Source organism: Cygnus olor, chromosome 11 (genome assembly GCF_009769625.2).
Source record: "Cygnus olor isolate bCygOlo1 chromosome 11, bCygOlo1.pri.v2, whole genome shotgun sequence".
NCBI lineage: Eukaryota > Metazoa > Chordata > Aves > Anseriformes > Anatidae > Cygnus > Cygnus olor.
In genome coordinates this window covers 17,467,135-18,043,850 of record NC_049179.1, presented here as the reverse complement: position 1 = coordinate 18,043,850, position 576,716 = coordinate 17,467,135, and the positions used below count along the sequence as shown (strand labels likewise).

Below are 576,716 nucleotides of genomic sequence, written 5' to 3'. Positions count from 1 at the left end.
TGTGAAAAGCGATGAAAACAAAAGAGAAGGAGTTTCTGTGTTTCTTGGGAAGCAGCACTTTTGTTGGGAGAAAGTTTTGGATGCATTAATGATTTTTCTCCAGTAGGGGCTGGCAGAAAGAGAACGTGAGCCCCCTGCACCACGGCTGCCCTGTAGCCTGGGGTTGGGTGCCCAGGCCACCAGCACAGTCACAACTGCTCCTGAGGCTGGTGGGACACAGGGCTCCCCGTGCCCTTGAACGTGGTGACAGGGCCACAAGGATCCTGCTATGGGATGCTTGGAGCATGATGGATGAGGTCCTGCTGGGGCTGGCTGCAATTGTGCCCCTTTTTTTTTTTTTTTTTTTTTTTTTTATCTGCCTCACACCACCTGCTCTTGGCAAAACAGCATTCATATAAAGGCCTCACCCCACGTCCACTGAAATGCAGCTGTGTGAGACTACTCAGCTGTAATCAATGAAAGGAAAATATTTGCTGCTTCTTAAGCTGGAAGGCGAGCTTTCACAGGTGTAATGAAATTATTCAGTTTGAGTTCAGCTGAGTTACAAGCATGGAAAAAATCTTCCCCATCAAAGCAGGGAGCAGAACTTTGACCAGAAGTTTCTTTGGTTTTCTGTCGTTACCAGAAAACAAATGACATGAAAAAGGTTATTGGTATTTCTCAGCTGATACGGCTGGGTCTGAGTCAGGCCAGGGGAAACTACAGGATATTGTCTTGGAGTGCTCTTGAAAGTTAATAAAAAGTTTCCTGGAATGATTTACAAATCTGGATTACACAAAGGAATACAATGAAGGGAAATGGGAAAACTCAGGTTACAGAAAGCACTGCAGAGCATTTGTGAAAGTAATTTTCTAACAGTCGTGAGTAAAGGATCCAGGTCTGTGTGTTTCTGGGATTTTGTACCCTGCTAAGTGCTTATTTGCCCTAATATCCAACATTTCAGTTACTGAAACAAGTACCTCCAGCTTTTTATTTTTTTGAGGAAAAGCTTTGTTAATTATGCTTTCTACTGAACCAGTTTGTGCTTCGTAGTCGGGTTGTTTCTTCCTTTTAAAACAGAAGAGGGCTGGCTGAAACTACATTCCTGCCCCAAAAGTAAGTTAAGCCTTCAAACAATTATTTGGGTAAGTCAAGGAAGAGCTGAGGAGGTCGTAGAGAACTGCAAACAAAAAATATTTGGTGCAATCCTCAAGGAACAACAGAATAATAATCCCAACATCTGGCCTGTAACACTAAAGCAAATAGCATAACGATGAAAGGTGGGGTTGTGTGGGACAGTGGGATACCCAGTGAGATCATCAGACAGGTAGCTTTGGTGGACAGTGATATTTATGCCAGCTGGCCATCTCCTCTTATCTGCACCACATGGGGTGCTTACAGACATAAGGTGGGGGGTGTGGATGCCAAGGGATCCACAGGTGAGCTTCAGGGTGAAAAATTCTTGGCTCACGGTGAAGGTGAGGGGCTGCAGGGGCCTGAAGGAGACGCTGGCTGACATGGAGGAGCTGGGACAGGTGGTACAAGATGCAGAGTGCCAATGTCCTACAACTTGTGCCTGCTATTGATTTATACTTCCTCCATGGGGCACCGACACCCAATTCAGGGCCTGGCCCTTGGGAATTTGCTGCTACGCTTTGGCTGCTGCCAAGGAGCTTCCACCAGGGCTGAACTGAGCTCCCTGTGTCTGTGAAGTTCTCAGAAATCCCATTACAGATCCCTATCGTTGGGAAACATGTACCAGCCCCTTGCCAAATCTTGACAGAAGACCTGTTTTTATTTTCTTCTCTCTTTCTGATCACTGAAATCCAAATAATATTCAGATAATATAGCTGTAAAACATTAACCTGTTGCATAACATGTCTATAAAAGTGAGTCCTGCTATGAAGGTAATTTCTTCAATGTTACATATTTGTGAGAAACACCAGGCTTCACATTAGAAGGATAAAAAAACAGTGAAAGAATGGAGTGATACAGCTGTATATTCTCCTTTTTATTCAAAAGCAGGCAAACTATCATTGGACTGTTCAGGATTCTGGCACTACTATAGAAGAGCCCTAATCAATATGCATGAAAGTTTTTTCATGGGTTTGTGGTGACAAATTTATATAAGTTTATCTGGAAGATTTCTAAAACTAATAGCATTTGTCGTATGAATATTATACAATTAATGTCTAGCTGAAATACCAGCAGTCTACTATTAATTTTTACATAAGAATGGGAACATTAACATTATGTGAATTCTAATTACTGTGGGAAAGAGCAAAATACCACTGTTGAGGAAAAAAGCTGTTCTTTTCTATTCCGTTTCGTCCTGTGCCTGTCGCCCAGGTGCTGGAACACATTTGCTGCAGGAGACTTGTTTTAGGGCATTGGAAATCCAAAATGAAAGAGATTTTTTTTGAGCAAGATGTTCTCAATTTTAAAATGTGATGACATTTGGTGTATAACAAACTTAATTCGTGTTAGCCTTGCATATGTGACAGTTTATTACCAGGAAACCAAATTTTCTGAAGTGGCAATGCATTGTACAAACACTGCTACTGTTGTTTTCCTCTGCCATTCACACACCTCTTGCTGACGGCAAATAAGGAACGAATTGCAGTCACAAGGCTGCTTCTTGCTCAGTCATCCTTCCAAAAAAAAAAGAAAAAAGTCATATAAGACCCAATTTTCATATATACAATTGTGTCCTATAAAAGTGTTTGAGTAATTCAAGCTGAATTTGGTCTTGCCCTCAATTAGTGAGTTTTTTTTTTTTTTTGGGGGGGTGGGGGTGGATGTGTGGTTGATTTCAGTGAGTCCTTTTACAAGCACCTGCATGTGATGTCTCAGAGGAGATTTCAGGATGCACAAAACAGTGGTCAGCTGTGAAGGCTTGTGTAGAGCAGCAGGCTGCACTTGGTGTGATGCTCCTGCGACTCCTGCAGAGAGGCGGAGGAAAGCAAAGCCCAAAGGCGAGGCAGCTTTTAATCTTCATTTCAAGCTATTCTTAGGGAGCAGATGGGAAGATGGAGACTTGTTCTGCTCTCTGGACCCTCGCTTCCAAAACTCCAGAGGCTGTAGAAGCGCTGAATGACCGAGCAGAGAGGAGCATCCCCCACGTCTATGTTCAGTGGCGAAAGGGCTGTTGGCTGCACTGCAAGATAGCTCCCACCATTTCTGCGTTATCCCTTGTGTGAGCCTGCACAAGCTGACTTCCAGGAGCTCTCTCCTTGGGGCAGACGGAAAAGAAGTTGTCAGAACCACTGATTATTTCGAGAGGGTCAGGTACAAAGCGCTAAGCCTCGCTTGATATGTAGAGATGTGCCAGGTCACACTAATGCTGGAGAGGCTTCGTGGCCTGACTTGGGGCGAAAGAGGGGAGGAGGTCTGGTTCTCAGAGGAAAAATCCTAGGGAGGTTCCGAGTACAAAGAACCTTTATTCTGCAGTTGAAATTTTCTCTTCTACTGCAATTGAGCTAATTCCTGGGCAGCAAAAAGCCAAGTTCCCATCTCTGGTTACACCAGCAACAGTGTTGAAAACTCCCCCTCAATCACAGAGACACCACTGCAGTCCTGAGCTGTGCTGCCCAGCATAAGCCAAGCACACGCACTGTGGAGAGGATAACATTTTTACTGGGGACTAGAAGTACTAGAAATTATCCTCTGGTGTGCCAGAATCCAAGAGTAGCAGCACTACTCATTATATGATATTAATAGTGTGATTTGGAGAGGCCACTGCTGCATTTGGGCTCTGAAGTTATATAGTGCCATAAGCTGCTAAACACATAAAAGCATATTACCCTTTAAGATCTTGATTGTCTTCAGTTTACTATGCCTACTCGAGAGCGTTAGGTTTTACAAGGGACAATATTACAGTACATGTGATAAAATGACTGTATGGTGGCTGCAGCCACAGAGGCTTGTGCTGTGCTCCATGGGGATGCAGCAGGCAGTGGGGCCAGGGGCTTTGGTGTTTTGATGCTGGGATTAATGTGTGGGATCCAGGAAAAAAAGGTGACTGTGCAGGTTCTTCGAGAGCAAAGATGCTCTCCTGACAGCTGATGTTTTTCTAAGTCTCTTCTTGAGGTACTTCAGACCTGGTCAGATCAGAAGATGGCTCTCACAGTGATTTATAAGATGCTTCTGTCCTCATGCCAGGCTCTGCACAGGTATTTCCAGCAAGGAAAATCTTTGGCTTGAACCGATGCAGAATGGTGTAGTGGACAAACAGTGTAAAATGGCTGAAAAAAAAAAAAAGGCTCCTTTGTGGACCACACCTCCTAGCAGCGACTGCTTCATCTTTTTACTCAGAAAACATAACACTTTTTTTCTGGGCATTGTGTTCATGGTTCTTCTTGTCTTTGTGTGAGAAGTTGTGAGTTTGGTGCTTTTTTATCAGTCAGGTGGTATTTGGAAGGTGCACGATGCGGAGAGTGGCACTGCTGAATGACACAGCCCTGCTGGCTGGCTCCTCGTAGGAAGGCACGTTGCAGAAATCTTCACGCCTGCTCAAACCAATCCATCCCATGCAGTGGTTCCTCTCAGCACACTGGGCAGGGATGCAGCACCAAGGCACTTCTGCGCACTTCTTGATCCTTGACACTGCAAAGCCACTATTACGCCAGAAACCTGCTCTGAGGAGTCCACCTACAAAAGATTAAGAGCTGCTTAAGAGATCCCACAATTATGGCATGACGATGTTTGATTTGTGAGTAATAGCTGCTGCTGTGAGTGGAGCAAAGGGAAGGCCACCACCTAGGAGGAAGGGAAGGGAGGAAGGAGATGGCTTGAACGTCCCTGTGCTCCGGCCAGGCCTCTGTCCTTCCCACCAGCACGGCCTGTGCTGCCTCCTCAGGGAAAGGCCTGCAATTTTGAGCGTTGGAAAGTGAAAAGAGCACTCCAAAACCACACATGGGTGGGCTTACACCAACCAGAAGCCTAGAAGAGGATTTGCAAAGGCAGGTTTGACGGTGAGTATGGTGTGACTGAATGGTCAGCGGGGCATTTTGACAGCTTGACTTGAGCAGGTGACAGTGTGGCCCCATCTCGGTTACCTAGAACATGGGGAAAGTCGCCAGGCATCCTCATGTCTCACCCAGCAGTTTTCTCAAATTTACGTGAACTAATCTATGCCAAAGTCTTGTGAGAGCAGCCTTCCCCGATAAGATCCTGGCCTACGATGACGGACATTCCTCTGAACAATCTGGTCTCACCAGATTTTGGTGACAAATTGGGATCCCATGCCTTAACGCACACACGACTTTGCCTGGAGATTATAATACTATTTAAATTCAGCTGCACTTTCTGTAGCAAATACTACAAAATGCAAATCCTCTGGTATGAAGATACAGTTATGTAAGATCTTGTTCAAAAGTGTCTGATTTAAGAACGCACTTAACATATGCTCAGCTTCAGTGACACACCCTAAAGAGTGAGGGTCGTAAAAATGTACCTAAGAGTTTTCCCTTCCCTCTGAGGGATTTCAGTAGAATATTATCTAATGCAACTGTGTGTTTTCCTGTGCAAGATGACTTAGCAGAAAGAGCATTTCTTCCGACAAAATCAGTTTCCTTTTCAGGAAGATTCTTTCTCACATTATTTGCATTAGAAGTTTTTTTTCAGTGATGTTTAAAAATCATTGCATAACAAATAACCCTGCCATGAAAAAAAAAAAAGGAGACTAAATGAATTTAAAACCTTCTTTAAAACCTCAAAAAAAAAAAAAAAGGTGATCTCAGACAGACAATCTTGAAACAAGGGCAAGCACGAGTCCATGAGAACATTTCGGATGCTCACACTGGGGCTCAACTGCAAAGGCAGCTGTGCAAGACCAGCAGGTATTTTTTTTTCCCTGCAATCTCTTGAAAAGACAGACGGATTCCTTTCCGAGGGACAGCGGAGAAGTGTATTAAGCTTTGGTTCATTCCCCGCATTCAGTGAAGAGAGTTTTTGGGAAAGATGCCCAGATACTATGGACCAAGTTCAGCTCCAGCGTAAGCAGACAGAATTCCCACTGAAATCAATGGGAGTTGCACCTGCTGACTTTGGAGCTGAATATGGCCCAATATGTGGATACTATAAAGGTTCTGTTTCCAAAGTTTCTTCTGGCTTGTTTTATGGGAATGCAGACCTGGCGCCAGGAACGTCAGAAGACCAATAAATTCACTATGGGAACTTCCAGGCAAATGACAACTCTCTCTCACAGAACAAATCCAGAAGCTCACACGATGCTGAAGGACAAATTCTCAGTGTTCCCCCAGTTCATTGGCACGAATACTGGTTTTGGGTTAGAAACGCTCCAAGAGAAGAAAATGAGGGGAGATATTAGGGGAAATGCTTTGTTTGGTTTGTCCAAAATGTTTGAGTGAATATTTTAATTGCCCAGGATACTTGTTAACTGGTAGCAATAAATGCTCTGTAGTCACTAGGGAAGGTATACTGTTTGCATACCTGCTATTTGATGGCTGGTCCCAACAGCTGCTATGCTACATTTTCCCCATTTGGACTGAATTTTGGCGGTGGCAGTCTCCAGGGGCAGAATGGAAGCACAGACAGGGCTGGAGGAGTCCATCCAGAAAAAAGCAGTAGCTTGAATGTATCCACGTGGCATTGAATACAGAGGAGTTAACAAAAGCATTATGTGAAGGAGACAGTTTGTCTCTGAATCTCAGTTGTTTAAATCCCGGTTGCCAGCAGATTATAACCCCAACAAAGTCCTTTCTTTGAGTAATTTCTCTTTTACGGAGCCATTCTGGTCACATAACACATGTATTATTAGCGAGTTGTTTGTAGGTAGTAGAACTACAAAAAGAGAAAACTAAGACTGCAATAAAAGAAATAATCTTGGAGCTCTCACATTAAAAAAAAGTTTTAATTCTTTCTAAATTCTAAACAAAAAAACAGCATTAGATTTGTATCCAATATTCTGATTTGACCTAAAGTCTGAAAACATTTGAAGTCGGTATTTCTGGTTCAAGTCCATTTTGTCAAAACACAAGCCAAGGCCTTCTGTACCATTGACTTTTTGAAGTACAGTAGTTTTCTAAACACAGTATTAAGTAGGACGTCCTCACTTTGCAACGTGGGCATCGCGCCCACTCTGACTGCTGGTATGTGGTGCAAAGAATAAGGACAGAGGAACGGGACAAAGGAGGAGAGCAGCCAGGCGCCGGTGGAAAGCCGGCTCCTAAAGGAATAGTGGAGTTTCTTGTGTTTGGCATGGCCTGGAAAAGACTGGTTAGAAATTGCTTTCCCAAGCTGCTTGTGATTAACAACCTTCTTTCCTTGTCCTCCGCCTTCAGACCAATATTCCTGCTGCTGCCATTGAACCTGTGTGAGGCACCCATTTTAAAATATGTGGTGGTTGCACGGTAACTAACGCAGGGTGAATTAGGGGAAAACTGATGTCAAGACCTACTGAGTTTAAAGGGCCTTTTAAAACCAGCCTTCAGAATGTGCTAATATTTACACATTCCCAACCCACCTGGAAATATGTTCCGATGGCTTTAAAGCATTTTAATATTATTAAATGTATATGCAGCCTTTCACAGTTGTGCTTTATTTTACCCCAAAAGCTAATGATAAACTCTTTAGAAACAAACAAATAAACAAAAAGAAATAAAGCAGGCCCATCCTGTCTTTTACAGAAGGGCAGAATTTCTATTCCAGCCAAAACAGCATCAGGTTTTTCTTTTTCTTCAGCAACTTCTGGAGACATTTTTTGCTCTTTATGCTGGAGATCCAATTTATTACTTTTAAGGCTGTGTTTTTCCCTAATCTTCTTGAATAAAAGATGCAATAGAACAAAAATATTTTTCTTTCTTCTTGGGAGTGCAAGATAGTTTGGATATCATTACGCCTGAAGGAGTTTTGATGCTTGCATGTCATTAAAATACTTGAAACTTGAATAAAAATATATATTGTTATATGCATAATGTGCATGTAATGTTTAGGTCTTTTTATTCTGCATTGGACTCTATCAAAGATTTGGTATCAATGAATAGTTCCAGTCCCCAATTTAGGCCACCATTGACTTTATTTTGGGTTCTATTACGTGTTGTGTTAAACTAGAACAAATAACCTTATTTTTCCTATATCCACCTCAATCAACTGCAAATGCACAGAGAAACAAGAAGTTTATTTTGAAGCCTATTTTAAATAAATGATTGTATACCTGAGGTTAAAAACAACCTCAGGAGGATGCTCTGTTGGGGTCCTGTGCATCCAGCATGTGCCATGTGGAAACCCACCATGCTCAGTGCAGCAAGCATGGGATGGGACAGGGGGTGATCCTTTCTGCCCTTTGCATCGGGTGGAGCTCTGATCCCACTCCCGATTCAGTTGGTGGCATTCTTGCCTGTAAGAAAATATTAAAATATATCTCTTAGAAAGAGTTAATAACGCAAAATTAATGGCTGTTATAAGCACTTTGGAAGTTTGTGTTACGAAATGCAATAAGCACAACAATAAGCAACAGATGGTCGGTAGATGCTCACGAGCCGCGGTTACGGGCAGGCGTTCGACCCTTTGGCTCTGCAGCAACCTCCAACGCAGAGCGGCCGCCTGCTCCAACACCCCGCAGCCTCTGGTTACCTCTCTGTAAGCTCGTCATGCACATGCCATTAACGTCCACATTGCCACCGCCCGTGACGGGAGCAGGAGAGTGCCCTAATTACTCCCAACAGTTTATGAAGTCAATGCATTAATGCTTGGAGCAGGCGGTAGCCGCTGCCCTGCACCTACCGCTCGCTGCTGCGCTCGCCGCCGAGGTGGCTCCTTGGTCTCGTTCATCACGTTCGGAGATGCAAAAGGGGAGGCGAGCATGAGCCTGTGGACGTTTGGTACGACAGCGAGATTCCCATCGTGAAGGCTCGGCGTGGTTTTGCCTTTTGAACGCTGTCAGAAAGGCACAAACATCAGCATAATTTATCGGCGGCTATTTTAGGCAGGTGCACGGGAACTCTAAATATACAGCATCCAGCACTTGCTGCAGTTGCTATGGATATTATATCCCAGGCCTGTAACTAGGGTTATAAATGCTGTTGTGTGCTTATTGCTGTTGTTGTTATTAAAACATGAATTTTAGAGTTATTCCTGCTCGGCTGCTGCCCCTAAATCGTCCATGTAACTGCATACTTCTTTGTCTGAAGGAGGGAGGTGTATGGGAAAGCAGTGATAGCAGTGCCCTTCCTTCCCTTCTGCTTTTCATTTGCTCCGGGAGGGACCAATTTTGAGCCGCTGTTTACAGCCGTATCAGGGCCAGGAGAATTAGAAATCACCCAGAGCCAGAGAAGTGTGCTTCGTGTGGGTCTCTCAGATCAGTGCCCTGGTATTTAAGTCTTGCACACTTCACAGATACCCAGGTTTTTCCCCCATGTGTTGAAGACGTTGCTTCCTGCAGCTGCAGGGACCGCACAGCCCCCTTGCTGCTGCCATGGGATGGTGGCATCTTCCCAAATCCTGCCCCCTGCTGCAGACGGGGAAAAGATGACCAGTGGATGGAGAGGCTCTACAGACTCGCCCCCGGGGACCACAGCATCTGTCCCTGTGTGCTCTGTACATCATCCTTGTGCTCAGAGGCTGGGCATTTTCCTACAGACAGGAGCCTGTGGAGGTCATTGGTGCTTGATGCAACTCCAAAGTGGAAAATAAGGAAAAAATGGGGGCTGCATGCAATGCACCTGCCCACAACAATGCTGTTCATCCCAAAACAGAGCCTGAAGATGGTCAGTCAGCAAAATGGTGAGCCCCTGGAGAAAAGGAGGCGGTGTACATGCAGACACAGGCACAGGGGCAGCGCTCGGTGGCTGCCGAAATTTGTCCTGCAGAGACAATGCTGACAGAGAGGGCGGGAGGAGAAACATCGACGACTCCCTTGCGCCTGTAAAACAGGACGTTGGATGCTTACAGGTTACGACAAGCTAGCGTCTGGTAAAGAGGTCAGCCTGCCCCGAAAGTGGTGCACAAGCCAAAATAAAGTCTAGCCAGGCCTATGAGGAGTACGAGCACTGAGGCAAGGAAAATAGTGAGGCCTCTTTCTCCCCAGTGGTGGCCCCAGAAAGCAGCGGGAAGGCTGCTGTTAAAATTAAAATATGGCTGAGTATTAGGATATTTGCCTTGGGCAGATATGTGTTTTGAGAGACCAGGGTCAGCGGCTGTTTTAACCGCGCTGTTTCATCCCCACTGCCACACTTCCTGAAGTTTCCACTTAAGCGGCGTTTTAAACAGCGCGCAGGTATGCTGGTGGCATTCTGCATTGCTCTCCAGAGGGAAAAACGTGTGTGTGTGCGTGCAGTCGTGTGCTCCACTCTGTCCATCTGTCTGTCTCAAGCACCATAAACTAGCAGTGGAAGAAGGGGAGGCACGAAGCCCAGTGCAAACGGAGAGGAGGAACGAGCGCGGAAGAGATGGGACGCAGGGGAAAGTCGTTTCCTACCGTCAGGGAAGGACGCGTCAGGAGAAAATCATTTCTTCTGCTGTTGAAAATTACAGTTTAGACTTCACGAGTGAAACAAAAGGAAGAAAAAGACTTTACATGAATGTAGACACAAAATATATGTTGGACAGCACGCATTGCATTTATTTATTTTTTTATTATTAGTGGCCTCACGGAGGAGACACTGCCAAGGATCAGGACCCCAGTGAATTGCCGAAACATCTCCTTTTTGAGCCAGGTATGTTTATACCCAGGCAGATTTACTTTCTCGTGATGAAGTTCCAACAAAACATTTTTAATCGCTTCTTGGTCCAAAGACAGACTCAAGCTGTTCAAGTGGCATTTATGACCTGTATGTTGTTCAGCTCTGGATTCCCAGTAAATAAAAACTTCGCACCATTCCTATCAACCTCCTTTGAGCAGGTCTATAGATAAAAGCAGGGGCACACAGCGTTTACAAGGAAATTGATTTCATCATGAAGTACCTTTGCACATTACCATAGAAATTATCTTTATTTTGCCCAAGTTATAGCTCTTTAATTTTGCACATTGCACGCGTAGCGCAGTTTGCTTGAGGTTTTCATCTCAAAGACATGCCCATGCTGCAGCTGTATGTGCTGAAAAATCACGATTTTATTTCTGTTGAAAATAGCAGGACCACTTTTGGAGGAGGAGGATGGCATAGGGGAGAACCCGATTTAAAGTGTGTTCCGAAGCTGAGCGTGCGTGTGTGCATGGCTGGCACCACAAGCAGCCCAACGTGTGACCAGGTGAGCAAAGCTGACTGGATTTCTGCCCAACTTGACACAAGCGTGGTGCTGCGGTCGTCGCAGTCATCGCAGAAAAAGGGTTTCCTCCTGTGCACCCCAAAGCACATTGGGCACAGGTGTCCCGGCAGGCTCTGGCCAAATAATTCCCAATTATGAATTTCAGATTGGCAGCCTGGGAGGCTGGAGGGCACTGTGGTGCTTCCCATCCAATGCTGGACTGTTATTGCTTTTTATTTATTTTTTAATAGATAGATTCCAGATTCCAGAACCAAATTGTGTTACAACACCTGTAGGGCTGTGTCTGTGAGACCGTAAGGTCTTTGGGGGCACAGCGCATCTTTTGTTCTCTGCTTGTACAGCACCTAGTACAAGGTGCTTGTCCACTGCTTGCCCTATTCACCAAAATAACGGAAGAACGGCTATTTCACAGCCATAAACATTCTTCATGACAGCAGGATGATGAATGATAGACACCTGATTCCCACTTCAGCTCTGCCCTAACAATACATTTCCTTACAAATGACACAATTTACGCCACACCAATGCCCTAACAGTCTCAGAAAGGGCGCTCGGTGTCCGGCCCCACAGTGCTGGTGAAGATGATGAAAATACCCCAGTGATGGCAAAAATGCCCCCCAGGGACGGAGAAAACGCCTCAGTAACGGTGAGGCTGCCGGGCACCGACGCCTTCCCGCCCCCCTTTCACCCAGGCCTTGAAGCACCCGGGCGCGGCCCAGGGAGGCGACGGCACGTGGCCGCTGCCGAGCGGAGCCGAACGGATCCGAACCGACCCGAGCGGACCCGAACGGAGCCGAACGCATCCGAACCGCGCCGAGCGCCAGCCTCGGGGCGCACCCGCCCCGCCCCGCCCCGCCCCGCGCGCCGCCGCCTGGGCGAGGGGCGCGGGAGCGCGCGCGCGCTCTGCGAGGCGCGCGCCCGGGGAGGGGCGGGAGCGCGCTCCCCGTCCCCGCGCGGCCGCAGAGGGGAGAAGCGGCGGCGGAGCGGCGCCGGGGCTGTTGTTTACCAGCGCTGACTGCGGCGGGCGGAGGCGGCCAGCGGGGAGGAGGAGGAGGAGGAGGAGGAGGAGGAGGAGGAGGAGGAGGAGGAGGAAGGGGGGGGGGGTGCAGACAGCCAGCCAGACAGCCAGACGCGGCGGCACAGCGCTGCGAGCGCATTAATTGGGAGGAGCAGCGGAGCCTCCCCCCGGCATCCCGTTCTCCCCCCCCCTCCATCTCCGTATCCCCCTCCCCAGGGCATCGCAGCCCCTCCACACCCAGCTCCTGCGCTCTGACCTTCAGCGAACCGCGCCGCCTCGCCCCGCGGCGCGCCCCCGTGCGCGCCCCCGCGCCTTCCCCCGGCCCCCTGCCCGCGGCTGGGCAGCGTTAGGGGGGTGGGGGGGCAGGTTTGCGGCGTGCGCACACCCAGAGGAGGAGGGAAAAAGGGAGGGGGGGAGGGAAAAAGGAGGAAAAAAAAGGAAAAAAAAAAAAAGAAAAAAGGAAAAAAGAAAGGAAAAAAGGAAAAAATAAAGGAAAAAAAAGGAAAATAAAGAAAGGGAAAAAAGGGGGGAAAAAAAGCGGAAAATAAGGGGAAAAAAAAAGGAAAAAGGGGGAAAAAAAAGCGCAGGGAGTACGCCCGGGCCGGGTGCTCTCTGTTGTTGTTGTTGTTGTCGTCGTCGCCGTCGCCGCCCGGCCCCCCCCGCCCGCCCGCCCGCCCCCCGCCCGCCCCCGGCGCGATGGCAGGGCGGCCCGCGGGGCGGCGAGCCGGAGAGCGGCGGGGGCAGGAGGCGGGGTGCTGAGCCGCTCCGCTCCGCTCGCCGCCGCTTTGTGTGCGAGGGCGGCCGGGGGCTGCCTTGCCTTAATTATTATTATATATATATTTTTTTTCCCTTGTGTTTTTTATTTTTTATTTCTGGGGGGAGAGCGAAGGAGCCCTGCGGCAGCGGCGCCGAGGAGAGGAAGAGGAGGAGTAGGGGGAAGCCTTTTTAATTCATTTTCCTCCCCGATTCCGCATTTCTGCAGCCAGCCGGACTTGTGTGGCGGTGCTGTTGTGTGTGCGTGTGCGTGTGCGTGTGCGGGGGGGGGTGGGTGGGGGGTGGCTGCGTGTTGCTTTTTTTTCTTTTTTTTTTTTTAATTTTAATTTTTTTCCACCCCTCCGCCGGGCCGCGGGGATCCCACCAGGGCACCCCCTCCCCCCCCCCCCCCCCCCCCCCTTTCGTCGCGGAGACCCCGGGGCCGCCGCTGTTGTTTTGTAACCGGCTTGTCTGGGGCACCCCCCCCCCGTCTGTTTTCGGTGTGTGTGTGTGTGTGTGTGTGTGTGTGTGTGGCTGCTGCTGCTGCTGCCTCCGTGTGCGGTGTCGGAAAATGGAGGTTGAAGATGCAGAGCGCCGGCCCCGCCGCGCCTCCCGCCCGCCGCTCCCCTGCACGACGAGCGGCCGCGGCCAGCGCTGAGGGGAACCGGCCCCGGAGCCCCCCGGCCCCGGAGCCTTCAGCCTCGGAGCCCCCCGGAGCCCCCGGCCCCGGAGCCCCCAGCCCGGACAGCGGCGCCCCGGGGCTCCCCCCGTGCCCCCTCCTCGTCGCCCTCAGCGCCCCGCGGAGCCTCCGGAAGATCAACACCACCCCGGGACCTCGCCGCCCTCCGCTCCGAGAGGGGCTCCTCGCTTCTCGTTTTTTTATTTTTTTGCCTTGTTTGTTTTCCATTTCTTGAGGCAACGTGGATTTATTTATCCTGCCCCGCTGCTCGCCCCCCTTTTGGCTCCTTCGTTATTTTTAGAGAACGAGGAGGGGGGGGGTGAGGGTGGCGGGGTGGGGGGGGGGGGAGCGAACAATTTGGGACTTTATTTTTTTTAAAAGAATTTTCGGAAAGGGGGATTTTGTCCAATTAAAAAAAGAGGAATGAAGTCTGGCGCTGGAGGAGGGTCCCTCGCCGTCTTCTGGGGGTTTCTGCTCGTCCTCGCCGCGCTTGGTCTGGGGCCGACAAATGGGGAAAGTGAGTATGGGGCTGGGGGGCGGCCGGGGGGCCGGTGGTGTGCGAGGGGCTGGGGGCGGACGTGGGGGGACCGGGGTGTGTGTGTGAGGGGCCATGGGGGGCTGGGGGGGCCGCGTGAGGGGCTATGGGGGGCGTGTGAGGGGCTGGGGTGGGTGAAGGCGTCGGTGAGGGGCCGGGGGCTGCGTGCGAGGGGCCGCGCCGTTGTGTGAGGGGCTCCGGCTGGGGGGGCTCGGCTGCGAGGGGCTCCCGCTCCCTTCCCTCAGCCGTTTCGCCCCAGCTCCTCGGGCACGGCCAACGACCCGGGGCTTGGCTTCTCCCTCCCGTCCCTGCCGCAGCCCCCGGCCCGGGGGAGCTCCGGTGCCCCCCAGCCCGGCCCCGGCAGCGCGGTGCTGGGCCCGGCGGGGCTGCGAGCTGCGTAGTAAACACAGGCGGGCGGGGAAGGGCTGCGCCTGCCTTTCCCACATGGAAGGAGCTTGAGCTTTGTCAAGAGCGAGAGTAACCTGCCGCGGCGGGTGAGGAATTCCTGGAAGAATTCCTGGCCGTGCCTCTCCTCGCCGCTGCTGAGGAGGGCTCTCGCCCCTTAGTGCGGGGTTACCGCGGTCTGGAAGTCGCAGCCCGGCTGGCTTTGGTTTCTCGCTTTTATAGCACGTTTGCAGCTCGATGCATCGCGGCTCCAGAGCCCTCCGCTTCGTTTCCCCGCTCTCCAAAGCCGCCGAGGTTGTGGCGTGCCCGTGGGGTGCGAAGGGAGAGGGGTCCTGTGGGCCCTGAGGCTCCGACCATCGCTGTGCAGGGCTCACGGTGGGTTTGGGGCTCCCCACGCACGGAGTGGGCCTCCCCAAGGTTTTCTGGACCATCTCTCTGCAGGCAGGGAGATGGGAAGCGCGCCTTGGAGCCCAACCATTTTAAGAGCTGCTCCATCTCCTTCAGCGCCTCTCTCCGTCTGCAGAGGCAGGGTTGGTGCTTTTCCTGCGTCTGGATGCTTTAATTCTTCCGCTGTGTGTTTTTCGGCGTGTTCTTCGAGCTGTTCTTGTGTGCCTCGCTCGCACAAAAGATAGGCGTTGATGGAAGGGAGAGATCAATTTTCTCCATTTTAAGCGTAAGGGTAAAGAATGTGGGAGCTACAGAGGCTTTGCTAAAAGTAGTAGTTTCAGGATGAAAAGAGAAGCAAGTTCTTTGGATGCACTGACAAGGAGGCTAAAAAAACCCCAGTGTTTGAGCAAGAAGCGCATAGATGGAGCCTGTAACGCGTGTTGAGTAATACTGTGTTTCATTAGGCAGCGAATGCCAATTAACTCCTTGCAAATTAAGGCCCAGCTTAGGCTTTTGCGTTGTGGTGGCAGGGCCAGCTCGGGCTGGAGAGCTGCAGTCCTACTTCAGCGCGTTGAACTTGTTGGCCAGGGCTGTTTTCAAGAGGGAAGATTAATGTTTGGGTTTGAAAACAAAACCCTAGTGCCCTTCTTCAGGGAAGGGCTTGAAAAGGATCGGGTAGCACGGAGAAAGCAGGAGAGGAGGAGGAGGTCTGGTGTGCCCGTAAACTGCTCGGATGTGCGCTTACGGGGGTTTTCTTACCTGGCCCAGAACACCTTCAAATAAACACGTTTGCCCAACTCTTGCAATAAAGTGAGGCAGAAATGGTAGGTTGGGATATCAGCTTCCAGTCCACTCAAGTGTTTGCAGTTACCGTTCAGCTAAAATGACCCAGTTAAGAACCTCCCAAATGAAATATCTCCTTCTTCTGATCTAGGCATTTAAATACGGGGAGATATGCTGAAAAACTTGTCTTAGCTGAATACTGCCTCTAATCGATCGTCTTTGTAGTTTACAGTTTAATAGCCTTTGTTTTCACGAGTTATTGCTGAAAGAATTTTGCTGTTAGGGGGAAAAATGATCTCCAGAGCAGATGTTTTGCATCTCTTCATATTCTTCTCTCTCCCCACAATAGTGGAAGGAAGATTAATCTTAATTTTTATTTGTTTTTCATATATACTGTGTCATAGCTAAAAGGCACTTCCATTTTCGGTCAAACAAGCAAGGCATTCCTAAATAGGAATACAAAGGAGTTACAACAGGAGGGGGGAAGCCCATCTCTTTAATGCTAAATTATATAAAATCTGCTCATGGTTAAATGACAGAAAACTCTTGAAAATGCAGGTAGCCTCAGTGGTAAGCTTCTGGTTCAAAACCGGTTGTTAAAAAGCGCTAAGAATTTGCTGAGGTTTTTGTTAGAACAGCACAAAAATAAAAACAAAAAGGCCCTTCAGCGTGGTGAAGCGTGTGCCGGTGTAACAGGGCATTTGGTGTGCTGCTGGAGACCGCCTCTTCAGCCCACCCCTGGGATGAAGCAGCTGAACCTCGGAGTTTGCTGCCTTTTGTACCTTAAGCACGATGGGGTTTGGGTTTTCTGTCCCACGTAGCGTACGTGTGTAAAGGGAGTGCCTGGAAGGGAGTGGGTTAAGCGTGTGGAGTGAGCTGTTTTGGGTAACACCGTGCTTCAGACTGATAGGTACCCTGATGGATCTGCTCGTCTTAGCCACGAGCGTTTGCTTGCGTATCCAGGCTGTATTTCACGTTCCCGATGTTAACAAGCAGTAGCTCGTGTTGTATGTTCAATCTCTCTCCCAGGTTGCTTAGCAAAAGCCCTCCTGACCTCCCGAGTGCCAGCATTGCACACACCTCGCTTTCACATCAGCGTTTTCACAGACACCTAGTGGTTAGCGAATGCTGGCAAATGGGAGTTGGTTAATCCCTTCTGCAATTGAGGTTGCAAATAGAAACGCCAGAGCGCCGAAGGAACCGGTGCCACCGGCGGGAGGAGAGCCGTCGGTGTCTCCGACGATCCGAGGCCGCGGACGGGACGGCGGGGCTTGGCTTGCGCTGCTCGAGGCGCTGCTTTGCAGGCGTTTCGGTACCAGAACTGGAGCAAAGGCTCGTGTGACTCAGAAACCAGCGGGTTAGGAAACGGCAGTGACTTAGCCCGTGTCGGGCAAAAGGCCTTGAGAACGTGAGGAAGTGGAGGGCTGGGTGTGGAAGGAGGGAACCCATCACACGTTGCATCGCCGAGCCGGCCCCAGGAGAGCGATGCTCCTCACGTGTTAGAAGTGAGGCAAGGAAGGGCACGTGGAGAGCAGGATGGCTCCGTTAGTTTTACTTCAGCACAACAGCAGGCGTGATTTGTTGGCTTTCCTAAGGAGATCTCCCATATTTGATAAATCACTGCGTTAATTTCAGTTAGGTTTTCCCTGGTCAGTTTTTCCTTCAAACTAAGTCTGGTGTATATGTAAAACCCAACTCCAGTGACACTGTTGTCTTCATCTGGAAATGCATGCGCGAATCTAGTGGTGAGGAATTTCCTTGTAACGATTTCTGAATCTGTCTTAATTGGTAAATAATTAATCTGTGCCAGTATACGTTACCTTGGGAAAAGTTGTTTCAAATCATGTTGAGTTTTCTGCTAGTCTGGCATTTGCTAAGGAAATCTCGGAGGAGATTTTCACATGGGTGTGAGTTGTGAGCTGCCACTGACTGTGTCGTGGAGAAGTTTGTTGATGGTCCTGAACCTCCAGAGAGGAATAATGTGCACAGCAAACCTGGTGTTGGCTTTGTGATCCTGCATAGAAAACAACTTGCCTACCTCACCATCATCTGTGATGGTCGTAAAGTTCATAACTTACAAAACGTACTGGATTAAATTAAAAAAAAAAAAGACAGTTTCCCTGGAATGGTTATAGTGAAATTAATGAATTTTATCAGCATTATTTTCCTTTTTTTTTTTTCTTTGAAAAGGTGGTAACTGAAAAGCAATGGTAGCTCTGGAAAGTGTTCTCTGAACTTTGGTTTATGAAAAAGAAAAAAAAATCTCTAAAATTCAAAAAAGGATTTATTTACAGCTTTCACGTTTGGAAATGTGATGTTCTGAAGCAGCAGCTGTTTTCATGTATGTATGTGTGCCTGTGCATAGGAGTGGGTAACTTGCAGTTCTCAGGTATCATGCATGTTGCTTAAGTTTACTCAAACTGCAGCTTTTTTTTTTTGTTTAAAATTATCTTGAGGTTCTCGTAATTAGAGTTGTTGCAGATAGGCAGCTTCACTTCATTTCAGGTTTTTCTGGCAAAGCGGAGCGTTGAAGGTTTATGGGCTTAGGAGGTGATGGAGCTCTTCAGAGCTCTGCTTTCAGAGAGGCTTCGGGAGCGCAGTGATGTGTTTGAAAGGTAGAACTACTGTTCTGGTATTTTGATATGTTTGACGTATAATTTTTCTATCACTGTAAATTGTATAGACAGCTCCTTTGTGTAGGTTAGTTGGATTAGTGTTTATGATTTATGAAAACCACTTTAAAAATAAGAGTTTGAAAATTGTTGTATTGTACAAAACCAGAACTCAACAAGCAGTAGTTGATGAAGACACATTTGTGGTTGTTAGCCAGCCTGTCTTTTTTTTTTTTTTCCCTCTTAGCCAAGTCATGACAGGTACAATCTGGACTGATTTCTGTAGTACTATATTTGTCTTTTTTTGTGTCCAGAACTGTCTGAGGACAGGCAAGTGATTAGCAACATACAATGTTCATTCACATATTTCTGCGCTCTGCAAACAGAGCCGTACCGATCCCTCAAAGTAAAAAATGGGCTCTGCTGCCTTTGTGCAGGGCTTGTAGCTTTTGCTAACGGAGTTTGGTGGCAGTTCGGCTTATCCATTAATTACCGAGATGCATTCCTGCAAAACGGGTGTTAGCGTGGTGGTGGATTGTAAAGGTTTAACTTGCGTTTATCATTAAAAGTTTTTCGTTTTAACCTTTGCAAATGCCAAGTATACACAGCTCCTTTAGGATTTCTTTCAAGGCACTGACTATCTTATTAAATGGGGGTAGTGGCTGTCGTGTTTTTTAAGACAAGATGATTTAAAATTTGCTGAAAAGCAGAATTGACAAGGAATATTATTACTGTATTTAACAGTTCAATTTGCATCTGACTCGTGAATTTTCATATAGTATCGTTTTATTTGTTTTGAAGTATCCAGACTCGCATGTTATCTACAACTTTTTTTCCTTTCTTTGTGAACTTGATGGTGTGAGCAGAGGTAGGCTTCTCTGTTTCGGTGACTCCACAGATGGTTTTTCAAGGTGACCGTGTTCCTTGACCTACCCAGCTAGACGAGATCTCACCCCCAGTGGAGGAGGAAGGTTGTTCCTTTAAATCCACTTAAAAATATTTTGGTAGAACAGCAAGCGTGTGCTTTCGTAGCAACACCAAGTTATTTTAATAACAATTTGGAGGAAAAAAAAAAGGTTCACATTAAAATTGTCACTGAAGAGAAGCAGTAACCAGGTAGAGCTTTCAGAACTTACTCTGTGCTGTGGACTTTGGGGAAAAAAAGAAGTGTACATCATACAACTAAAAGAATTCTTAAGCAGGAAATTGGTGCTCTGTACTTGTGTGTGCTTTGCTGCAATGGTATACAAACTAGGTATGTGTCGTGCTTTTGTGGGAGATCTTGTTGATAAGTAGTTAGTAGGTGAAGGTGGTTTTTGGGCAAGTCCAGTGATGCAAGGAGTTCATTTCCTATGCGCTGCCAGCAAAGCGCGAGTTATTGAAATAGCTCCGTGACCAGTCAGGGAGAGCGTTATCTGCAGACCTGTTATTGGTGCCATTACACGCTGTAAAGATAGCGCTGTTTGCTTGGAAGTGTGAGCATCAGCTCTGGTCAAAACACTTTCTCCTAGCAGGTGGGCTTTTTGGGGAGCTCTTGGCTGCGCATCCCTCCTCGCCGTGGAGGGGAGCGGTGTCAAAATGGGGCAGGGAAATGCAGAAAATGTCGGAGCCCCTAATGATAGAGGCAAACTCTACATGCTGTGTGGTGTGTGGTTTTTTTTTTTCTTTGCTGCTGCAGCAGATCGGGTGGCGGATCGCTTTCGCTGATTGTTTCCGGGAGCTTTGTAGTTTTTCCTTCGATGTGAACGATTCTCGAATGTGCTCTGCTCACTTAAGCTGGCGGCTTGCACAACAGTTTTCAAATAGCAGAGGGTTTGATTGGAGGAAGTAAGGATGAATTTTGTGACGTTCATGAAATGAATGCACGCCGAAGCAGTCGGAGATGCCTTGTACTCTCTCAGAGTGCAGCCTGTCTGAATGAAAGGCACTGCACCTACTGCTAAGTTTATAAACTCGGTTTATACAGATTACTTTTTAAATTATTCATGATGCTACATTACAAGTATATCTGACAGGTTTAAAATAAACGACGCGATGGTAAGAGGGAGCATGCATAAATTAGAGCTGGGATAATATGCTTTTTGAAGCATCTCCTCCATTTGTTCCTGCTGGAACAGAGCAGGTAACTGCAGCTGAGCGTGAGTCTCAAGTAAAGTACATCATCATCCTCAGCTGGCGTTGCAGTGGCGGTTCTTAAAGACAGATGAGATGAAGTGGCAGGGAGTGCCCAGGCGCTCAGGGTGTGTTTAGTTGTGTGCGCTTTTCTCCTGAAACGTGGAGAGTGTTTACGGGAGGAAGCTTCGGTAAGCACAGCTGCTCAAAGGGTGTGCCGGTGGCTGTGTGAGGTAAGGTAGGGTAGGGTCACATCGCGTTATTTTAGCTGCTCCTTCTTGGTAGAGCTGCTCTGGTTGGTGCGAGGTGCTCTGGCAGGGTGCTAGGAGGCTTCCCCTGATGCCTGGTGGGATGCTGCCTCTGGTTTGCTTTGGGTCGTGGCACGTGGCTTCAGGTCTCCCTAACACGTAAGCACAGGAGAACTTTGCAAGACTGTTGAATTTAGAGAAGGTTATTGGTGGGCGAAGAGGATCCTTGATCTCTTTGGATGTGAAAACAGCTTCTCCAAATGTACCTTGAAATAACGCTGGTTCTCTGAGTTAGTGGACAGGCAGCTCATTATTTTTGAGACGCGAGCTCCTGACGTTGTTTATGGCAGTAAAATGATGCGTGATAGAACAACCTTCAGAAAATCATCAGAGGTTTTCCTGGACGTGGAGGGTCTTATGGGGACTGATAGTTCACATCTTCAGTCTTGAGCAGGTACAGCATTTTGGAGCGAAGCCTGGTGACAGCTGCTCCTGGAAACAAACTTCTAAGAGAAGTGGCTTGGACGTGGATAGGGCTTTATTCCTGGATCTCACCGGCGTGCTTTCCTCGTTATTTACACGGGCTCCAGCTTAGCGTTTTCTCCACATTTTCACAGTCGGTCCTTGTACAAACAGTACGTGTTGCTTCCCTGCAGCCCTTGTCACCTCCCTTGGGTCCTTCTTACAAGAGGCTGTGCGGGGAGAGGCGTAACAGGAGCAGGCACGGCGCTGACGGAGCTGCTCTGCTCTTGGTGGCGTAACGTGGTGTGGGCTGTGGTGTCGGGGCTGGCATCGTGCTGCAAACACCTTGCTTGCCGTCCTTTAGCTGAAGACCAGCGGTAAGAGACGTGCTGCAGGTGACGATGGAATGAGCTGTGTGCGTGAAGGGTCTGCAGAGCTGCTGGGATGGAGGGGGAGCCCGCTGGAATCGCGACGGCGCCTGGCTGCCACGACAGGGGATTTTTAGCTGCTTCTCTCCAGTTGTTCTGTGTCCCCAGCAGGTGGAAGCAGCTTGTGGCTGCGTTGGCTGTCGTTACCGGCATCGTTCAGTTTGTTGTGGCTGCAGCGGTGGTGGCTTCGTGTGTGTGTTTTGGAGATGGATGTACGTTTTATTGGTCCCCTGCAAATGCCACGTCTCCTGGGAAGCAAAGAGGGATTGAACGCCCGGCTGTGCTAGGAGATGCGTGTGAGGTGCTGTAAATGTGCTTGTGCTCCCTTTTCTTGCACCCGAGAGGTACTGCGACTGGGGGAAGTCGGCTCGCAAACCTGGAGAACATCAGACTGCTCGTGTGGGGGAAGATGCCAAAGGGTCTGTCAGTCCTGTTCACGTGCCTTGGACCCAGAGATTGTTTCAGCAGGTTTTGTCGGTATTCCCTTCGTGCTGTCAGTGGCTACACCCATGATGGAGGTCAGCTGTGCAGTTGTCACTGTACGAACCAGCAAAAATGGGTTTTAAGGAGAGCACTTTTTTGAGGTTCGGCTTGAGCCTACGTGGATCTGAAGTCTGAGAGTGACTGAGGGATTTGCTTTTTGTTTTGTTTCGGTGTGTGTGCTAATAAAATGTATGAATTTTTGTCAGGTTAGAGTAGGCTGCCTAGGCAGACGGGTATTTCCATTGAAATTGTGCCTTAGCAAATGGCATGTTCTGTGTATTTAATACTTGCAGTGGGCCGTGGGAGTCCCTTTCCAAACCTGAGCTTCTACGTGCCCGGGTGGGTTGTGGTTCCGAAATGTGGCCGGCATTACCAGCGAACGAACAAAAGTCCTTTCAAGTTGGTTCAGTTGTTATCCTACAGAAATAAGGCACAGCGAGAAATGCGCTTGAGTGCGTGTGTGCGCTCAGGCTGCGATTCTGGCCTTCAGCAGAAACACATGTGAAACGGACATCTGTTTTTACGTGGTTTGTGTTTTGTGCATCTCTTTTGGTAGTTCATTGTTTAAATAAACATGTTGCATTAGCCATAAGGCTTTGGTGCCAAATGCCCACTGATGAGATGTATTAGGGTTTTGTTGTTCCCAGGCCATACTGAGAAACAACAGCTTTACAATTCAACACATTTGAGGAAGATTACGAAAAGAATTTGGGGTGGATTGCAATCAGCACTTCAAAAGCAGTTGCTTTGGAGTAACTCCCCTTTAACACTGCACAGCGCCCATGGAAAAACACTGTCATCTTAACAGATGCAGTGTTATTTTGGAGATTCCACTGTATAAATACATGGACTGTGGTTAAATTGTGATGGCAACAGATGCAATCTCTGTTCTCAATTCTTTCATCTCCTTAATATTTAAAAATACTCCACAAAGCGAAAAACATCAAGGCTGAAAATACACTTTGTGTGAAATTGTTGGGGCTGGGCTTTTTGGGCCTTGCTTCGTTTCGGATAGGTCATTGGAAATTAGGCTCGGGCAGAGGAACTGCTCACCTCTGCGAGGGAGTCCTGCAAGTGCTGCTGCTGAGGGCTCGTGTAGGCTTCGTGTGGTTGGAATTCCTCAGCAGTGCTTAAGAAAACGTCAGCAAGATTGAAGTCGGAGTGGGGTGACCTGGCGAAAACGTATTTCTGATATTTTTCCTCAAAGAAAGTGGTAGTATGAAGACAGCAATCACATATTCCTTTGGCTGAGCCAAGAGCGTCTGAGGATTTTTGCGGTATTTGTGCAGTCGATATCAGTGACTTTATTTTTAAATTTGTCCGTAATACATCGCGCTGTCGGAGGGTGAGAGGGCTGGAATGTGGGCATCAAATGTTGTATCGTAATGCTGCACAGTTGTGTTCGCATTTGTTTTTCTTTCCGGATTTGGTTTTGTTTAAGTACTGTTTTGACAAGTATAAATCGGGAGCGAGGGTGTTGGCTTCTTGTCCTTTGTGAGCAGCAAATAACATAACAAGATGTTGTTGTTATTGGTGCAGTCGCCTCTGTCCATCCACTAGTTGGGTGGAAAAGCCTTAAGTTAAATACCATAACTGGCTTTTAAAAAGGGATTGGATGGGTTTGTAAGCAATAACATTGGTAGTCATTCATGCATGCTAAAATAGGGAGCAACCACATCTCATGCCTCAGAAGCTGATGGTGTGCAAGGAATGGGAAGAAATTGTGTTCCTCCTCTAAGTGCTTGCGTTTCCCTCCCTGTTTGTAAAATGCGGAGCAATGCCGGCCCTGAGGGCAGCCAAAGGGCCGTGTTTAAGAGCCCTGCTGTGCTGTGGGGTGCTTGGTGCACCTCAGTAAGCCCCAGGTCTTCACAGGAGGCTGTGAAGATGACCTTGTGTCAAGCCAAGTTTTGTCAAGGGTGCGAGGCGTGTGTCCATCACATAGCCGGGCACCGTGCGGGACCGGAGGGGCTGCGTTCCCTCCAAGGGGGCCGTTGGTACGTGGGTGGAAGTCTCTGCCTTAGTTTGGGGGTGTGGCATCACAGCCCACCCTCTTGCAGGAACAGACATGGTTGCGGGCAAAGGCAGGGGCTTCATACCGAGGTGGGAACGTGTCCAAATGCAGGGACGGCAGCGGTGCCGTCCAGCCGCGCTCAACATAGCGGAGTTACTTCAGTGTTATGGACCTGAAAGCAACTCTAACGCTTCCACCGGGCACCGCAGCTCTGTAACTTCTGAACCTGGTGGGAACGTTGGCAATTTAGGTCCAATTTGTCATTCAAAGTTTATTACTTCCTTAGTGCGAAGGCCTCAGAGCACTACTAGTGCGTTACCGTGTTTTCTTTGTTGAGGTGGTGTGCGTGATTTTCCTAGTGACTTGAAACAGCAGGCTGGAAGAGCTTGCTTTAAATACACTGTTTTAATCTCATTTTGCGTATTTTCTAGTTGGAATTTTTCTTGATTGACAGCCGTTAGAACACCTCAATTTGCAAATATGACCTTTGTGGAGAAAAAATAGGTATTTTTTGCCAGTAAATAACATTTGTTGTTTCTGTGTGTTCATGTAAACAAGTAATTTCGATACCTTTCCTCAGATCCTTAATTTTCGCACCTTTAAATGCCAGAATGGTAGATGGTGCGTTTTCTGGTAGATTACTTCTCATTTGTGTTACTTCCCTGTTTGGACGGAAAATGGAATTGTAATTAAAATGGGGAAGAGTTTTGAGACTTAATTAAAACTCAGTGTGGTGGACAGGCATGATTTAAAAATAAAATCAATGGAATAGTTTCTCGCTGTCCTTTGAAAGTTAAGAGCTAATAGATTTTGCCCACTGACTGTTTGACAGGTTTCTACACAGGGGTCAGCTATTTTTAAAATTTGGAATGAATTCCTTCCTTCCTTATTGAACGGAACCGTTTGAGTGAATTGAAATGAGGCACTTGCACAAATAGTTGTTGAACTTGAAAGCTCTCGTACTGTTCAATGAGGGGTGGCTCCAAGAGAGCACTGAGCAGTGAATTCACCAGTCCAAACGTTTTTGTGTAAATTACATGCTTACTATTTTTGTTTTATTTAAATTACAGTAGGCATTTGCCCTAATATATGCTGTTATAATTTCATGTTAGATTTGTAATTAAGTTTATTTTTAGAAGAATGCATTTAAGTGGTTTATATGAAATGATTTTCTATTTTTGTAAATGAAATAATTGGCTTTTATTGACTTTTAATTTCATGCAAATGGCTTTTTTTGGCTTGGCGGTTATGTAAGCAGAAAGAAATCTAATGATTTGAGAGTATTCTCGTAACGGGAAGAATAGAAGACGGGCTGTCGCAGCTAGGGCACTGGTAGGCAGAGTTAACTCCTGTTTAGGCGTGTTTAACTCAAGGGCGCAGTACAGTGGGTCCGTGCAGTAAATCTTCGTGATTGATTTTTTTTTTTTTTGTGGTTAGGCTAAGCAAACCAAATTGTCACTGCATTTGGGAACTGGCTGGGGGATAAGAGACACAGTCGTAGCGGGGCGGTTTCTCGGGAAGCCAGGAGATGTAGCTGGGACGAGTCTGGTGGACCAGGGAGTGTTAATTGTGTGCAAGCCAGCTCCGCTATTTTAAATTTGGCCTCGCTATCACATCTCTGCACAGATGAATCTGGAGGCTAAGGGGAGCTGGATGATGAGTCACGATTGAGTTAGCAAAATCCCAATTGATCTCCATTTCCTGTTGATTCCAAAATTACTGAAGTGTGAAAGCTGAGAGTGACTGATGACTTCTTGGAGGGGAGTTTGAGGGTGGAATGTGGAAGTGACTCTCTGCAAAGTAATTCAATGCTGCCCTGGATGTTGGTACAAAAATGTCGATAGTGAGAGCAGGTGTGCGTGAGATGGGAGGCTTTGAATGAAGCGGGGTGCTGCGGCCAGCCCCCTTACCTAGGAGTGGGTCAGTGAGGTGCGTGGTGGGATGGGGAGAGGTTTTGGGAGTGGCTGCTGGAAGAAACTTACAGCTGAACCTTGTCGGTAGCCTTCTCCGTCCTGGAAGTGCTTCTGATTGCCCCGTGTTTCTGTCCCTGAGCTCAGGAGCTGTTGCCTTGAAATCCCTTTGCTCCCTGGTACCAGGGCTGTGTAATTCTCTTGCTCCTTTGCAGCGTGACTGCAAAATGCCCATGGGACCGCACAGCCTCGGCCAACAGGCTCTACGGATGGCAATTTTGGGATGGAGAAAATGTTACATATCCCCGTTATTTTTTGTGATTATCTCTTGATGAATCCTTGACCTAGTCGTTACGCAGCGTTGTTCTTTTCTTGCGGTGAAATGGGATTAATGCTATTTTGGGAGATACTAATTAGAAACGTTGTTGTAGCACGTGTAGGTAAGGATTTTTATTTGTTTTATTCTCAAACTTCGTGTTAGCAAAACATTTGTTTGTTATTAACATAACTTAATAGTTCCTGGACTCTGCCTGCATTGCAAATGTGAAAGTAAATTCTGCTGAAGGGGCAAGAAATTAAAGGGAGGATTTATACAGTTCTGAGTTAGGTTTGGAAACAACCTGTAAGGCAGCCTTGAAGTGATTCACGAGGAGGAAGCAGGTTAGTTACCTGGAGGAATAAGAGGAGACGTGAGGTAGGGCTGTCCCTTCTTTTCTGTTTATTGCTTCCCTCACAAAATTGCAGTTTTGCAGGCTTTTTCTAAAGTGGTAGTTTGGAAGGCAAAAGAGCAGCCTGCGTTCTGTTTTGTGGCTATTCAGATGACTTCTGAGCCACTGAAGCTTGCCATTGACGTGCACGTTGATACGCTGCCTTAAAACAGGAGGAAAAACATACTTTTTCTTGGAAAGCCTGTACAAGCTTTTTCCTATGTTGTCATATCTAGGATTGCAGAAAGCTGAGAAGGGGGGGAAGAGCGGTGGCTGTTCTTGCTGTCTGAGAGCAGCTTGCTTTTCACATGCATAAACAAAGCAGGAAAAAAAAAATCTCCCAGATTTCGGACCTGCTAGGTGTGTGCTTTCCGCGTTCAGAGCAGCTGGTTCAGGTGGTCTGGCTCCTGCCAGGGAACAGCTGGAGAACCAAATTACTCTGAGAGGGTGTCAAGAGCTTCCCTCTAGAAAAAGTTGAAATGCCGAGTTGGGTGGTTGAAATGTGGTGAAGCACGGAAAGGGCGCTAGTTTTCAGAGCAGTCTGACTGTTTCTTCAGGGTGTAGTGAATTCACAAGTAACAGGCACACTTAAAAGGCACGTCCCAGTCTTAATGAGAGGTGGTTTTAATGAGAGTTGTGGAGCTGCAAGGGGGCTTTATTAGCAGTGAGCACTGCAGTTCCCCAAACCGTTGCTTGCAGAGAATCTGCGAATACTTCCAGCTATACCGCGTCACCTTATGCCTTGTCACGTACCATCTGTGTTGCAATGTGCTGTAATAAAAGCACTTTGTTAAACCAATTAAATGCATGATATTTTCATAATACTGTATTTTGGGAAATCAGTATGGCCATTTTTCCTTTGAAACGGCAAGAAGGCCGTTGTGCTGAGACAGCAGAGCACTTTAGAGGGTGGTGCTTTGTATCCTCTCAAGTAATGTGCTTTTTTTTTTTTTTAATCAGCAGGATGTTCCCCTGTAAGTCAGATGCCTTAGTTGTTTTTGTGATCTGCACCCAAGAAGAGCAAGGGAGAGGATGTCAGAGGAGCAGACAGGTTTTAATGCTTTGTAGAAAAAGAAGACCTGCAGCCCTGTCCTCCCCTGCTTTCGTGGAAGTGCTGGTAAGGGCCACCTTAGCACTGGCCACGCTGTGTTTGTTTGGTTTAGACAAACTAAATAACTAAAAGAACGTCTTGTCCCTTCGGGAGAAGGTAACGCATAGCCTGCTGAAACACTCCAGAGAATAAGGGATGTAATTAACCCGTTTCTCTTTAGCTTGGTTAGGTTTCAGAAGGTAGCGCAGCGTGTTTAAAACATCTGAAATTGCTTATTTACCAGTTCACTGAAGTAAGGATTTTTCAAGTGGATTGTATGAAGATCAAACCTCTTCCTTTTCCCATTGCCTTTCTCTTCTTCACCATTTCTTGGTCTGCATCTTCCAAACTAGTAATAGGCCTAATGCTGATTGACGTTATGATTATTATTATTTTTAAAGCTTGAAAGCAGCCATTGAGGAGAACAGTGTCCATTTCCTGTCACACTTGCTCAAGGCTACAGAGAGCAGATTGTGGAAGTTTAGGCACTTGTTCAGGCCTTTCAGAGGAATTATGAAAGATGCTTTGCTTTTAATGCAGTGAAGGAAGGGCAGCGACTTGAAAGGACTGATAGCACAAGCAGGACTTGGCCCATTGCATGAACAAAACCTCTTGCCGCGATCCTGAAGATACACAATACTTCACATTTACTTTAGATTGCCTCTTTTTCTTTTTTCTTTTCTCCTTTTCCTGCACAAGTTGTTTCAGTTGGGATTTTTGGATTAATTTGGCTAGGAATGTCTAAACATGACTTGGGTTGGAAAGGAGATGGTTCAGGCTTTGGCAGCGTAACTGCAGCAGCTCCCCTCCAGCGCGTGGAAGTTCCGTTCTGATTCATCTCTGCTGCTTTTCATTTTCCTCTTTGGTTTGACTTAACTTTAGGTATCCGAATTGAGGTTAAAGCAGGACTCTTCAGTGGTGTTTACCCAATATTATCCTCTTGTGCTGTCTGTACCAAATGAAAAGTCTGTTTGCAGCTGTGCCTCGGCCGAGGTGCTGAATAGCTGTGGGCTTTTGCAAAGGTGCTGGGCGGGACTGGAGCAGCTGGGACAAAATGTGCCTGGCTTTAGTGCTGTCAGCCCTCAGGCAAGGGTGCACAAGAGCGCTGTGGCCGTTTGGAGGTGAGTCCCTGTTTTGGGGGAGAAGAGAGGGAGGAGGAAAGGGAAGGAGGAGAGGGTTGAGGATGGGGACGAGCCTGCTCTTGGTACCCACACAGACACCAGATGTGATTCTTGCTGTGGTGCTGCCCAGCACATCTATCACTGCAGGACTCCCGTTTTTTGGGTGGTTGCCTTTTCCAGAACGGTCTAGAAAATTTGGCATTAGTGCCTGCCTATGACCTTTCACAGATCTGGGGGTGGTGTGTAAATTCACGCCTGTCTGTTCCCTAAATTGCTGGTTAACTGTGGAGGAAAGAAGGGGACTAATTCCTGGTTTCTGAAGCTGAATGAAGCTGGCATATGGTAAAGCAAAGCACGGTCCGCTCAGATATGTTTTCTTAACATGGAACCAACTAGCCTTGCACAAATAGAGTGGTTTTCTTTCACAACACGAGAGGCCAGTAGAGCTGTCAGACAAGTGAGGCGAGGCCAAGGACCGTCCGTCAGCTGTGCTCTCCAAGTGATTTTTGCCTTCAAGCGAGCTGTCACGGGCAGTCGGAAAAGAGTTGTTCTCTTTTCTTCCGGTGCAGATCCTTTTTACCTACACTGTGTTTTTTTTGGTAACGATAGGCAGAAGACTTTTGGGGATTGCTGCAGTGACACATCCTTTGCAGTGGGGATGAGATTGTTCCTTTACCTTGTAGGACCGGCGGCTGGTTTTGCTGTGGCATTCCTCTGTAGAATTGGTTAAAGATGTTTAGTTCTAAGTAAATATATTACTCATCTTTTGGTTTAGCAAAAGTACAAAGTGAATTTAAAAATGTAGTGACAAATCAGCATTTAGTAGTTAGCCAATCCCAGTAAACTTAAAAGCAAGAAACCCTCACTGAAGTATAAGTGCAAAATGAAATAGCTAAGTTTTATTTCGTGTCAGAGTATCGTGTTTATGTATGTACTCAGCGGTGGAATCACGTAGGTAAGAGCTAGTCCTCTGTTCTGTTCTTTCAGTTGTTTTTTTGTCTCCTTGACTTTATGCATCTCTTCCTTCTGGCTCACGTTTCTTCTGCTTTCTTACATCACTTTCTTCATGACCAGAACAAATAGAGAAACAATAGCAGGGAGCTAGCACAACTCGGCGTAAGGATATGTTCTCCAGCTGTATCTTTGGCTATGAGCGTGTTGTGTATACAAGGTACAGGGTGAAAAAAATAACCACAAAGACAATCTTTGAGCCTCCAGATCTCCATCTCAAGCAAGTTTGGCCTTGATTTGCCTTCTGGAACGAGCGTGTGCAGCTGCAGATCCCGGTGGAGGGAGGCGCCTGAAGTTGGCATGTTCAAGCCTCCAGCAGGCTTGCTGATGCTGTTTGGTTCAGCTTTAAGTCCTGTCTCCCGTGACCTCCTGCAGCCCTTCCTTCCAACACTTTTCTCCTCTCACCAAGTTTTGGCTCGGAAAGGGAGCAGAATAGATGATCACTGGTGATGGTTTGCTGAGTGAAGCGTGCCACGGCTGTATTTCTCTAACCCACTTTGAGCCTGTCTTTTCTCATGGGTGGGTTGCTCAGAAAGGCATTAGGGCAAGCTTTTGCATCCCGGCTTCTGTAGCTGGGAAATCCCAGGCTCCTCCTGCCGGAGGATGAATAATAATTCTTCTACTTCCTCTGCCATTCCTACCCTCTTCTAACAATATTTTAGCATCTTTGTGACAGTAAGTGCGGTTGCCAAGCAAAAGAACTGTACAATTAGACCGATTACATGCCTAAATCATTCTGTTAGCCAGAATTATAACATCGTGCATTATCCACTGTGCCTATGGGCAGTATCTAAAGCTGTGTGTAGGGCTGGAAATCCACTGTCTTGGGCAGTAAAAAACGCAAAACTGAAATGTCACCTGGAATTTAAATGTGTGTGTGAACAAGTGGCGGAGTACACCTGAATTGGCACTTGTTTAACAATCCCCTCAGTGTTTTACAGGGAAGATCGGCTCACAGTTGAGCAGAAGATCTGTATAGATACTGTGACAATTCTGGATCTAAGATGGGAAACGGTTCTTTATCTTCAGAGGAATGAAAACTCAAGCTTCTGGTAGCTGACTGTCTCAGAGGGCACTGCTTTTCTGTACTAAACCGTGTTTACTGGGTTACTTCTCACCTGTGTGCATTGAGGGAGCTTTCTTTGTGGCCAGAGGCGCTTTGACTGGTATCACAGTGTTCCTGCTCTTGGGATGCCTCTGGGACAATAAATACCCTGTGTGAATGCTGCTGTTCAGTGCCCAGAGCACTTCCTGGACAGGCTGTTTGTGATACTGAAAGCAAGTCAGAAGCACCCAACTGTCCAGAGAAGTGAATTCACGTGGGGACTCCTACTGTTACAGCTCCCTTGGTTTGTATTTGTCTTAAATTTTGTTCTGGTGCAGCAGTTCTCAGTTGATAAGCCCTGAACTCGTCACCTCGCCTCTGGTGCCAACTCGCGTGTTTCACCTTGTGTTTAGAGAGGAAGGTTCTTTTTCCAACCTAGTTAGCTCATGGCTGGAAAGCCCCACAGCACTTGCATATATGTAATTTAATACTTTTAAAGCCCTTTTTTTGGGGGGTGTGAGTTGGTCATATTTTAACTGCCTGGAGAAAACAGGTTGCAGCACGACCAATGTGATCTTCAGCTGTGTGTCTGCCATGTGAAGGGAGGGATGGGAGGGCTCCCTGTTCATTAAGGGACGTTTGGTAGCACTGTTGTTTTTTTTTTTTTTTCTGTGCAATTAATTGCTTCTTTAAACTGTCTTAAATCTCTGTTTAAGTGGAAATTTGGGATTAGTGGAAGTTTCGGTTCAGTTTGTTAAAACAGAAACAACTACTGTGGAAGGTCAGAGAATGTAGGATTTCTTTGCTTCATCTGAGAAAGTAGGAGAGATTGTTAGCATAGGATAATAGTCACATCTTACATATTGTTAAGAGTAATCACATCAGCTTTCTGTTTTTTCTGTGGATTTCTGTGTAGCTAAGTAAACTTGCTGATGTTTCTTTATTAAGTCCTTTTGCTGATCGTTAGAAGATGAATGCATTTATCTACTATGGTATAGTAGTGTTTTGGCAATTTGCTTCTAATGAAGTCTAAACAATCCGGCCTTGCTGGCCACTCAGTTTTCAGAAAAGAAAAAAAATAAGTCGCAGTAAACTTGACGGAGAAGCCAGTCTCCTAGATTAGTGCGGGATGGCGGCTCGGCAGGCAGTGAACAGCGGAGTGGAATCCCTAAGTGTGAGTTACTGAGCCCAGCCACATGATGATTTTTCATTCTGGGAGAATTGGCTGCTTATCCCTGCATCCTAAGTGTACATCCCATAGGTTTCTGTCAGCCAGTTGCTGAGTCACTTGGATGCGTAGACAACCGTTCCAAAAATAAATAAATAAATTCATGCACACAATTATTTTTTAAAGGTGGAGAAGAACAGTCCCCAGGAGAGACAATTTTTGTTAAGCTCTATTGTCATCACAGATTGTGAAACATAAATTCAGTGTTATAAACAGCTTGTAATTCTAGTCTTCCATTTCTGCTTTAGCAGGCATTAGGCTGAAGCTACTGGCATAGAGTTTAAACATTATTACCCCAGTAAAAAAAAAAAAAAAGAAGTTTTATGCTCATAGTTATTGATCATAACGTGCCACCTACTCAATTCTGTGTTACATTTCTTCTGTAGAATGGCATGCTTTTATTTCGTGGTGCTGTCAGAAAAGTGATTCTGCAGGGCAAGAGGAGTGCAGAGGTTTGATGCCAGTCTTTCTAATGAGGATGAAGCTCGTCTTTTGTAATTTAGGCTTTACCTGCTTTCTTTTGTAGAGTATTTCTTTGTTTGACTTGGACAATTTTCTTTTAAGCTGGCCAGCATGACCATATTGTGAGCCTGAAGTGCTGCAGTGTAGTTTTTGGAATTACTCTGTAATTGTATTCAGCTGGTGCTTCTAACATCGTTCACTCACCTGTAATACACAGAAATGCCTCACTAAGGATTGGAGTGTTAGCTCTGACCATAACACTCCAACAGTGGCTCTTGGTGTCTGACGCATTCTGGGTGCTAATGGGTGAGGGACTTGTAGATTTGATCTTTGTTAGCTTTTTTTTTTTTCCTCTTTTATTGAGAGGCAGAATCTTGCAGGCATTTTGTAACCTGGGAACTACAGATTACCGAGTTAAAGATGTGGTGCATGTTGGACTTGGTTTGATCGTCGGGGATTCAAGTGTTACCGTGCAAGCTCAGCCACTTAATTGTTTTTAGCCCTGCAATACCTTCTTCCCTTTTTGCCCTGTGAACCCACGAGGACAAACAAAAATCCATGCCAAGTGAGCCACTTATGGTCTGCTATTGCAGTCGCAGGAGCTAACAGATGTGGCTTCAGAGGAACCCCTGAGGGATGTGCTGGGTCAGTGCAGTCTTGGTGAGAGAGGATTAATTTGGGGATGACTTTGTCATGAAGATGCTTTCATGTGAGCTAGGCTAAATCTAGAGCTACTTGCTCTGGTGAGCCGTGTAGAGAAGACATCAATCAGTATTATTATAGGGATTCAGTTCATTCTGTTGGCTCTGTTTTTGTGGAGCTGCTGTTCCTGTTGACATTCAAAGTAAAATGTTGGCAGGGAGAAAGTCAGTGAGATGAGGGACAGAAATGTGATTTATTCTGATTTTTTTTTTGTATACACTTATGGGGAAGTTGGAGGAAGTTCATGGAAAGCAGCAGTGCCAGAGATATCTTTAGCCAATGACAGCTGAAATTGCAAGAGCAAAAAGGCAGAGCCAGTCTGAGTTTGTGATGTGGGTTGTAGTCCTTCTGTGTGTTGTTTTTGTCAGTGTTTTGTTCTGGTCAGCTCGGTAACACAATGGCCCTTGGGTTGGGAATATATAGTTAGTAGAGTGGTAAAAGAGAAAATTAAAATAGAATATGTGTTCTTCTAGAGACTATGGGAGATGACCAGAACATGTGTGGAGAAGGGGAATCCAGTCTGTCTTGGGGTACGTGGACTAAATTTGATTTGCCCCTTGCAAGACCACTTTGTCCTTCCAAACCTAGGAGAGAGGACTCCTGTAAAATAGCATTGGGAGTGACGAGGGACACAGGGTAAACTAATGATCACAGACCATATTTCCCAGAAATGACAGGTTACATTGCAGTATAATCGCCAGTCCCTTGAGAGTTGAGAAGATTGTTGTGGTCTAGCTTTGTCCTCCAAAGCTTGACTTTTAATTAAATGAACAAAAAGCCGGGCCTTAGATGTGTAAACAAGAACACTCTCAAGACTTGCATTCAAATGGAAACAGTTGTTTTTTGTTTGGGTTTGAGCATTCCCTTTCATGTTTTGCAAGCCAAAGATGGCAGCGCTGCACGGGTGCTAGAAACACAGAATTTTAATTTCAGCTTGGACTTGCTTAGCAAAAGCTAAACTGGTGGATGTTTTATGGCATATGGAGTGCCTTTTATCGTTCTTTTTTCCACAATGCAGAGAGGAAATCAGAAAAGCTTGGTAAACCTTGAGTGGTTGATGTAGCAAATTCAGTGAAGAGGTGCAGAAGTTCAGTGGCTTGGGAGATGGCTCAAATCATGGGGCAGAGGTTTAGTTCCTTCCCTGTTACCAGTTCTGACATCCCAAGAGGTAACACAGCAGCTGGCTTTCCTGGGAAGAGAGCAAGTGATTGATGTGACACGTACAAGATAGGTGAGCTTAGAGAGTACAGAAATTTTGTGGGAGGTTGTGTAAGTACATTAAAGACACTAAAATATATATTTCATTCATAGTGTCACTACGAAGGCAAAAACCAAGAGCATAGTGGGTGGTGGAAGCCTGTGTTAATATAAAGTGTCATAAGAAATCGCTCCAACCACTGATTTCTGTGAGCTCCATGTTTAATTTCTTCTTTGCGTAGTAGTATGCAATTAAAGAGTCCGTACGTTTCTGGAGTAATTTTTTTTCCTGTGTCTGCATATAGTACAGCTGTGCTGAAGCCTTTCAGAGGCTTGAAGGCAAATCGTTGTCGCCAATGAGCTCCTTCTCAGCCTTACCTGGCCTTAAAAATCCTGGAGTGAAACTACAGGGCTGAACTCCGCTTAGGACCAGACTGTGGGCTGCAGTGTTAGCCTGCTCAGAGATGGCCAAATCAGTTCATTTGTTTTTGTTCTTTAGGGCTGTATGACAGTTCTGATGGATTTCTTAAAGCAAGCATAATAGAGAGCAGTAAGAACAAAGAGAGGGGTTAAGATCAAGTTTTACTTCTCCCTGTTTGTAATCTGTATGGGCGTAATGTTTTCAGACTCTTTGCTCTCTATTTCCAGTGATGTGTCCTTTTGCTTCCCTTCTGAACAATTACAGTTCTTCAGGAAAGAGGCTCCTTTTAAATCTGCTGAAGGGCTTTATTGTATGTTTAGTACCTTTTTTGTAACCTGATTCGAGTCAGTTTTTCAAGTAACCTGGAGGCCGGGATGCTGCCACCAGTTGAAGTTGTTCTTTAACCCTCAAGTGCCTGCAAGATCTTTTTTGTCACAGTTTTTTTTTTTTTGCAGTGTGCCAGACAGCCCCTCTATTGAGTTAATCCAATATATAGTAAACATGTCAATATGCAGACCATTATGCATTATGCAGATCTGAATCCATCCGGTACAATAAGCGCCTTCTTTGTTGTTATGAAAGAGACTGTAACGGGGGAGATGCGTGCCTTGAAAAGGACACTGTATGCTGTGGATCTGGGATGAGCACTGCTGGACCGCAGCCACATTCAGTAGCTGCTTTGGACACTTTTTAAAATATTTTTTTTATGAAGACCTGCCACAGATTTAAAAAACAGGATGAAAAGGAAGTGGCTCTGTAGGGAGTAAACAACAACACTGTTCGGAAGAGGTGTCGATCTCCCTGCGAGGCCCGCGGCTCTACGCTGACATTACTGAAGGATGACGTGGTCGAGCCTCTGAGGAGAGTTGGGGAGAGCGGCGTCGCTGCCTTCAGCCACCACAACTCGAGCAGGAGCAGGCCGAGGAGGAGCAGGAGCTGGCCGGGAGAGCTGGCCTCGCTGCAGCGCTCCAGGGGAGCTGCTACTGGCAGAGGGAGGCTTTCCTTTGGTAGCTGTGGTGGGAGCGAGCTGTCCTGCCAAACATCACCGAGCTGGGGTTGTTTTTTCTGTTAGGCCCTGTAGGTCTCTCTTTGTGTAAGAAATCGTCCAGCGCTGATGGTCATGTACCGTACCTGTTAGCGCTGTGCAGAATTTCAGGGCAGTGAGGAGTTGAGCAACTAAGTGCCCTCCATTTAAAATAAATAAATAACAAAGTAAACAGATCCACAAAATAATCAAAACAAATAAACAAAACCCACTTTTGAACCTTGTGGATTGCGGATACCCTCAGGATGGGTGTTAACACCCCTCGGGCAGGAAGAAAATAGGAAATTGGAACAACTTCCATGTCTCCAGTGCTTGCTTTCAGCGATCAGCATAATGGGATATGTCGTTGTTTTTCTTGTTTTCATATTTAATGGAAAAGCTGAAGGTATCCAGGCTCTTTACTTAAAGTAAAGCTTTGCACCCCCACTCCGAAACAAAGGAGGCCATTTTCACAAAGAGGCAAAACAACGGGAGTTCACAGCTTGCTTTGGTAGCACACCACGGGCACACACAACAGGAGAAAGGTGAGCAGGAGCTCGTCTCAGGGTCAGAAGGCAGATGTTAAGGGCAGGCCTCCTGTCCTGGTTCTCCTGTCAGAAGCGAGTGTGGCCTCGCAGGTGAGCGCTGTGAGGGCCTGACCCAGCTGGAGCAGGCCCAGGCTGCAGGGCCCATCGGCTTGCCGTGGGGTTGTGCTGCCTCGGCCGGCCCTGGTCTGGTCGTGAGCTGTGTGGGGATGGTTGTTTGTTGGGCTTTTGCCTGGTTTGGAGGCTGCTGTGGCCATTCAGTGTAGTACAGGCTACCAGCAATGCCCAAAAAACCAGAAGGCACCAGGCAAGGCCTAAAATGTGAAGAAAAGTGGGTTTTGTTCTTTTTCAAGAAGAAAAAACTTTAAATTTTTGCTTATTTAGAACTCTTAAATGGATTAACTTGGAGCAATATCAAGTCTGGAAGCAAGAGCTTGTCTTTGGTTCAAAGAACTACACCGTGATGAAATGTTTGCAGGTTTCTTGTGGGAAACGAACCCTTAGAGTGAATGCGTGTGAGCTGGGGATCCTGCCTCTGACACCTCCATGTCAGTAACAAATTAGTTGTTGTGAATATACGTAGGGCTGTGACAGAAGATGTAGCAAGTGGGAGTTGCAGCAGGCTTTGTGTTGATTTGTCTTTTGCAGCGTGCTGTTTTGCAAAAAAAAAAAAAAAAAAAAAAGTGGTTCCTCCAAACCGCTGCGGGGCAGCAGGCGAGCGCTTCCGGGAGTGGTTGATGTGAAATAACGAGCGGAGGTGTAAGAAGAGCAAAGCCATGGAGCACATGGTTCTTTGGTGGTGGGTGAGGATTAAATAGCACGTGTTCCTCAAGGTGACGAGGTTGATGTCCAGGTCAAAATGTATATCTGATCAACATGAACGTTAGCAAGTCATAGCAGAGGTTGAAAAGAAACTGGTAGGTCGAGCTCTTTGTAGTTTATTGGCCCCCTTTGGTTTCATGATCAGGTGTAGATTTGTCCTGTGACTAGGAACGGGCTGTAGGTCCTCAGAAGGACTGTGGCTTGAAGCAGGTTTTTGTGCTACCTTTGGAAGTTTCCATGCAGTATGTCGCTGGGATGCTCTCAGAAAAAAGGAACCCAAGTTTGGTGGTAGGTGAAGGTGGGTACTTCTGGGCTAAAGCCTTACTACCAGATAGGTGTTTGTGTTTGTCTGGTAAAGGATGTATTGCTTCTCTTCATTGTTCTATTGTATTTTGGAGGTTATCTTTTAAACAAATACATAAGTATTTCTTTAAGGAAGTAATCTCCCACTTACGATTAGGTTTGGTTTAAAATAAATCTGAGACAAGGTAGGTAGTTCAAGGAAGGGCTGGGAAGTCTGCAAACAGCTGAATGAAAACAGCATAAACCTGATGTGGTCATTGTCCTGGTGCTGATACTGTCCTGGTCCTGATACCTGAGACTCATGGCAGGGTAAAAACAGATACTGCATTTTTATTTTTCTGTTAGTGAGCAAAATAAATACATAATAGTGAATTTCCAGTTGGGAACAGGACACAAAGCAAAGACGAGTTACACTGGTCGTATTTAAAAAAACAATATAAGCAGGAATATTGAAAACTCTTAGATGGAAAATAAATACTCTAAAGAGCATTTTAGGTGCTTTTCAGTCTGACAGGTCAGTTTATATTGTAAGTCTGCATACTCTTTCTCTAAAATGGGATCCAAAGAAAACACAGCACTGCCAAATGGAAATTGTAGTAGACTTTGAGCGCTGATTAATTTGTTTTTCATATAATCCCTTTCAGGGCAGGGAGAAAAACGTGAGAAAAAGATGATGCATTGTGGTATAATTAACTTCTGTAAACAGCGTAAACTTTGAAAGAATTAAAAAACAAACAAACAAAAAAAAAAACACAACACTGCTTTAGTTGGAACTGTTTTTTCCAAATGTCAGTATGGGCCAAGGTGCTTGTCCTACTTCACGTTTAGGTCTCTGCAGTTCTCATTATATGCATCAAGTTCTGCAAAACACAATTTGCTAGATATACTAATAAGTTCTTAAATCACAAATGTCAGCAGCATGCTCATCTGTAAGCCATTGCTAACATTCGAGCCCACTGGACTTCATCCTTTTTGTATTAAGGGGATGATGTTTCATAATTGAGGCAAGTGAGTGCATACTTTTTCCATAAAGTTCTAGGAATCTCATTGATTTATAAAAGCATAAAATATTTAAAATTAAGTAACTTTCAAGCTGAAACAAACATAAAGCTAAAACCAATATGACTTAGAAAGCCCAGCCTCGGAATAGATGCATGGACAGATATATAATGCTCTAGTTAACGGTTGCTGCCACTTCTATTACAAATTGTTCTTTAGGGTATTGTAACTCAGCTGTTTTTAAACCCATCACTCTGGAACCTTGCCTGCAAAATGTCAGCGCAAGTGCAAATTTTATTTCTTTAACAAAATAAAGGGCTTGGAGCAGCTAAGCTTTCTAAAATTTTATGGCAGTAAAATAAATTTTGCTACTTCTGCTTTGCCATAACAGGAACCATTCTGTTCACCTTGTCCTGCCAACAGGTAGAGTCAGAAACCAAAACAGTTTTATTTGAGAAACACTGTATTGTATCTTTTTGTTTTTCCTCAAAGGAAGGAGAAGTCTGATGTCCAAACGTAAACTTGCTGATATTATTGTTGAGCTGTGCTTCGGGCAGAGGGCACGGTCTCTTGAGGATGGGTGGGAGGATGGTTCTTCCTGAAGAACGTTTCAGAAGTTGAAAGCAAGGCTTGGATCCCAGCTTGCAAAAGCAATTTCATCCAGGTCACAGTTGTCTTCACTACAGATCTGGGAGATGGGAAGCCCATGTTGTTGCCTCACGTGACCAGTGCATCTGTTATCAGATCTACTATCTTGGGTATCTTTCACATTCCCCTCTCCCGTCTGGCTTTTAAAGCTGGGTCGGGCCAACCCATTCGCCTTTTTTGTTTTGGTATCATTTTCTTGAAGTTAAAGCTTTGACACATCTACTCCAGGCAGTAGTATGCAATTGTGTAGTCACTATATGCTAAAATGGGAACTTCTTATCTCACTGCTTCTGAAGGCCAAGTGTTTTGCTTGGTACATTAGGATTTTCTTGTTTGTTTTTAAGGTTTAGGCAATGAATGTTCTTGGTTGTAGCTACTTCTAGTGCAGCAGTTCCCATTAAAATATATAATAGAAGGAAGACTAGGTAATAGTTGCCTAGAAAACATCTGTTTCTCAGCAAAGATCCTGTCCTATTGTGGTTAGTTTTGTTGTTGTTTTTTTTTTTTTCATTGTCCCGCTAGCACGGAAGCATGGTTCTTATTTTGTCCATAATGTGTATTATCTGCCGGTAATCATTTGGTGTCCTACCTGTCTTTTAAGTCCTTGTCGGATATTATTAAGTCCTTGTTGGATGTTAGAGTTGCTATGGTTTTAGCATGTTCACATCCTGGATCCTCTGTTAGCTTAAGTTATTAGCTTTAGATAAGAATTGTGGGACAGAAGGACTGCTTTTGATTGTCAGAGTGGTTTCTGAATCTCTAGAGAATTTGTCAGGGTTAGAATTAATATTTTTGGCTCCAGAGTTTATGTTTGGACCTATTTCTTGTCTGAGGAAAAAAATGTTGTTAAAATAATTAAGCTTAGCATGTGTAAGAAGAGAACCTTTCCACAAAATTTAATTGCTTGGAGTTTATTTAAGTTTTGGGTTTCTCAAATAAATTGGTATTTTACTTTGTTTGCTTACAAGCAACTTTATTATCTACTCTGGGGAGTCTTTATTCCTTGTTTTCCACTGAAGACCAAGTCTGAGGGAGTCCAAGAACAACAGCTCTCTCCACACCATAGTTCTTTGTTTTACATCAAAGTGTGTTTTGTGTCTAATTATTGTATTATTAGTACTTTTCTTCTAGCCCCTTTAAAATTATTATTGTGGTTCTTGTCTAATATGGAAAGACCTAATAAACAGATTTATTAGGGACCAGTCGTTTTGGCCCATTGTTTTCTCGAGTGCATTGAGTTCAGCCTGTTGTTTCCAAGGGAAATTCCTCACTGTGATGCTGTGTGTTCTTGTAAATAAATTTATCCTGTGTTTCTTAGAACTTGAGAAACTTTTTCTGTGCCTTGGTGCCAAAATCAGTGCAACTTGGTTCGCTGGAACACGCAAAGCGGAATTCCATGCATTAGTTACAGGTCCGAGCACTTTCTTTTCCTCCCAGTTGTGGTGCAGGAGGTGCCAAGGAGCTTTCTGTGGGCTTTGTGGGATTGCCGATCGATCCATCGCAAGGCAAGTCCTTGAGAACTAGGGCTGGCTCGCCTTGTGGGCCCGGGAAGAAAGAGTGATTTGAAAAATCATAAGTTGTAATCTTTTGGATAGCATTCACCTTTATGTCCACGTACCAAGGTGGTGTAGAGGGGATGTAAATTAGTAATGTAACGACCAGTGGATTATTGTCTATGCTGATTAACTTCTTGGGAATCATGTGGCTGAACCCCATGCTTGCTCGCACGTGTGTCATGATGTAATTTGAAGCAGGGTGTGCAGATGAACAGAGTTTATGTCCCTCAAGCTAATGCAGCTCTCTTTTCAACAGCAGTAATCACACAACGTTCCTCTGTCTGCTGAAGGACGTGGCTTGCAGCCCTGTGCTGCTGCTGCTGGTAGCGTTAATAGTGATGGGTTAAATGAATTAGGTATTCAGTGTGTTTGTAAACCAGTTACTTGTTTCCTATTTTAACAGGGTAGCCGAATAAAGTTGGAAAAAAAATAAAATTATGGCTGTCAGAAGAGTGAATGTGCATTACAGTTCTGAAAAGCTTAAAAATGTTTTGTTTACTGACTTTCCTGTTTTCTTGTACACTTTCAGTTTGTGGGCCAAATGTTGACATTCGCAATGATATCCATGAGCTGAAACGTCTGGAGAACTGTACGGTAATTGAGGGTTTCCTTCAAATTCTGCTCATCTCTAAAGCAGAGGATTACCGCAACTTCCGCTTCCCAAAGCTCACTGTCATAACTGACTATTTGCTGCTGTTCCGTGTGGCAGGCTTGGAAAGCCTCAGCGATCTCTTCCCCAACCTCACAGTTATACGTGGGAGGAACCTTTTCTACAACTATGCCTTGGTTATCTTTGAAATGACAAATCTTAAAGAGATTGGGCTTCACAATTTGAGGAACATAACCCGCGGGGCCATACGGATTGAGAAGAACTCTGACCTGTGTTACCTCTCCACGGTGGACTGGTCTCTCATCCTAGATGCGGTGTCCAATAACTACATTGTTGGGAATAAACCTCCAAAGGAATGTGGGGACTTGTGTCCAGGAACAATGGAAGAGAAGCCATTGTGCGAGAAGACCTCTATTAACAATGAGTACAACTACCGCTGCTGGACCACCAACCACTGCCAGAAAAGTAAGAATTGAATAGCTTGTGTTTCTGTTACCTCGTTGTGGAGCAGAGGTTTAATTTTGTGGTTTTATTTTAAGCTCATTAGTAACTTAAACTTTTCTTCTGGTATGTAGTCCACATGACGAGTTATCCAGTAACTAGACAGATAAATTCCTCCCCAGCTAGAAGAGGATCATCTCACTTGATTGAAAAAACAACAACAACCCAAAAGAAAGTAAAGCCCCCAAACTTTCTGGATTACTTCCGCATGAAAGAGTTTCCAGGTGTTTAAGTATAGAATTAATGCCATTATAACACAGCTCTGTTGAGGACTTTGGCAAGAGGTGGCTTTCGAGCTCCATGTCCTCCTCCCTTATGAAGTGATGTTACGTGTGCCCCGGTCACTGCTGCACTGAAGCTGTTTACTGAACTCACTTTGACTTTGTTCTTTGCCTCCCTTGGCATGCACCTTCAGAAGTTTCTGTGATGACAAATTCCGTACCTAAGAATCTTTTTTTACTGAAAGCATTTTTGTTCCAGTACAGTGCGTAGTGTTAAAGAGTCAGTGGGTATCTTGACTCTCGGTGAAGTTATCCTTGCCTGTTTTGTTCTTATCTGGTATGACAGAGTTCGTGTTTTTCTGATAGCAATCATTAGCAAAAGCAAAACCTGATCTCTTCTCACTTTTTAAAAATAGAGTAAACAAATACATAGTTTACTCAGATAACATGATTGCATGGCAGGCTTTTTGAGTTCATCCTGTAACTTTATGAAAGCTGAGCCCTGCAGTATCAGTGGGGCTTAATTACAAGCAGTCGTCACTGAGAGGAACAGTTCCTAAATTCCATGGGCAGTCTTGACTGGATGGTAGGAAACACCCCTGTGTGAGAGAAAACAGAAACAGGGCTGTTCAGGTTACTGTCATTTGGGAGAGCTGATTGTGTGTTTATGTCTTAAGTAGGTCATCAGGTGCTTGTGAAGCCCTCATGTTCAATTAGAAGTGAAATTAAAGCACATTGTAGGGCAGTTTCAGTGAACGCATGCCAAAAACATCTCTGTGAAAAGGCATTTGTGGGGCTATGATTTTATCAAAAATTCTTCCAGGAAATAAAGTTAGTGTTTAAACAAAGAGAAGAAAGCCCCTCAGCCTCTTACTGGAAGACTGCGTGACGGAGGTGAGGGAAGTGAGCTGCTCTGCTTTCTTACTTTGTGTTGCCGCGAGTCATTAGGCTTCAGCAAGCCGAATTTATGTCCTCATTAAGAGTGCAGCTCGGTTGTCTGCAGAGGGTGACCGAGGTGATTCCTGTGCCAACCTTGTTGCCTTTAGTGATTTGAATGGGTATAACTAGTGTTTTTAATGGGATACAACAACTCGCTTTCTGCTGTGTGCTCTGGCTGTTTGGAGTAGACAAAAGTAATGTGCAAGAAAAGCCTGTTGACTTCTAGGGGGATGTTAACATAATTTGGATCCCAAATGCACATGAGAAGAGATGTGTTTAGATAAGATGAGGTCATAGTTATACTGTGATGGCAGCGCTTTTAAAGCAGAGATGTAAGTAATGTTTTTCTTTTCCTATATACTTTCATCTTCCTTTTGTGGGAGATCATGAAGAAGAAAGCAAGTATTGAAAAAGAGCCTTAAAAGGCTTGTTAAGAGTATTACACTGTGGAAAACAATGTGGGTTTAGAGTATCTTAGGTTGCATAGCATAACAAGAGTTTCCAAGTTCTATTAAATAAAGAGCGAGAAGGTTGGGCCTATTTAATCCGCTAGTCCTGATAAGCCACTGACTATAGGAGGAAGGCTTTAAATTTGCCAGCCATTTGTCTTGAAGAAAAACAAACAACAAAAAAAGACACAACGCCAGAGTGTTCCCTTTCTGAAGAAAAACAAGGGAGGTGTAAATGTCCAGTGGTTGAAAAGGAAGCTTTTTGTCTGTTGTGCTAGATTGCTTGAACGCATTGGCAATGAACTCCTGGCCTGGAGAGGATACACTGTACAAAACTACACAAGGACATGAAAAAGAATAGAAGCAAGGACTTTAAGTGACTGGGTGTTTTTAATCTGCGTTTTCCTACCAGTAAAGGCATGAGACCTATGTTATTTTCCAGGGAATATTTTTCTAGTGTAATATCTAATTTAACCCTGACATTCTCCTTGTGCGTCACAGTAATGCTGAACTGAAAATGCTGTCTGTCACTCAGGGTTCATTTATGCCTTTTTATTTTTCTTTGTTCTGGATCTGTGGAGGAGTGTATATTAAATCTCTTTTGTCCTTGTGTAGGTTTTACGCTGAAAGATCTCAAGTTGGTGGGTAAAACGTTGTGTGGGAACACTTAGTACTTTCAAGTAGCCTGGCTTCTGTTTAGTTTCGCCATTGAATGGAAGTTGTTTTTTTCCTTCTCTTTCTTGCTCACAAACAAAGGAAAAACCCTGTGCTTCCTTCAATATAACTCGTGCAGGAACAATGTTGAGGGTGGAGGGGAGGAGAGAGGGAAGGATATGCCGTGTTTGACTTAGAATAATCCATTGACGTTTCTATAGTTGAACAAGCAACAAAGAAGCTGTAACTTTAAAAATTTTTTGTAAAGGTTCAGCATAAAGTGTCGGCAGTGTCTCTGCCAGTTTTATTGCCCTGGTTTCTGTATAGTATACATTCCTTTACCTTTGAGTGCCCCAAGGCAGCAGCCTTACTAGTTCGCTCGCTTTGGAGCCGTGGCATGCTCTGTTGGGTTTGGCATGCTATCATCTCTCTGACTTGCACCTACTTCTCTTCTGGCATATCAAATGTCAGCTGTGCTTCATTCAGTTTGGTTGCAGGTCCACATAAAAACCTCTTTCAAGATAAAAGGAGATTACTGAAGTTGTTTCCATGAACGGTTGGGCTTTGGGGCACAGGTAGAGATGGAAAAGGTAAAAACTTAGTGTTCAGACACACAAATAAGATGATAGCCTCTCATTTTTTTTCTTTTTCCCTCCTTCTGGCAGTTGTGACTGCTGGAACCACTTATGGAAGCTGCCTGCATCTTACTCAGCGATTGACGTGAGAACCAGAAAAACCGTTCCTGCTGTGCCCCTTGAAAGAGCAGTCACTGGTGACATGCTTGCTTTGCCTGTCCATTGACCTACTGCAAAGCAGACTTCCATTGTTTTCCATATTCTTTCGTTGATGACTAAATTTGGAGGTTTGCTGCTTTGGTCGCTAGGTCTTTGCGTAAACCAAATGTAAATCACAGTCGTGAAAGCTTGCCTGGAAGTTTAGGATCCCTTGTCTACCGTAATCTTTGTGTTCAGTTTTCTGAATGAGTCCAGCTAACACCTCCTAAGGAGCTTTTTGCACTTGCAGAGGCGACGAGAAATCAAGTTGGCAAACTGTCTGTGGGAGAGTAATCGCAAAGCTAGCAGCGATTCATATATATGATCTATGGAGTATGTGTGTGTTTTTTTTTCGTTTTTGCACTGCATCTTAATTATTCATCCACTTTACATCCACCCCCCAATTAACTTGGAGAAACTCTCCATCAAGTATTAGCTGAAAATCATCCTTTGCTACCCTGTTAAAAGAAGGATGAGGGCTCTGGCGAGGCGGGGGAGGACGGACTGCTACCCCCCCGCCGCGAAGGCGTAACGGCTTCGGCTGAAGCTTCTGGGGACAGAATAAGCACGTTTTCCATAAAAACAATGAAAGTGAGTATCTGAAGCACATGAGGGATCTTTAGAATTAATTTGGCACTGGCATAAAGAAAAAAAAACACGTTTAAATCGACATTGTCAAGAGAATTAGGGCCATAAGCATAAGCGCATGTTTTAAGAGGTGAATTTGACATGGAAAACAATAGCTCACGTAGGCTGTGCTTCAAAACACAATGGCGAAAAACGCGAGGCTTCCAAATGTGTGAAACCAAAGACCACAGAAAAGGCATGTGAGGATTTGGAGGCTGATAAAGAAGCAGATGGCAACTGAGCACAAAATGTTTTCAATGAAAATGTATCCTTATTCCTTTCTGAATTGGTTTGACGGTGGCCTGAAAAGCTGCAGTGTATGTGGGGAACCGGGAACAGGAGGGAGAGAATGACAGTGAGTGGGAAGAGTGGTCCATATGTACCTTCTACTAAAATGTTTAAACATATGGAGACACTAACATGATGTATTCTCACAAATATTCGGAATCTGCTCCTGTTTGTTTACACGGAGCTCACCAGATAATGCAGTCGAGTGGTATCGTTTGACATAGCTTCATTGACTTGTGCGGTACTTACCAGTGTACGCCATCTGGGAATCTGCTCCCTGGTGATTCAGCAGAGTAGTGGCGAAACCATGTGCTGGGACTTTTTTCCCTTCTCTCCTCCGTGCTCTTCCCTCTCAGGGAGTCTACCCTCTACTCCTCCGTCCTTGAGAAATACAGAGCGTACAGGAACAATGCAGATATGAAGGGAGGGGGCAGAGAGGAGAGACGAGTAGGGAGCCAGCGGTGCTCCATCAGATTGCCCTTATTTTGTTTTAAATTACATCTGCATGCATTTTTTTGTTTGCTGCTTCATTTAAGGGTGTGTGGTTTTGCTTTGTTTGTTTGTTTCTTTAACCCTGAGATGTAATAGAAATTGCCCGTACCAGCAGGAGACAACAAATACGCTTTTCAAGTTTTTGTAGCAAGTAGTTTTGATGTGCTATGATGGTAAGTGAAGCTAGCGTATATAATGCTGATCGTATTCTCGTTGGGTTTAAAATACAACAACATACAAACCTGAACAGAGTTTGAAATGGACAGGTTGTTTGTCTGGTTGGTTGGCATGCAAACTCTCCAGCAAGTAAACATCTTCTGAAAAGAATAAATAGAAGGGTAGACAAAAAAAAAATTGTAAAAGGCACAGTTGGTGTCACTGAGTTAGAAAAATCTGGAGCACGTTAAAATTTTTTTTTTAGTGTTTTCGTTCTGAATGAAGTTTTTTCCTGACTTTCGCTCCCCTCCTGAGAAGCTTGCTCCTCAGCCAAAGGTTTCCCAGAATTTTTATTATGGCTGTGAGAGCATATTTAATTAGTAAGCTGGAATGGCCGCAGAGCAGTTGAGGCCAATCTGCAGTTAATTACTGTAGCAGTGGTTTATATTCTGAGAAAAGGGCTAAAATTAAACAAACGTATGCTTGCCATTTCTCTTTGTTCCGTAGCAAAGTTCTGTTGCAAGATGCCATAACCTGGGAGGAACATCTCAAGTCTTGCAGCCTCTGCACCAGTCACCAAGAACTAAGTGGGAGTGTTTAATATTTGTCTTGGCTCCCTATCTGCTTTCTGGTGTAAATGTGTAGTGTTTTTGGGAGGGCTTCACATTTTGGAGTTCTGTTTTCCAGTATTAAAGGCTTGATACAATTAATTGTGTGCATCAACGACTCTTTGCCACAGTTTTTATTTCTAATAGTTCCAGAAATTTAGAATTTTTGCACACTTTTTGGAGTGAAGAATAAAATCTTGAAATTGTAGGGGAAAAAGTTCGGTATTTTGTCAGGGGTTTTGATCCTTGTGTTTTTTACTCGTGTACACACAGTTTTTTTTCTGCTGACAAAACATGCTATTTTACATTTGCTTTGACTTGCTTTATCTTTCAGTCCAAAGGGGTACCAGCTCACCAGGTGATGTGCAGTCGTTTTCCAGTGAGCATCCTCTACAAATCTATTTCTTCTGGTGCTGTTCTTCGTAAAGGAATAGGGAAGGGAAATTCATACATAGCAGCATGAGACAGTAAATGTTCCCATGACTTCAGTGGAGGTACAGTACCTTACAAATAATAGTAGGATGCTTAAATGTATCTGCCTGTTCCCCAGTAGCACAGACTCTGTTTGGCACAGACCTTGGAACAACCATTCTAGCTGCAGAGAGATGGGGGATAGCAGTTGTAAAGTTGATGCACCCCACAAAAGCCTTGCTCGAGGTAGGAAGTGCGGCCAGTTTTCTGTGCGTTCTGTCAAAGCCTGTAACACGTGCTGGGACTGAACGCTGGCTGGGTGGAAGACCCTTTGAGATCCACCCCGTGCCTGTGTTTTATGGCTTCAGATCTGTCTCGTGAAATCTTGAAATCCTGCATGTGTATTTCATTGCTGTTAAGGTATGGGTTTACTTGAAGTATCAGATGCCAAACAACTGCTCCATTGTCAGAAAAACAACTATTTAAGTATAATTTGAGATGACTTGTGGCAAACAGTCATCCCCTGGTTTTATGGGTTGCATATACGTTAACTCCTCAGTTGAGTTTCTCCTGATACTCTGTGGTAATGGGTGGGGAGATGAAACAATGCCAGTTCTTATGAGAAGATACAAAAGCATCCCTGTATTGTCATGGAACTGAACTTGAACCTTATCTTTGGTTAACCTGCTTAGAGGGGACTTCCTGGCACCATTGATGCTTAGTAGGCAAATGTTTGGTAACAGAGCAGACAGTTGTATTGTTAATTACATGCAGTGTAAGCCTTAAATTTTATGATAAATTAGCAAAACAACTGGGAACTGGGAATAGCTAGCAAAATGTCAGGGAAATGTCAATCGTAAAACCAGAGGAAAGCAGGGTTTTTTGCAAATGTCGCAGGGACAAGGCAAACTGAAGCAGGCTTAGTGTTTGCTGCAGTTCTTGACGTCTGTGGCTCTTACCATGCAAGGAGTCCAGTTAGCAGTGACCGAGCAGGGGCTGCCTGTCCTGGGATCTCTGTGCCGACAGGGATCGCTGGTGCGGACGTCTTAACGAAGCGTGAGCTTGGGCTGCAGTCTTCTGATCTCGGTGGGGGCCCTAAAAAGATCTGTGTGCCGCCCAGCTGTCCGTGTGCGTGGAATGTGTAGAGCCGTATCTTTGGTGGTGACTGATCTGGAGTTGAATTTGGCTGCAATGGGCTGGAGGAGGGCACATGAGCTCGTTCACTGAACTTGCCAGCCAACTTTTCATAAGAAATAAAGGTAAAACTCACCTAAGGTCAGTCCTGGATAGGAATCGTGCCCCATAAGTTTTGAATATTGGGTGCCATTTTTCTTTTTTCCTTCCCCAAACACACGTGAACATAGGAATTAATTGTCCTTAAGCATTTCATAAGCTGTTTTCATGTGGCAACCAAGTTTTCAGTCTTCAACAGTGATGAAACAGTTGTTGTTTAGCCTTCCTTCCCGCTAATAGCGTGATTTCCTTCTCAAGTCTGTTTACGGCTCTGAGAATTAACTCGTAATAAAAGATGCTCGGATAATAGTATGTTAATACAGATTGTACAATTACCTTCTTTTTTTTCTCCCCCCTTTGAGGTGAACTGAGCCTGGTTCAGCTCTCGGCGTTCTCTTCTTCCCCCTCCCCAGCGACGTTTCCAGTGTTGGGAATGGAATGTGCATGTGCTATCAGCTCAGCGCTAAAAATGATTTAGCAAGTAGTTTGCCCACCATAACATCTCGGGGCTGAGGTGCCCATAATCTGAGCTTTTAAAGCTAAGGGCCTGTAGGTTAACAAACCCCACGCTGTTCTCTCTTTTTTTCTTGTTTACTGTATCTTGTGGGGCAAAATGAACTTGTAGTTACCTGCCCACAGCATAGTTCTGTATGCCCCGACTAATTATTAAATGCATTTGTATGGCCCTTGATGATGCGGGCGAGCATTAATTCAGCACGTGACTTGAGGATCCCTCGTAGAATATTTGGGGGAATTTGGTTGCTGATTTCCATGTTCAGAGGGATTTCGAGGCAACTCCAAGTTCTCTTTGTTGCTAGTTAAAGTTAGCTTATGCTCTTAGGTGGCTCCGACTTGTAGCCTGTACATCAGTGTGACCTTCGTGATGGTTTTTTTCCTTGTTGCAACACATTTGGTTTATAGGCGCTTGGCTGTCCCCTCCTAACAAACCGTGCTCTCTGGCTCTGGAGGCTCCTCGTCCCCGTTAGCCATCCCTCTGGCTTCGTGCTAGCGAAACGCATTTGGAGGGTCTGCTTCTCCTTTGGGGCTGCTTTGGTGGCATGAGGGAGATGTAGGCTTGTGGATGGGGTATAGCTTGTAGTTTTGTGAAATGATGCCATTTAGGAAGCATGTTTGAAGTGTCGAGCGTGCAGCGAAAGTCTTTTCTGTAAGCGCAGGCCTCGGGAGGAGGAGATGTTTTTCTATGTATAGAAACTTCCCGTATAGGATGGCAAGGGAAGGTTGCAGGGGGGTTGCCTGTCTCTTTAAGTGGGTTTATAATTGGCTAGGAATTTTTGTCAGCTTAGTCACTGCAGCATTCAGCGGATGAGGGAAAAAAAACCACAGGCCCCAACCGTTACAGCCGTGGATAGGCTCTGTCATCCCAAAGGAATGCATGTGAACAAAACACTTTGTGCGGTGCAACCGTTGGCCTAAACAGTATTGCATTCTTAAAGCAGGCTCTGAGTCACATGGAGCAGATGGATTGTTTCACTAAAATGGAAGTTATGTATCACGGAGCGCTGGGATGGAGCTTTTCAGCCTGGTTCAAATAGGTCACCCTACGGGTGTGGCGAAGGGGTGCAAAGGTAAAAGAGGAGAAAAAAAAGAAAAGGCAAAAAAATCTCCTTGTTCTTTGGTTGAAGTAGTTTCCGTGGCATTAAAAAGGCAGGGAGATCTTCTGAATTAATTGCGGGGCTGGCGCGCTGTTCTCAAGGTTTCTCCCTAGGTATCGGACAAGCATGGTGCTAATTCCCAGGCGCTCCGTGCCGCTCAGACGTGCGACACCCAGGAAGCTTCGCGCTGCACAAACGGATCCAAGCAACTGCTGTTCTGTAGGAGAGGGGAGGCGGAAAAAAAAACCACACATACCCAACCAAACAACAAACCAGAGCTACATAAAGCCACCACCAAGCCAGAACCCAAACCTACTGCCTCTGATCACGGTAACCCCGGCTGCTCTGCGCCTCCTGCCGGACCCTGCCCGGCCATCCAGCCCAGTGTCTGTCTCTTCGCCCTTCTCCTCTCTGGTGCTCACGATAATTGATCAGGGAGAGATCAAGCTCTGTCTCCAGTGCTGGTGTTACCTTTCAGTGGGTTTTATCTTTTCCTTTGGGGGATTTGAAATAATCTAATAGGAATGTTGCCTGCCTCCAGCCTTTAGAACATGGAGAGGAGGAGCAGTGACTGCTGGCTGAGCAAGTCCAGAGCTGAAAAATGATGGATATATGGATATATATTTCTGTTTTGTGGGGACTCCCCTTTAAAGAGCAGCCCAGAAAATGACAGAAGCCTGAGCCACCGCCTGGTGCAGGCAGCTGCTCTCCGGGGGCAGGCTGTGGGTGCCTGGAGCAGGGCACGTTTGTGGCTCTCGAGCCAGCTATCAGCAAGGCACGTGTTTCAGAATGACTGCCTCCCCACGTAGCATTAATTGAATCTGAAATCATTACGACGTCAAGGGCAAACATTGACTAAATTCCCTTCGATCTCCGGAGCTTTCCTCCTGAAGGCAGCGCGTGAATAGGAGCTGTCTACCAGGGAAGATGCTTTGCTTTAAGGCTGCTTGGCAGAATCAGAATTGACTGGTCCACGTGAAACGCTGCTTGCAGAACCGAGATTGCGGTGACTCACCGTCTGCTCCGTCTTCTGTGATCTGAGAGTCTGCGATTAAACGCTGCAGTGGGTGGTGGAGATAAAACCCAGGATGGAAATCCTCGCTTCAGAGCTGGAGCCTTCTTCCTCTTCCCTCTGCAGTTGTTTGTGTGTGTTCATTTCTCTTCTTTAGAAGAGAAATTAAAGTAATCAGTATTGCCGTGCTCTAGAAAACGAAAAGAGTGGTGGCAGGGGAAACCGATACCTCTTCCAGGAAACCAAACATAGACTTTTTTTTTTAAATTCAAAGACTGGCTTAGAGTAAAGTTGGTTTCAGGAGAATACAAGTAATTGGGGTATGTCTTAGAGATGCCAAAATCCATATTCTTCCTAGGCCAAGCTTTTATTCTTCTACCCTTAGGAAGCTTCTTGGGGCTGATGGCCTTGTCAGCCGCTGCAGACAATCTTTGTAGGAGATGGATGCGGTAGAGTTAGGAGGGGGCAGTTCTGGTGTGGGGGACGCAGTGGCAGTGTTTCAGCATGGCAGTGCCTGCTGAAAGCAGCCAGCTGCTGAGATCCGCAGAGTTTCTTGTGGTTTCAGAGCTGGGCTGCTTGCTCGAGCGGGAGCATCTTGAATGTTCCCCATGAACTGACGTGGCTGGGGCCTGGCACAGTTTTACTCATAAGGGTCACTGCGTTGTCCCTGTGCTGTGCTGGGCTCTGCGTGCAGCATCCACGTGCTTCCCGGCTGGAGAAATTCACCACGGTGCCTGTAGTACCTGAAAGCTTCAAGCTGTGAAGCTTCAGTGCTTCTCTACTTCGTAAGTATTAAAATGGTAGCCGGCCTGGGACGAGGGAGGAGGAGGAAATGTGGAGCACTGGGCTCACCAGTCACCATAAATGGTGCAAAGCTCTATGCACATCTTCCAGGAGAAGCACTTTGTTTGCTTTAAGCATGTTTAATAAACAAAATCCGTTATATAGTGGTTTCACTGAGGCCACGTAGCAAGAAGTGAAAATGTTTGTTTTTCTGGGTCTGCTGAGCGGCCTGCATGGCCTGACCTGTACACAAGGCTGCTGTCTGGACAAACAATGTCAGCAGCCAGCGGGCTGCTATTTTGCCCTGTTATCCTGCTCATTATTCTAGTATCCAGGAGAGATTGGCATTGCTGTGAATAACTCTGTGTCTTGCCTGGTTAAACACGACGCCTTAAAGCGGGAGATTTATTTTTTAAAAAAAAACACAACAACATCCCCACCCCCAAATGTTAGTAGTAGAGGTTGAAAGAAAGTAGTTTCCTGCTTGCTTGTGTTCCAGGCATCGTGGCAAGCGTGGCAGAAACCTGCCTGGGCTCTTGTGAGTGGTGCACCTCTGTTTTCTTGGAGGCCTCTGCCTTTCCTCTACACCCAGGAGAATCCAGGAGCCTTCCCCGTGCCTGCTGGGGCCGCATCGCCGTCCCCTGGAGCAGCACGGAGACGATCTGCCTGTCTAATTCATGCTGCTGCTGCTTGGTAAACTAATGAGCAGAGGCACTGCAGCTGCCAGGAGGAATTCCTTTCCAGCAGTTCTGCGAGAAAAGTCAGCAGGATTAGGGCCTGGTTAAAACTTGATGTTTCAGCAGATCTGCTATGCAAACCATTTGGATGAGGGAGAGAGCAACCAGAGTGGCAACCAACGTCGCTTGAGGCATGAGGGAACTGTGGGAACAAGCAGGAGGCTGCCTCGTTCCCAATAAGCTGTAGGGCTGCTTAGATGTGAGCGTGTCGGTGTGCTTGAGTATGTATCTATATACTGTATACCTTTTTTTAATGGATCAACACTCCGCATTGCTGTCTGTCCTGGCTTAGAGGAAACAATTTTTCAAGAGCCTCTCTTGGTAGCTGCACCCTTCTGAGCCGCTCTGATGTGCTGCTGCTGGGATGTGCCTGCCGGTGCCAGATCGTGCGCCAGATCTCGCGGCTCCGCAGCACCTACTTGGTGAGCTGGCTAGGGAGGGAGCGTGGGGCACCTCCCAGGTATTTAAAAATAGAAATAAACATCTCATGCTCTTTCTTCCTTCCTTGATTAAGTTTATAGGGTTTGTGTGGGTGAATAGGTGTGTCTTGGCTATGAAGAAAGTACTTGCAGGAAAGCTAGAGTCAAAGGATACGTTCATACATTAGAAGCCTTGAAGTCTTTGGTCACGTTACTTTCTAGGATATTTTTCTGCAAGGCTCTGCTGCCCGCATTTGTAAGATTTCATTGAATTGCGTGATATTTGAGTGGTTCCCGGTGACTGGTGCGATGCAGCTGCTGCGGGAGGCTGCGGTCGCAGCAGGGAGAGCCCATCTCCCCGGGAGCTTGGGCCACAGCCGGGGAGCACCTGAAGCACCGGAGGGAGAGCGGGCACGGCGCTGCCCCGAGGAGTGGGTACGGCAGGGGGTCTGGCTGTCCTGCTGCCCGAAAGGCAGCCTGCGAGCCACAGCTTTCCGGGGCAGCACGGTTAAGTGTCCTGCCCGCAGCAAGCAGGAGAGGAAGAGCCCCAGATGCAGTTATAGTAACGTATTCTTCAGCAAAATTCGGTGCGGGGCTGAACGTGTTTTTAATGGTCGTGTCGTCCTGAGCACTTTGTTGTACCTGTTCTTTTTTTCCATCCTTGTGAAGCAGGTGTGGGTTTCCCTTCTTACGTGGTGCAGTAACGAGTGCTTCAACTGCTTTGTCACATGTGGACAATGAGTTAGAAATAAGGAAAGTGTGGTGTTTGGTTCATGCTGCTGCAGTGTGAGAGCTGAGGGGACGCCCAGAGGTGACGAACCAGCTGGGCAGGGACCAGGGTGCTGGTTTAGCGAGCTGTTCGAAGGCAAGCGAGGGCTGCGAGTTGGCGAGCGACTGCAGACTGGTTCGGCCAACCCTCTCTGGGATTTGTGGGCCAAGCTGCCCTAACTATGTGAGGGCATTGCTTCCCAGAATGACTTTCAGATAAATCATTATCTGGACTCGAACCTCTTATCTGCAGCATTCCTGTCTCCAGGTGAGCTGTGTCTTCCCGAGGGCTTGGTCCATATGCATTTCCTTTGCAAGACCTCTGACACGTCGTAGTCTGTTTTTCACTACCTATTGTGTAGAAACAGGAAAGAAAATGGTAATCATATAGAAAAATATTCATGAGTCACTGGGCCAGATGGTCTGTTTTATAACATGCGTTACAGAAGGCTGTTTGATTCTTCTTCAGCACCGGGTTTTGTGAATCGGAGCTGTACAAATCCTGCGGAGTCAAGTAAGGGGTCAAAGCCTTGGAACTGTAGTGTCAGGTAACTTCTGAATGGTACATCACTGGGAACTTGGGGCTTCGTGTCAACACGAAAGAAATCCTGCTCCCTCGTTAGCTGACGTGGAAGCCCTTCGCAGGTACGGCTCAGCCATGAAGAGTGCAGGTCGCCTGCAGAAGGGTCACCTCTGCAGACTGCTGCCTTGTGGATGTTACCAAGGCGTCAGCTTTTGTAGGCACGAGGCTTTTCTGGCAGCCTGCACTGCTGCTACTTCGGGCTGTGCCTTGAGTGACTAAAAGTTGGGTAGCTTGGGTCACCTGCGGGCTGATTTCCCAAGTCAAGGTTTATGTGTTACAGACATTCCGTGGGAGCGAGGCGTAGCTCTTTCTGGATATGGAAATTAAGAACAAAATAGTGGTGAAACATTTTTTTTTTCAGTGTGACATCTGGATTTATTTGTTTTTATTATGGTTTTAGTTTTAAGACGTGCTCTGATCCACAGCTCTCGGAGCTGACAGTTCACGTGCAAGGTGTCTGAAGCCAGTAGTTATGTTTGAAAATCTAGGCCAGAGGATTTTTCCAGCTGTAAACATTGACTCCTGGCGTGAAAAACAACCAAATATTTTTGGTTGATTAATACAATTTACTTGAAGGCAGACAATGCACTTGACATGGCTGTTTATGCCTAGGCTTTTATGCAATTCATACATCTGATGGGTTTTAAATTGGTTGGTTTAGAGCAGGCCAACCAAGAGGGACCTATTTAATCTATAATAGTAATTCCTGGCTTGTCCAATTACACTGGATTTATTGGTGTCATCCCAAGTAAAAGCAGGCACCTTAAAGCTAATCTGTCTTCCATTTGACTCTACTGGAGTTTCATCGGGCCTTCCCGTTGCCTTTTTAAAGTCCCGAAGGCAGGGAGCCTTTAATTATTGCGGCTATTTCAACCGGGAGAAAGCTTCAAGGTGGGACTGGAGCCAACTGGTGGGTGCCTGCTGCCATTTCCCCACGTTCCAGGATGGAAACCCAAGAACTGGCATCGGGATCTTAAGACAACCCTCAAGGAAGATGCTGGGGTCATGTTTGCAGGGTATCAGCGCCGCTCTGGCTCTGCGGGTTTTGGGATCGACTTCACCCCGCGTGGGGCACGGGGAAGTCGTGGGGTTTGTGGGATCTCCCCGCTCCGGCGCGTTCCCTTGGGTTTGTTGTTGTCAGACCTCGTTTCACCCCCCACGCCCATCATCCTCTTTTGTTAGTCCACGGGTTTGGGGAATGTCTGAATAGTGTTTATTGCTTTTATTGTTTGAGTGGGAAAATGGCCATGGAGTTGCGATTGTTTTATGGCAAGAGAAAGGCCGTGGAGAACCCCAGGCACTTATTTAACCCCAACAAGGAGTGCAGAAAAGTAACCAGCAATTTAATTCCAAGTGAAAAAATCTCTTGCTGGTTATAGCCTAGGGACACGTTTTACTTGACTCCAAAAATCAACCAATAAATAAACGTAATTACTCTCTAACATGTCTTGTTAAAGCGGGGACCGGTCCGTGCTGGGAGGTAGGAGCGAGAGCGAAGGATTTCGGCTGGGCTGGGAACCGGACCGCGGGGCTGAGCACACGTTGGTGGCACTGGGCAGTTTGCCACTGAAGCGAACCCGGGGCTCGCTTTGTCATCCCTCGTGGGAAACGTTTTGATTTGGGAAGGGGGAAGCTGCCGCCGCCTGCTCGAGCATCTCAAAAGCGCAGAAAGGCTGGAGTGGCTCGTTTTGAGGCTTCTGAAAGCAGCCGTTTATATCTTTGTTCAAAGAATAGCTTGGTTTTATCTTGTCGCATCTTTGGAAAGCTCAATTTTTAGATTGTTGGTATCATAAAAATATCAACAGATGTAAATGATGGATGGCTTGCCTTGCCATGTCGTATTTTTTGTTGCTTTTGTTTTTGAAAGATATTTCCCTGCAAGACAAAGCCCTTTCTCCCCACACGTTGGATGTGTATGAAATGTTTCAGGGTGATGCTAAGCGGCGTTTCTTATGCAATATATTCTTGCATCTGTCCTGTGGGTAAAGTGCAAAAACATTTAATAATTTACTCTGTTCCCAGCAGCTTAAAAATAAATGTTTGTAGACACTTTGTGTTCATTTCTATGTTAAACACTGGTGATGGTGATTTGAAACATGTCAGCTTGTTTGATATTTCATGTTTTCTGTTTACAGAAATTTACATAGCTTTGGCTTTAAATTTGTAGTGAGTATCCCTGGTAAGAGAAGTAAGGCAATTGTTCCCTAGCTCAGATGCTTCAAATAATCCCCATACTGATTTCTTTTGTTCTCTTTTCAGTATTTTAATTTTATCACAGCTTTTAGATTAGTCTAATCACAACTTGATTCGCGTATCTGCATGTTGCAAGCCTTTCACCTGCCTTTGGGTGTGGATGCCCTGCATTTCTGTTTGCTCCCTGTTGCTTCTCCCTGCGTGGAAAGGGGAGCAGTGATGTGCAGGGCCGTATTAAGTCGTGTAGCTTCCTGCTTCTGGAAAACAAATCTGTTTGGGTGTGCTCGAGTTTTTTGGAGGCACATGTGAAGCCCATTGAGTGAAAGAGACTTGAATTAAGTAAAAGAGACCTGAATTCATCACTTGAGTACAAAGATCAAAAGATAGCTTAAATACTTTTCTTCCAGTGTGCTTTTTAAAGACTTTGGGCTGTTGTGGAGGAAGAAGGAAGCACACACAAGATGAATACCTGCTTCTCTCCTTCGTGTTCATGTTTTTGTTGTTTTAACTAGGTTTTCTTTTGCATGTCTGCTCAGATACGCTAGGCAACAACAGAGCACACGGAGGTGGGAGTAAGGGCAGGAAAGTACTCTTAGATACTATTCTGATTACCTTAATCCATATCATATTAATTCATATTGCTTAGTTACTTTGTGCAGAAGGAACTGAAGTGAACTCAGGATGTGCTCTGGGAAGCCTGAGCAGGATTTTTTTTTCAAATGCATCTCAGCAAGAGGTTGATGCTGTAGTTTAGAAGCTTGAATGAAACACTCTGCAAATTTAGCTCTAGCTCTCCTAAAAAAGTTGGAATTCAAGATCTAGTTGTGTTAGGAAATGATCTGTTTTACTTTATGCTGTCTGCATTAAAAAAACGAGACAAATTGTAGACCCTTTTCTGGTCCCCATCCCAGTTAGGCATAAAAGCATGCAAGCAATGTGAATCTAGAACTGAGTGGTCAAGGTGAATAGGAAGGTGAAGTCAATTATCTGCTAAATGTTAGTGCAGGTGTGTCTTTGGGACCACAAGTTCTGCTCTTTGCCAAGGAGGCTGGAATGTGAATGAATCCTGACACCGCTTTGTCCTGCTTTCAGGTGGAATACACATTTAGAAATAGCAGCCACCAGTTCAACAACAACAACAACAAAAAAAAAACAAACCAAAAAATGTCTCTTTTCTTGCATTTGTAGTTGAAAGATCTCTGTTTAAGTTACGTTAACGCTGTTGTAAAAGCTGTTTGTTTCCCTTTAGTGTGTTTATCCAACCCAACTCAGTTCCAAAGGAGCAGTGTGTATTTCTGTACCTGTGGCCTAGGAAGCCAGGTCGGTTCTGGGAAAGCATTTCTTACGTGGTTGCGAGTGGGTTTTGCTGTAGGGAGGCAAGCGGGTTTTGTTTTTTATTTCGTATTGCCCGTGGGAATAACTTGCTTGCGGGCCAATTCAGAAATGTTAACATTGTAGTGGGAGAGGGTTGGAAAGAGCGGTTCATTTATAACCTTCACTCCCAGAACCATACGGGTTGCTGATGTAGGGTCCTTTCTTAAAAAACGTACGGTACGGCTTGGGAGGTAAAGGTCAAGTCGACTAGAAGGAGTGAGATATGCACATCAGGGAGAGCGTCCTGGTTCCGAGGAGCCTTTGCCAGTGGGATAATGCCATTGGAGGGATAGGAGGACTTTTGTGCTCATGTATAGGGAAAATGAGATACAGGATACTTACGTGACGTGATCAGATTCACACGCCTAAGACAGGAACTGTGGAAGAGGAATCACATGCTGCTTGTCTTGGTAATCCAGCTGGAAGGTCGTGCTTCGCCAGCTTAGTAGTGGTGACAAGGACATGGCCTTCTCTCAGATTCCCCACCATGAATTTGCTATACCCGTGGATTTTTAAGCTGAAAAAAACTTTTCTGTTTGTGTAACTGCAGAGACTAACAGGAGAAGAAAGCGAGGGTTTGTTTTTCTTGTTCCTTTTTCTTGTTCATCTATCGCACCAATTTAGGATTGGTGATACACCAAAATGTGAGTGGATATTAAGCATTTCATTTCTTGAAACCAGAAAAGTAAGACGCAGTAAATGTTTAAAATTCCCAATATTTCAAATACATTCTGGGGAGAGTCATCTACTTACTGCATTGATGGAGAACGGTTGACTCGCTCAGGTCACATGTACAGAAACAAAAATGTTTTCCAAGACTGTAGTTGTAATGAATAATGCCTTATTTACAACGGCTCTTCTCTGCCGGAGCTGGATGGAGTGCTGGAAGTGGTCTGTTTGCCCCGTTTGGGCTCCCCGTAGCCGGCTTTGTGCGGCTGGAAGGCCCGTTGCTGTTGTGGGGATGGCAATCCACCGAGCATCGCCTGCTAGTTCCCTCGCAGAGAAAGCCTACGTCAGCCGGCAGCATTTGTGTTAATGCAACGGAAGTGAGTCCAAACAAGTAGAAAAACAATGGTTTTATTCTTCTTTTTCTCTTGTTGCAGCTCACAGGTGGCAAACAGTTCTCTGGTTTGCTGTGGCTTGCAAATAAGGCGGTAGGATCGCTGTTGTGTGGTGCAGCTGGGTTTTTTCCCTCATGTGCTACACACGGACCAAGCGCTGGGGTCTTGCATGGGTGCTCCGCTGGGGCTGGGCATAGGGAACTGTGACCTGCAGAGGTTTACTGAGTAATCTTTCTTGTCCCTGTTGTACATGGAAGAATCTGCTGGAACTGCCTAGGGGGAAAAAGGGGAGGGGGGCAGCTGGTTGTTGAAAGGAGTTAGGTTTTAGTGAAACCGGGCCAATTGAGGAATTACTGGCACAGCCTTGTGATTTTATTCATTTCATTTGGCTTATTCTCTTTTTTCCATGTGATTTGTATGAACGGGAAACCCTGCTGGACAGTGGTGAAGGAATGATTTTACTATTTCTGTCGCTCCTTCTCCAGGTCGGGTAGCGTGGCGGGAGCAAGACGAAGCTCCAGGCTTCTTCAGGCTACGCTCGCGGAGCTGTGTGCAAGGCTACCAAATTCCCCACATCTTCCTGCCAAAAATAGAAACCTTTAAAAATACGCAAAACATTCCAGAGCCTGTGAGCAGCACCAGCGTGTTGAGCTACGAGGTTTTGCCATGGAAGACAAACAGTTTAGCTGTGCTGCGGACGTGTTTGTGTTGGGGTGCTGCAGGCGTGTACCTCAAGCTGCTGCCTTGTTGGATGCTGTGAGCAAAGGAGGGCCAGGGCTGCTCTGTACGGGATGGGGGAGCTTCAAAGACAGCTTACGTGTTGGAAGGTCTCGACTGATTGAAATTGGTATTGTAGTTTTAATTCCTGAGGCGTTGTTCTGTTCTATATGGTATCTTTTTGACTGAGTGCTCAGTGGAGATCTTCTTCCCTGCTTCAGTCAGTGCTTGCCAAAGGTGGTGCTTCTCTAGAACCGGAGGAGCCAAGTGTCAGTAGTTCAGAATATGCAACTATTTGATCATTTCCTTGCTTTTTCAGTTTAATACTGTCGTGGCTTCATAGACTTATCAATGATGTACTATTAATTGCTTTCAGAACAGCTCCTGTGTTGCTTCTGCAAAGTGAGTGACAGCAGTGCTATCAATAGCAAAGCTATTGGGGTGTTTTGAAAGGCAAAGCACAAAAATTGAGGTCAGATGATCATTTCTTACGTGTTTGAGCCCTGTACTTCAGGTAGTTGCTCTGAGACAAGACCTTAAGATTAGAAGGATAGTTTTGCAAAAGTAAGTGTTCCCCACATCACCAAAAAATCACAATTTTATGATGGAGAGGGCTTTTACCTGAAGATCACGTTAAAATTCTGCAAAAAAAAAAACCTTTGCATATCGGCTAATCTGAAACGCTTTAAGTTGTATTTATGTTTTTCAAAAACAAACAGGCATTGTAAGTCGAAGAAATTAAGCAAAAAATAGCTATGCTTATGTGCATTTCAATAGAAAATGTGTAAAGTACTTGGATTTCAGATTTGCAAGACAACAATTACATTCTTTTAAGCAATTATATATTTTACAAATTATTCTTATTTAACCTGGTAATTTTGGGGAGTAACCATAAAAGCACGCATTGAGCTAAAAATGTCTTGCCTTGCTTCCTCTGTAATCCACATTGGTTTTTCTAATTCATCTGCCTGTCATTGCTTTTAAAACTTGCTGATTTTTCAAATGCACAAATAAATTGAATTCTTACTGTTAGAAACAATTTAGGAAAAAAGCATTGTTTCTTCACCGTGGCCACACCCACCCCAAGACAAATGCCTTCATTCGGTTCTGGGTTGCCGCACAGTCGCGGAGACGCGTGCTCCTGCAGCTGCGTGCCTTCGGTGGCTGTTGGTGGCCACACCTGTGTACGTCAGTGCTGAACGGGGATTTTGGGGACTGCGTTGAGAGTAACAAGACCTCATTTGTACGTACCTTTATTTATGACAAATGTTGAAATAGTGAAAGCTGGAAATCCCTTTTATTGCATGTAAATCTGCTTCTTAAGCAGCACTGAAGGAGATACCAGACTAGGAATAGTAAAAGGTAAGGCCAAGCACCTTGAGACTGTAGACGTAAATATGTGTAGAATGGCATGTGTTTGAAGAATAAGGGCCTAATCTTATGAGTAAGTATCAAATGAAGTAGGAAAGTAAGCTTTCGTTGTGTGTACTTTGTCAGCAACTGCAAAAAGATGACATTTATTTCCATTATTACAAAACAAATCCTACCAAATCTACTGAAAGGGCTAGTTGGTGGCAGGCAGTGGTGATGTGAGGTCAAACTGGCACACTTCTCTGCTGCTGTACGCTGGAAACAGGACCGAAAATACATTTGACCTGTACTGAATGGTATGAAAAAGTGCTTTTTGTAATTGCTTGATGTGTGCAACTTCCAACTTACCGGACGAGCTGGGAGAGCTCTGAAGGGCACACCTGGTTTCTGGTGAGTATGCTTGTTCTCTCACATTTTATAGTAATAATAGGTCTAGCATTTTATATTTTCATTTCTTACAATGTATGACCTTAAATGCCCACGTTTGGGGTAGTTTGTATTGGCGTAAGACTTACGTGGGTGTTACGGCAGTGGGGATGGTCTCTACTTTTAGAAGCAGAGCTCCTGGGAGTTTGGAAGTGGTATGAAGAACCAAATGTTGAATTAAATTGGTATTTCATAGGCATTAAAGGAAGATGCCCCAAAGATGCCAGCTACCAATCTGGAGCAGAGCTCTCCAGGAAATGGCTGTGCTTTTTTTACGTCCCCCCTCCCGATGGCAGGGCTGCTTTCAGTGCTTCCTTGGCCTGTACCAACCTCTGTGCTGGGCCAATTGTTTATGGACTCGAGCAGTAAGTGGGAGCAGAGAACTCCATCAGGTTTAAAAATAACTTGGTCCCAAAAAGTAAACTGTATTTTTAACCCGGATCAAGTTTCCCGATCCAGAACACTGTGCAGCCCTGCGAGCGCGTGTAGTGACAGAAGTGCGGAGGTGCTGCGGGGGTCCTTGGTGCTGCTGAGGCTGTTCAGGCCGGGTTTTAGCTCTCCACCAAGTGCAGCGGGCTTGGCAAGCAGACCTGGCACCCCATTTCTGCTGCTTCCTAAGCCTGCCAAAGGGGGACGTGCTTCATGGGTGTTTGGGGCCCTTTTGAGTGCTACCCATTGTGTTAACCAAGTAGCATGTTCGACGTGATCATGCAACCAATAAGGCAGATTTTTTGGTAGTAATACTTTGAAAAACAGCCATCTCTTTTAATGCCAAAGTGATTTATTGGGATGACTTGGGTAACATCCAGCATGTATCGAGAGAGAGATGGTAAAACCCCAAAGCTCGTGCAGCGTACCTTTACTCATTGCATTCTCCTCTGGTACGTGGTGGGTCTGGGAAAAAAAGGTAGCGCGGGTCGCAAGGCCAGGAGAGTGGGGACGGAGCCTCGTGCCTCCTGGAGGTGTCTTCCTAATGAATTTGGATCTTCAGTCTGGGCTTCTCCGGGGCACAGCAGTGATCGGTTTTAGGGTGTGGGGAGAGGGTGGGAGTCTGTGCCATGGGCCTGTAGGACTTGGCTCTTGTGCTCTTACAAACGCATCTATTGAGGCAGTTGGGGCTGCATGGGGTCAATTTTCTGCCCTCCTCAGACCTCTCTGCTGCCTGCAGGTGGGAAATAAGGATGCTCTCACAACCTAGGCCCCAGCACTTTGGAGACAACAGAGATGTTTATGATGTAGGATTGGTTTGTTTGGGGTGGTGAAAGGAGGTTGTGTTTTTTGTCTTTTTTAAAAATGTGATTTAGAAGTCCTAGAATTAAAAAGTGGAATGAAACCTGATACATATTTTTTTATCTGCACTTCACCAAATTGGTTTAGTGTGGTAAGTCTATTCTCAGTTTAATTAAGGGCCTAGAGATGGCACGCCTTGGTTCCTAGTATGGCAGATGCTGTGTCTGCTTCCTGTACGTTATCAGGCACGTTTTTAGGTCTGGGCTGTAATCTGCAAAGCTTTTGTGGAACCGGCCCTGGTTATTTTGGAGGCTGTTCAGATCTAAGCTCTGCAGTAACATGGTAGGTAGGGGCTCTGAGTGGCTGGGGTTAAAGCAAAATTATCTGGGGGGGGTGAGGAGCTTTGTTGGCAGCACTTAGCCTGCGACGCTGTTCTGCATGATACTAGCCCGAGCCTGGATTTTGCTGCTTTTAGGGTGAAACACGGGAAAGTTTGGTGTTACAGAAGGTTTATCTGTAGTGCTATCCAGAACAGAGTGCTTCCACGTGAAGGGTCTTTCAAAAGGCAGGCTCTTTGTGCCAATACTAGACTATTATCTGATTCTTCATGTCTTTAGTGCTTTTTTTTACATAATTACCTTGTTTTTCTGTGTCTAATTTGTTCATCTTATTAAGAAATGCCTCTATTCTCTTTTGTAACAGTCAAGAAGTCTTGGCTGCAGCATGGTGTTACGAGTGTATATTTAAGTAATCACTTGTAAGAAGTGCTGATTATCTTCTAGCTTGATGTGTGTGATTTTCAGAAGTATCCTGTTTTCACACTCCCTTTTGTTTCTTAGGTAAGCAGAAAGAAATTCCAGGTCCTCGGAGTTCCTGTGTATAAAAATACAAAACATTTGTTTGTGCATGTCTGCTACTGGAAGAATGTGTGTTGAACATTAGTCACATGAAAATGTTTGACAGCAACCTCGGAGTGGCAACAGGGAAGGGGAGGGCGAGAATGATGTTTGTTTGAAGATCAGTGCACCCTGGAGAATAAATTTGTTATGTTAGTATCAGGATAAATAATGTCCTTCTTTAATGTAGCGTTGTTTGTCTTTAATCCGTATTTTCCTTGGGTGGCTGGTTTCTGCTCCAGTTTGACCCATATGGATTTATAACAAAGGGTGCACAAGAATTTATTTTTCCTCTGTGCAGTTTTTTTTACGACTGATCCATTTGGTTACCAATAACAAAAGAGAATTCCTCCTTAATCATCCTGATCCTAGTGTGGGGGAGTTGTCCTGGATTTAGCGTTGCATTTGCAAACTGTTCAATTCTGTTCTTTCTCAGATTTGTTTTGAGTACCTCTGCTGTAACACTTGCCCGTGTTTTCGTTTAGCTGGAGTGGCCTCTGCGTGCCAGCGTTGGAAGCTGCTTTCTGCGTTGTGCTCTTCGGTTTTGTGGCTGGGCTGGCAAACCTGTCCCAAAGCTTGGGTCTGGTGTTGTAATGAGGGAGCTGTAAGTTGCAGTACCGGGGCAATCGAGGGCGTTTCAAAATGCTGATTTCCAAATTTTTTATTTTTTAAATACACATATTAGACTGCTTTGCCAAGTTCAAGAGGGTCTTCCCCTGAACAATTCAAAAAACAAAATAAGGTGAGGTCTCGGTTTGGGTGTGAAACGGGGGGGCCGTAGCGGGAAGCAGCAGTGGGCTGGAGTGGAGGCTGTGGAGGGAGGCTGTTCAGATGAAACCACGACTCTGGGCAGCTCCTCGCGAGCGAAGGCTGCAGGAGCAGGTTGGTGGCCATGGCCACCGTGTTCTGTCCAGGCTCTTTCCTGCAGCTGCCCTGGCACGGACTGGTCTCTGGCTCCAACTTGGCTGTTGCTGCCCCTCTTGAAATTGCTCCTGCGCTGGCTCTGCCCGTTTGCTGCAGGGTTTGAAGCAGTGACTGGTCTGTAATGGGTCCGTCTTGACTTGCATAAGGCAAATACGGAGTAATTCCACGTTCCTGCTGGAGCGAGTTTGTGGACTTCAGCTCATATGAGCTTCTCTCATGCTAATTATCAATTCCGAGAAATGATTATAGCTACTAGAAGAATAGAAATTCTGGAGGCTGTTGTGCCCCATTTGTTTGGGGAATGTGGTCTCAGTTTGTCCTAGAAATAAAACCCATGTTGGTGTGTAATTGTAGGGATGCTGGGGCAGTGAAATGGCTCCTGCCCAGGCGCAGTGTTTAGGGCTTTGGGCTGGATTTAGGGTAACGTGCTACCGTTATAGGACTGCGTTTGACTTGATTGTCATAAAGACACTGCATTTTTCAGCTTACTATTTTTATTAGTATTAAAAAGAGAACAGCAACAGATACAAACTACAGTTCTGAGTTGTCTCTTCAGCTTCGTTCTGTCTCTCTCGGGTCAGCACCAACTTGCCCTGGCTGTGGAATGCTGTTAGGCATAGACTTTTTCACCCGTGGCCCCTTCTGCCCCTCAGCTGCTGCTTCGCCTCCCCAGCCCAGGCCTGGAGGTTTGGTCGGTGTGCCAGCCTTGTACATCTGCTCGTACGTCTACAGATGCAGGAGCTGGTTTTTCACGCATCTCAATGAATTATTGATTACCGGGGGCTTCTTTTCCGTCTCAGATCCCGCTGCTTTCGTCAAACACCGAGTTAGAGACGTCCCTGCTGTGCGGCATCGCTGAGGGCGGTGAGGGGGAGACCCCATCGGGTTCGGCGTTACGGCGAGCCCGCAGCGTAGCTAGTGGGAGCCCTGCAGGACACGATGATAGCTGAGCACTGGTAATCACCGTGTTTTGTAAATGCTTGTGTGGTTTGCAACAGGTAAGCAGCAACTCCAGGTCACCGTGACATCTTTACCTTGAAGAAAGCAATGCAGCTGGAGAGCTGTGCAGTGTGTGTAGTCTCATGTCCCCATCCCTGCGACGTCAGGCTTGAAGGTACGTCGATTACAACGGGAGAAGTTTCCTAAAACCTCTAGTGTTTCTCATGTACTCTCCCTGATAGTGAAGGGATAGGATAAAAAATGGTACAGCGTAGGCATTGTGCACTTTTCTTAGAAGTGTTGCAGTTTGCCTAGACAGCAGGAGTTGGGCAGAGATGTGGAATCCTCTGTCCTTGGGTAGATGCTGAGCTCGTTCTGGTGCTGTCCTCAGCCTGGAACGTAACCGTTTTATCTTGGACCTGAGTGTGTGGGGACTTTTTTTCTTGTTTATGAGAAGCGAACGCTTGGCTTTCTTGCACAGCTCCCAGGCCTGCAGCTGACAACTCAGCGGTTCTTTTATGGTCGTGTTTTTTGCACAAAACCCCACTCCTGCTGCAGAGCACGTGGCGTGCCCCCGTGGTGCTGCATTTCAGATGGATTCAGATGGATGCATTTCAGGTGTGCAGATGGAGCAGTGCTTTGGGATGCTGCTTGCTGGGGTACTATAGAAATACCCCTAAGGTCGCTGCTGCTCCCATCCCGCCCCTGAAAGCAGGAATGTTGATGGAGCCCTGCTCCGATTCTGCAGGTCTCACATTCCTCAGTAAATAACAGCATTTGACTGTAAAATACCATTTGGGGTTGGAGGAAGGAAATACGTGAGGGGCCCGAGAGCATCGCTCAGGATGCTGTTGTTTTGTGGCCTGTGCGGGGAGGAGAGGCTGTGGCCGGCTGGGGCTGTGTGGCTGTGGGCGTCTCGCATGTGCCTTGCTGCACCTCGCGTCGCCCTCTCCCCTCCTCTCCTTCTGCAAGAGAAACACCCTCCTTCATTCCTAATAAATCTGGGGTTTTTATCAGCTGGGGGGATGCTTGGAGTTCCACAGCGTAACACACTGTAGCAAAGCACGCTAGAGCTGATCCCTTCTCCTCTGATGGAGATGAGGGGGCTGGAAGCATCTTGCCATCTTCCCATCCTTCTCCGATCATCCGCTCATTTCTCTTGGGTGCTCGCGTGTCCCAAGCGACCCGTACCCGCAGTGACACCACTTGTGTGACTAGGGGATGGGCATCTGGGTGGCCACTCTCGGTCTTGCCACCCTGGCTTTATTTGGGAGCAAATTCTGCTGGTTATAAATGGAAATTACAGCAATTTGTGCTCACTCTCTGGCTGTTGCAATCCTGCTTTATAAGCCGGGTAACTGCTTTTAGGTGAGAACCCTTTTGGGGAGGAGGGAAAAAAAAAGGAGCTGGATGTTTCATGCCGTATGCTTTTCTGGTGGTTGAGCATGGGAGCAGTAACCATCTCTGCCGTAACCATTAACGTAAATCCGAGCAGATTCAGCATCCTGTGGCTGTGGCGCTGACATAAATGGCATCAGTCAGCGCAGAGGGCACGGGGAGCTGGTGCTGGCGTGGTTCAGGGAGTGCCTCTGATGCCTTTGGTCATCACCTTCTCTTTAATCACATAAAATTCCAAAGGCACATTTATTACTTTTGTTGTGGAAGCTATACTTCTGTTCTTTTGTCTTTTTCTTATTTCTTGATCAATGTGATAGAAGAAAGCAGAGGGCGTGTGGGATGTTGATCCCTGCCTGCGGGTCCCAGCCTCCAGCAGCGGGGTTCGGTGTCGGTCCCTGTCCCTTGGCCAGCAGCGAGAAGCACCCGGCTTCAGTGGTTTGAAAATCCAGCAGCAAAGAGTTAAGTTTGCTCTCCGACACACACTGGAGGCTTTTGGGGAGGGAGAAGGAAAGGAGAGAACACACCAGTGTTGTTTTTGTCAGAAACGCCACTGTTTGAGGGCTCCGGTTACGCAAAGCTGTAAGGGAGAAGGAAGCTTTGCCTGCAACTGTTGTTCCCTACGAGTCTGAAGAGTTGTGAACAATTAGTGCCGCGTCACAGCCGAGCGTGTTTGAAACCTCTCCAAGGCTCGTGGCTTACGTAGGAGCCCACTTCTTCAGTAGTTTTCCATGTTAGAAGGGAGCCTTCTGATTCAAACTCGATGCCTGCGTTGGGACGGTTCGCTTTACAACAATAGGCGCCTGGGGCTGCCAGCCCGCTGGGTCAGCCAGGTAGCAGGGAGGGAGCTGTGCCTTTCCACCTCCAGCAGCCTTGTTTTTAACCCGTTTAAGCCAGGATGGCTGCCTCGTGTTCCTTCTGCAGCTCGGATGCGCGCGTCTAGAGCACGGAGACATCCCTCGCTTCTCAGATGGCCCGACAAGATATCTGCCGAGGATTTTTGGTATTAAAATCCCTCTGGCTGGAGGTCGGAGCCTTCTATCTGAGCAGCACACTGCCCAAGCTTAAAACTAAACCGTGGTGTTTAGCAGAAGCTGGTATGCACAGTTGCCTCATAAATGCCTTTGCAGGCCATGGGTTGCAGCTCAGGACCGTCATTAGCACGTGTCGGGGTTGTCTGAGCAGAATAAAACCTGCTCGAGCCGTCCAGGAGCTGCCCTGAGTAGGAAACCTACACATAACCGAGGAAAACGTTGCTGGCTCTCGCAGGGACCTCAGTGATATCATTTTTCTCTATCTTAATGAAGCATTAAAGTTAGTTTACATGGTGATAAATATAATAATTATTGTAGCTATGGCTGTGTGCCCAAGATGCCTAGAAAGCTGAACATGAAATCTTTTTAATGGCATCGTAATGGTCTTTTGTAAGTATTACAGATTTCCTAGTGTTATGTATAATAAATAATGCACATTATTCTCCAGTGGACTCGTACAACTCAACAGCGTGTACGCACAGAAAAAACTTTCTTTCATGCCTAGAGAAGCTATTTATTTATTTATTTAGTGACAGCTTTCTCTGGTTAGGCAGTGTTCAGCGGTGGAAATGCCCTGCGAGATAAGTTAAGGAAGCTTTTATTACACCAGGCTTGCTGGAGAGAGAAGTTGTGTTTGTGGAAAGGGAAGAGGAGATGAAAAACACATGCTAGGTCTTGGAGAGTAAGTTGAGCGCCTTTCTCTCTTCATTAATAGATTTCTGTGCATTATTTTCTGTTTGGTAAATAATACATTTCACAAGAATACACACAGACTCGGCACGGTATGGCTTCCTTCCCTTCTCCCTCTTCAATCTCTCAAAGGAAACAAACTGTAGCCAGTGTGAGATGCTTGTTTGTGGATTCTGTTCACTTGGCAAACTATGACTCTTTTCACTTTGGGTCCTATTCCTGGCAAGGGTCAAACATTTAACTACAGAAATCAGCAGGAAGCTCTTGGACCACGATATATCAGGCCAAGAGAAAAGCTGTGTTTTTTTTTTCTTCCCCTTTTTGCTTGTTCCGGCAGATTTGAATTTAAAATACATGGAAAAGTATTATGCTCTTGAATTTTTAATATCAAAATTTACTCCTTTCTTCCACATACTGTAAATTCTGTGCCAGGAGTGTCTGCACCAGAATAATTTATTGGAGATGAAGCCTGATTTTTTCAGAATTAGTACTGAATCCTGCGTGGTCCCTTACGCTTAAAGATGCAGATTTCCAACAGCTCCTCATTTCACGATGCATGGGTCAAGTAAGAGTTAACAGTTAAACTATTAGCCTCTGACCAGAATAGAGTACTGCATCCACAGTAACTACAAATGAGACAATGCTAAATTCAGTGATTTTTTTTTTTAAAACACCCTTTAAGCCACATTTGTAGAGTTCTGTGTAAAGTAAAAGAGGAACAATACATAATAAGATGAACAAGTGCATAAATCTTAGGTGACTTCCAGAGCCATTATTTCTTCATTACTTTGACCAATCTCAGTAATTTGGATTTTTTTTGCTTGCTAATTGCACAACATCCCAAAAGCACCTGGAATGTTGTTGTGCCCATGACTGATGAAACTCAGGGTTAGGGACCTACTCTTCCTGTGCTTTTGTTGTGTTGGCAGGGGAGGGAATGAAACGATGAGAGAAAAGGTACCTAGTGCACAAAGCACAGCCTTTTTCTTTGGGAATCCGAGTACGTGGTCTGTCCCTCCTAAGTTTTTTGAGTTTTCATTTCTGTAAGTTCAAGCAGAAATAAGGAAAGTCTTTAAAAATCTGTTTTCATTCTGAATTTTGTCCAGCAGAACCTCCCCAGCTCATCGGGACGCTTCCCTGGGCAGCCTGGGTGTATCCCAGCCCTGCTCCTCTGCGGGAAGGGGCTGCGGGCTCTCCCCACCAGCCACCAGACCTGCGGCTTCCCTGCAGCCCGACAGGGCAGAAAAAAGGCGTCAGCCACGTTGTTAAGTGTTGATGGCTGCTTTAACGCACAGTGTTGTTGTAGGATTAGGCGCAAGGCAACTTAAGCATGAAGTATTTTGACGTGACTGGTGACGCCGGGCACAGGCTTTGCTGTATGTGTCTTGGATGTCCCATGCTCTGCGTGGGGGAGGCTGCTCTGGTGCTTGCTGGTACCTTCGTTTTGTGTGTTTGAGCAGAAATACGCTCACATTGTGCACACGTTGAAGTAATTTTATAACTCGCATGCAGAGGTGATTAATCTAGCAAATCTCTTCTATTTTAGTTATTCTGTGTTGCCCCAACAGACGACCAGAGGAGGAGACGTGTGAGGAGACGACCAGGTGCTACTGCAGCTCCCCTAAAGCCACTGCTCTGTTGGTTCAGGCTCAGGGCCGGTGGTGTTGAGCACATCCCAAGCTCAAATTCGGGATAGACAACACACTTCCTGTGACCTCAAGTCAGTCGCTTAATCTGAATAATCTTACTTTGTGGTTTGCTTTCCTGTTTAAGGCAGGAGTGCCAGTGTTAGCTGCTGCTGTCTCTCTCAGGTGTGTTAGGATTAGTGGGTTAAATTTAGTTAAGACATGTCAGGCACAAGTAGGAGATAAGCGTAATAAAAATGCAGCTGTTACCCAAATGCCATTGAGGAGTAATCTGCTTGATAACACTGGCCAAGCACAGGCCTGCTGTAGGGAGGGAATTTCAAAGTTTGAGCCCTGGGTACACTAACGTGGCAGGTTTCTAAAGGGTGCTCAAGTAGGATGATTACTGCCACGTTGTCCCATAATCAGACAGCTCGTTAGCAAGCTGATCAGTCACTTACCAAGTGAAGCAGTCACCTGAAAGCTTCCTGCAGCACCTGAAACCAGTGATGGCACTGGGGGGTGGTCAAACAGGTAGGTGAGTGAGAGGATGCCAGCTCGCAGCTGGGCTGGGGCATGTTGGGGTGGCTCAGGTTCCCCAACAAGTTCCTGGAGAGGTTGTGCCTGGCTTGAGTTACCCCTTCACAGCCTGTGCTGGCTGTCACCAGCGTTGTTTTTCTCCAAACTCTGTAGCAGTGAGGGCTAACCATCGGTGGCAACTTCAGCTAAATTGGCTGTTTCTGGCGCTGCTGAGCAAGATAAGGACAGGCTTCTTGATGAAGTAGCTTGTGGGTTTTCATTTTTTAAGGGCTTTTAAATAAGTCCTTGTTGGGAATTGCCAATTTATTTTTTTTTCCCCTCCTTCCTCTTCTTTTTGTCGGAGTAACCCTAAATCTGCCTTGATGCTGTCGGGGGATTTTTGGGGTGGGTGGGAGGAGGTGCAGAAGGGGAGGCTGCTCGGGGTGTTGCTCCTCCTTTGCCTGCAATGCCCGGGGTTGAGTAACCAGGCGCTCATCTGGCGTATCCAAGGCCAGCACTAAGCTTACAAAAGAGCTTAAGTCATTTCAGTAAATGAATTTAGCTGTTGTCCATCCACATCCTGTGCTTGTTGAGACGTCGCTGATTCCCAGCTGTTTTCTATTGCTCCTGTGCCAGCAGTTGCTCCACCTCCTCCCGAGCTGGTGGAAAGCCTCAGCGCCAGCTCCCTCCGGGCCAGGGCAGCCAGGTCTGCCCCAGCCGTGCCATTAAGTGGTGGGGAGAGCAGGGCTGGCCCCGCTTTTGCAGTGAGTCTGCAGAGCTCCTGTGCCTCCTCCCCACCTTTGCACCTGAGGTGGTGACCTTCAGCAGGACGATGGTGGTGGTGGCTTCTGCTAGCGCCGTTATCTGTGTTAGGAGAAGTGATTTTGATGTCCTTAGGAGCCTTGATCATCTTGTACGTGCCTAAACGCAGCAGTTCTGGTGCTGTCGCAACTTGTAGTGGAGGAGGGAACCAGGAGGAACGCGTCTGCAAGGTGCTGGGACTGCCTGGAGGCAGTAGGGGACAGAACATCACGGTGATGCTTAAACCTGCGTGCAGTAGGGCTGCTGCGTGCAGTCTGAGGAGCACTGGCCTCAGTAAAAGAGTAGGAGGTTGAACACCTGGTTATCCCAGAGGGTGTCAATTCCCAGAGAACTGAAACAATTAGCTAAAGTTTCTTTTCTTTGCAGTATAAGGGCTTGGCAGGCCAAGCTTAAGGTTCCCTGCCCCTACCAGTGCCATATCCAAAGAAGAGAAGGATTTGTAGAGGTCAGTCTGTAAGCTCAGTGGTGACATGTGTTTTTAAGTCTGTACTTAGAGGATAGACTACGGAACATAGTCGAACTTCTTTTTCAAAGAACAAGGAAAAAGGATGATCTGCATTTCCTCCAAATTATTTGCAATGGAGTGAAAAGCCAGTTTTTCATCTTTTTTTTCAGTTATTTTCTCCCTCAAAATATCTGACTTGGTAAAAGTCTTCTGATGAGTTCTTTTCGAAGATGAAATGCTTTCAGTAATTTGAAGGTAGTCAAAGTAGAGGGACTTAGTGCTCTGTTGTCTGAGTGTGGTTTTTAATAAATATATCATGGCAAACTCAAAATACTTAGAGGATTACGTTAGGATTCTCCTCAAAATACAGTGAATTGAGAGGCAGGGCTGAAATTAAACCTGTAGCTCTTGAATGCCTGCAGGTCTTAAGCTGTGTGTATGCACCCTTTTCGCCTGGAGCGGAGGGAGCCCTAAATCTGCGCTCAGTTAGCACTGGCTGTGTGATGGGAGTTGGCATCCTGACCTAGCCATACGGCAAAGAGGTGAACTAGAAAGAAGGAAAAGCTTTCTGTTGTTGTAATTGCCCTGTAGTAACTTAATTAGAAACACAGGTGAGAAATGCATTCTTCTACTGGATTCATAAAGAGAGGTAAACTTTCGGTAAATGAATTTCTCAAACTTTTATGAGTACCCATGCACTACATACTTCAGCTTAAATATCAACACATACAGAAAGTGACTGGCAGTATGCTTTTTTTTTTTTTTTTTTTTAGTTTAGCAAGACAAAACTCTTAAAACTCTTGTTTTGGACTTCTGGTTGAGGCCCAGGAGCCTGGAAATGGTTTTAAATGGAAAAAAGTGATGCAGCGTTGTGCTCTTGTTATCTAACGCATCCATCTTCTGACACAGCAGCTCTCTATCTGCCTGTGTGTATTAGTCATGAACTACTGTAGGTTCTGCTGGGAAGAGAATAGTCACAAAGGTAGAAGCATTCATCTTAGTCATAATTCTCTCAAAATACTGTTTTTTTGGGGTTGAGTCTTGGAGGAACACTAGAGAAGAGCTGAAAACTTATTAACCTTTCTCCTAGGGAAACTCTGTCCTGTCCCCCTTATCAGCTATCAATCTATTAATGCAGGCTGGGGCCGGAGGCATTGATTTCAGCGTAGCTTCTGCCACTCTGTGGACAGAGGAGCTTGCTGTGTGTGGTCTGCCTCGGCTCCCTGGTCTCCCCTCCTTTCCCCCTCTCTTCCCCCTGCGTGCGCCGCAGTACTGGGTTGTGCGGCGTTCAGCTGTAGTAGCTGCTCAGTGGGAGTGTGAGAACTTGTGATGTAAAGCTCAATTCTCACTTCCATAACTCTTAGTAATTGATACAGGGAAATAGACTGAACTGCACCGGAATGGCTCTCCCTGGCTAGTCGATGAGACGTGGTTGCAGAGCGTCCTGCAAGAAGAGTGAAAATCCATCAGCGACATCACTCTTCTGGCAGCCGTGTTCTTGGGACACCCCTCAACTGTATAGGTACTCTTAATGAATAAAATAATAATAAATAAAAAAAAACTCAACAGAAACAGAACACAAAAAAATCACAACAGCTTTATTGAAGTAGGGGAAACTTAAACGTAACCAGGGCTTACTGCAAAAACGTTCGAACTGAAAGGCTGCAATCATTTCTATAGGTTAATAGGCTCGAACATTTTAATATGAACAGAATGCCTAAAATCAGAGGGTGAGTTTTTGGGCTGGTTGTTGTTATTACATAGATTTTCTTCTTCCCTGTGAAGGTTGCATTTTGTGAGCAGGGCTTGGGAATGTGGAACAAGTTGTGGATGCTTCGCTTGGCAATCAAGCCAATTTTCTCTTGGGCAACTTGCAGGGAGTGAGGTGCTATGAGGGCAGGAGGGGAAGACGGACAGCTCTGTGGGGGAAAGTCACAGACGGCGTAAGATGATGCCCACCAGAACAGCTTCTTGTGGCTGAGCTGCTGTTGACAGCTATTGACCTTGGTATCGGTTTCAATAGCATATGGTAGAGACGTGATCAAACCCGAAAGGTATGAACAGACTGATGAGGTGGCAGGGTGTTCTCTTGCTTCAGGTGCACGGAGTTGGTTTTATGCATTACAAAGAGTAGATTTCAAAATTTATGTCACTGGCTGAGATCTGCGAACCTGTTGAGAGTTTTTGGGTGTGATTCCAGCTCTCCAGGTGCAAAGAAAAGGCGTCGCTTCCCAAGGTGAGTCCTTTCTGACTGCGGGGACCACGGGAAGGCCTGGGGGGGGGTCACGTTCCTGCTTGCCAGGAACAACCTGGTGGGGTTGGATCCAAGGGCTCTGTTTCAATCAGGTTCTCAGTCAGAGATGTTTTTTCTGAAAAGCTGTTGGTTGGTCGGTTGGGGATAATGAAGGGGGAAGAGGATTTGGGATTAAAATTACTTTAAAAAAAAATACTGCCTGGTATGTGCTATAGATAGCTGTGAAATAGCGCAGTTTGTTCGGGGACAGCTTTGCTACCTGGCAATAGAAAATAATCCTGGAGCGAAGCCGTGTCCTGCCGTGCGATTTCTGTAAATAAAGGACCTTGTTTGGAAAGATGGATGAATCCATGCAAGTTTTCTTGGCATGTGTGATCAGAGGCTTGTTGTACTCACGGCGCTGTGCTTCAGACTTCCAAGGGCTTCCACCCTTTTGTGGTTAAAACAAAAATTGTGGATAGACTGGGGGAGAGTGGTGTCAAAAAGGAAACACCCCAAAACATTGCCTCATTGCCTCTCTGTCAGTGTGCTGAGAGCTCAGAAGTGATGCTCTGTGTTTAACTGGGGTGCTGAATGATGTTTTTCCTTTATTGAAACCGAGCATTTGCTTTTGAACTTAGAGATATTTTTTTTTTTCCTGGAAAAATGCCAATTGCTTTTCCTTGTGTTTTGATAAAGATGTGAGCTCAAACCAGAACGTTTTTATGTAAGTTTATTTTTATAATGAAATATTAATTTAGCCTCCCAATGGTCTGTTGGCCAGAATCTAAACTTTGAACTGGCACCGGACTGCAAGCTCACGAAGTACTGTTGTTATAAGTACTGTTGTCACTGTCAATTGGGTTTAGCCCTGAATTTAAGTCCTGTTTACTTAAAAGTAAGAAAGAAACAAGGCAGTGGGATTGCACACCCTCATCTGCACAAGAATGTTTTCTAGTTAAATCAAAACTGCCTGGTTTACATCCTCATCCCTGGAGGGACCAGCCCCATCCCAGCAGCACTCATCTGGAGTGACTGCAAGAAGTGAAAGCGATGTGTGGCTCTGTGGTGGGGACGGGGAACCTCCAACTTCCCTGAAAAGCAGAGCTGGGGGCGAGCGATTGGAAACCAGGAACAGAACCAAAACACCACACATGAAATGCATTTCAATGCATTCAGTTCAGTTGTGGGTAACTGATTCAAAAATAGGTTAATAATACAAACAACAGTTCTTACTGCAACACCACGTTCAAGAATTTGATGTTGTAGAGTAAGAAGCTTTGCATACCTTCCTTGTCTGAGGGTAATGTGTGAATTTGAGTTAAGAACAAAACCAAAGAAACGTGCAGTATGATTATTCCAGTGCTCTTCAGAATGCCCCCCTGCTTTGAAAGGAGAACGTCAACCCTGAGGCCTCACGTGTCTTCAACCTGTCTTAAACCTGTGAGAGGTACGTGCAGCGAGGGCGAAGGCAGCGGGAGTACAGGATGGCTGCACAGAGCACGTCTGTGTTAAAGGGGTGGGGGGGAAGAAGTGCAGTTTGATCAGAGTCGATCAGGTTGCTTATTGTAGTACAGCAGTTAAAAAAAAAAACAAAAAACTGAAAACCAAGTGAATGTAATGTAAACAGTAATATGTTCAGTTCTTTGAATCTTGAGCTATCGAGCGGGTGTTCCTCAAATGCTTTCTGCTCTGATGGATTACTTGGAACAATCACAGACTTTATCGAGGGTTTATTTTGGTGGCTGGCTGGCGCACCCGGCCTGCTGTTTTTTCACACTGAGGTGTTTGCAAATCTTTTTTCCTCTTTGCTTGGCCCAAACTGAAAATCCTCAACTACAGCAATCATTTGCAGAGTTTGGACAGAAGAAATGAAGAAGTACTGACTCCTTGCACTGCATAGATATTTTTCCACTGACTTCTCAAGCCCGCATAGTCCTTAAAGCATCAGAGATGCTGCTCTCAGAGACGTGACTGTGTTGCTAGGAGTTAAGGTTAAAGGGTATGTTTTAGTTGCTATATGAACAGCCTGTTATAGGGCTTGTGACAAGCTAATGCAGGAGATGAATATTTGTCTGTTGTGTTTATTTTCTTGTCCTTGTATTTTTCTCCCTGGATGTGCGGAAGGTTTGCTCCTTATTCTGGGAAAAAGTTGCAGTGAGATGAAAGGATCGGAGAGGTTTAGCCTTAATCGTAGAGGTCCCTAGAAATGCTTGTGATTTGGGGCAGTTCGGTAACGGAACGCATGGATGTGAAGTGCCCTGCATGGAGGGGCTGGGTTTGGGGCACAGCACCGCTTCCTGCGTGCCCTCTGCAGCTGGGGTTAGCAGCACAGCACCAGGGTGTGGAAAGGTTTGTCTTAGAGGTGGAAACACCTGGCTCACACCCGTCTTCCATGGGGGCGTAGCTTAATGCCAGTGTCGATCTTCAGATGACTACTCCCTCTTCTCCAACCTGTTGACTTGCTCCTAATTATTTAAAAAAAAGAAAAAAGCCCGCCTTAACTACTTTGCTGCACTAGAGAGATTTTATAGAATTGTCCTGAGTTGTTTTACGAGGGTTATCCTTGATTATTTTTTCAAGGGGCTGAGAACCCCTGAACTCTCTGGCCTTCTAAATATCAAATGTCATTAAGTATTGTTCCCTTTTGTGTGTAGTGAGCCCAGTAGCTTGTTTCACTTGATAGCAATGGATCTTTGTATTTGTGTTCATTTTTGTGGTGTTATTAGTTTTAATGTCAGTAGCAGTTCAGTGCTACAGGTGTTGGATTGATTCTGGTGCTTGCCTTTTGAAAAAAAATCAATTTATTTCTCATTTCTGGAAGATGAGCTGCCTAAAGTGCTTGTAGTTAAACCCAAAAGGACAGCAGCAAGGCTGCTAGTTTAAGTCAGTATCAGCCAGTTACTCGGTATTATCAACCGCAAGCATGTTAATGAGAGTTGGGTATTGCTGCGTTCACACAAAGCATTTAAGAGCCGAGCTTTAATGTTGAATGTTTTTGTGTGTAGCCTTAACTTCAAGTCAACCTGCAACATGAGGATGGATTAGAGAAGCCACATGCTGTGCCTCATGTAGTCGGACTTTGTGTGTTCCTCAATTAGAGGCCATATAATTAATTGAGATGGGATACCCCAAAAATTATACATAAAGCAAATAATCATCGGATGATATTGAAAATATTTTGCTTGTCGAGATAAACCCAGCCAAGTTATTAACTCTGACCGACAGAAACTCCTTTCTGGCAGATTTGCTTCTCCTTGTTCCAGCTGCGGGGTGACCACTGCACGTGTCATACTTCATCATTTCTCATTTTCTGATGCATACTACAGATTCTCTTATTTTTTTGGTAAGCTTAGCCTTTTGTTGATGATGGCTTTACACCAGAGCTGTAGGCAGCTTTGCTTAGCCTTTTTCCCCCCCAAATTGTAGTTTCCCTTATGATTGTATTAGAAGCGGTGCCACATTTATTCAGCTATCTGATAACCTCAGTGCTTGCCTTCTGGGTTTGTACACCACTGGTCTGTTCTAATTTTGGTACGCTGTCCTTTAAATATCAAGCTTTTCAAATCCTGACACAACAAACTGTAGTGTTGTATATTATGATATTCCTTTATTGCCAAGGTAGGCCAAAAATGGGTGGTTTATAAAAAAGAGAGTGAGTCTTTTTATTATCGATTTATTTAAGAAACTGTTGCAAGAATCTTGCTTGCTGTGTGTGCCCACGAGGCAGCCTTGGAGAGAGGGGTCGGCATCTTTTTGGCCATAACAAATCTGTTAGTGAAGGGCTGCTGTGCTCGTGTCTAGATTTTCGCTTGTACAAGTCCGTGAGGATTGGCTGGCTTTTGCTATGTACCTGTCCATTCTGGTCTTCCTAAATTTATTAAATGAGTCAGTGATGCGTATGTGCGTATCAATAACAAATCACTTGGAAAATGGGCTCGAGATGTTTTGAAATTGCAGGTGGTGTTGTGATTACTTTTCTTAAAAGCAGTTTTCAGGTTAAAAAGTTGTGATGCCTGCTTTGCCTCCGTGCTGACTCGAAAGCTGCCGAGGTGCTCTGCTCGCCTGTTGTACCTCGCTGTGGTGGCCTCGTTCCCCTTGAAGGTTGACCCTGATAAACGTCAACGTGAAACATCTCAGGTGCGTTTCAGCACTTTGCCCGGCAAGCAGCTGGAGCAACAGTTGGTACGCGTGGAAGCATACCTGGTGGCTTCAGTTATCCCAGTGTTGCCTTTCTGTCACCGCTGCTGGAGGCGAAGCAGGGGGGCTGGATGGCTCACACAGCTGTGCAATACCCGAACAATGCTGTTGCATTTCCCTTAAGGCAATAGCAGACTCTGAAACGCATACAATGGAAAATACTGATGCTGAAGTGCACTGTCTTGCTTGCTGTTGGAATAACAGGTGTCCTGTGTTACTAAGAGAGATGGAAATAGACTGTAAATGTTGTTTCTGTTGGTTTCCTTTTTTTTTTTTTCTCTTCCCCTCAAATTTAATTCCGTTGTGTGTCGGCTGAGATATGTGTCCCTCATCAGTGGAGGCTTTTAGCACGTGGCCGCATTGGGGGGCTCAGGGCACCCCGTGTGCCAGGGCCCCTGCGCTGCTCCCCGGAGGCACCAGCTCCCCCCCACTGGCCAGGGGATGCCTCCTGCCTCGGCAGCTCTGCATTGCTTCCTGGAGTGCTTCCTGACGAGTCTGTTGGGGCTCAAGAGAGAAACCCGCTCGTTTCCTCGACCGTTTCCTGATGACCGCTCCGCAGCCAAACCTTTCCCGTTCCAACGGGGCCGTGCAGGGGTTTGTCTTCCCCAGCCACTTGGCCGCCCAGTCGCCGCTGCGGGGTGCGTGCTTGTCCATCCTTTTGCTGTCGCTCTTTTACCTTTTGTTGGTGTTAGTGCGTTTTCCTCATCCACACAGTTTCAGCCTGCCCAAAGCTCTGATGGCCGTGGGACTGCCCGCGCGTGCTGCGCTCTGGGGCCGAGCGCATTCGCGGTAAGTCCCTTCTCTGGCTGCCGAGCCGGCTGGCGTCCTCTGTTGGGTGAGGCCATAAAGAAACATTGCCATAGCTGACAGCAGTCTAGGTGGTAGTTGAAGCATTGCCTGACTCCCCTGCTCTGTTGGAGATGAGATTTAGGTAAATCTTTTCCTCCTTCACTGTGTGCGTTAGGAAATGCAGACATTTAACACAACTGACTTAGCACAACTGGCTGCAGGAAATAATGTAAAAACTCTGACTGTCTTTTCCCCTTGCATAAGAGTTAAGTCCCCGAGGAAGCCTTTCCGTATAAGCAGTCACATTTTATGGAAAAGCCTCGACTGTTCCTGTGTTCAAAATAATTATTTTATGAAGGGTTTTGTTTTCAGTATGCAATTAGAAATAACAAAATAAATTGTTAGTGCTTCCATTTTTAAAACTGAAGTTTTTATCACTAGTTTGAGCACCTGAACTTCCTGATCTAAACTCTCTGGGCTTGGTTTTGGTAGGGACAGGTAAGGGGGCAGTGTGTTTCACGGGGCCGTTCCTAGAGAAGAGCCATGTAATGTGCTTTAGGTGTCTGCTGCGTAACTGTGTCCAGCTGTGTGAAAGTGAGAGGCTGGGGTTGGAAAACTGATGCAATGGGCACTTGTGGGTTTTGGTTCTGTCTTGTTTTTCCCTGCTGTAAAGGAAGTGCAGAATTAAGTGCTGCATTTTTATGTGTTTGTGGAGAACTATTGGCTTCGGTTTGGCCTCATCTGAACATTTTAATTTGGGCAAGTGATTTGGGGAAATTGGGGGACCTGATGTGCCAAGTTGTGATTTGCAGGACTGGAAGCCCTTGATCGCGAAGTTTCTTTGGTTTCAGTTGCTGAGTAGAGTTTCACTTCGTGTTGCACGCCCTCACATGAGCCAGTGTTAGGAATGTCATCCTTCCAGAGCCGCCAGTGGTCTCATTTGTTCTTGTATGTTATTTAGGGATCACTGTTGGTACAGAACTAAAACCACACACGGGCGATGTGTGCATGATGAGATAGCAGCCCTCGTGTTCCGGGTAAGGGATCGATGTGCTTTTCTTACCTGTTGCACAAGTCCCTGCTGCCTGTCTCTTGCAGCGCATAGAGGCACCTTTGGGAGCCTGAGACACGAGCTCTGTAAATCTTCAGTGGCTTTCGAAAAGCCTGAGCTTGAACACGTGGCTGTGCATCTTGCAGCCACCAACTGCTCAAAACTTGTAAGGCTCTGTATTGGTTCCCTTTTCTATGAACAGTTTCTTCTGTAGCTGAAATTAGCACGTCGCCTGCTCTTTTACATTACCTGGTGATGACCCCGTTCTCTCTAGATTCCAGTACCCCATCCAGGAAGAACCTGGGCAAGGGAGGGGGGAAGAGGAGGGCAGTAGACGGGAGCTTGTCAGTTAACTGAGTTTTTTTTTTTTTCTGGTAGCGTTGTCTTCATTCAGGGGGGAACTGAAAGTGCGCTTCATCATCTCAGCATCGCCGAGTAGCAGCAAGCATCTGCTCGGTGGAGACCTGCTGCTGCCAGAACTGGAGCTGGTAATGATGAGCAGCTCAGCAGTGTAATTAAGGGCATATTAACTCCAACAGCTCCTCCTACCTTAAACACACAAATCCAGGAAAACCATCGTGCGTGAAAGCAGTTCCAGGGCTGTCGCCTGTTAGGTAGAGACTTCTGAATCCTTTTGTTCGTAAAAGGATGTTTGATAATAAATATCCTGAAGTTTCAGGACACCTTGCACATCCCGTTACTGGGGATGATTCTTCAGAAACCCTTTCACAGCTCACATAACTCTGGGCTGTCAGAGGATTCCTAAGAGTAACTTGAAAGGTTTTGTTGCTTCTGAAAGTGGAGCAAGGTGGTGTACAAGCTGTAACCTACTCCATGCCATGGTGGGGACTGTGAGACTTAGAGATCCAGGAGATTCCCTCCAGCCTTGGTATGTTTTCCTGAGTTTCTGGGGTGTGATTTAGGAAACATGTTGGGGGGAAAAACAATGCAAGTAAATGCAGACAGCATTGACCGTGTCCTTCAAAGCGAAGTGATGCTGCATTCAAAATCAGGGAGATATTCAAGGAAGGCAGAAGTAAGTACTTGAACTACATACGGCTAATGGGCATATTATACGGATGCCCACTCGCTCATTTTTAATTCAAAAGACTTGTTCTAGGCGGTGCAACACCTTTTGAAGAGCTGTTTTCTTTTAATCTACTTCTCCAAATGTCAGGTATGGTTACTTTTTTGCATTGAGTTTGACTTTATAATCATAAATAAATAGAATCACAAGATCAGAACGGTATTAAGCTGTTCCAAAAGCTTCTCTTGTACATGGCTTAACTTGTATGACAGATCTTTAAACCAAAGATTTTGGGTTGAAAATACTTCTGGGCTAGGACTTTATGGAGCAACATACAGCCCAAAGAAGTCCCATGAAACTAAATAATAAACTTCTTAAAGCAGGGTTCATAACGCAAATTCTGACCATAGCTGTGCCTAGTAGTGGTTGTTAAGCTGAAATACAGTGTTGGAATACATCTTTGTTGGTAATAGGCAAACAGACTTTTTTTAGGAATCAGCTGCTCTCCCTGTGTACTGCGCTTTGGCTGAAATAACTTAACCACATGTAAGAATCAGGATGGAAATCCTTAAGATGCTGCGTTGGTGATATCATGCAACCTTGTGCTGCCGAAGTAAGTTATTTTGGTGGCTTGGGAGCTAAGTATCTGCCGAAATGGACATCCCCCTGTGACCTCACGCAGGGTCGCATTGTCTTGCAAGGGCACGATGACAAGTTCCTGGCTATGCAAGCCCTCCTTGTGTAACCCCCGAGAAGAGGGCTGTGCTGCCTGCCCTTCTCTATACGGGGATCTGAGTGTAGATGTGACTAGTTGCAGTACATTTTTCAGCAGTTATTAAAATCCAAAAATCCGTTAAAAGAGCAGTCAAGTGGGGTTGGGCAGGATTTGCACCCCATATGGGAGTAGTATGCTTCTGCTGGATTTGTTGTGTGGATTTTAAAGCACTGCAAAGTCAGAAGTGCTAGAAAAAGGGGATTCTAGTGACTTTCCAGAGGTGTAAAAGTACTGACTAGGGAGAAGCTGTGTCAGAAGGTGAGTTTTCAATTGAAAAGCTTCTGTGCGCAGTACACAGTGTTGCAGCAAATAAATGATCAGCTGCACCAAGGAGCAAGTCCGGTGTGACGGGGCATCAAAGCTTCGTAAACTATTTTTCCTGAGTCCAATCGATAATCTGAGACACCTGGAGATGTTTTCTTGTACTTTGGTCTGGTTTAATGCAGGGGGTTAGAGTGAGGGAGGGACGAGATGAAGTCTGCAGGAACTGTTCCTCACTGCTCCTGCTGCTTGTTTTAACAGCTTGAGATCACACAGTACCACGGCATAGCTGCGTTTCCCCTTTCCCCTGCCTTAAAAGTGGTTATCTCAGGAGTATTTTGAAATCTAGCACAAGGAAAACACTTTCATATCCTCAGAAAAAGCTATGTTGATATCCTCTTTTTAGCGGTCCTAATTCCTAGTAAGTAATACGCTGCTGACTGAAAGCCTACTGCATAGGAAGGGAGGTTTCTGTGATGTAATTATTGTGTGGTTTTTAGTTTTCTTGCACTTCAGAGTTCCTTTTGCATGAAGATCTGAGAGGGTTGCCTCCAAAAGGCTTGTGATGTCTCCCAAACGCCCGGGTGGGATTCCTGCTTGGTGCTCCTGATGGGCTGGCCGTGCAAGGCCTGCTCCAGGTGACCGGCTGTGGCCGCGGCCTCGCGCTGCAGCTCTCGGAGTGGAGGTGGTGTTTTCCTTCCCCAGAGGTGGAGACTGCTCCTGTGCCAAGGATGTGTTTTTCAAAGAAACGCATGTATGTAGATCAGTCTGTGTTTATGCATTTTTTTTATATTTTTTTTTAAATCCAGGGTGTGGTTATAGCAGACTGGCTCCTTCTGTACTCAGAGTCACGAAAACAAACAGCAACAACAAAAGGGGCGAAGCAGACCGAGCGCTGAGGAGCCGGGGAGTGCGAGCTTTTAAAAGCAGCGATTAGGGAGGGGGGCTGGGTGCCTCGCTCCCCGCCTTCGCGAGGCCCCGTGTCCGTTTTAAGCTGCTCCAGGCACTGCAACCTAGCCTCAGCGAGCGTGTCAGCGTGAGGCACCTCGAAAGGGGGAAGGAGAGGGTGGCCTGCTTCTGCCCTTTGTATGTGTGTGGGAAGAGGAATGACATGCAGTTTGGCTTTCCGTACAGCTTTTTCAACCCGTAGCCTCCCCGTACTCGAACTGAGGATGCTTGTTTACCATTAGAGCAGAGGTTTTGTTGCTGCTTGTATCCCCGAAAGAGGTTTCTCCTGGCTCCGACTAACGAGCGAGCGCTGTTTGAGCTGGCTGTGATTGGGAGGAAGGAGGGAGGCAGCGAGTGTTGTGCCCTCTTGTTTTCTCTTGTACAGGAAGAAAAAAAGCTGAGGAGCCTGTCCTCCTCCTCTGAGTCAACTGTGGTTACGGTTTGCTGAGTAGGCGTGAGTGTTTTGAAGGGAAAAGCAGCTTCAAATTAAGTCAGCTAAATACTGTGCCCAAATGAGTTTGGGGAAGTTTCCCCTCCCTCCCCCACACCTACTCTTGTTAGAGTTGACAGTTTGGGGTAAAACTGGTTTGTGATAATCGCAAAAACTATTGTACGTATCGGGCGTTTCTCAAGCCAAATAGGAAAACAGGTGGTGAGTTTTTTTGTGTTGCCTGCTGTTGTTACCACAGCATGCTGAGGTACTGGACTGCACTGGGAAAGAGGGACTGGGTATTAATTACCCCAGTAGGGCAACCTCCTTGCTGCAGGCACCCCAGGTCTTGTAGTGCATCGGGTGTGAGCTATCTCCTCACACACCAGTGTGTTAGGGTGAGCATCTCGTGGTCACGTGCGTGTGAGAAGTGTCTGGAAGAGAGCTTTGTCCAAGTAGGAGTTAACTGAGAAGGCAGAAGTGAGCATCTCCCCTGTGATGGGATAGAAGAGAAAAATAAAGGGGATGGCAAGGAGTTCCTGGAGGAATCTAAAAGCATGGAAAATCATCAGGGTTGACAGGTGAATGTAATGACGTTATGAGGTAGCTCTCTGACTGCATTAGAGAATGACATGCAGAGAGGGAACTCATTCCGCTGCTGTTGTTTGGCCTGTCGTTGTCATACACAGGAAAATCATTTAGCTGAGAACTTGAGTCAAAAAACAAACACAGACAAAGAACCCCATACGTCAGTGTTTGTCTTGAGCAAATGCTGTAAGAACGTACGACACTTCGCGGTTGTGAATAGGCCTGTTGATAGCAGCTGGGTGCTCCAGGAGAGGGGGAACTGGCTTCGGTTGGCACCGGTTCTTTCCATATGAAACAAGCGTGTGCTCTGTCTGTAAGGTGGCCTGCTTCTCCTTTCCAGTTTCAGCTGTGGAAAATACCGCTGAATTTTAAACTCAGCCACACACAGGTGTTTCCAGATCGAGTGGTGATGCCTGCAGTCTCACTGATCAGTACAAGGTTGACGTATTTCCTAGAGGTGATGAGTGGACCAACAAGTGAGTGAAGAGATGGGAACAGCAGTGTCCACACAGCCGTCAGCTGGGTGCCCTGCTCCCGAGACGAAATGGAGTAACTCAAGTTCCAGCTGTGACTCAAGAGCTCTGCTCAGGGGTTCGGCGTGTTAGGGCATAGCAAACACCAGACTCAAGCTTGGTTTTTGCCTATGATATGTCCAGTATTTTGCAGAGAAGCCCGGCTCCTAACCTACACCCCTTTGGTGCTACTGTTTGTTATCAGTCGGACAAAAAGTTAATTCTTTCCAACTGTCTTTGCTTGCTTTATCTTTGTTAGTGGAAATAGTCTGTTCTTATTTTTGAGGGAGATGGAAACTGCCTTACTTTGCTTTTATTTTTGTATCTTTCTTTTTTCCTGCCAAAATGAACATAATATGATTTGTAGTGGTTACTTTGGACAAACTCATTTGCAATGAAACAAACCTAAATGACTGTACTTCGCCAGGGCAACTGGAGTTTGAAGTTCCTGCCTGTCACTTGTTTTGCCATTTTGTGAGGGCTCTGATCATCGCGGTGTTGCAGGAAAGTAACATAATGATGTTTAAGTGGACGAGGAATGTACAAAAGCTGTTTTACTTGTCATAAGCTGGTGCTCTGCCTGTACAGTAGACTTTGAGATAACACCACAGGAAAAAAAAAAAAGAGCTTTCTGTCTGGGTGCAAAATTCATGTTTTTAATGAACACTAAATGGAAGCTGTCTCCTCCAGAGTTTCTGGTTCAAGCTGAACAAGTTATTAAACGTTGTCTTTGGTCTTGGTGAATTGTTGAGATTTGAGACCGAGTTTCCTCTTGCCAGATACGATCACTGGTACTTGCCGTTTGTGGCTTCTGGTTTTGTACTGGAAGCCTGAAGTTAGCTACACACTGCTGGGGAGTGGATGGTGTGTTGATGTTGGGGCACATACGTGTGGATATTGTTTGTAGCCTTCAGGACAAAAAGTGGATCTCTGTGCTGCTAGACACTGGAGAATTGAGATTATGACAGAAAAGGACCATTTTAGATTGTCGTATTTCCCATATTCAAAATACCTGATCCATGAACTAGAGCAAGAGCTGTATGTACAAGCAACACATTTGGTTGTTTTTAGAGCTTATCTAAAAAGCTTGATCTGCTTTTTTCACTAAAAAGCAGGGTATTGCGGAGCTTTAAAGAGGTACCATGCTCCCAAGTTTTTTGTAACCTGAGTGGGCTATTTCATTTATCTCTGAGGTTGTCCAGACTTTCAGCATCTAATACCTCTGCCAGAATGCTAATTTTGGGGCAGGCACACAGAGTTTAAAGAAAATCAAGCAACCTCCTTCATATGAGGTTGTTTCCTAAAAGGACATACTGTGCAGCAATGATCGGAGGCTTACATGCCTACAAAGAAGCTTCAAGCCAGTGCAGTGGGGAGGTCAGTCCTCTTGGTTGTGTTTTTTTCTCATAAAAGCAGCTCTTTGTTTGTAAGTTGTGACCTTGCTTTGGTCACTGAAGCTGTGCCATGATGCTTACATATTCACGCCCATATAACGTGCATATATACACGTATATATCGGTGTAAAAACCCCTCTGGTACTGGTGTCAGTTTATACTTCAACATGTGGTCAGCGCCCATTAGCTTGGCTCAGGGCATGCAACTGTTTGGTGTCTTGGCCAAACACAAAGTCAGTTGAGATGAATCAGGCCAAACAAGCAGCTGAACAGGCACTGCCCCCAATTTCTCTTATTTTCTTTAAAGTAATGATATAGTTAAGATACAGTAGAAGAAGAAACGTGTTCTGCCTAGCAGATTGTGCATGTTTTCTTCCTCGTTGCTGAAATGCTCCATACTGCACGAGGCACAGATGATATACACAAGAGTTCAGTATGATGGTTCTGGTCCAAGAATTTTCTGTCCTTGCTAGTGCTGATTTAATTAAAACTGTTCCAAAAATGTGAATGGAAACCGTGCCCACAGAAAACTGGTGCTGGAGTATTCATCAGGAGGCGTTCTCCTGCAAAGCTTACGGGTCCCACCATCTCTCCTGGGGTGCCAAATCTTACCCTTGTGATCACACCTGCGGGGAGCAGCAGTTGCAAATGGCTTTTGTCAAATGCTAGTGGGACTTGCTCCCACCAAATGCTCTTCAGACTTCCGTAGGCAACTCTTGAAATATTTTACAAGCTGTTATTCTGGGGAGAGATGCCAGCTGTGGTTCGTGTTTTTGGGTCTGATAGCATTATGCCTGCTTTTCAGAGGGCATGACTACAGGGGGAAAGAATTGTCTTCAGGGTTTCACGGATGTGTGATGAGGGGGAATGGAACCTGAGAAGTGATTTGGGGTGGGAGTGGGCGCACACCTCCTGCCTTTGAGTTCCCTTTTTGTGAAGCTGTGCTGATTAAGGTGCATGCTTGGATTAAACAGTAATCTCTTAGGACTTTTACTCCTTCCTTTGGTAAGTGAATACAGCTAGGTGGGTCAAATGTGGCGGTAATTGGTTGGGAGTTTGGAAACCGCATTGTCTTTTGAAATGCCTGTGCGATGATGATCATCGCTGCTAAGGATCTTGCACCATCTCACAGCATTCTGTGGACATTTGATGGACAAGCAGGGTTGTATGAAACGTCACCGAAATATCTGCACCTTTAATCCGTTTGGTTCAAGTTCAAACTTGTGTTTACTCAAGGCCTTTTTTCTGGTCTAGAGAGAAAATTGTTTCGGTGATAAAAACATTTCTGGGATTTTGGGTTAGATCTGCAATACGCATGGGTTATTTTTCCTCTGGTGTAAATGTGATCCTTCCTTTTTTCATACACAGAGTAATCTGAATAAACTACAGCAGGGCAGGCTTTGTGAGCTGGTCAGATGACTGCTCTCACTTGCATGCTGTTTGGGCTGTGGGCCCCTTTGGCTGTTTAGGAAAATGGAAAATAGATGTTTTTGTCATTTTACATTAGAATAATTTAACAATTTTGGAATAAGGAACTGTGTTCTTAAGGGTGTTACTTACCTTGGAAAGTTGGCTGTAAAGTAAGTCCTTTATTAAATCGCTTTGTAAGGAGTGGGTTTAAATTTCCTGAATTGTTGTTTAGCAGGAGATTTTTTGGTTGTTTAGTAGGAATTCAGGTTTGTTTAACAGGAGGGTCAGAAATGAGTAACTCACACTGATGGTGACAGTTTCACTAAGTTAACTTATTGTCTGATAATGAAACAAGTCCTTGGTTAGGCCTTCGCCCCTTTACCAGCTATGATTCATTACTCCATTTTTGGACAAATACTCAGATTTTGGACAAAGTTTATTCAAACAATATAAATGTTTTGGGGGGAGTTAGCATGCCTCATTCTTGCATAGCTACATCTGTGCAAGTACTGAGCATAACAGGTGGGTTCTTTTCCCTCCTGTCTTTCTTGCTATTAAGCACATTTTTTAATTTCTTCCTTTTTTTTTTTTTCCCTAACATTTTGGAAATTCCCTTCGTAAGTACAAACAGTATACTGTATTGCCTGGGATTTATTAGTACCGATATTGTTATGGCATGTTTGAGTCTCGTTCTGCCTAATTAAAACGTTCTGAAGGCAATCTGAGCTGCAAATAACGTGAAAACAAATGCGAGGACTGATCGATTTACCTATGCGTGCGCGTAAGCTGGGGAGGCGTAGGAAAACTTCATTGCTTTTAAGCTAGCAAAATTTGAGGTGATAATTTCTCCCTGAAATCGTGTGCTGTTGGATTGTTTCTCTACACACCTACTTCCCTGGATCCTTCCCTCAGCACCCCTGCACGGAGGGAGGATGAAGGCGCCCGTTGAGGGGCGGCCTGGCAGCGCGGTGGGGCGAACCGCGGCCTGCCGAAGCCTCGGGATGGCGCCGCCTTCAAGGCGCTGCTGGTAAACAAGCCCCCAGAAGTCGTCCCACCGCCCCAAATTTCAGCTCGAGCAATAGGTTTGAGGGAGAAGAGAGAGAATGGGTGGCTGCAAGAAGTCGGCAGTCCCCATTAAGGCAAGTTTCGTCCCTCTGGCTGCGCGAGCGAGGCACGGGCGCTGCGCTGGAGCTCCCCAGCAGCCATTTATGAGTGAGGCCCCAGAAGGGGGAGGAGGGGATGGCTGCTGCAGAAACCCTCTGCTGCGAGGCCTCTGTCACTCCTTGCGATCTCGGGGTAACTGATGCTGTGTTTCAGTAATGCAGTGTCCTGTTTTTTTGTAAACAAAATAACTTTCTTCTTGAACCCGCTGTTGATTTACTGCCGCCCATTTGCCTCCCCACATCTCTTCGTCTGGCTTCCCTGACTCCCGCCTCACACACGGTAAAGGGCCAGGCTTCTGGTTTTGTTCATATAAAACAGCAGCAAACCACACAGCTGCCCCGTGTTTCTTGTGCCACAGCCGTGAAGCATGGGCAGAGCTGTGCACCGTGTTGCCCAAATCCCTGTCTGTGGCCCTCGCCACTGGCAGTGTGGGCTGGATCCTGCTTCCCCAGCCCCTGGCATGGTGCTGGTCGCAGCCAGCACCCGACAGGTCTGAGATGAGGGAAGGCTGGATGGAGGGGGCCTGAGGCCACTGCCCGGCTCCCCCTGCTTCCTCCTTCCAGCTACTTTAGGTAGCCTATTATTTCGACACTTCAAACCCCTTTGTTGTAACTGAATTGAAGCCGGGTGACAATGGCACCCTTGCTTCCTATTCACAGCAAAATGAAGAGACAGGCCATTGTCGCCAGCATAATTGAGCCTCTATCAAAACAAGAACACAAAGAGATGAGCAACTCAGTTAAAGCCGCTTGTTTGAGCTGTAACAGTGGAGGCTGTTTAGGACTAGAAACCTAATTACCATCAGTAAGCTTTTTAAAGCTGGTGCCACATCCCCTTTTAATTCGACATGTAAGTTAAATGTTTTTGTTTGGAGATCCTGGATGTTATTTGCAAGTAGTGATATTGCTGATGGCAACTCACAAACCACCTACCTCCCAATTTTAATTTAAAAGGGGAAAAAAAAAAAGTAAACTTCAACCCCAATCTACGTCCACAAGAGATCACAAGTTCTAGCATCAACGATATCTCCTCAAGCCAGCTAAGCCAACAGTCTCACAAAATTCCCCAGCAGCATGTTACCTGGTCAAGTATATTGCCTTGTCACAGTACTGCAGTCTTCCCTTGCCCAGTAAAGCTGCAGTGTTAGTTACTGTTCTTCCTGTCTTTGTCTCAAAACATAATTGGTTATTTTTCCCCTTTACTACATAAAGCACAATTGTTTGGTGTATTTTTTTTTTTTGTAAGCAGTCTCATAAAAACTGCTGTAATGTGGAAACAGACCAAAAAAGCCCACATGTAAGTTTATTTGCCTAGCCTAGCCTAGATGGCAATCTCTGGAAGCACATCCTCTGTGGTGCTCATTTGTTGGCTGTAGGAGAGTGAAAATGTTTGTGTCAGATAGCAGCAAGTTGATGATAGATCAGCATCCTCCGAACAGCCCCGACTTTTTTCTGGTCATCTTCAAGGTAAAGGGTTGTGCGCACTGCTTTAAAATTAAAAAAAAAAAAACCACCACATTTTATTTCCAAACAAGTTGATATTTCAATTATCTGAGCAAATGTTAGGATTTCATCCTCTTAACCTTATGCTGAGTAAATGGTAATTTCCTAGCAGCTATCAAAAATCGTGCATATTCTGGTGTGCCTAATACATGTCGGGTGGCCAGATTTTCCAGTAGAGAAAATTTCAGTAACAGTAGGGATCTCAAAGCTGGCTTGTGACTTCAGAAAAACTCTGAAAGGCTTATTTGGCCGGATATGGGAAACTGATGAAAAGGTTGGGAAGTATGGTGAGGAAAACTAATTTCCTGTTTTTATGTGATCCTTTGAGAGTTGTATCTTAACAGGAATGAATTGTCTGGGGCAAGGCAGGGGGAGCTGGTTCATCTTGCTTTTTTCCTGCTAGAAAATATTTTGGAATTGTCATATTAGATTTGGTAGGCATTTTACGGCATAGAGATAAATGCTGAACTGCTGGTTGAATGTGCTGAGTAGCTCCAAATGCTGACGGCTGTTGTCCTGGAGCGAGGCGAAGGAGGCAACACGCATGTTGTTTGGGCAGGTAGGGTTTGAGCAGAGCTGCCCTCCTCAGAGCAAAATCTGGCCAGACCACTTCTGATTTCTTACAAAAGTAAGCAGTGATATACTTCTAAAGATAAGAAGTAATCTGGTTCCCTAAGATTCAAATCCTTTTTGGTGTTGCAGTGAAGGGCCTCTTTGTGACTCAGATCCACTAATGTAGACACATGTCTTGAAGAAAAGCCTTAAGGGATGAGTTCTTAGTCCTTTTTGGTGTTGCAGTGAAGGGCCTCTTTGTGACTCATATCCACTAATGTAGACACATGTCTCTGAAGAAAAGCCTTAAGGGATGAGTAAGCTGAGATGACTTGAGAGGCTTGTGGGCTATGAAAGGCTGGCTAATAGCGACTGGAATGAGATGTCAAGTTGCTACAAAAGATTCTGCAGATTATGTTAGTTTTTGATGATGAGCAATGTGCAAGTAATGGAATATAGAGCAGAAATCAGTTTTCATGTGAGGAATTAAGTACTTAGGGCATAGTGTAGGCACAGAGTTGATAAGCTTGCACCTTCAAGACCCAACAGACAGAAAGCTTTCGAGCGGTAGAACCAGACAAAGACTTGGCTGTTCCTCCACCCCAGCCTGTGTATAGTTGTATTTACATCTTCTTTTTCTTAGAGTCAGCCAGATCAACACTTCGCTTCCAGAAGTGTTGCATAAGTGTAGGCTGCAGACATGTTTAGTATGGCCCTGAAGTGGCTCCCAGGCATCCCCAAAATCCTGCTGTAGATGTCTCAGGGAATTTTGGGCGTGCAGTTTTCATTTAAGGTTTCTAAAAGCATTGAAGAAATTGGAGTGTATAGGCTCTTCTGGAAGGGCCTCCTCAGTCTCATTCTCTCTGTGCTTCTATATTGCTTATGTTGGTAGGGTGCTCAACCAAGCATTTGCTGCTTAAGTATTTTATGAGATTGCTGGCTTATCTGGCTTAGTTGAGGAGATATCCTTGATACTGGAACTTGTGATCTGTTGTGGACCTGGCTTGGAAAAGAAAAGCAATTTGGGAGGTAGATGTTCTGTGAGCTTTCGGCAGCGATATCACTACTTGTAAATTCTTGCCTAGCTATTTTTAATGTTTGGAAATGTGCAAAGCCTGTCAGTATGCCAGTTTCATAAAACTGTTGAAGAAAGTGTAGGAAAGAGCTCATCTTGCACCACATAAGTGAGCTCTTCCTGTCGAGGTTAAATAAGCGGACTCTGAACCGTACCGATCAAAGGCAGGCACACTTAGCCAACGCGTAACTTTAGAGGTTTAGCTCCAGGCAGTGTTCAGCGGTTGCCCTCCAATTCTGAGCCCTCTACTAATAAAACTCCTTTCTCCTTCTCTGAGATTTACCTAGTTGCACATTAGGGACTAGGATTTGGGAAGGGAAGTGGGGAGGGATGTGTTTGTGGCTTTGCAGTTTCAGGCATGTTCTTTGGGGGTTTTGTAAGCTATTCAGTGAAACTGAGCTGAAACAAAGAAGGAAGATACTCTTAGTTTCCTACATTATATATTATTAAACAAACCCATAACAGTTGTTAGTTATTTTTGTTATGTGGAAGATACATTATTTTATTTTGTGGTTATCTTTTCTTGAAATTAAATTCATTTGTTGCCCATGGTAGTCTAAATGAGTACTGAAAGGATATGGGGGAAATCCCGGATTTTCTAATCTCTCTTTATATCTAGTATGAGCTAAGCCTCTGTTCTGTGCTTGCTAGGTGATTTCCATTTGAGCAACGAGCCCGTAGGGGAAGCTCATGGACTATTCTCCTTCAGAGTGAGAAGACACTGAGAGGGCCAAGGCTGGTGGCTTGCCGAGTTCAGTCAGTGTAGATACGTGGAATTGTGACCTGGTTGCACATGGAAATTGTGCATAAGCTACTGGCCTGCACGCAGTTTTCAGTTCACCCATTTAGGAAAAAGATGTCCTAGTGCATCTTGACTGCATCTGCTTCTGAAATATCTCCACGTGAAACTTTTTCCCCCCGTAATGTACACATTTACCTCAATGCTTCCAGACGAGATCGGTGTTTTGACCATAAAGAACATTTTATCTGCATTCTACTGTCTGACCAATTCCTTGTCTTGCACATTTTTTTTGCATGACATACATTTGCCCTCATTTATGTCTGGGGCAGAAATTTTGTGTATGTGGTTCAGCAGCAGTGAGCTGATTTAAAAACAACAACAAAAAAAAACACAATCCTGTATGATATTATTGATTGTTCTGGATTTTTGTTGTTTCTAAGCTACTGCAGGAATTTTTTTAATTGCGACTGACTTGAGCGCTTTTTATTTTTTTTGAAAACAAATTAAAAACAAAACAAAACAAAAACACCAAAGCAAAACATGGCCCTTCTATGTTTTTGTATGCTGGAATCTTTGCCTTGGAGGTAATTACAAATGTGTCTGTTCTCCTTAATGGGCTTTATACACAGCTGTATTTTTTTTTCCACCCAGCACGGCATGTCTGGGTGCAGCTGGTCAAACAGAGACAATAAACATGAGAACTAGCTAGCATTGTAGTCAGGGGTTCATAGATACGCATCTATCTATGTAGATACATAGTCATCTGTCTATAGATTTTGAAGAGCAGATCATTTACAGCAGCTTGAATTATACCAGCTAGCCTAGAGGGCTTTTGGAGATGACCTTGGGAAGGAGAAGTGCAATTATGGAGGGGCTGGTGTGGCTTGTCGTGGAAGCGCTCCCACATTTTCATGACTGGTCGTAAGGACAGTGTAGACCATGTTGCAGTTGCTGGTATGGTCTGTTTGTCCTTTGTTGTTGTTGTTTTTGTGTTTTAGACTACTCTACCTTGCCTCTGTGCCCCCATGTTCTCCACGGAAGAAAAGATGAGCTTTGATATGGGTCAGGGTTGTAATTGCTCACCATTGGGAGTGACCCGGGTTGGGTAAAAGCGGCCCCGTGCGTGATAACCTTGCAGTTTGTCCTTCTCAAATCTTTGGAACTGTGTACTGGGGACTTGACATCTCATGGCCAGGGATGAGTCGTTTATCATAATCTGAGGGCCCTGACTTCACTGAAAGACTAAACTCTGTGAAGTAGCCTCACAGGAAAGGCAGCGCGCAATGCTTTGGCGACCTCGGGTTGCACTGTTTACATACTTGTTCAGTACTGTTTAGGTATTTGCCCCTGTAACGTGGTCTTGAAGGAGTCCTGTTTAGAAATAAATGAATTTTGTTTCCATCAGAAGTTTATGACCGTTCTGTCTCCCTTGTACGTCTCCTTCCTGCACAATCCAAACAGAGCTAACGACTAGCAGCTTTGCCTACGTGCATGTTTGTTGGTAGCCTTGTCATTTGGATGCAAAGTGTCTTCGCCTTTCAGCTCTCAGATGCAGACTGAGCTGTTCCCTTGTTCTCCTGCAGCCCTGTAACCCTGAATCAAGACGTGCTCTTGGGTTTTTGCCTTTGCCTGCTGTCATTTTCCAGGGAATTATTAGTTTTCCTCCAGCTCTGGAACAAACAACTGTGGGAGCACAGAAATACGGATCATGGGTGCCTGCTGTGGACTGTCAGACCTCGTCCTTGGAGTAGGCCAAGACACGTGGCTCGCTCAGAAATATCTGTGTTGGGCAGCAGTGCTTCTGCCAAGGCACCGAGGCTGGTACGCGAGGCTGTACCTTAACAGCAGTGCATTGCCTGGGAAAGCCTTCCCTGTGGCTTTTTACTATTTTTGCTTAGAGAGTTTTTCATTAAAAAACAAACACACAAATGGTTAGATGTTGAAGGTTTGCAAGCAATGTGTTGCTTTCTCAGGTATCTAGCACTGAAGGCATGGCTTTTGCTTGCCTGGTTCTCTGTGGGATGAGGAACTGGGACGGAGGCGAGGTGATGGGGAGGCTGAGCTGCTCCCTTTGTCCCTGCAGCACCCGGTCTGCCAGGGAAGCCTCCTTCAGAGGTGGTCAGCCAGGACTGCTGAGCTGTTCCTCGCCCTACCCGCAAGTGGCTGGGCTTTTTGGGCAAAGAAATCAAGGGCACTGATAGGTTCTGGCACCTTTGACGAATTGAATGAAAAAGTTTAACAGGCTTTGGCCTGGTGTACATCATCCAGCAGTGGAGAGGGGGAAATGGGAATGAAGCTCAGAATCAGGACACCCAGCATGCGAGATCTTAAGACAACCCAGTACACATTTCCTTTACGCTGGTTATTCATCTCCATCTCTGTCGCTCTACAGTAGTACTGCTTCCAGGAGAGCTCGGGATGTTGTCTCGATAATAAATACTCAAGGTTTGGATGACAGGATCTGAATAACTCGCTTCTTGGTGCTAAAATAGAGGCCAGTAGATACAAAACTAAATATTATGTGATGAGCCCTTGATGATGCTACTGTTCATAAATTGGGAACCAAGCAACGCGCCTGTGGAAGTTGTCTCTGGCTTTCTCCTAATGTACAGAGTACTGAATGTACTGTATCAAGTGTTATATGCTGTTTTCCTTCCATTGCCATCTGTTATCTCTCTTCTGGTCCTTATCTTTAACTCTGCAAATCCTCTTAGAATTTTCTTGAAAATACCGAAGGGGAGAAGCTGGCTCTTAGGTAATGCTTTTATTCATGTAGCACTTGTTTGTGTTTGCACCACCCTCTGTATTTTATCATAGTATCTTTCTGTGTATTTGGGTGCAAGAGCAGTGTGATCTAATTTGCTGGCTCCATTAACATTGCACACTTAAGAACAAAATACTGGAAATCGTACGTTCCATAAGCTTGTCTCTTCCTCAAAATAAAAAATAGATGGTAATGGATGTGCCAGCCTTTTCCATCTGATTGACGTCTAATATATATGCAGACTGTTTGCATGCTCACAGAAACTCCTCCTTCCCAATCTTAAATTTTAGAAACACGGAGAGTGAAGCACTGCTACTCGTGATAGCTGTGAACATGCACATAGTGGTCACCACATGATTCTGTTTAGTGTGCCTGTAGTGAGATAATACCATGTGCTTATTGTTATGTCGGGATTTAATTTGAACTTGGAAGGGCAGTTTTGTTTGCAGGTGTCTCCGTGTATTATACTAATGCTCAATTCACGTAATGTTTTTGCAGTGAAGTCTTGTGATCTAGTGACACAGGGAGGAATAAGAGGAATACAGGAAGATGCTAACAAAGTTCATGGCAGTTGGGATGAGAGCAAGCAGAGTTCATGTTAAGAGCATTCAGTTATGTGCTTTGATTTCTTTTTAGGATAAGAAGCTGTCATAGAATCATAGAGTCATAAGGTTGGAAAAGGCCTCCAAGATCATCTTGAAATGCTGCAAGTTCTTATGGCTGCAGAGCTGTTCTCGAGTACTAAGAAGTTTCAAAAGGGGATACCAGAAGGATGGTCATGTTTGTGAGGGCGTGAAGGGGCATTTCCCCCTTCTTTGGTAATTCAAAATCCTCTGCACTTGCAGCTCTCAAATGAAGGCAGTCAAATGATAGCTGAACATGATACTGTTTGTTCGGTTTATATAAATTTTGCTTTGAGCTGAGTTCTGGCAGCTTTGCTGAGTGGGAAGTTGATATGTTTGGCCTCTGTAATGGTTGTGTGGGCTGTCATTAGGAGGTGTTTTGCAGAAGTTGCTGTATCTTACCTTCTCACTTCGTTATAAAGCTTAAACATGCGATCTGCCCTCTCCCAGCTGGCGCTGTATTTGTGGGTCTGAAATGGTTTAAAAAACCCTGAGTTGCCAGGCTGGCTCAGCACGTAGCTTGTGTTGCAGGTTGGTTAGGAGCTGCTGCACTGTCTTTCTGGTTTTGTACCCCAAGTATTTTTATTAGCAAGATACCTGCCTCTGAAGAAGAGCACCTCATTTTCTAATTATGAAATGCTGCCTTGCATTGCAAAACACTGTTTCCTCATTGAGATGAGCCAAAACACATGATATTCAACTTTTTTAGGCTAAATATTTTATCTTTCTATTGGAAATCTCTGACAGCTGGACTAGTTAGTAAAGAAAAATGTAGTGAGTTAGGAGAATGTCAGGAAAGATGAAGTTACTAAATAAAACAACGCTGTGTAAGGGGCTGTGCCTGACTGAGAAAGGTGGGAAGCTGTGACATGGCAATAAGTTGCTCATCTAGAAGATCATGACAAAGAGTGTTCACAAATCGTGTTTTAGTTCAAACACTTCATAGTTGAGTTACAAAGGAAAATGATCTCTTTTTCAGGCAATTTGTGCATGCGAGCTACGGGCAAACCTCATGGTGACTGTACTGCTGGTCATGCAGCTGTGTAGGAGGTGCTGGTCGTTGTTGTCAAAGGGATGTACCATGTGTACAGCACGAAAATGTAGTCCCATGTTCTCCAGAAAAAAACAGTAGAGACTTCCCTCTAAATTAACTGTGTGCAGAGGAATTTTAACTTGCATAGCCATGAAATTCTCTTTAGGCAAACATTTGTTGTGGAGGCTACAAAACATCAAGGCAGAAGTGAATAGAAAAGCAGCTAGCAGATAAGCATTGCAAATGTTCAGATAGTTATCTGAGTCTTTTTGGTTGAGAAATTGGGTTTGGGAATCTCATGAGAGCCTGTTCTCATGATAAGATGCCTGGTAAAGCCCAGACTCCCACTAGTCAAGAATAGCATGCGTTTAGCCATTCGTTTGAAGGACTGAAGCCCTGTCCTGAAAAGAGGTGGTGCAAGATGTGCCTTGCATCTAAAAATGTACAGTTAGGATCTTTGACCAGCAGTTTTTAGGTATTATGAAATTTGGTATTTGAAACGAAATGTTTTGTTAAAACTTCTTACTGTGCTCGTGATTTCCGTAAATGTATTTTAAAGTGTAAGACCTGCAAAAAAGCTGTAGGTTTAGTTATGAATGTAGAGATCTGCTTAGTTATTAGAGTTAATTTTTGGAGGTTTTCTGTGTCAACTATTTAAAGTGCAGTCAGTCTTATTTCAAAGCACTTTCATAAAATATATCAGGAATATATCAAAATATTTTTCTACATGCACACCTATATCTTCTTTATTCAATTCATAGTTGGAGCCCCTAAGGTATAAAGCATTTATACTCTGCGCATTTTTCCCTGAGTGTTAATGTAATGCTGGCACTGAAACCTTCAGCTTTTAGTGATGTTTTGAGATGGGGTGGTTGGTACGTGAAGATGTGACGTCACTCGTAAAATAACCTTGTTTTAATTTGTGGTCATTCATGTAAAAAAAAAAAAAAAAAAGAAAAGAAAAAAGACCCTGATAGATGCTGAAAGCATATGTTGAGTTCGGGCTTAGTTTTCATTTTTTTTCTTAGAAAGTCATCTCTTACACTGATACTATATGGAAGTGGTAGTGTATAGGTTTTCTGAATAACGAGCAACCATTGGCAGAGGATAATTCTAACTCATAGTGTTTGTCTTTTACTCTACTGGTAACTTGCGTTCCTATGAATGCGAGTGTTTTGTTGTCCAGTTTCACATCAGAAGCGAGAATTTTGTCATACGTTTCTTGGCTTCTTGCATGCCATGTCATTTTTTCACTATAATGAAAAGTCTCTGAAGATCATTCTTCCTGCTAAACGTGACGTTAATTGGAAAAGCAAACACTTCTCCCCAGCTCTCTAGGAGCTTTACATCTGAACTCATAGGAACCCGGATCCAAGTCCAGGAGGCGGTGGTGCAGAGCGCTTCTGCCTGTGCGCCTTTGGGAGATGTGACTCTAGGAGCGGTGTCTACGCTGCCCGCCGTGGACCCTCCCAAGAGGCCTGCATGGGTTGCAAGGAAGAAGTTGTGACTCTTTTCACTGTGCTCCTTGCTTTTATCTGAGATGTCCAAATAGCCTCCAGATCTTGGGCAATGCATACAGCTTAGACAGTGCAAGTGTGGAAGGTACCTTTTGAAGGTGTTCTTTGTTCTCGACCTTCTGTGTTACAGCACTGTTATGTATTTTTTGACAAGTTAATGCATTGTAATCCAGGCCATTACATACTGTCAAGTTACTTTTAGTTACGATATTTAAAGGGAAGGCAACGTTGCTAAATACACGTTTTTTTTCTTTACATCTTAACAATTGACTTTTTACTGAGCCTGGAGATGTGGGCAGGGAAAGCTTTCTTGGCATTTCCAGGTTGCTTTTCTGCAGCTTGGCTCCACTGATCCACGCAAGACCCCGATCTCCTGAGCCCTCAGCAAAGCAGGCAGAGGCTGTCGGTGATCTCCCAAACCCCGCGTGCTCCTCAGGGGCTGAGTGATTTACAGAGCCCAGGCTGGAACTTGTTACGGCAGAAGCTGTTTGAAGTAGTTCGTGGAATGAACTTCTAAAGCAGTTTGATGAAATTGATTATCTGCAGAGTCCATTGAGAAACCCTGTTTTTATCTAAGTTTTTCACACTGATTAATGTATACATGATGTTTTAGTATCTGTCAAATGTACGTACCAAATTTCTGTCTACATATGCACCGAGTTCAGCCAGAACCTTTTATCACCTGAAACAAGGAAAAAGCATGGAATCGTTGTAACCCCAAACTAAGCTCTTACATATATGTATTGTGGAAACATGTTCGTACTCAGCTGATGGGCGGTGTTTTAAATCTCTTTGCAAATTATCAGTAATGAGCCTGAAGTTAAAAATAGACATTATGTGTAGAGAGCCAAGGGGGAAATATTTCTGACCAAAAAAAAAAAGAAAAAGAAAAAAACTGCTATCGTGGAGAACTTCATTAATTATTATTTTTTTAATGGTACGACAAGGTTTGGTTGGATCTCTGTTTGATCCCTTAATAGGGGCACCCAGCCTTCAGCCATGGGGAGCAGGGAGACAGCGCAGCTGGGGGATCCGTGGTGCCCGAGCTGCCCTGGCATGGGGAGGGTGCCACGGGGTGTTGCTCTGTGGCGTTGAGTCCTTAAGGAAGTTTTCCTTTTGTGGCAAAGCAGAGTGTTTTTTGAAATACACTATAATGTCTCAAAGCATGTTTTTACAAGGATGACCGGGTAAGGTCGGTGGTAAGTGGTTTTGCTCCATTAGCTTTTCCCCATTTTCTGGATGCCTCTCTCTTTATACTTTAGCCTATTTAAAGAAAAAACAAAACAAAACACCACCACCACCAAAAAAAAAAAAAAGGCAGTGTCACCATCTGTAATGTGTCTTGAAGTTCTTTGACCTTATGTTTCTGTTCTGCATTTTATTTTACTGTTTTCCCCCTGAGTTTTAAAGCAAGCGTTTTGCATAAATTTGTCATAAACTTTGGGTTAATTGCTGTGGCTAGCACCTGTCTGTTGTTTCCTTTGTGCCTAGCATGGTGGGTGTTTTGAAGTGTAGTTCAGATCAATTTACCCGCACTGATGTGTTTCTTGCCGTGTTTTTGATGCACTTCAGAAAACAAACAAAATAATCCGACTGATCGCAATCTACTGCATAACTATCTGTGCCCTTACAAGTGGCCATGCTTACCTGTTGCTTCTTAAATTTTCTATTGTAAAGAGCATTCTAACCAGTAGGTCTCAGCTGATTTGTGATATTATATTCGTTTTAAAACAGAATAATAGACTGTACTTATTAAATAGTGTTCTGTGCTAAACTTTTGGCTCGAGGGAGATGGTGCCCGCACAGGCTGCTGGTACCAAGCTGTGGTTGTGGGCAGAATTAGGTGCTCGTGTTACTCCAGCTCACTCTTTTCCCAGTGTGAGTACTTCCTGATGAATCTGACAATACATATATATATATAATATATATAACTTGTGTCTACTGCTCTCCGAGGTGGGGTAACCAGCTGGGTAATCTGCCTGGAAGACATGTTTTGCCCAGAGCCCCAAGATGGCTAGATGTGGAGCTGGGCTTGGAGTTAGTCACTCGCTGTACACCGGCGGAGCTGTCTGCAACATGAAAGGCAGGCAGGAATGCCTTTCATGGCTGTTTGGTTACTGGGGAACACGATTATTCCTTTGATGTTGGTGGGGCGGGTTGTTTTCTAATTCCTGACATGAAGGAGGAAGGTGAATCAGTAAGTGAATTACAGCTCTCGGGTTTCTCAACTCAAACGGGCGATTGTTTCAAAACACCTCATAGGCAGAGGAGATCTTCTCATTGTTTTCCCTTCATATCTGCAGCAGCACAACCCTTCCCAGCCCACGGTGGCTGCCCTTCGACAACTTTCATCGCAGGGCCGAGCAAGGGGCTGCAGCGGGCCCCTCAGGCCCCGTCACACACGGCCGCCGACCAGGCCTGTCCCGGGGCACCGTGAGGCGTTGCTCCGTGTGAGGTCTGCGGCGGAGCCGGAGGGGCTTCATAACAAGCTTTTGTTTGTTTGTTTTGTTGTTGTGTAGCAGGAGCGTCTCCGATGGATGGCCAATGCTTCAATGTTGAGGCGGCGAGGGAGGCCGAGGCGGCGGGCAGGGAGCGATGCCCGCCGAGCCCAGCGAGAGGCCCCGGGCCCTGAAAGCCGGCCTTTGTGTCCCCTGTCCCCCCCGGGCCTGCCTCGGGTGAAGCATTACACAATCTCGCTATTGTTTGCTTGGAAAAGGCTACGGCATCCTATTGCAATTATTTATGAAAGAAAATATTTGGTGTTTCTGTGGAAAGTGGGTGGGGAAGCTGAGTTTACCTCTCTTCTTGTTTTGGAAGTTGTATTTCTTCCTTTTGTTCTTCCTGTCCGGTAGTTGCACAGTTTTCCTAAGTGGCAGAGAGTACACATGCCTTCAATCTGTGCTGCAGTGAAAGTCCTGCTATTAAAACAAACACGCACACCAATTCCGCAGAACTCCATTTGGTGCTGTAAATAAAGACACCCATGAGCTGCTTCTAGGGATTTGTTTCAGGTCCTTTGTGCTTTTGTCTAGTGTGTTTTGCAGCGGTAGCATTGGGAAATGTTAGATCTTACTCAATTTTCCCTGTGTAGGCGTAGCGAGAGAAGGAAGGAGGTAGGGAGGACCCAGGAGGAGACGATCCTGATGGAGAGGCCCGAAATAAATGCTGTGACTTGAACCAGTTTTCCTCAGCTCGAGGCCCAGGCTCTGGAGGTGACCTAGAAGGCATCAGGAGTGCAGATTAAAAGTAATACTAAAAATGAGAAATCCCTAAGCCCTTGAAAAAGATAACTAAAATGGAAGATACTAAATGTAGTGAATAAATACTGAAACTATAATAGCTGTCACTTTGTGGCAGTACTGTGTAAAAGAAATCTCAGAACCCTTTCTGCAAAGGCCAAGTGGTCCTTCTAGGCTTGTTTGTGTTGAACTTGAGAAACGCTGCTTTGGGTGACAGAAGGGCTGCTAGGACATGGTTTCCGAAACAAATCTGCCCGAGACTGTCTAATGCTCATCAGTATTATCTAATTACCTGAATCGTGGGATTGTTTCATGTGTACTTTGGGGAGATACCTCAGATAATTCATTTCAGCTGGTCGATTTGGGAACTTCCATACGGTTATGTTTGTCCAGTGATTCCTCGTCTGGCATGTCCTTGCCTTCTAGCATGTGGTGGTGGTGTTCTCCTGCAGCAGTCACTCCTCTGCTCCTCCTCTTTGAATCATTTTAGGTTGCTACTTCAGGGTGGTTGGGTGGGGGAGTGTTTTGAAGGCATATTGTGAACTGTGGTGGTTAATAGGAGCAGTTTAGAAACCTTCTCAGTCTTGTGAAATGAAAATGAAGGCAAACGTTATCAGGGCACCCAACTCTAATTCTTTGTCAATTTGTATCAGATCAGGGGGTAAATCTTTTCACTTTGCCCAAGGAGCTCGGAGAAGTGCTATCTTGCTGGAATCAGAGCTATGATTCCCCAAGATGGTTCCTGCTGCAAGGTACGCTCAGCTGCCCTGTTGGATGTTGCTGGCGTTGTTCTTGGTGAGACGTTACGGGAGAAGAATGTGTGCTCCCACGGCTGATGAAAACACATTGTTTTGCACAAAAGGCTGCTTAGAGCATTCTGGGAAGTAAATGATAAATGAAGAGTTAGTTACGTTTCAGGCCCTGCTTAACGACTGCAGCCTGTTTTGCTGAAGTCAGGAAAAGCTTGCCGAGCCAGAAGGCTCACTATGGTGCTCTAAGCATGACCTATTCCCTTGTGATAATGGCAGAGAGCCTATCTGTCTTCCAGCAGCTGTCTCGTGTCTGCTGCAGAAGATCAGACAGACTAAACTGTACCTGTGTCGCCTTGATGCATTTGGGGTTTACCCTGTTAACCCCAATCGACGTGTGTTGATGAGAACAGATTCTGCTTTTTCGAGTCATTTCTCATGTGGCAGCAAGGCAGCTTTGATTGCTGAGATGATGGTTGGTGGAAAATAACCGCTGTGAAATACCAGATTCCAAACCACACGAGGTAAACAAAACAAAATCTCACTTCTGTATTTGCTTAATTTCACCGGGGTTTTTTCCCTTCCTTGTTATTGTCTAGAAGTTGAAGTGAGAGCAGTTCTACAGCATTTCTATTTCATTTGCACATAAAAGCTTTCAGTTTCCTTGTGTCTAAGGAGAGCATGGCCTGAATTGCTGTTTTGGTAAAATGTGCTGAAGTAGGAAGCAGTATATATTAAAACTGAAACTATTAAGGCACAGTTTTAAATGTAGTGCTGTGGTTTTGAGGATACTTTTAAACATAAAACTCAACATTGATTCAGTGACTTGAAATACGCTTTTTTAAAATACAGAAGTAGTGGTATCGTAATGTGTAAGAGATGATTAGATTGGTGGTGCTGGGTGTGAACTTAGGTGGAGCTAAAGCTACATTGGCTTGGATTTACAGTGGCTAAAGGTACTGCCTTTTTATGCAGAAAAAGCTTCTCTTTGAAAGCTTGTCTTCCCATCGTGTTCAGACAGCAGTGCAGCCTGTCTGAAAGTTGCACAGTCGCATAACATGATGCTGGCTGGTGTTCGTACATGGCGATGATTGAGAGATTTGGGGTCTGTGGGATGACCACCCTTCTGCCTCCTGCTCCTTCCGTGGGACATGGTACAGGGGAGATGCCCTTAGGGTGCCTGGTGCTGGAAGTGTGCAGAAAATCCATTATGTAAATACGGGAACTGGTTTCCCGAGCAGCATTGTATTTGCTTAATTGATTTTGTGTGTAAATCGTTCCGAAAAAGATTTTTAAATCGCAGACACCGTGGGTACGTTTTGATCCATGACTAGGTGAAGTCCTGTGCTGGAGGAGTTACTCCCCATGCCGTGTTTGTGATGTTAGCTCACGCTGAGCTTGAGTTCATGTTTTTGTACTTACTCGAAACTGATCCTCTGCCTGGCGGGTCTGTGTTTCTGTGCACACAAATAATTCGTATGCCTGTGTGTGTAGGTGCGTGCACACACCTCCTGGCGTGCTAAACCGAAAGCGTGCGGCTCGGTCGGCACATGGAGGCAGAGCACCCCTTTCTGTTTGTCCCTCCAAAGCCTTGTAGACCAGATATGTTTTCCTACACTTGTATGCGCTCTAAGATAATATTTTTCAAGAAGGGGAAAATATCAAGTTACTTTCATTCGGTGCTTTTAAAAAATCGCTGGAGAAATTAACATTCCTTCGGCTCAGGTTTCGGCCAGCCGAGCCGGGAAGGGGCGAGCGTGCTGGGGCGGCAGGATGTCGAGCTCCAACAAAGGCAGCCTCGCCGGCGCTCAGGGGTCCGCCGAGATGCTGCTTTGTGAGCCCTGCTGCGGACGTGGACAAAAGCTTGGATGCTTCTGAGCGGTTTTTGAAGGGCTTTTGCCCCGCTGGTGCACTCTTTGTTGTGTGTCCGTGTATCGTGATGTGTGCGCGAATGGGTGGCGTTGAGTCTGTTGGTGCGTTGCATATGGTTTCCATTTTTCCAGTCTTCAGGTCTTCCTGCAGCAAACCTTTTGGAGATGGGCTTTAACTCCGGCCGCGTTGCTGTCAGGCTGCCTCCTGCATAGCCTCTGGACGCTCTCACCGCCCCACGGCGCAGAGACAAGAGGCCTCTCCATTCCCCGCGTCCCCTCACGTCCGGAGAGCCCCGAGGTGGGAAGGCGCTGCCTGCACGGGGCTTGCTGTGCTCAGCCCTCTTGGCGGGTCTGTGTGAGGTCCGGAGGTCCCCGAAAGGGGGGAGCTGACGGCAAACCCAGAGCCGAAAACTAAAATGATGTCACTGCGGGCCAATCAGCAGGGTGGTGTCACGCGCCTGGCAGCCCCCTGCCCGCCGAACAAGAGGAGCAGCCCCTGCTCACCCCTTCACCACCGGGAACTGCTGGGCACCGAGCCCTTTGAAGTTTGTTATCTGTGAGTTAAATGCACACGAGACGCAATTCGTCGCTCCTGCAGCTCGTGGGATTCCCATGTTTCCCAGGGCTGTGGAACTGCGTGGGAGCTTTATGGCTCTGTAATGAAACGCATGAAGAGCAGGCAAACTGCTTTGCTTACTGTTTTTACAGCACTTGCTCTTCTATCCTGCGTGCTGAGCAGGATCGGTGTTGGTGTGCGATTTTTGCTTTTGACACGTATTACAGACCTTTCTGATTTTCTTAGTTTTGTGCTATACATTTTTTGAGTCTTATTTTCCACTACTTCCATGGTTAGCAAACCCCACAGATAAGCTCGGCGTTCTCACACTGCTGCTGTTTCCTGTTAGCCAGTTAGCAGAGGCTGAGCCCAACATCTTGGTGGCTCGAGCTGTTGGAGGCTGGAGGAGCTGTTTATTATTTCTGAGTGAAATTTAGTACCTTTTCAAACCAGCGAGCTGAGGCACCCCGTCTGACACTCCAAACAATGACTGTGTGTACAGTTGGAGGTAGATTAAAAAGAAAAGTATGAAATATTATATTGAGTGAGGACATCGTTGGCACCGGTCAGAGAAGAAGGATGTGAGCAAACAGATCTAGAACAAAAACTTAGTCTTTGAGGATAGATACTAAAAGGATGCAACAGCAGGACCCTATTATTTCTAGTACTGCTTTTTTTTTTATTTTTTTTTTTTCCTATCCCCAAAGAAGATATTTCCTCACTCTTTCCCTGGCAAGTTTGTGGCGATGTTCAGGAAAAGCAGTCATCTAGAACGAGTGCCTCCTCCGGGCTGTAGTCTAGTTTCATGCTTTTGGATTAAAAACGTTCTGTGAGAACAGAAACGAGGAGGGAGGGATGCAGGAAGGTTTTGTCTGTGTTTGGGACAAGAAGTAATGTCATGACAGTAGTGGTTTTAGGTTTTCAGCAGTAGGTAATTTGCTCCAGTCCAGCAATTGGAATTTCTTACTGACTTGGGTCTACGTTGGATTTCACGTGGCACATACCAGAGATGTTGAGCAGCTTTAAAGATAGCCCCTTGTTCCAGGTTGGGATTCCTGAAACGATCATTAGGACGAGAGTTAAGTACAAGGCTCGGGAAGCAGTTAGTGCAAAGGTTTCATTAGGGTTGTGTGTTCGATCGCTTCCGTGCGGGGTGAAAAGGTAGGAAGAGGCGTGCTGCCCTCACAGGCAGAGAAATCGCGAAACGCAAGGCTGCGAGCAGTTGATTCCTCCTGACCTCTGGCAACTGCCCCATAAATTAGATTTGCTGCAAACAGGAAGCCGAGCAGCAAAGCAGCCTGCATATTCTCTGGTGGTTGTGGAAGCCATTCATATCATGGCCCAAATTAAAGGTTTCTGTTTTCATAGCGCAATATAAAAGTGATTTAATGTTTTGTAATTGTTTTCTTGGAGGAACAAAAAAAATAGATGTGAGCGTCAGCGAGACATACAGCCACTGTAATTCATCTCGGAGGGAGTCAGAATGTTTTTTAAACGTATGCAACAGTTTAAGGTAGCTATATTATTAAGATACCTCACTGGAGCTGTAAATCAAATGGCATCTTAGATTTTTTTTTCTTCATCACCAGGTGTATGGAGAGCCCCTGCATCATTAGGCCAAGGAGAGGAGATCTAGGTTTTCAGTCCTGTGTACAGTATCCTTCTTTTCTTGTAAAGAATCCTGCTGTATTCACAAGTATTTCATCAGAATACAGGACATTGGGAAAGTAACTAAAATAATGGTACCCGCTTAAATTCCTCCTGGTGGCTTAGCAGCATTGATGCTGAGGGTAGAAAGAAGCATGCTGTATTCACAACTGACAACGTTTCAGAAGAGCTTAGGGCACCTAACGAGACCAGGACACATTCCAGGCTGCAGCTGACAGACGATTGTAAGTGTGTACACTTGTACACGACTGCATGTGCACGCACACAGCACAGAGCCTGCATTTCCCATCCCTGCCCAAGCGAGGTGAGCCACAGGCACCTGAGGTGTCGCACGCAAGCTGAGTCGGGGAAGATGCTCTGGGGGCAGCAATAACCGTGGCTGTGCTGTGTTCCCTCTGCTCTTGGCAAGCTCTGGTGGCTGCTTTAGGGCTTCTGTAATGAAGCTGAAGCCAAAACAGTTTTGAGCCCCCCTTGGAGGGAGAAGCTGCAGCTCTCTATACTGGACAGCTACTCTTTATAGGGTGTCGTTGAAAAATAGCAACTAATTTTTTTAAAATCCTAATTTATAGGGCATCTCTCGTATGTGGTTTCCTAGAGGAACACTTGTTAGTTGAAAGCAAAAACAGTACAGCTGAAGTGCTTCCATTTTTAGCTTATCTAATTCTGGGAAAGTCTTATATAGCTGAGTTGAAAACTGAAGACTAGACATAAAGATCTTTTTTCTACCCGCAATTGCTACTCCAAGTTATTTCTGATGAGTTAAACTGGCAAATTCTACGTTGAAGCACAAGTTGGAGATCTCTGTGGGGCTCAGTTTTCCAACACAGACTGTGTACCGAGCTATTTCAAAAAGTGTGATATTAAATTCACCAGCCAGCGTGGCCCCAGTGCAGCGGGTTGAAGCGTGTGTCTCTTTGCTGTTTTACTGTGCCGCTGATGGGGGCTTTTGCTGGTGGCTGGGACATCCTTGCCACTTGGACTCGTACGCTCTATAGTGAGCCTTGCTTTGGTAGAGGAGTGGGGTGGTGGTGAGATTTGTCTCCTTGTAAAACAGGAGCTGCTGTAGCTGGGGTGGCCAGATATAGGCCTGGGGATCCAGCTGTAGGCGGATGGTTAGAAACCCCTGGCTGGTGCAGAAGGTCAAATCACACAGTCTCTCCTCTCATCAGTTCTAGCGTATTGCACGAGCTTTAATTTTACATGCCGGTAATGTGACCAAAGCTGTATTCTGAGGTTGGACTTCGCTTTTGGGTAAGCTGATATTAAGTTAAAATTGGTAGGCAGCGTTACCAAAACGGCTTGGATGGTTGTGCTTTGTGCTCTCTGCTTCCTCTGTCCCACTTCTCTGCCGCTGGCAGCTGACGGGACAGCTGGGCAGGCGCTTCCACAAGCGGCACGGCTGATCCCAAGCTCTTGGTGTGCTGGCTACGGGCTCCAAGGCGGCTCGGATGCTCTCCCAGCTCTGCTTTGCCTTACCCTGGGTTCTGACGCTCTCAGGGTAAGCCCTGATAGCTTCAGGTCCACTGAAAGCAGGCAGGACGTGTTGGTGACATGGTCTGGGGCTGGGATCTGAATGTGATGCCAGTCTGCAAGTCCCTGAGCACGTCTTGCGGTGTCGGAGCAGCCTGGTGTTGCACTGGGATCTTGTTTTGTCTTTATTTTTTAAATATATTGATATATTTTTGCTTTTTGTGAGATGCTGATAGTTGGTTCCCTCACCCCACCCCAATCTTTTTTAGCACCCCGCCCCAATCTTTTTTTCCCCCTTTTTAGTTCTTCACATGCTGTGCAAGTGGCTAACTGAAGTGTATGCTTCGATGTAGATGACAAACAGACAGTGAAAAATGTAGTGTTTATTTTTCAAGGTAGGCTTCTGATAATTTTACAGTCCTGAGACTTTAGCCTTGTCATTTCTGATTCTACCTTCAAGAGAAAAGTCTCACCAGAATTTCTTCCTCAGCATCCAGAATAATTTTTCAAGTCTTGAAACTAATAAAATATTTTACAAAACTATTAAACTGGAATCCAGCCATAATGGAAACAGCTGTTTAATGAACTAAAGAAGAAAGGGACTGATGTGAGCCCAGGGTTTCCTACTGCATTTATAGATGCACTTTCGTCAGGAGTGGCACCGGCTGCGTGCTGGGCTCTGGGCTGTGACTCCTGCTGGTGGTTTTTTGGCACCGGAGGCTGAGTGCGGAGTGAAATCTGCTCGTATATACTCAGAGCACGAGTGTAAACTGTTGTGGCCAGGTTTGGACTAGTGATGTCTCACTTCTACAAGACAATTCTGTGAGTATTTGGAAGAAACACGAGAGGTGCCGTGAGGAGTCAAGAGTTTCTTTGAGTTAAAATGACAAATAGTAAAGGTTAGCCTCCAGCAAGGTGGCGGTACTCACGCTGTACACAGCCACCTTACTTGTGCAAATGTATCTTGAAACTTGGAATCTGTGAATGGTCAAGTGAGGGGGAGTCTTGGGTTTTGGTCTAGAATTAATAGCTTTTACAGTTCCCAGAAATTTCACATGCTAAATTTTAGCTCAGAATCTTTTAGATCGCGTTTAAGCTGTTGAGGGAAATGGGTTATTAATGGAAACACGAAATGCTAACACTGGCGTAGTGAGGAGCAGAGATGAAATGTCTCTGAAGAGAAAATACAGGGTCTAGAGGTAGAAAAACAATTTTTTAAGCAAGCACTCTTTCAAAGGCTGAGGTTTTTTTGAAAACAATTTGGTGCCAAAAGCTTAACCTGTTTTTCATAAACATGGTTACTGGTTGGAGCCAAAACAAACAATTAAGGTCCTTAAATGAACCTAAGTGAGGAATTACAGCTCCCCTCGCCGAATGCTAAAAATTGTGAGTGTGGCCGAGCGTGCTGCTGAAAGGAAGTTCAGTGGTGGGAGGGGGGGCGTGCAAGGCTTCCCGCTCATGCCTCCCTCCGTCTTGCTTTCCTTGGAGCTACGTAGCAGAGGTGCTTTAGCAGCGAGGCTTTGGGGTGATCCGTGCTCAAACCTGGAAACTGAGGTGGCTCTAACTTGACAGAAGTGGAAGGAAAGGCATTAGCAACTGCACGGCACGTGAGCCAAAGGCATTACCGTGTGGATGTCTTGAATCACTGCCTCCGCTTTCTGCATGACACGTGGCCCACCTCGGGTTTGTAGAGGTGTTGTGGAGGGCAGCCAGGTTAGTGGAATGGATTTGGGGGCGCAGGAAGACTCGGGTCGGTGGGGATCTTGGGCGAGTCGTTCTGCTTTGGTACTTCGATCCATTCTGGAAAGCAGAGGGCTTTCAGTTACAAGCAAAATCCCTCCCTTGTGGAAAAATATTTTGGATTTCTGAGGGACGCTGCGTCCTCATAGTGTTTCAGTCATCCGTGTGCTCCTTCCTTGGCAGGTTAGAGATGCTGGACGTGAAGGTTACACACCAGAAAGTTGCACGAGTATTGTTTTCTCATCTGTTCTTTAGTCCCAAGTATAGAAAGGACGGACAGGTGGGGCTTACTCACACCCATAAAGTGAACTGGAGTTTGAAGCTAACTCTAAATTAACCTATATAAACAAACCAGTGGTGGTGGCTGTTTTGTGTTTTTCCTCTACTGTCTGTGAGGGAAGTGTCAAGCTATGTTATTTACGAGCTGTTGCAGATATTGGACTTCTGCATGACATCTTCACCTCATAAATGCCTCGCTGCAGAAAGAGGAATAGCTGGTGCTTTTTTCTTTTCCAGTCCTGCGACTCCCACAGATGTACCCTGGTTATCTGACTGCACTGGGTGGCAGCCGTTGGCAGCCTGGAGATCTTTGCGGAGTGAATTTGCAGGAAGTACGCTGAGACAAATCAGCTGGATGTGTGCTCGGTTAACTTATAAACAAAATATTTGCCTTTAAACATTAACCAAAAAGGAAATGAAGCAAGGAAATGTTAGTAATCCTCCTTAAGGAGTGTAAGGAACAATGTCAGTGTTGATTTTTTTCAAAACAAAAAAAAACACACATTGTTGCTGCCTGTTAAAATACCAGTATATTGTTTTTCTAGCAGATGCAGCGCTTTCACCCACACCACAGAATTCCTATACAGTGAGTATACCTGCTGCTTGTTGATACAACACTGCTTTGGCATCTTAAAAACGAGCCTTTTCCTCAAAATGTAGGACCTAAATCATAGCTTCAGGATCTGCGTGTGGCTGGAGAAGCCTGGCTGAAGAGGGCGGGTGAGGCTCGCAGGGCAGCGGTAACACGGAGAGCTGCCTTCCTCCGTGGGGCTCGGGTGGGTTCGTGAAGCTTGGTGGACGGCAGCTGCACCCACGTCTCCCTTTTACATCTTACAGACACGTTGTCCATTACAGCGAGAAGCTGTGTTTGCCCGGAGCCTGGCAGGGTGGTAGGTGGGGTGGATGCTTGAGAGCTGCATCCCAGCTGCGCCTGTGATCTGAGCAAAAGCCAAAAGGTCTGGCCTGATCCCCCTGCGGCTCCTGGAGGTTCCCATGTGGGGACCTTTTCAGCTGCAGGTTTCTGTTAAAACTGCAGTTTGAGCGTGTTCATTAAGAAGAAGGTTACCTCTCGCTGTGCCCTCAGCTGGTGGGGGAGCCCTGCTGACAAGGCGGGCTCCATACGTACGTGGCGAAGGCGTTTGCAGTGTTGGGTTTTCTGTTCAGTGTGTGTATGTAGGCTGGCGTTTCCTTAGTGAAACGGGACCTGGCGGTGTTCGTGTTCCCAGTCGCAACAGCCAAATGACAGAACCGTTTTTAATAGTTTCAGTGGGGAGAAATCAGATGGCAGTATCAGTGAGAGCAGTGACTGAGCAAGTGCTTAAACCTGGACGAGAATAAACCTCGACTAATGCAGACGAATTTCACATATTCAGAGGCACTTCAAAGGAGCTTTTAAGTAGCTGTCGTAGGAGCAAATACTAATATCAATATGAATTTCATGTTGGGCTGCTTTGGCAGTTACGGCCCGATGACAAACCACCATGTGTTCCCCGCTGCTGTTGCCCCCCCCCCCCCCCCCAAAAGATGTTGCCCTGGTTGCAGTGGTAGAGCCCCTGCAAGGGATGGACTGATCGTTGGCAGAGCACAAGAAAATTTTTTGAAATATTTGACAACTTCTATGGAAAGCAGCTTTGTCTGTTTGTTATCACTTTGTTTTGGAAGTAGATGTTGGGCTCCTTAGCGTCCAGAAGCAAATAACGAGCCGAGTGCTGGACTTGCGGCAGTCACGTTATGGTGAGTTGGGATGGTTTTGTCTCTCCAGAGGAAGGAGGGGCTTCTCCCTCTGTTTTGGGGTTTTGGCACACGTTACCAGAATATTTGCAGTGCTGTAAGATGTATTCTTTCATCTGGAAAGTGGGAAATAAAACATATTTGTTCCTATATGTAAATAGTCTTTACAAAAAAAGCTCACAATGTTGTTTTTGTAAATCCAGTCTGCTCTGCTCCTCGCAGCGTGAATTTCTATGAACTCTGCTTTGGGGGAAGGCATGTGCCCTTCCAGGTTATCTCGGGGCCTAACAAAGGGGGGTTTGCAGCTCTCCCCCCGTCCTTGTAGGAGTAGGCGAGCCCTGTTAAACGGCGTACCCCAGCGCAGCCGTCGCGGTGACCTTCTTAGGAAATGCCGGTCGTGCCAGGGCACATAACCTTCCTCCCGATCCCGTCCCCGGCATAGGAGGGGCTGGGGGATACAAAGGAGCCTGGGAAGGGGAATGCGAATTCTTCTGTACAAAGGAAGCTCAGAGCCCCGTGGTATGGACATAGGTCTCTCTGTCTTCCCCCTTAAAAATGTTTTTCTTTGCCCTGTAATCAGAGAATTTTTTCCTTATTAATTTGACTTTGGGTGGAGAGAAAAGGGGAAGATCTATTGTTCGGATGGAAGTCGCTGCCGGGGGCTACAATTGGGCTATTGTTGGGCTGTAATTCTAGGCCGGGGCTCGAGCGGGAGGTGGGAAGGAGGAAGGGGAATATGAACAAAACCAAGTATTAACTGTGTAATCAGCTCCCTTTGTTTACCTAAACAAGGATAGCCAGAGGTTCAGTCTTTCTGTTTTCCCGAAGGCTAATGAAATGCAGCGTTACTACGAGTGGTGATGCTGCTCTTTTATGAGCATCTCGGCCAGGGGGAAGAAGGGAACATTTTTCCTCCAGCTGAGGACATGCCGTTAGTTATTTTCCTAAAGCCAAAATCAGAACTGTCAGTGGAAGGCAGAAACAGGCCTCAGGAAATGCTGTTCCTCGCTGCAAGAGACGAGGTCCCCGTTCTTTAGACCAACCTTTGGATAATTCAGAACAAGAGTAACTTTTTCATGTCTGATAAAGATTAAGTGCTCATTATCATAGTGTGTTAAGAGAGCTCTAATTAAGATTGTTCTTATCCCTTTTTTTTTTTATGTACCACCTTTCTTTGGGAGACCTTAATTGTTGAAAAATTTACTTTGTATTTACATTTGGTGCAAAGAGGCTTGGGGACTGTGGAAAGTTTCAAAGAAGCGTGGTTTGCCTGTCTGGTCTCTTATGCAAAAATGAGAAAGAAAAAGTGAGAAAGGAATGACAAGATCCTGCAGATTAGCTCAGGTGTTGCTGAAGCTGTGTCCAGAAGAGGAAAGAACCGCTTCACTACATGGTGCTGAAAAACTTCCTGCCTTCCTGGTGTGCCCGCGCTGCTCAAAATATCCCCGGGTGGCTTTGGGATCTCACACCCCTCCCGAGAGCATGCTGGCAAGCTGTTTACGCCAGACTGGTATATACGCTTCTGCTTTGAAAGGGAGCCTCTTCTGAGGTTGAATAGCCTCTTTCATTCTTCCGATTAAAATTAGAAATGTTCATTTTTCATGTGTATTTGTTGTTGGTTTTTTTTTTTATGACACAGTACTGATCCTGAATGCTGAGTATTTCTAAATGCTGATGCTCCCCTGATCCTTTGAGTCTTTTGGCAGAGAAGTCATGCTGCAATGAAGCCTTGGATATTCAGTTTTCTTTTAAACTGTGACTTCATCCCCAGCGAGCCATCGGATTTCAGCACTGGTTTCGGACATGGCCCTGGCAGGTGGTGGCACCGGGGAGGAAGAGGGCTGGAGGCGAGACGTCCACCTCTGGCTGCCTGCCTGCCACGGAGAGGGAGCCTTGTCCCAGTGCTTTAAATTCCTGTCAAGTGCTTAGATCTTATTTTGTGCTGTAGAGTTTCTGTATTTAGTGTAAATAATCTTGTTGTAAATTAGTGTTTCCCAGAGGAAACTCTCTAGCTGTAGCGAATGGCTTTGTCAACAGTGCTGTGCTCTTGTACCAGCAGAAGGGGACGGATCCGTTGTCACCGCCCAGAGCTGGGCAGAGCAGATGCTCAAGAAATTCTCATGAACAGGGCTTTCTGCTCCCTCTTTTTTTTTCTCACAGATGGGTCTGTTTGTTTTTGATTAAATATTAATCAAAAATCAATTTATGACTCTGTGTAAGTGGTATTAGATAATTCTTTTATCCATGGTAAATAAAAACATTGTTCGAACACGAACAAACAGCAGTCTTAGCCTGGTTCAAGTTTAAAAGTATATTGGGAGAGGAGATCATACTTAGAATTGCAGATTTCATAATTGTGTTCTTATTTCGCAAGAAGAGTTAGTTTAACTGTAGCGGGGTAACAAAATAAATGGAACTAAACATCTAAATGTTTTGCAGAAGAGCAACGAAGTAAGACTAAGAGAGAGCTTTCAGTAGAATAAATCATTTTCTTTCATGAGCAGGGAGGGGATTCCCGAGGAGTTAAAGTGCAGCCTTGAAGATGATGGCAGGTTTGGACAGCCTGCAGGATTTTGGGGTCTGAGTGCTCCAATTCACTTCAAGGGTGAACCGAACATCCACCCTGCGCGTCCAACAAACAAACAAATTCATTTCAAATACAGAGGCTGGCTTGGAGATAGCTGAGGAGATGTTGTCATACTATCGTTCGTGGTGACATGTCGCTCTGTTGGAGCGAATTACCAAACCAGTTCAGCCAACGGGTGCTTGCTGTGGAAGCACTGAGCCTGGGACTGCTGCACCACCCAAGGCAGTCCCTCGCTGCGTGACGCAGCCGGCACACGGCGCTGTGCGCCCGGAATAGGCACACGGGGGGGCAGTTGGTGTAAGGCACCGGCGGCTGTTCACTAGGGCACACGGGGCAGTGCCAGTGATGGTGCCTGCATTTTGCAATGTGTTTGTGCCTTGCACACCTGGGACCTGAATTTCCTCGGTCCCTGAGGCCAGAGTTACATCGCTATTTATCCGTTTTGATGTTTGGAAAAAGAGTTGAATCTAGACTATTGCAGGTGGATAGATGTAGCTTCTTATTTCTAAAAGTGAAACAGCACCTCAAGGACTTTAGCATGGATTGTGGCCCCGGCAAAAAGTAACTTGAAAAGAAAGAGAATACCTGATTTTGTATAAATGACTTCTGTACTGCTGTTGGTACAATAACACGAGTGTTACCAAACTTCAGTAGAACCCGAAGCGTTGTGGTATGCCAGTCAGCGTAATGCCTTCTCCACCCTTCTCCCTCCTCTTATTTCGAGCCCACCTCTGGGTGATCCCAGGGTCTGTGGGGCAATACTGCACTGCTGGGGGTTGTATGGGGGATTAAAAGCGGGGCAGTAGGGACGTACCAGTTGGCAGGTGCTTCCCACTTGGATTCCTTCTTCAGATGTTAGTCTGCTTCCGTAAGATGAAAGGGATTGAGATATCCAAGTTGCCATTTTAGTTGCTTTTTATACTTTGGCATTTTGACAGCTTATAGTTATTATAAATGGCCGCATTGTCTGGAAAACTTTACTATTTAGGATTTCAGATATTACTGAGTCTGCTCTAGTCCAACAAGACAAAAAAGTTTTTATTAAATAAGTTAATTTGGGAGAATAATTTTGTCCTGTTTTTTCATGTTTCAGAGCCTTTTCCTAAATGCACGAGGGGAGACAAACGTGCTCTTGAATATAAATGTCTTCATCCCTTGCTTTTGTAGAGCCAATCAGCCCCAAAACACCCACTCTTTTAGATCACTGTTTAGCTATTTATACCACATTTAATGAGAAAGGAACATTTTTATAATTATTTGGATTGCGAGGTCCATTAGACTCAAAGGATGACACTGATAAATTCGTGGCTCCAGGATTTCAGAAGTGTTGAGATGAAGTTTGCTGTATGGGTGAATGAAATCTGGGCAGAGAGGTGGCTTGAAGCTTTCTGAAAGCATATGTTCGGGGCATTAACTATGCCAGGAGGATTTCACTAGGAGAGCAGCTGGTGTTTCTTATTTTCAGAGTTCATACTTTTTTTTTTTTGGCCCCAATGCCAAAAAAGGAAACTTTCTTTTGTGAGAATTAGTAATACGCTGTTTGTTCCACTGCAGGTAAGGGGGACCTGGTGTAATTCTTACCACAGGGTAGTTAGATGGGACTGGAATCCATCTAGCTTTCTTACTTAGGAATAACATGTGTCCATCGTAATTTTGCAGTGGGAAAGCTGTTGTGTTTTTGTTTTTTTTAACTCTACCCGTAGTTAACTGTTGTGGAAGGCAGCGTGTCTGCTGTCCCAGTCTAAGCGTACCTGCTGCTTGTGTGATAATGCTGAAAGTGATTGGTGTCCCCTAAATTAGTCAAACGCTGTTCACGTTTAAATAGGAATAAAGAGAGCTGGTTTATAAGAATATTGATCAGTACAAATATATTTTATTTGAAGTAAGCCATGCAACAGCTTGAAGCACTTCTTTGCTGTAAATGCTGCCCTCCAGCTCCCTTGTGGTCTCCTGGGAGCTGTAGCTGGCTCTGGTGGAGTGACGTGAAGTTACATCGCTTGAAGATACGGCTTCCGGCCAGGAGAGCTCTTGTCTTCTCAGACTCATTCCTACTCGGAGCTGGCATAGAAAAAAACTGGACTGGAGACTGGCATGCTTTTTTCTTGGTCTAGAAAGTAGTAAGTTTCGGAAAGGTTTCTAAAAAGCAAAATAAATTTCTGTAAACGAGCAGTATCTCCATGTGGTAGAAGGAGCTAAAGTGCAGCTGAAGGCTGGTCACTTCGTAAGAACTGTAGGTGTAAGCGTTGTACGTGCCATTAGTTTGACAGCAATTGTGACTTTTAGTTCTCTTTTTTTCTTCAGGCTGAAGCACTGAAGAGAAGTGATTGTCTTCATGTGCATGTGACCAGCTCTAGGTCCTTGTCAGCCCTCTCTATACCTTTTCCAGTTGAGTTTCCTTCTTTCTAGGGATGAAGGTGCCAATTCCTCACCGGCATGGGTTTTGGCGAGGGTCTGCACGGGAGGAGGGTGCAGCTGTGTGACAAGAGTAAGGAGCGGTGTGCTGGTGGGCTGGGGCGTTACGGCGCGCTTTTGGGTGATAAAAAAACGTTGGCCATTTGTTGCGCACGAAAGGTGGAGTATTACTGGGAGAAACTTCTTGGCCAGTTTTGACTCGTTCTGTTTGTTACTTTTGTTTGCTCCCAGAGTGCAGGGAAGAGGATTGAATTAAGCTTCAGCATCCTCTGTTATTGGGCCAAATGCCGCTACTTCTACTGCCAGCAAAGCCCACAGATGATGTGTAGGCATGAGGAGTGTGGGAGTTTCAGAATACACAGCATCTTTTAATTGACACTGGATTTGTAAAGTGCAGCTTGTGTAACTGGTGATACCTAATCGCTCTCGTCCCTTCCAAGAGGCACGTTGATGATCCATATGCCCGATGGAGGTGTTTTTATTTGAGAGAAGAATTGCATGGCTGATCAGAGATGTCTTGCTGCTGATTTGCCTGCAGGCTTCCAAATGGAAGCCTTTTTCATGTAAATTCGGTATATTCTCTTGCCTACACGAAGGTTTATACTTCTAATTTCAAAAATGTTTTCTTTTTTTTTCCCCTTCCTTTGTTTCTCCCCACTCCCATTTTTTATTTTTTTTTTATAAAAAGAGAAGGAAGCGGGGGGATGAGGGAGGGGACCGCAGTGTTGGGGTGAGGTAGGGAACGGCAGGTCACACCGAGCCAGGTGCTGTCTGCTGCTTCTTGAAACGAGGTGGATGTGTGAAATACTGCTTTGCAGGTGTTTTGTTACTTGATCCGGTGTCGTTCCTCCCGAGTGACTCGGCATGTCTAACCCTGCCTGATCCCCAGAAATCATCCTCTGCTTTCCCAAGCTTCCCCGTGGAGGAATCTGTTTGGAGGGTGGCTGCAGTGGCTCTGTGGTTGTGGCTGGAAGGAGGTCTGGCTCGCGGCCGCTGCTGCTGGTGCCTCCGGAGGGTGTCTGTAGCAAGTGGGTGGCACCTCGAGTCAGGCTGAAGTGCCCGAAAGAGCAAGGTTTTTGAGACTACATCTTCCTGGGAGAACAAAGGACATTGGGAGAGGGAGGAGAGGAGAAGGATTTGTGTGTATATATATACTTTGATTTTTTTAACTAGGTATAGAAACAAGATATGCTGACATCTGTTTTTCTCGCCCAAAGCAGTTGTTGCCGCGTGCTGCGCGTGGAATAGCTCCGGCCAGCTCTGTGGCGTGGTCCTCCCCAAAACAAAGCAAAACAAACCACCCCCAGAGCAGCGAAGGTGCAGACTCCTGCAGAATTCCAGCCTACGGACAGTAAGCTTGCTGGCGTTAACTGTTAGGTTCTTAGCCCTTTGTTTTTTCCCAGGGCCTGTGCAGGGTTGATACCCCTTTTCTGGGGGCTCGGGGAAGCAGTCGGGGTGAGTGCAGCTGGTGCTTGGGCTCCTGCTCAGCCAGATCCTGATGCTACTCCTAAGTTTCAAGCACAAAGAGGGCCGTGAGGTTCTTGTAGACTGCACAGCCTTAAAGTCAGGTGTTTTCATGTCTTCACTCCATCAGGAGTTTAATGGCAATGCTCTAAAGTAAGTATTTGGTTGATTTCAGTTCTTATTAAAGCAACTTTGAGGTTGCTGTGCTGCAGGATTTTTTTTTCCCTCTTGTAAGCCTTGCTGTTTGATTCTCAGCTCCGTGACAATCCCTGTATCGCTATCTTCTACTGCGTGTTTCAGTGAAAGCATCGGGAGTGAGGAGCAAGGAGCTGGGCACAACTTGGAGCTCACCTTTTCCTATTGCTCTCTCTTCTACCCCCCCCCTTTTTTTAAGTAATAGATTCTAAGTTTTATGAAACGTTTCAATCTGCTTATTCTTAGTTCTGAGAAGATGGAAACAAAATGTTGAGGATGATTCACTTAAATATGTTTTCTTGCTTTAATTTGGTATTTCTTGATGTGTGTGATACGTACGCAGTGGTGGTAGTGATGTCTATATGCAGCTGTGTCAAAATTAAGAAAGGCTGTGCTCCTCTGAAGCACTTAGGGAAAAATCCAGGCCAAATTTTGGCTCCCTTGTAATACTGTGTGTGTTGTTAGTGACTTGGGAAGAGCCGGGCTGTTTTCTTTGTGTAGTTGTGCCGTGATAATAAAGGACAATGTTTTTCCCGGTGATCCGATTTTTAGAATTTTCCTCGTGCTCCGGGCTGCTGCTGGTGGGCGACCTTTTTTTAACGTTTCCTATAACGCAGATTGCTTTTAAAACCTGATACGGAGCCCGTCGTGGCTAGAATGCTCCAAATGTTTTCAAAGCTAGCTAGTTACAGCACAAACACACACAACTCTGTGCCTCCCAAAAATAGGCACCTGAAGTGCAGCACAGAGGACGAAATTGAGCCGCCGGGTTTGGGGCTGCCCTGCCGGGCTGTCTCCCCGCACGGGCTGCGCTTGCATTCCTCCGGCCGGGGGCCCGGGCCTCTTTTGAAAGCAACCTTTCAGGCTCATGAAGCTGCATTGTGTAAACATCTTCAGCAATAATTTATTCTCTCGCAAGAGACCAAACTTAATCCTCCCATCCCGGTTAGAGCTGCCTTAGATGCGAGCCTGAGCACCACATTTTGTGTCTTGCAACAGGCGTGACATCACATGAATAGCAACATAATGTGGTCAAATACCATTTTAAACAAATTGAAAAATCCTCCCCCGTGGGGCAGCTGCGTTGGGAATGTTCGTCCTTCATCTGTATGTTATCAGGGTAAATACCAAGCCTCGGTTTTGCTCCAATGTTTCTGTATGTGTGGAAAACACTGCTAATTTCAGTGCATCGATAATCCTCACCCCCCTTGTTTTTTTCTTGGGGAAACAAGCAAACCCCATAAAAGCAAGGAGGGGAAGAATCTGTATTAAAATTGGTCTGTATAGAAAATGAGTGGAGTTATTTTCTGTAATCCATGAAAATAGTTTGTTTTAAACAAATTTGTAACGTCCTTCAGGAGAAACATATGCCTTTATTTTTTTTCCCCTTTCCTATAGGAGCAGCGTTCTTCGCTTCTGCTTTCTTAGGTTTTTGTAGCACAGCCTCAAAAGCTCCATGTTGTGTTTACTTCCTGCATACGCTCGCCTGAGCAAGGACATGGCACATCTTTGGGGTTTACCTCTGTCTCCAGCCCCGGGAGGTTGTTTACTGCTTTCTGCCTGGAATAACAGGCTGGTCCCGAGGATCCTCTCTGCGGAGCAGGGCTGGCTTCTGCCGACGGACCGCGGGGATGCTGCCGGTGGCAGGATGCTGCCGGTGGGCACGGGATGCTGCAGGGCAGGCAGAGCCCCCGGCAGCACGAGGTCAGCCCGCGTCTCCTCCTGGAGGGAATAAAACAGTGAGACCCTTTTCAGGAGCGAGGTGTGTTTAAGCGTATGTTTGGATGCTGCACCTCTTCTAAGTTTGGGTTTCTCCTCGTTAATGCGGGAGCTGTTGTAATCGTTCTCTAGGGAAAAACCTGGGGTTGCTGGAGGGTGGGTTATTTTGGTGTTTTTTTTTCCACCTTTTAGAAGAGGCCAAGGTCTGTTTTGGAGGACAGGGAAGGCGGAGGAAGGGGTGGAGGGCAGCAGGGCAAGGTCTGCCCTTCTGAGCTCCTTTGTGCGGCTGCAAGCCCTTGGGAAGCCAAGTCCCTGCAGCTCTTTTCCCCGCTCGTGAAGGGGACGGGGTTGCCGTGGCCATGAGACACACGTGGTGCAGTGGTGGGAGGCGAGCAGCTTAGAGCTTCTTGCTCCTTGTCCCCGCACGAAGCTGCCCTTGGGGTTTTCCACCTAGGGGTGGCTGTCCCAACACCTGGGGAGCACGGTGCAGGACGCGGGGAGGCGTTGGGTTCAAAGAAGTGGTTTTCTGCCTCTTGGGGAGTGGAGCTGTGGATGGGAACAGGGACCCCTTGCCCGGCAGCCACCCCGCTCCATGGCCATGCTGGCTTGGCAGGGCCCTAGCTCATTACGTGCTCGTTGCGTGCTCACGTTTATTTCCCTGAGTGCCAGAGCTGCTTGTAAACCAGCCTTTGTGACGAGGTTTACAGCCGTGATAGGGCCGACAGTGGGTTGGATTTGGGCATTGCTGTGCCCATGAGGGAGGCTGTGGGGTTTCTGGTGTTGCTCGAGTGATGTACGGGTGGCAGAACCCCGTGGGGTTGATGGTTCCCAGTATTGCTTCCGGTCGCGGCAGCATGCGGAGCTCAGTCGGATCCTCTGCCTGCCTCCATGCAGGTCCTGGTGGAGAGAGAGCTTCAGAGAAGGTGCTGATAAATAGGAACAACTAGGAAAGATTTAGGCCAGAAAAAAAAGAAGTAAAACTACAAGTCCATCAGGGTATTGCAGTAAAAGCGTAATGGTCTTTGGGTACTAAGCTTAAAAATCCAGACACCCTAAGGAAATACAATGGAATTGAATTAGTTGCAGGAGTTAATTCATTTTTACTAACTCCTGCTATTAATCATTTAAATTATTTGAGGTGGAAATTATAATAGTTACTTTTTGGTGTATTTCAGGATACTCTCCCCTCCAGTAATTTGACCTAGTTTACCAGTGTTTAAATTCTACTCTCATTTTGAGCACATTCTTCCTATTACGAGCTTTGTCAAATCTTTCTGAATATTCTCCTGTCTACTCCGTTCCAGGGTCAGATGGGATACACGTTATCTCCTGGCTAAAGAAAAGCAATGGTAAAAACAAATACTAGTTCAGTCCCTTAGCAGAATGGATGCATCTGACCTGAAAAAAAAGGCTTGTATGCCCCCAAATCTACTTTTCCCTTCTCAAACAGCATCTGTTGGCCATGTTTTACTTGTTTCTCTTGTAAATGCCCTTGCTTTGCATCCTTAGAGCATTCAAGTTACAAAAGCCTACAGCTAGCTACCTTTCTGCCGATCTGTGCTGAAACAAGATGGTTTAAATATTTTCCTTTTTTCCATTTTACACTTCTAGTAGTCTTCTGTTTTGAAGAAGAACTTCATAACCAGGTTTTTCCTGTCAAAAAAGTGTTTTGTGAAACTTCTTGGCAATTTCTGCAGGAATTATTTGTTCTATATAAATTTCATGGTATTGTGTAAATGATGCACGTGCTCTGGGGAAGCAGAATATTCTGGAGGCGATGTGTGCGTGGAGGAACCTTGCTTTGTTGTGATAGCACGCATTTCTAGGACAGATGTACTTGACTAATTTTCCTGAATTCAATGCAAATTGGTACTCATGGATAGTGCAGGGTGGCAGCTTACTAGCGGCTTTTGTGTTTTTCTGTGAAAAATGACATGTGCTGCTTTCAGCGGCAGTCAGAACACGCAGTTACTTGGTGTGTTTATCAACGAGCAAAACTGACAGGTCTTTAGATGGAAGCTGAAGAACAACATTAGTGCTCATCCCTTTGACTCGTGCTCTAATATGTTTTGTTGCAGTCCTCTTCAAATGTTTGGAGTATTGTGGGTCTGATAAAAGCAATGTAAGGAGTTAGGGTAAACTTGTAGAAAGTTAGGGTCCGTACGGCTAGGGTAGCAATTAGCATCTCTGCTTGGTGAATTCTTAGTATTAAATCTTTGTATTTAAAAACTTAATATTAAATCTTTGAGGTTAATCTAGTGATTTTATTTGTTTCTTAGAACTCTGTTTTGAGTGAAAATTACAGGTGTGTCATTTTCTTTTAAAAGGAAAAAAAGAAAAGGCTTTCACATACTGTGTGGTGCCCGTATCTAAAGTACCACGTCTTTGCATTGGTTGTGGAGAGAGACCAGCAATGTCTGTCTTTGATCCTAGTTCTGGCTTCCCAAATCATCAGTAACTGTTCTTCAGAAAGTCATTTCTCCATTCTCATCCCCCCACGCTTTGTAAAGGTAGACAAAGCATTTCTACTCCGAGTGATCATCCTAATCATCATGTGTTCAAAAACTATATATATATATATATTTTTTTTTTTTTTTACTTCTGAGGCATCATGAATTAAGTACTGCTTAGAAAAATGTTTTTGGCCTGTTGGTGAGTTTTTACCAGTTTAATAAGATTTCCTTTGGACTTGTCCAGAATATATGGTATTTAGATAAATGAAACACCTAGTGGCATCCTTTTTGTTACAGTAAATCTGTCTTCTACTGTGTGTGCCAGCACAGTTTTCACAGCACTCCAAAAATGGACAAGGTGGATTGCTGAAAAGCCTTTAAATGCAAGTGTATGCTATTGTCTGCTCTCCTTTCTATAAAAATTTTATCCTCAAACCGTACAACTCAAGGTTACACGGTGTAAAATAGAGCACAACACTGGTATGAAAATCTCCTTGCCGTGCTCCCTGCCCTGCGTCTGGTTCCCGGCGGCTGCCCCGCTGGTGCTGGTGTTTTGGGCTCTTGGTGGCAGTGGCTTCTGGCCTTCCAGGTTAAATTCAGCAGGCTTGGGTTTTGTGAGCAGGAGTTAGGCATCCCTTTAGAAATGAGTCCTGTCTGTGAAGGATCCGGGCTGTCACCTCTGTCTTCAAGGCTGTCACTTCCTCACTGCGTCAGACAGGGGTAAGGTCACGTCCCTCCTGCAGTTCGTGTTTGCATTTCTCGTTGATGAGACAACCGAAGTACAACAAACACAGACTTTGGAAGTTCTGGAACATCTTCCATCCCATCTCCTTTGGTTTGCTAGCCCAGAGCAGGAGGCCACGTGCCCGGTGCTCTGGCATCACCTGCCTGGCTCGCACCGACCTGGGCTGGCTGATGGGCTCTGCTCGGGTGATTTAAAGAGCAGAACAGAAGCCATAAAGTCCCTCAGTTGCAACATCAGCTGTGAAATCACTGGCATGAATTATTATTCAGTGTGTTTAAAACAAGATTGCATCTAAAGCCCCCTGGATTTGCTACCTGAGTTTCCAGAGGTGCTGGGTATCTCCCCGGTGGAAGAGAAGCGGCAGCTGCGACGCGGTGCGTGCTGGACGGCCTTTGCAGCAAATGCAAACAGGGTGGGGAGGCAAGGGCTGGGTAGCATCTGACTGATCTGCAGCACTTACAGTAAGGAGCTTAAAAAAAAATAGGAATAATCTTAGAGTGGCTGTAAATTGCAGGAATTCAGGATATCTCACTTGTGGCTATACCGAAATGTATTGCAGCTCTTCTTTTTATATCCTTTTGTCCTTTGAAATGCCTTACTGTTAGGGTTGGGCTCATATTTATTTATTTCTTCCTCTCGGCAGCTGCAGTGCTCAGACTAGTGGGCTGAGATGCTAACAATGCAGTGCCTGCTGCCAAGAAAAGGAGGTATTTGAATTCATTTTCACTTTCTTATTCTGAATAAAAAAACAAATAACCCCCCTGTGGTCCCACCGAGTCCTCCCTCCCCTGAAATGTAAATGCATGTGCTGATACGAGTTCTTGCTGGTGGGGTGTTACATACACCAGCTTACCTGGCAGATAGGAGTGTCTGTGTTCTGGAGGACAAAGCAGTCTTACAGTAATTCACAGTAGCCATGTGAAAATTAATAATTAAAAACAAAATACAGGCATTAGGTTGAATAGCGGTTATTTAACTGATTATAAATCTGATGCTTCGTGTTTTCTTTTCTCAATGTTTTTATTTGTTGCCAAGTTTGTTCATGCCGATATGATCTTTATTAGGATTTTTCACACTTTAACTCATTTTGAGGATGCAGGCAAGTCAGACGAATTAGAGGGTTGCGGGAGGTTGCTGCGACTGCGGCCCTCGAGGTGTGGAGCTGTGTGGTGCTGCAACCCCGCGCTGCTGCGGGGAGCCGAGTGCGTGCTCGGGGAGCGGAGCTGTGCGGCTCCGGCCCTGGCACAGGGAATTGTACCACGGGGAAAGAAACAGGATCGTGACCTTGCTGAACGTGGGGACATGGGATGCCCTGGCTGGGTTATAAAGGCAGCAGTTTAACTAAAGGGACGTTATCTATTTGGGGGAATCTGAGAAACCCAGGCTTTGAAATGTCTTTGAAACGTCATTCCTTATTTATATTGCAATATGTTGTTTAAAGCAGATATCAGAAATAATCTTGGTGCCGTGACATTTCTTTTTGTCTGCTCGGTTTTTAATAAGCCTCTCATTATGATTCAGAGCACTACACAGAAACCCACTCTGCCATCTTTTTTTAATGTATTAAACGATCAGAAATGTGTGTCTTTTGTGGTGAAACCCCATTGCCTCAGTATGAGGAGTGCGCAGTGTGCATGTGTCTTTGTTTAATTCAGCATGTTTTCCTCTTTCAGTACTAGAAATAGGACAGCTTAGTTCTTCGGTTACCACTGCAGCAAAGCGGTGCCTTTCGGGGAGCTCGCAGGGTGTCAGAAGCTGCAGACGAGGCACGCCGAGCACCTCGCAGGTACGCGTTGAGCATCTTCCAGGCTCACGAAGCCTGTTGGCTTTTTACCAACACCTCTCGCAGCCTGGTGCATCTCGAGGAAACGATACCCAACGAAGCGAGTTTCTGCAGTGTCGAACTGGCCCTCTGTTGTGTGTGATTCGCGGTTATTTTTTCCTTCCTCCTGAAACATCAGTGAAAAGAATCAGAGGGGTAAAGGAAAAAAAAAATCCGCTGGTACTTGTTTAGAAATATCAAATAACATCCAGTGTGGGATTTTTATCTCTTTGTGGTAAGAGAGGCAGAGAAAAGACACTTGAAAGCCTACGACAGCGTAGCCTGTAGAAGCTTTACAAATTGATTCAGATGTTCCATTCAGAACAGAGATTTGATACAAGGTAATGAAATCAAATAGCTTAAAATAATCTTTTATTGATTTTTATGGAGAGAAATCTATACCTGCAGAATCAAACTGAGGCTATGGTAAGAGCTGCCTTTCAATTTTGCTTTGTTTTGTTCATGCATGCTTCTAAAAGCGCATTTTTTCCATGCCTTGAATGGCTGCCTCTGCTTCCCTTTAATTTTACCGAAGTCTGCAGTTGAGAAATGCAAGCTGAAATGTTAGCAGCATAAAAACATACTGTTAATATACTTGGGTACGTGCACGCAGTTCTGGAAAAATGATTTCTATGAGGATGTGCCGTGCTGCCTGGCTTTCGTGTGGTAGGGGGCGGTGGCCAGGGCCCTGCCCACGATGGAGCGGGTCCCGGGGGCCGTGGGTGCAGCGGGACCAGGGGCGCAGCGGGGCCATGCCTCGTGCCTCGTGATGCTGCTCCAGGCTCATAAACACACGTCACGCGGCTGCGCGGCCCTGCAGAGCGGGAGCATTACCCTGATTGGATTTCCCTGCCGCGCTGGTGCTGATTTGAATGTTTGGGAACGAGTGGTGAATGAAACGATAGAAGGCGGCTCTTTTTTTCTTCTCTTCTTTTTTCTTTTTTCTTTTTTTTTTTTTCTTTTTCTTTTTTTTTTTTCTTTTTTCAGCTGCTGGATTTAGGATGCACACAGGGTCAATGAACCTATACAGAAAGTTCTTTAAACGCATCTGCCTGCATTGCAGTCTGCTTTTCTTCCTTGGCAAAAATATGTTAACAGGAGCAAGCATTGCACACTTACTGCTATGGAAGAGACTATGTAGGTACAGATAGAACAATGGAAGTACGTGAGATTTTATAAAACCTAGTTCTGTTTTTTCTTTTTTTTAATCTAACCAGTGGAGGTTTTTATTAAAAATGCGTTTTGGGGCTGGCTGGTGCATTGTTCCTTACCCCCATGGTGTATCCCATGGAAGCCGCAGCACTCTGGATGGGAGATTGTTTGGAAGAGCCTGCCAGCCCTTTATTGTGAATGATTAGACTTCAAAAGCATTTAGCTCTAAATGTAATTATAGCTCAATTTCTCTTGTGTTGAGTCTTTTGATTTACGGTGCACACATTATAAATGAGTAGGGTACTGCCCATAAAACAATATATGCTGCAGTACTTCACTAGGAACATAACTTAGACCATGAGATCAGACATCCAGCTGAATACTTCTTAGTTGTACTCTTCATCTTCAGATATTAGAGCTCAGCAGTCCTTTAGTTTGCTGGGTGTGTGTCAACACTGCTAATTTATCGCACTAGCCCTGATCTAAACCAGCAGAAGCTTGATGAGCGGCATGAACTTTGTAGCTTCTGGTTATTGGTAGGGTTGCCAGTAGGGCTGCATTGACATTTGGGAGGTACGAAGTTCGTGGTGATACTTTATTAGTGGTTTGCAGGGAATGACTGATGAGATAGCATTTTTGGAGTCTGAGGGAGGAGGCTTGAGAAGTTATTTAAGTGCTACAGGCAGAGGCTGCAGAGGATAATTTGACCAAAGGGGGGGCAGGAAAAAAACTGATGGTACGGTGAAGAGGGTGCTGTCCGCATCTGTCTGGAGAAGAGAGATGCGAGCAAAGCTATACGCTGCTGTGCTGCAAGAGAGAGGAAATCTGAGGGAATGAGAAACTGGCCAAGGGGCTTGTGGGCTTGTAGAGTTTCTTTTAAGTTTAGTTTGGCAGATTTCAAACTACGTTTAAACAGATTTTGGTTTCCAGAGACATTGCTATTAAGTTCTTTGTGCTGAGCCTTTTTTTTTTTCTTTTAGCTATTGTACTGAGAACCACAAAACGCTCTAAATCATCTTTCCTCAGAGGTACTTAATGCACAGGAACACAATGACCTGGTAATGTCATTCTCTGAATGATAATATTTTAAGCCAGATACATTTGTTAATCTTAAAAAAGACAGTTTGGAGAAATCTCCCCAGTTGGGATTCAGACAGTATGGATTGTGTCCCGGGCTGTGCAGCCATAGCAGGTCACGTCGTCTTCAGGTTCCCTGGTCGCGCCATGGGTGATGTCCTGTCGCTGCCCCAGCACGGTGTTGAGGCAGGAGGCACACAGCTCCACCGCTTAACCGCGTGGCTGTTGGCGGCCATGGAAATCCGGCAGTGATTGATGCTGGCTGCATAGCAGATACTGTATGTTGATGAGTTGGGTGAGAGTCAGAGGTAAAAAGCTGAGACTGAGAGTATAGGAGATGTGTGCCTCAAAGTGGCTGGGCTAGACCCACCACACACCATCTCTCTTCAGCGAGCATGAAAAACACAATTAGATTGACCGTGCTTCTCTCAGGTGCTAGATTTGGCAGCGATATCTTTTCTTAAAATCAATTCTAGGCATGATGGAAGGATACTCAACTGTGTAAGCATTTAGGATCGCCCAAGTGGCATCATCTGCATCTGTGATTGAAAAATAAGAATAAAAAGAGGACACAGCAAAGGAAACAGTAGCTGTTTTTATTTAAAAAACAAACAAACTAAAATTTTGTAAGGCCATTTGGCTTACAACTTTTTTGAGGGTTGTTTGTTTGTTTTAAAACAAGGAGCCCTTGAGTGAAAATACCAAAGATAGAAACTTTTGGAAAAGCTTCCTCGTCTATGTTTTCTTAAAGGAATCTTCAAACTGTTTCACATCCTTCGCACTAATGCGGTTTATAATACTCCTTCCAAGCTAAATCTTGCAGTTAAGTGACCCTGTGCTGACAGGTATGCATCGATCATGTACCTTGGTTAGGTCGTTGGGTCAGTACTGTTTGGTCTGAGAAGCCTCGCTTATTTTCATGTGAAGTCTGATATTACAGAGGTATTTTAAATTTCAGACTAGGTCCGTTGTTAGAGTGGAAATATTTATTTCTTTGTGGTTACTGATGTATCCACTGATTTTTTTTTTCTTTCTTTTTTTTTTCCTTTTGCAAATATCCCCCAAAAGGCTGATTTCTATACATTCACTTTTTAAAAAGGTATCTGGCTTCTGCCTTGTCTTTTCTCTGCTATGTGCTAACAGCCAGGCAAGTAAATGTCTGAACGCCAGGTCATCTGAATAGCCTTGTGTAATCCTGTACTGAAGTCTGTGTTTCAGGGCTTCGTTACATTTTTAAAGGAAGTCACTGTGGTCATGTAGGGTCAGGGGCTGTTGTATATCAAGACAATCAGTTTCTTCTATTTCTAAATCTTTTGCTGTAACCTTGAGTAGCTCGCCATGTTGTACTACATCTATTTTCTCCCACTTAAAATGGACATAAAAACGACCACTTGATTAGATTTCATGCTTTGTAAAGCGTTCTGAGAACTGCTGGTTAAAAAGCACTGTATGAACGTGAAGTATATATTTTTCTGTTATTAAGCCTTCATGAAGTTTAATTTGTAGGAACCAAGGCCAAGAAGCTGATGGGAGTAGGAGGAGCAAGCTCTTTAAAACCTGGAAAAGGGAGGCAGAAGGTTTGTCAAATGAACTGTTGGTTGAAAAGAACTTCCCAGGAACGGTCTGAATGGATTAAAAGTTTTCTTTGTGGAGAGGGACATGATGTGGGGAGGAGGGAGGAACTAGTCATTTTGGAGAGCCTCTTATAGCAGCTAATCCTCCAGCGCCAGTGTGGCCACCAGCAGATACTGCATCCTTTGGGATGATCTCTGAGGAGCTGCTTTACTTTCTGTCATCACTTTAACAAGCCATGGTGAGTAAATAAAGTGCATCAAACGAATCTGAGACATATTTAGGCTGAAGTACATATTAAGGGTAGTAGCTAAGCCAACCCTTTTACTTTTTCCCCATGTCATTTCTAATTCTTAAAAACAAACCATAAAAAACCCTTGAACTTCGTGCAAAAACCTGGTGCTCTGTAATTTGCAATTTAAATGATACTTCTCCATACTTGACTGCAGACAAAATCAGCTTTTCTGTTCCCATCCAATTTAATGCTTTTAATTTTGAAGGGGGGAAAAATCCTAGAATAATGATTATTTTTCCTCTTCTCCGTTTCTTGTTTCTTAGCCATCAACAAGCAGGATCTACCATAATTTGGTAGTTCCCTTTTGTTGTTTTTCATTGAAGGTTCAGACCTGCTAATTTGGATTTGCATGTTTTTTAATCAGTGTGTTTTTTAAATAATATTTGGAGGCTAATGTTTGTGTAATTATAGAAAACTTTTTTATAAATGTGTATGGAAGTTTATGTTCACATAACTGCAGAGGAGGCAAGGCCTTCAATGGCTGGAATAGAGACAGATCCGTTTGTTGCTTCATTTTGCAGTCATACACATTGGGAGAGCAATGTCATTTCTAATGATGGAATTGGAAAGCGTTTCTCATATTGAGTGTGCTCTGATGGCAGCGTTACATGGTCCCAGTATGGCTGGCCAAAACCAGTCCCTGAGCTCCTTTTATAGTCACAAGTATCTGGAACCGAGGTGACAGATAACTCTTTGTCACAGCATTTCTCAGCGTCAACACTAGATGCTGCTGGGGATGACACGATATTGGTAACTCTGGAATAGCCAGAAATACTTTGTTCTCAGTCCACTTTGTATAGTGTAAGTGTAGACCAGGAGAACTTGGTGACCTGCATGGCTGACAGGTTCAAAATATCAGTAAGTAGAAGGAAAACGATGCACTTTCGAATAGTAAAAAGACAGCACACCATGTGGACTCCTGAAAATGAGAACAGCAGTGCTTTCACCCATTTAACCTCTACAGCCAAATGTATCTGCAGTTACTGGCTCACGATGACCCATAGCTGGAGGAAAATGTAATTGTAATCTTGTTTACTGCAGCATCGCTGAGAAATTAAACTTAGAATTCATGAAATTAGCCTTTTCTCTATAGGTGTTTGTAGGTGTCCTATAAACCTAATACTTTCTAGGGCAAATGGAGTTGTGTGAAATCTTTACAGCCTGTCTGAAGTATCTGCATGAAATTATAAATTATTTTGTTGCTGAATTGCATAGTTTGTTTTGGGAAAGGTAAAATGTTGCTGCTTCTATGCCTCATACTAATCCTCTGCAAAATAAATGAAATGTACAGTGGAATTTTAACTTTAAAAGAGAGTTTTAAAAACTCTAGTAAGGGGTCAGTTAAATTGTAGAAGGATTTGTGTTTTAGTTGCTGCAACGTAGCCCTGTTTAATGGAGTGTGTACTGTGTGGAACCTGTGGGTTTTTTTTTTTTTTTTTTTAAATCAAAAGATAAGCTTTGCTGTATTTAGTTTTTCAGACCTCTTTTTCCTTAAAAAAGAAGTTTCTCCATAATTCTGATTTTTAAAAAAATCCATATTTAAATCACTCTAGGTGAGGTGAATTTTGGCTTCTTGGAATGAATTTAGATCGCTTTTCTTCTTGAAATGTAAGAAGAATTCTTAATAGATTTTTGGAGGTTTGTCTTGCGTTACAGATATGCACAGTCATGGAAAAGAAACCAGCAGCATTACTGTGTAGGTGGTGAGAAGCACAGATTGCCTTTACCTTTTGAATGTCTGACTCACCAGAGTTGTCTGTCAATCTTGACTGCTTTATTGTAAGGGGAAAAAAAAAGAAGTTGAATAAACTGGAAATAATTACTAAAGTAATGCTGATTGCGGGTGCGCAGAGCAGCTTTGCAGCCTACCTACAGCAGCGACAGCGATGCTGGGATGAAAGGGCAGGAGGGAAGAGGGGTGCTGCCCCTGGGTGCCTGTGCTGAGCTCCGGCTCGGGCAGCTCAGCGAGCCTGGGCCCTCCTTAGGCTGATGACTTCAGCCCCAGCGCTTGGTTTCGGGTTGGCTTAATTGTTTGCAAAACACGTTTGGGGGTTCTCCCCGTGCTGGTACTTGTTCTGAGCACATAGAAAATGCAAACAAACCAGACACTGAGCTCTGTGTGGGTTTATGGTGATGTTTCTTTACGAGTTCCTGTGTCTGGAAGTGTGATGTGTTAGGCTGCTCTGCTCAGCTATTAAAACAGCACTTGTTTGCACTTAACCAAAATACATTTTTGTTGACTTAGGCCATCTTTTGTTTTTGAAATCTAGTTCTGCTTTATACGATGATTTGGGTGATTTCTCTCTCTCTCAGCTAGGACAAATACAAAGGACAAATGTATTTTGCTGGAGGAAAACTTTAACAGTTCAGTTAGACATATTTGACCACACTGGCCGCTGCTTTCCTGGTGATACTTTTGGTTAGTAGGAATGGAGGCTTAATCTTTTAAGCACAGTCCAGATCTTACCACATTTTGGTGTGTGGAAAATGTAGATTCCCAGATAAATTATCCTGAACTTGAATATGGTCTGACTGCTCAACACTTTGGGGTTTTTGTGGAAATCACCTCAGTCTCCACGTGGAGGCTAGAACACGAAACAATTGCACAGAAAGAGAAATATTTCTTTGCTTCCTTTCCCCTTTGGTGCTGGGCAGGTAGTCTGTCTGCCTTCTCTTAGTGCTTGGTGTGGTGGCTACTGTTGGGAGCTCTCTATGACTGCAAAGCTGAATAGAAAGAGCTGTGGGTTTGTTGATTTTTATGGTTTGTTATAGCTCAAATAACTGTAATGAATCTAACTCCTTGAGAGTTGGACCCAAACTCAGCCACCAGAACCTATTTTGAATTTGAAAAATCTTGTCTTCTGTCTTTTGTCTGTAACTAGTGGGGGTTCCTCACAGATCAGTTTTAGGACCAGTTCTCTTCAGTGTTTTCATAAATGACTTGGATGCACAACTTGAAGGCATAATGAGTAAGTTTGCCAACATTAATAAATCGGGAGGAGCCATTGACCCCCTTGAGGGTAGAGAGGCCTTGCAGAGAGATCTTGACGAATTAGAGGGTTGGGCAATCACCGACTGCATGAAGTTTAACAAGAGTAAGTGCTGGGGCTACCCTGGGGGGGCGAGAGGCTGGGGAACAGTCCTGTGGAAAGGAATCTGGGGGTTCTGGTCAACAGCAAGTTGAAAATGAGTTAGCAGCGTGCCCTGGCAGCTGAAAGGGCCAGTTGTGTCATGGGGTGCATGAGGTATGGCATGGCTAGCTGGTTCAGGGAAGCGATTGCTCCACTTTGCCCTGGTGCGGCCTCACCATGAGTGGCACGTGCAGTTCGGGGCACCACAATGTAAGAAAGGCATAAAACTGTTAGGGGGTGTCCAAAGGAGGACTGCAAAGATGGTGAAGGGTCTAGAGGGCAAGACGTATGAGGAGTAGTTCAAGTCCCTTGATTTGTTCAGCCCAGAGCAGAGCAGGCTGAGGGGAGGCTTCATGGCGGCCTGCAGCTTCTTCATGAGGGGAGCGGAGGGGCAGGCGCTGAGCTCTGCTCTCTGGGGACAGCGACAGGACCTGAGGGAACGGCATGGAGCTGGGACAGGGGAGGGTCAGGAAAAGGTTCTGCACCCAGCAGGCCCTGGAATAGGCGCCCAGGGAAGTGGTCATGGCCCCAAGCCTGCTTGAGTTCAAGAGGTGTTTGGCCAACGTTCTCAGACAGGGTTTGATTTTTGGGTGGTCCTCTGTGGAGCCAGGAGTTGGACTCGGTGATCCTTGGGGGTCGCTTCCAACTCGAGGTACTCTATGATTCTGTGATTTGTATGAACATTTATTTATATCAGATATGCAATATAAATGTATATAATACATGATACAGATCTGCAAATCAGAAATAATTTCAATGCCCCACAGGTGCACAGCACGTGTTAAAAATCTGTGGATTCTGAGGTACTTTTAGCATGGTAAAGGCTGACAGTCCTCTCTAGGATTTCTGAACCAGTGAATTGGTTTTGGTTAAAAGATGATGATGATGATACATGGTTGCATGATTCTTTGACAGATCTTGAAACATCCGTATGGATTATATTCCTATGGATTGCGAGGGCCACCCAGCCCTCATTTCTATGAAATCTTTTTTTCTTACTGTACTGCATTTTGGTACCTGATTCAGTCTCTTCTCCTCCACCCCTCTGGGTTTTGGAGTGTGCCAGTGTTACTGCGCCTAGGGTAGTCTCTGGAGGATTTTGGATCAAGTTCTAGCTTTTGTTTCCTCCCACTTTTGAGAGGGCAGTGAACAGTCTGTTGGACTTCATGTCAGTGGTGTGGATTTGCTGGGTACTTGAGGTGTGTCTGTAACGTTGCGGGAGGCACTCAGCTGAGCGCCAAAGTGTTTCTGCTCGCAGTCAAACCAAGGCAGCAAGGTAAGTGTGCAGCTGCACGGGCCGGGCTGTGACTGGGTCTGTGCTGCAGATGATGTATCAGTAGCATTGATACACAATCCGGTGCCAGTTAGGCATGTAATTGCACAGAAATGGCCTCTAATACCAGTTTCAAGAAGAGCTGCCAAAACCACAGAGCTCAAGGCCTCTCCCTCTGAGTTCGGCCAATACTGGAACGAAACAGCCCCCAGTTTGTTCCTCCGGGACACAGGCCTGCCTTGTTAGGAAATCGGTGAAGTTTGGGAACCCACAATACCTCACATAGCTCTGTGTACAGTAACGGAGAGTGGAAATAGGGCCATAGGCATGAGCAACCAGACGAGTTATAAATATAGACTACTCTCTCAATTCCAGTTTCGTTAGTCATGGGAGGACAGTGAGAGTTTTATAAACTTATAAGGAATATACAAACAGTTCTGAATTTAAAATAACTCTGTATAATTTTTTTAGTGTGTGAAAAGAATATTCTTTTTTGAGACCATCCATGTAAGTATCTGCTATACGCAGTGTGTAAGGATCTGTGTATTTATATGTTCATGTGAATGTGACTTGAGACTACAAAAAAAGGTACAAGAGTGGAAAAGTGTAGCTCAGATGTGCCAAACTCTAGCTGAAACATAGTGGGAAGCAACGTGCTTCCCACTTTTTGCCAGTATCAAAAACATGAATTGTGCTGCTGCTGCTTCTTCTTCTTCTTTTTTTTTTTTTTTAAAATATATGTGTGTATTTATATATCTAAGCCTTCTCTGGCTTTATTGCAGCCAGGGCAGCATTGCTGAGCTGGCTTTGCTGCAGCCCAGAGTCCCTGTCACATACTGTGATACAGCTCACCTTGACTGTCCTTTGTATAAATAAATAAACAAAACTGTCTGGTAGTCCCTAATCTGATCACAAATCCTTACTGCAGGAAAGGATTTAGAAAGTCAGAGGCAATGTCATTTTTTTTCCAGTCATACGAGCAGGAATTCCTCAAAAGCATGTGCTTGTAAGTATGCACGGACAGCTCGTGCATCCAAGTATTAACTGTACTTGCCTACATGGACAGCAGTGGCTCGTGTATCCTTTGTTGTGAGTGTTTTACGTGTGTTTGCAGTTTCTGAGAGATAGCAGAGTAGAGCACAGTTTCCTCATTCAGTTTATTTTATAGGTGTGTTGGAAGAACTGATAACAGAGGATGTTTTTAAAGATAGTGAGCTAAGTGCAGCCTGGATGAGGTGTTGTCATGCTCTTAGGTTGGAAGAAAACACTGAGGAAGCCTGTATACTGTTCCCATCAGTGACCCAAAGGGAGGGGTGCTAGTTGTTTTTCTGAGTGTTTTCTAATTTCTAGTGTTTTAGAACTGCAGCAGTTCACTTCGGGCACGTCACAGCAGTGTCCAGCACCTCCTTGGATCTGGAACATCCCCACACTTCTCAAAGCACACACTGCTGCCAGGCTCAGCCCTTTTGTAGCAACAGGCTAGTAACCTTTGCAAAAGCCTTCACAGCTACTACGCAAGGGCAACAACAAAGTGTTGGGATTGTGTTCTGACACATCCATCCCGATCTGTAGATGTCACGCTTAAAGAGGTGGACTCTAGAATGACAGTTTTTTTGTGTTTTGTTTTTTTCCCCCTCTTCAGAAGGTGTTCACACATCAGTTTTGTGGGGTTTTTATCACTTCAAATGAGGAACTGAGCTTTGAGTGAAATACAAACACAAGGACTGTATTCGGTGGGGCTCAGCAGTGCTGCTGTGAAAGCTGTGGTTCACGTGTCTTGCACTTCTCTTCAGGGCGGGTCCTCTGGCCATTTATTGTCAGGGATGACAACATTAATAACCTGAGAGGCAACAGTTGCAGCAGTCTTCTTTGGAGATAGAACTATGTAGGACAGAGTTAAAAGTTCACATTCGGACAATTCAGGATGACTTACAAACTATGAAAGCGGTTTGCATCAAGTCTGAAAAGACGCTCAACATTTACCCTTTTAAGGTTAAATTACGAGACCGATTGATGCAGGATCTTCCAGTCTGCCTGTGGGTCCTGCGAAGTCTGGCACATTGTGTATTTTGTCTGTGTTGATAAAAGAGGAGAGATTTAGAATGAAAATTATTTCATGATTATTAACACCAAGAGAAGTGCTCACCCTTTGTTTGTTGTGGAACTCAAGAACACAGCCTTAATTTCCTGACAGATTTGCCTACACACTCTTGTATTTCACAAAGTTGCAAAGGCAATATTTTGTTTATAATTTTAAAGGCAATATTTTGTTTATCATTTTAAACATAATCGGTTTTAATACTGTTTGAAGTGGTGTGATCTCGGTAGAATGACTTCTCTTCCAGTGTGCAGATACCTTAAGTGATGATGCACTCGCAGACTTAAAGTCTGTAATTTAATACAGCTGTACTCAGGTGTCTTGGGCAACCTTCCGAATCATTGGTATTCTTGTGTCTTGTTTTGCACTTTGATTGTAGTAGTTCTCTTTTCTCAGATTCCTCAAATTTTGTCAGGTCTTAATCCTGTTCATACTGGCAAACAGGCTTTCCAGCAGGCCCTAAGCGATTCAAGCATTCTTTTTGGACTCTTTTTTTTCCTTTGAGTTCTAATCATTCCCAGTGAAATGGGTTTCATTATTTATTGTTAACACAGGTATCCTAGTTGTAGATGAGCAAAAACTTTCTAAATATTCTACCCTACTGTGTATTATGAACATTAGTTTATACTGAGGCCTTTTTTTCTGTTTTTTTAACAATTTTTTAACAATTACAGGATAACTAGCCTTCAACTGGAGCAGTGTTGATGTGTGCCCTTAAAACGAACATTATGTTTCATTGTTTATGCCGGAATGGTTAAGCCTGATGATGGGCTTAATGCATAAATGAGAAGGGCATTCCTGAAACGTAGCAGGAGTTGTATCTTTTGGAACATGTGACTTTTTCTGTCCAAGAATAAACTGCCATTATCCATCAGCATTAAGAGAACTACATAATTTAGGCCAGTGTGATAATGTTATCAAACTGTCTTCTTCCTTTAGAATAAATCTGGAATGTGAATAGTATTCTTCTCCAGCTGGGATTTTGCCAGGAGATGACTGACCAACACTCCTTGCTTGCAGTATATTAATTAAATCATGTAAAACTTATTGCCTTACACTTGCAGAATTTGGAAGGCAGGCAGATTAAATCTTACTTTAAGCAACAGCGGGGGGCGTAGGGGGGTAGGCATCACTGCCAATATATTACATTTAATCTTGATTGGAAAGAAAAATAACTTGATTCAGAGCTGTACTGTGGCAGCCCTTTTCTTTACGTTTTTGTTCAAGGAAGAGTTCAGGGATTTCGGTTGTCCCTCCAGAAGCATTAGCGAGTTTGTGCGGCGAGTGTTGCGTGATGGCAGCGGACTGGGAGCAGCTTGTGGTGGGGTGAGCCCCGCTTTCCTGCAGGCCGTGCTTCCATCCCCGGTGGCGTTTGAGTTATTGCTCTGATCTGCATTTGCTCAGTGGGAAATTTTGCTCTCTGTAGAAGAAATTTCTGTTTCTCGAACAGCGCAGCACTGATAATAAAATTTTCCCCAACCAATTTACTTACTTTGTGTCAAAGATAGAGTAAAACTGGCCCAGACGCCTAATAGCTGCTTGTGTATACGCCTCGGTTGTGTTTATGTACTGAATTCATAGTGGCGTGGAAAGGACAAAATGGACTTGTTTTTTTTCCTCTTTCGCTCAAGTGCCAGCTGCAATGATGCCAGTCTGAGTAGCGCTGGGCAACATAAACTGTTTTGAAAGAGAATGCAATTCGTGCTGCCTGTTTTTGTCAATAAGCCGTGTTTATTTGCACCTTCCTGGTCACTAGTATTACGCACTTCGGAGCAAATGGAGTAACTGTACTATATATTGGTTCCTGTTTACTGTGGTCTAAGGTAGTTGTTTTCACTCGGCGTTTCCCTTTGCTCTAATTTCTGTGAGGTGTGAGTAGCTGTAACACCATGGGAGCTTTTAACAGGGCTGACTGCTCCACTTGCAGAAAACGTGAAGGGATGGTAGTTTTTGCGGTGCCAAGCAGTGTCCCTGAGTCCTCTAGTCGCTCTAAGTAGAAAATATTTAGCACACATCATTATTTATCACAACTGGGAAGCCTGGAAGCTGTTTTGAGGCAACTTCTAGGGTGAAGAATGCATGATAGATAGCAGAAAGGTAGGGAGGGGCCCCTCAAACTCCAGCATATCCAACTGAAATGTGCTTTGCATTATGTGCTCCATTGTTTTTAATGGGCTGTCGTGTTCTTTTCAGCTGGGAAGGAGAGCAGCAGATATGTTGTGCTGGGAGGGGGTTACAAACCATGCCATGGGCCTCTGGTTCCTCGAGGGTGTGCTTTCCTGATCCCTGTGCTAGCCTAAACTGTTCTGTTTACTAAAACTATTCCAAGGGAGGGAGAACTGTAAAGTTGATGCAAAAAAAAATGACAGAACTGTCAGGCATTGAATGCTTCACCACAACAATGCGTTCTAGCAAAGCGTTCATTACAGTGAATAATCAATGTCCTCTTTTCTTCATGCCTCGCCTCATCTGGTGGCCTCCCAAGAGTTTCCAGGTGCTGGGTGGTGCTGGGCTGCCTTCTTCTCGCCTGTCCCCACTGCTTCTTCCTCCTCCTTCACAGTTGCTTCCAGCAGATCCAGCAGCAGTTGTATCCAGCTAACGTCCAACCGGGTACTATGCAGGCTTGTAGTGTGCTATTGGTTTTTGGCCACAAAATCCCAAGGAAGGGGATTTAAGAGTAGATTCGTCACCAGTGTTTTGTATGCTCAAAGGCCGAGCTGTTGGAGGGCTGATTTCAGGTTGGGCAAATCCTTTGAGCCATGGCTGCACTGAGGTTCTGGATGCTTCATTGCACCAAGCCTTCCACTTCGGGGATGCGGTGTGTGGCATCTGTGACAAACTGAAATACTGAGGAGCAGGAGGCCAAAAAGCTTTGTGTGGAAACCAACCAGATGTAGTTGAACTTCAGCTGGATATGTGCAGGGGGAAGAAAATAATTCACAGAACAACTTCAGACTGATTTCAAGATCCACATAGAAATGGGCTGGTAACAAGAAGGGTGTAAACAGGGAAACATGGCTCTAGTGAAATGATCTCAAGTCCGACACAGCGTGCAGGCTGTAGGCTTAATGTCATTGTCTTGCCTCTTGGTATAAGTTTGTGTAGACCGAGCCATACATTTTATTGATGGGCATGATTGTATGCCTACTGGAAGATTACAGGGAAAGAAACCGATCAGTTTCAATTCATAGTATCAGTGCTGTGTTAAAGTGAACCTTTAAATGAGATCTGCTAGGTAATTTCAAAATATGCCACATCTTCTGTCTTAACTGCAGGAAAGTAAGGAAGCTCTTTGATATGGTAGTGTGGGCTTTTGTTTTTTGTTTCCCCTTCAGGATTTTTGCCAAAGATGAGATACCAGTTTTAAGACTGAAGGAGAAAACCGGGGAAAAAAATACACCATTGTTAATGTGTCACTAATTCCTGTTTCTATAGCAGTATGAAGGTTTTGCACAAGTGATCAAAATAAGCGGCTTCTTCAGTTCTTTGGAGATGACTTGTACCCATATTTCTGTGATCGGAACACGTTACTGCATGTATTTAATACGTGTTTTTCCTTATTGCAACCTTTATTCTGTAGTTATTTAATTCCAGGCCTGGCCATGAATCACTGGAACTGGATTTTCTGAGTAATGTCTCTCCGGTCTCTCCATTCTTACGGTATACTGGGCAAAAGAAGTCAGGTCTTGTATAGGCTGCTTGAGCGTTAGAAGTCAGCTGTTTGAAAGTCTGTACCAAAGTTTAGACCATTAAAACGCAGTATTTTAAAAAATCTGTCATGTAGAGGGATTAACATTCCGAAAATGACCGTTTTTTCTGTCTTTGTGGATAAATTTAGACAGCTAATTTTTTCAGTAGTTGGCTCGGAGAAAATGCTCCCTTCCTCCTCTGGTTTCTGCTCAAAGCTAGGCTTTTCTCCTTGTCTTTCAGAAACGGCATTTTATGCGAAAGATGCTCTAAAAAAGAAGAAAAAGAAATATATTAAAAAAGGAAGGATTGAATATCGTTTTACAAGGAGAGAAAGAATCTTTAAAAAAAAAAAAATATTTATCCCACACTTGGCAACCTTCTGCTTGCCCGCATGTGACTGGCCCGGTGCCATCCTTGGCAGAGGCAGATGCCTCGGCCTGCCAGAAGTCTTCCTCTTCTGGCTGCACTCTCCCTCCCTGTGACTGATTGTTTGTTCACCTGATTTTTCCGTTTCAGCGTTGCTGAAGTCATGGCGTCTTGGAGATAAGAACACTTTGTCTGTCCAAACTGTACAATAGCCGTGATGTCAACGCGGAGTGCTTTCAGAGAGCTCGAGCTCTGTGCACACTTCAAACAGCGCTGAGATATTAAATGTCAGAAAAACTTACTATCACCTCCTTAGTGTTAGAGTGTTCCAAAAGGAACTGCCGTAAATACAAAGAGATGATTTGTTCCTTGCTTTTGGAGAATTGAGTTTGAGGGTTTCTCAAGCTTGCTTTGTGTTTGCAATTTTGGTTTAGCATCTTGGGGATTTTAATTGAGAATGATGAGTCTCTGAGTCAGCTTCTCTTGGAAGTCTTTTTGCTCGTTTGTAAGATCGTTGCATTTAGTTTTAAATCTCTCTTCTGTGTGGCAGGTCTGCATCTGAGCTGCTCAGTAAGCAGGTATCTTGAAATATTTTGCATTTTTTATGAGTGATTATAGTATCTTAATAGTATTTGGAAAATCTCCTGAATTTTGTTGACAAGGAAAACTTTTTATGTGAAGAAATCAGAGGGAAGGTGAAGCACAGAAGGTCAAAGACACTACTGCCGTTACTTTTGCTCCAGTAAATTTGATTTGTGGCTAGTGTATTCTTGTCATGTCATTCTTTGAACAGCTGACGATTGTTCAGTACTTTCACTCCCCAAACGTAAATAATTAGACTCTCTGCTCTGGTCAAGCCTCCATCTCTTTAGTAAGATCATGAAGCTGCGTAAGGGTCTGCTCTTCTCTAGGTCTTGCTTTGACTTCCTTCTTTCATGGCTGCACTCCAAGGTCTCTGAAATTTTCCATTATCTCGGTAGCTCCACGTGATGACAATTAAGTATTTCTTGTCCTTGTGGTTGTCAGCAAGGATTTTTCTTCTCCCCCCCCCCCCCCCCCCCCCCCCTTGTATACAGTCATCAGCCTTCATGATTCAAGGCACTATTGTACCTAGCTTGTGAATTCCATTCCGAAATGTCAGCCCACCCTTTGCTTATGTTTGTCTCTAATGTTCTTGCAGACTAAAGTCAACAAGTATTCAAGCGTAATTCAGTGTTTTTTGTTTTTTTTTTTTTTTTTTTCAGAAGTGTTTTGGAACCTGCATTTGAAATGTTTGGGTACAGATGTAGCAGCCCAAGGAACACGATTTGCGTGGGTGGGGGAGAAGGATGGATGGGGCTGGGTTGTAAGATCCGCTGCTGTTATTTAGTAAGGCTTTTTAACAGGGGTAACTTGGGGAGCTGGCACTTAAGGCAGATAAGAGTTTTTGTTGTTCGTAACGTATCTTACACACCCAAGTTCTTGTTATGGCTCTTCAAAGAAACAGGATACCCGTATTGTCTCCAGGCTGAATGCTTTGCCAACGTTAGCAAGAACGGGACTGAGAGAAAAATGAGGTTGCTGAGCTTTTAAAAAATTATCTTTAAAATGTTTTCAAGAGTTCTTGTTAAAATGGCTGTGATTAAAATATTACTGTAGTTTGGAAAATCTATTTCACTGATTACCTTTTTCATATGAACTTGTATATCCTTCTTTGCTGCAATTTATATTTCTGCAGACGACAGTCAGCAGATTTATGAAGAGATGCAGGGAATCCTATTTATATACCAGACTATTCATGAGTTGCAGAGGCATTAAAGCAATATGAAAGTGTTTCCCAAGAATGAAATAAACTCGCTCTTTTCCTACTACATTCATCTGAACACTTAATGCAGCAGCCTTTGTTTTTAGTGAATGTCTGTCCAGATGAAAACAAAAATCATGTAGAGCTTCTCAATAAATCTGGTAATGAACTTTGTGGAGGCATGGGGGTGTGTGTTTTTTCTTAGTAGGGCTTTGAACTGGAAATGTAGATACCACACTAAATCTGAGTTCTGGCACCCACTCAGAACAGCAGTCCATCTGCTAGCAAGACACGCTGCTTTTTTTTTCTCTTAAATCCCTTAGTAGTTGGCAATGGGAGTAGTACTGCGTACCTTAATGGGCCTGACTGAGGTGGCAGCTGGGCATACTTTCCTGCTTTTACACTGGTGCAAGTGACCATCAGTAAAAGACTTTGCACCTGTAGCCTTATTTGTTTTTGGTTGGGATGTGGTAGGTATAATTTTTTCTTCTTAAAGAAGAAAAAAAAATCCAGCATACTTAACGCTGTGCATTATTTAGCAGTAATTTCCTCCTCATTGCTACTCTGGGTTTTACAAGTAACTGGCTCTGCAGAAATCATCTCAGTTTGGCCTCTTTTAGTGCATGCAGTGTTTGTGCTGCCTGCGCTGGTGTCTGCCAGAGCATCGTTAGTAGGATGCACAGCAGCCACCTCCTTGCTCTGTTCCCTTGCTCTCACATCTCCCTTCTCCTTTTCTGCCCCAAAAAGCAAACAGGCAGCTGCGGAGCAGCGGGGGCAGCAGACATGCAGCTGGGTTGCAATGGCAGTACAAGAAAGCTGCGGGGTGAAGCAGTGTCTTGCATGAATTTAATGAAACTTCCTCTAAAATGCTACTGCTTTGCTGCTTCTCAGGTTTGTGAGGGTCAGAAAGGAGAAATCACAGTGCAGAACTTCTGTGGAATTGTTAATGTTCCTTAAAACCTTGTCTCTCCCTGCAGGCTGGGCTCTTGTTGCTTCCGTGTTCGTTTTGGGACAGGGACTTCTTTGCTGGTTGTGTGCTTTTTGCTCAGATAGTTCAGTTTCAATGTCTTGTGGTGCTTTGCTTGGATCGCGTTGGAGTTGTACTACTGAAATTTTGTTTTACGTTGTTATTATTGGTCCTGTTTTTTAGTGAAGTTAGAAAGTAGAAAACAGTCACTTAATGCAAACCAGATTTCCTATCTGTGTTTGTTTACAGAGCCTCTGGCACACCACTCGGATGGCTAAAAGGCCATACAACGCTGTAATCAAAATGTTGTTGTTACATAAATATAATGCTGCCACTTCGTTTGATGCAACAATAGTGAGATTGTCTGGTGGCGACTCTGCTCTTTGTTCGTTTCTTCCAAGCCAGAAGGCTTTCATGTAAAATGAATGTCCCAATAAATTTGCACCCCATTTTTTTCCTCCCTTACATATTTTGTTCTCTGAACCTGGAATTTGGGGGTAAGGCAGAGTTCTGTTACGCTCTTCAGGGGAAAAAAGCAGCTCCCTGATTGCACAGTATTTGATGTGTACCATCTGTACTTTATTAAACCTCATTTTGCATACATAAGCAACATTGGGATGCTACATTGGGGTCAACCTAACCATGTGTGCTGCAGTATAGCAATGCTTTATTGTACAAGTGTAATTAAGTTGTTTAAAGGAAGCTTGTTTTCTTGCCAGTAAAAGGCCAATTTGAAGTACAAATGGGAAAGACGAGAAATGCTTAGAAAGACAATAAGTCAGCACTTCAAAAAAAAAAAAACACAACATAATATTGGGCCTGTGGAATGGGTTACAGTACTTGGTTGTTTCCATTGTCCTTATTATCTTGCTTTCAAAAAAATTATTTTTTACATTGGCTCGTGTTATAAATTTGATCTGAGAAAAAGATATGTTCAGGCAGCTGAAACTGGGGAAAAAAAAAAAAAGTTTGTCAATTTTACAGGAATTGGTTCTTTTGCAGAGCTGCTCTAGAGCCCAGGGAATGATAGCGCAGATTTGTACAGATCAGGGCTTTTCTTTAATACCACTCCCTGTGTTTAACAGCTCTTACTCACGCTACCTTGCCTTCTGTCTTGCAGTGTGCCCCAGCTCATGTGGCAAGCGAGCCTGTACAGACCAAAATGAGTGTTGCCATCCCGAGTGCTTGGGGAGCTGCACAGCGCCTGACAACAACACCGCTTGCGTGGCCTGCCGCAATTACTACTATGAAGGAGTCTGCATGCCCACCTGCCCTCCCAACACCTACAAATTCGAGGGCTGGCGCTGCGTGACTAAGGAGTTCTGCTCCAAAGTCCCTGCCACCGAGACAAGTGAATATGAGAGGTTTGTGATTCACAATGATGAGTGCATGGCAGAGTGCCCCTCTGGATTCATACGCAACGGGAGCCAAAGGTAATGCAGCTTCTGGAAATCCGTCAGTTAGCATGCTTGTTTGTTTTTTTCCCCCCTCTATTCTGCAGCAGCCTGGTGATGCAAATTGTATTTAGTAGAAGATACGATTGGAAATTGCATGGCTTCCCGGTAAAGGCTTGCTTAGACACCATTTAAAGGTCTGATTGTGTGTGGTCCTATGTATTGTCAGTTCCTACTAATTCTTCTGAAGGACTTGAGAAGATCAGATCAATACAATGCAGTCTTTAAGTAGACAGTTTAAAAAAAAAAAAAAAAAAAAGGCAAGTCAAGGAAGACAGGAGTGGTGACCAGCCGATGATCATTATCACATACAGAGCAAACCGTGGGAGTCACCTTGCTTCACATACTATTTGCTTTATCTGTACTTGCGTTTTAGGCACACATGTTCCTTAGTATATTTATTTCTATTTCTCTTTTTTTCACTGTTTCCAGAAGATAACAATGGTGTTTTAACACCAGTGGTTAAGCAAACAGCCCCAGCTGCCTGCTGACCCTTGGAAGCTATAGACCTCAATGAGTAAGGGAAAGTCAGGGTGCTAAAATTCTTAGTGCTTCAGTACTATGCTAAAAAGATACCTTCAAGATCTGAGATGTTGGGCTTTTTGGAGAGTGGTTGTGATAATTCCTGCACTAGCTATGTGTCTATGCCATTCATCCACTCATTCAAGTACCAAGGCAGTCTCCGGTTTACATTTGGATGTAAGCAACTTAACACCGTGTTTGCTCAAATCCCAATATTCGCCTGAGAAATCTTTCACTTATCTACCTGAGGTTGCAGTACGAGCTGTTTGAAGCGCTTACACTGAAGTGCACGGCCATCCTATCTTATCTCAGTGTTGTGCTCAGCTGCAGAGATTGAAAGGAGCTGTAACCCAAGGCCAGTGAGCGTTTTGTTCCCCAGAGGTGGTGTTAACAAATAGTTGCAAATGGAAAGCATTTCCAGCATTCTTTGTACATGTAGCTGAATGCCTCTTGCTTGTGTCTGCAGCTTTTAGTGGTTTGTGGCATGTTACAGTGCAGGATTTTGAAACAGGATCTTACTACTAAGACAAGGAAGCTTCTTTCTTTTATTGTTTGTGCATGAAAAACTGTTGTTATCAATTTACATGTTTCTTTAAGCCTTAGAAGAGAGTGGTTTCAAATTATTTTAAATATAATAAATAGTGAGTCCATGTTCATCAGTGTTGGCATCAGAAACTTTTGTCTTTGGAGCTGGGTTTGATTTTTCTTTCATTTTTCCTGTCTAAAGCAATAATATAGAGTAAGTGATAATGAAATATTTATTCTAGGACTTTCATTTGTAAGATAAAAACAAGCTTGAATCAGGAAAGACATTTACCAGAAGGAGTGATCAGAGGGCACATTTTGTCCACACATGAAGTGTTTAACTTTGAGAAGAGTATGTCACCAGTGTAACAGTCTTTAAAAAGCTGTTCTAGCCAAAGGCTAGGCTAGCCCGAGTTCTTGCTCCTTGAGTTTGGTCTTTAAGAAGTGCTTATGAATGTCTGTAAGTAAAAGAAGTGGCACAAGTAAGCCTGACAATTGGATTTCTTTGAGTTAGGGGCTGTACCTGTCTTCATGTTTTCTAGTCATTGGTGGACCTGTTCTTTCTTAATCTGTGTAATCCATTTTGGATCTGTTTAGGCTTCTTGTCTGCCTCTCCCAATTCTTGTTGCAGTGAGTTACACAAATTAGTTTTGCCTCGCATGAAGATGCATCCCTTTGTTTGTTTAAACTTGCTGCTTTAATACTTCTTATGTTATGAGAAATAGTGACTAATTGGCTGCTCACTTTCTCCACATCACTCAGGACTGTATGCTCCTGCAGTTGTCTTTTCCAGGTTACAACAGCCAGGAGCATGGAATTTGCTAGCACTGATCTTGAAATGTTGATTTAAGGACACAGAGCCAGAAAATTTCTTAAAATCTGTAACAGTACTTGCATATCTCTGGTTCCTAGCTGGCCTGGTTTTGGAGGTAGATCCAGAATTAGCACCAGACTTCACCAGCACTCAGCGCTGTCTGTGTGAATTAGAAGGGTGGCCTTTCTCGTTGTAATTGGAGTAAATGCAGTGGCACTGTTTGTTGGTTTTTGTTTGTTTGTTTGTTTGTTTTAATATCCTGAAGTACCTTTTGCTCAGAAGGATAACAAAGCCTTTTAGAAAGTGGTAGACAGCAGGTACGGGTCCACTTTGCTGTAAACAGGAGGTATAAATGTTCCAGCCTCTCTGGAGTCCCACAGGTGTGTTACACTTACCTGCAGGCCGCTGCAGAAGTACAGTGACTTTCGTTCTAGCTTGAAGTATTTCCTTAAACTTCAGATGGAACTGTTTTTCAAAACTGAATTCAGAGCAGTCTGAGGACTCAGAGCTGCATATACTTATTTTCAGTCTCCTTTTCTTTCCTAACAGTATGTTCTGCAGTCCTTGTGAAGGGCCATGCCCCAAAATTTGTGAGGACGGGAAAACGAAGACCATTGACTCTGTCACATCAGCACAAATGTTGCAGGGATGCACAATTCTCAAGGGGAATTTGCTGATTAACATCCGTCGTGGAAGTAAGTGATTGCCCTTTATGAAGCAGGTTCATATTTGTCTTTATGAACCTCTGATAAGATGGCTTTTAATATTTTCCTTTTGTCAGCATAACGATAGGAACATTAAAAACTCTGAACTCTTTGCTTTCCATCCAATAGCAGTGCTCCTGTTTGGTTTGGCCTATTGTAGCACCATTCTCCAACGTGCTAATGGAATAGGTAGTCGACTACCAACTATGAAGTAGGGAAAGCTGGTATTTTTTTTAAATTATTATTATTATTATTTTTGGAAAGGCAGAGAGCTAGGATTAGGCAGGAGGATGAGCAATAGTCCCCAAGGAATAATAAAGGCCTGAGAAGGTGGAAAAGTGGAAAAGCCTTGCATCTGGGTAAGTAAACAAGAGTTCTCTGCAAGTAGGGCATGGCCCTGTGAGACAGGGAATAGCCTCAGTTTGTAAAGCAAGGTGTGGTGTCTTGCTAAAACATGTAATCAACAGCTCTGAAAACTCGTATGGAGCCTAGCACGGCGCCTCTGGATGGTTGTTGTTGGTGAGCTGGCCACCTGGGCTGCGTGTCCTGAACAAGCTCGGATTCAATTTTTCAGGTGATTCATCAGCAAGGGAAGTGTTGACAGCTGATGAGTTTTAAAAACAAATCAGAAGAAAAACCAAACCAACACAAAAAATGTGAAAAACACTGTTAGTTTTTGTTGGAAACGTATCTCCCTGTGGAAGGTGCTTTTTGGTTTCATGAATATGGTTGAAAGACTCAGGTATACATGATTCCCTTCCTCTTGCTGAATAAAAACCGTGGTTTAGAAACAGCAGTGTGTGGATTATTTCACTCGTGGTCCCACTGCTGCTAGTGAATCCTTCACTATGAGAGATTTTCAAGTTAGCTGGAGCAAGGTGGGAGAGGAGAGTTATTTAAGTATTATCTAAGAGTGCTGAAGAGCATCTACTTCGTCCCAGCCCATTTGGTGTAGGAACCAGTCATTGGTATTTGAACTTCCCAGCGAAGTGGTAAGATCTCAATTTATGGTAGCAGACACACCCCACAGCAGCATCTCCCATCCCGAATGCTTCTTAAAAACATCCCCTTACAACTGCAGCGTAACTCAGCAGCATGATGACAGCAGGCAAGGACTGCAAGCCTTGAGCCTGGTGAAGGACATGGTGTAGCAGACCTAGGAAAGAAAGGACAGTACAGGTCCTGGGGAGAGGGCAGTACTGCAGAGTGGAGCTTGCTCTGAAGAGGTTTTAACAACTTATTAGAGAAAATCACCTTCAGCATGCTGCATGGAACATGTTCCATGGCATGAGGACATCCTCATGATTTTGTGTTTGTTTCATAGAGTTCCCAGTTTTGTAGCCAAAGTTTTCTAGGTTACTGAAATAAGTGCTTTATGCCACCCTGGAGACCAGTAGCTTACCTCTCGGTCTTTATGTTCAGTCTTACTTTCCATTTTCCATTGGAGCATTCTGTCTGAGTCTTGCTCTGGAGCTGAAGAGCAATTCCAGTCGTATGGATGTGTACATTTACACCAGGGTCTTTTCTGCCCTGCCAGAATGCTGGCTCAGTACTTGCTGCTGGCTTCAGAGCACAATATTCATGGGAAAAAACAGGTATACTGATACAAACAGGTCAGAGTGGTTTTCCGGTGTTGCTTTGTCTTTCTTTTGTCCTTTCAGCAGTCTGTCTGCACAGGTAACTGCTACTGTAGGAGGAATACTACTACTCTTGTTTGCGTTGGTTGCTTTTGAAAATATTTTCTTTTACTGAACTGATAGTTAAGTAGAATACTGTTTAAAGCTATGAATTCTGGAATAATAAAGCTACATTTTTCTTAATATAGATAACATCGCTTCAGAACTGGAGAATTTTATGGGTCTGATTGAGACAGTAACAGGGTACGTGAAGATTCGCCATTCCCATGCATTAGTCTCCCTGTCTTTCTTGAAGAACCTGCGGTATATTCTGGGAGAGGAACAAGTGGACGGGTAAGTGTTCAGATATTTGTAGATGCAATTTTGTTTCAGCAGAAAGCCACAGACTAAGTCTCCTAATGAACATTCATGTACCATTTATAGACTCTTCTCTTCCACTAATAAGCAATGTTTTTCTCCCAGTGAACACCATTGCACAGCTTTTGCTTGTTTGGATTACTATCCAAACCAGCATATTAAAATGAGCATATTAGGAGTACTTTCATGATAACTTTGCTGTTGCTTTTCACTTTAGCGAGCACCTTTCCTAGGGAGATTCTTCACATTGATCAAGAGTTTCCTTTTGTTCTTTTTTTTTTGCTCTATTTCATTGAGAAAGGAGCAGCTTCAGAAACAATTGAATTTCTTCACAATTTGTTACTGTTGGCTTTTAGCAGAGTTTTATGGAGAATGTCAGCCAAAAGGAGATCTGAACTTCACTAACCAGGGTGTGCAATTGGAAGTGACCAGACTAGTATGAAATAGTTTGCAAGTTGCAGTTGTTTGCAATTCCTTAAAATACTAACATGAAATTAATTGTCTATCAAGCAGAAAATAGCTTGGTCAGGAAGAGTAAAGTTGATCCCCTGAAATGGTCGCGGTGGGTTATTCTGCTGCTGTAATGTATATATAATGTGTGATACTTCTGGTACTTCACACTCTGTATAACTCCTGTTTTCCCATGATGGTAGTTGGTAGAAGAGGCAACAGTTTTTATCTCCTCAGAACTTGCAGCACTGAGGTGTGCTGATGTTCCTTTAGCAAACTGCCTTGCTCATTCTCTTCCCAAATCAAGTAGCAGTCCAAGTTTAAAATGGTATTCTGTGGGAGAAGTAAGTCTCCGTCAGTAATGAGAGTGCTATTAAATGAAGAATTTTGGGAAACCGTATAGGAAAAGGTGGTGGGAAGGTCATGGGAAAGGTTGCTTGTGTCTGATTTATCTGCCCCGACAGGATAAAGTTACAGCATGAGGGATTCATCGCAACCTCCCTCTTTCTCTCAGGCTAGTCTTTGGTCAGCCTTAAATTCTTCAAATTCCACCATCTGACAGAGCAAGTTAAAGGGCAGCTCTTCATCCTGCACTTGAAAAGCACACTGTCTTTTTCAGTAGGAACATTGGCTCTATGGAAAAGCTTGTTTCTAATTGCAAATCCTAGAGGCTTGTCACTTTGCCGAGCACAAGGCTCATTCAGCCCACTTACGATGTGGTGTGCTCTAAGAGATACTCCAATTATACGTTTGTCTTTTCTTCTGTACCTCTCGCTCCCCCTCTCTCTTGCGCTCCTTAAATTTGAGTTCAGCTTTGGGTTTTAAGTACTAATTATGTTTCTGGTACCTTGTATGTTGGCAAGCAGAGCTGATAGGAAGAGAAGTGGCAGGTTTTTGAATCTGATTCCCAAACAGAAAAGGAAGTGGTGCAGCTTTGAAGAGGAAAATGGGGCTGAGTGGGATTACCTGAGCTAAATTTTGCCCGTGCTAGGAAATGACTGCAGTTACATGCCTCTTTCACTTTCTGTAGAAGATGCCTAGCATAATCTAGGCATTACCACAACCTAAATAACGTTTCCAAAAATACTTAGATGAAAGTAGATACCTGGCAAGAAGGAAGTGAGCTTGAACAAGTACTTTGGCATAGCTGTGAACAACAGGGAATGGATCTTAACCTGGGAAATACTGGTCTGCTTGAACAATAGTTGTTTATGCCAGTGTTGCCTTGGGGGGTTAGAAAGAGGTTAAATTAAGAACCATTACTACAGTTGTTCATTATATGACTGTCCCCCACTGCACCATCACTTTTTTATTGAACGGGACTGAAAAAACAGTGCTTTAATATTTCTTCCTTACTCAGTTACTGGTCCCTGCCTCGTTTGTCACAGAACATGAGAAGCTTAGAGGGAATTTAATTTCTTCAGTTGTTTCCAGGGTATTCATTACCTCTTTTGAACAACGCATCAGTAGTGAATGTGCTCCCACTGCAAGGAAAGAATTCCCCTTCACAAATTGGGAAGCTGAAACGGAGATGTGCTGGAAGGGTCTCGGTGTACACTCTAGGATTTGGATTCCTGGTCTGGTGCTCGCTCTGCCTGGCAATTCTGTGCTCTGCCAAGGCGCTGCATGCTCGTTGCCATCTCCGATGTCAGCCACCCTGCGAGTGGATGGCACGTGGGCAGCACATCTCCCAGTGTCTCCAGGCTGGGTACCTGGAAAACGAGCAATTGTTGGGCATCAGGAGCAAGTAAGGAGATGATTGCCAAGGCATGACTGTTCTCTGCCATGCTATTGTATACACGTTGGCTCTGTTCTCATCAGACCTTCATGGGTCGCACTGTGCCATAGGTGTGGAACATGTACCAAGTTCACAGGCAGCTGCTTAGCCAGTGTTTTGTATGTGTAAAGTGATAAGGGTTTTCCTTTTTGCTCATCTCATACTGGTTGGTGTTCCAGCTCTCCAGTGAGATTTGCTTCTCTCTCTTCATTGTAGCACTGAGATGGACAGCTTCTCTTCTGTATGTCCCACCGGTTGCTTGTCTTGTTCCAGGCTTATCAGGCTCTGCTGTAAACCTGGACCTGTAGCCAGCTCATCCACTGCAATTACCAGTCCTCTGCCAGTTCTTGTTCCCTTTTTGGTGCAAGTCCCTTGCCTTCACAGATCATACACTGCCACTTTTTTTTTTAGCAGCAAACTTATTTGTTCGTTACCCCTTTTAGGAACTTTTTGTGTCATTAATGCAAATTGTGGATGGAGATAAAGGGTGACTGAGAGCTTGTTTTAACACTTAGTACCCATATCTCCTTTTGGAGTGGATGTAGTGTTCCACATCACTGCTTTACGATGCGTGCATGTGGACAGATGGAGCGTTGCGTGCAGATACGGAGTGTGGAGCAGGTTTTTAATGTATGCAGTCAATAATTAAGTAGCTATGGGTGCGCTGCGGTTGGGAATACACATCCTGTTGTGGGAATGCTCTCCTGTGGGTGTGCATGGGTTATGCAGGTTGCCTTGAGGCTTTTTTATGGCACAGCCTGCTAACAGCTGTGCTTTCTACTCCTGTTCAGAGGTTTAGCCTGTCCTTCAGGCCACGCTCTCCAGTCATTCATGTAGATACAGTCTCTAGGGTTTGACTGGCAGTGCTTTGTTTCCTACACTGAATCTTCTGTTCTTTACATCCTATCTTCCTTGGCATCCCTATTTTTTTCCACAGCTGCTGGAGCCAAAGTCTGATATAATCTTTATTTATAACTTTATTTATAACCTAAGCCCTAAGTGCACTCCTGTTGCCCTCTGTTCCACCTTTCGAGCCACGCAGCATTGCACATCTCCTGTGACTGGCACTGGATATAGCATTCCAAGTGTGGTTTCCCTGGTGCTTTGATTGGTGCCAGAATAACTTCCCCTAATTTATACTTTCAGTGTATATAGGAACTCTTAGGACTTGTTTGCCTTCCCTGACTGCTGCTCAAACTTGTGCTTTAAAAGCTTTAAAGCTTTAAAAGTATGATCCACAGAAATTCCAGGCCGTGGCCCACTCAGTGTGCAGTTGTGTGAAGCACCAGGGTGTGCTTGATTTGCCCTGTTTATTTGACTCTCTTGAAAGCTTAGCCACATTGCTTTAATAAAAGAATTATCTCTAGTGTCTAAAGCATAATTGCCACAGTTGTGAGCAGGAGACAAGCTAGGCTGTTATTAAATATTTAAGATGGTTTCTGTAGTTGTGGAGCCACACCTCTGTTTATTGCGTTAAATCCAAGTCCAGCTTTTTGGGTCTTTGCTGAAAAGCTTAGTTGCCATCGCTTAATCACACATGCTAATTATAGTGAAGTGTCATCTTTTCAGCAGCACGCAAAGAGCTGCAGGGATTTTAGTCATCTGTAACAAAGTAATAGGTGTCTGAAATGAATACGCTTTTTGGTGCTATCTGTTGAATCCCACATGTGGTGTAGCATCATCGTTCTCTCCTGGCAAGATGCATTTAACACCTATATCTACGTACTCCCTTTTCAACTGTGTTAGTCACCAGAGCACATTCTTCTCAGCTTCTGACTGCAGTGGTACCAGGTGTATCAACTTTGTTAGTAATCAAGTCATGGATATTTAGGGGACACTTGGAAATAGGATAAACCACTTCTCTTTCATGTTGTTCTGAAAACACACTGAGCATTTTGGTATGTTACAAGAAACTGCAACTGTGCAGAAACTGCGTTCTGTGCAGATTGTAACCAGCATGCAGTTTTTATGTCAGGTTGTATGAGGAAGGAATTAATGCTGGATTTTATTTGAAACAGTGGAAGGAAAACAATAAACAAGCGGTCAGCTTCTTATGAGCTCTGTGGTTTGTCTGCCACGTTACCCTGACTGTAACTCTCTAGTTAAAATGATGCACAGAAAGTGTAATTTTAACTACAGACTACAAGTGTGTTGATAGAGGCTTACCAGTGCAAAATGGCTTACACAGATTGCAAGTGTTTATTGTGCTAGTAATGGATTTTGTGTTGATATAGTTCCGTTGGTAGGACTTCCAACAGAATAACAAATGCTGCTGTGATAGGTTGTTTTGATATAGGTTCATCAGCTACGCAAACCTTTAACTCATTTCCTGATTGTGCATTCCTGGTCCTGCTATCTGAAAATGTGTTTTCGCAGGTGTTGTCTTAATGCTGATGTAGAGCCTCTTTTCTTGTTTTTGCTGCACCTGTTTGTTTTTTTTTTTTTTGCATTCAGCACGGTCAAGTGGCACCAGGAATTCCTCTATGATAGGATTTACACGCACAACTTTGCATTTAATGTCTGTGGAAATAAAGCATGTTCATATTATTCTACTGCTGTGCCTAGGGAGTGGGCTCAGCACATGCTGCTGCTGCCTGTGTTACTAGTTCTGTACTTTGAAGTGTGGATCCTGCACTGTGCAGTCCGTGCAACTGTTCACTGTCAGGTTTTGATGTATAGGCGCAACTGTACTTGGCACAACGTAGGAAATCTTTATTGGGCCAAAAGGTAAACTAAGACACAGAGGCAAGGAAGCCTCGCTATGCAAACTCTTACAGTTGCTTTTGTAAACATAAGCAAGACAGCTGTGCTCACTATTTTGTCATCAGGACTGTAGCACGCTTTTCCTCCCATAAGGTATATGCGGTTACTGCTTCCCATTTGCGACAAAATGGAAAATCTATTGTAGAGATCTGCTGTCCAGAGGACGTGAATTTATATTCTTTGTAGTAGCTTCCATATTTATTCATTATTAAAACACATGTTGGAATGGGATTTACACAGTGGGGTGTCAGCCTTGGAGTCCTGTGTAAGTCATTTCCCTGCCCTCTGACCAAAGTGAGCATTCAGGGAAAACTTGCTCCATGGGAGAGAAGAAAATCGTTTACTCTACTGAATACCAATTTAAAGTAATGAGAGGAAATAAAGTCTTTTAAATTTTGGTTTTATTAAGGTATTCTTGGTGGGAATTGGCTGTGTATTAAAACTAATATTTTTCCTTCAAAAACTTCCTTCTAGGAATTATTCTTTTTATGTGCTTGATAACCACAATCTTCAGCAGCTGTGGGACTGGAACCATCATAACTTGACGATCAAGGAGGGGAAAATGTACTTTGCATTTAATCCTAAACTGTGTGTTTCTGAGATCTACCGTATGGAGGAAGTTTCAGGAACCAAAGGGCGACAGAGCAAAGGAGATATAAATCCAAGGAACAATGGGGAGAGAGCCTCTTGTAAGTTCAAACAGCCACCCACACCACATGGCCATGTTGCTGACTGTTACAACATGTAGAGGTTAGACACTACAGTGGGATTTCTGTAACAAATGTTTGAAGAAAACTACTTTCAGAATCACCTTTTTTTTTTTGATGACAGCAGCATCCAATAACAATAGGAACATACTTGGGATATGAGAAATAAAATCTTGGTTTTGGTATAGCCAATGAAGAACATTTTTTTTTCTGTTTCCTTTGCAGATGTACATCATTATTGGTATTTTCCTTGCTCAGATACCTACTCTTTCTTGATATTAAGGAGGCTGCTGAAATAACAACTCCATAGACTCCAAAATAAACCATTTATATTACATTAAAGCTTCTTTTCAGCTCCGGTCAAATATTGCATCTTGTTGTTAGAAATGCTTGTTGTAAACCCAGTTTTCTTTGCTTTGTTTTCAAATTATTTGATTTTGATTTGAGAATTGTTTTTAGTGTTCTACAGTATGGCTAAACTTCAGTGTCTTTCCATTTAATTTTGGATTCTGCAGTGGCCAAAATTATTTGAAAGTCCTCTGTAGACTTCAGTGGTCTTCACGTCAGGTCTCCAGGTGTAACCAACACATTTAAAAACAGTCTCTCACGTAGGAATTAAGAAGATGGAACACTTACAAATTGGACCTCAGACTCTTAGAACTGACAGTGCATTTTTCTTTGGTCTATTTGTGGTGTTCTTGGAGCTGAGTAAATTAAAATGTATCTTGTGTATAAGTCAAGTCCACTTGTTCAGGATGGTGTTTACAAAACTAGGACATGTACTCTGCTGAATGTCTCTTTAGGCGTGATGCATAAATGCAGATGGCATAGATCCTTGTTGTAAGCACACTCCATTCTTTGCACATTCAATAGAGTAAAGGCTTGCAGTCCTGGAGGAGTTACAGACACACAGCCAGTCCTTACTACCACTGAGGCTAGTGCCAGCCGCTGCCTGTTTTTTTTTTTTTTTTTAAAAAAAAAAACATTACAGAAAGCTTTCTGACTCCGAGAAGGGGAAAAGAATCAACAAAAGCTAAATTGCCTTTGAAAAGATAGCACCAATAGTGCCAGTGTACATGAGGGTGAAACGTCCTTTATTTTTTCAGAGACGTCTATGGAACATTCGAAAGTCACAGTTGACACTTAGAACACTATTTCTTCATCCAAGAATTAAGTTTTTTAAAATGCTATTTTGTTTTGGATTGGAAAACTGAGTAAGTTGGTAGTAGGAAGCTGTTCATTTCCAAGCTGGCAGCTTTCATTCAGCTCTGTTCAGTAGAGTAGCTGGAAGCTGCTGCCATCAAATGGTTGTGCAGTATATGAACTGAGTTTTGGAGTTCTTGGTCCAGCCTGCAATGAATAGGAACATCAACTCCTTTATCCTTTCCATCTTGTCCATTCTCCAGAAAAACAGGTTGTAATCATCAAAAATTGTTTTGGAAAGTGAGAACAGAGTGGCCAGTTACTGCCTGTACATTGGAGTTGGCTGATCAATTTAGTGCTACTCAACCAGTCCTGTGAATAAACAGGACTTCCATTTCTTACTCAGGGAGAGTCTGAAGTAGTTTTCAGGAGTTTTTTGGTGATGCATTAATGTTCTTCAGAAAAAAAGCAACAAACAGGTAGCTCTAACATACACTATAATGATTGCCAAGGACGGTACTTACCCTTAAGCACTCAAATATATATTGAATGAATATGAAATGAGGATGAAAAGCTCAGGAATAAGGAGTTGGCATATTGTGGTATCATAGGCACTACTGGAAAGGCTAATTAGCTAAAACTGACATGTAAGAAAGAACAAAAACTATTAGGTGATGCAGTGCTAACTCTGCCCTGTGATGTCCTTCTGTCTTGCAGGCGAAAGCCACATTCTGCGTTTTGTTTCCAACACTACACTGAAGAATCGGATTAAACTAACGTGGGAACGGTATCGCCCTCCGGATTACAGAGATCTCATTAGCTTCACTGTTTACTACAAAGAAGCGTGAGTAGATGTCTTCAGAGACTAATGGAGACAGTAAAGGGATGGTAGACAATTTTATTCTGACTGCTGTTTTGCTGAGAACAGTCAGCTAAGTTGTTCAGGTAGTTCCTATTTCATGCAGTTTACGTATTCCATCCTGTTTACAAATTTCATCTTCAAGTCCTGCTTTCATTCAAATGCTTTTCTTGATGGAGCAAAAGCCCCATTTAAAACAAGGATTGTTTTGACTGAAGACTACAAATGGGTTCCAAATCCATTGGGTAGTTTCAAATTTGAAAAAATGAGATAGATGGCTTGGGTATTCTCAGGGCACTACTTCAGAGCTCTCTGTAAGTCATGTTGTTATACCTAATGAGATCTTTTACTTCTTGAGTCATAGTACTAAGAGGGTGTCACAAATCAGCAGTATTACCTTGATGACTTGTCTTACTTGGGGTTTAGGGTTATTTAGTTTATCCAACCTCAGTAGTTTTCTGCATTAGTATCTCTTGATAATGAAGTGGCACAGTTGCTGGAGAAAGCATAATTTCTTGGGAGGTTTATCTGCCTCCACATATCCTTGTATGATCTCAGATTTAAAGTAGAGACAAAATACAAATGAGTACAGTAATTGTACAAGTAATTTGGAGGGGTGAAAGGTAGGTTCAAAACAGTGGTAATGACGTACTGAGCAAGGCTGTGAGACACAGAAGAAGAACTTGTTGACGTCCAGTATTGCTTGAAAAAGAGTATCATCGTGATGGTGTACTATGATGCAGTAGACTTAGTGCTGATGAGTTTATAGTAAATAATGAACAAGAATAATACTTGCACGAGTGTTGCAATTTATGAAAAGCAGAATTACATGCCTATGTAAGCATGTTGCTCTTGTGTGGAAACAAAAGGAAAAAAAGCCTGTTGGACTGGTCAAGGCCAGTCGTGGAAGTCAGAGATCTTTATAGTAAAAATTTGGCCACTATCAATAAGTATTTTAAGTTGCTTCTGTTTCATATATGCTTAGGTGAAGTCTAAATATGTCTGAAGTTTTTCACTGTCTGTTGCTGATAACAAAAGACAAATCCTGTATTAGTATTTCTGTGCAGGACCTTGCCCTATTGCTAGTGACTAAAGATAAGACCTGTAGCTAAAGCCGAACTTTGAGTTTTATAGTGCTTGGAAATAAAAGCAGATTTTATTCTGTTGTATTCTGCTGTTGAAAACAAGTAAGCTATATTTGTTTCATTGAGCAGTGTTGAAACGAGGTGCTCTCATAAATGCATGACAATTTTAGGGGCAAGTAAATATTTTGTACGTTTTTTTTTCTTTGAATATTTCAGACCATTTAAAAATGTGACTGAGTACGATGGTCAAGATGCATGTGGCTCCAATAGCTGGAACATGGTTGATGTTGACCTGCCACCAAACAAAGAGAACAATCCTGGAATTTTACTGCAGGGATTGAAACCTTGGACTCAGTATGCCATTTATGTCAAGGCTGTTACCCTCACAATGATGGAAAACCATCATATTCATGGAGCAAAAAGTGAAATCGTTTATATACGAACCAATGCTGCAGGTGAGTTCCTGGCCTCTTGGCTAAGAGGTTGATAACACTGCAGGTATGCTCATTACATTACTGTGCAAGTTCTTTTGTTAATACAGAAACAGAATTTTTGGGCAGATGTATGCAATGCTAGAAAAAGTCGATAATTTTAAAAGCAGCATTAAAATTTGTATGAAGGTTTTCTCATACCTTAGGGTATCAGGCTTTGTCCCACTGGTGAAGGTAAATTTTAATGCAGTTTCGGTTTGGACTGTACATGATGGTTACAGTTGTACCCTTCCTAACCATTGTTAGTGGGGCATAAATATAGGAAATCTTTTCTTTAAGACGGGATGGTGGTTTTTGTTGCAGTTTATTAGGATACACTGTGAATGCTTGCATGCAAATGTACTGTAGAACGTGCTGGGTTTAAAATGCCTTCATTTTCTTTTTTTTCCTTTTTTTTTTGTTTTACCCCCCCAGTGCCATCCATTCCCTTGGATGTTATTTCAGCATCCAACTCCTCTTCCCAACTGATTGTGAAATGGAATCCTCCCTCTCTTCCCAATGGCAATCTCTCATACTATATTGTACGATGGCAGCAGCAACCTCAGGACAGTTATCTTTACAGACACAATTACTGCTCCAAAGGTAGGAAAACTAAACGCAGTTGTGTTGAAATGCCTGGGACTCTTACCTGACAGGGCACGTTATTGACAAGCGCTAAAGCCTGTGTCCTGCTTCACAATGCTTTTGTGAATAGCAGCAAGTACAAAGGGATGGGTGTATTGTTGCTATGTTCATAACAGGCAGAGGGAAAGAAATAAGCTGCCTCTGTTCTCTTAAGATAAAGTCCCAATTCGAAGATACGCTGATGGGACCATTGATACAGAAGAAGCTACTGAACCCACCAAGCCAGAGGGCTGTGGGGGAGAAAAAGGACCTTGTTGTGCTTGTCCCAAGACAGAGGCAGAAAAGCAAGCTGAGAAGGAGGAAGCAGAGTACCGGAAGGTCTTTGAGAACTTCCTTCACAACTCCATCTTTGTCCCCAGGTAATGAACTCTGGATAATAATTGCCTTTTTTTTAAAATAACATTTCCTGGAGCTAAGGCTTCCTGAACAAGAGAGCATATGTAGATAACGCCTCAACCGTACACACATAGCCTTTCCATTTGTGTGAGACAATCAGCAGTCTTCTTACTTCACAGTTTCTCTTATTCACTAATTTTCACCCTACTCTCTACATTTTAGCTAATAATAAGGGTTCTTACCTATATTGTTCAAGGACTTCAGTGATGGTTTCTTTTCAGAGTCAAGAGTCACTTAAGCAGCTCTTTGTCTATAAGGGTCTCAGAGATGAGCAACATGTATCAGACAAAGGATTTCAAATGAGATCTTTCTCTAAATAGCCATTTAAGTGCTTATGTTCCTAATCAGAAGATTTATTTGCCTTTGAAGGTGTGTTCACCTTGCAGGATTGAAACTGGTGTGCCTTTCTCACAGCACTAATTGCAGAGGGCATATCGGTTTTCTGGGCCTATCCTGCAGAGAAATAGTAAATATACTCACTCTTCCATGATAAATACTGCTGCATACAGTTAATACTGCATGCATACATGTTAAGTGGAATAGTAATGCATCATAGAGTGGATACTACTGAATTACTTGATGATTTTGATCCATGAGTTTCTAATTTATCCTTTATGTAAGGTGGTCTTACTTTAGATAATTGGATCCTGGAACCTAGCACACAGTGTGTAGCTGTTAGGTTACAGTCTGTAAGCAATCGCATTTCAATCATGCGTGCTACCTCATTGTCTCTGTTGGCAGGTAAAGTTTATGGTGAAGTCCTGTGTTTGAGAGCTCTAAAGTGTGCCTCTGTTGCTCATTAGAACTAGGTTATATCACTCTCAATCGTGATATTCTGGACCTTTATTTAAGGCTCTTTTGAATTGACCTGTTTGGGTTTGGTATATATGTAGTGCTTCTTAGCTTTGTCCAAAAAATCAGGAACTGATTGTCTCGCTTTGGAAGTACTAAATGTATCTGAGCTGTGTTTGATTCATGTTTAGTGTTGAAGGTTGAACTTGTGGAGTATTTCCCTGCAGATGGTAAGAACCAGCAGCAAAGGTGATGTACAGAGAAGTAGCAGCCACCATGACTAGCCAGGACGTAATTCCAGAGCAATGTGAGATTTCATAAATGCGATCTCCTTTTGGTCTTCTTGAAATTGCAGAGCAAGGAGTTTTGAAAGGCAACTTTAAGGTGTAAACTACCTGAAATTCTGTCAGATCAGCTTTTACAAAATATATTTTTTTATTTCAGCACAGTTTGGTCATTTAAATAATCTTGTTGTTTTCTCCCAAATTTTCTTGCATTCCCCAAAACAAAAGGAAAATCACAGAACCTTGAACTCAGTAACAAATAAACTGATCAGTTCACAAAGGATTTCCTGAAAGCTTGACAGTTTCCCCTTTTGCTTAACTTACTGTCATAAGGGTGTGTTTTGTAACAACAAGGGCATATAAGGTGTAATGCTCAGAAATAGCTGCATAGCTAAGCAACTTTAAAGAGACTGTATGTCAGGGAAATTAGAGATTGAGCTAGTGAAATGTCTCTATGGGACAAATCTAAGCAGCTTGTTACTTGCTGATGTCAATTTTTTTTTTCTTTCCCAAGGGAGCAGTTAGTTAATGTGTTAATGCAAGCCTCAATAGTAGTATTTGTTTCCAGTGTTGTACCTGTCTTTAGGATATTATGAACAAAGTGCAGCATGTAATACAGCATGAAAATATTCAACTGTGTGGTTTTAAGGTTGTTTAAAATGACTGTTGATCTAATCTTGTGTGCAGTTTCTGGATGACCCCATATCTATTACTGTAGTCATGAGGTAGATTTCAAACATTACGACTATGGTTAGTCTTCAGCAGACACTCCTGACCAGAGGAGGACAAGTTATTCTTCATGTTTGGTTCTCTAACGAGCAGGATAAGATGGATGCTGTTTATAATGGAAAGTATATGAAAATTAATGTCAAAATTGACATTGAATTTAAGAACAGTTAGCTTTTATATTAAATGGCTTATATTTTTTTTCTAATGTCAATTTGATTTTATTTTTACATTTTCCTTCAGTATCTCTTGCATTTTTCTTCCTTCCTCTCTTTCAATGGAATAGATGAATTTTCATATATTTATCTCTAGACTTTTCCTTATTTTCTTAGATGCTTGCTTTTTTGTTTTTATCTGTGCCTTTCCACCAAAGCAGGAAACTGCTTGACACACAAGCAATGGTGTCAAATGTCTTGACGTTTTAATCGTGTTTGCCATGTGGCCTTTTCTTGTCTTCATTTATTTTTGTGCTGTGGTTTATATGGCAACTGAGAATGTCAAAATGACTACTTGAAACAGTAAAAGAATTTGGAAAAAATTGTAGTGAAATCCTAAATAATAAAAATAAAAATTCATCTAGTCTCTGCCAGAAGATTTCAAAACCAAGTCAGCCTTTTCTGGCTTGCTCTGCAACAAGCTGCTTTGTGGCTGAGTGTGGTAAGACAGTATACTTGATGGTGAATTAACTTCTCCTGTTGCATCAGCTTTTTGCTGTTGTGTGTTTTGGGCAGGCCTTACTCACCTGATCTGCAACTCACTCTAGTACATATGTATTAGATTTCACCCTTGTCGTTGATAACCACTGCGCTGATCAGGTGCTAAATGGGCACTGGCTAAGTGATTGCAGCTGGGATAGGATTCAAGCCAAAAATGTTTTTGTGACCAGTGTCACTCTTCTTTATTTTTTACTTTAATTCCCCTGTTGTGTTACTTTCCAGGTGTGAGCAGTCCAGCTGACTTTAGTGACAAGGAAAGCGGGAGGTAGAAAAGCCAGGTTGCCTAGCAGTCAGTGCTTTGGTGCAAAACAGATGTGGATCTGACACAAGACCAAGTGACATGTCTGTTATGTAGCAATCATGTGTTGGTTAGCTCATACCAGCCAAATGTTTATAGAGTATTTTTATATTGATGTTTGTACTGACGCTCAGGCCTGTCCATTATAGCAGTTTCTTAGACTTGGGAAAGTAGCAGTCTTGCTGTAAATCCTCAGGTTTAAATCAGTTCTTACATGTCATATAGCTGCCTGTAAGGTAAAACAAAGTTGCTTGGTAAAATCTTTGCTATACACAATATTAGTGCTGTGTTTTCTCATGCAGGGAGATTGTTCCTTTGGAGAGATTTTGTTAAGGTGTGAGAATTAGAGGTAAAAATTGCTGTATATTAGTGGTTGTTAACTTTCATGGTTTTCAGCTGCCGTCCAAGGTTTCTTTTCTCAGTGCAATGCATCCAGTGTTCTACAATTCGATTGCAACTGCAAAGAAATAAGTTAAACCTATTGAGAGTTAGCTTTGCTAATCAAGCAAACTTCAGAGAAGTTTTTTCCCTAACCTTTTAAACCTTTAACATCTGATTTTTATTTTAAGCTTCAACATTATTGTCATTAAATACAGATCCAGTTTGCTTATTAAATAACAGTGAAGCTCTTCTTGCTATTCAGTTTATTGTGCCAGCACCAGGGTGGTCAGAAGTTTTCACATTTATCTTGAGGCTTGATGTGAGCCTCAGAATTTAGATCGGTTTCCAACCAAGAGAGTGCAGTAGGATGTGCTGACATGCTGCAGGTTCAGCTTAAGAGAATGCTTTCTTCTTGTTTTGCAGTTTCCTTTGTTTAGCTATTTTCTTAATAGTGTAGTTACCTATTTTACTGTTGTTTTTTTCCACGCTTATTCTGGAGCTAGAGGAAAAATGAATTTTCTCTTAAGAGATGTTTTTTCTATACGTGTCTGTTTGCTCCACAGACCTGATCGGAAGCGGAGGGATGTGTTCCGAATTGCAAATGCCACTTTGGCCACTCGAAACAGGAACACGACTGGGACAGATCACTTCACCAATGTTTCTGATGCAGAGGAGAGTGAGGTGGAATACCCGTTCTTCGAGACCAAAGTGGATGGCAAGGAGAGAACTGTCATCTCCCATCTCCAGCCTTTTACTCTTTACCGCATTGATATTCACAGCTGCAACCATGAAGCTGACACACTTGGCTGCAGCGCTTCCAATTTTGTCTTTGCAAGAACCATGCCTTCAGGTACTCTCTCACAAGTATAAAGCTTTGTTTTATTTTCCAGGAACAGATCAATCTCAGAGGAGACAAATCTTCCAAAAGCAGTTAGGAAAGCATTGGGGTTTAATGTAAACATTGAATGCAGGAAGATAAATTGGAACTATGTAAAACTTTGTTACAGTAGTGTAATGGCCTTCTCTGGTCTCTCCTGTGTACCGATTGATCTGAATTGCGTTTTTCCTGTGATCTGGAGAAGTGCAGATGTGCCTTCAGTACCTACATGGTTATGAGAGAGTCAGTTTCCCGGCTGTGTAGATGAGAGCCACAGATACGATGGGTTTAAAGGTTTTATTCTTCAGTTCCCTGTGTGCTGAATAGAGACAGGGAAACATATCCCTGCTCATGTTTAGTTTTGCTATGCTCATGCTGAACTGTTTACAGATGTTAGAGTTTCGCTGGTGGGAATATTTGCCAAATGTTTCTTCTGTCACAGAATGACCAAGCATTTGTCCAGCCTGGAAACAGGAAGAGTACTGTATTGCATTGTGCCCAATCACGGGCGTCTAGAATACTTCAAATAAGAGACATTGAATGTTCTACTCGTGTTTGGGACTTATACAGATTGTACTTCTTCTGAGAAGAATAGAGATGATTTTAGTGTAAGCTCATATGCATCCAGCGAAGAGCTTCTGACTCCAGCAGATGTCTGGGAATATTTGATGCAGAGTGGTAGCAATTTTGCTTTGTTTCTGTCATAATGCTGCAGATTCAGCTGTGTCAGTAAAAAGCAAAAAGTGTTGCCTATTTCAAGGAAATAAGGAAATCTGTGAGGTGGGGGAAAAGGAAAAAAGCATTCGTAGTTTTTAGTGTATGGCTCTGAAAATTAAAAACTAAATAATTTTCTTGTAAACTCAGCCACTGTATCTTTGGAAAAGTAGCCTTTTTTTTTTTTTTCCTTTGAAACTGTCTTCATACTCCTGTTAGGATTTGAGTAAAAATCATGAAATCATCAGGAGTGAAAATGACTACGGATAAAGCAGTTGCTGAATTACTGATGGGACTCTGTTTTAAACTGTGTCAAGTTTCATGGGATTGCCTAAACTAAGGGATGTTAGTGGGACAGATTTTACTGTGTTTGCAGCCATTTGCAAACAGGCTGTTGTTTACAGCCATTTGGTGGGAATATCTGTGTCTGCATGGTTTTGGTGTAGCGGAAGGTTTGGAAGGAACAACCAGGTGCTGATAAACTGTTCTTTGTCACACATACAGAGCACAGTTACTAAAACAGCACCAATATACTTTGTGAAGCTGTAATATGCTGCAGTTTCTGACAATCAGCAGTTCAGGCAACATTCATCTCTCCAACAAGCCCCTGGCAACTGTGTTTTCTTCTCTGGATCTTCAAATAGCACTTAACAGAATGCTTTGATACCTAAAGAACAGCATGAACCTTTTGTTTTGTTTTTTTATTCCCATCCATTGTTCTCTAAGTTCCTGTTTAAGCAGTAGGTTTTCTTCTCACATCACTTGTAAATATTTTACAGAGGGAGCAGATAACATTCCAGGAACAGTAGCATGGGAAGCAAAAGAAGAAAACACCGTCTACCTGAGGTGGTTAGAGCCTACCAATCCAAATGGGCTGATACTAATGTATGAAATCAAATATGGGCAGCATGGAGAGGTGAGGATCTGATATTTCTCTGTTCAGAGTTAATTGTTTGTAACTCTAATTTATATTTCATACTTTGATCTTGTCACATCTGACTAGCTAAGCAAGGTTGGGCTAAGTGTATTTTCAGTCTTGAAGAATCCAGGTTTGAGTACAACTGTAGTATGTTTTCATTGCTTTGACTTTGTATGTTACAAAAGATGTAGTGCTTACAAAAGATGAAGAGCTTTGGTGACTTAAAGCTAAAATTAAAATCATCATGTTTGAGCTTGCTGAGACTCATGTAGCACTTCATGCCATAGAGGGTGACTTAGCAGCTAGTCTACTGTCCAAATTATTCTTTCTGGTACCCTGTTAGATTTCAGACTTTTTGCTAACGGGTTACCTGCAGTATGTAAATGAGAATCTGAAATGGGTTCAAATTTGAGACCTTCATTATGTTTCAAAAAACCACAAAATGTAACTCAAAATTGAGGAAGGGGAATCTAATGTTGAGGTATATTCAGTCTTTAAAATAAATAGCTTGAGCTTTTTTTTTGTTAATTTTATTGTTTTTTAAGTTGCAGTACAGTGCAAGGTGTAACAAAAAGCTTGGAGATCAGCTACTACTGAGAAAGTTACCTTCGTGACTTTCACCTGCGATGTCATCTTTAAAATGTACCTGCTTCTGTATTCTTAAGAAAAGTAACTTTTTGGTAACTTTTTGTATGGTGTTTATGGTAGCAGCCTTCGTTCAGACATTTGTAGCTAACTAAGACTTAAATCATTGAATAGTGTTTGACTTAATCTGCTTTTACATGTGGGCCAACTGAGACACAAAATGGGATCTTTCTTAACGTGCTTCTGTGGGCTGCTACAGACCAGTGATAGAAATGGTTTCTTCAAACACCTAGCTCCAACCAACATCTCATTCCTTTGTTTTCTTTTTGTCAGTTTTTGGATTCCATGTATCTCCTTAAGCTGTTGGAAGAAAAAAAAATTAGCAGATGGGGCTTTTAATTATAAAGACGAGCTTATCTTGCAGCTACATCATCTTCTCAAGAAGGAAGAATGTGAAGATACTAACATGAACTGCAAATTGCTTTTGTCTTTCAGGAGAAGCGGGAATGTGTTTCCAGACAGGAATACAAGAAGCTTGGAGGAGCTAAACTAACTCATCTGAACCCTGGAAACTATTCTGCTAGAGTTCAGGCCACTTCGTTAGCTGGAAATGGGTCATGGACCGAGCCAGTCTCTTTCTATGTACAACCCAAATGTAAGACAAATGTTTGTAGGCTGCGTCAAACTGGGGGAGTTGCCTGTTTAATAATTCTTAATGTTTATGTTTGTAATTGGGTGTATGAACCTCTTGCCTGTGCTCTGAATACTCTTACTTGCCAATTTTTTGAGGGAATTCATCTGTTCAATTTTTGATAAGTGTTGACAAGGTGTATTGGAGACATGGTCCTTTTTTTCATAGATTTTATGCATATAGGAGGTGCAATCAGGTGATGGGTGCATAGAACACACTACTGTGGCTCCCTGGGATGCCCAACTCACAGTCGGGAATGCAATATTAGAAGTATCAAATGTGGAGTAGAATTGTACAAACCCTGTGGCAATTAAGCAAACCTACTTCCAATTGCAAAGTGCTGTAAGAAACAGATCATTTGTTAAGATTTTGGCTGGCAGGTTTTTTTAAAATATCAATATGCTTTTTCATGCGACTTGTTCAGAGTGACATTTTAATGAAGATAACACTGATGAAAGGGTCCTGACTATGGGAGTGATTTAGATTTTGGAAGAATAGCACAGTGCAGGGTATGCAGAGACCCTCTCAAGAACTTCCGTGTTTAGTTGAAGAGCACTTGTATCCACAGAAAACTGGAACTTTGTCTTTTTATTCATTCTTGTTTTTCTAATTCCTGGCATTTGATGAACTTGAGGTAAAGATCAGCGTGAATATATTCTGAAGTACAAGAAATTGCAAGGTGAACAAAAGGTGGAGGAAAAGAAAGGTTAATATGCAAGCGAACAATTGCGTATTGTTCCCTGAGGAATGTAAGTCCTTAAGCATAACATGTGAAACCAAACTCCAGACAGACAGTGTTCTGTACAAAATTAATGCTTTTCAGTGTCTGTTTTCTTGTTCCACTCATCTGCAGTCAGGGAGTGTTTCTGAGTACATTTTTCCACATCAGACAAGAAAATGAGTACTTTGATTTCTCTCCTGTATGGAAATACACTGAGTGGGTTTTGAATGTTTCTTTGTTAATGGAGATTTTATAGAAACCCTGATATAGTTGTTTTCTTGTTGGTTGCAGCAGCAAACTATGGAAACTTCCTGCATTTGATAATTGTGCTTCCCATTGCTTTCCTGCTCATCATTGGGGGTTTACTAATAATGCTGTACGTCTTTAACAAAAAGAGGTGAGTTGTTTATGCCTGTTGTTAATGCTGAACTGCAAAAGGGACATGTTTAGTTTCAAGTCTGTATCTGTGGAGCAAGTTAGAAATTAAGAAGTGAAATGGCATTCCGAGCACTTGAGAAGCTAAAGAAGATTCTGCCGTATTGGTGTGTAGAAGGAGGTGGTCTAGAGTTACCAGCGAGAATCTGCCTGCTGCTTGGGATATGAAGAGGCTTTTTATTACAGTATCACATTTGAAAGGGAAGAGGAAGGGTTGTCAGGAACATATCCACTGGGACAATGATGACAGACACTGAGCCTTTATAATCAGAAGCTTTGAAATACGGGTTGCTCTATAAATCATGAAAACTTGTTCAAGTCAGGTTAATTTAATTCCTTGGAAATTCTGAAGGCTTAAAAAATTATGTACTGGACAGAGCAGTCTTGGGGGACTGTTCGATTGATTTGTTTTCCTTAGTTTTATCTCTTTATAACTAGTGCTCTTTTTATTTAATTGAAATACATAATGAGAACTTAATAGAAGTCAGTGCAAATGTTCAGACTTGCAACTTTTTAGGTATTGAGCTTTTTTATTACTCTCATATAAATTATGCTCATTGAATATCCCATTATTTCCAGCTCTAATTCATTTGTGTACAGACTATAGCACCAATTCTCCTCAAGCACTCCAGAAAGGGCTTTGCATCTAGTGAAGTAAAGTACCTGCCTGACCTTCCCATGAGCTTTCTGGGCTTGAATGCCTGATAACTCATCCTTCTTTAAACTGTTGTTCTAGCACACAAAACTGTTTTCTTTTTGGTTTTCTGAGGTCTGATTAATAACTTGATTTGTACAGCCTGCCTTCTGCAAGAGCTCTCACAACGCTGAATAAAAGTCTTAGTCTGAAAACCACCCCAGTAAAATTGAGGGAGAAGGATGAGGGTAAAATAAAATAACAGAAGTAATTTATAAAGTAGTTGAATGGAATTCCAAATAAAAACAATCTTGTTCTTTGCCAGGTCACTTCTCTCTCGCAGTAGAGCAGGTGATTAATGCTCTCAGCCACAAGTCTCCTGGATGTATCACCATGCAGCTGCCTTTCTTAAAGGAAGTTTGCCTAGCAGCTAAAAGTACTTTGTGTTTACACTTCTCTAGTGCTGATTTGGTATAGAGAAGACTGCTGGTTTCCTGGGAAAACTTTCTGGGCTCTTCTTCTCATTGATTGTGTGGTAGAATAAGAACTTGATTTGTCCCCTTTCTCTGAAAAGCTCTCCACATACAGTAAACAATATTTTGTGATTGAGCAAACAGTGGAAAAGCTGTAGAAGAAGCAGTCTGAAATTTACTTAAGTTTAAAGATTAATAAGGAAAAAAAATATTTCAACAGGAACAGTGACAGACTGGGCAATGGGGTACTTTATGCTTCTGTGAATCCAGAGTACTTCAGTGCTTCAGATGGTAAGTGTGGCCATGTGCTTTTGATGCATTTACTTTTATATACTCTGTTCATGTCAGACTTTGGAATGTGTGAAATTCTTGTAAAGGGATGTAGTAAAACCTCTTTCTCTTTTTATTTAATTAGCACATCCATAGTTAATCCATCATCAATCATATGTAAATGTTACATGTCTATTGAAACAGAGGTGTTTTTGAAATTACTCCTGTAGTTTATTCAGCTGAAATGAATTTGGATAGGTTTGTTTTCTTTTCAGAGTATTGTCTACTTATCTGGTGATTTTGTTACTAGAATGAAAGAATTCATGAATTCATCATCTTTTACATTTGCCCTTTTAAGGCCTTTTCTGACCTACTGGAATAAACTCACTGCTTGTTTCTTGTTTCTGTGTATTTCTCATGTGGAAAATAGTAACGTTTACCAAAAAAAGTCTCCTCACTTCCCACCCCAATAAAACTCTATCCAAATGTGAAAAGTTGTTGGAAAGAGAAAAGGCAATACTGTGAGCTTCCAGCCATATCTCTGTTAAAATGAGCAGGGATGTTTAATGTAAGCTATACTTTTTCTCTTAATATCTAGAGTATGGGTAAGCCAGTTGTTCTTGGACTGACAAAAAAGCTTTTTAAAGCTAGTTTCAGATTTTAATTCTTTAATTTCTTACTATGTTCTATGGAGATGCAACGTAAATAATGTTCTTTGATAAGATAAAAAGAGAAGCATTTGCCGGAAGTGGCAGCTAATGGGTCCTTTTATTGCTTAGCTAGTAAATTGGAAAGTTTTGCTTAAAATAGAAGTTCTTGTTGCCTCAAAATTAGATTGTTTGCCACTTGTAGCAAAAAATGATTCCTCCTTCATCCCTTATTCCACTTTGAGCAAAGAAACAAAAAGCATCTAATGTGTCCATTGAAAGCCTGAGGGAAATAGTATAAGAAGAGATTCTTGCATAGTCTGAACCATCTTTTGAGAGTGTGGGGGTGCTGGCTGGGAACTTGCTCGGTACTTTATTACCCGGTAGATTAGATGACAGGTTTGTATGACTGGCAACAAGACTGAGAAAATCCAGCAGTGCTTAGTGATTTGGAAGATGGTGCAGATAATTTTCAGCAGGACAATGGAGAAAGTGCCCAGCACCAAATAAAAACCAAGAATTAAAGTTGATTTCAGGATGATTAAGTTTTACGGTTCATTAGGATTGTTTAGTTTTAATTTCTTGTTTGTATGCAAGTCTCAGTAAGTCTGCCAGGATTCTGGACCTTGGAAAAATGAAATTTATTTTACCTGATCTGGAACAAGATTAAATTCCTTAAAACCATCGGGGAAGCAAGAAAAAACAAAACAGAAAACACCACCATCACCACCACCCCAAAAAACAAAACAAAACAAACAAACCACCACACTGTTCCTAGAACTGTGTGTTTTTTTTTGTGTGTGTTTTGCTTTCTGTATATCTGTATTATTTTCCTGCACTTCACTATTGCAGGAGGGCATTAGCAGACATACCCTACTGTAGATAATCTCCTTGTCAGTTCCCGTGCTGGCTGACCCTGGGCAGTAGCAGGAGCTGAATGGCCGCAGAATCCCGGTATCCTTGACTCAGCGTCTCCAGAAAGCTTGTGGCTGTGGAAAGGAGAGCCCTGGAATCCCATCTTTCTGGCTAAATAAGTTGCTTGGAAAAAAAAATAATAATAAATAAAGGCAGTTAGATTCCCACTGGAAACCTATTTGCTAAATAATTTTTTTTTCCAACATAGAGGTTTGGGCGTATTTAACAAGCATGTGCCCATACTGTGCAGATTATTTATTTGCGGAGCTCTTCAAGCACAGGAGGAAATCAGAACATGAGAAAAATTTGCTTTAGGCATCAGTGCTGTAGTTTATGGGTTAGTTTGGTGCTGCTGCTTTAGACGTTTCGCCAAAATGATGTTTCCAAAAGCCCCCTGGAGGCTAATGGGTTTAGCTAGAGTGGGAGCTGACTTGGTTTTACTCTTGTTTCTTGGAGCAGCACCATTAGAGTTAAATGTTGTCTGTTGATGTTCATGCTATAATCCTCTATTTTTGCATCCTGTCATTTCACCCATCCCAAGCATGTGACACAACTGTACCCTCCTTTGGTGACTGATGGGCAGCAGCATCAGTGACTACTGAGAGCTCAGATGTCTTCTTGCCTGAGGCAGTCATCCCTCCTAGCAGTCACCTTCTGAGGTCTCTCTTCTGCCTCAGATCAAAGACTTGCAGCAGCAGCAAGTTCTGCATTTACTGGTGCAGCAGTGGGTGTGCAAGTAAGCAGAATAGCTTCATGCAAAGAACCTGTTAGATCAGAGAATCTCTTTCCCTTTAGTCATAAAATCAATCGGTTAATAGAGAATACTCGATCATCTGTACCAGTTTAGCGTCCACTGTATGTTTGATGCTGCCTTGGAAGAACTAGAAAACCGATGGTACCGAGAAAAACTCAAGCCTCAAGTACTGAATGAAGGTTCTTGCCACCTGGGTGTCGTGCATTGAAGTTCCTTATTTCTGTTCTTTTATGCTAGTACCATAGTGAGGCCCCTTCAAGTCCATCTACTCATTTCTTTAAGATTTATTTCTATGCCAAATAACTGCCTATTTCTGTATGAGAAAGATCGGAATATTTGCACGCATCCTGCAAGTTCTCAGCGTTACGTCTGTTGTTGCTTAGAATAAAACTTCTCTGGGCAGTTGGTATCGTAAAGCCACGAGTGATCCCACCACTTTCAGAAATGGAACATGATGGCTTCTTCTCTCTGTCCCCACAGTGTACGTTCCAGACGAGTGGGAGGTGCCTCGCGAGAAGATCACCATGTGTCGGGAGCTTGGGCAAGGCTCCTTTGGGATGGTGTATGAGGGGATAGCCAAGGGAGTGGTGAAGGATGAGCCAGAGACCAGGGTTGCCATCAAAACTGTCAATGAGTCTGCAAGCATGCGTGAGAGGATAGAGTTCTTAAATGAGGCCTCAGTAATGAAGGAGTTCAATTGTCACCATGTGGTAAGTCATGAAAATGTAATAAGGCTGTGATTTACATGGCTGTGATGGTTTACTGGCAGGAGAGTGCTTGGGGCACGTCTTCGCTGACTGAAGTGGGGACTTGGGATTCTAACTTCAGTTCTGCAGCATTAGGATGTTGTTAAACAGGAGTCAGAGTGAAAACGAGTCTACTTCCAGACCTCTCCCACAGGGTCGTGGGTGCTGGGGGCTCCATATCAACATGAATAAACAATTACTGCAGTTCAGTTAGCAGTATTTGTAGCTGAGCATTTGTTTTTCCCCTTGCAGGTTCGGTTGCTTGGTGTTGTTTCTCAGGGCCAGCCTACCCTAGTTATCATGGAGCTGATGACACGTGGGGACCTCAAAAGTTATCTGAGATCATTGAGGCCAGACACAGAGGTGAGTCATGAGCTGTTGGATGTTTTTTCCTTCTGTTAGAATCATCCTGAGCAAATAGGCATCATGTTGGAAGCAGCAGGCAATTAGCCTTTCTTGCCCTCTCCTTAAGATCTAAGAACAAAACATGCTGCTCTCTGATCTGCAACACTTTTTTTTTTTTTTTTATGAGGTAGTTACTGCAAATAGCCCAGTGTGCTCTACCCCATCTTGTGTTACAGAGTCCTGTTTTCCAGTTTGGAATTAAATCTCTTGCCTAACCTAATTCTTGTCAAGATGTTGAAGAAAAATTGGCTGGTTGAAGCATGCATGTTAGGATAATGATTTCATGTTGTACATCCTGCCTATTTCCTCTGTTGGAAAATAAATACAAATGAGGCCTTTATGATAAAAGTCTAGTATCTTTGCTAATATGCATTCTTTAATATGTAGGCCATCAGTCTAACAGCTAAAATTGCTCCATATGCTATAGGGTCTGAAAGATGACACTTGCCACTGAAATTATAGTAGACTATGTAGAAAATGAGCCCACGGTTTTCTTTTGCCATTAGTTTCATGATCCAGAATTTCTGATTTGGTATGTGCAACAGAGAATGTATGCCATATAAACGGAGAACTTGAAAGCAGCAGAGTGCATGATTGGATGTGGAAAATACCCATGCTGATTAAACTATTTAAACTCCTGAGGTATAAAGTACAACATCGTTACACGAAAGTCTTTCTCGCTTGTATTCCCTAAAATAGAACGGCCTGTTAGAAAAGAGCTATTTAGGAGTTGTTTGTAAACCAGCTTGATATGGCCAGTTTTTCCCACCAAGCAGGTGCTGCAGTTTACATAATCATGAGTTTGTTTAGCCTGTTTCAAGTCAGGCTGAATTGTGATGGTGTGATTTGAAACAAAACAAAAAACAACAACAAAAACAAGTAGATTGCAGTTTGGTATAGGAACAATTTATTCATTTCCCCTTACTTGTTTGATCTTCTTAATCTTCCTCAGAATAATCCTGGCCAGACACCTCCAACTCTGAAGAAGATGATTCAAATGGCAGGAGAGATTGCTGATGGGATGGCATACCTCAACGCCAACAAGTTTGTTCACAGAGATCTTGCTGCGAGAAACTGCATGGTGGCAGAAGATTTCACGGTGAAAATTGGAGGTATGCTTTTTGACTTTTATAGAAATGAAAAACATCACCCTGAAAAATCAGTGTCTTAAAAAGCATTTTAGTTTTTTGAAAGCTGTTTTTAAGATCTTCTAAAACTTAGCTGTAGTTTAAATTTCTGCAGAATGAAATATGTGCCTTATGAAGGCTAGCTGTGATTTAAGACCTGTGACCAGTCAACATTGAATTGAAACTCTTGGAATACCTCTACTTGCTGTCGTTCCAGTGAGGAAATAGAGTAGCATGTGGGCTTAGAAGGAGCTGGTGGAGCAGTGATTTGAGATGCAGATGCTGCAGACATCTGGGTGGATGGCGTGGTTAACACTGGTGTGTCATTTGCTTTGCTGTTAATGCGCAAAAATAATTGTACCTCCTGTTTATTGATTCAAGAATGAGAATTGTAGGATTATTTTAAAGCATATCTGTTTTGAAAGCGGAATGTAAGGCTTGATTTCAGCTGGATGCTTTCCAGCCTGAACTGGAGTTCTGCTTTCCAGAAAACAGAATGGTTTTTCCTCTGCTCTGCTGTTAGAACACCACTTCTTTTCCCCCTTCACCATCCCTCCAAAATAGTGTCAGATGAGCTTTTTCATACTTCTCTCCAGAGAGTGATTTTAAGCTTTTGGCTGTTTTTGAGTTGTGCATATTAAAATAGTATGTATGGTAACAGCCTTCTGCTCTAGGAAACTAATTCTTTTTCTCTGAGCTTAACTCAGCTATTTTGATAATTCGTGTAAGTAATCCTGTCATTTGGGAGAAAGAAAATATGATTTCATTTTGAGTCAGTTAATTAGGAAATAAGATCTTTGGGGGATTTTGTACATTTTCTGCAGGTTTGGGGAAGTCAGCCTGAATCCCTTGCATTCCACTTTTCCTAATCCAGCATGTTTTTTAATTCTTTGAACTGGAGATGGTGCATTTCTTCCCTTTAACATGGTACATGGTTATCCCAAAAGCATTTCATGAAATGTGCTGCACTGCTCTCGTTCATGTGCCTGTAGTGAAAATCCCTTCACGTAGAAACAGTTTAGGAACATTTTGACTGGAGCATGCCAACTCAGACTGTTTTGATCTGAAAGGAAGAGCTTTACGTTACACTGTCCTGTGCTCATTGCATATCTGTTTCTTATTTGCAGTATGTTTTAAAAGAGTTTTCCATTCTGTAGGGGTAAAATCACCCTGGTGTGTGGGAGTGGTGGGATAGTTGTACAAATGGGGCTTTTAGTCATAATCACTGAGGGTAGCTGTGTCCCTAGCAGACACTAGAATGAGAAGGAGCAGTGGTCAGTCTCTCAAGCCATAGACGAGTTATAATGACTGTGAGGACCCCTTAGGCTAGAGGAATTGTTAACTTTTCACTCCATTTTTGCAAGAAAAAAAATGATAAAACAGATATTACCCTAGCCCTTCTGTGTCAGCAGATAGCATTGAATCTTAGTAAGAGATTTGATTCCACGTGATCTGTTAACTTTTTGTTGGTATCTAAAAATATAGTTCCTGATTTAAATTGGCTAGTCCAAGGCCCAGCATTTTTGATTGTGTCAAGCTGATAGCACAAGAAAAAAGTCTGGAATGAGTCTGAATAACAGGAGATGGGCCTCGTTAGGCACAGGTCTTGCAAATGCTTACGTATTTACAGCTAAGGACACATGTATAGCCAGAAGTATGGCTTTAATATTGATCTGTATTAGTCATAAATGAATAGCCTCATCCTCTATAGCATATGAGATAGAAAATTACATCGGAAAAGAAAATTAACTTTCGAGAGAGGAAAAGGGTAAAAGAATCATTTCCCGCAAAAGGTAAGGTTCTTTAATTAAGGACAATATAAGTACTAATGGACATCTTTGCACTCCTTACTCTAAAAGAAAAGATGATCATGGAATTTAGAGAACAGAGTAGTGAATGGTGTGAGCTTCGGAAGACTTAGTTTACTGCAAGGCTTGAACGTAAATCCTGGAACTTTTCTTACTAATATATTTAAATCATTGAGACTTGATCTGGATCCAGTTCTGACCCACTGAAGTCAGTGGTAAAAATATCTATTAGTTTCGTTGGGAGAGAAGCTAACCAGCCCTAGGAAGGCAAGTAAAGGCTCTGCAAAGCAAAATGCTGTGGTAACAGATTGAAGACTCTTTGCATCAAACTCTGATTGTCTGCTGGCTACAGTGGCTTGTAGTAAGGGGAAATGTTCAGTATTTCATTATATGAGCTCACAAAACTTGTACCTTCTAGATTTTGGCATGACAAGAGATATCTACGAGACAGATTATTACCGTAAAGGAGGGAAAGGTTTGCTGCCTGTCCGCTGGATGTCCCCAGAATCACTGAAAGATGGAGTCTTCACAACGCACTCCGATGTCTGGTAACAAAAAAGGGGCTTTGAAAAACTGTTTTTCCCCTCCTGTTTCTAGCCTCTTCTCTTGTTTTAAAGACTTAACTAAGTATACAGCTTCTCCCGTCCCTTCGCAGGTAGCTCTCTTTATCCACTGTGAATCCTTCTGCTTTATATTGTTTCCATTGCAAAAATCAAGGGCTCGTGAGTTTAAATTCTGCTCTCAAAGTCTTAAACGGATTTCCAAAGCTGGAGGTGGTGGTGTGTTTCCTGCTGTGGGTTGTAAAATCACTTGTGCAGTGAAAAACATTACCTTCACCTGGAAGAGCAAGTTGTCATTTTTCAAATTGCCCTTCTTCAAGAAAAGCATTAAAAGTTGCCAAGAATATGGAAAGGTTCATAGTGTTGACCTGCTTTTCTATCAAAATCTTCTGTGTAAATAACTCTACTTTGCTGCAGACAGTTTGTGTACGCTAGCAGTTTTATTTTTTTCCTTCGGAGTTCTCCCTTGTGTATATCCTTCTCCATTTGGGGCTTTGTTTGCTTGCTTTATATACCGCAAGATGCAGAAATAGTTTTTTCTTTAAAAGCACATTGCTTAGTGGTTGTATCTGTGAAGTTATTAATAGAGGCATTCAGGAAATTTCAAAATAAACTTCTTAGTAGAAATAATACTCTGGAACATTCCCCTCTCCCTCCCTAACCCTCCCTCCCCCAAACTTTTGCAGAAAGATAGGGAGGACTTGGCAAAAGATGAATATGTACTGGCAAAAGCTCTACTCCGTCTTTTATGGTTTCTCTGCCTTCCTAACAAGATGTTTTTACTGCTGATCTGTTACAGAATTGGCAGCTGATTGCCTCCAAATGCCTAAAAGTCAGTAGGAATGGTATTTTAGTAGTAAACTGCATTTTCTTTAAACAGCTTGAAGATTTTGGAGGAGTCAGTGGACTGCAGTCCACAGCATTGGCTTTGAGTGAAAGGTTCCTAAGAGAAATTAAGTAACAAGTGAAAAAGCAAAGCATCAGAATGTTACTTACATCTTTTGCATGTGGCTAATAACTTATTTATGTACCCCATAATCTTCAAACTTGGAAGGCAATGAAAATAGCCACTTTGAGTTGAAGGGGAAGCCCTGTATCAGCCATTCATCTAACAGAGCCATGCAGGCATGCTTTCAGCCTTCCCTCTGTAGTAAAAGAATTCTGGAACTAGTAGTGGCTTCACAAAGCAGACAAATATGAAATATATCACTAGAAAAATCCCCAGATTTAAACCTGAACTAGAGAGAGGAGCCGGCAAGCCTACCCATTACCACCAAACAGTAACTTTTAAGTCTAGCCATCTCTTCCAGCATTTGTTTCAGGACTGTAATAGATCTCATCTTCACCTTCATTGATGTACGGCTGTTGTTCATGCAAGCTTATCTTTTAACCTGTAACTCTTAAGTGACATTATTGTTTTAACCTAACTCAGATTGTAAATGCGCGCACACAAAAAAAAGAGGTGCTTAATCAAGCATCAGTACTAAATTTATACTTTAATTGCTGCAGGAAACGCGCATGTTCTCCCTTCAAAGTCAACAAGATGTGGCACCCATCGGTCATTTAGTCCAAAGCAAGACTGATAAAACAATATTGCAGTTTATTAATGGGACAGTCCAAGACTCTCTGAGCAAGATATCTTAGCCAGGCTGCAGAAGTCACATAAAGGGAAGTAGCTTACTAATGATGAGGTTGGAAAATTTACAAAAGAAAGAGTTGAATTTGACAATTTTTTACTTGAAAGCATAGAGACAAAAAAAATGCCTTTTGGACCACAGGTCTGCAGATCTCATCAGTATTTATCAGTATTTCAATTTCTCCTTGGGATGGTTTGTGGTCTTGTTGTTAGAAGTGATTTTTTTTTCTGAATTTTGGTTCACATAGGTATGCTACCTCGAGGTACAAAACAACAGGTTCAACTTGAGGAACATGCAGATGTATAGGTGTTCTAAACAGACACCATGTGCTGTGTATCCACAGCTAGAGATGCAGAAATTTGGATCTGAATTTGAAATGTATCTGAGCTCAGTTTATCACTGTCATGAAATTGTGTCTAGTTACTTGATCAGCTTATGGCTAAGAGGATCATTCTGGTTTACTTCTCAGTAACTTCTGAAACCAGTCTCTTGTACACTGAAGGTTTCTTCATGCTAGGAAGAATCACCTGAGTCCTTGTATTAGTTCAGGTTTTGAAGTTACTTCATGAAAACCGTTGTTTGGCTGTTTTGGGGGCCGTTTATTTTCTCAAATTTAAAAAAAAAAAAAAAAAAAATGCTTTTCTGTCCTTTTTGCTAGGATATTGTGACATCTGGTTCTATGTTCTTAGAGATCTGCTTTAGAAGCCAAAACGTCAAAAAGACAAAACTGTGCAAGTGATCAGAGTACAAGATTTATAAGCTGTAAGGTGAAATGGCAAACTGCAAAAGAGTGTCTGGAGGTTTTTAAGGGTGGGGCTTTATTTTAGCAATTCATTCTTCTGTTGCTCTTCAGGCTGAAGAATGAGGTAATTAGATAAGACTGTTGTTGTTGTAGTTAGGGAAGGAGAACATTTCAAAATGAAAGTAATACTGTTCAGGATGAGGGTGTATTTCCATTAATAAGTCTTCAGCATCTTGCATTCTTTCAGAGATAGTATTTGCCTTGAAGGAGCAACATAAGTGCATGTGTTATGATATGACTAGGAGGTGCACAGAACTTTTCTCCTTATTCCTGCAGTGATCAAAGTAGCTTCAGAGGCACCAAAACGTTGAGTTGACCCTCCGTCCCTCCCTCCCCTGAAAGGCAAACAATCGCAAGTCTGTTCGTGGCTTCTGGCTTCAGCTGCGAGCCTTTTCAGAGACAGTGGAGAACTGAAGGATAAAAACCACTCTGCCATAACCAGCTAATAATACCGGGCTCCTGGTTTCACAACACTACCGTATTGAAACTACATTTCTGTTTCTGAACTTGACTCAGCACTTCAGCCACAGAAGGCAAGATAGCATCTAGGTTTTCGTTTGCACCAGCTCTAAGAGTAGATGACTGGTCAGTGAGGGCAGACAATTGGAGCTGTCTGCTCAATAAATTAATTTTAAATTGAAATATTTTTAGAAAGTGTCAATACTTGCATCCGAACTATCCAATTATATAACTATGCTTATTTTTATTCATGAGTAATCAATTCCTATTATTAGACCAGCTTCTTCTTTCAATCCTGCTGTCCTTTGTAGTTATTTGGAAAGAGCGAGGAGCTCTGTTTCAAGATGATGGTTGCATACATGTTGCAAAAGGAGTAACTGGGTTTCTCGTTGGGGCTTCAATGTTTTATTGCTGAAGCAGCAAAGTAGGGTCTTTGTGCAAGAAGCTGAAGAACATTTGCACCACTTCTACATCTTTTTCACAAATTGCTTTCATTGCTTGCTCCTGTATGTTAAATGCCTTGATCCTTACTTTGCACCTTTGACTCAGAATGTGGAAGAAACCAGAGCAGAGTGATAGATGGAAAGTATTACTCAGAGTGTTTTTGTGCCTGGGGGATGGAGGTTGTTTGGTTTGTTTGCTTTTAGTGGTGAGGCAGATGAGATACACAGGTGTGGTGGTGTGCATTTGCTGTCTAGCTCTCAGCTGGCTGGAGTGGTAGGGAAAAATGCAGCTTTTAAATCAGATTTGTGTGACTCAAGTATTTCTGATGAAAAGCAGCTTGCACTGGAATGAAAGCTTAGAGCTCTGCGCTATTGCCTTCTCAGCTGCTGTCAGGAGTACCTGAGAGAGACGTTACATGAAGATTTGGGGTTTAGTTTTTTAAATGTATGGTGTTTTTTTTTTCTTGCTATCACCATGGGGGGCTTGTTGAGCTCTCTTTAAACAACCAGCCTCTGCTACTTCTCAATCTGCTTAGAAGGTTGGTAGGACAGTCTCCCTCCCTCCCCTTCTTCCCATCCCTGCATCCTTCCTTTTCCCCTCTCCAGCGTTCTTCCCACCTCCCGAGGTACCTTAAGTCTGAACAAGGCTGTGGGAAAGGGAAATGAGGTTTAAGCAGATTTCTCCAGGCAAGCTCCAAGCTTAAATCTCCTCTGAATTAGGAAGCTTCTGGTCAATGCAAGGCTGTGGTGGCTTTTTTTAACTGATTGCTTGCCTATGCTTGTTCAGTATAGGTCACTGTTGGACCACGGAATGATCGTGATCACGACCAGCTCTGACTTGTAGATTATGTTGTGAGAAACAGAGATGTAGCATTCCTGGTCTTTACTTCCAGAGTCAGTAGAGAGAGGCCATTCTGAAGAACATTCAGAATTGGGACCCTGTTTCTCTCCATCGATGAGAGGTGTTTAATGTGAACAGTCTCTGATGTTAGGTCATATGCATATCACCGTAGCTGCATACTCTTCAGCAACTGGATTTTTTCTGTAAAAGAAAACCCGTGGACACCTCTCTGTTCGGTATCATTTAACAGAAATATCTTTGTAAAGATTGCTTGGCTTTCTAAAGTTCTGATTTGTTTTCCAGGTCTTTTGGTGTTGTACTTTGGGAGATCGCAACGTTAGCAGAGCAGCCGTACCAAGGCATGACCAATGAACAAGTGCTCCGCTTTGTGATGGAAGGAGGTCTGCTGGAAAAACCGGACAATTGTCCCGATATGCTGTAAGTGTCGGCAGTTATCTCTGTTCTCAGTCCACAGTTTATTCTTCGTGATCCCTTCAATGTCTGCTTCTGCCCCACCTACGAGAGGGGCTATTAGGATGTGTCTCTTCTTGTCTCTTCTGCTTCAAGTAAGGTTGTTGAGTATTAAGAGAAAAAAAAGAGCTTAGGATAAGCTGAAGTATACCGTGCATCAACTCTGTGGAATTCAACTTTTCAGTTCAGCATACAGATAAACGAATCCGTCGTTCCCTTGTTTGAAGCAGCTTTGGATCTGCTATTTCAGTCATAGTGTTCATTGCATGTAGATAAACAAATCTCCCCTGCTAACAGTTTCCTTCCCTGTAAGCAGAGAAAGAGGCACGCAGAAAAACCTTTGTCTACCCCTAGAACCAGTACAAAGCCTTACAGCAGAGGAGTCTGCAGTGCAGCAGGCTTCGGTTTTTAGCTTTACATTGTTGAAATACTTCTGCTGGCTTTTGTGTACAGCAGTTTCAGTTGTTCAGACTTTATTACTTTGATATACTTCCCAAACTGGCTTTTGGGTAGGAAATACTGTCTTGCAGTTATTGAAATTTGTTGGAGGCCCACAGAAGGGATACAATCACTTAAGGGCCTCAGCTGCTTGGGATTCTTAGGAAAAGAGCTTTTTTGGCTGGACCGCTGGCTTTGGTTTCAGATGACAGGCAGTGTTGTTTTGTTGTTTGAGGTGGGTGGGTGGTATATTCAGGGGGAGGTGTAGTGCCATGTGATTCCTCAATTTCACATTCTTTCCCTTCCACGATGCTGTGGAGAATTTCTGGCAGTCGGACTGACTGGAGATTGTTTAACATGGTCAGAGCTGTGTAATGGAGGAGGGGGAGAAGCAGGCAGAAAAGGGGGAAAGAACAGGGTGCGGGAAGGGGGCTAGGTAAAGCTGGTCTGCTCCCCGAGCCAGTACGGAAAAACTAGCTCTACAGTGAGAACAAACTTGGCAAGAGATTCAGCATTAGAAATTCCCCATTAACCTGGGGCATGTGTGGTATGAACAGGGGGAAGGGAGGGGAGTCACAGTTAGCTCTCAGCAAGGAGCTCCTGCTGCAGCCTGCTCGGCCCGTTCTCCTTCCTCCTCCTCCAAGATAATCCTGTGCTCGCTGGGTGTTACTACAGGATGAGTCCACTTTGGGGGTAACTGGCTTGAAAACGGGGAGAATTTGGTGAATGTGTGACAGAATGAATCTTTGCACTAGTGTAGAACAGCAAAAGCCTTCATTTTAAATAAAGAAGCTGTTCACATATTATTTAATGGCCACCAAAACTTTAGTCTGACATTGCAGAAGGGCAGAATGAAAATATCTGCCTTGGATTTTAGCTGCTTCTCTCCATCAGAACAAGAACTAGGGTTCAACTATCCAGTTTAGTGAGGTCTCTCTTTTGTTAATACAATTGTAAAAAAAAAAAAATCCTGACTTTGTCCAAATGCAGGAAAAAAAAAAAAAAAAGAATTGACCCAGAAGCTTACTGTGACTTGCTTTAGCTCCCTTTCAGCTTGTTTTGCCTTCATATTAGGACAGACACCCAAGTCTGCTGAAATTCAAATAGGCTGCTGTAGGAATACCATTAGGGAGCTCCAGGAATGATCTTTACCTTTGCTCCACGCACATGCGTTTGGCATTCAAGGAACATAGTTTACATGATCGTAGTGCTTTCTTTTCCCATGGTCCGTCCTGTTGGCCCAAGATGCTGTAAAGATGCCGTGCAGTGCTCAGCAACGTGAGAGCTGGTGCCAGTCTTGAACCTCACACATGTTGCTGCTGGCAGGCAGAGACCTGCTCCGTAGGCAGAGTTCCTTCTCCCCTCTCCAGCTGTCTGGTAACCTGCTCCTCACCATAGGACATAACAAGAATATTACTGAATCTATTGAAAGGTGCTCATAACACAGTTGCAAAGAGCCCTGAAATTGCATTTGGATTTTACAGTACGTTCACATCTTGTTTCAGGCAACTACTTTTTACTAGTGCTTTACAAAGCCTTTTATAAACGAAGGGGTCCATTTTTCTGGAGGTTGCTAAAAAGATTCTGTTTAAAGACAAGTTTCTTAGCGTGTCTGTGCCAGTGAAAGGTCTTTTTTTTTTTTCAGATAGTGTGTGTTCTCAGTGCTGGAGACTGACTGGTCTGTGATACTTTGATATTAACTCACAATATTAACCTGAGATGCCCAGAAAGCCAAGTCTGCCTGCTGCAGGAAAGTCTGTGTGTTTATTGTGCTCAGTATAGCATAAGTGGCAAGCAAGAAGTGGAGCTAGGAACTGCACTCATAAATCTCATGTGGTAGGATACAAATGCAGAGGTACTTTTATTTAAATTAGCTTGACATGCAAACAACTAAATTGTAATCATGGGCAGATGGTATCTAACGCAAAGACAAACTTACCTTTCTGAAGAGAGAGGGGAATACACTGACATATCAAAATCTCCAGAACAGGTGGAGTAGGTAGACTGCTGTGGGGAAGCAGAGATGAGAATAGAGAGAAGAATCTTTTTGCAACTGACACCAAATCGACTATTTTTAACCGTGCAGATTATGAGAGTGTTGACACAGCCGTGCACACTCCAGCCACCGTACAGTAGTTCTTGTAAGGGCTTCTCGTTGCCCTCCCTGCGTGACTGCTACGTGGTGCAAGCAGTCTTGGCCGTTCCGTCTCTGCTAAGACTGCAATGCTAATAATGCTTGTTAGTGGCTGTGCTGTGCTAACCCCTGGTAGCAGAGTCGTTAGGTGGATCAGAGACCAAGGACACTTGAAGAACTGGAGGGGTTCTGTTCTACAGCTTGGCTGTCCCGGCTGCTTGTGCAAAGGTGGATTGTACGGCACGGCTGTCTTGTGGTTCACAGAAGTGGTAAATCACTGTGCAGGGGCCAAGCACAAAGAGGACGGTATTTCGAGAGACTTTTTACTCTTGCACAGGGTGAAACAAGACTCAGTTCTGTTTATGCTACACCCTCTTGGCATAGCTTGCATGATTTTACAGACAGAACCATGCAATAAGACAGATGGTTCAATAAGACGGTGCCAGGAGAAGCCTTGCTGTTTTTCTCCTCTTCCCCTGTATGAGGTTGTTTTTGTGTATTGCCATTGTTACATCAGGTGATGGCTGCGTGGCGAGGAGGTTCCAGCTGAAGCTCGCAGACAGTGTGCTCCCATGGGGCTTTTAAAAGTTGTGGAGGCTGGAATTCCACTCTGGTTTTGAAGTAAAAATTGCTTCCCCCACATGTAGCTGACTAGACTATTTACGTATTGCCGATTTTTCCTTTGTTCCTGGCGCTCGCTTGGTTTAAAACCAGGGTCTGCTATCCAGAGGTAATCCTGGCATGCAGCAACAACAGAATAGGAGCCCTTTCTCTGTTCTCCATCAAATCAAGCCACAAGTGCATGCTCAAATGGAATGCAACTGATACAGTAATCTTCCATTTTCGTTTTGTAATGTCTCAGTGAAAAAAGGAGCTCAGTTTCTGCAGCATTCCTTGAGTGCATTAGAGCAGCACTGGTTATCTCCCTGCTCGTGATAAAGCCTGCAACTTCCTTGGGCTCACTTGCCACCAGCCAGAAACACACTTTATAGAACTCAGATTGTATTAGCAGCCTGTAAGTTCTTCCATTGTCTGCTGGAACGTGTTGTGTTTTTTTTTTGGTGTTTTTGTTTAGTTTAATTTTGTTTTTGTTGTTTAAGATAATGTAAACAAGGTCTTCAAGCCCACAGAGTTAGTAAGGGAAAAAAAAATCCTTTTATGGGAACTCTGTAGGGTTTTTAAATCTGGAATGGCTTAAAAGAAACATCACATGTCCTTGTTTGTGCTGATGTCACATGCATTACTCCACTGCTTGTGGTATCTCCTTAGCATTGCCCTTAGGCCTCAGGGCGCGGTGCCAGCGAATATCCCGTGTTCTTGGCTCCAGCCGAGGCTTCTATTCAGGGACGCAGCAGTCAGCTGGAAAGGAAACAGCAGTGAAGTAACAGAAATGGATTTTATATATTTATGTCTCAAGCTTTCCTTCTCGTTTGTGGGTGAGGGTATAATACAGTTTTATAGTTTGGCTTCACTTTTGCTACGAAAGACTCCTGAAGGCTCCAAACCAAGCACGAGCTGAGCGCTGTTGGTGTGTCTACGTGCCTGCTACAATGCGGCTTTGAGGACCGGGGCACTTCTCACATCACAGACGGGTTCTGCCAGCTTCTTTTTGGGTGTCACAAGGCCGTGCTCAGGTGGCTGGCTTCTGTTCACGCAAAGCTGTGCCAGCCAAGCACTAAAAGGAATATTTGTGACTTCAAATGCTTGAGTTAAGATTGCTTTTATTTTGGTGAAGCGCTTTCAGCAGTGCTTGCATCCCAGTCACAGCAGCTTTCCACCTCTGTGCTGGTCCGTGTCAGCTGAGAACACAATGCACCCGATGAGGAAATGGAACAGAATTTCCCCAGGAGCAAGTTTCTGGGGGAGGGGATTTCCTTGTTTTGGTTTGTTTCAGGCCAGGGTTCCCAGGCTCTCCAAGCCCTGCTGTGTGCATCGGTGCACAGCAACAGGCATCAGAGGCCAGGGCTTTCCAGCACGGTGACAGTCGTGTTGCAAGGTTTGTTCTAGTGCAGGGACCCTGGAGAAATTAGGACCTTAGTCTATGAAGGGCTTAGGTGCTATCAAAAAAAAAAAAGTGTTGTTTTTTTTAATTAAAAAAATAAAAATTGCACACACTAGTGCGGAGATCTAGTAAACTGCTGCCATGGCATAAGGCAGTGCGAGCTGATTAAAGTGAAAAAATGGAATGTCTTGCTTACTTTCTGAACATCTGTGGAAGTTAGGAAAATGGTGGTGTTCTGCAAAATCTAGAAGTTCAGGTGACTTGGCTCACCTTGCACAGGAGGGCTGGCAGAGGTGGGCACCAGGTGCCCCGGCTTGGCTGCTGGCTAGAGATGGGGTCTTACTGGGACTGCAGATCGCATGGCTGGGAGATAAGGCAGAAACGTGAAGTATTCTCTAGTGTGTTACTTGAAATGAAAGATTTTTCTCATTCCCTCCAGATACATTCTTATTCCACCACTGAAAGCAGTAGCTGGGGCCAGCGGTGACATCCTACACACAGCAAGCTTCTCTGAGTGCTGTGCACACAGAGGGAGGACTCAAAGAATTAATCTTCCTTTTCATATTGAAATTTGCCATATTTCTTGTGCTGTGTTGACAGAAGGCATCCCTATTCCACCTTCACACTGCGAAATCCTTTCTTGGTGTTGCGTTTAAAGCTCAGGGCGATCTCAGGAATATCCAATTCTGCTGTGTCATGAAAATGCTGTTTTCATTATGAACGTATTACTATTTCGTTTTGTGGTTTGGTTTTACCAGCATGGGACATTGTACAGATCTAATCGTGGATGTGCTTAAACAGATGATCTCACACTCCATAAAATATTATGCATCCCTGGCCATAAATGAAAACAACGTAATTTAAAAATAAAAGATTAGAGAATGTTGTTGAGATTTGTAAATAAATGCCTTTTGGGTATTACAATTAATTTTAATGTTATTTTCTTCTTTCAGGAAAAAGGGACTTTTTAACATAGTGTATTTTCTATTTTAATTTCTTTTCAAGACAGTGTTGATAGAGTAGGGACTGGTTCTTTGAAAAAGATGCTCTGAGAGGTGCTATCAATTTGCTGTACGATTGGGTAGGTACAGGATATTTTAGAGGAAAACCGGGGAAATACCAAATTGGGATGAACATCTGCAATGCTTCTGGATACCAGCTATCCACAAGATGGCTTTATAGGCAAGTGTGTGTGGAAGGGAGTTGAGATGGTTTAGATAGGACCTGGAGAAGTAAATCAGTGCTCAGAAAGGTCAACACGTGTCACAGGGATCTCGGCCTGTAAAACTTCTGTCACTTCATCTTCCATCAGAACCGACTGATTTCCTGAACGCATGGTCTCGTTCAGTCACGGCTGGTTGCTCTCCAGTCAGGGCTCGTAAAACACCTCAGTAAATGGTTTTGCTCTGTGTTTCCTGTCCAGGTTTGAACTGATGCGCATGTGCTGGCAGTACAATCCGAAAATGAGGCCCTCCTTCCTGGAAATAATCGGGAGCATTAAAGACGAGCTGGATCCAGCATTCAAAGAGGTCTCCTTCTTCTACAGTGAAGAGAACAAGCCTCCGGATACAGAGGAGCTTGACCTGGAGACTGAAAACATGGAGAGCATTCCTTTAGATCCCTCCTCCACCCTCCAACCCACTGACAAGCACTCAGGACACAAAGCCGAGAACGGCCCAGGCGTGGTGGTCCTTCGGGCCAGCTTCGAGGAGAGACAGCCGTACGCACACATGAACGGGGGACGCAAGAATGAGAGGGCCTTACCGTTGCCCCAGTCTTCGGCCTGCTGATCCTTAGAACCAGAATCTCACAGAAACAAAACACAGAAAAAAACACATGTATTGGGGGAAGAAAGAAAGAAAATTACAATATATTCAAAGCCTACTGTACCTCAGTGGATCTTCAGAACTGCCATAGCTGCACTTGGGAGAACCCTTTTTTCAGTAAACAAGTTATCGTTTTTTCTTTTTTCAATATGCAAGCAGATGTTTGTTTCAGTAAAGGACTCCATTCATGGGGCACACAGTTGGCCTTTTAAAACTCTAATGTTAACACTTAATAGCAACAGAAAACTTGAGATCTGATGTCTCTCTCTCTCTTTCTTCTCTCTCTTTCTTTCTGTCTCTGTCTTTGCTTCATAATGGGAAACATATCTGCGTGCAAGTTCAACCGTACAGCACTTTTATCAGATCAAAGATATCGCAGGCCAGGTGGCTCCCCAGTACCTTTGCAAGCACCTGCCTAACACTGTAGGTCTTTATTAAAAAACAAAAAAACAAAACAAAAAAACACATACAAAAAAAAAAAAGAAACAAAAAAATAACAAAAACACACACAAAAAATACAAAAAAAATTTAAAAAGACTGGATTTTTAATGTTGCTCTTTAATCTTTTTAGGAACACGTAAAAGAATAAAAAAGGGCCATCATTCGTCCAAGGTTGTTACCATTTTCAACGCTGCCAAATTTTGCCAAAAAACTGAACTCTGTTTTTTGTTTTTGTTTTTTTTGTAGGCATGGAAGGAGCACAGTAATCAACTGCTCTGTTTAAAGGAGATCCTGACCAATAAATTCTATTCAATCATACACTGGTATTTAAAATAAAAACAAAAATCAAATTGTCTAGACCTTTTTTCAAAACTGGACAAAATGTGATTTTTTTCTTACGATGGAGAAGATAAAAGGGATGGGGTAAAGAAACAGCTCTCTCTCCACTCCTGTCCCCATCCCTATGAATTCTGGACAAAACTGGCAGTGGTGAGCTAAACAAACGTGTGCATTTTGTACAAAAAAATTCAACTGCACGCCAAAAATGAAACATGAAAAACATGAAAAAACCGGCAGAGATCTCCATCGTTGCAGCCTGCCTTCCTTCACAGGCTTGCAAGGAAAAAACACCTATAAAACAAAAATTGGAGAAGACAAAAAAAAGCAGTAACCGGATTCAAGTATATAATGCTTTGTTGACCTTTTCTCTTTATTATTAAGACTTCTCGAAGGGTCTTGCAGTTCTATGTTAGACCATGGATCATTTGCATACACATTGTCTTTTGTGTCACTTTTATAACTTTTTTACGGTTCAGATACTCATCTATATGTCTGTACAGAAAAAAGCTGCTATTTTTTTTGTTCTTTATCTTTGTGGATTTAATCTATGAAAACCTTCAGGTCTGCCCTCCTTCCCTTCCCTTCCTTCCCACTTCAACAGATTTTCTTATGCTTTGTACTATAGTGTGTAACTTTTACTTCTTCCTTCCCAGTAACTGATACCTTTCATATGATTTGCCATGAACTGTTTAATGCCTTTTTATAAATACATTTCCTCTTTTTTTTTTTTCCCATTAGTTGTTTTACAACATCTTGGCTGTGTGGGTTACAGGGCTTTTGAGGAGGACATGGAGAAAGAAGGGACACCCTGCGTGGAAACACTCTGGCAGCGGTGTGGTGTTTTTAAAACCCGGTTTTCCTTCCTTCCCACTAACCTCTGCCCAGACAGCATGCGAGTCTGTTACAGTGCAAGGCATGATACAAACTCAGGTCAGAAAAAAGGTTAAATATTTAGTACATTCTTGTTCAGTGTTTCTATTCATTGTTGTACAAGGGTCCTCCCCCTCCTTCCCTCCCTGCTTGTTTTGGTCGTGGCACACATCCACCCACCCATCCCCACACACACTCCCCACACAGACAGACAGACACACACCTTTTTTATTTGTTGGGTACAACAGCAGACACCAGGCTTTTGGGTCACTGATTTTTAAAATGACTCTTTTAACTCTTCCACCCCACGAGCGAGAGCTGTACCAATTGCAGCTGGCGGTGCCATGCGTTCTTAGGGTGGCCATTAAAGACCTGGCCCAGCTCTTCGCCTTCCTGCTGAGGAAGCCCTCGTGGAGGACGCCTTGGGCTGCACTTTGCACCCCTGGTCAAAACAAAATAACGAAACAAAACAGCATGCCATTTCCATGGGGCAGGGTGGAAGCACATAGCTGAGGCCAGTGGCTCGGCTAGCAAACAGCTACGTGTTGGCAGCTATGGAAACCTGTACAAGTCCAAGCCTGTTGCTTAAATCATAGACCAAACCTCAGAACAAAAGAAAATGAGTAAGCTTGTTTGTTCAGTTGCAGAAGCCTTGGTGAAAAGGGAAGGAGGGGGCAATCATCAAGTCTTTAACCAAGGAGTCGTACCAGTTGCTCATCTTAGTTACAGCATCTAAGCCTTTGTTTAGCACTGATCCAACCAAATGATGGCAGTGAAGAGGTGGTTCTGGGATGGAAATGTTTAAATCTTTTGAGTAAGAACAAAGAATTAAAATATACTGATTGCTAGTTTTGACTGGAGATTTTAAAAAGTTTGTAGTGCTTTTTGCTTGTGTAGTTTAGGTCCCATTATCTTCTCTTGCCTCTGTCCCATAGTTATTTTTCCCTTTTAAAAATGAAAAAGACAAAAAAGTTAATTAAGAAGGTATTCTATGTAGGACTTTTTATTTATTTTTGTGATATCAGTTTAAATCACTGTAGAGATGCCCCATAATAAATTTAAATACTGAGATAAGGGTTTTTGAGTATGACAGGGGGACAGTTTTTGATTTTTTTCAAACATTTATCTACCTCACTCTTATTTTTTTATATGTGTGTATATAAAAAAAATACATCTCACATTTCTCAGCAGCCAATAAATGCCGTTGATACTGGTAACCTCTCACTCCATAAACCACATGCTCTAGGTTCTGGAGGGGAACAGTCACTGCTCATCACAAAGGGTCACTTCAGAATATTTGCCTCAATTCCAAGGAGCTTTGCCTTTTTGGTCCCAATTTGTTACTGCAAGGAGAAAACCAAGAGGTGGCTGACTTACGGTTATTCTAAGGAAACACAAAGGCTTTTTAATGTGTTGTCACGGCATGTTTAGATGAGTGGACAAATAGGTGACCTGATATAAGAACTTTAAATTATGAATATTTGATCAAATTTGTTATAGAAATGATTTGTTTACAATGTTTGCAGGTCCAGAAGAGTTTCTAGAATAAAGGAATGGACTTTCTATTTGTCTTAAGTCATTCCTGCCAATTTTTCCTCAGATACCACAAGCACCAAGGAGATACTTGGTTGAATCTGCATTCATTTGGCTCATACAGCAAGCATTGCTTTTTTTTTTCTTTTATTTTTGACCAAAACAGTGAAAAAACCTGCCCTGGGCTGCCTGATGATATTACTACATCAAGTTTACAGCTTTGGATCTTTGCTGCTTCTGTTTAATGAAAGCACTGATTTTTTTTTTCTTTTTTCTTCAAAACTAACATTGAATTGATTTTTTTTTTTTTAATGTGCCAGTAAAACTTCAGTTCCCTTTTCATCCCCCATTTATATGCTTCATAACTGTGGATTCTGATGGACCAGCCATCAAATTTTAACTGCCCTCTGACAGCGTGTAACTGGTTTACAGGCACACAGGACTAACACGAGCTTGCTATCAACATGATGTATAATGTTTCTCTTTTTCCAGCTCTGGCAGCTGTTCGTGCAGGTGTTGGTTGTGGTATCTGAATAATGTGGTGCTTGGCTACTTGGAGTTGTACATGGCCTCTTGAGTATACAGTCCTGTGGTTAAATACTACAGGGTTTGTCTTTGGAGGGAGCATTTCCCAAACCCGGAAAAAAAATAATAAGTTTTTACTATGCTGTTTTTGTTTTCCTCCTTTTTTTGAGCTTCTTGTGACCTTTTGGTGTAGTGACTATTCCCCTCTCTTGCACATATTAATTACCACAACTGGAGATCCTCAGATCTTTCAGCTGGCTAGGAGGGTTTTGTTAAAACTGTCCAAGTTACTGGTTTTTATAATTTTATGTAGGTGGTTTAAAAATGCATTAGGAAGAAACACTAATGACGTAGCACCCATCATGATAAACATTTCAAAAAGCACTTCAATAGAAGACAGTCATGGGACTAAAAGTACGCATGTGTGATGACAGTCAGCTCTCCTGGACCAAACCACCTTCATGATACCATTGTGTTCTGTGTTTGCAATTCAAGCTTAATTACTTTTTTGTTCTGTTTGTTTCCATAGCTTTTTTTGTTGTGTTTTGTGCATTTTGAATAGCTTTATTCACATGGGTTTTTCATGCAGACTTCCCTTGGACAGTAAATCAAGTTGTTTATGCATGTGAACAACTGAGAATTAATGTTGGCTTGATAGAGTCATAATATGGTTTGTAATGTTGTTCTTCCCTGAGACCACTGGCTTGTCTGGTATGGAAAATTTATTTGGAACTTGAGCTATATTTGAATAAAGTTAAAGTAATCCAATTTGTTTATAAATTAAAAGCAAAAGCCCACCCAGCCCTGAAAACCAGCATTTTGACAAATGGTACCAAGATGTTCTAATTGCAGTAGGCTAACAAATCGTCATTGCTATGGGGAAGGCTTTGATTTAGCACTCGGGCCGTTGTTCTCACCTGACTGGCATTGCAAAGCTTCGCAGTGGCACAGAAGGTGGTTTGGTTGCGAAGGAAGGTGGCTCCTATGTAAACACAGAAGTGTCAGCTGCTCGGTACTGAGATGCGCTTTCAGGGGAGCGATAAAGTAGACGCAGAAGCCAAGTGTGATGGGAAGTTTGAGGCCAGCCTGTGTTCGCCAAGTCTTTCTCAGCACGATGCCTCTGCTCTGTAAAGCTGGTTCTAAGTGATGTATGATTCCAGGGATGCTCGCACTGATGCTCCTGTTGGTCTTTAGAAACAAGTGAAGCCCGGTTTGCCCAGGACGACTGGTCACCAGATGGAACTGCTCTCAGGTCCTCTGGGAACTGCCGAGGGGTGTTCAGTACAATCTGAGTCTAAGTTAACGACACTCCTGTTGTTGGTATAACTCCATACATATATATCTATATATGCATATAGATATCTGCATATGTATATCTATAATATAGATATATATATTTAAACCCTGTTCATTCCATTAGTACAAGTAACACTTGTTTCCTGTTCTTATTTTGTCAACAGCGTGTTTAATCACTGGGCTAAACAACAGTGGAGGAAGGTGCAAGGGATCCACTCCTTACTAACCAGTGATAAAAGCCAGATATTGCAACTTAACCCATGAGTAGTTGTGCAGACAAGACTTTAAGAATGATGTGTAGAAAAAACACAGTGGCCAGGGGTGCTGAAGATACAGAACTGCAAATAGGCAGGAGGGCTTCAAAGGATGCCTCAGTTCAGAGAACTGATTGCTCAGAGGCGAAAAGCAGCCTCCGATACTGAGTGCAGCCAGGTAAATCAGAATTGAGAAGTATTTGTATGGAGACATATGAAAACAAAGGATATGGAAATGGATATTTACAAAGACACAGGGCTTGGCAGAAGTTTGAAGTTGTTTCCTGAGCTTGGTGTGTGGGACAGCAGCAGAGCTCAGATTCTGATCATTGGTACTTGTAAATAAACCTTTTGACTTTCCAGCTGAAGTAGTAAACTCATTAATGGGAGTTTGATGGTTTTTATTATCGATCTGTATGAATCAGTCTCAACCTACACTTGGTCTGTTTTGCAAGTACCTTAAGACTATCACTAGGTTGTATGCGAGCGTGCGTGTGTGCGTCCATCTTTTTTTGTATGCGTTACGTTGATTAGTAATCCATTAGCATTTTCAATAGGGCTTTAAGTCCAGTAGATTACGGGTAGTCAGTTGACGAAGATCTGGTTTACAAGAACTAATTAAATGTTTCATTGCGTTTTGTAAGTACATAGAATAATTTTATAAAATGTTTGTAGTTTATTAATGCCTAAAATATAATTTAAGGGCACTTTTCTGTGTCTGTGTGGGTGTGTCTGTATGTGATCAGTTTTTTTTTTGATGGTACCAGTTTACTAGCTAGCTTTACAATATGCCAAAAAAGATTGCTAACTTGTCCAATTCATGGCTCATCCCCCTCCCCTTACCCACCCAAGCTTTGTGTCCCAGTATATAGCAAATGAATAAAGAAGTTGGGGAAATGTTCTGTATCTTCAGTATCCTGGTCTTCCAGAGCCCTCTGGTTGGGGTGGGATCATCTTAACTGGTCATTTCACTTTACTGTCTAGTGCAGTTAACTTAATGGACTACACGAACCTCACTGGTTGGGGAAACAGAACGGGTTTTGCTGCTACGCAGTCTCACTTGTGCTGTTCAGTACCTGCTTTATGGTTGCCAGGTGGTTTGAAGGATACGACTGCATAAGAGAAAGAGGGAAGACAGTTTTGTAATTACTGTTGAAGAACTATTTGCAGAGGTCTTATCATTCTAAAAGTTTGTATGCAGCCTCTAAAGATACTGAGTACCATTTGAAGCTTTGTTGAAAGAGGCAAAGCAGGGTCCCTATTTATTTTTATTTAAGAATACTGAAGATCCCTTTCCCCCCCCCCCCCCCGAAATTAGACTAACTGCATTTCTGAAGTGTTACGATGATTTAGATATTGTTTAAAATCAGCTCTTCTGTTTTCTAAACCAGTGAGGTTTGAGATGAAAGGATTGGCCAGAGTTTGTCTACCTCTGGGACAAAAACAAAACTAGAAAGTGCTAAGGAATGGATGCAGTTGCAAATACAACATTTTCCAAGTTTTCTTGTTTAAATTTTTTAAGAGAAAATTAAACAATAACATGGCCAATTTATTACATAAGAAAGACTTGCTGTGTATAAATTATTCCTAAAGAAATTCCTGTGTTTATATTAAAATGAATCAGTAGATAAAAAAAAATTCAAAATGTTTTTGTATATTCTGTTGTAAGAATTTATTCCTGTTATTGCGATATACTCGGGATTCTTTACATTATGAAAAGAAGAAACTTTGTCTATTTTGAATGGCTGAAGCTAAGGCTCCTTTAGTTTCTCTTACTCTGCTTTTTTCTAGTAGTTTCAGTACTACATGATTTAAGTTAAATAAAAGAATTCTGTATGCATTTGTCTCTTTCTGAATTTATTGTTCCTTATTGCAGAGCAAGTACAGCTTTAAAAAAAAAAGTAAATCTGTTTTTCTTCTGCCCTTTTGGCTGCACTCGATTGAGCAACTTTGAAAAAAAAAATCTTTGTGGAGGTCAGTACTGCCATTATGTTGTGTTGAAATCTAAAATATTTTAATCCAATGACACTGAGTTTGTGGGCCCTTTTTCAATGGGACTTTTGGGTCCTGCTTTGCAGTAGGTGGTTTCTTTCAATAAGGGAAGCATTTTTATTTATTTATTCGAAGGAAACCCTTTCATTTACCTCTACAGCAATCCATAGATGAGGCATTCACCCATCCAGCATGGGGTTATCAGTTTTCTGCAAAGATTGTTGGCAAAGATAGTGGCAAGAAAACTAGCATTATTCTGACGTTTCCAATTCCTCTGACTCTTGTTGTCAAAATCTTGACTAGGGCACAGTGGTGGCCCAGAGCTTGTTCAGGTGTCTGAGCCCTTAGGTTGTCCTTGGCTGTTGACGTTTTCTACTGACATGACACTTGAGGAATGAGCTTTTGTTTTCCTTAGAAAAATCCCAGATGCCCATATTAAGGTGCTGCCATTCCATTCTGCTGTTTTTGAAAAATAACTGCTAGTTTTATGTCATAATTGTCTGGTTTGGTACTAGCAAAATTACTAAGGAGAGCACGCGTTGCCATTCCATGTGTGCTAGAGAGGACACTCTGTAAACCTCTGTCTTCTCCAGCATTAATAGTGCAGTACTTCTGTATATAGCTGCGTTTGAGACATCGAGGAGCCTGGCTTGGCAGGGGAGAAGCGCAGAAGTGATCTGTCACTGTCTGATCCCAAGTTTTACAACTTGGGATCTCATTTGGTTCCTGTTTTGTAAGAAAGATGATGTGCCATAACGCATTCCACAGCACAGTGCTTCAATGATTGCCTTTCCTGGGACAAGTTAGCTTTTTGATTTTGATGTATAAATCCCTGAATAGCCATGACCCATTGTACTGAAAGACTGTTGTCTTTGTTCTGTGCTTTGTGGAAGGACTACAGTGTTCTCCTTTGGGACAGATACTGAGAATTTGGGGTAAATGGTGTTTTGGGACAATTTAAACCCAAATCACTAACAGCATTTCAGTGTCTGCCAGATTCTAGCTTTTTATTTGCTTTCTTTTTAAGTCACCCCAGCTCCATAGTCTGTTTTTGATGTGAAAACCAGCGTTTACAGCAGGGCTCCAAGAGATACAGATATTTGAAGAAACCTTCAGATAACAGCATCCCTGTGTGTTTTGGTTTTCCCCCGTATTTAAAGTTGTTATATGGGCACCTTCTATTAGATGAGCTATCTCATTGGACTTGAACAGGGACTGAGAAGGACCTCTGAGATCCAGTGCTGAATGTCCTTAGAGCTGCAAGCATGGATCTTGATTCAGTAAATCTGTAGCAATGTTTTTCTACCCTTTGGAACTAGGATTGAGCATCCAAAATGTTTCTTGTTTTCTCCAAAATTTTCAAAAAAAAAATACTTAAAAGATTTTAGAAAATGTGTAACAACTTTTAAGTCCACGTTCACACACTTTCTTAAATCTGAAGCAACCTTATCATTGTTAGCAATACAAACGATGATTTTTTTTTCTCTTAAGCTTTTTACACCAGAGTAATTTGTTTTCTGTAAGGAGATTTCGCTAAAAATAACTTGGAATATAAAAATCTTTTATGTAAGGGTTTTAAGTAACAATTACATTTGCTACTTTTAAGAGGTAAGGAATTGCATTCTAAGAAATCCTCTTTTTTTTTTTCTCTCACGATCCATCTTACTCTTTTTCTTCCCCACACTGTTTTAACATTTCTAAGATAATTGTCTGTAATGCTTTTCCTAGAGAGTCTGCTGTTACCGATTTGGATAATGGAGGCACATGGATGAAAGCTGCTCTTCCATTACCATAATACAGAGAAGCGTAATAGGTGTAGTCGCAGATATACCTGAAATATTAAGAACAAAACAGAAACAGAAACCTGGATTAAGGAACGGTAAACTTTGATTAAATTTAAATATTCTTTAAGTAGCCAAACCATATCTGGTTTATAAAATTATTTAACATATTTGTTTAGTGAGTAAAGGAAATGCTGAAATAAAACAAGCTTGAGAAACAAATATTCCTTATCTGATGATTTAGTTTCTCAGACACTCACCCAGAAGGAACTTCAAAAATAAAAATAAAATCACAAGACATGCATTCTTTTCTAGGTTTCTGTAAGACAAGTCAGATGAGAAAGGTAACACAGCCCCACTGGAACTACAACTATGCCATTACAGTACGCTAATAATTTTATTTTTTTTTGTGTGGATCATAAAACCACACAGTAATGGTGAGATTGTTTCTTTTCTTTTTTTTTTTTTTTTCCTTCCCTTATCACCCTACTTTTTAGCTTGGAGACCCAAATCCTGAAAGCACAGGCCAAGATAAGCTACTAAAAATAAGAATGATCTTTTTTTGTTTGTTTTTGTTTTTCTTTTAAATGAAGAAATTTTAATAGAAAATTGCTTCAGTACTACTGCTACACATGATGAGATCACAGACAGTGTTCTAAAGCTACTTGTAATTGTTTTGTTCTTCGGTGTATGTATTTACATTTTGTATCCCTCCCAGTTGGGAAAGATAGATTAAAATCTGCTACTAGTCAGTATTGCTTTCAGACTCTCTAATAGCACAGGTTTACTGGGGTTGCTAATCACAGGGTGTGCTATGTTGAAACTTGTTTCCTTTGGAATTCATAAATCCATGGAAAAAAACATCTACTGACTGTAGTTTTTCACTAAGGCTTTTCTACACAGAATTTGAATTTATCCTAGTTTCATACTTGTGCCACTTGAAGACCTTGTTTCAAAGTGATTTTGGTTGGAGGAAAAGTCATTGCAAAGATTCTTCAAGGTTAAATGAGCTGGCTGACTTACTTCTGCTTTTACTCTGAGACCCCGATATGCAATGTTTACCTTCCCGCATCTCTGGAAAAGATTATATCAATCCCTTCCACTGAAATGTTTTTCCAGAGAGTCTTCATATTAATTGTAGATTCAATCTTTTCCGGACCATCTAGCATGCAACAGCCACCTTCTGGGTGAAAACCACAAGCATCCATCTCTTTGTAGCCTTTGTTCTTCCCACACTGCTCAAGGATGATGATTGCTTTGGCGGATGAAGCCAGCCCAACATGAACAGTAAGCTGGTTTTTCCCACCGGAGTGAATAACAGGAAATTAAAAATGAGACCTGTTTTTTAAAAACATGTAATGTAATAGTGCCAAGCATTATGTGAAATACTAGCTTCGAGGTAGGGAGTCTTGCTGTAGCTCATGCCTAAAGAAAACTTTGATAAGAGATTATAAATGAGAACAAAATTGTGCTTTAGTTTGTTTTTTTGTTGTGTCTAGTCAACTCGGGACTTCAATGCTTCAGTACATTTTTTTTTTTTTGCACCATGCAATTTATGGTGGATATTTTTTACTTTGTTCTGCATGCAATTCTGCTGTTTAAATGGCACAGAGTTAAAGCAGCATGCTAATTACTGTGTGCTCCAAAGTTCAGTTTGAAACCTTTATCACTGTTTTAATAGTCGCTATCCAGAGTTGTCTGATGCATGTTGTGCAATAATCTTTTAGAAATCTTTTTAAAGATCCACTGAAAATAGTATTATTCAGAAATTAAGAGAAAGATTGCCCAACCTTGTAACTAACTACTCACTAGTGGCTGAAGAGTTGTCCATATCTTGAAGACTTGCTCCTTTGCTTTTTGGTAAACCACTGGCAGTTGCGTGATACGGAGATCTATGGTTTTACCAAGGCCTCTCTTGGACAGCTCCTATAAATACGAAAAATAAAATATGTCAAATCAAACAAAAAAACATGATGGATGTTGAGGATGTAAGAACATTGGATTTCTCACTGTGACGAAAGAAATCGGGCTGATCCAACTGAGAAAACACATGGAAGAACATTGTAATGCATTGTTTCCTAGCCCCATTGTTCCCTAGTGTCACATCTGTGTTGACCCACTGTTGTATTTTCCAAAGGGATGCTCCGTGTCCAGTGGGTGGTTTGTGTAATTCCTACTGCTTAGGGACTGCTCAATGGGGAAGCATGAAATGCAGAAATTCTCAGAAAAGATCCATGCTGAAAGTGTCTATTATGCTTTGATACAGTTAAGAGCTGTTCCTCATGAAGACCTAGTAGATAAACCTGTGCTTCTGGAGACAAATGAGGGAGAATTCACGAGCTGTCACTCAGGTGATGTGCCATCTGTTGGCTTGAACTGCTTCTGGTAACCTCTGCTGTACTGTCAGTACGAGGTCACACTTAGAAAGGGTTTAATTGCGTTTTGGTCTAGAATATGTTTCCCCGGTAAAAGAAGGAAATGTTATTTATTGGAATGTTATCTCTCTGTCATTTAGTTGCAGTTCTGCATAGGGTCCTCTCCCAAAGGAAACAAAAATTGTGCTCAGGTTTGAGGTGAAAGAAACAAAGGCATTCTTGAAAACAGCAGGTTGGCCAGATGGTTGGAAGATGTCCTGGAGAATAGTCAAGGATGAATGTCATGTGGAAAAGACTTGAAATTGTTTTGTCAGTGGAACAAGGCATAGGTCTCTAAGTAGAAGGTAGAATACTTGCAATGGCAGGATGCAGAAAGAATGCATCTGAGGCAGAAAGCTGTCCCAGAGAAGTAAAATGGTGGTTGAAAATTCCTGTTGCATCTTAGTAGACCGCTTCCAAAGGAGGGTACAGATTTTCTGAGCTTCTAAGGAGGACCTAGGCAAGAAGGCAGTAGCAGCAGTATCTGATTATACCAAGAAATTTGTAACTTTTTTGTCAATGTTATTGTTTCCTCAAGCTTTCCTTTCTTAATAAGGATACTTGTACGGATGGGGCCCACAGTTCTAAGCTGTGTTAACTGGGAAATTTGCCCTTCAATGCTGACTTCCTATATAAACTGTTCCAATTTTCTTGTCAGCGGAAACATTGATTAGCTGTGCTCAATAAACTATTTGACACAAGCAAGGAAACAATGCCTGCAGGGAAGTAAACACATCTAGAGAACACTGCCAGCCTTTTTTCCTCTGGGCGCTGACAGTCTTCGAGAGGCCATTGCATCATCTTGCTTAAGAATGCTGCACTGTGTCTTAGCTTCCAAAAAAGAAAACCCCAGCTGGTTCACAATTAGCATTTTATTTTCTCAAACATCTTTAATTTTAATATTTAATGAGATTCTTCCTTTTTAACTGTAAGGCTTAAAGTCCTTGGCTATCCATAACTTTGGTACAGAATTTGGAGACAAGAGAAGAGTTGTTAGGCTATTTTCCTCTTGCGCTGTCTGGACTGACATTCTGTTGTCACCATTTGTCACAGGAAAAATGCAGGAATACTTTTTGTGCAGAACAAAATCAGAAGCTGGCCGGTAGCCCAGAGCTGGGAATTTGTGTCAAAGACAGATAGTTTGCTTCGTCCCACGAAATTCCAGCATGTTGTCAATAATGTATATTACTCTGTTGTCTAGGAATCCTAACCACGGACTTGCACACCATTAGACCAGATGTTGTGTGAATGGAACAACCGAAATGGTTAAGGCTGAGACAAGGAACAACCTAAATATTTTTTGCATTTAAGGTGAGAGACTGAAGATGGTTAGAGAGGAAGACTGGATCTGGAAACTAAAGAGCTCACATTGGTGAATTAATTCAGTAAACAAGTGTGTCTGTTGTAACTGAAACAGCAAAGGAAATGTTGAGGGATGACAGAAGTTTTGGAGGACATTTTTGTGGGAAAAGTGGTTCGAAAGAAAGCATAAAGGTTTGTTGTTGGAATGTTTTTCTAAAAGGGAAATGGAATCCAGCATTATCAGCTGACAACATGGAGCGATGGTGAGTTGTGATCATAGTCCCAATTCAGTGGAGCTCTGGCCCACGTCCCTACGTAGCCCTCTCCAAACAGAGGTGATTTGCACAGAACAGTTGAGCTCAGAAGCAGTGGTTGTGTGTCACACTGGGTGTTACAAGCAACCTAAACATTTAGAAAACTCCAGGAAATTTCACAGAGTTTGCTTGAGTTTCCACTGATTTGGATTGCCTGGAAGTCGGGGGGTGGGGAGTTATGTTGTGTGTGTTAATTTTGTGAACCTCATTCAAAAAGGCATGTGTTGGTGCAGAAAGAAAAACACAGATATCCGTTGACCCAGTCAGTCTGCAATCATGTTGCAAAGGTTTTTTTGGTTGCAGGTTTTGTTTGTTTGTGTTTTGTTTTGTTTTCTTTTACTCCTGTAGATACCTCTTTAAAGCTTCAGGGATGTAAGAAAGTTCCAGAACAGCAATGGAGGAGCTGAATAGCAATGTCTTAGTTTCACAGATGATGAAACTAAAGCAGAGAGGGAGCGAGAGAGATTAAATGACAAATTTCCAAAGACCACATGGCCAGTGGCAGGATGAAAAACTGCTCTCAGAGATCTGATCCTCATCTCCTGATAGCAAACATAGTTCCCAGAAGCAGTTGGAAATGTGACCTGTTCTTTGCACTAACAGTTTAATTGCTGTGAATGTTGTCACTCAACTTGCATTTGTGCTCTATTAACTGGGGACTTCGACCTTGATGGTAGATTGTCCTGCTACGCTTTTTTAGCTGCCAAGTAACAGAGGGGAGTTTCTGGAGGAGACACAGAAACAGGGTCAGATCAAGGGGTATTGGTGGGACCACCAGTCTGTAACACAGAATAAACAATTCAGGGGATCTGAGATTCTGAGGGTCCCATGTGGTACTGAAGAGCACATCGTAATATCTCAGTTCGGTCTGTCTGCAACTGTGGAGTAAATGCTTGGTGGAGTTTTCATCTAGGGAGACTGTTCTGTGCTTCGAGAGTTAAAAGTGCTGCTGGTAGAGATTTCATGCATATTTTAGAAGGGTATTTCAGGTGAATGGACTTATGAGAACCATGAAAAACTTAGTGAGACAGGTTTCTAGAAGAGAAGCTGTCCTTCTAGTGCTAGACAGCCATGTTGGGCCATGTGACACCGTCTATAAAAGCTATGAAGCTTTTCTCAGTGACCCTGAATTGACGGGTTCACCTGTACTTTCAGATCCTTTTGATTCTCCTTTTCCCTAAACACTCAAGAGGGGCACTTGCTAAGGAATGAGAGAGCTCTATAGATGTGATGCTGATGCATGCCTTGTGTGCGAGGCTTCCTGTGCTGCGAAGAGACCTTGGATTAATGCAAACATAGCAGGGTACGCCTCGCATGCTTTGAATATTTTATTTCCATGTTATGAAAGAGGCAAGGCGGGACAATGCACTGGTACATAGTATCAATAAGAATTCCAAGAACTCAGAACAAATGCTCTTTCTAAACCAGCAGAAACAGAGATCGGTAAAGTCTTATTAACACTTATCATCTGTTTCTTGGAGATGTCAGAAAACGGAAATTAGCTTTTCCACCAAATCTGAGGTAGTAAATAGTTAATTTGTAAGAGAAACAACATGGCACAACCATTTTTTGGAGTGCCCAGTGAAGGGGCATGGAAGGGATGCAACTATTGGAATGGCTGTGTGCTCACTGGATAAATCTCTGATCCATCCTACAGCAAGAAAAGAGATTCAGGAAAATTGCTGATCCCATCAGCAAAGTGGAGAGTGAAAAAGCATCCTGCAGTGAAGCTAGCAACAGTGATTTTAAGCAAGCATATGTGTGTAAGAGCGAGTGTTTCTCCCAAAAGTGAAGCCATTGCTCTTTGGCAAAGGCTCCATTCCTAAAGGCATGGAGGGTAAGGCTGTCCTTTGAGAATTAGGATTCTAGGACTCCCAATACACGTACTTCTACAGGATTTGAGGTGCTTTTGGTGTGAGGACCTGCCTGGGATATCAAGTCTTAAGACAATAGATATCAGTGTTGCAACATCACTGAGACTGCAATGGTATCCTGGCTTTCGGTAAGTGTCAATTCATTTTGAGGTACTAATTAGGATAGTTCTGGATAATGCTACACAACCATTAAGCCTGCATAATCCTGTTCAGTAGCTCTGGTCTGACTGCTCAGTTCTTTCTTGATGACGAGTTTGAGCGTATTCTTGCTTAATTCTCAGAAAAGAGAGTCAGCAGGAGGACTTTATGTGACGTTAGTGATCCATGCAGGAACCACAAGCCAAGTCTACATTTTGCTATCTTTAATATCTGTGCATGAGCTTCCTGAAGACCATTGGACTACTCATGTGAACAAGCCCAATGAACAATACCATGAGATTGCTATTGAGTATGGAAAAGCCTATCAAAATTCAAAGTACTTCCAGATTTGCAGCAAATTTCCCTGAATTGTTTGGATTAACTACCTTTGCCAGGGAATAGGAAACCAAAGCAGCATGACCAGCATGAATAAAAATTAATTCCACACAGAGGGTGTCACACCAGAGGGAAATGGATTCATTATCCTTCATACACAAGGACTGACATCTGTTTCATTATGGAATGCTGTAGTCCATGTTATATAACTTCCTCGCATAGCAAGTGCATGGCATTGTTACAGAAAACTCATCTCATCAGTGCGTTTTGGCTTTAGGCTGTTTTGCTTGCAGATAAAGAACATGTTTTATTTTCAATAAGAAGCGGATGATATTGTGTCCAAAATTAGAACCAATAGGAATCAGGAGATAATGAGTACAAACATTGTCAACTGACAAATATTTGTGGTTTAGGGCACATGTCAAGTTGGAGTTGAGATAATTTATGGATCTCCTGTGATGGCTGGGGTGTGGAAAGGTGTAACAGAAGTATTTTTGTTTCTTGTTAGCCTACAGGGATAACTCATGACTAGTCCCTCATGACTTTGAGTGGATAATAGATCTATTCTTCCAAACACCAACTTGCACTCGGTGTTCCTATCCCAGCAAAGCTAGAATAGAAAATCTGTATGGGTTGGTGGAGTTGCTATAGCTTTGCTCTTTGGAAAAAGTTACTAGTTCCTTGTTTTTCCATCATCTTGCCTCGACTGCACTTCACTTTGAAGACAGATCCTCAGTAGCTGTCACCAAAAAATGTAATACAGTCATAGTACTGTAGGGCCATCATCTTTCTGTCACCACTAGTACTTTTTCACGTCAAAAAAAAGGCAAAAGCTGCCTTTTTCATTCCAGTGTCCAGATGGATTTAAATATTTACAGACTTATTTCAGTTCCTCTAATAGACCATACTCCCCTCAGGCTACACTTGTATGAGAAGGAATTCACGTTAGACATGATAAAATGCATTGTGGTACAGAATGGCCTGTTTACAGAAGACAGAGATAAACTGTGGTGTATGCATTAGTTGCAGATACGGCACCATTCCCATGGGGAAAAAACAAGTCCTCAATTTTTTAAATAATATTTTGAAAAAAAAAATCTTGCAAATGATGTTCACTTAATTATTCTCTTCCCTCCATGTTGGGGGGTCTTTTCTAAGAGGCACAATTCTATTTAATAAGACATGAGAAGTAAGTTTCTAGAAGGGAATAGAAAGCCTTGAAACAGTTTATGGTTGGATCTCCACAAAATATAAAACACCTCCCTCCCTTTTTTGTTATGCTTACCTTCACTGCTTCCCAGCTAGAATTAACCAGGTGTTGTCTAAAGGGACCAAAACCTGGAAAGGAAAAAAAGGTGCTTTTAACCTATGTTTGCACTGCAAGTTTAGATTACGTGACATGTATGCACCCTCATTTTGTTCTTTGTTATAATATTTTTGTTTATGGAGGTTGACATTTTCTTAGATAGTACTTTCTCCCTTTGTAACATTTAGGGGAATAGCATTTTCATTTTTGCATGTGCTGCCATAAGAACTAATCCCACAATCTTCATTCATGTCAAGGCTTCCTTATGCAATGTCCTTAACTGAAGTTGGTAAATGTACTGGAGCCAGTGGGACGGTTCATGTAAGTGATGATTTGGGTGACGATGATATCATCCACTGCAGAAATACCACTACTAAATGAACTGGTGTCAAATACTCCCAGGTCACTGTCAACGTACTATTCTTATTGTTAAGGCTCATGAAGATGAAGGCATGCGTGTTTGAAAGAGTAAAATTGGATTTTATTTGGAATTTTTTTTTGAATCCCAGGTAACAGAAAATTCAGTTTTCCATCAGGGAAAACGTGCTTTTTGTGGTACTGGGCAAAATCTTTCATCACTTGTTCCCCACAGGAAAAGAGAGGGGAAAGGGAAAAGGACTCTTTAAATCCAAAGTACTATATTTAATTTTACAATTAAAAAAAAAAAAAAGATTCTTTAATAAAAAGAAAAAAATCATTTTGACCTAGATGGGCATTTTATCATGAAAGAGTTTGATGGAATACTCCCACTATCTTTATTAATCTCAATTACTGTTCTCAGTCCATTGTGTTGGCAGGTCTTTGATACTGGGTGGCAGGAAAACTAGTTTGTGAAATGGTTTTAATGCTTCACTTTTTAAATATTTAAAAATCTACAAATGGACAAATAAATACTTACAGCATATGATTGCTGTTTTGCACGTTACTTGTTTGTAACTTTTGTTTTGTTTTGTAACTTTTTTTTGTAACTTTTTTTTAGTAACTTGTTTTGTAACTTTTTGTAACATTTGTTACTTTGCAAGTTACTTGTATGTGGGAACAATTAAGCCTAAATTGTAGGTTTATGACAGCTTTAATAATTAATGTTAGATTTTAAGCATTTCTTAATTTGTTGATACTTACTTCATAACTGCTCACTATTTTCTCTTTAATATTATGAAAAGCCTGATGGTGCTAGTACTTTTGACAATGATTTCCTCAGGCTTAAGTTTGTACTAGGGGGAGGAGAGGGAATAGGGGAAATAGCATGCATTTCACATTCACAGGGAACAAAAAATATCTGACTAGTCCCACTCCACTTTCAGAGGGAAATTAGGGAGACACTCACTTCATTCTGAAGCTGCTGTGTATGTTTGTGTACCTGTGTGCGTGTGGAACAGTAGAATTATAATACAGTTATTAAGTAGGTCACAAACACATGCATCTCAGTCTTGGCCTTAAGAAACCACCATTTGGGATAAAGTTGTTCTACAAAAAGAAATGAGTAAATGTAGGAGAGTTGTACAGTACTGACATACCTGCAACAACTTGAAGAGCTAACTGGCTCAATATTATTAGGCACTATATAACAAACTGGGCTCGGTGCCAGCAGGTTTATATTATGAGCAGGTGAAAATGTGACAGAGGCATGCTGTGATAATCTCTGTAATAGCTTAAAGATGCACCTGTGTCTCTAATGGGACACACTAGTCTGAAACCATTTGAACGAGTATATTTCTGCATGTAAATGGCTATGTAAGGAGAGGAAGAAAAAATAAGGTGCTAAAGAAGCGTGCCCATCAAGGTTATATGCTATAAATATCATAGGAGAGAGCCAGGTTGCCAGCCTTTTAAGAGGTTAGCAAATACCTCTTGCTCTCTCCTGTACTCCCATTCATTTCAACTGCAGTTGTTTGGAGCAAGACAAACTAGTTCTGCTCATCTTGGAGCCATTAAAAAAAAGAAGTGTTTAATTGAAAACAGCAAGATGCAGATCTCTTTGATGTAGCTTCAACCTCATTCCTTTGTCCTCAGATGACCCGCACTGGAAAATTATCCAGCAACTCACATGTCAAGATATGTGTAATGATTGCCTTTAAATGAGCCAGTGGCAATGAGAGGAATAGCGAGCAGCAGCATTCCTTAAGAGCTTTAACCTTTTTAAAATCTCAGGAGTCTCTAGCTGGTGTTTCTGTCACTGTAATTCAGCAGCAGTTATAGCCAGCAAGAGAAAGAGAAATTCTGTCCCTTGTGCTGCATGTGCAGGCATGCTCTTTTGATATATTTAATTTAATGGTCTAGTTTAGCGGCAATGAGGTAGCATCTCCTGTTTAAATTTCCCTTACCTTGCCATGAATCTGAGACCCTGAAACTTGCCATGTGTTGCTCTAATTCTGGACACTGAGTATGTGACATTGTGATGCAACCTGGTTTTATTGCTTTAGAGCTCCTTTTGGGTAAGCTTTATCTAATGCTAGCCTGCACTGCCTTGAGCTACGTGGTTTGGATCAGAGAGAATGTCAACAAAGACTAAAACATGGAGAGAATGAACAACAAACCAAACTGGATGGCAGTGAAGAGGGCATACTGCAGTCTGTTTCCTCTGACATATATCTGATTTTCTTAAGAAGGCACAGTAGTAAGTTATTTTCCATTTGGAATTGTTAGTATGACCATTTGCTACTGTTTTTCCCTCCGGGGAACTGTTTATGACAGAGATCAAGTATGTGTGCATACTATCTCTAGCTAAAAGAAGAAGAAAATAAAAAATCTTACCAGTTACAACCACAGTGGATTTCGAATCCATGCTCCAAAAGGTGAAATCTTGTTGTCTTTCACTTCCAAACAACAGTATCACAATTCATGCATCTGTGGCAGACTTCCTCATTTGGGGCATCTATTTTTTGATTCAAGCTGTTCAGCAGCATGCACGTTTCTATTGGATGAAGGAAAAGGTTTCATAAAGCTGAGACATGTTGGGATTCACCTTACATGGATAGTTTGTGATCTATATAACTTTCAAAACAAATTGTTACGTTTCATTATTAGAGATAGAAGGCTGGCTGATTGGGACTGCACCAAATGTCTTTTTCTGTTACCATGCAAGCAACAACAGTATTTGGGGAAGAACAGAAAGGACGTAAAGAAACTTTTTGAAAAATTTACTGCAATATCAGAAACCTGTTTATATACAAGTAAGCAAAAGTAATTAGATCAATTTTATTGTATGTCTGTGAATATTGTGTTTTCAGCACAGCTGTAATTCACTTTAATCGTGAACAATTCATTAGCTACAAAAATGTATCTGTCCATTTCCACTGTCTTTATGCCTCTTTCTTACCACCTATAAATACAGAGGCAACTCTTCTGTTCTTCCTCATAGCACTTACCTAATTTACTAATCTTGAGCTTTATCTTAAGCCTTCTATTAAATACTTCAAGCACCTTACACTTTCAAAAATAAACAGGAAAATATGCATTTGCTAAAGCAAAATATTTACTTGGTAATAACATTGAATGGACAACATATTACAAAATTTCTCTCCAACTTAAAAGGTCAAAGGAACTCTAGAAGCTGGGTTATAACTTGTTGAAACTGGGGAGCTTAATTGTCTGTCTTCATTAAACTGAAGTGCAAGAACCAATAGGGGGCCTGAAATCAAAACATATGCACATTGTCACTGCCCAAAACAAAAGCATATGAAAGTCCTCTCGGGAATTATAACTATGTGGGCAGAGGGTTTTGCTGGGTCTTGTTTTGAGTAGGAAGTGTATGCGTGTGTGTGAGAGAGAGAGGAGAAATAAACTAAGAATAGAAAGCCACTATATAGTCTCAAGAGAGATGGTAATTATGAGACCTTAAGAAAAAAATGCCTGAAGAAATCTCTTGGATTGGGTGGTGGCTGAGCAAAGTTTGGAGCTATGAGCTGTTTCTGTCATCTGAATCCTCCTGCGCTGAGAGAGAGAAATTTGTGGATTCTTTTAAATAAAATGACCCTGCTTACACTGCCCATGTCTCTTCCCGACTAATACAACTTGCAAAACTCACTTTTGCTAGCCACTGAGGCTGAAGGAGCGGCTAACACAGTAAATGTGAAGAACTCTACAGCTTTAAATAATGCCAAATTTGATGCAGCCTTCAGTGAATTGCGCCTACAATGCCATAGTCTTTCATTCCCCTATGCCATTTAAGATTTTTACGAATTATTTTCAGTGTTGCTGGTTACTAAAACGTCTCCTGTGATACCGAACAGGACAATGACATACCAGTCCTCTCACAGTTATTTCAGACATACTTTTTTTTAAATGTATATTGGTAAATTAAAAAAAAAAAAATCTCTCTACCTTGTATAGGGAGGTCTAATGAACAAAGCATATGCAAGGAATACAACAGGATTTAAGACCTACAGTTGCTTAATTAATTTCCTGCATATGAAATTATGAATGTGTTTTGTTTGTGACATTATAGCAGCTTTATAGACTTATATTGAGGGTATTAGTTGAATGCTGGGAAACACTAGACATTTTATTAGATGTTCTTGCATAGTATAGATATCTGTTAGATCCATATACTCTGAAACAACTGAAATTAAAGCTACTCTTGAAATTTTTGAGAACCTATGAGTGTAGCTTTATTATTAGCACTCACACACGTATATGTATTCGTAACATATGGATACTTGAGGTTTGTGCAAATTTTTCTCCCCATTTACAATTAAGAGACTGAGCCCTGGCTATTCGAAGGCAAATCACAGACACAGCTGACTCAGCCATAACTAACACTGGTTGTTTTTCTTCCTGCTATATACAAGTATGATTGGCATAGTACTCATCTTAGGGTAAAAAAGAATTGGATGCAACTCAACTATGAAAGCCCAAGTTATCTCTTTGAACACTTTACTGTACGGTTGTTTGATATGTTTAAAATGTTTTGAACTCCTAAGAGGAAAAGGCATTTTCTGTAAATGCACTCTCACCACATTGCAGAAGTACCAGAATACTGCTCAAATAGCTCTTTAGCGGTGAAGGTAACAAGAACTGAATATGGCCCTTCATTTAGAAACAGCTCTTCAAATTTTATCCCTTTTATTATTACTTACATATAGATTTTTTATTTCTTGCTATTGGCAAGAACCAACCAACATGTTAAACTGTTAAGTGGAAATGTTTAATATATTCCAAATTTATCTCAGCTGTCCAACGTTTAATGAGAGGAGGGAGAAATCAAGCTGTTATGCTATTTAACACTAAACTATAATGGGACTTTAAATAGAAATTTCAGCATCTAACACTTTACATTTCTTTTCCACTCAATAAAAATAAATGATCCTCAGGGAAGACCAAAGATGGCATACAGGTAGGTGGAATATAATGTCACAAAAAGAGAAGAGACAAACATTTTGGTGTGAAGTTTGCTATTCCCTATAGACCACTGACCTACATGATGATGAAACCCCTGGGCTGAGAACAACGTGCATGATACTCAGGGAATGCTGGAAAGTGCAAAGCTTCAAGTGATCACAAGAATGTGAAGAAACTCACTGATGTGCTGTGAAGTGGTTGCGTGACATCGGCTTTTTTGAAAGTCATGGTGTATGTGTGGACATTGCGTTGCCCTATTGTGGAGAGAAAAATTGCTTTGCCTTGTTGAGGAAAGAAAATGCAAATCTACGTTACCATGTTTTCAAAAATATTTGAAGGGAAGATCAACCCTGTGGAGTTTTCTTTTAAATGCCGACAGGGAACAGAGCGTGTAACAGCAACATGAGGCACTTAAAGCACTTTCCTGAAACGTTGTGTCCGATAGACTGAAACCAGTGGTGTTCCCCGACAGCAAGCCCAAAGGAAAGCTTGCTTGTTTCTGTGCAAATGTACTATTATTTCCATGTACTTTCCCCCCCTACTTTTTACTTTGATACTTGTGCTAGCTATTTTAGAAATAATTAAGCAATCAGACAATCTCAGTAGGAAGGCTCCCAGGAGTCAACACCTGCATTCTGTTTTCTAATTTTGACAACTGTGTATTCTTTTTCATATACCTACCTCTACTTCAGTTGTTAATAACGAACAGCAGGCTAGATTTTTCAAAAGCCTCTTTCACATTGCTAAAGATCACTGCAGTACACGTCTGAACAGTCATAAAAATACCATTTTTGCACTTCACTATTCCCAGGGCTTAACGAAACTGGCATTAGCCCTATCGTTTGTCATCCTGGACCTTTTAAATGAAGAATTTAGAACTTCTATTCAGCATTTTTTACGGTGAAGTGCGATGCTTGGCTGGTGCTTGCCGGGGGGAGGACAGGAGCTTCTCCTTAGCCCCCCTGCCACCTTGCCCTGCGTTTGCAGCCACCTTCTCCTACCCTTTTTAGCCTTCCCTCCTAGAGAAGCGGCGCTAGGCCGGTTTATCACAACCTCCTCCGCTCTTTTGTTCCCCTCCAGCCACCTCTCCCCTCAGCCCGGCCGCTGCCCCTCGCGTCCCGCCCTCACCGGCTGCCGGGCAGGGCCGGGGCCTCGCCGCCATCCCACGGCGGGCCGGGGGCGGGCCAGGCGGCCGGAGCCCGCCTCCGAGGCAGTGATGGAGGCCGAGGGAGGAGGAAGAGCCGCCGCTGGTAAGAGGGGAGGGAGAGCGCTCGCCGCCCGGGCCCGCACTCCCCCGCGGCTTCGCCTCCTTCCCCCGCCGGCCCCTCGTCCCGTCTCTCCCCTCACGCCGCCCTCTCCTCCTCCTCCTCCTCCTCCTCCTCCTCCTCCTCCTCCTCCTCCTCCTCCTCAGGGCGGCCGTTTCGCCTCCCTCCTGCCGCCCTCGATGTCCCCCCGGGCCGGCTGCTCACCCGCGGGAGGCAGGACGCGGTGCCTCGCAGCCCCGCCGGGCGCCTCCTCCTGTGAGGGGCCGCCGGGCGCCCCCCGCCGCCGCGAAATGGCGGCGTCTCCTCAGCGCCCGCCTCGGGGCGCTGCTGAAGCGCCCAACGTGCCGCCCTGCCCTCCTCGCGAACACTTTGGTGCCCTCGCCTGCGCTCACGGCAGGGCGAGCCCCGGCTCCTCGTGGCCGTGTTCCCAACCCGCAGTTTTCCACAGGGTGGCTGAGGTGAGGAGGTGCCACTGGGGTGGACCCGTCTGACGCCCTCCTCAAAGTGGGCCTACTAGAGCAAGTCGCTAAAGTTTTTCTTTTCTCCCTTTCCTGAGCACACAAGTAGCTTCTCCAGGTTTTTTAGGGTAGCCCAAACCCGCCCTGAAGCAGAGAGGAGCTGGCCCCAGAATTTAAGGCAGCTTTGGTTCAGCGGGTGGTGCTGGTAAAAAGGCGCATCTTGTGTACGTGTAGAGGCACAGGTGCATCGGGCTGTAACTTTAACGGTGAAGTACTTGAGAACTAATAAAGAGCAGAGGCAATACTGTGTAAACATACTTTTACATCTGTAAGGCCCAGTTGCAGAGGACATGTTAAAGTGTTTACTCAGACTGAGGTACAACACGGTTTCGGGGATGGAAGGAGCAGTAAACACATTGTGTCTTGACCACCAAGAAATAACTTGCCGCATTATTTTGGTGTAGAGAGGAGGTATAAAAGGCTTTCTACGTTGCCCTTGGTTACTTAAGAAAGGATATTCAGTAAGTACTTTCTTTGTTGATTGTGAGATGATTGTAGGACAAGACATGGTTTGTAATGATTAATTTTTGGGGGGAGAGAAAAACCATCTGCTTTCAGCCCAAATTGATCTACTGGTGTTTTTGGCCATAGCTAAAGAGCTTCTCTGTCTAGTGTGGGCCAACAGAGAGAACTCGCAATTTGTTATGAGGTGGAACACCGCTTTGAAATGAATAGACACTGAATTCCCAAATGACAACACTCCTGGTGCTTGGTATGGGATCTTATTTTAGGACAGGTGAATCTTCTGCACATGCTCTATCATGGATTTCCAAGGCAGTCTGGCATGTGTAGTGTTCCTGGTTTATATTTGACTAGGAGCACTTCCAAGAATCTCTGTTCATGCACTTGTTTGGATAAGGGCCCGTTGCATCACCTCAGTTAGCTTTTGCACTGCTTTCCCTCCTGCTCGGTTTTTATGCTCTTCTTTCTTAATTTGTCATGCTAGCAGGTAAATGGAGAGAAAGTGAATTTATCTTCTGAAACGCATTTTAAGTTGCTGCCATTTATCTAAAGCACCTACTTCATCCCCTTCAGTAAAATAATGATGTTGTTCATTAGTTCCTCTAACTGCTGATGGCTAAATGCACTGTAGTCAGATGGCTCTATTTTTTCCCTCTTATCAGCCACTTCTGAAAGTCAAACATTGGTAATAATCTTTTTTTTTTTTTGATACTCTTAATTCTGCTGATGTTTTTAAATAAAATGTCTCTAGATGAATGAGCCTTGGTTTTTCATGTTCAGGCAAATGTGCTGTTGGGCACTTCAGGTTCTGTCAACATTTTTTTCCCCAATTTTTTTCATTATTCTCGAATGTTTAAAATCGTTCTTCTTCCATTCCCTTCCTCTTTTGGAATGGATGTCATTGTTTCTAGGTGTTGTCTGAATTTTGACAGTTAAATAATTGAATATTGTTTAAAGTAATTATGTAACCATTGGTAACAGGTTGAGTATATAACATGTTAAGAAAATACTGGAGTCATCCATTAGCTCTTCTTGTGCAAGTGGTACTTTTCAGTTCATGCCCTGCTGTAATTGAGGTGCTGCAACTCTACTTGTTCCTGAGGTCTGTTCCTGTAACTTGTTTTTCACAAGCCTTGCCATTGAAAAGCAGGCCAGATGTTGACATAGAACTTGAGGTTCTTGTTTTAAATTCAGCCTTGCCACAAGACATTTTTGATTTCAGAGCATTTTGAGAGTCGGACTTGTATGTGCTAACCATCTAACAACAAGGCTGCAAAAGACATTCAGTGAGTAACAAAATACATATGATGCTGGTGCCTGGGAAATAGTTGCCACATGACAAACCTGTACATCTAGTTTAACAATTGCACTAATGAAGCTTTAAATTTCCATCTGCCTCTCTAGGTAGATGGAAAATTCCCTGCCCTCAATGAAATCCATGTTAATCAGTTAAAGTTTACAGGCAGGAGGTCAGCATCCTGAAAGGTGGAAACTCAAAATTCTGGTAGTGTAGATGCGCTATGTATCATGAATGTGGTCCCTACATCTAGAGAAAGCTACTTGAAGCTCAAAGATGAGTCTGATCAACAACCATGTTCCTTCAGTATAACTAAATTCTCATTTATGAAACAAGCAGACTTTTCCTCAGAGTGAGGCGTGTGTATCTCTAAGAGGTAAGGATTTTCATAACCTCCTCGCTTTCCCTGCCACAGGCAAGGCAGATTACTGTAACCTTGCTTTAACGTAAATACATAGTTATGTCCTAGAAGGAAAGGAAACAGGAAACAAAATCCTACCTCCTTCAAAATACTTCTCTCAAAGAAAAAATACAGTCCAAAACCCAGCAAACAAACCTGAGTCCCTACCCATAATAGCATTGCAGTGAACTTTCTCCTTCCCTTGGGAGGAGAGTGTGAGAGAACAAACAACACAAGGGAAAGTCTAGCCTGTTTAAATTCCGAGTGGGAGGTGTGCAGCCATTATGCTTATGAGTATGTTATAAGAACTGATGTAGAACAGGCTGGTATATTTTCTGCATTGTATATTGGTTGCGCACCAAGAGACTCCCAAACTTTTGTGGTGGCAATTCACGGTTTTGCTGTCTTTGCAAAATGATTGGCAGACCCTCAGGTCACACATATCGAAAGTAAACCAGGTCCTGCTCTCTTACGGAGCGGTCTGCGGAAGCTTAAAAATGTTGTGTTTGTAACCTTCGAAACTGCTGTCTGGTGACTGGTCTTTATAGTATTACCAACAACAGATGGCAAATGGCTCCGCTGATGTAATTCTTGCTAGTGTTTCATTCCTGCGAAGTTCCACAGTCTCAAAATCTCAGAAAGTGCCTCCATATTTTTTCTGTGTAATGATTTCAAGCCAAACTAAATAAAAACATCTTATATTATTCAAATTCCCATGGTGTCATGTGACATTTTTGTAATGATTGCCTTGCAGCAGTTTCAGATAAGTGCACGTTTGGTAGCAATTTAAGGCCTGTGTCCTTTAAGTAATGCTTATTAGTACGCAACAGATGCCGTTTAGAAACATTATGCCTTTTAATAGGCTCTGCTTTTAGACTACATGTTCTCATTCCAGGCAGGCTGTGGATCAGGCAAGCTTTGAGGTATGCTGTCGTTTATGCAAAGCCTAAGTCAATTTTCTGCTCTGAAGTCAGGCCATGTGTTTTTCCTTGTTTCCTCCATTCTGGTCATAGCTGTCTTGCTGTGTTTTTCCCCCAGTCATATCTTTGGCTGATTGTCAAGCCCTTACAATCAAAACCTTTTGCATTTTTAACCACCAGCAGTGGTTTCTTTTGTCCTTACAGAAGAGTTTGTGTAAACTGAATTTAAACAATCTCAGCTTTACTGTGAAGAGCACAGAGGTAGCCCTTTATTGCCAGTCTGTCCTTCTGTCTCTCCTTCTTCCTCCTCCCAAAATGAAAAATGAAAAAAAAAAGAAAAAAAAAAAAGGAAAAGAAAAAAGAAAAAAAAGAAAAAAAAAGGGAAAAGCAGAGCCTTGCTGATTTTGGAGCACCTTCAAAGACATGCAGAATAGCTGACACAATGGCACAGAGAAACAAGAGAGATGTTTACATGGTTTCTCCACCACATACAGCTGTTTATTTCTTGCCTTAGCAAGAAGTTCCAAGACAGGCTTGTGATAGCTAGTGAAGGTGATGTATTAATTTGCAGCTGCATAATAAATTTAGCAATGTGTAAATTGTTATGGAAAAGAGGGATTTTTTTGTTTTGTTTTATTTCCTTTTTTTGCTCAAATTAATTGCTTTATTTTGAGATTAGTCTGGCTGTACAAATGGGTTTTCTAAGCAATTTGGGGAGGCTGCTGAGCTATCTTAGGTAGACTTATGCACTCTACTGGTGGGAGCAGTAGATTTTTCAGATGCAAAACATTTGCAACTTAAATTATGGGGGATCTGAGATTGGTAACACTGGAAATCAAGCTAGTTGTCTCATATTTTCATTGCTGCATCATTTGTTTGGGGAATGTCCTTTCTGACAGCAAAGTGTGGCTTTCAGGAGCCTTCGGTATGCCGCACGTATTTGTGTAGTTTGCATGAGATGAAGATAAGGGTTGTGCGTAGCCCCTGTGGCCTTCGGTTCCCCGCACATGCTTTGAATGATGGTAGTAACAAGGAAATGTATTTAATGTGGCGCTTAAATGTTAGTCCTGGTGCCAGTTTTTGAGGGCGGGTGTTTTAGTAATCACTTTAAATGCTCCTTGGTGTTAAAATACGAGTATTTTCTGAAACTGGCCTAACTGGCAGTCTGTCTGGCTTGTCCCCATGGGATGAAATCATCTTCATGTCAGTCCATTTTCCAAATCAGTTGTCATTTCCTACCATTTCACTACTTCTTGTTTACCATTATGGGAGACATTGTCTTCCTCTTTTCCCTTATGTTACGGGATGACTTTTAGCCAATTTGTGTCCTCCTTTCTACCGTTCATCTTTGTAAAGGCTTGAATTAATTATATCACATTTGAACTTGTGATTCCTAAAAGCTCTGCTTCTGTTTACTGAACCTTTTCTGTTGTTTTTCTTTCTAGTCAGGCTCTTTGAATGATGAAAATACTTCAGTGATACATCTCCGTGTCATCTGGGGCCTCCCATTCCTTCTTTGCATAGATTTTTGAGAGTCAGACTCTTAATTTGAGGTCAGGCCTGGAAATAGGAATTTCTGCTAGCATAGCTGTTTTGGCTATGGGTATGATGAAGTGAGATGTAGCACTGACAGAGTTGTGCTGGAAAAAGCCCCCGATGCGGATGCAGTTGTTTTGGAAAAGTTCATTTTTGCTTGTATATTCTATTTTGTTTAGGTGTAGACAAATAATCGAGTTGGCAAATTTAAAGATTTTCTTACATAGCCAAGAGAATCCTTACTACTGTTACCTCCCCTGTCTTCAGTAGCTGAAATTAGAGTTATATTAAGAACCTAGTTGTGATGTTCACAGATTCAGACGTATTAGCAGCAGTCCCATGGAGTCAATGAAATTTCATTGATGAAAGCCTGGTGTAAACTGGAACCTTCAAGCCTGTATGGATTATGGTCCTGAAGGTCACTTCTCTTCAGGACTACCTTCCCTGAGTTGTTCTCCCTACCTCTTTCTAGCATCTATGCGATGTGAAGAAGAGAGTTACATGTGCAGGAGGACGAATTCCTGATATGTCATAGTTACAGCTGGTAGCATTTCCATGTTTGCACAGTACGCTACAGTATTTATTTATAAAGTCTGTTTCTGGGCCGTAATATCTCAGCTTTTTTCAATTACATTAGGTTAGAGCTTCGTGCAAAGCATGCCAGCCCAGATGTGCAGTTTGTGTATAATGTGGCAGGGGGAGCCTGTTTACACAGATGTATTTCAATTTATCTGTACTATGAGCTGGGCGCGGCTTTATTTTTTTTAAGTGTAACACTGCTGAATATCCATCTGAAGGAAAATACATGCAGTTGAAAGCTGTTTGTAGCACAGGACTACTGCAGATTTGGGTTGATTAATGCCATTATGTGACCCCTTCAATGTACACTTGCTTTCCTAGATTTGAAAACATTTTAAATAACGTGGTTTCATCCAGGCAGTTTTCCAAAATGAGCTAAATAATTAAATCAGTTATTTAATTCCATTGTCTATTTTTTTCCATTTCTTAAGTTGCAGAATTTGTAATAATGACATGTAGAGCTACAGCTGAACTCGTATCTAAACTGTTTGGTTTCTTAATTGGGGATGGGATTAAGATTATTTCCCTACACTTCTGCCTTAATTTATTGATTCCACAGCAGAAAATTATCTACAGTCAGAAACTTATATTTAGTTTGTCTCTTGAGACCCTTTTCACCATTTGAATTATGATAGAATTACATTTAAAACATAAATGGCATTTTTGGCTCAAGGCATAGAGCGATGCTGATGCCAACGCATTTTTTTCATCCTTTACCTTCCAAGAGTGATTGCTCTGTTAGTAATGGTGAAAAGTAATGCAGTGGGGCAGAACATTGTTTTCATTAATGATGTACAGTGTGTGGTTAAGGGCTGCCTTGCCAGGTAGGACAGATATCACACCGCAGCCTTTGCCCATAGCTCCATTGCCACCACACATTGTTACTGTGCTGAAGTTTCACTTACACTCCAGCTCGGGCTTTTGACGTGAAGTTGCTCAATTAAATTCAGGATATGAGAGTTAGGTTCCGCGTGTACTCCCGGGAACATGCCAAAGACCTCTTCCTTCCTTTGAAAGGTTAAACAAATATGGTTGTCTAATGATAACCACATGCACAGAGCTGTTCAAGCCCCTTGGAAGGAAGGGAGAAGTTGGTGTTAAGCGCTGCCGTTTAGCACAGAGCTCCCGCTCCTGTGCGAGGGTAATGGAAAGTACTTCTGTTACGTGTACTCAATTTACGGGAGCAAAAAATGTTATCTTCAGATCCTAGACGATGTCGTGGGTTTGCTGCCGTAGTGTGGCAGCGACAGGCCACGGGAGAACAGAGAACAATTTATGCTACATGATTTCTTTGTCTTTTCATGTTGTGACTTCAGAGGGACTGATATGAAAAACGTCACGCCCTTTTGAAGTGGTAGATAAGGCATACACTTAAGTGATAACAACCACAACCGAACAGAAGATAAAGTGGTTTGTTGGGGGCCACAAAAACACACCTGTGGTAAGAATAAATCCTACTTGCCTCGTTTAATTACAAGAACATTCCCTCCTAAATATTGATTTGATATGCAGACTTTTTGCGTTGGTGTATGTATGTTTGTTACATATTACAAAATGTTTTTTGATTACAAAAAAAGTGGAAAATAGTTCTTGGACAGCAAAAACCCATGATACCGTCAGAAACGCTTAAAATCTGCTGAAGTTTTTTCTTTTTTTTTAATTGTGAAATATATTGGCATGCAAGTAAAGCCAATAAATAAATGAAACCAGTGTTGCTATTCCAAGCATTACAAATGGCAAAACTGAATAAAAACTAATGAGACTTAGAAGTTAGAACTGCTAGGTCGTTTTTGTCTATCCTTTACCATTAATAATCCCATTCGAGTATTTTTCATTCTTTTACATATAAATGCAATGCACATTTACACAACCACATACACTAAGATGCACGGTCCAGATACTAATCGTGCGGTGACTGATAGCTCTTCTGTAAACACACACTTCTTAATGGATGCATGTACTATCGTTGCCTGTGTTTGCAGAACATGAAAAAGTAGTTGTAGGATAGATGATTAATTCACTTCAGACATAACACTTTTTTAACGCTTCATCTACAGTGAGGTTGATGTATTTTGCTTTACAAATCCAGCAGCATCCTAAATGCTCTTACAAATTTCTGAAATACTCTTTTCAACAATTAACACTTTCTTGGAAGTGTCAGCACACCTTAACGGATCTTTGCCAACTTGGTGGTGTGTCAGGTCCCAAATATCTACGTCACCAACGCGTTGGCTTAGGGACCCAGTCCTGATAAGCTACGTATGAATGCAGGAATAGAAAATTCTTAACTACTAAAGCGAGTATCTCTTGTTTAATAAATCGTGTATTGGGTTCATGATCAATGGGACTAAGTATATTAGCAGTGCATACTAATTTGAAATATAAATGAATATTTTAAGCAGTTTTACGAAGAGATGGAGTTGATTGTGCCAAGTTGTAACTGATTTGTTAAATAGTGACAAAATAGTAAAACTAATCCATAGGTACTGAAGTGACTAGTCAAAAAGAGCTCGAGGAACGTGATAGTGATTTAAACTGCTGTAGCATCCCATTCATGTTAGCCTACAGTTATCTATATTCTAGCTAAATTATTTCTATTATGATGTAGGGTTTAGCTGCAGAGGATGTAGAAGAATTGTCAGAAAGAATCAGTCGAGGCATTTCATTTACCTTCGAGCATTCCTGCACTCTGCAGTCTCACTTGTGGAATTTCACATCCAAGTGTGTGCACCATGTGTTTTCTGTTGTATCGAGAATACATTCTTTTACCCATGGAAAAATATTTCCTGCTTACTTCAACTGATCAAATGACATTCTTGCTGAGTCTGTAACGATGGGGTCTGTCTCTAGTCCAGAAAAATCAATTTCTAGCTCAAGATAGAGTATTGCCTTCTGTTTAGTGATTCCAGTCGTTATATATCTGCCTGATGCAGGACGTCAGAATGCCAGGCAGATCTGTCGGGATTCACGCGTATTGATCTTTTTGGATCCTAAGCGAACTGCTCTTTGTCTGACTTTTACCTCTACAAGAACAGTATTTGCCCACTTCATGAAGCACCCGTAAAATCCAGCTCTCTGTTCTGGAGGAAATCAGAGGTGGATTACAAGAGGGGTTAGACAAAAACTGAGTTTAAGGATCAGGACTGGAACGGGGGCCTTGGTTTATGGCGATCAGCAGAGGAGCGTGGTGGTGTAGGCTGAGGTGCCTCTCGGTGCTGGAGGTGAGTGTCCCCTAAGGATGACGGAGCACGGGCAGTGCCTGACTGCCTGTATAGCTGCAGCTTTTCCCTTCAGGTACCAGATTCTTAGCGCAAATTGATGGCACATCACCAGAGTGAGCAGATGCACTTACACGTAGTAGCTTGAGTACGTGGCCCAGCCTGCTCCATGGAAACAAACGAGAGCAGAAGCAGAGTTACCATGTTAGTTTGGGCTTTAAAATCCATTTTGTATGCTTGAGATGGAAACATGGCCATCAGATTTCTATGTCAATTCATTCATTTATCTCTGGATGAGTCTTTTTTTTCCAGTGGAGCTGTGTACACTTCCTTCCCTCTTTCCCTGAATGCTGGAGCTCCCTAAAATCCCGGACTCGGACCTGTCTGTTGGAAACCCTTCCTCACACCACTGTTGCATCAGTCCTTATGATGTGCTGACCAGGTTTACGTAGCGTTGGCTACCTAAGATGGCAGCCACCACAGTGTGAACGCCTGGAAGCCCTCTAATGCAGTAGGCCTCCCATTCTACATTTACTCTGCTTCTGGTTCACGGCCCTTCCCCTGTGGCTGCAGCAGGAGGCCCCTTTTTTATGACTCACCCCCTCTGCCCCCCTCCGCTCCCCTGCTCCTTCCCCGCCCAGACATAACCCTTTGTGCTCGGGGCTGTTTCTCACTGGCTGTCAGGCTGATACAATGGGCTCTTTTGTTGTCGTTACCTAAGATCAAATTCATATGAAATCCTTTAATTCAAATTGGGGTAAAGGACTGTCCTCAGAAAATTGCAAGTTTGGGATCCCTAGATGCTGGTAGGGGCCTCAGACTGAAGCACTCACAGGAGAATAGCTGCTTTCCTTTTAAAGCAAAGTTAAATTATTTTGCAATTGATTTTGGAACCTTTATAATGTCTTGCTAGCCAGCAATAATTACTGCTGTAGTCAAATGCCTAATAATTATAGTTACGGTTAGACTTTGTCATTTTTTTGTTTGTTTTTATAGACAAAATGCATATGAAAGGGGCATACATGGAAGAGGAAATACTTCTTCACTTTGTACTGGGGAAAACTTTAGTTAACATAAACAGATTGAAGTTACCTCAGTGATTTTTCTCCTGCCGCTGGCAGCTGAACAGTCCTAGTGGTTGTGCTCGTGTGTGCAGGTTTTGGGGGATGTTCACAAAACCCAGCCTTAGCACAACTGACTTCTTGAGGGCATTCCAGGGCACCAAATTTAGACACCTGCTCCATATTGCCCTGAAGGATCCCCCCCTTATATACAGAATTTGGGACAGATTTGTTTAATTCATGACAATTTTTTTGATTTTCCCTTTATGGGAACACATACTCCTAACATACTTAGGCATTTTCAGAATATTACACAGGAAAGACAAGTTAAATGAAAGTCTAAAAGCAATTTTCAGAGAAAAAATAATTCTGTGGAAAGCTGTATTAAGACAGTGTTGATTGGAAGTTTTCTCTAATGCCTCATTATTTAATTTGTGATAATATTTCATTCTTCAAATAGATCTCCATTACCTTAGAATATAGGTATATTAGGTACCAGAAAGTTAGTGTAAATTTGAAGGTGCTGGTTGTTTTGTTCAGTGAGGAGACAGCTTTAAAGTGCTTATTAAGTTGCTTTGGCCTAGCAGTGGCAGGATATAGCCTCGTAAACAGCTTCTCATGAACGGTATTTATCAGCATGATCAATATTTTTCTTTGTGCTAAACTTAAGTCTTATATGTTGCTCTTTTGTTAAAAAAATTCCCAGGAAGTTTACTTCAGTAAATTACTCACGTTTTAAATAATAATCTTTAATTTCTGCCTTATTTCTTCCTTCCCTTCTTTGCTTGGTGGTGTTACACAGTACGGTAGAGAAGGTCGCTGCAGAAAAAAACAACCGCTAGTGTTGGATACTGGCTGGGATTTTATAAAGTGACTCAACTTGCCGGTGTTGCAATGCTTCTTTCTCCCATCTTGTGACAGCGGAGTAGCTTCTGTTCAGCAGTCTGACTACAGAGCTTTGCTATCAAGCCTTATCAGGATGTAAGCTGAGTGCCTGCAAAGGGCAGGGAAATGGTGTTTGAAGTATTTTTAGCTGTGCTGGGTCGTGGTGAATTATCGGTTATAGTTTCTTACCTTTTGGTAAGGAATCAGTTACTGAGCGGTGCCAGGGGGAGAACGGTGGGGCAGTGGATGAAGTCTGACCTGGTACTGCACATCCCATGCTCCCGTTTCTACACGGAAAGGTGTAGTTTTCAATATTGTACTTTCATGATCCATAGTTTCTGAATCTTGATATAAACAGCTCCTACAGTGGCCCTCAGAAGACTGTTCGTTGTCTCAGCCATTTACTTTGCACTATCAGATTAGTTATTTCACATTAAACTTGGGTCACAGGAACTGCCATGTGAAAGCAAACCTTGATTAAAAATGGAGGATTTAGAGCTAAGACTCAAACTACAGTTGTGTGGTAGAAGATTTTGTCCTCAGTTTGGGCCTTACAAGAGTTGCAGGCATGGGTTGTTGACTGAAAGGATCTTCAATTGAAAATATTTCCTTCCTGTGGCAGACAACTGGCAGAATACTATTTTGACTGCTAACCCATTGCCTCTAATGTTCTTCAGCTGGTGAGGAACCACCAATCAGTCTGATTTCTTGTATCAGAAGGAGGGTGCTTGCCTTCTGAGAAGCACTGCTTTGGAATTTGCATTTACGTAGCAGGCATCAGATGTATGTAATTTTTGTTTGCATGCAATTAACAAATACCTTGCATGAATATCCTACAGCGTTGAGTCACGTGGATTGAAAGTTACGTTGCATAAAAGATTGTGGTTGTTATTTTGGGAGCCCTTCTGTGGATAAATGTTTTGGTATTTTTTCACATTACTTAATTGTTGTAAAAGTGCCCGATTGAAATGACTAAAAAAAAAAAAAGAGGAGGAGATAACTAACAATATACTACAGATCATGGACTGGCACATAAAGGGGCAGCCTTCCAAGAAACTGTGGAAGCTTTGGAATTCTGTTCCTGTTGTATTTGTGGACAGTACTAAAATTCAGGCTGTGTTTTGAAGAATTTTCTTCTTATAGCTTTAAAGCGATTTACTTACACCTAGAGAAATTTAAGACTGTGCTTGTTGAATTCAGAGGAGGCAAATGTGGTTTGATGCTGTCATGGTTGTACTTTGTAAAATTGCATGTCAAAAGGTAGATAGCAAATAGATAGGATTTTACCAGACTTCTTGTTTCAGATTACGATTACAAAAGGCTCCAATGGGAATGATGAGGGCCCGTTTCCAAAAATCAACTGGTGGGAAAACTGTGGTTTTAAAATTCATATTTATTAGCTCACTTTAGAAGTAAAAAATATCATGTGTTTTATTTTAACTGCAGGTTGCCTTTACTTGGTAGATACAGTAGTGGGAGATCCAGAGGCTCTGCAGGCAGATGCTGAGACATATTATGAAAAACTCTTGAAGCAGTCATCATCCACTCGTGATGTTTTCTCTATCCCTGGAAGAGAGAAGGTAATAGCCTGATGTTTTTTATTCTACAAGTAGGGTACTTGCAAACTAGTTTGTTGGTTGTGTTCATAATGTGTCTGTGAATAGGGGTAAACTGGTATGGCCAGATTACAAATCACTCAAAATCAGCAAATTCTGCATTATTTCAAACAGTTTGTGTGCTGCAAATTAGAGATAAGCTTAAACTACAAGCCCTAAAACCCTCCAAGTGTGGGTGAGGGTTTGAAGTACTTATCTGAACTTTACACTTTGACCTGCCTCCGTACAGGGCTGAATCAAAAGTGAATTTGGTAGAGGTTTGTGTCATGGCTCTGCTCTGTATTCTGCCTCTACTGTGCAGTTTACACAGGTGTGTCATATAGTCTATTTTCTGTTTCCATCCTTTCTAATAATTGTATTGATAAGGTTGAATGTGGGTTCTCCCAGTTCAGACCAGCTGTAACTGACAGATGGTATAAATACTGTAGGTGCCAGCGCTTTAGATTCCATTCCTGAGGCACCTGAAGAATGGACTGGAGATGAGAGAATTGGCATGTTAAAAATTCTGACTTCAGTCAACATGTGAAACCTTCCACTCTGGGCATTTTCTAGATGATAAAAGATGTACTGGACTACCTGGTTTTGTACTATCAAAACAATAAGTGTGTTAGTTGAAATAAATGGTTGGGATATGGTGGCTTTTCCACAGTCTAGGAAAATAATATGTAGTAGATTCCAGAAAAATGCTATTTCAGGTGGGCAGCTTCATCTTTGAGCAGGGAATGTAACTAGCTTTAAATATTCTTTTAATGCCCTCTAGTGGACCATGTAGGGTTAAATACAAACAAACCCCCAAATGCAAAGAGAACCCAGTTGAGGGCTTCTCTGTCCTTAGCTCAGCCTTTCATGCCTGGTTTTACTTCTAGAAGCTTATTTGCTCTTCCATTAGAAAGGAGGGTAAGATAAAATCCCAAGCAGTGCTGTATATATTGCTGCACTAATTAGACACAGTGAGATCAGTTAAAGGAGGACTTCTGGCTTTTGATTCAGAACTGTCTGGATTCTGTGGCTTGTCATCAGACCTTAAATTTGTCACATGACTGATTTGAGTCTCATAGCAACACATTTCTCCTTGCATTCATTTAATTCAGGTCTAATCTAATCTGCAGTCAGACAGCTAGTCAAGGGCATAAGTAATGGTAATGTTCATGCTGTATTGTTTTTCCCTTATACTCTATAATAAATATTTCAATGAATGTTGATATTTTGTAATTAAAAATGAATTAAATGTAATATAGTTAAGCCCCCGTTCCCAGAGAACATCAGAGCTAACAATCTCTGCTATGTACCTACAGCCTGAAGGATGAGGATTTCAGTGGTTGAATAATTGGCTGTAGTTACCAGCTTTTTTTTCCTTTTGCCTTTTTTTTTTTTCCTTCCCGTCTCTGTGTGCATCTGAATTAAAGCAGGTTTCAAGTGACAGGACAGGCAACCATGCATAATTAGTGTCTGTCAGCCCACTTGCTCAGGTCACAGAACTTCTTTTTGGTATGTCATGGTCTTTGGTCAAGCATTCAGTGCAAAAATAACAAGGATTATTGCAAGTCAGGAAGGAAGCACATTGGCAGAGCTCAAAAAGAGAAAGCTATGCTTGGCTCATCCTGGTGTTATTAGCACCTGTGAAAGTGCACATTACCTTACAAAACAAAATAACAATCATAGCAGTATTGGAAATAGTACTGGCCTTTTCATTATAGTAATGCTCCCGGTTGCCATAATGATACCCGTGCTGTTGTTATATTTGTAGTATGCAAAGAAAGGCTGAATCCCCTGAACATGCTGAGATTTCAGAGAGCTCATGAATACAGATTTCAGGCAGTTCTCAGTTACTTCCAGGAGTCCAGTGTTTGCACAGATGATCCTAGGATTCTGCCACTGACAAACTAGTGAACACTGGTTTCAGCTTAACGTTGTTATCTCGAGTAATCATATTCATACTACTTCTTCCATGCACCAAGAAATATTAAACGTATCACATGACTGATTTGAGTTTCATAGCAAACTGACAAATGGGTGCAATTAGAGAGAGAGGCACACCCACACATACACAATAGACCAGATTTTTGAAAGTACAGTACATACTGTGCTAAATTATGCACGCTCTTTGCCTGTACCTAAACTTCCATGGGAGCATTTGCAATATTCATATGGAAATCGTCATCTTTATGCATATAGAGCTGTTTGAGCATAGTAATTTGGTGTTTGTGTGTCACATCATTTAGAAGTTTAGCCTAAGAATGAAAGGTTGAGAGCTGCATTTTGATTTGAGCTTTCCCTGCAACATAACCACCTTGTGCCAATTATCTGCTCCCCCTGTGCCTCACAGATAAACTGCCCAGGCACTGCCCTAGTGCTTTGATACTCCCTATACCCTGAGGCTTAATTCATTGTTTGCAAAACACCACAAGTGCTCAGCTGGACAATGCTGTGAGAAGTGCAAGTTATATTTGTTTTCATTTCATACAAATGTGTCTGGTCTTTCATAACACCATTTGTCAGCATGTAACAGAGTTCAAAGCCACGTTAGGTACTAATTGTAGCGAGTCAGTATGAAGGTCTTCACTAACTTTAGCTGATTTCTTTTAAATTGCGTACTGATAATATTACGTGTGTATCACTTAGTGGCTTAGTTCAGGATTGAGAGGATGTTATGCTAAGCATATACCATGCATGTTAGTAAAACATACCATAAATGCATCTAATACTTGAAGTACTTGCCAGCTTTGCAGTACAAACAGCTACAGGGCTTGTTTATTTTTTAGGTTAAACTTGAAGATTCCTGTGTGTGTTTTGTCCCTCTCTACCGAAATAATCCTACTTGCAAAATGTTGCTGTTAACTGATCCACAGGATAAAGAGACAGGTTAGAATTGGTCAAAATATTTTGAAATTTGAGTAGTTGTACTTTCTTTTACTTTTAAAATGGTCTGCTGGTTTGTATACTTAATTTTTTTGGATTTTATTTTGAATATGAAGCAGATTCAGTTTACCTGTCAGTGATTTGTTTTGGTGGGCTAATAATTAAAAGGGAGGATTGGCAGTCAGAGCTTTTGGATTCTAAGCATAGCTCTGCTAGTAGCTGAGAAATGACCTTGGGTAAATCTGTTATTCTTTCTGAATTTGTTTTTTTTTTATTTTTCTAATTCAGGAGGATGTGAAATTTAATGTGTTATAGTTTGGATAGAATTCTGAAATGCTTAAATGAACAAATATATATCACAGAATCTTAGAATGGTTTGAGTTGGAAGGGACCTTAAAGATCATCTGATTCCAAACCCCCTGCCATGGCAGGGACACCTCCCACTGGATCAGGTTGCCCAGGCCCCATCCAGCCTGGTCTTGAGCACTTCAGGGTTGGGACATCGACAGCTTCTCTGGGCAACCTGTGCCAGTGCCTCACCACTCTAATTGTGAAAAATTTCTTCTAATGTCTAATCTAAATCTACCCTCTTTTAGTTTAAAACCATTACCCCTTGTCCTATCACTATGCTCCTGGATAAAGTGTCTCCCCATCTTTCTTGTAGGCCCCCTTTAAGTACTAGAAGGCTGAAATTGTATCAGGTCTTACTGATTCTTATTCATGTTGTTTTTCTTTTGTTATCTTCTTCATTTCTAGGTTTAATTACCTTCTACTTTAGGTACTGATGTGTGAGGAGTAAATTTGGAGTGAAACCATGCTAAGCAATTGAGTTAAATCCATTTTATTTGGCAGTTTTCCCAATATTTCCTTTAAACTCTACCAGCTTTGTGTTACTTACTACTAGTAGTGCTGGTGTTTTTCTGTTGCAGCCATGTGATGAGGATACACTACAACCAAGTTACAGGTGGTAGAAGTCAGCATGTGCTTCCTGGTGCTTCTGTTTCATGAATCACCGCTTAGCGTATCAACAGGTTCTTAAGAACTGAACAATCATTGTATCTAAGCTTTCTCTTACCACTGTCAGGGTTTCAGCGTCTTCAGACACAGGCTGCTTTCTTCCTACTTACTCTCTTAGGCAAGCATCTTTGACTACAGGATTTGAAAAACTGCAAATGCAGAAAAATTACCAGCCCTTGATACTCGTCATTAACTGGAAAGTTGACTCCAAGTTTCATAGTACCAAAAGCACAGGTTTTGACCCACCCAGCTTAGAAAGTTTTGGAGCTGTTGTGAAGTGACAGGCTACGCAATTTTTGGAACAACTACAACGAAGTCATGAACCTGTGTGTTGACTCTTTGTGTCACTTAGATAAGGGAATCCACACGAAGCTCTTTCAGCTCCCAAATGTGGCAGCAAACTAATGACATCTGGCACTAAAAACACATATACGTATTTCTGAAAGGATAACCTATAACTTATGCCTGAAAGGCTTTGTCAGCCAGTATTTTTAATAATACAACAAAGGCAAGGCAAACAAGTTCAGCATTCTGTGTTCAGTTTTAAAGAGTGTCAGGTAATGATCACTCCTAGAGCAGGCACTATTGGTGTAACTTAAGTATTCATTGCTCAGTCCAAACAAAGTAATCAGGGCAGTTCTTCATAAGAACAAAAATCAGATTAAAATCATCTGTGGTTAGAGGTGAACTCTGCAAAGTTTTCCAGCTCCTTTTACATACGCTTTCAATTGGAGCTTCACTGATGGGCTGTGATTCACATAGTTGAAGGTGGGAGACCTCTCGAAGATGAAAGTGTAGTCAAAAGACTTTATGGTTCCTCTAAAACTACTGAGATCGAAGTACTTTCCTGACATGAATTTATCTATTCCATTAACATTTTTCTGAGGAGAGATAGGCACTGGTGTGATAAAGGAGGGAAGCGGCTACACCAGAGGCCAAACTTGCACTGAGTGCAGTTGTGCATACTTACTGACTCGTGTTCAAAGGAATAAAGTTGAAAACAGCATTAAGACAGTTTAGGCTGCACAAGAGGAGTGGGTTTATGTAACAACTACAACATGAAAATAAAGAATTATTAAATAAATGCAAGTGAAAGTGATTCACTGAGCACAAATTTTCAGTTGAATAATAGTAATGGGAACAACATGTATTAATGAGATACTTGTCCACGGAGAAGTAAAGATTTCCCACAAGGAACAAGTCAAACAAGTCCACGCTGGAGACTAAATTATATGATAGTTATCTACATTAAAAGCTTAAACCTAGCAGAATAAACACTTTATTGTGTTATAAACAACGGGCTGACTGATGAGTGTGTCCACCTTGCAAAACTTAAGCTTGTGTCACCCACAGTCCCCGAAACAGTCCCAGAGAACGGTAAGTCTAGATATTTAAGGCCTATACCATCTGGCTTCAACTATTTCCTTTTAAAAGTATGATTTAAGGGATATTACTGGAAGTTCTTTGTTTCTGGATTTTATATGCCATAAACACGTGGCCAACCTTCCTACGCATATCAAATTGGACTGACTTGACTTTTTTCTTTAGGTGAATGTTAATACAGTTTCATTAGTTCTCTAAAGTTTGTTGGGGGGGGGGTGTGTGTGCATACCTACACATATGGGTATATCCATTTTAAGGTATTTTGTCCAAATATTTTTCCCACTGTTCAGCAGATTAAGTATTGACCTAAAGCAGCAGATTCTGTTAACATGACAAGTCCATCTGGATTTGCTTACCTCTAGAACCTTTTGTGCTGTCCAGTGAACAGATCAAATTGTTTCAAATCCAATTTCTTCAGAAAAAAAGCACTATTTATGAATTCAGTCGCCATTAGTTAAGGACATGGGCAGCGAGTTAAAATGCTAAGCAGGTTGCAAGGTTCTTTTTCCTCCCTTGAACTTTACAGTTTTCTTGTGAACTGTGCTTTCATCTAGATGGGGGAGAGAAATTCTTTCAGCTTTACTCCAACATCCCCAGCTTTGCTCTTCGCAGCTCCCTGACTTCCCTCACCCCCTGTGATGAATTCTGTACCAAGTCTTCACAATTATTGGGGTTAATCACATGCCTGGACAGTACCTTAATGAGAGAGCTGTGTATCTTACGTGTCTTATGTTCATATGAGATGGGATTTCCTCTTTCAGCTTCCTTTGTGTTTAAATCTATAATGGATTAGTACTACATAGATAAAAATGATGTATATGATTATGAAATAATATCTTCTATAATATACGCATCTTCCACAGTTATTCCAGCGGGTCCCAAAAATTAGATTATTTTCAATCTAATAATTTGTTTGAAATTCTAACAATTTAGACTGGAAAACACAGAATATAACAGCCTAGCTATAAGCTTGCCAGTGGAGGGCTGCACAGTTTGATGACATTTAATTTTTGGACACAGGTTAAAGAGAGGTTGATTCAAACACTGAGATTTATATCTGATCATCTGGATCAGATAGGTTATCCAGAAGTGATGCGTAACATATCTGGAATGACCTGCATATTTCAAAGAGAAAATGAGTGTGGCAGCCTTTCTATAGGACTTGGTCTTGGTTGGGAGCGTTTTTAATTTATTTGTGATGGGTTGAGTGTTCTGTTCTGTTAGTATATCTGCGCAGATATTTTTATGAGAATGTAAATTGTGTTGTAAGGGCTTACAGAGCATAGCATGGGTGATTAACATCTTTATAACACTAAATAAACATATCCTATTGTGGCACTTCCTGTATGCTGTATGTAATAACTTACAATAACTGCTAGATGCCACGGAACATTTATCATAAGACATTTGCAACAAATCATTGAGTAAAACTCGAATTGTAGAAGAAAATGTAATTGGTTGCAGGAAAGATATTTATCTTAGATACTTGAATAGCTGCCATTACTGCAGCATCTGCATGCCTCCCAAGCTTTCATGTATTTATTTCGATAAGACTCAGAGAAAAATGCTCTTACTCCATTTTAAAGATATTTAGACAGCTTTCAGGCTATGTCAGCATTGCAGAATGCAGTTTAATGTAGTATCTCTGAGCATGTTGTGTTATCGGAGCTGACCTGGGCTTGGGTGCATGGCAATCCTTGTTGGGATAATTCACCAATCTCCTTCCAAGGTGGAAATCTGGCACCAGCAACCTCTGTAATCTGAAGTGTGCCATCAGTCTGAATTAATTCCAAAATTAAGGGAAAGATGTCTTCAGCAGAACTTTTAGATTCAATATTTATTAAATAAACTCAAATTCCATCTCTTACGTAGACCCTTGCCTTTAATTTGGATTGTGACTGGGGGATGGGTTTCAGTGACTTGGATGAAGGCTGAGGGAAAAATATATCAAACTGGATGATGCTTTATTTTTCTCTGCTTTACTTTGTAGAGTTTTGACGTGCATATTTCATTCAAATAATTGCCCACTAGTATGGGAATATTTGGCCAGCAGAGCCTAGAAAGTAAAAATATAATCCAGACCTGGATTGGGAAAGAGTCCATGTTTGCCTAGCAAAAGGAGACATTTCATAACCCCAACTGCATTGTACTTAGTGCCTGGCTCAGTTCAGTGTTGTTCAGTTATTCTTTCCAAATACCCCCAGTGGTAATGAACCGTACACTTCACAGGCTCTCAGGTTCTTGCAACACCCTGAATCTGTTTGATTGCAAGTCATCAAAGCCCTGAGGTTTTAGCAAGCTGGTGCTTACAGGGCAAGCCATGCAACTGAGCATGTCTATACTCCATTAATTGTGAACTGAAGTGTATTGGACTTAGCCATTTCACCTCATCTTGCAACTGCAAGATGATTTTAATCATGTACGTCATGATTCACAGCGTGCAGGTGATGTGTGTAGCTCACTGATAGGCAATGACTTGATCTCATGGTCAGGAGAATGTAACCCAATGCCTTGGAAAGGACGCTAAGGCTGGGAAAGGGAAGTGAAGGAACGTGTGCTTGCTGCAGAACTTGCATTTGAAGTAGTGTTCCTATAAGTTGACTATAAAATGAAAATGTGAATATGAGGAAGCATAGATGGATTTAACTGAGGACCAGATGTTGACTTGAGAAATGATAACAAAAAGCAAAGTACATATGTTTGTGAGAAATCTGGAGAAATGTTTTTCCTTTAAGAAAGGCATCCATATAGATAAGGTTGTTCAAGTAATGCGGTGTGACAGTTGCTATGTCAACTAGTGTTCCCCCTCCACACATTTAAATTATTGAATAGCACAGTAAATGCTCTATAAAAGTAGCTCTATAGAACATGGTAATGCATCTCCCTGTTTTCATCAAAGCCTTTTCAAACTTTTCTGACCTTTACCATGTGTTGTATGTGTCTGGACTGTGTGCCAAACCTCTGTGCAGCTCCCATTAAAGTCAGCGTTTGGCCCATTCTGTCTCCTTTGTCCGACTCAGCTGCCTTTGTAGCTCCATGTAGCAGGGATGTGTAATGGAGCAGTGGCTGTCTGCATTTGAAAGCAGACTGAAGGGACTGAGGGAACAGATTGAATCCATCACAGAAGGAATATGAAACTGCCATGCAAGTAAGCACATAATATTTAATGAATTGGATCTAGTGCTGTAAACAGGCATCTGCCCTTGCGTGCAATACTTTCTTCATTGTTAACCCAGGATACAAAGTGTAATGCTTTTTGGCACATGCTTTAATAATTTACTTAAAATACAAGCTAGCTAAGCAGAATCTCCAGCCTGAAAGCCAGTGGGAGCTGGTAAAGGCTGAAGCAAAAAGGGAAACTAACCTGTGCACATCAGAGACGTTTGTATAACCTGAGGCTAGAACAGGTAATTGATGAATCCTATTAAAGCCATTTCACTTCATTATGTGTAAATTTGTCTCTGGCTGGCACATGGTTTTTAACTTTCTCATGTTTGTCCTTATTTGGATAGCTTTGAGAGCCAGCGGAGACTGCTCTCTCTTAGGACTTGCAAGGTGTGAACCCCACATGGTTCTGTGCAGCATAATTCCTATGTTGTATTTTTTTTTTTTTGCTAAAAACTGGGATGTGAGCTGTCCTATTTGAAGACAATAAAGATACTGGTGTTCTTGAACACCCCTGGAAATGTGACTGTGTAGTTTCTGTAGGTGGATGTCACTGATGTACAGATAGTATTGCTTTCTGCTGAAATACCTGTTGCTTGATGTGTTGGTGGTCAGAAATGATAAAATTTCTGTCTTTATTCTAAAAACTAATCTAAACCCTATATGCTTTGAAATGACCCTGCTGTATTTTTTTTTTCTTTCTGAACAGGGCTTGGGAACAATTTCTATGTCACTGTTGCTGTTTCAGGCTTTCTCTTGTAAACCTAATTGTAGGTAATGAATTCTATAGACAAACACGAAGGATAGGGTTTAAATACTTGATTCTGCATATGTGAAAAATCAGGAAGAGCAGAATGAAGTAGACCGCAAATTCTACATAGAACTTACACATGGACCTGAGTTATATAGAGGTTGGCCGTACATGTTTGCTCCAGGTGTGCGTTTGAACTTTTGTGATTACCTGTCAATCCAGAGATTTAGGAGTCTGTACTCTATAGATATGTGGAAATTCAGCCACATGGGTAGCTGAAAAGGTGTTTGATACAGTGGATATGAAAACTTTTGGGCTTTACCTGCATGGCTGCCAATATGGCCATGAACGTGTGTGTGCAGGAGAAAAAATCTGAAAAAAAACTTAAAGCATGTAACCTTTAGCCAGGTAGCTTTCTTTGGCCCAAATACCACTCAGTATGCTACAGAACAGATACTATAGAAAGTACTTTATTTGTATGGCATAGAGGTTGTTATTCCCAAAGTCACATTAATTCCTAAGAAATACCTTTACTTGATGCCTTGTGCAGTACTGAAAATTGGATATCAAGGGACATGGGGATGAAATTGAAATATTGTCATTGTTCTGTTGTCTCACAGAAGGTCAGACTGGAGTCAACTGGAGGGAGAAGTACATCTGGGGCTGCTTGTAGAGGGGTTCAGAACCAGATTTGTATTTGTTTGCAGTTAATGTGTTCCTGTCTTTCTTTCTGTAGTTTTGGCACTTTATTTGAACCAGTGTTGGTGGCCTCTTGAAGATGTTGTAAAGACGGCTGATCCTTCTAGAGATGGGTTAATTTCGGTAAGAATGCTATTTTAAACGTTTGACTTTGCCCTGGAACTTCCCAGTTAGAATAATCGTCAGTAATTGTCTCTGGTCTCCTGTAGCTCATGCTGTATAACCTGTGGGATCCGGGCTATGTGGCTCACCAAGTACTTCAAATGTCTCCCAGTACAGAGTGACATACACATTAACCCTCTCTAAACAATTTTCTGCATGCAGTTTTATGATTCATCTGCGGTATTACTCATGTTTGGTTTTAGTTTACCCACACTGCCAATTAAAGGAATAATGAAATAAACTGGATTATTGCATTAGTAATAACTTTTCACATTAGAGTTGGTTGACTGACTGTCTGATGGGAGGTATTAGTACCCTTTGGAACAGTCTTATAAAACTATTTGTGAAACTGTTTTGCCTTGGATAATGCTTATAATGAATTCGTTTTATAAAGCAAGTTATTTAATAGTTTTATATATATATAATTCTTCCAAACAAATGATCTTTGTATGATACAACTATTCTTTTCATAATTTGAGAGATTTGAATATCCCATATTCTGTTTTCAACTAAGAAGTCATCGCCTGCTGTATGTGAGCCTTGTGTTGCCATAAGTCTGTTAAGTCAGTTCTATTTCGTACACAACTCTCTATGTCCAGTTTTGGTCCTTAATGATTCTGTTCCTTTGTCACCTTCCCCCTAATTATCTGCCATACGTAGAGTTTAATTATTCAGTGAATCAACTAGCTTTTTTGAGGGTAACTGAAGTGGATGGATTTTGTGATACAAATCCTTGTAAGATAGAACTTGCGTCAAAACCACAACCATTCAGATTTTCGAGCATCTGCTGTATCAAGAGAGTGAAAAAAAATCTGAAAACGGAAAAAAAAAAATCTGAAAATAGAAAACTTGCCCCTTTATGCTCATCGTTAAATTGTCCTTGTTTGTGGAAGCTCTCGTTTTCTTTTTAAACGTTTCTGTAAATGTTGTTGGCACCACTTTTTGCCTTGATGACCAATATGCTGTCCTTTGTATTCCTCCATCTGCCTGTCTTGTTGGTTGTCTAATAAGAAGCATGTCATAAAAGCTAATTGTTTCTGTTATTATGCCTAGATTATAAGGAACAGGCTCTGCATTTATGCTGTTTTGGATAGTGTCTAGCTCAGTAAGGTCATGGCCCACTGAAGGTCTTTGATGCTGTGGCAAGACATAAAATGGTGAAGAGGTGATCAGGATAGCACAGTGAATCCTGTCTGTATTTCCCCTTTGGGTAGGATTAGATTTCCTTCATCTTGTGTCCAAATCCGGGACTAGTTCATTGTGACTACAAGCAAGAGACTTCTTTTCGTAGTGCTTTATAATCCGTATGTGTGACAACAGAGGAGATATGTCAAACTTTATAAATTGTTTGTAAATTATTCTATGCCTTCTGGATGGAGGGTGGAACGCTGGGAAAATTATATTTAGTATTCTATCTGAACCAATTCATGAGGTATTTTCCCCAAATTAAGTGTAACGTTTTCCTCACCTTTCTTCCCAGAGTCTTTAATTTTGAAGATCTTCATGAAAGGCAAAATACTACTCTCTTCTTCGTTTTTCTTTGGTCTGTTTTTGTTTGTTCTCTAAGGTCCAGACGTTTGGAGAAAGGATTGTCCTCTTTGTTCTGAACTATATTATTTTTGGAATGCTGGAAGGGAGTTCAGCTAATGATGCATTCTTTCTACCTCACTCTGCCACTGAGTGTGCCAAGATACTCTGGAGAAATGGCGAGGCCGTTGCCTTTTACTCGGTCAAGATGAAAGGTAAGGTCAATTTAGAGACACATTCCCATTGGCTCCTGAAAGCTAGAAATGTAATACTTCTGTTTATCTTTTAGTATAAATAATCCTGGCTCTCATTTACATTTTTATATCAAATCTCTCTCAGAATGAATCTGGGGAACAAGCCTTCCCAGAATTTGGAAGCCATCCATATTACTTTCATTTAAACATGATGGCTCCAAACTCTATTCTCAGTTACAGTGAGTGATCTGAGGTACTGTCGTATTCAAATAAAATATGCTTTAATGCAGCCAAGTAGAAGGTCGTACATCTAAGAACAAAGAATGCAAGGCCTACTCACAGAAAGGAGAACTGCATCTTGGAAAGAACGGTATCTGAAAAAACGAGTACAGTTCATCGTGGAAAAACAGTGTATCAGAAGTGGCTAGTGGCAAGGATATCCTTGGATGTGTATGGAGCAGTGGTTGGGTAGTGTAGAGAAGAACATATATACATTAGATTGTTCCTGGAATGCTTTATCCAGTTGTGGTACTTCCTGTTTAAAGGATGATTTATTGGTAGTGTAATTAAGTGTATTGCTAACTAGTGTGGAAAAGGCTTCATTAAATAACTCCAGGTGTGCAGTTGAGTATGTACCTTCATCCAAGAGTTGTTGCCTGTCTGTGTTTAGGATTAATCTTGTCATCTCGACACTATCAGCTTAAATGTAGGGTAGTTGGTATCTTTGGATGTGAATGTGCTGTTCGGGTCAGCAGTCATCTGTCAAAAGGAGGAGAGTAAGAAGCAAGTTGAGAGCTGTGCAGGTGTTGACTGCTTGAGATTCCAGAGGACAGTCTGAAGGTACCTTCCCTGGCAGTGCCTCAAAGGGCAGCAGCAATAAGAGATGTTCTGTTCTTCTGCTGCCTCAAGATGTGCAAATTGCTTCTTCACACTGAGGTGTAGCTTGTACACCAACCGTTCTGGTACGGTGCTACTGCACTATCAATGATGAATCATGTCTCAGCCTATGATTAGGGAATCCTGTATATATTTGTGAAGATGTCGTTAAGCTGCTTCATAATTTGCAAACACTTCAACTGCCGTTGTGCATTTTCCTTTAAGTCCCTAAATATTTCTGAGCAAAGGTTTTGGAAAGAAACACTTGCATGGTCTGTAATGCTTCAGTAAAATAAATTTACACAGTAGTCTGTTATGGGTGGAGTATTAGTCAAGTTGAAACTGTTTCTGAGTAAATTGGGAGTCACAGTTTGGTTTTAAACCAGGTCCACATAACATACAAGTTCTTTGAGTCCAGCTTTGTCAGCATCTGTCTTTTGTTGCCAGTGCTTTTTTCCTTTGGGCTGCTATATTTGTAAGCTTTTGGCCTGTGTCACAAAATACTGCAGTCTTTGCCAAAGCATTTTCGGGAAGCTTGAAACTGATTGTTTTTGCCCCTTTTTGCTGTTTGCTGTGTGTATAAAAATAATTCTGCTTTCTGAAGTTCTGTGATTTCAGTTTCACATCATCCATGCTCTGGCTGATTCTGTTCCCTGTGTTTTATAGAAGAGCCAGGGATTTATTAGGCCCCAAACAGGCTAAGCTAAATATCTGCTCTCAGAAGTCATACTTCACAAAGTCGTTTCAGATTTTTTTTTTAAACTTTGTTTTTAATCATAACGTAAGTTCTTTATCCTCTTAATGACCTGATCAGAACATTTAGTAGGGGCAGCTTTAAGTACTAGACATTACATTTTGCTGGACCCCTGTTACAGTTTCTGGTCCTAGAAAGAAATGATCTTCCTCTGTGCCTACCATGTGGTTCTGATTCACATTATTTTCATGCTGTGTAGCTACCTGGATATTTGGTATAATTTTATTTTCTTCAGCAGGTAATTGAGACTCTCATGCTGATGTTATATTCAACTGCATTTCTCATTTGTGGATTTTCCAATATCTACGTTATTCTTCAAAAAAGCATTCTTCAGTGGAGCCAAATAAGCCAGAACAGATCTGTGGAGCATAGCTATTTGAAACATGAATAATCTGTGTGAATCATAGAAATGGTGACTAAGGAAGAGAGAGTCTGTTCTATCTTTGATATTAATTTAGCATGCCTTTTATGCAAACTAAATTTTTCAATGATCATCACTGATTCCAATTAACCAGCTTGGCAACATTGTGCAGTCACTTTCATTTGCCAGTTCCTAGGTGGCCTGTACAAAGTGAACTTGGTAATTTTGGTCCAGTTCCACACATCCATCCATTTTATGAACATTCTTAACTGGATCTCTTTTTGTAGTCTAGCTGAAGAGGGGCAGATGGTTTTGAGCACTCGCCTTGCTCAGAGACGCAGTAACTTTAAGTCAGTGTCCTGAGACAATTTGGCAACTGTTGACGCTGGTCATCCTGCACCTGTTGTGTAGATAAACAGAAGACTCATTCTTCAAGGCTATCACTTTTCACGAGCATTAGACACCTTTATTAAAACAAAATTTATTCATGACTACACAGATCATCACCCTAACCTCTCTGGTATGTGCCTATTGCTGTCCAATGACAGGCATGCAGCATTTACCACTGGGTAAACTAAAGATTGATGAGACGTACTAAGCCACTAATGAGGCTGATAAGACACTTTGTCACGTGCCAAGATAAATGTCTCCAATTTTATCTATGTCAGCGGCTTCCATATTAGACAGCTGAGGAGTTAGACCTTACTGAACGTAGCTACTTAAAGGTACAACAGGAAATTAGTTTCCTGTCCCTGTCCCTTACTTTGCAGAGGACAACCTGCAACACCTGAGATAATTTGCAGAGAGCCTTCATATAGATACTTCAGTTTTGAGATCTGTTTTATATTTTTTTAAGTATTCCTTTCAGATTTTTTTCTTGGCATCCTCTACATTTGTGTGAAAACCTGAAAAAGAATGTGTTTTGTGTAGCGGGGTAGGGTTAATGACCATGGTTATTGACAGTGTTTTTTGTACAATGAGACCAGGTAATTCTCTGAAAGTTGGTTGCTTTTTATTTTTGTTTATTGAAGGTTAGTAATTACTGAAAATGGATTTTTACAACCTTCACATCAGTATCCAACAGTCAGGAGAATGTAGAAGATTGATCATGCAAATAAATCAGTGAGGAAGTTGGAGGATGCTGTGAGCCAGGAGTGTCTTAGTTGATTTAAGAATAAAACATAACAAAAACCCTTTGTGGTACACACATAAAAGACTTCATCTTTTCTGATATTCTTACATATTACTGTTTCTATAACACATAGGGGTTGCCCAGTCACGGACCAAGCTGTTTCGCACAGCGAAAAAAAAAAAAAGCAAAGGAGTTAGGTTGCCAAAGCTTGTCCCTTCCCAAGCTCGCTATGTGCCTTTTGTCAAACCTTTGTGCTAAAAGCGTAGAGGAAGATTGTATTCTCTCTGACATGAATCAAACCAGCCTTAACAAAATTGGGCCCTCTGAGAAGACTGTAAAACATGCAATTGAACCAGGAGTAAATGTATTGTTGGCTTCTCATTCATTCTTTAGAGATGCTCCACAGATCACTGTTTGGGAACACCTGACCACAAAAACGCCGAGCTGATAGAAAGTAGACAACAAAACATCCCTGACCCAGTCTCTGCTTTTTGCGTTCCCCAGAGCCTCAGAGAGTGTAGAGGGTTGAGGTAACTGTTTTTGCAGTGGAAAATGGAGGTGTGTGTAAGTGCTGCTTGGTGTGGGGTCATTCACTGGCCATTCCCATTTTCTATACCTCCATCTCAGTAGCATGAGAGCCTACAAACCTAACTTTGCAACATCTTCAGTTTGCTCTCAGTTTTGCTATTTTCTGTGGGCAAGAACAGCACAAGTACGGCCCTGTGCCCTGTGAGAAGCCTTGAGCCAGGTCTTATTTTGGGAAGGAAGAGGCAGATGCTTTTTCTTGACTGGTTTTTCAGTTAACACAGTGTAATGCAACCTTGTGGGCTGTTTATTGAAAAGGAATATCTAACATTTAAACAGATAACATCAGAATACTTCAAAAACGATGGTAACTTTTCTTTCAGACTGTTCTTGGAAGTGTTTACATGAGCTAAAATCTGTTTCACACCTTTCTTTATACAAGCGTTTGCAGATTTTTTTTAGTACTTCGGGGGCCTAGATGGCATTCTGTAGAAATAAATCCCGAAAAAAAAATACGATTTCATTTTTCACTGGTTACATACATTTCTTATAGGGAAAAAAAAAAAACATAAACAAAAAACAAAACAACAACAACAACAAAAACACAAAACCAACAACACAGAATTGAAGCTAACCTGACAGACAATTAGCTGAAATCTTGTTGGATGATTGCTTTTCTCTCCCTCTGTTTTCTAGCAATAATATTTTTAATGTGCATTTCTGAGGCAGACTGAAGGTTCTGGCTGTAATAAAAATTAAATGACTACATACCAGTCAAGACATGAATTAATTTAATTTTATTGAAGCCAGAACCTTTGTTCCCCTTCTCACATACAAATTCACACAATGGATTGACCTTGGGTTCTATTCAGCAGAAATATTCCCCACCCTTCACACAAGCACTCAGGCTGCAGAAGGCCTGTCCAAACATGTGTGTGCCAAGCCAACTTGTTCAGCAGGGAAACAGTCAGTATGCACAACCCTGTTTTGTTTGGGTCTGCTGGATGTGGGGACTGGGTTGTTTTTTTTTCTGGTTTGTGGCTCTTTGGGAATGCTAATGGCTGTCTGCTTTCCTGCCCTTATAATATCTGTTTTTTGCTGGCTCATAAGTTGGTCGTTTGGCATTTTGTGACCTAACCAAACAGATCAAAGGCTCCCAAAGGGTAGACTGTATGACTACTTCCACCCCATCGCCAGTGCTCATATTTTCCCTGTCTCCTCCCTCACCTCAAAACTCATTCTTTGCGTTTCAACAATGAAACAAACCTCTAAATAAAATGCATGAGAGAGCTTAGTGGTCACCTCTGGGCCACCGTTAGCTTATGAGATCCTCCTTGCTGTTGGATCAGAACTAGAGTTAAAATGGCCTTAATTCCAGAGGTTTTTGTTTGTTTATTTGTTTTATTTTATTTTATTTCAAAGGGCTGTAGGCTATGACTCTCCTAATATGCTTCCCAGGGACAAGGTAAAAAATGGCTTCATGGTTTCTTTATTTGCAATGCCTTTAGACATTACAAGTTTTTGTCATCTTCTCAACACAAAATTAGTTGCACAGACATAAATCACTCAGCTCCTGGGATTGCTACCACAGCAGTCTCATAAGGGTTTATAGAGACAGACTATATGAGTTAATAATAAACTTATAAGGTCACTTGCAACATGCAGGAATTCTTAAAGCTATTGACTTCATGAGGAAAAGTTTGTCCCTTTCTTAGAATGTATGGTGCAATACTGCTGGAATACATCATCTCTGCTGGGCTTGCAGCTAACAATGGGACTGGGGATATACTCAATTTCTTGGCTCCTGAAAAAAGAATAACTACCCATCATGTGTTACAAATATTGAAAGGTTATAAACACCACCACAAACCATCCCTTTCCAACAATGCGTTTGAACATGTGTTTGAAGTTAAGCATGCACTTTGATTAAGCAGGGGTGGACCGAGCCTGGATGTGAATGGGTTGGTTATGTAGCTACATACTCTTGTCGTATGGCTGAGGGTGTGCAACATGGATTCCTGCTAAATGAAGAGCTACAGCCTTGACAGATCAGAGTCTAGAATTAAATATATTCATGTGTGCTTTGCTGAATTGGTATCCTGGAAAACAGAGTAATCAAAGGCAGGCCATGCGTGTAGCAGCAAAAGGTACTACACACGATCTCAAGGAACTGAAATAGACCTCAGTGTAAGTTAGCTATGTGGTTGTGATAAAGAAAAAGTGTATTGTAGTAAAAGCCTTACACTGGAATTTAGGAACAGCCGTTCCAGCATTTCATTCTCTGAAACTGTGAAATAGGTCTCAGTGAATTAATGAAAGTTTCATAACTTGAGACACTGAAAACTAGACTGGATGGTACACTAATAAGTGGTTATAAAGAAAAGCAAAGAGGTCTTGATGAGATTTAACCAAGAAAATAGAATATCATATTTTTTTGGTATAAAGGCATGGGTATCCATTTCTATTTAAGCTGTCACATAGCCAGATAGAAGAAGCATAAAATCTTTATAAATATTTTCTAACAATGAAGATAAATCAGCGTAATGTTTCTGTGGTGACCTTATCCAGTACGTAGGTAGATGGTGAGTTGATGCTGGTCATTCATTTCAGGGTTGAATGCTTGTGTTGTCAAATAGTTTGAGGCTCATTCATTTCAGGGTTGAATGCTTGTGTTGTCAAATAGTTTGAGGCCAAGAGAGCCTCTGTTATCTTCCTGCAATCATTAAATTGTTTGCTTAAGCAGTATTAGGGAAGTTTCTCTGGAAGCCTTCTACACTGTTGAGCTACATCAGGCAATATGGGCCTTCTGAGCATTTAGATCATGCTGTGCTGTGTGGCTTAATGTATTTCGTGAAAAGAGTTTGTGGGGTGATTTAGTAGGATAGCCAAAAGCTAAAGGAACATATTGAGATTTTGGGAATATTTATGCCTTTAAGCCCAGTTATATATTTTCAGTTAACTTATTTTCGTACATAGCCTGTGTATCGTATCCAGGTGGTCTGATTATGAAGAGTCCGATTCTGGTAAATGCTGCTGTGGTGACACCTATCAACCACATGTTAAGCATGTGCTCTCAGTTTAATGGCACAAATCTTCCTCTTGGAAAGTGTTTTACTTCTCTTTGGAATCACTACTGTCTACACAAATGCACTTTAGTAGGAGGCAGTCTTATAGCCTGTGGTGAGGTATCAAAGCAATGTTTGTGGTTAGAATCACACAGCAGTTAGTTACTGCAGCAATACTAGTTTTGTTTTCAAATTAATGTATTTTTTCCATGTCTATTTTACAGGGAGCCTATGTGATGGTACTACCAGTCAATGTTACTTGCTGCCAGTTTTGGATACTATATTTGTCCAGAGAAAATACAGAAGAGGTGGCCTGGGGATGAAAATGCTGCACGATTTCTGTCAGTCTTTCAAGGCTGAGGATGCCTTGGGGATCAGTTGCCCTATTTCTGCTGCCATGTATCAAGGTAAATTGTTTGATGTGGAAACGTTAGGTAAGGGTCATGCATAATGTATAAATTTCAATATGGTCATGGTAGGATTTTCTTATCTTCTTAACACTGTATGAGTGTTCAGTGCACTTGTCTGAACTTAACTGTTTTTAGTATGCAACTGATTACTTTTCTTGAAACATCTGGAATTTCATGTAGAAAGGTAGGCCAATATTTATTTAAGTCAATTAGAAGAGTAAAACTCATACTACTTATATGAAATTTTGCATTCTTATCTCACCGTGTCTTAGAAATAGAACTATGTCATTGCCCTCAACAGTGACTTACACATAGTTTAACACCAGAGAGAAGAGTCATAAGATGTTGTCAAGCCTACACTATGCACGTAATGCTCTTGTAGATACTGCATTTGTAAGAAATTATATTTAACAAACTGCATACCTGGGTTCTGCTCATTCATCCAGTCTCATCAGTACTTTTTTCATTATTGTCCGTCTTTGAACATTTGCCACTTTCAAAAGATTGCTAAGTAGTTATATGTCTTCTCTCTGTTCAGGTTGGAGTTTTTGCTAGTAAAATTTACAGAAAATATCACTGATAATATTATTTGTAAAACTTTGTTCTTTGGAGGAACGTTTTTCTAAAAAAGTTAGTTTCTCTCTGTGTGGTACAGAGTCTTTACTGTAATTCTATTGATTTATGACTTTGCAGCCATTTCCTAATATGTGTCAACAAAATTTTCACTATATCTATTCTTTCTCTTGGTCTGTATGTGCCATTGGATATATGCAAATGTACCCCAGGAGTTCCTAAAGTACTACTACTTCTAAGTTCAGAAAAGAATAGTATTGACAACATTCTTTCTCTTTTCCCAGTAAAATAAATTTTTCCTATGGCAGGCATCAATGGTTTAGACATTATGGATCAGAAAGCTGCATTGTTTGGGTGTTAATGTTAACAATATATTGCAAGACTATGCTTTTCATCTCAGCTAAGTTTAGAGGTAATCATGAATAAATTTGACTTGTATCATGTTCTAATTGGGTTTTCTGGGTCCTACTTTATAAAAATACTAACACTGAAAGCTAAATATTGAGTACATATTGAGTACCTTGAAGTTGTTGCCTATTTTTCCTTTCACTGGCACTGCGATCTCATACTTGGACAAAAGATCGCAACCTTTGCTCTAAAACTCTGTATAAAATGTGCACACTTTTCACTAGTATGCTATGTATAATTGTATAATAATATATTGTATAATAAATGTATAATAAAAATATTCTATAGATGCCTGAAATGAGGCAAAGAGACATTTAGCAAACATCTCTATCTCTCTATATATGTTACTTTCAGTAGCTTTTATTGAAATGATTAATTTAGCATGGATATCTTTGGATAAAGTTAATGACAGTGATCTGTTCATTACTGTAAAACAAATGTTATGTTAGCAGAGATTGGGTTTTGGTTTCAACATCCCACTGTTAAACTCAACTTAATGTTGAAGGTAAATGACCCATTTAAATTCATACTGCAGTGTGATGGACTGCAACGGACTGAGGAGAGCGCAGAAATCATCTTCCTGTTTTACAAATGATAGAACTGATAGAATCCTGGTTAAGGGAAGTTTTAAAATCTGCATTAAATTTTTTGAACTATTTATCTTGCAAAATATTCCTCCTCTTAGTCCTGCAGACTTCCTAGGGAAACTGCTAAATGGGACAGATTTCAATTTGATAAGATAATCAAACCGAAAGTTGATTGTATACTCAAATGTTAATATTCAGTGTACAAGCAGTGGTGGGAATCTGTGGGAATATGGTTTCTAAAGGTGACCATGCATCTGACACAGGTAGCCTTGTTATTTCTGTATTAGTTATTCCTATTTCCTGTTTTCGCAATCCAAAGAAGTAAATGAACCCTAGCAATGAAGCATAAGTAGAAGTAGTAAAATGGAGGGTGGTATTGATGCAAGAACAATCTGATATGATTTTTTTAATATATAAATAGAAAATAAAGTAGCATTCATAACCATTAAAGCTGGAAGATACTGAAGCACTATTCATTTCAGAGTAGTGAGGGCAAAAAACCCCACACTGCTGCTAATCTCAAACCTGCTAAGTGTCTGGAGGTAGTTCTGCAATGCAAGGCCTCCAGAAGCATGGTATTTCTGTGCTCACAAGGAAGTAATCTAGACTGAAGCTGATGGACAGAATTCAGTCATTCATGTCTGGGCCATTCCACATACATTTTTCCTAAAAGCTCCACCTAAAAGGAAAGAAAGGAAGATGCGAAGAGGGAAGAAAAGGTTTCCAAAGGAACTAATCCAAGTAGGTCTCAGAGAATTTCCAGGATAGAATAGACTCCCGCTTTTGCTGTACTTTTCATTCATTCATGCTTTTACCCTTTGGTTTCTCCTCTTCAGTTTGCCAGAAATTCTTGCAGACTTATCCTGAGGAGCAGAAGCGACTGTGGGAGGTGGAAGCACCAGGAGATTGGAGCCAGCGAGTGAATATCTGGTTAAAAATTCAGATGGAGTCATCCCCTTCAGGAAGTGAGTTAAATAGTGTGAACTTGGCCACTTTAGTTATATAAAGATATGATTAAAATCAAGGATTAGGCAGTGATAATATAAAGATGGTTTCTCTGTTGTTTGCACTTGGAGAAACTACCGAGTGTGCAGTCGAGTTCACTGGTGTTTTCCCAATAAACAGGACAATTCTTAGAAATTATGAGGTAATGAAATTGAACTACAGAGCATCTGAGAGATACTGAACAAAGCACAGTCTTGGCATAGAGTGTCTGTAACTCCCATTACAGTGCATTTACAGCAGGGTAGAAGTTAGCCCAAAAAATTCCTGTTGCACAACACAATGTCTGGGTTATGGAGAGGGGGTTGTTCCTCTGAAATTATTACAAAGGATAAATTTATACTGCCAGTGGGCAATGTGTTTAATTACCTTCAATTTGCTGCCAGTACCATTCTTGGATGGAAACACAAACATTTTCATTACAGCTTTTGGAAGATTCAAATACTCTCCTACAGGGTAAATCATTCTTGCTGGGAGCATTTTTTGCCTACTTCATAAAAGATAGTGACAGAGTAGGAAACCCTTTTGACAGTTCATATGGGGATCTTGTTGATGTAGTCTGTTCAGCTGGCCTGGGGATCCAGCCAGGCCCCCTCTGCTGCCTGCACACAAGCTGTGATCAGCGGTAGATTCCAAAAGAAGGGCACACATTGTCTCTTTCTGGAAGTGCAGCAAGGAGTGCTGCAGAGCAAATTGCTCCCATCCCTTCCCACATCTATCCTACTTTGTGCTGGCTTGGGGACCTTCAGCTGAGACATTGCATTTCATCTTGTCTGCAGAACCCCACAGGAGAGTTAAGCCAGAATTTTGCCTTAGGCTGGATTTTCTCTGAAGCCGTTAAATTTATGTTCCTCATGCTTTAAACCAACAAAATCTGGTGCTGCTTTTTCCTTTAATCCATCTTGCTCAGTTCAGTTTATTAATGGCAATTGAAGAGAACTGTGATCAGATCATCAAAAAGAAAGCAGATCCTGGAGGAGAGCATAATTTCATTTTTCATTTTTCATTTTTCATTTTGCCATCTTCTACAAAAACAAACAAACAAAGAGAAACAACCCAAAACATAGGTAAATGTAATTCCATCAGAGTGGCTGTCAGTAAAAAATGCACGTGAGGCCTGGGAACTGCCTTGAGGGGATAGAAGTTAGGTATTTTTATCTACAAAAAGAGGAAGGAGGAGAAGTCTAAATTAGAAATGTTAGAATGGGAGAGTAAGGGGTGGGGATGGCAGGGGGCTGTCTGATATATAGATTGTGAACTGCAGCGTGATCTTGATAGTGGAAGAGAGGAGAAGTCAAGTGAACTTGGCACTAAAATATATAATAAAAATCTGCTTTTTAAATGATACTCTGCACTCTGGTGCACAGCTCGCTGGGCAGCACTTCCCTTTGCACAGAATGTGCTGAACAGGCTTTATTTCCACTGTCCTCAGTGGAAAATCAACCCTCTACACAAATAGTATTTAAAACTGTAATATAGGTATTACATCTATTTTACCTATGGAATTTACTTGCGTGTTTGTACCGTGAATATTATGTACCCAGGAAATTACCAAGGGAGAGCACAGGACAGGTAACACCTGCTAAGACTAGGGGAGGGTTTCCTTGGTTTTGCTTTGTCTTAAAAGAAGTGTAAGGCCTGCATAGCTCTGTCTGATAGCTGGTGAGGAAATAATGAGAATTTTCCAGGGCTTCCTGCTGCCTGATAGCAGATAGTAGATAAAGCAGAAATATTTCCTGATTGCAGGAATCATGTGCTATCCAGGAGGACCTGTCATGCTGCTTACTGTATACCCAAAGAGAAATTTGTGTTTCTAGAGAAGCGGTGTAGAGTCACAGAGAGGAAAGTGATGTGGCATAGAATGGAAACTGAGTTGTACCCTTACCTGTTGTTTCATATGGGCACACTCACTTGAATATGGGGTCACTTGGGAACATAGTGTTTCATTCCAATGTGCTCTTCATGTAGAAAGAAAAACACAATGTAATTCAACATTGTCAGCTCCAATCAGAATCTATGGCAACAACCACAAAAATAGATGGGCCTTATTCTGCTGTGATTTCTTAGATCCCTGTCAACATTTGCAATGCTATGTTTTGGAACAAAATTATTGGGGAAAAAAAGGAAAAAAAAATCTCTTTATATTATATTGTGTCTTTCCAGAGGAATGAATACAGTTAATGCTGTTGTAAGAATTTTACAATCAAAGGTATTCCGGGAAGGTTTCTGCAACCTTGAGGTCAGAATTTTTAATTTTGCAAGGTTATGTGGCTGCATCTAGTGGCAGTACAGGTAAACTGCAGCACTCTTGGTACTTCAATTTGGATGTGTGCATATACATAGTGATATTTATAAGGTATCTCTGCCTGCTTGTATACATATATCTGTAGAGTTCCTTAGTGTTTTATCACCCATAGCTGCAATCATTCATACTGAGTTAATTCTTACTGTTTGAAAAATGGAGAGATTTATTTACAGCAAATAGTCCCAGTAATAGGAACATGGTGACTTTTTTCTCCTGGGGCTGATTGGAGGAACAGGAATCATTTACCATGATTATCTGTTTGATTTCTAGCTGCAGAATCTATAAGGAAGTGAGTTGAGCTGTTTTAAAATAGTTTAGGAGTACATATAAAGCATGTAAACGTGAAGCTAATGCAAAAAAAAATAAGCAGACTGAGCAAGAATTTAATCAATTTCAAATGATTGCTTATAATCCTTTATCTCAGTTGGTCAGATTATCTGCTTTTTCTGAAAGGGAAGAAAGATAGGACTATTCTGGCGATGAATGGATTATCAATTTATCAGAACTTTGCAGTTAAGACCCAGGGTCATTTTGTTTCTAGTATAGATGTTCACCTTAAGAAGTAAAAAATAAGATTACGATGTTTAAATACTCACTTGGAACAGAGCAATAGCACTGGTTTGGCCATGCATGTAAAGTCTGTGCAGTTTGGTATTGTCTGGTCTTTCTCCCTTTCTCTTCAAATAATCAAAATCAGATCTACTTAGTGCTACTTGGCTGTTCTTTGCTAATTGTGGACAATATACCTCATTATTAATCATTAAGATTATTCTGAAACAGTGGAAAAATGGCTTACAGGCTCTCTTTGATTTGTTAATGTGATACTTTAATCTGTGAGCCTGATGAAAGCTAGGAAAAGACAAATACAGTCAAAAACGTATTTTGAACAATTTATAGATAGGAAATTCTTATACAGTAACTGAAGAAGCGTTCAGGTTGCATCTACAAAACACACCTCTGTGTGATAAGGTTAGTTGGTTGGTTTAGGAATACTTTCAAAAATGGAGCTTTAAATATTTAAGTGCCAGTCAAGAAGCTGTTAAATTTGTTTCTTGATCAAACAGATTTAAATTGTCTTTTGTGGTAGTGTCGTCATGCACCCTTGTTTGCTTAATTAGCAAAAGCAAGAAGGGTTGAAGGTAGCATTCACATGAAGATAGCATTCACATTCACAGCAACAACAATTTTTCTGTTGTTTTTTACATGAAAATTTACATGGAAGTCTGCTTACATTTTTTTTTCACTTTTATCTCTTTGTGGGGCAAAACTATTCATCTAATTTCTCCAGAGGATGAAGTCTCTTATGGAGAATATTCAACCTAGTAAACAAAGACAATCAGATGCGGGCCAGATGAATAAGGTACAGTGATAAATTTGCCATTTTATGACTTGCTTTTTCATTGGTGGCCTTTTCCCTTTTTACTGAAGTAGTGAGTTTTAATAAGAGAAAACGTCACAAATAACTATAGATGTTTTTTTACTGCTGGCCCATTGATTTATATAGCTAATCAGTAGTAGTTTGAGATAGTATAAATAGTAAAGTCCAGTTCTCACTAAATGTTTTAGTTTGATGAACTGTAACCAAGCCGGCATACAGCAGATTGCAAGGTTTGCATATATGATGGCTTTCTGAATTGAACTGTTTTATTTTTCCTTTGCCTATACAGTGGCTTGTAGTGGCTCGAGCCTTTAGAATGAGGGAGACAAGTTCCTTACAGTCCTAATTGCTTTATGCCACTACTGAGCTGCACAACTGACTGTTCTTAGCTTTTTGCAGGATAGAGGCCTAAGACAGGCCAAAAGGTTTGAATGGAGCCTCAACCTAGATAGGGGAACGTACAACAAATCACAGTAGTGAAGCTTTTTCACATAATAAAGAAAAAGGAAAGAGGAAATGGAAGCAAAACAAAGTGCTGTAGGAGTTGTTTCCCCAGCACATTCTGGCTGCCGCACAACAATTAAATCAGTTTGTTTTCTCCAGATATGGGTCTCCTGGGGGAGCTATGGCAGTGCTTGCCCCTGTGGTGCACGTTCTTGTGTTATGTTTTGTGGTCATGGCTTCAGAGCCCACCCAGTCAGATCAAGGCTCTGTGCACTTCCAGTTTTCTTTACACTGACACTTTTGGAAACACAGGCAGAGCAGCAGGAATGAAACTGTTCTATACAAACAGTGCATCTAAGTTTTTTGCCTGCTTGCTTGTGGTGGCCTTGGTTGACAAAGGCATTTCATACTGATATCAAGTCACTGCTTATGTTGTTTGTGTATAATTTGGTTTTCCCTGTGTTTTGGTTCTAATTTCAGGGCGTCAAATGCATTCTTGATCTTGGGAAAGTGGCAGGAGATGCCACAGGAAAAAAAAAGATGACACAGCAACAGCAAGGACTCTAAACTCGCAGGGACCTGAATGACAGGACATAGAACAAGGTGGAAGCAATAGTCAGCAATGCAAAGGATTCAGAAAGGATTCAGGTCCTGTGGACTTAGTTGGAGACAAGGCCACCAAACAATTCAGAATTATGCCATAATTGCACTCTCAAAAATCAGCAAAATCTCAGTATGGTCTTCAAAAGTTGTAATTGACTATTCATAATTTGTAACGCCAGAGAGATTTATTCAGGTAAGATATAATTTTTTTTTGCAAGACACATTCTCCATCTTGTGTTTTGTCTTAATAAAGCTTTTGTTTACTAGTTGTCTTTTCTTTTTCTTCTTACCAAGAAATTAAGTAGCAGTTGAGCCTATTTATTTCCCTGCTCTGAAAAGATTTTAATGGATTGCATGAGATGCCCAAAAGGGAATAATTGGAGGGCTTGTAGATACTGATGTAAGAAGATATTTCTATGGAAACCACATCTTGCGTTATGGAAGAGAGATACTGCAACACTCGTTGGTATCAGAATGAAAACTGTAACCTTCCTTTCAAAGAGAACAATAGGTGTTTCATTTGATTTCATGTGAGCTTTTCTAGCAGAAAAATCTGCCTAAAACTCTGTGGTGGACAGGAGGTTATGCAAACTCCGTTAATGCAGAAAAAGTTTGGTACACAGAAGAGTAAGATATAGGCCTTAAATGGCCTTTAAATTCAGGCACTGTGATCATACTACAAGTAATTTTAGGGCTTAGCACTTTGTGTAGATTACATATTGCGTGTTGTATTTCTCGTAGGATCTTTCCTAATTTTTTAGATTTAATTAATGTGGAAGTATGACATATTTTTCCAGATTACTCCGGTTATGGCTTGGTAAAGAAATTTTGTTCACCACAAACTGATTCTGTATTAGATTTTTTTTTTTTTTTAGTGAGGAATTTCTAATGCTTGATTATTGTATTTATGGTTAAGGATGAAGCTCTTAAGGATCAGATCTTTAGTCCATTGGAGGAGAAGTCTTTGCAAAGACGTGGGCCCAGTGATGAACAGTAGAGTCTTTGTGAACCTGAATGGATTCAGCAGCCTGAATCTTACATTGGAAGAAGGAACTAACTCAACATTTTGAGGAAGGCAGTTCTGTAGGCAGACATTGTAGGTATATTGTAGGGATGTATATTTTTTCCTCCATCTATTGCATAATTCCTCACATGTATCCCTGTCACCCTGATTTTATTTAAGAACCATAGGTTGTGATTCAACATACCAGTTAATCCTATATCCAAGTAACTCCTCCCATGTTCAGCTGCTCCGTAAACCATATACCTGAAATGCATTGAAATCAGATCTTTCTAGATATCCCTTCAAAAAAAAAAAAAAAAAAAAAAAAAAACCTATGCTTAGAAACTACAAGTTTCTGTCAAGAAAAGTAAAACACTGATAACATATAGCCTTAATCATGTTGCTATGGTTCTTTTGTCTCAAAGAGAATCAGTTAGGACTGACTTCACAGTTCATCTTCTGGTTGTTGATTCATCCCATCACAAAGGGAATGTTATAAAGACTGCTAGAAACCAAATGTCCTCCTGCATAGCAGCCTACTTTCTTACTCAATGTGTGGTTTAATACATACAGCTTTTTTTAATACAATATTAATCAAGAATTGTAATGCTGGTTGCTCCTAAGTTCACATCTTATATAGAGAGACTTCAAAGCCACAACTTCTAAGGTCCTCCTTAACAGTACTAAACTCCTGGGCTACAGGCTGCAGGAGAGCAAAAAAAATTCTATGATTGTATGATTCTTGCCCTGTATTCTTTCAGAAATGCTGACTTGCAGAATTTACAGTCTGAATATTGATTTTGTTTCTTTTTTGTTTTTCTTTGTTGTTGTTATATGAGTGCTTTAAGGTATCTGATTCATTTAGAAGCCTGGATCTGCAGCTTGGTCTTGGCAGTCTGAAGCGCTTCTTAGTGAGATCACAAGAACCCTAAGAGGGCCTGGAGCAGAAATAGATCTAATACCTTCACTGTCGTACGAGAATGTAATAGAAAAAGCAGTACAAATTTCTCACAGTGAAAATTCTTGTGTCTAAAAGAAACCTGTGTTTATTCATGGGTAGTATGATTTCAGAGTGCTGATAGAGTTGGCAAAGGTTTGAATGAGCATTCTGATTTTTGGACTTACATTTTCAAAACTTTGTATTTATATTATTTTTGAATCTACACTCTGGTGGTTGTGAGTTGATGTGATGGCATTTCTGCTTATGAGGCAAGGTAAGTGTGTGTGTGAGAGGGATGGCAGTACCTATCTTATGGGCATAGATGCTTAAGTCTGGCCTACGAGTAAGAAGTTAAACATCAGTGTTAGTGTTAGCAGTGATCTGGGTGGATGGGTGCCAACTAAACAAAGTATTTAAGTCACTCTCCAAAAAAGTAAACATGAACTTTAATGCTAGAAATTTCATTATATTCATCCATTACGGTGCTTTATGTAATGTAAGCCAGACAATTTCATGTTGCTGTATCAAAAATCATTGGTTTTGGTTGAAATGCAACTTTTTTTTTTTTTTAAATCCACGAGGATTCTTTCTGTGAGGGGAGTAGATTGTGATCTAGTTATGACATCAGTGAGCAGCGCTGAGATTTTTGGATCTGTCTCTGTGAGGCAGATTTTCCAGTCCTTGATTCATTCTTTTTGTCTTTTCAGGGAGGTTTTCTAATTTTTGAAATTCCTTTTAGAAGCCTGAACATCATCAGAGACCCATTTCCAGTTAAGATCACCCTGACAGTTATAGGCGAGCATTTCCCAGCTGCTGACTCCTCTGGTTGTAAATCATCACAGGATTCTTTCATGCTGCTGGGTGTCTTCGTGGTTACCATGCACTGTAAAAATTATACGACAGAGGTATTAAGATGTATTTATTTCAATGTGTTGTCTTTAATAGACACGCTTTATTACTGAAATGTGGAGTCGATGTAGCATCATTTTAATGTTACCACGAGATGGCACCATTACATAGCTTAACAGTGTCACCGTGTCTTAGATGCTTGAGACAGTGCCCAGGATTTAAATACATGGCTGGTTGGCTTGACTTCTTCAGAGGAAGGTTACTTGTTCAGAGAGAGGAGACTTAGGATGCAGTAAAGCTTGTCTTGTGTTTGCCATTCGGTCTCATTGTATCTGTGGAGATTGTCCTGAGTTGGGATGGTGTTAATGGTTTTCAAACAGTTGTGAAGCCAAGATGAAGTCACAGAGTAGCACAAATTGAAACTGCACCCAGATGGTGTCCCTTCATACTCTTGTCTCATCAGAAGCCTGGGTAGGACTTTTTCACTTCATGGATTCCCAGCACTAGATAATTTTGTCTCCATTGTTTGACAAATAATTTAAGAATTTATTTTTCTGTTTCTGACACTTCTCTATCACATACTTTGCTTCAGAGTACTACTGAGTGCTTTCTGTGCCTTTCTTTTCATGTAATAACAGCTGCCATGTAATAGGCTGTGAACGTTTCAGCATTAGAAAAGCAAAGATGTTCTACTTGCCATAAAGGCTAAGTTTCTTCCTTTGCTACTATTTTCTATGTGACCATTCCAAAGGAGAGAAGAGCAGATGAAGAAAGCAGAAGATTTATTTATTCATTTATTTATTTTAATTTTTGAAATGTGTAAAGTTTAGTTGAATTGATATAGTAAAACTTCAGTGCAAAGACAAAGTTGTCCATTAAAGGCAGCTCACCATCTTAATCAAAGGCTAATGCAGACATTTCAAAGTAAGTCACTCTCTGTTCTTTCACTTGCTCTGTGTAAGCCCAAAGCTAACTCTGTCTTTGGGGTGATTTCCCAGTCCCCCAGGCCTGTACTATCCCACTCCGTGATCAGTGTGGCATGATGCATCTGTCTGCTAAAAGATAGGAGCTCTCTCCAAGTCTTAGAGTTTATCACATCAGTAAGTTGGGCCAATGTCCTTCCCTCCCATCTCCATGATGACATTAGTGTATTATGGGATCTCTTTGACCGTTCATAAACTGTTCTTGAAGGATGTGCTTGAGATCATCTTAAAAATTCTGAAACCTTTCTGCTGTGTTTTCATTTTTTTTTTTTTGAAAACTTTTAGAGTTTTAGAAATACAAATTAAACACTTCTAAAAGAACCACTTTTCAGCAGTATTACTTGAGCATTAGAAGTGACCCATCCAAGACTGCCTTGTAAGTAGGAGGCAAAATTAGGGGAAAAAAGGGCTAGCTTGTCTGAAGTTGTTGGTCTGAAAGACAGACTAACCTGGCACCGTTGCATTGGTTGTGTCCAAATAAACGTTCAGTGACATCCTTAGAGCTGAGTGCCTGGCTGATGTAATTGGGATTGATTCTGTCTAAATGACCCCTGTTCCTAAAGAAAGTCTGGTCAGTTGCATTGGAATCATTTAGGGGTGTTCAAATCACATTTTAGCATCCTTCATTACCTAATTATGACCTTCTTAACATTAGCATATCACAGATGTTGCAGAAAAGAGAGAGACAAAATTAATATGTACAAATACAATTTCTGTTTTGCAAACCTGTCACTCAACTGCATAAACAAAGAGTGCATCCATATATAGATAGTTGCTTGGTATTAACTTAGGCTTTCCTTCATGTATTTCTTGCTACAGATGAGCATGCAATAAAATTTTAAGTACACAGGAGACAAAATTAGGAGTTTGTAATTAGCCTGCTTTTCAATCTGTTTCCTCTTGCAATCCAACTTGATGGTAAAGTCCCTGTTTAATCTTCCCTATTCGCCTTAGACTTTATCCTTGCCTTATTGAATTTTTGTGCCTTGAAGGTGTTTTGTCTTTTTTTTTTTTTTTTTTGGTGGTGTGTTTTTTGAAGCAGTCTTTTTGGTTTTAATTGAAAATGGAGGGTTCATTTTTTTTGGAAGATCAGTAACCTCCATCTGGAAGGATTCTTTTCTTGCAGCCACTTGACATGTAGATGAAGTTGAACTTCTTTTTTGATTCTCAGGGATGAGATCAGAGGTTGCAGTCACCATCATGAGTACATTTGGGGATGTCAGTATTCATTCGACAACATCTGATTTGTAAATTAATAGCTCAGCCTCTCTGGACTGTGGTATGTTAAAGGTCAGTGACCATGAGCGGAAAAACACTTTGGAGCTACTTGTGCCCTCTGGTAAACAGAGCGGCCCTGGCTTAATGGCATTAGTTCCATGCTGCTTTTAGAAGATAAAGATGTGCAGCATACCTTCAATCCCCCTACCTAGAACCAGTAATCCCCTCCCAGCTTTCTGCAGGGAGGGAGAAGAAAAAACCTGTTCCTAAAAGGATTAGTTCAACTGACTCATTTTCGAAGTTTCTTCCTGCTTGGCATGTCCCTTCTCTTCCGAGCCTTTGATAGCTATCTTAACTAAGATGCATTTTAGGTAAATGACATCTTCAAGCTGCACAATATAAAGGAGCCTTCTGATTTCCCCATCCTCTCCAGATCCTGGGGCTGGCTCAGTCTTTTTTTAAAGCTATTTCTCTTGTGCTGCATGCAGAGCCCATCTGCTGTAATGCAGACTGAAATGCTGCTTTTATCCTTGTTTGCGTAGAAGGTTGGTGGGTAAATCAATTGGAGTGAAAGACGTATTGTCCCTCTTTGCTCCATGTCACAGGCACAAATATCTTCCTTTTAAAGTGTCTCTTGGTAGAAGCCAAAGCCTTTGGCACAAGCCACCTCTGCTAGTTTGACCCCTTTTGTGCATCTGGAATGGAGGAGCACCTCTGAGAAGCACAGAACAAAACCAGCAAAATAGCAAGAGAAGAGGTCACGAAGGTGTCTTGCTCCCTGTAGACATCAGAAGTTTCTGCAAGATGATATTTAGCATGTCCTGCCCGAACAGTTAAGGCATCAAAGACACCGGCACTTCGATAGGTAATATCCTTGGGATAGATCGCAAAGCACATTGCTCTGCCATGCTGGGGGTGGGAGGGAGGGACCTTATGTCTTTCTACTCATTGAGGTAACTGAGACTGAGAGCTTCAGAGGGCCTTTGGCTTCCAACAGATGGGTGTACCATGCTGTGCTCTGGCCTTGCCTGGCTTCTGACTTACAGGCCTAAGCGTGCAGAGTGATGTTGCAGTCCTGCAGAGGAATGGGAAGGCAGGTTTCTACCAAAGACAGAGCTGACATCGGTTGCAAGCAATAGAAGTGCTTGATTTTTGCCTCTGTACTTTTGCCTGGTCGCAGCCTTGCAGTGGCACGCTCTCAGATCAGCCAGTCTCTTTGATGCAGCATAATTACAATGACAGAGGTGATTCCCTGTCCCCTGCCATTCCAGCGATGGGGTCTGAAGGGGAGGTAAGACATTCTGATAATTCACCTCTCAACTTAGCAGGGTCAGGACAAACAACCCTGCCAAGGGAAAAGCCCACTGGTATTAGAAATCCAGGAGGCAGGCAGTGTTCTGCTGTTCAGAGCCCAGAAGTGTGGGGTTAGACAACCCTGGCAGCTTAGACGCTGGGTTATTCTGTGTATTTGTAGCAGTGGATTGGTTTAACGCAGATCAGAAAGAATCATCTTTGCCAAATCTCATGGTTGAACCCCTGCCCAGGACAATAAGCTCATACAGTGATGACATGAGCTGAGTTGTGTTCTTCATTGTTGTTATAGATTATACACGGTCCCTTGATTTCATCTGCAATTTTTCATGCGCAGACGCAGTTCTGCTTCTCTACTTTTGTATCCTGCCCAGGAGTAGCGTGGAGCCTCAGACGAGTGTGTTTACCTTCACAAAACCCTGCCAATAACTGCAATTGATTCAAAATGACTTACCCCAGATTCACTTCCCTTATTTAAAAATAAACATGGACTGCCAGTTTTTATATATAATGCCCTAAAAAAAAAGAAAAGAAAAGAAAGAAAACAACTGAAAATAGGACTCAGCTGATATAAAGGCGCATGATATAATGCCGTTTTGGCTAAAATCTCTCCTGAAACTCAACCAGGGTGAGACTCACTGTGTTGCTGCTTTCTGATGCTGACCTTACTTGTACAACAACCATGTCAGTGTGCATCAGACCTGGCTGTCCAGCCACAGCCTCTGGGTAGATCGAGCCGCACTGAGTCCTGATGGTGGATTATTCGTGAGAGCCAGCATCCCACCCTGCACTGCTGCTAAGGGTGCAGTTTGAACCCAAGGATGCTCACACTAAACTTAGTAACCGACCCATAGTACCACTTGTTGAGAAATGCTATTTGAATCTGTGGCTTCTGGTGCTGAGGAGTGAACTCCCTGTGAGTGAAAATTAGCGAGGATATATGATGGGCTTTATTAAATTCCCTTAAAGCTTTCCAAGTCATTTGCAGAGGCACAGATGTGCCTCAGTGAGATGATAGGTTTGGGAAGAGAATGAGGATGTTGGCTTGGAGAATGGAGGGTGATGAATTAGAGCTCCTTTGTGCAAATACGTCTCTTTCTGTACCAAACAGCGGTTTCAACTTTACTAATTAATGTTATTGTTTTTCTTCTTACTGTAGTGTAAGCTGTCCTAGCCTGACCTATTGGTTCATGAGATAAAAGGGGTTAGCTAATCAGAATGGAGATCCCCTCTACAGGCTTATCCAAATCTTTACTAAAAGTATAATATCCATGAACACAAATAGAACAACACATCTAAGAATTATATATCTGGGAGTTTAAAGGGGGTGGTGGTGTTTAAAAAAAAAAAAAAAAAAGAAGTCCGTGTTGCTTTGAGGTTATTTTAAAAACTGAAACTGAATAGGTCAATACCCCTTAAGCTTTTTGGTCTTTAATTCTCTTAATGGTATAGCAAAAATCGTTAATTGTATTATTAAAAAAGCTTTGAAGACTGTATTAATGTAATGTGACCTCGGATCAGTCAAGAACACATTTTCATTATGATTAAAAGATTCCTTGTCCTGAAACATTGATCTCATCTTCAGCTGAGTATGTCAGATGGAGAGGGGACGCTACTGTGTCTGGACAGTAGATGGCAATATTGCATTTCTTTCTGCAGCGTGCTCAGCTGTAAATGCTCACCTCAGAAATGGGCCATGAACTTTTTCCCTCAGTTTCCAAGAGCAGCTTTGCACTTGCAGTGTATTAAAAATTCCAGAAGGAAAATAATTCAAAATTAAATTGTGAAGCCGAATTTCTTCAGTTACTGCTGTCAGGTGCCTGAGCTGCAGGACCCAAACTGCCCTGATCCTGTGCGTCAGCTCTGAGAACGGGCATTGACATGTTAGGGACCATCAGCATTGTCCGTCTTGTAGCAGGGATTCATGGAGGCAGGATGCGACCCGTGTGAGTAACATCACCCACTTGGTTGCTGAGATTTTTGTAGCTTTTTGGTGGATTTCCCACCTGTGATTGCAACAGCAGAGTGAAAGCTCTATCAACTAGTTTAATTAATTTAATGATTACAGAAGTTCAGAGAGGAACCTAGCTAGCGTGTTCTCCTTTGTACTGCAGTATTTGGACAGACCTTAGAGCAGGTCGTGTGAGAAAGACTTTACAAAGAGCTAGGGATGAGGATGGTGTGTGGTACAGGGTCTTACATACATCGGCTGTGCTGTGCCCTGACGTGCTATGCTGCTGAGTAGGCGGACAAGGATTTCGGAATGAAAGTGACATCTGAGGTCAGCAATTTATGAAAATGAAATAAACTGTGGCAGCTCCAAGATACCATGCACGTACAATGCTACGCCTTCATTGTCCTGTGGGCATATGCCATGTGTCTCCACAGCTTTGTGAGGTACCAAGGTAATTGCCTTAAAACTCCTTGCTACACGGGGTGTTGCAGGATGCTAGCGTATGCACTAGGTGACGGGAAGCAGAGGGGTGCACTGGCTGGTGTTAAAGCTTCTTTGCTGCTGACTTTTCTATAAATAACTGCTGTCTGCTGTAATTGGTCACATCACAGTCCATGGTGATCTTTTTTATTATTGCTGGCTGCTGGAAAACTCCCGGAGGCGTAGAATAGGTACCAGGAAGATCCTGCACCCAGCAATGTTTCCCCATGCGACACAACAGGGTAAAGCAGAAATAGTGTTTACAAGGAGATGGAGAAGAATTTTCTGCAGCAGGAAGGATGGAAAAAAAAAAAGAAAGAGATTGCACCTCTGAAATGATAGCAGCAGGCCATCTCTCATGCAGGATATTGCTGGGTCTTGTGGAAAGAGAAAATCTTCATAGGGTTTCTAGTGATGCACTGAATGGGTATTATTTGCCTCTGACTTACTTATGGGTATTTTTCAGCTCTCCATAAAATAACAGTGTCTTGCAAGAAATTGAAAACTAGAGAAAAAGAAGTAGGTAGTTGGCTTCTGTGAGATGTGTGTGGCTAAAATATACGGTATGCTCCGTCCCGAAGGATTCAGAACAATTCACAGACCAAGAGTGCTCAAAGCTACATGCTGCCCACCCTTAAATGGAGCACAGCACCAAGGTGAAGCTGCCCAGCATCAAGAATCAACACGTCTATTGAGGAAGGGCAGAACAGCACTGCAGTTAGATGCTCAGGAGGGGATCTGAGTGGAAAGGGTTGAATTGCCAAGCTTTGCTTGGAGGTGAGCATCTGAAATCCTTACTGTTCTGAGAAGTGAGAGCTGTAGTGAACCACTAAAGAACTGTAGTGGCTTTAAGGCCACCAGGTGAGTGCGGGTTATCCTCCTGTCCTTAATTTCTACCTCCGTCTGAAGCAGCATTTGCCCCTCTACAACACAGTGTGGCATGGTGCATGCGTTACGGAATGCATGTTTCACTGGCCTAATAAAAACTTTGCTCGTGTTGACAAAGAATTTATTAGAACTGAAATCTTTCCAGCATGACAAAGCAGCTGGCACAGGGAACAGGACTGTGGAGGGACTTGTCAACAGGCTCTCAATTGACTTTTGCTGACTGATATCTCAAGATTAGGTGCTTTGGAGGACAGTTAATATAAGAAAGGATTGCAATCAGATCTGGGTTTCTGTCCTGGATATTTGCTCTCGGTGGGAACTGTCTGGTTCCAGCAGTGTGTTTCTGTGCATTTTGGAAGGAACACTGGGAGCCCATGTAGCTTTGGGTCAGAAATATATTCTCCTTCAAAACATGCCAGGGAAGTGTCAATGGAACAGAAGTGGGCTGAAAAGTCCCCATGGAAGAGAACAGCAGTGTGCCTTCCATGGCCTCAGACAGCCCCACCAAGTGCTTCCTGGGGCCGGGTTTGGCAGCAAGCTGTAGTGCTGTGAAAAGGCAGGTACTGTATGAAAGCCATTGCTTGCTTAAGAAAAAAGTCTATTTTTTTCTGGCATGGATTTGCTCCTCCAGGAGAGAATTAACTTGCCATGACTGGGAAGGTGCCTAGCAGTAGTTGGACTTTATCTGCTTAATATAGTGAATTATCCAAAGCAATGAAATACCTGTCCCTTAGCAGCACAGCAGTCCAGTAGCAGGAGGCTAGCCTGAGACTTCCACCTGCTGATCTTCAGCCTGTGCCATCCCTGCTGGATGTCAGTTTCTGTGGGTGAAGATGAATACCCAGAGCCGTATGCAGACCACCTGATGACGTGGTGCTTTCCTTGGTCTCCTGGCTTTCTCCAGCCAGGATTCCCTAACTCTAATGAGTGCTTTCAATCGTTCATTGTGCTCATGAAGTTAAATGCCTGCATTTATCTTAGGTGCCAACAGAAGCAGCCTGCTTATGTCTGATGTATCGCAACAACAATGTGATGATTAATGTATAGTATTTGCCCCTCAGACAGTAAAACGAAACAAAACCACAAACAAACTGGAAGCAAATTGTGGGGGTGGTGGGCAACTGATAGAATAAGCTGGAGAAAAGGGAGGAAGAACAGTAATGTCTGAAAATCCAGATGGAGAATTTCAGATCTTTGCCTTCATTTGAAGTCTTCATAAATGGGAATTCAGCACTGAGATTGCTCAAACCAAAAGGGAACAGTGTTGAGAGAAGATAATAACTATTCAGAAACAGTAAAGATAGTCACCTGAGAGAAGAAAGCAAGCTCTGGGAGTGTAAAATCCCAGCCAAAAACAGTGTTACAGTCAAGGAAATGAGCATATCTGAAGTAGCTCCTGAGACCCAGGAGCAATCCTGAGTGACCAGTTTGGATTCGGCGAAGACAATGATGAGACAAAGAATTACGTCTGGAGGAGGCTGTGGTGTTCTGCAAACTGGTGAGAGAGAAAGCTCTTCTCCCCATCTGGCTTTGAGGACCGGGCACCAGAAAAGAGCCCCTCTGATCTGATGTCGAACTTGTGTTTTCCATGCTAATTTGTGCTGCTCTGGCACCCTGCATAAAGATGAAGGTAAGTTCTCCTATTCAAGCAGTTCTTTCTCCTTCAGATGACTAGTTCTCATTGTGAGTAACTAATTTAGTGAGGGAAGGGAGCATCAGCTCCTGGGTTGCTGATGTAGAGTTTGATTTTTGTTTCACTGACAGTTATTATTGTTGCTCTTGTCTTCAGGTACCAGGAGAAGAAATGAGCAAACTCCTCTGACACCAGTTTTCACCATGACAGTAATTTGAGTAGAAACAGCTTTGCCTGCAAATAAATAAATAAATATTATATGAAAAGCTTCAGATGGAGCTGCCATGTTCATTCTTGTTTCTAAAGCCCCCACAGGCCATGTCACATATGTGGGTCATGAGGTCTATTGATTATGTGTCAGACCCTTAGGTGTCAGTAATCAATAACACTAACCTGCAGAAAATGCAGCAGAGATTTGCTAAACCAACTCTTCGCATTGTTCTTATTCTTGTATTTACATTTTCTGTGCCTCACTAACAATAACAGAATACATACCAGCAAAGGCAGGGGAGACAAAACCATCATTTGGCTACCAACTCATTTACTGTCCGTATTCCTCTGATTTTACATGGCTCTGGGCGAGATGGCAGGATGAGGAGGGGCAAGACAGGAAAGGGTATTTCCAATTGAATGGCTTCTGAGAAGTAGAAATGAAAGTGATTGAGTTGGGAGGACCTAAACATTTTGACCTTGACAGCTTATTAATATTTAACAAGGTGCCAGATTTTTCTTTGACACTGGAAATTGTTGCGACTGCCTGTCTCCAGCAGCCTGAGTCTGCTTTTGCAGTCCACCATATCTAATGTACCTGCTTCCAGTCTCAAATAGTTCTTATTCACAAATGCTTTCCTTTATTTGCTATTTCTGAGAATAAGGAAGGTAGTTTGGCAGATTAAGTTATGATTTTTTTCATTCAAAATTTGTATCTCTTTGTGTTCTCAGTGGGTCACTGGGCAGACTGTGGTTTTCTTGTGTTGATTGTGGTTTTTTGAATCATTCCTCAAACAACTTCTAACAAAACATTGTATTTATTTTTCCTTTTTAGTTTGCAGGTTGTTTGTGAGCTGTTCACTGTGACAGTTAAGTCTTTTAAATGTACGCAGCTCTGATGAGATAAATATAACATTTTGGATTTCGTATTTTTATTTGAATTAATGCAATACTTCAAGACTGTGTATGAAATTGGGATCCTGTTGGGGGTGGGAGAAAAGTCTATGCCATAAAGATAATGTAGCATCGAACGAGCAACACTCAATAGAGGAGATGAAGAGTAGGAGAAAGTAATATCTTTATGTATAATTTAGGTGGTCTGCCTCCCCACTCTTTTGGTGCCTGTCTCTCTCTCTGCATTATCTAGGTGGATTAGCTTCCTAATGTAGATGAGTAGACCTAAATGACTGTTCCAAGGTCACACAAAAAGTTTGTGGCAGGGCTGGATATTGAACTGGTTCAGCAAATACCAGTCCAGTGTCCTGAATACGTTAAAACAAACAAACAAAACCATTCAGACATCCATGGGCATTTCTCTTTCTGTACTCTTAATTAAATCAATGAAAAACTCAAAAACTCCTTTATCTAAAGAGTTAGTTCTGTGTTAAACTGACAGAGAGGATCCCTAGATTAGAAAACTGTTGGGTTTGGATTTAGAAATTTCCAGTCAAGACCATGAATGAATTCTCAAGGCCGTTTCTGTTAATGCTCCACAACGTAGGTGTAAACTTTGAGATCTCTGAGGTTAATTATTTAGGGTTTTCACTTGGAGATACTTGTCAATCTACTAGGGTAATTTTTTCATTGCACCTCAAGACTTACGTCAAGGCACTTCTGTCTTTTTAGTTGTTTTGAAGAGTAGTCCAGAAGATCTTTAAGAATTTCATATTATTTTTTACTGCTCCAGCTGTGCTGTAAAGTCTGATTCTGATAATTCATCTGTTCCCCTTAATAGAACTAGGCAAACATTCGGTGATTTGAGTTTACAGTGTGTATGTATGCCTTGCTATTGGGGAATAGGCTTCCATTTTGTATTTAGAAAGTTTTAAAATGAAACCTGAAAATATTTTCACTCTCTTTACAATGTTTAAATTGCAAAGCACCCTGTTGCTGCCTTGAGCTTTCTGCATTGTGAAAAATCAGTCATTTCAATGATAATCCACTTACAACTGTGCTCAATTACCCACTTGCACTGTGAGTTGCCAAGTATTTGCCTAATTGCAGAGGATAAAACCTCTTTGGAAAAATTGGGTAAAAAGTGACTGCCAGGAGGGATAAGGTTGGAGGGAAAGACTGCCAGGGAAGGAGGAATGCTTGGAGTTGGGGGCTGGAAGAGAGAAGGATGTAAAGAAGAGACATGGAAAATGCAGAAAAGTCAGAGAACCCGAAAGAAAAAAAATCAAGACAAGAAAATATGAAAGCACTATGGCTTGGTGGAGGAGGTCTAACAGATGGAAGAGAAGGAGATTTATGTACAGCTTTGCAAGTGAACTTTTGGGTGACCATGGACCATTTACATCACCTCCATGGCCTCAGTTTCACCTTCTGTGAAATAGGTCCTGTGGTACTTACCCTCCTCTGAGATGCACGGATGGGAAAGGCTAGACGAGAGCTTCTCTAACACTGGTTATTCTGATTTATTGTTTTTCCTTTGCTAAGCCAGCATTTAGCCAATGGCACTCTGCCCTTTCACTTGTAGGAGAACTAAAAACCTAAAGAAAGAAAAACACACTGCTCCTCAGCTCTCTTTCGGGAAAGGAGGGAGGCTTTTAATTATTTAAGCATCTCCTTTTCATGTTGCTTCTGGTTTTTGAATCGTTATCGTTATAGTTGTTAAGGCTATAGGCTCTGCATAAATCATTTAAATAAATAATAAATAAGTCATATCATTAAGTAATACACTGGTATTATTTATGGCTGTAGGGAGAGGGTAGGATGTGGAGAAGATTGTGTTTAAAATGGAAAGAAGCCTTTGTTAGGCTCCTCATTTGAAACCCCGCCTTTTGGGGTTGAGGCGTTCGCTTTTGGAAGCTGTCCTGGGAGGTGGGCATCCTCGGAGAGAATTACCCACCAGCTGCCTGCCTCTGACACTGCCTCTGACACTGCCTCTGACACTGCCTCTGACACTGCTGTCGCTGGGCACACCGCGTGTCCCATGGCATGGCTCCTGCTGAGTGCAGCTGTCCTCAGACCTCTTGTTGCTCTCCTTGTTGCTTTTCTCTCAAAAAGGACCTGAGGTTTTGCATCAGGCAGCGCTCAGCGGTGTGGTGTTTTGTTTTGGGCAGGCTTTATGACTGCTCAGGTCCGGTGGCAGCACATGTAGAGCATTGCCTCCGAGGCATTCCTTTGTGTAAACGGATGAAGGCGTAATATTTAGTGGGCTGCTCTCAAAGTCTTGTCTCACAGCCTTATCACTGAAGTCTTTTCTTCCACAGTAAAAGCAGAAACAGTCATTTCAAGTCAGAATACATATTCTTATTATACATATTTGTGATTAAAGATAGGATGGTATTACTTTAAAATCTTATTTTTGAAAGAAGAAAAATAATTATGAAAATATTTTAGTTAGAGTGTTGCACTCCACTGTCATTGTTGCTCTGAATTTTTGTTTGTCTGATTATTTTTCCTTGGCTGAATTTTCCACACAATTTAAGTATTCAAAAGGAAAAAATTGCCCCAGCTAGTCCTGCTTCCTGGATGTGGCTCATCATTGCCAAGTGGCTGGGGACACGTCAGTTCTGTAATTTGGTGAAAATAAGCAAGACAATTATAAAAGAATTATCAGTGGGTGATGAGAAGAAGTACAATTTTATCAATAATTATGTCTCTGTGCAGGGTGGTAAATGTGTTTACTGAACTGTTATCTATAAATGCTTAACTGTTTTTCAGAAGGACTTCTTAAATCCAGATAAGTAACTCCTTGGGGCCTGCCCTGTGCTGCTGGTTGTGCTGCTGTGCACAGGAAGACCGGTGCGTGACATTAGTGCCATCCATGCCACGTCAAAGAGCATGAGCCTGTGCTGAAACCTTACGATGCCTCCCAGACACAGAGCCAGACAGCATCCCCACAAGGCTTCTAAGTTGCATAGGTAAAACTGAACTTGGGTGCCTTTTAGGCTGTTGGGGACGAGACCAGGGGAAGGGGCCGGGCAGGCACTGGTTGCTCTGGAGGATTTGAGAGGGGAGAGAAGTGGACCAGCATGGAAAGCAGAAGGAGGCTTTTGCTTCTGTTGAGTGGGATGGGACTGAGCACAGTTTGTGTTGCTGGGAGAAATTCTGCTGTTTCTCTAAGATGGATTAGCCTTGTATTTTGACCTTCTTCTCAACCCCAAAAGTCACAGCTGCAGGTAGGTCTCATGCTGCTGCCTCCTCTTACTGCACCTTGGGACAGCTTTGGTGGGAGCCATACCCACCGATTTATTCTCTGGAAGCACTGGGTTTTCTCTTCCTGGGGGATACTGACGTTTTAGTGACTGGCTCTTCAGGGTGTACAGGACTCAGATACACAGACAGTGAAAATACGTGAGGCTGATGAGCCCGTTGCTTCTGCTCTCACGATGAACATGCAAGCGCTTAATCCCACAGCAATCTCCCACCATTCCATGCTGTATTTTAATATCACATACCACCTGCTGAAACCCCGCTCCTTGAGGCCATGTAACGTTACTGTAAGGGGTGTCCTGGATGAGCAGGAAGTGAGGAGCAGTGGTGCTTGTTACGAAGCAGGTAGCTGGCTGTATGACCCGTGAGTCCTCTAGCCCTAAGCACAGATCTGTGTTTACTTTCTGAGGTGCTGTGTTCCACTTGTCCTGTCTTGCAGAGGACACAATAGTTGTTTTTTTATTGTCACCACTTCCCCGAACTCATTGATGTTGATCTTGTTTACGCCTCATTTATTGCTGTGCATGCCATTTTCACAGGATTTTTTTTTCAAATTGCATTTCAAATTCAACTTCCAAGCACTGGCTTAAAGTTCTAGAATAACTACTTTTGCAGGACTTCCCTTCCCCTATATAACCAAGGATTACAGTTTTCCACTGGCAAGTCCAATGTCTCGAGGATGTATAAATACAATTTCCTGGCCTTTGCCAGCTTTTGAATCAGCTAGGTGAACCTGGCTCCAGCGAGGTGGAAAACCTCAGAAGTTTCTTTTCCCCTGGGGCAGAATCCATCCAACTCTTTGCCAGTGAGAAATACCACCAAGTCAGCATAACTAATATTCGGAAACTTACTGCTGTCCTTACCCTTAGTGCAAGTCCCCAGCTGGGACTTGAGCTCACTGCACTTAAAGGCAGAGGTTCGGTGCACTGAAGCAGCTGGTGCATGTAGCCAGCACACCTTGTGATCCCCTCACCCGGTCCCACCAATCACTGATGGAGTTTTCTGCTGCTTATTTTGAATTGGCTTTAATATTCTTTTAAATAATTCTTAAGTGTGACTTTTTCAGTACAAGACTGGGAACTATGACTAATTATAAAATCATTACATGATTAAACTCAATTAACTTCAAATAACCCTTGAAATTTGCTTAATGTCAGCCCTTGGCCCTGCTTGAACCAATAAATATTGCTCACCTTTTGTAATGGCTATGAAGAGAGGTGGTTGCAGAGCATGATTGTTCAGAGTCAGCTGAGCCAGAGATCAGCCTTACAGAGCAGGGTTAAACTGGTCCCAAAGAGCTGAACGCTAGCATAGCAAGAAGGGGAATGGAGTCTTCTGCTCCTAGCTGGGATATTTTTCCCCATATTTTTCTCTCTAGTAATAAAGCTTTGAAAATTCTTTTCAGCCTTCCATTCAGTGGTCCCGATCTGCTTTGCAAACGTTAATAAGGGTTAAACCTCACAAAACCACCAAGGCGGGGGAAAGTACTGTCATCCCCATTTAGACAGAGGAAACCAAGGCATAGATGATAGATGAGTGAAGTGAATCGCACAAGGATCAGTAGCAGGAACAAAATCCTAAGACTTCTGTCCCATTATATGTTTTAGCTAGAGCTGTTTTTTGCATAATGCTCCAAGTTTCATATAGCTGTATCAAAGAAAAGGTCTCCTTTCTCAATTATTGGGCAGATCTGGTTGTTCTGGGGTGTTTTCTTTTTTCCCCTCCTTTATGAAGCCATCTCTGGTTCCAGTCTGTCATACAGCTAGATCCTGGCAACAGAGCTGGCAAAAGCGTGCAGAAGAATCCCAGCAGCTCTATTTCTGTGTTCAGTTCCTGTGAGGACAGAAGGGGATGTCGTTATTGCTACTGTTCCTGGCAATCTGCTCTGACTGGGAAACTGGAGCGGACAGTAGCATTGTTCTCACTGGAGGTAGACAGTAGATGATGGATAGAATTTTCCCAGTAGGTAATTAGATGGGCATGGTAACTAGACAGTCATAAAGATGCCTGATCATCTATTCTCAGATGTCCCATGTATGCTGTGCTGGCCATGAAATGTTCTCAGCATCTTACTGACTTCCAGCCCTTCTCCATTACGAATCCTACTTTTCTTGATGAGTCCTGCCTGAGAGTGGGTTTTGAGGCTTCTTGAGGAAAAAAAAATTTCAACCCCCTGCCCTGCCCCCTTTTTTTTTCCCCCCCCTTTTTTTTTTTCTTTTCCTGGAGACGGCACATAGCTCTGCTATCACCGTTGAAATAACTGTATTTGGGAGCTGGCTCTTAAAGAAGTGGGAGAATGGTTGATTTATGTACCTATGTGCAATAGAGCAGTGTATTTGAGTCTTCAGATTTTGGAGACTATATTTTGTGTGTCTATCAATGATGAATGTGAATGGATCATCAGTGTTGACTATTAACAGAGTCTCCTTTTTCCTTTGATTGCTGGAACTCATGTAGGTCTTTATAGACTTTTATAGTCCTCTTTATAGAGGACATCACATGAGGTCTCAACCATCTGTTAAACAATAGAAGTAGTGAGAGAGACAGGATGTAACCACTCCTCCCCAAACATGAGCCCTGTATCTCCAGATCACTGTTTGAGTCTGGTTTTGTGGCTGGGAGTGCCCTAGGGTCATCGCTGGGCAGCTCGTTCAACTGTGACTTGTGAATGATGAATGCCCCCACTCAAATTACAGATCGCTATCCCATGACAAAAATCACCACTATTGTTGGCCTCCTCAGGGGCAGCAGGGGGTGACTGGACCATGGTGGAGGGCTTCACTTGCTGCAACGCTGCGCTCTCCCTGCTGGTAAATGGAAATCTGACAGCGATCCGTCCTGCAGGACATGTGGCGGGGAAGTTTGGCTCACCACGTGCCATTCTGTCCCTTCGCCGTAGACAGGGTTTTCCTGTCTGTGGCACTGCCAGGCAGATTAGTTAGGGTCAAAAGCTGACTACTTGGATATTTGACCTTTGAATGAACCTCGCTAAAATAAAGACAAGAAATGTGTTCTGCAGTGCTCTCTCCAGTACTTGAGGATGGATCTGAACATCAAAGGAGGGGTAGCTCAGAAAGACAGAGCCTCAGTTGTGTTCTTGAAATCAGAAGAGTGTACGAATTCCCCTCTTCTCTTCGGGGGGAGAAAACTCCCCAGTGAGTCTGGCCTATGCTTGCTGTTTGTATTATGTTGCTCCATTTGCCATGTCAAGTCCTCATAAAAAATAGTTTAAAGAAACAAGTTGGGGTCTGAGATGTTAATGAAATGAAGGGACCATTACGTTTAACTACTTGCATTAAAATAGTTCTTGTACTGGAACTAGTTTGGGCAATGTCTGTCCCTCTGTTTAGATAGACAGAAAGTCTATCAGTTCGTCTGCTTTCTGGGGACAAAGTAAAGTCCTGGGAAGTCCTCTCTTCCCCTCAGAAAGGAGTGAGCATAGCAGAACCAGCAATGATGAACGTGCAATAAAAGTTTGGGCTGTTCTAAAGCGCCCTGCAGCCAGCAGAGTTGGGACAAACGTTTGGCAGCGATTTCTTCCCAGCAGTGTGCAGGCCTTCTGCGATGGAAAGTCAGGAGCCAGTGGCGATGGTAATACCTCCTCGCTGCCCTCTCACAGATTGATTTTGACCCTTTACTTCCCCTTCCACCTGCTAATTACTTGATCATGTTCTCTTCTAATGCCCTTCCACCTGATGCTGGCCTCCTTTTGTCACTTGCCCATCCCGTGGCTGCCCGCCCCACCTTCTGGCTTAAAACCCTCTCCTTGCTGCCTTCTTCCTCCTGCTGCCCATCGCAAGGACCACCGATAATATCCAAAGTATTTAAGGCAGCTGGTCTCTAATGCCTCCTTGTTGGTGGGGTGGGGGAGAGGGAGTGAAATCAGGGGTTTCCCTTTTAATTTGTGCTTTGTTGCTGCTGGCGTGACCTTTAGTCAGGTGCCTGGCTGTTGTTTGCTCGCTGACGGGTTTTACAGAGTGGTCCCTTGTAAATCTATACAGAAAGGGCGGGAGAGTAACTGGGGATGCTACACCACTGTTTTATTTCCTGGGAGCCTATTAAAGGCAGTTTCCAGTTTATCTATCTGTCTCTTTGTCAATTTGCCTCCTGTGTCCGTGCACTTGTGCATTTATTTAGTGGTAATATTAGCTACTGTATCATCCTCTTGGATTGTGACATTGTGTTTCAGAATAAAGCCAGAGATGCAAAGTGCGCTGAACCCGTTATGAAAAAATAAAAGGGCTTTCCTTGATGGCATTTAGCTCAATAAACACAGTTTGTCAGCGATGTCTTTATCTCCTTACATTTAAGCGATTAAATGTTGGTAAAAATAGCTTCAGAAATAAAACATGAAGAGAGCTTCTGGCAAAGCCCTGTCCAGTTTAATTCATACATTAAATATTTGCTAGTAGGGTCAAAAGCTGAATGCTTAGATATTTTGCCCTTTGAATGAACCTAGCTAAAATAAAGACAAGGAAATCAGTTCTGCAGAAGCTGTCTCCAGAATACTAGGATCAATTTAAACATCAAAGGATGGAAAGATCATACAGATGGACAGCCATATTATTCTGCACAATTAATACTCAGAGAGGTGTGTTTCCTGAATTCTGAGTCTTGTGCAGGGAAGATAATATTAAAATTTCAGAGTTTTAATTATGTAAAAGACAGTCCTTGATCCTTAGCTCCTGAAAAAGAGAACAGTTGATTTTGCATTAATGAATGTAGAAAACATCCCCCAGCCTGAATCTCTGCATTGATGCAATCTTTTTACGGTCAAATTAGCATTTATATTTCTAAAGGTAATTTTTAGACAACACAATAAATAAATGATATGCTGGTAACCTCCAGATGGATAAAGTGGCGCTCGTGCGACATTTACAATGCAAATTGGCTCGGCGGGTCCTGGGCAGGGTGGGCAGGGAGGGCCACGCTGTGCTCGGGGTCTAATGCTCTGCTTCATGCCCCGCAGGCTCCGTCCGTCCCTCGGCAGGAACCCTTCTCTTGGCAAGAGGTTGGCTGGGGGCACTGCTGATCCTGTTCACATGGCAGGCAGGATCTGTCGTGACTCCAGGTTTGCTGGGAGCATCTGTCCCTCGGGCCACTAGGTTCGGGGTGCATTATCACCGCCTGGTGTAGAGGTGACTGCTGGGAAGGTTTCCCCACGTTGGATCTTTCACGTTTTGGGGTCGAGCTCTTTGATATTGAGGTGTTGAGGAGAAGGGAGAGAGCAACAGGCAGTTGCTGTCACCAGCGGGGGCTGAGGTTTGCCCGATGTCTGCTCTAAGTCTGGGCAGCTCTGCTAGGCTCCGAGTCACACTTGTGCTTCAGGTTTCAGGGGCAGCTGTATCCTGGTTTAATAATCCCCCTATGTGCCTTATTTTAATAAGATTCTGGCCAGGATTTCAGGTTCGAGGTGAATGATTTTTGTAGTTCAGAAGTATCACTTTCATGCTGAGATTTTTTGAAAGCTACTAAAACTTCACTTTTAACTGGAATTTTCTTTAGGCACCTAAATAAATGTTCTTATTTTTGTTATGTGATTTCAAGAGCTTCTGTGCTCTCAAAGACCATACCGCTACCTTTTAAGTTACCTAGCTTAGATGTCAGTACTTTGAATATCTTAGCCATGATTATTTTCTCATTGTATGTTACCAAAATTCAGTTTATTTTTTTAATAGAGGACTAGATTACATCATAGAGATTACACCATACCATTTAGTTTTGGAGTGTAAATGCTGTTAAGAATAGATTAAAATAAATAAAATTATGCCCAAGGTCCTGACCTTTGTCCACTGAAAGGAAAGACAAATTTTGTCATTTACATCCATCAACTCTATCAGAGAAATTCTGCATGTTGATGAAAGTACACAGTATTTGCTTAGTTTGGCTCATGTGGTAGTCAATGGAGTGACTCGACTTCAGAAGCAGAGCATTGCCTTGCTGTACGCAATTAACATTACAGTGCGGTCGGTTCTGCATATGAAAATCCAGGCTATTGTAAATTGTGGTTTCCTTGCCAACCATATCTCAGCTCTCACACTTCTGTAGTTGTCTCTATGATTCTTTGTGCATACCACTCACCTAATAGTGGAGCTGGGGGGATCTGCAAAATCTAGCTATTTTTCTTTCCGTTTGAAGTATTTTAATATAAAAACAAAAATAAAATTTAAGATGGTTCACTTCCCAAATAATTCTCTTCCAGAAACATTCTACTAAACAGACTTGACATTGGGAATGTTTCAAAAACTCATTTTTTTTTTGGCAAATGCATGTAGCTAATAAATTTGCATTCATAAATGTAAGCATTTATATCTGAATTGTGATTAAAGCATTAGATTTGACTCTTCTGCCAAACTGTAGGTCATATAGCATGAATTTTGTGTTTTGAATATTTCATACTTAGAGCAGACTGCTTGCCAGCAAATTATAGACCAAGACTTATTCCCAGAAATTACTTTCTGGTGAAGTTCAAATAATGAATATATGCTTGTGTCTGGGGAGAGGGAGGAAGTTAATTTCACTGGTAGTGTTGTTAGCAGCACATTATTTGGGCAAGTAGCCACAGCGAAAACTTTCGTGAATTTCTTCTTTCTCTCTTTGATTTGTCCCCAGAACACACTGAACTGGCTGGGTCTTCAGTTAAGGTGCAATTGCACCTTAAAGCTTGAGGCAAGAGAGCAGGATCTGGCACCACCCCATGGTGGAAGCTGCTTTGTTTTATTCTTAAATCTCTGTACTGTACACACAAGGTAATCGTGCCAGAACAACAGCAGCTGTAATTTGGTGGCTTTGGTATGTTCAGTGGACAATGCTGTGGGGTCCTGCTCAGTGACCTGCCTCTGGCTGTGCATCCTCTCAGCACCTGCCCTCATGATCTCCTTACGTAGCATTTACAGCCAGGCTACCTGCGGAACATGGAGTGTGATTTGATGCGCTGCCCTTCATGGCAATAACGCGATGTTGTTCTGTTTTCCTTGCAAATTAGAGATCCTCGCCGTTCTTCTGATTCCCTCACAATGCAGACTTGATAAGAAGAGGCTTCAGGCAAGCTGTGGAAGCCGATCAGTTCCTGGACTGCAGTGCAATCCTTAGTCAGGTGGGTGTAAAGGAGAGGACAGTGCATTGTGCTGTGAGGACAGGCTTGGGTGCCAAGGCAAACTCTTAGGCTGGTCCTGCTGCCAGAGGTGATGCGTTGTCAAACTACAGCCTTGTTTCCTTACCTAGGGTGTGTATAAAGAGGGATTGGCATCAGGAACAGGCCATTAAGCAATTGAAACTCTAATAGAAAAACATAACCTTATCACAGATTTTTTTTAAAAAACCCTCGGAAAATAGCTCAAATATAAGGTTAATTGGAGCCAGAAATGTCAAACTAATGTAGCAATTTACCCTGGGAGACTGCCCTGGCCTTTGAGTATAGCAATAGTACAGACTACTGAGTAGGATAGTGGAGAAATATAATAGGATTTTATGTAGTCCCCTGTCATATTAAACGTTCTTTGCAATTAATTTCTTGTTGCAATGTTATTTTCACTGACCTATTTTTTTGACCTCCTACAATCTTTAAGCTACCAAAGTAGGGCGTACGGGAATTCACATTTCTTAAAAAAAATAAAAATAAAAAAATCTTATAACACTATCAATATACATGTTGCAGTGTAGACTGATATTAACTCAGAGTGATAAAAAATGCCATTGGCTCATTCTAGAATAGCCCTTAGTCTGTGAGCTGTACTGATCCATTCAGGAAAAATGCTTATTTTTGAACAGCTCGTTCAGAAACAAGTGAGAGTTCTCTTGGACTGAGAGTTTGAGGATGTCTGCCCTGTGAATGAAACATGATAGATGGTCTTCTTTTGCGCCTTCTGGTTCCTGACTCTTTTTCTTCTTCTGTTATCTGGACTTCAGACTAAGCTAGCTTCGTATTGTAACCTAGCCTGGTTAGTCCAAAGCTACTGGACTGGAAATTAACAAAAATAAATTCCCTAAGTTGTGGAGTAGCCAGGGAATCCTGGTAGATTCTGACTCTTCAGACTCTCACTCAATCCCTTCCACCTTAGCTGGATCAAACATCCATTTTCATTTTTAAGCAAACATTACTGAAGTGCTTTGCTCTCTGTATTTTTATACAACTTCCACAGTTTACTACAGAAGCAGCTGTATTTCTCCGGAGGCCTTATGTTTCCCGAAGGCATCTCTTTGTCTGAAGGTACGCATGGGTGGGATAGTTAAATCCTGAAATAGCTCACTCCAGGGCAGAGTGAAACTTCCATCACAGAGGCAGATAGATGTCTGCTAGAAACAGTGCAGGTGGTTTGGGAGGAAAGGGGAGCCACATAATCTCTGGAAGTCCCTTTCACTGCTGTGTTTCCACCATTCTAAATGATGTAAAGTGCTACCCTAGGATAGTACACCTGGTGCCCACCTTTGCAGTCAAGGAGGCAGCTCAAAAGAGAGAGCAGTAGAGGCAACAAAACTTTCCAATCTTGAATAAGAACTCTTAACGTAAGCCCAAGTGTTTTCCAAGCAAGTGTCCTTAATATTTTCCCCCGTGGTGGTAAGGATAAATCTATATTTTTTAAGTAGAACTGGAACCAAATATCATTGAATCAAAGAAGCCTGCATTAATCAAAGCACATCAAAGAGATTCCTCATCGGTTGCCTGGAGCAACAGAATCTACAGTGTATCATTTTTTTTATGCAAAGCTGGAGGAATTCAGAGGAAATAAATTTGTCTCTTTGCTCTCAAATGAACACAGAAATAGTATTTTCAAGGCTTCTTTAATAGTTCAGTGGATTGGTCTGTTTAGCCATCATAATTTCTGAGTCTCAGACCTACAGTTCCTGGGAATGTTTTTCAAATGAAAATCAATCAGACCAAAGTTTAAAACTAAATACGTGGTGGATTTGCCCCTCTTGACAAAGTTACATAGGTGCTTCCCACTCTTACGTTGTCTCTTTCTTTACTCTCTTCCTAAGATATTAAAATGGTACCCCTGTGACTCCTCGTTGCCTCGCTACAGATGCATAATATTCTTAGCTAACAGAAGGAGGAAACAAGTCAGCTAAACAAAGGTGAGTCCCTGGTCAAGTAAAAAAATCCTGCCATCAGATCAATATTTTCTGATGTTCCCCAATACAGAAGTTAGGGGTGCTTATAGTTACTGCCTGTTTCTAGAAGATCAGTTTCTTACCTAAAACTTGCGGACACTCGGTGCAACCAAGTGGTTACTCAGGCACAGAAAGGCCTGAAGTTTGAATCTCAACTGGATTCATTCTTACACTTGCTTGAGCAGTTCGCTCACCAGCAAAACCTCTTTGTCCAGCCTGGGGAGTTTCAGGGTAGCATTGATAGATACCCAGACATTTCATGTTGATTGCATCTGCCAGAAATAAAATCCAGCACCACATGAGCGTAGCGATCAACCTGCAGTAACGCTGAGGTTGGAGCTATGTTTTTATGGTTTTCTAGGTCACACGTTCTACACCTCCTTCCTAATGAGTCCCAGAGCATTTGGCAGAATGTGTACCCATGGGCTAAGTCCCCTTCCCCAGCTCAGAGATGGAACGTGTTGGCAATTCAGCACGAGCAACACTTCACTCCGGTTGTTAAAACAGGAAGTGAAGAACAGGAGTTCTTCAACTGAAACCGCAGGGGGAATTTTAGTGCGGTAGAATTTAATTATCCCAACTGGAATATAGCCAGGATCTTGGAGTTTATAATACCCTCTGCTCTTGCAAAAAGCGCCATAGGATCTTTAATGATCACTAGTGGTCAGTGGGCTTCACATCACATCTCAAAGATGGATATTAATCAGAAGTGGAGGTATTTCAGTTCAGATATAACACAAATATATTTGTATGGCCACTGGCTGCAGCCTTCAGGTTCAGGAGGGAATTAAACAGCCAGGGAGGAGACATTAGTCTTAATGAAAACGGTCCCATTTAAATCAATTGACATGCAGTGGGTGAAAAACAGCTGAGATGTACACTGAAGTACCCATAAGGTTATATTTTGGTACACCAAATCACCAGCCATCTTCGCTGACCATCAGTATCACATAGTTTTGAAGATGGGATGGAAAAGGTTAACAGCATCCTTTGTACAATAAGGTCAACTCCTGTGGAAATCTGTTTTATCAATTTACCCTGATTTCTGTAATAGTGGAAGCTATGTGCAAATGAGTTGGGAAATGGGTGTAAGTGGCAATATTACATTGTGTTAATTAGCCTGGCATTGACGAACTGTACAAAGCCTGGGAACTTCCACAGCAGGAAAGAGAGCACATCACAGAGAATCCCTTTCGTCACAACTGACTTGTGCCATGGGACTTCAATTAAAAACCAGACCAGGCCACTTTTAATCGCTTTAATGAGAAATTAGTTTTGAAAAAAAAAATCTTTGTTAAACTGTCTGTCTACTTTTCTACAGTGCACTTCATCATGATGGTAGATGAGGTGCTAATTATCTGTCTTGGCTGCTTTTCTGAGCACAAGGTTTGTTATTCCATACTGCACCTGTCACCATAGGCTCTGATGCTTGGGATCAGTGGGCATTACTGTACTACCAGCTGTAATAAAGAGTAGAGGGCCAATGATGCTGTATGTCTATTGTTAAAACGAAGAAAGACTTGCACAGTTCTCCCCATTGGTACATCCCAGTGCGTTGGTACTTAGACCATAACGGTATTATCTCAGGGAATATAGGTCTGCTACAGGATATTGCCACTTTAACCACCTGAACTGCCTTTTAGTTCCAGTTTCAACTCAGTGTCAAAAATATTACCCCTGTTTAAGATTAATTTGTGACAAAATGTCATATTAATACAGCTATATTTCCCAGGAGATAAATATGGCCTTTTGAAGAGCAGCCATGGCAGAGTGCTATATAGGACTATGGAGAATTATCAACAGGCTTTTGCTTTAGCAAATGTCATGCTACCAGAAGAATGGTGCAGTTTGCAGGTAAGTATAGTGTACGGACTGTTTTATTATAAGAGTGAGGTTATGATATTTTCTTCCTATTAATCCATATCTCATCCCTAATTATATTAGCGCCTCTCAGTGACACCTGATTAAGAATCTGAGGAGAAAACTGTCAGTTGCCTATAAATCCATCAGCATTGTATCATGTTTATTTTTGGCATTTTAGCTATTTTGGAAGGCTGATGTTTACCTGGAGGTTTGCACATCATTGGTAGAATTCCTTTTGGTTTACACCAACGGGTGTGCACAGTTGAGCCCTATGTGATGCTGAGGAGTTTGCTTTTAAGCAGCTAAATCCAGCACTAGTAGTAAGCAACTATAATTCCAGTGAAACCAATAACAGCTGCACCTGCATGTGCTAAGGCTGACTTTGGAACAGTACATCAGGTATTCTCTTTGTACCGAAGTAGAATAAACTTTGTATTTCATTGCACCTTCGGTACCTGTAGTATGCCTTGGATATGTCTGAGCTATTGAACACAAACTTCTTAACAGCCCTCAGATGTAAAGAAAGGGAAGATGAAAAAAAGTCCTAAAACTAATCTCTCGCCTCACAGCATTCCACCAAGATGACTCAGAAAATGACAAGGGAACCAAACTGCAAATTAGGCTCTAGTGTTTGTTGAAGACATTTGCCACTGGTAAAAATGAGTTATTGAAACAGTAAAGCTGAGGACTTCAGAGAAACTTTGATTGACAACAATAATTACAGCTATTCTTGTTCCTGTAAGAAATACAGCACAGGCTAGGCGTAATAAATGTATGAAAATGATATTCTAAATCTGAGCAGAAGAAGATATAGGTCCAAACTGTTTGTGTCTTCTGTACAAATGTCTGTGCATTTTTGTGTTAAAAGTAGCAGGAGCTACCAGGCAGGTGTGTAAATGTGCTTTGCATGACTAACCAGCTAATTACTGAATGTTTTCTAAACAAGCCTCTGTGAATTCAGGCTGTCTTGCCTTGGTGGTGTTCAGTCCAGTGAAAGATTTTGGGTTTGTCACCCAAGCCACACTGTGTAGCAGGAAGGTCAGGCTGGGGGCTTGGCCGGGCGGATGCAGTTCATGGGCTTCTGCCTGCCTTCTGCGTCCTGCCTCTGGAAGAGACACCTAATGATTGTTTGAGCCTCATGCAGGCACTTCCAGAGTGGTCAAATGATTTCTTTTATATCTGAGGATAACCCACTGCTTGGAGCTTGAGCTTTGTCCTAGGCAAAGAGGGGAGAGAGCTGAAGAGCGCTGTCTTCTGTATCTGCATGCAGCCTGTGGCCTCAGGTGGGGAAGTGCTGCAGCGACCTAGAGCTAGGAGCTCTTCCTTGTGGCTACCTGGGCCTGCCAACATCTGACGTGTTCGTGTTTCCAAACATTAGACTATTCTAGACTGTACAGGGATAGGTGCAAAAGGGCCAGGAGTACTTCAGGCTCTGATGCTCTTATGTGTCTGTTGTCTAATGCTGTGGAAGTCTAGCATATGAGAATATAAAACAAGTGTTTTGTAGCCACTACCTTTTGTTTTTATCTCTCTAACTTGATGTCTGCCTACTATTTCCTTCTCCTGCTGTTGCAGTTGTTTGTTACCAGAAGACCCCGTATCCCTCCCAACTCTCTCACACAGTGAAAGCAGGCTTGCAGCTGCACTTTGCTAGCAAGCAGCTCCAATTGCTCCACCAGATGTTTCTGCTGCGAGGAGATCACTTTCCCTCTTCCCACTCCTGGTCTGAGATCTGGATTCATTTTATGACACCAGGCAAAGTGTGGAAGAAGGCAGCGCTGAAGCTAACCCTTCTTTCAAGGCTGCAGCAGTGCAAAGAAAGGGACTAGAGCACTGGTTGGTTTTATTGAACCCATTAGAACAGGTTGCCAGGAATTATTTAGTAGGGTTCACATTTACAGGAAAAGGAGAAATATGAAGTTAGTCAATCCTCAAGTGCAGAGAAAGAGTTAAATTAGTGGGGGAAAAGAAAAAAAATAAAAGAAAAAAATCCTTAATGCTGAAGAAAGATTATGCTGGCTTACTTATCAGGTTCATGCTGAGCCCAGTCGTAATTGGAATGTACCCTTTGTAAAGTTTATTGGGTCCTGGGGCAGCTTGTTACTGAACCGGTCAATTAATCTATTTTTTTTTTAATGAGTTAGGGGATTTCCTTTTGTGGAAAATCACCAGGAAACCTGACCAAATGCCCACAGCTTGGGGAAAGCGTGGCCTTAACATATAGAAAACCCTTCCTCCACAATTAGGAGAGGAAATAGACACCTCCCCTTATGGGCAGCACATTTGACCAATCCAGGGACAAAATAGATGGGATTTCACCATTGACTTACAGGTTGTCGAGGGAGGATCACCATGAAACAAGATTACTTGAATGCAGCTTGGTGTTGAAGGAAATAAAACTGTTGAGTCTCCCTGCTGAGAGACAAATGATTTCCATTTAAAAACCTGTTTGTTCCATGCTGTAACTCCCAATGTAGCAATAATTAATGATATCAGAAGGTTACGAAAGACATTCTGTTGTGCTTGCTCTGTTCTAGGCATGAAATTGGATTAACATGAGGATAAACTTAGACTTTAAATCTGTTGAGGAAATCAGTAATTATGTCAAAATTCACAAATATTAATCTTTTTAAGTGTGTCAGGATGCTGTTCATCTATCACCAAAACATCCTGCCTTGTCAGAATTCTGTTGAAAGGTTAATTTCTTAAAATACTTGGATTTTCAATAACAGAATATTGTGAAGATGCAGCTTGTCGAATAAAGAAAAACAACCTCACCTCCGGAAACGTGGTTTTTTCTGTTTCGGTGGCATCCAGCCAGTACCCTCTCATGAGGAAGAATCAATTTGCAAGGTATTGAGAAAAACCTGGGGCTCTGCCTTGGAGAGGTGACCACCCATGAAAACAACTGACATGAAAAGACTGCAAGGTATGACAGTGAATACTTATTAAAAGCGTACCTTTGCTGCAAATGAGCACATGGAAACACTGTTGGCTTTAGGGGCAAGGAACGGGGGCGATTATAAAGTGTCTGAAATTAAGTTTGGTAGAAGTTCACCGGGTGATTGGAAGGGGAAGAGAATCCATGTTTTATCTTAAACATTTAATGAGTCCAATGCTGGCTCTGGTTCTACTGTAGCAAGTTTTAATCTAGCTGTTTTAGTAATTACGGAGGTGAAACAGTTGTGTGAATGTGTGCTTTGGTACAGCCTGCAATGAAGCCTGCTCAGTTGATGCTTTGTTGCTACTGATTCTCATGAGATGGAAACTCAGCTGGGTATGTCTATGTAAGTTGCAGTCATACCTTCCCATTGCAATTTAGCTATACCCTAAGGGAACATGTTAGCTTTGAGTGCCCATTTAATTAAGTAGCCTGGTAGGACGATTGTAGTAGAAGTAGAAGTAGAAAAAATAACCATCAGTGATGGGTTCCATTCTCAGTGGAAATGGAGTTAGTGAGCACCTTGTATAAATCTATTCAGAGTGGTCCTCAATACCTCCTACCATGAAACTTGCATCTAAAACACTTTGAGATTTAGAGATACGTGGTCCAAGAATTACAGTAATTTCATTCTTGCTTAATTCATTTGAAAATGCAGGCTGAACGTACCTTAGAGAATATGGGTTTTTCAGATCGGGAAGATGGTTAGGAAGCTGAGAAATTGGCTCCTATAGACATGTGTTGTTGGGGCATCACAGAGATGGCATCATCCAAAAGACTGGCAAGTCTTTCATCAAAATGTAGTTTGTTTTTGTGCACAATGCTGGCAAAAAGAGAGGGTGTGTGTAGCAGCAAGTGTGCATCACATGAGAAAGGCGTTTTCCAGTTGCTGAATGTCAGGAAAACCTAAGGTGAAGCCTAACAGAAAACTTCAGTATTTTCCTGAGCAGGTCTCAAAGCAGATGTGATGCCCGTATTCCAAAAATCTGGATTTTTTTTGACGTTAGGTAGAAAAATTGCTATAATAAGGAAATATGTTTACAAATATTGACAATTTTTAATGTTTCATAAATTAAAGGCTTTTAATGTATATGCTGCCTTTTAAGAAAAGTCAATGGTGAAAAAGAGTATGTAACCTCCATAGGTGTTTCTTGTTGACTGGAAATGGTTTCTTAGCGCTTCCAAATTTCATATTCTGCTTTACTGCACATAAAATTAACTCCATCTAGGAGTTACAGAGGGGTACATCTAATTGCTCTAGTCTTTAAATGTGCTTCCCTTTTCTAGATGAGCTGTCATCTTAGTAAATTGGAAGGAGAAGGGCGTGAAGGCAGAGAGTGGCCGTGGATTTATTTTCAAGACGGCTATGGAGACAGGCAGCTCCCATTCAGCAGGATGGTCTTTGTGTCTGGCTGACCTATGGACAGAATGTGTCTCTTGCATTTCCCGACCCGAGGTGTTAAACCAGCGCAGCTCGGTGCTATGGCATGTGGTCTTACTGGTAAGTTGGGGATTTCTGCACTGTGCCCTCTGTAGACATGTCCTAAGTGTCTCAGCTAAGATCATATGGGTAGTGTGTGATTGGAAGGAAAATTAAACACAGGCTTAACCTTTGGTGATAATCACAAAACATTCCTTGCTGTTGTTGACTTTAGTGAGAGCTACAAAGTGTTTGTGCAGGGAGATAATTAAGTCCCTAATGTTTATGAAATATCCAATCCGTTTTATATAAAAAGGTTTCTATGATGACCAAGTCAGACATAAAGAGGTTGTCTCATTATTTTTCATTTTATTATTATCTACTTCTCTTTACCAATTTCTTTTTCATTTTTTCCTATGCCTCTCTTTTCTTTATCATAGGCTGCTTGCATGGGCTTAGCCATAAAATCATCTCCCTGTGAAAGAAACATCCTTCTATTTATTGTGTCTATTTTTATGATGACTTTTACTTTGAATTTATTTAACAATACTCTACTTCTTTCCTTTCACTACATTGTAACTGCTCCTTCCTGTGTCATTTGGAACTGGCCAAAGTTGGCAGATCTCAAATTTCTTTTTCCTCTTTGAAATGTGCAGATTCTTTCTCCTTCAGTGATAATGGGCATTGTGTTTCCTTAGAAATATTTTTGGGGGCCTATTATTTCTCAGCCACTTCAGTTGGCAAACTGAAGGCTTGGAAACAAATTAGCTTGGATGGCAGCCCAAGCTGTCAAAATGAGCCTTCCATTCATTACTGAATCATCCACCTCCTGCATTTAGATCTTCAGTCCCACTTTTCCAGTAAGCTTCTCAGTTGAGTTCCTGGAATTCTTTTTTTCTGTCACTTTGAACTCACTACTCCAGTCTACTTCACTTACGACCACACAGCAAAGCTACTTCCCCATTATGTGGAAGTAATGAACTAATAATGCCAGTATAGAGGGCACAGCTTGGCATCATTTTTTGGTAGAAGACATTAAAATTATATTTTCCTCACATATTATTTCTCTATGAGTTCCCTGAGTCTGAGGCCTTGATCACTTTGTCAGGCAAGAAATTCCAGGTAGGAAAACTGATTCCTACATGGTTATCGTTAAAATCCTATTATTAGTCTTGCTCTGAAAAGTTCTGGGGATGAGGTAGGAAGATCTGACATCCTTTACATAGTTATGTCCCTTAAGTATTCTCCCCCACTTTTCTGTGTTTTTTTTTTTTTTTGGTGTTTTTCTGCTTTTTTTCTCCTTTTTATCAACAAATGTTTTTTTCAGAAGAATAAATCTCTTGGAAGTATCGTATAGCATCTTTTAATCTCTTTTCACTTTGTGTAAGTGGTGACTTTGATTGTTGAGGGGATTTTCAGAATACTATGTTTTGGTTTCAGACATTAAATTTTTTTCCCACCGTTTCAGTCAAATTTTTGATACTATTATTTGAGACATATTTTCAGGGGAAAGGTCATGGCTTTCCTGCTTATTTCTTTCTGGAAAAATGTATGCCCCTCTGGTCTGAATACCTAACAGCATCATTTAGGACTTGGACAATGAAAGCCTTGGCCAAAGATCACAAGGACTTGCATACCTGGAGAAACGTGAAGAGAGCGGAGGAGGATTATTAGGCTGTGTAACAGGTAGTCTAAAGAAGGTACCTCTTCCCTTGGCCGCTACAATCTTGTTTTGCTCTTAGGCAACCTTTTTCTGTACTCTTTATTCAGGCACTCCTGATAACTCTTTTTATTCTGCTTGAGTAAAAGCAGATCATGAAGAAACAGCTTTTTCAGATACATATAACATGTGTCTTCACCAATGGTATAGGAAGAATTTCTAGTATGTAGAAATTCAAGGGACAGCACCCTTGAACTGAGTTGAAACAATGATTTTTTTCAAGGACATCCATGGGCCTCTTACTACCAATAAGTATAGAGCTGTTCATAGCTGTTCATGCAGCCTCCAACAACCTGTTATTCTGCTTTCTTATTCTACAGTCAGGTAGAAAACAGTACATTAACCATCAGATTGGTAAGAGGAAGTAAAGCACACCAGAGAGCTGGTGCACCAGTATAGAGCTGTTCATAGATGCAGCCTCCAGCAACCTGTTATTCTGCTTTCTTATTCTACAGTCAGGTAGAAAACGGTGCGTTAACCATCAGATTGGTAAGAGGAAGAAAAGCACGCCATGGCACGTGTTTTTTTTTTCTTTAATGTATTGTGTAAACTGGGGTAGTTTTCTAAGACATTTTCTGTGATGCCCACATAAAGATGGTTGCTCATGAGCTACATGTTAGCAAGGAAAACTTGATCACTGTTGCACTTACTGTGATGAAACTTCAAAACTTTTTTTTAATCAACTTCTCTGGAGTTCTGACACAGTTACAATTCTGTTAGAAAAAAAAAGGGAAAAATTTATAGGATTTTTCTTCTAAGCAAGGTAAGACTATTTCCCTTTTTGGTACGCAAGAATATTCCCTCCCAAATTAAATAAACATTTAGCATAAAATACACTTTGGTGATTATTGCAATTCAGGGACTAACGATTTCCTTTTTCTCTGGCTTTCCTGTTATGCAGTCGGCTGTGTTTCCACACTTACGCTGGTGAATTAACTCCCTGTGGATAATGTAGCTTCACTTGAGGCAGATGTCAAGACTCTTAATCAGAATTTAAGTAGCCTCAATTACATTCACCTTAATTCACTTTGGAAGTGAAGTAAGTTAAATTGAATTAGGGCTACTTTAATTCTGAATACAGAAGTCTACACAGATATTCAATGCATTTTAGCTAATTTCTTCTAAAAATTAATTTAGATTCTCTTTGCAACTGCTCTCTGAAGTACAGATGTAGAGTCTGTGGATGCTGGAGATGAGGAATAGGGGGGAATAGACAATGCTGGGTATGAAAGTAGTAGCTGAGAACTATTGCGTGTAAAGGATTTAGTCTTGGCCCACAAAGATGCTTGATCTGAAGTTGAGACACAGTGTTTGGCCAGAGTGTGCTGATCAGGAAGTGGAAGAGAATTATTGCTCTGAGGAGTGCAATTCCATAGCAAACAAGAAATGTATTTGGCCGCAGTGCACAAAAATCTGGATCTTTTTGTGCCTCCTTTGAATGAAATATTTTCAGATAGGAACTGCCTCGTGTGAGTTTGCAAAGCAGTCGGCTCTATGAGCTGCAACTGCAATTAAATGGTTGCAAATATACATGTGAAGAGAGACATGCTGAATGAAACAAAGAATGTATGTATTCCATTGTTATGAAGAGTGACCAACAGCAGAGCTTCTGAGGATAGAACTTAGGGCACTAATTTTCTCATACATTCACTGGCATAAATTAGCAAAGGCTTAGGATTTTCTGAGACAGAAATAGAGGTTTTGAGTGATTATTAATTGCTCATAATGGATTTTTTTCCATTCGTTGTTGAGCACTTTACTAAAACTGAAGTGTTTACTATTGTCTCTCTAATTTATATCATTATCTATTACCTCTCTACCGTTTGTATATGGAATGCAGCGGAATGCTTAACCCCACAGGTGCATGGCCCACGCGACCATTTCCTGTGTCTGGATTGTGTTCTCAATTTGCACTGTTACCAGCAGCAAGCAGTGGCGTTAGCTAACGTGTTTGTCTTGCAACCTGCATATAAATTGGTTACCAATGCTTAGCTTCAGAAAGTCTCTGTTTTGTAGCCCCCTATCATGCAGTAGGCCCTGTACAAACTCAGGATCAGAAAACAACTTTACTCCAAAGAGCTTACAGCATAAACTGTCAAAAGAGAAACAACCTGCCTGCAGCCAGAGTACAAAGGGCACAATACAGTGTTAGGATGATTAGGTAAAGAGTAGACAAGAAAAGAGAACAGGAGCTTATGCAACTTGCAGACTTATGATCCACCCATGTCCAGAACAAGAGTACAATCCTGTCCTCATAAAAAGGATACTATAGAAAACGAGAAGAAGGTACAGAGGAGGGCAACAGGGATGAGTAGAGTCATTTAATGACTTTCATTGGAGAAATTAAATAAAATAGGGCGGTTCAGCTTGGAAGAGAGACAAGTAATACAGGTGTGTGTAAATTCAGAAATGGCATGGGAAAAGTGAATTGGAAATGACTATCCCCTCGTAACACAAGATTAAAGGGTTAACGAAAGGAATTTTCAGGCAGCTATGTTAGAACACAACAAATAGAAGTGCTTTTTCACACAGTGCATAATTCAGTTGTGGAACTTAATGCTGACAGATATAGATTCAAGAAGCAATTAGACAAATTCATGGAAAATAGGTCCAGCAGGGGCTATTAAACACACTGGTGCAGATGCAACCTCTGGCTCAGGAAATCCCTAAATGGCAGGCTGCCAGAAGCTGGAAGAAGCATCACTCTAGGCCTGACGTGCCTTTCTGTTCTTTCTCTGAGTGACCACTCCAGGTTTGCTACGTAGTGTGGGTTTCAGGCCTAGATGGAAGATGGTGTCTCTTAGGCTTCTGTTTATCCTTTGGCATTGCTCATATTCCTCGTATTATTTCATTGAATTCCCTCTTTTTACAGAGATGTATTATATTGTGTGGATTTGATGTTTGACAATAGTTGAATTACACAGTACAAAGAATGAAGTATCAGCCTGCTCTCATGACAGTACAGAAATGCATAAGCACCATAATTAACCCTGTGGCAGACCACACAGGCTCCCGATCCCATCCCTTCCTAATGGCTGGATGGGAAAGATTAGCATTTCAGCACTTCTAGAAAGTTACACAGTCAAGGGTTTGGCAGAAAAAGGGAGGGAATGAATTCCAAAGTACCTACCAGTAGACCTTCGTCCTTTCAAACCACTTTTAGATTAACAGTCACTGGTGAGACTGTGTCCAACCTGCTTAGCAATTTTATAAACAAAAATGCTGTATTTCTAGGCTGCACTTTGACCCTCATAATCTCCAGATGTAGAAACCCATGGAGTACATTAATTCATTTGTACAGGCTGAATGCAGCCAGAGGGATTGGTTTGCTGCAATAATGTCCCTGCGCAGCATAGAACACCAGGAGCCCACTTCCTCAACACTAACTTGTGCAATGTTGAGCAAATCCTTGCCCCTTCAACAAACTGGTTTCTGAGAGTGGGTCTGCAGGGAGCTGCAGTATGGCCACAGCTTCATCCTTTTCTCTGCAACTTTCTTTCTTTTGGATTAGGGCTTCAGAGGGGTCCACAAACCCACCAGCTATGAACCGAGGTACCCAATAGACTGTTAATGCTGTTCAGGTTCTGGTTCTACGTTGAATGATACCCTACTGGTTCTGGGGGAGAGCTTTTGTCTTTTTCCTTCTGTGACAAAGAAACAGCTCATGTTATATTGAGCTCCTAGATTCTCTTTGATTTTAAGTCTAACCTTTCATTGTGAGGCTGCTGGTGCAAGTGAAATCAAAACGCCTTTGTGAAAGTGTCTTAACAAGCCAGTGTCGTGGTTGTGTAAACTCTCATCTTGCTCCCAGTCAGTGCAAGCTTGGATCTGGCTCTTATGTATTCCAGAAGACCACTAAAAGGTGATTTCAGGCATATTGTGCTTTCTGTTTATTTGCCACAAAATAATTAAAACATTGTTTTTGCATTTCCAGAGTGTTTGTCCCTAACACTGCCTAAATGAATCACACACTGTTCTTTTCTTAACCCAAATGGGATAGATTTGGAGTCAAGCTGTGATAATCCCAGAGTACAATATATAGAATTAATTTATAGAGATGTGTCTTTGTTGTATTAAATACTTCGTAACTGAGAGGCTGTAGGAAAACAGACCACAGGGTATGCAGAAGACCGCAACAAATACTTCCAGTCTCACCAATCCCAGTGCCACTCAAACTTGTGAGCCAGCATGCTTGTGCTGCTGTTGCCTCATCCTCAGGCTCACCTGGCTTCCTGCCCAAAGGGACCCTCTTTCTGTTCAAGGCAGCATATGTGTTGCTCATCATGGTGGTCTAGTGCTGTTTATATGCAAGTAATTTTCCCAAGCACTCGGATGGTACTGTGGCCAACGGAGGGGCTACCACACTGTCCTTGGAATATTCTGCTGGGCAGCACTGTGCTGCACTTCAGCCTGTCTTTTTTGAGTTCTGTGCATATTAATGGGTCAAAAGCTAGGTCTGCAAAATGGGCAAAGTGTGTTTTTTCCCATCACAAGACAGTCAGCAAAACTAATTTGGATAAAGAAAGGAAATGCCTTAAACATTGCAGAACTAAAGCAGCAGAGTGAGGGTGAAGCTGCCCTTCCTGAGGTAAGCCCTTTTCTCATCATAGCCTCCTGAAAGGAGAAACTACAGGTGCTCAGTAAACTCTGCAAAATAAAAACAGGTGATGCCCAGAGCTTGCTCTAAGTGTGGCAAAATAGAAGAACTATATCCAGGATAAATAAAGGTGAGACACATGATATATACACGAGTCTGTTCCTCAGGGAGGCAGTAGCCACCCCACTGCATCTGTGCCTGTATGTGCTCCCCTGCCTTTACCCCTGAATGCTGTCAGCATTTGCATTCTCGTTGTCTAAAAGCAGTTGCTCTTTCCTCTGAGCAACGTGGTGATGTCTGCCTAGCACTAAGGAAGAATGAAAAGCTGTAACTATGTAAGTGCCTAACTCAATCAATAAACATTGGTTTAAATAAATGTTAGGTGCTACACAGGTGGTTGTCATGTGAACTGGGCAGAAAACCAGAAACCTTGGGAGATGCAGGTCTGTTCCCCCAGGAGGTGGCCCAGTATGCTTTTTTCCCCTACTTTTAGCTTCTGTGGTGGAAATAAACACCTGTGTTCCTTTGAAGAGCTGAGCTTCTGTTCATTTAATAGAAGGAGATGTTAGGGCCCGTATGAGGCTGCTGCTACAACCTCATTAATGATTTACCATTTTTCAGCTGATCTTCCATTTTTTCAGGTTATAAAATGGTGATTGTGAGAGTCAGTGGCTTTCCAAGAACCACACAGCGGGTTAGCAGCAGAACTGTAGGAAGAACCCAGGCCCAGCAGCTCTGAGGTCTGAGCAGACTGTTTCCTTTCAGGCTGGTTGTTGATTTGAGATATAATATTTAGCAATAACCAGGCCATCTTCATGTGGCATCTTACAGGACACTGAGCGACATAAAAGCAATCTGTAATGCATTCTGCCCAGTTCAAATTGGTTCACCTGCTGTGTTGTTTACAGAAGTGCATATTTTCTGTCCTTACATGAACCCTGTCAGGTTCTGAAGGGGCATCCTGAGAAGGAGGGAGGATCGAGCTATCAGCTACAGGCTCTTTTGCAGTGTAGGAGAGGAAAGTAGCAGATATGTGCAGTGCATGTGCAGGAGTGAAAGTGCTTGTTAAATTAATTATTAAGGCCAAAATGACATTGTCTTCCCTGTCCTGGAAGGAAGTGCCTGGGGAAGGTGACGTAGGAAAAAAGCTTGGTTCTTGTGGGCATAGAGGGACAGGGAAGAGAGGAGGCACGGGTCGTGTAGTGAGGACAGGGGCGTTTCAGAGAAGGCTACCTCCAGGAGAGTTACCAGTTGTGAGGCTCTGTTCTCAGTAGTTCAGCACGTCAGCACACTGCAATAATAGTTACTATTTATTAGGAGCCTATCCATCAACTGATGCCTCAGGTGCCTCTTGTGATTACAATATAAAACAGAATGGGTTGCTGCACGCAGTACGGAATATTTTTAATCTGTTTCTTTCAGAGCAACTACCTGACACCAAAGTCATTCAAAGGTTAGGTGGGAGGGAGTTCCTGGGAACCAAGGTTGTAGGAGTAACATATATACAAACAGTGTCTTTCTCCAAACGTTACCAGTTTGAGGGTTATGCCTGGGCTTATTAAGGCAGAATGGTAGGAAAAGAGTTTGAAGATGAGAAGCATATCTTAGTGCCTGCCCATTAAATGCCTGAGATGTGAGAACCAACTTTTTAAACTCTACTTTTATGAACATCAAGTCTGTGACAGGTCAGTGTTTAGTCTATTATCTTATCAGCTAGTGGCTACATATTCAATGGAGAGAGATGAGCTGTCCATTATATGTATTTTGTACTTTTATGATGAAAGATAATTTGTGTAAAAGCATCCAGAGCGTAGGCATTTTGGGATGCTTTTAACATATCAAAAGAATCTGATCTTTATCTGTCTTTTTCCTCTAGCCAAATTATTCACCAGGAATACTGATTCTTTTATTTCCTTTCCATTCTCTCTCCACACATCCTGTATTAAACACTTGCATTTTATTTTCTATTTTTTTGTATACAGGCAGCAGAACAGGGAGTGGAAGTAAAGACACAAAGAAATAGCAATAACAGCCCCTTGGATTATTATTATTATTATTATTATTATTATTATTATTATTATTATTATTATTTCAAATATTCCAATTATTTCTTGCATTAAAAGAAAATACGGATTTTCTTGCATACAGTTTTCCACTAGTGTTGCCTTATATTGCCAGATTGGGAAAATTTAAAGGAGCAAAACAATGTGGAAGAGGCCTCTTTAGGAAATAAACCTCTGCTTTGTTATTAGGCTCACTTTGAATGAATTAACCCTAGTATGGGTCTCCAGTTATCCATCAGAGAGAATACTTCTCTACCTTCCAGATAGGAAGCAGTGTTAAGTAGCCAAGTGGGCTGGGTCTTGTGGTTGCAAATCTAATTTTTCTGGAGGTGTTTTTGGTGAAGCCAGTGCAGTTTGGATTTATGTTCTATTTTCTGAGTCATGTGGGATGTTGGAGATATGCCACAAAGCATTCTTTGACCAGAAAAAAAGATACTATTTGACTAAGATGTCTTCCACCATTCCTTCTTTTCCATGTGTGCAGCAGTCATACACCACACACTGTTGTCATGGAGGTGTAGTGGACTGGTCTACTCACTTTTGCAAGTATCTCAAACTTTCAGCTCTTCTCAGTTTGCAGAGCCTCCCCTCCCACTTTTTTGTCTTGGACAGGAGCTCCTGACTTTAAGCCTCTTGATTGCTCTCCTGCATTTTTCTTTTTTCTTTTTTCTTTTTCTTTTTTCAAGTTAAATTTCCTAGACATGTTTTCAAGGGAGTCATGGGCACCCAGGGCTCTGAAGGCAAGAGATTAAAACCACCAAAAAAGCTTAATACATTTAATTGAATGTATTTTACAGAGTGCATGCAATGTGTATAATTTATATTTTTTGAAACAAACAAGTGACTTGCTCCCATCAACCCTAGGAATGGCTGATAAATGGCTTTATATAGCAAGGGAATTCATAGCCATGAGTGTCAAGTGTTTGATTGCATTCAGGGTCTTTTCTTTGTGTTTTAAGAAAATGTTTCATGCTCCTGTAGCACCTTTCACTTCCAAGGGCTTGCTCCTGATCTATCAAGATGAGGAGTAACTAGTTGATTTAGGTCAGAGATTTATGGCAGTGTAAATCCATGGTGAGATCAGTAGCTGGCTCAGATAGCTGAGTTTCCCCAACAAACTTTAGCTGCAGTCTGCAGTCAGGCAGACAAAATAATTTCGGTAGAAAAAAGGAGAATAATGAACCTCCTCTTCTCTGGGTCCTTCCCTCTCGTTTTGTCTGCCCTTTCACCCTAATTTGGGTTGATAGTCACAGTGTTCTTCCTTAGTCTCATCTTCCCACCATGGCACTTCCCTTGCTTTCTGATCACCCCTTCTGCTATTTCAGCATTTCTTGACATCTACCTTTGCAGCTCAGTTTGCCTGGTTTCTCTTCTCCCTTCACAAACTTATCTTTGTCCAAAGACTCACGGTCATGTTGCTTGGACTACCACCTAAACCTGTGCTCTCCCCCAGTGTGCACGCAGCCTACGGTCCATTACATGGTTCTTCATATGCTCCTTTTAACTCCCTGTATAGCTCTTCTCTTCTTTCAATCACTTAGTCGTTGGCCTTATGGGTTCATATGAGGTTTTGGATTGGCTTCTCCAATTATTCCCTTCTTTCTGAGAGTCATCCATCCATCAGCACAATTAAACCAACCCCCCCAGTCCCATTCCAGGCAGGAGGAAAGGTGTTCCTCTCGTTCAATAAGCGCTTGCTTTGCATGCAAAAGTGCATGTCTGCGTTTCGCCTTCAGTAAATAGTGCTGCATTTTTAATGAGCTTGTCCCTAAGTAACAGATTGTGCCGCCAAATGCTTTAACTTTCTCTCTTTTCAGATTCTAAAATAAGTTTTTGCTGACTTTTTGCTGTTAATGGCTGGAGGGGATGGTTTTCAAAATATGCTTGGCCGGCACCAGCTGAAGATTGCTTTTTATTTTACTCATGCTGAGTGTGCTGGCTCTTTTCTCTCATTTATCCTGGGGAAGTTTGTTTTCAATGTCCCTTGCATACCGTAATTGAATCCACTGCAGGAACTGAAGCTTGTAGTATCTTTCTCTGGGCTTCTGGAACTTCCTGAGGGTGATAATCTGCGTTTAATGATGAACTTTGCATTCTGAAGCCTTCTGTGAGAGACTATCCAAGGAGTAAGACAGGAAATGTGTTGATACGCTCCATTTTAATACAAGAGGTAAATGAGGGCACCGTGGGTCATGGTGATAGGTGTCAGCTTCAGGCTGAAATGCTCAGCGCATTGGCTCAGCCTTGTAAACGACAGCGTTGCGCAGAGCGTCTGCTTGCTGCTTGTTCTGAACTGAAACATTGGAATGTAGAGAAAACATGGTTTTTCCTCTTTAGATTCTAAAAGAGATTTGTCAGTGTGAAATCCCAAGAGTTCGATGGTGATATTTGAATTAAACTCAGAATCACTGACTTGATTGTGTTTGGATTTTAAGTTGTGGAGCCTACTTTCCAGCTGATGCTACTCGACACACTTTAATAGAGCCATTTATATTTAATGGATATCAGTAACACCATAGTGGCTTATGCTTTTTAAGAATCCAACCCCACACCCGATAAAATATTTCATAATAAGTGTTGTGATACAGAAAGAAATTTTAGGATATGATTTCAAAATGGGATGCTTTCGAGTTAAATAACAGAGGAAGGAGTTTTCAGGGAGATCGTGCATTACCACATGGTACCACGTACAGCCCTAATGTTTTGCCCTAAAGATGTAAGGCTGGCGGACAGTTTGTCATCTGAAGCCAGTGTGAGCGCATGGGAATGGGACGTAACTGAAGGAAGCAGAAAAGTATAGCATTAGTTTGTTTTTCAAAGTGGAAATGGTTATTGTAACATTTCAAAGTGAGGAAGAACTGAACTTACTCATAGACTTGTGCTATATGGATCTGGCCTGGTAGAGGACTGATCAGGGAAGACGTTTGTGGCATATACAAGAAACTCTGGTATGAAATTGGAAGAAAATGATGAATAAATTGCCTCCTGGGAGAGCTGAGGAGGGCCAGGATGAAAATGAAGAGAGAGGGAAGTGGAGAGAGAGAATAAAACACAGTTGTGCAAGGTGCTGAATGTGAAAACAGTAAGCTTTGCTGCGATGAGCAGTGGCTGGGAAGCAGAAGGATCTGAGGATGGCAGAGAAGGTAGCTGGCTGGGTAAATGGACTGGAGGGGATGAGGGCAGAAGCCTGGAGGGGAGAAAGCTGCAGTGAGATGAGGCGTGAGATGACTCAGACGTGGCTGAAAGGCTCAGCAGTATACAGTGGGCAGGCAGTTTTAATGGCAGCTTGGACGTCGGGGAGAAGAGGGAGGAAGAGCTAAAAATGCCTCTAAGAACACGAGCCTGCAAGAAGGACATCGCCACGGGCAATGTAGAAAGGAAGCAGAAAATGCATTAACCCCTCCCGGAGGCGAGCAGTTCAGAGGCTGAAACTGTGAGTGCACACAAGTGGATGGGGGGAGCGAGCACCGACTGCCCCATGAAGTCCCTTGGGATGTGGTGCAGCGTGTGGGAGGCACAGAGCCCTTCCTTCAGCGCGAGGAAGGGGTCACAGCTCTGTCAATTCGGTGTGCCAGCCATGGAGCTTGCTGGAGAGGTGGGAAGTGGGTATTTTAAGGCTGAGGTGAATTACTGCTCCCAGAGCCAAAGGGGATGTCAGGGAAATAATGTGGCTCTCTGTGATACCGACTTACTGGGCAGTAGTCCTGAAGTGTTGTATCTCATCCGTTGCCCTTATCTCATGCACGGCTCTGCCCTGGAGCTCTTGCTAGCCTGGCCAATGCCTGCTCCCTGTAGGGGCAGGCTGCTTGCTTTCGGGGCTGGAGGCGGCTGCGGCGCTCCCGGGGAAGCTGTGCCAAGGCATGGCCTTTCCTCTATTGTGTGATAATGCTCATGAAGGCTGCGGTCCCTCGAGTCCCTCCTTCCCTTTCTCTTCACCCCTCCCCATTAAATCTGGTCCTCGTTTTCAAGCCCTAAATCTCTGGGATTCGCTTTGCTGAGAGCAATCCTCATATCCTCATGGCCGTGCTGCAGCGCATTGTGCTGCGCGGCCCCATCGGCGTGCACGCAGGAAGGACGTTCTCCAGAGAGGCCTGGGAGCTCTATGCCCCGCTTCTGGCACCACCCAGAATTTCTGTCTTCTGGGTACACCGCAACCCCCATGCTTCTCTTTGTGGGGTGTTTTTTCTATTTTTTCTATTTTTTTTAAGGGTTTTGCGGCTCTTTTTAGGCCACATGCAATGCATAGTTTAGGATGGCAGCTGTGAGGTTGACCTGATGTGAACTGAAACTTCGCGTGCTGTACTTTTTCGTATGGATTTCCCAGGCTGGGACTGTGAAGAAGCCATGGGATCCTCTTCCCTGCTTCTTCCCCAGATCCAGCGTGTTGTTGTGGTTCGCACCGGCCAGAGGCTGCTCCTCGACTACTTCCAAAACGCACTGAGCACCTGCATCTTGTCCTGCCCAACCTGACACACCTCTGCGGGGCTCAAATTCTCAGGAGGATCTTGCAGCATTGTCAGTCCGGGGTCTTTAAAACTCTGAAGTGGCATGCCCACAATTTGTCAGCGCTTTTGAAAATCTTAGCCAGATGGCTTTATAAATGCAAGGAAATAAAATGATAAATGTCAATATGGCAGAAATGTGGCTGCTCAGGGATATTAAAAGGATGGCATTTCTCCCTCACTCCTTTTTTCTTTTCTGAGAATGCCCATTTTTTTTTTCAACGAGCCACTTTCAAATATGCAGACATTGAAAGATCCTGGGTTAAATTTATCCCTTCCACAACTCCATGGACTTCAATAGAGTTGCACCAACACTTGTCCCGTCTTTTGTAGCTGATTAATTTATGTTCATTTTACTTCTCCGGTGCCAATGAAAGAATTTAATAGACCCCTATTGTTCCCTGCAGATACCCCCCCTCTGTGCGGAGAGGCATCCAGCTCTTCTGTGAGTTGGCATTGTTGTTCCTTCTCTTTTTGATTTCCTTCATGTAGCAGAAAGAGATTACACTAGGGGAGCTAACTGTGTACTTGGCTCTACGGGGAATTCAATACACGCCTGCAATTAACCTGCATTTAACTGGCCATTGGATGTTGCTATTCCTCTACAATAAACACAGATGGTAGGCAGTTTTGACTGAGTATTTGTATACTGCAGGTTGGCACAGCTCAAGTCAAAATAAATACAATTTCCAGACGGCAATCCTTGCCTCTGCTTTTTGCTTTTTGACATAGGATGGGAAAATCTGAATAATATCCAAGAAAGCTTCTTCTTTGGCCCCCAAAATAAATATTTCGCCTAAAAGCTGGAGTTGGTTTCAGATCTCAGCCCCATCAGTCTGTCAGAGAGACAAAAAAGGGGGAGAAAATTTTTAATCAGGATTTAGCAGGGAAAGTAATTCGGTGGGAGGGAAAGTACATTTTGAATTACACTTAATATCACAAGCTCTCATCTTGCGAGTGCTCGGAATGTTACACAGCTTTGCTTCTGTCATGGGCTGCTCGAGTTCTGTGGATTAAAATAAGATTTTGGAGGTTTGTGGGCGAAAATGCATCTTTATGCGTTTCTCAGTCCAGAAAGCGAGGAGAATATGTTCCAACTGGAATAGCTTTTTCTTTGCTTGTTTGGGGAGGGAAGGTTGTGGGCTGGAATGAGCACCTCATTAGCTATTAATTATTTTCCTCATTCACAAAACCAAAATATTTCCTCTGTTGCCAAAAAAGGGTTGTCTGCAGGAAAATCTGAGCTCTGGGAAGATTTAAAAAAAAAAATAAAAAAAAGCACAGTTGTTAAGTTTAAAGAAATTGAGCTAAGCATATAAAAAATCTGCCACCAGGGTCAAACTGGATGCCATGTGTATTTTTTTTTTCATTAAAGGAGTGCAGATTTTGAGCCCGAGCTATTATTTCCGGTGACTTGAGGCCCTCCGGGGGCAGCAGTGAAATGGAAAAGAGCACGGCAGCCTGCTCTTGGAACTGATGCTCACTGAATCTGAAAGGTCATGTCATGTTTTCTGGCAATTGACTCAATGGGTTTGGATTCTACAACATAAGGTCGGGCCGTTTTCACTCAGCACATGTTTACTGGGGAATGTGCCTTCCAGTTGTTTTCACATTGACCTTATTACCCTGCCACACTGATGAGCCTGGCACAAAAACTACGTTTTGTATTGCTACGTGTACCACACTCCCTCTCCCGCTCCCCGTTGTTACTTTGGGCTGCAGATGGAGGATTTAGCGTATGCATTGCCCCTGCTCCGAGCCCGTGCTTTCCAGGCCCCTCGCACAATGCGGCTGGGCAGAAGCCCACCTGCTGCACGCTTCTGAAGGACAAGAGGGTGCAGTGGGACCGCCTGATGGTCTTGTGTGGGAGATAGGAAGGGCTGTGAGATGGGGAGGAGAGGACACACAGGCTCCGGACTGTGAACTCGAGCAGGAGGGTTTATAGCACCCGGTGTAATGGCTTTTCTCCGTGCTCCTGCGGTAGATGTGGCCACGAGGTGGGGAGCTGCTGGGAGGGCAGGGCTCGCAGCCTGGGGCTGGGACGTGCTCTGCACTGAGCAGTGTTAAAAGGGATGGAGGCAGCAGTTCCTCGTAGTAAATCTGCTCCTTCGGTGCAAAATATACTGGCCAAGCTTTGCCGGGATAAATAAAATACTGCTGCTATTTCTGCAAGCGCATTGGCAGCTCTCCTTGCAGCCACAGAAGTTCTTGTGCTGAGAACACAATATGCGTCTCTGCCACCTTTTCAGGCTTAAAAAAGTGTTTTGGGCTTCTGTCAATTTTAGGAGTTATAAATTAAAGACGAGGAGTTTATTATTACTTGGAGCGCTCCCATGTTTTAAGCAGTTTGAGCCAAAAAGGAGCTAAGACATTTGCAAAAAGTCATTGACAGAGACAAGGAAACAAACCTAGGAGTGCTTTCTTCTACGAATGCATTGCTTAACGTTGTCTTGCCACCTGTTTGTCGACCCTTGCTGCCCCAATAAGAAAAGAAATGTTGCATTGCTTTGTCGTTGTTTGAATATTGCTCTTTCAGTAGGGTCAGAGGAGTATGGAAATTGATAGTCATCTTACGTTGGGGATCAAGGCAAGGCTTGAGAGACGCATGTCCACTTCAACCTGAAATAGGGAGTGAGTGATACTATGGCTTTGTGTGAAATTCCCTCATTTTACAATCATATTGATTAGACAATTTGTATTGATTCATACAGTTTGAACATTTTTCCTAACATTTTTGTAGTGCCGCATAGATACTCACTTTGTCTGGAAGCCATTTTAGTGAATTAGACTGCTGATTTCACAAGTTCATAACCCTGAAGGGTAAAATTCTTCAGAAGAATGTTCAAAATTTGGGTAGTTTGTCTTGCAAGGCAGCATCCAGTTTAAACTGTACAATACCCTTTCTTAACAGAGATTGCAAATGCCCTATGGCTGGCTGTTCTGTTCTCACTTAAGATGATGGCTATGGATTAAGAGCCTGAGGCTTTGGCTAACATCTATAGGCAAGGCAGTGAATCCCCAGGGTCTAATTCAAGGAAACTTGTGCAGGTGTCATAATTAGCAGTTTCCTGTTAAAGCTCCACAAATAAGCTGTAATCCTCAAGGCACTAGTCTCCAAAACCCCTTGCAGATTTGTTTTCAGACCAAATAATATTCATCTGTAACCTTTTTTTTTTTTTTTTTAATTGCCCAAGCTACGCATTTAACTAACACTGGTTTAGATTTTGCCGAAAATCAGATGTGAACAGGGATTAATGGTTCCAGTTGCTCACACTATCTAGCCACCATGCCGAGTGCAACCTGCCCTTAAATGAGGCAGGGGTGCACAATAGGTGAGTCAGAGCTGAACGGAGGACTCTGGTTTCCTATGGTATCCCTCCTCGCCCTTCAAGGCCAATAAACGTGCCACAAAGGGAGGAAAAAATGTGAAAAGTTAGGAAGCAAAACACAGCCCTTAATGGTCTCTACATGTGCTGCTGCCACCTTCGAGTGAAAGTTGAGGTACCAGATTTTTTAGCACTCGGACAAAGAACGCCTCCCCCTCCCAAATGCAGCAGCACACCGACTCCAACACAAGTGTTCTTGGGCTAAATAATGTTGGTGTTGCACACAGAATAATACTGGTGGTGCACACGTGCATGTGTACATCTGCAGCGAGGGAAAATGAAAGAGAGGGAGGAGTGTGTTAATTGCAGTGTGAGTCCATGTCAGGCAGATAGAGGAAAGTTTCTCAGATCCCATGATCAGCAGGGCATCTGAGGACTTTAATGTTTTTCACAGTACAATAAAACTACCAGTGCCAGCTGGAGTCTTCAGCCAAACTGTATGCCTTAGAGCTTATATGTTTCACATCACTGAAGGCTACATAATACTTTCAGCTGGCATTGCATTCCATTTGATATGTCTGGGGATGGAGATAGTTAGTTAAATAAGCACATCACTGATGTGTTAGCTCAAACAATGGCTCCTTCCCCCTCTCTCTAAACACATTTTGGGAGTATTAGTTTGGGAAGAGGGGCACAAAAGCTTTTCATCTCTGTTTTCTTGATCTATTTCTTTCTTTGTTTAGCCTGTAAGTGTTGACAGGTTGTGATGATGTTACTTCTCTTGGCATGAATTTTTGTGAGACGGAAAGAAGGATCTGGTCAGGTTTTTAAAACAGATCAGAGATAAGTCAGAGAGAAATGAAAGCTTCAAGGTTTGTTTATTCTGAAGGGGAGAATTTAGCCTCAGTCCTGGATACTGTGGGTTGGGGTGGTTGAAGAGGAAACCATTTAAAATCAACTCAGTATGTGCTATCTCTTCAAGTTGCAAGTAAAAAACCCACAAGTTACAGTCATGCAAAGCACATGGGGACAGAATCATAATTTTACTGTTCAAATGTAAATAAAACATACTTTGGCCAGCCAAGAAAAATCCTTAGTCTTCAAAAGCATGTTTAAACAATGAAAACAGCACCTGGGGTACCGAGGTGTTTAAGGAAATGCATACCTGGTGTTGTGACTCTGTGGTGGGTGTGATAATGAGCGTGCCATCGTCTGTTTGATCATAAACTGTGCAGAACGGAGAGTGAGCTGCTGTAGGGAAGTATGGCTAATCATCACAAGTAGTTTTGTTGCATTTTCTTTACCTGAGCCTTTGCTGTAGTTTAAGATACGTTTTTTAATGATTCAAGTGTGCACATATGAGACTTTGGAACCAATAAGATATTTGCACCTCTCACTTTCGGTGTATGGATCCAGAGGTTATGGATAGCATGGGAAAGGTGAAAATAATATAGACTTTTTATTCAGTTCACTTTGGAAGGGAAGTCGGTATTACCAATCAGATTTTAGGAATATATTCTGGTTATGGTTTGTTTAGGAGGCTGATCTTGCACTGCAAAGATTTCTAGATCTGAGAGAGGCTCATCTGACTTCTGAATCACCTTTGTTGGCACATGGAGCTCCAGTGATGCAGCTGGAAGAGAAGTCCGAGGTTCAAAGAGAGTCATAGAAACAAGGCTCAAGGATGCCCCTAAAAGGCCCAGCTGCATTCATCTGTGTGCCTTCATGAAAAACAGTGAGGCTGACTTATTCCAAAGCAGGGTTTTTCACTATATGCAAAGAACAGCCATCATGTAAACATTTTTCTTAATGGAGAAAGAAAAATTGCATTTTTTTTTTTGAGGAACCTACCAGTACCAGAACCTTAAAAGCAAGAGAAAAACAGAGACCCTTTAGTGAGCTACAGGAAAAGAAAAGAGAAATGCTGTTGGGACATAATGAATCCCACTTTGAATTTCCAAATACAAAGTTGTTTTGCTTCCTAGTTCTGACAGAGTTGTCTGTGCTTGCCTGCAGAAGTTCCTAACGGCCTGATACCTTTTGGTCCCTGTGTTCCCAACCAACATCTTCTGCCATAGAAAAAGATTACATGGTCTTTAATCTTGTAACCTTATGCCTTATGTGTCACGTACAGCAAAAAAATGGGCAGATGTACAGTAACAGATTCCAGCTCAGCTGGGCACCTGCAGGGCAAATGTAACACCTTGTGTTCATTTCCTCTTCACACACTTCGGGAAGTAGCAGTACGAATGCTTGGGTGATAGAGAAGTTTTTTATATGGATGTAAAAGAATGAGGATGAGGGACAAGTTGGGATTTGAGTACCTAGTTTCATTCTTGTGTGTTACAAATGAGTAGGCAAGAGGTTCAGGTTCTCTTTTGTTGTTAGAGTGCTAAAATTGTGGAGTTATGTCTGGTTTAATTCTGGGACCAGAAACTATAAGGAGGGCAGACTACCAGCATTTACTTTGTATGTGGTAAGGAAGGAAGGATAAGACGTGTGGAATGAAATGGTCCCTTTACTCTCCTGGTTACCTGGAGACTGAAAGGGATTTAACATAATGGGTTTCATCCTGCTATATGGAGCCTTTGCTTTCAGAAGTATTGAAGTATCTAGTTTATCTTCTGCATTAGTAGGATTGTCTAGCTGTGTCTTTTTCTTCTTTCAAAGTTTTCATATGAGGATCTTCTAGGAACGTTGTCAACATAGTTTCTTGGCAAATCTATACATATGACACAAAAGAAACTAACTTGGTATGTTCTTGAACTTGCTTTCTATTTATTTCTTTCATGACTCCAGGCTTAAACATAAGTTGTAAGTTGTGTGGAAGGTGTAAACTTTTGTCTGACAGCCAGAGAACTTGCAAATTTTCCTGTAAACTTGTGTCAAGGTGAAAAACCTGTCGTACATTGTCATACTGTGACGTGGGAGTGCATGCAGCCAATGCTAATCCCTTGCAATCTGTAAACCTATGTTACGCACACTGCTTGTTTCTTTTCTCTACAGAATATCACCTTTGTAAACAAAGACTGATTGTTACTATAAACAGTTCCTCACTCCTCTCTATATCATCAGTGGAGAAAGCTGAACTCCTCCACAACGTAGGTCACTGAGGCCCTCTTTGGAGAAGCTCCTCTCTTTCCACTGGCTATGTCATGAATACGCTCTTCCAAGTAAGAAACCTACATTCATGAAGTGGAGTTCATGTCCACATTGTTTTTGATTTTAGCTGTCCCCTCCACATCTGTTTGAAGGACTGAAATATTCATTTAATTATGAAGAGGATTCTCTGAGAAGAATTAGGAGTTTTAGTGAAGAAAGAGCATCAGGCTTTGTGGGAAGTTCTCCCAGTGGCCTAGCACAGCAGTGTGCTTCTCAGCATCTGCATTGCTGAGTACTTTGTGTCAAATAATGAAGTCACCTTTGCACATGCAATCACAAGCTCTGTTGAGCTGTATGTATGACATGCTGCTGGATGATGATATTTAAGAAAAGCATAAAGCGTTATGAGTGCAAGATGGGATCTTATTTCCTGGAAGGCTTTCAAATCTTGACCTCGTTCCAGGTCAAGCAACCTGTGAAAACATCAGCTTCTGTCAGCAGCTGTAACTCAGAGGGAGAGGCATGTGCTCCATTTGCTGGAGGAGTTGTGAAAATTCATTGAGCATCGTGTGCTTGTGCTCAAAAACCAGCTGTCCTTGTACCTCCACTCTGACAGCAATGTAAATGTTTACTCCAGTGCCTTTGTGTGGGCACCGTGAATGCTACAGGTGCAAAGTTGGGTATAAACTTTGGACTGTTGTAACTTCCCCACCACAGGTTTTCAGCAGGAGTGTGTGCCCTCAAAGACCTTCTCATTCAAGGTGAATATTAAAGTGGTAAATAGCTTCATTCATCTCACACCTGAAAGCTACTGGTACTGAAGGACAAAGGAGGGAGATGGGTTGACAGGGTGGTGCTCCATCACAGAGGTGTGAGCGGAGGACCTCAGATTGTCTCAGTTCACCCTTGATATCCGGCTGGAATTGGAATATCTTCTCCTTCAGACTTCAGCTTGTCACGTGAGGCTATATTATGTCAAGTTATGTCACTCCGGAACCCTATCAGATGCCCTTTATATTTTTACACTGATTTAAAGGGGGTCAATCAATGAAATCAATGGCAATGAATATGGGGTAGAAAAAAGAAATGCTTTCTCACTCAGCACAGGAACTTGCTGTCATAGGAGGTTACAGAAGCAAATGTTGTGGGTGAATATCAAGGCCTGAACCATTTAATGAGATTGCTGATTTTTGGAGAAAGATGCATACGGGAATCTCTCTCGCTCATGTTCTGCCTTTGCTTCTTGGTCATGTCTCTTTTCTTAATACATTTGATGTATTGTGTTGCACAGCATATGTTAGGAGTAATTAACATTGTTCTGAAACTTGAGGTGTGGATTGCTGTAGGAACCAGGTTAACAAGCTTCATGTCCCCCAGAGCATGAAGTGGGGGAAATGTGGTGTACTTGCCCAAAACTTACTGGTGTTTTTTTAGTGATAGAATTTTTCTTTCTTCCCCTCCATGATCTATACTAAATATTCCCCTTTCTTTTCTCTTGAAAATCTATACTGTGCTGGAAACGGTCGACAATTTTGAGTTACTCAGTACCTTTCTGCATCTAGTTCCACTTTTCCAAAGTTCGTGAAACTGTTGTGGTAGACTGGAAGTTATCCTGCCACAACCTAGACACTGTTTTGCCCAAGCTCAGTATGCTCCTTGTTATTAAGCTTATCATAGAAAGTCTTGAATAACCTGCCCTGAGTCTCCCAGTGGTGAGCAGTACTGTGAACCATTTTGGTCATGAACTCTTGTACATGAAAATACCCTGGGTCTTCTTTGAGTATGCATATGTACAGACCTACAAGACAGATAGTTTCTGCCTTCTGGACCTACAGGGAGAATACTTAAGTTTATCAGAGAATTCTACCTATTTGCTTTGTTAACTGAATTACCTTCTAGCTAGTAAAAAAAAAAAAAAAAAAGAAAAAAAAGAAAAGTCTTTCATTAGGAAGAGACAATTATTAGACTTTAGAATTCCTTCTCTCTAGTATCTGTGTGTTGCTACATAAACATGCTACCCCAATGCATTTCTGTCAAGTAACATTTCTGTAGGACTTGTTTCTAATTTCCTTTCAATGAGTTTATGGTTTCAGAGAACAATTAGCTCTTCTCTCAGGTAATTTTTTTTTTTTTTTGCTGAAGCCTCCTTCTTGTGCTTTAATACTGGTAATCTACTGATAGTTGCTGAAATCCGTTTTGGAATCCTTAATTATTATATCAGCATGTGACTTCTTCCTATGTTATACTTATGGAGGTTGCTATATAGGTCAAAGTTGAAAAAAAATAAACTTTATCTGATCCCTCTCCTTGATAACCACAGGCTCTGGGATTTTGGGTAGTCAGGAGACAGAGGTACCACTTAAAAGTGAGAACGAGGAAAGCTACTTGGATTCAGATGATATGCTTCTTACTGGGAAGAATGAAGTGGCAGGCTGTAGATCTGAAGAGTCACGGAAAGAGGTGGATGAAATCAGAATGTCTGAACTTGGATCTTTCTTCCCAATCCTGGCCCAGCCTCCCTTTGAAGTCACGTAAATTCTTTGCATTCACAATACCTTTGGCAGAGTTCCACATCTGTTTTCTCTTATGTGAAGAACAACCTCCTTTTGCTTATTTGAAAATAGCTCTCACAGTCTTTAATGGCTTCTAATTCTTATTTTGGAAGGGATGGTGAACTGTCCATTTCTGTCCAACCTCTCACTCGTGATTTGAGGTACCCCTAAAATAAGTTCCAAGTAATTTCTTTTCCAAGCTGGAGCCCTAAGGAGTCCGTCTGAGCCTCCCTTACACGGAAGTTTTCCATAATGTCTCCCTGAATCTTTTCCAAATCTAATATATCCTTTTTGACATGAACGGTCCTCACTGGGGAAAAGTGGGATTAGAATCTGGATCTTCTGCTTGTGCCTTATAATTCTAAGGACATATGATAGTCCTCTCTAATATCTGCATTTCAGCATTTGTATTCTCAGGAGCGTAATATGTTGTGAGAGTGAGCTGCCCCCTCTCTTGCTAGGTTATTCTTCATCTGTGTTTTAAAAAACAGAAGCAACTGAAAGGAAGATGAAGGCAAAAGCTCCAATTACATCAAGATCACAAGTCCTTGAAAATGAGCAGGGACTGATGATGTTTTTAAAAGGGAATATACTAATGATCTTAGCAGGTTGCATCTCCAAGCCAGCTTTTACAGGCAATCCTTTCTGAATTGTTTCAGCAGGACCTGCTAACCAAGCAAACATCTGTGGCGTAGATATGCAAAGCACTAGGTAAACTTGATTTGTTTTCTGAAGTGTAGCTTCAACCATCTGCAACCATTTATCTTGGTTCCATCACTTTGCATATAAAAAAATGTAAAAATGCAGAAGCCTACAACTGGCACAATGTAGGTCTGCTGCCAGTACATCCCCAGAATGTGGACTCAATGCCCTGGTGGGTTTGTTTGTTTGTTTTTGTTTTTCCCTCCTATGGGAGACTTCATTCCATAGCAACAAAAACACAATTGGGTCCCAAAGAACATCCTAAATGTTAAAAGACTCTGGCTTGTCTGGTACTAATGGAACCCCCCAGCCCCTATGCTACTTGTTAAAACCCTGAAGCTAATAAGGCACTCATCCAAACTCTGACCTTGGGCTGATAAATACAAAAAGTCATCCAAACCCAATCAAACTAATTTTAAACATTGAATTTTGGAACAATTAAACAAATAAAGAAAGAGCTGAAGCCTGAAAATAAAGACATCGCCTAAGGTAATGTTCACTATTTAAAACTGATTTGAAAACAAAGTTTTCATGGCAAAGACGATTCTTTAGCTCTACAACTAACCCTGGAAATTAGTCTCACTGTTACTGAGCTGAATAAGATGACTTGCATAGTAGCATCTCTTCAATAATTTTAAGAATCAACTCTGGCATTAAGGGCCAGTAAAACATAGGGTTGTTTCCGTTAATAACCTTCACTGATTAAATGAGAGCAATAAGGAATAAAGGGATTCAGGAATGGAGGTCACTGTAAATGGGCTACTCAGACTATTTTTTCTCTACTTTTCTCTACTGAATTTTCCTTGGGTGTATGAAATGTTACTACAGTTTTCAGATTTACAGACAAAACATCAACAAACGATGACTGAGAATGCTGCCTGCAATTCTAATCAGCCATGTGCCACTGGGCTTACAAAAGCAATCTGACTTTTTCCTCAAATCTGGCTTATTTTTCCTGTCTCAGTTGGGAAACAATCCACTAACTGGTGATGTAGGCTGCTCTGTGAGCCACCTAATCTTGATTCTTCTCAATTCTTTTCAGTGCTAGCTAGATAATGCTTGTACTGAGTTCTAATAGGAGTTGTACCTACTCACAGGAGTGCCTTCTTCTTCGGAGCTCGCCCCTCTCAATTATCTCACCAGCCTCACTCTAAGTTCCTCAGTTGTTCCCTGCGTGTTGGCTTGGATATGTGTATGTCTTCCGAAGTACCTTCACCTTGTATCACAACCTTGTGTTTCCACTGCATCATTTCACTGACTTGCCCAGCAATCCTCACTGGAACGTCTGTACCGTATATTCATTTCAGACCCAAAATGGCTGGGGAGGATTAGGCCACTCCGTGACAATATTGGTGCACCCTATTTCTGTAGTAATAGTAATAGCAATAAGGCAATTTCGTTTATTAAAACCCAAATCTCCACAAGGAGCTCTTCCTTTTCCAGACAACATGGAATCGTGTAGCCAGTCCTACTTTTGCTTTATCTATTTCTGTAATCCTTATTAACCCTGCTCATATTTGTTGCCATGTGTGGTGTTTTAGTCCTACTTATGTCAAATTGTAATGAAGGCACTTGAGTGGCTCGGCCTCAACTGCACGTTTTGCCAGAAATTTTGAGTACTTTCAGCTTTTGTCCTTCAAAACGTGTGACAGAAACACTTCCTCTGTCATCTTGTGTGGCTGGAGCATAATTTCGCAAGGTTTTATAACTCCCATATCTTTCATTACATGTCGGCATGGTGCCAAACATAGCAGGGGCTCTGTTGGTACCTCTGGGTGCTATTGGAACCCAAATGATGCTTAGATAAGGTAGGACATGGTGTGTCTTCAGTAGAGGATGAAAGTGAAGACACCTCTTACCTTTCCTTGAGACCGTCCCCCTGATTAACGCTGACAAGCTTTCTACAGTTGGGATCCTAGCAATCTTCTCTGACAAGTGGCATAAATTAGGTGCAAGAGATGGCAATGCATTGCACAGCCCCCTGCTAGGAGAGTGGGAAGAAGTTTGGCATCGCAGTTCAGTTTATAGTATTTGTTTCACGGCAAAATAGTTTCACGGCAAGTAGTTTCTTACTGTCAAAGGCACTTTCCATTCACTTCATAAATTACTATAAGCTTTGACAAGTCCTTCAAATTTGTTTTCCCCTTTCCTTGCCCTAATGTGTTACAAAAATGGCTTGATGGATATTTTGAAAGTTGACAGGCCAGTAGATCTTTCTGAACTAAAATACTCTTTCTGTTTAGGGGCATCACAGAAACTAAAAGGAAGAAAAAGGAATAACATGAAATTATATTAAAAGATATTTTTTTCTACAGCAACGAACTGTGAGCTTTTACATATTATCAAAAGCTTTGAAGAGTGGGGAAATCTGGGTTTAAAAACACACTTCTTCCAATCCTATCAGTGAAGATCTGGTGAAAATATAACTTGTTCTGTCCTTACTACACATTCTTGTTCTATGGCATTGTTTCATTTTATTCATATTTAGTTTATTAAAAGCAGAGCGATTCTTATTCATTGCTTTTTAACTCTTACTTCCCGGTTGCCTTTCAGTCTTTGGCTGTAGAGCGTGCTCAGTCTCAAAGAGGGTCAGATTGGACTTTGGTTTTCATTTTCTAATCTTTCCTCCTTTTGGTCACTGCGGTGGTTTATGTTGTTGTTGTTGTAGTATTTGTGTGTGTTGTTTTTTTCACGTCTAATTTGGTTGGTTCATTGTTGCACATCAGGAAGATGCCTGAGCTCTTAATTTTCTTTTTTTTTAATCAAGCCAGAGCACACATGATCTTCTTACACAGCTGTGCTTGATGTCATCAAAACTGCATTTACCCCTTAGAAAAAGATTTTTTTTCAGTTACTACTTACTTTTGACATAAATTTAATACATTAGACATCACGTTATTAATGCAGCTGGATGCAGTGTATAACATAATGCAGTGAGGTCAATGCCTAATGAAGAGTTTTATGAGAGAAGGAATTTACAAAGTGATTTTAAAAAGTATCTATTTATTTCCTTACCAGGGTTTCTAATAAATCTTTGGCCCAACTGACAAGCTTGAGTGGACTCCTGAACTTAAATCTTTGTCATAATATCTTGTGGTCTTCTTTCTGTTTCAGCTACCTTCCTGTTGAAGGTAGTACTTGGACATGTTCTGGCTGTGACAGCCTCCAGAAATGGGGCTTTTAGTAAGATAATGAATCAGATAAAGGCAAAAGGAAATCCTCGGCTTTTACTGGGAGTTTCACTTGAGCAGAATCTGAGTAGGAACATCTGGATGTGTCCCATGATCCAGATTAATAACGTTAATAATGCTTTAGAGGAAACCAGAGTCCATTTTATAACTATTCACTGTCTAGGACATAAAGCCCTGCTGTTTTGAGTAGGAAATACTGGTCAAGACACTGGAGTTGGCCCCCATGCTTTGTGAAGGGTGTCGTGCTATCTTAAGTATCCATCTGGATGATTAGGAGAAACGCAGATTGGATGAGTGTTAATTTCTCATTTGAAGGGTGTCATTTCCAGTATCAGCCTCACACATCATAATGCTGCACCACATAATGCTGGGCATCTGTGTACTTCTAACCGTGAGATGTGAGATACATTGCTTCTTGACCCACAGGCAAGATATTAAATAGAAACAATGAGAGCAATAAATTATTTTTATGATTTTTTTTTTTTTTAGTTCTATAGATACAGTGTTCTGGAGCTGATTTTAAAGGGGGTAAAGGGTTACCAATCAGCAATATCAAAACTTTGTTTCCAGATTATCTTCCTTAGTTATTTGTTTGAATTTCTAATGTGTGGAAATATGAATATGAAACATTACTTAGGTAAGAGGAGATACTTCTGTTGAAGTTAGTGGACTAGAGCGTCAGCAGATGGAGAAGAGAAGCCAGTCACTGGTGTCTGCCTGCTGAGAATCCAGCCCATTTTGTCCTTTGCCACTCTTTTGTTCTATAAATCTAAATTGAGGCTTTTCTTGTTTTTTTCTTTCTTGATTTCATTTGTTACCTTGGCACAGCAGACAATATGACTACATCTTTCATAAAGTGCCTTGAGATGTCTCAGCATGATAAGGTGCTAATTAAATTGAAGCTGTTGTCAAAGTGGGAGAGGGAGTAAGAGTTCAGGGCTACCTAGTTTATACACTAGTTTAGTTGATGACTTTAGTGAAACTAAACAGGAAGGCTTCAGGCACTTAGGAAATGACAAAACTTATGCTAAATCAGATAGCTCTCAAAACTTTATTGATTCAGTCTGTATGCATATACACAAATGCCTGGGATGAATCTTAGGTAAAATCTCTTCAGTCTATAAGAGGGTGTCAAAAATAGGACTTCCAAGGTCTTAGGGATATAGCTAGGTTTTCCTGCCTTCAGCAGAGTGACAAATTTCACCCAAACTATCCTCATCTTAACTCACTTGTTTTGTAGCATTGCGTATTTTATATAGCTATTAGGACTCTTCATAATAAAAAGGATTTTGTGATTGGCTGTTATTGAGATACAGCTGAAATTCCAAGGTCCAAGAAAGGCATTTATTCAACAAATAGTTATGTTCATATCTCTAATTTCCTAAGAGTTCTTGGAATCATATTTTATATTTGTCCTTTACATAACAATTTAAGGTTACGTAGAATGTATCACTAAATATCATGCTCCTCAAACTGTAATTGCAATCAAAAAAGTGTTCTTTGTCCTGAAAACCATAAGGAGGAGCCACTGTTATTTACCTAGAGCTTTATAAACAATACTTTACCCTTGGGACATAGTGTCTTTGGGTCAAGACAAATATCAGAACTTGCTAGGTAGTAAGAGGATGAGGTAAACACCAGAGACTCTGAAGGCTTTATGTGACAGCCTTATGTTAATTTTTTTTTAATTAATGTCTTTGTTAAAATTGAGTTATATCACAATACAAATATAGGTGGAGTAAGAAGGCTAGCTTTGCAAATTGCTTGAAGGACATGAATTTGTCACTGAGGTGAAAAGAGAGAAAGAAAATGGTAATCAGATGACTGACTTTTTTTTGTTGGCTTTGCTTTGAACACTAGAGAGATTTTGTCCATTTCTGAATCAGTTTTTGCCATGCTACATATAAATAAATCCAACAAGTTAATATTTAGTTCTATATCTCAGTAGTACTGGGTGCACTCATTCTGTAACAACCCCAGATTTGAAGGGAGATTGCCATCTGAAGGGAGGTGCTGCTTTGGTTAAGGCTACCTACTCCAGCAGCCAGCTATCTGTGGTAGCTGTATGCAAATAAAAGGGCTCGTTCAGCTACTGCTAACAAGCTGCACCTGAGGTCTTCAGCTCTAAGAGTAGTGACTCTGAAAAAGATGGGTGTAATCAAAGGTTTTCAAAGCAATGATGTAGTCAGAAACAATTTTTTGAAACTGCTATCCAGAAAAAAATCTATGCAGAAAGGCATTTAAATGTTTATGGTAAAATGAAATTTCTTGTATTTCTATTTGTGCCTGTTGCCTCTTGTCCTGAGAAGAGTTTGGCTTTATCTTCTCTACTCCCCCTGTCAGATATTTCTACTCATGGGTAAGATTCCCCCCGAGATTTCCCTCCTCCAGGCTGAACAAACAAAACAGCTCTCCCAGCCTCTCCTTGTATGACAGATGCTCCAGTTCATTAATCATCTTTGGGGCCCTTCACTGGACTTGCTCCTGTCTATGCTTGGCTGTGCATGGCTGAGATGGTTTTAGCTGTGCCCTTGATGCCTGGACAATGGAGACTTCACTTGGTGTGGCCAAGCTGGAGAAAGTGGCTTTACCAGGTGGAACTGTGCCTTGCAGGGTGCTGGCTGAGAAGGGTCTCTTCCCTTTGCGTGCATCAGCTAGAGACTGAGGAGTTTTCTTCTGGCATGCTGGAAAGAGCATTGTAAGTGATAGCTTGAAATGACACAGTGGCAGCATGTCATGTTGAAATCCAAGAACAAAGATCAAATGGAAATTTGGGAGTCTGCTTTGTTACCACTTTGTGCCACTGTTACCAGAGTTTGGTCCTGCTTTAGTATTTTCCCTGCTCCCTACAGGATCCTCACCTTTCCATCACCTCATCTTCTTAGTGATGGATATTGTGTTTGCAAAAAGAAAAAAAAACACAACATTGTAGTGAGAGAACAAGGCTTGTTACAGTTTTTTCTTCAGCAGTGTTTTCAGGACCTGAAATATCCTGGATACAGGGGCCCAGAGCTGTTACACGAGGACAGGATCGATTCAGTCAATCAGACAGAAAACCTACTGTCAGACTCGCAGACCTTTAACCTGCTCCTCAGAATTATTAGAACTCCCAAATCTCTTTGCAAGCCTTTTCTATTAGACAGATATTCCCATGTTTTGATTTTTTTGCTCCAGAAGTAATTTTTTTTTATAATTACCTTCATTGAACTGCACTTACCATCTGTGAAGTGAGAGGCACTTAAATGATTTATTAGCCTGGGTTCCTAAAATGTGCTGAACAGCATGGGATTGATCTGGGTAGTGACGAATACAGGGGGCATGACAATGGATAGGTGGCCAGTGTTTGATGGAGCATCGTGCTGTCCTGGTGGGGGCTTACTCTGTGGGGCTCTGTTGGCTCTTCCAGTTGTACAGCAGATCGATAAAAGACAGGTATGCTGTGCCTCAGAAATACAAAGAAATATCTTCAAGCACAGTTCTCCTCTTGAAAAAAAATCATGTGCCTCTTGTTTCTGAAATAACTCTCCATAAAAGGCTCTAAGGAGCTTTCTGGCAGCCAAGAAAATCTTTCTAGAGTCCACAAGTTTATTCCGATTCTTTTTTGCCTGTGCACTGATTGAAATTCAGCAGGCTGATGTTGGTCCTCACTTTGTTTATCCCATTGGAAGTTGTATCCATGATGTCTAAGTGCCTTTCCACGCTCTTTCCTCAACCCTGTACAACAAGGCTAATGTTCAGTAGGGCTCAGTAGAGGCAGCGCAGTATGGAGCAGAAATCTGAGCGGTGCAGATCTAGCTACAAGCATAATTAGCGGTAGTGAAAGGCTGCAGGTATCAGCACTACTTATAGAGGGAAATGTGGTTCCGAGCTAAGCAGGAGGTGGGAAGGCGGAGTACATGCCTTTCATGCAAGCAAAATCCTGCCTCTGGTAACAGGCAGGGGCTCCAGGCTTACATCTCCAGCTGCATTCTCATCTGAGCAGAGGCTGTGAAACCTTGCTACTTGCAGAGCAGCGTTTTGCTTCCCCATGTAGCAGACGCTCACAACTTCTGCTGACCTCAGAACTCAGCAGGAGCCGAGATGAAGCAGCTCCAGCCATTCACAGCGATGAGGTGCCACCAAGCAGCTGATCTCACAGATGCAAGGGACTGCAGGAGAGCCAGAGTCTGCTCTGTGCAGATTGCCTGGAGGATCATCACAGGAACATTGGCAAGGAAGAGGAGGTTGCAGAGCTAACATCAGTGGTGCGCTCCTGCTGGGGGTTAAGCATCTGCCTTCCCCCTTCCCTCAGCAAAAACAGACAGATGAGAAAAACCCAGTGCAGACACTGCATTAATCTTTCTCTTCCCTCAACCCAGTTTAATGTATGCAGAGAAGCACAGGACTGAGCTTAGAAAGAATAACAAGAAGGATATGCATGGTTTACTCCACGCCATGGAACAGCTTGGCCCAACGCTGTGATTTAACAAGCTGGGTTCCAGACCTGCCTGCACAGTGCAGTAGTACATAGAAACGGTGCCACGTCTGGCAGCTGGTGCTGGAGCGGGGCTCTCTGAGCGCTGCTTGCAGCAGCAGCTGGCTCACTCAGTTGCCAAAGCAATGCAAGTTGGCAGTCATCGGCTCCAAAGCCACACCACGGCTTTTTTTGTGCCCCTAGTGCTCCTGTGCTGCCTTGGGCAGTATGGACCACCTGGGTGATGTCTTGCTGGCGTAGGGTGGGCACAGCCAGTGCAAAACCAGGCAGCAAATAAGCCAAGAAGGAACTGAAGGAGGTGTGAGATGTTGGAGGGCTGCATGGGGAGGGTGGCATTGGTGGGGACTTCTCTCTGTGTCTTCAGCTCAGCCTTACCCTTGCGAGATGATTGATGGGCTGGAAAGGCCAGCAGGAGTAAGAGGAAAGCCCCACCATGGGGAAGTTATGGAGTGTGTAGGGAACTTTGGGTCTGGTCTGAGCTCCTGAAATTTCAGGGATTCAGCTGTCATTCAAAGCTGCACAAACCAGCATAGCTGTTACTGTGTTTGTACTCTGTACTTAGATGACCTTGAGTTAAATTTTGGCGTCTGGACATTCATGTCTACCTAAGTCCTGGGTGTTTCTCTGCCTTCTAATTGTGATTGTTCTTAACAGCCTAGTTGCACCACTCTTGAAGAAATATCCAGTTCACCTGCTGTATATATCCTAAACTGTAGACGTTGTTGATGAATTTGTCTTTCATTTTTTTCTCATTGTTATCTCTCCTAAAGCAAAGGTTCTCTTGTCTAACACTATTTGCACTGCAGTTTTTTTCTCCTCTTTCTGTTCTCTTTCTATCCCACACCCGATTTTCATGGCGCCCACGAGACATCAGTAAAATCGAATCAGACCTACATTCTGAACTACCCTGACCTTGGAGTCAAACTCAGGGTCTGGTTCATTGGTGGGGTAGGGGTGGTGGTGGAGGAAAAGATCAAAGGAGAGGAATCCTCAGGTGATGTTCCTTTTTACTGGCTGATTCATCCGTATGTCCTAAAGAGCGGCACGTGGCCAAATGGAGTTGGTGAGAAGCAGAGACAGATGGCACCATGTGGTCTGGAAGGAACACAAGGTTTTACACCCAGTCAGAGATGCAAAATCAGAGGCCTGAATGCTCATGATTCTTTTGGTGTAGTTGATATCTAACCCATTATCCAAATACCAGGATTTAGGCTGGCCTGTATTCCAAGGATTTATTTTGATTTCCTCTTTCTTTTGAATCTGGATTTCCTCAATAAAGTGCTATTCCTTCTGGCCTCCAAGTGAGTGAGCAGGTCTGTTCATGGTGGACAAGCAGCCCCGAGGAGCTGGGTGGAGGAGGATAAGATCCTTTAAGGATCCTAAGGATCCTAAGATCCTTTAAAGGATCTTTCAGCCAAATCTCAGGTCTTGTTCTTTTCATTTCACAGGTCCTCCCCTGGCTCTTTTGGGGCCTGCAGCCTGTGCTACAGAAGCTGGTTTTGTGCATTTGCTGGAGTAGCAGTTAGCGAGCAGCAGTGTCCTGAGCAGCCCGATACATCCCAGCTCCTGGAGGGGTGAAGGGCCCCAACTCGCTGCGGCAGCGCCGTCCCTTCCTCTGAGCCGTGTCAGCACTGAACTTGGATGGGAGGAGGCTTAGTGACCTGTCCCCAGGTGAGTGCCCGAGCTCTGCTGGGAGGACTGGGCAGGTGGAGCCAGGGCTCCCTGCTGGCAGGAGGGTAAGGGTGAGGCAGGATAGCTGCCAGCTTTGCAACGAGTTCACGCCTGGTGCTTCCTCGCCTCCGATTCAGAAGGCTTGGGAGTCCAAGGAAGAGAAATAAATGAACAAAGGACTGGGAAAGAGCTAGAGGAACAGCAAAATATTTTTAAAGCTCATCAACGTCAGCCCACGAGTGATGAATCTGCAGGGCACAATCCAGTTTAAACTGGCTTTGGGAAACTGAGGATATCCCACTTAGGCTTAATAATTAAAGGAGTGATACACATTCCTACTTGCTGTGCTAAAGATGAGTGGGGTTTTATCTCTGTACTGCTAACAGTGCCAGTGACATGTTCATAATGCTGTAACACGTTGCTCTGCACATACAGCAGAGAAGAGGGCTTGTGGCAATGGGCCAGAATCACTTAGATCATTTTACCAGGGGCACATCAGAGACCAGGGGACCCCATCAAGGAGCTGCTTCTTCCAGTCCGTAGCACCCCATGTTGTGACATTTCTCGTATTGTTGTCCCCCGGCATTACTTCTGACGACACAAAAAATGATTGTTGTCTTTAGATATAAAAATCAGTTTAACTCTAGCCAGGGTCAAACTGCTGTCACTGTATTCAGATACAGGTTTCAACTTAGTTTTGTCACCCTGTGAGTTGGAAAATTGCAGCTCTGGGTAGGGTCAAACGAGGGTTATAAACTTTCTTTGTGAGCAATTGAGTATGAAACAAAATCTGATTTGCTCAGATACAGGTATTGTTTTTTTTTTTTATCCTCCTTTATAAAGCACAGTCCTGCTTCTCCATGTCGGTTTTAAATAATTCAGCTTTGTGAAACCGGAGGGCTTGAGAAATTTCAGAAATAATGCATGCAAAAGTCTGGCTTTTATACTTGTGATGTCTATGGGATTCTGCAGCATCCTGGCGTGCTGTGTGGGTGTATGTGTACATGTGCTTTTTTTGTACTCGCATGCATACTCAGACACCCGCTCACTCCGTATGAATTGATTATGTTACCCAAATACCTCCTAGGGATCTCTCTCTCTCTTTCCGTGGATCTGGTACAATTTGTTCTTGAAATTACTCTAGGAATTGTACAATGCCATGTTAAACACACCCACACTGATACAGATACAGATTGAAAGCGGATAGGCATTAAAATGAAGTGGTGTTTAAGTAACTGCTTTTCTGCTCTCAGAATATTTTCTCCCGATAATTCATTTCTTGGGAGTGCTGTAGGTTGTGCCTTGGGCCAGGAGGAAGAACTAGATGACAATTTTAGGAAAAATCTGAGGTGTGCAGACAGAGGCCAGGTTATCACTCCTCAGTTCCGTGCCTCTGAGACACAGGTCAGCCTCAGCTCATGGCACAGGTGCTATCAGAGAGGTTAACACAGAGGTTGCCACGTTTCATCCCAGAGGAACCAAACAGGGGCAGCATGGCTCCAAATGGGGGAGCCCCTGGACAGAAAGGAACGCAGAAATCAAGGACACAAAGTGGAGGAACTCCACAAAAGATAACAGCTTTTAACTGTGCATGCAGAACATAACTCAAACGGGTCCCAAAAAAAGGTGGCAGCATCACCCAAGGGAGGTGCTGAGTGCACCCAGGCACAAACCCTGCTTTTGTGCCTTAACACTGGTGCCAGAACACTGCTGATGCATCTAGCATAGAATAAACATCAGCCGCTGGGCATTCCTCCCTGAATGTCTCCTCTTGCAGGTAGTGGAAACCACCCCGTGTTTGTCTGTTTCCTGTTGGTGGTTGTCTCAGCACAAAAGGGGTGGTGTGGGGGAGCTCACAAGTTGTCACCAAGTGTCTGAGCTATGTATTTAGTTGATGTTCTCACCTGATGGAGGCATTCCAGTTCTCTTCTTGCTTAGATTTTTGGGATTTTGTGTCACTGGTTTGGTTCTCCTGTCACTTTACTCAAGTGGCACTTAGTCTGTTCGCTTTTTTCTGTCTGACTTGTTCCATCCCCTGCTGTGTTCCCTGTATAAGGATACATGGTTTCCATGGCTTTGTTCTTAAAGAAGTGTCAGCCAAAGGTGTTTGTGCCTCTGCACCTAATTGCCTTCTGCTGTGACTGGGTTTAAAAGCCTGCTCACAACCTGCTTGATTTTAAGTGCCGTAAGGCTGTTCTGCGGTGAGTCAGAGATGTCTGCCCCTCTGCCGTGGGTCTCCTTGCCTCCAGAAGTGTCCCCAGTTCCCGGTCAGTCTGCTCTTTAACCATCTTCTCAGCCAGGTATTAAACCTTGGCGTTTTTGCCTCTCTTTTCAGTCCTGTGTAGGGTTACTGGGAATGTTTCAGAGAATATTTCTTGTTTGCAGTTTCCTTCCCAAGAGCCTAAATTTTGTTTCCAGAATGTCTTTCCTTCCCTTATATATGTAAATTGTGCCAAAATGGACTAGATTTTTCCCCAATACCTCCTAAAAGCCAGTTCAGAGTCCTGTGAGGTCTGCCACCTTAGGCTTGGCAGTCACGTTGCCGTGTAATCCTCTCGGGGGTCACAGCCCCACCTGCCTGCTGGTAGGAATCAGCTTCAGGCCTGAATTTCAGTTTTGCAGAGGTGCCTAATTGTTGCCAGCAGACCCTGTCTGAGTGTGTGAAGAGGCCAGGTTTCAGATGTGTGCTTTTTCTTGGCGTCCCATATTGTACAGGCTCGTGTGCTTCTCCATCAAGCCCTCGCCAACAGAGCACAGACAGCACGGGCCCTCGCTCAGTATTGTTCTTTCTAGTCCAAGGGTGGATATCCCAGAGGCCAAGGCCCTTTCTTGAGTGCTGGCCTGACTTGTTTGGAACCAGAACTAAGGTTTGTTGTAGTGCTTCCTTATTTCTTTTGGCAGAAGGCTTTGGATTTAACAGCCATCCACTGTATGCTCTGTCTCCTAGGTGTCTGACAGCACTCTTGGAACAGTAGCTCTTGCAAGGTCGCTCTACGAGTAGAAACCTCCAGCAAATGAGCAGTAGGATCTCATGGACAGACTCCACCTCACGTGCTCTTGGGAGGTATCGTGACTTTACATCATCAGCTCTGCGCGGCTGATGCCTGACACCTCGTGTGCAGCATGACTGAGCTGTGAACGGAGCAAGAACTGGAATGGAGGCGTTCCACTTCTTTCTTAGATTGTTGGGAATCGTGAACCTGTCCAAGACAGCTCGCGCATTCTGGTAGTCGTTGGTTTGCTGTGTGATTCAGTTGTCCAGCGCGTGTGCTGCGGGCTGGACACAGCACGTGGGCTCTGTTTTGGGATTTCTGATGATATCCCATTGGGATGTCAGGACTGTTGGTTTTTATAATGAGCTGATCTGTAGTCAGACATATCTAAGTCAGAAGATCCTCTTAATCTTGACTCTAATATGGTTTTCTCTAATTTATAGTCACTTCTAGGCCTGAAGGGTCCTCTATTTTCTGAGACAAATCTGTGTCAGTGTGCAATTGTAGATTTTTACACTTTTGTTCCCTTCTTTAGCTGTATTCTCTTCTCTTCCTCCGAGCAGCAGATTATGTATGAAGCACCTAGGACAGTCCTACCAGCTATGATTCTTATTTGAATTCAGCACATCCCACTGTCCTGCTAAGTGTTCTATCAATGTGCCAGCTTTGCTGTATTAACCCGGGAGCAAGGGAAACTACAAGTCACTCAATCCTTGGGCTACAGCAGCTTTATTTTATTTAATGAAGTTTGAGTCATTTTATGGCAGAACTGGGCTGCAATTCCAGCTGAGCCCTTTTGAGCCTGCATATTCTTCTCTGCTGCACACCTCTGGAGTGTGCAGCCAAAATGTAAGTTAATGAAGACAAAGAGGAGAGATGTTCCTGGTATGGTTATTTTTCTCTCTTGTTGGGGCATTGATGTTCAGGCAATGCTGGGAGAAGCTGCAATACTATCACTTCACTTATCACAATAATGTTAATCTTTTCCTTGGGGAGACATGTAGCAAGTAGCTGTTGACCACTTTAAAATTTTCTAGAATTTCTGTCTCAAAAAAACCCACCACCTGTTTCTGCAGGTCTTTGGTATGGACAACTCACACAAGTCTCACATGATTTATTGTTTATTTTTTACTTCTAACTGTATCTAAAGCATCTAAGATATTTCACTGGAAAAATAAGGCAAGAACCAATGGGTCAAAAATAGAGAGGTCCACAACTGGCGTATGTCTGTGATGACTATGGCCCAAGCATATTTCTTTTTTAACTTTTCCATCCTTCTGTCTTCTATAATCAAAAATAAGTTAAGTGCTTTGCAATCTGTGGAATGTGTTTTTTCACATGACCACCATCTGGGCTGCTATTCCTCTGGCCTTTTGTACCTCTCTTTGTTGTTTGGGTTACTGATAGTTTTCTGTCTGGTGGTGTTTGATTTTAGCTTTCTCCCCGGACTCCTCAACAAGTTACACCTAGAAACTTTCCCTAATTTTATCTTCGAGGCTTACACTTCTCTTGGCCTTAACAAACATATCTGAATTTGACAGTTTATTCCTGTCAATACACTGTGTTTCACTTTTAACAAGTGAGTGTTTGTCTACAGGAAGAGATATCAGTCAGGAATAACTCTGGATTATCACTCTGTGGAAGCTCACATTTGGGGTCCATTGCCCTTTGAAAATGGATGCAGATTATTTGTACTGTTATTCCAGAATCTGTGTCTTGTCAGGGAGTCTTCAGGCATCCTTTAATTTTTCTCCCTCCTATGTGAACTCTGTGTCTTGCATATAACAAGCCTTAATTTCAGCTGTCATCGAACCTACTTTCTTTCAGATGAGATTTCTTCTTGGTGCAATGGTACTCAAGGTGTTCTGGAGATAGGTCTGTCAGACAGGGGGTGAGTTAAATGCTCACTGAAATTGATGAAAACCACTTCAGTGACTCCAAGGACTATTGGGCCAGTCCCTGAGAACACTGAACCGAACAAAATCCAGATATATTCCAGGCTGCCACCTCCTTAACCCTTTTATCGCATTCTTCCATCCCTGTATGTTACCAGAATATCTTTTTTTTTTTTCTTCTTTTTTTTTCTTTTCTGAATAGTGAGTTCTTTTTCTGGCTTTCATGATTCTGAAATGAGAACAGGTAATTTTGAACACAGAGTCACTCTCTCATGCCTACCCTACAATATTTCTTTCTTTCCCCCAGCCGACGACAGGGATTTCTGAGGCTTCCTGCAGGCCTTGGTTTGGTGTGTGTCAGTGTGATGTGCTGCTCCACTTGGCTTGCTCTGCTCATGGGTAATTTAATAAGTGATAATCATGGCCTGCAAGGAATGCCAGCCCTGTTGTTCACACTGTTCCGGTTCATGTCTTCATTTCGTCTGGAAAAGCCACTGTGCCTGCACTAGTGGACTTTCTAGCCTCCCCTGCCAAAAATAGGCACTTGTCTTTTCAACTCTTTTGTGTAGGTGAATGACATCTTCTGATGCTTTTAAATTGAGTATTTTATTTTATTTATTAAATCTTAGGCAATGTTCTCTTAGTTCCATGGGGGAAGGGAAAGGCTTTCTCAGGGGCTGGTTTTGGTCTGTGGATGGTGAAATCCTGCCATGAAATACAGGAGCATGTCAGAATGTAGAGTGCTCTGAGTCGTGCTTATAGTGGGGGTAAAAAAGAGAGAGAGGCATTTGCCTTCACGCCTTGGTTGTTTTGATTTGAATGTGCCAGGTGCTCCTCCAGACCCAAATGGAAACCAGTTTAAGAGGTGCCAGGAGCCTGTCCCCTCCTGGCGGGGTGCTAGAGCTCCTGCTTTCCAGACAGGAGCCGGAAAGGTACAGGAGTAAGTAGCCGTCAGAGGCTGGTGCTGGTTCAGCATCCTGTCACACAGCAGGCCTGGTTAGCTGCTCCCAGCCACCTGAGCTCTGTAGCAAATAGATTCAAACCTCTCTTCACTCAGCTCTCCTCTTGCCTTTCCACACAAACATTTGTCAGGGTTTAAAAATATTCTTTTAAAGCTTCCATGTGCCGGTTAGCAAGAGCAGCAGCATGCTCTCACGAGTGGGAAGACAGGGGAAGGACCGAGGCCTTCGGGCTTGTGGGTGCTTCTTTTCCGCGAAGGGCAGCAGGGCTGGGAAGGCCTGGAGGAGGGATGCCACCACCGGCCTGAAACCAGCAGCGCACAGGACAGCCAGGAGAAGGTACCAGCATAACCCCGGGTGGGAACAGGCCTCACCTGGCCTCTGTGCACGACCTGAGCCTCGCTGCCCCTTTCACGCTGTGTGCACGGACAGAAATGAGGAGAAAGCAGGAGCGAAGCAGGCTCACCATGTGGGTAATGCTCTCTGGGCTAACCTCTTGCCAAATAACTGAAGGGGAGCGCCGGGAGCACGCCGCTTCTGGCGACACTAGAGGTCACTCTGGGACCAAGGATGGAGGCTCGCTGCCATTGGGGCCTGGCGAAGGTCAGCGGCTGCTAATCCGTAGAAATTGCTGAACTACAAGCGAAATTTGTACCTAATTATGAACCGCTTTGATGCGGCATTGCTCCTATCCTAACTTGAGTGGCAATTTCCTAAAGGGGAAAAAAAACCACAACCCGCAGCCTTAAGTGGCGTGTCCCTAAGTGTTCCCAGAGCAAGGCCGGTGTTTTCGGCACAAGCTCAGGACATCTCTGCACGCACTGCTCTGCGCAGCGTTCCCCAGGGCGGCTGACTTGGCTCTACCTGCCTCCTGCCTCCCCTCGGCAGAACTCTCAGCTCCTTATCGGAATGGGCAGGGATTCATTTACGTGATGCTGCCTAGCAAGCCTAGGGGGAAAGATGGATTTAACGCAGCCACGAGACATCTGTGTGCTAAACTCACTGGCTGCAGAATCTATATCGAAAGGATTTAATTTTATTCCCTAATAATCCCTTTTCTCTCAAACAGGTCAGACTAGAGAGGCTGCTGCTACTGCTGCAGCTTTCAGCCTCGTTGGCACTGCTGTTATGGGTTCCAGGGCTGGTCAGTCATGCAAGATATCTGCGTCATCCTGGTGAAAAGTTTTCCTTTTAATATTATTTTTTGAACTCATTTACTCTGGCTGCTCAAAAAAAAAGAAGGTATGTCTGCTTTTCGGTTCCCTGAAGTACCTTTGTAGAAGTTAATCTGAGTAAAAGATTTCAATGATTTCTCCCCCTACCCCTGAAGAGACAGACTGATAGTTTTGGGTCAGCTGAATCTATTTGGAAGTTGGTTAGCAATTAATTCTGGGTGAAAATCAAAGAATAAGAAAAATAGTTTAAAAAAACATTTTAACATTTTCTTTTTTTTTTTTTTCATTGCAAAATGTGCCCAATAATAAAGCATGTTCTCACCCTTCCCCCAGTCTCCCAAAGGATGAAAGGTGACGTGCCTGATATGAGGCTGAACGAAACATTTTAGTTGACCTAAAGCATTTTTGCTAAGTTTATTTTTTCACTTTGGCCATAAAAGGCAAAGCCAGCTATTTGCACAGCTTTATTTGTAAGCCTTTTCTTAGCTCCTGTGGAGGCCAGGTGCCTGCTGGCAGGGGAGGGAATATGCCCGGCATCCCTTTTTCTCCCTGGAACATACCATTAATGACCCAATTTTGCTGGAGGTTTCTAATGCTCTCACAAGGGTTTTGTGGCATGAGGAGGCTTTGCACTTCCCCCATTAGGGCAGGTACCTGGTTGTGGCTGGATTCCATGGCAGTGCAAACATCTCACAAATCTAGCCAGAAATAATTGGGATAACAGGGACTCCTTAGTCTTCGTTCACTCGAGGGTCACAGGACGTCAGATTTGACTTTGTTATTGAAGTCAGCTAATGTACTGGAAATGCCTTCATTTTCTCCCTCTGGAGGCATAGGTTCAAATCTGCCATAAATTACAAGTGACACAGGTTCAGTAGTCTTAATTAAATCCCATGAGGTTATTTTTGTGTGTCAACACTCCCCTTCTCCTCCCTTCTGCACCACTCGGAGCAGCCGAAGGGCAGGGAGGACTCCAGGTAGGTGCAAGTTCTCAGTGCAGCACTGAGCTGCGGGAGTTGGCTCGGGGCTGGGATACAGCCAGGCTCTGGCTGTCCTGGTATCAATCTGCCATTGAACTTGTAATGTAGTGTATATTCTTCGTACATTTAAAGCATTCAATTCTGTGCTAGATCGTTATTCCTTGTAGGGAGATAACCGACTATAGAGGATTTCTGTTATCTACAGCATCTCTCCAGCCTGGAATTCATTGATTTCCAATCTACCGTCTAAAGGTGCGGAATAGGGGTGATCAATGCTACAGTGCTGATGTGAATAAAGCATGCCCCCTAATCTGCATTATCAACGGCCCACTTCCTGATATCCTGAGCTGACCTGGTCATGACTGTCTCTTACACAGATAAATACGCTGGCTGTTGCTAACGTGGCTTGAAAGGCTTTAAAATAGGAACGAATCAGCTTCTGCCTAGCTCTCCCAGGGAGTGGCTAGGCTGATTCAAACCTCCTTTAAGCTAATGCTTTTGTAAAGGCAGTATGCACTGCTAGCATCTCTCTTAGCCTGGATTTAAATTAAAAGCTTTAATTGATCTCCTGATTTTCCTAGCAGTTTTTATTAAAAAGAGAAAGAAAATCTAGGGGAAAAAAAGAGCCCCCAAACATGCCGCTTAGAGAAGAACTGTTTAGAGAGCAGGTTTTTATTTAATAAACAGTGATCAATTGAATTGATTAACCATGAACACATTACAGCAGGGTTTGTTGTTGCTGCTGCTGATAATTGCAGTTCATGTGCATGAGAATATTAAATGGCTGTTTGCAGGATCATTTTCATGCTCTTTTCATTTAACAGAATGGAGAAAACAACAACTGTTGACAGTGATTTTGGTTAGGACTTGAGTGCTGCAGACTGTGCCCTCAGGATGCCTGTGCAATAACTCTATCAATTGTGGCCATTTACTCTGCACTTCCAGACATTTCTGCAAACCTTGCAGCTGTTTTTTTACTAATTTGCTTGGTAATTAGATCTTATCATGCTGGCTCCATGGCTTTACATAAACTGTAAGCATTTGGAGCTGCCATATAAGACATTTTAGAGTTGTCTGTGTTGGTTTGCACTACTCTGCAAAGACCAAGGTGCTCTCAAAAAGCAGTAGAAATGGGGAAGCAGTTGTGACATGAATTCCTGCAGATTTATGAAGATTTCTGTAAAGAAAAGGGGTTTCTTCACTTAAATTAACCACTGGAAGCCAAGCAGCATTGATGGGTTTCATCCTGCCGGATGCTGAGCATAAACTGGGAGCTCTGTTTCTGCCCTCACCTTCACCCTCCAATATGCATGTTTGTCTCCGATAAGAGCTGAGGGCTTCAGTAGAAGTATTTTATCGTTTTAGGTATCTCATTGATGTTAAGGAGAGCAATACCATGATCCTGTGAGCTCAGGGTCGGGAGTTGGTGTCGATCATGCCCAAACGTATGGATGAAAAGACAGTGAGCCCTTTTGTGGCAGCAAGTCATCTTGAAATGGCTTTATGCAGTGGTATAACTAGCACAACTTGGGATCTAGGTGCCAGTACTGGTGGAAAGGCTTTAGTTAGGCAGATCTCAAAGGAGAAAGTGCTCTGCTAGTAACTCCACAGGTGGGCCTGGTTCAGACATTGCAGTGTCTGATGAACTTCCCGTAGCAAAACCAAAAGATAAGTCACTCCCGTGCAACAATTTGCAGTGAAACAGTGCTGTTCCATGGCTAAATACATCAGGGTCTCTAAAATCTTTTCCAGTGCCACCTCTCAAGTGTGGTGGGGACAGAGTTTCTCTATGGGTGTGTCTCTGCTGCCCAGTGGGTGCAGGCACACCAAAGCTCAGCGCAACAAAGACGGGCAGAAATACCTCTGGAACAAGACACAAGCCATTGCAGAGCCCAATGCAATATTTGGCATGCTAAGAAATTCTGCAGTAACTCCTGGGCTAACATGGCTAAACGTTGTGGTGTTTCACTAATCTCGTGGTGGTGTTGAGCCCCGTGAGCTTCCTGACGTAACCATTTCCTAGCGTCGGCCCCCAGCACTCAGCTCGTGGTGTGCTGCTGGGCACCTGCAGGCCAGAAGAGGGACACACGTGCCCTTGGTGACTGTGTGCTAGCTATGAATTCAGACATTTTATTTTCAGATCCCAAATTTGTTCCGTCAGTTCTATGCTGTGCCAGGGAAAGGCAGAATACGGGTTATTTTCAGGATTATTGTTTGCTGTCTGTGGATTACTTAAGTCACCGTATGGTTTTCTGTTTTGTACTCGCCATAATTTGCACTTCCCCTGGGAGTATAAGCTAAGCTGTGTGTGCTGCAGAAAGGTGTCTTTGCTGCTAGGAATGGAGAGATGTGGCCTGTAACCTCAGCAAAGGTCCTATAAATGACAATGCTGCAAGGTTTGGAGGCCTGAAGTTCCATCTAGTTACTGAGGAAACTCAACTAACAGGACCCAGAAGAGAGTTTGGCTGCAATAGATGTCAGAGTAACACATAACTCTTGAGTTTTTTGTGTGTAAATAAATTATTACAAAGTTGTGCAAGAAAATCTCACAAAAGATGCAAAGATATTATGGGAAGAGGCAACATTTCCAGATGGACTTTGGTGGTTTTATCTGTCAGGTGATGCTGGCAGATGTCATCGTAAAGGTACTTGTGCTGCTTGTAAAGGCTGGTGTGGTAATACAATAGCTGTGAGGGTCTGAAGAGGTATGTGAGGAGACATCTATAGGGAGAGGGAATAACTTTTATTAGATAACTGATACGTTGGGAAAAAAACATAAACTTTTGGGCTCATGAGCCCTACTTTCTGGAAAATTTCTGGAGTTCTTGAAAGTCACAACCCAAGGGATATACAGGCTCTCCAGAATTCACCTTTGATAGGGCACTGAGACTTTCAAAAGGATTCCAAGTCTGCGTGCATTGTGTGAAGCAGAACTGAACTCCTGTACCCTGCAGTGCTCACATTGGGACTTCGGCTGAGCTGAGCTCTGTGGACTGAGACCTGTCTGGGACCCAGAGAGAGAGCACCTTCAGGACCCCTAGGGCCGATCCCTTCAGGGGAACTTTTGCCTTGACTCCCTGCTCACCACGAGGGATACTAGTCAAACTGGCAGAGGTGATTCCGTTGGAAGAATTGGAGAAGTCTGCATGGGTGATCTTTACTCCTCCAGCACTTCAAAAAAGTTGCTATGGCACGTTTTGTGCTGTATTGTTATCTCAACGAATATCATTACTATATCTTAGTTGTGCTTGTGCCAAAAATGATATTGTGGGCCCTAGGGTGAATTCATTGGGTTTACACTGTAAAGTGTAATAATTTCAGAAAAGGACAAATCTGGCCCAAGTGAATATGCTCTGTGTCCATTTGTGTTACAGGCCTTGGTGCTTGCCAGCAGCTGATCCACTAATGCATGCCCTAGGAATTTTGGTGTGCCCGGTAGATATGCATTTAGTATCACATGAAGACCCTCAGGCCCAGTGCAGTAGAAATCTAAATCTTTGCCACCTTAGATAAATGCAATAACTGGAAGAAAGAATGTGTATATAGATAGATCTAGGTGTATTGGGCATTTGAAACTTTTTTCAGTAATAAACTTTTGGGAAAAGTTTAGCTTCAGCATCAAGCTTTGATCCAAATATATAAGAACTTCTGAAAAGTTTAGTTTGAAATCTTTAAAATACCTGACAGAAAAATCCTCCAGCCCACTAAGGGCTGATGTGCTGATAAGTTTCAGTGATGGTGGTGAAAGAGGCACTGCAGGTGGATGGATCTCTGGACAACCGAAGGGTGACAGCAGCATATGCCACAGGGATTTTAACAATAGCAGCAATAATAACAACAACAATCTCAGGTTTTTAAATTTAAATACATGGGTTTAGACATCTGGGGTCTATGTGCACTGCCGAATACAGAGATAGCTACCCCAGCTCTGGACAAAGGAGGCTGAAAGCTGGATGCAGTATGGTCAGATCTGCCCAACAATTTAATTACCCGAGAAAGCAAGGGCTTTAATTTGAAGGTAATACTGTGCTAATACGGGACAGGGCTGCTTCCCTGTGAGTGCTGCACAGTGCCCTATGAGATGTAGATATCCTGGATCATTTGAAGTGACCTGGGACACGTGTACGCGTCAGGTCATGTCCTGTGGATACTGTCCTCGGGTCCCAGTCTGGCACTTTAATCAGCCGTGCCCACATCTCCCCCTGGCTGCACGGTACGGGCTCTGGTGGGGAGGGGGCTCTCTTTCCTATTATATGGGAGCATGCAGAGAGAGAATTTACTCCTCAGGTTCTGAAAGCTCTGTGTGAACTTCAATATGACGGTGCCAATTTTAATCAAAGAAACGTACTGCGGATGTCACCTGCATTTTTATCCAGTTCTCTTTGACAGAAATAGAATTTAGTGTTCTGCTAGAGATAGAAAGGGCAGAAAAACTCACTCCGAGATTCATTTTGCTTGCTGTTATTCTACTACCATAATTACTGCTAAACACAATTACGGGCAAGACAAATGACATTTTTAGCTTTGGTCTTTAAAGACAAGAGTTAATTTCAGGCTTTGACCAGAACTATGTTAATTAGCCTCTACTCACTCTTTTTGTATGGAAGTACATCACCCAGGACTTAGCATAGGTTGCCTTTCCTGTATCTTTGAGTAATGAAAGGACACGGCATGGCAACCAAATCAAGGGTTGCTGCATTAACAAGGCCACTTTTCTGTCCATTTATCATCTATTAAAGGTGCACTAGTTTGTAAAGTAACACCACCTTCAGCGGGGCCGCCAAGAACGGCTCCTCATTTATTTTCTGCATGGTTTAAGTTGGAGTTAGACCCACCTTGTAGCTCAGAGGTGACAGCCAGTAAGAAAAAGTACACTAATTGAGACATCTCAAGGGAGAAATAGAAGAAAACTGAAAAGGTAATTAGAATGAGAGGGTTTCAAGCTGGGTAAGTAAAATCGAATGGAGGTGCATATTAGGGGCTGTTACAGATGGGAAAGAAAGTACTTGCAGAATAAAAAAAAAGAAGTGAATATTAGAGAACAGAGCACCCTTTTCACACTTGAAAAATAGAGGACAGAGATGAAAAATAATGTAACAGTGGAGATACAGGCTGGGGAAAAAAAAAAAAAGCTCCAGAAATATGAAGGACATATTTAAATGTAAGAGAGAAAGAATGGGGAAAAATAATAGAACAGATCAATTACTAGAGCTGTAGCCTAGGAAGGAGAAACTGTCAAATGAATATTTCTGGAGCTGTGGAAAAGTCTCCTTCCTTTGTGGGGGATGCAGTGTGTTTGGGCTGTGTAGGACGGGTTTCTTTTGGGGGCTAATGCAATATTTGAATTTGCTGCAGTGTCTAATGGAGACAAATAGCCCAAAGGGAGAGCTGGGCTGAAGGCTTACCTGGGCAGGAATGGATTAATTAGACTTTATTTGGCATAGCTGAAAGCTAATACCAGACCTTTTTTCTAGTGGTTGAAGGTTTAGCCCCTCTCTTATGCTTTAATTTCAACAGTTAGGGACATGCTGAGGTCCAACTTCACCCATTTTAAACCTTCCCTTAGCTGGCAGAAAAGAATCATGAGGGCTACCCTGAAGCCATTTCCATCTCACCCCCAGGGAGGCTGATGTCGGACTCCATTCCCTCGGGCAGGTGTACACCCAGATCAAAGCAGACAGACACCTGAAGAGAAACACACTTCTACAAGTGGGAAATGGCAATTGCTTTCCGTCGTGGCCACAGCTGATTAGGCAGGATTTCCCCTTTTGGCCCCTCTTGGAGGCAGGAGGCTGGAAGTGAAGACCATCGGTGATGCAGAGGGGACATGGTGTCCTCTAGGTGCAAGGCTGGAAGGTGGGACCCCAGAGCTGTGACAGGCGAGGTATATATAACCATAAAACGGTGACGACCGCAGTAGCTGGAAGGACCACAGCATATCTTTGTATCAGAAGGCAGTGCTGCACAGAGGTTCCTGATCTAGCTCTAAGCAAGCAAATTGTGCTTGCACCCTCAAGTGAAATGGTTCAGGGGAAATCAGTAGGGGTTATGTGTCTGGAAGTCTTTGAGGGACTGGACCGGCGGTATTTGTTCTCATTAGAAGTAGTTTGTACAATGTAATGTACAACATACGATATATGTAACGCTGCAGCAACTAAGTTATATCCTTGAAATTAATATTCACTTACCATGGAAATGGAAGTTCCTGATCCAAGTGCAGTATTTGTAGTTTTAATTGTTAGTCTCACTAGAGCATTTTTCCTATTCATTTATTAGATTTTTCTTTTAATAAGCTTCACTGATAAAATAGAAAAGGGTTTGCTGTTTCAAAAAAAATTGTACCAGCTTCTGGTTAAACACGTTTGAAACTGTTAATAACACACTAGCATTCTTTAGCGACTGAAATTTTTGAGCACTTGATCAAAGCCTATTTTCATGTTTCCATTTTATTTTATTTATTTATTTGTTTGTATTTAGGAAAAGTTGCCTTGAAACTGGAAACTATAAACATTTTAATTACATTTCATCTCTGTTCTTCCCAAGAGATAATGAAACCCAGCTGAAAATTTACTAAACCTGAAAGAGAAGAAGCACTCCAAAACATTAGAAAAGTTAAAAATAAAAAAGAAAAGGGAAAAAAAAACACAAACACAGACATTTCAAAGAGAACATGTACGAGCACGTACTGAAAACCAGTGCATGAAGGCAGGCAGGCATACCTTGGCTACTTCACATTATTATAAAGTTGTTTGTGTGGCTGAAGTGTTCATGGACAGTCAGGGTTGCTGCATTTGGTACTAGATGCTGTCCGAAGAAATAAAATGTAGCTGTGGACCCCAAGTTAATTACCGTAGTTAGGGAAATACTCTCAACATATATTTCCAGGATAACAAACAAATGTGTATTTTTCTTTTTCAAGACATTCAGGCTTCTGCATAAGAAAACAGTGGCAAGTTCAGTGGAAAGTGACAGTGCTCCTAGTACTGGGATTTCAGAGATCACAAACTCACACTTTTGTTTGAAAAACAAAGAAAACTCTGCAACAGAGAATGTTCTTCTTCATTCATCATTTGAAAGCCTGCCTCGAATAGTGCTAAGAACAGATTATTTTCAATATGAGTTAGCCCCAGGGGTTTGATAAAAGGGGCTTTTCCTTTCCAGCTAGCTAACGAGACGTGCTCTGCAGAAGACCCGAGTGAGTGGGATGGCAGTTCTGGGATCCCCCAGACCCAGCGAGCTTTTCTGATCCAGGGAGCCAAAAGACAAAGACGGGTCCCAGGCCTGGATGAATATGGGATCTGCACAGACAGTGCTCATTCATCAGCTCTGTAAGCCTGGAAATCTTCTGAGGAAAGGTGGAAAACAAATTAATGTCCTATCTCCAAACTCCTGTAAATTCTCCAAAGCTGAACTGTTCCAAGGGAAGCATCTTCCTAGCTGGGAGAGATGTGTCTGGCTTCCACTGCAGGTAGAGTTACACAGATGGTTCTCTGGAGAAGAGAGCTAGTGAGGAGCTAAACACTTTGTTGCTTATGCAGAGTGTATTTTACCAGTTCTAACTGAGCATTTACCAGAGCCTTCTTCAGAAGTTCAGGTAGAAAACCAGAAACCAGGATTTACAAAGTTGGCTTTCACTCCTTGGAAGGGAACACAGACCTCCTTTGTCACCGCCTTTAAAAAATGCCCCGTTCTGTGCCTTGATGGATATTGCCTCCTGGCACCTGCTGGTGATCTGCTTGCAAGCAGCAAGAGTATTAGCTCTGAGAAAAGGCAGCAACCAGCAGGCCTGTCAGTGACTGGATTTCAAATGAGGCAGTCCTAAATGTAGAAATCATTTTCTCTTATGCAAAAAGTTTTGTAATTTGCCTTCTTATGCTGCTCTAGAGTGGCCCCTTAAATTATTTGGCCAGCCAGCGCATGGGATTCATTTGAATATAGCCCATTTTCCTTCAGTATTAGGCCATTCAGTTAAACAACTAATATAACTGTGGGTGGCAATGGATATAAGGAAACCAATTCGGATTAGCTGCATTATCAATAATGACCAAGCCATGTGATTCCATTTTCAAAAATCATTGCCTGGTTACACTCACAGAAACCTGAATTGGAACAACATGCTTCAGAATAGACTCAAAATATTTCAAGGTTCAGTTATGGTCCAATTTCTATCTAATAATCAGGAAGTTGCTAAATGAACTTCGCTGTTCTTAAGGAAGCGTTTGCCTGGCAGGGACTGCAACCCTGCCGCCAGCCTGTCCCTGTTAACGTTCATTTTACATAGAATCTGTGAGCCACATTCATCGAAAGTACCTCATTTTTCCAGCCTCTTCTTGCTCTCTCTGTTTCTGGTAAGAAATTTCAGCAGTTATTTCCTGAGAGTTGAATTCTGCTTCCTATGTGGGTTTAATTTCTCATGTATGATTGGTTATGGCGTACATATAAAGTGTGTATGTTCTGTTTAAGTATTTGTTTTCTCCATGCAATGATGTTGTTGTCTCTGTCGGTGTCTAGATCTAGGCAGACAAATGAGTTGAAGAAATGGAAACCAGTGTCACAAAATATCCCCAAAAGCTTCACCCAAATTTCTAAATAGCTAGAGAGAAAAGACAACACGTGCCCTCCCTGACTTCACTGCTGAGGGAGGGGAATACCTGCAATAAGAGTTTGATGTCCTTCAGCAGACAATCTCTGTGATTTCTCATCACCCGCCTGGTTTTAGAAATTCAACTTGCCATTCAGAAAAAAATTACCTTAAGCATTGTCATTAATTGGGCTTTACAGCCCAACAATGATTATTAATACTGGGCACAACTGCATGTCAGCCTCTTTATTCCAAGGTACCTATGAAGAGCCTGCCTTAGCTTTTCTGTCTCTCTCCTTTTTTTTTTCTTTTTTCCTTTTTTTTTTTTTTTTTTTTAAGCAGTGGGAAAAACACCTGAATAATTCAGCAAGAACCTTTTACATTATGAAAAATATAATCAGCTGGCAAGGGTGGGATATCTTATTTCTACAGGAAGCTAACTCAAGTCTTACAAGTGACTGCAAAATTAATGCCAAGGCGCAGTAGGTGTGGATACACATTTCCCTCATTGTTCAAGGCAGCCTCACCCCGCGCAGAGGGCTAAGAGAAGACCATGTATTCCTCACCATGCCTACCTAATGCCAGTTAATAATTTAAATCCATTAATCGCTTAAGATGAAGACTTAGTGTTGCTTGACTCACCACCACCAAGTGGGGTGTTTTTCCGGGCTAAATAAAAGATCTTAAAATATCGTCTTACTGCAAGGGAACGGGCAGTGCCACAGCTTTCCTCTTAAGAGGCTTCCCCTTTTGTTGGGGGTGGGGGTTTACTATGCCAAAAGCGCTTAAGTAAACAATAATATCAGTACATCATAAGTAGATGTCTGAGAATATTAGCTGTTTATTTCACTGACATACTCTGAAGAGTCTACAGGGGGCTCTTTCAAGAGTCAGGACCTCAATGTAATATACAAGCTCTGATTCTGATATTTCCCTTGATAACTGTGCTCTACCATATTGGGGTCGGAAGTCAGCAAAGGTTCATTGGCCGTTGTAATGCTCACTGTCACCAGTAATAAGTACAAAGGACTCGCTTTAAAAGCTGGCTTATAAAACTTTAAGGAAACTTGGATTGCTTAAGTGAACTTCCAAGGCTCTTCAGGGGCCGAGTGCACTTTGGTTGTCTACTTATATTAATTTCACAGAGTTGAAAGGGTCAAGCAATGCAGTTGGTGATGCTTATTAATTTATGAAACACAGAATCTTGCACTAGCTTGCTTTGACCACTTTCACTCTCCTTTTAGAAAATTTAATATACATTAAAGCTTGCTAGACAAGGACGCCCTAAAGGATTAAGCCCAAAGTTCACAGCTGGACTAAAAGGTTCAAAGACGTTGTATCCGCAACACTGATTTGATTCCAAGTGACATTCAGACAACGGGACCGAATTGTGGATGTTTGAATGTGTAAGGAAACAGCAATTAGAGGAATACCACAGAAAGGCAAAGGATTAGGATTTATTTTCCTTAAAATAGTAAAACTTATTACGGTCTTATTCTTTCTTTCATGGGGGGATGCATTTGATCACATCAGCTTTTGGGGTCAGTGGCTGTCAAGAACGTATTTTGGTGTTACGATAGAGCTTGCCGAGCTTTAAATGTTCCTGCAGCCCTAGAAACTTTACAGAATATATCAGATTGTTGTGGCAATACTGAGCTGAGTTCTGGGTAGGAAAATATTAGCCAGAAGGGAAGAAGGAAAAGAGAAATGGATAGCTGCTGAAGTAACAGGATTAGGATTTAGAAACCTGAGTAATCCTATTCAGGGGTATTTCTGCATTCTGTTTACTTGCTTTTGAATTGCTTTGGTGTCTTGTCCAGGGGAGATAATTCCAGGATTCATTCACACCCAGGCTGCAAATTCGATACTGCATTCAGGTGACAAATGGAGTGTGATTGCAAAGCTGCCCAGAAAATTGGAAATCAAATTGGCTGTGATGGTTGGTCTATGTGGTCTCCTTTTGGAATCAAGAGGGAGAAGAAAATGAAGGACAGGAAAATGAAGTGTGTCCTACTGTACAGAAGATGAGTTTATTTAGCCAGAGTTGGTAAAGGGGGAAGCAAATTTCACGTTATGTCAGCGCCGATTCCCGAGGCCTTAGGGAACACTCACCTCGTGGAAGCAGTTGTACTGCACTGGAAATTTTCTATTGCAAAGAGAGACTCTAAACCCTGTAAGGGAGTTGCAGTAGTGCAGAAAGTTTACTTTGCAGCTGGGCACAAAAAGCTTCAGATAAGATTGTGGGGCCCTGTTGTGCGTCACATGCTGGGAGGAAGTCTGGGGCTGGAGAGGATTCGTAGCTTTCACAAGGGAAAATGGAGACAAATGTGGGGAGACGAAACAGCTTGGAAGAATTTTGTGTGATTTGCAACACTTAGTTTCCATCCAGAGAACAAAACTCGCATGTTCAGGACTTCAGCAGCGTTACCCTTGCATTTTAAACCATTTTAACAGAGAGAACAATGCCGGAAACCCCACAGGACACATGAGAAAGGGGTTTGTGCTGAATCCCCATTACCATTTTTTTTGCATTTACTTGCTGACAGAAAATATTTTTTCTTATAAAATGACCTCAGAGATCGTATACTATGGAGTATTTGGTTTAAAATGTACTGTAACCTTCTTTTTTTTAATTGATCAGATCAGCCTTGAACACTCAAAGAAAAATCTGCCTGCTCTGAATATTGCCTGAGGATTTAGAAAGGTCTTTCCTCAAAACAGAAGAATGAGATGAAACAATCATCTGTAAAGCATGGTAAGAGAGAAAAAGAATAAAGGAATGAGTTATGTTTGACTTGTCTTCTTCCAAGAGAGGATTTCATTTTATTTTCTGGAGTAGGCTTTAGATGTGGGAGATGTTGTGGGAGCTGCTCTTTACAGTTGTAAGATGCAGATTTATCATGGTGCCAATGCAGGCCATGGACTTTGTCCAAGGAGTAGCTATGTTTGGAGGTATAATTGTCTTCTTGGTGCTCCACTAATGCTGATTGTTTTGTTGTGGGAAGGAGCTGTGAAATACTACAATTGCCACTCATTCTGTTAGGAGCTGGAAGCTGGTTATTTGAGATCAGCAATGAATGACTGCCTAGAGGTTCTCCTACTGCTCTCTGCAGTTCCAGTGTTTCACTAGAAGTTTCAGAATGTGGATTTTTTCTCCTGCTTTGGTAACCTGTAAACCACAGCCATTTCGGTTTGCAGTAAGACTGCATTATTTACCACTTCAGTTGTTTGAGAAAACTTGCTAATGACAGGTGTCAATCAGGTAAATGTCTGCCGTCTCCCACCTGAGCAGAAGCAATGCTACAATTTCAACTGTCATTAATAAACAAGGAGCCAATGGATTTGAGAGCACTGGAAAACCTATGATCACTCACTCTGTCAGTCACACCTTGATGACATCTACTTGTAGATATAATGAAGAAAGATTATCATTGCTCTATGTGGCTGCAGCAGCTCTGGTCAGCAAATAATAACGACGTTGTCTCACTGGTCAGACCTGCCTCCCAGAGACCAACAACATGTAAAGTGATGTCTTGGTGGTATTTTGGGCCCTCATTTATGTGATGGCAATAGAAATCTAGAAGGAAAGGGCCTTTCTTTTTTGTGACACAATGAATTTCATGCCATTCTCTGCAAATTCTGTTAGTCATGACCAAAATCAGCTTACTTACGCACTGATGACTCTGAGAAGAAGCAGTGAAAGACCTTTCTTTTAAGCAAAGACCTTGGCTTAGTGTGATACACCTCCATAAAATGTTGGCTATATGAGTATCCTCCAGTGCCTCTTGTGACGGGGCAGGGGAAGTAAGCCATTAGCTGTGCCCTGTGGAAATGTATAAATAAAATATTTTGTCAGCATTCTAGCACCTTTGATCAGGACAGGCTGTTCCCAGGGTGCTAGCGGCTATTGGGAATTGTACACAGAGTCCTTCTGTGCTTATCCTTCCTTGCCTTAATTTGTGTCTGCAATTAAAGGTGTTTGAAAGGTATAGATATATGGCCCCATGTTCATAGAAAGGGACAAATGTGAATAATAAAACGGACCAGCTGAGTTCTGCTGGAACATAGGTAAAGTGAAAGGCAAGGGGATGTCAAGACATTTCTTTTTTACAGATGTAATCAAGCATCCCAAAGACTGCCTTGTTAAGCTGGTGTTACCCCATCCTGAGTAGGGTGGCTTGGGTAGTGGGCTGGAAAATATAAAAGGAGCCATAGCAAGAGAAGCCTCTTTTAAATCCGCTTAACATCCCCAAATTTCTGTTGTGTTCAAAGATGACCCAGTGCAGAGCTGACACATTCACCTGCTCTTATATCAGGCAAGTGCAAATGCTCTGGGTTTTGCTTTCAATGTCTTGCATTACTTGGGAAGCATATTCCAGCTCAGTCCAGAACAAAGAGCTAAATCCTGCTGAAACAATCAGTCCCTGGGGGCTTGAGGCTATTCTCTCTAATGTACATATAAAAGTCACTAATACCAGCTGCAGATGAAATCACAGATGAAATCTTACTAATTAATTGCATGAACTTTGTTTCTGCCTGGTTTGCCATTCTCTCAGCCTTGCATGAATATCTGGGCATCCATACTGTACACCTCAATGGGGCTGTTGATTTTCCAAGGAAGACTAACAATTTCTGTGCCTAAAATAGCCATGCAATTACTTCTGCTCACATGGTCTCGCAGTAACAAAATGGTTTCTGAAAACTGGTTTTGTTTGCACGTGATTGAAAAGTCGCCCTATGTTGTTCTGCCAAGTTAGGCACTGATTCAGGTTTATGACCATATCATTAATATTTTAGTACCGCATCAGTAACTGGTTGCTATTAATATGTAGTGAGACAGTGATATAAAAAGGGAGATGTTCCCACTCATTTGGCAGAATTTGCATTACAGCTGGATGAAATTTATAACACATCTTCTGCAACCTACTGGTCTGAACTCCTGTTATTAATTTCTGCTGTGTTTATTTCTCCTTTATGTTCACTTTGGGCAATATTCTATCAAGTTTCCTGGCAGGCACAACAGTGGATATAGCTAATTTCAGCTGACTGCAGGAGGACTTTGTAGAAAGTGAATTTCGAATTAGCACTAGTATTTGCAGCAAAAATCTCCCCCTGAGAAGCCTATTCCCCTCAGCCTGGTGTCTGCAGCACTTAAGTTCATGTGAATAGCCCTATTGACTTCAGGTGGGCAGCTGTTTAATTACCTTCCTGAATTGAGGCCAGGACCAGGAATCGAGCCCCCGGCAGCCGACCTGGGTGCCTAGTCAAACTGCTTGTCTCCTGAATGCCAAACTTCTGTGAGTGACCCGCGGACTGTTTGAATAGGTAATTTGGCAAGTACTTTTCAGTCAAGAATAAATTCGAGGAAATCATCATTCGGTGCACAAAGAGATGAAATTTGTGCAGTATATTTTTTCATGATGAGGCAGCTATTGGCCAGATTTATTCAGCCTGCCTGCCTCTTCCTGTTCCAATACGCCCAGCAATCACATTTTTCTCCCACGTTTTATTTAGGAACTCTGAAATGACAAGTCTCCTGCTTTTCTACTGGGAGAGCAGCGTGCTGTACGCAGCATGCTGTACACGGGTGGAGGAGGATAAAGAATGACATGCTACTCTGTAAGCTGCAACTATTTTTTTTTTCCAGATCTGCATCTGCTCTTGTCCCTCTTCTGTTCTCAGATCACCCTTTGGCTTCCCTTAGGAATCCAGCTGTGTCATCACGTTGTGTGGCATCCTAATATTTCATACTAAGCTGTAAGCCAATTAGGAATGACTACTTACCATGCTGAATCATAGGAAAAGTATAATGTGTCCTTCATGTAACAAACCTCCTCTTTTTTGGCAAGACAGATAACCTACACATTATATTTATAAGCCCTATGGCTTTTCACGATACCCAATTAGGATGCAGCTTCCTTTCACACTGCTGCAGTATTTTAAGGGACTTGTTTACAGATGGATGCTTATTGAAAGTGCTGACCTACCACCATTATACCTTATAACATCTTTCATCTGCAGAGACCGAAGCACTGGACAAAACTTGATGTTGTAATCACCTTTAACAGGATGAGAACATGAGTGCAGCAAAATATAAACACCTTATCCCGAGTTCCTAAACGAACCGCTGACCCTGGATGAGGGTGCAAACATGATCACGTGCCACCCAGAACTGAGGGAAGTGTCAATTAAAGTCAGACTGTAAAATAAAGCCTGTTGTATCTAGAAAGAAGAAGGATGAACCACTGATGTGGGTATTTGCTTGAGGTACTGAAGAGGCAGTTGGAGAATCAGCGTATGGATGTGTGAAGTGGTTAGTAATTAGCATCAAAGAGAAAGATATTAAAATTTATTTCCCATGCTGAAGTAATTAATGGGCTATTATGCCAGGTGTCTAAGCTGCCCGGAGGTCTGGGATAAATAGCATTACAGCAGAAGATGCAAAATATGATTTAAGGTGAAATGGAAGGATGTTCTAGCAGAGCACTCAGGATGCCCCCCTTCTCCAAATGCTGTTGCTTTTTCCTAAGTCGCTAAGTAGCCGCTGATGGTATTTATTACCTGGGAAGAGATGTGCTGCTTTACATTTGTCTTTGGATCCTAGCAGTGTTGCAAACTGAAGGCTCCCGCGACCTGTGCCTGACACCTGCGTCTTTCACGTCTCATCTAATCTTGTCAGGCTGCACCGCGGGGTGAGCAGGGCAGCACCCGAGTGGCAGCACCCTGTCCCCACAGAGGCCAGGTAGCTACCTACCACCCTCAGGCGACAGATATGACATCCAGAGTTAAGGACTGCATTCAGATAACAACCCTGGCTGCGGATATGTCTAGGAAGAAAGGATTTTCTCAGATTCAGCTTCCCTAAAGCATCTCCCAAACCAAGTCCAGCCATTTTTGTTGTTTCTGCTGCTAACAGAGATTGGGGCTGAACAAAGCGTGGGAGCCTCTGGGTTAAGGCTTCTTCAGCAAGGTCTGGCCATCCATTGCTAGGGTTCAATTTGCTGCTTCACTGATCACATCCCCTTTGCATTCCCTCCCAAATACCTCGGGGACAAACAAGTTTTCCCTCAACCTGCCAGGAGAGAGCCGTGGTGATTCACAGCACTGACATCTGTGGCCGAAAGCATAACTGCGGGCAGCTGTAGGGGATCGGGGAGGTTCTGCCATGCTGAGGAGTCCCACCTGGGCTCAGCAAGGCTGAGGACTCAGGTGTTTGTAGTGAACTCTGGTGGTAAGGTAGAACAAAGGAAGTGGTGATGTAATTCTCTCTTCATATGGAGGATAAAGCTTAGGATATTTTTCTTGCTAAGAGAAACCTTTGGTAAGTTAAAGAGAAGGTAGTTCTGCTGTAAAGGTTTTATGTTTTCTCTGTGGTAATGTTTCCTTTATAAATGTAGGGGTTTAGAAACCTGTTGGCCATCAAGAGAAAATTGTTCGTTTAGGAGCTGTACCTTTCCGTGTTATTCAGATGTGTCTCAGTTAATCACTGCTGAAGACCTTGTTGGTCTGTGTTGCAAAATTATTATTTTAAATGCAGCACATATGTAATTCATGGGGCTCTTCTCTGAGTAGATAAGGACTCATCTCAAACGTCAGGGTAGGGGAAGAAAGGATACCTGACCTAGAGGGTGAGAATATTGAATGTTGGACTTGACATTCCCCTAGTATTCGCTGTGATAACATCAATCTCAAGGAACCTTCCTGGTATGAATACAGAGCTGCTGCATTTAATATATATTTCCCAAGGAATTTCATAGTAATTGAGCATTAAATGATGTCCACTTATCATAAAGCGTTACCATTTTTATTAAAAATTATAAATGGTCTTCAGGAGAAGAGAATATCCCAGAATCGTAGCACCATCTCTATCACTCTTTGTGCTGTAATTGTCATTGACCGCCTTTACTGTATTAGAGCGAGACAGTTCATAATTTTCTCAGCTGAACAAATGAAGATTTGTGAGCAAAGGAAGGCACTGACTGGATTATGTAGTGTCATTGATTTTTATTCTCCTTGTTTCACAGAATATGCTTAAAATCTCGCCGTCCCTGTGACGGGCCTTATTAGCACTCAGAGGAGGCGGCGTGGGTTGGATGGCGGTAACATGTGCTGTTCTGCTGCACACAGAATTGTGCCTTGTGGAGGAGACGTCAGAGCTGACCTTGGCATGCACCTGCTGGATGTCCAGGTATGAGCCAGGCGGTCTGAATCTGGCTGGGGGTCTTTACCCAGTGTGTGGGTTGCAGTGAAATGCTTCTGCGAAGGTGAAAATCTACTGAAACAGTGACCTGAGGACTGCTCAAAGGGGACTGGGTTGCCTGTTTTGCAGATGGGGGAAATTGTGTCTCATTCATCAACGTTTAATTCTCAGAAAGATGATGGCAAATGTTGGCATTTCCCTTCTATAAAGATGATGGCTGTTACGCGGGCTGTCAAAGCACCTACCCACAGAGCCTCTCTTTGCTGGGGCTTTCAAAGCTTTTCAGATTTGAAGAACAAAAACCCACGTGAATGATGACTTCCCCCCAGTTTGTGTGGAATGTTGGTTATTTCACCTTGCTATTCTGTGCCATTTGGGGATGTTTGTGCATTAAAAATTCCTGAAAGGTAGATTAACTGTAAAATACTTCTTAAGATTGAAAAAGGGTAAGATTTGAAAATTGAAAACTGATATTTATTTGCAAAATTTTACCCAAATCTATTAATTTTTAGTCCTGCTGGGACTAAAAAAGGTAATTAGATGTTCACAGCAGAAATGATCTTACAGAACATTGCTATTCTATTTTATTGTCATTAAACAACAAGTAACGAGCCATTGAGAAATAGGAGGGGAGCAGCTAACAGAAGTTATGGCAAGATCCGTTATTTCTCTGTATGTTCTTCAAGCTTGTATGAAATCACGTGTGTGGGCTAGAAATACGTGGCTTCCCATCCTTGGCTGAATCAATCAGGTCTGGTATGACGTAGTACTTATAGTATTTAGCTTTTGGGTGCCTGTATCTTTTATTGGATCTTGATGCATCATCTAGCTCAGATTAGCAATTTGTTTTTTTAATTAGCAGGACTTTACTGAGACCTCTTTGTCTCTCCTGATGATCTCTGCGTTATCTCTAGGAACACAGCCCCATAGGAAGATAACCAGGAATGCCTGAGACTGAACAAAGCACTAACTGCTGTTTCAGTACCAGGAGGAAGTGAACAATTCCTCTGAGACCAATCCATGAATTTCTGGGAACTCTCTGGTTTCCAGAAAAAAAAATCTACTACAACTAAAAAGGGGAAGTATCTGACTAGTTAAAATGAAAGGAGAACACATCTGAAAATTGTCTTCTACAAACAAGTAGCTCTTCCCTCTGTATGCAACCTTTGTTTGAATAAAGTGGCTGTTTAGCATTCCCGTGCAGCAGAATTCACCAAATTCAATATAAAAGCATTTCTGATGACGCGAGTAAGGAGAGGTACAAAAGCAGCCGTATCTTTGCTCTTCCTGTTTATGAATGCAGCCAGTGCTCACACAGCCCCTGCTCTTTCTGAAAGCCGTAACTGGCCTGTGTGTTCAGGTTTGTATATGAAGTGACAGAAATTACACGCTCTCACTCCACAGACCAAACTTTTAACGTAGCTCTGATGGAAATGAGCCCCTGGAGACTTGCAGGATGCTGCCTTTGCTCTGTGAGACTCTGTGATGGCAAAGCCAGCTATCAGTTGTTAATCCCAACGTGTCATACAAGACACTTTCTATCTCCTCCTGTAATGTTAATGCAGCTGGAATTCCATAAATCAAATCTCAGCAGTTAAAAAGGTTAATAAGTTTACACTATATAATTGAAAGCCATATTGGTGATTAAAAGGATTTTATATATCAGTTTTCTGGGTCACCAGCTAATTATTTCTGGTGGCCTGTAATAAAACATAGCACCATAGGCAGATAGAGGCTGTAATCACATAATATATGGAAAAATGCATTTACATTTATTTGAGATGAAGTTGCATATGCCAGCTTGTTGAACAGCCTTTGAGGTATGCCTTCGCTAGTGCAGGGATAGTGGAAAAGCTGAATGCTCCTTGTACTTGGTCAGGTTTGTACAAAGTTACTGGATTAAGTTTTGAGGTCTGGTGCTCTCTCTCCACAGCTAAACCCAAGGGAACCAGCTGTCACCTGTGACAGAAAGGTTCTGCCAAGGCACTGGGGATCGGATTGCTATTATAATTCATTTTAATGCATTCTGCATGTACCAATCATTTATTGGAATAGGATCTTCTGTAATAGGGACATGACTAGGAAGAGACAGATTTTCCTTGCATAGAAAGGATAGCTTAAATATATATATATATATATATATATATATATATATACGGATGAAAAAGAAACCTGGACAAGGGGCAGGTGTGTGTATGTGCACGAGGGTTTGGGAATGTGGTGTTAGAGAAAAAATGAACTCAAAGCCTGAATTGAAATTCCTACAGTTTTAACAGGCTGAAATACCCTTTGGAGCCAAACACCCAGACACAGGGATGTTTCAAACTCAGACCTCTGTTTTGCAGGTTGTGTGTTTTAGCATATTTCTGTGATTGCATCAAGAGTGAGCTAAGGGCAAGGCAGGTGCTGGGTGTGCATGCGGATTTGCCGGGCGGTGCTGCACAGGGGGTGTGTGTATGCACAAACAGCACAGCCTCACAGGTTACTTTCATAGTCTCTGGAACCTCCTGAGGTTCCAAGTGTTATGGTAAAGCAGCCCACAGCTGACCTTGGTTGTTCTGTCTGTTAAGCATGGGACAAATCCCAGCTGGCAAACTGCAGGATGCAGCGAGCGATGGGCACGTTCTTCCCACCGTCGGGGCAGGGGCTGAGATGTGATCAGAAATAAGGTGACCTGGTATGCAAATCACTCCTGGACCATGCCTGCAGAGCCCCTTGGAACAGGAGGACCTCCTGTGGCAAATACATTGCTGTAATATTGGATAGATTGCTTGGCTGCATCTCTTTTGTTGGCTAATCATTAACCCCTAGATGGCACAGAACTGCCATGTTGTACCGTAATGAGTGAGGGTTCAAGGCGTTTGCCATTAAATTTACTTGTCATGTTCTCCTATATCTAAATAAGAGCTCTTCCACGCCAAAAATAACATCTTTTTATTTGAATTAAGTTTTCAAAGTGGTCCTTAGCAAGATAGCTAAGGGGATATTTGTTTTTTAAACCCAGGCTGGGGAGGTTAAAAGGGGAATGGCAGTCGTGTGAGTAATGGCCTGTGAATCAGCTGCTGAACGTGACATCGCAACCTCTGGATCACCACCAAAGTCAGAAGGCATTCGTGTGACAGTTTGAGGGTAAAGAAATAAAAAATAAACTGCTGGTTTCCACTGGTATCAGGGCTTTCTGAACAAAGAGAAGGAGAAAAGTTAAGAAGTAATAGTGTAAATGAGAAAAGAGTGTGGCTGTGTCCCTGGATTACCGAGGTGGATGCGATGCATCAGGTGTGCTCGTCTGAAGTTCAAAGGAAAAGCAGTCTGGTTGGAGAGCCTGACTGCTGGAGGGGCTGCCGCTGAGCGAGCCTCTCTCCCAGTGGTCTGTGCAGCTATAACTTGGGTAGATTTGATTTGAACAATTTGGGGCTAAGAAAGAGCCAAATAACACTCCTGCAATCTGCTGTTGTTACAGACTGGCGCAGCAGAATTGCTTGCCTTTCTGTCACTTTCTTCAGTCTCTCTCTTTTGGGGAAGTTTTTGTCACCAGATTGGTAATAACAGAAAGTTGTTATTTTTTTCACACATAATCAGCAGTGGAAAGAGTGAAGCCTCGTTTCAACATCTAGGTGCTTAAAGACAACTTGGTTAATGTCAGCGAGGAGCCGGGAAGCGAGTGGAGAGGGATCACGAGGTGCCTTAGACGAGGCTTAGTGGCAAGGCGATTGCAGTGGGAAAGGACTTCTGTCCCTTGTGCTGCTAACCCAGTTCTTCTGAGCAATAAAATCACAACAATCTTTAAGCAGCAGGAAATGATGTGTTCTGCATAAGCATTCCCATTCTATAACACTATTAGGTATATCAAAGAAAATAAATTTGAGCGTCTGCTGTGTATAGCTCACTTCTTGGAACGTGTTTAATAGTGGTCTCTGGGCAGAGCTTCTCCCCTATGTATTTTTGATAGCGTTGGCAAGGTAGGGGAGCAGCCCGAGCACAGTTCTGTGTGTGTGCCCTGGAACCTGAGGTTAGGACCGTGATACGGCCTCTCATACTCCTTGTCGCTGAAATCCTGTCACTTCACGCCTTCTTGCAGAAGTTCAATATACTTTTCAGCTAAAGCTCTCCCGAGCACTTAAGTCTTTAAACTCCCTACTCAGCAGGTGGCTTATTTAAATGTGGCTGGCAGGCTGGCTGGTGGCCAGAAGCGAGGGGCTCAGTGTGCGAACAGCGCTCTTTGGGTCTAATTCTGCTCTCGTCCACGCCAGCAAAATCCTCCTGGCTCCGGTGGGGTTGTGTGGGGTACGAGTGAGTGCGGCATAGGGCTGTCTGCTCAACTGTTTGTCAAATAAATCTACAGCCGATCGTTTGCATTATGTCAGCTAAACATTTGCCTAGCACTGTAGCATGTGTGAGCCAACGAGGGATTCGGGATTGTTTGAAACCTAAACCATCATTGTCAGCTCTCACTTACCCGAGGAGCATTTCTTCTGCAGTGTGTAAATAACTTATTTTGCAACCCGTGGCCTTGAAGAGGAAATGTAAAGTTTCTCTAAACATTCAGTGCAAGTAGGGGTATTAGCTGCTGAAGCGACTTTTCAACATTCAAGCCTTATGGCTGAACTAGCGAGATGGGGAGGGGGAGGCACATGGTTTAAATTAAATATATGGGAAATAATTGCTGAATGATACAAATAGACTTTAAAAGTAAGCAAACCTGTTTTCCCTCTGCCTCCCCATTACATGTGTCAGGAAAGGGCCTTCACAACTAGCTGGTAATTAGGGAGGAAAAAGCAGTGCTGGCAGAGCAGTCAATCTATCACATTGTGTGGAGCCTAAATGTTACCAGCAATTAAACAAGTGAGTAGGGGACAAACTTGACAAGCAAGTTTTATCACAAAATCAGCTTGGTGGCAAAGTACGTGGGGCGCTCTTATTAGATTCCCTCATGCAACCCCGCGATTTAAATTACAAAACCACGAATACACGTTCAGACTGAAGCGACGATTTTCCTTCCCTGACGATCCAGGAGCATGGAAGATTAGAATGCTAAAAATAAAACCACCTTTCCCACCTCCCCCTTCCTCACCCCTCCAAAGTCAAATCTGTCCAGGTTGACTGCTCCATTAAATTCAAGAACAAAAAGTTATAAATTGAACATACGGAGAGCAGTGCCTTTTCCTAAAGTGATGTTTCCTCGCCTTAATGGATTTAGCTATGGCAGGGAGTCAGAGAGAAGCTGTCTTAACTAAATCTTTGACTGATTATGCATTTTTTTTTCCCATTCATACAAGATAGATTCATCATTCCAATTTGTCAAGCTGGCGAGGTTCCAATTAATTACACCAGGAAAAGCTCAAGCTGCATTAGGCCTCTGTCAGGCCTAATCTAGTGCCTCATTTACTGGAGCCCCAAATGAAGAGATATCAGAGGTGTTGTTCCTCGTGGTACTTAACTTGATGAATGCCCTAGCAGCACGATTGGTGGCAGAGGTGTATATGTGTGTGTCTCTTCATCAGCCACCTCTGCTGAAGTCGTCATGCTTTCTCTACTAATTTGAGGGCTCATCTGTATACTGGATGTTTTTTTGGAAGGTCTATTCTTCATAGATATGCCAAAAAGGTTTCTTCTGTGTGTGCATGTGTCTGGGTGTGTTTCCGGATTTACTGGGCCTGATTCTGAGCTCTGTTGTGTGATGACTCTGGATTCAAGACCTTGAGTGGAAATGTAAAACCATACAAGTCAGGCTGGATGCTGTGAAGGACTGGTAAATTCTGACATCCTTATTGCTGTGTTTGTAGAGGAAGAACAGCTTTGTACGTTGCTTCATATAGTGCACGTGAGAAACATTGTGGGCTACCATTCAGATCCGCTGGAAAGAAGTGCTCAAAATGTTCAAATAACATGGAAAAAAATTATTTGCTATATGGATTTGTATCTTTGCTATACATGTGCTCTGTCAGCACACTGAATGAGTACATGTAGGTGCAGATAGACTTTGACCACACCAATGGGTTGCTATAGAATGTATACGTCCAAGGCTAATTCTTAAATATTTTATGGTAAAGTCACTCTGGACCAAGAACATATGTTTCTTCTCTACAGCACTTTACGTACGAATTATTCAGCATAAGGTGCCAGAATGCCAATATGTTTAGCTTACTTTTGGCTTTTAACCACTGCTGTGATTAAAGATGTAACTGCAGCAATGCTGTCACTTTGCACGTAGGTTTAGGTGTCTCAGAAAAGATGCAGCATTAGCCAAGAGTAAAGTAGCTGTGTACTTTGGCTGAATATAGCGCTAAAAGTCTTCATTTGCCAGCAGTTACCATGCTGGGATTCTGAGTTTATTTTCCACTGACTGTATTTGAAGTTCTGGTGTGAGCAATGATGATTTTTAATGGCAGCTATCAGACATGCATATGGTGCTCAGTAAGGGACACTATTCCGAACAACCAAGGAGAGAATTGATGCACTGATGACTGTAGCACGACAAGTCCTCTGCAGACGGGTTGGACTGCAATTGCTGCCCACCTTGGGAAGAGAGGCTTTAGTTCTGAGAGTTTTTGTCTCCTAATACATCAAATTTGCATCTGCCATTAGTGTGTCAAAATGAGCTAAGCCCATGTGGGCACAGTTGTGCTGGAGCCTGGGTAGCAACTTAAATCTTCTCTTAGATGTGATTTTGTAAGTGTTCCTCGTTTGTTTCATGGATAAAACAAATAAGGAAATATAAATCACCATGGGAAATGGTGAAGATGGAGGTAGACTGGAGTTGTGCTAATCTCTTTTGACTCTGCACAAGACGTTTAATGCTGGACACATACTATGAGGTTGGTTCTTAAATGTTCTGCTTAAAAAGTCACTGTGGACCAAAACCATATGTTTCTTTTCTGCAGTACCTTATGTATGAATTATTCAGCATAAGGTGCCAGAATGCCAATATGTTTAGCTTACTTGTGGTTTTTAGCCTTCTGTTTTATGTTAAACAGGTTGTTTAAACTCACCTGTTGAACTTAAAATAACTAAAAGCTTTTGTACGGTTGGTGACAGGCAACTCTCAGTGGATTGTGAGCTCTTGTGGTTTCTAGGCTGGGCATTTGGTTATTGCATTTGTACCCGTATGCCATAGGCTTGGTATTGCACCCAGCAGTTTTTTACATTTGCTGGTGTTTGTCTTCGGCTTACAAGCCTGCTTGGGGTGTTCTGTGAGTGGTTTCAACATATATTAATGCCACTAGGTACCTGAGGCTGTCCTAAGCTTTCAATTGCAGCGTACTTGCTCTAGGTAGAAGTTGTCTCGGTTGGTTCTCTTTCATATGCACCACTGACATGGTGCTGGAGTGAGCTCTACCCTTCAGACAAAGGAGAAATGTGTGTTTGTCTTTCTGCTGAGAAGATACAACGTTGGAGGTGCGATGGATGTGTTTGTGGGCTGTCTTTTCTAATTGCATGCTGATTTACCTAGGAGCTTAGCAGAAATGTGTCCCCGGAGCTATGTTTGACCCATGTTGCTACAGATGAAAACTAACTGGCCACAAAAGGGAACGTATGCAACGTGCCACCAAATGCACAAAGGTCTATATTCACCTGTGTTCTGGGCACCAAAACGAGGTCTATTCAGTGCTTAAGTCCCACTTAACCTTTCAAAATAGAGCTTACACAGTGCAATGATCACGCTCAGTGGCTTAAAGACTTCGATGGCTCCTGTCTGAGTCTTTTAGACAAGGCAGAAATGATCTCTCACGGGATGCAGGCAGTCTTGAAAAGACCATAATCCAACAGAAGTTTCTTTTTACAAGGACATGACCCAGAATCTGGAACTGCTCTTCCTCATATTCGCAGTGAATTTTCATCTGCATCCAAAGCTAAATTCAAACTCTGTAGTAGTTTGGGTCATCACACTAGCATCTATCTGAGGAGTGATTACAGATGATGAGTTATTACCCTTAAATAAGGGGTAATTAATGCTTCCCACTCTGATTTTAATGAAGGGATTTCCTGATGGGGGGGACAAGGAAGATACTGTATCACTAATATCCCTTTGGGAATTATTGGCAGAAAGTCTGCGGTTAATAATTTGGAGTAACAAATAAATGTGGGCAACTTGTGATATATGTGTGGAAAAAGAGGTGTCAAATTATTCATTATGAATTATTCTGCCAGTTCTAATAATAACCCAGCTGTTGAGGAGGGAAAGAAAGCTAAGTCTGTTTGTGCAGACAGACCCTTTTGCAGTAATTCTATCCCTTTCGAACGAAAAAATATAAACTTCCTCTGGGAAAAGAAAACTAGATAAAACAAGAAGAATGGGATCCCTGCTCCAAATCCATTTTTTTTTAGCTTAATGTACACTAATGGATAATAAAAAATGGTTATTAACGAATGACCGGTATACCAACCAGCTGAAAAAACATGTTTTGGCAGTCAGCACTTGCAAAATCCATAGGTTAAAGACAAATTCAACCTCTTTCACTGCTCTCAGTATGGTCAAGTGCCCTTATCCAGGTAGAAGCCTTTTTATGAAGAAAGGCAGACTCTGCGTGTGTATGTGTGTAATATATATGGATGTGGATATATATACACATATTGCCAGTGACATCTTTAGGCAGACTTGGGGAGACTGTTTACAGGTAAAACCTGAAGAAACTTGATTGAATGGCAGAACAATGTCTGGCAACAAGAGTGCAGGTGTGGGAGTCGAGAGAGGTCGGTCCCATTCCTGGCATGCCCCCAAGCTGCCATCTGACTGCAGGCAGGTTCTTGCTCTCCCCTAGAGCTTTTTCTTTTCCTTTCCTCAAAGGTGGTGGTGAAACATTGCCCATTAGTTGGACAAGCTGCTTTCTTACGTTATTGATAATGACAAGTGTAGCTGGCGCTTTTTCAGAAAGGATGGTGCAATTAATACCTATATATCACCCTCAGTGTCATTTGTGAGCAATGTTCCTCCTGAGCCACCAAAGTAAAATGAAAATGAGCCAAGTCTCTTAACCCTTCTGGATTTGGGAACTTTGTCCTAAACTCTCTGAAGGAGATTTCACTCAGCTTTGCTAACTTTGAAGGTACAGTCAACGCAGCTTGAGTCAAAGCAGCTAATCTGAAGCCACGTGAGTTGAGAGAAAATAATTAGAAGATTTCTGTAGGGCTTTGTCATGTTTGAATATGTTCCCTTTAAATATATGCGGAAAAAAATGTTGTCTGTCATGGAATGCTTGGTCAGGTTTAACGTTCTCATGTCTCAGAGTCTGAAAACACTAATACTCCTTCACTGAAGAACCCTTTTCTAAAATATTAATAAACTCACCTGGCAGCCTGTATGTCATCCCCACTCTCTGTCTTGCACACTGTGTTCACATCTGATTAAAATGTGAGCTGTCCAGGGCAGGACCAGTGCATTCAGTGCTGGCTTGCTTACTGGTGCTATTATAAATAATTAAGATAATTATCCAATATGTTTATGACAACCGACTGCTTTGGGTCAGCTTCTCTGAGGACTCCTGTCATCAATGAAAATTCTGCAAATGGAGGGCTTTGCAGACTCTGGCGCCAAAGATGGATTACCTAGAAGCTTTCAGAGCTATAAACAATGTACTTTCCATTTGCCTCTTCATACTACATGGACTTAATCAGAAACTGTAATTTTATAGTGTAAATGGGTGAGAGGCATCAAGAGCAGGAGCGAGCGAGAGAGAAGCATTGTCTTTTGTGATGCCAAATCCCAGAATATTAAGAGTTTGCCAAAGGCGTTTCAGAGATAGGTTTCCTATCTTCATCAATAATTTAAAACATTCCCAAGCCTCCTCTGAGTAGCTCGGCGTAAGAGCTGAAGGCACGAATGTCAGAAGGCAGAGTGACTCCCAATTAGTCAGGTAGAGTGCTTTCTTGTTGACTCAGCCAGGGCAAGGGTGGCTGTAAAACCCAGGCTTATGTCCTTATAGACTCCGTAATAGTTTTTTTTCTTTTTTTTTAAATCTGTGGTAATTTGTAAGAGATGAGTGGGCAGTCCAGAACCTAATCCACCGGGGTACTCATTAGTGGCATTGAAAAAACACGTGGGCGATAGCGTAAGTTGGCGGATACGGTTGCTAACAGAAAAAAGGGTTGGAGAGTCAGGAGCATATTGCGTGTGAGCGAGACCCGGAAAGAGGCAGCAGCTTTTAAAAGCTACTGCAGGCCATGGCAGGGCTTCAGCGTGTTACAGCCAGGAGAGCTTGCAGCGATGCCTTCTAAATTGGGGCCGCTTTTTTTTGAAAGCGTTGCCATTAGGATTGCCGTACATACGCAGAGTTACGAGGAAGCGATGCTGTTTTGTTCCTCGCACGCGTGGATCTTATTAAAATGTTTTGTTGACATGTAGGAAACAGCTTGTGGGCCCCAAGGACCGGTCCCATGACGGCGTTACCCTGAGTCAGCCGATGTGCAGCAGCTCTGTGGCCGCCTCTGTCCGGATGTGTCGCTGAACTCTTGAGCGCGCTATCTATTTGTGAGCGTGCTAACCATGTTTATTTACTGCACAGCTTCTTGTGTGCTAAACTCATCCACATGGCAGGCAATTTTCTAGTGCGTAGGCCACTATTTGACCCAGCTGCCATGGGGAAGGCTGTATTAAGTCCAGCTGATCAGGGCTGTCTCCCCAGCGGAACAGGAAATTAGCCTCTCCAGCTCTATGACTCTGTCAGCTTCTCTACACGGTTCGCACAACTGATTTCTTACGATGTGAAGCTTTTTCTACCATTATTTTTTTTTGGGGGTAAGATTATTTTTATATAGCGTTCCCTGATGTGGTATTCAGATCTTAAGCCTGACACTAATTACGTATTATTATTTTTTTACTTTCTCCTGACACTCCTTACTGCACCTGTTTATGCCTTTGTACTTCTAACTGCGCGTGATTCCTTCCAAAACATGCTGGTTCCTTCCACTTGGGGTGGAATTGTGTTTTGCTGCACACTTCTACATCTTAATCACAGCTTTGCAATGCTTGTCTGGCCCGGTGGCGGTGCTCGACTGTGAAGCTTTCTTCCTTTGGAAAACCTCCTATTTCTCAGAGCTGTCCCTTGTATTGTTGAGATCAGATTTAAATAGCTGGTTACTAAGGAAAGGTGCAAGTCCTGGGAAGACAGGAGAAAGTATAGAGTTTAGAGGAGCTCTGGAAAGCTGCAAGTTGAGAGGATGTTGCACGTGGGATTGCAGCGAAGTGGGGTTTTCTTTTCCCCACGTAGGTTTGTGTTCCCACATGGCCTTGTACCATCATGGCTATGCAGCCGCAGGAATCTCATTCCAAGAGGAACAGGTCTTCGGATCTAAACCACAGATTTTCAAGGAGTGTGACATTCTCGTCAGCGATGCAAGCTGTGATACGGTGTCTGTGCACAGCCCGAGCTGCCTGTGGAGGCAAAGCCCCCTCCATGCATGCTCCCAGCTCATGACAAATAAAAGGGGATTCACGAGTCTCAGGTTAAAACTGCAGATCCTTGATGTTCCACTCTTGCCACTGTTTTGTTAATATGACAGAATTTAGTCAGCTGCAAAATGTGGTTTGACGTTCAATCCTTGTGTCCATAAACTCCCATGAAACTGTGTGATCCCTGGCAGGACCAAATTCTCATCTGAATTGCCCCGGTTAGAGCCTGAAACAACTCCACCACGCTGCGGGTTTTGTCCCTGCTGCAGAGTGGCAGCTTGCCTGTGCTGTGTGCCTTGGGTTTTACTGACCGGGTGGCTGGAGAGCTGGTAATGTGCCACTGGGCCAGGGGCTTAATGCAGGAATTACTGGAAGCAGCAATCTTGGAGTGCTTTTTATGAGGATAACAAGGCTTTTGCAGACATAAAAAGCAGGAGAAATGCTTATTAGTTATGGGGAAGGTGAAAGGCTTAGAAAACTGATTAGTGTAGCAGTGTGGTCAGATTGAAATGAAAGCTCAGTGGCATAATCGTTAATTGGGTGCTTACTTACCTACTAATTTGAGCTTGGATGTCAGCAGTACTGCACTTCATCTCAAACCAGAGGTCAGGCTTTAGTGCTACATCATAAATTACGTAAAGGCACAACACTAACAATTAGATAATTATGGAGACCCATGCTGTTGCAATTTAACTGGGCAAGTTCAGGGCAATCATGACAGGAATAGTGCTTAACCCTGAATCTGCTGCCTTTCTTTCAACCTGACAGCCAAATATATGTGGCCACAGAGGTACCCAGCTGTCTGGCAGCCCACAGGTTAAAAGCATCTTCTCCTATTAGTCAGATTCATCAGATGGCCTGGTCGAACTCTGAGGCAATATTGCAAAAACGTTAATTATGGTTCAGAAAGAAAAGCCTGTATTTCAACCTACGGGAGATTCTGGCCAGGACACAACAGTCGGAACAGTTTTTGTGTGAAAGGCACCATTGTGGTTTTTTTTTTAATGTTTCTAGCCAAGCCTATGTATATGTTTGGCTTATTTACTTTGCTAAAATAAATCACCAAGCCAAAACTGGGTTATCCAAAGGGATCTTGTAGCATGTGTCTACGCTGCATGGGACAGACCCACAAAGCCTCACGTTTCAAGCACTGAAGTCATTCGGATGCCCACAGGTTTGTCCTTACACGTGCTCAGGCAGCCGTGTTGCTCCCTGGAGCCAGAAGCAGCCCTGGAGGCTGGAGGCGAGGCCACTACGGAGAGCGGCTCCTTGCAGCGGTGTCCCCACATCGCTCCGCTGCAGCCTGTGCCAAGTCCAGCCTGTCGGTCCCGAGAGCATTCGGTGCCACTCCCGCTGGTGCCCGGGCTGGCTTCAATGAGGAAAGAGTTCAATCAGCGCTGGGCATCTCGAAAATTCAATCCCCAGAAGAGATATTGAAGATCAGGGTGGAAAATATCAGTTGGGTGGATTGGAAAGTGATTGACAGTGGGATGAAATTAATAACGTGTGGATCTTGGGTTGTTTCAGACATAACCAGTGCTCTCTCATCTAGAAGTGTGTAATGAACAGTGATTTCCGTGGGGTTTTAGGAGCCTACAGGCTTTATTGGATTTAGGCCTAGGAGTCTGTTTAGTGCTGTCCTTTTGCTTCTGGTCCTTCCAGCAGCCAGGTAAATTGCTTACACCGCAATAATTTATCACTGCTGTAAACACTGAGGTTTTGCTTGTGCTGGGTGGGGCTGAGTGAGCTGGGCACAAAAAGTAAGAACAGCCCACTGGTGTTTTCGCACCTTTTTCCTTATTCAGAACATTTTGTGTAATTCAAGAAGAAAAAAGAAAAAATGGTCTTTCAGAGAAAGTATCTCTTATTAATAGTAATGGTGTCTTGCAGTCTACCCTGCAACATTGCCCTGTGCTGAAATTTTCATTCCTGGGTTGAGGGACTGTGTATGTGCAATAAGTTTAGCAATCTCTTGATTTAGTTTTGGTAGCTAAAATCCCTTCAGGTGCTAAGTTCGTTATAAAAGTGCAGGGAAACCCTTAGTTGTGGCACACTGCTTTGAAAAATAATATTATTACCTTTATATACATGCTGCTATAGAGTATGGTCAAGTAATGACACATCTGGTTACCTATTATTACAGGTTGAGTTATGGTGTACTTTTTGTTTTAATTAGTCTGCGATAAACAAAAACTCAGGGGCTGTTCTGCTCTGGTAGTTCTCATTTTTCCTGCAGCCTTTCCTGCCCTTATGGGTTTATTAGTGTAGAAAAAGTGGCACGTTGTACTTTGTGGGAGACCAAATGGCAGGCTGTAGGCTTGGTCTGAACCGAATGTCAGTTATGCAGTGCTGGGGTGCTCTGGGTAGGTCCACATGCATCTTATTTGGTGGCTAGAGGCTATCCCCGTGCCCCAATTCCCTAATTTACTCTCAGCCCTGCAGGACAAGCTGCAAACAGGACTTGAGCCAGGTTGTCCCTTTCGAGGTGCACCACCAAGCGTGGGGAGAGGAGGTGGACTTCTTTGCTCAAGCTCCTGGAGAACTGGCATTTTTTCTTCCCGTTGCTGCTTTTTCAAAGGAGGAAAAGGCAAAAATAAAAAACTGAACTCTAACATGGATTGGGTTGCACCTGGCTGTGTGGGTCTGAAGAGCCCTGTGCAGAATTTACCAGGCTCAGCATTTAAGCATTTAAGTCACCTCGTTCTTTGGTTGCTGTCCTCCGTGTGCTGCCTGGGGCAAAGTTAAAGGGTGTTGGGAATGACCTACAAGTCATTACACAGGGTTTTGCTGGGTCTGGATCAGGGTCTTGAAAAGCCTTTATGGGTTGGAAACGAGCCTCAGTGCAGGGGACATGCTGGAGTAGCCTAGCAGGCATTTTGACAGTTTTTCCCCTCCTAATATATTCTATCTCCTGCAGCATTTGTGGCTATTTTTTGCCATACGTCACGGCATCAATCCTTTTCCAAAGGGGCTGGTGCCTTTGATCCGTGCCAATCTGATCAGCGCTTTAGACCATGACATTGAAAAGACCAGCAATTCCTCCTGGCAGGCCTTACTGGCAAAAAGCATTTTATAAATAAACCGTGCCCTTATAGGGGTGGCAAAGAAAACTGTCCTTAAGATGGTGCAAACCCAAACGCCTTCCACTGCAGGCCAAAAGGAGTTGTTGATCCTGCACGTGCAGGTCCTGCAGAGCCCCGCATGGGCAGCGGTGCTCAGCCAACTGCAGGCCGTGGCCTGCACATTGGTGCTCGCCTGGACAGCCTCGGGCCAGAGAAAAACCCCTGCCAGCCAGGGAAATTTCCCTGCAATGTTTGTGCCTTCTCTTAAAGCAGTAGCTGCTGGAAGAGAAGAGAAGAATTTGCAGTTTTCGTCTTAAATGCACTGGTTTCTAGAGCTGAAAAAGAAAGCTGAGAAACACAAAGCGCATGTGCCCTAAAGGTTCAGGAAGCAGAAGGTGCATGAAAGGGACCTGTGGTGATTTCTTTTAGAAGAATCTCTTGATGTTTGACCTATTCACGTGGCTTCCTGATGTTGGTGTCAGGACTTTTGCATCCCTGGGACTGGCACAAGCATTCACACGGCAAAGCACAGAGGCTGGCGCAGTGTTGTGCTCATCTGGGCGTGATCCCGGGCGAATGTGACAGTGAAAAGCTGTCCTGAAGCATATCAAGAATTGCACTGTGTGTTAAAGGCACGAGGCCGATGGAGCACTTCATACTCGTGGAGTTGGTGCACCACAGCACTAGTGCCTGCTCACGGGGTAGGTTCTGTAGCAGTTATTAGAAATCCTGTCCATATTTTAATTATTTCTTTATCCCTTTCCACTCCCTATCCACACACACACAAAAATAGCCATAGAAAAATTGACTTTTGTTGGTCTTTGCCTTCAAAAACTTGAAGGGGCATGAGAACCATTCCTCCTCTGCTCTTGCACGGGCAAGATGATTCCAGCTGTTCAACATAAGCTACTGCACTCACCTCCCACGCCAGGTAGTCATGCCCTTCCCTGAATATTGGAGAGAGGCACCAAAACCTAAATCTTGTCCCGCTATCAGGCAAAGATCTGATTTCCACCCAGCCTGGCTTAGCCCCGCTGTGCTCTGCTTTCCAGGTTAGGCCACATCTTGCTTAGTGCCTTTCCTTTGCTGCCAGGGGCAGGGCAGCGTTTCATGCCCTGTGCTTTGGCCGCTCTCTGCCCCGTGCCAGATCCCATCCATGCAAAGTCCTGGAGCTGGGGCCCCCAGAGGTGCCCTGCACACAGAAGAGCCCTGATAGAAAGTACAGTGGCCCTTGCTGTAGCTGTGTTAGGTGTCCTCCTTTGTTACTGCATCGGTTCCTGGGACTCTGCAGAGCCTCACGCGATGTCTCAGAAGCATGTTTAAAGTCCGTGTGCCAGTCTAACTTATTTACACAAGGTCCAGGTACTTTAGAATGGTCGTATGCTTGATATAGAGCTCTGTTTGATCTGGACATTTTCTCTCTCTTCTTTGGACATTTATTTACAATCAAATCTGAAACTAACTGCTTTTGTCTTTGGAAAACTGAAAATAATTTTTGCAGAACCAGAATCTCTGACTGCTGTATAATACAGAGAGGTACCACGGCACACCAGGACATGACTAAATATGCATTCATTTTTCCATGTCAGTTTCCAGTAAGGAAATCCTATCACGCTACCACTTAGCCAACAAAAAATAATTACAGATACTATGCTTATGTGCTGAAAATGTAGTTATCTTTAGGAAATTTAGTACTATGTGATCTTGTCTGTAGTTGTAATCAGGAACAGCAGTGTTGTTGCTAACACTAATACTTCCCCATCTGCAAGAGGGGGGTGGCTAAATAAAAAACAACTTCAGTGGCAGCCAGTGGTGTCCCACTCCGGTAAGTGCGTGGTCTCCAGAAAGGACAAATTGTGGGTATTGGTGGTGCAGCCATCTTTAAGCAAAAGCTCCCGACAGGTCTGTCCAGGCTGAGACTGGAAGGTGAGCAGCAGCGTCAGAATCTGGGGTTTGAGTTTACTTCTTGGTGAAAAAGACCACAGGAATTCCTATTGCGTTAACGTTTCTTTCTGATCAAAATGGCAAAACAATTCAACAAATGGAATCTTTACAGCTGAGAGATTGAGTAACAAGGGAAAGAAAATGTCAATGCAAGTTAAAGCAAATTTAATAAAGCAAATAAAAGCAATATACTGACACTGAAATATAATCTTAACGCTCCGACTACAACTAACTGAAGCCAGGAAATTCTCAGCTAAGTGTTCCCTCAGCCCTCTTAAATCAACCCATTTTGCTTAGGCATTGTTGCACATAAGCGCCTTTATGAGATGGCCCCAAAACACTGGATGATAATATGAACGCTAAGAAGATATTTATTTCATCAGCTGTGTGTTTGGATATATCTGTGATGGATGTATTGGCCCTGATTCTGTAAGCCAGTTAAAAATCAGCTAAACTTTAAGTCTGTGCTTACAGAGTTTGCAGGATCGAGGTCAGTGTGCTCCCGGAAAAATGCAATCCATAAGGTGGTACTAAGGACACAAACAGCATTACTAAGTAGATGCTCTAATGCTGCCTTTCACAGATACTAAAGAATTGATCTTCACAAGATCTTTAAGTTAAGGAACCCTCAGTTTCCAGATGAGGGACTGAAGTATTGAGAGATGAAGCAGTTTACCAGCAGTCTCCGAAGATGCTTGTGGCAGTGCAAAGACTTGAACTTAGTCGCGGTGCCTCCATTCAGCGTTTTATCCATGAGATGTCCCCTTAATGGACTTGGAAAAAAAAATTAAAAGGTTCAAAACTTGGGGAATCCAAGCTGCCCTGCAGGTATATTGTAATTTGATGGGTTTTAAATGGAGCTGAGAGGGGCCTGCTGTGCCCTGCTGTGGGCTGGCAATTGGTTTGGGGAACAGAGGGCCTCCAGAGCTAGGATTTCCTGGAGTCGTGCTGGAAGCAGAGGTGTAGGGCTGGGTCAGGATGGAGCTGCTGCACAAGCCTGCTTTGGAGTTCAGAGAGAGGGCTTTGAGATGGTGATGAAAACTCCACGTAGCATGGTTTCCTCAATAGCGATTTTTTTTCCCCTTTAAAAAAATGTTGTCAAAGAAAATGCTGGCCTTGAAAATGGACATTGAGTGCAACTTGAATGTTTTCTCCTTTCACTAGAAATCTGGCCCTTGAAACTTATATGGAGATCAGATTCCTCATTCTCTGGAACAGAAAAAAAATATTGCTTTTTCACATAATTAATCCTGTGAAAGCCCTCAGAGTCTGCTTGAATTGTTAGGTGTGCAGGTCTTCCGGGTGAGATCATATAGGCAATGTTCATGCCAAGTGCTTGGACTTCTGTGCTACCACCTCCAAGCAGTTAAACCAACCAAATCTGAGCCTCCTGATACTATTTGCCGTTGAATAAGGAACCACTGATATCAGCTGAATATATGCCTTGGTTTTTCCTTCTGATTGTGTTCAAAAAACACCCCTAGTGTTTCCCTTCCAGACGCACGGCAGAAACAAAGCCATTTCTTGCCTGGATTTGCCGTTCTGCTGGATTCAGAATCCAGGAAGCTCTGACCTGCTCCTACCTCTTGAGCCCTCGCTGCTAGTCCTGGCTGTCTCTTTATTGAAGAGCCTTCACAGCCCATATCCATCCTGCTTATCACTCTTACTCAGTATTGACAAATCTATGCCCGCTTCTGACAGGCCACAACTAATTGATTTGCTACCAGCAAAGTTTTCTAGCAAACACTCCTGTGGTATCTGGCCTTATGAGCTCCCTGTGGACTTGGGGAAAGGTAGTGAGTATCTCCACAAGCACCTATTTTTGTAATGCTTAAACCGTGCTTCTTCTCCTGCTTTCCCACTAAAAGCCTGCCAAAGACAGGAGCAGTGACGCGGTCCTGACCAAGCACTCTTTGTTGCTTTTACTTTTTTCCCATTGTTTCCTGTGCTGCCACGTGCAGGTTGCCTCCACCTGGTGTTTCTAGTTATTGGGCTCACGCTGAGCAATCGTCAGGATTGGGGCTGTCATTTCGTGCAGTTTCCAGAGTACTGGGATCTTAATCTGGCCATTGCACACCCAGAACCTGTGGTGGTACAAGCATTAAGTGGTCTCCTCTGCTTGTGTTTGGGTGCAGGAAAATCCAGTGAACACATCAGGATGTGGCTTAGCCCTGCTTTTAGTTCCTTCATGGTGGCCTGTGCTGCCTGTCACTGGCTTCTTTGGAAAGGCTCTGAGTGTGCCTTCTGCTGATCATTAGCAGTGATTTAATGAGGATATGGTGGCCATGCTGAAAGGGTTGGATGCAAAGATAAATACCAGCACCTTTGTGGGTTACAAGACAATCTTGGCTTGTTCCTGTAATCGGAGGGTAGGAAGCTGTTTCCTTTCCTAAAATCCCCTTTATTCACTGTAGAAATTCAGGGCTTGACTTTCCTTAGCTTTTACCTTTCTGTGACTACAGGGCTGGGCCAAATCACAGCCTAGCCTGAGCTGTCAGTCATGTTAGTAATTATTATTAACCTCCTGCTGATGCTTTTCCACATGAAAACAAGAGTCTCTTTGGCACTTTTCTTACTTTTCTTTAAAAGATTGAAGGTGGAATAACAAAGTTCTTAATTAGCTGAGCTGGTGTTGGAAAGCTCAGTGTCAGATTTCCAGGTCAGTGTTTGATGAAGGAATGATAGGGGGAAGTGATGCATCGACATTGATTAAAGAGCAGTGATGAAGCAAGATAAAATTGACATTTAATTCTTTCCAGCTAAAGTAGTGTGACTGACAATACTTAAAGGTGAACAGTCTTATTTCTTGAATCAACAATGCAACCTGTAAAAACATCCGTCAGAGCAGTCTTTTCTTAATTACTAACATCTAATTAGCCCCAAATCACTGTAGCGCACTGATTAAAATAAAAAGTGCATGCCACTCTTTCTATTTTGGGTATATCTGGGAAGGGCAGAGGATATGAAATTAACTGGCACTTACAATTGTTTCATCCACAGACCTTGCAAAGAGTCCTCAGCTTTTCTCTCTATTCTCTGCTGCTCATTTAAACAGAATAGTAATCCCAGATGAGTTTTTTTTTTCTTTTTTTTCTTGAATGCTGACCAGGGACATCTCACTGGAAACACCGAGAACCCCCTAGAGGGGTGTGGGAACACTGCAAAAAGCTGTGCAACTGCCTTTCTGGCTGCTAATAATGGGGGAATAATTAGCATTTTGTAGGACGAAATTTGTTATCATTTTGTTTTGAAATCTAATGCATCTTTAAGCTTAAACTAGCAATTAAATGTTCCCTCACTTTAGTAGAAGACCTTCCCAGCCTCCTTCCTCCAAGTTGACAAAAGGCTTTTAATGATCACTTTCCATCCCTTAGCTTCTTTTTTTTTTTTTTTTTTCCTTGAAAGAAACAAAGGAAGTACCAAATAGAAATCCCCCAATAACTTATTTTCTACGAGGGTTCCAGAGTGCAGCTGATTACTCTGTGAATATGTTTATATTGCAGAAAAGAGCATTCAGGTGATAACGCTTGATGTAGCAGTTAATGCTCATTTTTGAGCTCTGATTGAGCTGAAATATTGCTTGTTGCACCAAGGTGACTAAGACAGGAGATAAGATTCCAGAGAAGTAGCATCCTTTTATCAGTAGATGGTAGTATAACAACATGGAAGGAGCGTAGCTGCTCTAAGGTTGTCCCAAGATCCAAGCTGTTATACTTGAATCCGAAGTGAAAAACAAGACAAAGAGAGGCGAAGAATAAGTTTAGACTCCTGTTGTATTTTACTTTTCACAGTGGTAGTTTATGGCGGAGGGAATTAATGCATGCTTTTATTCATGATTTATGCATGGTTTATCTACAGCAGCGTGAATAATTGATTATTTTTGTTCTCTGGCAGTGCAAAAAAATTAAAATAAATATGTTTTTTTGAAGTGAAATAAAAAAAATATCTAACTGCAAAAGGGAAGGAGCAGACTCTTTTGTGTCAAAATAAATTTTTTATTTCTCCCCAAAACATCTGTTTTGTTCCATAAATGCTTTGCTTTTAAGGATGGTTTGAATCATTTAACATAAAATTAAAGGAAATTGCCAAACAAAACAGTTGTAGTTCAGTTCTGGCTTGTACATATCAAAATAACGGGTTTTAAACACTCTTTCTCTTCCTGTATCAAAGACAAGGAGTTTGGTGAAACTGGGACAAGCTTCCCAAGAGATGGGTGCTGCCAAAACTAACATCTTTGTGAGAATGTTCGGGCCGAGGCAGTGGCCATCCCAGCCCTTGGTTTGGCCACGCTGCATGTTCCTGGTGGCACGGGTCTGTTCTGCGGGCTGCACATGAATTTCCAGCTATGAAAATGCACGTAAAGCAGAGCAAAGCTGCAGAGAGGCCTAACGCAGTCTAGCAAGCCCACATTTGCAAAGCCTTTTATTTTATTTTTAATTAAAAGCAGACTTTTCCTGTATGCGAGCTCAAGGATCCCAGGGGCCGGATTCACAACGCAAATGCACTCAGGCTAAAGAGATCTGTATTGATTTATATCAGGAGAGGATCTGGCCCAGCAGGAACAAATGCCACTTTTCAATGTAGTATTGAATTTGTATGCGTTGAATTCTGTGCTTTGGAATTGAAATCTAGGATTTGATAGCCAAAGGAAAAAAAAGGGGGGGGGGGGAAGCATTTGCAGGGATACTGGCATCCAGTGTTTTCAGTATCCCAGTACTTACTAGTGAAAGCAGTGTCATAGGAGCAATGTTGATGAAGATAAAGGGCTTCTTAGTTACAAATGAATTCTAGTCCAAACCCTACTTTATGTATTTGGTAAAGGTTGACAAATGAGGGGATGGGGTTGGGGGTGGGGGGGAGAACTGGTGGAAAAACTCAGATTTCAAGCATTTTCTGATCAGGTCTGTAGCTCACTGAGGAGCCATGCCATTTTTATTTACCAGCATATTTTTTTTCTCTCTCTCTCCTAATTCTTCACTGCTAAAAATATATTAGAAATTATATCTATTTTTAAGTTTACTCTGATAAATGTACCCATGAATTAAAATCAATGCTAGAATGGGAATGTATGAATGAGCAATAGAAGAGAAATGCTGAGGGTGCACCCACAAGAAGGAAGGGTCCTGACTTCATCAGAAGTGTGATTTCCCGTGTTGTTTTATGTGCTTATGTAACGCTTATGTGCTTTTGCAACTTAAAGTGAGGTTAGGATATTTGTGGTGAGGTGTTACCTGGGTTCAGAGGTCGCAGAAAAGAAGAGCCAGAAGATGCCATTTCCTCAGCACATCATGGGTCTGGGCATCCACCTCGGGTCTGGGATCTGTGCTGGGTGTCCTTGGCTGCTCCCAAGGGGGCCGTGACCTGTTCACAGGAACACAACTTCTGTAGGGGGTTCAGAGTTTGTTGTTGCATTAAAACTGCAATTTTGGAGTGTATGTGGTGGGGCCTGTGATTTCAGAGTAGGCAGAGCCCCTTCCTCTAATGCCTGGGGTTGGGGATGCTGTGACCAAAGGGAGATTTGGTGGATCTCTGGTAACGATTTGGCTCTTTATGGGGAACCCAGGCTTCCAGCTGCGGCTGTGTCCCTTCAGAGTCACAGCTGCTAGCACAGGCTGCTTTACAGTGGGATGTTTCTTTGTCTTGACCTGGTGAACATATCCCTGCACACAGCTAGTTCCGCTGCTGGAGGCTGTGATAAGAAGGGATGTGACGAGAAATGGCTCTTCATCCTCAGTTAGATAGGGGTTGAGGTTAATGTGTGTATATATGCATATATATACAAGTCCCTGAAAGAAGCTGTTTGAGGAAATCTTTGTACAAGCTCTCATTGCGTTTATTTTGCTGTATCGTCCCTTGTATTCTCGTCTTGCTTGTTCTGCCTTTCGGGGGCCGTGCTGAGGGTTTGCTGCCGGACACGTGATGTGATTGCAGGAGCTGTGGAGAGCCAGGGGGGAGGCAGGGGAGGCCCTTCATGAGCAGCATCTTTCTCCATGCCTAAGAGAACCCCTTTTTGTGTCCTGCACAGCACTGCTGGCCATGGGTATAAATCCTGCTCACCCATTTGTCAGTGCAATGAGTCAGTGCCAGCAGGCCTGCCTGCATACCTGTTAGCAATACAGAAGCATCACTCAGGAATGGGCCTGGTAAACTCTGTGACTGAGTGAGCTTAGCACTTTAGGCTGAACAGGACAAAATCTATTAAAGTGCAGATATATTCGGAGCATGTGGAAAGGGAGAAGGACACATGAAGGCATTTCAGAATACCAGAGTGCATAAGAAAGTCATTGTCTGGTACATGCACTACTTTATGGGGATATTCAGGCTGCATAACTCGCATAGTAACTGGGCAACTCACGCTGCAAATGCATTCTGGCTGTGCCACAAGAAAAGCTGTTATAGGAAACTTTCTCTTTATGCGTTTCCATCTAAAGACAAAGCACAGAGGTGAGGGGTTTGACTGCCATATCTGAACAAGCACTCTGGTACCAGTCAGGTTCAACATTTTCTGAATGAATTGTCTTTATATTTTATATTAAAAAAATATATATGTTAAAAGATATCCTGATGAAAAACAAAAGCATGACAAGCTGGCCCAGCTTATTCTGGGTGGTAGTAAACTGGTAACACTGCATGTGCTTGGAGAAGAGCTATTTCCCCAGCCTCATCTGGGTAGAGATGTACATTGTGCTTAAAGGAGAACCCCAAGAGATGGATGAGGTCTCTGTCTGTGTGGGAACCTTACTGGATGGGTAGAGGTGAACCCTGTGCAGAAAGAAAAGCTGCAATTGAAGAAAAAGCCTCTCTAATTTCAGGTGGCTTTAGTTAAGGTGAGACTGGCACTACCATTTCTGAGTACCTGTTGTTTATATCTAGTGCTAGAAGGGCCAAGCTACAGGAAAACATAACATCATCTGCTAATGGATTAAATCCAGTGTGGCAGGAACTTTACCATTCATTTCCAAACAGAAATACACGTTTGTGCATGTATGTGGGACTGGCACAGCTTGGTGAACCTGTCTGCAGCTGGGGCTATGAAACTGCAGTGTGGTAGAAGGCATGATGGCCTACTTGCAGGAACTCAAGGAAATGCAATAAATCTTGCTTCCTGTTCAGGCAGGGGAACCTTCAGATGATGGGATGTCTAAAACAATTTGATTCTCTTGTTTCTATGGGAAGGGATCGAGATGAGTGTCCAGTCCCGTCACCGATGAGCAGTTCCCTGAGGAACTGCATAAAAGGTGTGCCTATGTATGTGCCAGACAGGAGAGAGCCCTAGCTTTGTGGCCTAGCTGGAGAAGGTGCTTACAATGGTGCAGGAGAGCTTGCAGATCTCCAGGGAAGCTGGGCTTTGTGCATGAGGTACCAGAGCATGAGCAGGACAGTAACATTGCTGTGAATATATAAAAAGCCAGTCGCCAGCAGGGGATGGATGGCCAGTAGAGGCCTTCTGAGGCTTAATGCATCTGTGGGCTTGTCTGCACAGAGCGGACTGAGAACAGTGGGTTCTCCTCAGCAGGTGGACTCCAGGCTTTGAAATTTAACTCTTAAATCAACCTTGCTCCTTAATTTATCAGAAGTTACTGTATGAGTGCTATGGAGACAGGTGATCAGAAGTGCAGGCTTTTACATCAGAGAGGTAAGGAGGAAGAAAACCAATAAAAAGGATACTGTAGAGGGGAGAGGAGACAGATACAGACTCTCCATAGCATGTGTGAAAGAAGAGGAGATTGCCCTGTTAACAGCAGTCTCACCTCAGGTCAAATATTACTCAACAGGTCTGAGGGAAATGACAAAAGAAAACATCCTAGGAAGAAATAAGTCTCAGGTGACTGATAGTCTTTGTAGAGCTGGATACTTTTTGTCCTTGCTAGCGTAAAGAGATGTCTGTGCTGAGAGGCCTAGGGAAGAGGCCATTCCCAGGCCTAATGAGGTGGGGCCTGGCTCTCACAGCTCGTTTGCTGAGGGAGGAAAGGAGGGCTCCTGATTATATTTTATTTTTTTCCCAGCTGTGGACCAGAGCTCTTCCAGTGATACAGCTCTTCCTGCAAAGAGGGAGAACACTGAAACTCAATAGGAGTTTCCATTTCCTTCATTTCTGAGCTAGGGCCACTGAGGGTTTTGCACAGCTCTTCTGTTTTACTCACTGACTGCAGTAATAAATAGAGATTGCCCAGGTGTATCCAAAGCTAAACTTTTGTATCTTTGATACTAGGATCATTATTCACTTATACAGAGCTTAGACAAAAATGAGGAGCAGTTCAAATCCAGGGCTAAATTCCTGTCATGCAGGTGGATGCTGAAAAACAGGACTGACTTGTGTGTATGCTGTGTTCAATAACAGAAAGGCTGGGATGAAAGCATTTCACACACTTCTCTGCCTCACTGAAGGCTTGATTGAGAACATAAAACTCTATGTGTAGACAGAAGTTATTTAACATCACTTTTAGATACAGTCAAGTGAGCCATTTTCTTTGTAATTTTTCCAGCTGTTTATGTGCAAGTCACCTCTGGAGAGCACTTGCTGTGCTCTTAAAATCAGGAGTTAAGTTATATTGCTGAACCAGTGAAATCTAACTAAATATTTGCTTTTGCATCATAAAGGGCACCCGTTTTTTGTCTAATAATTGCTAGAACAGAAAAATATGGCATGGTTATGCAGTCTCTTGTATTGGGAGAATTATCTACCATTATTGAATCATTGATGGTTTGGGTGGTATTCTAGACAGACTCTGCTCAGAAACCTAAACAACTATTATTTGAGTTCTGTTTATCAGTAATCCATGGCTGACTCCATTAATAACAAGATCAAGTATCAGAAGACTTACCTAAATTCTCCTCCCTGTAGTCATCTTTTCACCCTTAACATGGCAACTGAGTCTGATCTGTAATACCAGAAACGGTCTCCTTTCTTTTGGGGTGGAATTCCTCTTCTGGTGTCTTCTACAGCTTGAACAAGCCACAAGGACTCCTGTTCTGGTCTTCTGAGAGAAAAAGGCACTTCTAAGGTGCGATTAATCTCATCCAAAAATAGAGGTTTAAAGGAATGAGATGAATAGCATTCCAGAAGTGCTTATTTTGGTCTTGATGACTACCTTAGATGTAACATTCACAATGCCTAAATATAGATGTGATGAATTTGATCCTTGGTGTCATTCTGTTAGATCTGATGTAAAGACTGTTACAGTCGATGGAAGTACTCTCATGTAGGTGTAGTTATATACTGCATTGATCTTACTCTCATGATCCCTTACTGTGCATTTTAATTTGAGCCAATACTGTCTCCTCTTTCAAGAGGTGGAGAGAAAACACAGTCAATTACACCATGAAAGCCACAAAGCTCTTTCAGTGATCCAAACTGACTGAGAAGTTACATTTGAAACCATTCACCCATTCCATTAAAAAAATACTAGGGAGCGTGCATCCCTGTAAAATAATGATGGGCAGAATAAACTGTCTGAAAGTATCTCGCCTACTCCATACCATTTAATCAAGAAGCAGTGAGTGGAACTGGCCTAACATTTACAAAGGGAGAACTGACACAATGCATATTTGAACACCATGAGAAATAGCATCACTGGGGACAGAGAGTGAGTTTAGTTAATAATGAATGGCACATCCTATAAAATACCATTACACAGTGTTCAAGACCCAAGAATGATGACATAATTATTAGGAGACTGGGAGATTAAGATATAATTTAAAAAAACATGACAGGGGAGGGTGTAATTGGGGAGACAAAATACACAGGAAGTTTGTAATTTACATGTCAAAATACCTTTTTCATGTTTTGATTGGATTGGACGCCGCCTTTCCACTTCATTTATCTTGGCTTCAATTAGAGGCAGGAGAAATGACATCTCATGTTCATATTCTTGACACACAGTGCTCATAGACACTTTCTAATTCTAACAGACAGTGAGGGGAAAAGGGAAACTCGATTCTGCCTCCGTCTTGGACTTCTTAGTTAACCCCTAATTTGTTTCTAAATGAGGCTGTCACTGTGGTTCAAATGAATATGCGCTTAGGAATCAGGGTGTGCATTTGGGTATTAGCTTGTAGGCAGGGCTTTGTGTATTGTAATGCTGGTTGTACCCAAAAGCTGCTTAGCTGAGAGAGAAAAAAAAGCTAACAGCGTTTTCCCCTCCAACAGAAAAACTTTCTTCTATGAATGGTGAAGACTTTTTTTTTTTTTTTTTTATCAGAACAGCCATATTCACAGCTCGCTTGTAATCAAACAGAGCCATCTCCAAAGCAGAGGATGTGAGTTGTGATTTTCCCCTTTGGCAGAAATTTTGCTCTTTTTATTTTCTGTCTGTCTCTTTTATCTGGTGTCACCATGTGTTTCCCATCGAGCTCTGAAGTCTGCTTCCATTTTTTACAGGAACTGTGCTCTGTTTTACACCCATCTCCACCCAAACACATACACTAGAAATGTCAAAGGTGTGTTTGAGATAAAGCCATGTGTTTCATCAGGACTGAAATATCTGTTCACCTGGAGGTGTGTGCTGAAGTCTTTCCCCTCTTGGCAACTATAATTACCATTTTAATTCTCGTGCCGCATCTCAAAATCTGAGTTTTAGATTTTTCTCAGAGGCTGTTGGTTTTAGTTTCCTTTCCTTGCAGAGAGAGGAGTGCACAGTTTAAAGTGCCTGCAAGAGGACAAAAGTTTGTCCCTCTGTCGGACTTCTGACCTCTAAAACTGGGGGCCTTTTAAAGCATCCCGAACTGGCCAGCTGCAAACAGAGGTGCTCAAAATCATCAGTCACTGTTGAAAACACGGGAGGCAAGTTTCAGGCTTATCAGTAACTCTATTCATTGGATTTCCTTATGAAGCAAAATTGCTCCTGGAAATGCTAATCAGGAAATATCAGAGAAATAACAGTCCTTGAGAGATCTCCTCTGAGAGGGACTTTGACTCACCAGACAGAAAGAGAAATCAGAGCAGCTGTATGAGGGCTCTGCATATTCTGTATGTGTCCTGAACTCTATCAGAAACCCCAGAAGTGACGTGAAACCGGATGAAGTGGGCAGTGCTGCTAATGCTATTGCATTTTTGATTTTAAGCCACCAGCAGCCATGCTGGGATCATTCACCACAAGGCTCCTGTAATACTGGCAGGAGCACACTGCTCCTATTAACCATAGTCAAATCTGAATGCCTTACTTGAAAATGACTTCATCTGCAAGGTGGGGGAAAAAAAAAAAAAAGACTAAGAGATAAATAACTGATGGAAGAAGTACAGTTTGGGTCAGACCAATCATTCATCTAGGTTGGATGTCTCAGACTGCCACCAAAAGATGTTGTCTAGGAGGAGTGTGTGACTTTAGCCACCTTCTGTGGCCCTTTCCGTTCATACTCCTTCAGCCTCCGTAATCATTGGATTAAAGATGTTAGAGGGCACATTCCTGCCTACCCTTCTGATTGACCTGTTGACCATGAATTTCTCTAATCTCTTTAAAACCTGCTCATACTATCTGCCTCCACAGCTGCCTGCGGCAGCAGATTCCAGAAGTTCACTAATGGCATTGCATCATGCAGCGTTGCAAACTGCTTTTCAGCAAAGCAACCTAACGTGCATTGTAAAGTTTACTAGCCACACCTCGACAGGCCGCATTGAATGTCCTTGGGCTAAAATATTATGAAGTTTTAAAATATATAGTAATTTGGGTCAGAGGAATACCACACCCCCTGAAAACTCCAGGATAATATAGTCTGACTCTCCTAGTGAGTATTGTTGTAAACCATGCAGATAGTCTATAGGAAGGCGGTAGGACTGTGTGTAAAGTTATGAAGGTACTTCTTTGCTAGTTGAGGTCTCTCTAACTTCTTCTGAAAGAATTGGTGTCCCCAAAATTGACTGTGTTGTTGCAGCTGCTTACCAAAGAAAGAAACTAAATAAGAAATTGTTACAACTTTCCCTGTCAGGCAGAACTTTGACATGGAAAAGGAAGATGTCTCAGGTGCCACAGTCTATCAGACACTTCAGTAGGTTATGGATTTTAGACGAGCAGCATTCAGATCATTTAGTACTGGATGGATGAATGCATGCATAGGCAAAAGCAAGGAGAAGGAATGCAGATAACCGATGGGTTAGCCAAGGCACCATCTTGTTAGCTAAGTTGGGTGAACTCTGAATAGTGTCACCCAACCCCTCTGTTCGTATTTGAATAAAACCAAGATTCTGGGTTTATGAAATGCAATGTCTTATTTTTTATCTGTGACATGAATTTTCCTCTGTATTGAGTCTGCAGTGTGCCCATCTGGTATCTGGACACCTAAAAAGACTTTCCATATCTGTGCTGTTGCACGAGTATTACATATTAGAAACTCACTTGTGCTAAGTGCAATACCTGGAATCACCAAAGTTAAAAATCGCTGGTTCATGAGTTATTCACAGGGATTCATTCAATTCACTGACATACACAGCAAACCCTTTCAGTGAGAGTATTTCCTCTGGCTGATTTTTTTTTTCTTGTATGCTGTTTGATGATACTTGAGAGACTAGTTCAAACTTAATGTGGACTGTTCTAATAAGAGTTACACCAAAGAGAAGTACACACTGGCAATAGACTATCCTAAGGGACCTATAGTTTACTGTGAAGAGGCTTGTGGTAGCAAAATTTATGTTTGCCACTGTGTTGCATGACCCACTTTGAGCAGGAATAGAAAGCAATGCTTTTGATCATCTGGAAAAAGCCCTGGACTGGCTAAAAGAAAGAATGTACAATAGCAATCTGTATGTCTTTATTTCAGTATTCAGCAGGAACAAGGACAAAATGGAAAATACAGGCCAAGGGCCCTAACTGGAGGCTGTAGCACTCCAAAGGCTCAGCCTAGCGCGTACATTGCATACATCATTAAGCCACTGGCAACAACACACTGAAGCCCTGCCCAAATTTCAATTCTTACACTTCAAATAGTCTCAGCTCTCACCAGACAAATTAATATTTAATGCACAAGTGCACGCTGTAATATTCCCAACTGTGCAATCTAATATTAACAGCTATTTCATAAACCAACAAGGCCCATTCAATTGGTGACCATTTAAACTATAACACGCCATTAAACCGTAAAAGCAGCCATGAAAACATGATTAAGATACATGTTTGTCAGTCTACTGCTAAAAGAGGGAATGTAGCAAGGTCAGTACAAAAAGTCAGCTTCAAGTTCCAAAAATGCTGTTGAGAGCAGTAAAGGGAGTTGTGAAGCAAATTCCTTCTTGGTGTTGCAGTTTGGGTCTTGGAGCAAAGTAGATCCCACCCACAAGGTTATATACTTTCTGGTAACTTTACATGGAGCCAGCAGAATATATGGTACCATCTAGCTTTCTTTAGCTCGTGCTTCCCTATGTATGTGTCTACAGAATCTGCAGTTTCTGTGTTGATTCTAGAAGGGCTTCGTGTTTCATGGATATTTAATCAGGGCAGCAGTGAAGAGGAGTGGGAAGGCAACTTACCTGTGTCTTTAGGAAGCCAGCGGTACTGCATTTTGTCTGATTCTTCCAATGCTCACATTCTGAAAAAATTACTGGTGATCTAAAGAGAATGCAGAAATGAATCACCTAGAGTAATACAAGAGACGCTCTTGATCGTTTTAGCTTATCACAAAGACCAAGGGATGACTTGTGTTCAGTGCCTCCACGGCAAGAAAACACTAGTTTGTAAGAGATTCTTTAATCTCTTAGTGAATATATAACTAGAATCAAGTGTTTGGATGTTGAAGTGCAATGACTTAGATATCAGTTTATCTCAACAAGAGTAAGTACTGGCAAATTAAGGGTAATGGTGGATTTTTTTTTTTCTTGTCCTTATAAGGACTAGATGCTTTTCTGAAGATTATACTTATTCCTTGGTGTTTGCCTCTTGGGTATGGCAGAGAGGGGTCCTGTGCACTCTACAGGCCTGAGTAGTCCTTCTCCTCCCTGTTCTTTCACAGTCCAGGCTTTTGAGTGAGTTAGACCTGAATCCACAGAGGAATGTGGAACGTGATGTTTGAAACATATTTGAAGAGTTTGGCCTAAGCAATTAAACTGTTTTTATATCATTAAGCAATGTGTCGTATGAAGTGCTTTCAGACAACTGAGTTGGCTTTCGTTTTAGAAACAAAACGGATATAGTCTGAAAAGCATCCTGCTTTTTCTGTATTTTCAGTGTTTTTCCCCTGAGTTTATCAGTTCTAAACAGGAATGATATTTCTCAAATTATGTAACTGGATAACGCCATTTCTGCATTCATCTCACATTCATGACCGTTTATTGTGCACAAGGCACAGTCACTACGTGGGCAGTCATTACATCTTTGCAAATATTCACCTTCTGTGCCCTGCTGTTCTTGATTCATGTATTTTGCACTTACTGAAGGAGCTGAAGGCAAGACCTTGGAGGCCTGTCTGTGCAAGCCCTTCTAATGAAGGGCCATGTATATCATCCATCTGATAAGCAAGGGAAAACAGTTGCTTGAATTGGCATTTCAGCGTTATGGTACCAGGTATTGTTACGTCTGACATGGAATTTTAGCATCCTTTTTGACATATAGTTTTCTTTTGGTTATATTAGTTAGCTTTTAAATCTCTCCAGGGCAAATAAAATAAACTGATTTCTTGTGAAGTTTGTGAAGCAGTAGACTAATAAAAGGGGGAGGGCCTAAAAAGTTTCCTTAAATATCCTCCTTCATCTAACTAAGTATTTTGAAATATAAAGGGGTTAGCCTGTGGTTTCCTACTTGTATTTTTGATCTTGGTGTTTTTGGAGGGAGGAGCAACCTCCTGATAGATGATTTGCAAGTGACGGGTTGTAGTCAAATTTGACCCGGGGCACAAGTGACCAAAAGCTGGTTGAGTTTGATGTCTATCAGAAAAGACCTGTTTGTCGCACTGAAAGTCTGAGAAGTTATTCAAATCAGAAAAACCAGCACTGCAGATGGTACCAACTGTCACTCCTTGTTGGCAATCGCATTAGGGAGGGCAAGAACTTGAGCAAAGCTTTTCAGATAGAGGATTGCGGCTGTCTGCTTGCCTCCTTGTCTGTTGGAGCTGGTATAGAAGGTAAACCTGGTTTGTGGAAAACAAACAAACAAACAAAAAGTAAAAAGTGTTCAAAACATACAGATTGCTTATTTAAAAAAAAAAAAAAGTAATTTTGAATATAAAAGATACAACTTTTTGGACTGTTTTTTACTTCCTGTTTCCCCCCTTTCGTTTCTTTTATTTTGATCCTGAACTAAGGATGGAGAGAGTAAGAGTGAAAAAATCCAGCTCAAATTGAATGAAATCAGATGTCTTCTTGCAGACTTTGTTTCTGTGTTAAAATAGATCTTTCTTGTGTTCCATTACACCGCATAATTATAAATGATCTAAAAAAATCTGGTTATGGTTTAAAGGTTTGTGCTCAGCTGTCTGCCCTTCTATCCACGACCCTTCTGCGGGAACCTACCCAGGCAGGGGATTGACCCTGGTGAGTCCATAGTCTTGTGCTGATTTCTGTAGAACAGGTCTGTACCTTTTGTAAACGCATGCTGCAACTTCAGTGAGAAAAACCGATAGTGTGGAGGGTCCTGTAGTGTTTCTTGATGCTCTGAGTTAATCTGTTCTTTTCTGGAAACTCCTCAGAGGAATCCCGTTGTGAGCTTTTTCACTCTTGTTGGAGTGCTTACAATTCCCTTGGTGCCTCTTGATAGCCCAGCTGAGGATCAGTTCATGGAAATCTAGCCATTTTACATGAAATCTGAAGCAATCTAGGAGCCACTGGATGGAGTGTGATGATGTTCATTGCATTGGAAATACAGTGATCTTATTCCTCTTCATTCATCTGCAGACACAGCAAATTAGAATGATGCAGCTGGAAAAAAAAAAAAAGTGTAGCTCTCTATGGACCAGTTCTTGCTGGGATGAAGGAACAATATTTCTTTACATGATAAGAGCTGTAATGCTGATACTGATATCACTGGCTGGAAACAGCCTAAATTTTCATTTCACTATGACAGGTAGGAGGAGAGATGCCTCAGGTAAAGCACACAGTGAGTCAGATGCCTCTTCAAATCAGCCAAGGCAGCTTGAGGGCTGTTGTGTTGGCTGGTGAGCTACACGGAAAATAGCTGAGGGGCATCAGCCAGACTGGAGCGAAGCTGGGCTGCCAGACTGAGGTGTGCTTCCAGGCTGCATCTGGGGGCAAAATCGGGCTGTGCATCACTCCTCAGGTCTTCTTTCCCTACCTGTACTTTCCTTTTTACTGAGCAAAAGAAATGTGGGTGCATGAATTAGAAGCTAAAAAGTGTCCTAGTTGGGTGCCCTGTTTGGATGAGTGGGGACCAGAGCCCTACAGTGTGCTGCACCACGTTCACTGGTTGGTATAGAGATGACCAGAAGAATTTGATCTGTCCCTGTGTTGCAGGTGGATGATCATTGGCAACTCACTTCATCTCTCCTTGCTCTGCTTTCTATACCCGTAAAGAACAGACAAGATCTTTTTTCTTCTTTTGGGAGATTTTCAATTTTTTATTTATTTTTTGAAGTGCAAAGCAAGAAGTAGGAGCTATCACTCAAAAGGATTTTCTGCTTCTGGTTGGCATTGCCTGGGTTAAATCTAAGCTGTCAGTCCTTTTGCTTGGGAGGTGATCTTTTGCAGACATCATGATATTGCTGCAGGAAAAATGCTGTATTTTTGTACAGTATTGTTATTGGCTTGGAAATAACCAACACAAAATTATTTCTTTAGGCTTTCTAGCAGGAATCCCAGTTATTCTCTTCTGCTGCATTGCACAAATATGCAACATGTGATGTTAGCCAGTGATGGGAGACAGCACTTTTATAAATAAATGCGAATGATAAACACAGGACATGATCTGTAGCATTAAAAGGTACGCCTGTAAAAATATTAGTATTCGTAGGAACGGGCAGCTTTATTTTCATCTGTGTCTGAGAGTGATTGGAATTTGTGAAATATCGAAGAGAATGGGAATGGTTTGTATGGAGTTGGTTAGCTTTAGAAGTCATGTGTGAAAACTTGGCTTTGAGTTTTAAAGCCTGCAGTTTTAGGGGACTGTTTTTTATGGGCTAAAGAAAATATTTCCTCCTCTTGGCACTTGAAGCTTTTCACTGTTCTTTGGTTACATCTCCGTGCTCAGCTTCAGACCCCAATGTGCGGTCAATTATACACTCGTGTTGCTTTCAGATTCACTTACCCGGCGATGATGACTGTCTGTGAGCAAAATCCATCAGAGAGTTATTATCTCCGAAGCAAATGTTCAAGGCATCTAATCTGCCCCTGAAAATCGGTACCTGTTCTTGAAAACACGAGACCTCAAATGACTTATTATTTTGGGTGCTTCAAGGCTGGAAACACTTCTGAAATCTTGTCTGTAGCTGAACAATTCAGAGTTGTCTGAAGCCTACTGGCCAGTGGTAGACAGCGTGAGAGGCACGATGTATTACCTGTGGTACAAAAGGTCACCTGGATCATGTTATAATTACATGACCCTCTTCTTTGTGCACTGTGATACCCACAGTAATGCCAGATAATGGGTTAGGTAGCATGCTAATTGGCCATATGAAACGAGTGGTTTAGGCAGTGAATCTCTAGCTAGCCCATTGTTTATGACATGCATACAATTAGCAGATGTGCTCCTTAGTTCTTCTAGACCTATGATTCTAGCCACAATTTAAAATCTGGTATTGGATTTCTTTTTTTTTTTTTTTTCCCCACTTTCAGGGCTTGGGGTGTCCAGGCTTAGGTTAATTCTCTGTGGCTCGTTTGCCACCTTGCCTTCAGCATGTTCTTGTTCACATCATAGCCAAAAGGCAATTAAACCTAGTCATGGTGATCCCTATTGCAGGAGTGTCTCATTTAAATAGGTGGTGTGGCTGCTCATGTAGCATCATGGCAAAACTTTGGGTATTAAAGTTAAACTCTGTCTCAGACTACAGTCTGAGAAAGTGTAACAGCTATAAAACTCCTGATGAAGTAATAAGTTTTTGTAACTTGTGGTCCTAGGGTATCAACTAATAATCGTAATTCATGAGTTTAAAAAGAACCGTGGTGTTGATGGAAATAGATATTTACTTGCCACAGTTCCCAGGTCCCACAGTACTTGGAAGTTGCTGGGTCACTGGGTTCAGCAGCCATACAAAACTTGTCTGAAAGTTGACATCAAGTTTGAACTAATCATCCAGGCTTTATCTATTGCTGAGAGAGAGAGCACTATCTGGAGGTGTATTTAGTTATTTAGGATGAATCACCATGGCTGAGGCTATTAAATTTAGCTAAAGTTAAGTAAGATGAATCCCACCTATCAAGGAGAAAGGTCAACAGATCATCTTCAATTTGCCTCCATGCTCTACAGGCCAGAACATACTTCCCAGTACCTATTAACAAACCATACCAAGCAGCCAGGAGTTTCTATCCTATGCGGCAGGAAGATTGTTGGACGGACTGAGCTTTGTGTGTCTGGTATTCTTGAGAAGTTGGGGAATTTCACAAAGTACATCTTCAGGTGATTCAAGAAGTGGATTGTGCCCATTTTTCTAAGAAGTCAAAAAACCTTCTACAGTACTCGCCAGCCTAAGCTGAGAGGAACCTCTCATCTACCCCTCCAAATACCCTTCTCTTGACAGAGATGCCAAGGACCATACTCACAAATTGGACTACTCCTCTTCAGTTGGCCACCTTCCAGAATAATTGCTGCTCTGTTACTCTTTGTGAAACGACTGGGAAAGAGTTTGTCCTGAAATATCTTTGACTTCTGTGTCTGATTCTGTTATGGTGTAAGCTTTTAGGGCCAGAACGTCCTAACCTAAGAATATTACAGAAGGTCCTACAAAACAGTAAGATTTACTGCATGGAGAAGTTTGTGACGGCAAAATTAATATCTTGATGAAATGAAGGCTCAGTTGTTTATCTTCATCCATAAAATGTTATTGGCTTTTTGGGGCACCTTCTTGTGGTCCTTCAAGGTCCTGCAGCATCTTTGCACCAATGGAAATGACTGTGCAAGTCTAGGGTGATGGAAAATAGTGTTGGAGGAATGTTAAAAAGGGTCTAGCTAAATCTGTAGCACTTGCTATCAGCTCAGGATTTCTTGCTGCTGTTCTGCCCCTGCTGAATGCTTGCACGTCCCCTTCCACACACTAATGGTCTTTGGAGCACTGAAATGTGACAGTGAGTACAGCGAGGAGGGCTCTGATAGCCCTCCCATGCAGGACTCCAAAACACCTACTGGGACTCCCTGACAGTCCTTTTAGAAATCAGGACGGGATGGCACAAAACAAGGACATCTGGCAGGTTCAGCAGAATGGATCAACTGCAGATTCCCCTGTTGGTGAACTTGGCCAGCAAGCTATTTCAGCAGATGTTTGTCCTTAGGCATTGAATGCTTTCCGGATGCATCTTTCCTCTGCTTCTCAGGAGCAACTGCCAGCACAATGGAAATTCACATAAGCTCACTGACCAACATTGGGAAGTGTTGACCTGGCTATGGGCTCCAGCTTGGAAACTGGGTTCCTTGAAAGAACAGAAGCTAATGCCTCCTCCAGGGAGTTATAGTGAAGAAATTCGGAGTATAAGGAGCATTCACGAAGTATTTGTCAGTGGTTATTAGGTGCAGTCCTTTTTATTTTTGGAACAATTTCATCTTTCCCGACATCTTTGATTTGAATCCTATATTGACTCTGCTCGGTATACTTTCAAGCAGGTATATTAAATATGCAAGAGGAACTGCATTTTGAAGGGGGGTGGGAGAAAGGAAAGAAAATAATTATTGTTACACATTGGAGCATATTAATGAATACATTAATAATTGATCCACTGTTATGTTTCCCCCTAATAGTCATCAAAATCTGTATAAACCTGCACTACAATACATAACATCTCATTACAACGTTTGTTCAAAAAATCAATGCATATCTAAGTTATTTGTGTCAAAACTCATTTATTTCCACAATAACATGGACTGTCAAACCTTGACATCCTGTTAATAACATCCAGTGCATTTGCATATTATTCAAATATTTCCTTTTATGAAATGGGGGACTTTTACTTACACCGTCCTACTTGCAGTGCTTCATATATTTGCACATTAGCTCAATTCACACAGTTATAGAAGGGTTACCTGTGGCAACTAATTATACTGCACTTTATGCATATTAATGAGCCTTGTGAGCAGCCGTCTTCTGTTCTATGGTGAGATGAGGGGGGAAAAAATAACGGTGTAAGTGGGAGACCTATTACAGGCAAAATGCAGGCGAGTGGAAGATGGATATTTTATAATGTTTTCTCTTTGATGCCCACAGCCTTTTAGAACAGACCAACCTGGGTGGGAAAAATGCCTCACAGCAGTCCCAGTAGCTTTGAGGTCAGATGTGAAAAATATTACCTTTTCTTTCTTCTTTTTTTTCTTCTTTCTTTTCTTCCTCTCTCTCCCTCTCTTCCCTCTCTGCTGCTACCTTTATTTTCCGGATGCTGTCTTTGCGAGGTGCTGAATGCTGCCCTCAGCCCCTGTTGAGATCAGCACCTCCCAAGATCAGGCTTTAAATGCGTAGCCTAAAGCCACCGTCTGCGCTCTGATGAAGTCATCTTGCAAAAGGCCTTTTCACCCGCCTGGATGAGAGCGACATATTTTGTTTTGAAGGAGCGTTTCAGCAGCACATGCTAGCAGGAGCGGAGACCCAGCTGCAGGCTGTTCAAGCGATTCCCGTGACCAGGTGTCACAAGGACAACGACAAACGTCGAGCCACGAGAACAGGAAGAGTTGGCAGCCCCAACTGCAATACAGAGAAGGGCCACATCCTGCGCATGCAAATGCGTGCACAGCAATCAAGCCTTGTTCCCCACTGTACTCTCAAAGTGGGCAATCTGTCAGCCTAGAGGTCTTGCAAAGGGCAAAATCCATCTGAGAGGTGTGCCAGAGTGTTCTCGGAGGGCACGTGGTACCAAAGACTGAGCAACCTCCCAGGCCGGGGCGCTTCTTGAGAATGTCTCCACCTACTTCAAAAAAAGAGAAAAGCTCCCGTGTTGACACAATGGAAGGCAGAAAAGGAAGATTTGATTTTATGCAACAGCAGATGTCTCCTAAGCAGTAATCACAGTGTCAGATAGAAAAACTAATCATATTTCAGTAGCTTGTTCAGATCTCTGATTAAAATTCAGTGATACCATTCCTGGATCCTAAAATGCAACAGTCATCAGAAACAAAAGAGAATGTATCATAATTAATGCAATTAAAAGAGCCCTTTCCTTTCTGTCTCTCTGGGTACGCTATGCTGACCTTATCAGAGAGTAAAACCACCCTCCTCAGCACTAAAATCTGACTCGGTGTGAGAGTAAGAAACCCCAACCCCTTATAGCCCCCTCCAGGGTGTGTGTATGTGGGGTCTTGTGCACACAGGAAAATAAATAGGCTTGGTTGCTTCCTCCCTTCAGAAGAGGGGAGAAGGCAGATGGAGCCACGGATCCAGCCTCTCTTGTTTCCTGCCACATATAGCTCTCTTGATTATTTTTCTCTTAAACTTTAGTCCCGATTAGTGGTTGGCATCCCAATCTGCCCCTTCCAGGACAGGTCAAATCCCTAGATTCTGATTTTTTTCGCAGTCAGTCCCTGGGCCACCTGCCGTACAAATCAGCCAGAATTTGCTGCGTAAATCCTGACTAAAACCAGAGTAGGGCCCTTAGTTTGGGTGTCAGTGGGGTGCTCAGTCAATGTGGTGCTGGAGAGATTCCTACATGGACGGTGCTGGGTAGCCCTGGGATGATTCCCTTGTCATCAGCTGGCTTGAGCAGGGATCGGAATCGAGGCACACAGATTGAAGAGTGAAATCAAGCCGTGCTATTTCATGCTGATTGCGGTTTCAGGTCTCATAATCAGTGAGTTTTCACAGGGAAAATGCACTTTCAGTGAGGATTTATTTGGCTTTGGATGTGAACTATTTTTGATCAGACCCAGAATGAAAATGATTTAAATGATGCACATTAAAAAGAAATATAAAATAGACAAATACACAATAGCTTATGCTAGCTGAATATGGAGAATATTTTTGTAGCAAAGTAGCCATCTCGGTTTTCTGGTGGAGGGCTGGGGCAGAGGGTCCAGCTGCAAAGGGGATGTTTGACTTTCCTTTCCCTATTCATATGAACTGAAATGGCAGTGCCCACTTCATTTAAAATGACTGTTATCAATTCCTTTTACTTTACTATGGGACTTGAAGATTTTTGTGGTCTGTATATGGTTTAATTCAGCATCCTGGGTAGGTGGAAAGGTACATTTGCTTGCTGTTTGAGAGCTTTGCTCTAGTGGAGGTCTTCAGAGTAATTATTTTGTGCTGTATCCCATACCAATCTTGAAAAAAGGAGCATGAATGAAAGGCCAGTTAAGAGATAGGAGCCTATATTTTACTTCAGAGCTTCTAAACCGTGAGTTGCTACTATTAAGTGTTTAAAAAAAAAAAAACCTCTGGTACTTCACTAGGAGAGCTGACAACCTGCTGTCTTATTAATATAACTCTTAACATGTCTGAGAGATCCAACACAGCAGATTATGTTCATGTCTCAGCCACAGTACTGATGATGATATGCTGGTAAATGTATCAATGCATCACCGGCTTCGAGCGCAGAAGTCTTTCTGTGTCACTTTCTGAATGAGATATGAAAATGAGAATGGTTTGTGCATCTACTCTGCTCAAGTAGCGGAGTCAAGCAGGCTGCACTGCTAGGCAGAAGTGCACCTGGCAGCGCTGATTAACTGCGGGGGCTCGGTGCTCTCTGCATTGTAGGGACGTCACTCACACAAGCAGTGCAATAGTTTGATCTGCAGATTCCCAGAATAAGAAGAAGTCGATTTACAAAGACTGGTTTCTTCCTCAAGGAGCAGTAAGCGAATCGTGTGCAAGCCATTCACCATTTCAAGTTCTCATCATCTGAGATTGGCCTCGCTGCTTCTGTTCCCTTTCTGGTGGAGGGGAGCAAGATAGGCCAGGAAAGGAAGTGGATAATTATTGCCTTGGGGCAGGTTAATTAGCACAGGTAAGGAGCATGGCTACAGTCAGAAATATGTCTTCACTTCCTTCTGTTATAGATTTTTCTATGTGACTAGACAAGTCATGTAGGTTTTTTGAACCTAGATGTGAAATGGGAATAATAGCTCTTCCTCCTTCTGTCATTTATCTGGCTACCCGTGTGCCGTCTAGCACAATGGAGCTCTGAGCTCAGTTGATCTCTCCACGTGCTAAAACAATAAACTGAAAAGGTACAGTCATAAGAGCAGTTTGGGAGATCACACACAGGTTATTGTTAGAAGATAATCCTGGAATGAACTTTTCAGTTGGACAAAACTTGCCTCTGAGTTGTGAGGTTTGAAGTTCCAAGGGATTTTGTAACCTAGTGCTGGGTTTTGTACAAGGAGGAATGTGAAAGACACAGGTTGACTTAAGCCGTCTAGTTATATACCAAATTTACAAGGCCAGTTTCTGTAGGGTCACGATACAACCAGAGAGCTCCCTCACAGCACCTAGAAGTTCTCCTGGCTTGTCTTCAGGGGCGGCTTTTCCCTCCAGCATTTACCAGAGCACCGGGACACCAGGCTTTTAACTTCACCCCACCGTTAGCAGATGTGAACTCTTCCAGAGTTTTTCCAATGACGGGCAGCTGCCTTCGGCCCCACGGCAATTTCTTAATGCAAATTCAGTGCAGCCAATGCAATAACCAGGTATCTGCACCTCCGGAGGAGGCCAAAACATTTTAGCTCTGAATTTCTTTTGGCACGGGAGCTGGTGTCTATGTCAGTGGCAGCGGGGAAGGAAATGAACTCTCTTCTCGCTGGGAAACGTGGTCACCAAGACAGGAAATCAAAGGCAGATTAGATGCTGGGATCGTTGGAGGAGCCCATGTGTGGTCTGATCTGGCAGCATCTCACACGTGTCCTTGCAGAGTTCCCTCTCCGCTCGGACCTGTGCTGCCAATGCTGTGTCGGTGCTGCAGATGTTACTGCAGCCCTGGCTTTTAGAGGAGCCGAGCGCTCCTGCAAACAGCACCGCTGCAATGCTGACACGGAGGGGATTTTATTACCCTTGGCAGCAGTTCTTTCCTAAGGTAACACTGAGCTACTGTATCTTACAGGAAAGGACCTAAACAATGATGTATTCAGGCTGATGGGACTGGATTAACCCATTAATAAATAGGAGGTGAAGAGAGCAATCTTGTTGAACGTAATGTATGCTAATGATGTGACCTGGCTAATGGAGCCCTTTTCTATATTCTGTCATTGCGCACATCAATTATGCAGCCTCAATTATCATCCTGTTTTTGTATCATGTGGCTGAGAAATGAGAGACTTAATAGAGATGTTTCACCCAGTAAAATGCCTGATTAGGTTATGAAAGCAGAAACTCAAGGAAGAGAAAAAAAAAAAAAAACTTTGTTACATTATATCCTGATTTAATTAGCCAAAAGATATTATTCTCAGTAAGGGCCTTTGAAGTTGTAGCAATATTGCTGTAGGCTCAGCAGCAGAGATGACTAACTGTCTTAATACCTACAGCAAATACACTGACATAGCACTTAAATGCAGACAGATCTTAGCTAAGCATTGCAAATTAGGCCAAGATCATTGTTTGCTCCATGTGGTTAAGGTTCCTGATTAAGGGGAAAGGAGGAGAGGGACTTCTGAGAGTCAGAGCTGCACTTCCACCTAGGAGAAAAGCAACAGCAGCCCATGCTACTAGTGGCACCTTGGTGCATGTGGCAGCTTGCACCAAGCAGCTCTTGGTAGCAGTTCTCAGATAAATGTTTTCCCCTCTTTGCTGGGTGCTCATCACCCTACCTCTTCCCTTTTTTCCTTTTCTTTTCCTCCTTCCTTCCTGATCATTACATTGAGTTACTCTGATGAGTTTGAGTTTTACTGGCATTGGGATTCTGTGTCCCAATCACAACCTTGGTGACGAGGACGTGTCAGCATCATTGAAATCTGTCAGGTTCACCCCTTGCTGCCTCCGGAAGGTTGCAGGCACTTCTTGTGCTTCTGATATGGACGGAAGCGATAGTCAGCCCTGCAGGACAGGGGCAGACATTGGAGACAGCCTAACATGTGATAAGAAGTTACCAGAGGGGAAATTTTTTTTTTTTTATTTTGCAGTAGCAGAACCACTCCTATAAGGTGAGCTGTGACCCTCCTACAGTCGGCTTGTGCTTGGTAGACAAAATCTGTAGCTTTGGACAAGGTAGGAAAAAATCAAGTGGAGAAGGAACTAAGCAGTGGGAGGAAGGTGGAGTGAGCTAAGTCACTTCCGCAGTCCTTAGGGCAGATCCAGCAGCTCAGTGGCGTGCTGACTTCGCAGCAGGGACAGGTCTGTCCCTTCCAGACCCAGTCGGAAGGCAGCTTTGTGTTTTCTTCCACGGTGCCAGGACGACGACTATGAACTCCATGTTTTATTTTATTTTAGAATTAACCAGCCAGCTAGATCCCTGATAAGAATCACGGGGCTGATTCACACTGTTTCCGATTGAATTGCAGTGGCACAGAAAGCTGGTGTAAAGTAAGGGTGAATCAGGTCCTTGGCGTGTGTCAGAGCTGTTAGTTCTTTCCTTCCCTCGGGGTCTCGCCTGCCATGATAAGGAATGATGTCATACTCATTGCAAACATGATCGGAATGACAAAACTCCCAGAGTGCTAAATTTATGCCTCCTAACCCATTCTTGGCCAGTCCATCTTCTGGTCTCGGTAAACAAAATTGGGAGGGCTGGGGAGAAATAAACACTGGGGCCAACTACTCCAGCTGCAGCTGTTGGGTTTGAGTGCCTCCGCTTTTGGGTGCCCGTCTGGAGAAGTGCGTTCATGGCCTGTCTCCGAAGAGCTGAGTCTGCAGCTGAGGCTCCTCTTAACTGCGGATGTCTGGCGTTTCTAAAAACGGTTGGTATTGACCTAAGCTTTTAAATGCCTCCCTCCGCAGAAGCCAAATAAAATAACAATAATGCTGTGATTTGCTAACTCAGAGCAGCATGTTGTCACAAGCTGTACTTTATCACTGGTGCTAGCAGGCTACATAACTCAGCTGGAAGTTTCCTTATTACCATACGCTTTGCGGGCAGTTAAGCCATCTTCAGATGCCCCGTTCATCCCATCCCAGTGCGAGGCACCTGTGATTTAGTGTGCATGAGAGGTAGCTCCTAAGTGCAGGAGTCGTGTAGTTTGGGTGGCTGAAATTGGTCAGGTCACTTGCCATCTGCCTAAGGAATGGCATTTAAACACTAAGGGCTATGTGAAATGAATTTCACTGGTTTTGTAGGGTGCCTTAAACTGCCCCAACACCCTGGCGGTCTGATTTTGTGCAGAATAGAGCTGGCTGCAAGTTTTAAGATGTCTGTAAGAATTTTAAATTCAAAAAAAAAAAAATTCAAGGGTTTTTGCACTGAGAAAGCACTTGTTAGAAGCAGTGAAGCGTGTTGATTCATTTCTCCCACCAGTTTTTGAATGGTGATGTTTTAATATTTGAAAATGAAGGTTTTGAATTTCCGCACCCCTCTCTTCTTGCACACCCACCCTTCTCACAGGCTTTCCTGCAAGCTTCGGTTTTAATTTTTGTACCTTTGTGGACAGGAGTGGGGACGTGCTTTTGAAGTACATGCTTCATTACTGCTTTGTGTACTACCGTGTTAGCTTCAGCATGGTATCAAGCTTATCATTGCTTGATCCTTCATGCATCTCAAATGCAACACTAACTGTTAGGCTGCCTGTGTTGCCTGACCTTCTTTTCATTTCTATATAGTGTCCATATGATCTGTCACAGCTTTGAAAATTCAACTGCAGGGTAGAGATTTTTTTGCCAGAATTGATCCTTCTCTTTTCCTCAGAAACCGTCAGATAAAGGAATACTTGTGACAAATAACCATGAGAAAGATCACCACATTAGAAATCTTTCTGCTTTGTGCTGGGCTAGCTGCGTGTAATTTGGATGGGTCCTCAGTTACTTGTCTTTCACCTTTGGGGTAATTATTTGCTTGCTAGTGATGAAGATTCTTGATCCTATTTTGACCTGCAGAACTTGTGTTAAGGAAAGATTTGCCTTCAGGCTTCGTTTCACAAAAGGCTGATATTCCTTTTTTTCACCACCATATTAGATTAGTTGGAGAAGCTGTACAAGATGAGAAGCTCATTATAGCTTTAGGGTCATCACTGAATGACTTTATCCAACGGCCTTCAAGCACTTCCACAAGGGCTTTCATATCATCCCCATTATAATAATCTTGTATACATTGTTTTAATTTCTATATTCTTTTCATCTAGCTACTGAGGGAAGAGTGTTTTACAGTTATTAATGCATTTAGCCTTGAAGCTTGGGAGTTAGAGAAAACTTCATTATGCCCAGGGCAGGGGTGGGTGAATTGAGGAGCAGAGGAAGGAAAGGGTTTGCTAATGGTCCTGGAGCCTCACTCACACCTCACTTGCTGCTCCCTGTGTGACTCAGTGATGAGTAAAATCAGGGCTAATATGGCTCCAAGCAGATCTTTTGTATGGTGTTTTGCTGTGTTATAATATCATTACCATTCGTTCAACTAAGGTGGAGTTGTTCTGTGCCTCTTGGCTAGAAGAGGTTGAGATTTTTTCAACTTGGAGTTCAAAACAACTCCAACAATTTGGAATTTTCTAACAACAATGAAAATATATGTAGTATTCAAGAGGAATAAACATTGGGGTACTTAAATGATTCAGACTGAACTTCAGAAGAGCTGTAATTCAGGCACCACACGCTCCCGTGCCCTCCCCAGGTGGGCCCTGCTTTCCCGTGGCACTGCCGTCACGCTGCGGTCACCCAGCTCTGCTGGATCCTGGAGGTTGGGGCTGGGGTTGGAAATCTGGGCAGGTGGAAAAGGGAGCGAGCACGAGACCTGCTCACTGGATCCCTGCTGAGGATCTTTTCGCTGAGGGCAGGCCCTTATTGTGTAAAACATTGCTCACTTAAAGCTGCTTTTCAGCGGAAACTTTTCACCAGCTCTACACTTGCTCTCATTTGCAGTTTCTTCTAACGTCTTACCCATTGGGTATCTGCGCAACGAAAGCTCCTTCCTAATTCAGAGGTGGCTGTTAACAACGTGTGTTAACCAAGCAGCGCTGTTTGTAGGCAGAGCTGCAGCATCTGAACAAAAGTGCCTCGAGTGCGACCAATAACCGTCTGCGGTGGCTCTGACTGCAGCAGGGTAGGACATTTAAAATTCAGTCCATGCGCCTTCCGTTCCAGAGAGTTTTGTGGTTTGCACAAGAGCGGTTATTGATAGTTTACCCAAATGTTTTTTGACAGCCCCTTTCACACGTTCCTCCTAGGTGGTACGGCGCACAGGGCTGCTTTTTATCACTGTTGGTTGGATGTTACCCAAGGCAGCCGTTCTGCCCTTGTTCATCACAAAACGATCCATAAAGCAAATTGGGATATCTAAATGCACCAGGCTGTTCACAGATCCCACAGCAATTATTTCGGAGTGTTGGATGTAGAAATGCTTGCCAGAGGTGGAAAGCAAGTTGCGAACCATATGAAATCCACGCCCTGCGAGCAGTGGCTGGTCTCAGTCCACTCTCCCTTGCCCAGGGGGAAGGATGGTCTTGGCAAACCACCCCAGCACTAACCAGACGGCGTATTTAGAGCTGAAATATTAAGTGCAGCCTGCCATGGATGGTCTGTGTTGGAAGTTAGACTAAAGGACAAAACTGTTCTCTTTCAGCCTCACCGTTTACTTATTCTTCAGCCTTTGACGTCTGACATGAGGGCTGCTGTGCTGAGCCCCCTGTGGCCACTTGTCATCACCCAGTGGTGGGGACGTGCTGCAGCCCTCATCGATGTGAAGGCAGACTTACCTCCTTCTTCTTCACTAACATTAATTTATTTTCCCACGATCTTTCTCTCCTGGCCCTCAAGCTGAATTCAGCAAGGAGTTTAGGAAGAGGAGGAAGCTCTGGCTCACGTGCAAGTCATGGGTTCCCCAGGCTTGAGCAATGGTAACGTACTGATGTGTTAGGGGGAATTTTGCCTGATAAAAAGACGTAGAAAGAGCCACAGGAAAGTGCCTGCATGTATCAGTAAGTGCCCAGTTTGTACAGGGCTAAACCAGAGGAGCAGCACACGGTGAGCTGGACAGCCAGTGCTGTGCGCTGACAGAGCTGGGCACGTGGAAACCTCTGTTTCCAACCAAAAACATCTGTTTGTCCTTGCCACTAAAAATAACAATAGAATTTATTAGAGACCAGATCTGGAAGGTATAAATCCATTGTTTTATTGCTGACCTCAGGCAGTTGTGTATATATGTATGAGAGTGTATATATATATTATATATAGATCATGTGTGGGTGTACAGATGAGTATCTATACCTGTACTTCCAAAGTCAATTGTATTTATGAAATACTTGAAGTGGTTCTGACCTTTGCTAATTAACATTGCACTTACAGGTAAATGTTCATATACATAAACTGCACTTCCAAATCTGCTGATTTTTGCCTTAGAAAAGTAGCACCTGCCAATTATATCACTTCTGAACCAGGAGGGTGACCAGAGGCGCTCAGGGACTGTGTTGTAGGGAAGGTTGTTGGTTCAGTTGAGGTGGGCTGTGCCTGCGGCACGGCCACAGCGTTTGTGCCCTGGGTGCCTCACAAGCAACGCTCGGGGCCCTGGACACCCTGGGTGCAGCAGAAGGAAAGTGAGAGGTGGCTTTTGGGGGAGAGCAAGGGCATCGTTCATGAAGAAATACTATGAAAAGGCTGTATTTCTTATATTTCAACCCCCTGTTTAATTCACTGAGTACTTCTGAAATGCATTTCTGATTTTCCTATCTTTTGCCTTTCCTGCACCTCTCTGGCCCCGTGTCTCTTTTATTTTTCATTTTTCGTAAGATTCCCCTGTCACCCGACCTATGATTCATGGCTTGGCTCTCTTGCTGACATCTTCCTCTTTTCTTCTTACACAGAGGAATCGGCCCAGTGGCCAGCCAGCTTTCTGCAGGCCATGGCCAAGGACTTCTTGCTCAACATGGGACCTCCAGATCAGTCTGGGAACAGGGGATTAGGACCCTGTGGACGCCTAAGCAGATGGATATAGCTACCTTGAACACGTGGTCAGATGAATGTTTATAGTACGTGTCTCTGGGTGGATGCATGTTTTTGTGCATGTGTTGCATGTAGAGATCGTTATTTGATGACTGCCCTGCTGTTGACCACTCTGAACGATGTCTCCTCTGTTCCTGTGCCTGATGCATGTGTACATGTGTGCACGGAGGATGCTCTGTCTTTGTGTCTGTGTCTAATGGGATAGCCGGCTGAAATTTGGACCTTTGCTTTCATGTGAAGCATTATCAGATCATTCTTTTGCTGAACTGGTTGATCTGATTAGAGGTGGCTTAAAAAAAAAAAAAGGAACAGGTGGCAGACATAAATACACAGCTGTGCATTATTGCTGATTTTATTGCTGTTTTATAATGTTGTCCATGGTTATTTTACAACAATTTTCTCTATTCGTGACATTGCTGTAAATCTCACTGTAAAATGGCCCTAATGTGCAATGAATACCATTAAGCAAAATGGAGAAACTTAGGGAATCACTCTTTTTGTGATGAAGAGAGAGAGACAGAGAGAGATGCAGCTAGAGGAACAGAGGAAAGCCATGGGGAAAGAATTAAGGGACTGAAAGGCTTGTTATGTAACAAGGGTAATTCTCTGCATGTGATGCCATAAAAGCATCTCAGGAGGAAGCAATAGCTCGTTTGACCCACTAGATGGAGATGGAAAGAAGCATTTTCTGCATGATGACATTCCTGGTAGCTGCCTGCTATGCTCTCTGCTTCCTTATTGAATGGCTTTTACTTACAGTATCTTAAGCCTATCCTTAAAGCAATTACAAGATTTCTCCAGAGTAACATTTGGCATGCGTAGGCTATATCTAGGCTTTTAGCACTGGCTAATTTGCCTGGCCTGATTATTATTTTTTTTTTCTATAAGTTCCCATTTATATTCATGGTCAGTATCTATTGTAGTTACAGGCTTTTCCATACAAAAGGCACCTCATTCTTTTCTTAATTTTATTGCGAATTAATACAGCTTCTTGTATGTCAGCAGGATGAGGCTAGAGAATTGGAAATACTTTTCCCTCTGAAAATCAATACCTCGGTGCCTCTTTCCATCATGAACTTTGCTCACTTCTTTAGTACCTATAGAGCCTCTTGGGGTCAGGTCCTCTGGCCAGGACTGACTGCACTACAGAGTTTCCACCGCTTCGAGAAGTTCAGCACCAGTGTGTGCTCCAAGCCCAAAGCAAATCTTGGAGCTGCTGTTTGTGGAAGATGTCAAAACGTTTGAAACGTTTCTGTGATACGTTCACCCCCTTTTTCTAAAACAGGTGATTTTGTCACAGAATGAAGCCAAAATCTTACAAATGCCTCAAAACCATAGATTCTGGTATTGAGTCAAAAAAACAAAAACCAACCCAGACCTCCTGACACGTGGTGTTTCTGAGAGAAGGTAGCAAGGATGCTCTGCAGCTGGGAGTGCGGGGATGCCCGTGCCATGGCAGTCTGCATGCTGCTTTTCCAGATGTTCAGCTGCCCGCCATGGAGACTGGAATCCCAGCTTAGCTAGCAAAGCCTGAAGAAAACAGGATTCCTGTTCCTCTTGGATTCCATGCCTACAGACCCACCGTGGTGGAAGCTTACAAGATATTTCTGACAAAATTTTGGATTCAGCACAACGTCATCTTGCACTGGTGCATTGTCTTACAATTTCTGACCAGTTCTGCAGTGACTGCTATGGGATGTGGGGAATGATTCACTGAGTACCAGAAAGTCATGGAGTGTCTTCTGTGGTGGGAGCTGAGCGTCCTTGCACTGCTCAGGAGGTGAAACAGTCTTTGCCATAGTTCATGAGAATCTCTTACGTTGAGATTTAGCTAACAGAAACCACTGTGCAGCTGGGGCAGGCTGAGAGCCTGCAGCGGCGAAGTTGAGGCAGCTCTGCTGAGGGATGGGGAAGCGCAGAGCTGCTGCAATTCATTTGCCCCCTGACTGCATGACCATAACTTGAGCGCTAGGCTGGCTTACCGTGCCCTTCTGCTGTGCAGTAAGCTGTATTCCTGCTCTGTACCTGCTCTCTGGCTTGTAAAGGCTGTGATGGCTGAGCACAGAAAGCATGCCTGAACATGGCCACGAGTACTATACAGACGTGTAAGAGGGAACACACTGCCCCACAGGGCCATGCTCCAGCTGCTCAGGGTGTGTATCTCCTTGCCCTGTTTGCACTTGAAACACTTGCTCCGGTCTCTTGCAACCCCCAAAGGACTGGCAGCTGCAGAGCAGCACTTACTCTTTCATTCTTTGCTTTTCTTTCTTCTCCTGCTTGTCGCGCACTGCATGGGGCAGGGATGTGCCTACAGATTTCTGCACCGCTCAGAAGCCATCCCTTTGGAAACGTGGGTCCCAGGGCTCACCGCGTGCCGCATCTGCAGCTCCAGGGCCTTGTGGGGCAGTACTTGAGACACTCGTTCAGCTGTTTGCTCAGTGTTGCTGTCACATTTCTTCGAAGGAGCGAGATCAGAAAGCACTTCAGCAAACTTCCCTCTATACACCTAACTTCGTGAATCACTTTCCAGCCTGCCAAATGTCAGCAATGTGAATGGGAGCTGTAAGGCTCGGGGCTGCTCTTGCTGAGAAGCTTTCCCACACAGAAGGTTTGGCTTCCACAGAAGCCTTTGGGTGATTTTTAGCAGGTGGTGATATACTGGATGCCAGAGTAAATGCTCTAACGGGCTGCTCTAGGGCTGAGCTGTGTAAGCTGCACGAAGGAGTGAAGTAAGGAAGTGCAAGCATCAGACTTCCAACTAAATTGTGGCCACAGTTTAGCAAGGGTGGGGGATTTGTCCTGCCCATGATCAGGAAATCTCCATTAGGAGAGGAATGGGAATGGGGCTTGATTAGGTGGAATTTCCTGTGGGCTGGAATGCTGCCGAGCTGCAGTTAGTGCAGCTACCCCTCCCTCCCCAGTGCCTGGCTCTTAGCGTGGCTTCGCAGCGTTGTCCCATAGACCACAGCTCTGGGCAGCTGCCCTGGCTGCTTGTCCCCAAAACTGCCTCCGGAGCCTTTCTGCAGTTAGCAATCTGCTTTAATCCCCCAGGAGATTATTTATCCTCATAGCAGAGCTCTTGCAGCTGAGACTGTGCCTGGCCTCCGTTTTGGAGCTGCCCAAGTGCTTGCTGTAACAGCTGCCTTGGTGGAGGTGAATTTTCAGCTCTGCCAGAAGAGGCTTGCAAGGAAGTTTGCGTTATACTTAGTCATGCTGCTTGGTTCCAGCCGATGTTATTTGTCCCACAAGACCACAAATGCAAAAATCACTTACAAACGTGTAAAAGCCCCCAAACCACTGAGCACCAGACAGAAACACTCTTTTACAAGCCACTGATTGCTCCAAGGGTCCCTCTGGCATTGAAAGCCCTCCATTTGTTGGCCTTCTGTAACCAAATACACAAACTGTGTCTCTCAGGTGGCAGGGGGAGTTTGTTTCCAAATCTAAGTGCTGTCGCCAAGAGTGTGTTAGAGCAATAGAAAATAAGTATTTGCTTAAAGAGGGATTACACTTTCCAACTCAGAAACGTGTAAGATTTTTCAAACTGATTGCAACTCTCTTCCTCTGGAGAGGACAAGTGTTGTGTGGCTGTAAGCTGGAGTGGTAGGAAATTGGAGTACGGGTTGTTTGACGATGTTTGAACAATGTTTTTAGAAAACCCACCGATAGATAGCAGGTAGGTCACTGCAAGGGTTGGTCAGGGCTCCCCGGTTCTGCAACATCCCATGTCCCTGCTGGGAACCCAAAACTGCCCAGCATGGGGAACGTGCTGCCCCAGGGACCTTTCGGAGCATCTCTGAGGGGCGTGGCTGCACGGATGCTGTGGGTGAAAATGAGCAGTGCTCTTTTGCTGGTGCCTGTGCCTGCCCTGGGATGTCATCCCTGGCTTCTGCGGGAGGAGTAGGTGCTTGTATACCAATAGGAATTGTGTCTGTGTAATAGGCATGGGGCTGCAAAAGGTGGATTGCTCAGCTCATTTTCTGTATGTGAAAGGCCATAGCTTGAATATGAACCTAATCCTTCTGTTTGTTGGTGTTCCAAATTCCCATTAACTAGTATTTTATGCCTTTTATTTCTGTAATACAAATGAGTGGGTGCTGAGAGCGTTCTCGCCCCCGCAGTGAAGACACGCTCCCTGTTCCTGGCACAGCAAAGCAGGCAGCACGCGATCCTACGGGGCTGGGATGAGGAGGGGAGTCCCTGTGTGACGAGAGCAGAGCCCAACATCTCTCCTGTGGTTAAATGAGTAGTAGGACTCTAACGGGAAGAGTTTGGGACAGCTGGTATCGTGTGTAGGAAGAATTGTGAGGGTGGAAAATGTTTTGTGAGATCGTGGAGGGGAGGGGATGATCCCTCGTGCGTGATGCAGCAGGATGGGAGCCGTGCTGTGGGCACTCCTCTGCGTGGGGCTGGCCTGAAGGAGGTCTTGAGCAGCAAAGCTTGCACCTGCTCTACTGAAGGAAAGGCATTAGAAAGGGGAGCCTGGAGGTCTGTTTGACCTCCAGAAGTGGCACAAAGACACCGTGGTTTGTTCCCCTCCATGCGGTGACAGCTTTCTGAGCTGGGGGGCACATGACCCTGGCCACCTTTAACATCCCCAGCTGTGACAGAGGCAGAGGTAACGTGTTTGTCGAAGGATCTGGCTTTCGCGTGTTGTACACCCATGTATCTATTTCAGGGTAGAGCAGCTTCATTTAAACTGCCTGTAAAGATTAAATTATATTATTCTCTTAACATGACAAGAGGGTGACAGACTCTGGTTTCCCTGCACAATGGCACACAGCGAAGCGGAACTCGGAACATGTACCTGCTCCCTCCCAGGGAGGAGCGTATCAATCGAAGAGCTGTGTAATGCATTAGAAGGATGAGGAAGCGTGGATTAATTTCGACAGCCTGATGTAAAACACGAACATCCCCTTCTCAAGCTAAATTGCAAAGGGGGGTTCTGGGCCTGTCAGGTATCACAGAGCAGGCAGAGCAGGGGGGACTCTACAACACCAAGGGGGACAGAGGGCCAGCAGAGGACCAGCTTTAGGGTTTTTCAGCTTCGTTTTCTTGTCAGCTTCTGACCTTACAGAAAATTAACGCAACTTTGCATACATGGATTCAAATAATCCATTCTATTTTCCAGATGGGAGCAAGAACGGTCCCTTGCTTGGGGACTAGCTGAGGGAATTAAAAGAAATTCGCTTTCCAAATTTTCTCCTTGCCCCTTGGCAGATCTGCATGGGTAAACTTAGATTTTGATGGGAGTTGGGAACTGAAGATCTCTGGGCCTCTTTTTCTTGTTTGCAAAGCAGCATTTCCCTGCCTTACAGAAGTGTGGTGAGAATTCGTCTGTTAAAGATTGTGGGATGCCCAGACCTGGGGGTAAAGAAAAGCCAGACTGCTTTGCAATGGGGGTTAGACAAGGTGAGCCAAGCAGGCTTGATTAAAAGATGGTTAGATGGACGTTCAGTGGCTGGTACTGTAAACGTCAATGCTCAGGTAGAAGTACGTGTTTGGCTTGCGCGTCTGTGTGTTCTCAGTTTTGGAAGGACCCATAGGAACCAGAAACCCCTCAAGCTTTTCTCTGATAATATGGTAAAGTGTCTACTGTGCCAGTTTTCATGTGTGCTGCAGTAATATTTATTGCACTAGGAAGGAACTGTGGAGTTGTGCTGATGGCTTAATCTCCTGAAGCATCGGTGCAGCAGGAAGATCAGGCACTAAGTTAGCTCTGACAGCAAATCCTGCAGGTTCTCATGGCTAATATCAGAGCTCCCATAGGCCTTCTTCTATCCTCTGCTGCTGACTGCTTACAGTTCTGTTACAGGAACCCCGATGGCTGGCTTGTACACGGTGACTGATGCTGGGAGAGGCTCTTGCTCAGCCCTGAAGGGAGCCAATTGCTCCGGGATGCTCTCTCACTAGATGTGTGTTTGATTTGCTCTCAGAAGGAGGCGGGATTCGTCAGGAGGGAAGATGACATTGCTGCTGCTTTCACACCCAGCTTTAAATACGTTCTTGGGAACATCAGACCTTTGTAAGCTTTCTCCCAGGTGAACACATGAAGGTCTGACTGTTCTGCACAATAACCGTAAACCTCCAGAGCTTGGAGCATGAAGCATTTAGAATAATGAGACCTCTTCTTGTATTTCCTTACATGGGGTCACATCGTGACATCAGGGGAATTCGGCTTCAGAACTGGCATCCCAAGGCTGCGCAGCGACTACTGGCTTGACTAAGTAGCTACCAGCAGTACCCGAGAAAGGCAGTTTGTTTCGGAAGGGTGAATTCCTGGGTGCTCAAATCATACACACAACTGCTTACACAAACCATTAGTTATGCTTAGTTCGCTAACAAGATTTATGTGTGTGCTGTGCTAGAGGCAGGGCGGCCGTGCTGGGCAACAACTGCTCGTCTCCCAACAATGGCGACTCGTGCTTTAGGTTAGGTACTGGTAATTTATCACAAAGGCTTGACAAGTTTAACAATGCATCAGGTAGATTTACTCTCACTTTGCGCTTAATGTTCCTCATTCTCTTATGTTCTAGAAATGATCGTTCGGCGAGGTCCGGAGGCTGGGAAGCTGGCTTAGAGGTGTAATGGGACTCACTCGTGGCTATCGTCGAATCTAAAATTGTTCCTTTGAATATTGTCTGCAGCCTTTAAGATGCAGACTGTGAGACTTTAATGCCACCAAAGGGTTTTTCTTGGTAGAGAAAAATCTTCCTCTTGATATTCAGCAGTTTCTTTATGGGGTTGTTTGGTCTCTAGACATGAGAAAATCCTGGCAATTTTGATCATTTGAAGAGAATGAGTAATGCGTAGTGCCTAGTTACAGTGTGTCGCTCTTCAAATCCCTGATTATGCTTTATTTTCTATTATGTTGAATGGAGTGATTCTATTATGGACTATCATTTTCTCTTTTTACTGTGGTTTATTTCAAGGATTCCTGCTGGAGCCCTATCTACAGAACATTTCTAGATTACAATTGACTATCTAAGACTGTTTCAGGAATACTTAATGGGCCAACTCAAATTAGCCAATCTGAAGAAGTGAATTTTGTCCTTGAGAGCTATCTGAACACATGCCATTCTGCAAGCAAAGGGAAAAGGCTGCCTGCTGTCAGGATTTCAGTAGGTGTCAGTGTGGATTTTAAGCTGGATGCTCAGCCTGTGTATTAAAGGTTCTTTTCTCTGTGACTTATCACAGTCCTGTGCTCAATTATCAGCCCGTGGTTCAATTTGACTTCCTCCTTCTGTACTCTGCCAGGAGATTGCCGGTGATAGGTGGTCACTAACTTCGAGAACAGACCCAGGACAAAAAAGGGGTCTTAAGCCTCTACAAATCCATGACCCAAATATCCTGCCTGTGTAGCTGGGGGCTGTAACAGCGTCAAACATCTGGCCGAGGCACACAGGGAGATACTGCACGCCCATCCCGGTGTAACCCTCAGTGTCCTTATCTGGCAGGAAAGGGCAGGTCGGCTTGGGGAGATCAAAAGAGCTCCTCTCATCCAGCCCATCAGCACTTGGGCTGGCTCTGATTGCTGTTGAGAGCATGTCAAAGGTAAACACGAGAACAAATAGGCAAATAATGACCGAGAAGAAAGGTGGGCTGCCAGTGGGTGGCCGGCTGGTCTTCAGGGAATGATATCCAGGACCAGCCTTCACAGGGAGTGTTTTGACAGATGAGAGCAAATGCTGAGCAAGGCAGAAGGCAGCGAGGGGTCTGTTTATGGCAGGAGAGATAGGGCACAGTTGGTGGTGACGCCAGGGGACGAGACGTAGTGACCTAGAAGGTGCTGTGAGTTCCTCAGCTGGTCCTATGCAGGGAAATGGGGGTGGGAGTTTAAAGCAGAGTAGGGAAGTGATTGTGACTTCTTTGAAACTCTCAGCAAAACTAAGTGTGATTGCTACTTGTTTCCAGATTTTGGGCAACATTTCAGCACATTTCTCATTTGTTTGGCTTATCTGGCTCCAATTACTACATTTCCAAAACTTACATGCTACATACGGTTAGGGAGTACGTGGTTTATTGATGGGGCTGGACTCCTGAGCATACGCTTCAAGCTACAGAATTATCTACTTTATTATATTCTTCCTCTGTAGCTTAAGGAAATTATAAAAAGGAAAAAAGCAAAATTATAGGCTGGAGGGATATCTTCCCCCCCAAGTCTTTTTTTTTTTTTTCTTGCTAGTTATTAAATCTTGCAAAGGTTTTAATTTCATAAACTGGATGGATACAGAAATACTGATCCAATAAACTGTCTTTCATGAACAATCTTAAAATATCAAGGAATAATTTAATTTTCCCTCTGCATGGTTTTATTTTTTCTTCTGCCTGTGCGACCTGACTGTGTGTATGTGCGTAGCAGCTGAAAGGTGCACCGAGTGTTTGGAGACTGGGGGAGAAAACAGTTGAAGTGGACCCAAGCCTTTCCCAGGTGGTGTTTGTTTGAGTGGCATTTCTCAAGTACAGAGAGGACCAGGAAGACTGATATACTTGATAGCACCACGCGGAAACCCTCAAGAAATTAGGACAGCAACTGCAGAGAGCAAGGAGCAGGCTGGCCAGGGCTCTTTATATTAAGTCTGTTACAGAACAGCTTGTGTTAGGCTGGGGGGGAACGCAGGGTCTGCATAAACCTCTGCAGCTCCACCTTACGGCTCTGCCCCATGAGAGGGCATCTGAACAGCAGCCTTGGGACATTTCCCTCTCCTCACTGCTGGCCTGAGCTGCTCTGCATTTGTTGACTGATGCCTTTTGCTCCAGAGATGGTGGATTTAGGATTGGTTTTGGCACCGCATCCCCTTTTTGGTATGGCTTACACTGCGTCTGAAGCGTGAGCTTGTTTGTTTGTTTAAGTGCTTGTTTGAATGAAGATGGAGTTAAGTGCATGCTGAAGGGATTTCCTGATAGAGGATCCAAGTCAGAACTTTGTGATGATAAGTAGGGGGCCGTTACAAAAAACAATAAAAATTAAAAAAAAGAAAGTTAGCCCTTATTTGATAGCAGCCCACAGACCAATGTGAGTGCCCCTCTTACTATTAAAATATTCCAGTGCATTCCCCTGGTTGTGCTTTCGTTGGGAAACAGCACTTTGCAGAGCGGCCTCGATATGTGTACCTGTAAAATCTGTCGTGTTTGATGTTGGCACTTTTCTGAAGACGTGTTTTTCCAACAAGAGCCTGAGTCTGTAACAGACAGCTCAGAGGAAAGGGTGGGCTCCAGGAACAAATACAGCTTTCGTCTCCTCTCTTTGAGGGCTTTGGATCACAAAAAGAAATGTAACCTGGCTGGTCGGCGTGTTTCTGTTCTGTGTTCAAAAGTCTGATGCGGAGGAGACCAAGAGCTGGTAATCAGTACCGAGTTAATTCCTGCCTTCATTGTGGCCGCCTTGTGAACTTCAAAGAAGAAAAGCTACTCTCTTTACACCTACAAGCATAATTTCCAGAGCTGAAGCAGGGTAATTTTCACATGCAAATTCAAGAGGCGAGCCTGCCTTATCTGAGCAGGTGGACACGCTGTTTAATGGGACAATGGCACCTCGCCTTTACTTCCCAGGCAGAGAGCAAGGCAGCAGAAATAAAAGGCTTTCTTTTGCTGTTGTTTTAGAGGAAAAGATGTGTACCTTAACAAAAAGGGAAAATGCCACCTTGCGCTTTGTTTTTATGCTTTGAATTGCGTTGAATGCTGGAAAAAAATAGAATTGAGTTTACCATCTAGAGCTTTCTTTTACATTTCTCATAAGCTGTTGGAGGCATAATGAAGGATTCAAAGACTCGGCAGAAGAACGGGTCAGCTTTACAATTCCCCTCGTTCTCAGGCATTTGAAATACACAGATCTGTGGATGTTAATCCCAACATTATTAATGTAGTGGGAAAAGGGGGGAGCAAACCTATAGTATTTACAGTTCTCACTGTTTTGTTTATTGATATTCTCATTGGGACAGTAATTTCTCCCATTTGTTATTTCAAAAGCCACCTCCTTATCGTATCATAGAATGGCTCGGGGCGGAAGGGACATTAAAGCCCATCTGGTTCCAACCCCTGCCACAGTCAGGGATGCCACCCCCTAGATCAGGCTGCCCAGGACCCCATCCAGCCTTGGTATTGAATATTGGTAGCTGTGAATACTGTTGTGTGTTTTTTTTTTCTTTCTTAAGTTTGTCATCAACTGTAACGGAAGAATTGTTTAGAAGGAATGTTATTTAAAGCAGAGAAGAGTGAGTGCCAGGGCGATAGCTGCCAGTGTGATTTAGGACGGTTGCTTTGCAAGCCTAGGTACCCCTATTAAGTCATCTCAGAAACCACCTGAGATTTTGAGGTGCTCCACCTCTGAGGAACCTTTAGTAAAAGAAACCCTTAAGAAGGGAGGCTGGCAGAATTACCAAAGAGCTGATGAGATAATGATGCCTGTACTCCAAATCTCCCTCCCCTTCCTGAAGCAGCCTCTTGAAGTATTTGGGGTCTGGGTCTGAAAGGTTTGCTTGACACCATTTACACATCAGCCCAGATGCCTTGCTGATGTGAATGACTGCTAGGGAACTTTCTGATGGACCTGTAATGCTGCATAACCCTTGGATGGATAAAAGAGAGCTCTGGAGGGGAGGCGGCACCTCTGGGTTAGTAATATTATCACACATACTTCTGTCACCTTGCTCTTGTGTCAGTGGGCAAGCAACATAGAAACTGCTTGATGCCTGGCTGGGGATGGCAATGCAATAGCCACAAAAGCACTGCGTGGTACCTGGGTGGTCCATGGTCAAGCGAGGCTCTGTGGCCTTTGGTGGACCTGTGTGGTCCAGGAAGAAGCCTGACGAACTAGAAGGCATCTGACTTCTACGTGAGGAACGGTGAGCAGATGCCATGCTTAGGTACGAGGTGAAAGGGAGGCACATCTTGTCTGAAGGCAGAACAGGATGTTCCCTGCGAGCACACGCTAACCCCTGTCCTACTACAGTTTTCAGGGAGCTATTTTTTTTCTCCTTAAATTGCAGATTGTGTTCATGCTTGTGTTTCTGATGAGTATTAACTCACCTCTAGATGTCGGAGTATCTCAGAAAGTCCATTTAATGAAATGCCCATTTGGAAAATCCTGCTTCTGTTGCGATCAGTAACACAACTCCCATTGATTGATTGTAAGCTGAGTTTTGTTTCAAGTCACCGGACAGTGTGGTTGAGTCTCATTGATTTGTGGACTGAAAGTTGAGGCTCCACAAAGGCAGTGGTCCATCCCATATTTAGCTGTCCTGAAAATATCACAAAGACATCATTTTGTGAAGTATGTTATACTCGTTGTCTCTTGACTTTGGTCATGTGAGCAAAAATGAGTACTTGTGTGTAAGCAACTAAATTAAAATTAAATAATGCTTTGGGGGATTTATTTTAGGATTTAGAATAAAATACAAGGGGTTTATTGTATATTCTGTCTCAGCAAGAGGAGACTAAATTTTCTTATGGTCACCTAAAGAGGATACAACAAAGATAAAAGGGTATAATTAAGAGAAGGTTGAACTTAGGCTGAACTCTTCACCAGATTCATTCCCAAGCATGTGGTGGATGCCTCGCTGTCTGAGTCACTTTTAATAGTGCTAGGCTGAACTTTTGTGCGCTAAAAAAATATGCAGTGGCAAAGAGCAACATTGCTCTTCCTCCAAGGGACAGATTCTGTATCCTCATGGTCTTTTCTGCTCATTTCTGAGAATGCCTGGCCTGTTTTGCCAACTGCCTTGTCACAGAACGGCCTCGTCCTGCCTGTCAGGTCTTCCAAATCAGTAGGACAAGGAGGGTATGCTTGTACTATTAGCTCTTGCCAGGTTTTAGATCAAACCTTTCTACCATCTACGTGAAAAAAAATCTCCCTGAAATCTGCTTGAAGTCAGGCTTCTACAGCCAAGCAAACTTGTTTGGCAGTGAATTTAGGATGAAAACCGATTGCTTTTGACAGAGATTAACAATGGTGAAGAAGATCTGTGGTTGTGGAAGATACGTACCTCATAAATCTAGACTAATAGTAATGTTTAAAAGCTTGGACTGAGCACTCACCGGCTGATCAGAGAACAAACCACAAGTGTAGTGTGCAGTAACCAAAAAAGCCGAATGTCAGTAGTAAACAACGTGTTCATACAGCAGAGAAGCTGCACACTGGGAAAACAAGGGAGGAATGTTTCCCCATCAGGGTTAGTAACCACCAAAACACAGGTCCATCCTCGTACGAGGTAACTGCTGCCACGTGCCAGTGGAGACGAAGACCTCCCTCAGTTAGCTGGGCTGTGGGCTTCACCAGGTTTAACATTAGAAATCTGTGAAAAGTTGAGTGAGAAAGGAAGCCCCCCCTCAAAAACAAAGGAGAGGACTACAGGATATTCGTTTTCAGTCCAAGTCTGTCTAAAATCTGTCCAGCCATCAGGATGAATCACGTCAAGTAGTTTTGAAAGTGCCTGAACCCAACCCCAAATTATCCTGACAATCCTAATCCAGCCTACAGACCTTTATTGTGGTTATCGTCTACGTGGCTTCTAGTGATCATCTGTTGTACTTGGTAGCAGTATAACTTCATCACTGTCACAGGGCCTTTGAAATTAAGGGATTTTTACCAGATTGATTAATGAGTATGATCTTCTAACTCAGCTGGGTGCTCCAAAAATCCCAGCCAACGCACAGATACTTGTTTTAATTGCTGTCTTTGTTGCAATACCTATATCCTAGCTTAAGGCATTCTGAGCTTCAATCGTGTGTGTAAAATGCCTTGCCTGGGCTGTCCCCCCTCTATTTTAATTTTTCCTTAACCTCACTGAATTTTGCTGGAAGAGATAATTCATCAGCCTCCCATGCCTGTGAGGGAAGGCTCGGGTATCAGCAGAGCAATGCTGAGGAAGAAACCAGAGGCGGAGAGATTTGGGGAGAAAAAGGAGAACCGATCCGTAGTTTTCTTTGAGCAAGGAGCCAGACTTCAGCAGCAGTTGGCCTTGAATGGACTGGCACGCTGTCTTTCTCAGGAGTTCAAGAAAGGTAATTTATCCCAGTGGGGCTTTTGGATATATGCTTGCAATTACGTTTGTTTTAGCGAAGTGAACAGAATTTGCTCTTTGGATTTTCATTTCCATGCCCGGAGTTTAGAGTTGCAGGTACCACCTGTTAACACTATGCAAACAAAATATAATTGACTCCCGCAGGAATCCCTCTGAAAGGCAGCACCTTGGGATTAAAGTTGCAGAGCCATCTATCTAAAATGATGTGGCAGATTTAATTAACGTGTCTAAAAATACACAGGCTGCAATCAAGCCTTTGCTTCTGCCCGTGTCTGTTCCCTGAAGGGGAATGCAAGTAATTTTCAAAATCTTGGGTTCTGTCAGCCACCTGTGAGTTGAATTTATTGATGCATGAGATTATCATAAAATTAATTTGGACACTGCTGAATTATGAGGTTGAAAACAGGTTGAGAAGTGGTTTCTTACCCAGCTTAAGCAATATGCTGTCAATAATGTTCTTTCAAGCCCATATGTAGAGCATTACTAGACAGCTACAGTTACAAACTGTAAACGCATGGAGATTGGATGCGCGTAGCCCCTTGTGGCAGAGGAAGATCTCTGTGGTGTGGGACTGGGAATGATTTGGAATGACTTGAATCGGAGCCGCAGGTAACTACAGACATCAAACGTATTTCTCTGCTTGCTACTCAGGAGACAGCGTTTTGCTGCAGAGTCAGAAAATGGCACAGCACCGAAACAGCCGAGGCGCCTTCAGTCAATATGTCTACCTGTCTATCCATCGCTTGGGGTTTCAGGCTTTGTATCCACTTTTTAATTAAAATAACTTGTTTTTGTTAAAGCGGTAGTGGACAGTGATGAAATGCAATTTACTCTGTAGTAAAGATTTTAAGGGAAAAAAAGGACAAATAGCACTTCTTAAAGTGCTAACATGGCCCACACAGAAGTTGCTCCCTGTGAACCTTCTTGTGTTGGTACGCAGGGTTGGGTGATGCTCTTTACTGGCTGTTCACAGAGATCCTCGTAGGCTTTAGGGTGCAACAGGGGGCCTGAAGTCAGATATCCTGGATCTGGCTGAATGAAGCCATATTAGTGGTTTTACTCACCAGCCAAGGTAGGAGATTTCAGGTCAGATTGTTCTTTGGTAGAGCTCCAATGAGCTCAGCGAAACTCCCAGAGCGTTGGGCTAAGCTCCCGAGCAGTAACACCCCTTGGAACGGAGCTGATACTTTTCATCCAGAAATCTCAGACCTTGTAGAAATACCTGGGTGGGAATGGGGTGGGGAAATGGAGTGCAGATAACTCCAGGCACTGACATCCCTGGCCAGGTATTAGAAGCCACCCCTGACTTGCTGCACGTGGGGTCCTGTGTGATGGAGTGCCCCTCTGCTGGGAAGGGCGCGAGGGAATTTAGGTTTCAGAACTCGTAACTGAGGCTCTTGGCAGAACCAAGTAGATATTGCTGTTTCTGTTGTGCTTCAGTCATGTTTCAAGGTCATCTTACAATCCAGAGGTCTATAAAAGCCCTTCTGAGAAGCTGAAAATTGGGGATCTGCTGGATTGCGGTGCCTGTGACTCTTGGAAGAAGGGCTGTAGTGCACAGACCTTGTTTCAGCCAGGTTGCGATGCCTGCCTCAACTGCCTGCTGATTATCTGTCTTCATTAGCACAGCAGATGGCTGGCGGTGCCCTGGTAAATCGAGTGGCCTCCCCAGCCATTTTTATAACTACACTTCAGGGAATGGATGTAGGTGCCAAGGTGACTGTTCCAATTTTAAAGCCCAGCAAGATAAGATGATTGAGAAAGCTTTAAATAAAAGCTAACCTGTGGAAATCCCTTCACAAATCATCCGTTTGTGAACTTTTACTTCCTCTTGCATTGCCTTAATCTCCTCCATCAGACAGGCTAAAGAAAGTCCAAGGGTACAAGGAACTATTTTCATTTATACCACCAACTTCATCCACATTAACAGCCGGGGCTGTTTGCGAAGGCCTTCAGCCTGTGTGATGCCCTGTGGTGCTGTTGGAGGGCTAAGAACTGGGCTTCCTTCAAAACAGAGTCAAAAATAATATAAAATAAAAATGAGAAAATGTAGAATATTTCCTTATGATAAATAAAGGGGGTGGGGGGACAGAGGAGAGCCCTTGTGCAAGGCAAAATGCAGACTCATGCCTCTACCTTCAGGCTTCTTTGCAAAGGCCTGTGTTAAATTTTATGATTATATTTTCCAAAGTACGTTTTTGTCTGTACCACTTTCAACAACTTGTGTTTTGTATTCCAGGTTGCAGTCGGCTTGCAGGGGTATTTGAGCGTGTCTGCGAGTCCGTGAACTGATGTACCGAGGTCTGGTGGACTGCTCGTGTGCTGGTACCAGGTCAGGGCTGTGCAGTCAGTATTGTGAGGCTTAATGACTTTGCACAATGTTAAATTGTGCATTATCTGGGAGTCCTGGCTCTTTTTCAAGACCTATAAATAGTCTGGAAGCTGGCCTGCTTTCTTGCTCAGGACTGTGGGCACGGTGCGTGTACACACATGCTTTGCAGGAACTCCTCGCTTCGTCCAGGGTGTGCCATCAGTCGGTCTGCTTTTCTAAAGTGATGGTGGAGAAACCACAGGTGCTTCCCCTGTGCAGAACGGTTTTATTTATTTATTTATTTTTTTTACTGATGAGCTGTTACATAGCTCATTAGTATCCCCTGGGTGTCCTTCCCTCTGACCCACCGTGGTGTAAGCAAGCTGAGTCTTTCAGTGCAGGACTGGGGATGTAAAGATGAGGAAAGTATCCAGGATTGTGACTCAAAGTTAGGAAGAGCTGTGAGATGGAACGGCAGAGCAGGCGCAGAGCTGTGGGCTGGCTGCTGGCCGGGCAGTGATCCAACGGCCGTCTGTCCATCCGTCCATCTGTCTGCAGCAGCCTGAGGCACTGGGCAATGCGCTAGGGCTACCGCCGGCCCCAGTAAATAGGTTCTCAAAAGTGTTTTTATAGCGGACACCGAAGAAGTCTTTTGGACTCCAAAGGAAATGCTGCTTCTGGAGTTTCTCTGTGGATGTTTCTTCCAGCTGGCTGAGGCTGGAGGAAGGAGTCCCTCTGACATGGGCAGCTCTCTGCCGGGCTGTTTCCCTTTTTGTGCTGTGCTCCCCTGGACACCGAAGGCATTTCCGTGACGCAGCTGGTCAGCTGGGAGCTGGTTCATTCCTTTCTGCTCTGATTTAAAGCAGATAACAGTTCTTGCCTGTTGCCAATTATTAGAATGAGTTTTTTCTATTTTGGTCTAATTTCAGGCATCATTTGGAGTTCACGTCACTGACTATTTAGTTCTCTGGAGCATGAGCCATGGGCAGACCACACTTCCCATAAATAACGGAGCTCAGGCACTGAGCCGGGTCCATTGCTGGAGGTACACGATCACCTTCCCTCTCCCATGTGCTGTGAAATGTGTGGCACTGCCTCCGCTGGCTCGAGGCCAGGTGTTGGAGTCCGTTTAGCCATGGCTGGACTTGTTGCGTGTGTTCTTCATCCATCACAGGTCCTGTCTGGACTTGGCAAGCGCCGCCTAGGCCACGGGCAGCAGCCCTGCCAGGTGAGCCGTTAGCGGCTGGTCTCGGCTGGAAGTCTTCTTCCTGCAGGTCTTGAACGCAATTCAGCCGCGCCAAGCAGCAAACTGTGGCTACGCTCACGTGCGTGCAGCAGCAGAAACAGTTTGACACGCAAATCAGAAACGTCACTTCATTTAGCCAACGACTCTTGGCTGAGAAAGACCTGGACTCGTGCTCGGACCTGCAACAAACCAGATGGCTAATGTGGTCATCAGCCACCGCACCGTAATCCCACAGCCAAACTTGGCTTTCCGCAGAGGTCTGTGAACAGGAGTGAAATGCAGAATGTTAAATACAAAGCAAAGCAGAACCACTCCATTATAACCTGCAGTGATGGGAATTCAGTGCTGCTTTTAAGCAGCGGGGTTCTTAACTCCAGGCTTTTTCTATTTGGTTTTATTTCCCAAACCCTGCATTATCTTGTTAGGAGAGACATTATTTGCCTTTGGTAATTTCTCTTCCCTTCCTCAAATCTCCTGCATTTTTTAAACTCACAGTGGGGAGATTAGAATTTATAGTTGTTGGAGCTCTGTCTTTCTCTATTTTTCCCCTTTCCTAATTCTTCAACTCATCATGTTCAAATAGCGCTAATTAAATCTGTTCTTGCTTAAAATGTGGCCCTGCCTTCGGTAGGCAAAATTACAGCTGGACTCTCCCGAAGCTGTGCAACCTTGGCAGTATTTCAGCAGAAGGCAGTGGCCCTACGCTGGGGTAAGCTGGTTGATAGATCCGAGTCAGGCCTCTGGTTATTCGAGTTACGTGCTCTGCTGTCTGTCAGAGTTGGTTAGCTCGCGTGCGAGGTTACATGAGCACCAGCACATTGCTCGTCTGGGTCACCTCAGAGCCCGTGGGATCCCCTGCACTGCCCCTTGGTTTTGGGGAGGGTTTCTTAGTAGGGTCCAGCCCATGGCGGCTGTGTGCTGCACCCAAAGGGGAGAGCCCGTGGATGTAAAAGAGCAAAGCCACTGGCAGAGCCAGCAGTCAGGGTCCCTGCATTATTGCTCTTCGCTGTCAGGTTTATCCCAGCCTTTCAACACCTAGACAATGAAAAATTGCTGGCAGATTCCTGTGCAGGCCTTGCGTGGTCTGTATTAGGAGAAGAGGGAGCACAGCCTGGATCAAGTCTCTGGTGTGGATGTCTCCCTGGAGGTGATATCCCAGCCATCAACAGGTGCTTCCAGCTGGCTGTGGCACTCTTTTGGATTTAGTGGCGTGGGATTTTTTCCCCATGGCAGAGGTTTTGGTACCAGCCTTTGCATTCCTTTCAAAAAGAGGAGCCAGAGACTCTGCAAAGTCCGCAGGAGACTTTGCTGTTGCAATCGACCCATGATACAGCAGCACTCTCAAATCCTGAGATAGATTTGTAATTTGAGAATTCTTCGGAATAAAAGATATATGTACTGTATAAATGCAAGAGATGTCATTATTATTATTGCTAGGTCTGTGCTGAGCAACACTGCTGGGAAAAGATCCCACGTTGCCTTTCTATTCCTCTTGGGATATAGAGTAGGAGACTTGCTTACACTCAAGAAAAACTGCTTCTGTGCCTGCATCTGATTCATGCTGCATAGTTAAATGCCATGGGAAAGCACTTGTAATACAAACATTTTTGTTTATAGGCAGACATTTAATTATCATATTACAGAATTCTCAGGCCCAGCTGCCACATGAGATTTCTGGCTAGGACATTTAACATAAAATTAAAACACAACGTCACATGCCCGTTTAGCTGGAAATCGGAGCAGAGTATTTGCACTTTCCTGTTCTCTGGAAAGAGCTTCCTGGATGGTATTTCTGTGCAGATTAGTCATGAGAAGTTGGTGTGCTCCAAGCTCGATGACGTCTTTGAGACGGGATCAGAGAACAAATGTTGTGATCTGTTCAGTATGGGCTCCCTGTGAGTGATTAAATTTCTTCTGCAAGGAATTTGGTCGTTTGCTAGGACTGGAGAACCGGGCATCTGCAGAAAGGAAAACTAAAGTGGATTGTTTTCATTCTTTGGAATCCAAAGTTTTCTTGATAGTCCTGAAAGCTTTGGGAAAATGTTAGCTGCCCCAGTAGGCGGTGGAAAACAGCGCTAGATGTTAACAACTTTCTGTAAAGGAAAGCCTTGGAAGCCTACTTCTAATCTCACATAGTTTGCAAGATTAAATACTTTTCTCAGGCAAGTAAGGATTATATTTGTGACTAAATGTGTGCAAGGCTGGGTTTTCTCCCTCATCTCTCTTTGCTCTTTCCTGACTTGTCAGAGACCGAAACCAGGAGCACTGCAGTGGTCTTCTGGTGCTCAGCTGCAAGGATGTCTGCATGAGTTAGGTGCCCAAACCTCTCTGAGGATCTGGCTTTTCAATGTGAGTTTCTGAAACACTTGCATTGGGAAATACAGGGATGATGACCAAAAGAATAAATTAAAAAAATCCTTTCCTAGGGCTATAATGAAAAGAAGAAATCTGCTGGTTTTCTGGTTCGTTTTAGTGTGCATTGTCAGGAAATTAGCCTACGACATCTTCCTACATCATGAACAGGAGATGAACTGGCAGGAACATTTCAGTGACATTTTTGGAACATAAAATCCCCTCTCTTCTGAAGGGGGAGATTGTCTCAAATGTCATCTAAAAATTGCCAAGTGACACTCTGCCTTGCCAGCGTGCTGTGCTCTAGGATGGATGAAAATCAAATGCTCCAGACCAGGCTATGTACTTATCTCAGGATCTTCCCTCCGTTCTTACCGCTTACATCTGTCTGCTCCTGCGGCACCAGTCTGCCTACGAAGCCATAAAGAAAACAGAAGAGCATCGTGTGTCTGTCTGATAACCCCCTAGCTGTGGGACTCCCAGGAACAGGAGCTGATGTCCAGAACTCAGCGGGCTCTCTGGGACTATGGCTGGTGAGTCAGCTCTCTTGAATGAAAACCGGAGCGATCTGCACTCTTGCACTGCTGTTCACACCCGGCACGAGCCATAAAGTGGGCTGCAACCTTTCAGTGCTGGCTCGGGGCTTCGCAGCAGCGTAGGTAAAATGAGGTCAAAGCAGCGCAGCCTGGAGGAGAGCCCTGGAGAGCTGCGCTGTTGGGAGGGAAGCTGCTGCTTCAGCTGGGCAGCATCTCCTCCCTGCAAACACAGCCACATTTCTATGTGCACCTCTCTCGTTTGGTGCCAGCATGTAGGAAAAGGAAAACTGCTTCTGGCTTTGTAGATACCTTGCTGGTCTCTTCTTTCTTCAGCACCTGTGAAGGAGCCCATCCCCAGGGTCAGTGGCCATCCTGGGCAGTGGTCTTCACGTCTGCTGGGAGCTCTGTTAATATTCAGGCTGCAATTTATTTTTTCACATTTCCCTCCTCCTTACCCTGAGGTCGTAAAATGTTTTTTTTTTTTTTTTTTTTTTTTTTCAGGCAGTGCCATAGTATGAAGAAATACAAACTCATGTCCTCCTGTTGCAATATAATCTGCTGGTGGAAACCACGTGGATGTTTTGAAAGACCGGGGGTTTCTTCACAGCTCAGACTGATTAGTGTGGCTGAAATGGGACTAGAATCACAGAGCAACTGCCCTGCGTTGCCACACGGATGTGATGAAAAATGACCCCACAGTTCATCAGAAACACAACTCAGCCTTTAACGCACTGGGCTAATGCCTTGGGATGCTGAAGGAAACATCTCAGAGATGGGGGGAGAGGGAAGGAAATTAAATCTAGAAAATAGCCAGCGTAGCAACTGCAGAGCTTGTGACGGGCTTCCAGGTTGAAAAAAGGAGTCCTGGACAGTTTTTTGCAGCTGCAGTGTTGTGACCTTGGAGTTGCAATGACCTGGGCACACATCTTAGCCTTTTATCTGAGGCTTTATCTGAGGAAAGAAACAGGCAGTGCTTACTCACGTTTGTGTTTCTGGGATGCCACCCAAGCTGGGAGGGCTGTATCTCAGTGTGGTCAGCAGGCTTGGAAAGGTGGGGTTCGCGCCACGCTGCTGGGAGTTGTCTCTTGGTGTCCTGGCTGTCTCCAGGAATGAAAACTTTGCATTTCCCAGAAGCGAGGCTTGTGTTCACGCAGCACAGAGATGGCTGCCTCGTGAGGCTGCGAGATATCTGTCAGAGAAACTTTCTGTGGGCTAACCTAACCCTCACAGATGTGACTTGCAAAAAGGAAATCTTTTTCTCCGAAAACCATCTCTGGTTCCTCTTTCACTCTCAGTGCCTGCAGCACCGAGCACTGGGGGGGGCACAGCCAGGGCTGGACCAAACCCCCTGAGCTCTGGGGCCAGGCAGCAGTGAGCCTGGCTGTGCCGCGGGGAGCGGCTGAGAGCCCGGCTGGGATGCAGCCCCGCACGGGCTGGCTGAATGAGTGGGGCATCCTCGACCCGTGAGCACTTTCAGATTTTTTTTTTCCTGTAAATCTAATTTTTTCCCCTGTTTTTACAAGTTCTTTTGTTTCACAGCCTCGAGTTGCTGCAGCCTCACAAGGCAGATCGTTAGGAGCAGCCGTGTGAAATTGTGATCAAGTGGCACTGGGCAGGAGGTTGAGTTATTGCTGTTGGCTTCCAGCAGAATTTTGTAAAATTGCACAAAATTGGAGGCTTATTTTTATTTTAAGGCATTATTTAACATAAAAGGAGGGTATTTTAATAATGATTAAAACTATTTAATGGAGTTTATCACATAATTAAGGACTTCTCTAGAATTATATTTGAGCAAATCCTTGGCAAAATTGTATTTAAATTCCAAACAACTTGTTCTCAGCAGTATTATTTCTAGATTTCATATCTTTTCAAAATTTTTTTCTCAGTTGCATCAGCCAGTTAGAAAATGCTTAACACTTTAACCCCGTCAGATTTCCTACAAGACTTGCTGTTCATTACACTGCTGTCAGGTCCTTGCGATTTCAGCTGACTGTGATTAATAATATTTAATTTTAATTACTCGAGGTACATTTCTTGTTTTTTTCAGAAGTGTGTTTGTCACTTGCAGAAAGCACCATTGACTCTCTAATTTTCCCCTGGGGGAATTAATCCTGCCGGGTTCATATTTTAAGCTCTGTGGGACCAGAGAGGACTGGACTGCTTTGCTTTGCACCCAGCAATGACCACTTCAGCCTGTGCAGTATTTGTCTTCTCTGCCGGATTGTGTGATTCTCAAAGCATTAACGTGGTAGACAGTTAAACGATATTTAAACTACCTTAGGATTCGGATGACTGCAAAACCCGAAACCTCTGTGGGCTCACATATGCTTCGCTGCGCTTGCAGCACACAGCCGGCAATCTGTGAAACAGCCCATCGCCGATGGAAACACAAACAAGGGCTGTCAGAAAATTTCTGTTCAAAGGTCACTGGTAAATGATAGACACTTAAATGCTGCTTTGTCTCTGTTCCACAAGCTGGAAAATAATAGGATTGGATTTTGATCAAGAACTCTGTTTTATTCCCTCCAGACATTAGCTTTGTGGTACCCTAAGGTGTATGGTTGATAGTAAAGGAAGATTTTTGATGGTTCTTTTTTTTTTTTTTTTTAAATCAGCTATTTATATACAGTGAGCACTGTTGGTTTTGGCTGGGAGTCAGTGTGTTTCTCCCGATGCTTACCAAAGCCTGAAAGCTGAGATTGCTCCAGACCCTCTAATATCCGAGCTCCCTGTGTGCTTCTGATACTGTCAGCTGGGGCAGATCAACACACCATCAGTGAACGTGGGGATTTTGGTTTTCTTTTCAAACAAGGGCACTGCAAAGGTCCTTCCACAGTGAGCCCAGTGAGCCAGTTTCGGAGCAGGGAGCTGTGGATGGTGCTCACACCTCTGAGCTGTGGAGAGGAGTCTCCTGGCCGGCAGGACGGGAGCAGAGTCGTGTTAGCTGTGGGCTGGAGCTGCAGAAGTCTTCCGAACCTTTTTGACTCAGTTTCAGGGTATTTCCTAAGGGACCATTTGAATGACCTGGAGTCTGTATCCCCAGAGAGGCACCTGCCCTGCTGCAGGAGGCTGAGCTGGGGTGTGTTGGTGCACCGTTCTTTTCTTGTTCACAGGCTGCATCACAGATCAGCTCCTGCTCTTGTAGGTTCCCATTCAATTTATGGGTCTCGTCATGGCTTTTAACACCCAAATAGCTGCCTCAGACACTTCTCACGCTGTCCAGCCCAGTTTCCATCAGTGCAAACTTTAGCCCTTAATCTGCCTGAAAACAGGGTTGTTTCCATCTGGATGGTCACATCCAAGAACAGTTTCAGCTTAAGAACAGTGTTTCCATGTAGGGCCAGATTCTGCCACTATATCTGAGACCTCAGAATTATTCCATGTTAGGGATCAGGACCCCATGTGCAAGGTGCTGTACCAAAATAAGACATACAGGTAGCTCCTGTTTTATGGACAGTGTGATATAAATTTAACAGCACGTTTTTAGGGTATGTCCTTGCTCCTCTTCACTGACAAGATCAAGATGATCTTCAAGTGAGGAGTGAAATGATCCATATTCTGCAGAAGGGGAAGAAAATGTTTTTTTTTTTTAATGCAGAAGAAAAGTCCTTTTTGTTTTCAAGAGGTATTTCATTTTCAAGAAAGCCCATTCCCTCCTGTCCACCTGTACTGGGTCTTCTTCAGCTCCATCTTTGTGCAGCACAGTATTGCACCCTGGCCTGATCCAGTAGCTGAAGTGAGTAGTGAAGGCGTCGTGTTTGGAGGTAATTAAATGTTGCTGCTCTCAGCCCTTGCCCAACAGTGTACCCTGTACACGATGTGCCTTACCGGAGACTTCGCCCTGCGTTTTAGCGTCGTTTGGTCATTTCACTTCTAATAGGCCTTCCACTTCCATTGCATCCCCTGAGTAATGCCTGCGTGGAGAACAGTGCAGTAACTGACTTCTCCCTAATCTGATTTCTGATTCTTAGTGGCCTGGGTAGACCAGCATTAGTTTGCTATTTCAATCTGATCCATCAGCCCTTTGCTGCACAGGGCTGCTCTTTTATACCACTTACGTGGTGAAATAAAACCAGCTTGATTCGGTTGGTCTCCAAAGCGAGGCCAACCAGGTCGTGTGTGTGCAGAGCAGAGACGATTAACAGCTTCCCACTGTGCCAAACCGAGTGCAGGAGCTGAGCAAAGAGGTCTGCTGTAGGCCAGGAGCTGCTGGGGAGAAAAGGGGCCTCTGCAGGCTGTGAGCGGAGTGTGTGATGCAATGTGGTGGGAACTGCTGATGCACTGAATTAATGCTTTGTTGTCTGGCTGCTGGCAGGATTCTCTTGATCCCTTTATCACCAGTTCTGCAATTAATGGCTAATTTCTGAATGCACTTTGAAATAGAAATCCAAAGAAACGTGCTGCTTCTAATGTGTGTGATGGAAGTTAGTTAAGTCAGTTATTAGGTTATAGCTGACAACAGAGTGCCAAGGTGGGGATTGGTATGGTTTTGGGGATGGAAGATCATTGCTCTCTCCTTTACAGAGAGATATTCTTCTCCCTGCTGTCCTAGTCCTTGCTGGTGGATTGTAGTCTGGAAAGAGAGAAAACTGACAGAAGGAAGGTACAATAGTCTGTCCCGAATTAAAGGAACTGAGTTTGGTGGAAGGATGCTGCCATTCCATCAGAAGGTCCTTCCTGGGAATTAGGTGAGGTTGGTAATTCCTGGGAATTGGGTTAGTTTGGGCATGTGCCAGACTCGTGGGCTCCTGAGCCTGGAAGGATGTTGCAGACAGACACAGTCATTACCACCTAACCTTTCCTTCAGAGCAGCTGGCTCAGGAAAGGCACAATGGGGCAAATCACAGCGCTGACAATATAATGAGACAAGGGTCGGGGTAAGAATAGCTTTGGGACCAGTGATTTGACTTGCTGGATCCTGGAAAAGACCTGCTTGAGTCTGATGGAATTTGGATGCGTTCCCGATTCCCTTTGAGCTTCCCCTTTCTCATGGCTCACTGTCAGATCTGCTTGTTGCTCAAACCCACTGAGATTTCTTTACTTGGCATTGCTGGACTGCATGTCCAAACCGAGACCTGAAATTCCTCCATCCTCCCTCGCTCTGTCCACCGGCCCCAACCTGCACGAGAGCACATGATCTCCTGTACTTCAGTGAATTTGCCTAGCAGAGCAGGAGGATGGAGAAAACAGCCTGTTTCTTCCATGTTCGACGTGTGTGGCTGACAGTGGTGATATTCTACTTGTCTTTTTTGTCAGCAAACAAAAACCAGACACGTTTTGGAGTGATTTTTCAAGGGCTATGATCTCAAAGGCCTCTCACAGCTTTGCAACCTCTTTTGCAAACTCCAAGAGCTTTGACAGCTCCTGGGTAGGATTGCACAGAGCTTGGAGTGGCATGTGCCAAAGTCATCCTGCTGCTTGTGTCACCCGTTTCAATGCACCAGCAGCTCTCAGCCTGCCTGCACAACCCAGGTCTGAAGTGAGGGCGGAGGTGTGCATGGGAAAAGTTGCAGGCTGGGGAAGGGTGGATTGTCCCACAAATTGCCTGTCTCCTTCTGTCATACGCCAGCATCAAAGGTCTCCGCTGTGACCTCTGAGGACAGCTGTGCTTAGCACGGGGATGAAACTGCCTGTGTGACAAATTTTTACGAGCTGCGCCTTGGCACTCTGACCAGACTTAGGATCTGGGAAGGTGGCTAGGTTCCTTTCCGGCAAAGTCACCAATAAGTTGGTGTGAGTCAGGAGCTTTATGAATACCTCGTTAACTGCACTTTTCTCTAGCTTGGCATCAGTCACAGAAACGTGACGGAGGTAGACACGGGGTGAAATGGTTCCTTCACTGCTCAGAAGCTAGTGCTGCTCGTGGCCCGTCCCTGTCCCTCTCAGCAGCCAGCGAGCAGGACAGGGATGTAGGAATTCCCTGACTTCCTCGTGGGCCACGAGAAGTAACAACTGCTATATTGGGATTGTGGGCTGACTCTAGGATTGGTGGATACGTGTTAGGAGGATTACTGTAATGCTGTTCAAATGTTTGGAGATTTGGGTATAAAGGCTTAAACCTTGGCTTTTATAAAGGGATTGAACCTGGGTGTCTGAAGCTAAGAGCAGAAGAATTTAGTACCAGATAGAAAGAACTATGAGATGGGTAAAAGTGGTAGCAGACTGTACACAGTGAATTTGGTACAGAGCAGGACAATGTAATAAGGATCGATCAGTAAGCTGTATTTGGAGAGTTTTCCAGGACAGGCTTATGAGAAGGACAGAGAGCTGTTAAAATCGCTGCCCCCTTTTTGTGTCTGTCCCCGACACCAAAAGCTTTAGGGCAGGGTGCTTGAATGTTGTGGTGCTTGCAAGGTCTGGAGCCAAGATCTGAGCCAGGGGGTGTCCACCCATCATATTCCACTTTTCTGCCCCAAAGCTCCTTTATCTGTTCCCTCATGTCACAGGTAAAGAGAAGACTATTCGGTAGCCTACACAGCAGCACAGTCTTACGCCTGTTCTCCATTTCCAAATCTTTGTCTCTGTTGCTCTACTTATGGGCGGATCACAAAAATAATTACCTAGATTAACCAAGCACCAAAACACCCTAAGTGATCGTCTACTCCAGAGAATAACAATGATTAGGTCTTCGTCTTTGCTTATCTCGGGTTCCCATCCTTAAAATAAGGGCAGCAATATTTTTCCTTTTATAAGAGCAGGACAGACTTGTTCACGTTTGAAGCATTAATTGTTGTTGTTATTATTACTCACACGGATGACAGGGCAGCACCTAATGAACGCTGGGTTTGGTACAATAGGCCGTGACTGCTATTGTTGTGACTAAGGCTGCGTGAGTTGGCTGGGCTGCCTGTTTACACCGATGCCAGCCCCACCACCTAGCTGCGGTCCCTTTCTAGCTCTGCGGCCAGGAAGTTCTTCTGGTGCTGCTCGGTTTGTATCACACCTCTGTCCTCTCAAAAGGCAGCAGCCCTGCTCGTGCTGGAGAGCATCTCGGAACTGGAGCCGCTCAGTGTGTTTTCTTACTGCCTGGCGGTGGCAGAGGTTGTCTGCAGCATTTTCTTTTCCTTTCTGCTTTAAAAGACATAAAGGGGGAAGCGGCTCTGACTTCCAGCTGTTGATTTCAGATGTTTGCCGCAGCGTGAGTCCTTTGGGTTGTTAGAGAGCCAGCGCAGAAGAAACAATTTCCTTCCAGCGTGTCCTTGCTCTAAGACCAACCATTGCTCACTGTTCCATTCTCAGACAACGTTTCTATTTATATTCCTTGATAATTCGCTGGGCGTGCCCTGGTGGGCAAGTGGGGTGACAAAATGGGACGCCACGTGTGTGTAGGTGGGGCAGTCGGAGTGGCATCTTCTCTGCTGTTTCCCCCAGCTGATTCCTGTTGCTGCTTCCCCTGGCCAAAGCCACCACACGAAGCAAGAGCAGCCTTACAGATGAGCCCTGCCCAGCCCCGACAGGCCGAGCCGCACGAACCACGCAGCCCTCTCCCTCCCTCTGGGGCCACCTCTTCCCGGCTGCTGCTGGCCCGCAGCCCACCCCTCCGCCCCCACAGCCCCGCAGAGGGTTTTGGTGCTCCCCCCTCCCGCCTCCGTGTGAATGTTCCAGCCAAAGGCCACCTCGGAAGGCTGGCCGCGTGGCGCCTTGCGTCAGTCCCCGCACGGCTCATGATTCAGCAGTCATACGGGTTTCGTACCTGGGAGGGCCGTGCCAGAAACCACAAGTGTTCCTAAGCCAGGAACAGCAAAAGGAACTGGGAGTTTCCACGCAGAAACCCGACAAAGTCTGCAGCAGGTTTTCTTGTAAATCAGTTGCATTACATTGCCAAGAGACTGGATGAGAGGAAGAAAACGGGCATCTGGATTTGTAAAGCCCAGAAAGCCTGAGATCTTCTGGAGAACAAAAGTGACACGTCGCTGCTCTGAAGTCTGTTAAAAGGGAGCAAAACTCCTACTGGAAGTGAGGCTACGAAACCATTAAGGACTTGGGGAAAATCCCAGGCTGTGAGATCAATTACAACACTCCTGAGGTGCATGGGAGCAAAATGCAAACATCTCTGCGGGCGTCAGCTTGGATATCATTACTCAAACAAGTGTTGGCACAGCAGCAGTCACTGCGGCGTGCGAGCCGCGTGTCCTGGTGCCAGAGCCCAGGCAGAAGGGCTGCCCGGCTGCTGCCGGGGCTCACCCGAGCAGGGGCATCTCCTGGCGTCCCGCGATGCATCCTGCCAGCCCTGGCTGCCGTCGAGCCAGGAACGCGTGCCAGCCATGGCAAGATTGCTTCTCACTTAGCGTAGCAGGGGCTGGGACCCGGCCTTATTAATTTCATTCAGCCGTTGGCTCAAACGCGTAGAGCTGGCACGGAGAGCTGTGACAGCGAGTGCTTGTGCTGCGAGCACAGGAAGCCTTGTTCCCTGCCTGCATCCTGCCCGTTTGCCGCCCCCTGCTCTGTGCAGGGATTTAAGAGCAATACATTTCGGTGCAGGGAGGAAGGGAAGGACTGAACAGCTGAGGGTTGGCAAGACAATAGCTGCTCTTTCACTCGGGGTTTGTAGCTGTGACGTAGCCAAGAGCAGTGGCTGGCGTGCAGCTGTTTGGGAGAAGGGAGCTGTGAAGATGGGATTGAAGGAGTGGGAGGGAGGGCTGGCTGCAGCCGGGGCCGTGGGCCGTGGTTTGCGCTCAGGCAAAGTGGCACCACCGTAAATGAATGGAGAGAGGGGCAGGGGATGGTAGAGAACCAAGCCCGGTCTATCCCCAAATGCCATCCTGCGTTAAACGAAAACATCCCAGGCCAAGGCTGATGTCGCTGACCTTCTGGCCAGGCTGTTCTCTCTCCTGCCTTTCTCCTCCCCTCCCAAAGCAAGCTTTTCTAGTGTATCCAGCAGCGTGGGTTGCAGGCAGAGACGGGGATCCCCTTGAACTGTGAACTCTTACAGGCACAGGAATCCTCCCTAAATAGCCTTCAAGTTGTTCTCCCAACATGCCTGGATTGTAAATGTTTGCCAGCTCCACAGAAGGGCTGCCTGGCTGTGATCAAACAGAAGGCTTAATGATGGGAGATGTAAATGACTGCCATGGTTGCTGGTCAAGGAGGATCAGCACAGCAGTGGGAGGTGGATTCACGTGGAGCTGCTCTGTGCTAGAGGCAGGGGTTGGAGTGGGGCAGGGGGATCCAGCTGTGATGCGCACCGAAGCATTTGGGGGTGATGTATCGGCTCTTCTGAGCCCGGGGCGCAAAATGTACCTGCATGGCTTCAGCAGAACTCTGAGCTCTGGCAGTATCTGGTGTGGCTTTGGAAAAGTTGCATTTGATAAATAATTGGAAGCATAAATTGTGTGCAGGAGTGCAGGATGGTGCTCTTGCCACTGCTGAGGCTTCCCTACCAGCTCCTGCAGTGCGTAGCCGAAGGATTACATCCCTTTCCCTCATGCCAGTACTCTCTGTTGTATGACATGTTTGATAGTGCAGTGTCGGGAAAAAAAATACATACCTGGCACCCATCCAAGAGCTATTTATAGTATGAGTTCCTAGAAGAAAGCGTGAAGACTTCAGAAAAGGAGGAATTGCCAAATGATCCTGTAGAGAGCAGCAAATTAACCCCTCCAACACCACCAGCTCCATGTCCTAGTAAGAATCGGTACCACGTGGCTTCCTGAAGGAAACACCGCCAAGAATCAACAAGGACGGCTTAGGAGTCCTGCATGAAACCGCCACGTTACAGGCAGCGGCCTTGCAGAAGGTGATGCAAGCTTTTTGTCCTTCTGACAAATCCTCTAGAAATAAAGCCTGAGGAAACAAAGACTACGTTCTCCCGTGACATCGGCATTGACGCTGGCAGTGTCATTGAAGACGCCTCCACTAAGTGAGTAGTGATCTGTCCTTCTGACTTTTTCAGTCCTCAGTTCTTGCTTGGTTTTGCCACGTGCCTTAAATAGAGGCTCTGCTGAAGAATAAATACCCCTCTCAAATGACACCTGAAATAGTCACCAGTGGAGCTGTTGGACTGGCTGCCCCAATCAGGTAGATGCAATTTTTGCGTCAAATATGGTTTCCTCTTTCACAAATCAGACAGCAGATGTTTCTCCACGTTTGCCAGGAGCAGGTGGACGGAGATCTGCAGGGAAACTCAAACTTTATTTTGCACTCTGCCCGGCCTGCTATTGCACCGGGGTGACCTCGGCCTCTCCTGGGCTAAGGGAGGTCAGTACGTAATTGAGCATTAAACCCAAATGTGTGAAACAACAACAACAAAACCCCAACCCCAAACCAGATGTTATGTAAGTTCTGCACGGAGCAGAGAGTCCCGTCCAGTACACCGTACTGCCTGCCTCCTCGCACAGCTCTGTAAACACCACTTACGCTGCGTGTTTATACAACCCATGCGCTCCTTGCAATACCTTCCCTTGTTCCACACGCCCGACTAGTTGGAACAGGCACTAAATTTTTTTTTTTTGTTGCTTGCTTACTTTATACACCTGCAATTTCCTGCTCTGTATGTCCAGAGATGTTTTGTAGCCTTTAATTCAATACTATTCATAGATTTTATTGAGTATTAGTTAACTTCATAAAGCACCTTAATGGAGAGTATCTTCTTAATTATATATGGTAAAACCTAGAGAAACAAAGGAAAATTGACCCAATTTGTCCTAGCTGCCTTACAGAAAGCCCTTGAGGTGACTGAGTATCACTTTTCCTCTCTGTTGTGTTTCACGCACGTCCCAGCTCCTGTGTGAGTGCAGATCACACCTCCAGTTCCTAACTGCTTGCAGGAGGCTGCTCCTTCTCCCTCCAGCAGCGAGCCAAAAAGCAAGATTTTGCTTATTGTAGACAGAAGGAGAAAGTTTGACTATTTCTTCAAGTCATCTGAAACAAAAACTTTCTATTCTGTTCAACTTGTAATGCTATTGTGTTAGAAATGACCAAGAAGCATTTTCCGTAGCCGCACAGCTACGTCATGGCTGAGTGACCCGTATGGGTCAACGTGTTTCCTATACGCAGCGAGAGCTGCCCCAGTCACTCAGATCCGTGCTGTTTTCAGGGAATCCATCAGGTGTTGGTTGGCACATCGGTGAGGTGTGAGATACGGCCCTGCTTCGTATAGTCGGAGTGTGTTTGAATATCAGCTACACCGTACCCTGGACAGCGGTAATTAACAGAGCATCCCTGCTTCAGGCCCTGGTGGACAAGCGTCCGCATGGCAACTGAGAGTCTTGTCGGCAGCAAGAGATTAAGGAATTAATTGGCAGGGTTAATCTTCGTGTCAGGGCTGGAAATGAATTGTTAATTTGTTTGGAGGAGCATAAAGTCCTGTCCCAGCGATGGCAGGTGGGATCGCTTGAGAAAAAGCCTGTAAAGTTGCCCTTCCTGGGGGCCTCTCTGTTTACCACCTTGTGCCAACAGACGTCCCGAATCTTCGCCCCTGCCATGCTCGCCTCCCTGCAGCCAACAGCACAGCGATGGGAGAGGGACTGCAGGGCTGGCTGCACATTGGCAGGGCCCTTTTGAGGTATGGCTTCTCATCCTGACCTTGCTCCTGTGTGCTGAGCAGGTCTGATCGCTGAATTGCAGGTAATGGATCAGGCCAACCTGCTCTAGGATCTCAGAGTGAGGGGCAGATATCATGATACCAAATGCCACTGCTGGGGCAAGTGATACCCCTTGGACACAGCGTGCAAGACTTCATATGTCTGCGTGGATACTAAAGCCTCTCCGACACTTACTTCCTCCCCCAGGATGCTGTAGTGTGAGACTGTCAGATCAGCAGATGCTTCTCCCTTTCTGCTCTCATTTACCACTCAAGACCACAGACTATTTTCCATTTTAGTATCTTTCTAATCTGTTTAGGCTAATGCATTGGTCATATCATATTAAGATATATGATAAAAGCACTTCAGGGTTTAAATTATTTAAATTAAAATTTAACTTTTTGTCACTTGTGATCTCTTTTGTGCATTGGTTAATTTAATTAGTTCAGCAGTAAGAATCACTTTCTTCTCACGCTGTGGTCTGACCCGTTGTGACTGACAGAACCTGATTCGAGACGTGACATCAAATAGGACCGGCCTATACATAGCCCTGGGCTCTTTCTGGGTGTGCAACAATCCTGTTTAAGACCTTGCAGTCAAAATGTTATTGTCTTGACTATTCTTCAATTCCCACCTTATATCTGTTCTTTCATTTTCCCTGAACCAGGGCTGAAAAGGTGTGTGTTCATGTTTCCCAGAAGCTGAGGTCCCGCTGTTCACGACGTACAGGCACCGCAAGTTCTGACCGGAAGATGCCTACGACAGAAGGTCAGGTTGTGAATACGGTTATATCTGATAAGTTGGTTTGTGAGAAGTCTCTGTTTATGCAAGATGTGCTCCTCATTTTTTCAAAAAGCCTTTGTGTGTGTAGTTAAGTATTGCACATCAGGGAACTGAAATGCAGGTACCCCCACCTTCTGTTCTCTCTGGAAGTCAGTGTCAAGCATCTCTCTGTGCACTCAATATCTGGTTTATCGTGAAACTGATGCTGTTCCAAGGCACTGTAAAATAACAGAGAGCTTTTTATAGCCAAAACTATTTGACTGGGTTTAGCCTACGGGTCTGCATCCTGTCTGAGCACATTGCGTGTCACCACGTCTGAAACCAAGTCTTGCCAGTAAAACTCCAGGCCCCAGGGGAGATTGGCTGTTTTTGGTGTTCAGGTGAAATCCCCTCCCAGAGGACTGCTCACTGCTTCACCGGTGTCCTCTGCCTGACACTGACAGCTTCTCCTTCCCATGCCTCCCCACTCACCCAGTTTCCATCCCACAGCCTCACAACGGACGGCTGCTTACCAGTTTAAACTCTGTCCCCCTTCTATTTATATGACTAGAAATGCCCTTATGCTGCTCTCCCCATCTCTGTGAGCGTACAGAGGCTTGCAGCTGAAACTTGCATTACAAGCAAAGTGCCAATGAGCAGTTTTGCTGGAGATGGGAGTAGGGGAAAGGTGTCCATTAGAGGGCTGGGGTGCTGAATACAGCTAAAAGCAAAGCAGAAAGGCTGGTTCAGTGCTTGGGTGATGCTTTGTATTAGGCTGTAACACTTGCTGAGTGGGAAATACCTAAAAATCTGCCTTACATGACGCTTACTTAGGCATCCAACCCTTAATCTGACCACAGTTGTTACTTGAAACCACAAATAACAAAAAAAAACTGTCATTAATTGACAGAGCAAAAATCACGTGCATTTGTATAAAATCATTTGGGGCTTGTCTGCGTGCATCAGATTATTTGAGGAAATCTAGTTGTAGGTGTCTGTCAAGCACCAGCACTTGCTCCTACTTTCACCTTGCATTTCATGTTCTCCTCACCCTACAGGCAGCCAGATGGTTGGTTGTAAGCCAAAACTAAGAAGGATTTCCTCTTTTCTTTTGAAGGGATGGGTGCTCAGAGATTTATCAGTAATACAGTTGTACTTAATCAGATAGAGTTTGTCCTGTGTAACTAAGACAACCCACAGCACATTGCTGGCATAAGCAGCTACTCTAGTGAAGTCCCACTTGAATTACTATCTTGCATTTCATGTCAAACTGCTTTTCATTTTTTGACTTACTTTTGGTCAGTTGTCTTAAAATGCCAGTAATGAAATGATGCCACAGTACAACTTCTGTGTAATATCATTTTATATTAATCATGTGTAAAAATGATGAACACTACGTAATTTAGAGCAAGACTCTCATCCCATCTATGCTACATGTGTGTAAAATTTGAGTATTAGAAACAAATGACCAGGCTCATTGCAGACCTATTTAGTTCTTTAGAGAATCTACTTTACACAGTAGCCTGTACTATCCCTACTGATGTTAAGATATTATATAATCAGCTTTAGGAAAATGCAGTAGTCTGAAAGGCTCTTTTTATGTCCCTGTGCTCATTCACTGCCTCCAAAGAGAGCACTGAAAAGCAGCCGAATTTTACTGGAAAGTAGGCATTTTCTGCTTATTTGGATGGGAAAGTCGTAGGGCAATTGATTATCTTCAAATCAACTTTGGCTGGCAGCTGTGCTCTCCCCAGACTTCTTAATTGAGATCTGTAATACAGACTTAACAGGAGGAGCTAGATGTTCTCTTCGGATGTTCAAATTGGACAGTGAAGTAATGGAACATGCTATTTTAAGAGTTTGGAATATGCCCCAGTTCGGGAGTTAAGTGAGCTCTCTTACTCTGTATGTGAAGTATGTGTTTCCATTCAAATATCAGAAGTGCCTGAGCTGCAAGCACAAGCCTGCAGCATCTCCTCTACCCTTGTATGGAAGAGCACATCATTAACTACCTGTTTAAGCACTAACTCTTTTAATAGACAATTACAGTATGTCAAGAGAAATAGTCCCCTATAAAGTTTAGCAGTGGATGAAGTAGAATTGCTACTGTGAACTTAGTGCTATGTTATGTTTGGTCTGGTGACCCTGAATATCATCTTCCCCTAGAATTTTTGAAGGTCTGAAGGAGTGGTTCATTGTCTTCCCTCAGAAGTAGAAATAGGAAGAGAGTTGTTTTGTTGTTCAAATCCTTGGGAAGCAGGAACCCGTCAGTGATTTCATCATCTCATTTATGGCTTAGGTGTACTATACATCAGATCAGTATCATTCAACGCAATTTGTCATCTTGTTTCCCCATGATAGGAGCTACTCGTTTAGTCAGTACTCTGGTTATCCACTACCACACTCAAGTTTTTTGTTTTGAAGATCCCTAAACTCACTGAGTAAACAATTTTCTCCAAAGGAAACACAAACTATCTAGTAATAATACATGAGGTTTTCCTTTCAAAAACACCCCAAACACTTACATCATGGATCCTGCGTAATTAAGGGTAAGATATACACTATTAGTCTCGTATTATTGTATAATAGCGATGAGAGCAGGCCATGTTTGAAAAGTTTGTTCCAGTTCCTGTTTGGTAAAGCAGTGACAGATGAAGGCAAAGTTTCTGGCTCAGAGAAGTAGGAGACCTACATGTGTTCAAAGTTAGCAGAATAGAGGTAGCTCTAGACAGCACAGCTATCTGTCTTACAGATACTGAAACCACACTGAACAGCACTATGCAGGTTTTACACTTTTATTAACAAAAAAGAGCCCATAGGGCTCATACATTAGTACAAAATACAATCATGTTCCCGTATGTTAAAGTTTAACAGCATTTTTTTTCTTTTGTCTCTTTTCAACTGTTTCACAGTTAAGTTATCAAAACAAACCCCCTGCATATTGAACTTATTATTGTGCAAACAGTATTTATTTAAAGGACCAGTTTCTGCACTAAGCCAAGTGTCAGAGAGCAGAATTTGATCTTGTTTTCAACCCCCCTTTGAAGGACCATGTGTGCTTCCTAAGAAGCACATTATAGTTTTTTTTATATATTTTTTTTTGCAGCAAACAATCTAAGGCCACAGTTTATCTGCAAATAATGAAAAACAATTCAAGAAAAAAAAAAGCACATCTTTACCCTTCATGCTTTTGTTTGCTTGACCATGTTTATACCAAACAACTAGCCAGGTAGCACACATCACCTATAAGGTATTAAAGTCAAAAAAAAAAGCACCTAATTTTCTTTAAGCTAGTATTTTGAATTGTTAACATGCAAATTAATACACAGCCATAGTGTTTTTCAAGTAGCCATAATGGTATCTGTTTAAGGACATTATGCTTGTTCCCTTTTCCAGGTGATGTAAATCCTGCATTGATTATATGGACTTGCCATCACTTAAATAAAAAGGCCTAAGGAGCTACATCTTGAGACTTAAGTGGAGAAATACTCATTTTTATAATGTCCTTTATAAAACATGCACTCAACTTTTGGTTAAAGCTGCATTTGCTATAGATGACAATACTTAAATTTGCAAATGAGAAAAAGTAACTGCAGTTTAGAAATGTGAATCTCCATCAGCATGTCTTTTACACTGATGTAAAAGTGACTTGAGGTGAAGTGCTAGAAATTCAACAATGTAAGGAAGTCATACCAAAAGGAGACTAAAAATATATATCCATATATGCCTGTAGAAAAAATCCCTGCTTCTTGAATGAAGACAGATTTCATAAAAAAAAAAAGCATTCAAAACTTTTTTAAACTGCAGTTATGGATGAAATGAAGGAAACTCCATTACTGTTCTCGTAGTTATCTGAAAGTACAATGTTTTAACCACATGAAGCACTGGGTTTTAACCCAAACCTTTCTGTAAGACACATGGAGTAATTCTAACAGTTCAAGATCCCCTGTTGTATAAAGACTTGACTGTAAACATGCATATTAAGAATGCTGTGTTTTTGCTCCTTTAAGTGATCTGTTCATGGTGGGTTACTTATTCCAACTGATGCTTGGCAGGAAGCAAACATTCTACTTTAAATGAAAGCAGCAAAGGGCCAAGTAAAATCACGTGCCTTCGTTCTTAGCAGCAACAAACTCACTGTTCTAAGTGACCTGAGGAAGAAAACATTAGAATATTGCACCAAAACAAAATTAAACAGCATAAACAAACAAGGAAACACAAAAAACAATATGGATACCAAATGACCAGTGCAGCCCCTGACAATAGATCTATAGACAAAAATGCAGGAGTAATGAGAAGCGTTGTGCCATTATCAGAGGATTTTGTTCCCCTGATGTCTGCTTCCACTTCAGTTATAAGCTGTATCTATTCTGGGTATATTTATGCTTCTCCCTATGCCTCCAATCTCATTCACTAACCACAGAAACCATTTAGGGTCCCTTTTAGAATCTTGAAGTATGTTGGAGCTTTAACTAGACTTTTTTTTTTTTTTTTGAGTCTCAGCTCTGAAAATAAGTGAATTTCCAAAACAGAGGTAGGTTTATAAAGGCTTCTGAATAAATTAAGTGTTGTCCATTTTGCTTAGTACACCTGTCAGCAGAAGGATCTTCCCTTGCCATGCTTCCCCTTATCATGCCATCCATAGATGCAAGATGCAGAAAAAAAACTACACAGTAGAAGAGGCCAGAATAATTCCCTTAAGAAACCCCTTGAAAGAGAGCATAGTGCATAAGCTTGTATCAAAGTTCAGTTTTCTTTTTACAGATTTGTGTCTTTCATTCAGTAAATGGTTGCCTTCTTAATATTGCGTAACAGTTATTCTGTCATCCATGATATCTTTAGAATCAGTATAAATGATGAAAAAATTAACACTTGACAGTTAAAAGGGCAGGCTCTCATGAAACGAAGTTAAGCTAAAGTGAAGATTTTGCTCCACATTTTAGTAGCGTTCCGTTCTTGGATGCAGATAGTGTGAAACTGAAGCCCCTTGAGCTCTGGGCAATCTTTTGGAAATATTTTCTTACCCTACGTTCTGTTCTTCTACAAAGTTCTGAACATAATTACTTGAATTCTTCCAGAGTGACAAAGTATAAGTTCTTTTTCTCTTCAGAAGATCCTTACATTTCCACTGTGCACTTTACGCAGTACATTCACTTTTTAGAACACATTCAGTATTTTCCAGTACTTCTCATGTACCCCAATCATAATTGCTCCTACAACATCCTTTGTGCAGACTAATCCAGAAGATTCTCCTCCATCACCAAACGTGCTCATACCTCCGTCTCCATTTTCTTTTGCCTTTTTTTGTACACAGACTTCAGTTTTGAGGAAGAAAACTGTCTCCTTTTTAGTTGCACTGTCAGCTGAAGCAGCAGAAAGATAAGACATTCATCACAAATCCTCTTCAAAGCATGAATGAAACAGGCTGAACTTCTTCTACATCAGTTGGATGTGGATCAACCTACAGAGAGAATGTCAACAATTACTGCCTATAATTCTTGCATTTTGGAACATCTTTGTTTGGCCATCTGACAGTAAACACACTTAAGATTCAGCAGGGGCTTTTCAAAAAGCTTTTTTTTTTTGAAACCTTTTTGTTTATTTTTTTTTTACCTCTGAATAAAGAGGTGGAGGCTGAAACCGGAACTCTTGTATGTAAGCAAACACAGGACAACACAATTGTTCCTCACAGTCAATTGGTGGTGGATAAGCAGGAACATGTCTGGAAAACTCTTCCTCAGACACTACATCAGCATAATTTGGTGGTGCTGAAACACAAGAGATACTACCGTCAAATTTGAAAGTATTCACTCACAACAAGACAGTATATGCATTACAGTTTACAATACCACAAGGTCCTGTTTATTAAACACTGTACACCGTCAAATTGTATGAAGTGCACTATATTCATAAATATTCTATCTAGAACTTTCTTTTTAGTAAGCATAAGTGATTCTGCAGACATACTACGGATGTGTTTAGGGCTACTCCAGCAACAAACCTATATTGTATCAAGATACACTCAGTAAGTAACTTTAAGGTGCCTACTGCCAAAGTAGAATTCTCACAATCAGGTTAGTTATTTCAAGATTCAGTTGCAAGTCAAATAGAGGTGGAGACTTAAGGAAAGCTGGAGCAGGGTATCCTCACCAATACTTGTGGATTTTGAGTTAGATTTGTGTGCCTCACTTCTCCTGAGTCATACTTTAACTGTCTACATCCTTTATTGATCTAGTCCTTGAACTGCCACTGCTATCTTTCTGTTGTAAACAGTACTATGTTGTCTTATGTGAAGTTCAATACATGTTACCTTCAGGGTGTTCTGGTAGGGTTAACGCCAGCCAACTCATATCCACGCTAAACTGGCTGGTAATGCTGGAGTTTCTGCTTGAAAAGCTAATACATGGAATAGTGCCAATCACTAGAGGCATTTCAATCATCAATTTCTTAGCACCAGGAATATGAATATACACCTGTGTGACAACAGAAAACAAAAGAGAAAGAGACAGCATTAGACCACATTGATGCTCCTAGAAGCTACAATTCTGCCAATGCATCAGGTTGTTTAAAAATTAGGAGTTTCCTCATCACAGGTATGTTTAGCAAATACTCTGACAGCTTTAGTTATTTTTTGGCCATTTCCTTCTTTCTACACCTTGTCTAGGTGATATTAGGAAAAATACTAAACATGTTCACAAAAGTAATTTTGCATTTGACTTTCAGTCCTACCTTCCCGCTTCTGATGAGAATGACCAGAAGATCCCACTCAGTTTGAAATACTTTCCCCTTAATATCCTCTGCAGGTACAGAACTAGAAAATGTTTCAGAGGAAGCAGCAGCTTATTTTCCCCATCATTCCTATCCTTCTATTTCAGAGCCTCCTCAGTATCTTCAGTCTCTCTCCTGTATATGATATTCATTGGTATTTATTGTCGTTCCCAAATTCAAAATGTAAAAGCTGCTCAGTAAGAAGTTCTTCTATTCCCAAATTAATGTAGTATTCAAGAGTTACACAGGAGTTACATATTTGTAATGAAAATGCATACTTACAGCTAATGAATATTCTACTCGAATAATACAGCAGTCAAGGATAGAGGGGGACACAGGTGGGATTTTCAGAGTTTTCCCATTCCAGGTATCTGTACTCCCCGAGGCAATATGGTTTCCTCGCACATTGGCAACCATCTGACGGAAACTTTTTGTCTTCCCGCTGGCCAGGTAAGTTTGTGTTTGGAAAATGGCAGCTTTAGGAACAATCAAGCGGGAAGAGCAATTCTCAATTTCTGCATAGATTGGTATGGCTTCCCCTTAAAACAGAAAAAAAATCAATAAATAATTGGTATTTACCAGCTTTCCTTTGGGAACATCAAAGCATGTTATGCAGCACGTACATCATCCGCAATGTTATGAGAACAATACTTGTTAGTTTCCTCAAGCTAGTTTCTTTGCAGAGTGGTATTCAGGCAGAATTATAGCCACCTACTACATTTTATGTATAAACAATGATTCATTCATTTTGAAACATTAAGCATAACATGAACAAGCTATAAAAGCTTTATTTGCAAATTACGCACCAGTCCTCCTTTTATGTAGTGCTAACTCAATTCCAGAATATTTCATTTCCTCAATCTATCTAATGTTATCAAGATGCCAAAGAAGCTGCTAAAGCTCATTCTTACAGAAGTGTAAACCTACACAAATGGGACATTAAAAATAAACTATATCCCCAATTACAATTTTATCCCCACTAAAAGCATCTTGTTCTTCACATTCAGATGTACATGGCTTTTCCACGAGATTACTGTCTAACAGGACTTCCTTTCTCTTTATATTCATGAGGGGGGAGCGAGGGGTGGGGTGAGACAATTTTTCTTAAGACAAATTCATATAGATCTTTATTACCTCCTTAGCAGAGCTATTCTTTCAACTATAAAGTGTTGGCTTTACAGAGATGAAAAATCCTATTAGATGTTTAATATTCACATCTTGAAGGGTGAAGACAACTCCTCTTACCATTACAGTATCCCTTCCTCTCAATTTTGGCACTCAGAGACACTGGCCCAGAGGTGAAAAACCAACAACCAACCATCTTCTCCTGACTTCTTAGAACAGGTGTCTATAAAATAGAGGAGTTGTTTTTTTTTCATTTTATGGCATAAAGTTATCAATCACTTGCAGTTTAATATTAATGCATATCAATTATGGAAATTAATTCTGAAATCCACTTGGATTTGATATCTTTGTACTATGCAATGGAACTGGCATTTTGTCACCATGTAAAATGGAAACAAGTTTTAGCTATCTGAACACACGACTGTTTTTAAATGGCAGCCAGGATTCAAGATACTTAAAATCATTTACTGGGCACTGCCACCCAGTCGCTGTAATCATGTCTCAAATTTGCGTAGCTTTGCACTTTTTGGTGGTAGTCCGGTAATCCACAAAAACAGACACTGCTCACTAGATGACCCATTGCCCTCTCCTATGCAATAACCTGTGGTCAACTCAACGCTGTTCTTGCGGTAACTACATACGCTGCCTTCACACTCGTAATGTGTTGCTGAATATAAGGACTACAATCTGCTTACAGATGTCACTGCCAAAACACTTCCGTAAGTTCTAGATCAAGAGAGATTAAAATGTGAGCCAATAAAGAGGAAAAAAGAGTGCTCAAAACATCTAACTACGCTCACATCATGATGAAATGTTAAAATTATCCTAGCATTTTAAATAAAATAGAAATTACTTATTCATATTTAAATGAATAACCATTTAGATCCAGTTGCTATCATGAAAGTGCAAGGTATAATTTTATATTATTTTCATAATATGGGTTGAGATAAAAGAATCCAGCTCATTAGCTTCTATCTAGCCTATTTTCTCATTACTTAATGCCCGATTTTTCTTATTACTCTACAGTATTTCCAGTGATTATTAGAAGCTCAATGGTTTAATGTGGCCAAATCTGTCATAAGGAAATAACTGAAAAGATCTCTGAAGCAGCTGCATGCACACACTTAATGTTAGAAAACGACATGCAAAATGGAAGGATACGTAACATAATGGCCAGAGCATAAATGACAGGCTGGGCATGATTAATACTCTTCTATAATTACTGTTCCTCAACCTACTATTATTGACGAGTTTAGGACACTGCAGCCCTATGAATGTAGTGGCTCTGGTAAGAGTAACTACTTCATGCTCGTGCATTATTATTAAGCCTTATTTATGCATTTGAAGCCTGCATAACTTTTTGGCAAGACGCACCTAAGCCAGCAGGGTTGTAATCAATGGGATTAAAAAAAAAAAAGCCACTCTGTTTGCTATTCACACAACCTAAGATCATCTATTTATAGAGAAAAGCTTAGGGAGCTTATATGCTTCAGAAGTCAGAAATGACACTCCAGAATAGCATGAAAATGCTAGATGGCTGGGTGGTAAACTGTTCATTTTAAATTAATTTTAATTTTTGCAGGTGGCCTTAAGGTAGAAGGGGGAGTGGAGGACCTTCTTACCATAAAGCTGGTGAGTTGACGTCGATATGGCTAATGCCTGAAGCTCCGTCTGTACACTTTGATCAGGTGCTGCAGGTCTTTCCAGAATTGCTTTCACATAGTACTGAATACTGCCATACTTCCCAGTGAAAGAGGTCACCAGAGGCCTGAAACAAGCAGTCATAAAACCATTACCATCAGTTTGTAACTCAGTTGCAAAGATGAACAGTTCCTGTATATATAAAGTGTTTACCAATTTACTTCTTGTACTTTTAAGGCTTTAGGGAAACTGTAACAAGCAAGGCCAATCTACGTGGTGGTTGATTAAGACAAACATATAAAGCTGAACTATCGGTTTGATATTAAAAAACTTGAGTCAAATTACAGAGTTCATTTTCCACAACAAGCAGTGTCCCAACACAATCCCTTCAGGTTGCATTATTTAACTTACTCTTGTGGGAGTTGAAATGCTGAAGGGAAATTCATGTCTTCCATCTAAAAGAACTAAGTTTTCCTCACCTGCAGAATAAAACAATAGTATATTTTAGTTATTCCATAAATAGAACAAAGCAGAGGCTTTTATAAATTATTTATGACTGAAAGAACCCAGATTGCAAGGGACTAGAAGAAGCTTTTTACTGATCCCAGTGGGTTCTGGATGGGAGCCCCACATTTTATTTATTCTGTGGTGTGATTTCAATGAAATAAAAATCAAGGAAGCACTGAGACCTTGAGTTTCAGTTCAGGATGCTGGCCAATTTCTAATCCAAATGGCTTCTGGAAAGCATTATGTTTCTTTTTTCTTTTTACCAGGACTGTGATAAGGAAGTGATTTAGGGAAGTAGTGATTGTCCCTCTGTACTCAGCACTGGTGAGACCGCACCTTGAGTACTACGTCAGTGCTTGTTGTGGGCACCCCACTACAAGCAAGATACTGGTTTGCTGGGACGCATTTGAGAGAGCGGGGTGAAACTGGAGAAGGGACTAGAAACATGACATATGAGGAACGGTCTGCTGGAACTGGGGCTGCTGAGTCTGAAGAGGAGGCTGAGGGGAGACTTCATCGCTCTCTCCCTATAACCACCTGCATGGGAGGTTACAGCAAGGTGGATGTTGGTCTCTTTTCTCAGAGAAAGAGTGATAGGACATGAGGAAATTGCCCCAAGTTGTGCCAGGATAGGTTTAGATTGGTTATCATGAAGAATTTCTTCAGAGAAAGGTTGGTCAGGCACTGGAAATCAGCTGCCCAGGGAAGCGACAGAGTTGCCATCCCTAGCGGTATTAAGGAGAAGCACGGATTTGGCGCCTAAGGAATGGTTAGCTGGGGACTTGGTCGTGCCAGGTTGATGGCTGTACTTGATGATATTTAGGTGTCTTTTCCAACCAAAATGATCCTATAATTCTATGACAGCAGCTGATCTACTTATTCAATTAACAATTCAGCTACCTTCTGTACTAAAAGCTGCAATTTAAGGCCAGCATACTATTTTTTATTACTAATACACATAATCATAATACCATTTTTAGAGGGCCTACTATAGTGATTTAAGGCCTAATAGTTACTTCTCCTACAGATAAACTTGAGAAGTATTTCACCATTACATGATGAAATGCCATTTTCCTTTAATTCTTCAGTTACTGCCCTAATGCTGCAGGCGTTTGCGTGATTGTTAAAGGTGTTCCTCTTAAGTCATTCCAAAAGCGAGCTGGCTGCTTGCAGTCTTTCACTGGTGACTTCAGGTGCTGCTTACAGCACATGAGGAACGCTCAGGTGCCTAAGGTAATTTGTGAAGAGCTAACCCCTGCGGGACACGTTATGTAGGAGACCAACGTAACAAACCAAGTGAAAACTGGAGGCTGTGTTTCTGGACCTGTGGCTCACGGTGCAGCAGTCATCAGAGAACGGCTCGGGCTGGATGGGACCTCCGAGCCCATCTGGCTCCAAGCCCCCGCCATGGGCAGGGACACCACTCACTAACTCAGGTCGCTCAGGGCCTCGCGTAACCTGCTGCTGACCACCTCCAGGGATGGGGCACCCACAGCTTCTCTGGGCAGCCTGTCCCAGCCCCTCTTCACCCACAGAGCAAAGGATTTCCTCCTAACCTCTAACCTAAACCTCTCCCCTTTTACCTTAAAACCTCTCCCTCGTCCTGCCATCCCGCCTGCCCAAACCACCCTGCCCAAGCCTCAGGACTCGACCAAACCGGGCCGAGCCCTCTCCTCGAGTACACCGCGGGCTGCGGCCGCCGCGGGGGCTGCTCCCCGCACCTCTGTGCCCCCCCCCCCCAGCCGCCTCCCGGCCCCCGCAGGGAGCAGAGCTCCCCCCTCACCCCCTCTCCCGCCCCCCCCCATCCCCTCACCTCCGCGCGGCTCCCGCAGCAGGCTCTGCCGGACGTCCAGGTACCGCACCTCCGCCTCCCTTCGCGGCCCCACCGGCCCCGCCGCCGCCCCGCAGGCTCCCCCGGGGACCGCTCCTCCTCCTCCTCCTCCTCCTCCGCCGCCGCCGCCCGCCGCCTCGCCCCACGCCACCGGGCCGGCCCGCGGCCTCCAGGCGCAGCCCGCGGAGCGGCAGCGGCCCCGCCAGCTCCAGCAGCACCCGGCCGCGCACCGTGTCCCCGCTGCAGTAGCCGCCGCCGCCCGGCCGCGCCTCGTCCTGCAGCACCAGGGCCACGCCCGCACCGCCCCGCCGCCGGGCCCGCAGCCGGCCGCCGCCATCTTGGCGCCCCGGCTCCCCCCCCCCCGGGCAGGCCGCGGCCGCCGCCGTCGGTGCCTTTAAAACCCGCCCGGCTCCGCCGGAGCCCGCAGCGCCGAGCCCCGCCCCTCCCGCCCGGCTCCGATTGGTCGCCCCGCGGCTCCCCGCCTCGCCGTTCGCTCGCCCCCAGTTTGGTTTCGGCGGAGGGGTGGCGCGTCACGCGGCGTGATCGCCGCCCTCCAGCCAATGGGGTGGGGGGAGGAGGCGCCGTGGACAGAGCGCCGATTGGCGGGGAGGCTGCAGGGCAGCGGAGGGGCGGGCCAATGGCGGGGCGAGGCCGCCACGTGCGCGGCCCGTGGGTAAACAGGCGGGGAGGGGCCCGGACAGGCCGCGGGGAGGGGCGAGGGCGGGCCCGGGGTGGGGTCTCCTGGGCGGGGGGGGCGCTGGGTAAGGGGTGAGGGTTGGGGACTGGGGTTTGGGGAATGGGGACAGGGGAATGGGGGCTGGAGGCTGGAGATTTGGGGGCTGGGGACAGGGCTTGGGGGTTGAGGACTAGGAATGGAGGCTGGGGCTGGGGGCTGGAGGCCGGAGGCCTGAGGGCGGCCCACGGCCATCAGCGGGCTTCCGTTCCTGTCAGCAGGGCCGGGGGCAGGAGCTCGGAGCAGGCGTTGCGTTGCCATCAGGCTCAGCCTCGCCCCGCGGGCGGTGGGACTCACAGAATACAAAACAAAGCAAAGATTGGTGGTGTGGTGGTACCCCCTCAGTATACCTCAGGGAGGCTGTGGCCTGCCCTCGCTGTACACGCACCTGCTGAATTCCCTCCGCTCCATCACCAGCTGGTGCCCCGCTGGGGAGCTCGTGCCTTCGGGGTGCGAAGTGGCCACTCAGGGCCGCGTGCCGCTAGGCCTCAGCAGCACGGCCGAAGCCTTTCCGTACAAACTCTGCAGGTCATACTTGACAAATCCGCCCACAAGCATAAAAGCAAGTCTGGTTATTCCCAATTCTTAGCAGCACAAATTTAGAAAAGCCCCCGGCGCCTGTAGGAAGAGCGGGAAGGCTATCTGTGTCCATAGGGGAACAGGGCCGGACCCAGCAGCCTGGCGGCCGTGCGGCTCTGAGCCATGGCCAGCCTGATACGCATTACAAAACCAAACGGTGTGCCTGCACCGGAGGGTTGCTGAAGTTAATTTTGTTTAGGAAGTGTCACACTTTGTCATCACCTGAGTCTGCAGCAGGGCCTCTCCCTGAAGGTGTGTGCGGGGAACGACCAGCTGCGTTCCCATCGCTGACAGGAGGCATTGCCCTGCCCGAGTCACCCGCGTGCCCGACGCTTCCAGCAGCTGCTGCTTCCTGCATTTTTTCTATCCCTCGTGAGCACTGGAAAGGAGCAGCCTGGTGCTTCCCCGCTGACTCAGGTAATTACCGGAATAGTAAAAATGGCTTCCACACTCAGAGCCTCGACTTTTAACTACCTGACGTGATAACCTTAGGGTTCCTCAGGATTTGTGGCCTACCCTCTGTGATATCCTGTCCCCTGAACATACGCTCATGTTCAGACTTACTTCTGAGATGAAGAAACTTGGCCTTGCTGAGAGCCCCGTAGGCCTTTGGAAACACCTTCATTGGCTACGTGTTAAAGCACACCTCAGCGTTAATCAGTAATAACATGGGGAAAAGTAACGTGATTCCAGATGGGCTGAATTCACAGACTTTATCTGGACTGTCGGCCACAGGTTTCCCAGCTCATGGCGAAGAATTATGTAACTAAAGAAAAAAATGCTGTGATGATTCGTTGAGTATTTAAACAATTTTTGGATATTCAAGTTCCTTTGTGCTTTTGAATTAGTTTTCACAGAACTAACAATGTTTTTATCATATTTGGGAACAGAGGTATATTAACGTATTACTATCTTGGTATTTTTAGTTAATTAACTAACACTGCTTGATTGTCCTGTTCCATATTAACTTTTCCATATATTAGCAAGCGTCAGGTTAGTTTGTAGCAAGCCAACAGAATGTGCTTGGACAGATATGCACGCAGACTATTATTTGCTAAATTTGCTTCTGTACAATGTATGCAATTTCCTGTAACTGATTTTGAAGTATTATGAATATAAGAGGTAAAAATCAAAATTCCACATCCCATTTTTTCCCATAGAGTTATGATCCTGTATAAAACAATTAATTCTCTTACAGGTATTACATGACCATTCAATTTTGCCTTCTGTTACTTCTTTTGCAAGTGCAAATGAGCTAGATAGGGAAAGGAGTAAATGTGGAAACTGTGTATAAAAAAACAACAACACAGAATTAGGAGAGTTTAAAAGCTTGTATGACTTGAACAATTAGATCACAGAGGATAAGAGAGTAGGAAACACTCAGTCACAGTCAGATGCTACTGTTCCAGATGTTGTTTCCCCTTTGATAGGCTTTTTCAGCACAACTCAAAGACCAAAACTTCCTTGTTGAAATTATTATGCAGTGATTGACTGTTTTCTCATCCACCCTTCTTGAGAATACTTTCTTGTGCATGAGACATTTTAACTGACTGACACAGTGAAGTCATAGCATGAATGATGGAAACTACCACATCACTATTTTAGTATCTGATAAGCCATAAGGAAGGAAGGAACAGCAGATGAACACTCAGACAGTATGGGTGTACGTGTGTGACTGGATGCATGTGTGTGGGTGTATGTGAGAAAGAGCAAGAGAGATTCAAATGCTTGATTATCCTTTCTATTTTTATTTTGCCACTTTATTCAGGACTATGTAAGAACTAGCTGCCTTAGCAAGCTAATTAACACACAAGTTCTCCTGTAAGAGTAAAGAATGCAGAAAGAAAGGTCTCACTTGAGCGTGCCCTCAAAGCTGTGATCAGCTCTAGCAATGAGGCTGTGATCAGCTCTTATCGTGAAGGTGAAGGAACTAGAAGAACATCTTTCTGCAGCAGCTGGTAATATCCTAGCTCTGATGGTTAACTGACTCTTGTAATCAGATCACTGAATTTAGAGGGATCTGGCAGCTTAAGTTTCTAGATGTAATCATTAGTTGCAAATCATCTCAGTACGCACACTGAAAATAGGCTATCAGGGCTTGAGCCTGGCAGAGGAATTTTTGAAGGTATGGATCCCAAGTATGCACACAGGGGAGGACGCCTGATTAATCATATTTTGTGGAAGATACAAGAGGAGAAGTGGTCTCAGCCAGAGTGACTTCTGCCAGGAACATCTCTATTTTTCAGGGAGCCAAGCTGTGAGTGGAAGGAAGTGGAAAACGTGGTCAGCATTTGCTGTCCTCTTCCTACTAAAGACAACTTCTTACTTACGCTGATCCAACACTTCTAATCATGAGTCATGCACCAGCACTAGGAGGTTGCCGGTTAAACCTTTCTGATCTTAATCAACAGCCTGGCAGTTCAGAGAGAACAGTATTTCTGCTCCTAGAAGAGGGCTTTGAGAAGTGTCTGCTAACAGCTACATTACAAACTGTGGATTTATGTGAGATGCTGTACTATAACATCCATTCAGGTGTCTTTCTTATCCAGTACCAAACATGACAGACACCACTAGTGACTACATGCAGTATAGTTCAGTGGGAGAGCCATGAGAAAGGCATTACCTTAACGAGGGTCTCACAAACGCCCTCAACAACAGTTGTGTTAACCATTGTCCTAACCATATATACTGGCCCAGGTCTCAAAACGGCGTGTAAACCCATACTGACCTTTGTTCTGCGTGGTCAGGAGGGTTTTGCCCCTGCACCTGGACATCTATCTGTAAACAGTCAACACCTCTGTGGTCTGACAGGCATTAGAAACCAGTTACAGAAGAGAGCAATGTCTACACCTGAAAGCAAGTATTATGGGCTCTTTCAGGTTCCACAAAAGCCCTCAGAACATAAGGCCTTTTTGCAGATATTCAGAAATCCTCTTTCTGGGTTTGTTTTAAAGAGTCAGGACAGGGAAGGATGAGGGACTGTTCCTTTCATTTCCTAGTTCCTGGCCTTTTACAGTGAGTTCCTTTATCAGTGCTGTGCCAAAAACGCATCCCTGGAATGGTAGTGTGAATTCTCTGTGGTGCTCCAATCAGCACAGGAAGGTGACAACTGGGTGTTGGTGACACTCACTGTCACGTACAGTCTTCTATTGCTTTTATTCTATTACCAGTAATTGAAAGGTCAGCCAAATTTTTCTAGACAATTAAGTGACATTTACACATAGGAGATTGCAAGAAGCCAGAGATGCTTTTCCAACTGCTGCTGCAAGCACAGTCTGATATGTCACCACTGCCAAAGCGTTAACACCCGTGAGTGTATTTTTGAGTCAGGCTGGACGTGGCACATTTAGAAAAGCCAGTACTGCTACGCTGGCCAAGGACTCCATAAATACGTGCATTTTATCTTGGCAGGTGTTTCTTCATACAGTCCTTCAGACAAAGCAGAATCCCCTTGAAGGCCAAAGACCGGTCTTACTTAATACAAGATTACGTCTGGAAATGGAAAATCATACGTGACAAGAGGCGGCCAAGGTTGGAAATCGGCCAAGGGAGCAGAGTAGGTTGCGTTCGCGGGTGGCTGAGACCTAGCATGTCCAGGCTCATGCACTGAGTGCTTGCCTCATGTAGCCCCTTCCTACGATTACCTTCAGGATGTGGGAGAAGTGCATCTCATCCCTGGTTCGAGGGGCTGGGCTTAGAGACGAGTTGTGCAAACTTCAAGAACTGTCTCCTCCTTGAGTGCAGCACAGCGCCAGCCACGTTCGCCCTCGCCTGCAGGTGAACAGTTTGGGGGGTGGCAGGAGCACTCCTGCCCCAGGACAAGGATCTCCGTCCCAGTTCCTAGCCCAACACACTGGGGCTGCAGTCCGGCATGTCACCAACCATCGTGCTGTTTCATGCACAGGTAAGAAACACTGGAGTGACCTGCTGTTTGCTTAGATATTTGTGTAATGGGTCAGATTGCAGGATCTGTTGTGGCTGGTTCCTTACATAAAAGGGATCTGAATCCAGCACTCTAGGGCAGCATAGGGCTGCTTGAGGGTGGCTTGAATCTTTACAGCTACTACAGGCTCTGCCAAGGAGCATGAGTAGAGAAAAATGGATGTGGTTAGAACCTCCTTCATCCTGCTGTCCCCTGAGGACAGAAGGATTTATAGGGCTTATTGGCGCCAGCACAGTTAGAGTGGCCTTCTGGAAGTGCTTCTCTGGAGGAAGAGCTTCCTACAATGTAAAGTGTACCCCTCTGCATTTCAAAGCAAGGTGTTCAGAAATACTCCTATAAATATCTGACAAAGAGGGAGGATACAGATTTCTCCTGTTGAACCAACTCTGAAGCAGCAAACTGCATTATTCATGTGTGGTTCACGGTTTGGTGTTTAGGCTCGACGGAATGAATAACCAGAAAGTGAAAGGGGAATTAACAAACTAATTTGTGTTCTTATTTATGTGCTGCTTTAGCTGTTTCCTACTGTTGGCTGTAACTTGAGGGTTTTGATGGCTTGTAAAGCGCATTTTTTTTTTATACTAGACTGAAAAAACTTGAACTTGAGATGAACCCAAATCTCATACAGAGTACATCACGCTGAAGGGAAATGCAAGTCTGGATCGAACTCATCTTTTGTTAGAGCACTCTTGTAAACAGGAATATGTGTGTTGTGGTGACTCCTCAGCCCTAGCAATTTGCACCAAGCAATGACGTGGGTTCATATCGCTGCAAAACACAGAAGCCATATCCAGCACCTAGAAGACGGTTCCCAGCGTGCTGTTTGCTGGACAGTGGCTGGCTGAAGAAGCCTCCCTTGAGGCTATCCGTGGCTCTCAGCATGGTCCCGCAGTGCAGCCATTAACAACTGCGGCTGTGTTCGTGTGAAGCAGATTTTTTCACAACACCCTTTCTGATTGCTGCTGTTGTTGCCCAGGCTTAGGAAAGGGATGACTTCAGCAGAAAATGGAGATACTGGAACGCTTTATGCCAAGAGGGAATGTAGAGTAAGAGCTACCGTGGATGGGAAGTGGTGTCGGCAGCCTGAGATAACATGAGTGGTTGGTGGGACAGGAAGCAGCTCGGGATCACAGTTGAGCTCTGCTAATGGGAACGCATGCTTTAACTTATAACAGTGTTACTTGGCTTATCTGGCTCTTTCAGCATGGTTTGCCATGTAGACCCACACAGGTCCTTAATAGATACATGTGTCACGAGGTGTTTATGCTTGATGTCAGACTGTTGGATGTTACAAGTGAAAGGATAATGTCAGGGGTGTTGTAGAAACACATTCAGATACTCTACCTCATAACCCTGGAGTAGCTTGGAGTTCCATGACATGGAACCTTTTTCCTTGTAACACCGAGGAAGGGTTTGGAGTTTTGTAGGAACTGCCCAGAGTTCAGGCCATCTAGTCAAGCCTACCCAATAGCACAAGCTACTAAGTTTTCCTTGAGTACTTTATATCAAACTTAAAGGCCAAGGTGGTGTTTCCTTCATCATGTACTTGAGTGCCTAGCACAGGAAGGGAATGGAGGTAAGCACGGCATTGCGCTGGTAAGGTCTGGGGAGGTGGGTTTCCCCGTGTGGTCCTACCAAGAAATCAGCCCTGGATGGCAGAAGGCAGAAAACCAAGCGTACTCTGAAACACCTTCTTTCCCTAAAACCTGGTGACCAAAACAACCTTGAACCTGTAAGCATATTCTTGCTGCCACAAGAGAGGACATGGAGCTCCTGCCTCCCCTTCAAAAAGGCAGGTAGAACACCCCCACTGATGGAAACTGACTGACAAACTTGGGGGGAAAAAAAAATCCTCTTACATTTACTGGTAACCAGCTGATGCTGCAGGGCACAAAATCTAATTATTGTCTTAGGGCAGAGCCGCACCTTTTATGAGCGTGTCCCATTATGGAAGGGAATCTGAATCTCTCAATTCATTTCATAGGCCCTGGGGAGACCGGGATGATTGGAGTCACATCGCGCTTCCCCTTCATGTGCATGCAAGCAAAGACTGTCACAAACACTGGATCAGAGCACGTAGCCTAGAAAGACACTGAATTTCATATGAAGGTACCGGGAGATGGCAACACCATTATTCTTTCTAGTCACCTCTGATTTTATTCAGCTAGCTGCAAGGAACTATGTCTCAATTCAAAGTAGAAATTATTAATGCTATATTCTAAATAGCAAATCATTGTTTTGCCGCTTTGTATGAGATCAGATCAAATCACACTGCTGAATGTGGACTTTTCTAGAGATCTAATTTTTCTAGCTATTTTTCTTGCTATTTTTTTCTAGCTACCCTCACAAACCTTTCCTTTGAAAGCTGAAAAAGTTGAATCTTTTATGTCGCTTATCGTGAGGTCCATTTCCCTAAACCTGGAATTCTGTGTTTAAACTTTACCAGGTGTCTTTTTTAAAAGCCATCAGTGAGCTAACCACATTTAAAATATTTAAACATTTATTGGAGAAATTTCTTGTTAACTAGTTCAAGCTGTGATTAAAACAGCAATGAAAAAGCTTGGCTGACAATACCTGGTTAAGCTTGCATTTTCTTTTAAAAAAAGCACATGAATTCTTAAATGTTAGGACTTATTATCATTTCAGTTATTGCATGTGTATGCATTATCTGTGTGTTATAGACACACGTATATATGCAGCTATGCATATATGCATAAATATAAAAGAAGAGCACATAAAACTCACTTGCTACAGTAACTATTGTTGTGGAAGCCAATAATGGTCGGCTAGCGGTGAAAAGCATGGGAGATAAGAACACACTTACTATTAATACTGTTCATTTTTAGAAATGCTCACAATGGGGCTCCTATTTTGACATTTTCTTCTGAAATATGAAGTATTAGGCATTGTCAGAGCCAGGATACCGGTCTAGACGGACTTTTAACTGCCTGCTGTAGTGATTCTTGTCTTCCTCTGTGGGGTGAATTAGAATTCTTTGGATCAATGGATGTACACAGTCTTTTCTTGTATCAGAATAACATTACACATCCTCTTGTCATTATAACACACTGGAAGATTATTTTCAATGATAATGACAAGACCACGTCAATCACGGGTCTTTCGTAGTGGGAATTTGCCTCTTATTGCATCTTTCACGTGGCAAAAATTTCCCTTTTTTGTTCTTGAATTACCATGCAGAAGTTGGTAGCCAAATGTTTGGAATTTAAAAATGAGAAAAAGAAAATGTCTCATTTCTGCTGCCAGCAACGCTATAAGTTATACCGGCATTAACTTCTCCTGTGCATCCATGATTATAAAAGTGGCATAGGCGAAGCCTACATTTTGTTCTGCTTAAATATCTGTACAGATCAAAGCTTTTCCCTGATAGACACTATTGTTGAAAAACATTAGTATGCGCTACCTGTATTTTTCCGTGTTCAAAGGAAGCAATCACAGAGCACTTCATTTATTTTACTAAGAGCTCAGTAAATGCTGTGCTGTTGCCATTCTCCAAGGAAGGTATTTTCATGTAGAGGTATTATCATTAACAGATTCTTTTCAAATTCTAAAAAAAGTGTCATTTTTATTTGGCATTCAGAAGACTGAGCATTTAAAAAATTTTATTGTTTTAAGGCCTTTCATTTCTTTCATGCTTCATTTTTTTTACTTAATTAAGCAAACTGGAAATTGCTTCCTTGTAGACAAGCTCTTCCAGGCCCACTGTTAGACCCTGGACTCAATATATAACCAATAAGGATGCTGACTAATGGTGTCTGCAGGATCTGAAAAAAAGTGGAAATGGATTACAGAAGATGCCAACTGTAAAAAAAAAAAAAAAAGAGAAAAAGAAAAAAAGAAAGTGCACCAAGAAGTTCTCTCTTATAAAGAGCAAAGACTTAGCTCAAATATTGATAGAGCAACCAAGTGTAGGTGGCTGAAGTTAGACAATCTGAATCATCTTAGTGTCTCTGGAGGGAAGGGAGCATTTTCAAATGTCTCGGACACTGCCATGCATTCAGAGGTCAATCTCACTCTGAAATTTTAGGAATTTAACCCACATTTTCTAATATTAGGGACAGGAGCACAAGTCTTCCTGACACTCTATGCAATTTAAATGCCTAAGTTGGGAAGATGCTTTAGAATCGGACTCATCACCTCTGCTTTGTGCATTTTCTTTATCTTCATTTTGGTCATTCTGGGCATTTTTTGCTTGGGACTATTTATCCTTCTAACAAATAACCAATTTAAAAATAATTACAATTGATTTGTCTCTTCTAAGTCTCCAGTTTTCATACTTTGCTAATCTGTAAAACTTCCCAAGAAAAATGGTGTCTTAATTGCAGCATTTTGCACCTTGACATTAACTGTATATTTCACTCATGGCCAATTTAAAAATCAAAATAGAAACTTTGTAATAGTCTCCCTTTACAGTTTGGGTTTATGAGAAGCTGAGAATTCCCTTAGGCTTGATTGATAAAACATGGCATTTATCCTATTCCTAGGATGATGTTCAGCAAACTTTATGACAGAGGGAAACAGCTGGTAAAGTGGGTTCATGGAAAGGTGAAGGTAATATAGACATAAAAAACAAGAGGATAATGATTTTAAAAGGGATAATAGTTGTAATAACACCATTAACCTTTTGCTTCAAATTATTGAATGTGTGGTCTCTTCAGCAGGCTAATCAAAGGTTTGCATTAACTGCAATGCAAGAGGAAGTGGCAATATACAACCTGAGGTGATTTTTTTTTTCCCTCTTACAATTATTCACTATCAAACTCTTACTGAAAAAAAAAAAAAAAAAAAAGAGAGAGAAAGAAAAACCAGCCCTTTGGCTGTTGAAGACCCCTTTCAGTTTTGAAATGAAGATGACTTACTTTCAGAGGAAACAAACTCCAGCTTCCTTCCTGCCTTGTAAGAGCTGGATTTTACAAGGGGGAAAGAAAAGAAATAAATATAATTTGTTATAGATACATAAAAAATTCAAGTCAGAGATGTAAACAGGCAGCATAATGCTATAGGGCAGACTGTCAGTAAGAGCTGTCTGCAAGCTGGCTTTGCCTGTGTGGTGGGACTGCACAGAGGAGGGTCAGCAGCAGGGACTCAGCTCAATGGAGCCGTGCCCGGCAGCGTGGTGGGCATCCCCTCATAAACCTGGCGTGTACTGAGAAGGTCGGTGATGGCTCACCTGGGACATGGGGAGCTCCATGCTAGGTCACTCTAGGTGTCTGAACTGTTAATTGTGCCTGGATCAGTGAAAAGCTGCCTTTTTCGCTTTCATTTTACATGCACACAGGGTTGGCTAGCAGAGGCAGACTATGCTCTGACAGTTTATTCAAACGCTAAAAGGCAAATGCATTGATGGAGGAAAATTGCCATAGATGATGGAAAAGCTCCTGGTGACTCGATGGATTATTCAGGAATATGTCCAGTTAGGCAAATCTGCTCTGTCATGTCATTTCCCAGGTGATGTTCTTTATTGTTCACGTAAGGCATCTGAGGTGTGCATCAGAACACCTTTCGTTGGAAACCTGCGTTCTGTGTGCAGTCACAGAGAGAGAATCACCCAAGTTAGACACCTACAGCAAGATTGTCTGACTAGCTTGCAACGTGTTGTGTCAATCTAGTATGAAAGGAGTAAGTGTAAAAGGAAGTTTGCGCCACTCCTCACTGACAAAACCCCATACTATTAACAGCCCCCTTCTGTGGAATCAGGGGACGGTGAAAGACTTCAGGAGCAGTGTGCCTTGAATTTGAATTAGCCAGATTGAATTTAAAAATCAACAAGCTGAAAGGGCCTGAGATAAGAGTCAGAACATTCAGAGGAAATGAGAACTGTTCCGGGAACTAAAGGTGAAAGAAACACTAAGTCACATTAAAATTATTCAGCAAGAAAAGAGACACCTTTTCTTTTCCTCGACACCTTTTCTTAGAAGTCATCTATAATCAGTAACCTTTCCCAGACACTTTGCCAGGCTGTTTTTAGTAGCTAAATCCTTTGTTTCAAAACCACCCATTGATTCAGTGCCATAAGTGAGAAGTAATTAAGGTGGACAGAAATCTTGCCTGCTATATGGATGTATGAGGGGTAGAAGAGCGAAGGACAAAGGGGAGTGAATGCATTTTTCCAAAAAAATAGCTCCTGCAACACGTGAGGCCGCTGAAGTATGTTGTTAAATACACGTGCGTGTAGATAGAAGCTGTATTCGTCTTCCTGTCTATTGATCTGCCATATAACACATGCTGATATACATACGTGTGTATTCCTGGGAGATAATGAACTGTTTAGGCAGTACTTTGTCAGAATATCATTTAAAGAGTTACATCCTTTTAATGCATAGTAGTTTAAGCAAACTCCAAGGTTCTTTCTCAGCAATAAACCCATTAAATCATCTTAAATACCATGTCATAATGACAATTTGATGCCACCAGATGTGGCACTAGGGATTTTTTTTTTTAAATGCTTTCCTGCAGATACAGCTTCCTGAATTTTAAATTCTCTAGCCTGTTTGCACAGCTGTTAGATCACAGAGCTCTGCCATCTTTTTGCCTTGCATCAGTTATTCACTAAATCATGTGTGGTGTGACTACAAACTCACTACATCTCTAGTGTTTAGGCTCATATCCACTTCCGTCTCATAAAGGCTGAATAGTTGGGCCGTATGGGAAAGGCTGCGTGAGCATTAAAACCCAGGAGCAGGATCCATTCCAGCTGTGGAGCTCCCTCGTGGGGACATTTCTGAGATGCAGTCAGAACGATGTCCCTCACATGCCCTTTTTCTCTGGCTACTTAGCATCCTGGGTCTGTGAAAAATACAAGCGCATGCCCCTTTCCTCATGTTTTCTCATGTTGTCAGCCAGGAAGGCAACTGGAGTGGTAGTACAGCACTACTTTGACACCAGAGAGACTTGGGAGAGGGAGCACATTAACAGGAAACCAGTAGAGTCCAAAAAAGTCACACACAAAGAAATATTATTTCACACAAGTGCATATTTAAATAGTGGAGAAAGCCACAGGAAGCTGTGGAAAACTTGGAAGCCAACAACAAAAATATGGTAAATGAAGAGCAGAACGCATGGCCGATAGATTCTTTCCAGAAACAACCCATAGCCCACAAAGTCCCATGGCTCTGGGTCACAGAAAAAGGCAGGGTGTGAGAGAGGTGCGTTGGCAAGGACTTGGTGTGAGGTCATGAGTTTTGTGCAGTTAGAGTGCTCCTAAGTGTGATCACATTTCAGGCAGAAGCATTGATGGTGGATTTGGTGCTGTTCTTTAGCAGGTCAAGATCTTTGGCTGTGACCTGGGGAGATTGCTGAGCACTTTTCCTGAGAGTGAGAAAAATCAGCACAAAGCACTGAAAGCCTGGCTACACATTCAGCCAAGCAGCCCTGAACTCTGCCTGAATGTGATTCCATGCTGCGACAACCCTGAGCTCCTGTCACTGCCAAAGGATTATTCAATCCTGATTTAACGTGAATTAGAAATACTCTCAAAAAGGCTGATTCAAAGCCTGGTGGAAAGATTCTCATTGACTTGCACAGCGTTTTGGTTGATTCGCTGTTTGGCTTTGGGGCTGACACACGAATGTTTGGGCAGCTCTGTACTGAAGAGGGCATGCAATGCTGTCTAGATTACCCTCCAGTGAAGTGTAATATTTGATAACATCAGTAAATACAAAACAGAAACAAAATGACAACAGCATTTGCGCAGCTTGTGATAGCAAATGAGGTGGAAAAGTTAAATGGATATAGAAAAGGATCCCCAGAGGTTGGATCGCAGCACGCTGCTGGTGGGAGCCCGGTTGTTTCTATGCTGCTATCAACATGTGGAGCTCTAAATCTTTTGAATCGTGGCTGAACGGAGATTTGCTCATAGCTACCTTTTCTCTTATTCATATTGTATAGGCTGTCCTCCTCTCCTACCAGCAAACAAATAAAACCTTTGTGCCAGCTATAGCAGCAGTTTACATGGAAAACAATGAAGCAATTTCAGGCAAGTATTAAATGTAATTTTGGCTTTTTTTGCTGTCACTTAGCAGCTCGGAAGAGGCTCTGCACTGATTTGCAGAGACTGGCGTGCGTTACACAAACTCCTATCACAATCTCATTGACTGTTTGTGGACCCCCATATCTCTCTGTTTCCATCTGTTGTTTTATGTTTTAAGACTAAGTTGTTTGGAGGATGTCCAAATTCCTCTCCCTTCCCCAACTTGGGTGAAGTACCTGCCTGCCTTAGGCTGCTTGTATAGACAGTAGAGAGAGAAGCTTCTCCAAAGAGCGACTCGCTGATGGCTGGGGTGCTTCTTTCTCTCCCTCTCCTCCCCTCCCTCCTTCCACCCTCTTCCTCTGACTGCCCAGGGGTTTTGTAGGGTGCCTGAGTACATTGCCCCAGCAAAGGGCCAAGGTTTGACAGGGTGAATTTGGGCTGTGCTGCTTTCTTGAGCTGGTGATGATTCAGAATTAAGATAACACAGACTGTAAGGAGTACAAATGTGTGATCCGCTAGTTTCCTGCAGCCCAAGAGTGGGCAACAGCAGAGGCTGCCATGTCTCAGTCTAGAAAGTAGCTCGTGGCTGACACAATATTTCAAGAGATAACAAGGGAATTTCGAGCTTATCCAAGAAAATAGAAATGACACCGAATATAAAGAAGCAAAACATATGAACCATAAACCCAATCCTATTAGAATTAACTATGTTTTAATTTCTGAAAAGGATGACATGGTGGTGTTAGATGTACTGAGCACGAAAAGATTACATGCATCATTAAAAGAAAATGTTTTAAAGGGCCCTTTTAAAAAATTGTATCTATGTTTGCAATTGCCATGTGCAAAATATAAAAATCAGAGAAGGGAAAAAAAACGGCAAGCAGTGGAAATAGCCCGTTTTGTGAATTATAGGAAAAAATATACCATCTGTGATTTAGTGCAGTTCCCAAGATCCCATCTGTGATCGAAGCACAGTCCTCATTGAAGGCTGAATCCCTGAGCTGTTCCATATGATAAAACATTTCTCTTGGAAGATGCTTGGGCTAATGGGTTTGTTTTTCTGGAATATGGCTCTTCTAGATGAGACATAAAACCCTAGAGACCTAAATCTGCCTCCAGTGGCCAACTACAGCTCACATAAGCAGAAGCAGGAGTGAAAGGAGGTCAATGATCTAAGCACCTTTTCTATCAGAATTTCCATACTACTTTTTGTCAGGTTGGGTTACTGGCTCTAAGAGGTCTAGGTGGTGATTTCATATTCTCTAGCGTAAGACGTCATTTCAAAGTGCGGCATCTTAAAAAACAACACCACTTCTGGCTGCCTCTGTTTTACCCACTATTGCCATGCTTTAAGTCAAGGAGGTAGGCAGCTAGCGAAGGCCTGTGGCTGAACTAGGAAGAAAAGCCCTTTCTCCTCTGACTTCCCAGCGCAGTTCTTTGTGCCTCAGAGGAGTTTGTGTAATCAGCTGCATTCCCACTTCTCCATGTGGGCAGATGGAGTCGCTGGTCTCCGTGCACGATGAGGCCTCGCCGTGCACATGCGGCTGCAAAGCAGAAGCTGTACCTATTTCCTTTTATTATTGCTGTTAAATTTTCAGCGGAGTGAGAAGGAGACATCCCTCATGCTGGCGGCAGGCCTCAAATGCAGCTGCATGGCTCGAGTCTTTTGATGCTTCTGTAAGCAGCATCACTGCAATCTGTGTCTTAGAGCAAAGGTGGCCGTAGCTCTATCAGGTAGTTATATAAATACAACATCTTTCATTGCAGTGCTCTATTAATTACACACACGTACACAGTGGCGTGATTTCAGTTACCACTTAAATTTATATCTGAGTAATAAATGCATTCACCTATTTAATTTATGTTTATATTTTCTGCCCTATATAATTATATGCTGATTATGCAATTACAGAAAATACTTACCTATTTTGCACAATTATGCTGTTAATGAAATAATGCTCGCAATAGAGCTCTGTGTGTGTGTGTCTGTTTGCATGTTTATGAAAATACAGCCGCAGTTGGTTGGTTCAGAGTTGTCCGGAGCTAGTTTGGCTCCAGCTGCAGTGAGGTTGCTGCCTGAACAGACACGGTGCAGTGGAGGAGCGTGTCTGTTATTACTCTTATCACCTGAATCTTGTTGTATTACAAAATGGTTTCAGCTTTATTCTAAAACACCTGCAATAAGGATGTTCATCCACCCTATTACATGCCTGGCTGACCCGGCTCCTGTCCCCCTCTGCTTGGATGCACCACACGAGGTGCACGGACCTCCTAAACAGGACACCCCAGAGTCACCGACCCCCTTACGCTGTGCAGCGCGGGTTGAGCCACCGAGCCCACGTCTGCAGTTGCCTCTGTTGGTTTCAGGACAGACGTTTCATTGTGTGAGTGCAGCCTCAGAGCGATTTAGGCATCCTTCCAAGCTAGTACAACCCGCTGCTGCGTGAGCCTGTGAGGGATGGGGCAGATTCATGTCACGGCATGCGATGTTGTGGCACTCGGCTGCAAACTCGCAGAGTACAATTGCAGTTGGCTCTCGTACAGCGCTCTGGTCTGGGTGCTCTCATGGTTGCTGGGGCTTCCTAGTCACTGGTTTTAGTACAGATGAATAAACAAACAAGCAGCAGCCACTGATAGCATCAGCATCTGTGTGCGTACCGATGGCAAGCGAAACGATTCACGCAAGCTAACACAACAAAGCCGTGTCAGAGCTGGGAGCAGGCCGCCTGCCTCCCACCTGCCGTTCCCAGGGATCAGCTGGCTGCCTCCCCAGCACCTCGAGGGAGAAAACAGTTCTGTTCAGCTCAACAAATGCACCATGGCTTTGCCTCTTCCGTACCGTACAGGCCTTGCAGCCAAAGGGTTAAAAAGAAGTGAGTGTGTTTGGCATGCTCTGTGGAGTGCCCAAAGTCTGAACATGAATGACCAAATTGCTTTTTACTTTTTAAATTAAGCCCTCTGTCTGTATGCATGCGGCTAACACTGCTGTTCCATTAAATAAAAGAATTTGTTCCCACTCCTGTTTTTAATAGGTAAGACCCTGCAGTTCCATCTCACAACTTTACTGACACAAGATCTTATTAAAAGCAATCCTCCCCCTCTCCTCCTTGAAAGCCGAGCTTCTGATAGCTTCATCCACATTGTGTTTATTTTATATATACAGCTCTGCAGCTGCTGCTTCCTTCTTCTCCGATAAATGACAGCGTAACTGTTGCATCCACTAAAAAAAAGTAAATAAAATTAAATGGGGAAGAACAATACATCTCTGGCAGACAATAATAACTCTTTTAACGCACATCTAAATTGTACAGCCTGATCTTAATTGTAAGGATAATTCTTTGTTGTTTCAAGCAACTTGGAACACAACAGAAAACGCACGCTCTTGGCAGTACATCCAGAAAGAATTCTTTGGAAACAATGGAGAGAATTCTCCTGAACTGAAAAGAGATTGAAGCTTCTTTATTAGGTTAATAGGGCTATACTCTGTGATGAGGGAAGAATGGAAGAATATGCTGCAATCTGCTGTCTGGTTGGTTTGGAAGCTTTTTCAGCGCAGACAATACTGGATGAGGCCGGGAGTGTTGGGTGCCAGTGTTAGTAGCGAGGCGTCCCGTGCCCAGCCACCTTGGGCCCTCTGTGGCTCCCTCCTCATGAGGACCGCGAGCAGGAGCTTTCCCTCACCCTCCCCGGCCCGTGAGCCAGGCTGAGCCCGTGCTGGACTGGTGCCACTGATGTGTGGCCCCCTCTGGGCCATAGGCACTGCCTTTCCGGTATCACAGCCTCTGTTTCATTGTCTGTGCTGTCGCTGATGCAGCCACCACCAACAGTGGAGGCCAGCAGCAGCATGGTGGTAGCTACCAGTGCTGTTCAGCCATGGCTGTGGGACTGGGATACAATATCAGGTCTCTATTCAGTCCTTTGACAGACATCCTCTTGAATTTGCCCACAGTTTGTTGGAGGAGCTGGGAAACAATATTAACCAGAGGCAGAACAAAACACGGGTGAGTAATGTAAAATCAAACCACTGAGTTAGAGCAGGGCAATATGTGCTGGAATCAATTCCTGCATCAGAAGCTGGAATTGTTTTTGAGAATCGTTCAGCTCTTCCTGGAATAAGGGGAAGCTGTGCAGATGTGCAGTCTGCTCTTCGGCAGCTTGACCGGTTCACAGACTGCAGCAAGTCGCTGGAGGGGAGCTAAGGACTGGAGACCGTCAGGTAGTTGTGGAAAAAAGACGTACAGTGATCTGATGGAGGAAAGGCTAAGAAATACTTCCAAACAATGAAGCACTGACCTTGGTGAGGAGACAGGAAAGGATAAAGAAATAATGATGACTTAAAAATGTAGATATCTTTTATTTAAAAGAAAGAAAAGAGAGAGAAAGCTACAAAAGGTGGGAGGTGCGTATCTGTTTTGAAAGCAGCTAAGAAAGACCTTGGGAAAGATCAAGCCAGGCCAAGCGCTGCAGCTCCGTGTGAGTAACAGCAGCTGACAGTTAGCCGAGGTGGAAGCCTTATCAAAAGGATGAAGGAATAATGGCTATACAAGGAACAAAAAAGGTTTCCAAAACAGTTGAAGCAGCACCAGTGGGAGATCTCCCCTGGATTTCATCTGGGAGATGTCTGGAGGAAGGGGTGAAGGAGGGCATGGGCTCAGGAGAGCACACGGTGTGAGTGTTCCCATGCCGCCCAGCAGGACGCAGCCGTTCTGCCTGCCCAGAGGTAGGGCTGCGCTCACCAGCTCTGCCCTGCCTGCCCTGAACACAATGCCCTGCCCCAAGTGTGGCAGCGCAGCCTGCACAGCCCCCCAGGAAGGTGCCGTGGGGCAGAGCTCAGCAGAGGGCCCCAAATGCCGGGAGGGTGGGCTCCAGCTGCGCTTGCTGCTCCCCACGGATAACCTGAGTGCTGAAGGCAATCTTAAGCCTCCTGTGCGTCACGTTTGCCAGGTATCCAGTGGCAGTTTACCCTTGCACCTAAATAGATAGCAGCAAGTTGTTTACCGTGGCCTCAGCCTGCTTTCTTGCCCTGCTTGCAGGGCACTCACTGGGCTCGGTGCTGCCTGGAGGCCTGACTGGGCAGAGGGTAGGGTAAACCTCAGCTTCCTGGAGAGGAGGAGGATGCTCCGGACCGCGTTCAGGTACCTGCTCTGCAAGGCAGGCTGAGGCTGGCTGTGGGTTACTATTCCAGAGTAGCCTCGGGGGTAAATAAAAGAGGCCACGTTCCCATGAGCGCTGGCCCTCGAACCAGCTACAGCAGTCAGCAGGGAAAAGGGCAGCTCCTTGTCCTCAGCCAACCTGGGGAGAAGCGTCTGAGATACCTGCGTGTCTCCCTGTCACTGTTTCAATATGGCAAAAGGAAAACGCTTGTCCCCTGTGCTGCCTGGACCTGCCCCTTTACTTGCCTTTTTATCACAGTGTCTTAGAAGGTGAGTGGTCCCACTGCTGAGCTCTCCTCCTGGTCCCCCTGGGAGCGAACATGGCAGAGCCTGGAGCTCAGCCCTGGGATTCGGAGTGGGCTGAAGTAAAATAAGAGCTTGCACCCCCCCCCAAAAGCCATCTGTCCTCCGCCCAGCTTGTCTGAAGCAGTGGCTGCATTTTCTTGAGGCGTGAGGACACTTGTGCACACACATGCGGGGTATGTTTGCTCTCAGGGAGGGCTGAGCCTGGAGAAGTGTGCTCTGTGGGGGCTGGACCATTTTTTCTCTCCTCTGTTGTGGCGTGGATGTGAGGAGCACCATCATGCTCTGCTCCCTTGTGCCATTGCCTGGCGAATTCCAGGCATGAACTGAGGGCAACATCTGGCCTTTTGAAATTATCCACGCAGCACCAGACACAACCCTATAGGAGAGGCAGGAAGAATCTATATGCCTGAAGTGGCACCCTCGTGTCCTGATGCTGCACTTTGGTATGTGGCAGCAAGGTCATTGCTGGGTCCGGCTTTGTCTTTTCACTGGGAGGAAGATTTTACAGCTTTTGGAGTATCTGGCCCAGCAATTATCGTACTGATGCTCCATGCATATGCTGCAACTTGAGGCAGAGCACGAAGTAGTCTGACTGATATTAATGTAAGCTGGAGTTCATCATGAACTAATCATGCCACCAGAGATTTATCCTTTGGTGAAGGTGAGAATTTGTCTGGGAACTGATCGGGTTTTTCTCTGCGGACTAAACGCTGAATTAGGACCAATGAGGCGGTGAGGACACGGTGAGCAAAAAGTCTTGCCCTGTGAATGAGGGCAATAAATGAGGTTTTCATTTAGTTGTGTAAGCTGTTAACCTTCCTTGCTGCAAAGTGCCACCTAGTGTTCGCAGCCAGGCCTGCTGGCCTCCAGTCCCCGAGAAACGTGTCAGGCAAACAGTTTAAAAAGCCTGCAAAGGAGGCAGACAAAGGACTCTAAAGGAGGCAGACAAACCTTAATTTTTAAAAACCAGATAGCATTGGTCTTTAACCCAGGATTGTCCTCAGTGTCTTTATTATGTGATAGGAAATGTTTCAGCTGGGTTAAAAAATGAATCTAGCTCTCGGAAAGCAAAGCAGAGACCATGTTGCAGGAGCATGTTATCTTCAAGCCGACTGTGGAATTTCATGCACAAAATATGTGCCCAATGATGTGTCAAATTTGCACGTGTAGCAAGCATTATGGCATTATGAATGTTGTTTGCATTGCAGCGGTGCCTTTGTGTGCTGATGAGGGAAGAAGATTAAGCACTGCACGCACACACGGGTGCGAGAAGGGCCCTTTCTTACAAGTTTACAAACCAGCTGCAACAAGTAGGTGAATCCAGGAACAGGAGAGCTTGTTAATAACCATCAGCCTCTGTGTGTAGGTGCATGGAAGTTAATTTTGTATGCAAATCAGTCATGCAATAACAAATGTACTTCATAAGCCTTAAATCAGACCTAGTGAAGATGCAGTTTAGCATTTAAAGTCTAAAAACTGGGGAGGGATGATCCACGAGAACGGTTAGAAATTGGAGGCAGAGGGGAGGTAAAAAAGGGCACAAAAATAACTCTGCATTCAGCATTGTATCTGGGGCATCTTTCACACTGGGCTGGGGCTGTCCTGATTGGCTTGGAAATCCTCCTGCCAGATCTGATCACCCCTGAAACCACCCCAAGCGCAGACCTCAAACACAAAGGTTGTTATTATTATTTGTTGTTATCTGCAAAATGCTGACAGCACTTAGAAGTGCCAGAGGATTCATGCCTTGGGTTTTGCTCTTGCGATGGCCAGGAGCACAGTCTAATTAGCCCAAACAATGTCCATGATAGAGAACAGCCCTACTGACAGGGAGCAAATTAGGTCTCTGACCTAGCAAAGCATTTAACCATGTGCCACAATTTTTAGTACGTGTATATCTGGATTAAGACCTGGATGATGTAACGTTTTGTTGCCTCTAATTTCTTTGATTGCAGTATGAAGCACAGCCCAACTTGCTGGCTCAGAAATCCCTGCATACAGCATTAATCTGATTTCTAAACTGACTCCTTGCATCTGAACAGAGCACTAGGGTTTCCATCCAAACCAGAGGACCTTTGCCATTTACCCTGAGAGAATTTCTGTAGGAAACTCAAGCCCTGTAGCCAGCCATCCACAGCAGCTGGCTCTGAACTGGTGCTGGCAAGCAACATCTGTGCAGGAACTCAGAGTAGCTTCAGCACATCTGTGCCATGACCGCTGGCCTGACATCTCAGCAGTAATGGAGGCCTTTTCTTGACAGCTGCTCACCTACGGGACTCTCACTCCCTCTGTCCAGTTACACACAAACACACAAAACCAATTTTAAAGCTGTCTCAGCAAGAACGACAACAGTTCTTTTCTTTTTGCTCCTTAGTGATCTGCTGAATCACTCTTGTGTTCCTTGTCTCACTTCAGTAATAAATGACAAAGCAAATACAACAGCAATGAAGAACCTGGGCAGTTGTACAAGCTACAGGGCATGGGAAGAAATACCCAGATTTACCTTCTTGGAGCTTGGGAAGCAGGAGTTGACTCTGAGCAGGGAGTCCCCTCGCTGTCTGACCTGTATGAATTTCTGAGATGACTCCGTGGCGATGTGGATGTCGTGAAGAGCTGCATGCCCCTCAAGGGAGTTTTGAGTTTAAGGTTTTACTCTGGATCTTCTCCTGTGATTGTAGAGGCTTATGCTCTGCGGAACAGACTAGGAGCACGTCTGCTTTCTTCCCAAGCCACATGATAACCTTCAGTGGTTTCAGGGTGGATGGAATAAGAGGCTTAAGAAGGAGACTCCAGCTGGAAGTTGGTGGGTGTTACACTTGATGATCTACTTGCATCCTTTGGTTTAGAAAGCCTCTGGGAGCGTGTGCCACAAAATACTCTCCTTTACGAGCTCTGTCCCCATACTCGTCACTGGACCTCTGAAATCACTGGGCTGGATGGTGTGACCCCGCGTCACTGCTCTTATCTCCTACGTCCTACAGTAATTACAGCCTCTTCAGACCTGCTGTGTGGTTTCCACTGCTTTGACAGGGCATGGTGCCATGGGGGACAAGCCCACGTCTCTGTCCCTGCCCTGCTGTGATCTGAAAGGTCCTGAAGTTGTACCTGCAGAGAGCACTGCGTGAAGCTGATGATACCTGCCTGCAGAGCCTCTGCACCCCTCTCCGTGTGCATCCACATTGCCTCTCCTACTGAGCTGGGCAGGATATGGTTATAACACACGCTGAGTCACAGACTGCTTGGAGCAGATTAGGGTCACCTTAGATTCTGATGCAGAATTAGAACAACGAGGAACTTCATCAGCTCGTGCTATAAATGAATGTTTCTTCTTTGTTCAAGCCAGAAGTGTCTGGTGATCCCATCCCTGAGTAAACATCTGAACACAGATTTTCACACAATTCTCAATTAGCAGCGCAAGAGAAAAACAGATAAAAGAACATTTCTGAGTTATCGAGAGGCAACCTCAGAGGTTTGCATGTCAGCGTGACAGCTCCCCTTGCAAGTGGAACCATCAGTTCTTTATTAAAGTCCAAGCGCGATTCAGCATATGCCCAAACAGTACAGAGTGTGCCGAGAAACTTGAACTGGGATTTGTTTATTGTCATGTACTCAGTGCAGCAACATTTGTGCAGATTAGTTCTGAAGATGGGGGAAAAAAAACGCCCCTCTTAATTAGTTACAGCACAGTGTGTTTCGTTAGTGCCACCTCTTGGCCAGCAGACTATAGGTTTCATACGAAGATGAGCATCTTGTGTGATGTAAACGTGTTAAACCTGCTCTGCTCCATGCTGGTGCTTCATGGAAGGAGGGAAGCAAATATTGGAAATTGGCATAGAAGAATAGCCTGAAATATTTGTATTTCTTCCTTCCTTTTTTAATAGGCTTATGCTGTAATGGGCATGGTTGTGATGTAGAATCCTACCAGCTGGTGTGTGCTCAGGCTTTGAATATGATCACACACACACAAAAAAAATCAAGCATTTTGAAGTATAAAAATACCACAGTATTTTTCCCAACACAGAAACAAACTATTAAAGGAAAAGGTTATCCAATATATGCTCAGTTTAGCTCCTCTAGACTACAGTCCCAACATATCTTTATGGATTTAGAGACCGTATGGTCAGAAACCAGGGAATGAGTAATTCTTCTGTCAACTTCAGAACTTTGGGTTGCAAAAATTATTACTTCTTTTTTTCAGACTGTGGTCTACAAATCTCAGGGCTCACGACTTACTTGTGCAGAGTCAGGAAAAGGTAACGAGTACAAACAAGGCAATCCTAAGATTTGCTACCTAAGAGCTGGAACCTCCACAGGAGTATTTTCAAGAATCTGCAGATTAAGACAAGTTATACACAACTGCACTAGAGGATGCTCTCCAGATAGGTGCTTACCCTCAACGTGAGGTTTTCAAGTGACAGATCATCCATTATATCCTGAGGTAATCGGTGAGAATAGTTAATTGCCTTCTCCTGAACTAAAACATCCGTATCTGATTTGCAGCTTCCATTTCTAGCCAGAGGTTTTTGCTCCATCTCAATGGTAAACTCTGCTAAACAGAAATACCTGATTTTTATTTTTATTTTTTTGAAAGCATGGATGCTATCTTAATTGCCAATTACTGATTAATAAAAGGAACTCAATAATAGATCATATAAATACCTTCTAATATGAATTACATGTGGCCCAGCTTTACTGTTTAAGTCCTGCCTCAGTCACTGATTGGAATGGTTTATCCAAGCGCTTATCTTTAAGCCCCAAAATAATCCCACTGAACTCAGCTGTAGAAGGCACCCCTCAGTATTAAAAACCAAATCTCCGGCCATTGCATTTTACAATTTTAAGACCCAGCAACAGTGTTTGCCAACTGCAATCTTTCTTTTCATTTTGGCTTTTCTTGGCCATATTATGTGACTCTAGTTTTACTCATTAAAGTCTCAGATTGTGCTTGTTTTGTTAACAACCATTAGGGCAGGGGTTCTTACTTTTAATTGGCACCATCTGGAAATGAGAAGGAAATGGCTCAGGATGGACGCAAAGACAAGGAAAGGCCTTGCACTTATTCACATTTGCAGAACTTGTCCCATTTGGAACAGCCACATCTGACCCGGGAACCTGCTTGCCCTTTATTTCTGCTGGGGGCTGGAGGGGGGGAGTGTTTTCATTCAGGAAATCGACAATCCACACTTTGGCAGCAGAACTAGAAAATAATCATTTTAAAGCAGAAAGTTGCACAATTCAGGCTGCTCGCGAACTGGGCCTTTTTATGCAAATTGAATATCTTTGTTCCCAGTTTTTTCCAATCTTGCACCACTTGTTCAGCATTTCCTCATTTTCTGGCACTGGTTTCCATAGCTGCATGCAATCACACTCTCACACAGATGCCATTCTGTGTTCAAAGCACTGAATGCTACAGGGCATATTAGTGTTTTTATGCTTTAGATCTATCTTTATGTAACTTCAGAGCTCATTAATATATACCATTTTGTGTGATTAAAAAACAACAACCTGGCACATGAGAAGCTTTGAACAGGAGAATGGATTGCAAGGAAAATGTCTTTCTTCTCATTATGCAGATTTCAAGCTAGACATGAGATGGGCCCAGAGAGTCGGTGGACTAGGTACCAACTTCTGCGAGGCAGTAATTTCCTGACTGCAGCCGTGCAGACTGTCAAAAGAAACAGAAAGAGTCAAACGCTATTTGAAATGTGAAGATTTTTGCATTAGGATTTCATGATAGTGGACACAAATGAGTGAAAAATCCCACGGCATTCATCGTAATGCTTTTTACAATCTCAGCGAAAGGCACACTCTTCTGCTGTGTGAAAAGCTAGAGACTGGACCAAGATGTGCAGGTTCAGGAACGATGGCCTCACTCTCAGTATCTAATGAGCACAGACTAGAAGGGTGTAAGAACAGGCTGTTAGTGAAGCGGGTTCTCCCAGCTGAAGTTGCAGCCTGAGCTGCTGACTCTAAAACTGCTGTGCCAAAAAGTATTCAGATTATGGGGGCCAGAGCATAGTTCTTCTCTAGCTGTGGATGCTGGTTTGAAGGAATGATGCTGGCTTTTTTTCTGACCATCAGCTCTGACTTTCCAAGCTGCTTTCTGTCTAATGACAGCAGCCTGTCACCTGCTAGCCAAAGCACAGGCTGCTTTAGCAGTAAAAGCCAGAAGCGATTGCCCCTTTCAGGTCCCTCTCCTTCCAGGACCCCAATGACCTCTCCAAAGGAAGATCACACAGCACAAGCCCACGTTCTCCTAATTCACCTAATGCCGTAGGTGCATGTGATTGAGATGGCATCACTCAGCAAAGCAGCGAGACATTCTCCCCATCCCATTTGGGAGTCCATATTTCTAAGGAGCAGCTTTCCAGAAAAAAACACAGTGTGCATTAGGATGGCTGGGAATCTGCTGTTGTTGCAGCTTGGGCAGTGGTAATGATGTAAAATCTGGTATATAATCCACCCAGTGTTCACTAAAACCCTCCAGAAATGGGCATGCAAATACATTTTTCCTGTCTTAATCCCTGACTTTGTGCTAAGAGGTATGCGACTCGAGTAGCAATGTAGCCTCTGGTCATCTGGAGAGGTAACAGAGAGAGCCACACAAGATGCACAATTCGGCTTCCAAACAGCAGCTCCACATATTTCCCCAGCTCTGGGCAGCTTTTTGTTCCCCTTTCCTCCTCCCCCTTTTCCTTCTACACATTAAAAGGAATGTACTGATTATATGGAGCTATGACAGCAAATTGTGACTAATGTATGAAATGAAAATCCGTGCCTGATGGCACGGAGATCTTAGACAGATACTCTGCAATTACTGCCTTGCTACAATTTCTGCTGGGTGTTACTTGCTCAAACACAATACTGAGCACAGGCAATTTACTGCAGAGGTCATAAAAAAAAAATCTCATTAAACCCACACCATTTAAGACCAGGTAGTTTCCCAGCTCACGTTTCTGCTTGGCGCAAAGCCATGGAGGCTGGCTGGGCAGCTGCCCACGGGGAAGATCCCTCTATGGTGTGAAGGAAAGCAGGGAGAGCGGGCAGGGCAAGCGGTGTGCTGTACGGGAGGGTGCAGAGGCTGGTGAGCTGCTGCCTGCACCTCTCAGTGCCCCGCAGAAGCAGGGGGATGTAACCAGCTGCTGAGAGTGCAGGGGAGATGTGGCAAGGCTTGGAGCTGAGCAAGTCTCTCAAGTAGCCAGCGGTCTTAATGTACTAGCCATTTCTCTCCAGGGAACTGCAGCCCCCCTGGGGACTTGGCACGCTCTCCCACGTGATGATCTGTTGAATACTCTGCAAGATGCTGGCCCGAATTCTCTCTGCAGCAGCATCAGGTGCTCGCAACTGCTGCTCGGAGCAGGCAGGGCCAGTTGGCAGCGGCGCGGGCGTCTCGCAAATGTGCTGATGTAGCACTGACACGGGAGCTGCTGCCAGGGCCCTGCCTGCAGACGGGTGGGCAGGAATCAGAGCTGTCTTTGTGCAGTGTAATTTACTGACAGGCCCAGCTGTCCCATCTCCTGGTTTTAGGTGGTAAATGCCCCACGCAGAGGTGCCACAACTGTGCCAGTCAGGGTGAATCAACCTCTCCAAACAGCCCCCACTAAGGCATGTTGCCTACCCAGCCAGTGACCCAAGTGGGTAGAGAGGCCTGGTGTCAGCTGGTTGATACAGAAGAGCGAAAAGACATTTCCCATCACCAGAGGCTTTTACAGCCCAGCTGACACTTCTGCATCCCAGCGAGGTGCCAGCCCAAGAAGAAGTGCAGGCTCCAAACCTGCCTCCTTGACGCTGAAAATGGCTGGCTGCAGCCTCTGCAGGGGATGGCATCTGTGCCTCACCGCCTTCGGCCAGCACATGGGGCTGTGTGTGGGCAGTGTGGGGCTGGGAGCGGTGCTGAGAGCCACTGCTCCATGGGCAAGCCCTGAGCCTGGCGGGGCTCCAGCACAGCGGGGAAGAAACACACCTGGGTGACTCCGGGTAAGGTGGCTCAGTCCAAGAGATCATAAAGGTAACTATGGATGTTGAAAAAGCCTGACAGCAACAAAAATCACATCAGTTTACTGGTTTTTCTTCCAAGGAACTGACAATAAATACTTAAAATGAGTTAATTTTCTTCTCACAACACCCTAGCTCATCCTTTTTATTTTTTATTTTGCCTATAAAGCTTTGCTTTCCATTGGAATACTGCAACTGAAAGAAAATATTTGATATAGATGGGGAAACAACACAGTAATATCAGTTACCCAAGGAGAGATATTTGTATATATAGAGAGAATTTAACCTCAAAGACTCAGTTCACCTATTCATGTGTAATTTATATTGCCCCAGGCTCCTAGGCAGAGCGAACACTGACACCCTTTGATGTTGAAAGAAGCCTAGTGACTGGCCTTTGGAGAGATTTGTGATGTCTCTATCAGCCTGTCAATGGAAAACCAGACAGCAAAGCCAGGCCCCCTAAAGATTTCAAGGCCTTGTAGGCAGAGGAATCATGTAAGCATTTTACTTTTACCGAGTGCTTGAGAGGCTGAGCACAAGCGGACAGACTAATTGAGCAGTTACCGCGCGGCGTACTGCAGTCGGCATCTGCACGGCTCTCCTCGACCGATGCCCTTTTGGCCAGGAAAAGGGGCCAGTGTCAGCAGTGGGTGCATTTAGCAATTGCTCACCCCTGGGTGATGGAGTACTTTGGGATCTGTGGCAGCCTGGTAGTGATGTGAGAACACATGGCCAGGGCTTTAAAGTGAGGAATAAACCTCGTTTATTTGAAATGGAAAACATTTTCTTGCAATTGTAGCTGGGCAGATAAGCTCTAACTGTAATTACTGCTTGTGTCTGTGGTATCAAGTGTCAATGGTTTTTCATGGAGCAAAAGAGCCTTGAATAGGTTGGATACTCTATGTAGAAAAGGGCAGCACCACAACAAAGAAGAGGTGCCAGCAGTGCAATATGTGCTGCACATCCCTGGCACAGCACCAGGCCATGCACCAAGGTCAGTGACGGGAAGCAGGTGGCAGGAGGGACCAGGAACTGATGCTCCCTCTGAGTCGAATTCCCAGACAGTGTGTTGAGTAACACTTTGGAAGACAGGATTAAAATTCAATGCAATGCTGATAGATTGGGGTAATGACTTGAAAACAGCAACACGTGATATAATAAAGACAGCTGTAGAATGGTTTACATAGAATTAAGGACTGCTGGCTAGGCACAGTAGGATCTGAGGATTACTAGGGATTATAAACTGAGTATGCATCTAAAATATGATGCTATTGCAAAAACAAAGGACCAGTGCTCTGTGCTTATATCGAGGCTGAGAGCTAATTTGAATCAGGCGTGTCCAAGGTTGCAGTACATGAGGAAAGGTACAGAAACTGTCCAAGCATTTGGAGACTAGGTGCAAGAGGAAGCCGGTACTTAGCAAAGAAAGACCAAGGAATTGCCTGTGAGAGAGAGGCTGCAGCATCCAGAGGCTGAATCTTCTTCCTGGTCACTGAGAACTGAGAAGTGAAGCTGTAGGTAATTCAGGTACAATATTGTCCTTTACTTGCTCTTGTCCCTTTGCAAAGTTCAACACTGGCATCATCCTTTCCTGTCTCTTTCCGTGTGCCCTTCAAATGAAAGGACTGTAAAGTCACAGGTAAAAGGCTGTGAACGGGACATCTGACACAGGAGAGCAGGTATCCATAAATTTGCCTCAGTGAGAAAGTGGAGAGCAATTGTGGGTTCTGATTTCCAGGGAGCCTCTGTGGGGAACTAATAGTCTAGACTTGTCCTTTTTGAGGCCTAATTATGTCTCTCTGTCAAAGTATAAAAACAAGAGTCTGTAGCATCACAAGGGAAAATGAAAGCTATTGGCCTGTGTTCTGCATTTAATAGGATGTCAAAATCTAAAGCACAGTCTGACTGGTTTTTGACTGAGGTTAGAAAAGAAAGTACAACTAATTAGGGTGTTCCTGAATATCCCTCTCTGTCTAACAGCTGTAGACTTGCAAATTGTAGCATACTGGGAGTCCCAAACTCTCTGATCAGTGCCACTGTCTGTCTGGATGGGAGGGGTCTTTCCTGCTGATGGGATTCAGGCTCCACTTGAGCAATGTCACTGTAAGTGGGGACAGTTCCCTGGGAAATGCCTTGTGCCATCGTACATCTCTGTGTCAAGGAGAGAGAGAAAAAGAGCTAGGATTTCAGGCGTACGGAGGAGTACCAGGAGAGGAGTGTTCCACGTCACGTGCTGTTGATGAACTAGTCCTTTTCAGCTTTCTCTTAAGATTAATTTCCAAAGTCTTTAAACATTTGTGTATGAAATGCAGGTTTTATTCTTCAAGTATCATGGTCCCTGAATCAAAGTAACACACAGCGGTCTTTAACATATACAGAGAAGTATGAGCACTAGAATTCACCCTCAAAATCTGCCCTATGTGTTAGGTGCTAACTACAGCAGTTGGTGCAACCTTCGTAGAGTCAGGCTGCTCTTCCATGTTTGCCTCTTCCACCTGCACCCATGTCCTGACCATTAACTCTTCTCCCAGGCTTTAGAGCAGCTTCCTTCTTGTTTGCAATCCTTCATACACAGATAATAGAAGACAACATGATCATATATGTCTAGAAAGTCTGAGACAGCAAGAGATGATGCCTTATATATGAACAATTAATGAAGTAATTATACCTTAGAGCCTGCTGTGTCAAGAAGTGTTAGATGATGTCCTATTGCCTTCCTCTATCCTTCAGAAGTTGGCTTGAGGGTTTTTCGCATTGAAATAATTTCTTGGAGAGAACTGCAGCAGTTACAAGTTCCCTTTACCTTTCCCTTGTCGGCTGCCCTCATTCTGAACCAACGCTACGCTCAGCTGGCTCCTCATGTTTTACAGATGAACTGAAATAAAAGTGGAATTTGTCCCACTGTGAAAGAAAGGAAGAGGAAAAATAACTGTCTGCAAGGTTTTTCATGCCAGTCCCACATCCTTGGTTTTGCCCTCTTTTTGACACAGAAATTTGATTGTCTTCTGCTTAGAAATTCTGGGGCACCTTTCTGGTTTTCATTCATCTTCTCTGATCCAACTTTGGGTTAGTCGTGAAACTGCCGATGTTGCCTCACAGTCAAAATTAAACACTGCAATTCAAACTCAGAGGACCATCAATGGGTAGAAAAAAAATGTGGTCTTAAAATGGTGATTTTTTTTTTTAATGTCATGTCTGCAAGGTCTTGCACAGGGATTTGAGTCAGGAAAGCAGAGTCAGTGAGTCCACAAGAAAAGGGAAGGTCTTTCCTGCAGTCAGCCTATAAAGAAAGAAAAAGGGTGGAAAAGAGCATAAAAGGAAAATGACTTGCACAACCCAAAGGAACTTAGGAAGCAGAGAGAAACAAGAGCACCTGGATCTTTTTGGAGACTGCCAAAATATGGTGTGAAAGGGCCTCAACACTTACACAGAGATTTATAGCTGTATTTTCCAATAACTGCACAGTGATTTCACCCACAAATAACAGTTTCTGCAGACGCAGCTAAACCATGCTGTACAGTGTGCCTTTTCCCAGGCTGCAGCAGTGAAAGAGACTCAAAGCAGCTTGGGCCCAGTGCTGGAAGCAGAAAACAACTGCTCACTAGAAAGCCTTGTCAAGGCAGACTGTCCTTCTCTGGCTATGCATGAAGACACCGCACTTGGATGGACGTGTACAGGGCACAGAACAAGATCCACTGTGGCAGTGACAAGGAACGCAGTGGGATTTGGCCACCACTTGAGAAACTCTTTAGCCCTGGCTCTGTCCTGTTTCCAGTTGCACGACTGAGCTAACTGAAAGTGAGGGTGGCAAAATTGTGGCTTTTCTACGGATTATTTCTAATGGCCCCAGAAAGTCTGGGCAGGAGGCAGTGGCTTCATTTTGGTCCAACCCCAAGATAGGTCCATGAAGGTTTCCCACCTGGTGCCAGGTGCTCCGGTCTGGGCAGGGACCACTCACACACACTTTCCATGGCCCTTGATCAGGAGCTACTTAGGTAAGACCTATAGCTGTATTTTTAGGAAAGCCTTTGAGAATGGTCTTAACCCAAATGCCCATTTAAGTCTTACTGAATCGTGGTGGAGGTGGATTTAAACATGTGCTTAAATAATTTCCTGACTGCGAGCTGAAGCCCTCGGCTGTGTGCTGTTTCCAGTTTAGCGATGCTAGCCCTCTCTCAGCGTGAGTAATGTGCAAGTTAGGCAGCATAGGGTGAATGAAATGATAAATTACCACTTCTGAGAGGATGGTCAGTTTGTTTGCTGTCCCCCACCAGCTCCTTTCTTCTGCAGCCATTCATTGTGTTTTTTCCAATCAGCACAAAAGCCCCCTGACTGCCCCACACTTAGCACAGTTTGTCAGGAGCAACCGAAATCCCACATCTGAGCACAAAGGTGTGGGGCATTTCAAAGTTCTGGCAGTGACCAAAGCAATTGGAAACTGCAATTAAAATATAGGCCACTTACAAATGGAGGGGGGAATGATAACCACACAGCTCAATGTTAGCATAAAAAGTTAAAAAACAAGAATCACGGGCGAGGGAGGGCCTGCATTTTTCTCCTCTGTCTTCATCTTCACAGTTTAAAGGGTTGGAGGGGATGTGCTGCTCAAATAAAGGATTATTTTTGCCTTTTAATCTGCAGCATAAAGGTGACATCAAATCTACCCCTGTGAGTTGCCATGTAAATAAGTCCAAGCCAAATGCACAGGGAGCAACAAAGCAACCCAGCCCGGTCTGCTCTGCAATATGGGCGTTTAATTTGTGCACGGAAATCCTGAAAAAAAGCTGGGGCCATTTCAAATGCACAGCCCCACGCGAGCCTCCCTCCCGCAGAAACTGTTTTTTTTGGGGGGGAGGTGGGCAGGGGAGGAAGAAAGGTCGGCAAATCCATGTTCGATGACGGCACAGATTCCTCGGCTACAAAACGCAAGGGCCGAGCAGAACAAAGAGATTTGCATTCTAAGTGATGCAAAGCAGCCAGCAGCGTTTTAATGTTGTGTTTGCTCTGTGATGTCTTCATCAGGCGCTCAAAGGCAGCGGCTCTGGCAGCCGCGGGTCCCTGCGAGCCTGTCAAACTCCGTTTCCATGGTTTTCCTTCAGGCAGCACCATCGGCAGACAGCACGGAAACGGACCCCTGCAACCTGTTTTGAACAATGTCTCTGATGTAGGGCCCCAGAGCGGGCATCAAACTAGCAACAAGCAGCAAGAAAATAACAATTTTGCTTTTCGCAGGTGTCAGAATGGCAAACAAAAGGCTGTTTATAAAAGATGCAACATCCCCTTTTTGTTGGTGTTGGCAGTTTAAAGTCAGCCGGGCAGCCATCGAGTCGAGGTTTTGGAGGGGGTGTGCTGCGGGAGAGGGAGCTCGTCTTGAGGAATTCAAAATAGTTTCCTCTTGAATCCTTTAGCCTCACTAAATAGGGCCTTCTTATCGCTGAACTAATGGCTATTAATGGTGTTTCAATTATTCCATTTGAGTCAATAAGGAGGGCTATTTTATTCAAACAATTACAGGTTTTCTCCAGACAAAGAGAGCATAAGGGTCTTGCTCTTCCTTCACCTTGAAGAGCACTCTTTCATTTAAACAAAAAGTTAGAGCATTTAAAGCACTTGAAGCTATATTTCAGCATTGATAGGGAATAGACAAGAAGTGAGAAAGACAAGTCCATGGTCTTTTGCAACCACAGCTGCCTGTGTGCAGTGATGGCTCTGAAACAAGCCTGCGCTAAAAGAGCAGAAGTCAGGAGAGCTGCCTACCAGACCCAGCTGGACCAGTGAATTTCTGAACACCACTGGTTAGGGAAGGACGTAGAGTTTCTTGGCACAAACACGCTAATAAAGCTCACTGTTACTCCTGTGGTTGTAGATGCCATTATCATGACACTAGTGACTTGCAAGGAATTGCAATTCCCTTGGAAGTGACGCAACTCCCTTGTGGAACAGTTTACCATTAAAGAAAATTGAAGGGTCAGATGCTGACCAAGTTTCAAGAGAATCTGTTTTTTCCTACCAGTTAGCCAACTTTCTCACAGCTGCCTCGGGAGGTACTGGGAGCCACCAGCCTTCCTGGCTCCTGTGTCCTTTGCAGTTTACCAGCCAAACCAGGGAGAAGCCAGGAGTCGGGAAGCCTTGGGATGATCAGCTCCCAAGCTGACTTTTTTTTTTCCCTCTAGTGGAAAGACTTGAGAGGACATTCGGTGTTCTGAGGCCCTCAGCTTCTGTCCAGGAGCTGCAGATGGTCATCTGGGAGCTTACAACACATGACCTTCACACACAGCTGGGGCTTCCACAGCAGGGCTTGTTCTTCATACAGCCTTATGTTGGAATTCAGCAAGCTCAAATGATGGCGGCCCAAGAGTCCTGGCTCTTCTGACCTTTGATGTTCCCAGCTCAGATTCAGTTTTCGGTTAAGAAGCCATAACATTGTAATTCCAGCTCCCGATTTCATGGTTCCCACTCTTTCAGGGAAACGGTCTTTTCAATGGAAAAGATCAAAATGTTTGTGGTTTTCTTCCAAATTAGGGTGGAAACAAATAAACACATGACCAAAAAAAAAAAAAAAAGGGGGAAAAAAAAGAAGCCAAGGCTCATGCAAAATAGAGATGTATTTTTCTGCAGAGATCTCAACCCAAAGCCATCGAGTTCATGGTCTGCCGAAAGTTATCCAAAGTACATTCAGAAAATAATGCTCCTGTCCTCACAAAACTCACTGGAAGTTCTGTCTCCTCCTACACTTTCTGAATAGACAGGTTTATTATTTATCTGTTCGTTAGTAGCTAGTTAATTATTGCGCAGCACCTGCATACGAAGCAGCCTTAAGTCACTACGTGTGCTTGGAGATGCTGAGAGTGTTGGGGAGCAGATACAGGTGATAAAACACTGCGACCAAAATCCTCCCCTTTCTGTTTAAATGGATACTCACAGTACCTGTAGAGAAAATGAGCTTGGAACTGAGAAAGCTTTCAAAGTGATTTTGACATATTGGCTATTTTTTTGGACTCTAATCGATCTGTTAAATAAAAGTTATGCACTTTTAAAATGACTACTGTTTGCATATGCAACACGGATTAGCACCAGAACAAGACCAGGTCCATCCATCCTGACAGTAAGGGCACTGGATTAACAGATCCTACTACTGCTAACAGCTGCATACGAGGTTCCCATGTCCCAGAAATAGTTAAATTCCTTTTCCACTAATAGAAACTACACATTCGTTCTAAATGTATTACTGTACAGTGCAGAATTTGCTCTGGCTTTCTCAAGAGGCAGCTGTACAGCAGAACGAACATTCAATGAAATGAACAGTGGCTGGCATGAAGGGAAGGGGTGAACAAGCTGCAGACTCTAGCAGAGATTTCTTTTGATCAGAGCAACTGTTCATGACTTTTGTTCAGTGTCCCACGATGAAAAAAATATGTCTGTGTCACAGTGGAGTCAGAAGCTGGCAGTCGTAGTGCCTAGACTATTTTTTTAATGAATGGTTTTGTTTGCAGGGTACTACATGATCATACGAAATGCAGCTTTGTATTGTTTCTCTGTTTTGAAAATAGCTGTAAGTGGTGTGGGTTAAAGCAAACAAACAGGAAAAGCAGAACTGACTTCACTGAAGAATGGTTTGGAGCCATACGCTTGTGTAGTAGGGTAAAGGGGACATGTCTGGGGAATTACTGGAAGTAACTGGGAACAGTTGCTTTAAAACTCATGGCTTTTGGAAAAAAATAAGTATCTTCTCTGTATGACTACACTGGTACTGGGGACTGAGCTGGAGGGAGGAAAGGGTGCTTACGAGGTTCTCACCTTGTATTCTCCCCATTGCTTAGTGAACGCTGTTCTAAAATCGGGAGATTTACAGATGCATTTATTTTGGAATAAGAATACTTTGTTCTGTTTTGGATTAAACCTCTCCAGAACTGGGCTTGTCACTGGTGTGGGCAAGATTTGCAGACTGCAATGACCAGTGTGGAGAAACAGGCTACCAGCGTAAAAGGGAAGAGTGTTTCTTCCCAGCCTTCGTCTGTGCCAAGGGGATAGGGGCCAAGGGAAACGCCGCCTGCACCTGGGCTGGAACTACGGTGGGGGAAAAAAGCAGTGCTGTTCTGGAGTAAGGGTATACAAAGAGTTACCCCAGGAGTTGGGCAGGGAGAAGTGCGTGAACTTCCTGTGGGCTTGAAACTGGGTAACACCCCTGAGCCCTTTAACAGTATTACTCCTTATTCTGTAGGGTGCATTCCTATTCCCATGCTTTTAGCAACACAGTTCTCATCATTACCATCACTAATTTTATTTGCTATTCTTATTCTCAGGCTGCCAGAGAAAAGTTTCTTGTAGGAGAAAAACGGCCTGAAGTCTTATTCTGCCAGTAAGCAGGGATTTATCACGTAAGAAGTCTTTCTAGGCTGTCAGATTTATATTATTCTTTGGAGTCTTGGTTGGGAAAGGTGAAAAATAAAATCAAAAAGGACAAAGAAGTTAGCACAGCACAGTCTGCAAGAGGTACCTTGAGCAGAGAAAGAACACTGGATGACACACTCAGGGTGAAACAGAAGTGGGAAAAAGTAATTTTATCTCAGCATTTGCTTTGGCTGACTTCTCAGTCGCCAACATATTAATGGCTCTTCCCCTAGCAACTACAGAGCTTCCAACATGCAACTATTCTTTGGTCATAAAGACAAAAAATTGAGTTTGCCAGAACAGAGCTACCCCATTCTGGGTTGCTGACAACAGTCCCAGACTGTCCATATGCTCTGCTGCTCTCAGAAGTGGTAAAGCAACATTTTTGCTCCCGCTGGTGCCGGTGGTGTCCCTGCGGCTGTTATTGTTTCCATCCAGACCCTCTCCTCTTCCCCGGGGCTCGTGCCCGCTCTGTTTCAGGCTGTACCGATAGCAATGTCACAGATCCCGAGTGCGGAGAAGAGTGAACAGATGTAGCTGTTGTCGCCTCCCTGCCTGTCTCACTTCGTCCCTAGGCACGGCTCTTGTGGGATGGCTGTGGGGCGGCTCAGAGGGAAGGAGGCAGGGTTGCTCCTATGGGGCAGGGCTGGCAGAGGTGGGTGGCTGGCCCCTGTCCTGCAGGGGGGGACAGGAGCTGAGGCGTCTGAGAGTCCTCTCCTTTTCTGATGGGTTGTGTGTAACAGATGCGGTGGGGAGTGAGGAGTGAGGCAGCAAAGGATGAGCAGGTCCCTGACTCCTCTTGGGGCCAGATGGGCAGTTCTCAGCTCCTACTGCAAGAATTCAAGGCTCCGAAGGCTTTGGTACAGATTGACTAAAACGTTCCCTCCCTCAGTGAGCACCGTGGGATTTGGCTCCTCTCTTTCTGCACGACTGTGTTTACTTCACAGAACAGTTCCTGATCAGCTCAAGCCTACGTTGCCGTTTAAAGGGGTGATCACATCTTCTCCTCCATCGCTCAGCTAGACACCCCCAGCATGCTCAAGCACAGCCAAAAATCATGGAATGGACCACGTGGCTGAATAAATGTTGTTCATATGTAGACTGAATGGGGAGGTAATGCTGGTGGCAACCTGAACACAGATCGCTTAAGCTGGCTGTGAAGCTGTACCCTTGGCTGGCACCATCTAATTCCCAAGTTTAACTCTGCTTTAAGCATCCTGATGTGCTGTGGCTCCCAACAGAAAGCTTTGATTTTACACTGTCCTGAGGGATCTTGATTCATTGGCTAAGCTCAGTTTGGCCAGCAGAAAAGATGAAGATGACTTTATATACTAATTTCTACCTTTACCCATTAGAAGTGGAGGGAGAAATTCATTGTTCTGATTCCCTTCCTCGAAAAACAATTGTGGGCAAAATACCAGCTTCTTTCCACTATTAAATCTATCGTCTTCCAAAACCAACTCTTATCGCAACTTATTGTGCTTTCAGAAGACGAGATTCAGTGCTACGTGCCTTCTTTTGGGTAAGGATTTTTGTGTTTATCTGCACGCTCAGTGCTGAGGCAGATAAGAGACTTTATTATCTACATTATCACTATTTTTCTCCTACCTAGAAGCCAGTCTGACTTTAAAAAGAGAGGTAAATATTTTAGCTTCTTTTGCAGACCTAAAGTGAGGCGCTGCTTGTTTTTGTACTTATTGATATCCACTAAAATAAGCAGCTTGAAGAGGCTCTTTCAGCTTCTTGGGCTAAAAACTTCCCTTTCGCTAACAGTCACTTGCACTGTTCATTATTCTGTGCTAGACTCTTCCCTCCCCTGATTGCATGTTATCACCTTCAATAGAACAGCTGTGTCATTGCTAAAGGGTGTTAATCTTCCCCTATCTAACACCTTATTGACAGCCAGAGTCAGGGAGGCCCCCCAGTCTTTTCTGACTTGGGTGACTTCTCAAAACATTCCTTTTTTAGCTTCCTTTTCATTTCCTACCAAAAAGCCTCCCGCCATAGTCTGACCTGCAGACATAGCCACAGCACAGCGCCGCGCACAATAGCAGCCTGGGCTGCTGCAGCAAGGTTTGAACATTTCTGCCTGTATCAGTCCTAGCGATTATAACCAGGAGAATATTCCCTAACAATGTCAAGGGACAATAAGCCACAGCTAATCAATGAGCACAATACCTACGGCACACCAGAGCCCAGAATAGAAACTGCTCCGGCAGGTGGGACAGCTGGCTTGAATTTTTATTTAGTGGTTGTGAAAGGCACTGTGGCTTTCAGCAAGACAAGAGCAGCGCTGACAGTGACAGATCCCCCATTACATTGTGCCACTGAACAGAACGAGCCACTTCAGCAGATACAGTTCATTTTTCCTGAGAGTTTTGTAATGGGTTGGAATTAGTCTAGAATTTCATTTGTTTGAATTCCCATTACCTACAAGCATTCTGGACTGTCCTTTAGCTTTGGAGGTCACCTTGACTTTCTGGACGCCTGGAGAGTTGCTCTGACTCTAGAAAAATCCAGGGCAAATTTGTGTGCTGAGCTGATTGCCTGTACAGTCTGCCTTAAAACAGCCAGCAGAGCAGTCAGTGCCCTGCTCAGGATTTCTATCATCCCTCACCAATGCTGGGTCCCAAGCGATATATTCCAGACACAACCTGTTGTGCAATGGGAGAGCTATAGGAAGCACCCTTCCTTTTATTTTTTTTATCCTCCTCAGCTGCTAAATAAATGAAGATACTCAGATTTATCCTGCCTGTGTTCAAACACAGCCCCAAAATGCTGAAGTTGAGAACAAATTGCCTTTTCCTCTGAAGTCAGTGGAAAGAGACTAAAATTGCTGAGCCCACTTAAGGCTTGTGCCCCTTTGTAGAGGTCTCCACATGGGTGACACAGGAAACTTCGACGAGGGGTTCCTAATAGGAGGCAGTAAGCAGCTGATCAACAGCAGTTGTCCTGGCTTTCTCTTGCAGCCCCTATAGCAGAGTGGTGGCCATCAGAAGTTGGCTCTGAACAGCCCACTGCTGATACAACCTTAATTTCCCACCAAGTCTAAGCATTTCTGCAGTGAGAGGCATTTATCAGTGAACTGCTGAGCAGATCCAGATGGATACGGTTCTCTTTTTGTTTGGAATGGAAGGTAGGTCTAGAAAAAGGGGACAGATGGGGTCATAAAAGAAATGTAACATTTATTTTATAAGGCTATCTACTGGTCCTACTTCTCCGGTACTTAAAAAGGCAGGTGAGTGCACCTGAGAACTGAGTGCAGGAGATTTTGCAGGACTGGAACTGACCATCTAATTTTACTCTCAGTCTAAGTGGAGTTCACTAATCGACTATGATTATTACATTTTTAGATCAGTCAAAACTGGGGCAATGCTAACAGGCAATCTGTGCCCAGAAAAGGTTTACCTAACAGCCAGTGTCCAACCAAGTACTCACTTGATGACGTTACTTCCTAAGTTGAAGATAGATGTGCTGAGTATGGCTGTCAACCGCCTTCAGACTTGACTCTCACAAGTACTGCATTATCCCCCTTCCGACACACCTTCTGTAGGGCTGCAATTCCAAATACCCTGCTGCTTCTCCAGAGCCATCAGTGGATTTCTTCTGGGCATGAACCGGGCCAATGACATTTTCGGATAGGCTTGGCCAGATGTAGTCATTAGAAGAACTAGGCCAACGCAGTGTGTTGTTAATGAAAGAAACACAGACCACCAGGGGAAAATATGAACATCAGGTTAGTTGGCCACCAGCTGACTCCTTATCAATAAGTGATGGAGCAGAAGGCAGAGCTGTACTACACATGCTGAGAGGCCACTGTCACACGGACAGACAGTGCACTTGGGATAAAACTCTAGAGCCATGTGAAAGCAGAACATGCCTGACACCCCCTGTTTTTTTTTTCTTCAGTTCTGCTTTCCCCATTACACAAAACTAACCTGCTTGGAAAAACAGGCTTAGCTGAGTCCCACCCTGGTGAGCCCCGGGCCCTGGGAGGTGGCGCTGGCTGGCCAGAGCAGCAGCAGGAGCAGGGCTTTCATGAAGTCCTAACTTGCTGGCCGGGTGTGCGTGCCCTGCGTTAGGTTGATATGATCACAAATTACAAATGATTCTGTTTCCCATCTCATAAGAATGAAACCCACCAAAAACTGGCTGAATATTTGATCTAACATAAAATGAAAGAAAAATACACCCAGCCTAGTAATAAGCATGCTTTGGGAAGTCTGCTTTGTTCACTCTGACCAAACTCCATGCCCAGAGCCCACAGCTGGACAGCCAAGAGAAGTCTGACTGTTATTGAAAAGCTTGGTAAGGTCACAGTGGCCTGAACCTCTAGGGTCTGAATTAATCTCCTTGGTGAAGCAGCGTGCTCACACTCAGCCGCATGTGCTCGCAGGTACATTCGTGTAGAGCAATGCCATCCAGTGGTTGCTCAGATTCATCACAAAGCCAACGGCTCGTTCCTCAGGGACACTGCATGAGCTGAAATGTTGCTGCTCTTGTTCCTAGCTACGGTATTCCTTGGGTATTAAAAGACTGTGAAAGTGGCCAGCTTGATTGCTTCCAGCTTGTCCTTTGGCATGTAAAACTGAGGTATGTTTTAAATAGCAGTCACTTGAAAATGTTTAATGGATGTTTCAGGGGAAATAATGTTTTATATATGCAGCCCAAATACACAGTTAGCATCAGGCCTGGATTTTGGAGTGAGGAGTGGCTGCGTGCAGTCATGTGGCAAATTGTGCTGAATGCTGAGACAAAAACACAGTCTCCGAATGAAACTTTCTTGCTGGCCAAGGAGGTTGCTCAGTGGGACATTTTTGCTTGAGGATGATGCCCAGACGAAGGGATGGAGCAGGGCTGAGCTAAGCTGAGCCTTTCTCCATCGGTGTCACATTTTGAAGAGCCCTGGTGCTGCTGGCTACCCAAGGAGGTAGAACCTGGGGGGCCTTAAATCTGCCTGGCTGCATCTCCCAAGGACACACCATGGCACAGGTCAACACCCCATAGGGGCTAAATTAAGATGTCAACAGTTTTGCCTGTTGCACTCCCCAGGCCAGACATAATTGCATAGACAAGGAGGATTTCTTATATCAAACGCTATGGCTGGGACTAGAGCAGCTGCTCAGCTCGCAGAGCATCGCCTGACCTGCTGGGCACAGCCCGTCCCCAGGGCGCTCAACAACAACTTTCCGAAGGCTGGAAAGGTGTGCTACAGGAGACAGGCAGGCCTGCTCTCACCGAGGGGCTCCTCTCGCAGCTGGGCGGCCGCACCCCATGGGTCTGACCCTCCTTTACGCTCGGGCCCCTTCGTGCTCCGCCAGGTGCCCACGTGCTGCCGCATTTCAGCGCTGTGCCGCTCCTGCTTTGCAGTACAAACGCCAATCAGGCACGGCAAAGCCCACCGGGTGCTGCTGACAACAGGTGTCTCATTAAACATCTCTCAACCTTACAGGCATTCGCATTGACAAGAACCAAACTCACACTCAATCACAGCTTAATCACAGCCAAACTCTATTAACAAGTCATACTAATTACCAACTTCTAACAATTTCTCAGGTTCAGAGGCAAAATATCCTTTCTTTATAGATGAAAACAGACTTGTGATACTCCAGCTCTGGCCATAATTAGGTCCTTTTAAACAAAACAAAACTAAAATAAAAATCCAGAAGGATCCCTTTGTGATAATGGTCCTGAAAGTACAGTTGTACAATGAGATGTTTGTTTGTTTTAATTTTGTATCTGCTATGTTGCCCACAAGGGTCCAATTAGCTTGTTACAGATGCTTGTATCAGTTTTATCCACTTGTCTTATTTTTTTTTTTAAGAGGGGTAACTTGTAGCACAGATTGCTGGCCTGCAGGCATCCAGAGATCAACAACCAGCTTTCTGTGATACCAAGCCCCCTGTGAAACAGGCAGTCCTTCCCCACAGCATTCGTAATGCAAAGGGTAAAAGGAACAAAGGGGAGGGAGGGGTCTGCATTGGATTTTGGATTGTTGTGGGATAATCTGGTGTGTCAAAAGTGGCCGAAAGATGGCAATTCTGCCATGGCTAAGAATGGCCATGAGAAACTTTGGTTGTTACACCTCAGAAATTAAAATGCACTTTTTATTTTTAATAGCATGAAGTGCTGCCTTGCAACAAAATAGACAGTTCTTAAAATGCAGCTTGGAATTGTACATGTCAGTATTTATTCTTGTCCCTTGGTATGTTTAGCACATGTGTAATTCTGTGTTAACCTGGATGCTTTTCTCCATTGTGTGGCTGTATTGAGTGCCTGAGTACTTGAGAACTCACTTGTGTAATCGATACGCTTACAAAAGGGTACATATAAATAACAGGAAGAATCTGACTTGAGCTGACAGTGGGGGTATTGCAGTGAGGGCTAATGCTTCATCCTTAACTCATGTTGCCGCTGGAGAGGAAAAAAAAACAACACAACACAACAGAGTGAAGGGCTAACATAAGATTTCCTAGCATTTTCTGAGCAGTGTTGTTCAAGGGAGAAATTCTCCTCCCAGTATCTGCTGTGCCAAATCCAGTAGCCAGTTGTCTACCTGTTCTTGGGTTTAGCTACTGTTTGCCTTTCCTCTCCTTAATTTTAAAAGCAAATTAACATTTGTCATGGAAGATTATAATGCCAGCTGAGCAGAGAATCACCAACTTGAGGCTTAGTATTAGCAATTATTTTTACCTTGGAGCAGGTAGTTTCATTTCTTCAGTGAGGTGATGCGGGATGAACACAGAATGCCTGAAGCTCCTGGGAAAAGGCTGCATGTCCCAGAGGTGGGTTGGCGCAATGTGGGATCCCAGTTCGGCTCACCCTGAGGGTCTCTACCTGATGTGGCAGCTCCATGGAGCCACAAGCATCCGAAAGCACCTGCAGAGAAGCAGAGTGGCATCAGGCTATGGAGCAGAAGACAGGAAATACACCCACATTTGCCCCCTCAGCACAGCCCCATGAGCTCTGTCCCTTGATTGCCTGTGGTGCCGAAGCACAGCTGTAACCCCGGGGGGATGAAGAGTAATGCAACGAGTAACATAAATGTAAGGGGGGAATTGGTTCAGAAATTGTTACCTGCCAAGAGCTGAACGGCTTGGGTTTAAGGTTCGGTGTTGAAGCCTTTGTTTTGTAAGTGAACAGCCCTCTCGTGCTGACACTGCTGCCCTGCTCCATCCCAGCGCTGAGTGCACAGGATGAGGTGAGCGCTCCAGAGGACGGAGCACAGGAGACCAGGGAGCGAAGCAGCCCATTGCATTTCCAGGTGCCAAGCATAATATAAAGCAAAGCTTTTTCTGCATTTTCCAGGCTGAAGATGGATCAGGCCAGCGTTTCCCTGCTCATCAGCCTCCTGCATGAGCTGGCAGAGGTTTCCCAAATGCGATTCAGCAAGGAGAGGTACCAGAGAGGGATGGGATACAGTTGAGTAACGCTGCAGGTGAGTAACAGGAAAATCCTGGTAAGGCTCCATGTGGGTGCTTCTTCTACCTGACGGCACAGTGAATCTTTCATCATTACTGCTGGTGCAGCAGCCCTGGTACTGCAAAAGTGTCACCTCTAATGAGGGCACTCGTGTTTCTATGACCCTGATTAGACCTGCTTGGAGTGGCCAGACTACTGATGACAAGTGGCATCTGTCATCTCAGTGTAGGTGAGTTTCTGAGGCTCTCGAACAGGGAGAAATAGTTTTTTTAAATTTGTCTGTTTGTTTATTTTTGGTGAAAATGCTTGTATTTGGTGTAAGGTTCAATCCAATGTCTGAGTAGCAGGAGGAAAAAAGAAAGGAAATATCCACAAGCATTGGAATAACCATGAGAACATACATGAAATGTTTCATCAGGGGAAAACAGGAGACTTTGCCTAGCTGTAGTCTCATTCCTTTTCATAAAAGGCTTCAGACCAGAGCACACCAGGCATTTTTACTTGCTTTTGCCGCAGTTTCAGCGTGGAAGTGGCTAGCAGGGTTGATGCAGACTCCGCAGTTTGGTTCTGATTCTGTGTTCTGGAGTGGCAGAGTGCAAACTCAGTCCGATGTCATCTGGCTCTTTGGGGAGTGCACACGACCTAGTTCTGAGCTTCTCTTTGGAGTAAGGATTTCTTTCTTCTTCATGGATTTTTAGTGTTCCTGAGGTAAAAAAAAAAAATAAGAAAGAAAAAATAAATCAGAACAATTGAAGCTGTACTGTTTAGTGGAACCATTGCTTCTGATCAGAAACTGAAATCCCACTTTGTGCTCTTCCAGTGTGGAAATCTGTCAGGTAAATAGAAATCACCTCGTAAAAGCCCCTAAACAGCTCTGTTTTATATTTTAATTGAGGAACAGAACATTTTAAGTACTTTTATTGGGTGGCGCCTGCTGAATGACAGATGTCCATGGCGGAGTAATGCTGAGCACACTTTCATAAAACAGGGCAATTCCTTGCTTAAAACATTTACAATTAAAGGCTTGATTGAATAACAATGAGTTCTGTGCATGGAGCTCATTTCTGCACTTGTTTGTGCACCTGAATCAGGCTGTGATCATTCGGTAGGTTGCATATGAGGTGCCAGTTGCTTTGTTCAATGACCAAATAGTGCTCACGGGCACAGCTGGAAATGTGCCTTTGATTTTTTCACCGGGATAGAGATAAGGTACACTGTGCTGTGCTGTTAGACTTGCTAACACCCTCGTTTCAGCTGGAAGGCTGTTTTTTGTTGTTATTTTTCTACTGCTTGTTAGTAACTTTCCCAATTTGTAAAGAGCCAGAGATTTAAAAATGAGCAGTAATCCTTAGCACCTGAGAAGGTCTTAACTAGTTTCTGCTTTATTTTTCTATCTGTCTCCTGTGACCCCTATTACTGTGATACCACCTCTCTTCGTGCACTGATCCTCACAATATCTGAGGAAAGCAGGCTAGCATTACTGTTACTTTATCCAGCCATACATGGGGAACTGAGGCATGGAGAGATCAGGGATTTGCCCAAAGATATTCTGTGAAAAGGCGTCCCAGTGCTCTCAACAGAAAACCAGTCTTTGGATGGTATTTAGAATTTTGCCTTGCAAATGTAGAAACAGGCTTAAAGAAAGCATGAAACAACCCGCAGCAAACGGGGTGGCAGGGCACAAACCACAAACTTTCACAACTTGTTGAAAAACACTGTGTCTAAACTGACATCAACACAAATTTGTGACAGCACAGAAAAATCCTAACAGGAGGCACCTGAACATGGGAAAAGCAGCCCCACTTTTCTTCAAAAAGATGACTCCACAAAGTAGCTCTCGCCACAGCATGCGGAACACGTGTCATGGGAACAGCAGAAGGCAAAATGTGTCACAGGAAAATCGTGCCACATTCAGCCCAGGAGGACACCGTGCAAACCGATGCAAAATTAAATGCAATTGATAAGGCAACACATATACCATTTATTTAATTTATTAAATATTTAATAAATTTATATTTAATTAATATAGTGCCTCAAAATTCTCTTGGTGTCCATCACAAGCTCTCTCTCTAGGGTCTTTCTCTGCTAAAGTAAAGAGCTAGACACATTTTCACAGAAAATCTTGGTGGGTCTGTCCAACAGCAGCCAGAAAAGCAAGATGGCTCTTCAGAGCTGGGCTTCTCGTGGGGGACAGTCCCAGTGTACCAGAATCGGGCCCCACGCTGGCTCCGCTGCCTTCCCTGTGGAGGCATTAGCCCCTCTGCTACTGACAGAACTAATAACTTTCTACTTTTACATGGCAAATCCACCTCTCTGGATTCTTGGATCGCTCCAACACGTATCTCCAGTGCCAGGAAACTCCTGGTGCCATTCCCAGCTGCTGGGGTGCGGGCCCCACAGCCTTGTGCCGGCTGCACTAAAGCACAGGCTGCCCCACTTCACCTGCAGAAGCAAACAGACATTTCCAGCTACTTCTAAACCCAGCACAGGGTGGAAAAACATAATTTTATAATTATATATAAATATATATATTATATATATATTATATATAATATAATATATAAAAATATAATAAAGGCTGTAATTCTTGAAAGAAAACAGGTGGCCTGATCCTGCACCCACAGTCGCGACTGAGCTCAGTGCAAGCAGTGGAGTTAGGCTGGAAACGTGCTGAGCGGGGTGCTGAGGACCCGGCTCACAGGCCTGCCTCTGAAAAGGGTCAAGACAATCTCACACAGGGCATAACTCTGTTAGGTTTGTTCTTGTCTTTTATATATATATATTTTAGAAAAAGGACAGCATTGGCTCTTTTCTGAAATGATATTCTGCTATGTATGAGAAATGAGGACATGCCAGTGTAAAGGGAAAGAGTGAATGCATCCACTACAAGCCTAAATAAATACCAAGCTCTGAAGATGCCTCACCCAATTTTGCTTTTTACATATATGTAAGGTGACTTCTACCAACAGAGTTTTATTTCACAAACCTCTCCCTTTCATTGTTACATTCACAGCTGCTACAGACTGAACAATAATTAATAATAATAAAAAATATTCATTATTCATAATAAAAAATATATTTATAGTAGCAAAGAGAGAATTTTTGAGCAGGATGTATACTGCTTGTAAAAGTTACCAGGTCTTTCTAAGCGTAGTCCCCACACGCCCTTTACTCTGCAGGATGTGCTCTTTCAGCCCTGGTGGTGGCTGAGAGGTGTCCTCTGCCATCCTAACACAACGGCCTCGGCTGGGCCATTGGCATTCCCCAGAGGTGCCCCACTGAGTGCGATGTGTTTTTTTGTGAAGATGCAGCCAGGGCTTGAGTCAAAGCACAGCAAAGTCGAAGTGAATCTTTCCAGGGAAGCTGGGATGTGAAATGCTCCTGGGTTTCTTTGACAACGACAAAATGAGTCCTTTTGCCGTATTCCCCAGGCGCTCTCCTAGACGTCTACCAGTTACACCCTTCCTTCCCGCCTGCAATTAGCACTTACAGTGTTGCAGAGGGAGATGAGATTCGCTCTCCGCCATTCTCCTTCAGAAATCTCTCACACCTTCCCCACTGGGTGGGAACATGCGCTGTGGGTTAGGAAATATCCTAGTAGTGGAATTACATTTGCAGCCGTCCTACCCCCCACCTCCTCTTTTCTTCTGTTGGACTCTGGTCCTCATCGTGGTATAGGAGCATGTGAAGACAGAAGTCCAGAAAGAGCATTTGGTTCAGCAAAGCCCCAAATCTCCCTGACTTTGTTCACTCCCTGGAATTACATATGCACAACCGGGGCCCTGTGTGTTTCATGCAGGGTAACTGGAGCTGGATAAGTGCCTGCAATTTCGGTGAAAGAGCGGGGCGAGGAGAGAGGTGGGAGTATACGATCGCTGACCTTAATTACAGGAGATAAAAATGTTGAAACGTAATTCCTACAAAAACCAAGGAAGGCCTTTATCGTCAAGTGTTTCCACATGGATGCCCCTGAGAAGAGGTCAAGTGTTTTCTATATACTTTAAGTAAACAGCAGACTGTGAGTTCGCAGTCTGGACTGGATTTGAGCAGCCTCTGTATTCTGCAGCATCATAATTGAGTCTTATGTACTTAAGATTTGATATCCACCAACATTATTACTTGAGATTTGCCAGGAAATACATTAGCGATTAAGAGTTATACAGTTTGCTAGTAAAGCTATGCCTAATGTCATATATGACTAACCTCAGGCTAGAACTGTCTTGGGCTCCCACTCTAATAGAGGAGCAAGGATGGTTTCCCTTAAGAGTCACTGCTGTTGGTGGCTTTCTGATAAAGACGTCTCCTCGCTTCTTCATCATCATGTAAAAAATGCACATGACCTCCACAATTAAATTTGCTAAATGAGAAGCGGGTTATCTGTCAGGGACAGAGTGCTCCAAATACGGTAGCGCATTTACATGCTGCTGTGAAGCACATCAAGCCAAGTTAAAATGTTAGGAATAAAATTCTTCTGTTCATCTTTGCAGCTATCCAGGCTGAAGGTTAAGAAGACTGAAAGTGGTGGATTTGTATCAAAACCAGCTCAGTTTCCCTACCTGGCAGTGGGACAACAGTGAAATCAGAAATCACAGTCTTACTGTCTTCATATCTGCAGATGTAGCTCTACTGTCACTGCGAGCTGTTCCAGTGTTAGCAGGTGGCAGCATTCACCACAGGTGCTCCACATCTCCTCCATGCCCTAACCAGAAGACCTGTTTACAGACAGGGAAACGGAGCCAACGAGCGATGATCCAAGTGCCACAAACCAGTGGCAGGCCATCCAGAGCCCCCGATTAGACCCAGCAGACCTAGTAACTTCTGCAGCTATTACAAGCAGGAAGAAAGGGCAGGAGTGCTCTTAGGGGCCTAATTGGAAACAGGTGAGTCACTGGAAACCTTTCTGTCCCTTCAGCAGGCTGTACATGATGACTGCAAATAGTCGGGGCCCAACTTCTCTAGGGTGTATTGCTGCGAGGAAGGAATGAGGCATGAAACTCAGGAATCAAAAATCCTTCTTTCCCCGTCTGCATCTGCCTGAGAAACAGAAAAAGAAAGGGCAGCTGGTCTGTGAATGCTTTCTTGCTAGAACTGCGGATTTGAAATCTCTGTCCTTGATTAAAGAGGAGAATGCAATTGCACATGCCATTAATTATTACTGATAAACCAAAGTAGTGGAGTCAAATAAAAACATCCTGCCCTATGATCAGATTCTGGCCAAGAGAAAGACCCAGGAGCCTCCAGCTTCTTAGCATTTCCCTTTTTTTGTGAAATATGTGTCTGAATCGCTAGGTCTCCAAACCTTGCATGTACTTAGAGTACATGATGTCTATAGGTGCAGATCAAGAGAGATGAACTTTAGCTACACAGACAGCAAAAAGCAGCTTACAGTTCCTTTAACATGTGACCAGTCCCAATTATGGCTTCTTCCACATGACATCAGTATGCAATGGAGGATCTCACTTTTTTTTTCTTGCCAGAGGCAAATGAATACATTATCCAGCAGTGAGGCGTGGGGCAAGCGGATGCGTAACTCTGGGGTGATTTGGATTCCGCGCTCGCGCGGGGGTGTGAGCCAACCTCAGAAGTCATTTTCACTGATGCTGACACATAAGGCATCCCTCAGAGACCTGTCTATCAAACTGCAACATGCTATGCAGAAAAATTAGATTACTCATGCTACAATAAAGAAGGGAAGATGACAATGATGAAAAAAAAGGACTTCAAAATATAACAGCTATTTATGAAATGAATAAAAATCCTAACAATGGGAAAGTATCCTAGAGACTTTTTATTTATTTATTTTAGCTCTCACAAACCATTTCAAGGAGAGCTGGTTGGAAAGACCCTATTAATTCAGACACTGCCTCTGGAAAAAACACCACTTCATCATGATTGTCACATTACTGTACTTGTGAAATATCATCTTAAATACTCATTATGATTTTGCTGCTGGTCTTGCTGCAGTCAGTAGCAGGGTTTCCTTTGGCTTTGGTAAGTGGAGGATCAGGCCCTCTTCCTCTCTCTCTCTCCGTCTGAATTGCAAATGGATTGTTCACGTGTCAGCTCAGTAACTAGGCAAAGTTCACCGTGCTCAGTTCAAAGCATGCAAGATGAAGCTCAGGGCATTTCACTCACAGTATTTGCAGAGTTCCTCGGGTCTACAAAAGTGTTAAAGTGGTTTAATACAAAATCCATAAGACAAACATTATGCAGCTATGTGTGAACCCCTGTCCAATAAAATCTATTTCTTTGGGAAAAAAATACAAAGTAGTAAAACATACTTAGTAAAGAAAAGAAAAGGCTATGTGAAGCTTAGTAAAATCCCATAAAACAGAATGCCGAACAGCTTCAGGAAGGGAGATTTAAAATAAATCTGCAGAAGAACATGCACACACACACACACACACATAGAGCCCATAGCTGGAAATGGATCTGGACAAGTGCCGAGGTTAGAACATCTCAGACAGCACTGTGGGACTGGTTTTACAATATCAGATAATGAAAGGTTTGGCTGAATGCTGTTTTTTCTTCTCTAGTAATAACGAACCTATGCTGAGGCTTCTGTGGTATTCCTTGAGTTATTCCCCAGGAATGCTATTTGGGAAAGCTAACAGATTTTAAACTCCACCTGCCCTGACTCATCTATTAGCCGCACCACTCTCAGCTGCATATTCTGTTTTACTTATTGTTTCTGAAGGAGCCAGTTGTTGTATGTTGGTTTGATTTGTGAAGCAGTTCCAGTCCGTTTCCCATGGGGTTTACTTTCCTGTCTTGATTGTCTCCTCCAAATATTTCTTCCCAAAGATAAGTTTTGGTTCCTATCCAAACCAGAAGAGGAGTACCATAAGCTCTTCTGTGGTCCTCCATCTTGTGCAGCCTCATTCTCCCAGCATGTGACAGTGCTATGCCAAGTGGTGTGTATCAACCAGACTGCAGGCTTTATGCCTGCCTAGGAGTTTTGGAGGTTTCGTTTTTTTTTTGGCTATGGCTGCTTAATAGAGACACGCGATTTCAACATGACCACACATAGTGTAAGTATGCAGAAATATAGGTCTCTTTAAAATTGTCAGGAGCAAATATGATCAGATCTGGTTCTTGATCTCATTACTGTCTGAAAGATTTGGCTGGCATTTTTAAATGCCATGATTTATGTTCTTCACCTTAACACGGCCCTTGGTAGTGTAAACCCAGTAACTCTATTATTCTCCAGGGCAACTTCTAAGAATCTGATTGGAGAATTTTCACAACACTGTGTCTGTAAGAAAATATTAACATGGATTAAGACAAGTTGATAGATATTAAACCAGGCTATAGAATGAGAACCAGTGAGAATAAATCAAATAACTTTGCCTAACTACAGAAAGTATTTGTAAAGCCCTGTAAGGTTTCCATTTCCTAAAGCCACCTGCCATCTCAAATGCCCCTAATCAGTCACAGATGTTGGATACCAACCTGCTAACCCTATGGCTTTGAGAGAAAATATTGCACTTTGTAAACTCATTCTTGGGTATTTCCTTAATTTTTCTTAAACTAAACTTTCATCCCTTATTTTCCACTTAAATGTAATGAGTTACATCAACTTTGACATTTTGCCCTGCTTACTCTTACAGTTATGTTTAGCTACCTCTCGAAGACCTTAGCTTCTTTTTTCTTTTTTTTTAATCATTACGGTACGTTTTTACTCCACATCTCATGATCGCCTTCCTGGCACTGGGGAATCCAACAACATGCAGAGTTTAGACTTTTTCTGTAATCAATTCCCAACAGAACAGTGCATGTTCTTCTGTTCTTAACTGATTTTTATCTCCATGACGAAGATATATCAAGTACGGAGCTTTTCTGAAGTAATTTGGAAACAACAACAAAAAAGTATCAAGAATGAAATAAAAATTCCACTCCTTAAGAAACAAGAGACATTTTAGGAGCCTCATCCAGCTGCCACTGGAATCAAAAGCAAGAATTTCACAGATGAGGGAAGGTACCAAAACGGGTCATGCTGCCAAAGACCGTGAGCTGCTGTTAGGATACACTGGTACTGAAGCATGACGGTGGGTTTGGCTTTGCTCTGGAAGGAGGCATTATTCCACTTTAGCTTGTGAAGACAGAATGGGAGTGAGAGTTGTAATGGAGGTAGGAAGCAGACTGGATTTTATTAGTCTTCCATCATCTTTAAGAGATCTCTAACCAGATCAGGTTTCAACCTCTCCCTCCACTCTTGTGTCAACCTTTGGTTCTGTTTTTGCTGGAGGATAAGTTTCATTATATTAATAAGCAGCACAAGTGGTTCCAATTGTGGAAGAACCACTCTGAGCTGTCAGAAATGATCAGAGGAGAAGTTTCAACCTTTCCATGATCACAGCCTCTTCTTCTGGTGCCTCAACTCAGCACCTCCCCGGTGCACTTCACATTGCTCAGCAACCATGACAATAATAAAAGGTACATTTACATTTCAGTGAGTGTAGATTATTTTAAGAAACTTTATTCTCTAATCGTAGTAGTACAGCAATGCTCATAAACCAGATGCTAATGGGAATAATTCGGCTAACATCCAATCTACTGGCTGGAAGACTAGATCTAGGCACGTACTTGGATGAAACTATTCATCTTCAACCTTCTACTGCAGTCACATTTCAAACACAAACATCTGTAATCATGCCACTGAGTTTGCATTTCTTATTACTAATACAGAGGTGATGAGAAAAACTCACAAAAAATACCCCAAAAGCTGAAACTGTTTGAACTGTATCGTGAAGTGATCCCTTACTGCTTACCAGCAATAATGCTCAGCATTTGTCTACCTCACATCTCAAGGAATGCATTTTAGTTAGACAAAGTAAAGAATCCCTATGTGGGTGAAAATACTACCAGATTAACCTTGGAGATAGGAAAGTGAAGCTCAGGAAGTATTAAATTCATCGGAGTTCAACAATCTGGCCTGTAGAGAGGAGCCGGTCTGACTCACAGCCCTGTGCTCTGACCTCTAGGGCTATCCAGGCCTCGGGTTAATGGGAAGACAGACACCCGTGAGACACGCAGTCCTCGTGGTGTGCCTGCTGAAGCTGTTCGGGCTCTGGGCAGGAGCACGTGCCCAGCGGCATCCCCCAGGCTGCAGGGCTGGGGACTGGGTTCACGGATCCACCAGGAAATGACAGAGCCACGCTTCTCCTCAACAGGTTCCTCCACTGCCCTGGGAGGAACTGAGTGAAGTTTAGTTTTCAAATTAGACTCACCTGGGACTAGTCACTGAAATGTCATCCATGAGATGGAACAAAAAAAGAGGGGAGAAATGTAAAAGGGAATCTTTGTAGCCAGGACTACCTGACTCTCCCACAGTAGGAGACACGGGAATACCGTTTCATGTCATGGAGATGTAGTTAAAATGCAGACTGCATATCCTTGTTCTCAGAATTTGAGAGGTGTGGTTTATGCATGTGGACAAGCCATCGTTCCTCCCTTTGATCTATCACTTGATGTACAGAAAGGCTTTTATGTGCTAGTCCCATATAATGGATAATTTAGTCTGAAACCATTATGAAAAGTATTACACTTTGGGTACATATGCTTCAATTATTCTTGAAAGTACATGAAAATATTTTATGACATTCACATATATTTCAAGGTAAGAAAAAAAAAAAACACAACAAACCCAAACCAGAATTTTTGTTTACCATCCAAACAAATTTGTTCTCCCAAGGCAAGTTTATATGTATTTTAAAAGAATTCTGCCATTTTATGAAATATATTTTAAGGCAGAATGTAAGCAGTATTTTTGAATGTTAAATAGGAAAAATGTTAAAGTCATCATTCATTAAAACTACTAGTGGTACGTATTGCTCTTTAGCTGTGTATTTTTATTCTGTTTATGAATAAAACTACTTAACATAAAAAGTAATAAATACAAATTTAAACTCTCCTTGTTGAAGTACACTTATAGCTGAACTTTCAAATTAATCCCACCACCCTTTTACAAATAGAATTGGCCAGAGGGAGTCCTGACAGAGTTTTCCATAAAACCACCTAAGACATGCCACCAGTGCGCAGGGCTGCAGTATCCCCCTTTTCCCACATGAACAGGAGGGCATCTGGGAAGTTTAATTTTTGCAGGAGGACTGTCTCCTTGTTTGTTTTCTTCCACAAACATGCTTCAAATGACAGATCTAGGAGATGGCGACAGCTGGACACCAGTCAGAGGCTAATGCTGACAGCAGTGTCATGGCTGTGCTCATGCAGGTCACTGCGCCTTGTGCCTCAGTTTCCCTATCGCTAAATTCAGCATCTTCATATCAGATACTGTTTTTTCAACATGGGAAATTATCTTAGTGTTTAATTTTATATCTATTTTCTTCCACTGAGTATAAGGATAATAGCTGTGGCCTTCACATAGTTAAAAGATGGGATCAACCCCATTTCATGGCAGACAGTGTTGGTGGGAGATACCGCCCTGTAACACCTATGAACTGATCCTCTATATGTGAGGCTGTTGGCATTGCTAATTCAAATAGTTCAACTAGAGGGGAAAAAGGTGTATAGCTTGGAGGTATTTTGAGCTTCACAGACAGCAGGGGACACTCTAAAGAGATGTCCTGCTAGCCACTCCATCCCTGCTCTCAGGACTGTGTAGTCCACACTGGTCCACTCGCACATCACCCTTCTGCAGGTGGTGGGACCGTGGCACCCTCACGGCTATGACCAGCGACTCCCTGAGCTCTGTGGGTAGAAAACGCATCCGCAGCTCCTGGTTTCCAAACCTTGAGCCCTGGTGGGGACTGGACGAGCTGAACGGGTCTGTCCTCACTAGCCACCCTCACCCACCTTACAGCCAAAAACCACACGAGGAGCAGCAGTTGGTCACACAGTGCAGTTCAGTGCAAGCTACTAGCCCCCAGTGTTTCCTGTGTTTCCCGAGGCCTGACTTTACTCATGCACTGCTCTGCACAAGCCCTTTCCCACACGACATCTGAACTGAGCCTCAGCAGCAGTGCCCGGGCTCTGATCGCTGACCCAGCCTTTGCTGCAACCCCTCTGCCGAACTAACCCGAGATGAAAGACATCAAATGACAGGATACAGAGTGCTGAGAGCTGGCAGCAGAGGTTTCTTCTGCAGACATCTTGCTGGTTGTTTTAAGGTCTTCTGCCTCTAAGTGGCACCATGCTGAGTGATTGAACACTTGCTAGAATCTGTTCTACCTTTTATTGTAATGATTTCTTACAGAGCTCCCAGTTTCCAAACTCTGAACTTTCACGAGTACTGCCTGGATGTCAGAGCCCTTTCGTCAGAAACACCAGAGCCTTCTGGAGTGATGGTCCCACTACTACAAAATCCCTTTGGAAAGCTACAACAATTAAACCATCACTGGGTAAGACTGAAGCTTAGTTTTCAGAGAAGGCTATCACATCCCCAGGATCTGTAATGAGAGGTATTCAGAATACAGCCAGGCAAAGCTTTCTCTGGTGTAAATTGCCAGAGGGTTACACTGAATCATAGCCATGCACGATCTGGTTTATGGATTTGTATTTGCTTAAAATAATTAGGCTCAAATGGTCTTATATGCAACTTCTGTTCAGAAAGCAGGAAAAAGCTTGGGATGGGGACAGAGGGTGCCCCAGAATGGATGGGTCCAACCTATGTACACAGACAGACAGACAGACAGACACACTTATTCTGAAAGTCCTGAAACTGCTTAAGCAAACTGTACGCCTCCAACTCGCCGTCCGGTACAAGAACTGTTGTACTTCTTAAAACAGAAGGAAGTAATCTCCCCTTAGTGCCTTAATGGGCTCATAATGCTGTAACACTCAGATATTCAACCAGCTACTATGAAATCTGACTTCAGTACTTAGAGACCTTCACACATTTTGCAGAGTTCAGGCCTGTTTGCTCTACTTGAAAATACAGTAAGGTGTTCCTGTCCCTCCATAATAAAGCAAAACCCACACTTCAGATTCCTACAGCTCAGAACAACAAACCAGCCATGTAGCTCAGGAAAATTATTGATACTTTGAGAGGGCTACAGCAATGCACACCAAGAGGAAAGTTTTTCTGTACTTGAGGGAAGGCTGTCAGAACAGTAATATAGTAGAGTGAGCTGTGAAGAGTGGGAGATTTATGTGCCAATTCTGTGTATGATTTATTTAGATGAATCGTTTTTTATCAATATGTAAAAATCCAATAAATATAACTCCCTATACAAAGGGTTGCTCCAGTCCCAATGTTTCAGTGGACAGTTTTGGCAGAAAGTCAGGATGTGCATTAAAAACACACTTTTTGAGAAGTCTAATAAATAAAAGCTCTGAAATATGGTTTCCTACTGAGAAAGGCATTTTAAATCATTTTGATAAAGAACCTAAATTAGGCCTTAAAAGGAGGGGGAAGCTAGGTCCCTGTAACTAATTATTTATAGGTATTTTGAATATAAAAGTCCAAGAAAGCTGGCCTCCATCCCCCATTCTCTGCCACAATAAAGGGGAAAGAAAAAGCCATTCCCCTTCCCCCACCACTACCAAATTTAAAGTCCAAAGTGTTAGAAAGGGGAGGAGGAAAACAGAATGAAAATGGGGAACAGGCACCTGAAGAAAACAAGGAGCTTCAGAAGTCCTGAAAAAAAATCTGCACGTTTTGTACCAAAACAAACGATACCAGTAGGGGACGGGCCTTCAGTTCTCCTCTGCATTACTCAGGAGAAGTGGGCCATTACCCACTCCAGTCCCCTGAAGAGGGAATACACTGGTATTTGTTAAGCACCAGAGGGAATGGCTTTAGAAGCGAATAAACATCTGAATAGCCCTAGTCCTTCTGAAAGTCAAAGCAATTCAGAGCCTGCACAGAAGCTGAAACTGCTGGGGACTTGGGCTTCTAAGTCACTTAGGTGCTTCTGAGTATGTTGGCCTGAGAGCGCAGCTGACATTCTGCATGTGTACAGCCACTCACAGGCCCTGCCTTGGAGGATTTACGGATTGGAGACCTGAAACCCCTCGTGGCAGAACCAGTGGGGCTGAAGAAGTGCTGATGTGTTGGTGCAGGGGGTCTGTGGCTCCGCAGCAGTAACTGGCAGCACTCCGAACTGGATCTCAAGCCAAGGCCAGCGACTCAGGCCCAGCTCACAGGCACACAGCTCTGTGTGGAAAGGCTGAGGAATGAGAGACCAATGCGTGAAAGCACAGTGTGTTAGAGATTTCTGCCACAGTGGTTGTGCCTGTCAGGCGTCCTACCGAGGTTACTGAGTTACTAATCTAAAAGACATCTAGAATTTCCCTTGCTGCTCTCAGCAGATTGCTTCACCTCGTACTCCTTTCTGCCGCCATGCGTGGTCGTCTCTCAGGTCTCTGCACAAGGGCCATTCACTCTGCTCCAACAGGAGTGCTTCCCTCTGAGTTCAGGTTCATCCCTCTTCTTAAATCTGACCTTCAGACTGTCTTTTTCATTGCAGGGCTTAGTAAGGTTTACTACAACACGGGCCAGCGCTGCCCTTGCTGAAGCAGGAGGTTGCTAACAGGTGGCACTTAGCGCTACACAAGGAAAATACAGGCCTCAACTTGCAGATAAACCCTTAAAGGTCAAAAATAACAAAACAGCTCAGCCACGCAGCACTAGCGTCCAGTTTTTAGCTCCAAAGCTGACACAGAAATATGTGGCCAGGTTTTCGAAAGAACTCAACAGCTTGAGGGCTTTGTTGAACGTCTGCCTGCAAGCACATCAGTAGGAACTGCAGGGTTCAGTTCAGAAAATCTGGTCTGGGCTCGGGGTACTCAAAGAAACTGGCCAAGAGCTCCTCATCCTAAATGACCAAATGAGAAATAGCAACAGACAAGGTGACCTCACAAAAGTAGAAAGCGCTAGCTGCAATTAAAAACAACAAGATTGTGTCCTGAATTCACACTAGGCTTCAGTTTTCACCAACCCCCCAAAAATAAAAGTTCCTAGATGGTCTGAAAGTTCAAAAAAGTGGAAATTTGAATGTACATTGAAACTTAAGCATTAAAAAATTACAAAAACATTCATTTGTGTCATGAAAACTTAAACTCGGGCTTCTGACATTTTAAACTCAATAACCCAAACCATCAGCCATAATGATTTCTCCATCCAATTCAGCATTAATATTCAGACAAACGTCAGGGGCTGTCGCTTCCCATATCAAAGCAATCCACATTTGTTTGCATCCAGAACACCTAAGGATGTTGTGCTTCTGATGAACTAGCTGTAATTTTTAAGCTGAAATGAAAGAAAGGAAAGAGGTAGAAGATGACGCCTGAGTGTCTTTTGAAAAACATCAAAATGCATTTTCTTTTAAATCCCTGAAAAAAGGATCTGATTATTTAGGGATCCTTTCCTCTTCACTTCATTATCATTATGTCGTCAGTGCTGGGTTATCTAATTACTCAGCTAGAGCTGGAAACTTCATTTTCATGTAATAACGTGTAAGAGGACTACCCTGTGTAGCTTAGTAGTTAGTCCTTAAACAGCTGTAAAGAGCGGAGTCAGGAAGGCTGCAGCACAAGAGGAAATCCTCAGTAGAATTCAAGTGCTTTATGTCTGTCATAAACAGGCTTCCAGATCAAATTAAAGGAATTTCTTTTAACTGTATTCACAGTCTCCAAATACTCTACACAACAAGCTGCCTGAGATCTTAGTCATTCTAAGAAATGAATCATATTCCCCTTGTCATCTGGGTGTTCTCCGCTGACTGCTAATTCATTGTATATTGATTTTAAGACTCTGTTAACACATTATATTTTTGTGTTGAGCCAGGAAGGCTTTTCTTGCTGAAAAATCATGTCCCATCCTCATATCTCACAATATTCATTTTTTTTCCTTACCATTTATTTCGAATGATTGATCAACACAATTTAATCAGCTTTAAATGGTTCAATGAATTGTTCCACACTATTGTACCACCTACATTTTTCTACCAGTATTTAATACCACAACACTAAGTCTGCATGTTAGACTTGTGTGTTTGCCTATTAATGCAAAAATTCAGAAGACCAAATAATTGCCAGGCTAACACCCTGGGGTCTTGCAGAATTGTATCATTGCAGAGATTTTGGAAATCAACTGCTCAGAGAAATAACTTGTTATCTAAAAGGAGAAATTTAAAACAAAGATCGTTGAAATGATATGAGTATTTTTCGTCACTGATTTAAAACAGGTCAAGACTTTAAAGCATTCCTGTAAAAAATGTGCTATTACAGCTGGTGATTAAAATTTATAATGAATTAGATAATAAATATTTTGTTTGCTTCTTCTAAAACGTCATTAATGGTGAGGTCTCTCACTGGACTATTACAGAACTGCTGTTGGCAAAAATCTAAGTACAAAACACAAAGGCTTCATGTTTCAGATGCTTATAAAACTTAATTCCCCTGAATAACACTACTAATTTGGGTCGACTTGAATGTTTAAAGTTTGTACATAAATATTTTTAGCATGTAGCTAGACCACAACTTTGTTTTTATTAAAATGTTTCTAGCAGGCATAAGGTCTTTGCCACTTCAAAATAAAATAGTTTTGGTTAAACAGAAGTTATTTAAACATTCAATAGATTTGCCACTCTTTGTGAATGTTTCAATTCATACCAAATTTTTGAAAAACAGGGATCAAAAGTATTTAGTTTCATAAAAGTGGGTATAGAAACTTATTTTTCCACTCTATCCATACTCTATCGGATTATTCTGGAAACAGTATTTCGGTGTTTTTTCTGACTTGCAGACATTCAATGTATCAGGTGTTGGTTGCAAGTATCGTGCACGCAACTTATCAGTTTTGTTTCTGAAATATGCTATTCTCAGAGGAAATACATTCAAAAAAAAAAACAGAACAAAACTTTTTAAGCATAGATGAACATCATAAATACAAAGTTTTAAAGCAGCAAAAGAATTTGATAGTGGGAGCTGAAACTACTGATGAGTAAATTACTGAAACAAGCACCAAACTAAGACTAAAAGAACCACAGAAAAGATAAAGTAACTAGCACACAAATAAATGAGTAATTTGAATTTTAATATATAATAATTATAAACAGTGTATGTATATATATTAACATTAAGATTACTTATGGTTCAAAAACTCATGTTATATATATTTAACCTATTCTGGCATAGAAGAAATGACATATAATGTAAAAGTAGAACTTGTTATGTGTGGTACGAGACATTTAAAAAGCAGGTTTGAGTCGAGGTATGATTAAATGTCAAATATGTCTGGGACCTGAATGGAGCTGTACCAGACCTCTCACAGAATCATAGGTTTGGGGAGATTCTTTTTCATATCACAGGAGCCTACACGCTGGATGATATGTATATGAAGCATATAAAAGAAAAAAACAAACAAACAACCACACTTCATTCATAATTTAGCATTAATATGTAAAACCAAGAAATAGCCAACATGAAAACGGAGGAAGCTGAGAAAATAACTGTAGTTACATAGCCTACCTAATTTGGTTTTACCTGTCAATGTAAACGGTAGCACAAACCTACAATTAAGAGTAGTTTACTGAATAATTTTGGCTGAGAAATATGCTGGGGGGTAAGTCACCCTTACCATGTAGCTGTAGTTTATTAAACATTTTGTATCTGAGATGTGCGCTGAGTGGGGGATTAAATTAGAGACTGCTGCTAAGACTTACACTTCAGTCGCTGTAAGGTTCTGTCCACTCGACACACCTTACAAATAACAGACCGAATTCTGCTTTCAATTACTGGGGTGCAACTTTGACTGAAGTCAACAGATGTTGCACCTCAGTAACTGTTAGCAGGACTGGATACTGAATAAAAGGCTGGGAGAAAAATTCTCTGATGCCAACGTTTCTGATGGAAAACTGATTTTTCAAATAAATGAAAGTTTTGTGAAAAGCGTGTTTTACTGAAAAAAAAAACTATTTTTATCAATCACTTTTCTGTTCAAATCTTGAAACATTTCATTTTCATTGCTTTTTTAACGACAAGTCAGAATTATTTCGAGGAAATGTGTAATCATTTAACATGTTGCTGGAACAAAACTATCTATGGAGTGAAAAGATGACAACTTAGAGTAAAAAGAGAGGGAGATAAGGAAGGGAAACGAGAAGAGGGAAAGCTGGCATCCTTCAGAAAGCTCATTACAAATTCTCAGTTCAAAATTTTAATCCCTCTCAGTGAAACATGATCCAGGCATTCGCTGGTGGTGGGCTTGTTACGTGGTCTCCAACCAAACAGTGGCTGGCAGCAACACACTGCAGTCATATCTCAGAACTTGTTCACAGGACAAAGCACAAGAATGGGGCTCCAAAAACGGGGGGGAATTAAGCCTCCATAAATACAGCAATTTCCCAGGGTGTAAAGCCAAGCAGGGGTTTCAGGAAAAAGAACATGTGAAATCAGACAGGTGTCTGTCCCTGAGCAAAGCAGTCTGGAAGTGTTTAGTGCATGCCACAAGTGTTCGCAGTCCACTTCAGAGAGCTTGGGGAGAAGCAGGTACCACGAAAGGAAAAAAAAAGAAAAAGAGAAAAAGCAACTGCTTCGGTCACCACCCTACAGAACTTCCTTGAAGGTCAGCTTGGTGCCCTGGGCCATAAAGGAGAAATGTGAGTCCCACTATAAACTTCACTTTCATGGGAAGTCCTGAGAGTCCCATGAAGTCAACAGGACTATTTTGAGGACCAAGAATTGCTTCCATCAAATAAAAATTTCAGGGTTAGGCCATAAAGCATGCAAAATATATTGTATCATGAAACGTGAGTCAACGCCGCAATGATACAGACATTACTCATGTGTATGCTAGACATCTCTGCTACACGAACAAACCTGATCTATTCTTGGGGAAGATTATTGAAAACAGAACTCCTGTGGCGGGTAGTCGGGGCTGGGCTTTGACAGCTCGGATTCCTTTCCACCTAAGAGATCTGCAAAGTTATCTGGGGGAGCTGCTGTTCCTCTGGGGCCAGGCCCCCACGGGGAGTCCCACATGAGCAGCATGTAATGGTGGGATGCACTTCAGGTGCTGTGTGAGGAGGCCAAGGGCTCTTGACTGTGACAGAAGCCCTAGGAAGACGTGACAGAGCCCTAGGACTCTTGGCGTGCTGGGAAACTGTACCTTTAGGGACCTTCTAGCTAAGGCTGAGTGGTGAATCGAGAGCGTTACCTGGACAACTCCTTTTTGGTAGCTGCATTTGGAGATTTCTAGGAGAAAGGCACATATTTGTTAACTCCTGTCCTTCTCGTATCCAAAAGCCTGAGAGAACAGAGCGCTGATTTTTGAGGCATTGTGAAGTATGTGCAAAATCCGAGTCGCCACTGCACAAACCTCGCCTGCTATTTTAAGGCTGGCTACTGAAGCGAGTGTGGGTTAGACAGGCTGTGAAAGAGGGGGAGGAAGGGAAGGAAGAAGGCTGAATAGCAGTAGGAAACATGGCTAGAAAGGACTAACTATTTGCACAACTGATGGTTCTGAGCTGTTAGATTATGCTGACAGTATATTAATCATATGTTACAGCCATATGCACACATACTGATAAATTTATATTTGTCTGCCTGTAAATGAACGTTAGATGTAAATTATGGAAAATATTGACAATTTTACATCAGGTTAATAGGATAAATATTTTAAATATTTTAAATATATAAATATTTTTGCATTACACCATCAGATGAAATTACAAAAATATGTATGTGGGAGATGAGCTTATGGCCTACACCAGCTCTAAAGATTAGGCTTGAAATTCCAGATTGTCCACAGGCTCCAGGAACTTAGCAAAAGCTTCCAAAAGCATCCCAATGAGCTAAGAGGATAGTTCCTATGCCCTGCATTTTTAAAGTCACATAGGTTGCTGCACAATTTACTTGCTCTTGAAAGGCTTTCCCTTGGCCACTCTTGTTTTGTGTGTCTAAATCTGCTGCCCAGGTCTCTATATGTTTATACTGAGTTTAAGATCCCCACTTTTGCCTTGTTTTAGATGCTTGCCTGCCCACCAACGGGAGCGTATCTCCCATTAACCCACCCAGTCTGTGGCCATATATGAAAATCCTAAGTCCTTTTCCATATTTCAAATAATTATTAATAGATGATGCCACACGGGTAACTTCTTGGCCTCTACTCCCATTTCAGTTTACAGCTCTAGGTGAACTCCAGGAGGGAAGTAACACAAAGGATTAGACTCCACCTATGCCACTTCTTTGTCCCCTGTACTTTTTACAGTGATCCTAGCTCCCCATGTTTATGGGAGCAGTATGGGAGCATCTCAGGGCACCGTTTTGCCTGCTCTGTGTTACGGAGAGGATGGAAGTGCAGGTATCTCCCTGGACTCTGCTCCCAGACTGACCTGAGGCTGCAGGACCTCTACACACCCACAGGATGACCCTGACCCCAGGCCAAGGCTTATGCAGTGCACAGGGCTGTGGCTGTCACTGTGCAGAAGGGGGCTTTTCACAGAGAGAATTAAGCACCGAGAGCTGAGCCCACTCTCTGCTTCATCCCTCTTTTGCTACAGGGAGATCTTTGTTATGAAGCTTGGGGAAAAGGAGTGGTTAAAAAATAAGAAGTCTAAACCCCAGAATTTTTGAGTACGTGTATGTTGGGATTGCCTTGCTCTGAGACTATCTTCTAGATTCTTAAAATATTCTTGTTTCTTTTTTCCATTAGTTTTCTTCCATTTTTTATTTATTTTTTTTTACATTTGCCATATGCTGCCCTGATGACACTGCCTCCGGGAGGGAGTGTTTGGGCAATTTCCCTGACAGTGCTGAAAAGTCCCTTTGCATCCACCTCTCCCATTCTGTTGCTCCAACTCCTGCACTGCCCACTACGGATGAATTCCTGCAGCGTTTCGTGTAACCACCTCTCATATCCCTCATCGGAGGCTTGTGTGCTCAGCTTACATCCAGTCTCATCAGGATGTCTTTTTGATTTAAGCTCTTGTCTTCTCCCTGCTAGGCCTAATACCTCATCCGTTAGCCGCTGCTGGTTTTTGCATTGTTTCCTTATCCCAGTCATATTGTGCGCTGTGCCTAGGCTGACATCTTCTCCCTCACACCATGACTCATTTGGTCCCTTTTTAGTCCTGGCATGCCAATAGCACCTCAAACTGGCCGTTAACTTCTACTCTGGAGCTGTCACTGATACGTCCTGGGAGAAATCTCGGGCATGGAAATAGCTCGCTTGTGTGTGTGCACATGTGCGTGTGCGTGTGGTTTTATGGGACGTATCATGTCCCTGTCAGAAGATCAGAAGCCAGGAGATGGGTACGGGGTGAACAGTGATGTTTTACTAGGAATTCACTGGCATATGGTCAGAAGTAAGTCAACTGTTCAGAGAAGGGGGTTTCTGTGGAACTGTCCTGTCACTGGCTACAAGGTAAAAGGATTTAGGCTCCACTTCAGGATATAATGTGTCCTTTCTCTTATTTTGCTCTTCTCCCATCTCCTCCCATTTTATACCATATGCTTTATGAGCAGAGTCTTCCCCTGCTTTCCCTGTAGCCAATTAAAGAATCATTACAACAGAAGCAGAATTGGCTGTGCATAGCAGAGATGCAGAAGAGACATCTAATGGATCTGCACGAATACCAGCCTTGATCCCACAAAGACTTCTGCATTAAAGTCAATGAAATATTCAAGTGCGTAAAGTTAAGTGTGTGTGTCAGTCTTTGCCAGACAGAGACCTTGAAGCCTACTCAGACATCATGACTGGGTACAGACACAAACTTGACACTTCCAATGTTTCACTTAGCTCTGACAAAATGGTGTTCTGGGGGTTGCTTTAAAAATAAATACAAACAAATTCCCTAATAGTTACATTACTCTCTAAATAAGCTTTGAATACATATATATATATATGTAGTTGTTGTTACATAGCCTTCTTGTTTGTAATTCTTCCTTAGGAAAAAATAGTTTAAATTAAAGGAGTAATTTTTAAAGAAACATGGTCAGATGTTACCATCATATTAACCCTTTTGCACCAACAGACAGAATTAGGTAGACATGTAATGAAAAAAAGAGCTAAATAAAGATCAAACCCATGAGAGAAAATGTTCCTAGAGCGGTTCTTGAAGATTTTCAAGGGCATTTGAGTAGCATTTCCCCCACTCAGAAATGCATCCAAAAGAAAAAGTGGACCTTTACAAAAGTGGCATGTCCTTACTTTTTATAGGCCAAGGTTACTGCTGGCTGGCTTAGGAAGAAAACGCTTCACCACTGTGCAGGTCTCTGTTTTTCACTAGGTCACTATCAACGTGCTTCGGAGACAGAAGACTGGACCGGTGTAGGCATTGGCTGTGCTCTGGACTTTCTTCAATCTCCCTTACTGTACATCTGAATAGACAGTGCATTTTTTTCTATATAGGTTGTTGTTTTATTTGGAAGGAGCAAACACAGTCTCCGAATTTAGTAGTTCAATTGATAGCTTTGCTCCAAGTTTATTTGTCAGCAATGATGCCACCTGAAATCTTTACTTAAAATTTAGCAAACATTTTCAAATGCTGACTGCTGGGAAAAGCCGAGCAGATACAGCATAAGAGTTTCCATGAAAGCATTCCCATTACTATTTGATTTGCTTTCTACATCTACTCTATTGAACACAGTTAACAGTGGAAACGCTTGTAAAAACAGCTCAATGCAATTCTGAACAAACTCAGGAGGGTATTCATGGTAAAGGAACTGCCAACTCAAACGTACTGTCACTCAAAAACCTAAGTCCCATTGTCACCCTCATCTCCTCAAGAAAGAAAAAATATGTAGCAAGAGAAAACAGAAAAGCCAGCCTTCATGTACTTCACCTCTAAAAGGTGCAGATCAGGCACACAGATGTATACTTGCCCATTACATGTAAGCATGTTGAAGTTTTGCTTTACGGTGTAAGCTTAGCTATTTGAAGTACTACTGTACTCCAAACATGTCCATGTTTGGATTCCCTGTGCAACTACTCAAGGATGTTGCTAATGATACTGGTCTTAATATAAAAGCCTGAAGAACAGCATAAACTAACATAATTTCTGCGGTGAATCGGAAATACCTCTTGCAATAGAAGAGAAAACCTTTTGTAACCCATGATCAGTTGATCTAGTCAGAATGAAAAAAATAACAATGCTTGGACTTCTGAACATCAAATACTTCTCTACGCAGTTTAGCTATGAACACATTTGACCATGAAAATATTTCAGTGATTCATTGTGAAGAGCAAATGAATCTCAGAAAGCTGCTCTCTATTCAGAGGTAATTAAATAACAGCGAGATGTTTCACAGGATCAGTTACTCACCCAATCTAGCACTGTCGAGAGAAGATCTGTGGCTCCGCAGTAGTACAGTGAACTTGCCTAAATAGTGCTTGCTCCATCATGGTTGTGTTCAGTTCTATCGGCAGCTTTTGTGCTTCTTGACTTTCCCGTTACTATGGTGAATGATTGTCACAGGAGTGTACAAAGATGTTTAGGACACAAATTGAGACAACAGCCAAAAATGGTGCTGGGACAATGCAAGTTACCAGCAGGTTCTTCTGCTTTTCTGTGCATGTGGGAAGGGTGAGTGAGAGCTGGCAGCTGATCTATCTCTGTGCTCATGAGAGACAACTGGTCATCTCTTGTCCCAGCCCAGCAGCTCAGTCATGGCTCTTGCTTAATGGCCTGGGAGAGAGAGACCAGCTCCCAGAACACAGGCAGCCATGGATACTGCTGCTGGCATCTGTGCCTGTTAAAGCAAGACGTCCTGATGTCTTCGTATGCATGGTCTCTCTCTGGTACTACGTCCACAACGCCTGGTGAAGGTTCAGAGGAGTGGGTGGATCTGTGGATCCCTATTCTTTGTGATCCAGGGTATTCAGACAGGATAACCCAGCTGTGGACCTGTGCAAGCGCTGACTGCAAGGAGTTTACTAAGTTGTGACCTACCCTTGTCCATCTTCATTCACCTGCACATTCTGATCAATAACGCTTATTGCTTTTTGGCTTCTCTTCCCACGTGAGAGGCAAAGCCAACAGAGCAGTGCTCACAGCACTACTACAGGCACATTTATATTTGCCGATGACCCAAAAGTAAGTAGACCTGTCCGCCCTTGTGCAACCTTACTCTTGGATAAGCCCCTCTGTTACTGCTGCTGAGCTCCGTTCCCAGATGAAGATTGTTTAAGTCCTAAAGTACTGAGTATCTCCAAGATGGGAGCAAATTAGAAGACACGTCAAAAGAACAACTACAACACGAACTCTTAAATGCCAGGTCTTAAATCATTCTGGCAAATTGTCAGTGTGCTTATATTTCTGCCGTACTCCCCCAAGTTTGGTGATGGATGACTACTGATAGGAGTGAGTTGGAACCTGTGATCTGGCGGCCGATCCCGGCATTCCCCTGCTGCCACAAGAACAGGCATTGGTTCTGATTCGGTTTAATAACTTAATGTAACCACATCTGAGAAACGAATAAAGCACTGATTTCGAGCACAAAGGAATATATTGTCAGGGCATGGTACAAAATGTCAGGACACTACTTTTCCAACTGCAGACAGCCAGTAGCTCTTTCTATCCCGCTATAGTGCTGACCACGGTTAGCATTAAAAAGCTCTTCCAAATGGATATTCCTGGGGTTTTATTTTTGGCAAGTTCTGCATATTAAGGTGTCCAAAGCAGTTGAACACACCAGCTTCTCAATGAGATATTTAACAGGAAGAAATGCATACTCTTCTCTAAAGCTTCATTTATACTGCGTTTAATAGCTCAGTAAACTGACAGAGATTAGGTAACTTGCTAAAGACCACATGGCAGGCAGGTGGCAGAACAGGAACTATAGCTTGGAAATGCCTCTTGCTCTTCTGTCTGCTGAGGAGTCAGACGAGGCTGACCCGTGTGAATGTAATGAGGGAGGGAGCGAGGGAGAGAGTGCATGAGAACTTCTCTCCTTTTATCACACCTTTGCATGCCCACGAGGGCCCTGACCTCTCCTGCGCTGAGCCCTCTGCAAGGGGGCAGGTTCAGGAAGGATCAGGGTGAAATGTGAACTCCCTATTTATCACTCTGAGAGGTCAGACTGAGAGTCTGGACGTGAGGCAGAAGCAGCTTGGATTTCTTCCAAGGCTGGAGTAGCTGCTGCGGTATGTGCTGCCCAGGATTTTCCAGGGCAAATTCTGATTCAGCTGTAAGTCTTATTAGAAGCTCTGCCTGAAATTTCTTTCGTTCTTAGCCATTCAGCTGGGGGCACTCAGGGCATCCTGACCACCAGACAATATCCCTTCCTACTGCTGCGATCCTTATAGCTCAGCGCCTGCAACGAGGCAGCTTTGCAGCCAGTGGAAATCGCACAGCTCTGCTGACATGGGTTTATAGCTGCTAAGGATCTGGCCTCATATTTTGACTGTCACACAGCACAAGCAGGACTGCTGTTTCCTATTTTCATCATCACCAACAAGATTTTGTTTAGGACTGTGGTTTACAAAGATCTTATTATAGAGAAATGAAAAGAAAACTCATCTAAAATCTGGTTACATTGAAAAATTCCAGCTGTCTTGCAATTCAATGCAGCTGTGCTATCTAGTATCTTTTTCTCTTCCTTTTGCATCTCTTTATAGAACATTAGCTTCTATAGAAAAATGCATTTTTTTTTTTTTTACACATGGCAATTTTTTCTCTCCCCTCTTCATTATTTGCTGGCTGTTATTTCCACCATTGAAACCTACAGACTCTAATAAGGAAAATGCAAAGATATTTTGAGACAGAGGAGCAGCAAGGAGGAAAAAAATAGCATTTGTGAACAGTTTCTACTGGCAGCCTCTTGCCCATGATTTTTTTTTTTCTTATAGAAACTGTAATATGATGATATTATGCAACTGCCTTCACATATTAGAATCATTATGAGCAGTAGCTTTGTGATATCATACAGCAGGTGCTAAGAACAGTTTTTGCTTTTTCCCCAAAGCAACTACAAAATTACTTACGATTTCATTATAGAACAATCAACACTTTGTGGGGAGAAGTTTGTGTTATTTTGTGATTGTGTTAGTGGGGAAAAAAATATTTTTCTGGGGAGTTTGCAGCATTCTCTGGGTGAAAACTAAGCTGAATTCATTTGTAGCCAAATGCCTACGTCCTTAGCCAGGCAAAACTCAGATGAAACTGGAAGGGCTCCAATCCTCACTCAGCTACCTGCTTCCTCGTGCAAACTCAAGTCAGTAGGGCTCTCCGCATCTCACTCGAGGACTGACTACTGCAAAGCGGTGGGCAAAATTCAGTCTCTCAGCCAGGACTGGAAGGACCACGACAAGAGGAGGTCTTGTATTTATCTCCCCTTTAGGATAAAAACGAAGTCAAAATGTTAAATCAAAAAACCTCAGGGTATGTGGGGTGTGGCAGGTTCACAAGCGGGCAGACGGCAGGTTCACAAGCGGGCCCAGCCGAAGCCTTCCGAGAGGCACCAGCCACTTTCAAGCAATGTGTGTCTTTCATCCTCTCCCTGGTGGACCTCTGCAGCTTAAGAAAGCCTCACCTCTGGTCAGCTCACGTTACCCCAGCAGGAATAACTCCAGACGCTTCCAGCGCCCAGAGGAAGAGCCAGGTGGGTCACTTTCTGGGAGAACCAGCAGGCTTACACAGAGCTGCGTTTGCTTCACAGCATTCCCCGCCAGGCTGCAATGCCCACACAGCACCTGGGTGCCGGCCCCAGAACTGCTTTATTCCCCTCAGAAACAGGGCAGGGAGGTAGCCCCAAAGCTTCCTTTTTGGTCAGGGAATTGCAGGGCTGTGGTGGAAACCACGAGCCCCAGTTTCTCACCTCTTCATTTTAATACCCAGAAGACAGAAATTCTTTTGCCCCAAGTCTGTTGTCCTACCCGTCCCAAAATATGATTAATATATTATAAAGAACTTTTCTGCTAAAAAAGCAAAACATGTTCACTATATCATATTTTCTATTTCCAGAAAATGCTTTGCTCTTATTTTACAAATATTTACTACCAAACGTTCCCTTGAAAAGCTGAAAATAATTTAAACAACTCTTATTTATATTAAGGCCAGGCAGCAGAAACACAAGCAAAGAAACACCCAGGCAGCAATGCGTGTGTACATTTCTCATTAGCAAAAGCACGGTCAGGCATGGTCACCTAGTGCTAACCACACGACTGAACCACTTTGCCTAAATGTGAGCGCCTAAAGAGCAAATCACAACGTTCAAAGCTACAGCAAGACAGGGCAGCATTTCTTGCACCTGAAAACAGAGATACGGAGCGGATCGATTCTACTCAAGAGAAAATACCTCAGTGTCATTCCTTGCAAAGGTACGGCTTGTAAAACACACCACGCTTTCAGAAGCAGTATTTTGAACACCAGACACAGCCGATCGTGGTTATACTACCAGAGGAAAACCCAGGAATAATACTGTTTCGAAGCCCTGGTGTCCCCTTACTCAGCAGCAAGGCCCTGGTAGCTGCTGTGCCGCTGCTGTGCAGACACACACGCGTCAGTGCTGCTCACTTCGGCTGCAAGGCAAGAGCATGAAGCAAACAAGCCAGGCGGTCTGTGAGCGCTGGGCAGGGGGCTCCCAGAGGTTTTGGTGATGCCATATGGTAAGGAACTGATGTGAGGACCTGGGTGTTTTAGAGAGACTCCCTGGGGATTTCCAGCTGTCGCCAGAGTGCGTGGTGGTGGCAGCAGGGCAGCCTGATGCCCCAGTGGCTGCTGGCTGTCAGGCCCGTCACCCTGGCCAACCAGATGCCCCAAACAGCTCTAAATTAAATCAACACCCAATAAATAGCTCGCCAAAATGAACGCAACGTGTAAAATGGCTTGTGTTGGTAGCTGTTCCATCACCCCCGCGCTCCGCAGGACCAAACCCAAACGGCCGATGCGTTGGCGCAAAGCAGGGGACATAACAAACGCTTTTTAGTCAGCACTATAGTCAGCGGGCAGACCTAAGCTTGGATCTGCGGTCTCCCTCGTGCCCACCCAGCTGCCTGCCCACGGGCAGGTGCAATTCCTCCACGCCTGCTGGACACCCATGCTGCCCAGCCACGGAGCCTTGCCCTTCCTGAGCCCAGGTCTTGCTCCTTGCCAGACAAACATGCAGAAATTTTTAAAACGTCTGATCCCCGTCTTGTGGGACGGAGGTCAGCTATACGAATAAGCACCAAGGAAGCGGGAGCTGCCCAAAGGGCTCTCCTTCAGGGAGCAAACAACCGAGTGCCACAAAAAAAACCCCGGCCTGAACACGAGACCCGCGCTCCTGAGATGGCGGGGGCAGGATGCAGGCAGCCCCTGGAGGCGCTTGGGGTGCTCTGACCCCAGACCTCTGCATGCCATGGGAAGGAGAGTGAGAAGAAGGGGAAGATGGAGAAGGAGGACAAGGAGAAGAGGGAAAGGGAGAGGGTGGGGAAGGGGAAGGGGCCCGAGGCTGCCCGGCAGCCCCGCTGTGACGCCGCAGGCCGCGAGATGGCGCTGTGGCTCCGCGCTGTGGCTCCGCGCTGTGGCTCCGCGCAGGGGCCTGGGGCTGCAGCGGCGGGGTGGCAGCGGTAAGGGGGGGGGGGGGGTAAAGGCTTCCACGGGGAGCAGGCACTTTCTTGCAATTAAACCTTTTTTTTTTTTTTCTTACCCCCCCCCCCTTTTTTTTCTTTATTACAGCTCTGATTTTATTTATGCATTCTTTATTTATTTATTTATTTATTTAAAGCACGAAAGAGCCGGCTTGCTGCAAACCCCCCCCCCCCCCCCCCCCCCCCCCCCCCCCCACTCCCCAGAAACTCCGGGGAATTCCCCGCACAGAGATGAATATGGATGAAAATCTATATTACCCCAGGCACCAACTTAGCACAGGATGTTTATGAAATATTCCTGAAATGTAGTTTATTTACAAATCAAGTTATCCACTTATGCGAGACACTTAAAACAGTTACGCGCTTAGTGGACAGTTATTATTATTACTTATCGCTTGTTAAGCACCAGGTGCTCCGTGCTGTACAAGCCACGCGTGTAAGAAGTCAGCCCCTCCTGCCAAGCAGGTACAGCCGAGCAGCCGGGTCCAAAGGCTGGGCAAGTTTTTTTTTCCCCTCCGTCAGGCCATAGCCGATGCCAAGATGCCCGAGGAAACCACGGAAGGAATAAAGGCTTTCGGGATTTTTTTTATTTCCTCCAGTGGGTTTGGTTACGCTAGCTGTGTTTTTTCAGAATACCTACTGCATCAAAGTTCATTTCAAGGAATTTTGCTCATGAAACAACCTGATCAGACGCTGCTTCTTTCTTCCCTTCTTACGTATCTGCATCAGAGGCTTTTTCCTTCATTCCTTTGAGCACTGGGCAGAAGAGATCATGTACCCAGCCCTAACAAAACCCAGTTTCACACCATTAAAAGAAGGATAAATTGGAACACTCACGGAGGACTAGACGAGCTTCAAAAGAATATTTTTAGTAAACCCCTGAGCCCTAACAATTTGTAAAATGAGAAAAATTCCTTAGCAGTCGCAGAGCGGTATGCCAGTACATGGAGCTGTATCTCTGCACTGGCACTGCACAATATACAAATATTTTGCATTCTCTCTTTCTGTCTGTACGTGCATTTGAGCAAGGGCACCTAAGAGCACTATCCCTTTCTTGTATAGAAAGCTATAACTATGGTAACAGGATGTCATCTGTTGCAAAACGCTGGTTTTTTTTTTTTTTTTTTTTAACAGTGACTTTATGTCCACTTTCCCACACATGTTAAGATTTTGTATCTGTGGCAAACCTGTGCTCGCTGAGCTCAGAAGCCGAGCAGGAGAAAGCTCCATGGCTGGTAATCTATGCAGCGCGTGTCCTCACTAGGCAGAGAGCTGTGTCATGCGAGGCATGGAACCGAGCACGCCGCAACTTTAGGGCAGAGGGTAGCAATTCTTTTCACGAAGAAGTATCTCTCTAACTCATCAAAAGAGACAGACGTTGCCCGTGCAGAGTTTAAAATCACAGCAAGAACTTGTTACCCTTTTGCAACCTCTCTGGACGGAGTCTGTTTCTCCATTTGGTGACAAGGGAATCGCCCGAGGTACACGCGCAGCCCTTTCCTTTTAGCTGCCTGGCCATCCCTGAGGAAGGGATGAAGTTCTGTGCTTTAGAGCAGGGTTCTTCTTTGTTTGGTGATTTGCCTCCCATTCAGTTTCAAGCAGGTATTTCAAACAGAAACCCTCTAATACAAATATCAGCTGCACAGCAAAACACCTTAAACCTATCAAACAAAATATGAAGCGCCTGTGCTGTGCACATCTTGCATACAACACGATTTATTTTTCTGTGCCATTTCCTCTCGTAAAAATCATCCCCAAATAACCTCTTCCTGCCTATTAATCTTTTTCGTGTAAAAAGAGGTGAAAAACACACGAACAGTGGTTGAGCCTTTGTTACCGTGTGCTATTCCTCATCGCAGGTTTGAACTCTTTTCTCAGGTAATCTCGAATTATGCAAGTGCTCACTTGTATGAGGGCAGCACAGGAGAGATGAGTCGCTGCTACCCCTGTCTCGGGAACGAGCTCCATCGGTGCAGTCCCGCGTTAGGTCCTAGCCTACCGAGCTACACAGCCTTCCTTCTCTACATCAGTTTTCTTCTTGTTTATTGATTAAAAAAATAATTTGCCAACGAAGAAAAAAAAAAAAGCAATTTTAGAAGGAAAGAGACTTCACAGCAAGTAACTCGGTTAAAGCTGACCAAGATATAGCGAAAAAAGAAATGCCCCAAAATTCAAAGGCAAATGTTCTGTCCTTAGCTCACCCCTTTCCAGTAGGGTATTACAGCCTATTTCACACAGTTTAGAGAGTCATGCTCTTTGTAGGCTGTTCTACTGTGTAAATACAAATGCGGAATAGAAGAGCCGTCATCCTTCTCGCTAAATGCCCTAAACTTCAGGGAATTTAAAGACAGACCTTTAGCAGCATTTTAAGCCCTCTGAATATAAAATTTGCCCCTTCTCTCTTGAATTAAAACTAAAAAGGAAAAGCCCCCAAAACCGTCCCTGGGTGCTTTAAAGAAGCTCATTGATCAGATGAACAACGATACCAACAGGATGTGCGTATTTTTTTAAAAAAATATAATTTCTAAACATGCATGCTTTTCTTTCTGTAGGAACCAGGCAGAAACTGGCAGAAGGTTTTGTGACCTCTTCTGTAGGAGGTCAGACGATACAGTCTCTCGAGGCCTTAAAATTTCTGAATTTAGGAACTGCTCCAGTTATCTAGGTAATCATTGTCCCCCTCGGTTCTGGGAGGCAAAAGTGAAGGTAAATTAAAAGCTTTTAGAAAATATCTTTTATTTGGTAGTTATTTGGGAGGTGTCATAGTTCTTGTGGCCATATATGTGTGTGGATATATATGCAAGGCTGTTTTAAATGGGTCCTTATAATAGTAAAGATTCGTCTCCTGTGAAGTTACATTATTACATAAATGACCTCCTGAGAGCTGATTTTACATGTGAAAACTGACGCAGCCCAGAATGTTCACAGAAGCCAGGAGCACACACACTTGTGTACTGACATGTTTGAATTTTTTTTTTTTTAGGGCTCCTTAGCAAAAATAGCTACTATTTACAGTGAAATAAATCGCCTGCCTTTAATGTTCATTTTCCCAAAGCATCTGCTGAAAAGCTTTCGTCCACGTGCTGCACCTGCTAAAATCAGATTAAAGAAAAACCAAAGCTGTTTTTGAAAGGGTCCATGTCTGGGGGGAGGGTGAGGAATTCAAAAAGGAACTGCAATGGGGAAGATTTTTAAAAAAGTATTTTGTGGTTTTAAAATGGGAAACTAAAAAGTTTTTTTTTTTTAATGAAACAAGTAGCTAAAATAAGACCAAGATAAAAGCCAGCAATAAAAATCAAGTTAAAAGCTCTCCCTTGTCTGAGGCTTAATTCAAAATATCGGAAAGTTTGTAATCAAATTAAAACTGTCACTATACCAGCAATCCTCCAGTAAGCACAGAGCATTTTGCTAAGAAGAGATGTTTGCATTCTGCTATTTTTTCAGAGCAGAAATGCATCACCTTAGTTCAAAGAATAGGGATTTTAAGGATGTTACTAGGTAAATGATGCATTATAATATTGTTTTACTGATTATTTGGTGCTTGAGTATTAAGGAACAAATGCTTTGCTCTCAGTATTTGTGCTGATTGAAGGGAAGAAATGATGAGAAATAAAACCCTGATGGACAGAATGTTTGTTTGGGTAATTGCTAACAAAGCCAGCTGTGATGTACCTAAAAAGGACAGATCAGGTATCATTTCTGCTTTAAACACTACATCTGCTTTCAATATTGTGGTCATTTCAGGTCTTTGTGCAGTTATTTAACGCTGCCTTTTGTTGTGTAACACCAGTGTAGTCTGTGATACCAGAGTTCTGCCCGTTCAAAGGCGATGGCCCTATGGAGCATCTTTTTCATGTCATGGCTTTTGTTTAAAGCCTGCTTCCAGCACACAGTTCTGCCTTTTCCACTCTCTCTCCTGCCTGTGTGCGTGATGTAGCGAAGTCATTTGCAATATAAATTACAGAATCAACTGTTGAGTTTACAAACTGAATATGCATGAAGACATTGGATAATGTTACTACCTTCCCCAGCCTAATAGAGGTAAATATGTCTGAAATTCGTGTTGGTGGAAGAGTGGATATTTATGTACTGTAGGTATTAATTACAGTTGGGCTAATTTAAAGTTTCTGTTATTAATTGCTTTATAGTTTCACTGCCATCAGGATTAACTGCAGCCACCTACAAGCACAATCATTTGGTAATGTTCTTAATTACATGGAGAAGACATTCTTCTTATAGTTAAAGCAGTGCTTCGACAAGCGCCTTGTAGTCTCTCTTGTTTATTCAAAATAAATATTAGCCCAGAAAAGGAAAAAAAAAACAAAAAAGAGAGGCCAATACTATGAGAATAAAAATGGGCTGCAGGGACTTAGACTAGCAATGATTTTGGTAAGTGCTTAATTTCTTGTTTGGTTGAAAAAAGACTGGATTGGCTATCGACAGGTCCCTATCAATAGGCAGACCCTGGAGGTCTGGCTATTTGCACATGGCCTGATTGACTTGTCCTTAATAGACATATAATTGTTGACAAATACCTTCCAATAGGCTGTGGCAGGCACGGCCAGGCAGACAAAAGAGGCTTCTCTATGACAGAGACTGGAGCAGAGCGATTCAAGAGACACGGCACCTTAACCAGGAAACAGCCGGCGTCCCCGAAGAAACTTCGGGGGGTAAAACCTGTAAAATCGACCCGTTTTTCTTCCTCCCTCCAGCGGCTGACAGCCAGCTCAGCCATGAAAAGCAGCATTGCCTGTAGAGCGTGTGGGCTCCAGTCAGGGTGTCTCTTGTTCTATGCAACTTCAAAATAAAGCTTAATCATAACAGTAAACCTATGCACTTAGGCCCCTATTTTTCCCAAGGCCTGAGGATTTTAGAAACATGACTGCATTTTTTCCTGTTACTGCTCTCTCAGGACCCACTCCAGCTGTTATTAGGGACAGGATCCCAGGGTAGGTGGACCTTCAGCTGTTCTAAGTCCTAATGTTGCCACCAGCTCATTAAATAATAGTGCAATATTAATTTTACAACTAGATAAATGGAATGAACTGGCTGGGGGTGCACAGTTCGGAAGCTTTTGAGTTTCCATTGATTCTTGCAGCCACCGTTGATGGTTGGTGCCTCTGAGAGCAAAATGCAGAAATGGATGCTTAATGCAAGTCACCTATTTCTGAAAATTTTGGCTGACCTTCCGGGGCACCTCAGGAAATCTGTGGTGGAGTTTGCACTCTACATCTAAGGATCTGGGACTCAATGCAGCTTCATTTTTTTTGTGCAGTGCCTTCACACACACACACAATTCTAAACAAGAGTTAATACATTTACTGTGCTATTATTTTCTGTGTTAAATAACAGCGTAGAAAAGAAAACGAAGAGGTGTAGGCAAAGAAAAAAAGATAATAAACTGCATTTATCTGTCCTCAAGATAATAGTTCTATATTAGATATGTTGGGGAATTAATTACATGGATTTTTAGAATGTTTAGTACATTATAGGCATTGCAATACTTGTCACAAGACAAAAGGCCATTGAAATGATGCAGTACAGCCTTAGGCAGCCATAAAAGAACAAATTGTTCAAGTTTGTACATCAGTGTGAGATCCAAAGAACCCTGGCTCCAAGAAAAATACCAGTGAAATTTAGAGATGTACCTACTCTGTGGATTTACCCAGAAGTGAACTGAAAGCTGGACTCCGGCCTTTCAGTCCTGGGTTTGATGAGCTTGCCTTTCCCTTTCAGCAGCAAGCTGAGAAATGACTCTTGAATGTTCGCCTGGCAGGATTTCTTCCCTTGGTCATTTTGGATTTTATAATTCCTTCCCTCCCTTGGGACATGCTGCTTGGCAGGCAGAGGCAGCACCCTTATCCTATGGCGTCAGCAACTCGCAGAGAGAAGGCAGCGACGGGGGAAGGTCAGGAGGGTGCTCCTTAAACCTCTAAGCTAACATCTTCTGCCTCCCACCTCTGCGCTCCCCCACCTCTTTCCTTCCAAACTAATAAAAACAGCCATTAAAAAAAGGAGACCGAGAAAAACACAGTGCAGACCATGATCACAGAGGCAAGCAAAGTACGTTACAAATTAGTGTGACACCATCGAGGTGACACTGCAGACAACCTCTGACACCCAGCACAAAGCTGAATGCCTTGTGCCAAAAAGACCTTGAGCCTTGTCTTTGATTCCTATTGATCAAATACATAGATTAAATACAGTATCAGATGGCAAGGCTAAAGCCTGGGATTCTGCATACAGCGAAGACCCTCAGACATGAAAGACCAGATATACAACAGAGGTAGCAGACAGACAGATAGGGAGAGGGATACGGCGTGCTTCTATTGTGAATACACAGATGTGGGCGGAGGCAGACAATTTTATCCAGCAGATGGGCAGGGCTTTTTGCACTTGCTGCACTTCTTACAGGTCATGAAATCCAAATGTCAATAACACCAGGAATAAGGGACAGCGTTTCCAGCGGCGTTTTTGCGATCCCTGAACATTCCTACGCATGTGCATCCTGTGACCAGCTGCTTCAAAACGGTGCGGGCGCTCGTGTGTGTGTGTATATGTCCATTAATTCAGAATTACTCCAATTACGAGCTTTTGATGCCCCAAACCCCTCTTTCTAACCCAAAAGAGATGGGGAGCCCTCGGCCTGGCCAATCAGATCATTTTCCCTCCTGCCTGCAGCAGATGTAAGCAATTTACTTTTTTATTTCTGCATATTCAGTGCGAGCGGAGCTGCTGGTGACTTCTCACCCCGGAGCCTGCAGGATTCTAACCCTATCAAATTAAAGCATTTTGCTCACTTATTCCCAAGCGCTCGGCTGGTGCTTAGCAGGCCTCCCGCTGCATAGCAATGGCGGGCGTTCGTGTCCGCTCATACCCCGAGCCTAATCAGAGATTATTAAGGAAAATATACAGTGCTTTAATTTGATGAGACTGGTTATAGGTACTGCAGTTAAAGGTCACCCTCTTGCGTGTATCTCCCTCAGTCACTGTAATATTTTCCTCTCGCTTGACAATCCTCAGCTCCAAACAATAGGCCAAGAAGACACGTTTATTTTTGTCACGCTGTGATGAGCTCAATAGGGACAAAAATGAATTATTTAAAGTTCGCATAAACAAACAACCCCCAGGCCAGGGTCCCCTTGGCCCGCTTACCCCCTCTGCATTTTTGCGCAGGCTTTGCCTGTCTCTTGCCTTTAGAGAATGTGCGATAAAAACCTCGCTCAGTTGGAAAGCGAAGCCTTGGAGGTGTCAAAGCCCAGGGCCAGTGGTAGCCCGTAGCCACTGCCTGCTCGGCAGGAGCCTGCCTGCTGAAGCCCTGCAGAAGCGTCGGGGTCCGTCCCAGCAGCAGGTGCCTGGAAAGGACTTCCCAGCTTTCCTCAGCTACTAGGAGGTAGCGGAGCTAACCAGGGCAAAAAGAAAACCCACAAGGCCTGATACGACGGGCTCTGGGCCCTCCTGCTGCAACTGCAAGAACCGAAGGGGTTCAGCTCAGTCCTGTGCCGTTTAAAGGGTTGGGGGAGTGAGGGATGAGCAGCAACTCCAACCTGCCCACCTACGCCATCGTGCTCAGATCTAAATTCACACCGCTTCCAGCCAAGGCTCTGCAGGCGTGGCAAGGGCTGGGAGGAAGCCCCCACAACAATTTTCTTCTCTCAGCCTTAATTCTGCTGCCATTCGTTAAAACAGCGCGGTGGTTTGGTCTCTTCAGGGCTGGGTGGTGGGGAGGGAAACAGCAAGCCAGTGAGAGACGGGTGGGTTAATTCTAACCTCCTGTCGAGCCTAATGGTTTGAGCATGTGTGTCCATGCAGCAGACCAACAGCAGGCTTATTTACCTCCAGAATTTACATGAGAATTGCTTTATGCAGCTGTATGTAAAAATTCAAACCACACAGTGTCACTGTATCACACAGGTCAACCCAAAGCCCAGTGGCATTATAGCAAGAGACAAAAGCCTCACCACTTCGCCAGGGTTTCCTTTAGGACTGAAGTTGTTCTATTAAAAACAAAAAACAACAACAAAAAGATGTGAGCCTGTCTCTACCGCTGCCCCCCTTCCCGATTCCCTTCACATTCCTCAAAGGCTGCCAAAATTATGAGGACCTGGAGCCTGATCCTGCTTTTGCCCCTCTCAGCAGGCTGCAGAGAGGGCTGCAAAGGATGCCAGGATCAGGCCAGCTTCATTCTGTGCCTGTGAATAATCCCGTTAGTTGATCCCCATGCACAGACTTTTTATATACACATTACCGATGGGCCAAGGCAGAAGAGTTCAGAGAGGTGGAATTTCAGTATTTATCCTCAACACAGGCAGACAGACTCAGGCTGCTTGGGATGCTACAGGCATCCTGGTCCGTCTGGTAAATCGCTTGTGTTCGCCTGGTCGTTGGTTTGTTTTTCTCCCTCCAATTTGAAGTATCTGAGCTATCTCCAGAAAAGCCGTGGCTCAATGTGCTGTGGAAACACAGGCTGTGCGCATCTCGTCAGAGACCTGAGGAATCCTGTGCTGCAGGAGAAATCGGGATCTTCCACCATCACCTCAATTATATTGTGTTACACTGATGGCATCCCACCTTCTGCCGAACAAAAAAGCTACTCTGCCTCAGGACCCCTGAAGTGTTTCTAAAGTAACCTGAAAAGCTTTGGCAAATTGGATCAGTATTTCTAGCAACTCATCGATACGAGCGCGGCCAGATACAGCAGTAGCCGTCTCTGCAGCGGAACGCCCTCAGAAAATGCAGAAGTATATCAAGGGGAAAAAAGTTACCTGCACTTTTTTTTTAAACATTACAAAAAGTTTTTCTGCAGAGGCTTGGGACAGTTCTTATTTTAGTCTGAACCAATTATTCAGCCTTAATACCTGGACCCTGGTATGGTTCTGTCTTTGATCAGAAAGAACTTGCCTGAAGGCCAGCTCAAGAGAGGTTCAAAGTCAAATGCTTTGATTTAAACCACTCTGCTTCCATCCATGAAAGAAGATGAGAAGAAGCTCTCTAGTATGAAGACAGAGATAAGTGCAATGCAGCATGTCACATGCAGTATTACAATGCAAAGCATACAAAAAAAGATATTTTGGGGAGCAGAGTGGTTAAACACAAGTCACCCTAACAATCTGATGGCTTTGGCAGTGGTAAAGCACCCTAGGGATTACTGCAAAATTCTTTAACTAGTGAGAAACTTCATATATTCCACGGCAGTGCAAGAAATAGAGAGCTTCAGAAATAGAGATCTTCTGAGACCAGGACTCAGATGCTTGTGGTCTGAGAGCCTCTGGAACATTTGTATGGGTCTGCTATTGACACGTGGAAGATGAGACACAGCTGGACCGCTCCAGTGCTCTAAACAATTCTTTTCTTGAGACCTTTTGCTACATCACTCCGAATAACCATTTAGGTATGACTATAGGATCATGCCAGAGTTTATAAAACCTGAAGCACAGAAGAAACTCCTGTCCTAGTATTTTAGTAATTCGTAGGGTGATCCTTGCTGCCTGTCATGGCAAGGGACAGGACTCAGGGCCAGAAGTCACCCGGATTCTGCGCACAGAAAGGAAGCACAGCTCCCTGATGGAGTTTGTTCTCCTCCTTCCCGCAAGTTCCTTGATGATTATTTCAGCCTTCGGAACCCCAGCATGCACAAAAACAAAAAGTTCTCCCTGAGCTTCACGCAGGAAATGAACTGCAGGAAACGTAGTATCAAAACACAGCCTTCCACTGGCAGTGTCACCATTTTATTGCTCGGGTTGTAATTGCTCTTCGGGGGAGTGATTATTTTCCTGCTTCATACAGCAAGCAGGCTGCAGTGGCTGGAAGTGTGGGGAAATGATTTTCCCCCCTTGCCATTCAGAACTTCACTTTGTTGACAAGAACTACGGGAATGTAAAGGAGAAAGGCTTTTTCACTTTTTTTCTACTTCTGCTGAATGAAAATAACTTTCCCCTAGCTATCAGTGCTGTGGCGAATACATTCAGTCGCTACATCCTGCTGCGTCTTTTCACTGGGGAAGGTTTTGATGGCAGAGCCCTTTTTTTTCCTTCGCTGACTGGCACCTTCAGCATTTTCCTGTCATCTTCTTTTCATTAATTTGCCCCTGTATGTTGCTTCCAATGTCCTGGTAATTCAAACACGAGAAGTGCAGAATTCATCGCAGCATAACACAACTCTATTAAAACAAACTGAATTTGATTTTTGCCTTGAGATGGGACCTGGAGCCTCTTTGGGAGTAGGGCTCTCCAAACCCCATCCCCATAATGGCACCAGAGATTTCACCAGGACTGCCGCCACGTGGGAACTTCGCTGGCCAAGTCCTCCTTTCATGATGTACCCTGATAGGGAATTAGAAAATAACCACGGGACCACATTCCCGGGCCGCTACATCACCGCACCTTGTGGTATCACACTTATCTATACACCATGCCCACAACACACCGGTAGCACTGTCATAAGCAAAGGAGACAAGCCGGGAGTTTCTGATTTTGAAACAAACAACTCGATCCAGAAAATGGGGCAAGTCTGAGGGCAAGGCTCTGAACACCCCCCTCCGTCTCCAGCAGGCAACTTGAGAGAACCTTTACTGGCAGAGAAAGTTTTCTTCATTCTGCCTATCAATGCATATTCCTTCTTTGCAGGCTCTGGAAAGGTCTGTTATAAATGTATAATCCCATAAGCAAAAGAAAATCAAAACCAACATGCAAAAGGCATGCTGGGGCTGAGGAGTTGTAGTACAAAAGATCAAACCCTCAGAAGAGTAAAGCACAGGGGAGGACAAACAAGAGCAGGAAAGAGAAGGCAGAGGAGAAAGAGAATAATTAACAAACAGCATATTCTATACAGAGCAGAAGAGTCCAGCTCATAAAAAGCAAACAGTGGGCTCTCTTCTCTGCTTAGAGAGAAATTCTGGGCCCTGCTATGCCTTGAGGGTTTGAGAGGAGAATGATGAGAAACTCGTTTCCAAGACGCACCTCTGATGTTTGGTGCACGCCACCACGGAAGACCATAGCTTGCTGCCATCATCCAAATTAACCCTTCAAGAAGTAAAATAATCCTTAAGACAACCTATTCTGTTAAACTCTCCAGCCAGGCCAGCTCATTTTCTGCTTATCGAACTCTAGCTCTGTGAACACTGCTCGCTGTGCTGCTTTGTCTTAACCGTGGCTGGCTGAACTCCACACACTACTTCTGCACAAACCAGAAATGCTCCACGTAAAATACAGAGGGAGATCTGACACCGCTTGAAATACACGTGGAAGGAAGAACTGTTGTTTTCTTGGTTCAAACGTCCTTCCACGTCCTCTGTTAATGCCAGCTCTCTGCTTTTTTGGTGTGCTGTCAGCCTCCACTTTTGGAAATGAACAACTGCCATTTCAGTGCTATTCCCTATTTATTTAGGGGGCACCTCTTGCAGCCACTGCTTTTGGAAAAATGTTTTTTGGCTTCCATGGAGTAACCTGCCTCCAGAGAGAGGTAAATCTACTTCGACATGACAAGAGAGCTCTTAAAAGTTCCCCAAGCAGCTGTGAGTCAGAAAGTGAAGAAAAAGAAGAATCAGAGACCCTTAAGAACATATCAAGGTTCATTAAATGTCACGGTGAGCCTTATGGAGCTCTGATCACTTGTGTTTCTTACCGTAAAGCCTAATGCAGTGTGTGCATGCACGCAGCTGTCAGGTTTTCTTCCACTGATAGGCAAGGAAGTCAGATTTTTGGTTGTGCCATGAAAGTGGAATTCAAGCAGGGTTTCACAGCTCTTAAGGATTCTTCTAAAGAGATGAGAGGAATGTGACCTTCAGAAAATTGATTAACTTTAAGAAGTCCAACCCAATCACAACATAATTTAAGTGAATGGACAGAGAACAAGGGAAGAAAAAAACTGCCATGGGGAAAAGGATGGGTTGAGAGTTCAGAAAAATTCCCAACCCTAAATGAACACCTTGCTTTCGTTTTCTCTACGAATGGCAACATCAAACATGGGCAGAAAAGGCAAAATACTGGGAACATGGGATAGGGAAAGACAAGGACATTGTCATTTTGATATAGGACCTATAGCTGAATAGAGCAGTAAACAATATTAAAATGTCAATGCATTTTGGCCAGGAGACTGGACGATCTCTAGCTGAGAACGAACACATGAAATTGCAGATCCAGCAGCAACTGCCAGTTTTGTAGCTACTGCTTGTACCTTGTGGTATCATTCTCTTCCCAGAGTTGATAAAGGGGATTTAGGGAAAACCTGTCACTCATGCCTTAATAACTTACCAGGTTTTAAGAACAAATTTGGAGACAATCAAAGGGAGTAAAGGGCAAACGTTTATCATACAGGTTTCCTGAAGCTGGATTGTGCGAGGCTACCCTGAGAGTTTATATATATAATTTAAAATTCTTTAATATTTTAAAATTAAAATTCTTTAATGAAGACTGGTTCAGTCTTAGTTCCCATAGGGGAAAATAGAGAATTAGTCAGACCTAACAGAGGATTAGTCTGGATGGGTGACAGGGAAGTGAAGAGGCAATACACTGCAGGGAGAAATACGGGGCTGGAGGGAAGATATTAGGGGAGCTCCTCAAAGAGCAGCCTTTGGACTGATCTCATATAATGGTTCATTAATAAACTTGGCACAAAAAGTAAGAGTGTTCAAATGAAATTTGAAGATTGTACAAAGTTGGGAGGCACCATCAACACAAACGAAAATCGCAATATCATACAGGAAGAATTGGATGACCTTGAGGACAGAAGTAATAGAAACGGGATGAAATTGAACAGTACAAAATGCAAGGTCATGCACTAAAGGACTAATAATGAGAATTTCTACTAGAAGCTGTTGGGAATGACAAAGGAGGAGAAAGACCTGGGTTTGCTAGTTGATTACAGGATAAATATGTGCCATAATATAATGCAACTGAAAAGGCAGATGCAATCCTAGGATTCATCACCTGTAATAGTGCTAATAACGAGAGGAAAATATTAATGCTACTACACAAAGCACTGGTGAGACATTATCTGAAATATGGCGTAAATTCTAGTTACCCATGCTCAAGAAGGATTCATGCAAATTGGAGCGGAGGGTGCAAAGAGGACTATTACAATGATCAAGGGACTGGAGAATTTCTAAGAGGAAACTAAACGAGCTCAGCTACCTAAATGATGCCTTAAAGAGACAGTTACAATTCAGGAACTGGGGGCGTCCATACCAGCTATTTAAGGATATATATGTGTAGTGATGACCCAAGAAGAAATGGATATAAAACAGCTTTGAACTCACATAACTGGGGAATTACCAGACATTTCTAACCACTGAAGTAAAAGTTCTTGAAACACCCTTCCAGTGAGTGTAGTGAGTAAAAAAAACAAAATACAATGCATGCTAAATCTTTAAAATTTAATCCGACCAGATTATAGCTGCAATGGAGCAGCAAAATGGATTGGATATTCCAGATACATGTTCTTAGACTTACAAGTGGTCTTCTGCTTTATTGCTTTAAGACCCAGGAAGGTGGGAGAAGAGATCACTTTATCACCCAGAAGGATGACACCAAAAAACAAGAGACTACAACACGGCAAGTCTTTTGGAGATAAGAGTTAGACAAGTTAGTATCTCAAAGATAACGACAAACTTAGTTCATGGATATGTCATAACCTGAACCCATTTATTTATTTTTTTTTAAGCAGATTAGAACCGTGGATAAAAAAATTAATTTTTTCCTCTTTCTAATAGCCCACTTGCTGGCAGGAACATATGCTCTTTGGTTTTCTCTGGAAATATGTCTTGACATCCATAATTTATTAGAAGTTCTTTTATTAGAAGTTCTAGATTTGGCAGTCCATGGCATATATCAGCTATTGGTAACAATACAGCCTGCTGAAGTAGCAATTCTGTGGTCTATGCAGATTTATTTTCATGAGAAAGGAAATATGAATTAAATTGTAATACAATCTGTCAGTATCTAGGGGTCAAATCTGGGCTCTGTATTCCAAAACAAGGATTTGGTGACATAAAACTCTCTCATCTCCCTGACCACAGGTTTTTTCCAGCTCTGCCCTTTTTATGTACGACAGGACACTTCCAAAACAAACAAAAAAAATACAGCACTGCAAAACAACAAAACCAACCGGGAAAACAAAACACCAGGAGAAACTAAAGGAGGAAACTAACAAGACAACCATCCGAATGTTCACCCAGACAAACATTTTTGCAACAGTTTGTCGGAAAGGAAGAGCCAGGAAGGAGCAACTACAAAGACAGCACATCTTTTTTGCTGGCTGGCAGGATGAGTATCGAGCTGAGGGCTTTCAATACTTTACCTAACTACGCCACATGATCTTTTCCGCTTTATAAGGGCACAAGCACCAAAAACTTTCCCCACTGAGCAATGCAATAAGCCACTAAAAATGGAATGATTTAGCAACTGCTACTGTAGTATATAAGCACGGAACTAATGACATTTTCAAGGCTGGGGTAGGGCATGTTACTTGGTTCCTGCTCCTGCAGGGAATTTTTCAGGAAATTAGTTTCTTCATTGAAAAAATCTAGCTTCAAATTGACCGCTGTTATCTATAAATTCTAATAAATCAGGCCAAAAAATGCAAAAATATTCAGAAAAATCTTAGGCACTGACTTTCAACATTTTTTAACCAAATACTTCGCTGTTTCTCTCTCTACAACATTTTCAGTCCAAATGTTATTAAAGTGCATTAAAAAAACAAACATGGAAACAACCCAAGAATGTGTGACATAGGTCAAGCAAAATATTTTTGATAACCTAATGCACTTTATGGGGGGAGGACTGACTCTTGTGTGAAATGTCTTTTTTTCCAAATGTCAGAAATGAATGTCAACTAAATCTTATTTTGTATTTTTTTCTTTAATCTTAGTTACTGAATGAGAAAAAAAGAGTTATTCAGCTGCTCTAATGGCAACAGTTGGAGGGACAGAAGGGGAGATTTTACACTGCTGGAGTTTAGACACCCAAACTGGCCAATGCTGCTTGTGCTAAGCAAATCATAATGCTAAGATGAATCTTCTGTTGTCTAATGGATGCCTGGGGCCGATCAAGAATGTCCACAATAGGAATGCTATCAGAGCTTCACTATAAAGCTATCAGGGAATAAGGCTATATTGAATATATAGGTATATAAATAGATAAAAGATATATAAATGCAGTCAAATGATCTGAATATGTGAACATGTTACTACTTTGAAACGGCGTTCTTTACTATCAATATTCTTTCTGATTTGAAGCCTCTAAATATTACATTAAGAAGCATGCTTTAATTACAAACATGGCATGCAGCGACAGCTATTTCTTTCTGCATTGACGTGATAAAATCATCTCACTGTAAGTTCCTGATTCACTCTCTAAGGCAACTGGAATGGCCGGTGGTGTGTAAATAAGGCCATGTGCAGGTATGCTGGAGAGCGCTGCTCCCTCCTGACTGCTGCACAAGAATAGCCTCACGCGGCAAAATTCAATTTGCCCATTTACATGGATGTGTCTTGGATGGGAAGTGTCACTGCTCTGCCCTGCCAAGCACAATAGCTCCTGCTATGGAAACACAATGAAATCAAACAATTAGTTAGAATTATTGCTCTTAAAGGAAACTGATTTGCTTGACTGTCTTCTAAGAAAAACTCAGTTACCGTATACTATCAACCTTGGCTTGACTGGCAGCGATTTTCCTGGTCTAGTCTGCTGGGAACCTTAAATGAACACGAGCAATTATAAACCCAAAGTCTTCAGCAATTTGTAGGCATTATCTCAGGATAATTGCCCTGAAATGTTCACGTTGCAAAGCAAAGGTAGATAATTTAAAAATCCATCTTTCTCTGTCTGCACTACGAGTGGGTATAACACTCTTCCCTCCTGCGGGCCTTGTAGTAGCACAATGAAGCTTGGAATTGGTCCTTTGAAAATGTCTGTTGCTGTCTTTTAGAAAGCAAGGAGGCCAAGCCTGAGTTTAACCTTTTCTGGCTTTATTATTTTCATAAAATGAAACTCAAGTCATATTTACCGGCACAAACAGAGAAAAACTGGAATGTTAAAAGTCAAGGGAACAAACCTGCCCTGAGGAGCTCTGGACAATAACATCCACTGCAAGAAAGCTCTCCTCCCCTGCTCCTATGGTAAGATGAGTACCCCTCAGAAGGAAACTCTGGGTCCTGGCCTCCTCATGGCTGTCCGTGCTCTGTCTGAGCTTAATATTTTATGGGAGTTTCACTACAAGCTTCTAAAAGTGCTCATAAGTGCTCAGCTCCCTCTCTACAAGTGGGAAAAACCTCCTGAGAAGTGCTGAACATTTCTCTCTTCTCGTGACTCACACAACCGCCTCATCTGTAGGTGGTTTCCTCAGTTCCTTGCCCCCATCCCACTGAGCAAGCAACTGAAATGCATTCATTGCCTTACTGATTTATAACAGCTCTTCCCTCTGCTGCAAGGAAGAAGCACTGTTTGTCTTACAAGTGAAGGCAGTGATCTCTGAGCTCCTTCTGCACAGAACTAGCAGGAAGAAGGATGTTTGGAGTGAGAAGGAACAGAAAGGCTCAAACTCCAAATGATTTTGGAGTCTTTCAGCAAAAGAAGTCACTGTGGATTTTGTTGATTTGATATAATCAAACCACGTAAGCAAACAAAAAAAAGCCCAGCAGATTCAGACTTTTGTGAGACTACCAAGCTTGTTTCATGAGGAATAGAGTACTGACTCCTGAGAGCAAGAAGAGGCCCCCGGAGCAGAAACACATAACATGGTACAGCAGTCACCTAGTACCTCTGTAGCTTTGATAAAATGAAGTACGTGTAGAAGTCCAGCTCAGTATTTTTCCAGTGAATTAGTTATTAAAAAAATAGCAAAAATTACAGCTGGGTAAGCCTGAACAAAAGACTGCTTATCAGAAAGACTGTGTAATGAGAGCAGTTGGTAGATAAGAAATCAGTGAGGTAAACTGTAGTAACATTGCTAGAAATCAGCAGTGGAAACGTTGGGTATTCACACAGTACCCTTCAGCTTCGAGTCCTTACTTTCCTACAGAGTATAGAAGAAAATTCAAGGAGCAAGTGCTACTACCAAAGAAACCCTTGCAATATTCTAAGTTGCTATAAATGACACTGAATCCTTCCTTTGCTGGTCTGGCTGAACCTGACTTTGAAAGACTGATCCAGTTCACTCCACTGCTCGTGGCTCCTCCATGAACTCCATGAGAAGACTGGGACTTGAGTGCCTTCTGCCTGCATCCCTACCCTTTTTCTCTTCTCCCCATCACTTCCACATTTTTCACACTCCGCTTATTCTATAAAATTGCAAAGTACCAATGTTGACATGCTTCGTCAAACCACTGTGGAGTCGGTAGCACAGCCGCTCCTGCTGCCAGTCACATCTATTAGCTGTGCTTCCTTCTGAAACCAGCCTTGCTCACAGGCAGAGCTCCACTGGACGCAGTGCCGCAAGATGGCAGAGCTTGATGGGAGCGCATGGTATCACCAGGTCTGTGCCACATCAGACCCAAGGGCAGCGGACACATTTTCCCTTACTCCAGGCCAGCTGAGCGAGGTTGGTGACCTGATTTCAGGCATACGGTGGGTACTCTGTGACCCCTGTAATTTTACTGCCTCCTGAGTTATCGCTTGTGATTTTCACCGGAGTGAAATGATACATCAGGGAACAGTAAGGATTCCTGCAGCCCACAGACAGGCAGAATACAAAGTACCTACCAAAACAGCTGTTGGACCTCTGGCAAAGATATATTTTTAGTCCTTTTGAATGGAGACTCAAACTGCCAATCCACATCCCCTAAGGCTTGGCTAATTGAAAATGCTAGAGAAGGAGCTTTTATTTTTTTAAAAAAAACAATCATGGGCCTAGTTCACAGGCTCCACAGGATTCTGTAACGTAGCTCCAAGGAGCTTAATCCAGACTCAGCCCCTCTTTGGAGCTGTGGGATGGAGCTTGTTCCCCATTAAGACTTGCCTTCCTTAATGTGTGTACGAGAAAACCCTGCTTGCTCCAACAATGTCATGCTCAGTGGAGTCCCCAAACAGGAAAGGCTCACGAACTCAGGAAGTTTAACAAGACAACCCATGCCCAAGACTGGACTGGTTCAAAAAATAGTTTCAAGGAAAGTATTCATCAAGAAAGAGCTAGCGTCAGAAAGGTTGATGTCAGAAGATATCCTTCCAGGAAAAGGAATGGAAACAAGATAGATGAACCTTCTGTTGCGTGAAGTTCCAACTTGCACAAAAAAGTTTTCTGCAGTATTTGACCCAGTCTTTAAGTTCATCATGTCTATCTTAAAAAAGCAAAAGGAAATATGAAAATTAAAATATGCTCTACATTCCGCTTTCAAGTTAAAAAATGGCACCTTTTCAAAAAACTAGTGAAGTCCTATTTCATTTCTTGTTGGAAGGAAAAATAGTCTTTATTTCTCATCGGTTGAAAGAGCAAAAGGTAGAGTGACAGAACAGAGGGGCTTATACACACTTCTCTTTACACTGAGATAAATGCACTGAAAAACTTTAGCCAAGAGACTTCTGGCAAGATTTCTTGCTTGAATTGAAAATGCATTTTCTACTTTAAAAGTACAGGCAAGGAAGTTCTGACTGAGTGCAGTATTCACCTACCTTTTAAGAACTGCTACAAGCTGAATATGTAATTCCAAATCCCTCTGGAAAAGTCCTATAAAATTATTATCAAATAAATAGAATTGTATAGTAATGACAGGAAACCATATGTGAAATTGACTGGAGAATTAGTTCCCTGATAGCGAATGCGTATGGTAAGGCAAAAAGTGCTGTAGAAGTTTGTTCCCTCCAAAAAGTGAATTATTTTTAATCATTCAGTGAAAGAGTTCTTCCTTTCTAGATTAGCGTGTGAAGAGTCTGCACCAGAAGTGTGTGCTGAATTCCTTATTCTTTTTAAAGATGAAATCCAGTACGGATCGTAACAGCGACGGCTTCTTTCCTATTCGTGTGCTTGTACCAGAGAACTATTTGAATGCTGAGACTGCCTGCCTGCTTGCTAATCAACATAGGGCACCTGTTTCACCCATTCGCCCTTTCAAACAACGGATCCATTTTGTTCCAGCCCGTGGTTACCCACCACACGACAGCGTGTGCGCTGCAAGCAGCATGGGCCAGGTCTGGTCTGCAGCTCACCTAACACAGGGAGGTGACTCTGATGGCCAAATGCTGCCAACAGGGTTTGAAGTGAAGGCAGAACAGGTTTCTTCACGTCCCAAACAAGATGGGGATCAGATGCTACTCTGCAGAGCACAGGCAGTGGAAACCTGGACACGCTGCTATATTGCCTCAGTTGGTCCTCCAGATCTCATCTAAATCCAAGGTTTCTAAATACAAATTTGTGTGGACTTTTCCTCCCTCCTGTCCCTTCTGTTGGCCCTGCAGAGCTTTTCAGCCATTTCAGGTTAGAGCCTTAGGGTTTCATTATTGGTACGACAAGCAGAAATTTCACAGAGGTGAAGGGGGAATTCAGAGGTGAAGTGGCTGGAGCCATCCTGCCTCAGTAGGGCCCAGGCAGGAATAACACTTTCCTGCATCCCCAGCTTTGCTGGCTACCCTTTCCCAAAACAGCTGGCTGGGGATACAGGGGTGGCCATGGTCCTGATCATACCCTCAGTCTCTCAGCTCTCTTTGGAGGGTGCAAAGCTGCTTTTGGGCCAGAAACCCCAGTATGATCTGGATATAGGAACTCCTGTAACGTATGCAAGAACACTCTGAGGAGCAATAGGCAGGTTCTCATGTACATACATCCATATACAAGCACAAGTGTTCCCTGGAGCAAAATTCCCTCAATGTTCTTTAGATGTCCTAGCCCACCTTTATGTTGCGATCCTTTTAAAGTCTAGGGTTCATGCTTTAGGTTTTGGCACAAGATGAGAAACAAAATAACCAACATCATTAATAGACATCTCTCCTCTGTGCCCCCCACTCTCATGCCATTTACATGCTTCTTGCCCTTGTAATATTACTGTACATATCAGACAAAACCCCACTATTTTATTGCCTTAAACAGGAAAATGTTTTCAACTCTCCTGTGCGCTCTTGCCTAGGTCATGACTTGATTTAATTTTACAAGGCAAGAGCTGGAACAATTATCTGATTCTTCATGTACAGCAGGCTTTCAGTGGTCATTTCTGAAGTTTTACTGGTTCGTAACCTCTGTAATCAGAAGACCCAGTTAAAAAAAAAAAGAAACTAAGTGAACAGGCAGGAATCTGTTCATATTATCCCTTCCTAGCTGTCCAGGCTTTCATCCTCTTTTCTCCCACACATGCCCTTATTGCTCTGCTACTCACCCACCAATGAGGGTCTGTCAATGGCAGTGAGAGGTCAACATCAAAGCACTTTTACAGCTAGCAGCTTGCAGCTAATGCTGGCATTATGGAGAGAAATAGAGAGAGAGAGAGAAGCATAGGGATTCAATGAATGGCCCTCTCATATAGAAAGGGACCGAAGAATAGAACAAAACCTCCTATTCTCTCACTCTTTATAATACTCCTGGGCCAAGTGCGCGTATGTGGTACACAGCTGAGTTTGAACTGCATTAGCACTCTTTCAGTTTACAAACAAGAGGCCTAATTTAGAAGAAAAATCTCCTATCTGATTATTTCTTTGTGTTCACCCATGTGCTAAAAAATGTCTGTACAGAGAAGGGAGGAAGGCTACATAGGTGGCTTATTAACTTCTCTGGCTGTACCATGATTGTGAAGGGCAATGGGGAGATTGTTATTCATCCATAATTTTCAAGGAAAATATCATAAAACAGTCCCTCAAAAAAAGTGTGTCACCATGGACTACTAGATGGAAAGACTGCAGGTCAGACTCACACCAACCATATGACTGATTCTAGTCTCATTCCCAGCCCACACAGAAACCCAGGAGTTACTTTGTCCCATGCGAGTGACATGCAGATTGGATGCCTTCCTCTGAAGATGTTATGGCCTTGATACTGCAAACTTCACAATCTGATGATTGTGAATACTGTCCTTCTAGGATTACCTGTGTCTATGATTTAACAAATATCCTGCTCCCACATGAAACCTCAGTCCTGGCAACATCTGCGATCTCTCCTGTGCTTTTCTGTGCACTGGAGTTACTGTACTTGTTGTTTGCTACATGCCTTATTCTTATAATAAGGAGCTTCAGGTTAAAAAAAAAGGTGCAAAAGAAGTTACTTGTTTTACATTTCTGCAGACTATTTTTTTCATCCTTGAATTTAGGATGCAGAGATCACAGAATGGCTGGAAAAGTTCAGAAGTGATAGAAACAAAAGAAATCCTCATCTTGGAGACCAACCTGAAGGTGTCAGTGATCTTGGAAAATGTCTGGAGTGGTTTGGGGAGTGCTGTGTTTGTCAAGGAATTTAAACTCTGTTCTCAGAGACAAAACCTCCACATCTGACACATAATGAGTACTAGGACTTCACTTTAAAGCATAAATGTGACAGATCTTACCCATGCTATTATCCGCTACTTATTGCTTAAAGAAAATTCACTGAGACCAAAAAAACAATAAACTAACTCCAGCACAGATGTGTGTGTGACACATAACTGCAGAATTCCTTGATACCTTGAAGGCCTTTTGAGTACGAAGCTTCCTACTTTACTACAGATATTTTCATGTTCATTTCTTTTCCCCTGTACCTTCCAGCAGGACAATATGTAACAGGGCATTTCTCTAGTACAACGGCCTCTAGTATTTTATATTGTTCTTATATTGTTCAAGATAATGAAAGTGCAACTTAGCTCATTATATACTGATTTATTTTAAACAGAAAGCACTCTCGGTAACCTCAGTGTTCGGTAAGTGGGAGAACTAAAAGTCCAGAAATCAATAACCTAAAGACTGCCGGATCAAAATTGGTGTTAATTGAGGGATAAAAGAATGACGACACAGGGTATCCCACCTACCCTTTGTGGGACTGCATACACCTGTCCATAGAACATGAACTAAACAGGGCTGAAAGGATTAATGTCCGTGGGGGTTAACTGTATTGGCTCTTTGAGCTCAGCAGAAAAGCAGATAAAAGATACTACTACTACTACTACTGCTCCGCACATGCAAGCGAGGTTAATCCAGACAATATAAATCTAATCGTTTAAAGTCTTTGACATGACACTGATCTGTTTTGAAAATCTGTGTAGGAGCAGTGAGAAGCAGTTTGTGCAAGGAGTAACTTTGGGAGTCAGTACAGCAACTCAGAACATTATTTATCTTCTTGAAGATGGCCGTGATGGTTTCATTAGTTAGTGCATGTTCAAAACTATAGACTGTTTCAGACAGAAAATAAGGACATAAATATTTAACCTTTGAAAAGGGAACTCATTTACTGAGAACCAACTTTATGAACTAAGGTTATAAATATCTCTCATGTACTGCAATCAGCATCGTATAATGAGATCATATGAATGGCTGAGTTGTCTTTAACCTTTGATTGTTTAAAAGTGCAGATATTCATTTGTACTAAGGATTAGTGATGATGAACACTGAAATGTAGCTGAGTATCATCAGCCACAGACTTGTGCAGAAGATGTCCCTGAAGTGAAAGCAGTCCCCTCCCTTCCAGTTTCCACCCCCAACATTTCTTTCATTCATGGTAATTCAGTTGCAGTCTGTCAAAACACTGAAAGGGACATATCTTTCAGATTTATCTACAGGGATTTTGTAATGCTAGAACAGGGCTTTTTCACTTTGCCAAAAGACATCTCCTGAGAGAAGCCTGTTCATGTTACACACTTTATAAGCAATTGCATTCAAATGCCATGTGTAAAATACATTTTTTAAAGCATATTCTCCCCCACAAAAATAACCGCTACATAGTAGACGGATATTAGTGGAATAAGCAGAGAAAATTGTAATGTTTCATCTTTACAGGGTCCTCCCTTAACATTGTTCTCGCAATTCAAAGACTCAAGATCATAAATGTCTCAACCATGCTCTTCAAGGAGAAGACGTGGGGTCATGCATTCCACATACTGTCACTTTGCACAGCTCTACTCCTCTTGCTCTGAGAATAGTTGCAGATTTTGCAGGCTACTCTAGTATAGTTTACTGACAAATTTCATGATGAAACAACTACATTCTCAAAATTACTCTTGTGTGTGTGTGTGTGTGTGTATGAAAATAAGCGGTGGCACCACCCCAAAGTACAGCAAGAAGTCAGACACAAAACAATTTTGACCAACCGTATGAAGATCACTGCTGATTCCGCCCCCCCCCCCCACCGAGTTCTGCTCAATTTCATTTATATTTTGTGCTCAGGATTTGAACCCAGCTCTTGAGAGCTGGAAAGATTATTCAGTATCTAAGGATATTAAACTACCCAATGTAGGCTACAAACATCAAATTTTTTTGTCCATTAGGAACATCTGCATATTCCAGGAGGGATATCAGGAAACATGTCCAGGCAGAAACACGAATTGAGAAAACGTCTGCAGCAGCATACAAAATTACCACAACAGGACAAATAATAAAATATTTACCATGACACAGTAAGCCTCCCTTACCATGGCAGCATACAGCAGTCTCTCCAACAACATACTTTCAGTGTTAAGTCATGGAAGTGGTGTCAGAAAATGGTTTATTGTAAATTACGGCCTGGATTGCCATATATCCACTACACCTACAGGAATCTGAACTCTGAAGTCATTTAGAGGTAGGGTTACATCCAGAAGAAAGGATATCTTCCCTGGGAGATAAAACAATACAGCACTTCTATGTTTTACAGATGTAGTGAGAAGAATAAAAAACATTGGAAATGGACGTCAAGCTGGGGGAATCTTTTCTGAAACCACACAGCTTTTTCCAGAAAAGGCAATTAAAAAGGCTTGTTTCTTGAGCATTAGTATGAAATCTGCCCCTCCTTAGGCCATTAAACCATAATAGAGTCGTCTTCTGATTTTAATTTAATCTGCTCTTATCACTTCGATTGAAGCAAGCATCATTTTTGCCATCTATTTGATCACCATGGTGTGTGTTACAGCTCACACAGAACATGCCAGCATGAATATGTCAATAAACAGTTAAATCACACAACTTTTGTGGCAGAATTTCATTGCTCTGAATATCTTTCCCTGGCCTTTCTTCTTCTACTGAGCAGAGAATTTTGGGCCCCCAAAACAGCAACTATCCCTAGTCTTTATCTGAGCTGCCTCAATAGAAGTGTCCCACCAGCACCATGATTAAGCTGATGGGCTGTGCTGCATTTAACAGCAAAAAAATTAATGCCGTGGAGCAGTGAGAGCCAAACTGAAATTTTCAAAGAAAATTTGGTGTTCTTTTTAAAATAGAAAAGATCATTTTTATACCCAGAAAGGGGGATTTCATTCACAAATACTCTTCTCTTTTTCAGATCTTGATAACTTTGATAAAGCTGATTATTGACTGGAGAAGGTAAAAAGCCCCATGCACAGCCTTAGATACGCCTCTAAAATATTAAGTGGCACCCCTGGGGCATGGTTGCATATCATTGTCCCCCCTTACAGAACACATGGAGAGATTGATTGGTTTCCTCAAAATTACACAGGCTATTGGCATCAGAACTTTTAGACAAATCCAAAATTGCCGTATTAAGCTGCACCCCATTTTTCTGGAACAAAGCCACTATGTGTAATTTTCCCTGAGGAAATAAACCACAATTAAAGAAAAATTGAATGAATGAGGGAAGAGAAGCTTAAATATTAAACTATACGCGTTGGAAGAGAAGAACTTTTTGGCTGATTCACACTGTCTATAAATTACGGCATAACGTAATGTATCATGTCTCAGATACAAGAACAGTATTGAAAAGAATAATTTGGTTTCTTATACACAGTTAATGATGAATTACCATTTACACGTTTCATCATTCACTAGTACATATGGCTATAATTCAGGAATCGTGACAGTACAAAAAAAGTACTCTAAGAAAAGATTTGTATCATACAATTATCTTGATTCCTGTCTTGTTCTTGGAGTAGCAGTGTATTCAAAGAGCTCTGTGAGTTATCTGCCAGCTCTGGAAGTTTTTAGATACCAGTGAGCCTCCCCCCTCAATCGTAAAAATGTAGAAGAAAAACTAATGTTATTTTTATGTGTAACTTAAGAATGCTCACATTCCCCTTTCTCTCTGTTCAGAAAGGCTGCAGTACAGCACTCATCTAGCCTATTCTTTCCTCTCTTTTAAGAGGATTCCATGGGTTGATTTTTACCTGTGTTTTAACTCAACTGTTATGTGTTATACAGTCAATTTCTGAGGACCTGGAAATTCTCTGCACAAACTATCTGACCTGTTTTTCCAAGAGCATATCACAAACTGGACCCCTAAGGTCATTAATTCATGATTTAATGTTGTATGGGATAGTAATTTTTTATTCCCCATACTTTATGTATAACTATAAACAAAAAGAAACCTTAAAATTAACTCTCTAAACCCTGAATATGATGTACATATTCATCAAGGCCCGTATCAGAAGCCATTTCTTTCAGTAGAATACAAGCATGTTACGTACCGTAGGGATATGCGAATAAAGCCGTGAAACATTCTGATCTTGAATTAACTATTGACTCTTTGTGCAAGCTTTCCCATGCCATTTAGCCTCCATAAATCTAGCTATGAGACTGCAATGAACACAAAACAAATTATGCCCAAATCCAACTGGGCCTATCTGGTTTCTGTCATGGTTTGACATCACCTGCTTCATTTTATAGTTCAACTCACATTAGCAATCCATATCCAAACTCATGCAATCTCATCCATGCTAGAGTCCACAGAGAGAAGATGCATCTCCTTATTTACATTTTACAATAACTCGGTGAAGCTCTTCCTGGCCATAAATTTTCCCTCATACATCTCAGTATTTAATCCCCTACCCTACTCCATAAGGAAGAGATGAAGTTATCTTTGAATTTGGTCTCCACATCCATTTTGTGGAAAATCGTGCTTCTTGGACCAAGTAAGAGAATCAGATCTATTTACTGATGTCGTCTCTTATTTCCAGTGTCTTATCTAAGAAGTTTTCAGTGAGCCTGTCAGGTTCCTTGATTAAATCATACGGCTCAGCTTTGAGCCTGTTCTTCCCTCAGTTGACATCTCACCCTAAATACAAGCTTCTGCTTAGGGCTACCTCTTCCTCATTCAACCTGTCAATCCTAAATTTATCAAAACTCAAGATGTGGATATCCTTTTAACCTATTTATCCACATTAGATAATTCTTGACTTATCCCCAGGGAATACTTCTGGGAAGCTTTCCACTCTTTTGTCTGTTTATTAGGCTTCAAGGTTGTCACATTTATGCAATTCATTTGTACTTCTGACTTTCATTTCAGCAAATGACAATCCGTTTGCTGAGTTCTGACTCAGTTAAGCCAATGCCTGTTGGATTTGAAAGCTCTCCTGTACACAGTACCCAGAGTCCATCTGTGAAGAGTTCGGCAGTCCTTCCCCATATCTGAAGACTCTGCCTTTCCATTAACAGGCTTGATTCCCTTCTGACTTACAGTTGATTTTATTCAGTATTGTAGCCCTCCAATTTCAACAGACTGACAGTCAGGTGATGACAGGAGAACTGTCTCTAGATCTAGGCATTCACAGAAGTCCCAATCTCTACAGTTTTGGACACAATTTCATACTTGGAAAAGTACATTAAAACATCAGGTGGGCATGAATGGGCACTGGAGTCAGACGTCTACAGCTGAAAAAAGGTGAAGTTACTTTTTTATTGTGTAGTTACACACAGAAAAAATGCAGAAAGGTCTCACCGCCATCCCCCTTTCCCCCTATTATCATCATTTTTCTGCTCTGCCACTGGAAACACCCCCCAGTTCAAACCCAAACTTGGTCTGGTTCAGGTCTCAGCCTGCCTATCGTATATGCACAGATACCTGTAGTAATCCTACTGAATTATATTTTAGTCTGATTTTTACATTAGACAATCTTACAGAGTGAAGTCAGTGAAGAAGGGATGCATTTATCTGAAGAGTAGCTATACTGTTCCAAGGATATCACATGCATAGCATCAGGAATAAATCTGTACAAAGCTGTTCTGAGGCAAAAGTTTTCCTTCTCACCTGGAAGTATCTGGGGTACTATCAGTCTTTCACAGAGCATTCCCAAGATACAGCACTGTGTCACACTGTAAAAACAGTCCCCAGAGATTCTTAACTATAAACTTTTCTGTGTTACAGACAAATAAAAAAAGGTAAAAAATTGGATCAATACTCTTTAACATGCGACTCTTCCTTTCTCATCCAAACTTGCATAAAGAGTTACAATAAGCAGTTCAACAAGCTATTGGTACAAAAGCTACTGCCTACATTGCCCACTGAAGTGGTGGTTAATTGCTGTATATACTTTTATCAGTACAGAAACTACAGGACAAAGTAGGAAGTTATACAAAGTGAGCAGGAAAATAGGATTAGAAGGTAAGGCTTAAACTCAGCAAAAGGTTACAGCATGTTAAGTGACAGGCAGTCATGGTGATGTGCTGAGTTAGCCCAGGTCACTCTCACCGAATAAGATCACACACATACACAGTTATCATAGATCAGCAGCAGGAACTTGTTCTGGTGTGTAAAATCTGAGTTTTAATCCCCAAACAAATATGTCCATCATGCTAAGTGGAAGTAGGTACACACCAGTACTCTTTTCCAATTTTTTTCAAATTCATTTGAAAGGCTAAAAATAGCTTCTAGAATATATTAAAAATGTGTTTCTATGTTGTTCTTTGTGACACCCGTTATTTCACTTACAAGAATGTTGCAACACCGTCCATCTTTATGAGATTATAGACCAGAGAAAACACATGGGGCTGACTGACTCTTTACATGAAGGCTTCTCTACACCCATCTGGCAATATAAATAAAGCTTCCTAGTGAGGATAGATGACACTCAACTCCAGGCTCTTTACACTGCTAGACTGATGCAAAGCAACCTTTGTGTAGGCAAGAAGCCAGTGTCTAGTGTTTGTCTGACAAGAAGCAAATCTATTTTTGTTTATAAAACCCCGTGATAGATCATTAGAATAAGAAACCCCAAATCCCCAGTTACTCGTGCCTACTGGAGGAGAGCGAGCTGAAATAGTATTGAAGACTGTTGAATCTTCCAGGACATTAATAACCAAGAACCACTAGAAATAACCATGGTAACAAACAGTAGCTAAGTACAGTACAATCACCCTGATTACCATAGAATTAGCACAAAACAAATGTTTATTTTTCCTAAATACATGTATTATTATGATGATGATAATGTTAGTAACTACCCCAAATTACAGAGTATTTGCCCAAAATGCCCGTGGCATTGCATTAAATGCTTTGCTCTGCACTTGTTTTCAGACTTGCTCGTAGTAATTTGTGTAAGAAGTGTATTTATAACAGATTCTTTCCTCACTCTTTCTCCCTCCCCTCAACCAGCTCCATTAATTTTGATATCAGTTGGGTTCATTGATCACTTCACAGCTGACCGTGACACCTTCCTGACAGTCATTGCACCATTAACCTTTCTATAACACTTTTTCACCTAGGAGAGGACACAGGCTTGATTTTAATTTACATTCAGGGCTTGTGTATTCAGTAAATTATGTTTTAATAAATGAAAATATGAATTTAAAGCAATAGAGTATACGCAGGTTTGGATTTAAGGATGTTGAGGAAAAACAAGGTACTAAGGTAAATGAAGCAGCAATGTTAGTGGTGCAATAGGAAGGATTTTTGTTTGCTTTTCTTGAGCCCTTGTGTGTCTAATCTCACTTTTTGGCCTCAATCATCCTTCAGATGCTTCTAGGATGCCATCTGATTTCACTGCTGAATTCATCTCACTTCCCCTGAGCCACTGCTCATGCTGGTCTGGGAAGTTAAAATGGAAAAAAAAATCCTAGTCACTGTTTTGGCTGGGATAGTTCCCCTCCTCAGTTCAGCACAGTTCTAGTCAAACAAACACTAGGAACCAAGGGCTAAGCTGCACAACTGAATCACATCTTTGACTAAGATACTGGTCTTTACCACTTAGCAAATTCCTGCCCATAACCCTGCATGCTTGCTTTTGTTGCTTATCTTTTTTTTTTTTTTTAAAATATCAAGACCAGCTCCCTAAACACTGAAAAAAATAAATTCTTTTAAGGCAAGCAAAGTCTGACCCAGCTGAGATCTAGCTCCATGGCTTTGCTGATGCACCCAGAAGCAAGCACGGGACCAGCAGCCAGGAACAGAAGAAAGCAGGACCTTTGTAAGCCATCCTTCCCGCTGAAGGAGAAGTATTTTGGAACAGTCCCCTTGCAGCCCTCTACTAAAGATATCCTTTGAAAATGACTTAAACTTCAGTATAAGAAAAATGTTCTTGGAAACTGCAAGAACCAGAAGGTAATTCTAGTAACACAGATCTACTGGTTTATCAGTGTCCTAGGGCTGGTATAACAGTTAATGTTTTTCCTTATATGCATGCTGGATGGTCCCAATACACTGCCAGGTACAAAGATGTCCCCACTATGAAAGCATTGAGCCCACAGCCACATGTGGTTCTGCCACCTGGGACAATGAACACCAGATGAAGCAGGGATTGACACTAAAACAATGCTGAAGAAAAAGCAGAGGACTGAGGCCAAGCAGTTGAGTCTGGCAACTAAGATCTAGGATGAGATTGCAGCACTGATTGACAGACATTTGATGGATCTGATGCCCTTGTCACATTTACCTTATGTCAGTGGAACTGCATTAAGTAAACTGTAATGACTCCAAATTTATACTGGTGTCAGGGAGAATTAAAAAACAGCCTAAGGAAATGCTCAGTTGGTGTAAGGGTCTGAAACTGCTGAAGTTAACAGAGCTCATCTGGTTTACACCAGCTGAGAGTATTTTATGTATATACATATGGACATTACACAGCATATATTCTATAGTTTTCATCATACAATACACATTTCTCTGCTATAAAGTGTATATGTACACATACAGGCACATACATAGCAGACGAGTCCCATCATTAGCCACATCCACCGTATGTATTAAGATTCCCGGAAAGTTGAAGTTAAAATCTAGTCACAGACTATCAGGCTCACATCAATGTGAGGCGTAATGACAGCTGGCACTCGGCTGTTTTCAAAACCCCCTTTTACAGTATACAGCACCATGCTTCGACACGCGATTGAAGTAATTAGCTGCCGAGCGGCTGAATGTACCCCGCAGAGCACTGGTGTCTCGTCTGACACATCTGGGCACAGAAAGTAATTGAAACAGCTGCTTCTACCCATATGGCAGCAAAAGCTGGTGGTAGAGAGCCTGCTGGCTAGGCTGTACCAACCTCAGACAAATTAGCCATCATTAATCCCAGAATCTGACCAGCATACACGCAGCCACTAATCAAGACATCTGGGGGAGGGGTGCCATGTGGGAGCAGCAAGGAGGACTGCCAGGGAAGAAAGGGGCCATTTAAGATTATTCTTAATGGCAACAGTATAAAAAGTCTTTTTTTTTTTTTTTTTCCTTCAGCAGAACACCACAGCCCTCCCTCACCAACACTTTTCTCAATCAGCTTGTCTAGGTGGCTTCGCCCACGCTGTTCATTAGAGGGCTGCTAAAATAGCAGCATTGCTTTCTGAAAGTGTCATACTGATATATGCACATGTCTGGCATCACACAAAGATTATAAATAGCAGAGTGTAAGCTAAGAACCCAGGGTATTTTTACATCGTGGTGAATGCAGCATTGAAGCTTAGGCTGTAGATGAAAACTGAACCTACCATTGTGGGTATGTGAGGTGCAGCCCCCTGGCTGAAGTGTGGGGCAAACAGATCCACGTGGGCCGTTTCCTGCTGTGCCTGTAATTTTTGGCTCTGAGCTTTGTCACCTGCAGCAAAGTTGTGCAAAACAACGCATCTCTTCTTGGCATTGTAAAACGCAGCATGCAAGCAGGAGGACAGTGAAAACTTACACCTCATAACCGCTGAAACAGGCTGCAATGTAAGAAAGCAATTTGTTCTTAGAGGAAGGGATTGTGTGAAGCCTGTGGTATCGCATCTCATGTTTGGATTGCTTTGTGTCTAATAAGGTGTGAGCCTTAATCAGAGTTCCTCCTGTTGCTGGGGTATTTATGCTGTCCTTATGGAGCCCCTGTGGTCTCCAGGGGCTCAACTCAATAGCTAAACTTCCCCTTCTGAAGGGTCACTGGTAGGACCTTGCCTTCCTACCCATCCATCCACTGGTGTTTTCCAAACTCAGGAACAAAGTGTCTGAGATCTCAGCTCCGATACCAAAAGTAGTTGAAATTAACCAGGAGACTGGAGAACTACTGAGGGAACACACAACGCACTAACCGTATATGCCACTCTGCTTTAGACATGGCACTGACAGACCTCTGAGTGATGCCATGTAAATATACTTCAGCATTTTAGTTGGTTTCAGTAGTGCACTTCTGATTAATCCCGCTTACTGTGCTTTGGTTTGAACTGTGGGGACTTGTATTCATCCAAAAGGGATCCAGTTTGCATGGCACAAGCAGAAGGTGTGTGCCACAAGTGCACCTACCGTGCTCCAGCTGCTAATGGGACTAGAAAGAGCCAGGCCAAAAGCAGCCCCTCAAAATCTGAAGGGTGTGGATGCAAAGTACTCTCTATTTTGCTCAACAGACCCACTCCTAGCAGACTATTTGCTAAGACACATGCTGTCACCAACAGTATAAAGCTCTGCTGGTGCAGTAGCGTGAGCACACCGAATTGTTTCCACGTACCACTTCGCTATCCATATTTATCCTGAAAGAAGCTGTGACATTCACTAACACTGGTTACACGCCGCAAGCTGTTGGCACTGATGCTCTCCTGTTTCAGCTGCTCTCTGCACAGCTTCGTAGCAGTGAGATCACTTGCACTTGATCCCAGTGTCCAAGCAGCAGCCTGTTCCAAACACGAGATAAATCTCTTCCACTCTTGAGACAAATAGCACTACTGTTTGTGCTTTAAAACAACTATGTTCTCACTCCCACCCCCTGCCCCCAGCTCCTCAGCTTTCAGCTCCAGGCATGTAAACTGTGTTATTTTGCAGGGGGGGTGTCCCAAAGTGGGAGAGATTAGAATCAGTGCAGTGCATTACACATACACTCCTTGTTAACCCAAATCAAGCTGTCTTACTCCACTGGTGCTTCATTGTGATATTTATGGTGCACACCTCAGATTGACCAGGTGGGATGAAGAGTTTAAAATCAATCATACCTTCCAGTGGAAGGAGAGATTCTGCCCAGACATGCAAAATTAAGTAATATTTGCAAGGTTATCTACTGCCAGTTATTTCTCCTCTGCTTGCATCTTCACCCCTCCTTGTTCCTTGAAATCTGTTTTGTGAAGTGAGCACTGTAAGCTTTTCCTTAAATGTTATTCTCTTGTAACACTCTGGTTCCCTTGATATCCTATCCTCTTAGTTTTTTTTTTGTGAATTATGTTACATCAAAATCTGTCTGGAGAGCTCCTCTGACAGCACGTGTCTGTGGTAACAAAGGAGACCCATATACCCCGGCACACTGGAAAAAAACAGCACTTCCAACATGACAGCTTTGTCTGCTTCTAGTGTCAATGCTCTGGTTCTGTCTTGCCTGGCTTCTAACACAGCTGAAGACATACGGCTTTGTGGGATGTGCCTGGTGAGAAGCAGTGAGGGGAGAGCGAGGTGGCCCCCTGTGATTTGTTTACAAGAATGCTGCTTCCATCAATCTACGTCTGCGAGGGATGGAAGTATGGTGTTAATGCTTCCCTTGACACATGGATCAGGTAACACTGCCAAACACATCCCACCCTCTCAGACATGCCATGGCTTCTGGATACTGAAGGCAGATGTAAGCTGTGTCTTCTATCAAGGCATCTGCAATGTGGTCTTTTCTTTGGTTACAAATTCACTTCTCCTTTGAATTGCCTGGCTGACAGGCTAAGTCACCCTTTTTATAATCAAGAAGGCTGTAAGAAGAGTCACAGTCTGCAAATTCTTTCAAATGCTGCTGGCTATTTACTGTCCAAGTATTTCTTTTATTCTGTGGAGTTTTATCTCAGAGGTTGGGCTGTGCAAATACTCTGCAGTAAGTTTGTTTCAGCAATATAAAAGTGCAGGTGTTCTCCAAGAACCGGAGGCAGCATTTTCTTTAATTTTTCAGTAGTATTTCACAAGCTTTTTCATACATTTTTCTTTCATATATTGATAATTCATAAGCTTATAGATGAACATCAATACACAACAGTTGATCCACTACTCAATACCTGGAGCAGTGACTACTTCACTAACTCCCCGTCAAAAACCCTGATAGAGCACTTCTGGGACCCATACATCGACACGTGTTTAGGTATCTTGGCTAAACATTTGAAGTAAATGAGATTTCTGTAATTTTGTGAATCAGCACCAAAAAAAAAAACAAACAGAAAAACCCTCAGAGGTAAGCTAACAAAGCTTATTGAAGTGAACAGCTGAAATCATTCCAAATGTTGGAACCAGTATTTAGATATTTATCTTTTTTTTTGTAGGACTTTTTGCAGTTCAAAACAAGCTGATGACACAAATAAGTTACATGTTAGTGTCAACCTGAGTCTGCAGTCTTCAGTGAGGTAGCTTTGCTGAAAAAAGCTTCAACCAATTTGACAAAAGAATTTGGAGGAAGTGATCAGGGGTGGATGCAGGAACAGAACTAACCAGAATTTGAATGCTGTAAGCCTGAAGCCTGTGCAAAATGCAAACAGGTGAAGCGGCGGTCAGACCAGCAGGAGATACGGTGATGCTGGGAAAACTACCCAAAGAAATTCACTGTGTCTGACTTGGCTAAGAGATGGGTAAGGTATAAGGGGTGCTTTGGAAGGAAGCGTGACAGAATTTGGGGAATTAATACTTTAAGCACCAGGAGAACTTGATAGCGGGATCTTTTAGCCTGTAGGGCAGTCTCTGAAAGAAATGTTTCATAAAACTCAACTTAGAATCTCTCACTTAAATATGCCAGATCTTGGGGGGAAACAGGGTTTTTAAGTATGGAGCAACACTGAAATTGCAGAGGAAAATGTGGCACGTTTACGCTATTTTGCCTCTAATTTGTCCCTGAAAAAGGCTGGTTCAGAAAAAGGAATGCCTTTTGCTTTTTCTATGGGAGCTGGAGACTCCACTTCTCAACTCACACATTACTTATCTTTGTATTCCTTCAGGAAAAAAGTGAAACAGCATTTTTTCCCAGGCAAGAACATGAGGAAAGAAGTGTTCTCCTTTTAAAGGAGGGCATTTTGGGATGTGGATTTGAATGGATGTCTTTTAGCATTGACATTAAATAACTCAGCGTATGTGAGCACCTGCAATGATGCATTGGTAAACATTTAACAAAGGGATCTCTTTCCCCTCATTTGTCCACTACTACATTTATGAAACTAATTACACTTTTCAACAAGAGGATCACTGTTTTCCTTCCAATTCCCTTTCCAATTTGAGCCCCGGGCATATGTACCACACCACACAATTAAAACAGTTAGCACAACACCTGGATTACAACTCTGCAGTCAATTGGAGGCCATGTGTTACATTATTCAAAGTCTAACCCTAGCCATGCATATATTCTCACATAAATGCACCACCCCCCTGCCCCAACAGTGACTTTGAAAGCCTTTGTGCTTTATTTCTTTAGAGACAAGTAGGTGTAACAAAATCATCTGTTTTTCTTTTTTTTTGCTGGGCTGTAGTGGACAGTGGCCCCAAATGCCCAGTTCTCATACGGACTTGGTTTCAAATATTTATAAAAAACAATTCAATTTGAAACATCTGGAGTTCTGCATAGAAGACCTATCCTGAGGGCACGTTCTACCTGCGCCTGAAGCTTCCTGTTTGAATAAAGCAGATTATGAATTAATTATTAATCCACATCTTGTGTGTGCGTTCACGAAGGCGTATATGTTAAGAGTCTGCCCATGGAAAGAGAAGACTTCTCTGCTCAGATATTTTAAGTCATCTGCGACATCTGTATTACTAGCTTTGCTAAAAATGCGTAGGATTAGTTTAATTTGTCAACTCCATGGAATTATTTGCAATGACTATAAGATTCAAGATGCTCTGATGTTTTTTAGTTATTTTAAATAGAATTATCCTTCAATAATCTATCAAAATAGTTGTGAGTGCATAACATTCAAATATGTTCCTGGCTAAATAATATTTATCTGCATTTCACACTGAAACACCATCACATTGCAAGTATTATTCAAAACAATGAGCAAAAGGATGAAGCCAGCTCCAGAGAGCTGACAACTGCACACTTGCCTTTTGAAGGAAGCCCTACAGCTTCTAACACGAGAGCATTCACAGGAGTGACTCCTGCTCAGCGGGGTGCTGCTCCAGCTCTTCAAAACTTGAATGGCCACTCTTTAGTCTTGAGCAGACCATATATGATGCTGACCCTGAAGACATTCTGGTACTCTAGAATACCTACAATCCCAGCAACTCAAATCACTTCATCCATAAAGCCATAACCCCACCCAAGAGAGACAGCGAGATTGTAAGTGACAATTCATCTTTTCTGTCAAGTGTTTTTGCCCCAAATTGTTTCCTATATTTCACATTCTGCTTTCCCCTGACCCTTAAGATTCATCGCTTTTTGTGTTGGGCTTCCAGGGGTCTTTTTTTTTTTTTAATACTTCTGAGGGAGTGTTTTTAATTATAATTTGAGGAAGAAAATATATGATATTGGTGGAGACCCCCTTGGAGCATTCTCCGGGTGGTTTGCTTATAAATCAAGTTATTGAGGGCTTAATTGTGCAACCCCTCTGTCTTGCAAGCCCCTACCCATCTGAGCAAGTTCAGTGAGACTTCCCAGTGGGTATGTGCTCGCTAACATGTGCGCGCAATCTGGCATTACATGAATATCACTCACATATTTTGTGGTCCAATGTATTTCCAGTATTTGCAGTGTTAGATACAGTCTAATAGTAAACATCTGTTCAAAATGATTTATCAACATCATGGGCCAGTTTCAAACATCCTCATTCATACAGAGTGGTACCTAACTCCTTGAGGAGTCCCTCTGAAATGAGGGGGAATCACACACTGGAACTCATCAGAATCCGGCCCTACAAAGCCCAAGTCCACTGAACACTTAGGACTAATCCACTGAAATGTTCAAATACATGCCTAATTTTAAGCACATATATATATGCCATGTCTCCTCAAAGAAAACACTTCTTTTGGGAGAATTTCTGTGGGCTTAACCTTGCAGGGTGCTGATTTTAACAGAGATGTTAGCATCTAATTGAGTTACATGTCTGCATAAGTATTTGGTGGGTTTTCTTGATTCTGCCTTGGTCACCAGCACCTTGCAGTATTGACCCTGCCCAGAAGAGACAACTGGATAACATTCATCATCTGCAAGTTCAGTTTATTTGTTGTTTTTAAGCCTATCACAAGTAGAGGGTTGGCATAGGAGTAACAAACCCTGCAGTTTGGGGACAGCATTCATCTAAATGGGTAGAGAAGCTTTTTCTTAAGGAAACTAATATATATACACACTACATATGCATATATATATATGGCTATGTATATATGCACATAGAGATGAGTATTTCTTTCCTGCATCTCTGTAAGCAAATCAAGGCCTTGCTTGCTCCTAACCCTATCTTGATCTCAGAGAAGTAGATGCACTCTACCATGCCCCACATGCAGGGACAGATATACCTTCTGAATAAGATGGATATTTCTTACAATGCAATCGGCTGCGCAAGCAACTGCTCTCTTGCCCACGGATTCATGAAAATCTCACTTTCCTACTGCATGTTAACAGGAAAAAATAAATGTGGACTAAAAAAGACACAAAGAAGCTAACAGTTATGCAAGCCATTGCCAGCAAGCTCACTGAATGAACAGCTGTAATCTCATTCTTTCTGTTAGTTTGCAGGTTAATGTCCCAAGCATACCCTTTCTTGTGTGCTTACTAATTGATTTCACAGTGTATGATTAATAAAACAAGTCTCTGGAAGTCAGGCAAGCACATTTGCCTGTTACGGAGAATATAGTTAACATGCTCTGTAATAACAGACCCATGCAGCCCCCAACAAAATACAGCAAGACATGTATGAAAAAATGAAAATTTAACTTTTAGTGATAGTGACTGCTTGTAGAGCCTGCAGCAGTCTCATCCCTCTGACCTTGCTTTGTGAACTACAAATGACCTCGCTGAAAAACAACAGAGACCTTTTCTTGCTCTAGGCTGTCTCTTGATTGTATCTCTTCCTTGAGGTTACTGTAACTGCTCTTTTCCAGGGGTTGGGAAGAAAAAAAGAGAAGCAGAGTAGAAACACTTAGCTGAAGACCCAAAGGCCCCCCAGGCCTGCTTCTTCCTCAGTTCTACCATCACTCTATTAATAACAGACAACGTTTTCATTAAACGATGCACTTTCCCGCTCCAGGATAGACTTGAGTTTTCTGTACTGATCATTATAAGAGTCCCAAGAGGGCTCCTACAACCACACAGTCTTCACAACAGAGACAAGAACTATCTGTTCCTTCACAAACCATATACTGTATTGATCCCAAGAGTGAAAGAGCCCTAATCACCCACACGTGAAAGAGGTACGGAGCCTAGTTATCAAATTCCATCCTATAGGATAAAAGCATCCCCTCATTCAAACTTTTCACATAAAGTCTTTGTGGATAAAAGATTTCTCCAAGGTGCCCCCAAATGGAAAGAAGCCATTTCTCTCGCATGACAATTACCCTTGCTTTATTTTATTTTAAATTGAGGAAACCTCCCTAATCATATTAAATCCTTTTCAGCTCTGAGTCAGTTGTTGCATTTAGGAAAGTTTCCCATTCAGTTTAGTATTTGAGGCAGCAACTTTTAAGTAGTGGCAAATTATTCTTTACATGATTTTTCTCTCCCTTTATACAAAAGGTTATTGATAACTTTAACCCTATGTTAGAAAGGCCAGTATGCTGTGCAAGGGACTGTAAAAAACACATGGTGACACCACCCTGTGCTCTGAGGAGTTAGCAATCCAAAGAGATGTTGCATGGTAACCACTGCAGTTACCACTTTTCCCATTCAGAATGGGTAGCATACCCTCTTCAAAAGATATAATAAATATTTGCAACTCCACCCCCCTCAGCCCCCACATTTTTTTCTTATAAAAACTGGATGAAGAAACTAAAGAGTGAAGAAACTAAAAGTGGAAATAATCAAACTACTGTGAGCAACTGATTTTACAGCGAATTGCTCAATGGGCTGCCTCAGTACTTGAAATGAGAGATTATCAAAACCATTTCTGGAATACTACATGAAATCCGGCTACGATATCGTTGGGTATTTACTTAAGATACTAGAGTTAGCATTGCTAGTATCACTTTAGTTCATAGCTTAAAGAGTTCAAGTTCAAAAACTTTACAACTTAAACAAAACCTTGCATTTGCAAAAAATGACAACTGCTGAAAGTGTTCCATCAGCCTCCAGAGACAGGTTATGTTGCCACCACTACAGCTAACAATGCATGGCACGCCAAACTCACAGCACTTCCAGTCAGATACCATGAAACGAGAATTCACTTTTTGGGTGGTCATGCCAAGAGGAATTTTCAGAGTAGGCTTTTCTAGTGTAGTGTCAGCTAAAAAAATTGTAAGCCCTTGAAAAAGGAGCTCCCTGTTTAATCGTACCTTCCAGGTTATGCAGTAAGAACGGCCCAGACAGTGCCCACAGGGAGCTTGCTACGAGCTGGTGCATGAGCAGTAAGTAAACCTCCTCTCCCAGACGACCATTTTTATGAAGTCCCAGTCTACAAATACGTAGTGTAGATTTGTAAATGTCGGTATGCCTTGGAAATCTATATGACAAACTTTTGCCTAAAAATCAATTCTGAGTTATGATTTGATTAGCAGAGAATTGCTATCACATTTGTTTCTACATTTGTCTACCTCATGTCCTTTTCATTCATAGGCTGGCCGATTTAAGCTTTCTTTAAAAACTCCCCGAGAAAGTCTGTGACATTAAAATGTCCTTTGATGCTCTTTCACTAAGCAGTGAATATTAACAGTTATGGTGACCCTGTTCCCTAATGTGTCTCCACTGGATCAATAGCAGTTAAGTGCCACTGTTTTACAATTAAAAAGGGGAACATTTTAAATTTAAAAGCTCATAGCTAATTTTCTTCTTGGCACTTAATAGCATAATTCATTTTTGAAAAACCACATAGGGAGAGCATATACTTTAGTCTTCATCGGAACCTTGCTGGGGCTAGTTTTAGTACTCATTGTTGCGCTGTGTATCATTTGCAGCCATGACCAGCCGAGATGGCCACATGGCAGGAAGCATCATATTGCTCCTAAATATGAGTTTGATCCACAGGCAGGAAGTAGAGGCAGACCCTACAGCTTTTATACCTCAGTGAACAGGTTTTTTTTCCATACGCATTTTGTGGTGAGTCAGTACTCTGTGCATGCACCTTCCTCTTAGACAAGGCCTCAGCTCCTTGCAGGCTGGCTGAGAGCTGTGCTCTGTTGGAAGAGGCTAACAGGTAGGCAGAAGTTTCTGAAGTCTGGGCAATCTGTTCTTGCATGCAAAGTACCACCAAGTAATATAACACTGCACTGCCCACCTGCCAAAAAAAGCACTTCATTATTTCATCATATGAGGTTGTTTTCTGATTATGCAGTTGGGAAAACCAAACAGAGGAATTAATGAAAAGCCTGCTCCCTCTTCCCCAACCTTCCCACAGGTAGTTTGAGCTGAAGCAGAAGCAGCTGTTTGTCTGCACATTACATAGGCTTCAACTTGTTATTGCTCTTATCCAGCCAATGCACATGAACAGTCCTTCCCAGTTTCGACTGCATGTCCTACAGCTGCAAAGTGGTTTGTATAGGGCTGATTTTTGAAGGGACAGAAGTTAGAAAGGGGGAATAGCGAGCTTTCTGGTGAGTAGAAGCTTTTCTGTCTTCACTATTTCTGCCCTTAGAGTCCTACACATCCTGAAAATAAAAGAGGCAGCAAAAGACAGTTGTCTTCATTCTCCCAGATTCTGCAAAGCCTCCTGAGATGACTGCCTACTCTTGGGAATCAGGTGGTTTCCAATACAGGCACAAAAATAGCTTGTGGCTGGGGTTTTGACTAATGCATTTTTGTGAGCTAGAGCAGACCTTTTGTACAATGACCTTTAAGGAAGTGAGCTTGTTGAGCACAGGTAGGGATGGGACATGGGCTGTGGCTTTGCCATGTCTGTAATGGCTGCCAAAAGCCCACATCACAACTGAAAACTCAGGCAATACACTTGTTCTGCCTGAATTATGAGACCAAGAGCATAGGCACATCAGCACAGAACAATGAATCCATCACTACTCGGTTATTCAATTATTTGCATTTCTCCGGGAGCAGGGCTGTTGTGCCTTGACCTGGGTTTACTGTTACACTTACACAGGCAGTCAGCTGTGACTACAGACAGCATCCAGTAAAGGAGCACAAGTATACCGTAGTTAAATTGGCTTAAGTGCAAATCTACAGCAATAGCATAGTCATGCTAGCACCTGCAAGTCCACAATTAGAATGCTCGCTCCTCATTCTGGGCTAAGGATTGCAATGCCTGGCCCCGATTCAAATTATTCCTAGGGGCCTTGAAGGAACTATTGGGCTTGGAAGCCACATCACCTGCCCTACAAAGAATACTTTGATTTTGAATATAATAAATCCATGAGAGCCTCAAATTATCCATTGCATCCACACAGAAAAATTCACATACACTTCTCTACTTGCCAACACCAAAAAAGAAATAAAAGAAATCTACTACATTTCTAGTTCCTAAACATGAAGCAAGGTTGTTTTGGAACATGCTTCCCAAATATCAAAATAATCTGGATGTTTATAATCTGGATGTTTAATTATTAATGCCTACACCGTAAACAGACAGATACTAGTTTTCCTGGCCCTTTGTGAAATGTTGGGTAAGAGAAATGAGGATAATTAGGGACTTATGTGCAGTTCTCAAAACCTGCAAAGTTCCAATTAGATCTTGTAGCTGGGGTTTTGCTATTCATAAAATCAGAAGGACCCCCCTACCCCAAACAATACCAACTTCTTTCAAAGCGGGAACACAAACATGAAACCAAGGAAAGTTTTGGGCTACATTAGACTAAACGGTGGTATTTCCTGAACTTCAGAGATCAGTCTCATTTGACACAACAGCAGAGAGGCATACAGACAGAGCTGACTGCATCAATAGTGGGTTTTGTACGCAATTACAGGTATTGCCGAAACAGTAACAGCAGCATTAACGCAGCCTACAGCGCTGGATAATCATTACCTGAATGTTTTAGTAAGTTTTTGAAGAAACCTGCTCTCCTGTTCCCCTTTTCCCCTGAATAATAAGTGAACTCTAAAAGATATTTACGGAAAACAGCACTTCTGGCCCCCAGCTGACACTGACGCTAGCAGACAAATAAGCCTCCCTCATTTACAGGTAAAGACTAGCTGGGGCTTTTAACATAAAAGCCTATATTCATCCTGAATTAAATAAATTCTCTTCTAACAAATCACTGCTGTGCATTAGTAAAAAAAATAACTGGAGCCACCGAGCTGCTGCAGTATGATAAAGGCACATCAAACAGAGGAAATGTTCGGGTTAATGCAAGCTGGCTCCCCTGGGGACACTCTCACCCAAATGGTCATCTCTGTAACCCAAGTCATCAAGGGAAGGAGGAGGATGGAAATGGCAGTATATCAGATGCTAACGAAGTGTGCTGGCCTAACACGCCACTGTACAACACAATTAACTGCTTACACCAGCCGTTGCCTTGCTTCTGCCGTGTTACACTTCTCACATTTCATGTAATAGAGTTTGCAAAGTGCTCCCAGTTTTCAATTAGTCAGCCTTGCCCTCCCCTTACGCTCATCTGTGCCACTCGGACCGACTCCAGTGGACTACTTGGAAGTTAAGTCTCACAGACAAACTCTCAAAGTATTTCAAAGACATTGGTAACAGTCAGGCTTTTTTATTTTATTCTTCAAAGCCAGTCATTAGATGTAATTTATCCTATACACTTCTGAGGAATCAAATCAGGGATATAACATACCTTTGCTTTCCTGCCCTAGGTGTACAAGAAATTTGTAACAAAATAAGCAATAACCTCTTCATCTACAGAATAACCTTTCTGTGAGTGTCCTTCTAACTATTGATTTGCTGATCTCCATCACAAAATCTCAAACTACTGTTTCATACCCTGCTTTTCTTTGAAGTAGACTTATGTAATTGCATACAGATAAAAAAAATCAAAGACCCAGGAGTTTTCTCCCCTCTCTGTGCCCTGCAATGAATACAACAATCACTTAGCTTTTTTTTTTTTTATATAATTATCCTTTTATATCCTTTCATACCTCTGTGAAATGTATGCCTTTTAGGACAGGAGAAATGAGATGGAGCATTCTATAGACTTGGTTTTCATTAGGTACTGATTTCTTTCAAATATCTGCAAGACTGTCAACCATCACAGAAAACACACCGTGTTATTCTGGGACTGCATTGCTGTATTTATGATCTAAATACTGCACTGTAACTTGAAACAGGCTCGCGTAATACATGATTTCAAACTTTCTAAAAGTTATGGAAGGTTCAGGTCTAAGGTCTGGTCCCTGACTGAGACAGTTTATTTGAAAGATACAGACTGTGCATTTGGTTCAACAGGTCATAGCACTGGCTCACAAGCTTCAGAGGATCAGAAATCCTGAAGTTTGTATTTGGAATCGCAGTTTAAACCAACTGTGAGAAATCCCCAAATCAGCATCTTGCAAGAACCTGGCTGGTGTATTTTGAAAACCCTAGACTGTGGAACAAGAAACTATCACAAAAAAACAGACAAATGTAGTTCATGTTCTCAGTTATTTTCAGAGCTGGATGAGAAACTGAGCTAAAATAACCTCATTAAAACTAACTTTATTACAAGACATTGGTTACTTCCAACTGCCTGATATAAAAATCAAAGAAGAGAGGATGTGTCTTTCTTGCTTTTTTCTTCCCCCTATTTCTGACAAAACATTAGATGAAGAGGAGTGAAAATCACTATTTCTAAAATTTTCATGCCACAGAAGTATCAGTTTGGAATGCAGATTAAAACCTTGTTTTAGCACATATCTAAATCCTTTATAATAGTGATTGAAAAGATAGCTTTGAATCAGTGATACGCAGCACAACACAGGATCCCTTCTGACAACCCAAGAAACAAAACACTTAAGAAGCAAACACAGGAGAAGCTTGGGTGTCTGGTCTGCTTCTGGAAAACCTCTGGTTCAAAATTCAGCCTTAGCTTGGAAAACCAATGAGCTGAAGCTGATTACATACTGGCAGGAGTCTGACTCCAGACTGAGAATGGCTCCCTATGTACTGATATTTTACCAGACTTTTGTGCATATTGAAGGTAAAACTCTTCTCATGATACTTCCACCATCTGGAATTTCCCCAAATAGGTCTACGTAAGAGTCTGGTTATGACCAAACTGTACCTGAAAATCGACCCCCTTCTTGAATATGAATGGTAAACAAAATATCAGTTGGAGGAGTCTGACCTCTACTCTTTGCTAGCATTCCAATGTCTGGAGAAAGAATCATATTTTGGGCCCCATGCACTTTCAAAACACTGAAGAAGGTCTGAGATATCAACCAGGCTACAGGCCTGATCTGGAGGCCAGAGGCCCCCCTGCTGACTTTGTGGATTTGGATCAGGGCCACAGAGAAACAGCAATTCTTACAGCTTGCATTAGAAGACAATTGCCATTTGTAGGCAACGTGCGAATATTCGGGGGCTTTACTGCAATGAATCCAGTAAAGTTTTACTCTGTATAAAGTTATTGCAATGTTTGAAACTGAGCTACAACATTTTAATTAAAATATCAGTAAATTCCATATGGCTCCCAGGTGTTCTTCAACCTGGTCCCTGGTCTCCCCTTTTCCCTTCACCAGAAAAAGAAAAAAAGGGATCTGGATTTATACATGGGGATACCCTCCGTTCTGCCGCCATCCTGATATTATTGTATCCAGTGCTGCAGACAAAGGTTGGGACTTCCTGCACAGTATGGGCCCAAGTCTGGTTTCCCCTTAGACAGCATTTGCAGATGTTTCCAGGAAATTTGCTCCAGGCAGGTGAAGAAAAGGAGTAAATTTCTTGGCTTTCCTATACATTAATCTCTCCTCCCCATCTCAGCATCCTTGTGTAATTCATTCTCCATTCAACCTCAGGATGTCCACATTTCAAAACAGGCATGAAGTCAGCCAGGATTTTTTTTTTTATTAAACCTTGTTAGGGTATTTTTAAAGCATGTTTATTGGTTTTCTTTCATTTAGTTCATCCAACCACACAAAGTGTTTAAGTAAAACCAAAACTTAGACACACCAACTTAGAAATCATTTCCACTACTTTCTATTTATAATGTAAAATGCTGTAGGGCAGAAACAACCCTAAATCACTTCTTAGTTACTTTACTCATGTTCTATAGTATCCCTATAGAAGGAAAACACAGATTTAAGTTGATTTAGAGGTATTTGCCAGTTACAAACCAACAAGGACTGAGTCATTTTAGTCTGGCTCTTCTATGACACCAAAGCAAGCCTCTGAGCTTTCTCAGTCAGGTTTTTTTCTTATTTGAACATAGAAACAATTCTCCCGTCTTCTACTTGACAGTCAGCTGGCATTTGTGTCACTACATTTAAAACTGTGTTAAGCAGGTAAAACAATAAATCACTAAAAAACATAAAAGATCACAATCCTATCTGTGATTCAAGAGAAGGTAAATCTACTTCACCACTTAGAGATTACTGGTTGTAAGATCTGCCAGCTCTTAAGACTAAGAGCTTTCCAAGCACCCACAGACATTACATGAGAAGTCAAGGAAAGGAAAGCAATACATATGTGTCAATAAAAAGAAAACATGTTTGTTTATTGCAGACTAATCTGTGACAAAGGAAAAGAACTAGCCTAACAAAAACAGTACAAGACTCGATTTCTAGGAATATATTTACTTGTTTTTAGTGGGGAAAACAGCACACACCACTGCCCAGGAAATCTTGAAACCAATGCCCAACACTATTGAGTTCTGTTCAGTCTTTTTGTCTTTCATTGTTCTCTTCTTTCCCTTGGTGTGCTCCCTGCATGGTGTACTGCACTTTCTCATGTTGCACTCTTGAATTACCATTCGCTACAGTGCCCATTAAAATTTTTTAAATACATACAGGTAGGTGTTAGCTGTCAGAGGAGAAGTCCATTTCCTTCTGGTCCTTTATGCTAGATTTGATGCCACACAATTCCCTAAATATGGATATTTGCCATGGCAACAACTGCAGCATAGTTTTGCAGAACTCACCCCTTAAGTGGCTTAATGGATATGGTATTTATTCCCTTTCTGAAGATTTAGCTTCAGTGACACATTAATACAAACATAAATGGAGCAAATATTTGTGTGCTTCTTGGGAATAACAAAGGCACGTTTATCTGATACACACAGAAAAGACATTTTTGAACCTCATTAATACATGAGTAGAAGTCAATGGAGGAAAATAGATCTTGTTAACTGGCTTCTTGGATACCAATAAGTATCTCATTTGCCTTAAACATATCAACCTAGCAACACTATTTATTCAATATAGAATAATCAGTGACATTAGAGAGCCCCAGCACTGCACACAGAGGAATGATTAATCTATTATTCATTCCACAATAAAGACTGAGGGATTTACCGTATGAAAAGTGATAGTCAGAAAAGGAGACAGTATTTTTTCCTGACCTGTACGGGAATTCCTGTCCTGTGGGATGAATTCCATTGAATAACATTGAATTATTTTTATTATTTTAAGTTCCTTTCCTTCCTGCAAGAGAGGAGACATTTCAAAAGACTAAGGTACTAATACAAAGTACGAAGAAAGAGGTTCTGAGATACACACAGGCACACGGCTTCCTACAAACTGGATCACTTTTAGGCCTTCTGAAGAGATGGAACTGCGTTGATATGAGACAGCAGCATCTTCTTGCTACCTGGTGTCTACCTTGCCAAGATTGTTAGTGCTAACATAAGAATATAAGCACACAAATCTATGTACAGACATATCAGAAAAATATCTTAAGAAAAGTAACTGGAAGCCTCATAATAGAGCTGTCTCCATAACTCTCACAGGCCTGCTCTCCTTACCAAGAGATAACCACAGTCTTACATTGCACCTAGGATTCAAGAACCTTGAAGGACATTTTCCTTGGACACTTCAACATAAGATAACATTGGACCACTAGCTCGCAAACTACATAGCCAACTACCTCCATGACAATCAGTAAACTAGACTCTGCACCTGCTTTGGATAGTTTAGATACCATCACTAATTTCCTTCATTAACTGTTTAATAATTATTAAGAATCATTCTGCTTACTCTGCAGTAACATTGATGGCCTGCATTACAACACATTAGTAATCTAGCTCTATACATGAACAGATGCACAGCTGTGTTTAATTGGTGTCAAGATGGCACCTGAAAAGCACTTATTTGAATATAGAATTAAATAACAGGACAGGTGACTTGCAACATCTACATGTGCATTTGTGTGGACAGCTTGGGATTCTGCTATTTCAAAGACCAAGACTTTTAGTTTCTTTTTTCAGTTAAGTTTCTTCCAGAAGCTGAGGCCATTAAAATCAAGCAGAAGTTCTGTCTAAGTAAGCAGTAAGTAAAAATTATAGAACTGGGATTTAGATCATGAAACTCTCTGAAAGGCAACTTGTTATTTGATTTTGAAATGTAATGGAAAGTAAGAATAATGAAGATAACTCCAATTACTTTGGAATGGCCTTCTGCTCCTTACACAATATGCAGTGATTAACTAGTCTTTTAAGCACTTCATTTTTTCCCCCAGTGATGCAAGATTTACCCAGGAATCCTTGGGTAAAAATAATTTGTTTTGGCAAAGGTATTTGTAATAGAGGGAAAGGAAGGTGCAAACCTCTCCCTCAGCTAACCCACCCACTCAGCTCATCAGCTTTTCTGTGGGGTGCTGGCAGAAAAGCCAAGGGAGAAACTTGCAGAGGAGGATACTTCACACCAGCTTTGAACAGGCTAGCACAGCAGACAATGAAGACAACTGCAACTTTTACCATTCTGGCTAGCATGACACTAACATTAGGGCCTACACAAGTGGTTGGCTTCAACACACCTGTAAACACCACTGAACTGCGTAAAAAACAAGTCACACTTTTAAGAACCTCTGGTGAATAGTCCCACTTCACATTGCTGGGCTTTGAATAGGCAGACCTCTTGGCACATTTATTTTCCTTTCCTGACTACTTTTGCAGAATACAGCTCTACCAACATCCTAATAGAGCCATGAAGTTATCTGCTGTCTTAAAATACACTAGCAGTGATTACTGGACTCAAAACAATGGTAGTTTCGCTCCTCAGGAGCTCTGTATCATCTTACCAGTCATTACTCATATGCAACTTGACAGAACCCTAGGGACCATAAAAAGAAAACACTTAGTTTTTGATGACTGAAATAAGGGTGCTGTTCTATGCTGGAGTGTAGTTTAAATTATGCAAAACTCTGAGATATGCAAGGCATAAAGAAAGGAAGAACAAGGCCTTTAATTGAATTCATGACCCATTTCAATTGAATTGCTAAAACCCTAAAACAGAAGAACAATTTTGCATTCTGCTAACAAAATCCACCTCCATCCACGTTACTCTCCATGAGTCACTCACACACACACACTTACCACACGAGATGCAAGAAAACACCACATAGCAAGTAGCTGAATTAGCATCTTCCTACGTTTGATTATGAAAACAGTGAATATTGAGATAGGATTATTCCAACTATAATCTACAATTCATTGTTAACTGTAGGAAACAAAATGTCTTCACTTGGAAATTCCAGTTTTTGTGTGAACTAGCTGCATTTGTTCCCCCGCTGCTGTCAATAACTGTGTTTACTTTAGACCTTTCTAACAGCATTTCAAAGACTGTAGAGTAATTTAATCTATTGGGCTATTGTTCCAGTAGGAGAAGGTATTGTTGCGTTATTGTCCTCCAAAGTAGCTTACAACAGGAGCAAATGAAATGACAGACACATTAAGAGGCAGAAGCATGTATGCTACGATGAGAAATACCAGTCCTCAAAGCATTAAGCTACAGATCCTATAGAACAAGGCAGAAAGCCAGTGCTAGAAGCAGCCCCCATAAAAACACTTCCTTGCTGAAGTGCTGATAGCAACAGCACCTCCTCAGCAGGATGTGCTTTTCCTCAGCTAAGGGGGCTCTCACAACCTTGCAGAAGGATCACTCTCACCCCACCACCCAGCTCTGATGCCATTTCCCTGCACAGGACCACAGCTCCATGTTCATTCCTCTCCCTTATCACCATTTCTTCACCCCCTACCTGCTTTTTCTTCTGATTTGCTGCTTCCCAGGGCTTTGCAAACTCTCACTGGCGAAGAATGGATTCCCTGACTCTGCATGCACACCTGTAGCTAAAATCTGGGCAACGCCCAGAAGCCACACATCTATGCTCGTTATCCTAGCCTTGCCAACCATGGTGGCACAAAATGGCCACCAGCACCATCAAGAAACAGCCATGTGCTGCAGGGAGGGATAATACACAGTCATGGTGGTCACGTGATGGCATTGCAGCCCTCTGATTGGCTGAGCCACTGAGCGCGAGCAGCTGCTGCAGCGCTTCACCTGCCATGGTGGCGTTACTTCAGCGCTCTGAGGGTGGGAGGGGGAGACAACGCATGGCCCAGCAGCCCCCTCAGATCAAACGGCAGTGGAAACAAGATTCAAAAACATTTAATTGACCCCTATGGAAATGGCAAATTTTAGCTGCAGCCCCCCAGTGCTGGAGGGTGTCTCTAATGTATAGGGATAGCTGGGGGACAGGAGAAAATAGCAGGGGGGCAGTGGGAGATAGCAGGGGGGCAGTGGGAGAGGCAGAAAAGTTGCAAGGGACCTCCACGAGCGAGATAGGGCCTATATCTCATTGTTTCCACGCACTAACGATCAATAGAAATGTAATTACTACTGTTCCTATTTGGCATAGCTAAAAAGGGTAGCACAGCTTTGGGCTGATTCTCCCATTGAGGATGCAGCTCCGCAAAACTAACTACTCCTTTTATCTTTCTTTACATATTTATTACAACTCTTTAGACTGATCCATGCAAACTAAATGAAAGCAACCAATAGAAAGAGGCTGGCTTGTGCCAGCAATCCCCAGACTGTCAAGCGATCACTGAAGATTGGACAGGTCCTGATGAAATAAATGTTGGCTGCTGACTCTTCCAATTTTGCAACACTCCTCTGTGTCACTGGAGCAGCCTTGTCCAAGATTGAGATATTTGCAAACTGTCATCTTTCATAAATATCTGCCTTGAGTGACACTTTGCCCCCCTCCATTTCCCTTTGAAATGTACCTAGCTGGCACGGAGCCTGTGGGATTTCATTGCCTGTGATAGGTGATTAGCAAAGAGATGATTTCCTCCTCCCTCCCCCTCCTCCCCTCTGCCAAAGGGCTGAGTGACAGGTCCAAAAGGCGAAAGGCAGACTGGGGAAGCAAATCTGCCAGAGGCAGAAGTGATGACACTCCGAAAACACTTCATTCATCTTGCCAAATTACAGGCTGGGCTGGGGACTGATGGGGACTGGAAGGGGAGGGGGAGTAATCCTTTGCATTTGCCTTGTATGCTCTCAGCTTGAAAATATTGCAAAGTGGCTCCTGGCGCTTGAAGGATGCACCCCAAAACTCTTCGGTTTCTTGCTCTGTAATGCTAACAGGCAGGCTGCTACCTGGCTCCTGTTAGCAGTTTTCTGACGCAGCGTATTAACTCTCTCAGTCATAGACATCAGATCCCTTAAGCTCTTACAGTCTTCCTGCCCAGACGTCAATAACTGGGACTGAGAGGGAATTCCAAAAGGCAAAATTAAGTAGTAAGTGTCTTACCCTCACAGACAGCGGAGCTGGAGCATGGAACTGTACGGCATGCCTTCCCCTCACTTATTTGGTAGGCAATCGTGCAGAGGGCAAACCAGGTATTGAGATGTTACCTGCTTATCTACTGGGAAGGCTCCAGCCCTGGAGTGGGTAATTTGGGAAGTAGCACAGGTGTGAACCAGCAATTATGCTGGTTCTCTGTGAGCTGTGATGTATTTGGAAAAACAGCTAAAATTAAGTGTGTGCTTGGACAAAGTTCTGCACAAACCTTTACTTATTTTTATTTTTTTTTCAGGAAGAATATGGATTTGGCAATGCCAATTATGTTGGATTTTTTTTTTTTTCATGAAAACATTTTCTAAAGAATGGCATGATTGGAGGTTTTTAATTTAGGGAATTTTTCAACTTCTTTTTTTTGAAGTGGATGTCTGGCTTAAATGCAATTACGTTTTTTTGATTTGCTGAAATGCTTCAGACTTGCCAATTAACTACTTCAACCCAAAGTATTTTACTTGAATTCTCAACATGTCCCAAGTTTATACTACTTACATTTTCAGACTTGACAATTCTTTTTAATAGTGAGATAACCAACAAAGGAAATTACCTGTTTCCTCCTACCTTTGCCTACAGCCTACGTACGCTTTAATATATCGTTGAATCTTAAACTCACTCTTGCAAGTGAAGAACAAGTCAGTTATTTCAGCTGGTGCAATTGGAAGTCTCTCGTCTGTCATCTTGAGGTACTTCAACAGACACACAAACTACTCCTGAAGAAAGATAGAGAATGATTTTATTTTTAATAATACATGAGTTCTTAGTTACATTTCCAAGACAGCAGACCAGATTCTTGTCTCTCCTACACTAGTCTAAGGTTTAACGTGCACTCAAATACAGGCTTAATGCTAATGTAATAACTTATGTGAGTTTTATTATATCAGAACCTAAATCTCTAATTCTGATGTCACTTCTGATATTTGTTTGTGTAAATGAAGTCTTGGCTAGCTTTCTGTAGCATCATCTGCTGACTGTATCTCTCAGGATATAATGAAGATGAAGATCAAAGCATAATAAAGTGATTTCCTAATGACAAAAAGAGACTCCCTGTACAGGACAGAGTCAAATGTCTACTCTAGAGTGGAGAAATATAATCTAAAATGAGCTTACCTGATCATCAAAGAATCAAAAATGTCACACATGAAAAAGACTATCTGTCCTGGAACTGCTTGATACAAGGATGTTTACCAGATATTAATTTGCCAACAGGACGTTTTTTAGCCATGCTGATTTTAAACTGTATATCTTCTGTACTATGTTCTATTCAGCAGAATTAAATCTGAAGTACTTAAAAAAAATCCAACAGTTGAATTCAAATGTAACAGGGTTCCCTTTATCCCTTTAACACTAAAGATTTGCAAAACAGGGACTATTCATGTTCTCAAACGTTGAGTTTCCTATATCTGAAAAGGTATTCAAATCAGCAAGTACTCAGTGTTGTCAGCTGGAAAAGAAATGCCAAGACAACACAATGATTAGATTTTTTTATTATTATTATACAAGGTCTTGCTTATAAATTGGAAGTGCTGGAAAATGACCATCATTTGGTATTGGAAATGGGAAGAACCATCAAACATGAAAATAAAGCACAGTAAGGATCAAAGTCAGACAACCCTTTCTGGTAGATTTCAGTACTGAAAAGTGTGCAAAAAATACGATGCCATTTATTTTGAAAAGTTATGCTCTATCATCACTCAACAATTTACAACTTCAAACAGCTAATTGAATATCACATGCAGTGTGAGGTAGGCTAGCATAACAACATATTATCTCTCCCCCACACTTCAGACTGAGAAACCTGGAAAGAGAAATTAAAATGAGGTTCTCAAGGATGGTCTCAGGGACCGAGTTTGTGACAGAACAGAGATTAAAACTTGGAGGTCCTTTCTTTAACTGAATGTCAGCACACGGACAAGTGAGATAGTTCTGCAGCTAAAGAGGAGTCCATGTGAAGCTGAGGGACCCTGACTCATAACTGCAATTAAAAGTAAAAATGCTTCCCAGATAACTCTAGCTTAATTATTTTTCCCTGATAAATCAGAATTTAAAAAGGAGCAAAAAATTACTCATCTGTGGTCATTTAGTGCTCTTGGGGGCTTTCCCTTGGGATATGTAGCTGTGGTATGAACTCTGAACTCAGTTGAGGTGTCTGTGCCTGCCATCAGAAGAGCATTTAAGGTTGTTGCTTTCAACACAGATATCTGCATGGAGCCGTGGATGAGGTTCCCAGCCTGTAGAGGGGAAGAGGATTCTTGCATGTTTTAAAGATGTTCTCATCTCCAAGGGATTCTCACTGACACAGAGTCTAGGTGGCTCTGCACTAAGCCGGTGGGTTGGCTAAGTATTTTAGTAGATGTAGCCCTATATCCAATTTTGGGTTAGGAAAAAGTGATAAATGCTACATATGTAGACATAGTGTAACCCATCTGTCCACCTCCAAACACATGCATTGTACACATGACAAGTTAATTGTGCATTAATCAGGATATAATCTCATACTGCTAATGCAAGTTATGATGTAATTTTCCCTTTACTACTTATACAGCTCTGGCCATTATTACCATGTAATAAATTGTATCACTGTAGACTGATGAATGACACTAGTTAATGCATCTCCACCTAATTTGTGTATTTCACGTGGTGATGTAGCATTACTCTGATTTGTTTCTTACCTGGGGAAGCTGCCATATAATTGTCTTATGGCTTCACTAGACTTTTCAGAATGCCTGCAACAGAGGAAAAAATTTTTGGTGTTTGCTTTCATTAAAAAAGAAAAAAAGGGGAAGATTGTGCCATAGACAGTGATTGGTTTTTGTTAGGAGACTAATCCCCTCCCAGTGATCCCAGCCCTATGTGGAAAAGGATATACTACAAGGAACAAAACCCCGAAATGCAGACTTGGAACTTAACAGTCCACATTTGGCCTTCTGTAATGTTTAATGCAAGAATGAATAGTTGCCACTCCTCCATGTCACTCCTACAGCATGTCCATAGGTCCACTTGTTAAAGTGAGTCACAATCAATATAGCTGGGGCTAAAAAGGAAAGTTTCTGTCAGAATTACACATTCACATTTTTCCTAGCTTTTGCAGCTCATCTCTTTATATGTACAGCTGTGTGTCTGACCCTCACACCTCAAGCTTTTTAAAGTTCTGGATTTTTTTCTTTCTTAGAACACTTTTTGTGATAAATGTGAAAATGAAGAGAGGGAACGTAGATGTAGACTGAGCTATTTTTCTAATGTTTTCCATTAAGCAGCAGCTGCTGTTACCAAGCTGTCATCTTTGTTGCTAGGGAGATTAGGTGTGCATGCCAGAATGGGACCGGTAGGATCAACACGTCCACCCTACTGCCTGGGAATGTCAGCGCATTGATGAACTCCTGGATGTGGGGCTGAGCAAACTCCTTCCTCTGACTTCAGTAGGAAATGGGCTGCTGGAGCAGAATTCTTGGGAAAGGCCTTCGAAGCTCTGCAGGGCACTCAAAACAACTTTCCCACACCATCATAGTCTCTTCTTCCTCCCTCCCCCCACAACGTGAAAAAGATGAAATGTTTCATTTTGACATTTTCAAAACTCAAACCATCTTGATTTTTCATTTCCAAAAGACACTTCAAATTTCACATACAGTTTTCTGCCTTCTCAAAGGAAACAACAACAGGTAACCTAAGTAAGATATGAAATTGCAGTCAGTGCCCAGCAACGTATTCTTATTTGGACTCGGCCAGCAAACCAAAACCAATAATCAGCTGCCTGCGTAATGCTAATCGGTGTCTTCAATGAACTTCTCCTGCCTCTAAACACTGTGCAAGTGTTAAAGAGCTTCGCTGGCCTATACAGAAGGCATTAGAGTTGTTTTGCAAAAATAAGTGTTTACAATTAATGCCTTACAGTTACTGTCCTTCTCCTCCAAACAGAAACAAGGGCCTATATATACATATATACACATATATATATATAGTATATATTACAACTCAGTGAAGCCATACAAAGCACATATCACCTTTCAAAGTGCAACATTTCTCCAGTCTACACAGTAGACAAAATACCAAGACAGAGGTCTCTTTTTCGTCAATTAGCACTCCATGATCAAGGTATGGTTTCTGAGTCTGCGCTGAATGCAGTAAGAAGGGTACAATCTTCACAATTCTCTAATATGCTGATAAGAAAACTTTATCACTTTATTAGTGAATCACAAATGGCAACAGGTCAGATGAAATTTCTCATGTGGCATAAAGATCATAAATGCAGTTCCCAGGGCTACCTCAGCTTTAATAAAATGAAGTCATCCATGTGTTGCTTTGTATTAATATTGCAAGTAGGTTTAAGCATATATAAGCCATGATTTTTCCTCAAGTGTTAAATCAAATCGAATCACAGATTTTTATGAGTGATAAAATGATAATAGACCAGATCTGGTCAGCTAGGATAATAACTTGATTCAGTTCTTTGGATGTAAGTGTTTAAGGTTTCCATAATAAAACTGTAATGTTATACCCTAAAGTGTGTTAATAACATTAAGTGATGTAACAGTGAAAGCGAACTGACAGAATGTAATACCCATAGGGCCATCATAATAGAAATAATTTATAATGTAACAGCAATAAAATCTTTAATGTTATCTCAATCCAGTCCTGTCCCCATGTCTGGGGTTTCAGATTACATGTGATTTTTTTCTATGCATTTAAGTGTTAACTTAAAATAATTAAGAAAATGGTTTTCAAAGTAGAAGCGCCTTTCAAAGTTGCTGACCTGATAATCATATCATTAACTCTTTCCTTCCTGACCAATTCCCATGTGGCTGAAAGCTGATGTAAAAAGAAGTAAATCTTCTTTCTTCCAATATATCTTTTTTTTTTCCTTTAAAAGCAATTTACAGAAATCAAGGAATATGTAGGACCACCTTACTAATTAAAACAGAACCTCATTCTTATGATTCTCACACCTAAACACAAACACAAAATATGTTGTCTAAGTTTCAACAGCCCCGTAGTAAATGCCATCTTACTATAAACGCATAATGTTCATAAATAGGGCTATCTGCTAGAGGAATAGGAAGGCAATAATGTGTCCTCCATCATTGTGGTGGCAAAACAAAACATGACATGGAAGAGCCTGATTAGATATTAGAAAATGTCCTTAATAGCCAAGCGCTGGGGTAAGTTGCCTGGTGGGCCCATGGGATCTTCTGCACTGGAGATTTTTAAGAACAGAAAGGATCAAATGTCTGTGAGGTATGAACATAATGTAGTTCATCCAACCTCTTGACAGAGGGATGTACCAGAGAATGTCATATAGAGTCATAGAATATCATGAGTTGGAAGGGACCCACAAGGATTATCAAGTCCAACTCCACATATATGACACAGACAACCAGCTCCCTATTTTAAAGCATAAATATCTTCCCTGGAATCTCAATATAGAGTGATTTTTAATATCTCTTAAGAGAGTTGTCTCCAGGAGGTAAAGAACTTCTTTGCTCTTTATTCTCTTCAAAGCATTTGAAAAGTAGTAACTGGAAGGACATGTAAACAGATATAGAAACATACACATAAAAACATTTTTTTAGAAGTAAACGGGGAACAATCTTTAGGCTTTCTTTGATTCAAGGTAAGGTATAGCTTTATTCCTTCTTTCTGGCAAAACTGCCTTCTGAGAATATTGACTGTTTTAAGGCAGGCATACCAAGAGCTTACTGTAATGTATGCCACGGCTCAGAGGAGTGAAAATAGAATATATTCAGCATTTGAATTCTCTTGCAAACCCATCCAGCCCAGGACTAATAACCTGTATCTTTAGAAAATACTCCAGCATCAGACATACAAGATAGCTATTGTGCAATTAAGAAAAATCCTCTGACTCTCAGGTTCACTCTGGACCCACCAGGGAATCCAGAAAAAAATAACTGGAACCTAACATAGAAGCAGCTTATCATCTTGAAATATGCAGGGTTAATCGTCCCTTTAAAAGCAAATGTATTAGGAAAACATTAGATCCTTAGCCCTCTGTGACATAATTATACAGGCTTCTGATTAAACAGAGGCGCTCATTAAGTAAAACATTTTATTTTAGTTTCTTGTTGGTTGCTGGTATTATTGGGCTTCTTGCCCAATTCCAGCCAGGCTACCATATGAACAGTGAAAACAGCCAACATTGTTAATACAATAACAACAACAACACTTGGCACTTCCATCATTCCCTTGATTTCAACATCTTAAAGCAATTTACAGATATTACTTGGTTTCACCATGTGACAAAATTGCCGAGCGTGTAAGATTGATCACCCTTATTTTACAGATTGATAAGGCAGGGCAGAAAGGTATTAGGTTGGCTTTCCCTGTCTGCTAGAAACTTAGTGGTAAGATCCAGAAGTCCTGAAGAGAAGCCATGTGGAATTCCTGCTTCAATAATGACTGAACTTTTTTCCTCCCTCCTTAATTGCCATTGTCCTTTATTGGTTCCATGTAGCAGAAGATGGCTTGTGCCATGAATAATCAAGGAGGGATGCAAATCTTACTGAAAAGGGAATTATAAGCATCACTTATTATTTGTCATTTCAGAAAAAGTGGTTCGATTTCTCTCCAAATAGATGTGTTGGTTTATGTAAAACAGTTAGGGCCTAGTTTTGGCCAGCTATAAAAGACATAAAGACATAAAGTTTGCAGTGGGGGATAAAGGCATAAGTAGGAGAGAGGGAAGGATATTTTAGTTCCTAGTTCACCAAATCTGGCTGTTCAAACACTTGTAATGAGGCTTCTTTGCAGAGCTCCCAGCAATGGGAATGTAAGTGGAACATTTGTACCTAGGGTCTAGGAATGCATTTATACATGTGAAGCCTCTCTGAGTTGCCAATAGCACTTAGTCTCAAAACCCCTCCCATTCTCTTGATCCGTCTTTGGCAAAGATATTCTTCACTCAGGGCTTGTGGGGGGTGCTCTGGCAGACTAGAATCTAACTATGTATTTATGTAGCCAAACTCACAAAATAAAGCTCCCGTCTACAGATGTGCATACATATCTTCAGCCTGAGAAATAGTGAAACAACTTTTGTCTTGCATCTAAGAACACCTCATATGTTGAAAGCTGAGCAGAGCTCACATTTGCTGCTCATGGTATTGCTTCAGCAGAAAAAATATGCAGAATATAGAATTTCACTTCACACAGGGAGGGTTTCATCCCAGAGCTCATCTTGATAAATTTCTCAGTGGTGTGCTGGATAGTAAGGAGACTCGCTGGTCATCTGCCAGATTTCTGCCATAGCAAAATAGTTATTTTTCTGTCTTTAGCCTAAAAGAGAGAACTTTACTAAGAGCCTGATGTGTTAAACTCACCTTAGGCACTAAGCTTTAGAAACAAAGTCTCACACAATGCATATAAACGCTATCTGTATCCAGATTCCATCAATGTTGATTGTAATTGGCATTGCTGCAAACTATCTGCTACAGATACACACCAGCATCCTCTAATTTGTAAGCTCAGGTGCTCCACCCTGGCTACAAAAATAAAAACATAATACCTCCAAGTAAACCTAATGGAGTTACTATTAGAACAAGCTCTTATGTCTAGGTGAATGTGTTACAAGAGTAAAAGAGGTGGGAACCGTCTTGTCACTTATTCAGCTGGATATGAATGACTGGCTTCAAAAGAAACTCAGGAGTAAAAGATTAAAGGGAAGATGACCATGAACTCTCCTTTCCCAAAGGAAGTTCAAAGCTTCCTGATTTAGGTTCTTATCACACTATAAAGAGGGGAGCGAGGAAGATAAAGATTTAAAAATAAAAGATCTTTAAGAAATTATTCTCATCTGAGTGTCCTCCAATATGTCTGGTCCTCTAAGTGTTAAGTGAATTGTAACTAGATCCTAGAGAGACAGTTGCAACCTGGTTATCAGTGGCAGTAAATGGAAGATAATAGCCCCACTAGAGAGTTATGAAATGGCTTGTCTTTGAGCTGCCAAAGTGTTTAGGCTCTCTTTTATTATATTCACAGTAGTAATCCGATATGTCCTGACTTCTGTCATCTGTATGTAATGCTTATCAACTCTCTGCCAGTGATTCACCCCCTTGTCAGGGACAATTATTCCTCAAAGTGCTGAGGTTATGACTGAAGCAATATTATGACTAGAAAGAAAATATGAAAGGTGCAGCACATCACAGCAAGCAATCTTGAAACTGACGTCAAAGTGAAGGAGAACATTGTTGATAAAAAAATAAGGCATAATGGGAGTGTTGCACTATTGCTCCCAAGGCAATCCTGGGCATCACTAAGGTCATACATACACATGACTATGGTAATGGAAGATTTTCCCATTATTTTATCGGAGTTACATTGTCATACTTCTATGGTTAGGTGTCCGTCTCCATTTCCATTTTAAGCCCCCCATTTAAAGACATTTAAAACTACACAGGCAGAGTCTGTCCTGTCCCTGTAAATTTGCAGACAGGAGCTCAGACCAGGAAATTCATTTTCCTCCAAAGAATCATGAAATGAAAACTATAATCTAAGGGACTGAGGGTCCAATTTGCAGTTTTCAAGTAGCCTGAAATTACAGTAACACCTGTGGTAAAGTTCTGATCCAAGCATGTTCAGACCAACCTGTTTCATCACTCTCTTAGATGCCTCAGGCAAAACTTAAATAAATTTTGTCATTCCTTGTATTGCTTATGGCTTCATTAATTTGTGGAAGCAGAATAGATTATTTTGGGCTTGTGGCCAGGAGAACTTGTGGCGGTGGGGAAGCTAAAGTCAGTGTCCCAGCTACTGTGAGAACAGTGGTGAAGAGCAGAAGGCAATCTGCAAAGCATGGCAGGGGCCTCGGGGCGCCAGAAGCTGAAGACCACTGGGAGAGGGTGAAAGGCTGTAGTATTCCTTTGTCTTCTCTGGAAGCAAGGGGAAACTGTGGCTTGGGAAGCTGTGTCAATGGCAATGAGCAAAAGCAGCTGGTCAGTGGACATAATGGTGGAGACAGAGAGGCCAAAAGGGGTGCCAGATGGTCCCAGGGGCAGTCCAGCTGACCGACAGCAGCACCTATGCCCTGCATGCATATGTGGCTTCAATCCAGTATGAGTTAGATGTCAGTCAGCACATAATTCACTCAACTAAGGTTTTCAGCCTACAGGGTAGCAGAAGTGGGGGAAAACAATACCCCTCTGTGGTATTTTTATAGTTCTCAGGCTCTAAAAGTATAGCACAATCTCTGTTCTTTGGTTCTCATTTTGCAAACAAGTGCTCAAGGAGTGCCACTTCCCAGCTCAGAGGGTCACAGGTCCTACTGAGAGGCCGAGAAGGGCCCAATGCGCAGGTGAAACAAGTGGGGTAAGAGCACAGAAGGAGGGAGGAGGCAGTCAGGGTTGAAAAAAATTAAGTTACAAATCAGCTGGCCAGTCAGAAAATAGAGCCACTTAAGCATAGGCATCTCTGTTCACAGAGATTAATGCAAGCCAGGTCTTTCTGTAATGTTTGGTGCTGTTATTTGGCTGGTCTTCCTGACTGTGCTTCAGAGAGGCCTACATGCACCGACAAGGAGCCTACATTGGTCTCAAGGGTCATGAGCAGCAGGGTCAGCTGTGCTTCCACTGGGAGAGAAAAGGAGCCTCCTAAAGCAATGAGGAAAGAGAATGAATCACTGCACCTTGTCTAATATATCGCAGTAATGTAATATAACAGCAATAACCCCCAGAGTAGCATCTGGTGAACTTGTGACTAAACATAGCTTGTTTTGCTCAATGCACACAAGTGATGAGGATATATTTTACTCCTTTGCCTCACCCTGCCCAAGCGCAAGTGGTAACAAAGCTATTTCTGGGAAACTTAGACCATCTACAAATCAGAACTGCAAGCAATCATTTCTTCCCCATGAAGCATGTAGGTAGCTCACTCTGCAGGAGAGTGCTCAGCAGCATAAACTCCTGAGTCTCAGTTATGGCCACCAAAGTAGACAGAGATCTGATCTCAGCTACTCACCACGCATTTCTGACATTGCAAAATTCCCCGTTAAACTCCTGTGTGTAGGTGGCTATTTCAGGTGATATTTCCTGGGGATGCAGGAGGCCCAACTCTCCAATGAAGAATATTGGTGACTAGTTGCTCTGACCTTGGTCAGAGTTAATCCTGCAGGAATGAAAAGGTTCAGATTTCAGTACTCGCTGGAAGAGAAGAGAAGGGAGGAGGGGTAGCCCCCTACTAACATAACGACATGACCGGTGGCTCTGCCATCAGTTATAGCATTGCTTGCATTTGGCATTATATTACGAAAATACCTATTCAGAGTGGAAAATAAGATCAAAGACAACATTTCCGTAGTGATGACTTTAGCTCCACTTCACTCTGCTCTCTCTCCTCCTCCTGTCCTTCGTGTTTCAAGGCTCTTGCTCTATTCATCCGCTCTATGCCACCCCAGGTTTATAACATCACATCAGCAGCAGCACTAATAACCCGTGATTCTTTTCCCCCATTGTGTTTGTCAGAGTCAGTAATCTGGGCACTACAGTAGCGCAGCACTGAAAAGCTACAGTGTGTTCCTATAGCAACCAACTAATCCGCAGGTGGAAGGTGATTGGGCACCTTTTGCACCGGAACAATAATTTGAAAGATCTTTTTCAGTGTGCTGTTCTGCGGCATGAGTTCATTGTATTGCAACCCACCACGAATCATTATAAGCCGTCATGAAAATGCAGCCACGGCTGCACAAATCATAGCAAAGAGAGATGCATCTTCCAGCAACAAGCCCTTGAAATGTTTCACAGCAGGTTAAGAGGCCAAATTGCGTATAGTGAGCTTTATTGTACAGGGTAAAACAAAGGGCTTGTATAATAAGCCCATGCTGACAGTCTCCAAGTCAGGGAATCCCAGTGAAGTGTAAGTGTGTGCATGAATATGAGTTTTCCTGAGTGGTGGAAGGAAAACAGGCGTAATAAAAGAAAGTGCTGGGCAGAGCTCCCACATACAACTCTTCCAAAACCAATTACTCCCACCTGGTTATTCCCATTTCTCTGTAAACTTCTCCTTTTACAGAAGAGAATTTAATATTCTCTAATTGAAACCTCCAATTTAAGGCATTTGCTTGCTATCCTCAAAGTCTGAAATCCTGGCCTGGATTTTCAAAAGGTGACCAGAGATTATAGAAGCCTCAAATTTGTGTATATTCAAATGAAGAAACCTTCAAGAAACACAGAATGCTTTTCTTCTGAAAGTCAGTTTTTTATCTTTCTAATAGCAAGCAGTCCGAATTTGAGGTAGGGAGTGATCTTTCAAAATAAACCATCTTAATCCATGGAGTATGCACAGCATAGACAATGACAGAACAAACATCTCCATATCAACTTCAAGAAAGGATCACTGTCATTTGCAGCCAACACCTAACTTCTACTCATTTTTTCTTTGAAATGCTGGACTGGAAATACCTCTTTAATGATAAGATGTACAAGCACAAGCATTTCCCATACAGTGACTGCAATGCAAAGGGAGAGCAGATAATGTAAATAATGTAACAGGCCTTGTCAGAAAGAAAGGAAAAAAGGAAATCTGTAAAAGTCTTCAATTAAAAAAAAAAAAAAAGTAAAAAATACAACTACTTCTCTACATCAGTTTAATCACATTGTAAAGAGAATGTCTGTATTAAGCTCCTGTGCTTAATAAAAATGTCAAAAACTCTCATTGCATAAAAGATCTCTTTCAAGATTTGTTGGGATGATGGAAGAGAAACCTTTAAAAGAGAGGGCAAACAGAAGTTTAATTACTCAGATATGACTTCTAAAATTGCAGCTTAAAAGTTTCACTTCATTTACAGGCCAAAGATTCCAACCTGGGACACTTCCATCTCAAACAAATGTCCTAACTATGAGACAATGAAATCAGTGTCTCATTTACAGCTGAAGAGTTTTATAAAGCAGAAGGTGTCCACTAGAAGCTGAACCAACAGACAAACAAAACAGAACAGATACTGCTTTCATGACCTAATTCTTTTACTCATCCCAAAGCAGGATGAGTAAAATGGATGAGGCAGGTTCACATACTCAGTTCATATCAGGTAGAAAAAAGCTTGAATGAGGTCTAGGGAGATCTCCTAGAGCTATTATTAGGTTACTGAATATTCTACAGCTAATATCAGTTTCTTCCTCCTATTTCGTTCTGCCTTTCACCTACCACACAACTCAGAAAGTTTTCTCAAGTAAAGTCTGAAAATTTCTTAATCAATTTTTTTTTTCCCAGCAAAATATTTAAAAATCCTTGACCATCTCTAATTGTGAAATACATTGAGTGTTCCTCTCAAATAATTCATGCCTTAATATGACATGTTTTTGTTCCTTTCAGAGAGCTTGGATAGATAGCATTGTTTTTCTTTCCAAAGCACATCAAAGAGTCCAAATTTTGGCAGGCTTTCTGTTTCCTTTAAAAAAGGAGAAAAAGAAAGAAAAACCAAAGGAAAACAAGGCTAAGAATAGCTGTTTTCTTGTGAAGAGTTGTGGGTTTCTTCACTTGTAGATTCACAGTCATGATGCTTTCTTTAGGGAGCTGCTGAAACAGAAAGCCTGGACGTGGGGAGGTGGAGAGGGATGGAAAGATCAGAGAACTGGCAGGGGATGTACAGCCTTTTGCCTCTTGATGTTCAGGCTGAATCTAGCCAAAGTCATGATTCACCAGATGAACCAAAGTCATCATTACTGTTAAGCACTTCCATGGGCTACGCAAAGTCAGATGTAGTCTCTATTCCCAGGGGACAAGTTTCTACATAAGTGCAGCTGGTAATTCACTGACAGCTCTGGTGATGGTTTTAGTCTCCAGTTCATATCTAACTTTTGTAAGTTGTATAAATTCTATAAAGGGCCTGAATTTGGGTTAATCAGGGCCTTTTCCTTTCAAGATAAACAGGTACAGGATGTACATACCTTCTTTTGCTGGAAAAACATTGGTACTCTGAGTAGCTCTCCCTTCTGCTTTGGAGGAAATCAATTGGTAGTTTTCCAGGAAGGTCTTCACTTTTGAATGTGTTAGGGACCCATATCCATTTTTCTTGATTTCATTTCTCCTTCTCAACCAGAAGCATGTATTTTAATCATCATAGACTGGCACTCCTGTGGGAGGGTCTGTAGCCTGTATTCTTTGTAAAATATCAAGAAATATCGCTCAATATGAATAAATGACATCAGAAAAATGCAACAGAAATACCACAATCTCGTATTCTGTGTGAAGCGTTTATCTTGGTTTACTGTATAACTGGTATCTATTGGTACTAGAATCAGATTATTTTAAGGCTTTAAAATCTCCTCACAGATTAGAGAGATCTAATCTGTGCTACAAGTTTATGGAGAGTGGTTGAGTTTCCACAGCTTCCTGAGCAGAGATGCTTTGCTCCGTATTGGGAATAAGATACGAGGAAGGACTATGAAAAGAAATCACACTGGAGGTAGTCTGGGGAAGATGCCAGGACTGACCACTACATCAGCCGAACTACTGTGCCACACAAAGCTGAAATGTGCAATCCTTCCCCACGATGACCTGTTCTGGGGTAAAAGTTCTTTTGACTTTAATGGGACCTTTAATAGGACTTTTGTTATCTAACAGCCAATATATCATTAAAGAACATGGCAACATTGCAGGAACTTTCAATGAACGGCACTTGTGCAAAAAGGTATGGAATACCTGGCATATGGATACTGCTCAGAGGGATAAACAAAAAGTGCATCACATAGGTAACTTGTAAATAACTGGGGTAAAGAATATGTACTCTGGATGAAGATGACAGGGTTCATTGCTAGAACAAATCAGACAATATGTGAAGTTAGGCTGTGCCCTATTGCTCGGTACAATTATGTGACCTTGTAACAAAGCATGGTCAAGATGGCAGTGATACTGCATATAAAACAGAGCCTGGTGGAAAGTTGCTATTCTTCAAACTCGCTTGCATCTAGACATCTTTCAAGTGATTTCAGAATTTAGGGTGAAAGTGGATCTTAGGCCTTTTTTAAAAAGCCATTTCAAATCCTCATTCATATCATAAATGCTTTTTTCTCCTTTTTTCTGCAGGCCACTTAAATCTCCGGGGCCATGACATTGTCTGGCACTGAATGCAGCCCCTTTTTATCATTATAAAGAAATAATGAAAGCATATGGTGGAGAGGCGCTCATATTTCAGTGTATGGTGCCTTCCTCATTCTCCATAACTAAGCACTGAAGAATATATAGTATGATGAGAACATTAATTATTTCCAATATACTAACAGAAAATTCCTAACAATTCAAAGTCATCCCTTCTGCCTAGCATGAATGTAAGTTCAAAGTAAAAGAAACCAAACATATTCCCACTTTTGAGCATTAAACATCAGTAAGCAACCTGTATTTTATTACAGTACACAGCTGTTTTATCACAAAAGTAAATAAATCACCATTGAACCAACTTTGGGAACGAAGATTTTGAATAATAACACAATTAACTTTTCCCACAAAGTCCAAATAGCCCACTTGCTCATAGTTGCTACAAGCTGTGATTCCCACGTGAAAGATATCAACTTATTTCCTTTTCCTGTCAATCATCGGTACCAAGTGGGGCCATGGTATGTCAGGTCATGACCTTTCACTCTGGGCATGAGCCTGAAAGCCACTAGTGAATCAACTGGTTTAATTATTTAGGCTGTTTCTAATAAATATAAAAATGTGGCCTTAAATATTTCACATGCTTGTTCAGTTTGGGTTTTCAAGCACCTCTTATCAAGCCCACCAGCCTGAAAGTGTGCTCTTATTGGTAGGAAATCAGTCAATTAATAACCAAATCCATGTTTTGGAATAAAGTTTTGATTGTTGATTTTCAGATGGCTAGCTTGGGTATCACTTGCTTTTTGGTTTAGAGGATGAGATTTTTATTATTCTATTTCTTTACATAAGATTGGACTGTTTTTAAGCATCACCAAAAAAGTGAAGGTGATTTTCTTACCTCCCACAAAGTGGTCCTTTAACACAAATGCCACTGTAGGATGCACACTTTACCATATGTGATGTATTTTCTATATCCTCTTCAACTAAGGAGGAAAAAAAAAAAGGAAAGAAGAAATCCAATATAGTAAACTCCTTATAATACAATTCTTCTAAAAATATTCTTGAGTAATGTTGACAGCTTTGCTATTAGGTCTCTTGGCAATGGCCAGAGTTTTATTCCATTTCAGGTCAAAATGTGATGACAACCCAGCTTTGCTAAAAATGCCAAGTTTTTCCTGCTTCTAACTCCCAATCTAAAATCCTGAACCTGAACCAAGCTGCTGACTTCAGCTAGTATTTACCAGTATTACAGAAGGAGTTTGCAGCATCCATACAACCATTTAAATAAAAAACAAGTAGTAATGCTTTTGGTGGATGGTGAGCTAGTCAAGTACAACGAATAATATTCTACAAACATTTACACTTATTGCACAACAAGCTTTCCATCTGGTAAACTCAGGACAGAATTGAACCTGAGAAAATAATTGATGGTGCCTTTCAAAAGACTGTGGGTCTAAATCTGAACTGCCAGAGCCAATTCTTAGTTTGGAACATTCCTGAAATGTACAGAACTTTCCCAACATTTTGTAGATTTATTTTGTTCTTCCTGCCCCTAGTGCTCTCAGAATACTCAAGAAAGTGAGTGTGAAGGACTGTCTCTATTTATAGATGATAAACCAAACTCTTATCCCCCTCCCTTCCCTTCACCCCACACTTCTGCATCAAAGAGAGGTCTCGAGGAAAGGAAAGCGAGCTGCTATTGCTGTTACTTTTCCATTCATTCTCATGAGCTGCTGAGGAGGACAGTTGCTTGCTGGTTCTGTAGGAAATATCAGCATTTCCAAATTTGTTTTCCTTTTGAACAAAAGGAAAAATGTAAATGACAAAGTGTGCCAAAAAAAAAAAAAAAAAAAAAGGAAATTGCCCCAATGTAGAGATCATTAATGTTACCTTAATTGAAATGTTTCTGCTATGAAAACATTTCATTTTGATAATGTTTGTTTTTTTAAGACTTCAAATCATGCAAAATAGTATGTTATAATTTACAATATTATCAAACAAAGGTCAAATGAAACATTCCACCTTTACTGAAGAAAAGTGTCCCCAACTTATTATGCTGCTTCTCAATAATTTCAAGAAAATTGCTGTCATCCTGAGAAATCTTTCAAATTCATCTAAGTCAACATTTGCTGATAAAAGAACAGCTGTCTTCTAAGAAGTTTTCAATAAGATTTTCTCAAGATGCATCAGGAAGAGCACATGTTTATAACATGTGAGCAACCCCCTGAATCTCCTGGTGGATGAGAGATCAAAATCAAAGTATTGATCCAAGGATCTACCACTTTGAAATCAGATATGGAAAAATGCTAAGGAGCAGCAGTGATTCTTAGGGGTTTCAAGTGCATTTAGAGTACACGGTATCGCCTGGAACATGCTTCAGCTTGCACTTACCTTATTTAGCGTTTCAAAGGCTGACCTTTCATGCACTAAGTTCAGCGACATAGCAGTCAACCTATTAATGTCCAAGGAAGCTGTGGACCAAATCAGACAGTTTAAATAACTCAGCTGTGAACACAGAACCCCATTATCATTTCTGTGAGGATAATCTGAACAGCTGATTCATCTTGAGCTGTTTACTATGGACGATAGGTCTTCACAGCGTCCATTTAAAGTTTTAAATCAGATGAGGGTGAAGAACTTTGCACTCAGACACTATGTTGGGAGGTGCCATATAAAAGGACAGACAGGCAGAGAGGATCATATAAAGGGCCTTATTTCACATCGTGTTTTGATAGCTGTATTCTGATATGATTACTCATTTTAGTGGAATAAAAGCATGTAACGAAGTGGAGAGTTAGGAAACTGTATCACCTTTCTTCCCCTCCAACACACATCACCCTATTAAACACTGTATAGTCTTTGCATTTATCTCATGGTTTTAGTCAGAGAAAGCTGTATTTACCATAAATATCTGCGTTAGCAGTACAGAGCCTAAACAACTGATGAGAGGAACTAGCCTGTCTTGTAGAAGAGCATGGGAATTTATTGATCTCTACATACTTTTTCCTTCCTTCTCTAGTAGTGCTTCACAACTTTCATTACATGGACTTAGTGGTTGTTGAGAAGAAATAATCCTTTGACCATATCTTCAGCATTGTCTGATACATCACACCTTTTGAATACTACCAAAATGTAAACCAGAAGAAGGAAACCCATGTGTGTTCTGAAAACAGGTTGGAAGATGACAGAAACAATTACATCTCACAGTTTTTTTGCCTCTCTTTCAATATATACATAGAAGGAAAAGGCCATTATAAATGAAGAATGATCTAATTATATTTCTCCTTTTCCCTTGGTCTATTATTTTGTCAAGTAGGCTGTTGATTTTAGACATTATCTGTGTATTCAGCAATTCTATAAATAATATTTTCATTGTCAACATTGAAATCCCAAACAGTTTTCAGCTCATAATGAGGTTTTCACCATTCTCAATGCTTGGAAGAGTCTTTTATATGTTAAGCTGAAGATGTGAGACAATCTGAGCACGGTATATGTGTTGCCAAAGGCATTACTTTCAAACAGTCCTCTGTTTCTTCACTCCAACAGGTGGTGATCAGGTTCTAGTAAAAATAGACGTCAGATTAATTCAGTTATCCTGTCACTGGAAAAGCAAGAAGAACTGAAGGGAAAAAAAAAAAAGAGTTGTTACTATAAGCTCCTTTATGACCTCGAAAGAGTTCAACAAAACATATCTATTTAGAAAAAAATTTTGAGTCTTTCATTGATAAATTATGGCTTCCTGTATGATATTTTTAATAGCTCCTCCAAGAAGCTTAAAAGTGCTAATGTTTAGGAATCTTGAAAAAAGAAGGCCTTTGAAATGACATAAAAAATGAATATATACAAAGAGTGGGCCCCAACATACACTTGCACAAATCCAAGTAAGGATAAAGACTGAGGGAATCCCCAGAGTGCTAAGAAGAGGTAAAAGACAGACTAAAACCATACCACAGTAGTTGAATGGATTATTTGAGATGAGGAAGTAAATGTGGGTTCAGATTTGACAACTGCTTCTTTGCCACACAGTGACAACTTGCTGGATTCATATACTAACAGAGATTTTGGTCCAAATTTTGCAGAGGGAGCCAATATATAACTGAGGAGGACAAGAGAATTCAAATTTAAGCTGAAGCTACATATCTAAAAGCTTTATGAGAACTGGAAGATCACAAGAGATACAGGAACCTCATGTGACACAAGTCAGTAGAATGGGCAGACCTTCTCCAGTTGAAATTGAGATGTATTTGTATCACTCACATTTTACATTTAGAAGCAGAGACTTGGACTGGTTCCAGAAGTGGAGGTACTACTACCAAGGTCCCTTCTATATCTGACTTATTTTGAGGTGCCAAAATAACCATGGGGGTGGGAAGAGATGAAGGGGCTTAGCAGCTAGTGAAGGGCAAAGCGATTGCTAGACTGCTCTAACTAACCAGACACCGAATGCACGGAGTGCCCAGACTCAAAAGAGCATTCTTGTGGCCCTGAAGACTTACAATAACCGTATAGGGCAGTCTGATTCTGGCATTGGTGCTGTTTTTGAATTTCTAAAGTGACAGTGAGTTTTATGGCTAAATACCACGATGTTCTTTGAAGATTTAAGAAGCATTATATTTCATTTGAGATAACTTGCTTTTGGAGTTGAATGGTGAGTTCCATAAATTCCTCTTGGATAAAATCTCAAGTAAACATCACAAAATTTTGCATGGGTTTCTTGCAATTTGTTTAGGAGCTTTTGTGTCAAAGGGTGGTGGGAAATGCCTGACAATGTTTTATTTAAATTATTAAGAATAGTTTTTGAGTATGCAAGTCTAAGCAAGAAACATTTGGAGAGTGCAACTCTGCTGCAGTTTTGCTGGATTAAGTGGCAGTTTTAATTAAAACAATTATACATTTCTTTGTTTTCTTCAGCTTGTTTGATTTAGTTGGTTTCTTTAGCAACAAACAAAGCTTTCATGGCTTCTTCACATTTGCACAGAATATTAATGTTGCTGCCTTTGATTTCAGAGTCTTGTAGACTTAAACAGTCTCAGCATTTAAGTCTCAAGTCACTGTTAAGATTACATGAGCAGCAGAGATTAGGATGTGGGTATTTGTATCTTGATACCATTAGGTTACAAGTGAAAAATACAGGAAATGGCTAAAATATGTTTGACCGAGAGGACTTGCAGAACAACTGCATCACATTACAATTATGCAAAAGAGTCAAACTTACTAGTTTCAGCTCTATTCTCCCCTCCTTCCTTCTCCTAAATTCCTTCCTTAAAAATAGTAGGACAATGACGTATAGACTGACAGTATTTGCATACAGTATTCACAGTTTCAGCTATGACACAGAGTCAAAGCATATAGTCCCTGGGCAGGGTGGTGTTTAATACAGTGCTGTCACGCTGTGACAGGTAAGCTAAGGCTGGAATAGCAACTGCAGGGTTACATGAGCTATCATTAAACAAAATTAAATAGTTTGGGAAGCTACCAAGCCTCTAAATGAAATTAAAGAGATCAACCTTAAATAAAAATCACCCTGAATGCTTTTTTTTTTTTTTTTTTTCCCCAGACAGTGACAATGTCAAAAGGTTTTTGAAAACTGAAATGGCCCAACTCATAAGAAGTAATTCTCAAGAATTGATTTTGCTTATATTTTCTTCTGCTGAAGTTACTCCTTACACCTGAACCCAGGTACACCCCTCTCCTGAGCTGGCCCCTCGAGTGAGAGCACAGAGCTGTAACTGTCTCTCAGCTCCTGGGCAGAGAATTAAAGCTCTTACTGCCAACCACAGTGCCATCCTAGACATGTTTATATAAAAGCACCTCTCTCTTGAAAGGATGAAGGGTTGTCTCTGTCAGTGTGTGTGCAGAGGCTTTATCAAGGCATATGTGACGCTTAGTAACACAGCTGGACAAAAAGGAAAAAGAAAAGGTGACCTAATATTGAAAAAGGCTACCTCTGTCTGAGAATTTCAAAATTTGAAATGTCAATAACCTTCAAAACCTTCTGATCCACTTTATAGTTGGCCCAAAGTTATGGGAAAAAAAAAAAAAAGTTTATAGTGGTGATTTGGGGTTTTTCTGTAAAGCTTCTCATTTTCTTCTTTTTTGAACATTTTTGATCAGCACTACTATAGCTGATTGTGTTTTCCATAGACTTTTGTGGCTTCAGCACATGTGTATGTTTATGTTTAAAATATCAATTCATTCATCTTCACCAATGTTGACAAAAAAGATAAGAATCAGAAAGAAAAAAAAAAAAAGAACTGCTTTAATTTGGATATTTTTTGAAAGGAAAGTGAGTTAAAAATGCATTTCTCTCTGGAAATTGGGTTCAGAGCTCCAAAGAACCAGGGTGGTATTTTGTTTCGCATCGCCAGTTTGTATTGGTGCCTGGTTTATCCCAACAGACAGAAAAAAAATAAATTTAAACTGCTGGGCAGCGTGGCTGCCTCAGAGGTGCCATTTGGGGTGCAGTTGGCAGAGCCAGGCAGCCAGGGATGAGCAGCAGACGTGCTGCAGGTGATGGTGCACTGCTGGCAATGGTCCAGGCCATGCTGGGAGCACCAGAGTTTGACCAGCACAGAGGGTTCAAATCCATCGTGTGCCAGGGAAGGGGTCTAAGAGATAAATCTTTTGCTACTTAAAGCGTGCCTTCCCTTAAATTCACTGTGAATTCGTTTCAAATACTTCATTTCGTTTATGCTTGTTGCTGTTTTTTAACATATGCAGCGCTCTCTCTCTCTGCTCTTTTTAAACTGCTTATCCTGAAATCAGTACATTTTCCTTTCTTGGAGCTGTAACTTAATAAAAACCAAACCGTTTCCTTCCAAAGAGTTACAGCTCCTCCCAGATGAGTACATCTAGGTCAGGTTTCAGCCTGGCATAAATATTTTATGTTTGAGAACTAAAGGTCTCCAGAAATCGGGGTTCACACTGGAATGCCTGACGTAGCCTTAACCATACCAGCACATGCGGGTGCTTGCTTTAATAAAAAAGCCCTTAATCTCATTTGGCTCTACCTCACTGGCAGCTTGAAGCACTTGAATCAAACAGTACAGCTGTGAATTGTGACACTGGCTGGACAGAAGCCCAGAAAACTTTTCCCAGAGAAAACCCTTGAGGGAAGAAAAAAAGAAAAAAAGAAAGAGAAAAAGAAGGAGGAGGAAAAAGGTTCAACAACCGAAATACAATACAGTGGAGAGCGAAAAAAAACACAACCAAAATTTGCCCCCTGCCACTAAGAACCTGAGACAAACCAGAAAACCAAAAGATAGATGGAATATGCCTTGAAAAGATTACTTTGTGAGGTAGAAGGGTGGTAGTGAGGTAGAAGGTAGTACTGGTCCCAATCCATATATTCTGCACAGAAGCAAATAACCAAACTCAAGCAAAGGAATATGAAAGCTGAATTATACCACTCCTTCAAAATCTATTTAAAAGAAAAGGCAGAAAAAGAAGGCAGCTTTGATTTTTTGTGAGGAAGAAGAAAAATATCCAACTGAGGAGATTAAGAGAGGGCTTGGAAGCACAAGTGGCATAAACAGACCTAGCACAAGTGTGCTTGGCAGTATTTACAATTTTATTTTTCTTTTAATCCTGAGGATGATACCTCCCCTACAGCAGATAACTGAGCAATGTGAAAAAAACAAAAACAACAAAAAAAAAAAGCAATGAAACCATAGAAAGCACATCTGAATGGGAGCAAATGTTCGTTTTTAGAAGGCAGCAGCCGTACTCTGGAGTCATAAGGTCAAGAGGTGAATTTCTACTGAAGGAAAACATTAGAGCTAGATATTTCTCATCTGTCAGTCCCATTAAATACCATTTTTTAAGGATTCAGGACTTTGCATTGCGCCTTTTTTCAAGTTAGCGGGATAATAAAGATTCTGTTGCCTTTTGCAGATGTTTAAAGACATGATGTGAAAGACAAATTCTTCAACTAAAACCCTCAAGAAATGTCACTTCTGTGTCTTAGTGAAGGAGTTCCAGCACATTCTCTACATAAACATCTGCCGGAAACATTTTAAAAAGGAGGCTGTTTAAATAATGGCTCTTGTAGGCTTTTTGTGTTTTTTCCCCCCTTCTTTAAAGAAAAGAAAATGAATTTGTGGAAAGTTCCCTCTTCCAAAGCAACTTGCCTTTGCAAACATGCCTCAGCTAGGATGATCTGAGGAAGCAGGCTGTAAAATGAAGCAGAGAAGAAGTGTCGAAAATATTCCTTCAGAACATTCTATATCAATCACACCTCAGAGACAGTCATAAATCAGCACTTTCTTTGACTTCAGAAAGTTGTTGCTTTTCATTGTTATGCTAACTTGTTTGTGACAATTATAGCGAGGCTCTATTTACATAATAATTGGATTTTTCTATTAAATTTAACAGGCAAGGGAAAAAAAGGAAAAATAATAACCAACATTGTGTCACAAAGTGGTAAATTTGTGGCACAAACTGAGAAAAGGGAAAATAATGAAAAGAAACTCAGTGTATAGTCTACTGTAATTTGGCCTTTCCCTCAGCCTTTGCTCTGCAGAACTACTGCAAGTTTACCTAGACTTCCCCACCATTAAATGTCCTCCACGGTGCTGGTCTCTGCAGTAATTCAAACAGTGTACCGAAACAGGGTAAAATTGTGAAAACATTTATCTTACTTTTGGTTTATGAGAAGAAACTCCATATTCTGAGATCCAGCATTTCTATATTAAGCTGGCAGAAATTAGAGATGGAAATTAAATCCCTCTTAGAAAGTCTACCTCTTGCCACATTGAATGGTGTCTTGTTTAATGATGTCTATATATCCATTTTATAGGGTGGGGGCTTTTAATGCAGTAGATTAAAAGCTTCATTAAACCTAGCAAATTCCATGTAAGGTTCAGGAAAAGTTCTACTCCTTCCCTTCCCAAGGATTTTGGAAATGACACTCAAGGTGTTCAAATCCTATTGGATTACTACTATTGTCATCCCTACACATAATTAGTAGGGAGAGTTTTCACAAGAAATTGTATTGTATAGAATCAAGTATTAAGATAAGCATTAGATGTGTGACCGCTTCTAAAGGACAATGGGAAGAGAGAGGAGGTAAAAAGAAACTCTTATAGTATTAGCAAGTAGACTTGTACAGAAAATTTTATACATAGGTGAGAGTCAGGAGCACAAATCAGGTATCATCTGGCTCTATTAGCACAGCTCAAGCAAGTGATGAGGGAAGAAAAGTGTCTTCCACTTTTGCAGGGCTCAGAAGATCCCTTCCATTGCTAATGCCCCTTCCTCAGCATTATCTTTAGCTCTCGATTCATGCACATTACACAACAAATTTACTTTCAGAAAGGCCTCGATACTTCCTTGGCTTTGGTAAGGTACTCAAAAGTAAAGGAACTATTTTGGCAGTGATATCTCTGAGGGGACAGCAATCCAAGAGGCCACATGTTCATTTATATCCCCTGGCTCTGGCCTCTCCTGGTGCTTGACAGTGATGGCATCATTACTTACCTCCGGATTTCTTGTGCTGCGCAGAAAAGGTCCTAAAGTGTTAACCACATACTCTTTCCTTTCTTTCTAGAGTCAAAGAGAGGTGAAGACCTGATTTCCTTATGGTTTAACACCCTTGATTGTCTCATAAAGCTTACTGAGGAAAGCTGCTTTCCAAGCTTAAGTAACGTAGGTGCAGAAAAGCAGTAATATTTTCCAATTGTTTCTTATCTGTTGGAGCTTTCTTTCATAAGTCACTAACTATTGTTCTTTCTTGATGATTAGTTGTTATTGTATATCAGCTTGATTTTTGTATTCATATGCTTTCACAGAAAAGGTTGAAAGTTCAGTCTTTCCCAGTTTTCCCATCATGTAATAAAGCATCTTCGGTGTGATCTTAGCTCCCAGAATCCCTCGTGACTTTGACTTCACTGCTGGACACAACCTCGTAAAATTTGAAGTTCGCTGGGTTTTTAAAAATATACATCTCTTTCTTTGTAAATCCCTTAAAGATGCATCAAAAGTCTGTGTGAGGCTAAGAGTCAAGCTAATTCCTCTGCATGTAAATTATAAACATTTCTTTAATACTTCCTTTAATTATCTATTTGCTTTTCTAGCATATGTATACTTCTATGTTTGGTGATATAAAAATGAAATTAACTATCTGGTTTAAGCTTTCAGAACACATTCTCTGATTTAAATGGAAAGACACACATAAAAATCTATGTAGAGGTAACTTAAAGGATAGGGAAATTGAGCCTTTCATCCATTCCTACAAAGGAGCAACAAAGGACTTGGCTTACTTCTGATTTTACTCAAATGGTGATTGCTGATATTTACTCTACACTTTTTCTAAAAAAAACACTCTAATCTGTACAACTCTCCCTGCACCCACGTAACACAGCTGATAGACACCAGCTGTACTGTAAAACAAGAAGTTTCTGAACGGACAATGATTATCTGTCAGCAGCTTATACCCTGTTTTGAATCACTAATGCCCCTCTGTAGGTTCAACAATGGTGTACCAGAATATGCTTAAACATGGACTTAAATACTTGCATGCAATAAAAGCTGCATGAGAGAGCTGTATGTATTAGAAAGTTTCTGAGGATTTTTTTTTTTTAATTATTATTATTTTATTTTTTTCAGGGACAGTTCTACAGAGTTTAAGACCCAACCATTTTGTGGAACATTTTACCACTGTGTAAGATCTTACTATGTATTTATGTGTGCAAGCGAGGCAATGAATGTACCTTTTTATTAACAGAGTGGGTGTGATCTAAACAGGTGTAGCTTGATCTTTTCCATACTGCCCTTCACGTAACTTCATACCTGATCTGAATGAAGCACTGTCTCAGGGGTAAGAGACATCTTGCTCTTGGAGAAGAAAATGATAATGCTGCTCAGTTATGTGATGTGGCTTTATAAAATTGAGTTCATTTTGGGTATATGACCACGAAGCCTCATGTTTTGACAATTATGCAGCATATGTGAAGGCCCATTTCATTTATTGAAACCCACCATTACTGTAGAAAGCTTTCTATATAACCATGGGTTACATCCTTTTCAAAAAGGTGCTGCATTGTTTCTGTTGTTTCATTAACTGTCACACTCTAATTGTTACTTTGTGGCTTCAATGCAAATCACAGCATTTAATCTCACTAAGCAAAATTAGAATAGCTTTATATTTGCACTTTATACTGTGAGGAGATGCCAAATCCCAAGTGCAAAGGTGTTGTGTTTTTTTCTTTTCTTTAATGGTTTTGATTTTTATAGATCTTTTTGAGTTAGAAAAGAAATGTTTCCATGTCCCCAGATATTCAAGGTTTATAGATTTATTTTACTATAAACTTGTTTGTTCCCCAATCACAACTTTGTGAACTGAGGATATTCACTTTTCCTAAAAGGTAGAAGTTGGGACCTCCAGCCTGCGTAATTTCTCTGGGCAAAGGATGCTGCACCTTTGTAGCTGCAGCCTCAGATCTCAAATGCTCTCTTCTGTTTATGACATCTGGCTAATATAAGCTCAAATGAAAGGGCTGCCACTACTGCAAGCGAGAGCTTTACAGTTGGAGGCAAAGGGCCGGGCTCTGGTGCAGGTCTGTTAGAGACTTATCAAAGGACAAACCCTCTCCTGGCCTTTGGGGTCCTTCTGCATTTCAGTCAATATGAAGTTTCTCCTACATACACAGATACCACAGTGACAGCTGCATCATTTTTTTAATTGACAAATGTTTCAAAAGCTCTTTGAAGGAGGAGGTAGAGAAGGAAAAAGACTGAGAGTTTAAAAAAGAGGAAAAGAAAAGCCCTCAAACTTTCTCAACGTAGTGATATTCTTCAAGGCAATGAGGGTGCAATGAAGGAGAGGGATGGAAGAAAAGCCATTACCATGCTTAGTTCAAGAAATTCTCCAATTATTGCTAGAAAAGCCATCTAAAAAGCACTTGAAATTGGTGATGTATGCTGTTTACATGCTTTGGGAGGGGAAAAAAAATCACAAAAACAAAAACAAAAACAAAAACAAATGTCTTCTCCAAAGAGGGGAAGGTTAGAAATTATTTGTGCTGCATTGATCAATTTACCTGAGTTGTCTTTCGATGGATTGTATTAATGGAACTTCATTTTCTTTTATTCAGCTGCTGGCCAATTTCTTCTCAACTCTTAAAAAGATCAATGAACACATCTCAGTATCTTTGTACAAAATGAGCCTCTATTTTTTCCTTAAAGTTTAAGAGACTTTATTATTTTCATTTGTAATGGATTTTTCTGCCTCTTTTTTTTTCTTCCAGCCCCTGTTGTGATTTCTGTGATGTCTATCTATTCTTTCTTTTTCATGGATTTTGTCTAAACAACTCAGGTTTGCCTTTCTGTACTGTACCTGCCAGGTAGGAAGTTATATTTTAGGTCAAGTAATGTACAAACATTTAGAATTAAGCACAGCTCCTTCTTTAATGCTGGTGTGAACAGGGGGAACCGTCACTAAAATAAGGCTGAAATGAGAGTGTGTTGTTTGATGAAATTCAACCAGCAATGTCAGTGAATTGTACTTATACAATGTCCCAGTAAAATCAATCAAGTATTACTCTCAACAGGAGAAAGGCTAACAAGTTATGGCCATAGAGGATTAATTTTAACCAGCAAGTAAGTTTTTTTTTTTTTTTTGTCTAGTTTTGGTTGATCTTAACTAGATTTAATCCTACATTTTCACTCTTTTCTCAGGTCACATTAGGAAATTAGGAAATTTTAACAGTTCTAAAATATTTTAGCCAAAGTCTCCTGAAAATGTTAGGATTTAGTATCTGGTCTTACAAAACTTTGTATACAGAACCAAACCAGTAATATGAATGGAAATACTTATTGAGGTAAGATTGCTGGCATGAACTCTCACAGTCCCAGGTCTGTTCTTTTTTTGAACTTCATGTATTGCTTCTTATTTCCCCAGACTTTTGCCCATACCAAGTTTCATTTCTGTTTTGGCATGTGATGACAAATTTGAACATTCGATTCCAAAAGGAAGAACTAAAAAAGACGTTGCAATGCTCACCCCATGAATAAATAAAGATCTTCCTGTATCTCTCTCTTTTACATATCTCACAGCTACTATCAAAGGTTGTCTGTTAATAAATGTAGCATGCACCATTAAATTCCTGACCTGTAATGCAAATATATTGCACAAATATAAGCAAATTTAATTGGAATTAAACCAGTGTCATCTCCAAACTGCCAGTCCTTATGATGGGTGTTTTAGATCCCTGAAAATGTAACTCACGTAAATTTATTAAGCACTACTTCTCCCATCCTGAGAACATTTTCATGTGTGAAGGTGTGCGTAAAAACATACTCCAAACACATACCTCCTTAAGCTTTCATCTACACATTTGCAAACACACTGAGAAGAGCGTTTCTCCCAGCTCTATAAAAATATATGCTTGTCAGAGAAGCAGTCAAAGAAGACATGGGGAAAACCTTTGGAACACCCATTCTCTACCTCTTATACGCAACATCATTTAGCATTTGAGTTAAAACTGATGTATTATTCTGGAGCAGAAACGGCTGGCCTTTAAATGCAATTTGCTTGGGATCTACTCTTTATTTATGGACATAAAACACACCCACTTAAGTAATAGCAACATAATGCTTTTGTACGTCAGTTGTTACTTTCCATATACACTGAAATCTTAAACTGTGCAGAGAAATTCAGTAATGTCCTTAATCATAATTTTGCCACAAATACAATCTTTTTAATGAAATGTTGACAAATGAAAAAAAAAAAAAAAGCATAGTCTAAACATGCAAGACAATTCCAATAACTTTCCAGCACTACCAGCTAGAGGAATTTTTATTCTGCCAGAAGTTCCAGCACTGAAAACTGTGTTTTTAGTTAACATTTGTAAAAGCAATCTCCCTTCCTCACCAATGCTTAAAAGTTTCCTGGGAAATGAATTTGTTAACATGAAATTGTTACAAATTACTCTGAATGTTTTATTTCAAAAAAGCTGAAACATTCCATTCTGATTTTTATTTAAAAAAAAAAAAAAAAAAGAGTGAGTTTGAAGTGACCATTTGGAATGCACTGTTCTGCTAAAATCTCTCTAAAAACATTTCTAAATTTACTGATAACATTTTATTGAAATTGATATGCTCCCATAAGACATGATGATTTAGGCAAAATGGCATTCTCTGAGTTAAAAAGCTTTCAGTGAACAATATTCAGCCTATAGGATCATTGGAAGTTACAGTAATTGCCATTATAAAAATCAACATTTGTGGGTCTATGTGCCTGTTTCTCATACAGTAGAAATAGGCCATGGTTACAAGGCTCAGAGTTTTGGCCATTCCGGACTCATATCTGATTTTTTTTTTATATCCACAACACCTGGATGGTTTAGCAGTGTGCACAGATTCAGTGAAGAAAATGAGTGAATACAAAGATAATGTTTAAAAAAAAAAAAAGGCAAAACTCCCCTAGCAAAATCCCAGAATGCCTGCAGTATTGCAAAAGTAGTGAGGAAAAGGAAAAGGAAAAGGAAAAGGAAAAAAGGAAAGGAAAGGAAAGGAAAGGAAAGGAAAGGAAAGGAAAGGAAGGGAAAGGAAGGGAAAGGAAGGGAAAGGAAGGGAAAGGAAGGGAAAGGAAAGGAAGGGAAAGGAATGGAAGGAAAGGAAGGGAAAGGAAGGGAAAGGAAGGGAAAGGAAGGTAAAGGAAGGGAAGGGAAAGGAAGGGAAAGGAAGGAAAGGAAAGGAAGGAAAGGAAGGAAGGGAAAGGAAGGGAAAGGAAAGGAAAGGGAAAGGAAAGGAAAGGAAAGGAAAAAGGAAAGGAAAGGAAAGGAAGGAAGGAAAGGAAGGAAAGGAAAGGAAGGAAAGGAAAGGAAAGGAAAGGAAAGGAAAGGAAAGGAAAGGAAAGGAAAGGAAAGGAAAGGAAAGGAAGGGAAGGAAGGGAAGGGAAGGGAAGGGAAGGGAAGGGAAGGGAAGGGAAGGGAAGGGAAGGGAAGGAAGGGAAGGGAAGGGAAGGGAAGGGAAGGGAAGGGAGGGAAGGGAAGAAGGGAAGGGAAGGGAAGGGAAGGGAAAGGGGAAAGGGAAAGGAGAAGGAAAGGAAAGGAAGGAAAAAGGAAAGGAAAAGAAAGGAAAGGAAAGGAAAGGAAAGGAAAGGAAAGGAAAGAAAGGAAAGGAAAGGAAAGGAAAGTAAAGGAAAGAAAGGAGGAAGGGAAAGGGAAGGGAAAGGGAAGGGAAGGGAAGGAGGGAAGGGAAGGGAAGGGAAGGGAAGGGAATGGAAGGGAAGGAAAGGAAGGGAAGGGAGGAAGGGAAGGAAGGGAAGGGAAGGAAGGGAAGGGAAGGGAAGGGAAGGGAAGGGAAGGGAAGGGAAGGGAAGGGAAAGGAAGGGAAAGGAGAGGAAAGGAGAGGAAAGGAGAGGAAAGGAGAGGAGAGGAGAGGAGCGGAGAGAGGAGTGGAGACTCGAGGAGAGGAGAGGAGACTCGAGGAGAGGAGAGGAGGAGAGGAAGAGAGGAGAAGGGAAGAGAGGAGAGAGAGGAAGGAGAGGAAAAAGTCCAACCTTTGGCAGTATTGCTACTCTCCATTTTCCCCATGCACAAGTCTAGTCCCATATGCAACTTCTGCCTCCTTTTGGCTGCTGCGTTACTGTTAATAAGCATGTGCTGTACATTTGGCATGCTTTCTAGCTTCCATTTGCCATTTATTCCTTTTACAACCTCCTTTGTTATAGGTCTAGTATAGCAAACTGCTGCTTTATGGGAATTTGCAGCCCACTTGACATATGGTACAGGATCACTGGCCAAAATGGTGTAATAGTAGACAGTATTTTACAGCCCAAGTTCATTATCTGTCTTGTTCCAGGACTTTCTTTGGTCTGTGCCCAATAGGAGCCTAAACTCCTAATCGTATGATAACAAGACTGACTCCTCTGCACATTTGTTGGACGTCTCGATGGCTTCCACTGCTCTTGGAAGCAGTAGTGGACTGTTCTGCCTTCACTCACCATGAGCAGCCATGGCTGAGGTGTGCTAGCCTTTGCTTTGTCTTTCTTTCTTTCTGTTGGTGATGATCCAATGACAATGAACCCATGTTGCTGTGCCTTTTCCCATTCTCTTTA

At 42.9% G+C, this 576,716-nt stretch overlaps 4 protein-coding genes and 3 long non-coding RNA genes across 29 annotated transcripts; 3 read left to right on the top strand and 4 right to left on the bottom strand.

The window, feature by feature from the left end:
• Positions 1-8,002: 8,002 nt before the first annotated feature.
• LOC121075904 lies at positions 8,003-12,565 on the bottom strand. Of its 3 annotated transcripts, none has more exons than XR_005823237.1 (3): positions 12,461-12,565; positions 8,725-8,877; positions 8,003-8,338 (listed from the first exon to the last, which is right to left on the bottom strand). It is a non-coding gene; the product is annotated as an uncharacterized LOC121075904 (long non-coding RNA). The 3 variants fall into 3 exon arrangements; XR_005823238.1 differs by having other exon boundaries at positions 12,480-12,536; XR_005823236.1 differs by lacking the exon at positions 12,461-12,565 and adding an exon at positions 9,663-12,023.
• Positions 12,566-13,460: 895 nt separating this feature from the next.
• Positions 13,461-194,081, top strand: IGF1R (insulin like growth factor 1 receptor). Of its 5 annotated transcripts, none has more exons than XM_040569639.1 (21): positions 13,461-14,172; positions 41,442-41,987; positions 144,265-144,577; positions 147,009-147,154; positions 148,989-149,133; positions 154,622-154,836; positions 156,715-156,841; positions 158,158-158,396; positions 158,847-159,014; positions 159,211-159,415; positions 163,213-163,499; positions 165,020-165,156; positions 166,240-166,399; positions 167,451-167,553; positions 168,919-168,989; positions 171,765-171,994; positions 172,283-172,393; positions 173,388-173,547; positions 175,789-175,918; positions 180,416-180,550; positions 186,581-194,081. In XM_040569639.1, exons 1-21 carry the CDS (start codon positions 14,079-14,081, stop codon positions 186,945-186,947), a joined length of 4,089 nt encoding a protein of 1,362 aa, XP_040425573.1. In that variant the 5' UTR covers positions 13,461-14,078; the 3' UTR covers positions 186,948-194,081. The 5 variants fall into 5 exon arrangements, with proteins under 5 accessions (XP_040425573.1, XP_040425572.1, XP_040425577.1 ...); XM_040569638.1 differs by having other exon boundaries at positions 13,463-14,172; positions 167,448-167,553; XM_040569643.1 differs by lacking the exons at positions 13,461-14,172; positions 41,442-41,987 and adding an exon at positions 83,417-83,540 and having other exon boundaries at positions 167,448-167,553.
• Positions 194,082-194,606: 525 nt separating this feature from the next.
• Positions 194,607-211,855, bottom strand: PGPEP1L (pyroglutamyl-peptidase I like). Of its 5 annotated transcripts, none has more exons than XM_040569646.1 (6): positions 210,818-211,855; positions 206,453-206,612; positions 203,678-203,730; positions 197,824-197,940; positions 197,077-197,306; positions 194,607-196,064 (listed from the first exon to the last, which is right to left on the bottom strand). In XM_040569646.1, the coding sequence occupies exons 2-6, from the start codon at positions 206,481-206,483 to the stop codon at positions 195,896-195,898; spliced, it is 600 nt and encodes a 199-aa protein (XP_040425580.1). In that variant the 5' UTR covers positions 206,484-206,612; positions 210,818-211,855; the 3' UTR covers positions 194,607-195,895. The 5 variants fall into 5 exon arrangements, with proteins under 5 accessions (XP_040425580.1, XP_040425583.1, XP_040425579.1 ...); XM_040569649.1 differs by lacking the exon at positions 210,818-211,855 and adding an exon at positions 210,508-210,781 and having other exon boundaries at positions 197,077-197,249; XM_040569645.1 differs by lacking the exon at positions 210,818-211,855 and adding an exon at positions 210,508-210,779.
• On the top strand, positions 210,225-250,002 carry LOC121075902 (protein FAM169B-like). 2 transcript variants are annotated; one of them, XR_005823235.1, is made up of 10 exons: positions 210,225-210,288; positions 222,626-222,759; positions 225,558-225,657; positions 232,707-232,792; positions 234,399-234,573; positions 241,490-241,672; positions 244,080-244,208; positions 247,839-247,910; positions 248,853-249,168; positions 249,892-250,002. XR_005823235.1 is itself a non-coding variant. In XM_040569644.1 (9 exons), exons 1-8 carry the CDS (start codon positions 210,255-210,257, stop codon positions 247,871-247,873), a joined length of 876 nt encoding a protein of 291 aa, XP_040425578.1. In that variant the 5' UTR covers positions 210,225-210,254; the 3' UTR covers positions 247,874-247,910; positions 248,853-249,239. The 2 variants fall into 2 exon arrangements, 1 of the variants encoding a protein (XP_040425578.1); XM_040569644.1 differs by lacking the exon at positions 249,892-250,002 and having other exon boundaries at positions 248,853-249,239.
• A 23,510-nt stretch (positions 250,003-273,512) lies between these two features.
• Positions 273,513-484,307, top strand: LOC121075898. 9 transcript variants are annotated; one of them, XR_005823230.1, is made up of 18 exons: positions 273,513-273,680; positions 275,449-275,570; positions 278,312-278,508; positions 279,808-280,021; positions 311,618-311,840; positions 331,065-331,178; positions 334,071-335,744; positions 336,448-336,611; positions 382,943-383,089; positions 402,248-412,407; positions 413,584-413,757; positions 414,738-414,838; positions 424,308-424,357; positions 425,140-425,432; positions 428,216-428,433; positions 469,100-469,229; positions 473,701-474,093; positions 480,426-484,307. It is a non-coding gene; the product is annotated as an uncharacterized LOC121075898 (long non-coding RNA). The 9 variants fall into 9 exon arrangements; XR_005823225.1 differs by lacking the exons at positions 469,100-469,229; positions 473,701-474,093; positions 480,426-484,307 and adding an exon at positions 433,944-435,598 and having other exon boundaries at positions 402,248-402,545; positions 403,050-412,407; XR_005823227.1 differs by lacking the exons at positions 469,100-469,229; positions 473,701-474,093; positions 480,426-484,307 and adding an exon at positions 433,944-435,598 and having other exon boundaries at positions 334,071-335,632.
• ARRDC4 (arrestin domain containing 4) lies at positions 417,614-426,955 on the bottom strand. 3 transcript variants are annotated; one of them, XM_040569637.1, is made up of 8 exons: positions 426,687-426,819; positions 424,778-424,845; positions 424,348-424,493; positions 422,846-422,948; positions 421,883-422,139; positions 421,143-421,305; positions 420,446-420,600; positions 417,614-420,293 (listed from the first exon to the last, which is right to left on the bottom strand). In XM_040569637.1, exons 3-8 carry the CDS (start codon positions 424,348-424,350, stop codon positions 420,237-420,239), a joined length of 738 nt encoding a protein of 245 aa, XP_040425571.1. In that variant the 5' UTR covers positions 424,351-424,493; positions 424,778-424,845; positions 426,687-426,819; the 3' UTR covers positions 417,614-420,236. The 3 variants fall into 3 exon arrangements, with proteins under 3 accessions (XP_040425571.1, XP_040425570.1, XP_040425569.1); XM_040569636.1 differs by lacking the exons at positions 422,846-422,948; positions 426,687-426,819 and adding an exon at positions 426,935-426,955; XM_040569635.1 differs by lacking the exon at positions 422,846-422,948 and having other exon boundaries at positions 426,687-426,838.
• On the bottom strand, positions 465,693-563,106 carry LOC121075899. Of its 2 annotated transcripts, XR_005823233.1 has the most exons (8): positions 563,048-563,106; positions 561,555-561,639; positions 559,513-559,724; positions 556,589-556,735; positions 549,301-549,354; positions 547,245-547,341; positions 468,869-469,916; positions 465,693-468,670 (listed from the first exon to the last, which is right to left on the bottom strand). It is a non-coding gene; the product is annotated as an uncharacterized LOC121075899 (long non-coding RNA). The 2 variants fall into 2 exon arrangements; XR_005823234.1 differs by lacking the exons at positions 559,513-559,724; positions 561,555-561,639; positions 563,048-563,106 and adding an exon at positions 556,885-557,087.
• Between the last annotated feature and the right edge of the window lie 13,610 nt (positions 563,107-576,716).

What these genes read in the sequence shown, in the direction of transcription:
- IGF1R (XM_040569638.1), top strand. Translation starts at nt 14,079, where the DNA reads ATGAAGTCTGGCGCTGGAGGAGGGTCCCTCGCCGTCTTCTGGGGGTTT. An exon ending in GGAGAGGAACAAGTGGACGG is followed by an intron (nt 149,134 to 154,621) that starts GTAAGTGTTCAG and finishes ACTTCCTTCTAG; the next exon opens with GAATTATTCTTTTTATGTGC. An exon ending in TTTCTATGTACAACCCAAAT is followed by an intron (nt 166,400 to 167,447) that starts GTAAGACAAATG and finishes TGTTGGTTGCAG; the next exon opens with CAGCAAACTATGGAAACTTC.
- PGPEP1L (XM_040569646.1), bottom strand. Translation starts at nt 206,483, where the DNA reads ATGGATTCGAAATCCACTGTGGTTGTAACTG. An exon ending in CTAGCTGGGAAGCAGTGAAG is followed by an intron (nt 197,941 to 203,677) that starts GTAAGCATAACA and finishes TCGTATTTATAG; the next exon opens with GAGCTGTCCAAGAGAGGCCT. An exon ending in GGACAACTCTTCAGCCACTA is followed by an intron (nt 197,307 to 197,823) that starts GTGAGTAGTTAG and finishes GGGAAAAACCAG; the next exon opens with CTTACTGTTCATGTTGGGCT.
- LOC121075902 (XM_040569644.1), top strand. Translation starts at nt 210,255, where the DNA reads ATGGAGGCCGAGGGAGGAGGAAGAGCCGCCGCTG. An exon ending in TTACTCGGTCAAGATGAAAG is followed by an intron (nt 234,574 to 241,489) that starts GTAAGGTCAATT and finishes TCTATTTTACAG; the next exon opens with GGAGCCTATGTGATGGTACT. An exon ending in TTCTGCTGCCATGTATCAAG is followed by an intron (nt 241,673 to 244,079) that starts GTAAATTGTTTG and finishes TCTCCTCTTCAG; the next exon opens with TTTGCCAGAAATTCTTGCAG.
- ARRDC4 (XM_040569636.1), bottom strand. Translation starts at nt 424,821, where the DNA reads ATGGAAGACATGAATTTCCCTTCAGCATTTCAACTCCCACAAGA. An exon ending in GAGTAGAATATTCATTAGCT is followed by an intron (nt 421,306 to 421,882) that starts GTAAGTATGCAT and finishes GTTGTCACACAG; the next exon opens with GTGTATATTCATATTCCTGG. An exon ending in CTCCACCTCTTTATTCAGAG is followed by an intron (nt 420,294 to 420,445) that starts GTAAAAAAAAAA and finishes TTCTCTCTGTAG; the next exon opens with GTTGATCCACATCCAACTGA.